The sequence below is a fragment of the Papio anubis genome, chromosome 8 (genome assembly GCF_008728515.1).
Source record: "Papio anubis isolate 15944 chromosome 8, Panubis1.0, whole genome shotgun sequence".
In the NCBI taxonomy this organism is placed as follows: Eukaryota; Metazoa; Chordata; class Mammalia; order Primates; family Cercopithecidae; genus Papio; species Papio anubis.
The window spans coordinates 7620895-8143846 of NC_044983.1; the positions used below are offsets into that span (position 1 = coordinate 7620895).

At 44.6% G+C, this 522952-nt stretch overlaps 3 protein-coding genes and 3 long non-coding RNA genes across 8 annotated transcripts; 3 read left to right on the plus strand and 3 right to left on the minus strand.

The window, feature by feature from the left end:
- Positions 1–14286: 14286 nt before the first annotated feature.
- Positions 14287–32236, minus strand: LOC101014419 (L-threonine 3-dehydrogenase, mitochondrial). Its single transcript, XM_003902420.5, has 9 exons — positions 32132–32236; positions 23395–23581; positions 21536–21578; positions 20407–20477; positions 18832–18981; positions 18564–18736; positions 17411–17501; positions 15396–15665; positions 14287–14793 (listed from the first exon to the last, which is right to left on the minus strand). The coding sequence occupies exons 2-9, from the start codon at positions 23564–23566 to the stop codon at positions 14654–14656; spliced, it is 1110 nt and encodes a 369-aa protein (XP_003902469.2). The 5' UTR covers positions 23567–23581; positions 32132–32236; the 3' UTR covers positions 14287–14653.
- A 17234-nt stretch (positions 32237–49470) lies between these two features.
- Positions 49471–92839, minus strand: MTMR9 (myotubularin related protein 9). The gene is made up of 10 exons (XM_003902421.5): positions 92258–92839; positions 82399–82507; positions 77532–77657; positions 72637–72810; positions 71248–71465; positions 67968–68129; positions 62218–62359; positions 60362–60582; positions 57455–57606; positions 49471–54680 (listed from the first exon to the last, which is right to left on the minus strand). The coding sequence occupies exons 1-10, from the start codon at positions 92437–92439 to the stop codon at positions 54517–54519; spliced, it is 1650 nt and encodes a 549-aa protein (XP_003902470.1). The 5' UTR covers positions 92440–92839; the 3' UTR covers positions 49471–54516.
- A 69321-nt stretch (positions 92840–162160) lies between these two features.
- Positions 162161–174947, plus strand: LOC103886609. Of its 3 annotated transcripts, XR_001905328.3 has the most exons (5): positions 162161–162819; positions 163934–164146; positions 164522–164664; positions 170236–170348; positions 174848–174947. It is a non-coding gene; the product is annotated as an uncharacterized LOC103886609 (long non-coding RNA). The 3 variants fall into 3 exon arrangements; XR_650357.4 differs by lacking the exons at positions 170236–170348; positions 174848–174947 and adding an exon at positions 165193–165331 and having other exon boundaries at positions 162169–162819; XR_650358.2 differs by lacking the exons at positions 162161–162819; positions 170236–170348; positions 174848–174947 and adding exons at positions 162826–163014; positions 165193–165331.
- Positions 174948–178734: 3787 nt separating this feature from the next.
- XKR6 (XK related 6) lies at positions 178735–474585 on the plus strand. The gene is made up of 3 exons (XM_009212509.3): positions 178735–179983; positions 443174–443370; positions 471698–474585. The coding sequence occupies exons 1-3, from the start codon at positions 179247–179249 to the stop codon at positions 472660–472662; spliced, it is 1899 nt and encodes a 632-aa protein (XP_009210773.2). The 5' UTR covers positions 178735–179246; the 3' UTR covers positions 472663–474585.
- Positions 184857–264471, plus strand: LOC101015839. Its single transcript, XR_650362.4, has 3 exons — positions 184857–186209; positions 262134–262354; positions 264310–264471. It is a non-coding gene; the product is annotated as an uncharacterized LOC101015839 (long non-coding RNA).
- Positions 474586–512034: 37449 nt separating the features above from the next.
- On the minus strand, positions 512035–517297 carry LOC103886611. Its single transcript, XR_004185730.1, has 4 exons — positions 516924–517297; positions 514326–514413; positions 514050–514172; positions 512035–513517 (listed from the first exon to the last, which is right to left on the minus strand). It is a non-coding gene; the product is annotated as an uncharacterized LOC103886611 (long non-coding RNA).
- Positions 517298–522952: the final 5655 nt, after the last annotated feature.

Consider the following 522952-nt stretch of genomic DNA (forward strand, 5'->3'; position numbering starts at 1 on the left):
TAACATTCTGGAAAAGGCAAAAACATGCAGAGGATGTTAGGGCAGTGAAACTCCTCTGTGTGATACTGTAGTGGTGGATACGGGTCATAATACATTTGTCAAAACCCATTCATCAAGAGTGAAGCTGATGTAAACTATGGACTTTGAGTGATACTGGTGAGTCAATGTAGGTAGTTTCATCACTTGTAAAAAATAGACTGCTCTGGTGCCAGGGGTTGGTTTTTGGGGGAGATTGTGCATGTGGGAGGGCAAGGGGTATATGGGAATTCTCTACACTTTCCACTTTATATTGCTGTGAACCTAAAATTGCTTTAAAAAAAAATAAGGTCCATTAAAGTGACAAAAACATTAAGCTCCAAAAAACATTTAACAAAACTCTGCCCATAAGGTTTTTTTGCATTCTTGTGGACACAATGGAAATTTAACAAAGAAATAAAAACCACAGTGAGATCCTACCACCCACTCAACTTGATTGGCTAAAACGAAAGACTCTAGCAATACAAAATGTTGGCAAAGACATGGAGCCCTCATGTCCCACTTACGAAGAATTGATGTTTTGTTTGTAGCCGTGAATTCCTGGACTCAGGCGATCCTCATGCTTCAGCTTCCTGAGTAGCTGGGACTACAGGCAGGCACCTCCACACGTGGCTGAAGAACTGTTAAGTAGGATATACTAAAACTGAACTTATGCTACTACCAGCATATGCTACAGACCCTAGGTCTCTACCCAGTAGAAATACAAACATATTCACCAAAAGATGAGTAAAAGAAGGTTCATAGTACTCTTATTCATAACAGCCTCAAACTGGGAAGAACTCAAATGTCCATCAAAGTTAAAACGGATTTTCTAAAATGTTGGTTTTGTCATACACTGGAATACTATACAGCAGTAAAAATGATCAAACGATGACTGAACATGATCACATGAATGGATCTCACAAATATAATGTGGAGCAAAAGAAGCCACATACCAAAAAAGGACTATAATTTATCTATAATTCCAAAATAACAAAACTTACCTATAGTGATAGAAGTGAGGATAGTGGTTATCTCTGGCAAGGTTGGTAATGATGAGGCGGGGCATTAGAGTGCTGGGAGCTGACATATTCTGTATCTTGATCCTGGGTAGTTGTTACACAGACTCAGGTATCTATAAAAATGCATTGATCTGTACACATAAGATGGACATATTTATATGAGGTTTTACTTTAATAAAATTGTATAAGAATATTGGGATCTAGTAAAATTCCATATGCATTAGCCCTCACTAGAGACAATAACAACATCTGGCACACAGGTGAATAAAATGAAGAAAGGGAAACAAGATTTTAAATGTGCATTCATATTTTTAAGTAAAAAGGTGAAAAATAAAATCAGTGTTCTAAAATTTCTATTGCAGATAAGAGGGGTACAGGTGTTATTTCTTTAAATCATGAGGTCAGTCTGAGTTCCTTAATATTTGCTATGAAAAGTAATTTACTAAAGTAGATAGTCTCAGATTTACTATGGTTCAACTTACCATTTTGGAAGCTGTACTTCGAGTACCCATAAGCCATTATGTTTATCACTTTTCATACAGTATTCAATACATTACATGAGATTGTCACCATTTTAGTATAACATAGGCTTTGTGTTAGATAATTTTGTCCAACTATACAAATCTTCTGAGCGTGTTTAAGGTGGACTGAGCTAGGATATTGGTAGATTCGGTACATTCAATGAATTTTTTATTTAATATTTACACAGTATTTCCACCTTACAATAAGTTTATCAGAAGGTAACCCCATCGTAAGTCAAAGAACGTCTGTGTTAATATATAAAATAAAGAATATTGTTGGCACAAAGGAGTCTTCCCAAGAAATTGTAAACTGTCTGACCTGAACAGAAGCATTGGAAAGAGTTTCCACATAATTATATGAACAACCACATGACCAACATTTGATATTAACAGGGATAATTTTTGAATCTTTTATTAAAAGAGTCCTAAAATTCTTCCATTTCCTAAATGCTTTTGATTCCTAAAAATCATTTCTCCCCCTCACACAGACTCCCATCTGTTTCAAGACTGAATAACTATGTCAGCACAGCAGTTCATTTTCAGAATTCGGTAAACATTGCAAAATTAGTTTCAAAGCATATGGCAGATATTTAGCAAATGTTTGGGGTTTTTTCCCTCCAAAAACAATTATATGCCAATAAGGAAACTAGAAATTTTCAAACTGCTCCAGTATAATCGTCTTCCTATTTGACAGAATGGAAATCCTGATTCTAGCCATTAGACCAGTAGGTTCCTCAGCAAAATAACCAAGTAATTTTGTTTTAATATGGATGTGCTGAATAATTTTAAGGAAAGTCATTTTCATTTTCATTTTTATGTTTTTTGAGACAGGGTCTCACTTTGCCACCCAGGCTAGAGCATAGTAGCAAAATCTTGGCTCACTGCAGCCTCGACTTCCCAGGCTCAAGCCATCTTCCTACCTCAGCTTCCTGAATAGCTGGGACTGACTACAGGTGCGCATACCACCATGCTCAGCTAATTTTGGTACTTTTAGTTGAGACGGGGTTTTCCCATGTTCCCCCGGTTGGTCTTGAACTCCTAGACTCAAGCGATCTGCCCACCATGGCCTCCCAAAGGGCTGGGATTACGAGCAGGAAAGTCATTTTTAAATGAAGGTATTTTGACAGTGCTTTATTTAAAGGGAAGAAGAAAATGGAACTACCGAGTGATCTTCCATTAGCACCTTAACGTTCCACCGCTGAAGTGAGGGAATGCTGTGATGGGCGCCTCTAACGAGCAAAACTGTGCAGGCCAAAGGAGTGGCGGGGAGAGGAGGTTTTGTGGGAATGATTAGTTGTGAGTTCATAGCAGTTTGCTTTGTTATCGTGTTTAATAATTTACATGTTACAGATATTTCTTCAAATGTTCCCAATGTTCTATATTTTTTATTGAAAATAATTCAGTATGGGCAGAATTACCTGATTAAAATCACCGTTTGCAGGGTAGGGAGGAAGTAGCCTGTGAAGCTGGACTCATACCGTCTTTCGCAGATGAGGAAATGAAAAGTCAAGACAAGAAGTGACTCTGTTAAGATTACACAATTTGGGGCAAAATGACAGCCAGAGTAATTTCTCTCCCAGGTGCAAAGCTTTTCCCCAAAAATCAAACCTCCCTCTAAAATCAGGTTTACACACTTTTATACTTGTTTGGGAGAAATACAGATTTTCAGTGCGCCCAGTAGGCTCATGTTCAAAGATGCAAGTGTCATCAGAGAAAGAAGGAAGAGAGCATTCTATGTACTTGGTATTTGCTGGGCTTCGAGTCTACTTGTGGGTTCCATGGGTCATGATTCATCAAAAACTGAACTTAGAGATCCAGGAATAAGACAAGTGCTGGCTGCAGGCTTTAGTGGTACTGACAGCTGAGAGCTGCCTAAAAGAAAAAGCCAACAGAACAAAGTTCTAGATGCATAAGCAAGTGCTTATAAACAGCATCTGCACTTTTAATTTTTAATTTTTGTGTGTGTGTGAATGTTTAACATGAAAGAATTTTCTTCCAAGTTCAAGGGTACATGTGCAGGTTTATTATACAGGTGAACTACTCATGTCATGGGGATTTGTTGTACAGATTATTTCAGCACCCAGATATTAAGCCTAGTACCCACTAGTAATTTTTCCTGATCTTCTCCCTCCTTCTACCCTCCACCCTCCAAAAGGCCCCAGTGTGTGTTGTTCCCCTCTGTGTGTCCACGTGTTCTCATCTTTTAGCTCCCGCTTATAAGTGAGAACATGTGGTATTTGGTTTCCTGTTTCTGTGTTAGTTTGCTAAGTACACTGGCCTCCAGCTCCATCCGTTTTCCTGCAAAGAATGTGGTCTTGTTCTTTTTGTGGTAGCATAGCATTCCATTGTGTATATGTACATTTTCTTTATCCAGTCTGTCGTTGATGGGCATTTAGGTTGCTTCCATGTCTTTGCTGTTGTGAATGGTGCTGCAGTGAATATACACGTGCCTGTGTCTTTGTGATAGACTGATTTCTATTCCTTTGGGTATATATGCAGTAGTGGGATTGCAGAGTCAAATGGTAGTTCTGTTTTTAGGTTTTTGAGGAATCACCATACTGCTTTCCATGATGGTTGAACTAATTTACACTCCCACCAACAGTGTATAAGACTTCTTTTTTCTCCACAACTTCACCAGCACCTATTGTTTTTTAAATTTTAGTAATAGCCATTCTGATTGTTGTGAGATGGTATCTCATTGTGGTTTTAATTTGCATTTATCTAATGATCAGTGATGTTGAGCTTTCTTTATATGATTTTTGGCCACATGTATATCTTATTTTGAAAAGTGTCTGTTCATGTCTTTTGCCTACTTCTTAATGGAGTTTTTTTTTTTTTTTTTGTAAATTTTAGTTACTTATAGATGTTGGACATTAGACCTTTGTCATGTGCGCAGTTTGCAAAAATTTCTCTCATTATGTAAGTTGTCTGTTTACTTTGTTGATAGCTTCCTTTTGCTGTGCAGAAGCTCTTTAGTTTAATTAGATCCCATTTGTCAATGTTTGCTTTTGTTGCAATTGCTTTTGGCATCTTCGCCATGAAACCTTTGCCTGTTCCTGTGTCTCCAGAATGGTATTGCCTAGGTTGTCTTCCAGGTTTTTTACAGTTTTGGGTTTTATATTTAAGTCTTTCATCCATCTTGTGTTAATTTTCCTACATGGTGTAAGAAAGGGGTCCAGCTTCAGTCTTGTGCATGTGACTGGCCAGTTATCCCAGCACCATTTATTGAATAGGGAGTCCTTTTCCCATTGCTTGTTTTTGTCAGCTTTATCAAAGATCAGATAGTTGTAGGCGTGTGACCTTATTTCTGGGCTCTCTATTCTGTTCCATTGGTCTGTGTGTCTGTTTTTGTACCAGTACCATGCTGTTTTGGTTACTGTGGTATAGTTTGAAGTCAGGTAGCGTGATGCCTCCAGTTTTGTTCTTTTTGCTTAGGATTGCCTTGGCTATCAGGGCTCCTTTTTGGTTCCACGTGAATTTTAAAATAGTTTCTTCTATTTTTGTGAAGTATGTCATTGGTAGTTTGATAGGAATAGCATTGAATCTATCAATTGCTTTGGGCAGTATGGCAATTTTCACGATATTGAGTTTTCCTATCCATGCACATGGAATGTTTTTCCATTTGTTTGTGTCATCTCTGATTTCTTTGAGCACTGTTTTGTAGTTCTCTTTGTAGAGATCTTTCACCTTCCTGGTTAGCTGTATTCCTAGGTAGTTTATTCTTTTTGTGGTAATTGTGAATGGTATTGCATTTCTGATTTGGTTCTTGGCTTCACTATTGTTTGTGTACAAGCATGCTGGTGATTTTTGTACGTTGATTTTGTAGCCTGAGACTTTGCTGAAGTTGTTTATCAATTTAAGGGGCTTTTGGATCGAGACTATCCAAGAGATCCAAGAGAGATCGGTTTTCAAGGTGTAGGATTATGTCGTCTGCAAACAGGGATAGTTTAACTTCCTCTCTTCCTTTTCGGATGCTCTTTATTTTTTTCTCTTGCCTGATTGCCCTGGTCAGGACATCCAACACTATGTTAAGTAAGAGTGGTGAGAGAGGGCATCCTTATCTTATGCCAGTTTTCAATAGGAATGCTTCCAGCTTTTGCCCATTCAGTATGATGTTGGCTGTGGGCTTGTCATAGATGGCTTTTATTTTAAGGTATGTTCCTTCAATACCTAGTTGATTGAAAGTTTTTAACACAGTGTTGAATTTTACTGAAAGCCTTTTCTGAATCTATTGAAATAATCATGTGGTTTTTGTCCTTAGATCCATTTATGTGGTAAGTCACATTTATTGATTTGCATATTTTGAACCAACCTTGCATCCCAGAGATAAAGCCTACTTGATTAGGGTGGATTAGCTTTTCGATGTGTTGCTCGATTCAGTTTGCCAATATTTTGTTGAGGATTTTTGTATCGATGTTCATCAGGGCTACTAGTCTGAAGCTTTCTTTTTTGTGTCTCTGCCAGGTTTTAGTATCAGGGTGATGCTGGCCTCATAGAATCAGTTAGGAGGATTTTGGAACAGTTTCAGTAGGAATGGTACCAGCTCTTCTTTGTATATTTGGTAGAATTTGACTGTGAGTCTGTCTGATCTTGAGATTCTTTTGGTTGGTATGCTACTTATTACACCTAAATTTCGAAGCTCATTAATAGTCTGTTCAGGGATTCAATTTCTTTGTGGCTTAGTCTTGGGAGGGTGCATGTGTCCAGGGATTTATCCATTTCTTCCAGATGTTCTAGTTTATGAGCACCTGCACTTTTTAAATTATGCTGGGAACATAGGCTTCCATTGCTTTGCCATCTTTCACTACCATCCTACATGTTTATTCGTCATCAGTTCAACACACTTTATGATTTTGTGCCAAGATTGACAAATACTTCGTTGTGCTATTATCTTGATAATAGTATTCTTTCACATAGTGAATGTTTCAACATAAAAAAATTCAAAAGGATTACTTTGTCTTATTAATTTGGAATGGAACATAAACAATGAGTATCAGTCATTTAAACTGTGGTAACAATGAAGTAAGTAACCAGAAATTGATAGGTCGGTCCACTTCTCAATCAGCTGCTCCCAACTGAAAACATGAAATGTTTATTCCATATAGCTCTTTTCATAAAAACATCTGGGCAAGTTGTCTCATAATTTTTTTTTTTTTTTTTGGAGACAAAGTCTCCCTCTGTCACCCAGGCTGGAGTTCAGTGGTGCGATCTCAGTTCATTGCAACCTCAGCCTCCCAGATTCAAGCTATTCTTGTACCTCAGCCTCCTGAATAGCTAGGATTACAGGCATACACCATCACACCTGGCTAATTTTTGTATCTCTTAGCCAATAAAAGCTTACAGCTTACATTTGCGATGAAGTTATTTGTAGCATTGTTTGCAACAGTGAAAGAGGGAAGAGTCTAATTGTCCAAAATGAGGGAATCAGCTAACTACGTTTTTGTGCATCTGTACAAAAAGTGATGCAGCTTTTAAAATGAGGTAGATCCCAAATAACTGATGTTGAAAAGTCTCCTAGGCTGTCAAGTGAGAAAGGAATGTACAGAATATTCAAGCTTTAGAAAAATAAGGGAAATACACACACATACACACGCACACACATAAATAGGTATGTATGTAGCTGAATGTGCAAATCTGCACCCCGTCATGGTTGCCTCGGGAGAGGGCAGCTGAAGGACAGACACGCTTTTCACTGTATTTACCTATTCGTGCTGCCTGAATTTTACCATGTAAAATTCATACATTTTAAAAAATTAAAAACTAAAAAAAAAGTAGGTAGATACTTAAAATGGGACCTCAACCTCTCAGGTTGTTAATTTCAGAAAATACTGAAAAAGTACAGAGCGAGACTCCATCTCAAAAAAAAAAAGAAAAAGAAAATAATTAGCTGGGCATGATGGCACATTTCAGTTGTCTTAGTTCTTTTTCAAGGACATAAAAAGCCACGGAAGGCTGGGGGGAAGCCCTGTGCATGCGGATCACGAGGTCAGGAGATCGAGACCATCCTGGCCAACATGGTGAAACCTCGTCTCTGCTGAAAATACTAAAATTGGCTGGTGTGGTAGCATATGGTTGTAGTCCCAGCTACTCGGGGGGCTGAGAGGTGGGAGAGTCACTGGAACCCAGGGGGCGGAGGTTGCAGTGAGCCAAGATTGTGCCACTGCACTCCAGCCTGGCAACAGAGTGGGACTCCATCTCAATAAAAAAATAAATAAATAAAGCCCCTTGAATGTAAGAAATGTGGTAAAACATTTACTCTTTCCCATTCCCTCAAAAACATGAAAGAGCTCACACAGCAGAGAAACCTTAAGAATGTAGGAAATGTGGTCAAGCCTTCAGATTTTCCTGTTTTTGAAGATTTGGGAGGACTCAGAGTAGAGAAAAGCCTTTTGAATTTAAATTTGTGGTAAGGCCTTCAGTTGCGTTAGTTCCATTTGAAGACATCAGCTCTTTCCTGAGAAAAACCCTATGAATGTCCAGAATGTGCAAATGTTTCATTTCTCTCATACCCACTCAAGGACATATGAAAATGCACACTGTAGCTCCCTGGACCTTGTAAATACAAGAACGTACACAGGATTAAAACTCTAATAGTTTAGAAAATGCAAGAATATTTTCAGTTTTCACATTTACTTGAAAAGTCATGTGAAAACTCCCACTGGAAAGAAGTTCTATAAGTGACGCTTTTCTAATTTGGAAAGCCTGATGCAAATTAATGATCATGCAGTGCTTGAAAAAAATGTATGAAATGTTACACGTTACAAGTATATTGTTTTTATCAGTGGTTCATTCTTAAAGAGTCTTGAGTATGCATTTCACTTTGTTTTGCAGGGAAACCTAAACCTAAAGCTGCCAGCTCATATCCCATCTCCTGTTTTCTCTGATGAGGCCTGGCATTCTGCTGCCAACCTTAGCAACTCCTTTAGTGCCCACCGCATCCGCTAACCCCAACCCCCAGCCATGTGAAAGGTAGGTGTGAGCCCTGCAGTGAGCATCTGCTGCAGAGCTTCTCCGGGAATGTTTCAGCCCTAGAGATAGCAGCCTGAGCAGGGCGGGGACTGCCCTAGAACACCAGTGGTTGCAAATGCGACCACATCTCACCCTCTGGTAAGACTCACATTTTCTTCCAGATTTTTACGTATTTGAAATCCGGATTATCCTACAACCTCTGTTGTGTAGGTTGTGACCATAATAGTGCTAGCATTGCCTATTGTGGCATAGGCATCTTCCAAACACAGCACTGAAACCTGCGCAGTGGGTGTCAGAGGCCAGGAGAACCATTCAGCCATCATTGAAACCCCTAGGAACCAAAAAGTTGTAGGTTTTGGGCAAACCAAATAGAGTTAAGCACATTCCTAAAGCAGGTGTCAAAAGTAGGCTAGCTTGGAGTAATTATAAAGCTGGTTTACAGTGCCAGTGACTTTTAGGTTTTCTGAATTCTTTTAAGGAGTGCTCTAACATCAAAGTCGTATTGGCACAGAGAACAACACTGGGTGGAAAAACCAGAGACACCAACCACTGAGTCAAAAAGTGATTCAGAGAAGTGAAACCCAAAGTTTTAGGAAAACCAAACATATATTTCTAGATCCCTTTCTACAGACGCACAAGTGATAACATCTGCATCTAGCAAAGTCTCAAAGAGCTCCTCAATGGGATACAAAGTAAAAAGTCCAAACAACAAGAAAGCATTCTGTTTTTCCTTTTCTTTGTTTTTTCAGAGATAGGGTCTGGCTCTGCTGCCCAGGGTGGAGTACAATGCTGTGATCGTAAGTCACATCAGCCTCCGCCTCCCGGGCTGAAGTTATCCTCCCACCTCAGCCTCCCAAGTAGCTGGGACTACAGGCTCACACCACGACATGTGGCTAATTTTTGTAGAGACAGGGTCTCCCTGTGTTGCCCAGGCTGGTCTTGAACTCCTGGACTCAAGCAATCCTCCTGCCTCAGCCTCTCAAAGTGTTGGGATTACAGGTGTGAGCCACTGTCTGGCCATTGTGTCTATTTAAATGCAAGAAGTTTTCCTCCTTTCTTACAACATAAAAATAATAGTGTGTATTATAAATAATGGCACATTTTAATCATACATTTTTACTATATTTTCTGGGTGCCTTGAATGTTAAAAAATTGAGAAAGTATATCCTTGGAGGCAGCTGCTTGTTCCGGTTCATTCTTTCATACTACAATTACAAATTATATTTACACTTCTCACAGCAGTGTAGGTACAGAAGAATTGTACTTACAGTATAAAGAAGGAACTGGGCAAAATAATTTTTCAATTTACAATCTTTTAACAAATCAAAAAAGAAAAACTTTTCTTAAGGACTTCAGACAAATGGATCAATAGACAAGGTATCACATATACTCCCAAAATAAGGCAGAGTTGTCCCCCAAAACTATTCCTTTAGAGACGCTTACCTTATATTAGAAACATTACAGACTTTCACGATATACTATATGCTGTCAGTAACCTGAAAAGAATACAAGTTATTGTTTTGTGTAAAACATATTAGCCTCAAACAACCTTAAGCAATGCTAACATTGCTGCTGGTAGGATAAGTTGTAAAGGAGGCACACTAACAGTCATGGTCTCTAGGATTATAAAGCTACAATTACAAGTATTTGGTGTCACTGGAAAGAAGCCTGTTAAAAATCGAAGGCAGTGCTCTGTGGATTCTGAAAACCAGCTGCCCTAGTGCTACTTACACACAGGCATACTTGTGGTTTGGGATAAATGTCCACCAACAGCATCATACATAGACCCCAAAACTGCTGTATCCCAAACAACTTAGAAAGAAAAAAGATCATCTGCTCTTAACCTATTACAGGATGCCAAAGGGGGGCACCAAGGTCAAATATGAAGTCTGAGTGACATTCCTAAAATGCGAATGTGAAGAAGGAAAGCCCATATCCTGGTTAATAGATTAATAAATCTGAAACACCTGTAACTAATAGTAAAGGCATCTATTATATCCTCTCATCTACAATTCTAAACGTTATATGCATAAGTTGGGTGGAAAAGATTTTGGGCTCTTCTCATTGGAAGGTAAGGGGTTGCCTATTTGGCTACCTTATAGACAAACATACTAAAGCTATAAAAACATTGCCCTGAAACAATTTTTTAAAAAGTAACTACCATAAAAAAATCATTAAAAAACAAGATTCCTTTCTCCCAGGTGATTTTTGGAAGCGATTCACTGATTTAGAGGCAGTTACCATCCGGTTATGTGAGATCTAGGATCCACCATTCATAGCTGTTGTATTAGAATGTTAAGATTCTCCAGCAAAAAATAAAGTTTATGTTCTTCAAACTTTTTAGAAAAATAAAACTTTCAAGTGTAGCCTCTTGCCTCAGCCTCCCAAAGTGCTGGGATTACAAGCATGAGTCATTGCACCCAGCCACAAAAATAAAACTTTTAAACAAATGTAAACCATATTGAGGTGCATGAATATGCACCAAGAGGAAGGTGTTGATGGTGGAGAATTTGATCACAAATTAATCCAACTCTTTCTGAAGATAAATTTGACAATGTAAAATGAAAAGGCAAGTAGGTGTTTATGTCCTGTGACCCACTAATTGTACTTCTAGGTTTCATCAATTAAATAGTGAAATAATTACATCATTATGATACTCCATTCAATGAGTTATGCAGCTATCTTTAAATGGCAAATACTGAAACTACATGTAACTTCTTTGTAATGCATAGAGGACTGGAGAATATTTTCAAACAACTACTATATGGCATGGCAAAAATTGCAAGTGAGTCTTTTCCAAAACTTTTGACAATATTGCCTTCACACTACTTTTAGAGTAAAAGAAAAAGGTTTCACCTTCCAGTCCTAGCTTGTATAAGCATAGAAGAAAATATAAGATAATACAGTAATTTTTTTGTGTTGTGTTTGAGATGGTCTCGCTCTGTGACTCAAGCTGGAGCACAGTGGCGCAAGCATAGCTCACTGCAGCCTCAAACTCCTGGCTACAAGTGATCCTCCAGCTTCAACCATGTGAGTAGCTGCTACAGGTATGTGTCACCACATCTGACTTAAACTACTTTTGTAGAGATGGGAGTCTTGCTATGTTGTCCAGGCTGCTCTCGAACTCCTGGCTTTAAGCAATCCTGCCTTGGCCTCCTAAAGTACTGTGATGACAGGTGTGAGCTGCTGCGCGGGGTCCCACACTATACTGCTAACATGTTATTGATTGGGTTTGGAGGGGAAGACAACTTTATTATGTATCTTTTAAATTGTCTGAACTGTTAACATTTTTTTAAATGACAGAATTCAAAGCATTTTCTGAACACACTCATCCCCTTACCATAAAATACAATCGCAAATTGGTGATTTGGCCTATGTGAGTTAAAAAATACTAAATATCTCCCACCTACCATAGTAAGTGTCCAAAACACTCAGTAGCTTTCACTAACCGGGTCTGTTCCGAACTCCAGGCCATCTATCTTGCTGGCAGACATCGGGATCGCTGTTTGTGTAGCAACACAAGGCACTTCCCAGCAATGCCACACACAAACATGTGAGCAGAAAACTAATAACCACAGGCAGTCTGTGTAAAACATCAGAACAAAGCCAATCTTTGTATTCTTTTTTATTTATAAATAAACTATTTTTGTGGTTAAACCCACTTTTCCTTCTAAGTAGCTTTTTGGGTTATTTCCAAATTAACCATAAAAAGCCCTTTCTCCCAACAGAAAGGAAAGCGTTTTACAGGAAAACATTGATGGGCTCTGGGATCCCAAGCGGTGCACCAGATATTGAGTGTTCAGATAGAAGGGACAACTAACTCTAGTCTTGGAGTACAAAGATGTCAGTGAATAAGAATCATCCAAAGACGCTGAGGCATTCATTGTTTTTCACTCTTATTTGAGGTCCCCTAGAGGTGTGTTTATAGACTGGGAAAGACTCAAGGAAGCTGTTTGGAACAAACCCCTCCAAAGGATCCCAATTAAAGGTCATCCTAGGAGCCTGGTGGATACGCTGGAAGGCTAGGGTCTAGGAGACAAAGGTCGCTCAGGTTGCTGCTTCTTATCTCATGAAAGGGAAGAACTGCTTATTCCTTTAAGATAACTGAGAGTAAGTTAAGCAAGCTTGAGAACTGTTTTTTAAACTATAAACAATAAGTAATCATTTTAAAACTCAATTATCTACCCAAATGTTCATAGCAGCATTATTCATAATAGCTTAAAAAGTACAAAAACAGTAAATGTCCCTCAATAGATGAATGGATAAAGAAAACAGTATTATCCATGCAATGGAATATTACATAGCAATAAAAAATGAAGTACTGATACATGCTAAAACATGGATGAACCTTGAAAATGGACTGCTTAATTAAAGAAACCACTAAAAGGCAACCACATTCCACTTATATAAAATGCCCAGAACAGGCAAACCCAGGAACAGATGTACATTAGTGGTTGCCTAGGGTGGGAAGGGCTTATATAATATGCCCTTCTTTGTGGGGCGTTGAAATGGCCTAAAATTAGATTATAGTGATGGTTGCAAAACTCTTTAATACATTGAAAACCACGGAACTATAAATGAGTGAATTTTATGGTATGTAAACTACATCTCAATAAACTGTCAAAAAAAGAATTCATTACTAACTGGTTTTAAAAATAAGATCTTCCTGCCTCTCAACAGTAGCCCAAAAGAAAAATAAAATCTACAAACATAAACCTAAGTATATTAAGTGGATGAAAAAGCTATAATAATGTAACTGTTAAACAATTCAATTACCTAAAAGTTCTCCAGTTAATAGTCAAATAGATTTTATAATCCAGTTATGCCTTCATAACTTCAACTATTATGCTTTGACGTAACAGTTCAAAACTCCAAATGCATAACATTTTGTTACTAAGCAGGTAACATAAATGCCTTTTAATCCTTGATAGCTGTTACCAAATACATCCACGATTAATCTGTGGAATTGGAAGTTTCACTTCCTAGCGATTTTACATGCAGTGCATTCTGAGGTCACTGGAAAAAAGTTAACCTGTATGTATCTATACAGTATTGCACCAAAAATATTTTTTTAAGTGAGGATTGAAAGCATTTTCCGAACACACTCATGCCTCCTTACCATAAAATACAATCACAAATTGGTGATTTGGCCTCACTTAAAAAGTTAACCTGTATGTATCTATATGGTAATTGCATCACAGGGTTTAGAGCAGCCCTTCTGAGGGCTCAACCCAGCAAAATCTAAAAAAAAAAAAAAAGATGCCACAAGAAAGTGCTCTTTGGAAAACTGCATTGGTCTAAATTGGTCTGACTAGTGGGCCTCAGCTGGATTCAAACAACCAGTGGTACCTGGCACTTAACGAGTAAATCTAAAGGGGTATAGCCCAGAAACCTGTACATTAGACAGTCTCCCTAGATGCTGACGTTGCCAGGTCAGGGAATTACGTTCCTGGGAATTACACTTAGTTCACTAACAGGAGGGCAATCAAAATAAGAGAGGGGCTACCCTTCGCTGGCTACATCATCTTTAAATTCTTCATTTCCCACAGATCTAGCATCTTACAGAAAAACTAGCAGTGATCATTTTTGAAGCAGTGTCAAAATATCTTGAACGTTGATGGACACAGGATGAATATACCAAACACGGTTTACGTTCTGCTGGGATAGTAAAGAATACTTTTAAATCAGGAGTACCTCTTCGAAAGTCCTTAAAATGTAATCTTTGGTCTCTAGTCAAGAGAATAATCGAGTCTTAGGAGGAATATTTAAATTGAATTTAATTAAATACAAATGTCACACACTCCCTTCGTCCCAGAAATGGTCACTTCATCCTAATTAAGGAAATGGAAACTAATGATGACTTAAGCCTTATTCTGTGGAATGTGTTTAGACAAGTTCAGGCAAACACCAAAAACTGAGAAGTCCCCCCACCATACCTACAACATTCTGAAAATGCTTAAATGTTAAACTCCATTCTTTGTCTAGCAGTTCAATATGAGCTGCCAAAATTTAGTCCAATTAGTCAGTTCCAAATAATGTAGGCTCCTTGGAGTCTATAACCTTGGAGTCGTGACAGTTCTCCTTTGACAGTGGACCAGGACACAGGAGCTCCTCTTTCAGATTCTTTCAGTTGGCTTGGGCAACTCTGGTTTCAGAACCATGGAAGTTCAACATGGTAGTCACCAACTCTGGAAGATCAAAATCGTGTTTCCACCCCCAGTCCTTCCGAGCATTGCTGTCATCAAATTTCATCGGCCAACTATCCGCTAGGAAAAGATACGCAAGAGTAGCTTAAGTTATTCAGGTTGTGGATTTGCAAAAAGGTCTTGACCATTTTATAAAAAGGTCTACAGGTCTACAGTACAAAGTATAAAACAGGAAATTCCTTCAAGTAAAGCAGAACCGCTATTATGCACAGTCACCCTCCTGGGGCCAAAGACTATTAACCCATCTTTTGTCAGGCACTGTGAATTTTCACACATTATTAAAATCTCACACAACTTCATAAGAAGTTTTATACTCAAAGAGGTGCTTCCACCCACAAATTGGCAAAGTTACAGTATTTGAAAACCTGGGGCTGTTTTCATACTACCTCTATTGCTTCTATTTTTCCTTGCTTTATGTTTAAACTGTAAACAAGATGAAAGGCTAACAAGTTGTTTATTTGGAATGGAATGATTTCACCCACTTTAGAAATCATTCCCCAAAATCAAAGCTTCTGCTGGCTTGGGCTCAACAATTTCTTTGGGCTAGGCTCCTTCTCCAAAAGGTGTCTGGACCCTTGGGAAAGATCTGTGCTCTCCTTATCCTTCCAAGGTTTATGTCCTCCAGGGACTCACAGTAAAGGCCTTTGCCAGCGGGTACGAACCTATGGCCTGCCGAACGGCGTCCACATTGTATGTGATCTGGAATTCCGGCACGTGCTTGAGGACCTCCTGGGCCAGCTCCTCGGGTGTGAAGCTCATGGCGCTGACATTGTAGGTCCTCATGGAGAGGGACTCGGCCGGGGCCTCCATGACCTCCAGGGTGGCCCTGAGGCAGTCGTCAATGTACATCATGGGCAGCCTTGTGCGGGCTTCCAGGTTGCACTCGAATTTGCCATGCTTTGCGGCATCATGAAAAATCTGGACTGCATAGTCTGAAAGGGAATCCCATGTGTGGGTTATAACAAAACAATGAATGAGCCTCTTGGATCGAGGCAGCAGTTCTCAAATGTTCTAGTCTCAGAGCCTTTTTATAACGGATTCTTAAAATTTAAGAACTCCAGTCAAGCTCAGTGACTCACACCTGTAGTCCCAGCACTTTGGGAGGCCGAGGCAGGTAGATCGTCTGAGATCAGGAGTTCAAGACCAGCCTGTCCAACACAGTGAAACCCCATCTCTACTAAAAATACAAAAATTAGGCAGGTGTGATGGCACACATCTGTAATCCCTGCTACTTGGGAGACTGAGGCATGAGAATCACTCGAACCCAGGAGACGGGAGAGTGCAGTGAGCTGGGATGGCGCCACTGCACTCCAGCCTGGGGGACAGAACGAGACTCCATCTCAAAAAAAAAAAAAAACAAGAATTGAGAACTCCCAAAGAAATCTGACTAATGTGGGTTATATCAATATTTACTATAACAGAGTTAACTGAGAATTGTTTAGAATATTACCTTTTAAAATGACAATAAGCCTATCACATATTAATATGTATAACATTTTATAGGAAAAAGAGTAGATTTTCTAAACAAACAAATGGTACTGAGAAGGATGGTCTGTGGTACATTCTAAAAGTCTCTTTAGGGTCTGGCTTGATAGGGGTCTGCTGGAGCCCCCATCTGCTTCTGTATCCAGTCTGTTCTTATCTTACAAGCCACACCACCTCTGGAAAACTCCACGATGCATTTGTGAAAGGAGAGTGAAAAAGGCCAGTAATGTCTCCATATTGATAAGAGTTTTGACCCTCAAGACCCCTTGAAAGTGTCTTCAGGATGCCCGGAGCTCCCCAGACCACACTTGGAGAAGCACCATATTAAAAAGCAGAAGCTTTGTAAGACCTCCTTCCAAATCTCTCTGATGTGGTCAAGTATCTTCTATATCCATTCTCAGGACCACAGATGTGGAAAGGATACCTGACATGGAATTTATGAAAGAATGAGTGTTTGAGTCCAAAATAATAATCATCCTTACGTTCCTTTCACATACACAATGCCTACAGTCTATTTGAATAGGGCTCTCTCTGCGCATTAAGAAACAAGAGGCTGTTGCTTACTGGGGGTCTTCCTACACTGAGTCATAGATTTGTTCTTGAATATTACGTTTTATTCTGGCACTGTGGGTGGCCAATCCCGAGCTGGACCGACAACGCTGGCATGTGCTACCCTTAGTGAGTGTAAGCCAGTTGGGTTCACTGTGCTTTTAAAATGCACATCGAGAGACAACACAGAAACTCTGGTCGCCATACAGCTAAAAAGATAGCACATTCATTTACCACAAAGACAACTCCTCCTAGCAATCAGTCTTTTTTTTTTTTTTTTTTTTTTTTTTTGGTGGTTTTTGTTGTTTTTTATTTTTGAAACAGGGTCTCACTCTGTCACCCAGGCTGGAGTGCAGTGGCACGATCTCAGCTCACTGCAGCCTTGGCCTTCTGGGCTCAAGAGACCCTCCTGCCTCAGGTTCCCCGGTAGCTGGGACTACAGGTATGGGCCATCATGCCTGGCTAATTTTTGTTTATTTTTCATAGAGACAAGATCCCACTGTGTCGTCCAGGCTGGTCTCTGGCTAGAGTGATCCTCCCGCCTCAGCTTCCCAAAGTGCTGGAATTATAGGCATGAGCCTCCGCACCTGGCTAGAAAGCCTATCTAACATACAAGAGATGTAAGAAATAGAAAACACTTAACCAGTTGTTCCTCCTCCAGGCTGGGAGTCAGCTGAAATGATTCCAGGGTATCTCAGGCATCGGAAATCTAACCCATACCGGTAATGATAATACTATGAAAAAGAGAAAACATATTCAAACACAGATGTTTTAAATCAGATAGATGCAAAGCAATCTGCTTTTCTGAAATCTCATTCCATGCAGTTATATTTAAATACTCCTAAAGAAAATAAAGACTCCTAAGTTTTTATCTTTAAAAAAAAAAAAAATCAACTTTTTGGTGATACATCAATGCTGTAAATAACACATTAGCCTACAGTAGGGCTTTCCAGCCTCTCTTTGGAAAGGTGCCACTGATTATCGTCCTAAACGATTCAGCCTGAGTACATTCCCACACATGGCACGGGGAAAAGCAGAGGAGAGAACAGTAGATGAGAGGGCCGTGGCTATGACCGAGCTGGAGGAGCAGGCAGCAACTCAAAAGTATAAAGATAAAGAGTATTTTGCAGTAGTTCATGCCTATAATCCCAGCACTTTGGGATGCTGAAGTGGGTGGATCACTTGAGATAAGAAGTTTGAGACCAGCCTGGTCAACATGGCAAACCACTGCCTGTACTAAAAATATAAAATTTAGCGGGGCGTGGTGGCACGTGCCTATAATCCCAGCTACTTCGGAGGCTGAGGCATGAGAATCCCTTGAACCCAGGAGGCAGAGGCTGCTATGAGCTGAGATCACGCCACCACACTCCAGCCTGGGCAACAGAGCAAGACTCTGTCTCAAAAAACAAACAAACAAACAAAAAACCAAAAAACCCAAGATGTTTGAAGTTTTCTGTAGGTTTAGAGTTACTACCAATGGCTACCAATACTGGGAGCCAGAAAGAATGGTGGGGTACAAGTAAGACAAGCAGCAAATGAAGAGATGGGGACTGTGCACGGGGCACCCAGGAAGTGCTGAGTGTTCCCACACGGCTGAGGAGGTTTCAGGAGCTGGAGACACCTGCCACATGACAAACCCAGTGAGTTAAGTAAGCGACTCTGGGGCTGAGATCCAAGAAGAGGGAAAGGTCCTCCAGGGATGAATCACCAGGCCTTGGAGGCAAAAAGAATGAGAAAGCAAACAGCAAATTGTGCCAGCGGGGGCACATTCAGCAATCTCGCTGAGTGATACTTACTTCTCCCATGAGCTCCGCGTGGACCTTGGACACCCCATAGATGGTCCTGGGTCTCTGAATACAGAGATCGGGGGTTGGGTTCCGCGGAGAGGTGGGTCCAAAGGCCCCGATCGTGCTAGGCACAAACAATCGCAGATTGTGTTCCGCAGCGACATCCAGGATGTTATGCAGGCCTGAAATGAACAGACACTATCAGAATCTGAAAACATCTCTTCTTAAAGAACTGGAAAAACTGGCAAATCACATCCAGCCAGAGCCAGATGCTTACCAGTTATATTCACTGCTCTGGCCAGGGAAACATTTGCTTCTCCAATGGCGCTGAGCAAAGCGCTGTAATGAAACAACCAGGTGATGCGGTTGTTTACCACAATCTCCCGAAGATTCTTGTAATCCAAGATATCAGAATAAATGAACGGACCTGCAAGGAACATAAATTGAAACCACAAATGTGAAAAGGGTTGTGAACTACATGGACCTTTCCCCTTTCCCCCGTTGACTTGTGAATTTCATTGGTAGCCATGCGGTAACCAAGCCAGCTGGGCACTAGGCAGCATTTTTCTTATGGAAGATTCACAAGTCACAGTCAGCCCCCAGGTAATGACAGCAAACGCTCCTATAGGACCTGCCTGGGCCAGGCCCTGTTCTAAGGACTTTATGTACATTTCTTTCCCGTACAGCCTTGGAGGTAAACACATTTTACTGAGGAGGAAACAGGCACAGAGAGGTTAAGCAACTTGCCAGGATCAGAGAACAAGTGGAGGAATTGGGGTTGCAGCTAGGCATCGGCTCCAGAGTGGGTGCTGTTCCTCCCAGCCCTGTTTGCAGAGTGGCTTCACTCTGCTTCCAAGGTGCACATTTGAAAAGGAATAGAGAAATGGACTAATTAAACACCACCACCACCTTGGTATAGAAGAGCCACAAATCATGAGTTTATCATAATTATACAGAGGTAAAGTTGATTTTGTTCTGTGCCAATTTTCCCCACTTACAGCAAACTGTCACTCTTCCCCTATGGTGAGCAGCAAAAGGCTGATGCTGAACCAGGAAAGACTAGGGGGCATTACAAAACCATATTTCTGGGGCAGCAGGGACAGTCTTGCTCTGTCGCTCAGGCTGGAATGCAGTGATGCAATCATGGCTCGCTGCAGCCTCCATCTCCTGGGCTCAAGCGGTCCTCCCAAGTAGCTAGGACTGCAGGCATGTGCCACCATGCCAAGCTAATTTTTTATTTCTTGCGGAGACAGGGTCTCACTATATTGCCCAGGCTAGTCTTGAACTCGTGGACTCAAGTGATCCTCCCACCTCAGCCTCCCAAATTGTTGGGATTACAGGTGTGAGCCACCATGCCTAGTCATAAAAACATTTTTGAAGCAGTAAAAAACCTGACTAGAAGAGCTTGATTTTTTGGTGTGTGTGTGTGTGTGTGTGTGTGTGTCTGTCTGTGTAGTACTTTAAGAGCAATTCTACACTGGAACATCAGGATTTATTTTTCCAAATTTCTAAAGTTCCTTTTCTTCAGTACAGAACTTGATTTTTGTTTGTATTCTCTCCGAGTCAATAAGTTAAAACACAACAAGACAGGAAACAAAGTTTTTATTTCAAATAACATCAAAATATATTATTCCAAAAACTTCAAGATCAAAAGAACTCTTCTGCTCTTTTATCACCTGAACAAGCAGCAGCATTAAAAATACTTATTTTTAAGTGAAATACCACTGCCTCAATAACTTCTCTGAGTCATAAATTCAGCTAGGAGCTGTTGCACGCACCGATTTCATGAGCCACCTCTTTGTGCTTTGAAAATTAGAGATAAAAATAAAAGCAAGACCTATGGATCTCTTACCACTGTGAAAGACATGATCGGGGGGCTTCCTGATGTCAGACAAAATCACATTGTCCTTTCCGAATCGTTTCCTAAAGGGAAAATCAACACACACAAGTTGGCAACATCTAGGATGCAACGAGTCCTGTGAAAAGTCTTACAAAATAAGAACGGTAATTTTCTGCCAGACTCAAATCTCTACTTCCTCTTCATCCTCAATTCATACACCTTCTGTTCTTGTCTCTCTCACACTCAGGCCTCTATTTCCCTGCCCACGGCTCTGTCTTCTGTTTCTCCTCTCGCCTGACTGTAACCCTACGCTTGTCACCAGTTTCTTCCTATTACCCCTGAGAGTTTTTACCTCTTCCTCATCATTCTTCTCATCTTCTCTCCCTCTTCTTATTCTCTTATCCCATTCTCTCCAAATCCCACACTCTTCCCTTCCAGTTTGCACCTGTACTTCCCTTGGTTCCCAAACAACTAAAAGTCAAAGTGATTCGCTGGGAAAAGTGTGTCTCACTGCCTAAGTTAGGAAAAGAGAGAGAGAGAGAGAGAGAGCAAAGAACCAGTCTGGAGATGTTGAGTCAAGGGCCTGTGACAAGTCTGTGATATTCAGAGGCAAAATAAAATGTATTTTAGGCTGGGCACGGTAGCTCACATCTGTAATCCCAGCACTTTGGGGAGGTGAGGTGGGCAGATCACTTGAGGCCAGGGGTTAGAAGACCAGCCTGGGCAACATAGCAAGAGCCCGTCTCTACCAAAAACACAAAAAATTAGCCAGGCGTGGTGGTGGGTGCCTGTAGTCCCAGTTACTCAGGAGGCTGAGGCAGGAGAATCACTTGAACCCAGGAGGTGGAAGTTACAGGGAGCCAGAATTGCACCACTGCACTTCAGCCTGGGTGACAGAGCGAGGCTCCATCTCAAAAAAAAAAAAAAAGATATATATATATACACACACACACAATTATATATATAATTTATATATAGATGTATAAATATCTATATATATCTATATATATAGCAGTTATTTAGATATATCTTAACAATGGTAAGGAGCAAGAGGAGAGAAAAGACGTTTAAAAGGCATCACAGATGAGCTCCATATACTTAAGAACTCAGATTTTAAATTTCAAGTTTTTAGGGCTCTTACCTCAAAAGATTAGCAAGCCCCACTCCCAGCTGGCCAAGACCCCCTAGATGAAGAAGAAAAAAAAAGTGAAGCTTTAATGCAAATCTAACCAGTTCAATTATTCCCAGAACGTAATAACTGAGTGAGACTAGTTTTCAGTCTTAGCTAACTACGTAAGTCCTAGGTTGAGCTGATATAACTGCTGCTTACTTCCTATCTTCCCAGGAACGTGGTACAGCACTTAGAAATGCAATAATCTCCCCCAGGCTAGGACAGAGACCAACACAGGTAATATTGGTTTCAGAGACAGCACTCTCACCAGCATGGAGTGGTTCTGAGAAAGAGGAGAAGCAAGGGCGTAAGAAGAGGAAAATCTCATGAAAGCCAGGCACAGGTCTGGAATTTCTTGGGGCAGGAACTCAATCCTGGCCTTCATTATTTTGATGAACTTTGAAGCTTGTCTGCTATGGGTGACAAAATCATTCAAAACCAGTATGAACAGATTCCTATCCACCTCTGGTGGGATGAGGCAGAATCCCATCCTCCATTAGAAGTGGACTGGGATATGAAAGGGCAAAGAGGCAGGGAGAAACCAAGAAGTCATTTGGAAAAGGGACAGACAACTGACTCAACAAGGCGCCACTGAGAAAGTTAAAATGAATAGTATAGCTTCCAGTTTGAAGGATTCAACATGCCATTGATAGAAACAGGAGGCCAGTGGGCTAGGAGCACATTCGGGAAAGGACAACAGTCCATTTCATTTGAGAGAAACTGATGAGGCAGGAAGATATAAAAGTGGCACTTCCTGTAAGCATTTGTTAACTTGGGAATAAAACCAGGACACCCTGAAAGATGCATCATTAGTGGAGGCGAGAGGGAATAAAACACTCGGACAACACGATGGGTGAATCCGAAGAAAGGCACAGAGGGAAATCTACTAAGCTTGAAACTTATTTCAGCATCAGAAGTGGAGAAGGCAGTAAAAGGGCACACGCCCCACACGCACGCGCGCACACGAAAATGAGAAGGATAATGCTGTAAAACCAAGGGAAGAAAGCCTGGCAAGAAAGAGAAAGAAGTAAAACATGTCCATCAAACTGGAGGTAGGCTTGGGCTGGCTGGAAGTGACAGAGTAAAGTCTGGAGTGAGAACGATACAAAATCTGGGGCCAAACATACTTGAGGTGAGTAGGTTCAGGGAGCGAGTCACTGGCAACGATGAGCTCAAGGGCAACAGTGAGTGCTGCGGCAACAAGTCCCTTGGCCAGACGCTAACTTACCTTCTCTATTTCCAACATGCAAATGTGCAATAATAGTTTGGGATGAATGACTCTGAGTTTAGGTTCAGGAGTCTGGCCAAGGAACAGCGTGCCTAACACCAGAATCAATGTTCTAGCCCTGGCACCTTCCTGTGCACTAGCCTTCACTCCCCAGACTGATCCTAATATAGAAGGGAACCAAGTTCCAGAGCAGCTTTTGGCCCCCAGGTTCCTAGATTCCTTCGAACAACAATAAAAGTTATGGCAGGGAAAACCAAGTGCTGGGAACAGTGATGAAATAAGGATTTGGATTTGCAAAATTCTAAAAACCAACCAAACAAAAAAGCCAATGGTGAAAAAGGCAGTGTCTGATCAACAAGAGCAGCTGCTCTAATTTAACACTTTGTATTATAAAATACCTCACTCTGAAATCCTTTTCATAGTACAGACAGTAAATCCAGATTCTGCCATCAGGCCAAGCCTGTTTTTGCTGCATTATCGGCTACAGAGACAGGCAGTATGGTTCGGATGGCACATTACACATTCTCAAAACAAAGGCACAGACACACAGCACAGGAAAGAATCAAGCCATGGAAGTAGAAAAAAGAAAAGAAAAACGAACCTGTAATTAAGACTCGCGGATGGTCTGTGGCAGAGAAAGACGCAGAGTGGAAGTTAGCATCTGCTGGAATTTGCCGAGGGGAGATGCCCAGAAAGCGGACCGGCAGGACAGGTGTCCAACAGCCACAGGCCGGGCTCTGCCCCACTCGCCTCAGCATCCGAATGAACAGCATTCTCCTTTCAAATACCTTGTGAGAAAAAAGGAGCAGAGTTAATGATGTGACCTTTTATCCCTCCAGCTCTTCGAAACGAACTCTTCAACTGAAATGAACACTAAGATTGTCAGCGAATGAGCAAAGCTACGCTTTTAGATTCAGGAATCGAACTAAAGAGACTGCTGAGTTCGCCGATAGGAAGCCAGTCAAGGGCCTCCCGTGAGCCAGGCCCTGTGATAAAGGGATAAAGTGTTGCTCACACAAAGTCCAGCCAAACAAAGGCCGAACTGAGATTCAGAACTGACACTGCACAACGCTGACACCAGCTGGGATCTAATGCAACACAGGCGGTGACTGCACAGAGAACCTGCACACCACAGAGACAGTCGGTGGATCCTAGCAAAGGCTTTAAGTCTTGACTACAACTGTTATCAACTTGTCCACACAACATCTGAGGATACAAATGGGTCCCAGATTAAATATTAAATACAAAGTGCCCTATAAATCTTGCGTTAACACTCACATGTTACAATGAACCAGCCTAGAAAAGCAGAGGGTTAAGATAAAAAGGCCCATAGCAATATTTAGTAAGCTGGGAAGGATTTTTGTTTTTCCATCATCTCTGTAGAAAGGGTCACATAGAAAAGCCATTTTCTTATTGTTTCAGAGATCACACAATTTAATTTAGCCTAGCTCCTCCTCCTCATCAGCTTTAGTACCAGCTGACCATGAAATCAGCCCTGGCCTCAGAGGTCAAGACGGTCCAGTCACATATGGCTTGAGACTGCCATGTTCCTCAACCTGTCCCCAACACCCAGGCAAGCGTATCTTGAGAGCAGCTGCCCAGCTTGCTTTGCTGGTTCTAACAGCAAACCCCCCAGCCTCCCTACCGGCTGGCCTATCACACACCACACACTGACCTGTGGCCTCTACTTTCTCACCCGCTGGAAGAGGAAGATCTCTTCCAACAGAAAAAGCAGGTGAGCTTCAAAGCCAACTCAGGTGTCCCATCCCCTCAAGCATCTTCTATTTTGCATTATAAAGGGAGAAAAAGTAAACCACAGTTAGAGACATTTCCTGTAAGATATAAACTCATAGGAAGGTACTCAGTGCCTCAAGTAGATTTAAGACAGTGATTCCAAGTTAAATGCCAGAAGTAGCAGAAGCTTTCTTGCAATCCCTAATCATACCAAAACCCAAATTACAGGAAACAAAAGGAAAATAATGTCTTTTCGAAACACATACCTTTTCATACCTTTCTGGGTCATGAAGGTTTTGCTCTTTAGCACTCCAAAACAAGACAGACGGAAGCTGCCTGGTGGCTTCTCTGGGTCAGTGACTGGACCCACCAGGTGTCCAGCATCTAGAAGACACCTGAGGCCCTTCACCCCAGCTAATGTTCTCAAATAAGTGAGCAGAAGAGAACCTTCTCACTGTGGGCACATCTCTGCTTTCACTGCACAGGCCCAAAGTGATGAGGCAGGTGTCCAGGATGGGCTACATTACGGGAAAGGCCTCAGCTTTTCTTCAGGCAGACCTTAGAGGAATGCTAAGTGTAGCCACTGCTGACACCTGAAACCAGGTAAGAACTTGGATTCTTAAAGTCACTTATTTCAGCAAGTGCAAAGGGATATTGAGGAAGCCCAGAGACAACATTTCCCAGAATATTCGAGACTGAAAGACAATTCCAATTCCCGAAAGCAAAATAACGAACAGTCACAGTTAAAAAGGGTTTTTTAAATTTAAAAATGGAAAAGACGGGAGCTGCGGGGGAAGAGCAAACCCTGAAGATATAAAACAGGTACAACTGTATTCATCGCTTTCTCCACAAAGGGAAAGCATGAAGGAGGCACCCAACAAATTGTTAAATGAATGTGGAGTTCAGTTCAACAACATGGACAGTTCGTAGCAGAGTTGGTTCTTCTTAATTCACTATTATTAGTAGCTAACATTTTTTGCTGTTTATATACCACAAGCTGGTGAGTGCTCAATGGTACTACCACAAGCACCACTCCCCTAGAAAACCTAGTTCTTAACCACCGCGCAGCAATACTGCCTCTATTACAGAATCACTTTAATACATAGGTATTATAAACAAAAATAATTTTAAAACCCTCCAACCCTCCAAGGCATGTAGCTTTTCTTGTTGCTCCTGCCAAGTTAAACTTAATACTCTTAAGGCAGAAGTTCTCTAATTTTTTGGTCTTTATATATATCTATGTTTCATATCTACGTTTCATATCTATATAAAGACCAAAAAAATAGAGTCTGTATATTATGGTCTATATATTTGGTCTATGGATCAAAAAAGTATGGTCTATACATATAACTCCTTTATACTCTTAAAAATGGAGAACCCCAAAACGTTACTGTTTATGTTGGTTGTATCTATTAATGTTTAGTGTTAGAAAGCAAAACAAATAAATGTTTAACATCTTTATTAATTCATTTAAAAACAATAAATACGTTAACATAAACATCATTAAAATAACTATATTTTCAGGAGCCTGAGATAGAAGAATTGCTTGAACCGGGGATGTGGAGGTTGCAGTGAGCCGAGATGGTGCCTCTGCACTCCACTCCAGCCTGGTAGAGCAAGGTTACATCTCAAAAAACAAAACAAAACAAAACAAAAAAACCCTGTTTTCCAATACAAAAAATATTCAGTGGAAGGAGTGCCATTATTTTAAACTTTATACTTCTCTTTGATTAAAAAAAAACATACAAAAAACCCCTGGATTTTCATATCTGCTTCTGCAATTTGTTTCTCTAATTGAAAAAAAATCCAAACACATCAAAGCAGTGAAAAGAGGAAATGGTATTTTATTCATTTTTTCAAATAATTCTGGAAGTTCATCTTTGCTACCACTCCAAAACTCAATGCATCGGTCTTCTTAAAGGTTAGTTGTGATGCGGAATCTGAAAGCTTATCAATGAACTCTTTGTACTTTGCTGCATTAAAACTTAATTTAATGCCTTAAACCAGTGGTCCCCAACCTTTTTAGCACCAGGGACCAGTTTTGTGGAAGACAATTTTCCATAGACTGGGAGGAAGGGGGGTGGTTTCGGGATGATTCAAGCACATTCCATTTATTGTGCACTTTATTTCTATTATTATTGCATTATAATATATAATAAAATAATTATACAACTCACCATAATCTAGAATCAGTGGGAGCCCTGAGGTTGTTTTCCTGCAACTAGACGGTCCCATCTAGTAACAGATCATCAGGAATTAGATTCTCATAAGGAGTGTGCAACCTAGATCCCTGGCATGTGCAGTTCACAATAGGATTTGCGCTTCTATGAGACTCTAATGCTGCAGCTGATCTGACAGGAGGCAGAGCTCAGGCGAGCAATGGGGAGCAGCTGTACATACAGGTGAAGCTTTATTCGTTCACTCAATCACTGCCGCTCACCTCCTGCTGTGCAGTCTGACTCCTGACAGCCCATGGGCTGGCACTGCTTTAAATGGATCTTTTAGCCCTGCATGACTTTGTACCTTCATGCATTAGCCTTTTGGAAAATATTGGTTCAGTACGTTATGTGCATTGTCCAAATATTAACACACTTCACTATATGATATTAAAAAGTCCTACTAGTTAATATCACCACTGATCTCGTCAGAAAATTCCTAAGTACGGGGAAGCTGTCAAGTTCATGGTGGTAAATACAAATTAATTGGCAAGAAACACTGTTAGTTGTTTCCTTGAAGTGACAGGCTCACTTCCTTCATGTTTTAGAATATGTCCGGCAATTATCCAAGTAAGAATACTCATTGTTTGTCAGCCTGTCAAGCAAAAATGGTTTTCTATGAAGAAAAGTGGCCAGTTCAGCTCACAATTCAATCACACGCTGCTTCAGCTGAAGACAACCATCACACTTTGAAACATGTCATAGAGGGCTTTATAGGCACTTCCCTACACTATACAGCATATCCAAGAGATGCATACTCAGAAGTCAGGATTTAATCCGGACAGTCATTTTTACTGTTTCATCAGGACATTCTCAAGTAAAACTGTCAATTTTCTCTCATTTCTTATTGAAAGCATAGGGCAGTAAAGAATACAGTGACGACTAGAACAGCTTGGTACCAACTGCCTTGATTTGCACAAAGGCACCAGGAGTTTTACCCAGCATTGCTCTGGCATCATCAATGCAAGTTCAACGCACTTGTTCCAGAATGAATCATAAAATTCAAAAAAGTTATTCAACTTTGAATATCTTGGCACTACTCATGTTTGCCACCAAGCATTCACTAAAAAGCTACTGTCTATTGTAAAGATAAAGGATTGTATATTGCTATTACATATTACAATAAAAAGATTATCTAAAAAGGAATTGATTGGTTTGGTGCTGATACCAGAAGAATACAAGCAAAATGGCACTTCTAGTCGTTCTTCCATTTGTGAGGCAGAAATACACTTCTACAGTCAATATACTAACTGGGTCTTCATGTTTCAGCTAAATCTTTAATTTGGCAGATTACTGTATCATTGGAAAGCTGAAGTGCTATGAGCTCGTTCAATGCTTTTTCATCTAAACAAGGCTTTATCATGTGTTTCTGCAACCAATGCAACTTGATAATTGATCCTGCTTGACGCTTCAACTTTGTCGTTTTTAGTTTGAAAAGCCATGACAAAAATCTCTGACTTTTAAAAAGCTCATTATATCCACACTTAAGCGATTCAGTTCATTTTTCTTGAGAGGACTCGGAATGGTTGGTCTCAAAATAATGCTACTGGCACCATAATACTATTGAAAATGGTTCTGTGGCATAAGACACATAAGACCAATTACTAACAGCTATAAAGCTCAGGAAATCTTTCACCTTGCCTTAGTTTTGCCCATTTCTCTGGAGTAAATGCCTCCGTTCCATGAATCAGGAATACTCTGATATATTCATTTCATTTTTTTCAGCATTTTAGGCAGAGGTGGTGCAGCTGTAAGCTGAAAAATCAAGTTTTCTAATATCCCCCTTTTAAGTCAAGAATCTATCCTGAAATAGAAAAATATCTAAATATCCTTTTATTTTAGAATAAAATATTATTACATTCAAAAATCATTTTATGCCATTTGAAATTTTAGAAAGGCTTTCCAATCAAGACTACAGAGTGCACTTTTTGTTGTTTTTTCACACAGGCACAGAAAACTCTGGGGTTTCAAATTAGTAACTTATTAATAGAAAATTAGGTCACAGATACAACAGGTATAAGTGAAGATAGCCAGTAAGTGCACGGTAGAAATACTAAGTGCAAATTGAGTTCATTTCTGAAAATGCAGATATTTTTATCCTAACCCTAACACCTTAGAAGATCTGAGAAACAGCAGAATACACAAGCACAAATTCCATCAGTCATCACAGGCAAAGCTCTTTGCAAGTCATGTAATCTCTGGGAAACTCACTGCACACTTGTGAGAGAAAGAATGAAAAAGGTAAATAACATCTTAGTATTCTTTTAAAAAATAGTTTTGACCTCATGGACCCTACGAAAGGTTTCAGAGACCCTCCACAGTTCCCCAGATTACAATTTGAGAACAGCTGCTCTAAAGTAAAACTTTCTTTGCCAAGCTAGATACTAAATTTATATAGAGAAAGTCAAAGATGATTTTCAGTCCCTCCTACCTAAAGATCAAATGAGAGCTCATGAACTTTCTGTCCCAAGCACCTTGTTTACTTTAATTGCAAGGGATAAAGAGGAAAAGGTTAACATACTCTCCTCCACAAATAATGAAGCACTTTCCCAACCCGGGCCTCTCTGAGGTGGTCATGGAAGGTCACAACTTCTTCCATGCCCCTGCATATCCACTTATCTGCATTAACAGCAGCAGTCACACAGCAGCGGCATCGGGAAGTGAGGGGGCGATAGAGACACAGACTACAGCCCAGATGACTCGAGTGATTGCTTGCACATGGGTGGGTGGTGAAGGTGTCAAGAATATGAAGGTCTCTAATTGGGGCCGCTGCTAGAATGGGCTTTCTGGAGAAGCAGATCAGGTGAGAAGACAGAAGTCAAGTGAGTTTGGTTGTGGACATGTTAGGTTTAGGTGCCAGAGACGATATATTTGCCTCTCCCAGGAAGCTGTGATGCACGTTCGTACTTAATGCTGTGTCTAGGAGGCAGACAGGAAGGGGAAACTATCACAGGTTTACATCTCAAAAATCAAATGACCCTATTCTCTGGGGGAAAAAAAAGTTACCTCAGTTTCTTGGGGTGTGGCAGTGGGGGCGGGGTGGGGGAACTTAATTCAACTGTAATTGCTCTAAAGATAGGTATTTTTTAGCTATTAAGGAAACTTCCACCCATAATACCGAAGACAACTAGATATGCAGCATCAGTTTTCCTCTGTGTTCTTGCTGTCATGAGATCTCCCAACATTTCTGTCTGTAATTATTCTTAGGTATGGAGACAGTAACAGATGTATTAAGTAATGTCTTTAGCAATTAAGCGTGAAACTAAGATATCCAGCCTCCAACAGATGAATGGATAAAGAAAATAAGGTCTACACATACAACGGAAGTTTTTCAGTCTTAAAAAAGGAGGGAATTCTGACACTTGCTACAACATGGATGAAGCTCGAAGTCATCAGGCTAAGTGAAATAAATCAGTCACCGAAGGACAAACACTGTATGACTCCACTGATGTGCATTAATTAAAGTACTCAAAAAATCATAGACACAAAGTAGAAAGGTGGCTGGTTGCCAAGGGCTGGGGTAGAGGCAGAGAAATTAGTGTTTAATGAGCGCACAGTTTCAGTTTTGCAAGATGAACAAGTGCTGGAGATTGATTAAATAACAACGTGAATATACTTAACGCTACTGAACTGTACGCTTAGAAATGTTTAGGATGGTAAATCTAATGTTACGTGATAGGAATCACAAAATTACAACAGAAAAAAGTTTTACAGTGTTCAGCACCATGAAATGACCTGCATGCATATGTGCGTGTGTATATATAGATATATCTGAAGAGCCAGAAAACTCGCCTAACAGATCAGTGTTGCCCCCAAAGACCCGGCAAACTCCAAACCCCCAGCCCTTGTCCTCTCCCCTCTTCCATTTGTAAACCTGTTTAAACCTACTACTCTCCCGCTGCCCGCTCCTTCCTTCCAGCCTCAGGGGTCTGCAGGAGCATTTCCGCTGCTGGTGCTCACGCCTAGCCCCTCACATCGGGCCTTCCCTGCTCTGAACTCAGTGATAACTGCCCCGTTGACAACTTCCTGGCGCCAATGCCCCCTGCCCCCTCCCCACTTCTAACTTAATACCTATGTCCATCCTCACCTTCATTTTCACTGGGTTCCCGCACTCCAATCTTATTCTGCTTTAAGGAGCAAGAACGTTTACCAGACGCATTTGCAAGGCAGTCTGGGCTTTAAAACCTGACTCATTACATCATCATTATCACCAATGCATCCTCTTAATAGTAATGATCCAAGGAAAAATCAGGCGCCTCGTAACTACGGAGCATTGGCAAAGCATCTGCTTTCCTGAACTCTTATTTAACCCTCACAGCCACCCTTAAGCTGGGGCCTTTTCCCCTTTTTTCAGAATCCACTGACCAGCTCAAGGTCAGGCAGTTACTAACTACCAAGAGAGGTAGGTCCACCATGTCCCAAACCCTCTACCTCCACCACCCCGACTCTTTCCACTCAAGAGAAGAGATGAGCTCAGATGCCTAAGAGAAGGCAAAGAAGAAACACCCCCAGGGCCACGCAGGGGGCACCTTTCCTGGCAGTCTGCACCCCTCCCCAGGGGGAGAGCACGGCCCAGCCAGGGGTTCTGGACCCGCGGTCGGCCTCGCTATGTGCGCCTGGCTTCTTGCCTTGACAAATCTCAAGTTTCCGCGTCCTTAGAAAGGGGGCAATCACCGTGCCATCCCAATAGATTGTTGAGAGCATTTAATAAAAGCAGTCAATCTATGAAAAGCACTGTGCAAACTGCGCGCTCCATGTAAAGGCTCAATCCACATTCGCTTTCTCTCTTAAGTCTCTGAGCTGGTAAAGTCTGGGCTTTAAGTGCGGATGATCCGAAAGCTAGAAAGGATCGAGAAAATCCCAAAGCTCTAAATGTGAGCTAGGGAGAGTCTCAGAGGGAGGTCTGACTGCAGAGCGGGAGTCTCCTCCTCCCGCGAGCGGCTGCCCGGGACGGGAAGCCCATGGGGCATCCAGGACGAGGACGCGAGGTCTCAGCCTGGGCGGGTGGACAGGGTGTAGGGTCCTACCCTCCGCAGGCAATGGCTTCCCAAAGTCTGGATAAACCAGTTTCGAGGGGCCGGCCATGCCCGCCCCTCTTCCCAGCGTGGGGAACCTTTTAAAAAGTGGAGGGGAGCGGGTGTCGCGCCCTGCCAACCCGGGCTGCGCCTGGGCCCTCCCCGCACCAGGCTCCCGCGCCGCCCTCCAGACTATGTGGCCACGGCCGGGACACCCGCGCGCGCCCGGGAGCGCAGAATCTGCGGCGCCGTGCAGGGCTCGCCCCGACTTCGGCCAGCCCCTGGCCACCAGCTCCGCGGCCCGTCCCCACTCCAAGAGGGGGCTCGGCTCCCTCTTCCACTCGGGGAAATGTCGGGCGACCCCCAGACTGACCTTCCTGCGCACCCCGCTGAGGCTGCGAACCCAGAGCCGGAGCTGCCCGCAGACCCAGCGCAGGCCAACCCCGGCGCCTTTATCCCGCGCCGCCCCGCCAGGCGCACCAATCCCGGGCCGAGGAGGGGGACCGCGCGGCGCCGCGGAAGGCTGGCCGCGTACGCCCCCCGCAGGGAGGATTCAGGGACAGTCAGGGCCCCGGGAGAGTCCGCGCGCATCGCCCTCTCCGCGGCGCCAGCCCTGGCGTCTGCGCGTGGCCCCGCCAGGGAGGGGCGACGCGATCAGAGTCGCACGCGACCGAAATCCGCACTCTGGAGCCGCAGAGCGCGCCGTCTTGCTGTGTTTAGCCGCTCCCTGGCAAGTGACGTGGGGAAAGAACGCAGGGCGCAAGAGAGACAGCTGGAAACGTTTGCGGGGTAGCTGCCCCAGGATTGAGGGTCTGGAGGTCAGGTGTGGGGAGACCTGGAGCGAGGCACTTCTTGGCCTCCCACCTGGGAGGCATCGCTGAAAAATTAGGTGACCTCCAAGACCAAACACCAGCAGAATCAGCGTCACCTGGGCGCGGGTTGGAAATGCAAATTGGCAGGGCTCATCCCAACCCCTCCGGACCTGCTGAGTCAGCATCTCTGGGGGTGGTGCCCGCGCGCCCCCACGGGGACGCCGGTGCGCGCAGTAGCTTGAGAAGCGCGGGTCCAGGGCGCTGGTTCTCAAACTCCGCTGCATATTGCAATTACCTGGGAGCTTTTTAACCTCCAACCGCCCAGGCTGCCCCTGGACCAAATGACAGAATCTCCGGGGCTGAGGGAACGGGGACAGAGAAGTCCAGACTTAAGCATCTCTTTTAAGCTCTTAAAGCGATTCCAGTGTGCTGTGAAGGTTGGACTCAAGGTATGGTCCCTGGACAAAGCAGCCCCCACTCCAGACCTACCGAACCAGGGAATCTGCATTTTCACAGGATCCCCGAGTGACTTGATGTTATGCCCAGACCGTTTGTTCCCCAAAGAAGACCACCAGAGTCCAGAGTCAAAGCCAAGCGGCAAGGATCTTTTACTGCAAGTTCGAAGTTGGTCCCTCCGTTCCACCGCATACAGGAGGGCCCCGAACAATGCAAGTGCTTGCCTTTTATAGCCCGAGGTAAATAGGATACGTAAAGTTACTGAGGAACAAAGGAATTCTTTTGGTTACAGCACTACAATTGGTTAACATTTTAAGTTATACATTTAGCAGTTTTCTATTGGTTCCCGCGCTTTCAGTAAATCCACGAACGGCTATGTCCTTATCGGAGACTTTCCAGGTGGTGTTTGTACTGGGCTCGGGAAGTTGAGTGATATATGGGGGAATGTGTTTGTACTGGGCTCGGGAAGTTGAGAGATATATGGGGGGATGTGTTTGTACTGTGCTCGGGAAGTTGAGTGATATATGGGGGAATGTGTTTGTACTGGGCTCGGGAAGTTGAGCCCGGGGCTGAGGAATGTGCCTGATTTCTTTCATTCCTTTCATTGCAGGCGCCTTCGGTTTGGGAGAAACAACTTTAAGATGTCTTCTCACATTAAGAATCTGTGATTTTCTGAAATCTGTCTTGTTTTGTTTAGCGGGCTAGCCACTCCCCATTTTTTCAGCTTCTCCTTTGACTTGATCCCTGAAGATGGCTCTGCCTCTGGCGCGCTTGAAATATATCGACTAGGTCATGATCACCGTGCAATCTGCTCAGCGTGGTCTCCCCGCCTGGAGAAGTGTTATTAATGCAATCTAAAATGACTACGGTTCTGCGGTCTACCGAACTGCCCACGGGGGTAGGGGTTTCAGACTTTTGGCATCTCAAGAGACTTGAGATTACCGAGACCAAGATACCCACTTCAAGAGGAAAAGGTGAGGCCTCACCCAGAGACGTGATGAGGTGGGATCAAGGCCACGGGGGACCAGAATGCTGACCCAGGCAACCTCTCCCTGCCACGCTGCCCTTTGTAATACTCCGTATCGTATCATGAGGAGCTATTTTTCGTTCTCCACAAATTTGGTGGTGAATGGAAGAGGATATCAAGCTCACTTTGAGTGGGACTGAGGTAGGAGGCAGGGCTCAGACACCAGACCAGATTGAGGACTAGCTAAAGCAGGGTCAGGGCCAAAGCAGCTTTCCCTCAGATAGGCTCACAGGGTGCCACGTCAGTTTACCGTTGCCATGGCAATACCAGGGAGTTACTGCCCGTTTCCATGGCAGTAATCCAATAATTACCACCCCTTCCCTAGATATTTCTGCATAAACCGCCCCTTAATCTGCATGTAATTAAAAGTGGGTATAAATATGACTGCAAAACTGCCCAGAGCTGCTCCTCTCTGCCTATGGGGGAGCCCTGCTCTGCAGGAGCGATCACGAAGCTGTAACCCTGCCTCTTCAATAAAGCTGTTTTCTTCTACCTCTGGCTTGCCCTTGAATTCTCTCCTGGGCAAAGCCAAGAACCCTCCTGGTCGAAGCTCCATTTTGGGGCTCACCTGCCCTGCATCAGGACTACAGGTGGGAACCTTACAGAGTAGAGCGATCCACTGATACTGGCTCTGGTCTGCATTGGGGAAGGGCGAACGGCCGGGCGGAGGCACAGATCATAGCTTCGACCTTTGTTCTTGGGGACAGGACAAGGGGAAGATGTGATTCCAGGGACTGAAAAGTAGGTGGTTTCTGGCTACCTCGCATCTACTTCCTCTCTTCCCCATGCAAAGAGGCTGAAGTGAATGGCGTCAGCCCTCGCCCTCAGTCAAGGGACAGACACTATCTGAGATTTAAATCCTGTCCCCACTAGCAGAGGCCCTCTGAGGCCAGTCCCGCCCAGGGACACTGCCTGTGTGCTTCCTGGCTCTAGGACCGCCTTGGGTTTCTGCCCCTTCAGGCTGCTTCTCCAGTCCTCCCAGTGAGTCTGGGTCCTCCTCAGACCCTTTGGCTTCTGTCTGCAAAATAAGTTTCTGTCCTAACTTACGGAGTGATAATGTTCAGAATTTCTCTCCATTTTCAGGGTTGAGATTCTGGCTCTAAAATCACAAACCCAAATAACAAAAATAAATAAAATAAGTACAAATAGCCTCTAGTCTGTATTCATATAAATAAATAACTGAATGAGTGACTAAGTCGGGGCAAGGGGCAGCTCTTTGTTTTCTTTGAGGCAAGATCTCACTCTGTTGCCCAGACTGGAGGGCAGTGATGTGCTATCAGCTCACTGCAGCCTGGTCAACAACTCTTTCTTGCAGAATTCCAATTAATACATGTAGAAGGAATAAGAGACATGGCAAATCACCACTGAAACTCTACTGCAATCATTGCTGCAGGCAGGGTCCCCAGATGTGGCAAAATTAGCTGGGGAAAACTTAAGGAGAAGCAGGATATTTGCATAGTCTCAGAGCATCTCTCCCGAAATAGATGTTTGTCAATAACAAAGGGAAAAATATTAACTTTGCAGTGAGGAAAACTGGCATGACCACCTTAACCACGTGACCCAGGTTTACCTCTCCAGAAACGTGTTGACAGAGGAGGCACTGGGAAGAGTGCAGCGCGCTGGAGGTTTTCCTACCCAACAATACACAATCTCACTGCGAGAAAATATTAGACAACCCAAGTGGGGGGACATTGCAACAAGATAACTGACCAGTACCGTTCAGAAGTCTCAAAGTCACGAAAGACAGGAAAACTGAGGAACTGTCACAGATTAAGGAGACAATGACTCCTGTCAAGTGAAATCCTGGATTAGATCTTGGGACAGAAAAAGAGCATCAGTGGAAAAACCAGTGAAACATGAATAAACTTTCTAGTTTAGTTCATAGTAAACTATGCTCTTTTTACTTCCTTGTAGATGACCTCTCCATTAGAGTTGTACTATGGTTATGTAAGAGGTTAATATAAGGGGGTGCTGGGTGAAGGATACAAAGGAACTCTCTACTATTTTTGCAACCTTGTCTGTCTAAAATGATCTTGGCCAGGCATGGTAGCTCACACCTGTAATCCCAGCACTTTGGGAGGCTGAGGCAAGTGGATCACTTGAGATCAGGAGTTTGAGACCAGCCTGGCCAACATGGTAAAACCCTGCCTCTACTAAACAAACAAACAAACAAGCAAAGACAAAAATTAGTCGGGTGTAGTGCCACGTGCCTGTAATCCCAGCTACTTGGGAGGCTGAGGCAAGAGAATCACTTGAACCCGGGAGGCAGAGGTTGCAGTGAGCTGAGATCACGCCACTGCACTCCAGCCTGGGTGACAGAGCGAGACTCCATCTCAAGAAAGAAAACAAATAAAAAAGATCTTAAAATAAAAACTTTAAAATGTATCTTGATAAGTAAAAAAAAAAAAAAAAAAAAATGCAGTAAAATTTGTCACTTGGTCAAAATTACTAAAGAGCTTCCTGACAAATGTTTATATGTAAAATTTCACTTGGGAAAAATATACTTTGCAGAAATAATGACCACAAAAGTAGACCGACAAAGGGAGAAATGGTTTAAACCTGAAATGAGCAAAATCACTGGATACTGAATCGAATCTTTGTTGCAAAATTTAATAGAAAGTAATGAATTACAAATAAAATTCAGTAAAGGAAAAAGGAAAAGGAGGGAAAATGAAATCATTCATAGAAAATTGATTACAGGCTTAAATTTCTAAATGAAAAGATTTTTTCTTTGTGTGCAATTAGAGAATGTGAATACAATTGTGACCATAAGTTCCTAAACAGGGCATATCAAAACATTCTGTTTTAGTTTGTTTGCTTAAGATGCCTAGATGTATGGTTCAGGAAGAATGGACAAAATATTCAAATTCCATGCTTCATTTCAAGATTCCACAGTGCTTTAAAATATGAAGGGAGAGGCTTGTTTCTGTATAAGGTCTAATAGCATTGCCTGGACAGGGACTTATGCCCAGAATGACTAAAGAAATTAAGCCCCAGGGAACATGCAAGTAAATTACATCACCAAGCCACAACTTCTGTCCTTAGTTATTAATGAAAAAGTAAATAAATAAATAAAAGCACCAGGTCTCCCCTTCCAATTGCAGGAGTAGAGGGTCTAGAAATGTAATGTCCCATACAATAGTCACTAGCCACATGTGGCTATTCATGCCTCGCAATGTAGCTAGTTTGAACTAAAATGTGCTGTCAAACACCAGATTTTGAAAATATAGTGTTTAAAAATGTGACTATCCATTAATGAATTTCATATTGATTGTATATTAAATGGAAAATATTTTTAATAAGGTAAGTTAAATAAAACATATTACAATTCATTTCACCTTTTGTTTTGCTCTTGTGTGATTAATAGAAATTTTTAAATTATATATGTGGCTCATATTAGATTCCCATAGAACAGCACTGACCTAGAAGTTCTGAGAGAAAGTTCTGTAGGCTATGGACACCCTCTTTCTCCGTTATTTGTAAAAGGCCAGCCTTGACCCTTCATTGGTCTTAGAATTACTTAGACCCTTGAAGATTTCCACCATCCAGCAGAAGCAATGAAAGCAATGCTGGTAACATCTAAAATAAAAATCCAAGCCATGTCCTACAATTCACAACCTCCTTCTAGAGAGAAATTACTATTTCTGAAAAAACAAACAAACAAACAAACAAAACTGCTTTAAGGACTCTTTGATTAAGACTTGCTCTGATAAGGTAGTTACCTACTAATGCTTCACCTCTTGGTGGACTGCTGACTGTTAGGAAGCTGGTGACGTTGAACCAGACTTTTTCTTTAAACATTTAGCCTAACAATTATTACCAAGTCCAGTAGTTATCAAACTGCAGGATGTAACAGAATCACCTGCAGAGCTTGTTAAAACACAGATTTCTAGTCTCTACGCCAGAGTTTTTTATTCAGTAGGGATAGGGTGGGGTCTGAGACTGTATTTCCAGCGAGTTTCCAGATGAGGCTCGTGTTGCTGGCCCAGGGACCATGCTCTGTGGACTGTTGCTCTAGTAATTCGCCTTTCTCATGAAATGTCCCTATCTAGAGTCAGCCTCTGAATTGACCTATTAGAGATCTTTTCCCAATAAACAAGATTGTAATTAAATGTTGGCAAATAGCCATAAACAAATTATCTGACAAAACTTCTGTAACCCAAGTTGGTCTGGGCATGGCACTTGATAAGACATAAGCCACTCTCTCTTTGTGTCCTGCAGTTTCTGTCTCAACATTGTAATGGTTAATTTTCTATATTAACTTGGCCACAGGGTTTCCAGATATTTCTGGATGAGAATAGCATTTACACTAGTGGACAGAATAAAGGAGAGTGCCCTCCCCAGTGTGGGTGGGTCTTATCCAAGCCATTGAAGGCCTGACTAGAACAAAAGACAGGGTAAGGGAGAATTCACTGTCTGCCTGATAGTCAATGGGACGTTGGCCTTTTCCTTAGAGTTGGACTCAAAGTGGAAATTAGAGCATCGGCTCTCCTAATGCTCAGTCCTTTGGACTCATACCGCAACACATCATCAGCTCTCCAGGGTCTACAACTTGTAAATCTTGAGACTTCCCAAACTTCATGACCACATGACCCAATTCCTTATCTCTCTCTGGAGAAGGTAATACAGTCATTAAATAAATCTGAAAATTCTGACAGATAGGGAAGTCACCCTGATTTGAGCAAATCTCCAAACAGAGTTAGCATTAGAAAACACTTCCTTGGCTAGGTGCAGTGACTCATGCCTGTAATCCCAGCACTTCAGGAATCCAAGGCAGGAAGATTGCTTGAGCCCAGGAGTTCAAGATCAGCCTGGGCAACATGGCAAAACCCCATGTCTACAAAATAATAATAATAATAAATTAATTAATTAAAAAGAAAGAAAAATAAGGCCAGGTGTTGTGGCTTGTGCCTGTAGCCTGTAATCCCAGCACTTTGGGAGGCCAAGGTGTGCAAATCACCTGAGGTCAGGAGTTCGAGACCAGCCTCACCAACATGGTGAAACCCCATCTCTACTAAAAATAAAAAATTAGCTAGGCATGGTGGCTGGGACCTTTAATCTCAGCTACTCGGGAGGCAGAGGCAGGAGAATCATTTCAACCTGGGAGGCAGAGGTTGCAGTGAGCCGAGATCATGCCATTGCACTCCAGCCTGGGTGACAAGATGGAAACTCCGTCTCAAAAAAACAGAAAAAAAAAAGCCAGGTGTGGTGGTGCACACCTGTGGTATTAGTTACTTGGGAGACTGAGGTGGGAGGATCAATTGAACCCAGGGAGGTCAAAGCTGCAGTGAGCCATGATCATGCCTCTGCACTCCAGCCTGGGCGATAGAGGGAGACCCTGTCTCAATAATAACAATAATAATTTCTCGATGAGAAAACTTGGTATATGCATGATATTTACTGAATATTTGTATTTATGAACAGACTCAAAATATCCACCAGGTCAAAATGATACTACAATGTGCCCTTTACTTACACTTCACATCTTAGCTCTTGTTAGTAACCCATACCCAACAGAGAGCCTTTCCCCTAAAAAGGGGGAAATCCCCCTCCAGCAGGCCCCTGGAGAAGCCTTCCCCACTCCACATAGCCAGGCAACCATTGCTCCTCAATGCAGGTAGAAGACTTAGCTATCATGGATACCTCCAGCATCATGATGTCCAATGCATGAGTCACATGGCCCGAGGCAGTGAGCTGCTTGTATAGCAGCTAGAACTCACTGCAAAGCCTCCTCTTGATCTTTGAGGCCCTCCTCAAAACTGGCAGCCTTTCAAGTCACCTGATAAAGGGATCCAGTGGCATTCTCATGAGTGAATCTGCTGTCTATGAAATAGAAGAGGCCTAACCAAGTGCTGTGCCTGTCTCTTAGAAGTATGAGGTGCAAACTTGAATAAGTTAATGCCTTTATCTTGAGAAGGATGCCTCAGCATGCCCAGATCACCAGACCTCCAAAAACTCCACCAATGTGGCAGGCCCCTCAATCTTTTCTAGGTCTATCTTCCATCCTCTGGAATTCATGAATCTTACCGAGGCACCCAAAGTACTCACCACTTCTGCTCCCCAGCTCTGACAAACACGACTCACCAACATAGGGAGCAGCCTGATGTTCTAGAGCAGAGGTGAGCAAACTTTCTGTAAGGGGGCAGATTGTAAATACTTTATTTTGTTGTCACAGCTACTCACTTCTGCCATCATAGAGTGAAAGCAGCCATAGACAACACTGTACATAAGCAAAGGAGTGTGGCCGTTCGAATAAAACTTTATTTACAAAAACAGCCAGCAGGCCAGATTTGGCCTACAGATCTGAGTTTGCTGGTCCCTGTTCTATAGAATAGCCAAATGATTAAGGACCCTTTGGACTATATTGTGACAGAGAATGAATAATTATTAAAGGCCTGGAGCAAGATCATGAATATATACTGACTTTTCAAAGGGAATAGTTTCTGAAAAGACAAAATTTGCCAGATAAATAGTACACCAGTTGTCAGAGGCTTTGTAGGTCTGTTCTAGCAACATCTGGGCCTAGCAGCTGTGATTGGAGCTACCACTTAATTAAGATTACAATAGATCACTATCAACCACCATGACCCAACTGGATTTGCAGGGGTCAGACTGATGAATCAAAAAAAAAATGTTATGGATTGACACCCCTGCATCCTTTAGCCCTGGAGAATGGTGCTAATCTCTGCCACTGTGATATGGCCTTGCACATGGGGCACTCAGTATCCTATAACCTGGACACTATATGTCCCTACTCTAAAAGCAGTCATGGTGGCATCAGGGGTCCCATGGCAGTATCAGTTCAGATGCTGTATTTAACAGCCCTCGAAAGAGCTATGGATTCCCTTTGTCCCAGCATAAAATTATTCTGGTAAGTGACCACACGTCTCTTTGGAGAAGGATTGAGGGAAATTGCTACTGTCTAAAGTTGCCATGGTGTTACAGAGTCACTCCTTAAAAGGAACTGCCTCTCCTCAATCAGTAGACTCTGGGTCTTAGAATATTTCAGATTTAAGGCCAGGTGCGGTGGCTCACGCCTGTAATCCCAGCACTTTGGGAGGCCAAGGCGGGCTGATGACGAGGTCAGGAGATCGGGACCATCCTGGCTAACATGGTGAAAACCCGTCTCTACTAAAAATACAAAAAAAGTTAGCTGGGCATGGTGGTGGGCGCCTGTAGTCTCAGCTACTCGGGAGTCTAAGGCAGGAGAATCGCTTGAACCTGGGAGACGGAGGTTGCAGTGAGCCGAGATCGTGCCACTGCACTCCAGTCTGGGTGACAGAGTGAGACTCCATCTCAAAAAAAAAAAAAAAAAAAAAAGAATATTTCAGATTTAGAAACTGAGCACAAAAATGTAATTTTTCATCGTGCCAGCTGACTTCAGCCTTCAACTCACCCATTCTTGACCATATTTTGTATAAGGCAAAGCAGTGACCTCACTGGCTGCCAGTCTCATCCATAGGAACACCATGGTCTACTGGCCATTGCCAAAGATCGCTGTGGAAAAGGTTCCCCTGGTCATTATTCCAGCTTTGCTTCCCATTACAGAAATTACATCTGCCTTTCCACTGAAGATTAATTGTTGCCATCTGTCCTCTGCTATTCTGAAATTCTGTCCTCACCACTGACACTACGGAGCCCAGCTCAATAGAGACACTTCCCCTACAATGAACCCCAGCCTACAAAGGTCACCACCACTGAGCTTCCCAACAAGGCCAGTGCCATCTCACTAGCACATTTCTTATTGCTGTTATGATGGGAAGACCTCTGGACCCTCTGGAGAACAACTGAAACTGGTCCATATAATGAATTCACGCAATCATACTCACCTCCACGTGCTTCTTGACTCATTCTTCAATAGTCTGCCGAGGAAGTTCTGGCATCCCCACCTCATTTACTAAAGACCATCATGTTTCCAAGCATCAGCTCCAGATGTCCTTGCCAGGAGGCTAAATTCTGAGTCATAGGACAGTGTCTCCAAATCATTACTCCTCCTTTCTCAATCTTTTTCCCACAACTCCCAGTGCTCCCTCAAGATCCATTCCCAGACATGTTCTCCCTGGGCATATTATCCAGGTCCTGAAGCTGCTGTGAACAATTCCTTGGGGAACTACAGCAGGAACCATGTTGAGATTTGATTCTATTTATATTCATTGTCATAGAATCCTTGAAGGGTGGTGGCAGTAAATCCTAGGAGGACAGGTACTATCTTGTGAAGTCTCAACCTCAAGAGTGACATCAAGAAGATAGCAGAGTAGGAAGTGACAGGAATCTGTCTCTACCTTTACCGGAGTACATGAATTCAGTCCCTGGGACTTAGAATGCAAGGATAGATATGGCAAATGTGTTAAAAATTTATTTTGTCAAGGATCATGAGAAGTAGTTTGCTTTTCCCTAGCAGGACCATGAGTCTATTTTCACAGTTTCGCCCCAGGGCTATGTCAACACTCCTGGTCTCTGCCATATATAGAATGTAGAAATCTCCATTGTTTTGACATTCTTAAACTATCACACCGGACCACTTCATTGAATACATGAAGCTGACTGGATCTGATGAACAGGAAGTAACAAGTACCTGAGATGTCTGAGGAAGACATATGCAAGGCAGAGGGTAGAGAAAAAACCCCACAAAAATTCAGGGCACCGCCACTTTGATAAAGTTATTGGTGAGGGATGGTCTGGAGAATGTCAAGATATCCAAGATGAAAGAGAAGTTGCTGCACCTTGTACCACCTATTACTAAAGACCAAGTGCAGTGATGCATCATGAGCCTTTTTGGATTTTGAAGGCAACATATATCACATTTGAGTATACTTCTTAGAGCCACTTAAGTTACTGTAAAGTAACCCATCAGTCTGCTGGTTCTGAGTGGCTACGAGAGCAAGAGAAGTCTAGGCAACAAATCTAGAATGCAGTGCAAGCTGCATTGCTACTCAGCAATCTAGTGATATTTGGTGTCTGTGGCAAATAAGAATGCTGTAGGTAGCTTCTGACAAGTCCCAGTAGATAACAATCCAGAACTCTAAGATTTTGCAGCAAAGCAACGTCCCCTTCTGCAGATTACCATTTTCTCTCTGAAAAACAGCTTTTGGCTTGCTCTTAGACCATGGGTCATCAAGAACTCATGCAACTTGAGGTACTCATTATGAACTGGGAGTTTTCTGATTTCCAAGCCAAACAGTTGGATGCATACAACAGCAATCCATCCCAAGGGGAAATGGTATAGTGGATGGCGCTTGAGCAAGTCCAGAATGCACTAGAAAGTTGTATGTGCAGGTGATTCTGATCCCTTTCACACTTACTTCGGCTGCATTGCCTGCTCTCCTTTAGCTGGCATCCTTGGCGTCCTGAGGATTTCCTTATGACCAGCTCACAGAGGAAAAAAAATATTGGACCTGTTGAGCAGAAATATTCCAAAGAACTTTAATGATATATTTGCTCACTTTTCTGGCATTGGAGATGGCCAAAAGTACCTATCTACGTCAATTCATAGACAGTGACTAATAGTTTGGCTGCCTGGTCAGGAAATTGTAAAGAACAGGATTGGAAGGTTAATGTCAAGGAAGACTAAAGAAGTATTTTAAATACACCTTTCAGACTGGGCATACAGTGTGAAGATTTTATAGTCCAGTGTGAATGTTCACCAAAGGGAATCTAATACAGAGGAGGTTTTCAACAATCAGGTGGACACACTGACACATTCTATGGGTCATAGAGTCAAAGGATCAGTCAGCCTCTTTCTGCAGCCACCCCAGGTCCTGGTTAATGGAACCAAATACAAAGTAGTCATGTGGTAGGGATGGAGGCTATGCATAGCATGGACTTCCTCTGGGCAAGACCAATCTGATTACTGCCACTGCTGACTACCCAACCTATCAACACCAGAATCTAATGCTGAGTTCTTGATACGGCACTCTTTTCTGAAGGTGGGAAGCAGCCAGTCACCTGGTAGAAGGTTGATTACATTGTACCTCTTTTATCATGAAGGAGTGATTTGTCCTCACCAAAATGTATACATTCTGTATACTGCTATGCATTTCTTGTCTGTAATACTTCTGCTATCTGAGGATAGAATGTTATTCACTACCATGGTATTTCTTATGAGTTTGTGTCCTCCCTGCAACTTCACGTGTTGAAGTCCTAACTCCCAGAATGTAACCTTATTTGGAAATAGGGTTATTGCAGATGTAATTAGTTGAGATGAGGTCATTAGGGTGTGATATAATCCAAAAAGACCAGGAAATAAAAGGGGAAATTTAAACACAGAGACATGCACACAGGGAGTTTGCCATGTGTAGATGAAAGCAGAGATCAAGGTAATACTTCTACAGGCCATAAATGCAACAGACTGCCAGCAAAGTACCAGAAGATAGGCAAGAAATACAGTCTTGATTAACGTGGCTTTATAATAAATCTTGAAGTTGAGTATTGTCAGTCTTCAACTTTGTTCTTCTCCTTCAATATTGTGTTGGCTATTATGGGTTTTACGTCTCATAAACCTCAGAATTAGTTTGTCATTATCCACGAAATAACTTTTTTTTTTTTTTTGAGACGGAGTCTCGCTCTGTCGCCCAGGCTGGAGTGCAGTGGCCGGATCTCAGCTCACTGCAAACTCCGCTTCCCGGGTTCCCGCCATTCTCCTGCCTCAGCCTCCTGAGTAGCTGGGACTACAGGCGTCCACCACCTCGCCCGGCTAGTTTTTTGTATTTTTTAGTAGAGACGGGGTTTCACCGTGTTAGCCAGGATGGTCTGGATCTCCTCATCTCGTGATCCGCCCGTCTCGGCCTCCCAAAGTGCTGGGATGACAGGTGTGAGCCACCGCGCCCGGCCGAAATAACATTTTGATTGAGATTGCATGGAATCTAGATCAAGCTGAGAAGCACTGATATCTTGACAATATTGATTCTTCCCATCCGTGAACATGGAATATCTCATTTATTTAGTTCATCTCTGATTTCCTTCATCCGAACTTCGTAGCTTTCTTCATGTAGATTTTGTATATATTTTGTTAGATTTATATCTAAGTGCTTAATTTTGGGAAGCTGCTAATGTAAATGATATTTTTAAATGTCAGATTTCATTTGTTCGTTGCTGACAGATAGGAAAGCAATTGAATTTTGTAAATTAACCGTGTATCCTGCAACCTTGCTATAACTGTTTATTAGTTCTAGGAGATTATGGTTGCTTCTTTTAGACTTTCTACATAGAAAAATCATATAATCTGTAAACAAAGAGAGTTTTGTTTCTTCCTTCCCAATCTGTATACTTTTTATTTCCTCTTTCTGTCTTACTGCATCAGTTTTAACTTCCCATACAATGGTGAAAGGAGTGGTGAGAGTGGACATGCTTGTCTTGTTCCTGGTAGTAGCAGGCAAGCTTCTCACCATTAAGTATGTTAGCTGCAGACTTTTTTTTAGATTTTTTTTTAAATCAAACTAAGGAAGTTCCACTATATTCCTAGTTTACTAAGAGTTTTAAAGTGTTGGATTTTGTGAAATGCTTTTTCTGCATTTACTGATATGATCATGTGGCTTTTCTTCTTTAGTCTTGATATTATGGATTACATTAATTGACTGGCTGAACTGAAGGCTGATTTAAATGTTAAATCAGCCTTGCATACATGGGACTACATTACATTTAATGTAATCACTGATAAGGACTTACTTCTGCAGTTTTGTTACTTGTTTTCTGTATGTTTTGTTACTTTCTTGCCCCTCATTTCCCCCATAACAACTGTCTTTTGTGTTTATTTTTGGTAGTGATATCTTTTGATTCCCTTCTCATTTCTTCTTGTGTTTCCCATAGATATTTTCCTTGTGGTTACCATAAGCATTACGCATAACAACCTAAAGTTTAAACAGTCTAATCTAAACCGATTCCAAGTTAACTTTAATAGTATAGAAAAACATATGCCTATACAGCTCTGTCCCATGCCCTTTGTTATTGATGTCCCAAATCTGTATACATTGAGTGCTCAATAACAGATTTATTTTTATGCCTTTGTCTTTTAATTCCTTAGAAAAAAAAACGTGGAGTTACAAGCCAAAATTACAATAATACTTTTTTTTATGTTTGCCATTGTATTTACTTTACCAATGTCTTAGTTCATTTTTCCACTACTATAACAGAGTACCACAGACTGGATAATTTGTAAAGAAGTTTATCTGCCTCAAGGTTCTGGAAGCTGGGAAGTCCAAGAGCATGGTGCCAGCATCTGGTGAGGGCCTTTGTGCTGCCTCATCCCATGGCAAAAGGTGGAAGGGCAAGAGAGTGTGTGAGATAGAAAAGGGATCAGGGCTGAACTTCAGAATCTTTTTTATCAGGAACCCACTCCCATAATAACTAACTCACTCCCATGATAATGGCATTAATCCATACATAAGGGCAGAGCCCTTATGACCTAATCATCTCTTAAAGGTTTGACGTCTTAATACCATCACAATGGCAATTAAATTTCAACACGCATTTTAGAGAGGATATTCAAACCATAGCAAACAGAAATATTTCTTCACTCAGGTTTGGGTTATTGTCTACCATCCTTTCATTTCACCTTCAAGGACTCCTGTTAGCATTTCCTGTATGGCAAATCCAGTGGTAACAAGCTTCCTAACATAGATTTATAATATTTTTTATGTTTTTGTCTTTTAATTCCTATGGAAAATAAAAAGTGATGTTATAAACTAAAGTTATAATAATACTGGTTTTTATATTTGCCCTATAATTTATCTGTCATGAAGATATTTCTTCCTTCACACGGGTTCAGCTTACTGTCTAGTGTTCTTTCATTTCACTGAAGGACTCCCTTTAGCATTTCTTGTCAGGCACATCTCGCAGTAACAAGCTCCCTATGCTTTTTAAAAATCTAGGCATGTCTTAATTTCTCCCTTATTTTTTGGAGGACAGTTTTGCTGGATATATAATTCTCAGTTGACAGGTTATTTTCTTTCAACATTTAAAGTATATCATCCCATTGTCTTCTGGCCTCCATGAATTCTAATTAAAAATCAGTTGATAATTCCATTTAGGATCCCTTGTAATGTGATGAGTTGATTCTCTTTTGCTACTTTCAAGATTCTTGGTGATTTCTGATAGTTTTCATATAATGTGTCTTGGTGTGAATCTGAGTTTGTGGTATTAGACGTTGTCGTAGAGGCTTCTTGGATTTGTAGACTTACGTCTTTCATCAAATCTGCGATGTTTACAGCCCTTATTTTTAAAATAATTTTTTGCTTTTTTCTAGGACTCTCATAAACCATATGTTAGTCCACTTGATGGTATCCTACAAGTCTTTAAGTCTATTCACTTTTTAAAATTCCTTTTCTTTATGCTCCTCAGACTAGATAATTTCAATAGTTATATCTTCAAATTTGCTAATCCTTTCTTCTGCCTGATCAAAAACTCTACTGAAGGCAGGGCGTGGTGGCTCAGGCCTGTAATCCCAGCATTTTGGGAGGCCGAGGCAGGTGGATCACAAGGTCAGGAGTTTGAGACAAGGCTGGCCAACATGGTGAAACCTCATCTACCAAAAATACAAAAATTAGCTGGGCGAGGTGGCATGCACCTGTAATCTCAGCTACTTGGAAGGCTGAGGCAGAAGAATTGCTTCAACCCAGAAGGCCGATGTTGCAGTGAGCTGAGATCATGCCACTGCATTCCAGCCTGGGCAACAGAGCAAGATTATATCTCAGAAAGAAAAAAAAAAGCAAACAACAACAACAACAAACAAACTATTGAACCATTCTAGTGAATTTTTTGTCTCAGTTATTGCACTTTTCAGCTACGAAATTTCTACCTGGTTCCTTTTTATATTTTTATTGATATTCTCATTTTGTTCAGACATCATTTCTCTGATTTCATTTAGTCATCTTTTAACTCTTTGAGCATATTTAAGACAATCATTTAGTCTTTGTCTAGTAAGTCCAAAGTCTGGGATTCCTTAAGGATAGTTCCTTTCAATTAATTTTATTTCTGTGAATGAGCCAGATTTCTCATTTGTTTGTATGCTTCATATTTTTGTTATAACTGAACATCTGAATCTATGGAAATTAGACTTTCACCCTTTCCTAGGGTTTATCATTATAATTATTGAAGGATGTAGTTGTCTATACATTTAGTTACTTTTCAATGTTAGCATCAGACAAACTTAAATACAAAATAAGTGATCTGCTTTCTTAAGTCAGAGTCTGGCTCTGTTATCCAGGCTGGCATGCAATGGCATGACTACTGTATCCTGGAACTCCTGGGCTCAAGCAATCCTCCCACTCCAGCCTCTGAGTAACAAGGACTGCGGATGAGCACCATCATGCCTGGTTAATTTTTTATTTTTTGTAGAGACAGGGTCTTGTTATGTTTCCCATGCTGGTTTCGAACTCCTGGCCCCATGTGATCTTCTCACCTCGGCCTTCCAGTGATTAACACAGACATATAGACCAATGGAACAGAATAGAGTGCACAGAAATGAATATATATGTGGTAAAATAATTTTCGACAAGGATACCAAGACACAATGGGAAAAGGACAGTCTTTTCAACAAAATGTTGGGAAAAGCTGAATATCCATATGCAAAAGAATGAAATTGGGCCTTTATCTTACACAATATACAAAAATTAATGCAGAATGGATTAAGATCTAAATATAAGATTTTAAGCTACAGAATTCCTAAGACTGCTTTTTCCCTCCAACAGTGGTGCTGTTTCTGGATGGATCATATCAGAAGGCACACGATGTTGATATGTCCCATTACTAATGATGTTAACTTTTCCTGAGATAAGGTGATATCCACCAGTTCCTTTCACTATAAAGTTAGTATTTTCTCCTTTTTAACTAGTAAGTATTTTGTGGAAGGCTATTTGGAGATTATATTCTGTTCTTCACAAACTTTCATCACCTGCTAGTTTTGCCATTCACTAATGGGCATTGCCTAAGTCAATGATTACTGTAATAATTTGCCAAATAGTGGCTAATTCCATTTTCTTTCTACATTTAATAGCTGGCATTCTACTCTAGAAAGAGCTTTCCTTTTACCCTCATTGATTCATCTGTTTATATTAATACATACTAAATCAATAATATGTAGAATACATAATCCTAATTCTTGGGTGATACCTGTGAAGTATTTAGAAGGGTCACAATGTCTGCAGCTAACCCAGATGTTTCAGCAAAATAACAGTGTAACACACACACACACGTGGTATTAAAGCAAATGTGGAAAATGTTACCAATCATTCAATCTAGGTGAACAATCATTAAATCTAGGAACAACCTAGGGAGATCGGTGTACCATTTTGCAACCTTTTTGCAGATCTCAATTTTTTCAAAATGTAAAGTAAAAAACATATAGCAGATTTAATTGAAACACCATCCAAACCTTCACCAGTATTTGAAAAAAAATTAAAATAAGCCCACAGGTTTAAATTATTAGGACTTAAATATATTCAAATTTTATTACTATTGTCTATAGAAATTTAACATTAGCCATCTGTGCAATTGTCCTCTGAGGCAGAGGAACACCATACACAAATATCACACACTAAGAACAGTACCGCATTTGACAAGACTGTTTCTTGATTCAGTAAACCAAGCTTGACAAACTGGCCAACCCAAGGTGAATGATTACAGTTACAGGATATAGATGAAATTATCACTTAGTGAATATTACAAACAATATTAAAATGTTACACAGACTTACAAAAGTTCAGCTTTTTTTTTTCCCCTAAGACTATATGTATATGTGTGTGTGTGTAGACAGGTTCACAATATAGAAACCTATACCTTACAGCACTCTTGAGGTTTTAGCAAGGCATACATTATAGACACATTTGCCATACAGTGCAATTTTACTGTGTAAGCCATGAATAATAGTGCACTTAAATCCAAGAGTCACATTCAAATATATCAAGAGAACAATCCAAATACCCGGCTATTGAAGAAATACACATTCTTTGTTTTTATAAACTAAGTTCTGCAAGTACAACATGTTTTTGTGTAGATGGTATTAGATCAATAAGGTTTTAAACAATGAGATTTAGGGTATATTTTGTAGAGTAATTCACCTCTCCAAAGATAACGTGCATTGTAAATGTGTTGGCCAGACATACACAGGCAGTGCTGTACAACTCAGTTTTATTACAAATCACAAATATAGTTAATTCTTAGACCTGCAGATGGTTAAAGAGAATGGCTCTAGAAGTCAGTAAATTCTCATCAGAATTACTCTGCAGGACAATGTAGTGTTTACAGTGAGCCTCATTATCTTCCACTAAATTGGGCACAAACTACTGTTCCACAGTGTAGTTCAAGAGCTAGGACATTAAGTTTCTTAAAAAGGATTTAGATAACAAGTTCAGACATTCTAATACCCAGTCCTAGAATTTCAGAGGGTCTCTTCTGGGACTACTGGTTTAAAGGAAGATGCTGTGGACAGTGGATTATAAAGACCAAGCAAAGGTAGAAGCAATTTTATTCAAGAAAATAAAGAAAACTGATACTACAAGAAAGTTATAGTATCAGTATATATTTTATCATCTAAGAATAAATGTAAATGGAGAAATGAGTCTTATAATGTTCTTTAAGATGGTGGGTAACATAAAAATACTATGTGGTAACAACTTAGAATACTAGGTCTGGAGGAGAAGAACAGGCCTAGACCATGTGAAAGAATAAGCAGTAGCTAATCTATGTAGTCTTGAGGTATAGTATAAACCTGGAAAGTTCTCTGAACCTCTTCAGTTCTGAGGGTTGCTCAATTAAAATGACAACAACAACAACAACAACAACACTTTATCAAATGTACTGAATGACTTCATTCATTCTCTGATAAATGTCAAAGCCTCCAGAAAAGAGGATCAACTATTGTAACTATTGCCCATTTTTGGTCCAGGAAATACCCTTCTGATAAAGAGTGCTCGTAAAACCCTTGTGTTGTTTTCATTCATTCTATCTAGAAGTGGGCAAATACCAAAACCTTTATCCCAGATCAAGGTCTGATAATAAGTGAACCTGATGACCTACTTTAGACTGACAATTCAAACAGCTATTCCCGAAACCAGACAACTACAAGAGTTATGCCTTTAAGCAGAGTTTTCAAAGTGCAACTAAACGTTACTCCTGTTTTTCACTTGAGGAGACTAAATTATGGTCAAATCTTTTCCATGATACTGATTTTTTATTTAACATAAACCAAATACTCACTGAATCAAAGAATAAAATGCCACGAAATTTCATCCTTTAAAACAAAAAGCAATAAAATTCCATCTCTAAGTCAGGTCTCAAAGTTCAAAGAAATGTTTTAAAATCCCCCATATGGGATTTGACATGAATGTCTATTATTGTCCCCCCAAGTCTTCTCAAAAATCACTTTAAAATCTTGCTTTGAGACCCTAAGTTTTCTTGGAAATAAAATACATTTATAGAGTTTTAAACCTATTGAATTTTACTATTTCTGCATGCTTTCTTCCCATTTAATAAAATAAAAATAAAAATTTTTGACCAAACAATTATTTATTGAAAGGTCCTGCCACCAAAAAAGTTTCAGATTTTTAAAAATATATAATCAACCAACAATGTTCTTCTGATTAAAAAAAAAAAAGTACTTATTTAAATCTGAGGATCCTTATATGTTCGATAAGAGGATTATGATGATCCTTCGTATTTTAAAAATATTCTTTGCAGGGCCTACTTTATGTATCTCCCATATAAAAACCAGCTTTCACTCCACATGAATAGAGAAGATGCTGAATACGCAGGAATCTGATGATCTCTCACGTGATTATTACAGGCTCCTCCGGGGCAATCCGCTTGCTCACTCATTCTGCCACCGTGCTCTTCATTCAAGTGTTTAATGCCACATTTATCAAAGGCAACTCTCCAATGCAACGTTTAACAAGTGTCTTCTCAGGAGTGTATCCATGTCATTTATTCTTCTCATCCAAGAAAGGACGAACTTAACAGTACTACTAAAAACCTCTTCAAATTATATTGATAATGGACTTATTTTTGACAGTTTTTGGCTTTGGGAAAACTCAAATATTTGGATTACCAAATGATACTTTTGAACATACACTGATACCAAAGTTGATTTTTACAACCTGTAAACAGATCTGAAGTTTGGACACTTCCTAATTGTAAATTAATACTAAAATGCAAACTTGCCAAAACAGTATAGATTGTTGTCTCAGTAAGACAGCGCAAACGAAATGTGAATACCGTGCTATGACTGTACTCTGGCTCGCACAGCAAATGTGCATCAGGAAGACGGGTCTACCTTGATGGTACATCATCTCTGCATGACCAGGCCTAATACAAACTCCCTTGCAAGTTTCTACCCATGGAAGCCCTATGGCTGATCAACAGAAGCAGTGGGAGTCACTTCTGGCTTTTTCTTTACTTAGAGACAGGGTCTCACTCTGTTGCTCAGGCTGGAGTGGCCTGATGCGATCATAGCTCACTCAGCCTCAACCTCCTAGGTTCAAGGGATCCTTCTGCCTCAGCTTCCCTAGTGGCTGGGACTATAGGCACACACCACCACACCAGGCTAATGGGAGTCACTTCTAACGAAAACTCTCTAGATGGTTTTCCTTATACACCTGTTAGCTGAGAAGAAAAGGTTCCTTCATATATAATCTTGAGACAAAAAGAGAAGAAAACAAAAAGGTCAGCTGTATTAACAGGCATATCAAGCAATTTTGAGGGACCACAAAAGAATGAGGGCTGTTTCTTTCTTTCTTTTTTTTTTTTTACAAAACTAAGATAGACATTCCACACAATGCAGAGCTATGAGAACATCTCTTATGCTCCTTGCCATGGGATTTTAAAGCTCCAAGGTTCATAACTACAGCAAAGAAAGTAAGTCAAAAATAAACTGAGCTTAAAAAAGGCAGCAGGCAAATTTTCCCAAAGAGACTGTGGACTGTGGGCTGCTGTGTAGCCTTTGCTACAAGGCTGAGGAAGCAGAAGAAAGATGAAACTTGGACAACTGGTGATGAAAAGTATTTGCCATTTTCAAAGGCTTCTCAGTGTGGCCATAGATTTTGCTAGTCGATTTTTAAAAAACAATATTTTTAGCTCAACACACAGCTCTAAAGCAGAGTTCAGTGTAGTGTGTTCTCTTCTAAATGGTTATATACAGATGGTATGGAAATGGTTTTAAAGATTACTCATAAACTACCCTTTTAAAGAAAAACTAGAATTGGTTGTATTTGTTAAAATGAACAATGTCACCAAACAGAAGTGTAGGAGGGAAATACCGAACCACAAACATGTGGCGTTGCAGGCACAGACTAGCAGAGCGCGAATACGGCCATCACTGTTTCTCCAACACTGAAACACTCAAACACGTTTCTGAGGTTTCAAACACAGAGCTATATTACATTCATAAACTTCCCCCTCCACTTAAGTTGTATTTGCCTAACGCATGATGGACAAATCAATAGAGCCAAAATAAATTTGCAAAAGGCTCAGGTCAACATGAAAATTTTAACCTTAGTATTAGTAAACTCTTAGAATACTTACAAATTAAAAAAAAAACCGCACACAATAAAACACACATACGCATATAAACCAGTGCAATAAGAACTTTAGACAAGGGCGGTGCATCTCTGGTTTAAGAAAACCGTATTTGTAACTTGATTATAACAAATTAACTCTATTCTAGATGATGGTTTAATTTTACAACCAGCATTTGATACACATTGTATATGTATGGTCCAAACCTGAAAACCAATTCAACAGTAACAATTCTCAATCAGTGACAAATTCCTTCTTTAATTCTATATTGCACATACTTTTAGTGTCTACGTTAAAATAAATTTAACTCTTCTTAATGTAAATATCAGAGGACCATACCTATCACCCTTGTAGAAATAATTTACCTTGAATAACAGATTTTCCTTTCTTGACAAACAAGAATGAGAATAGATTCAGCTTCATTAGTCCAAAACTATTTTAAAGCAAATGGCTATTTTATGTGAAAGACACTGGAAATGGCTAGTTCAACACAAAATCCTTGGTTTATCAATTGCTGCCATTTTGAAAAACATTTCTATGGTAAGAGTGTTTAAAAGTCTGACCCTTTTTTTAAACCACCAAATAGTCCCTAGAGAGATTACCTGTCTCCTTGGCTGCTCTGGAATGCTGCCTGGAGAGTGGACACAGAGAAAAAGCTTTGGATAAAATGGCATGAAACACAAATGGCATTAAATAGGTCATCTATTTCACAGAAAAATAAAATGACTAGCACCTCCTCCCGGCTCCCCAAGTGACAGGGCCTAACAGGCCACATGAAACGTGAGTTATGATAGTAAGTTTCATTATTCATACAGTATTGAGAAATCCATTACATTAGAGGGGACCCACGTCTAAAGCCTTCACTTCAAGGCTACTGTGTAAGAGTGAACTGAAGGGCACAAGGAGAGAACGGCAGACACGGGCCCAGGAAGGTCCTTGCAAACGGTGCGAGGAGACCTTTCAGGGACTCTCTTGCATCCCGTCCTCTGTTTCCAGTTCTGCCAACTGCCTTCTAAGGATATTGACTTTTGCTTGTAATTCCTTATTATATTCAATGATGTTAACCATTTCTTCATATGCTTCATCCAAATACTTAGAGGACCTATTCCAACGTAGGAAAATACCTATTGGATCCAGGAATGGAAAACAGAAGGAAGAAAGGTATAAACACTGGATTAAAATTATATTTGTGGATAAGATATAATTTACGTATTATACATTCTTTTTTCTTTTGTTGCCACAACTCACATCGGTGTTTTATTATAATCTAAAATATACGGGAATCTTGAGGTACTGAAAAGGATGCAACTGAATACAATATCTGAGAAGTCACTACTTGCATGTACATGCTCACTGATTCTTCAGAAACATCCCACAAAATTATCAAATAGATCCAAACACCATTCTACGATATATTCAGGAAAACAAGATGATAATTTACGATGTCATAAATTTTCCAATTTCACAATATAAATCATTTATAATTATAGAATTTTGCTCAGACATGTAAGATCCCTTAAATGTCTTAAAACATTTTCACCAGAAAAGTGACAACTATGGTAAAAGCAGAACCACATATGTTGTTATTTGAAAGCCTGAACTGTAGCCCATGCGCTCACACACCTCTCTCCCTGTTACGTGAGAGGCAATCTTTCAATTCTGCAGGCAATTGCTTCTTTCCCCAAATAATAATAATTATCCTTTTATTATGAACCAAAAGGAAATATTTTCTCCTCTCCATAGGCCTATGTTAACTGTATCACACCAAAATAATGCCTTACAGATACTCAAGGAAGGAGGCATGAAAACCTTCCAGGCTGCACCACGTCAGCTGGCAAGTTCACAAAGGTTTTATGATTCATTAAAACACTCTACAAACCAAGCTGTCTGGGTTCTAATGAGCCCTTCTATGCAGGTCCCAACGTCAGGCTCTATCAGAAAGGGAAAGCAGAACCACAGCGTAAAGCCTGACCCGCCCATGTTGATTCTTCTAATTCAGGAATTACTAAATATTAATGGTTAGCTGTGATGTAAATTTAAACAGCAGAGAGGCATTTTAAGGCCGAAGAGCAGTCTCATCCAACATATATGCCTACCATAGGATTTTACCTAATAGAGAGCTTCTTTCTCCCAGCTCTAGGTTGAGGAGCATGAAACACATACTGAAACTCTGGCATGGCAGGACTTAATCCACAGAACAAGGATTTCATCCCATTACTTATCTCTAAGCTCCACAAGGAGGTTTGGTACAAAGCAATTAAATCATCCTTCAGGCCACCCAGCTCCCAATAGGGGTTTTCTTCTGAACAGCTACGCTCATTTCAGTTATTAAACATGACAGTGGCTTTTAGGTACGTTGTCCCAGAAGTCCTAAATGGGAAGAATACTGTAACCTCTCATTTAAGAGATCACAAACCCTGTACTGTGACTGTGACAACAATCACGAAAGTAAGCAAAGAGAAGTTCTGAGCAGTCACCATTCCTTCACAAATCAAAGCACTAAAGCTCACACCCAGAACCTCAAGACGATCTAAGGCCATTTCCCCACAATGCTAACTAGGGGACGCTTCAATAGATAAGATTAGAAGCATGAACTGAGGTGGAAGGAAGCCACTAATGGCAGATAAGCCAAGAGGAACTAGATGTGACAGCTGACATCCAGAGAAGAGACAGAAACTGACTTGGTCTCAGACTGAGAGGACAAAGCAATCTGAGACCGTTTCCACAAAGGGCAAATAGTTTTCCACACACGAATTGCTTTTGGGAGTATAACATCCTAGAACACGGCCTAACAACTGGCATTAATGGTAATTCGGTTTAATTTACCAAACAGCTATCATTCTTGTTACGTATACTTTATGCTGTGAAATATAAACATGAATAAATGTGTGCTTATTATCTTCAAACTAACTTTAAAAAATTAAATGGTATTTCAGAGTCTTTGTTTAATGAAAAACTATACAGTTTAGATAGATTTGGGTTATTTTTATTTTTATTTTTTTTGAGAAAGTCTTGCTGTGTTACCCTGGCTAGAGTGCAGTGGTGTCATCTCTGCCCACTGCAACCTCTGCCTCCCAGATTCAAGTGATTCTCCTGCCTCAGCCTCCAGAAGTAGCTGGAACTACGGACTTGCACCACCCAATTAGCCTGGCTAATTTTTGTATTTTTAGTAGAGACGGGGTTTCACCATGTTGGCCAGGCTGGTCTTGAACTTCTGACCTCAAGGGATCCACTCACCTCAGCCTCCCAATGTGCTGGGATTATAGGTGTGAGCCACCACACCTGGCCAGATTTTGGTTATTTTTTAATTAACAAGCTTCAATACTTAAGGGGCTAAGCTTCAGTAGTTGGAAAAGATCAGTATATATAAAAAAATCTGCTTTAGACTAGATTTAAAAATGAAGCATATAGTCCCATAAGAACAGTGAAATATCTGTGTTACTGCATTCATGGTATTTTGTACCCATTTATAGAAACTTACTGGAATGCCCGGCCATGCAACTCTTTAATACCGTTTAATACATGAACCTAGCCTAATGACTGCTTAATTAAGGGACAGAAACCCTCCCTGAGGAGCTTACAATTTATTCATGTCCCAACCACCTACCAACTCTCTTAGGCAAAGAGTAATATACTTTCTTATCTAGAAAAAATATCCAACATAAACAGCAATGTAAAGAAACACTGTTAATTTCTCAATGGGAACTGAAAACAAAAAAAGTGTGGCTAGCTAACTGATTTGAAAGAGAGAACCATGCCCACATTGAGAATGACAATTCACACAGGTCTGAGGGCCACGTCCAGCTCACCATCTTCCTATATCACCAACAGCACACACCCACAGGCAGCCGCGTGGACACCTGACCGTTAGGAAGTTTGCAAAGGATGCGCGGTTTACCTTCCCACAGCGGAAGACTCTGCGGAGCAACTGAAGGCCAGATGACAAGATTGTTGGCTTCAAACAGGGGGTTGGTGAATTTACTCAGCTCGCCGGGCTGATTGACCCAGGACCACAAAGACATTGTCTTCTGCTGTAGCTTCAACTTACACCTGCTCAAGAAAGAACACTGCCATTAAAGTAATTCATTTATAACCACCATTATTAAGTGCTCCTCTTACTAGGACGATTTCTTCTCAGTATGGCAGAAGATAGAAGGTAAGACTTTTAGTAGAGAAACAAAATGTTGAAAAATAAATAGATTTGTCAAAAAGCTCAACCGGCATTAGAACTCTCAACAACAACAAAACAAAGAGTATTTTACAGGCTTCCAAGAAGCTGGCAGGAGGATAAAAACAGAGTCTGGTCACATCAGCTTTGGTGTTAAACCTTAACCCAGAGAACATGACTGTACACAAAAGTCCTTTGTTGTATTTGGTATTCTATTTTAATTAAAAATAGCTAAGTATAAAAAAAACTAACCTTTTTGTTTCTGAGAAGCCTACAATATAAACACAAAAATTAGACACTTTTCGACATTTATGTCCTATAAGAAAGGGCTTGTTGTGCAGAAACAAACAGGATAGCTTACAAATATGAATGCCTGGATAGACCCCAGGGTCTTTATTATTCACATTGTTTGATAACCACTCTCTAATTTTTTTTTTTTAATTTAATTTTTCCATAAGTTATTGGGGAACAGGTGGTATTTGGTTACATGAGTAAGTTCTGTAGTGGTGATCTGTGAGATTCTGGTGTACCCATCACCTGAGCAGTATACACTGAACTCTATCTGTCGTCTTTTATCCATCGTCCCCCTTCCATTACCTCCCCCACGACCCCAAAGTCCACTGTATCCTTCTTACGCCCATATTAATATTAAAAATGGAGGTTGAGTCAAATTTTAAACAAAACTTAAAATTCTTTAGAGACTTAGCTTTTAGGGAAAATAAATTACATGTACATAAAATACAGATAGTCAAAGATGAAAAATCAATGTGAATCTTGATGTAAATACATATTTCATCTATATCCACATACAATGAACAGGATTCATAATAATTCTAAAACTCTGGAACACTCTTTATCACGTAATAAACTGTCAGAGAAGGATTAACAGTCGATTGGCATGTTTTAGAAAAAAATATATTTTAACACAGATTGAAAGACAGCCTGTGGTAAACCTTACGTCAACCAAAAAGATAATACATTCAATTCTCATAAGAATTTATCTAAATTGAAATTTTATTATAAAGTCAGTTTTGTCTCTGAAACCACATTATTTATGAGCTATGTGCAACTTAGTGCATTCTTTTTGAGCAAGCAATAAAAATAATCCACAAAATCACAGAGTCTATGTGGCATTGGACTTTAACTGCTGGGATACCATGTCCCACGCTATGTTCCCAGGAACCAGGGATGACAAGGACAGGACATTCTTGTATCCACTGCCTCCAGCCCTGTGCCCCCTGCCCATGGCCGGCCAACCACTGAACTTGTTCTGGCTGAGCCTGACACCACTTCAGAATCCTTCCCATTCAGCATTGCTGGCAGCCTCTACCAACTGGGAAGCAGAACGGGAATCTAGTTTGATCCCTTCTTGAAAGCTAGTCCTGAGGATATTAACAGGTATAACACCAAAAAAAATTCATCGTCAAACACATTTCTTAAATGGTGAATTAAAATTATATACACTGCTTTACTGAAGGGTGTCTTAAAGCCTTTAATGATTATGTGTTTGTGACCCTCTAAGTGGAGACGATATTATGCACATTCTCCAAACTTCCTTGGCTATAGAAATTGCCAATCCCTCCTGTCCCTCCCTGCCAGAGTACAGTCCAGGGCTAAGCAGCACATGCTTTAGAAAACGGTGGCTGCCAGCAATGAGGCAAGGAAGCCTGGTGATTGTACCCTAAAGAGATTACCAGGCAATCTCTCTGAAAAATCATTCTGATGTGAATCTTCTAAATGAACCTATACACTTGATGGTGCCTGGGCTGGGAGGTGAGTTTGTTACTCTGCCTGAGGACAGTTTCTAGGTGTAACAAAGTCTAGAGCAAGAGGGGGAAGACTTGTAATTTAGGCCAGGGATCCCCAAACCCCAGGCCATGGACCAGTAAGGGTCCGTGGCCTGTTAGGAACCAGCTACACAGCAGGAGGTGAGTGGCAGATGAGCGGCAGGTGAGCGTGTATTGACACCTCCTGTCAGATCAGCAGCAGCATTAGATTCTCACAGGAGCGCAAACCCTACTCGGAGCCGCGCGTGTGGGGGATCTAGGGTGTGCCTTTATGAGAATTCTCCTTATGAGAATCTAATGCCTGATGATCTGAGGTGGAACAGTTTCACCCCAAAACCATCACCAATCCCGCCGCCACCCAATCCACAGAAAAGTTGTCTTCCACGAAACCGGTCCCTGGTGCCAAAATGGTTGGGGATCACTGCTCTAGGCCACACTTTTGATGACCAACTGGCTGTACGTCCTGGGAAAAGTCGCTTAACTTCTCTGGATCTTACTTTCTTAATAAAATTAGAGGGAAGAGCTAAATTATAAATTAAGGCTTTTTCCATATGTAAGATACTATGATCCTATGTTAAGAAATTAACATTTAAAATAGTTGCCCCTTAATTCATGTATGGACTAATTTTAATCTAACAGAACAAAGTCTAGGACATGCTCTCACCTAGCATGAGATTGTCTCATAATAAGAATATACTTCAGGTCATTTAACTTATAATTAACTGTAGCCTTAGATTTGGCTCTAACTTTAACATAGAGCCAAATCGTGGTCTCCTAGAAGATTTTGGCTATTTAGAAAGTAGCCAAAACAAGGGAAAAGGAAAGGTCCCCACGTGAGCAGCGTACTCACCTTTCACTTTCGTTGTTGCCCAGAAATGTTCCAAACTGTGAAGCATAAGCATGCTCAAAGAGCATGATGAGGAAATTCTCATTAAATTCAAAAGAACAGGGAAACTGACGAAGGATCTGCCACACGCAGTCCAAGAAGAGAAGAAATACAGGAGCCTCCCACTTCTGCTTGGTGTTACAGTAGGCTGACTGTGCACAGCGTTGCTGGAACGGGTGACCAGCCTGGGGGAAGATGGAGGCGTGACAGTCATATCCTGGTGAGATCACATGACAGAGCATTCTACTGACACCACTACACACAATCACAGAACCGACACCACTACACACAAGTACAGTGACACTCCTAGTACCTGGAACATCATATAATTAGGGTAGCTGTTGTACAGATTAATGATTTCTTGGTATAAAATAAATAGTTGCAGCAACTAAGGAAAAAGACACACTTCCAAATCCTTAATGAGGCTGTGCAGCTAAGGTGTGACCACAGGAACTGCATTGCCCTTGGAATATCCTATGGAAGAATAACGAACTTAAGTAATAATAAACTCACAAAATAAACCTTTCTAGGTCTACAAAATCTGGAGCAAAGTCAAAGAACATAAGCTCTCAGTACAAACAAAGAATCATCATCACCTCTATCTAACGCTGTAGATTGTCTTGTACACTATACAAACCTCACCCTAAGTGGAGACAGATATGGAACTCTGATCAACTTTATAACGTCAGCTCTGACAGTAAATCTCTAATTATATATGAAAAGTTATTGTGTTGAAAGATCTTTATGAGTACTTTTCTACTGGAGATAAAGCTGTCCTTAATTACCCTCTTCTCCCAAAAAGAATGGCAAGAGTCTGCCATCTACTGACCAAAGTAAATTTAAGACTCATTTGACTGTCTTGTTCAGAACCCAAATACTGACCTTAACACAAATCATACTCTGCTAGGAATTTCACAGATCTGCTTTGTCTCTGGGTCTTTCTGCTACTGTGTGTGACAAAGGTAATGCCACAGAAATTTTACAGTGGTTCACAGAATTTTGATATCCATTAAAATAACATATAAATAAGTCAGTCACACTCATTTGTCTGTCTACTATGCATCATGAGGAATATAGCTCAACAGATTTTCGTCAAATATGGAGCATAAACTTAGGATGGTCTGACTTAAACAGAGGTAAGGTCAGTTGTCAGGCAGGGTGGACATGGTGTACGTAACAACATTAGTACATAATAAATGTGAACTGTAACCAGAGGGCAAGATATTCTTTTTGCCAGAAAAACATCTGCTTTCAAGATATGTAAGCATTTGTGTTCAAATACAATCATTTACCAGGTTACACAGTAAAAATATATTCAAAAGCAATCTCCGTGGAGGATAGCAATCCCCGTTATGAATGAGACCTTTATTTTGGTAGCCATCCAACATTACATGATTCAGTTTTCTCTGTGAAGGAAGCTTCACAGGGTGGAGCAGCATGAGCAAAAGGCAGAAGGGGCTAAAGTGCTTTCCTTGCAACTACAGACCCCACTCCCCATTCCCCGACTGCTTGTGTCTTTGATCCATCAAGACCTAGCTTCTGGGAGACCGCACTATGCTTCTCATTCTTTGTATTTCTCCTGTTTGTGACAAAGCACAGCCAACAAGAGTTTGCCAAGTGAAGGAAGTGTCAAGTGAGGAATACAGGCAAAGAGACATCCAGAAACGAGGAGAAGACAGATTAACTGGCCTGCAGGAAATTAAACACACCATTTAGAAATTTTAATCAATCAGAAATTCACACATTATGTCAGCTACCACACAAACCAGGATCACAGCATCAATGAGCAGTTCCTCTGTGAATCAAACAGCTCTTCTCACCTGTAGCCACTCTCTTTCAATCAGGGCCTCAAAACCACGAATGGTCCTGCTTCTTGGCTCCAAGATGATCTGGGCCAGGGAGGTCACCTGGAGTGTGGAATCAGTTCCTTCTGTTCCATGAATCAATATTGATGCTCCTTCCCTGATAGGAAAATCAGGGAAGAGTACAAATGGGAAATGCCCAACATGGTCAATGAACTCTGTTAGTAGCAAGCGTTTATTGAGTACAACATTTTAGTCTACTGAGTCCGATCTATTCAGTGTATTGAGTACAACATTCTGCTCTGACTTGTAGAGTTCAGAATCTAAATCTAAGGCACACGATAGATAAGTTTCTCTTGGGAAAAAATACGACTATAATGATTCCCAAATTTCACATGGCAAGACCTCTTTAAGTTGTAACCAATTTCATAGAAGCTTTCAGCTGAATTTTTCTTTCCTTTTACAAAACCAAAAAGCAGTTCTTACCACAGAAGGCATTTACCCTTTCCGCTTTAATCATTGTTAAAGCCTCCTCTCATCAAACCTACAGACATACACTAAAATTATTTTTCTGACTTTGACTCTACCTTTCCACCATCAGCTGACTATAAGAACACCTTCAGAAACTGTAATTCAATCTGGAAAATGAGACCTAGACCACACTTTGAGAAACATGACAACAGGAAAAAAACAAACATAAAACTGTCAATCTAGAAAGTCAGTGGTAAAGATACCACTGCATCATGAGACTCATAAGTGTCTGGAACCCCGTTATTCTAAAGAGAATGAAAGAAAACACCAAAACTAAATTTACTACATCTTCTCCCCCCCCCCTTCTTCCGCCTTTCTGTTGAAACAATGAAGGAAACTTTGGAAAAATAAAAACCACCACCTTCACACAAAAGCTTCCAGTTTGGTTACTACTGTCAGTTTTTACCCATGTACATACATACTACATAGAGCTTCAATAAGAGGCAATTTCCTCTATTCTCACTCTTATTCTACACTCGTAGCCTTCCATGTTTGTACGTCATCTTCAGAACTAGGATATTAACAGTCGCAGGCACAGCTCATTCACGGAGCTTCCCCTGGTTGCTCTTCACAGATACTGCATTTTCCACAAATGGAAGGTTTGCAGCTATCCTGTGTCAAGCAAGTATGTTGGCACCCATTTTCCAACAGCATGTTTTACTTTGTGTCTCTGTCTCATTTAGGTAATTCTCACAATATTTCAAAATTTTTCATTATTATTACAACTGTTATGGTGATCTGTGATCAGTGATCTTTGATGTTACTACTGCAAGTTTTGAGGGCATCACGAACCACATCCATATAAGACAGTGAACTTAATCGACAAATGCTGTGTGTGCTCTCACTGCTCCACTAACCACCTGTTCCTTTGACTCTCTCTCTTTAGGGACACTCTCTATTCCCGGAATCACAACAATATTGACATTAGGCCGGCCAATTAATAACCCTACAATGGCCTGGTAAGTGTTCAAATGAAAGGAAGAGTAGCATGTCTCATTTTAGATCAAAAGCTAGAAACGATTAAGCTTAGTGAGAAAGGCATGTCAAAAGCTGAGACAGGCCAAAAGCTGGGCCTCCTGCTCTAGTTAACCAAGCTGTGAATGCAAAGGAAAAGTTCTTGATGGAAATTAAAAGTGCTTCTCCAGCGAACACATAAATGATACAGTGACACAGCCTTACTGCTCAAATGGAGAAAGCCTGAGTGGTCTGGATAGAAGATCAAACCAGCTGCAATATTCCCGTAAGCCAAAGCCTAATCCAGAGCAAGGCCGTCACTCTCCTCCATTCTACAAGGTTCTATGAAGGCTGAGAGAGGTGAGGAAGCTGTAGAAGAAAAGTTGGAAACTAGCAGAGGCTGGTTCATGAGGTTTAAGGAAAAAGCCATCTCCCTCTAACATACAAGTGCAAGGCAAAGCAGGAAGTGCCGCAAGCAGAAGCTATAGCGAGTTACCCAGAAGATCTAGCGAAGACCATTGATAAAGGCAGCTCCACTAAACAATGGACTTTCAGTGTAGATGAAATGGCCTTATGTTGGAAGAAGATGCCATCTAGAACTTTCATAGCTAGAGAGGAACAATCAGTGCCTGCTTTCAAAGGACAGGTTAACTCTCTAGTTAGGGAAAAAATGCAGCTGGTGACTTTAAGCTGAAGCCAGTGATCATTTGCAATTTTGAAAATCCTAGGGGCCCTAAGGGTTATGCTAAATCTACTCTGCCTGTGCTCTATAAATGGAACAATGAATCCTGGATGACAGCACGCCTGTTTACAGCATGGTTTACTGAATAGTTTGAGTCCACTGTTGAGACCTACTGCTCAGAAGAAAAGATTCCTTTCAAAACATCACTGCTCACTGACAATGCACCTGGTCACTTAAGAGCTCTGATGGAGAGGTACAAGGAGATGAATGTTGTTTTTGTGCCTGCTAAAACAACATCTATTCTGCAGGCCATGGATCAAAGAGTAATTTCAACTTTCAAGTTTTATTTTAAGGTCATAGCTGCCCTAGCTAGTGATTCCTCTGGTGGTTCTGGACAAAGTAAATGGAAAACTTTCTGTAAAGAATTCACATTTCTAGATGCCACTAAAAACATCTGTGATTCACGGGAGGAGGTTAAAAACATCAACGTCAACAGAAGTTTGGAAGAAGTTGATTCCAGAAGTTGATTCATGGATACTTTGAGAGGCATAAGACTTTACTGGAGAAGTCACTGCAGATGTTACGGAAATAGCAAAAGAACTAGAATTAGAAGTGGAACCCGAAGGTGGGGCATAGTGGCTCATTCCTGTAACCCCAGTACTTAGGGAGACCAAGGCAGGAGGATTGCCTGAAGCCAGGAGTTTGAGGTTACAGTGAGCTATGACTGTGCCACTGCACTCCAGCTTGGGTGACAGAGGGAAAGACTGTCTCTAAAAGAAAAAAAAAAAAAAATTGCTGGGTGGGGTGGGTCACACCTGTAATCTCAGCACTTTGTGAGGCTGAGGTAGGAGGAGTGTTTGAGCTCAGGAGTTTGAGACCAGACTGGGCAATAAACAGAGACCACATCTCTATTAAAAATTGAAAAAGAAAATTAGCTGAGTGTGGTGGTGTACACCAGTAGTCCTGGCTATTTGGGAGGCTGAGGTGGGAGGATCATTTGAGCCCAGGAGTTCTAGGCTGCGGTGCACCGTGATCCTGCCACTACACTCCAGCCTGGGAGACAGAGCAAGGCCCTGTCTCCTAAATAAATAAATAAATAATTAGGAGCCTGAAGATTTGACTGAGTTGCTGCAATTTCATGATAAAACTTGAAAGAATAAGGAGTTGCTTCTTATGGATGAGCAAGAAAAGTAGTATACTGAGATGGAATCTACTCCTGGTAAAGATGCTGTGAATATTGTTGAAATGACAAAAAAAAAAAAAGATTTGGAGAACCACATCAACTTAGGTGACAAAGCAGTGGCAGCGCTTGAGAAAACTGACTCTAATTTTGCAAGTTCTACTGTGGGTAAAATGCTATCAAATAGTATCACATGCTACAGAGAAATCTTTCATGAAAGCAAGAGTCAATTAATGTGGCAATCTCCATTGCTGTCTTGTCTAAGAAAGTGCCACAGCCATCCAAAGCTTCAGTAACCACCACCCTGATCAGTCAGCAGCCATCAATGGGGAGGCAAGGCCCTCTCCCAGGGCCCATAACCTCAAATATCAATAAAGTATTTTTAAATTAAGGTACGTATATTGTTTTTTCTTTTTAGATGTAATACTACTGCACAATTAACAGACTGCATTATAGTGTAAACATAACTTTATATGCACTAGAAAACCAAATATTAATAATGAATGTGACTCACTTTATTGCGTGATTTGCTTTACTGTGGTTTTCTGGAACCAAACCCACAACATCTCCAAGGTGTGCCTGTGTGTGTAATATACTATTAAGTGATGAACTGCAATTTACTTAATCCTATAGGATTAATCCTATAGTACTTAGCAATTTACTTAATTTACATTTAGGTTATGCCAATTTTTGTTACACTGTAGATGATGTACTTAGCTTTTTGTCTTCTGCTGAATTCCTTCAGGGGTCTTAATTTAAAAGTAACAGATTCCTTGAAGTCACTTATGGTTAGGTCAACCCCATTCTCAGGATAAAACCTAATGACTAGGCCGAGGGAGGTGAGCATGTACTTTAAGGCTTCTGTGTATACTGCATATATACCTTAATCATCTGTGGGATATTCTGAATTCGATTCACTTAAAGTCTATTTTTATGTTTTCAGTAATTGATTATAAAGGCAAATTTGTATGGAGGTGAAAATAATAGGCTAATATATATCAGAAAAAGGGACCCAAACATGGCAAAATAAACCAAAACCCTGAATCTTCCCGAGAGTCTGGAAGCCTCTGTCTTTAAGGCAGCCAGCTCAAACGAAAGGAAGGTGGAGATCATGAGAACTGTTCTGCATTCTGCACTGAGGGGTGTCTTAATCTGTATCGTCGTGTTATTACAGCTGCAAATTGAGACAATGCGGTGATAACTGTTTATTACAATTCCTGTTTCATAAGAAAACAGAAGCCTCCGTACTCATAATGTAAGAAGAAATCTGGTAAACTTAGGTTAAAAAGAAACAAAACCCTCAGTATTAACAAAGTTACTGTGTATTTGTTATTTCTCTGCCACAGAACCTTGGTAGCTAATTCCCACAGTTTATTAGCTAAATGGGCTTCACCTAACGCCTAAAACAAAAAGAACAGGGATAGCCTGGCAATCTTGACCCCAAGGGACACTACCTGTTCATGGTTCTGTTACTAACTTACCACATGATTTTAGCAACCCATTCTATTATTAATTTCTCTCTAACCATAACAAATTACGTATATATTTCCCTAATTTGGAAGCATCAATACAACAAGTTAAAGTCTCAAAGAAAAGTGCCATCTAACCATGTGGTGATAACACTTACACCTACCTATTGTTTCAGGGGAATCCCCTTCTATCTAACCATGTGGTGATAACACTTACACCTACCTATTGTTTCAGTGGAATCCCCTTCTATCTAACCATGTGGTGATAACACTTACACCTACCTATTGTTTCAGTGGAATCCCCTTCTTAGAAAGGGCATTCTAAGCTTCTGCAAGAATTTATGCCAATCCTTCTGCCCCTGTTCAAGTCTTCTGCCACAAGACTCAAGGATTAGCAACCTTTAACTGAGTGGATAAACTAAAATCACTTCATACACTCAACATCACTACAATTAGGTGTTCTCAACTTGAGATCCAGATGTAATGCCACATATCAAGTAGTTTGAAATAAGATATCCCAGAGGTTAGAAAGGATCATTTTATTGTGTAGCAAAATTACATGTTTCCTTTCGCTGATATTTCAAAAGTAAGGAGGTAAGTTTGCTCCTCTAAGAAAAAATAAGAAAACTTCCTTTCATTCTATTTCACAGTTTAAGAAAAAAATTGGCAAATTCATGATTTAAGGATGTCATGGAAAAAAGAAAAAGGTCCATTAGTACTTAAAAATTTGTGTCATGGAAGACATGTATATGTACATGGTTCCTATCTATTAAACAAACATTATCTATTAAATGCCAGACTCTAGGCACCTCATCAATAATGGGATGGTGTTGACTAGCCTACACGGTAATTTACTGCAAACTTTCACATACTCTATAAACATATGTCTGGATAAACACAAAGTCTAGTTATCAGCGCACGTCCTGCTCAGGAATGCTGAAATGCACTTTACCTGTCGATGCACTGAGCCGCGAGGCAGGCAGCTGTCAGAATCTCTTTGATGTGAGTCAGCCAGTTAGAGGCCTCCAATTTACTGAGCCACCGGTCCATGTTATGTGTTTGGTCATTACAAGCTTCCACAAGTTTGATTAAGCTCTCCTGAAGAATGTGATACCTTTTAAAAATAAGAAAGCAAAAAATAACAAACCCAGAAAATAGAAAGATAAAGCAACCAAGCCAAAGACTCAGCCTCCAACATATCTAAGAGGAAAAGTAGTTCAAAATACTATAAAAATATTTACCCTGCTATACAGTAATTTGAGGATTAAAGGTTGAAAAACTAATATTTAAATATTGTTGCAAAGGCTTAAAATGCCTGCCATGGCAACCTATTCCTCATCTGAACAGATTAAACCTAGTTCACATACCTGGATTATCAGACTATAGGAGAGGCCAGAGCCCTGCGTTTCGTGACAGGTCAGGAGACACAGCACCACTTACATTTGCAATCCTGTTCCCACCGATCTAACACTAGAGACCCAGTGCCATCAGCAGCCTTACCCAACCCAGTTCGATCCCACTGTTTTCTAGCTACAGCTCCCATTCACCCACCTAGAGACACTTATAAATCACTCTTTTACAGTGCAAACAAGAGATTATAGGTGGAGGAAGCTGTGCGAAAGTAGGTCGATATGGGGAGAAATTAAATCTCTATAGGCTTTGACTTAGGAAAATATAAGAATATGTGGCAAATCTGTTCAGTGTAGCAACTGCTGATCTACATGCAGAGGAGCTGGCCTTGTGGTGATGAGACCACAGGGCTGGCTTATAGAAAGAATGCTAGTGACAGGGACTCCTGCAGGCCTCCAAGAGCATGGCTTTCGCTTATCAAACACAAGGGCTGACTGTTCAAAAAGAAAGATAAAACTGACAAACCTTTAGCTAAAGGTTCTTTCACTAAAAACAGAGAGAAAAACAATGCAAATACAATTAGAAATGAAAGATGAGATATTACAACTGATATCACAGAAATACAAGGGATCATAAGAGACTGTGAACAATTACACATTGACAAATTAACTGGATAATCTAGAAGAAATGGATAAATTCCTAGAAGCATACAACCTACCAATACTGAGTCATGAAGAAAGAAAATCTGAACAGACCAATAATGAGGAAGAAGATTAAAAAGGTCTCCCATCGAAGAAAAGCCCTGTTCCTGATGGCCTCACACACTACCTGATTTTGAAGTATGCTACAAAGCTATAGTAATCAAAACAGCTTGGCACTGGCATAAAAACAGACACACTGACTAATGGAATACAATAGAGCCCAGAAATAAATCCATTCATTTATGGCAAATTGATGTTTGAAAAAGTTGCCAAGAACATACAATGGGGAAAGGAGTTTCTTCCATGAGTGGTGGTGGGAAAACTGAGTATGCGCATGCAGAAGAAACTCGACCCTTACCTCACACCATACTCAAAAATCAACTCAAAGTAGATTAAAGAGTTAAACATAAGACCTGAAACTGTAAAAATAATTAGAGGAAAACGTAAGGAAAAAGCTTCTTGACATTGGTCTGGGCAAAGATTTTTTGGATATGACCTCAAAAGTACAGGCAACAAAAGCAAAAATAGACAAATGAGACTGCATCAAACTAAAAAGTTTTTGCACGGCAAAACAACAGAGTAAAGAGACAACCTATAGAATGGGAGAAAACATTGGCAAATAATACACTGGATAAGGGGTTAATATCCAAAATATGTAAGAAACTCAACTCAATAGCAAGAAAACACATGACCTGATTAAAGAATGGGCAAGACCTGAACAGACATTTCTCAAAAGAAGACATGCAAATGGTGAATAGGTATTTGAAAAAAAAATGCTCTGCATCACTTATCATCAGAGAAATGAAATTCAAAACCACAATGAGATATCACCTCACACCTGTTAGAATGGCTATTACTAAAAAGACAAGATTTAACAACTGTTGTTGAGAATATGGACAAAAGGGAACCCCTGTACAATGCTGGTGGGAATGTAAATTAGTATGGCCACTGTGGAGAACAGTATGGAGGCTCCTCAAAAAAATTAAAGATAAAACTGCGGTAAGATCCAGTAATCCCACTTCTGGGTAAGTATTTCGAATATCTGAAATGAAATCAGGATCTCAAAGAGGTATCTGCATTCCCATGTTCACTGCAGCACTATTCACAATAGCCAAGATATGGATTCAACCTAAATGCCGTCAATGGATGAATGGATTAAGAAAATGTGGTACGATACACAATAAAATACTATTCAGCCTTAAAAAAGAGGGTAGGCCAGGAGCAGTGGCTCATGCCTATAATTCCAACACTTTGGGAGGCTGAGGCAGGCGGATCACTTGAGGTCAGGAGTTCGAGACCAGCCTGGCCAACATGGCAAAACCTGGTCTCTGCTAAAAATACAAAAATTAGCCAGGCATGGTGGCAGGCACCTGTGGTCCCAGCTACTTGGGAAGCTGAGACAGGAGAATCACTTGAACCCAGGAGGCAGAGATTGCAGTGAGCTGGGATCGTGCCACTGCACTCCAGCCTGGGTGACAGAGCAAGACTCCATCTCAACAAAATGAAATAAAAATAAAAAAGACGGGAAACCTGTCATTTGCCACAGCATGGATGAACCCGGATGACATCATGCTACATGAAATAAGCCAGGCACCCATGCACAGAAAGATGAACACTGTATGCACTCACTTACATGTGGAATCTAAACAAGTTAAACTCATAGAAACAGAGAGTAGAATGGTGGCTGCCAGAGGAAGAGAAAGTGGCAGGAGGGGTCGGGGTAGAAGGGACACAGATATGGGGAGATGTTGATCAAAGGTTACAAAGTTTCACTTAGGAGGAACTAGTTCTGCAGGTCTATTGTATAGCATGGTAACTGTAGTTAAAAATAATATATCGTATGCTTGAAAACTGCTGAGAGAATAGATATTAAATGTTCTCACCGTCCAAAAAAATGGTAACTATGTGAGGTGATAGTTGTGTTCATTCACTTAATTTAATCAGTTCTCAACATATATGTATATCAAAACAGCAGAGTGCACATCACAAATACATATAATTTGTATGTCAATTAAACCTTAATAAAGCTGACTAAAAAAAATGAGAAGATGGCTTAGACAATCATTGACCCCAGATTAATGCATAGGTTAATTTGAGCACTTGTGATTTTCAAATGGCTAAGGGCTTACCCACTGTAATTAGCTTCTAATAAGAGTCCTTACTATCTCTGGAATCTTTTACCTCTCAATGGACTTATGAATTCGCCTCCACTGGGGATAATGAGCTTCTTGTTCGAAACCACCTCCTTTGGCTCTAGCTTGCTGAGCCACGTTCAGGGATCGGGTGTCAATGATGTAGCCACGCTTTCCCGCCCTGAGGGTAGCATTTATCAGCTTCTCATCTTCCTTGCACCTCCTCCCATTTGTGCCAGTGAGTGGCTGACCACTTCGCATAATTACCTAGAAGCACAATAGAGCTGAAAATTCAACAGCAGTTGCTTTTACAGTTTCAGAAAACAGAAAGAAATTAGATTAAGAGTATCTCAAAAACAATTGTGTGACACTCTGGAGATGGATTTGATCCATAAACAAATAAATATTTGCATGTATTGATAACAGTTAATAACTGTAAAAGATAAGCCTGGAGCTTTTACACAGTTTCTCTGTCTCAAAACACTGTCACATAATAAATTATATCACCTCTTCAATATCAAATATTGCAATTCATTTAGTGTGTGAATCAAATACCTGTAGACCTGGCCCTGTAATAAGACAATAATGGCCTATGAGCCAGTAAACCTTGACTTCAACTGAACATACATAGAGTTGGTAGGTTTTAACAAGAATTATAAAAAGTAAAGGCACCAGTGGCAAAATTTAAAAGTTCAAACACTGTTCTCATTGTTTGGGAAATCATTTCCAATACCTCAGAAGCTGATTGTCTATTATTTATTCTCCAGTGGCCTCTACCATCCTTTTCAGTATTCCAGGATTTAACTACTTGTTTCCAAAAACTACCCTACCAACTATATATCTGGAAATCTTTGCTTTTGAAACTTTTCTCAAGAAATCAGTGTCTACTATACTGTCTTCCCTGGTGAACGGTTTAGAGTTCTTTCAAGAGACCACCATTACAAGGTAGTTATCTTAACTCCTTGTTTAATCCTGACTCCAGTGTTTACTAGAGTTGTGACTAAATGACATGAGCATCACTCTTCTCGCCTTTGAAAATAAATACGTCAGCTCAATTCACCTTTCACATGGAAAGTTGGTAAGAAAAATTCAAGTCTTTTACCATTATTCTGCACAGAGAAATTTCTCATTTTTCTACCAGAAGAATGTTGCTGTAAGCATCAAATAAACACTAGTTTCCTTTGTATAGTGTCCTGGAGATAAAGCTATCAGGGCTTTTATACGGCTGAGCAGGATCATGGGAAGAATTCAGCATCACATCCTCACCACAGAAAACACTCTACTCCTGATTCCCTAAAGCTTACACTAAGGAAGCCCTCGTGGTGGAGACCTGGACAATCATTTCAGTGAACAGACAGATAGAAAAAGGGAACACTTCTATGAAAAGATCCCCAAGCCAAGCCTTTCAGTACATCAAGCAGTAGTGCTGTGCACTTACCATCCCATTTTTTTTGTGATAATAGCTTAGTACTGGGAAGCGCCCTCCATGTCGAAATGTAGCTACCTTCCGAAGCGCTTCATCATCGATGGATTTGGGCACTGTGACAATTGGCGGGTAAGAGGGACAGACAGCAAATTCCTTATTGACATAGCTTAGCCTCCATTCACTGGTCTGAAAAACACAAAATACTTCAAAGCTAAGCAACTATCTCAATGTCACAAAATAATCTGAGAAATTTTAAAAGACCTTAGAGGTCAACTTTCACTGATGAAGAGGCCATTTCTCAGGAATTTAACAGGAGGATCTCTAGCTTATATATAAGTAGCTGCACAGAAAAGGAGCTCCACGGTTCAGGGCCAGCTTCCTGCATTCCTAGGTATCACCAGTTCCTAGAAAATTCTTTCTCATACTGAGCAAAACTTGTTGCTCTGTAGCTTCCTCTATTGGTTTTTACCGTACTTTCAGAAAACACAGGACAAGTTCCCTATTTTACGTGGTATCCCATCAAATGTTTGAAAGACAGTTGTTTCTCCTTAGTGTTCTATTCTCCAAGTTAAATATATTAAGCACATCCACAATTACCATGGCCAACATCCCACTTCTTCCTTTTCTGGGTCCCATTTAGTTTGTTAACGATCCTCTAAAAGCACAAGTAAGACTGTAAGACTCCAGATAATGCATCCCCAGAACAGATGAGAACAGAGCTACTATCTACATCAAGTCCTTTGTTCTTTTCTTGTAAAAAAGGTAAAAAATGTACTAAGATTGGTAACACCTTTCTTAAAACAGTAACAACTCAATACTAAGGAAGGTTAAGCTTAGGAGTCAATGAAATAATTTCAAGCTGAATACACTAAGGACTAAAAGTATATAATATAAAACTATCAAATGACAACTTATTTTAAACACCAGAACTGAAAACACCTTGAAGACTGTCAAAAGGTTTTACAGTTTAAAAAAAAAAAAAAAAAATCAAATTATATGTAAATTTCAATATGTTCTGTATATCTGAGTTGGCCTAACCATGGGTTACAAGAGCAGGAAGATAAAGCTAAAAAGTATGTTAGATGTACTATAGGACAAGATTATTACTTTAAAAAAATGATTTTATAAGATACAGTATCACATTTAAAATTTTTTTTTTCACTTTTCAAAGTTATTTATGTTACCAGTTTTAAAAACATAGTTTCTAGGCTGGGCACAGTGGTTCACACCTATAATCCCTGCACTTTGAGAGGCCGAGGCAGGCAAACTGCTTGAGTCCAGGAGTTCAAGACCAGCCACGGCAATATGGCCAAACCCTGTCTCCACTAAAAATGCAAAAATTAGCCAGGCACAGTGGCACGCGCTTTTAGTTCCAGCTACTTAGGATGCTGAGGTGAAAGAACACGTGAGCGCAGGAAGTCGAGGCTGCAGGGAGCTGTGATAGTGCCACTACACTCCAGCCTGGGCAACTACAGTGAGATTCTGTTTCAAAAAATAATAAATTAATTAATTTTAAAAAACACAGTTTCTAAAGATTTATTATTTTTTTAAAAATATAGTTATCTGTTCCTTGCTAGCCCATCCCAATTTGCTTTCCCCAAAGACAATCATTTTCAACATTTTTAGCTTTTTTGGTGTTTAGCTTTACATTTCTAAATAACACGATTATACTGTTATTTCTTGAATTTTCGCTATGATATCTTATTTATTGATTTCCTACTCTGGAGAATGACAGGGCTCTCCATTGATCTGCAATGCGGCTTCTGTCGGTCCCAATGTACTGTGCTCTCTATCCTGTCCCACTAGTCCACTTAAGTAACTCCTAGAGCTTTTACAGTAAGTTTGGTATCTAGTAGGCTAAGTCTCCTCCTCTCACCTTTTTGTACTTCAAAGAGTAACTTGGCTCCTCTTGGTCTTTTGGTCTTCCACCAGGTAACTTTTATCAAATTCAATGTAAAAACCAACTGGGGTTTTTATTAAGATTGTATTGACTTTATAAATTGGAGGGAATGAGTTACATCTTCAGAATATTCAGTCTCTCTATCCATGAGTATATTATCTCTCCATTTATTTAAGCTTTTAAAAATTTTTCCATAAATTTTTATAATTCTCTCAATAAAAGTCTTACTATCTTTTCTTAGATATAGTCCTAGAAACCCTATAATCTTTGTTGCATTTTAACTGCATCTCTTTAAACTTGTGTTTGGTGTAGAGAAATGCCTATGATCTCAAGATTCTTTCCTTTTCCTATAAAGACAAGCATATAATCAATAAATAATGACAATTTTGCTTCCTTCACTTCAATCCCTATACCCTATATTTTTCCTTGTTGTCTTATTGAGCTGACTAGGAGTAGTGATAATGGACATCCTTGTCTCATTCTTGAACTTAGATAGAATGATACAAGATTTGTTTTTGTTGTGTTTTTGGTTTTGGTAGCCATCCTTCATCAGATTAAAGAAATTCCCTTCAAATCCAACTCTTAAGAGCGTTTAGCATGAATAGATACTGATCAAATTTTTTTCCTCTGTTAATCTAACACCATGCAGGCAATTTGTCTTTTCTTTAATTTTGTGGTATTTTCTTTGCTTTATTGTTCAGTAGCTGAACAACAACACGTCTAAAGTTTTTTTATTATCTTGTATGGTATTTGCTGGCATACCTTAGCTTAAGAGTTCAGTAACTTTTACTGATTCTGGAGAGTTATCAACCATTATGTATTTGAATATTGTCTTTCTTCTATCATCATCAACTTTATTTCTTCTTCTTCTTCTTTTTTTTTTTTTTTTTGTAGACAGGGTCTTGCATCTTGCTCTCTCACCCAGGCTGGAGTGCAGCAGCATGATCCCTGCTCACTGCAACCTCAACCTCCTGGGCTCAAGCAATTCTCCCACCTCAGACCCCAAGTAACTGGGACCACAGGCATACGTCATCACACCTAGCTAAATTTTTTCATAGAGATGGGGTTTCGCCATGTTGCCTAGGCTGGTCTCAAACTCCTGAGCTCAAGTGACCTGCCTGCCTCAGCCTCCCAAAGTGCTAGGATTATAGGTGTCAGCCACCACACCCAGCCTCTATCATCTTTTATCCTAAACTCCCATGTGATAAATATTGGATCTTATTCCTTTATTACGCATGCATGTGTCTAACCTCTCTGTTTTTCCATCTTCCTTCTCTGTTCCGTATTCTGAGTAATTATTTCGGATCTATATTCCAAATCACTTATTTTCTCCTTAGCTGTTTCTAATCAGCTACTTAACCTTTGCATTATTCTTTTATCTTCTTTTCAGTCAACAAAACTTATAAAAAATAAACTGGACCCATTTTGACTACACAATTTCATGAGTCTTGACTGTTGTATACACCTGTGTAACACCCAATACTAGGAAATCACTAATCTGCTTTATCTGCTTTCAGTCACTTTTGGTGTCATATCTAAGAAATCTTTGCCTAACTGAAGGTCATAAAGATTTTCTCCTGTGCTTTCTTAAAGCAGTTTGATAGTTTTAGTTCTTATGTTTAGGTCTATAATACATTTTAGTTAATTTTTGTGGATGATATGAGGTAAGGGTCTAGGTTTATCTTCTTTTACATATGGATATCCAATTGCTCCAATGCTATTGGTTGAAAAAGCTATCTTTTCCCAATTGAATTTTATTGGTACTTTTATCAAAAATCAACTGACCATTAAAGGGAAGGTTTATTTCTATACCCTGTATTCTGTTCCATTGGTCTTTATGTCTTTCCTCACGCCAATACCATACTCTCTTGATTACTGTGGCTTTACAGTAAGTTTTATAATCAAGTGTTTTGTCAAAGCTGTTTTGACTTTCCATACAAACTTATATACTTAAATCTGCATTTCCATAAAATTTATATCATTTTGTACATTTCTACAAAAACACCTATTAGAATTTTAACAGGGATTGCGCTGACTCTATAGATCAATTTAGGGAGAACTGCCACTGTAATGAGCCAAATCCAGCCTGCTGCTTGTTTCTGCAAATAAAGTTTACTAGAACATAGCACCATCCATTCATTGATGTCCCATCTGATTGCTTTTTTCATGCAACAACAGCAGAGTTCAGCAGTCATAATAGAGACCACACGACCCGCAAAGCTTAAAATATGTACTATCTAATGGTCTTTCACAAAAATCAGCCAACCACTAACCTTAACTATATTGTCTTCCAATTGATGTATACAATATAGTATATCTCTCCTTTCATTTAGATATCTTGTAACTTCTTCCAACAATGTTTTGTCTTTCAGTGTATAGATCTTGAATTTCTTTTGTTAAATTTATTCCTAAATATTTTATTCATTGTCAGATTGCTTGTCGCCAATTCATTTTTGTATACTGATCTTAGATCAACCAACTTTGCTAAACTTGCTTATTCTAGTTATTTTATTGCTTTCTGCTCTTATTTTTATTATTTTTTCTTTCTAGTTACTTTGCTCTTTTTTTCTAGCTTCTTAAGTTGGTGCTTAGGTCAATAATTTTAGGCTTTTCTTTCTTTTCTAGTAAAAATGTTAAAGCTATAAGTTTATCTCTACACACTGCCTTAGCTGTCTATATTCCACAAATTTCAATATGCTACATTACCATTATCATTCAGTTCAAAATGTTTTCTAATTTCTTTGACACATAGATTATTTACAAGTGCTCTGTTTAATTTAGAAATACTTGGGGGTATTCCTAGATATCTTAGAATTATTGATTATTAATTTAATTCCTTTGTGATCAGAGATCATACTCTATATGGCTTCAATCCTTTTAAATATAAGATTAGGAATGGATAAGTCAACTTCACCTTATTACTCTTCAAAAGAAGTGATCATTTTCACAAGTCAAATAAGGTATTGGGTTACTTCTCATAATCCACAGTTCTCAAAAGTTAACTCACAGCTGAGGAATAGAGTTCAAATTCTTGCTCAGGAAGGAAGGAATGCCAGCCATCTTCTATCACTTCAAACATAGGACGGTAAAAGAAAGGGTACATCAGAGTGATGGAGTCCAGGGTAGACAATGCCTGGGGGCAAAAGAAAAGAAAGACAAAAAAGAAACACCCACAATTGGAAACACATTCTAAGTGACAAATTAGTATTAAGCAAACATGGTCTAATAATGATGGGCACTCAGTATGTTTCTCGAACATTGTGTTTATCACTAGACACAATTACAGTCTTACGAAGCTGATTTCCATGCTTCTAGTATCTAACAAGGCATCTGACACATAACACACACTCAAAAGTGTTGACAGGATGAAAAAAAGAACAAAAAAATGTGCATATGAATTCTAGAAGAAAAATCAAATAACACCTCTTGACATCACTTAATAAAGCTTAATAAAAAGGTCTAAGTATTTCTGGGGATCAGTTTTTGGCTAGGCAGTAAGGTCTTAGCTCAAAATCCAGTATTACCTAAATAAACTTATGTAAATTATTTGAAATCAGAGTGGGTTAGTAACTGTAAAAAAGGATGATACAGCTTAGAGGTCTACAGTCAGATGGGAATTGGAATGCTGAACTGAAATTCCAAGTCCTAGCAGTGCAGCAGGAAAGCCATGTAACCACTCTATGCCTCAGTTTCCTCAACTGTAAAATGGGGGAAATAACATGCCTACTTCATAGGGTTGTTGGAGCATTAAGAAAGATAATGTGTGTAACAGGCTTAGAACAGTGTCTGGCACATAATAAAATCGAAAATAATTCCCGCTTTTTTTTTTGAGACAGTTTTGCTCTTGTCACCCGGGCTAGAGTGCAATGGCACGATTTTGGCTCACTGCAGCCTCTGCCTCCCGGGTTCAAGCGATTCTCCTTCCTCAGCCTCCTGAGTAGCTGGGATTACAGGTGCCCGCCACCATGCCCAGCTATTTCTTCGTATTTTTAGTAGAGATGGGGTTTCACCATGTTGGCCAGGCTGGTCTTGAACTCCTGACCTCAGGTGATCTGCCCACCTCAGCCTCCCAAAGTGCTGGGATTACAGGCGTAAGCCACCACACCTGGCCAATTTCAGCTATTACATGCTCTACATATGTAGAAATTGCATCAATGTTCACTTCCTCCCTTCCTAGACTGGTATGCCATTTGGTCAGGTATCATCATATCTTTATGCTGCAGGGATCTATTCTCAAATGGGGGCAATAACTCTATCATCCCCAAATGGGCCTATATTGATCTGGAGCACTTGAATCCTGGATAACAGACATATGAAAACCTGAGTAGATGGGAGAAACAGACAGATAGAACAGTCTCTATCACTAGGCAGATTCTTCCTTCTGTCAGGGGGATTATGGAAAAAAGCATTTCCATGACTGGGGTTGGGGGGGTGGGGTGGGGAGAGGAAAAGGATACCATATCAATTAGCATAATTCAAACTGCAGGAATGATGGCAACATTCACCTGGACGGGAGGAGGAAGCCCAACAGCAATGCTCAGAATGCCGTCATCTCCCTCCAGGTCAGAGGAAGACCAGGCATGCAAAAGGATGGGCCCATGAGTACTCAATAGTAGACTGGACATACAGCTCAGCAGTTTAGCAAAAATATCTCCAACTAAAGTTATTCTTCTATCCATCTATAAATCATGAAACCTTCTCCTCTACCTCATAAAACAAAATAGAGAGAAGCATGGCTGTATAATCCATTATCCATATAAATGTATATACATATTTCTTTTCCTACATTTATATTGTCTTTGGCTGCCAACCACACCAACCAGAAGCAGAACAGCCAGTGTCCATGTCTGACCTAACTCAGGGCTGCCATCAATCAGAACCACCACTATTTTAAATGCAAATCAGCAACCACTCTGATAGGCAATAAGCATTCACATTTCATCTTGAGATCTTATGTCACTAGAAAGAGGTATTTTCCTTTAAACACATTAATGCTGAGAGAACTGAAAACATTTCAATTCCAAAGGCAGGTGAAACACAGAAAAAAAAGTTTCACCAACTTATTGCTACAATTTAGAGAACTGAGCACTTGCCAGCTATTCTTCCAATGGGATTCTATATGTGGCAGCTGAATATATTTGAGTATGTGGACTCCTAATTACAAAGGACATCTCAGCTATGCTATATGAGAAATTCAATTGTTACTCATAAATCACATCCAGATGTATTCGGGGAAGGGTGGAGGGCTAGCAGGAGGGATTGTGTGCCAGGAAAAGGATAGAGGACAGGTTCACTATGTTATTCACTATGCTGTAAGCACATTTAACAGATCATTCATTTTCTGAGGTCAAATGAGCTCATAATTTATGGCTTCTTTTCAGTCCTAAGGGCTTCTATATGATCAGTCAGTTTCTAAAGAGCTTTAAAATATATACAGCGACTTAAACAACTGATCAGCGTCAGCAAGTGGGTAGCACACTTCCCCTTTCCCTTTACCACTGTGCTTCACCACAGACAGCATCTCTGACACCAACCAAACAGCCACCTTACAGATCACTTGTCACAAAGGGATAAGAAAAACGGAGACTGGTCAGTGAAAATCCAATCTCCTAACTGAAAAAAAACACAAAACCCATAAACATACACATGCTCAATGGAAGTGGGTAATGTTCCTCTGCCCAAATGCCCAAATAGTGGGACATTATTTCAATTTAACAGTCTATAAACTACATGCATTCTCATTCAACCTAACAAATTACATCAAATCAACATCATGCATTACTTCCAAATGACAGATGTGTAAGACAAACAGTTCAGTTCATCTTCTCATTTCCTTAAGTAAAATTCAACAAAGGCAGGAAGAAATGTGTTATGTACCATTTACTTAGTACTATAACAGTTTTTTTTCTATTTCTCTATTCCTGTTTTAAAAATCACTAAAATCCTACCTACGGATTTTTAAGACTTTCTACCCATTTTTAATAGCTAAGCTGATAGCATTTTTTGGACACAAAGTCCAGATTAGTTATACAAACATGGAAAAAAAAACCTATGCCCTTATAGTAGTCTAGAAAGTACTATAAACCTAAGATCAACTGACATAATTTAGTGGCAATAATTTAAAATAAGGCAATTTAAAATTTTAGTGTATATCAAAATAGTTGGTTAGAATGGAAAGAAAACAGTGTGAGCTCTTCCATTTAAACTATACAAGTAAAATTTATATTATTTGTCATCTGAGCCAATATTCAATATTGTTTATATAAATATAAAGCAAACATACCCTGTCTTAAGCTAATTGATACATGAAAATTCAGATTACTAAAAACAAACAAAAAACTACAATCACTGGTGATAGTCACTTGCTTTAGAAAAGAAATAACTTTTTAATAAAAAGTCTCACCACATACAATGGAATATTACTCAGCCTCAAAAAGTCAGAATTTACAACACAGATGAACTGTGAGGATATTATGCTAAGTGAAAAAAACCAGTGACAAAAAGACTATGTACTATGATTCTACTGATACGAGATACCTAAAGTAGTCAAATTCAGAGAAACAGAAAGTAGAAAGGGGGTTATCAGGAGTTGGAGAGGAGGGAAAATGGGGTGTTGTTTAACACAGAGTTTCAATTTTGCAAGATGAAAAAGTACTGCAGATCTACTGCACAACAATGTGAATAAAGTTATTATACCCTACTAAACTGTACACTTAAAAATGGTTAAGACTGTAAATCTTATGTTAGGTGTTTTCTAACCACAATTTTTAAAAAAACTCATCACCATAAAATTATAGTAAGCAATGACAGAGGACCCTCAAATGGTAGCTGATATTTACCAAGTATTACACTAAGTATTCGACACACATCAACTAATACAATTCTTACAACAGTCCGAAAAGATCGGTTCTATTATCCTTGTTTTATAAAAAGTAGAAAACAAATCAGAGAGATGTTAAGTACTTTACCAATGGTCACAAGCTACCAAGTGGTGAAATCAAGAATCAAACTCTGCTATGATTCAATAATATACTAATACATGTAATAATGTATATATATGAGTAATGATATAGTACAATATTGTAATTTATTAATATTTCTATTCAAATTTTTAGAATTGATTTATTACAGAAGATATACTAGTATATTCAAAAAGAAACAATTTCACTTCTAGCTGCTAACCTGGTAGAGAAGTGAACAGTGCACTGGTTAACTCACTAGTGGTTTGCAGTGTCTCTGAGGAACTCTCTAGAGGGCAGGTGGGAATAGTCGAGTCAATGAGGGCTTCTAGGTCCCCCCAGGCCATATCTACTCACTGTAATGTGACTAAAAGCAATTCTAACGGTATCTATTTTATTGGTTTAGAATTCCATATAAGATTTTACTTGCACAAACCTCAAGTAAAGAAAAAGAAGTTCACAGTCTTCGGCACTGAGAAAATACCAAGGTTTGTATAGTGAACATAAAACATCAAGCAAAACTTTAAAATTTCTCCCAAGAACCTCTTTACTAAATCTTCTAATGGTTTCCCTAAATAAGAATTCATATACACTCAAGTGAAACAGTATCTGTTATTTAACCAGTATGAACTCATGGAAATTCCATAAAGCCATTGGAAATGCAATTCCATGGAATTCCAAGCAACTCATGGAATTGAGCTGTTCATATAAAACGAGTTAACACCAGACACTGCCGGAAGTCAAGAAAGTCCCATTACACTCATATAACAGTGAACCAGGGTGAGGCTTTTCCTATCAATCTTCAGTATTTGAGTCAGAGTACATGACTAAATTATCTAATGAAGAAATGGAAGAGCTACAATGAGTCATAATATAAAAGTATGTTTCATTAGATTTTGCTTCCAAAATACTTACCTCAATGGAACTGGCTATATTCAAGCATTCCTCCATTCCAGGAATATCCAACTGAATAATTCGAAAATCTTTACATTTTATGATGATGGTACCCAGTGATCCCACAAATCTGTAAGAAATTGCAAATCATGTTTAAAATCATGTTTACTACTAACTTTAAATATATTATTATTTCTTCGAAAAGAGAATATAGTTGTAGTTACCATCTATATTAACTTTCTTCTCCTCAATTAGTCTAATTAAGGAAGCAGCAAGGCTGCATCGTTAAAATGTGAGCCATACATTACTTAAAATATATGTCTTTTTTTAAATTTCAAATATACAAAGTAATTCCCATTAGGCTAATTGTTTTGATGGAGATCATTTGGGGCCTTATTTCAAAGAATAGGAAAAAGATCTGTAACTAATGTGTTAAGTGTTTGTAGAGAGATATTTCTGGAGCATAGGAAAATAGTTCACTTCAGATATCACTTACTTCCAAGTGATACATACTATGTATCAATTTATAAAAAATAAAAGGGCCCGGTGCTGCGGCTCACGCTTGTAATCCCAGCACTTTGGGAGGCCGAGGCAGGCTAATCACAAGGTCAGGAGATTGAGACCATCCTGGATAACTCGGTGAAATTCCATCTCTACTAAAAATACAAAAAATTAGCCGGGCGTGATGGTACGTGCCTATAGTCCCAGCTACTCAGGAGGCTGAGGCAAGAGAATTGCTTGAACCCAGGAGGCAGAGGTTGCAGTGAGTTGAGATTGAGCCACTGCACTCCAGTCTGGGTGACAGAGTGAGACTCTGTCTCAAAAAAAAAAAAAAAGTAAAAGTATTTGAAAAAAATCTAACATCCATTTCTGATTTAAAAACATGAAAACCCAAAAATTTCTCAGCAAACTTGAAACAAAAGGGAACTTCCTCAACCTGATAAGGGCATTTACAAACCCCCCCCCCCGCCCCCAAAAAAAAAAAAACCCTAAATCTAATAGCACATGTAATGGTGAAGGATTGAATTATTTTTCTCTAAAATCATGAATAACACAAAGACGTTCACTCTTATCACTTCTATTCAACATTGTAACTGAAGGTTATAGCTAGTGCAGTAAGGTAAAAAGAATAAAAAAGGATTAAAAAGGAAGAAGTAAAACTATCTTTATTTGCAGACGACGATTGTGTAATGTACCCAGAATGTTCTTTTTATTGTCAATTCTCCCCCAAATTCATCTAGTGATACAACATAATTCCAAACAAAATCACAGCAGACTTTCATATAGAAACTGAAAAGGTGATTCTAAAATTCATATGGTAATGCAATTGTCTTCAAATAGCCAAAACAACTTTGAATAAGAGCAAAGTTTCATGGCTAACACTACATAATTTCAAGGCTTACTATAAAGCTACAGTAATTAAGACAGTGTAAAAATGACATGATAAACGGATCAACTGAACAGAAAAAAAAAGAGTCCAGAAATAGATCCACTTACACGTGAACAAAGATACAAAGACAATTCAATTGAAGACAGGTCAGTCTTTTCAACGAACGGTGCTGGAACAATTGGATAGCCTTTTTTTTTTTTAGAATTTGAATCTATAACCATGAACCATATACAAAAACTAACTCAAAATGGGATCTTTTATCTAAATGTAAAACTTAAAGCTAGAAAACTGCTAGAAGAAAACATGAGAGAAAATATTTGTGAACTTAGGTGAGGTAACAGTTTCTTAGACAAGACACTAAAATCCCAATCTATAAAAGAACAAACTGACAAACTGGACATGTTCAAAATGTAAAACGTCTGCTCTTTGAAACACAGAGTTCAAGAGCATGAAAAGGTAAGCCACGGGGCATTCCTGTAGGCTGCTGAAGACTTTATCAACAGGCTACACTAAATTTATTGTTCAAATGTTTCTTTCTTCAATAATAAATTAACCTTACTTTACTGTAACTTTTTTACTTTATAAACTTTTTAAACTCTAATGTTTTGTCTCTTTTGAAATAACACTAAGCTGAAAATACAAACACACCATACAGCTATATAAAAATATTTTCCTTCTTTATATCTTCATTGTATAAGATTTTTTTGATTAAAAAATTTTGGGGGGTAAACTTTCTTGTTAAAACCTAAGACACAAACACACACATTAGCCTAGGCCTACACAGCATCAGGATCATCAATGTCACTGTCTTCCATCTCCACATCTTGCCTCACTGGAAGGTCTTCAGGGGAAATATTAATATTATACACGGAGATGTCATCTCCTATGATGATAATGCCTTCTGGATAACTCTTGAAGGACTTGCCTGAAGCCATTTTACAGTTAACATTCTTTTTAGAAGTAGAAGGAGTATACTCTAAAATAACAATAAAAAGTATAGTAGAGTAAATTCATAAATCAGTAACAAAGTCGTTTATGGTCATTTACAAATATTATGTGATGTATGCAATTGTATGTGCTATATTGTTGTGTAACTGGCAGCCCAGGTTTGTTTATAGCAGCATCACCACAAACACAACATCACTGGGCAAGAGAAACTTTTCAGGTCCAGTATAATCTTATGGGACTACCATCATACATAGAATAAATCACATGACTGTGTATGTACATACAAACATACACTCTCAAAACTCAATAAGAAAGCAAATAATCTATTACAAATGGGCAAAACATATGGATGGTCACTTAGCCAAAAAAAAAGACATATGGATGGCAAATAAGCATATGAAAAGATGCTCTACACCACTAGTCAAAGGGAAATTTAAGCCACAGTAAGATAACACTTAACATCTACTGGAATTGCTAAAATTTAAAAGACAGACCATAGCAAATGCTGACAAGAATGTGAAGGAACTAGAACTCTTACACACTGCTCATAGGAATGTAAAACTGTAGGTACAAGCACTTTGGAAAACAGTTGGGGCAGCTTCTTAAAAAATAAAACACATATCTACATCTGATCCAGCCATTCCACTGGCAAGTAAATGGCTTGCCACCCAAGAGAAAAGAAACCACATGTTCATACAAAGACTTGCATAAGAATATTAATAACAACTTTATTTAACAGCCTCAAACTGGAAACAACCCACATTTCCATCACCAGGCGAATAAATGAACTATGGAATACTACACACTGGATGCTTAGTACTCAGCAATAAAAAGAATGAACTATTGATATATACAACATGGACAAATCTCAAAAGAGAGTACTGCATGATTTATGATGTATTGACATAAATTTCTAGATAATGCAAACTCATCTGTGACTACTTGGAAAAGAAAAGAAGGAAAGGATTACAAAAGGGTACCAGAAAACTTTTGGGGGTGATAAACTCATTATCTTGAACTTATGGTGACAGTTTCAGGGTGTGTATATACATCAAAACACATCAAAGTTTACACTTCAAATATATATAGTGTGTTACATGTCGACTGTACCTCAATAAAGCTGTTTTAAAAATCACTGTCATTCTGCTTCAGCTGGAAGTGAAAGACACACCATAACCAAATTATCAGTAAAAAAAGAAAAAAAAATGTACAAGACATATGGTTATTCTCTTGGAAATTTCCATATCATCTATGCTTGTCATACTAACTCATTTTGTAAGGTGAATTTTGTTTTGTTTGGCAGGTTTTATTTGGTTGTTATAAAGTACAATGAATGACTAGAGGAGTTAAAAATAATTGTTACTTTATGTCAGAACAAATATGCTATAAACTACTAAGGTATTCTCTGTTCATTTATTCAATGTTTCTAGTCAGTTACTTATAGAACAGTGGGCCTAGAAAAATACGTTTTAAAAGCATAAGAGCTCCACAAAATTCCTACGATTCACATCAATTGTCAGATTCAGTTCTATTTTTCTCCTTATTGTCCCACCCATGCCCTGTATATACCCCATCATAGCATTTAAAATACTTTATTAAACTTTCTAGTTTATATGTTTATTTCTCATAATGGTTCTTAGCTTTTTCAGGTAGAAGCCATGTTTGATTAATTTCTACATCCTCAGCTCCTAGTACAGCACCTAGCATACACACCATCTTAAAGTAATTTAATATTGTTCATGGATGTCAAGATGTCAATTTGACTCCCAATTAATCTATAAATCCAAAACAATTCATTTTTTAAAAATCCTATGAAAATTGCATAAAGTCTGTGGTCTAGTGAATAGTACTGCACCAGTGTGAATGTCCTATTTTGTCCTCATTTTGATTACACTACAGTTATAAAACATGTCACTGTCAGGCCTCTGAGCCCAAGCTAAGCCATCATATCCCCTGTGACCTGCACGTATACATCCAGATGGCCTGAAGTAACTAAAGAATCACAAAAGAAGTGAAAATGCCCTGTTCCTGCCTTAACTGATGACATTCCACCACAAAAGAAGTGAAAATGGCGGGTCCCTGCTTTAACTGATGACATCACCTTGTGAAATTCCCTCTCCTCGCTCATCCTGGCTCAAAAGCTCCCCCACTGAGCACCTTGTGACCCCCGCCCCTGCCCGCCAGCGAACAACCCCCTTTGACTGTAATTTTCCACTACCCACCCACATTTTATAAAACACCCCTATCCCCCATCTGCCTCGCTGACTCTCTTCAGACTCAGCTCGCCAGCACCCAGGTGAGATAAACAGCCTTGCTGCTCACACAAAGCCTGTTTGGTGGTCTCTTCACAGGGATGAGAGTGAAAGTCACCATTAGGGGAAGCTGAGTGGACTATTCTAAACCTCTATGTGCAATTTTTGCAACTGCCTGTGACTCTTCAATTACCATTAAATAAACACTTTTAAAAATTCCTTGAATATAGCAAGCTTTCCAAAATTGCATGGAAACATAAAGGTCAAAACACAGTTGTCAACTTAAAAAAAAAAAAAAAAAAGGAAAGTGGAGCAACTAGCACTATCAGATTTTTGGACACATCACAAAGCCACAGAAGGAAAGAGAGTATGATGATGACAAAAGAACAGATTAATAAACCAATGGATTATGACAGAGAGCTCAGAAATAGACCCGCACATATAGGATAACTTGACATAAACCAGCCAAGGTTGGGTTGTCAGGTGATGGGATTAAGAAAACTGGCTTGCTCTATGGAGAAAAATAGGTTCTTATCACACTTGAAACAAAGATAGAATCCAAATGAATTAAAGACCTAAAAATGAATAGTAAAACTATGAAGCTATAATGGAAGAATATGTAGGAGAACATCCTGGTGATTTGGGGACAGGGAAGGAGTTCTTAAGACAAGCCATACATCATAAAGCAAAACATTGGCAAGTTTTACTTTAAAATTAAAGACTTCTGTTCAACAAAGGACACCACAGAAAAAAATAACAGATGGGTGACACACTAGAAGCATTCATACTGCCTAAATGAAGAACAAATACCCAGAGTATACAAGGAACCCACGCAAATCAACATGAGAAAGACAATAAACCCAATGCTTAAAAGTAGACCACCGAAATTAGGCAATTCACAGAAAGGAAAAATAATTTTAAGTATATTGCTCACAAACATATATAAAGATAATTAAACTCACTAAAAAGTAATGAAATTCAAATTAAAACAAAGCAGTAACTATTTCACAATCTTCAGACCGGAAAAATTAGAAAGACAATACCAAATGTTGGTAAGAAAGTAGAGAAGAGGTACCCTCTCCTGCACCATCGTGGGAAGGCAATCTTCAATTGTCATTCTGGAAAGCAATTAGTTTGTGAAATGAGATATGCACCTACTTTATGGCTCCATCCCATCCTAGGTGCAGTCCCAGAGGAATTATGGCACAAGACTACATAAGGGGACATGGATGAGTATGTTTACCAGAGTTGTTTGTGATAGCAGGGAGTTGGAGGTTACCTAAAAGGTCTGTTAAGGAAGTTCTTTTAGATACTTTGGAATTCTGTGCTGCTGTCAGAAGCAGTGAAATGGCTGTACACTCAGCAACATAAAGAGATCTTGAAAGAGTATTGCATCAACATATTAAGCAGCAGAACAAGATCTACAACATAATCCCAGTTACGCAAATTAAACTCACACGTGCATGTGTGCACGCACCCATACACAACAGTGCTATCTATTTTATAGCAACAACTAACATGGTTGCCTACAGGGATTGTGGATGAGGCAGGAAACGGGAGTGAAAATTAGAGACGAAGAAAATAAATAACAGAGGAAACCTTTTAAGGAATCAATCATGAAAACGATGAGTCATCAACCGAGTAGGATTAACTCAATTTTCTGAGGTCCATTTAAAAAAAAAAAAAAAAAACAGGTATAACTGTAAAACTTGTATACAACCTTGTATGTTGAAAGGATCAAACAAAATGATGTAAGCAGTGTATATGAAAGTTTTCCATAGACTTGTAAAGCATTATTCAAACATAAATTTCTAGGAGGTTAAGTAGTTTGCCCAAAGGCACTTGTCTAGTAAGAGGCAGAACTGAAGGAGTCATCCTTAATGACTTTCTCTCTCACCTTATTTACAATTCACTAGCAAGGCAAGGCAGCTCCACTTTCAAAAACACATCCCAAATCAGATTCCTTGTGACTACACTACTGTTTTTTTTATTTTTATTTTTTTTTCTGAGACGGGGTCTCACCCTGTCACCCAGGTTGGAGTTCAGTGGCACAATCTCGGTTCACTGCAACCTCAGCCTCCCAGGCTCAAGTAATTCTCCTGCCTCAGCCTCCTGAGTAGCTGGGATCACAGGCGTGCACCACCACACCCAGTTATTTTATGTATTTTGAGTAGAGATGAGGTTTCACCATACTGGTCAGGCTGGTCTTGAACTCCTGACCTCAGGGTGATCTGTCTGCCTCAGCCTCCCAAAATACTGGGATTACAGGCATGAGCCACCGCACCCAGCCTACCACCATCTTTTATGTGAACTACTCTACTCTCCTAGCTGGGCCTGCTGCTTCCAGTCTTGCCCCTGTATAACTCACTTTCTGCCAGCAGCCATAATTGTCTTCTGAAACGTCTATCAGCTGCTGCTTCCTAGCTTTTGCCTCTCCCAGGTCTCCCATGAAAACCACTGTGTCCTGCAGGCCCTCCACGGTCTGGCCACACTTATCCCTCCAGCCACCATCTCTACCATCGACTTCCTGCACCCTCTGTTCCTGCCTTGCAGCCACACTGGCCTCTTTGCTCTTCCCTGCACATGCCAAGCATGTTCCCCATCTCAAGTCTTTGCATTCACTGTTCCCTCCGGCTGGAATGCTCTTCCCCCAGATATTCACATTTCTAGCTTCCTCGTTTCATTCCAGTCTCTAGTCAGATGTCACCTGCTTTCTCTGAAATCCTTTCTAAAGAAAATGCCTCCCGGTGCTCTTTATCCTCTCATCTTCCGTTATTTTCCTTCCTGGCACTTATTACCTGACATCATTATACGTATTTATTTCTGGACTTGCTTGATTGTCCATCTCCCCGGCCAGTACCTAAGCAGCTTGTCTTAGTCACCACCGCAGCCGCACAGCTAGACAGTACACATGGAAAACGGGTGGATGTGAAGATCTCTTGAAAGCAGCAATTGAACAAACTCTGATGTGATGCCTCCCCTATGCTCTTTCCACTACACCACACTGCTTCCCAGGGAAAGGATAAATGTGTGCAAGTTCGTCATTCTCTCCCAACAGATTCAAAGGTCCATGGCTCATCTGCTTCTTCTTCATGCACTACAAAGCCCAGCACCTTGTAAACGCAAGGTAAACAGGAGGAAAGGAATGAGCGAAAAGTAAACACAACAAAAGGTAAATAAGAAAGGAAAGGCAGTTGATGGTCACGGAGAGACTACTCATTTGTATTCAATGGCATCACTGAACCATTCAGCGGTCAATCCTTCTTTTATTTCCTATGCGTCTATATGCCCAAGCCACAGTTAGAAGTTTCAAAGGAGATGAAAATGAATTCCAGTTGTGGAATTAACAGAAGAATCTGTGAAGGAGGTAGCGGTCGAAATGGTTAAACTGAATACTCATAGATGGGTAACAGGCTCATTGCCATGTGAACTCCTGAGAGACAAGAACTGTGATATATTTTATTCATCTTGGTGTCTTAAGTGCCTCACAAAATGTCCAGAACATAAAGGCATTTGGCAAATGTTTAACAAACTTGGGAGAGGCAAGGCATTCCAGCAGAAGGAAGAAGTCAATAAAATACACAGATGACGGAATACAGGACATATACCAGCACCAGTAAATGGTGAGGACTGGCTGGTAAAAAGGTTCATGAAAGGAAGTGCAAGAAGGGCTCGTTGAAAGAAATGGCAAGAAATAAAGTAAGAAAGTAGACTAGGGCTGGGACACAGAACGCCATGAATGACTGTGAGGAGTTTAGATTTTCAATGAGAGACCACTGAAGACTTTTTTTTTTTTTTTTTTTTTTTGAGATGGAGTTTTGCTCTTGTTGCAAAGGAAGGAGTGCAGTGGCGCGATCTCGGCTCACTGCCACCTGTCTCAAGGTTCAAGCCATTCTTCCACCTCAGCCTCCTGAGTAGCTGAGTAGCTGGGATTACAGGCGCCTGCCACCACACCCGGTTAATTTTTTGTATTTTTAGCAGAGATGGGGTTTCATCATGTTGGTCAGGCTGGTCTCAAACTCCTGACCTCAGGTGATCCGCCCGCCTCTGCCTCCCAAAGTGCTGGGATTACAGGCGTGAGCCACCGCGCCGGGCCCACTGAAGACTTTATACAGCAAAAGGTGGCTTGAGGAGACTAATAAGAGCCCCCTGCTCAAATCAATCTACCACTGCTTCACCCAAACTTCCTGCAATTCTACAATTAGAAATTATTATTTAGGGCCGGGCGCGGGGGCTCACGTCTGCAATCCCAGAACTGTGGGAGGGCAAGGCAGGAGGATTGCGAGGTCAGGAGTTCGAGACCAGCCTGGCCAATATGGTGACACCCCATCTCTACTAAAAAATACAAAAATTAGCCGGGTGTACCGGCGGACACCTGTAATCCTAGCTACTCGGGATTTGCCACTGCACTCCAGCAAGGGCAACAACAACAAAAAAGGAATTATTATTTTAAGGCATATCCTCTCTAGGAATCTTCCTAAAATCCAAATTATCCTGTGAGGCAATAGAAAACGTTGTCGTCATTCATTTCTACTTCCGTGCAAACTGGATAATCAGTTTGCCCTCTCCTGGCTAGAGAGAAGCCACTAAGGAGATGGACATTTTGACTGCAGATGAAAGTATAACTTTTTGACTTCGAGGCACTGCTTGGAAAGATAAAGTCTGGAGTACAAAAAGGAAAAAGAGGTTAATTGGTCCATGCCTTTCCTTGAGAGCCAACCCTGTTCTTTCAGCAAGCAGAACTGAGTAAAGATGAAGAGAAGACATCAGAACCTCCCTTAGTGAGAATGAAATTGATGACCCAGAAGGTAAGAAACATAATAAACTGAACATATTTCAGAAATTAAAAAATGGTTCTGAGGCATGTAGACAGTCATAACTTTATAATCAGTTGAATTTTCCTCAAAAATGGTAAACACTTGCCTAAATCACATCCAATCACAACTTCATGAACTGTGATTGACAATACCGATTCAAGGAATACGATGGGGCAAGAAGAAGAAATTTATAAAGACAATGCCGAAAATCCACCCAAATGGTGTTACGAACCAGATCATCAGGATGATACCAGCCACACGATAACCCTGAGAACTCCATCCAGGTTTAATGGAAACCAGATCCTCCATCTGGACAGGTTTCTGCCAGGTAAATCCTGATTCTAGGCCACAGAGGGCTCATCCTGCCGGCCAGCTGGGCGGCAGGATGCGCGGAAAACGCCAGGAAGTGTTTCCCGGGGCGCCCACAGGGGATCCCCGGCTCCCTGCGGAGCTGGGGTGGGGCAGGCACTCACCGCTTGTCGATGGCGTCGATGTTTGAATGAAGGAGCCACAGCTCCTCCGTGTTGTCCTGCCGGGAGGACAGGATCAAGTGGTGGCCCGTCAGGCACAGGGTGCCCTCGACAGCCGGGTAGAAAGGCCGGTGCAGCACCACATTGTCCACCCGCGGGGTCTTAATCAGCTCCGCAAACTCCATGCTCCCCCCGCGGCCGGAGCCAGGGAACCGAGCCCGGCAGGTGCGAGGCGGTTATCCCGCCGCAGGGAGAGGAGCGGAAACACCCGGCGCGGGGCTGGCCCTTGGGGCGGGGCGGGCCGGGCGGTGAGGCTGGGCCCGCCCCAGGCTGGGCGGGCGCGGCGAGGCCTGCAACCGCCGGCACCAGCGGCAAGGAGACAGGCGCTGGGGCTGGGCTAGGCCCGGGCGCCTCTCCCGCACCGCCCCGTCCCCCAGGCCCAGGACTCGGCCACAGAGAACGCCTCTCCACAGGCCCAGGGACCGCCGCTGCCGCTGGGCTTCGGGTCCCGCGTGGGCACGCGGCGGGCAGTAGGACGAAGCCGCTTCAGGACCCACTTCCACGCCCTGGCCGCTAGGGACTCCTGGCGGAAGTGGCTGCTCGCAGCTGGAGCCCACAGCAACTCCGGGCGGAAGCAGCAGGTCTCCAAACTCGGAAGACGCGGAAGTCGCAGCCGGAAGTCGGTCCTCTCTAGGTCCTCTGGAAATGCCTCCGGAAACACAGCCAGACCAGAAGATTTGGGTTCCTACGAGAAAAAAAAACTTGTCTTTACCTTCACGCCCTCCCGCTGCCCTTCTCACCCATCTACAAATATTCCTTATCAGAAGAGGCCCGTTAAGAGGGGACGATGGGAGGAGGTCCCTGTCTTGTCTCCCTCCGCTTGAGTAGTACCCCCTCCAGAAGCTCTTCAGAGCGTGGGGCTGCTGTAAATCGTGACAATTGTTATGCATTAGCCCTGAAGAGATGGCAAGTATGGGATGAGGCGGTGACTGTGACCTTAGGGAATCCTCCAGGGGTCAGGGAGGGACACAGGGCCACGCCACTGACTCCCCGTGAGGGCCGCGCCACGAAGTGTGACCTGGAGCAAGACAGGAATACCTGTGAGAGGAACCCAAATAGATGTAGATGCGATGCACAGAAGAGTAAGTCACTTGAGTTGATGGCGGCCACCCAGTCAATCTGCAGCAGAGCATGGACTTCGATCTGCACCTGTGAAACCCAGCGCATGGGTGCATTGGTCACCACTGCACAGCCTCAGCGTCAGACACCCACGTTGCGCCAAAAATGTATTCAAATAATTACTCCTTTGCGTGTTCCTTTCCCACCGCCCACTTGAAACTGACATTTTTATTCAAAAATAGGAAATAGAAGAGAAATATGTTTGAGTGCTGGTCTGCTGTGACTTCATTGACCTTTTAAATCCTCACCATCTAGTACCGAAGCACAGGACAAAATCTCACAGTATTCACGAAGTAAATTGCCACAACCTCATCAGCTCATCCAACACTTGTCCATGCTTTTGATTTTGCCCTTCTTAACATGTTCCCTTCTTAAAATAAAACACTTTTTAGAACTGTCGTAAGTGAGATAGGTAAATGCCTACCAACTTTCCTTGGTGTCTTTGTGGCATAGTTACTGTAGACTGGATAATAGTTGCCATTTTTTATATTTTTGCAGTTTAATTGCTTTCGTCCAAATAGATGGAATCACTTCTTTTGTAATATATGAGGTGTTTTAATTCATTTTTATAACTAGCATTCCTGACAGCATAGGTATCCACACCCTGAAGTTCCCATTCTGTCACACAAAATAGCAAATAAGTATTTTTTTGTTCCATAATGGTCACACACAGCCTCTGGATACTGAGATCATGGATACGTAGAATCAGCTTTCTTTTACAACAGAGCTTCACTTTACCCCTCTGGCAATTAATCAATTCTGGGTATTTATTAAGAACTTTAAATTTAATGCAAAGATTGTTAAATATCACCAGCTCAGCTCTGGCAAAGGACTGTTGGCTTTGTTTATCTCCATCTTCATCTAGATATACTGCCATCCCAATCCCAGCCCAGTCTTGGGCCCTTGAAAAAAATGACCTATCATTCCAACTACCAGGGAGGAACTCCCTTTGAATTAATGAATCTGGACGACTTATAAGACTTCAAAAATATGGAAATGACAAAAGTTAAAATGACAAGATGAGCAGTAAACCCTCTCCAGTCCTATCAGAGCAACCTTTTTGAGGTTGCATTCCCACAGAAAATCACTGGCGGCCCAATATCAACATGCACAGAGCTAAAATTCCAGATGCCACTTTGTATTGAAAGATGCCAAAATTCTGTTCAGGCCCTGGGAACCTTGAAGGCATTAGTGCAACCACACCCTAGAAATTAACCCTCACACAATCATGTAAGCTATGCAGTTAATCACACTGCATCACTTAGAAAACCTGTATGCTTTTCATGCAAATCATCCCTAGTTAAGGGCATTTTAAAGGATACACAGTCTAAGTACTGTGAAGGTGGGCCCACTAGCTGGGTTCACATTTTCCCTTGGCCACTTTAGCAGGAAACTTAACCACTTGGGAAAGTGAAAACAACCAACTTACCCACATGTTCACCATGGAAAACAATTTTTGTCTTGGAAAAAAAGGAGCCTTTTCCCTGTGCAGCACCAGTTCCTACTACATTTACCAGCCTCTTGGACTGGAACCTGTACACTTGGTTTTTAGCCTCCGAATTCAATATAACTCCCAGCCGGGCACAGTGGCTCACGCTAGTAATCCTAGCACTTTGGGAGGCTGAGGCAGGCGGATCACCTCAGGTCAGGAGTTTGAGACCAGCCTGGCCAACATGGTGAAACCCTGTTTCTTCTAAAAATACAAAAAATTAGCTGGGCATGGTGGCGCACACCTGTAATCCCAGCTACTCGGGAGACTGAGACAGAAGAATCGCTTGAACCCTGGAGACGGAGGTTGCAGTGAGCGAAGACTGAGCCACTGCGTTCCAGCCTGGGTGACAGAGGGAGATTGTCTCAAAACAAATAAATAAATATATATATATATATCTATTTATTCACTCTCTGCATATATATGGAGAGAGAGCGCGCGCGAGAGTGCGCGCCCGAAAGAGAGAGCGCTCTCAACAACCAATCCCTTATTATACCTTTAACAGCAACCGCCAGACACAAATGAGCCATCCAACTCAAACGCCTTTTGGTTGGGCTAGGAATAACAGTGGGAGTAGGAACGGGAGTTAGCGGGCTTGCAACTTCCCTATACTGTTACCAACACTTTCCAAGGATTTTGTGGAAAGCTTGGATGACATTGCCCAAAGTACCGTCACAACACAAACTCAAACAGACTCCTTGGCAGCAGTTGCTTTACAAAATAGAAGGGGACTGGATCTCCTAACTGCTGGAAAAGGTGGCTTATGTCTCTTTCTAGAGGAAGAATGCTGTTTCTATGTCAACCAATTAGAGTTAGTAAGGGATGCCATCCGGAAATTAGCTGACCAGGCTTCTAAGATACGACAACAGCTGTCCAAGTCATGGTCCTCCTGGTCAAAAATGCTAACTAGGGGTTCATGGGTCCTTCCTCTGGTGGGCTCGTTATTAATCATTATACTTGCCTTGGTTTTTTGGACCATGTTTGTTAAATCGGTTAACCGAATTCATTTCCTCTCGCCTAGAGGCAATCAAGCTTCAGATGATCATGCAACAAGGTTTCCAGGTCCAGGTGAAGACACCACTCCTGCCCATCAAGAAGTTACCCTGTCTCCACTAGACAGTAGGGTGAGAGTTCCATGATCCGAAATAGGTAGGGACCACACCCCAAGTCAGCATGAAGCAGTTACAGAAGAAAGACCATTGGTCCCTCTGCCTCCCATAAAGATTTGTGGGGATCATGTCTCCCAGTGGGGAAATGAGGCAGAATAGGGTCTGGAGGCAGGGAATCTACGGCCGATTCTCACTGACTTCCTAGAACAGAATCGGAAGGGAAACCCCACCTCTCCACACCAATGTAACAAAAGGATCAGATGCTACTGCCATTGCACTACACTGCAAATGAAAAACGGAAAGTACCTCTGATTGGTCCTCTCCCACAACCAATCAGACTGGTTGCAGGCCAAGTCTTCATGTGCAACTTTGTAACTTCCTTCACTTCAGCCTCTGATTGGTCACCTCCCATGACCAATCAGACTTGTCAAGGGCTACTCCTTCATTTACATAGGGTGTAACTAAGTAACCAATGGGAAACCTCCAGAGGGATTTAAACCCCATGCTGCACGATGGCTCACGCCTGTAATCCCAGCACTTTGGGAGGCCGAGGTGGGTGGATCACGAGGTTAGGAGTTCCAGACTAGCCTGGCCAACCAACATGGTGAAACCCCGTCTCTACTAAAAATACAAAAATTAGCCAGGTGTGGCGTGTGCCTTAATCCCAGCTACTGGAGAGGCTGAGGCAGGAGAATTGCTTGAACCTGGGAGATGGAGGTTATCGTGAGCCAAGATTGTGCCACTGCACTCCAGCATGGGTGACAGAACAAGACTCTGCCTCAAAAAAATAAAAATCAACCCCAGAAAATTCTGTAACCTGCACTCTTGAGCCACTTGCACGAGCTTGCTCCCACTCTGTGGAGTGTACTTTTGTTTCAATAAATCTATGTTTTTGTTGCTTCATTTTTTTGTTGATTTTTTTGTGTGTTTTGTCCAATTCTTGTTCAAAATGCCAAGAACCTGGATGATTTGTAGACAGTACTCTCCACCAGTAACAATAATATTGTTACACCTGAGAGGCCAGTCTAAAAACAGGAACCAACAGAGCAGGGAAGATGAGGGGGATGATTTATAAAGTTATTTTCTTAAACTGGAATTTCGGACTTTCTTCCTTTATGTGGATAAGTTATAACAATTACCAGTTGTGGAATGAAAAATTTAATTCCAGAGTGAAGAATCAGAGAAGGTTTTATGGAGAAGGTATCCTTTGAAAACAGGACCTTGAAGGATGAGGGTCACACTCTGAATGGAATGTGTCCGACAGAGATGTCCAATTTAGTGATATCTGCTAGAGGTGGGGATGCATTTTTTCAGTAATTCCGTTACCTTTTTCTTTTAGTTTCTTTATGTGGGGGGAGGCACATGAAAAGATCATGGTTTCATTAAGTTAAGAACGTTTACTTTTCTGTAACACCATGAACTTTTTTGCCCACGAAAGAAAATTGTCAATATCATGCTGGATTGTTATAACAAAACTATTTAAAAATTACATCTACTTGGGTTGAAGCTCAAAGCATAGAAGGCCCTTGAGATCCGAGGAAAGCAAAAATTCAATTGTAAAGAATAGAGCATAGAGGTGGGGTTGGGGGATTGAGAGCACAATGTGTTATTTTATATGAACAGTAGATGGCAGTAGAGTTTAACAGTAATGGATAGGCTTCCATTATATTAAAGTAATTCAATGAAGCTGTAGTCAAACACATTTTTATCCAAACTGCCCGGACATAAGGATCTTAGAGGATTCTGACGACCCAAAGAAGATGGTGGCATTTATGATGCACGTAAAAGACTTACTCGACACCTTACAGATGTTATTAATATAATCAGGCTGTGAGATAACAAATGGCATTGATATGTAATCATCTAGATGTTATTCTCCCAAATAGTCAACCAGCAATTAGTGCCTATTTGGTCATCATCGCTGTGGGGAATGGAAACTATAGGTCTGACATGGTCATTGCCCTCAAGGAGTAATAGCTAATTTGGGAAGACTAACACGTGCCACACTAGGGGAGAAAATACAAAAATCACTGTTGAGTTTTGAAGTACAGATTTATGTTCCTGGTTTTGTGTTACCCTTCCAAGCCATGAGTACTTAGTAGAAACTGAGGCCTTTTGAAGGTGGTTTGAATAAAGCAGGCTGACCATGCCCAAAATTAGCAGGAATATCTGAGACGGAGAAGACATGGCCTGTGTATGCTCCTAGTGAACAGCCATTCTCCATGTACTTAGTTGTTTTGTATTGACAGTCAGCAGCTGAAACCAACCCAATAACCTCGTTCCAGGTCTTTGTTATGTCTTCCCTTCCCTTCATCTCCCCCAAGCAAACCAATCACTGAATGGATGATTCTGTCTTTTCATATTTCTTGAATTCCTCCACTTCTCCACATGCCCAAGGCCACTATGTTAGATCAGACTACCATTATTTCTCATCTACTTAACAGGAAAAATATTTTAATTGGTTTTCTTTCTCCCAGTGGGGTTCTCCTTCAACCCATTTTTCCATTTGGAAGCTCTTTGGTTGTCTTTGGTGCTCTAGATCTTTTTGTTGTTGTCTCCTTCCTTCCTTCCTTCCTTCCTTCTTTCCTTCCTTCCTTCCTTCCTTCCTTCCTGCCTGCCTGCCTTCCTTCCTTCCTCCCTCCCTCCTTCCCTCCCTTCTTCCTTCCTTCCTTCCTCCCTCCCCTCCCTCCCTCCCTCCCTCCCTCCCTCCTTTCTTTCTTTCTTTCTTTCTTTCTTTCTTTCTTTCTTTCTTTCTTTCTTTCTTTCTTTCTTTCTTTCTTTCTTTCTTTCTTTCTTTCGTTCTTTCTTTCTTTCTTTCTTTAACTTATCAGGCCCTTTGTGATTTAGCATTTTAGGCAGAGGTCAGCATCACAGGTCTCATCTCTGCTCTTCGTTCCCTGTTCAGCAGTCTCTAATCTCCACCCATATGCAATTTTCATGCCAGCTATCCTCAAATATCTTGCCACTTCCTCCTGAGATTTTGCACCCAGTTATAACCTTGTTACTACATGGAGGCGTGCAACAGGGACCAGCATCACTGGCATCCCCTGGGATCTTTGTTAGAAATGTCTCACTCTGAACCTACTGAATCAGAATCTGCATTTTTGTAAGATTCTTATATGATTTATACATACATTAAAGTTTAAGAAAGCAGTACCTTTAATAATTTTTGTATTCTTTCTTCCTGGTATATACTTACCTCACTCACAGCAACTTGTCTCTCGACCTACTAATGCTACAGTCCCTCAGATCTCCTCTCAGAGGTCACTGCCTATGGGAAGCCTTCCCTGATTTTCCCTCACAAACATGAGTTTCACAATACATAGGCTTCATAGCACCATATAATAATAACTCATACTAATTGAGTGTTTAGTCTGTGTTCTAGACATTGGCTAAATGCCTTCCATGTAGTCTCATGTACTCCTTCTACAGTGCTCTGAGGTTGATCTTGGGAGGAATTGTGTCTCTCCCCTGCCAAATTCATATGTTGATGTCCCAACCCTCAGTACCTCCATAGGCGACTATATTTGGAGATAGGGTCTTTAAAGAAGTAAGTTAAACGAGATAATTAGGGTATCTCTAATCCAATATGACTGATGTCCTTATACTGAGAGGAAATTTGGACACAGACACATATGAGAGGTGAGGAGAGAGGGTTCAGGAGAACCCAACCATGCCAATGCTTTGATCTCAGATTTCTGACTTCCAGAACTGTAAGAGAAATTTCTGTTGTTTAAACCACCCAGGCTTTGACACTTTATTATGGCAGCCCTAGCAAACTAATACAGTTGGTTATTATTCTCCTTTTATTGAGGCACAGAGAACTTAGGAACTTTTCCAAGGTCAGATGGGAGCAAGTGGTCCGGATCTAGACTCAAGCAATCAAGTGTAGACCCCATGATCTTTACCACCATGCTACGTTGCCACCCATGCACACTGAGTCCACCCTGGTTACTGATATGGTTTGGCAGTCTCCCAACCCAAATCTCATCTTGAACTGTGGTTCCCATAATCCCACGTGTCATGGGAGGGACCCAGTGGGAGGTAATTGAATCATGGGGTCCTTTACCTCCATGCTGCTGTTCTTGTGACAGTGGGTGAGTTCTCATGAGACCTGATGGTTTTATAAGGGGCTTTCCCCTTTTTCTCGGCACTTCTACTTGCTGCCAACATGTGAAGAAGGATGTATTTGCTTCCCCTTCTGCCATGATTGTAAATTTCCCGAGGCCTCCCCAGCCATGCTGAACTGTGAGTCAGTTAAACCTCTTTCCTTTATAAATTACTCAATCTCAGGTATGTCTTTATGAGCAACATGAGAACAGACTAATAAGTTACTCTCTCTAATTTTACTGATGCAGGGCAGGCAAGCCCCAGATTGGGACTTAGCCCAGGATGTTTCTCGGCTTTGCCCATGAAAGAATTAAAGGGTGAGCCGGTGGTGTTAAACAGTAACTTTTATTAAAACAGCAGTGCACAGCAACAGCAAAGGCACGGCTCTTTGCGGAACAGGGCTACCCCGTAGGCAGTGTGCCCAGAGTGGCAGGTCAGAGGCAGTTCTGCGGTGATATTTATACCTATGGATTTTTGTTGTTGTTGTTTGTTGTTTGTTTTGAGACGGAGTCTCGCTCTGTCACCCAGACTGGAGGGCAATGGCGCTGTCTCAGCTTATTACAACCTCTGCCTCCTGGGTTCAAGTGATTCTCCTGCCTCAGCCTCCTGAGTAGCTGGAATTACAGGTGCACTAACCTGTAATACCAAAGGCTAACTTTGGTATTCTTAGTAGAGATCAAAAGCTAACTTTGATATTTTTAGTAGAGATGGGGTTTCAACATATTGTTCAGGCTGGACTCGAACTCCTGACCTCAGGTGATCCACCCTCCTTGGCCTCCCAAAGTGCTGGGATTACAGGTGTGAGCCACCGTGCCTGGCATATACCTACTTTTAATTACATGCAAATTAAAGGGCAAGTCATGTAGAAATATCTAGGAAAGGTGGTAACTTCTAAGTCGTTGGGTTGTTGCTGTGAAAAGGGGCAGCAACTTCTGGGCATTGCCACGGCAACGGTAAACTGACATGGTGCACTGGTGGGCGTGTCTTAGGGAAAACTGCTTCCATGTCCCTGTTTTAGCTAGTCCTTAATCTGGTCTGGTGTCTGAGCCCAGCACCTGCAGTTGAGTTCCGCCTCCCACTTCATTACTACTTAATAAACTGTATGAAGAGAGCTTTCTGTGTCCATAGTGTTCCTCTAGACAGTAAGTTCCTCGAGGGGAAAGGCCATTTATTGCTTTCGGTATGTCCACAACCTAGATTGGTGCCTGTACATAGTAGCCATTCAGTGTATGTTTGTTGAATAGATACCCGTTATTTACTTAACATATTCCACCCTGACCTCTCCTCCCCACACCCCAAGCTGAGTGACTTTCCTTATTATTGCACATATTTCTAGCAGTGTCTTGATGAGAATAGGGGAAAGGTCATATTTTATTGTCCCCATCTTGCAGATGAGGGAATTAAAGCAGATAAATAACTTCTCAGTGACAATAACACTGATTATCTCTTGCATTTGGTTAGCGCATTACAGCTTACAAGGTGTTTTCAAGTATGCTATCACATATGACTCTCTCAATACGACCTGGTGAAGCAGACAGGTGAGGTATTGTTCCCAGTTCAGAGAGGAAGAATGGAAGCTCAAAGGGACAGTGCCATCCTTTCAACGACAAAACCAAGCAGTGAGGCAGAAACCCAAAGGCAATATTTGTAAGTCCAAGGCCCAGGCCCTTGCTGTCACACTAAATTAGACTTATTTTGCACTGCTTTTGCCTGTTAAGATTCAGAACTGTGGATATTGGGAAAAGATAGTCTTTCTTAACTAGTCAAAGGGGGACTAAGGTTTCCTTGCACAGAGCAACAAAAGGAAAGTTCTGGGGACAATAATATAATCAATGGGTCTGCTTTCAGATATTGCAGTCTAACGATCATATTTCCTATATCTGGGTTCTGTGTCTTCAATCCCTGAGCCACTTCATTTTTGAGACCAATCAGAAGAACAGGAATCTAGCACCTTAGAAGAAAGTGGAAAAGTGAAAGGAGGAGGCCCTGTTGGTATTGCTACATTTAAAAACACCCCAAACAGAGTTGCTCAAAACAACACCCATCAGTTCAAGGATGGAACTGGAATAACGGGAGGCTGGTGGAGAGAGGCTGAAGCCACTAGGGCTGTCCAGTCAACTCTGTCTCTTTCTCTTTCTCTCTCTCCAGTCTCAGGGCCTCTCTTCATGGTCTCCTTGGGAGCTGGTTTGGTATTCCTACTAGTATGGTGGCTTCAGGGCAGTGAGGCTGCCTACATAGCAGATTTTGAGGACAAAGTGAAACCTGGGTCATTTTTTATGACTTGGATGCCGCATAATGTCGCTTTCACTGTGCTCTGCTGATCTAAACAGTCACGAACGCCCATCCAATTTCAAGAAGACATAGACCCTGCCTCTCAATAGGAGCAGTGTCTAAGGGCCCCTGTTGAGGGTGGGAAACATGTCTATACAAATTAACTTCCCCTATTCACACTGGCAACTGGAAAGAAGAGTAAAAAGAACATGTGGAAAGCCAGCACACTTTTCTGGCAAAGCGCTTTTCTGCTCATAGCCAGAATGAAATGAACTAAGAATATGCAATTACATATAATTAGGTATAATTAAAATACAGAGACACATCTAAAATAAAGGCCTAATTAAGAAGTAGGATAACTAGGTGGGAATGTCAACAATGATAATTCAGTGATTACTGTTGGGGTTTATGTTGTTGCCATTGACCCTAAATCATGGTCAGCATCCAGTGAAATAGTGAAACAACCTCAGTCTGCTCTCAAGTCTTAGTCACACCTCCCTAACTTCATGTTTCCTGTTTCTCCACACCATTTAAGTGAAGCCTTTTATTTAATTTTGAGACAAGTTCTCACTCTATTGCCCAGGTTCGAGTGCAATGGCATAACCAGGGCTCATTGCAGCTTCAACCTCGTGGGCTCAAGTGATTCTCCCACCTCAGCCCCCTGAGTAGCTGGGATGACAGGCAGGCATGTGCCACTATGCTGAGCTAATTTTTTTGTTGTTGTTTTTGTAGAGAGGAGTCTCACTATGTTTCCCAGGCTGGTCTCAAACTCTGGGACTCAAGCGAGCCTCCTGCCTCAGCCTCCCAAAGTGCTGGGATTATAAGCGTGAGCCACCAGGCCAGGCCTATACATAATTATAAATGTGATATATAGTTATATTTTCAATCTTTTTATTTTTTAAATGGACTATGACACGCCTTCCACATGCTCTCCCTCACTTTCTCCCCCTTTTGTGTTCTTTTCTTTTCCTGCTCTGCTTTTCTCAGAGATGATCACCTCAAGAAGACAGATCTGCAGGTAGCACCCGACCCGACCCGTAACTCAGTGATTCCAAAGAGAAGAACATACCTTTCTAATGGAGATGTCTGGTGATCATCACCATAGCCAAGGGACAGCAGTGCAGCACCCGGATGTGCTGAGCTCCAGACACAATGACAGGTGCACTCCCCCTGGGAGGTGATCTTTCCCAGCACTTTAACTTGAATTGAAGCATGAGGAAGCCATCAGTCAAGTCCGCATGGAACGGTGTTGCAGGGAGACTTTCTACAGGCTGGTGGCCTGAACTCTCCGAATAATCCAATGCCACATAAAACAAAAACAAAAGCAAGAAGGCAGGAGGACCACTCTAGACTAAAAGAGGCTAAAGCGATGTAACCTCTAAATGTAAGACATGAAACCTGATTAAATCTGCAATCAGGAATAACATGCCGCAGAAGACATTTTGGGGGAAGCATGAACATGGGTTGTGTGAGAGATGACATTATTGAGTTATGTTGATTTTCTTAGATAGGATAATGGTGATCTGGTTATGGAGGAGCATGTCCTTTCTCTCCAGAGTCGTGTGCTGAAACATTTGAAGATTAACCATTATAATAGCTGCAGGTTACTTTCAATTGTTTATGGAAACATGCATATACATATATTTATTATATGTACTGTGTATATGAATGTGTTATGTATGTGTATGTATATATACACACTGTATTGGTATGTTCTTGCATTGCTATAAATACCTGAGACTGTAGAATTTACAAAGAAAAGAGGTTTAATTGGCTCATGGTTCTGCAGGCTTTACAGGAAGCATGGTGCCACCATCTCCTGGGATCTAGGGGAGAATTCAGCAATCTTACAATCATGGTGGAAGCAAAGGTGGGAGCAGGCACGTCACACAGCAAAAACAGGAGCAAGAGGGAAAAGGGAGGTGCTACACACGTTTATATGAGAACGAACTCACTATCACGAGCATCAAGGGGATGGTGGTAAACCATTCATGAGAAATCCACCTCTGTGATCCAATCACCTTCCACCAGGCCCCACCTTCAACACTGGGGATTCCAATTCAATGTGAGATTTGGGTGGGGACACACATCCAAACCATATCACATACATACATACACACACACACACGGAGAAAAAAATGTGGCAAATTGTTGACAATTGGTTAATCTGAGTGAAGGGTTTAAACATGTTTATTGTACTGTTGTTTCAACTTTTCTGTAGTCTGAAATGTTTTTTCAAAAGTAATATTTTTAAAAAGCGAAATTAAGAGAAAACATGTCAAATTTTGACCTGCTACAGTGTCACAGGCATTAATGTGGAGTTCTGGAATTCTAAACACCCAATATGAGTAGAGGTTTAGCACCACACATGGTTGGGAGTGGCAGGGTTGGTGGATCGATTTTAATGGGCCTGACACTGGGAAGCATAGTCGCCTACCAGTTTGAGGATTGTTGGATCCCTAAGATCACCAAAAGACTTGGCAACAGCAACTGCTGCTGTAGACTTGATTGTTCTGTTGTTAAGGGGTTACTTGTAGGAGTTCAAATGAGAATTGTTGAATCACACATTCATAATTTAAAGTCTGTGCACTGTCATCTTGACATCAAGAAGAACTTCAATGCATCTGAAATGTTCAAATCCTGAAATTCCACCTTTTGACTGTGGTTTCCTTTTCCTGACTTTCGTTCATGATAAATCTGCCCTTCTCAGGGAGCCTTTGAGTCTCCACGGTCCTTATTTAACATCACTTCCTTCCCTGCCCAGGCTCCATCTACGGGCTAGTAATTTTCCTTATGCTCTTTCAAGCACTCATAACTCCTTTACCTATGTGAAGGCAAGGGCTGGGGTTCATTGATCTTTGTAGCTGGTACATAATAAGCATTTGATAAATATGCCTGCATGGAGTTGGAGTTGGATCATCCAATTTAACCAGCTTGTTTTACAGGTGAGGAGACGGAGATTCAGAGATATGAAATGACTCAGCTAAGAGCATACAGCTAGTTAGTGGCAGGACAGGGACTAAAATCCTTTTTAAAAAAATTTAACCCTCAAGTCTTTTTTTACTCTTTTTTTACTCTCAATGCATCTTTCCCCTTTATTTGCTTAGTCTAGCTCAGTTTTTACTTTTGAGATGGATTGGTGACAAAGATTCATTGCTTGGCCAAGCTTGAGTTAGAGTCTTGAACCTTCTTGTAGGCCCATCTGTGCAATACCTTGTAAAGAGCCCTGCTAAGTCCATTTAGTGAGGACTCCCCCATCTTCGACACCCAATCAGGTTTCTCATCCTCCACCATTTCGCAGGTGATATGTGGTCACTCTTGCCTGCCTTCAGCAGGAATCCTCTTATGTTAGTTCAGCTGAAATCCCTCATATCCCTGGTGGTTCCTCTTAGTAATTTTCACCCCACTAACCACTCCCCCACCCCACCCACTTGCCCAGGCTGTGTCTGGAGTGGAGCTCAGTCTCTCTCCGCCACTGCAAGATGCGACTGCAGTGGTCCTTTCATCTGTCACAATGGTCTTGAATAAAGTCTTCCTTACTGTGCTTTAACAAGTGGCATCGCATGACTTTTTTCTTTTAACAGTGAGTGAGGAACAGGGGAAGAGTGAAAAATCAGCAAACTGCCCAACACATGTATCCCACAGGCTGGCCTCTGGTCTCTGCTTTCTACCACTTCCCATCCCCAGGCAGTGGACGAGCATGTGACTAGACACCAGGAGAGGAGTTCCTTGCTCTGCTGACTTTCTGCTGCATTTAGGTCAATTCTTCCTTGGTGAGAAGTCTTTAGTCACTGGAATCACTTTCACATTTTCTCCTTGGTTTCAGAAGTAACTGTACATGTGCATGTGTATCTCTGTGTGTGTGTGTGTGTATCTGTATGTACCTCTAGGTTTTCAATTCGAATGAACAATGACAGTCTGTTTCTCATAACTTTGAATTTAGAGCATCTCCTGGCCTAAGGTTTCAGCAGGCATTCTGTCAGCATCAGTGTCAAAACAAGCAAAGCCAGACACCAGTTAAATTGGTCTGGATAGGTCTTAATCAGTAATGTCTATTGCAATAGGAAAAAGAGTACAGCATGAACTGAACTCAACTTTGATTTGTACACAGGGCATTTGAAAGGGGGAATGGGGGAGTACGGAGGCCTACTGGAGGGGGTTCGGTAGATTTCAGGAAGTGAACAATTCCTAAGGCTTAGTGTCAATGCGGTTAGATCCTCCATGTCTGCAGCAGGAGACAGGGCCCTGTCCTTCCTGATGGTTACATTTCTTTAATTATTTATTTATTTATTGAGAAGGAGTTTTGCTCTTGTTGCTTAGGCTGGAGTGCAATGGTGTGGTCTCAGTTCACTGCAACCTCTGCCTCTCAAGTTCAAGAGATTCTCCTGCCTCTGCCTCCCAAGTAGCTGGAATTACAGGCATGCGCCACCATGCCCAGCGAATTTTTGTAGTTTTAGTAGAGATGGGGTTTCACCATGTTGGTCAAGCTGGTTTCGAACTCCTGACCTCCGGTGATCCACCTGCCTCGGCCTCCCAAAGTGCTGGGGTTACAGGTGTGGGCCACCGTGCCTGGCCGATTGTCACATTTCAAGGGAAGCACTTTCAGGTCCTTGAGACTCTTCTGAGTCATAGCACACACCTATACCTCTCAAAGATGGAGGAAGAGTCACAATTAAGCCCTTTTTGGTAAATGCTCTAAGAAAGGGAGGCAAGGGACCTATGTCAGATATTGGATAGAACAAACAGTAAACTCATGTGGCAGCCTTCAATTTTTTTTTTTTTTTCAAGAAGTCACTTTAAGGGGAACTAGGGACATCCTAGGGTTGTGGCCTTGAGCTGTTAAAAGCTGTGTTAGCCTTTGCTCAAGTCTTTTAATTTGCCTGTGTCTGAAATGCAGGAGGAGGGGCCTGCAGGTGCTAGGTTGCTTCCCACAGCCTCTTAGACTGCTTTGGCTCCAGAGCCTCCTCCTGATCATCAGCGTCCCCTTGGAGTTACCTCGGCAGTGACAGCCAACCATTACTGATCCTAGGCAGTGTTTCTTAAACTATGGGGTGAAAAGCATTCACATCAGGATGTCCTTGTTAGGCATGGGGGAACATGCAGATTCCTGGACCCTGAACCCCAACCAGTGAATTAGAACCTCTAGGAGCCAGCTGGGCGCAGTGGCTCACACCTGTAATCCTAGCACTTCAGGAGGCCGAGGCAGGCAGATCACTTGAGGTCAGGAGTTCAAGACCAGCCTGGCCAACATGGTGAAACCCCAACTCTACAAAAAATACAAAATAATAATAATAATAATAATAATAATAATAATAATTAGCTGGGCATGATGATGCATGCCTGTAGTCCCAGCTACTCAGGGGGCTGAGTTGGGAGGATTGCTTGAGCCTGGGAGGCATAGCTTGCAGTGAGCTTAGATCATGCCACTGCACTCCAGCTTGGGCAACAGAGTGAGACCCTGTCTAAAATAAAATAAAAATAAAATAAAATAAAATAAAATAAACATAGGAATCTCTGTGAGCGTAAGCTTGTTCTACAAGCTCCCCAGTTGCTCCTGAAGCTGCAACTACCCCCATGCCTCTATACAGTGACAGCTCAACGAATAGTGCCCAGCACAGGCAGACGATGGAGAATGGAGTGGGGGTGGTAGCCGATAGTTTTTGAGCATTACTAGATGCCAGGCCTTTTACATACTGTGTCTGTCTCCTGTGGCTATTGTAACGAATTATTCCAAACTTGGTAGCTTAAAACAATGCACATTTATTCTCTTATAGTTCTCGGGGGGTCAGAAGTCTGAAATTATTTTCATTAGGCCAAAATCAAAGTGTGGATGGGGCAACACCAACTGCAAAGGCTCTTCCTGAGCCGCGTGGCTTGCACTCCTTGGCTTGTGGTCCCTTCCTCCATCTTCAAATCCCGTTGCTTCAGTAGTCATATTGCTTTTTTCCTTCTGCAGCCAATTGTCCCTTGGCCTCCCTCATATAAAGAGAGTCATAACTGAATGTAGAACCCACTCATATTACCCACGATAAGGTTCCCATTTCAAGGTTCTCAGCCTTCTCACATCTGCAAAGTGCCTTCTCAAATATGAGATAATATTCACAGGTTCCAGGGATTAGGACCCAGATATCTTCAGAGTGATTTTCCAGCCCACCACATATACCTTGTTCTGTTTAATCCTCAAAACAATGCCGCATGGTGGTTAGTATGATTCCCATTATTCAGATGAGGGAACTGAGACTCAAAGAGGTTACAATGACTTTTTCCCAACCACGCAGCTGGTGGATGAGTTAGGATTTAAACCTAAGGCCATTCAGTTCTAAGACCTGCCGTCTTTCCATTGCATGAGATTGTACCATGTTGACTTTTAGAGAAGCCCCACCAGTCTCGGTCTGTGAGTCTCTCGGGTGTCTGAGATGGTCACTGAAATGTTTCCATTCCTTGTAATGCCGTTCTCAGTTCCATTCCGAGATACAGGTGAGAAATCTTCAGCCTCAGCATTTGAGTGGTTTATTCAGAAAGCAAGTATAGACAGATAAGTTGATGTCAACTCCCTGCCAAATTCCTGGAACAGCTTGGGAAAACATAAAATGATTAGCAAACAGCTCTCCCACCCAGGCTGGAGTATAGGAATGCAGTGGTGCGAACATAGCTCACTGCAGCCTTGAACTCCTAGGCTCAAGCAATCCTCCTCCCTCTGCCTCCTGAGTAGCTGAAACCGTAAGCATGCATCATCATGCTCAGATAATTTTTAAAATTTTTGTTGTAGAGTCAGTCTTGCTATGTTGTTCAGTCTGGTCTCAAACTCCTGGGCTCAAGTGATCCCCATGCCTCAGCCTCCCAATGTGCTGGGATTACAGATGCATATCACCATACCCAACCCAAGACCCAGCCCATTCTTCATATAAGAGCAACCATTTAATTAGAGGTCCTATTATGGTCTGACATTTTAAGTAAAAAAGATTACTTGGGGAAAACATCCAGGCATGGGCCTTGAAGACAGCCTGGAAAAGCCTTCTGCTTCTCCTTAGATAATCTCTTTGAAGCTGCTCTGATTCCGTACAGAATCAGGATACAAAGGAGGGGAGGAAATATTGTGATCGCGACTGTAAAAGCAATCAGAAGTATGTAGTCATTGGAAGGTCTACAAGTTAGGACTAGGGAAAATGCTGTATAATTATCAGCAAGATGGCAAGAAATAAACAAGGGAGATTTCATAGGACAGAAGCACAATATCAGAAAAGGATATATAGGCTTTGCTGCAGGAAAAAGTAAAAATAGAATATTGGAAACTTCCATCACATAGATAAAAGTTATATCTAATATTTGGATGGTAATAAAATACAGTGTCCTCAAAAAGTAGACAGAGCAAACTTTTCTGATCAAAGGGTAGGAAAGGATTAAAAAAAAAAAAGACTGTCTATTTCAACCTTTAAACAGTGGATAGTCTTCATTTAATGTTCTGTCATTTCTAAAGAGGCTGTCTGGAGCCAGGAATGGTGGTGGGAACACCTACGGTCCTAGCTACTCAGGAGGCTGAGACAGGAGGATTGTTTGACATCGGAAGTTCAAGGCTGTACTGTTCTATGATCTCGCCTGTGAATAGCCACTGCAGTCCAGCCTGGACAACATAGCAAGACCCCGTCTCTGAAAGAAAATGTGTTATACTTTCAATCTCTCCATAACAACGTAGGTTTTGAAATCCTAGCCAAACGCTTACTTATTTAACACATATTTGATATATCAAAGAATTAGGATAGTTCTCTGAAGCTGATTGCAATGGAATTTATCCTGGCGTTCTAACTTTCTGTCTTTAGATGGGATGAGATTTGCTGATCAACTACTCTACACTTACTCTTATCAGCAGCCCTGGGTTAGCTTTATGTGGACCCAGACTCAGTCCAAAATCCTTAAGTCTTCCCATCCTTCTGATCTTTCACTTTTTTTCAGGTTCTGCCTTACCTGGAAGAACCATGAAGATCAAATGGAAGGTCCTTGTGCATGAAGCTCAGCAGGAAAAAGCTCAGGTATGAGGCAGGGGAAATGCAGCCAACAAAGCACTAGGAAGAACAGAATAAAAGTCGCTTTGCACCTTTTGTATCAAAAGGAAGCAGGTCTAGGGTGGATGGAAGACACTCATCAAAACTGTGAAAGCCAACTCTTTATTACTTGATCTTTGCTTTTGTGTGTCATTTTGCCCCTCAAACTGAACTCATGAAAGAGCCTAACAGAACGCCCATTCAGGGCCCATTGTACCTTTCCTTACACTGTTAGAATCTGCAGAAATGAAATTTAGCCCAACCTCAAACTAATGGAAAAATAAGTTCCAGATCAGAGAGAGCTCTCAGTTTGAAAAATCATTATAGTCTTCCATTTTTAGCAATATGGCAGACTTAGGAATCATAATGAGACTTTTGATTTTAAAAAAAATCTATAATTGTCTAAATATTTTTTAAATAACAAATTATTAAATATATAGCTGGCCTGGCAAAAGGTAAGAGAAATCCTTAAAGACCACAAATACTGGAACATATGAGTTCAGAAAGGTAAGCAACGACATGGAAACAGTGTTGCTTAAGGAGTATCTGCCAGTGTCTGGGGACTGGAGGTTCCATTTACACGGTTTAGTTCAGGAGCAAAGGAGCCAAAATGTCGTGCCCACACTAGATTGATTTTTCTTTACCGTTTGTATTCTCTCTTTCATTAATTTCTCAGGTGTTAATGAAGGTGGGAAGTCTGACTGTAGACCTTTTTATTTTACATAAGGCTGGGACCCTGAAAGACACACACTGAGTAACATGAAAAAAAAAAAATCCTGCCTTTCTTAAGGAGTTAGTAAGGAAACTTGTCTACCTTGATTTTGCCTCTGAGTGAAGGGGAGAAAAACATGTTTAAGAATTTGTATTTTACCATCACACAAGTTTAGGGACAGAATTTCCACTCTCCAAGAGTTCTGGAAACACCAAACTGATAACGTAATTTAAAGACATCCTGTACTATGTGTGGTGGTTCACGCCTGTAATCCCAGCACTTTGGGAGGCTGAGGCAGGAGAAACACTTGAGCCCAGGAGTTCAAGATCAGCTGGGGCAATCCCATCTCTATAAAAAAAAAAAAAATTAATTAGCTAGGTGTCGTGGCGTGCAGCTCTAGTCCCAGCTACTCAGGAGGCTGAGGCAGGAGGATGGCTTGAGCCCAGGAATCCATGGTTGCAGTACGCTATGATTGTGCCACTGCATTCCAGCCTGGATGACAGAGGAAGACCCTGTCTTTAAAACAACAAGAAGAAAATAAAAACAAAAAAAGATATTCTGGATTGCTAATATATCCAGTACCTGCAAAAGCAACTGTACAATCTTCTCTTGAGGAATGCACCTCAAGTTAAAAAATTATTACAGATTTGTTCCACAGAACAGAATTTCACAACAGCAAGCTATAAGACACAAGAGGAAGCCATCATTTGAGCGAGACTTGGGAGGAAGAAGAAAGAGTAGAAATGCATTCAAAAACACCGAGGATATTGGAATAGAAATTAAAATAAAAATTTAAATATGTCTAAAGAAATAAAAAGGACTGTTAGACCTTGGAACAAATACGAATTTTGCAAGCTTTACAGACAATAACTACCACCTGCCATGATCTCCACTTCACTAATAGCACCCAAACAGAAAACTATAGAGTACCTGATAACCTGACAACAAAGACACTCTAAGATCTGGCTTCAAAATCATGCTTCGACAACTGCTAACCTAAATAACAGACAGAGAGAAGCTCTCTAATAGAAAATGATATTTATTTGGGAATGGGTACTGCAATGGGAATTTGTGTGTCATAATAAACTATGTGCATATGCAGGAGGTAAAAGAAGACAAAGGTTTTTTGAAGAAAAATGACGAGGGCTGTATAATTGTTTTAAGATAATTATGTTTGGCTAGAAAGAGCAATAATAAGGGCGGTGCCAGCCTGAGGTCAGATAGGCAGCTGTTGGGCAGATGTCCTTGCAGAAGTGTATATATATATATTGAGATGGAGTCTCGCTCTGTCGCCCAGGCTGGAGTGCAGTGGCGCGATCTCGGCTCACTGCAAGCTCCGCCTCCCGGGTTTACGTCATTCTCCTGCCTCAGCCTCCGGAGTAGCTGGGACAACAGGCGCCCGCCATCACGCCCGGCTAGTTGTTTATATTTTTAGTAAAGACAGGGTTTCACTGTGTGAGCCGAGATGGGATGGTCTCTATCTCCTGACCTCGTGATCCGCCCGTCTCGGCCTCCCAAAGTGCTGGGATTACAGGCGTGAGCCACCGCGCCTGGTGTGCAGAAGTATATTTTTATGCAAGGTAGTGATTTTTGCAGACTTGTGGATAATTGCTGTTATCAGGTATTTGTACTTGGGAATCCTCCCTTCATGCCTTTCCCTGGGTCTATTGTTTAGGTTTTTAACATAAGCAACTCCATTTCGATTCTGACAACTTTCACACAGTGTAACATTTTAGAATCATTTTGACAAACAACCTAATTCTGCATTAAAAATCCTTCCCCCAAGATCCTCAGACAATCTGGTATTTGATTGTTTACTATGCATATCATAAAATTTTGACAAGGCTCATGGATCAGTCCATTCTCACACTGCTAGAAAGAAATTCCTGAGACTGCATAATTTATAAAGAAAAGATTGGCTTCATTGGCTCATGGTTCCAGGCTGTACCGGAAGCATAGTGGCCTCTGCTTCTGGGAAGGCCTCAGGAAGCGTTTAATCATGGCGGAAGGCAAAGGGGGAGCAAGGTATCTCACGTGGCCAGAGCAGGGAGAAGAGAGTAAGTGGGGAGGCGATGCGCACTTTTAAACAACTAGATCTCACCAAAACTCACTATCACAAGAACAGCACCGAGGGAATGGCGCTAACCCATTCATGAGAACTCCACCCCCAAGAGCCAATCGCCTCCCACCCGGCCCCACCTCCAGCACTGGGGATTACAATTCGACATGAGATTTGGTAGGGACACAGAGCCAAACCATATTAGCTCAACTCCGTTGACTTTTCGTCTTTTACGTTTTTGGAAGTCCAACACTCAGCTTGTTTTTCACCTTCTGACCAGAGGGCACTGTGGAAGAATTCCAAAATGTCTTTGTGCCTTTAAACTTTCTCACCTGAGAGTCATTGACTAGCGGTCCGTGTTGTTAGAATGCCCGGGAGCCACTGAGCTCTGGCTGGTGGTGAAGATACAAGGCTGAAAGGTCGTTGAATCTGAGTGGTGAGTACATAAGTGTTTTCCATAAACTGAGTGGCTTAAACAACATTTTTTTTTTTTTTTTTTTTTTGAGACTGAGTCTCGCTCTGTTGTTCAGGCTGGAGTGCAATGGTGCCATCTCGGCTCACTGCAAACTCTGCCTCCCAGGTTCAAGTGATTCTCCTGCCTCAGCCTCCCAGGTAGCTGGGATTACAGGCACCTGCCATCATGCCCAGCTGATTTTTGTATTTTTAGTAGAGATGGGGTTTCGTCATCTTGGCCAGGCTGGTCTCAAACTCCTGACCTCAGATGGTCCATTCACCTCGGCCTCCCAAAGTGCTGGGATTACAGGCGAGAGTCACTGCACCTGGCCCAACAGAAATGTATTGTCTGACAGTTTTGGGAGCTGAAAATCTAAGATCAAGGCGTCAGCAGGATTGGCTCCTTCTAAGGGCCAAGAACCTGTTACATGCCTCTCCCCTGGCTTCTGGTGGTTTGTCAGCAATCTTTGGTATTCCTTGCTTTGTAGATACATCTCCAAAATCTCCACTTTCATCTTCACATGGTGTTCTTCCTGTGTTCATGTCTGTCTCTGTGTCCAAGTTTCTTCCATTTTAAATGACAGCAGTCATATTGGATAGGGCCCACCCTACTACTTCATCTTAACTTAATCACATGCCCCCTACCCCCAAAAAACCCTTCGTTCACAGATAGTAGGGGCTAGGAATTCAATATTTTGGAGGAGAAACACAATTCAACTCACAACTCACAATTATTATATCATTATCTCTACTTCTGCACACATTTGAGATTTTCCTGAGTGAGTTTCAAAAAATCTGCTATAGCTCTAGAACACTCCATCAAACAATAGCAAAGTGTGTGTTCTTTTCAAGTGAACATGGAATGTTCTCTAGGGTAGGCTTTATGCTAGGTCATAAAACAAACCTCAGTAAATTTAAAAGGATTGAAATGATACAAAATATGTTCTCCAACCACACTGGAATTAAATTAGAAATCAATACCATAAAGTACTTTGGGAAACTCACAAATATGTGGAAATTGAACAACATACTCCTAAATAGCCAGTAGATCAAAAGAAAAATAAAACTGAAAATTAGAAAATACTTTGAGCTGAATTAAAATTGAAACCACAACATTCCAAAACTTATGGAATTCAGCTAGAGTGCCTAGGAAAAATTACAGCAGTAAATGCCTATATTAAAAAAGAAAAAAATCCTCAAAACAATTACTTCCACCTTAAGACACTTGAGAGAGAAGAGCAAACTAAACCTAATGCAAAAAAGAAAGGAAATAGTAAATATTAGAATGGAAATTAATGAAATAGAGAATACAAAATGGTAAAGAAAAATCAATGAAACCAAAAGCTGGTTCTTTGGAAAGATCAACAAAAATGACAGAATTCAATGAAGACATAAGAAAGAAGACTTAAATTATTAGAATTATAGAATCAATATCAATTTTTCACAAACTCTTCCAAAAAACAGGAGAGAAGGGATAATTCTCAACTCATTCTATGATGCCAGTATTACCCTGATTCCGAAACCAAAGACATCACAAAAAAAAGAAAACTACAGATCACTATCTCTTATTACTATGGATACAAAAATCCTCCACAAAATACAAGCAAATCAAATCCAGTGACATATAAAAAGAATCACACACCATGACCAAGTGAGATTTATCCCAGGAAGGCAAGGTTAGTTTAACACCTGGAAATTAATTATTGTATTACACCCTATCAATAGAATAAAAACCAAAAGCCACACGCTCATATTAATTGATGCAGAAAAAGCACTTGACAAAATCCAACACTCTTTTTTGATTAAAAACCACAATAAGTTACCTCTTAGCACCTACCATGATGGCTATAATCATAAAGATAATAAGCTTTGGTGAGGATGTGGATAAATTAGAACCTTCCTACATTTCTGGTGAGAATGTAAAAATGACGCAGTCACTTCGGAAAACAGTGTGGCAGTTTCTCAGAAAAGCTAAACATAGAGTAACCATTTGACCAGCAATTCCACTGCTAGGTATACAACCAAGAGAAATAAAAACGTATGTCCATGTGAAAACTTATACATGAATATTTATAGCAGTATTATTCATGAAACAAAAGATGGAAACCCAAATATTTATGAACTGTGGATGGATAAACAAAATGTGATATATCCATAAAATGATATATTATTTGGCCACACAAAGAAAAGAAGTCCTGATACATGCTACAACATGGATGAAACTTGAAAACATCATGGGGGGTAAACAGTCACAAAAGACCACATATGACATGATCCATTTATATGAAATGTCCAGAATAAGCAAAATATAGGGACAGAAAATAGATTGGTAGTTGCTTAGAGCCAAGAGTATGGGGGAATTGGGGAGTGATGGCTAAAGCATATGGGAGTCTCTTTTTGAGGTAATGAAAATGTTTACAGTGGATTATGGTGATGGTTGCACAGCTCTGTGAATATACTAAAAACCACTGAATTGTACATTTTGCATTGATGAATTATACAGTATGTAAACTACATCTCAATAAAACGGCCACAAAAAGAAGAGTGAGGAGGAGTGAAGCAGGATAAGGAAGGTTAGAAGGCCATACTGACTTACTGACTTTTCTCCTGGTGTGAAGCCCAGTAGGCTGTGCATCCCTTGCACCCTCTTAAGTCAGCACCTGACTCTTTTGCAAGACAAACAGTCCTGCAGGACACCAGCTGGCTGCCAGATCGTTACAAGATCCTGATAACTAGTACAGCCCGGGAAAGAGACTTATTCACAATGTAGCTTCCCCAGTACCAGCCAATCAGCATCCAAAACCCAAGAAGCTATTAGCTGCAAATTCCTGCCTTGGGGCAGGGGTGCTGAGGATTTCTCCAGGGTTCCACCTGCGCAGCTAGGCTCAAGGTTTAGCTCATAGTGACGTTTTCTTCATTTTAATAGTAAAAAAACACACCTCTAGGCGGAAATTTTATATGCTAATGATACATGCATTGCGTGTTAGAGCATGCGGATGCTGAGCGCATGCGTCAACCGCAGGTCTGTCTTTGCATGCTTGACCTCACCGCTATTTTATGAATATATACGAACAGTTCCCATAAAAGGAATTCCTCTTAAGTCACTCGTTGCTGTCTCTCCCTTTGAGCAGCCCACTCAGCCTCTCAGAGGGTACTTTTGCTTTACAATAAGTTTCTTTACCTACTCTTATTTTGGAGTCGCTCTCAAATTCTTTAGTGTGGCGAGGTCAAGAACCTAAACCTACGTACCCACCACGGGAGGAGGAGGCGGCCGTCGTGGTAGCAAACAGCAGAAGCAGCTACTAAAGGCAGACATACACAGAACCGCTGGGTGAATACCTACCCTGTACTAAGCTGTGTTTCGGAGAGTATGGTCTAAACCAGCACTGCCCAGTAGATATTTCCATGATGTCAATATGGTCACCACTAGCTATACGTGGACCTTGAACACCTGAAATGTATCTAGAGAAACTGAGGAACTCAATTTTCAAATCTCTTTTATGCATTTGCATTATGGGTTTTTCTGGTTCTAAGGAAACAAATTTTCACCAAAGAAATTCCTGGTTTTTACATGTTCATGCATTATGAGAAAGATTCTTAAGCTAACTAGAACTAGTGCACTACTAGTTAACCCAGACTTGCCATGGCTTTCACAGGAAGAACTCGATATGATGAAAATTAGACATTTTCAAGAGGCTCTTGAATCTGAGGATGTAAAAATGCCCAATGTCCAGTGGTTGCCTGAGTCAGATCACGAACCACTGTTCCACCTGCATCGATTCCCATGCCCCTTTTCCACGCCGCTCGAAGGAAATTCCCCCCACCCACACCTGCAATCAGGACCGGAAGTCAGACTCTGACCCGACAACGCCCTTTCTCAAATAACTCTTAGGGAGGTAGGTCTCTGTTGTCAAATCTCACTTCCCCACCTTTAGGAAGAGAACAGGTTGCAACATACAAATGCTGGTTATAAGCAAGTTGACAACTATTTTTAAACTAATTAAGAGCCCTTCAATTTCAAAAATAAAAAAGGTTTGTAGCCGGGCACGGTGGCTCAAGCCTGTAATCCCAGCACTTTGGGAGGCTGAGGCGGGTGGATCACGAGGTCAGAAGATCGAGACCATTCTGGCTAACATGGTGAAACCCCGTCTCTACTAAAAATACAAAAAAACTAGCCGGGCGTGGTGGCGGGCGCCTGTAGTCCCAGCTACTCGGAGGCTGAGGCAGGAGAATGGCGTGAACCTGGGAGGCGGAGCTTGCAGTGAGCCAAGATCGCGCCACTGCACTCCAGCCTGGGTGACACAGCGCGAGACTCCGTCTCAAAAAAAAAAAAAAAAAAAAAAAGGTTTGTATTAATTTGTGAAACCTTTAACACCAGCCAATCCATGCGATACCAGATGTGTGAACTAATTACATCCCTTGCACAGCTAACAAAATGGTGCAGAAATGCAAATGGGAATAGCTGGGATAGCCTGTCTCCTGAGGGAATTAGCAAATACAGTTGGAAAGTCTTTCAAATTCAATACAGCTCCTATTTCGATGGTTTCTAGAAGTTACAAAGAACATTAATGAATAAGATAAAGAATCTCAGACTCCCCAAAGTGCAAAAAAGTTTAAGAAATTATGCCAAAACACAAAATGCTTTAGCCATGCGGCCCTTTAGGAAAACCTTTCCAGCCGACAGAAATAAAGTGAAATTTGCCTAAATGCACCTAGCTGAAAAGCTACATATTGTAATGACATGTACAGGTATTTTAAACAGTTTAAAGAAATCTGCCTTCTGGAAACTGAAACATCCAATAGTTTCCTTCTTGGAAAAGGAGATTTTCAAATAACAGATATTTTCAAATTAATTTAGTTATTAAGACATTCATCAAAAGTATGGATCTTTCAAAACAATGTGAATATACTTAACATCTGTAACTGTAAACTTCATAATGGTTAAGATGATAAGAATAAAGGTATATATTACCCTAATTAGCATAAAATTTAAAACATTTAAGCTATGTATAAACAATTAAGTCATTAATAACACTGTGAAAAGTGTTCCTGTTTTCTAATATTAAATTACATCTCTCTCTAAAAAGCTTTTGGATCAGAAAAAGAAAAAATGCAAATGTTAGTTTAATAACCTGGAGTTCCTACTGTTGAATTACAAGGGAAGAAAGAAATGTAAATAATCATTAAGCCATCAATTAGTAGTCAGATGGTGGCTTTTACAAAACACACTTCTGTGTTAAAAATTTAGGTAAAACGTAAAGGATTTCAATATTACTTACTAAAAATAAATACAGAAGAATTATATAAAAATCCATCATGCATACTTAATAAATTATAGACTTTGGCAAAATAGATAGCTATATATTTTCTCTTTGATTTTATCACAGTGTGAAATATAATATAAATATAACTCTTTATGCATAATTTTGGAATTATCATCTTATCTCAAGCTTGACTAAAGAGAATATCCTAAGTTCCTTCTACTTGTCAGGTAGGTTATCAGTGCTAGCACCATGTATTTAAGATTAGAAATGTAAACCTATGTATTTATTTAATGAGAGCTGTAACAACTGATGTCTTTATATAAAACACTGCTAATTAGGTGAGCCTATAGCATCGCTTCACCTTTACTGTGTGGGTTTTAAAGAGTTTTATTTCTAATAATAACAGTGATTATATTTTCTTTAATGTCAAATTAAAATACATTTTCTAAGATGCCTAACTGACTTGAGACCATTAGCTAATTATCAGCTGAAGTAATTGGGGAATAGTCTTTATGTATCTGGAAATTTTCCAAGGAAAATATTTTAAATTATAAACAAAGAGAAAGAAAGTACATGCTCATGGTTTTGACTTATGTCTTTTTGCCCATAGAAGTATATATATTTTTTATAACACTCAAGTGAAGATAGTACAAATAGATTTAATATGCTTGATAAGATTAGTTCTGTTTATAAAATTCAAATATCAAAGAATTGAGTAGTGTTGTCATTTTAACATTGCTTGGTGTGACATATGCCTACATGCACAGGTTTAAATGCGCTTAAATGCATCTCTTCCCCTTAGCAGAGTCTGGGATGAAGACTTGCATTAAGGACTTTTTTTGGGATGTGGTCCTAGGGAGCAGGTGTGAGGGGTAGGAGGAGTGACTCAGAGGAAGGTAGAAAGCCAGCCCATGGAAGGGGGTCATCGAGGCAGCCACAGCCAGTGCAGTTTCATGACCTTTGGAAGAGATTCCTGAAATGCATTGCAGATGGCAGGGGAGGCATTTTCCAATCCACGTCACCCCAGTAGCTCAGGGGTAACCACAGTGGCCATCCTGGGCAAGGCATCAAGCAGTCCAAGGGTGCAGGATGTGGGGATAGCCCATCGGAGCCTGCTGGGAGGGGTGGCCACTGAAGAGGCTCAGGCCTTGCACTGGCATTAACTAGCAGTGTATGGTGGTGCCACCAGGACCCTGACACAGGTGTGTGGTATGAATGAAGGGAAAGTACTGGGCACAGCCATGCCCACTGTGTCTGGGCCAGCATCTTACATGATTCTCCTCCGTGAGGCACAATTAGTAATTTTTTAGGGCAATTTTGGGCTTACAGAAGAATTGATTGGAAAGTATAGAATTCCCACATATCTCTCCCTGCCCAGGCTCCCTCACATTTCCCTATTATTTACATCTTGTATTAGTGTGGTATGTTTGTTAAAACTGACAAACCAATCCTGATACGATCTAGTGTTCTATACAAATGATGATACTTAACAATAATATATTGTTTCAAATAGCTGGAAGGAAAATATTGCACATTCCCAATGCAAAGAAGTGATTAAATGTTTCAGATGATGGATGCACTAATTACCCTGATCTGATCACTACACATTATATTTATGGGAACATCACTACATACTCCATACATTATTTGTCATATTTGTATAATTATTATTTATCAATTGAAAAGATAGAATTAAATTGCATTTCAAAAAGATTTTCACCAACACAAGAAAAAAATTTACAAATTTAAAATTTACAAATTTAAAATTTAAAAAGTTACCATTGAATAATATAAAAATACCAAAAGAAATACAACATTATTATTAACTAAAGGCTGTAGTTTATGTTAGGCTTCTCTCTTTGAGTTGTACATTTGGTGGGTTTTGACAAATATGTCATGACATGTGTCCATTATTATTGTAACATAGGAAATAGTTTCACTGCCCTAAAAGTTCCCTTCTTCTAGTTTTTAGTTTACTTTCTGCTGCTGTTTCCAAGATCTAGCCCCAAACTCACAACCTGACAGAGTTTTTGAATCTCCACCGTCTTTGATTTTGCTAAAACAGCCCCTTGGTGGTGCCTAGACCAATGCACCTGCCCATTGCTTGGGAGACATGCACATGCTAGAAAGATAAGAATCAGGTTGGGCGCAGTGGCTCATGCCTATAATTCCAGTACTTTGGGAGGCCAAGGTGGGCAGATCACATGAGGCCAAGAGTTTGAGACCAGCCTGGCCAACATGGCAACACCCAGTCTCTACTAAAAATACAATAATTAGCAGGGCATGGTGGTGCACATCTGCAATCCCAGCACATTGGGAGTCCAAGGAGGGCAAATCACATGAGGCCAAGAGTTCAAGACCAGCCTGGTCAACATGGCGACACCCTGTCTCTACCAAAAATACAAAAATTAGCTGGGTGTGGTGGTATGTGTCTGTAATCCCAGCTATTCAGGAGGCTGAGGCACAAGAAATGTTTGAACCAGGAGGCAGAGCTTGCAGTGAGCTGAGATGGCACCACTGCACTCCAGCCTGGGTGACACAGTGAGACTCTGTCTCAAAAAAAAAAAAAAAAAAAAAAGGCAAGAATCAGCACCTGGGTACAAAAACACTGGAGAGAAATTTTATTACATCTTTATTTATATAACTAACTGTGTCACCTGCAAGCAGCATAACCCTAGAACATTTGTAAAGGTGTGGCAAAGGCATCAATGAGCATGCTGGGTCCAGATGAATTGGATTTCAGACACTTAAGGAATATGTCCTCCTGTGTTTCCAGAGTGTGAGGCCCTCTTTTGTTGCAAAGTGAAGGGGTGGCCTGCCCCTCCACACCTGTGGGCGTTTCTCGTTAGGTGGAACGAGAGACTTGAGAAAAGAAATGAGACACGGAGACAAAGTATAGAGAAAGAAAAAGTGGGCCCAGGGGACCGGCGCTCAGCTTACAGAGGACCCACGCCGGCACCGGTCTCTGAGTTCCCTTAGTATTTATTGATAATTATCTTTACCGTCTTAAAGATAAGGGAGTGGCAGGACAATAGGATCATTTTAGGGAGAAAATTAGCAGTAAGACATATGGACAAAGATCTCTGTGACATGAATAAGTTCCGCTACCGTGGAGGGCACTCGTGGTGAGCCTCTTCTGAAGCCTGAATATCCTCATGGCTTTGGCCACAGCAGTGACAAAGGTCAGTGCTGGTTTACGTTTGTATTCCCAGTGTACCTGTTCATACTCACCCTCTCCTGCTTCCCTCACTCTCTAAAGTATTCCAATTGGCTGATAAATTATATGGTCACTCTAAGTTGTCACATTCTGATATTTCTACTTTTGTAAAAAAAAATCCAGACTGCATTGTCCAGTGTTTTCATAAGCAAGTCATCACTTGCTTGTACCTGACTCCACTGAAGGCTGGAGCCATGAAGGACAAACCCATGATGAGGAAAACCAGCATTTAAATCCCAGTGAAAGGACTCTTGTTTTGTGTCCTCCTCATCAGCCACTGCAGCGATTCCACTGTAGAACCTGAGGTGCCCCAATTTATACAAAATAATTTGTATTTGGGGATCCAAATTAATTTTGTATCCCAAAAGGAACACCTTTGAAGGGTACCACCTACAGGGTTTTTTGTTTGTTTGCTTTTTCTTTTTGTTTTTTGTTTGGAGTCAGGTTTTCTCTCTGTCACCCAGGCTGGAGTGCAATAGTGAGACCATACTCACTACCACCTCCAATTCCTAGGCTCATGTGATCCTCCAGCCTCAGCTTCCTGAGTAGCTCAAACTACAGGCATCCACAGCTACGCCCAGTTAGTTTTTAATTTTCTTGTGGGAATGGAGTCTTGCTAAGGTGCTCAGGCTGGTCTCAAACTCCTGGCCTCAAGTGATCCTCCTGCCTTGGCCTCCCAAGTTGCTGGGACTACAGGCATGAGCCCCCACTCCCAGCTTTTAGGTTCTTTAAAAACAATGTTTTTCAAGATGATTTCAGTCACGATGCAAGCATACAATTTACCAAGATCATCCGGAACAGAACTGTTTTAGGTTATAATCAATCTAGCACAAGAGATACACGAGTTGTTATTCATTTAGGGCTGTTTCTATTCTAAATATTCTATCTGTTTCTACTATCATGACACTCCATCATTTATATTCACTCCTACTTCTGATCATATATGTGTTGCCTCAAATTGGGATGCCCATCTATAGATAGGCATTTATAAAAAGTGGGCATTAAGTTTCCATGCTACATTTTGTACATGATATTGGGACCCTGATAAAGTACATTTCACTGGCAATTCCAGCAAAGACTATGGATGTATATTTTTAAGGGATGACTCTTCAAGTTTTCTACAGGACACAGTACAAGCCTTTGTGTATAACTACAAAATCAAACAGTTATATTTTACCTTTTACGACATTGGCCTTGACAGCCATACAACTAGAGACTATTAAGGTTAAGAATTCTGCATGTGTCCTGCAGCTAATAAAAGGTAGAACCAGAATTTGATTCAGTTCTGTCTGGCTCCCAAATCTACCATCTATGGGCTAAACATTCCTTCTATTAGTTTTTATAGAATATGATTTTTAATTTTTAATTGACAAATAAAAGTTGTACATATTCATGGGGTACATAGTGATGCTTCTATACATGTAATGTGTAGTGATCAGGTCAGGGTAATTAGCATATCTGTCATCTCAAACATTTATCATTTATTTGTATTGGGAATGTTCAATATCCTCCTTTGAGCTATTTGAAACTATGTATTGTTGAGGATGTAATTTGGAATGCCTTTGCCATCCTGGTCCCTATGGTCAAGAGGTACTTGAATAACCTCTGCCTGCTTCTGTGCAAAGTGCAGGACTGACAGGGCTGCCCCATGGGGTGTCTCAGGCAGAGCACACCAGCCCCCTGTCCAGCCACCCCATGCAGCCTGAGATCACGGGGTGTTTCTGCAGGCCCATCGATCCCCCTGTGAGCTTCACACCATTTTGTAGCTTCCAAGTGTTTGCTAGTTGTGCAGCTGCTGTGAAGCAGTTTCTTCCTCGTCCTGTACTCACTTGGGCTTTTGCCCCAAGGGCAGCCTTAGCACCCCTGCTAAGCTTCATCTTAGTCATTTAGCCCAGCATATTGACTCTCGAGATCTTGTGGGAGCTTCATTCCATCATCAGTCACCCTCAATTCTACCACCTCTGTCAATTTCACCAACACAGATATTGTATGGCGTTATCCATTCATTCATTGTTGGACTCCTCTTTCCTGGACTCTGCTATGGGCCATCACTATTCTAGGCCCGGGGGGACACAGCAGTGAGCAAGGCAAAGGCCCTGCCTGCATGGAGTGCACATTTCACTGCAGGAGACAAGTAATGAATGGATAAACGGGTGGTTAAGATAATCCCAGGCACTGATGAAACTCATGAAGAAAAGTAAGGTGTGCTATGGGGTTGGAGGGATGTGCTATTTTAATAGGGTGGCCAAAGGCAGTGAGGATTGAGCAGAGTCCTTAGTTAAATGTGGGAATGAGCCGTGCAATGCCCAGGGAGAAGAGCCTGTGAAGGGAACACAGAGTGACTGCAAGGGGCCCAGGGCAGAAACATGCTGGGCTCATAAGAGAGGAGGGGCCCTGTGGCTGGAGTGTGAGGCCCGCTCCACTGAAGAAGGAATTTGGATTGTATTCTGAGTGAGGGCTGAGAGCAGATATGTCACATAGTCTGACTGATTTTTTTGGGGTGTGTGGCAAACACACACATAACATAAAATTTGCCATTTTAACCATTTTTTCAGTGTATGTGGCATTAAGGACAACCACACTGCTGTGCAGCCGCCACTGCCATCATCTCCAGAACTCTTTCATCTTCCCAAACTGAAACTCTGTTTTCATTAAACACCAACTCCCACTCACCTCTCCCCAGTCCCTGGCAACCCCTATTCTACTTTCTGTCTCTATGGATTTGACTACTCTGGTGCTGAATGTTAGTGGAATTATACAGTGTTATCCTTTGGTGTGTGGCTTATTCCACTTAACATAATGTCCTTGAGATGTATCCATGTTGTAGCTTTTGTCAGGATTTCCTTCCTTTTTAAGGCTGAATAATACTCCATTGTATGGAGGGACCACACTTTGTATATCCATTCATCCATTGATAGACACCTGGGTTGCTTCCACCTTTTGGCTATTATGGAAAATGCTGCTGTGAACACGAGTATGCAAATGTCTCTTTGAGACTCTGCTTTCAGTTCTTTGGGGTATCTCCCCAGTAATGGAATTGCTGGATTATATGGTAATTCTATGTTTAATTTTTTGAGGAACTACCATACTGCTTTTTGCAGCGGCTGAACCATTCTGCCTTCCCACTAACAGTGCATAAGGGTTCCAATTTCTCCACATGCTCAACAACACACAGTATTTCCATTTTTTTGGGTAGTAGGCATCATAACGATATGTGAAGATGTGAGGTGATATCTGATTTTGATGTGCATTTCCATAGTGATTAGTTATATTAAGCATTTTTTAATATGCTTATTGGTCATTTGAATGTCTTCTTTGGAGAAATGTCTATTTAAGTCCTTTGTCCATTTTTTAAACGGAATTGTTGGTTTTGTGTTTTTGAGTTGTAAGTGTTCTTTATATACACTAAATAATAACCCCTTATCAGATATATGATTTGTAAATATGTTCTCCCATCCCATGAGTTGACTTGTTGAGTTTGCTCTGTTGATTGTGTACTTTGATGCAGAAAAGTTTTACATTTTGATGTAGTAAAATTTACTCATTTGGTCTTGTGTTGCTTGACTTTCAGTGTGATCATCCAGAAGTCATTGCCAAGCAATATCATAAAGACATTATTTTGCTGTATGTTTTCTTATAAAAGTTTTATCATTTTAGTTTTTATATTTTGTCTTTGATCTATTTTGAATTAATTTTTGTGTGTGGTATGAGATAAGAGTTCAACTTCATTCTTTTCCATATGGATATCCAGTTTTCCCAGCACCATTTCTTGAAAAGACCATCCTTTCCCCACTGAATGGTCTTGGCACCCTTGTGAAATAGTATTTGACCATCTACACAAATGTTCATTTCTGGGCTCTCTATTTTATTCCGTTAATCTATATGTCTGTCTTCATGCCAGCACCCCATTGTTTTGATTGCTGTGGCTTTGTAGTAAGCTTCGAAATGAGGAAATGTGAGACCTCCAACTTTGTTCCTCTTTTTTGAGATTATTTTGGCTATTTAGGGTTCATTGAGATTCTATATGAATTTTAGAATAGATTTTTTTATTTCTGACAAAAACAATGCTGGAATTTCGGGAGAGATTGCATTAAGTCTGTAGATTGCTGTGGGTAGTATGACAGCTTAGCAATATTACGTCTTCCAATTCATGAACATGGGATGTTTTTCCATTTTTTTGTGTGTGTCTTTTTATGTCTTTCAGCAATATTTTGTAGTTTTTAGTGTACAAGCCTTTTGCCTCCTAAGTTTTATTCCTGAATATTATTTTCTTTCTGATACTATTACAAATAGGATTGTTGTCTTAATTTCCTTTTTGGATTGTTCATTGTTGGTGTATAGAAATGCACTGATTTTTGTGTGATGATTTTGTATCCTGCAATTTGCTAAATTCATTTACTAGTTCTAACAGGTTTTTTTTGTTGTTGTGGTTGAATCTTTAGGGTTTTCTACCTATAAGATCATGTCACCTTCACATGTAAACAGGGATAAACTTACTTCCTTTTTTTAATTTGCCTTTTTTTTTTTTTCCTAATTGCTATGGCTACAATTTCCAGTACTGTGTTGAATAGAAGTGGCAAGAGTGGGCATCCTTGTCTCATTCCTGATCTTAGAGGATCTGGTTGACAGTTTAGAGGCTGTTTCCGGCTGCCTGTGGAGAACAGTCTGGGAGGTAGCAGCGTTGAGGGGCCTGTACAGGTGAGGGACAGTGGGGCTTGGGCTAGGGTGTTGGTGGTGGAGTGAGCAGAGGTCAGTGGTGGAGTTTATTCCGGGTAAAATAAGGTGTGCTGATGAAATAGATGTAAAGTTTTAAAGTTCTTCCTCTTCTAGGTAGGCTTGCAAGCTTACATTGGTCAACTGGGGAAAAATTCTGTTCTAACTAACTCCTCTCATAGTAAAGCTGCTCTTCCTCAGGGTTGCTCACTGAAATGGCTGAAAATAGGACCAACATGCCAACATAGAGAAATAAGGATCTGTATATGGGGGAGGGGGTACACTATCTCCCTACACGCCAACATAGATAAATAAGGGTCTGTATGTGGGGATGGGGTATGCCATCTCCTACCCTCCAACATAAAGAAATAAGGATCTGTGTGTGGGGAGAGGTATGCCATCTCCTACTGCAGCCAACTCCTGAGATAGGATCTGTATGTGGGGAGAACACCTACATCTCCTACGGAGAAAAAGCAGGATCTGTACTGGGGGTACACCATCTCTGCGCCAACATAAAGCAGGATATGTATGAGTACACCATCTCCCTACATGCCAACATAGATAAATAAGGGTCTGTATGTGGGGATGGGGTATGCCATCTCCCTACCCACCAACATAAAGAAATAAGGATCTGTGTGTGTGGGGAGGGGCACGTACGCCATCTCCCTACATGCCAACATAGAGAAATAAGGATCTGTATGTGGTAGCATGCATCTCCCTACTGCGCTAACGAATGGGATCTGTATGTGGGGAGGGGGTACACCATCTCCCTACACGCCAACATAAAATGAGGATCTGTATGTGGGGAAGGGGGTACACCATCTCCCTAGCACCCCTTCCTTGAACACAGGTGCCAGGTGAGGGTCCAGCTCAGTCTCGCATTCAGTGTTGGATAGAAGCTGATGGCGGTGTGCAGGAGGGAGGTTTCCTGCAGAGCAGCACTGGCCCGAAGGGAGAAGAGGGGCTTCCTTAGCAGTGACAGGGAGCACAGGCTGTTGCAGCACAGACTGCATCCCCCCAGCTACGTGCAGATGAGCAAGAACATCCCAGGTGGGGCCTAGTCCGCTGCCCGCTGGCCAAAGTGCACAGTCTACTTCCCTAGTCACAGGCAGGCTGGAACCCACGGACTGCACCTGGGACTGAGGGGAGAAGACCAGAGCTGCTTTCGGATGTGGATGAGAGCAGAGGACAGGACCAAGGACAGGGTCACTGCTCTAATCTAAGGGGAGGTGCAGCAGGCTAATCAGCCTGGGATCCAAGCGGTCTCAACACAGAGCCTCCTCGGCCTTTACGAGGAAGAATCTGCAATTTGCTTCAACTTTCTAGGCTACTGTTTCTTGATCTTCTAGAGAGGCTCAACAGCAGAAGAGACAACACAACACAGCACAGTACTGTGTGAGGTGTGCCTGAGGCCGCACAGTGGCTGAGGCCATGACTTCTGCAGCCTGACCACCTGGCTTTGAATCATAGCTCTGCTACCAACCAGCTGTGATCAGGAGAAGTTACTGAATCTCACGATGCCTCCATTCCCTCATCTGAAAATTGGGGATGGTGATACCAATACTGTCTGCTTTATACTTAAGATTTGGGAGAGGAGAAGAAGAAGGGAAAATTGGGAGTAATTGTTTAATGGGTACAGAGTTTTAGTTTTGTAAGGTGAAGAGTTCTGGAGATGGGTGGTGGTGACGGTTGTGCAACAGTGGGAATGTACTGAAGACCATGACACTGTACACTGAGAAATGGTTAAGAGAGTAAATGTCACTTTATGTGTAGTTTACCACAATTTTAATTTGAAAACTTAGAACTTAAAAAAGGAGGCCGGGAGCAGTGGCTCATGCCTATAATCCCAGCACTTTGGGAGGCCGAGGCGGGCGGATCAGGAGGTCAGAAGATCGAGACCATCCTGGCTAACACGGCGAAACCTCATCTCTACTAAAAATACAAAAATTAGCTGGGCGTGGTGGCGGCGCCTGTAGTCCCAGCTACTCGGGAGGCTGAGGCAGGAGAATGGCGTGAACCCGGGAGGTGGAGCTTGCAGTGAGCGGAGATCGCACCACTGCACTCCAGCCTGGGCAACAGAGCGAGACTCTGTCTCTCAAAAACAAAAACAAAAACAAAAAAACAAAAAACAAAAAAGGATTTGGGGGTTGGGGAAAGAATAAGCTCATCTCTTTCTTTCTTTTTTTTTTTCTTTCTTTCTTTCCTTTTTTTTTTGAGACGGAGTCTTGCTGTGTTGCCAGGCTGGAGTGCAGTGGTGTGATCTTGGCTCACTGCAACCTCCGACTCCCTGGTCCAAACGATTCTTCCGCCTCAGCCTCTCGAGTATCTGGGACTACAGGCATGCGCCACCACGCCCAGCTAATTTTTGTATTTTTAGTAGAAACGGGGTTTCACCATCTTGGCCAGGATGGTCTTGATTTCCTGACCTCCTGATCTGCCCACCTCGGCCTCTCAAAATGCTGGGATTACAGGCGTGAGCCACCGCGCCCGGCCGAATGAGCTCATTTCTATACATGCCTGGAAGAATGCCTGGTGCTCCAAGATACAAAGAGGGCTGGCTCCTTGTACCATTAGCTGGGTGACGTTTTTGCAACTTGCTTGAAGTTACTGCAAGAATTAGAAATAAAGTAGACAGAACAGTTTGATGTGGTGTGTAATTCTACTCTTAATAAATGGTAAGAATTGTTACTAGCTTGGTAGCTATTGGGGGAATGGAGTTGGCTATGCTGCTAGAAACATGTACTATGGATAGGAAAGAATGTTGTTGCTTTCCCTCACCCCTCTAATTTGGGGGTGGGAACGTGAAAACCTGCAAGAATGCAAAGGAGAAGGGAACAGAAAAGTTGTCAGTTTATGTTGCTGGATAATAACTGACCAAGTTCCACGGGAGGGTAGCTCATGCATTCTTGAAACATAGGTCTGGGTGTAATAACATGCATATATCATGGTGTGGTCATAGCCGGAACACATTCAAAGCAAGGCTTTCAATGGAATTTCCCTTCCCTGAGCCTGCCCCTTCGTCTAGGAGATACACAGATTGAACCTTCCTCCAGCTCGTAGACCAAAGTTGGTATTTGTAAAGTGCTCCGAGATCTTCCCAAATAGGGCCTCCTTAAATAAAAGGTCTGCAAGTGCGCAGGAGTGGAAGAGACAGGGCTTGGAGGGCTTAGGAATCCAGGGGCATTGCGTATGCTCAGGAGAGCAGCCAATCCCATCTGCCCACGACTAGGGTTCTTCTCAGTGCATCACTGGGGGCTCTCCCAGGGCAGTCGGCCTTCCTTTCTTGGATGTGCAAAACAACTTAGTTGGGATTTAAGACAAAAGTAGACCTAGAATAGTTGACACCTGGAGTGGATAATTTTTAACATCCTCCCCATGCAACAAAATTATTTTTATAATGATAATAATGCAATCAGTAGTAATCATTGTTTTCTTGAGTCAGTCTGTAGTTTCTTCATTTTTTAAAATTGACCTGCTGAACAATCTCTAGTTTCAAAACACAATTTAAAGAAAGAGTACATTTTAATTTTAATATTATGCAAATTTAGGAGCACATCACATATGAACTAAATTTGCACATTGGCGGTAAAAAATTAATCTCATGGCTCTCTGTCTGTTTTGATTTTAAAGTTTAAACACAAATTTAAAATTTTTTATCACATAAAATGACAAAAGTAAAATAACCCAAGATCTGCTTCTTTCATCATTACAATCAGGGTTATCATGGTTTGTTTTGAATTTACTATTTAAATGTAGGGGTTGGAGACAGTTGTAGCTCAAGGTGCAATCACGGGCTGGCACTGTGTGTGAACGGATGAGAACAAAATGCACGTGGCTGAGTCCACTGGGAAGATGCTTCCATGCCACAGGGAGATCTCAGAATTAACTTCCAGATATATTAAAATGATTAATGGTAAGTAAGAAATATATCAAATTGAAGCTTACATATATATATTGCTAAAATACAATCATACTTGCAGAAATTATTTGGAACTTTGAACAGCAAGTCTTTTTTTGCAGGACAGTATTTTATCACTGATGTTATTTAGAGTTGCAAGCACATGGTGATATCACAAGCAAACTGACTTTTAGTCAGCTGTGTTATCCTGTTTAAATTCTCTACAAACGACACATCCCTGGCTGCCTGCTCCAGGGGCAGGCGGCCCCTGCAGCTCTGTCTTGTGTATGCAGCTGGTTTAAAGCCATTGGCAACATTACAGTTACACTGTCTACGTACCTGTAAGAAATGTTGTAATTTAAACTAACAGTCTTGAAGTTGAGCGTCTTTATTTAGGTGTAGGACTTCTCAAGGGTCAAGAGGAAAGCGAATGGAAAGTCTGACAAGTCTTTTTTCTGACATCAATGCTTAGGATCTTGAGAGCATGTTTTGCAAAGCGGGTGTTTGGGGCGGGGGGAATTTGGACAACAGCTTTTCCAAGTTTCAGGCTAGTGTTTGGCACCCTCTAGCGGACAATTTGAAAAGAGAACGATCCGATACTGTATAAAAAATGAAGTTTATCATATAGCTTGTTCATTATTTATTAAGTACCATGCACTGAGCTAAGTCCTTTGTGTGCAATATCTAATCCTTACAACTACTGGTACGTTAGGAATATGAGTTCAGCATTACTAATTATAGAATTAGCTCAGAGAGGTCAAGTAAATTGACCACAGCCACACAGCAAGGGGCGGAGCTGCTAGTCTTGCCTCTCTCCAGAGACATATGGAGTGAGCATCCTTGGCATATGTAGCACAATATTTCAAGTTCCTGACCCCCGTGGACACACTACCAGCTCCACACCTCAGAGCCTGGGGGCTTGAGGAGTGCCCACCCCGAACCATACTTCCAGAATTATAGTTACTCGCACAATTCTGAGAGTAAGATCCAAAAGTAAATTTTTGATTTTTCCCGTAAAGGTTGTGATTTGCTCTCAAAAGTAAACGACCTCGGCTTGGTTTGTCATATTTCCTTCTTAGATTCATGTCCCCTTTGTGTCTTATGTTCTGGTCAGGTCACAGCAATGGCCTACAATAGTAACTCCCAGACTTTAAAGCATATTGGCAATCTCCTTTATCTGTGACTCCCCAGAGATCTTAGAATCAAAGTGAGTTATTTCTGGGAGTGCTTTGTGAGTTATCCGATTTAGTGGTTTGTCAACATGGACCTCTTGAAAATCTTTGAAGGAAGTTTTGGTTGCCATGATGATTGGAGGGCACTAATGATGTTTAGTCAGGGGGACACTGGCTGTCCTGCAATGCCCAGGACAGGTCATAGAAGGAGAAATTGACCCAGGACTGGTAAGACATTCCAACGTCCTGCTGGACATGCTGAGACAGAATGCATGCTTCAACCTGTGGTGGGATTTCAAGTTCAGAGATGCATTTGCTGTGATGTGTCATTATTACTGCCACATCCCATGTTATAACAGGGAATTGTTTCCACACTGCACTCAAAATAAGGCCTGGCTGATTTGCCAGAATATCCAACTTCCTAATTTTCCTCCATGATCTATAACATATGTTGGTATCATATGCCTACTCAAATGAGGGAATTTTCCTCTCTGTCCGATCTATGGAAATCCAATCAGCTCTGTTAGCAAATACTGGTTTTTGTCCCTCTGTCCAGCTGTTCCTCTGCTTCCTTGTTCTCTCTCATTCTAGAAAGTTTCTCCTGACCTTCTGATTTTTCTTAAACCCAAGCTTATTTATTATATGTAGGGCCAAGAAGCCATTCTCTTACGTCTGGCAGTGTAGTTCTACATGTTTTAAACTATTGTTTATTACTAGAAAATCTGAAGTATTGTAAGGCCATCAGAGCAGGCGACAATTGCCATTGAACGGAGAGTTTGTTACTCACAGTTCCCAGAAGGGGGCGCACTATGCCCCAGGGGCCTGCATGGCAAAGCACTGGCCTTGGGCATGAAGCAGAGAGAGGAGGGGCTCTGGAGCACAGGGGCTGCCCTTAGTTGTCTGGTACCTGGCCCTGGGATGGTGAGGACAGGTGGATAGTAGCCTGGAGTGTGAGAGGGGATGAAGAAGGTAGTTAAACTATGAGATCTGAATGGGTTGGTTTGCATTTGAAAAGTATGCTTGTGGGCAAGTTGTTTGCTGTTGCTAGGAATTGGCCAACCCTGGTGTGAGGTAGCACCCCCTTTGGGGTAAGCAAGGTATGTTCGTCCATTCTCACACTGCTATTCTCACAGAACTACCTGAGACTGGTAATTTACGAAGAAAACAGGTTTAATTGACTCACAGTTCTGCAGACTTATTAGGAAGCATGGGTAGGAGGCCTCAGGAAACTTATAATCACGGTGGAAGGCGAAGGGAAAGCATGTCTTACCATAGTGGGAGCAGGGGAGAGAGAGAGAGTGAAGAAGGAAGTGCCACACTCTTTTAAACTGTCAGATCTCGTGAGAACTCACTCACTATCATGAGAACAGCAAAGGGGAAACCTGCTACCGTGATCCAATCACCTCCCACCAGGGTCCTACCCTGACATGTGGGGATTACAATTTGACATGAGACTTAGTGGGGACACAGAGCCAAACCATATCACAAGGCCCAAGTGTCAAAGCATCACAATTCAGAAAATAGAAGACATGGTTAATATACTGCCCAAGTATTCACATACTGAAATACATATTATTGTATTATAACCTACTTTTACTTCAACTTTTGATTTATTTAAAAAGAAATTTTTTTTTAAAATTTTTGAGACAGAGTCTTGCTCTGTCACCCAGGCTGGAGTGCAGTGGTGCAATTTCAGCTCACTGCAGCCTCAACCTCCTGGGTTCAAATGATCCTCCCACCTCAGCCTCCTGAGTAGCTGGGACTACAGGTATGCATCGCCCCACCCAGCCAGCTTTCTTATTTTTAGAAGAGATGGGGTTTTGCTATCTTGCCCGGTGTGTATTCAAACTCCTGGGCTCAAGTGATCCACTCACCTTGGCCTCCCAAAGTTCTGGGATTATAGACGTGAGCCACCACACACAACCAAGGGTTTCCTTTTCTTTCTTCCTGAGATAAAGCATTTTGGGTATGAAGGTGGGAGAAGGAAAAGGAGGAAAACTAAGTGCTCTCTTCTTTAGGAAAATCCCCCCTAGAGGGAGATTTTAAATCAGTCAATCTACCCATAACAGAATCTAGCATCATCATGAGTTCTTTTTGGAAAGTTTGCAGATTACAGCCTGCCCTCACTGATTTACTGGGTCATTGGCCTTGCATAGTATTCATGAGTCCTCTTCCTCAGCTCATTGACTCATGCCATTGATAGTGGACTAATTTGGGGCAAAGATCAGAAGACTAAAAGTGTGTGTTTCAGGATGTGTGTAGCATAATATTTCAAAATTAAGTAAAACAATAGTTAATATTTCTTGTGTGCCTCAGCCTCCCAAAGTCCTGGGATCACAAGCATGAAAGCATGAGCCACCAGACCTGGCTTTATTTTAAATTTTTATCTATCCATTTATTTATTTTAGAGACGGGGTCTCATTCTGTTGCTCAGACTGGAGTGCAGTAGTATGATTTTTTTTTTTTTTTTTTTTGAGATGGAGTCTCGCTCTGTCGCCCAGGCTGGAGTGCAATGGCATGATCTCGGCTCACTGCAAGCTCCGCCTCCCGGGTTCATGCCATTCTCCTGCCTCAGCCTCCCGAGTAGCTGGGACTACAGGCGCCCGCCGCCTCGCCCGGCTAATTTTTTGCATTTTTAGTAGAGACGGGGTTTCACCGTGTTAGCCAGGATGGTCTCAATCTCCTGACCTCGTGATCCACCTGCCTCGGCCTCCCAAAGTGCTGGGATTACAGGCGTGAGCCACCGCGCCCGGCCAGTAGTATGATTATGGCTGACTGCAGCCTCGAACTCCTGGGCTCCAGCGATCTTCCCACCTCAGTCTCCCAAGTAGCTGGGACAACAGGTGTGCACCACCACATCCAACTATTTTTTTAGTTTTGTAGAGATGAGGTCTCACTATGTTGCCCAGGCTGATCTAGAAGTCCTGGGTTCAAGTAATCCTCCTGCTTCAGCCTCTTGAAGTGCTAGGATTACAGGTTTGAGTCACCATGCCTGCCCTCAGCTTCCCATTTAAATTACAAGTAGGGCATCAGAGTCATCTTTAAAAATGATGCCTATTAGTAGTCATGTCTATGGCTTTTATTTTAGAATGGCAAAGACAGAGGATGTTACAAACATCTATTACAAAATGGGGTACATGGTCTGCTAAAACTGGGAGCCACTGATGCTTTACAGATGAGCAAACTGAGGCCCGGGGAGCCCACATGACTCTCCCAGGGACACACAGTGGGTTAGTGAAAGGATTGGATGCAGGGCTGGTTCCAGGCCCAATCTCCTGTATCCCAATACTTTCTTTGGCATCAGGCAGCCCCTTAGATAAGTAAAAATTCCAAAAATCCATCTTAACATGCTCTGTGAATACATTTGATGAATACCCAGGATAGTGCCCTGCAGACGAAGGCCAACCACAATGATCTAATGGATGGCAGCTGCAACATGCCAATGACATAGAGTTTGTGTTCCATCTTTTGGTTCAACTTAGTCAGGACACTCTTCATTTGTTCCCTAAATCCATCTGCCTCTCCATTACCTCTTGTGCTGCTTCATCAGTCAGATAGCGGCAGTGGTTTTTCTCTGCTTTTTCTATCCTCTGAAGATCCCAACTTCTCCATAAAGGCTTTCCTGATTAACTAGCAGCAAGATCGTCATTCTCTTCCACGTACTTCACCTGGGCCTGTGGATGCCTGTACTTCTCGTTTCCACGGGCTTGAGAAGCCACTGGGGACTCCGGGAAGATGTAGGCTTCGTGTGTCTACAAGTCCCCAGGAGGTGCTGGAGCTACTGGGATGGAGACCATATTCAAAAAGCAAAACTCTCAGACTAAACCGATGGTTCCCAAACCAGGTTTCTCATCACAGGGACCTGGGCAACTTTTGAAAAATAGCCTCCCGAGCCGCACACCAGACCCATCCTATAGGAATCTCTGAAAGCAGAGCCCTAGAAGGGGATTTCTAGAAGCACTCCAGACAATTCTGGAGGCACTCTCCCAAACACCAGCCTCTGACCTAATGCGTAGGTGCACTGCAAGGCGTTATAATAACTTAATTTGAAATTCGCCCCCAGAAGTAAGCACTGTGCAGACTGTTGCTAACCTAGACTCATAGTGACATGTTTTCATGCTTAGGCCAGACTCCAGGAACTGTGCTTTCTCAATTACAGAACCAAGGCAGATGGGCAAATGATCTACAACCATCTTGTGATGTTAACGTCTTATATACATGTACTTATACATCTCCTAAGATGATCGTAGTAGTTTCCAGAAGCCCAAATTAAGACATTTTACTGCAACAAGATTTAAAAACTAGGGCTTTGACGTCTATTTTATGAGAAGTTCGTATTTGCATAATTAGGAGTGTCCTGCACTTTCTTGGGCAGCGTGTGTCAGTCAACAGCTGCAAGTCATTCTGGCTCCTTGCCCAATCGAAGAGAGAGCATTGCTTAAATCAGTCTCTGCCCTACCTCCAGAGAATGTGATAGAAGGCGAGTGAGAGACTAACAGCAGAGGCGAATCCCCAAATTAGATGCCCTTCCAAGCTACAAAAACACTTTAACAATTTTTCCAAAATATCACAGCAGAGCATCACAGAGATGAGCTGAGCCACCTGCAGACACAGTTTCTCCAATGTGACCAAGAAACGACATCTGGGTCCCTGATGGAAGATGCACGCAGGCTGCTGAGAAAACTCTGGAGATGCCTCTGATAGGAACAAGAAGTTCCAGAAGGCAGAGTCTTCCCTCCTCCCCAGCCTGCCTCGTGGGCAGAGATGTGCTGTGTCTTCAGGCCCACATGTTTCCCCAAAGAAATGCTCCCCCTGTTTGAGAAGACAAGTGAATGTTGCTCAGGTTGGGGGCAGGGGTTATGGGCTCAGCTTGACCCTAAGTGCCATCAGGTAGGGCCAGGTGTGTCTTGGTTCCCCCCCATCTCCCCAGCACCCCCTACCGTGCCTCGCTCACAGCGCCCACTCAGGGAACACTTGCTGACTGATGACCAGCTACATAGTGGTATGCTTTTAAACTCTGGAAGTGCCTTAGCTGATACGCTGCCCAGCTACCCTGGATTAACCGAGAGGGCAAAAGGTTGAGTAATGATGTCGGGCAAGGTGTTTGGTTAGTTTTCCACATTCTTCTGGAGTTAGGTCTTCACAGTGAGGTGTAGTTTTTGTGTGATGTCATATTAAGTAAGGCTTTTTATTCTGAGGTTTGGCCGTCTCGGGGACTTGCTGATGCTGAAGGGACTGCCCCACCCAGGGTTAGCCAATTCTTAGTGGAAGCAAAGAGCTCTTCTGTGAGAACGCCTTTCACATGCGAACCAACCCACCTAGACCCCACCTCCCAACCACCTCCTTTGTGGGGCTCCTGCACTCTGGGCCACCACCACTTCAGGGCTAGGATCCAGGCAACTAGGAACAGCCCTTATGCCCCAGAGCCCACTGACAGGATTCACACTAGCCAATCCTGAGCCTGCTCACCTGCCTCACCCATTCTTTCCTGCAGAAGTCACAGTAAGGGCTCTTACCCACACTTCTCCTCTCTACCTTTGCCTCCTGGTCAACCCCAGTGCTTCTCCATGTGTCCCCTACTCCCACCATCACATGGTGTGGCATGCCTTGCCCCTTCTCTTAGGAACTGTGATAACGAACTATCTTTTCAACGGCAGTTGTCTTCTGAATCATGTTGAAACCTACATTTCACGATAGACATATTGTCAAGAACCAGGATACCAGATATTTGTGTTTAAGTATAGGTCCCAGGACCATTTCCATTATCTAGAAGGAATATTTCCTAGGGATAATAAATAGTGTAGCTTATTGAAAGTGTTTAGGTGCCATTGTCAATCAGAGTTCAATCAGAGAAGCAGAGGCACTAGCATATACATCTCACTAGGTACACCACCAGGGTATCTCATGCTTGTATGGCAAAGCAACATTGTAAGAGAGCAACAGTGTTTCCGTCGGCAGCAAAGGGCAGGCTTGTTTACTTGTTTACTGTCTAAAATGATAAAGATAATGTATCCCTCCAGAGCAAAGTTCAGACAAGCTTACTGCCCACCATAAAAGACTTGGGCTTCCAAAGCTTGAGCTTCTTCTCCAGGAAAGTCACCCACTGCCTCTGCAGACAGCACCTGGCTCTTGTCGCATTAGCCTGCAGGAACTGGGACTGGGGAGATGAACACAAATGCTGACACTCGGTTACTGCTATTGCTATGAGCAATGAAGTCCTTTGTCTCTGACCCAGGAGTCTTGTGTCTTCTGCCAGCAACCTTGAAAGTGTGGCAGGCTAACTTCTTAGACTGCAAGTAGGGTGAAATCTCAAACCTTTCACAGCTCTTGATATTTCCTAACCAACACCGGTCTCATGGGTCAGGAAAGAAAGGGGCTTGCTCCTCTCTCTGTCACTGGTCAGTGATAATGGCCTCCTTAAGGGATCACTCTACATCCACCTCTTGAGGGACGGACATCAGGAGTCCAAGCCAGGAGGCTCATACAAAGGAAGAGCTATTGATGAATGAGCCATGCAGGTCTCGGCAAAACCAGGCAAAAGACGTAACTCCTTTTGAGAAAGCCCCTGTGTTTGTCTGCTGGGGCTGCCATAACAAAATGCTATAGACTGCATAACTTAACAGAAATGTGTTTTCTCACAGCTCTGGAGGCTGGAAGTTCCACATTAAGGTGCCAGCAGATTTGGCTCCTGGTGAGGGCTCTCTTCCTGGCTTACAGACAGCTGCCTTCTTGCTCCATCCTCACGTGGCCTTTCCTTTGTGGGTAAGTGGAGAAAGAGCTCCCTTGTATTTTTTATTCTTCTTGTAAGGACACCAGCCCCATCAGATTAGAGCCTCACTCTTTTTAAACCTTAAATCACTATTCTAAAGGTCCTATCTCCAAACACAGTCACATTAAAGGTTAGAGTTTCAACATATAAATTTGGTAGGGGACACAATTCAGTCCATGGAAGCCCCTATCTGGGGTACCTGCCCCCAATATTTCAATGTAGGCTCTTTCTATTTTCCATAAGTGTCAGCTGGCTGAAAAATAAACAGAAAGAGTACAAAGAGAGGAATTTTATAGCTGGACTTCTGGGGGTGACATCACATATCAGTAAGACTGTGATGCCTACCTGAGCCTCAAATCAGCAAGTTTTTTATTAAGGGTTTCAAAAGGGGAGGTGGTGTAATAACAGAGAGTAGGTACAAAGATCACATGCTTCAAAGGGCAAAAAGCAGAACAAAGATTACATGTTTCTGAGGGAACAGGACAAAAGGGCAAAAGCAGAACTACTTATAAGGGTCCAACAAAGATCACAAGGCAAAGGGCAAAAGCAGAACTACTGATAAAGGTCTATGTTCAGTGGTGCACGTATTGTCTTGATAAATAAACAACAGAAAACAGGATTTGAGAGCAGGAAAGCAGCACCGGTCTGACCACAAATTTACCAGGGCGGAGTTTTTCTCCACCCTAGTAAGCCTGAGGGTACTGCAGGAGACCAGGGCATATCTCAGTCCTTATCTCAACTGCATAAGACAGACATCCCAGAGTGGCTGTTTGTAGACCTCCCCCCAGGAATGCATTCCTTCCCCAGGGTATTAATATTAATATTCCTTGCTAGGAAAAGAATTTAGCAATATCTCTCCTACTTGCATGTCCATTTATAAGCTCTCTGCAAGAAGAAAAATATGGCTTTTTTTGCCCAACCCTGCAGGCAGTCAGACCTTATGGTTGTCTTCCCTTGTTCCCTAAAAATCGCTGTTATTCTGTTCTTTTTCAAGGTGCATTGATTTCATATTGTTCAAACACACATGTTTTACAATCAATTTGTACAGTTAACACAATTATCACAGTGGTCCTGAGGTGATGTACATCCTCAGCTTACGAAGATAACAGGATTAAGAGATTAAAGTAAAGACAGGCATAAGAAATTATAAAACTATTATTTGGGAACTGATAAGTGTCCATGAAATATTCACAGTTTATGTTCCTCTGCCGTGGCTCCAGCTGGTCCCTCCATTCAGGGTCCCTGACTTCCCACAACAAACCCCCAAATAGCTGTGAGTGAGTTCAGTCCCATTCACACTCAACTTAAAAACATGATCAAATATCTTCGACCATCCGCTTGGTGAAGGAGGAGCAAAAGGCAAGAAAAAAGGAAGAAGAAAAATGGAGAGAAGGACTTAAAAAGTGCAAGCAGCCCTTTGGCTTCCCAGGCAGGTTTATCATGATTTTCTCCATGGTCTTTTGGTGCTCAAGTCAACATCTCATGCCATGGTGTCTTCCTGTGGAAAGCCATTGCCCACTTTGTACCTTGGAGGAAGTGTGGGAAGAGCAGGTCATCCAAGCTCCATTCATGTCATCATGTGGAGAAGGTACATAGAGGAAGTGGCCAAGATGGGAGAAGAGCTCTGAGAGCAGGGCTGGTGGGAGTCAAAGCTACAGAAGAAGCTGCTTGGAGTAGAGTATGGAGGTCCTTATTGACAAGCCAGGGAGTCACAAACGTTTGTGTGGGATACTGAGCAGGAAAGCAGCGTGCTCAGACTTGTGCTCAAGGAAGATTGTGGTTGAAGTATCATGCAGCTGGACCAGAGGGGTGAGGAAAAAGGCAGAGAGAGAAGTTAGGAGTCTAACACAGTAGCTCATGTTACAGGCTGCATGGTGTCTCCCCAAATTCCTGTGTTGAAACCTTGACCCACAGTACCTCAGAATGGGTCTGTATTTGGAAATAGGGATTTTAAAGGATAATTTAGTTAAAATGAGGTTATTGGGTTGGGCCCTCATCCAATATGACTGGTGTCCTTATAAAAAGAGATTACAGGCCAAGCACAGTGGCTCACACCTGTAATCCCAGCACTTTGGGAGGCTGAGGCGGGTGGATCATGAGGTCAGGAGATTGAGACCATCCTGGCTAACATGGTGAAACCCCGTCTCTACTGAAAATGCAAAAAAAAAAATAGCTGGGCATGGTGGTGGGCGCCTGTAGTCCCAGCTACTCGGGAGGCTGAGGCAGGAGAATGGTGTGAACCTGGGAGGCAGAGCTTGCAGTGAGCTGAGGATCATGCCACTGCACCCCAGCCGGGGCAACAAGGCAAAGCCCCGCTCCAAAAAAAAAAAAAGAAAAAAAAAAAGAAATTATGATACAGCCATGCACAGAGGGATGACTGTGTGGGGACACAGAAGTAAACAGCCATCTGCAAGCCAAGGAGAGGTCTCGGGAGAAACCAACTCTGCTGATGTCTTGAACTTGGACTTCCAGCTTCCGCATTGTGAGAAAGAAATTTCTCTTGTTGATAAGCTACCCAGACTGTGGTGTTTCATTATAGCAGCCCAAATGGACTAAGACATCATGTATCTGCCAAAAGAGAAAGAGGAGTGGGTGGATTCCAGGACTGAGGAGAGTCAACTTGGAGAGGTGTCTAAGGGATGCCAGGCAGCCAAAAAAGTACCCTGGGGCCTTGTCAGTAGGACTGGTGGACTAGACAGCAGTGGAGCCTGAGAGGCAACAGGTTAGTGCTCCAAAACTTGTGAGAGGGAGACAGGTGAGAAAAGGGGGACTCAGGATGCAGCATTAACACCAGCAAACACAAGGCTCATGAGACTGGAGAGAACCTCAGAAGCCATACCGACATCTTTGGTTAGCTGGCTCCAGTCTTGCTTGGAGATGGGGTCAGCAAGGTCCTTCAAAATGCCAATGAACACAGGTCTCTGAGTAGCTCCCATCGCGGGCTCCGAGTCCGGTAGAAAAGAAGTCAGCAAGGCCAATGCATGAAGCCCTTTGATGCATATATGAGATATTTTCTCTACTATGGTAGAAAGGATGTAGTGCATCTGTGCTTTCCAGTATATATCTATGAGTTTTGTTACATTCGACAGACATCTGTTCAGTGCTCTTAAGCACCTGCCAGCCATGGAGTTTCAGATGCATTTCTTAGATAAGCGAGCTTCTTTCCCGTTGCAAATCACAGAGTGACAAAAGCACAGATCCTTGCTGGGGCTGCAGGCTGCTGGCAGTGTCACCCGAAGGCTGCTTTCTAAGGAAAACATTCTGCTGGGTTTTTTTTGGACAACACGGTTTCATGTGCTCATTTATTTCACACCCATGTTTTAAAAATTATTCTTTTCGGCTGGAAATATATTTTCACCCATGATAATAGATGGAAATTGTGAGCTGGTTACAGTTCCCAAGTGACATTAGCATATGTGCTGAGTTTCCTCTTGAATCCCACCCCTCCTCGCCTTTTTGCTTTTCCATCTTTGTCTGGTTCTTAGGAGGAAAATTTTAAAAGAACACGCTGCCTGGATAATATATCTCATACTCACCTTCTTCCTCCAACCTTCTTACCGGAGAAGGTAGAGAAGCTTCAGACTCCAGTCCTTCAACTTTATTCTCTGCCTGTAGGAGCATCCTATGCACACCTGTGCCCTCCTCCCCCTTTTCCTGACTTTGCCTAGCCAGCCCATACCTTCTCCTGCCTGGACAATTACAAAGTCCTTACCTTCTCCAAGAGGCCCTGCAATCTTCAGTGTTTCCTTATAATCCATCATCCACACCGCAAACAGAGGTATCTCTCTAAAATTGTAAACTGGGTTATGCTAAATTCTACTTCATGTTTTGGTGATTCTGTTACCCACATAATACATCCAACCTCCTTACCACCGTATTCGTCTCTCACCTTCCTGCCATTTTACTCCAATACTGCATGTGGTTTCAAGTCATTCTGCTAAGGCACATGGTTCTTTTCTCTTCTCCAAATACCCTTTTCTTCCTTGTCCAGCTGGCACACTCCCAGTCACTCTCTGGGTCATGGCTTCAGCGTTGCTTACTCTTGGAAACATCTCAGCCCTCCCAAGCTGAACTGGTCACCTCATTGGAGGCTCCTAGACAAACCCTGGCATGTGCCCCTGAGTGTCTCCAATGTCTGATGCCTTGACGTCTCCTGCTTGACCAAGTACCTGGCTACAAATGCTGACATTCCTCTTCTTTGCAACTCCAGCATGATCCCAGTGTGTGGCTCAAAGTAGACTTTTTAAAAATATATTGAGGCCGGGTGCAGTGGCTCATATCTGTAATGTCAGCACTTTGGAAGGCTGAGGTGGGAGGATTGCTTGAGTCAAGAAGTTCAAGACCAGCCTGGGCAACACAGTGAAACCTTGTCTCTACAAAAAATTTTAAAAAAAATTAGCCAAGTATGGTGGCACATGCCTATAGTCCCAGCTACTCAGGAGGCTGAGATGAGATGATCACGTGAACCTAGAGTAGTTCATGATTGCAGTGCACTATGACCACACCACTGTACTCCAGCCTGTACTCCTGGGTGCCAGAGTAAGACCCTGTCTCAAAAATAAATAAAATAAAATAAAATAAAATAAAATAAAATATTTGAATGGCCAAGATACATTGAAATAGTTTAGGTGGCTGATGGCAGTGGTAGGTCCTACTCTCTGTGTTTATTGGAAGGGTCACTCCAATTAAACAAATGTTGATGGAGCACTCATTCTGTGCCAGGTTCTCTCTGAGTACTGAAGGTACCCAGGTGAACAAAACATCATTCCTTCACTGAATGAGCACACACGTGAGCTGTGAAGACCAGCAAGGAATATCACTAGCACAAAACGATAGCTGCTATACTTATAGGAGCAGAATACCATGCCAAAGGCTCCCGACCATAGCTGCACCTCCAAATCTAGGAGATTTAAAAAATGTATGTCTTGGTCTGTATTGTTTATTTATTACTGCTTCACAAATTACTCCAAAACTTAGCAGCTTGAATCACAAACCTTTATTATATCACCTAAGTTTTTGAGGGTCTAGAGTGTGGCAGCAGTTCTCCTAGGTGGTATTAGTATTGACACTGGGATTTCTCATGAGATTGCAGTCAAGATGTCAGTAGGGGCTTCTGTTATCTGAAGGCTTGACGGGGGCTAGACCCTGTTACACAGCTGGCGAGTTGGTGCTGGCTGTTGGCAGAAGACCTCAGTTCCTCACCATGCAGACTTTTCTATAAAGCTTCTTGTGTGTCCTCATGATATGGTGGCTTTCCTCAGAGAGAGAGAGAGAGAGCAAGATAGAAGCCAAAATGCCGTATATGACCTAGATCCAGAAGTCACATTGCATTGTTTCCACAATATCCTACTGGTTACACAGGGTAGCTCTATTTGGTGAGTGAGATTGGCTACACAAGATTGTGAATACTAGGAAGTAAAGATCAGAGGAAGCCATTGGAGGCCGGCTACAGCCTGGCTCTAACCCCAGGGACTGAATTCGGTGTGCCTGGGTAGGGCCCAAGGTTCTGCTTCTTTTGACTTTTCTTTTCATTATCTTGGCTTTTTAACTTTTTATTAAAATATAATATATATATATAGAAAAGTATACAAGTCACAAGTGTTTTCACAAGGTGCATACTTTTTTACAAAAGACACACACCCATGGAATCTATACCCAGATCAAGAAACAGAGCATTGGTCAGGTGCAGTGGCTCATGCCTGTAATCTCAGCACTTTGGGAGGCTAAGGTAGGAGGATCACTTGAGCCCAGGAGTTCAAGGGCAGCCTGGGCAACAAAGTGAGACTCTGTCTTCACAATTTGTTTTTAAATTAGACAAGTGTGATGATGTATGTCTGTAGTCCCAGCTACTCAGCAGGCTGAGGTGGGGGGATTGTTTGTGCCCAGGAAGTTGAGGCTGCAGTGAGCCGTGATCACACCATGCACTCCAGTGTGGATGACAGAGTGAGTCCCTGTCTTAAAAAAAGAAAAAGAAAAAGAACATTGCCAGCTACCACCTCTTCAGGGGCCCCCATTACACTCTCTTCTAATCACTAAACCCTGAAGAGTATGTCTTCATGACTTCTAACAACCTAGAATTGTTTGTCTATTTCAAAACTTTATATAAATGGAATCATATAATATGTACTTATTTGTATCTGGCTTCTTTTCACTTGGTATTATGCTCATAAGAGTTTTCTGTATTGTTATGTGTGGCTATTTTTATTCATTCTCATTGCTACATAGTAGCCCCTGGAGTAAAATACCTATTCTCTTGTGTACAAGTGTTTGGCTGCTATGACTAATGCAGCTACGGATAGTCATTTAAATGTCTTCCGGTGAATATGTGTTCCTTTTTATGTGGTGTATACACCTAGGAATAGAAATGCCAGGTCATTACAGCAGGCATATGTTCAGCTTTATGGAGACTGTAGAACAGGTTTTCAAAGTAGTCCTACCAATATACACTCCTATCAACAGTGCATGAGAGTTCTAGATCTTCTCCAATACTTAGTATTTTCTGTGTTTTTCATTTTAGTCATTCTGACTGGCATAAAGTGATATCTCATTTTGATTTTAATTTGCATTTCCTGATAACAAATGAAGTTAGCACATTTTCCTAGGTTTATTGGCCATTTGGATGTCCTCTTGAAGTGACTGTTCATGTATGTTGCCCATTTTTCTATGGAGTGGCTTGTTTTTTTCTTATAGATGTGTAGGAGTTCTTTATATATTCTGCATAAGAGTTTTTGTTAGATGTACCTATTACAAATATCTCCTCCCATTCTATGGGTCACCTCTGACTCTCTTAATGGTATGGCTACCACCTCGTGCACCCGGGAGGTGGAGCTTGCCGTGAGCCGAGATTGCGCTATTGCACTCCAGCCTGGGTGACAGAGTGAGGCTCCATCTAAAAAAAAAAAAAAATTTGCTGGGAGGCTGAGGCAGGTGAATCACAAGGTCAGGAGATCGAGACCATCCTGGCTAACACAGTGAAACCCCGTCTCTACTAAAAATACAAAAAAAAAAAAAAAAAATAGCTGGGCATGGTGGTGGGCGCCTGTAGTCCCAGCTACTCTGGAGGCTGAGGCAGGAGAATGGTATGAACCTGGGAGGCAGAGCTTGCAGTGAACCAAGATCATGCCACTGCACTCCAGCCTGGGCTACAGAGCAAGACTCCATCTAAAAAAAAAAAAAAAAAAAAAAAAATCTTTGCCTACTTCTAGGTCGTGAAAATGTTCTATTTTTTCTAAAATCTGTGTTGTTTTACTTTTAATATTTAGATACGCAATCCATCAGCAATAGTTGTTTTGTTTGGTGTGAGGTAAGGATCATGATTTTTTTTTCCTTTATATGGAGATCTAATTGATACAAACCCATCTACTGAAAAAATGACCCTTCCCCACTGCACCTCCACATCACCAGTACTGTATTCAGGTGACTACATATGTGTGTGTCTGCTTCTGGGCTCTCCATTCTGTTCCATTGGTCTACTTGTCTGTCCTTGCACCAGTACCATACTGTCTTAACTATTACAGATGTACATAGGTTTTCATTCTGGTGTTATGAGTCCTCCAGTTTTCTTGGAAACCTTTCCCTCCAAATCAGGAATGGTAAGGTTATCCACTGTCATCACTTCCACTCACCATTGTCCAGATAGTTCCAGGACATGCAGTAAGACAAAAGGAAAAGTGGTGTAAGAATTGGAAAGGAAGGAAGAAAACTGTCCATATTTGCAGACAACATGATTGGATAGTAAGTAAATTTAGTGAGGCTCTCAGATACAAGGTTAATATACAAAAAGCACATGTATTTCTATATATTAGCAAGACATGGAAAAACAGAAATTTCTAAGTAATACCATTTACAATGGCATCAAACGCTACTAACTGGATGTGCAAGGCCTCTCCTACATTGAATACTACAAAAAATTTGTTGAGAAATTGTATGGAGGGATATACTATGTTCTTGGACAGAAAGATGTAATATTTAATGTTGTCCTAATCAAAATCCCAGCAAGGTGGGGTGTGTGCATGTATGTGTATGTGTGTGTGTGTGTCTATGTGTGTATTTGTGTCCATCAGAGATAGGAACTCTCCAAGCATTGGTTAGAATGGAAGCACATCCTTCCCCCTAAAAAAAAAAAAGAAAAAGAAAAAAGAAAAGAAAGAAGGAGCTAGCTCTGGGAGGGCATTCCATAAAAGGGAAAGTGTTGGCATAACATAATGGATGTTAGCATGTGCACAGCACATCCTAGGAACTTAAATAGCTTGGTCGGAGCTAGGCTGAGTGAGGGTGGTATAATGAGAGATGGGGTGGGGAATGCCAAACAACAGCCAGAATGTTAAAGATTTTAAATGCCAGGGATAATTCAAATTAGAGTATGAGCTTTATCCCTGGTTCCTTGGATTGCCCACACAATCCTTTTAAGCAAGGTAATAACATGCTTTGCACATGTTAATTCATAATCTCCATGACTATCCTAACAGGAGGTGTTATTATTATCATCCCCATTTCAAAGATGGAGAATCTAAGGCAAAGAGAGGTTAAGAACTTGCCCAACCCAAGGACACAGCTCATCAGAGGGGAGACTTAGAGTTTGATCTGAGGCAGTCTGGCTCTAGGATCTCTACATATTTTAGTCCCCACACTTTGCTGCCTCTGACTATTAAAACTTCATCCAACAGTGAACTTTGGCAACAGTATGAGGGTTGGTTTGAGGCTGTGATGAGAGAAAATACAGGCAGAGAGACTTCTTAGGAAGCAATCAGTGGCAAGTTTCTGAAATCGAGCAATGCCAGTGGGAATGGAGAAGGAGGGATAGAGCTGACCAACGCCACTGAGCTGAGATGACAGATTTGCTAATCGGGGGTCAGGGGACAGGAGGAGGGGAAAAGGGAAGTCAGTGAATAAACCCTGAATAAAGGTGGTAGTTGGCCGGGTGTGGTGGTTCACATCTATAATCCCAGCACTTTGGGAGACTGAGGCAGGCAGATCACTTGAGGCCAAGAGTTCAAGATCAGCCTGGGCAAGATGGCAAAACCCCATCTCTACTAAAAATACATAAATCAGCCAGGGAGGGTGGTGTGCACCTGTAATCCCAGCTACTCGGGAGGTTGAGGCACGGGAATTTCTTGAACACAGGAGGCGGAGGTTACGGTGAGCTGAGATCGCATCACTGCACTCCAGCCTGGGCGACAGACCAAGATACATGTGTACTTACACTTAGTGTTGTAGGTATGGAGGCCCTTGCTGTGGGTGTGGGAAAACAGGGTTTTCTATGACAACAGTGCAATAGCTTGAGTGTATATAGTTCTGTTCCCCAAAAGTCCCTAAGTTGTTTCCAAACCATGGCTTCAGCCTCACTTTCTCTGTTGCTCAGGGCGCCATTCCTTCTTCTTTTCTTTGTCTCTGATTCATGTCCCATGTAGAACAGTTCAGTAATTTATTTTTTGGTCTTAGCAAGGCTAATCCATGCCCTCTGGATATCACTGTCCACACCAAGAGGCTTGTCCAAGAAAGTTCATCTCCAAGAGGAACTGCAGCACCAGGTGTTAGGATAATACGTTTGCTGCTCCATTATAGCACGAAGGTCTTTCATTACTTCCTACATTCAACTTCAGAGGGTCCGCCTTCCACCCTGAAGGCTTCCTCTGGTGTCTTCAACTGTGGGGTGTTATAGTCATGTGTTGACTCTGCGTTTTAGTTTGTAAACTGAAACCTTAATACAGCACTCTTTAAATGTTAGAGCGGGTGGAAAAATCACTTAGAGAGCTTATAAAAATGCAGGGTCCTGGGCTTCCCTCCTAAAAATAATCCTTCTTACTATGCCTGGAGTAGGACCAAGATAGCTCTCTTTTTGACGATTTTTAAACCTCAGCCTCTGTTCCAGATGGTTTTGAGGAAGGTGGTTCTCACACCACACTGAGAGGCATTGCTGTAGTGGGTGGTGGGGATGCTTCCATCTCCTGTGCAGCAAGTCCTTTCCAACCCCCTGAGTAAGGACCTGGATAAGCACTTGACATAGTGGCTCATTCTGCCACCAACTCTGTGAAATAGACGCTATTATTAACCCATTTCACAGGGAGGAGAGAGTGGCTCAGAACGATCAACCTGCTCTAGGTTTCAGCTCTAGTTCGTTGATTCACTCACTCATTTATGCTCCACCATATGCTAGACCCTATCCTGGGGGCCAGTAGGTAACAGAGGAAAGGTATGAACTTAGAACTCCAAGCCCACATTCTTTACCACCATGGCAAAATGTCTTCCTGAAGCATTGTGATGTGGAGGCCTGGTGCGACTGGGCTGAGGATGTAGGAAATAGGGAGGCCCCATGTGGCTGACCTGTGCTGGCTCCCAGGGATGTACTGTGGGGGCCTGTGGACCTGCAGAGGGCATTCAGGACCAAGCATACACTCTGCAGGTGGAAGGTATGGGGCCACTGGGACCAAGGAAGGCACTGCGACATCAGGAGAGGCAGAAACAGAATCCGCCTGAGCTGGGGGTGCTGAGATTGAAGGAGAGAGTGGAGGTAATGTTAGAGCCACCTACTTTCCCCCAAATTCCTCTTTCTCTTGCTTCTCTTCCTTCCCGAGTCCTCCCTGCCTCCCTCTATTCATCCTCCTTGTTCCTTCTTCAGCCTCCCCTTCTCACACTTCCTTCTCTCTTGATCATCTCTTCTCTCCCTCTCTGGTTACCTGTCCTGGGAGGTCTGGGTCGCTGTGGTAACAGCTGTATCTCCCAGCCCCCGCAGCTCTCCTACAACTCCCCTCCCCACTGCTGGGGACATTTTAGGACTCTCTCAGGTCACCCCTGAGTCCCTGGACCAATCATTACAGGTGACAATGCCAACCCTCACCTGAGCCCCACTTGAGTTTGAAGGACCAGGCAGGGAGCTAAGAAGTACAGAGGGAAATGAGGTCTGTGTCTCCAAGACCCCACGGACACAGAATGCAGAAGGTGGGGATGGGTCATGGTATAAAGTGGGAAAATGGTATGAGATTGGTACGAAGGATTCCACCCAAATATCCTCCTATCCCGCCAGTTTTTCTTTTTTTTTTTTTTTTGAGACAGAGTCTTGCTCTGTCCCCCAGGCTAGAGGGTGGTGGCCTGATCTCGGCTCACTGCAAGCTCTGCCTCCCAGGTTCACGCCATTCTCCTGCCTCAGCCTCTTGAGTAGGGGAACTACAGGCGCCCACCACCACGCCCGGCTAATTTTTTGTATTTTTAGTAGAGACGGGGATTCACTGTGTTAGCCAGGATGGTCTCGATCTCCTGACTCGTGACCCACCCACCTCGGCCTCCCAAAGTGCTGGGATTACAGGCGTGAGCCACCGCGCCTGGCCTCCCTCCAGTTTTTCTACGTCCTGACTGTCATTGCCTTAGTCCACTGTTCATCTGGACCCTTGTCCACCCGGATTCCTGCAGGGACCTCCTTTAGACCCTGGGAGTGCATGAGCATCCCTGGAGGACTTGTCAAACATAGATTTGCTGGTGCCACCCCCAGCATTTTGGATCCAGTGGGTCTGGGGCGGGGCCTGAGAATTCACACTTCTAATAATTCCAGGTGCCGCGGCTGCTGCTGGCCCAAGCACCATGCTTAGAGAATCCCTGTTCCAACTGATCTTAGCCCCAGCTCTCACCGTCCTAGACACTACAACACAGTTGCACACCCACTTCCTTCTGAAGCACTAACCTTGAGGCACTTCTGTTGGAATCTCACCAAGACACAGACTCTGGATCTGAGCCTCTTCCTTGGGGCTCATTTCCCTTCCAGCCTTCTGTCTACTGCTCTGCCTTGACCACAGGCCCCTTCTAGGGGATGCAACAGCAGATGCTCTGGAATGTGTGCCTCCACTTCCATGTTTTCAGCGTTGGTGGTGCCATCTCTAAAAGCAAATTTCCCAGCAGAGTGAGCCCCCTCGTTGGTCCAGGTAAACCCTGTTGGGCTCCCAGCCCTGTAAGAGTGGGAATTTCAGGAAAAGGGAGGCAGAGCTATCTATATAAAAAAGGCAAATATTTGTTCCTTAGCACTTTCAGCAGCACAATAGCAGCAGGCCCTATTTTAAACCCTTGGATAATTTGATCTTAATTATATGGTGTGCAGAGGCACTAATAAGTTTACAAATCTGCCAGCAACACTAAACACGTATGTCTTAGAAAATGCTACCCCTTTCTTTGCTTATTGTAGGACTTGGAATGTGGGTAATTGTGAACAATTAAGAGGGAGTGACCAAATAGTGATTCAAGGGAAGCCTCTAGATAGCTTGGTGGAAGCAGCAAGTCTGCAGGGGGATGAAGGGCACCTGGAGGTTGTGGAGGTGGCCCAGAGCCTACAACTACAGGAATTGACCCATCACAGCTAAATGCAATCCAGAAAAGCTTGTCAAGAAAGCCAAGACACGTCTGTAATCCCAGCACTTTGGGAGGATAAGGTGGGCGGATCACTTGAGGTCAGGAGTTCGAGACCAGCTTGGCCAACATGGCAAACCCCTGTCTCTACTAAAAATACAAAAATTAGGCAGGCATGGTGGTGGGTGCCTGTAATCCCAGCTATTCAGGAGCCTGAGGCAGGAGAACTGCTCGAACCTGAGAGGTGGAGGTTGCAGTGAGCTGAGATCACACCACTTCACTCCAGCCTGGACGAAAGAGCGAAACTCCAACTCAAAAAAAAAAAAAAAAAAAAAAAGGCAAACCAAGACATTGTTCTTTCTTACTTCAAATGGGTACCAAGAGGCCCAGCGATAGGTTTGAGGGTTTCAGTAGAAAAACGCTGTGTAGCAAATCAAAGCTTCTGCTACCAGCCCCTTATACCATGGTGGAGTAGAATCAGCGTGGGCCTTGGGATCCACAGTTGCCCAACTCCCAGCTTGGCTCTGCTGCTCGGCAGCTAAATGCCATCGTGCTGGTTACCGTGGCTGTTACTTGTCTTCTTTATCATAGAAAGGGGAAAATCCCTGCCTCCTGGGAGTCATGGTAGCACTAACAAGCACGCGTGAAGCCTTAAGCAGATGTCTTGGCACACAGTAGGTATGTGAATCACATTCGTTCATTTCATTCTCTGCCTCCTTTCTTTGCGAGCAGATAAAATGCTTTTATCAAGGTCTTCTATGACTGGTACATTTCCAGGCCCATAGGAGGTACTTGATCAATATTTACTCAAGGAAGGAACAAATAATCAATAAATACTGTTTCCTACTAAGTCAAGGAACTCAAGCACAGAGAGGTTAAATAACTGGGCTAAAGCAGACAGCAAGTAGATGATAAGTTGGCCTTTAGTTATAGTGGGGGTCCGGATTCAGCACAATTCAAATTCAACATAGGGCAGGATCCAACTACAGCATGGGGCTGGGCTGTATTCCCTGATCTTTATCCTGAAATTGTAATATTTTACAAGAACACTTATTTCACAGAGGAAAAAAGGAAACACCCCAAAAGCTGAGGGAGTGTGAACGCCTGATTACAGGCTTCTTTGGATAGAATACAAACTTTGCTTCTGTGATATGTGTGTTTAGGCAGATTAAACTCATGTTTGATTACAAACCCCAGGATAAAAGGAAAATAAATATGTTCATGAAGCCTAGGAATTCTCAAAGGGAGGAAGACAAAAAAATCATCAGTTAATACTCTGATGGCTGCCTCTAGAAGAGTCTAGGATAGATCCCACCAAGGCATCCCTGTGCTCAGAGCCCCTCTGTGTTCCCCATTTCCCCCACACTATTCACTCTTCCAAGCATGGTGTTCATGACCCTCTGATTCTGTCTGAATCCAGCACGTGTTCTGGCTTCATCTCTCCTACTTTCCCCTCCCACACCAAGCCTAAGCCAAGCGTCAGACTGCCTGCTGGGCCCCGAACACCTGAGCTTTGCTGCCCAAAGGCCTTTACCCCTCTTCTCCTTAACCTGTTGGGAAATACTAATCAGTCTTTAAAGCCCAATTGAAATGTATAAATTCCCTCAAAGTCCTCTCCTAGCTCCTTGACAGGAAACAATTGTTTCCTCTGTAGTCCTAAAGCACTTGGTAGTTTTCCTGTTCCATTCATTGAAATCTGTCTTTTATTAAAATATTAAATTTATTTGGGCATGTGTCTGATTTACCCCTGAATGTGTAAACATACTGTTGTCCCCTACCTTCAGAATCCTGAACACTGAATAAGTGTTCGAAGAATGTGAATGGATGGAAACCTCTTTAAATGAAAAAAACAGAGGCCCAGGTGCTTCAGGTATGTCATGCAGTGAGGTTTTATGCAGTCATTCAAAAAGTGATGTGCATATTTAAAGATACAGGCATATAGATTAACCTTTAATTTCTACTGCTCTGGCATGGCCACAGCTACTCACTGAACATTTTATTTTTTCCTGTCCCCTTGCAGTGAGTGATGCAGGGTCATGTGAATATTCTGGCCAATGGAACGTCAGCATTAGCCATTCGCTAAGGCAATGAAAAGTCCTTGTGTGACTCTTCTGGGCTTCCTTCTTTTGCTGCAATGACTGAGACAGCCATGGGGTCCAGATAGTCCAGCTACAAAATGGCAACACCTCCATCACCTGGATACCTGAGTGACCACACGGAGCAGAGGCACATGTAGGCTACTGTGACAATCAAGTGGTATTACACTATATACATACAGTGCCTCAAACAGCCCTTGGCTTATTATAGGTACTTGACAAATGCTAGCTGCCATCTTCCCTTCCATTCTTCCATGTGGCAGACTTAAAACAGTCCATTTGTAAACCCAGTTATTTAACAGAGGGAGCCCAGGATACAGAAGTTGAAATGGAGGATTGAGAAGTCCACAGCATGAGGTATTGCTGTAAGAGTGGGCCAGATAAGTTGTGACGGTGGAAACTCTGGGAGGACCTGCATGGATGAAGAAATGAGGAGCCTGCGGGTGCCCCTAACTCAGTAGTTTGACATTTGGCTTGCCTATCCTCTCTTATGTAATGATAGCATTCAGTCCTCATCCTGGTGGGGCAGAGGATAAGGGAGACAGAGAGGAATCTCTGGACGTCCACCATGACAGCAGAACAGAGATCTAGAGGGTGGTATGTAGGGATAAAAGGTTATAAAAGGGGTGAGGTTTAGGAGCCTGCAGAGAAAGAAAAGCATCCCACTTAATCCTATTTGTCTTATGGGAGTTTTCCAAAGCCAGACAAAGGAAATCCTATCTAACATCTGGTCTCCATGCGCACACTGTCCAGGACAGGCTTTATGTTCTTTTTTAACTCAGCATACACTTGGCTGCACAGATTTTAAGAAGGACAAAAGTTGTTTTAATAGTGTTAATGGGGGGTGATGGGCGAATCATAATCTTATAACCAAAATGGCTCACTCATTTGTGCAGCTATTGAAAGCGAAGGCTGTTTGGTAGGGATAGAAGAAAAGGACTGGAAATAGCTTGCCGCCCACCTACTCTGCAGGAGTGCTGTGTGCATTTGCGAGGGGATGCTTGGCGCTGTGAACTCCGGGGAAGGAAGTTGCTTTGCCAATCCCAAATATTATTGTGACTTGCTTAGGCAGAGATGAAGGAGCGATGGGGGTGGGAGGCTGGCTGCTGCATGGGGTGTTTTTCTTTTGGGGCTCCCAAGATGCTTCAGAAGCAAAACTACTGCTGAGAAAGACCCCAAGGAGAATGGAACATATACTCTGGATTCTTATTCCTATGAGCCCCTGGTCGAGAAACAGTGCCTTGTTGTGGCTTCATGGCTTCATGTATCCCAGCTGCTGACTTTTAACCTTATTCAAGGAAAGGCACACACAGATCTTGCAAATAACTTAAAGCTTGTTAGAAAAATGGAAAGAAGTAAATAACATTAGAGTCATAACGTAATGAAGGTAGAACATGAACATTTTGTATCATCATTCTTGCAAAATAGCTTAAAATGCTTCCCAGGAAGGACTGCACTTGTATAAAGCTGTGCGTGGAACTACTGAAGTGCAGTTGGGTGGCAGAAAATAATCACAATAATTATCACTGTCTTGCGTTTCGAAAACAGTTTAGAACATACAAAGCACATTCCACGTGCTCCGTCTCCCATTAATCCTACAGCACGGCATTTAGGAGAACACTCAGGATGCTCTCCACTTCAGAGGCAGGAACGGTGAGGCCCACCCAGGTGAAGGGATTGGGCATCACAGCTAGTAAAATCCTCCTGCGTCCAATCCATTTTGGTTCCACCAAACAAAAATTCAAAAACAAAGTACACCAAGAAAAAGAACAAAGACATATATTCAGTGATTTAAAAAGCAGCTTGTCACGTGGGAAGGAGAGGCTTTACAGAGAGAGCCCTCCACAGTGATTTATAAACACACTTTGTTTTGTTCTTTGCTTAAGGAAACCATACTATGGTTTGGTGGAGAGGGGAAAGTAGGTTTTGTTTTTGTTTTTGTTTTTGTTTCACATAGAAAAATGGAATTTGGAGAGCTCTAGAGGCAGGAGGGAAGATTGCATTGCACTGAGCTGAAGAGACTATAGACCCAGGAGGTGGGAAGACAGGGCTTTTAGATAAATTAGTGGAAAAATTAATTTAACTCAAGAAGTAATTAGGCCAGGTGTGGTGGCTCACACCTGTAATCCCAGCACTTTGAGAGGCCTAGGCAGGAGGGTCAATTGAGCCCAGAAGTCTGAGGCCAGCCTGGGCAACCTGGTGAAACCCCATCTTTACAAAAAAAACTACAAAAATTAGCCAGGTGTGGTGGCACACATCTGTAATCCCAGCTACTTAGGAGGCTGAGGTGAGAAGATTGTGTGAGCCTGGGAAGTTGAGGCTGCAGTGAGCCAAGATCACACCACTGCAGTCCAGCACTATCTCAAAAAAAAAAAAAAAAAAAAAGAAAAAAGAAAAGCCATTAGAAGCCCATATACGTTTCTGAGAAGGGGCATGACAGCAGCAAACTGCTTGAGAGATGATTCTTATGGCATCCCAAAACAAGCAAAAGGGGAAATTGGTGTGCAATTGGAGAACATTAAGGAGGAAGGAAGAACAGACAGGACTTTGTGACAGAACCAACTCCAAGGGAGACAGGGAGGAGTCACACCTGACAGAGTCCAGAGCGGTAGGCTGGGGACGGGCATGCTAGAAGCTGCCAATCAGAGTCGCCTGGAAGCTTATCTGCACCACAAGAACTTATCCCCTTCACCCACCTGTGCTCGAACCTACCCTTCCAATTCCACATAGACTCTCCGGAGTTTGGGTGTTGATATGGTTTGGGTCTGTGTCCCTGCCCAAATGTCATGTTGAATTGTAATCTCCAAGGCTAAAGGAGTGGGCTGGTGGGAGGTGATTGGATCATGGGGGCAGATTCCCCCTTGCTGTTCCTCTGATGATGAGTCAGTTCTCATGAGATCTGGTTGTTTAAAAGTGTGTAGCATTACCTCCTTCTCCCTTTATCTCCTGTTTCAGCCATGTAAGACGTGCCCGCTTCCCTTTTGCCTTCTACCATGATTGTAAGTTTCCTGAGGCCTCCCCAGCCATGCTACCTGTACAGCTTGCAGAACTGTGAACCAATTACACCTCTTTTCTTTATAAATTACCCAATCTCAGGTAGTTCTTTATAGCAGTGCGAGAATAAACTAATACAGGTGTGTATTGGGAAGAGCTCCCCAGGTAATTCTCCCATGGGATACCAAGGCATGGGGTAAAAGCATAAAAATTAAGACCCCAGTGCCAGGAGAGCTTAGGTCTAACAAGAGTAGATAGGAAACACGAACTGCAACTGGCAGTGCTATGTGATAGGGTGGGGGTATGTAGAGAAGGCTCTAGGAACTCATGTGAAAGGGATGGTTCACACTACATGGAGAAGGGGAGAGTCAGGAAAAGAGACAGCTGAGCTGTTCTCAATCCTAGCTGACTATTTCAAATAACCAATTAAATCAGGCTGGAGGACTCCGGGAGGGGAGTGGCAGGGGGCGGGGTTGCCTGGGTAATGAGGTGTTTTAATGGTTCTAATGGAATCAGGGTTGAGAACAGCTGTCAGATTTTTTTTGAGACAGGGTCTCGCACTCGCACAGGCAGGAGTGTGGTGGCATAATCACGGCTCACTGCAGCCTCAACCTCCTGGGCTCCAGTGATCCTCCCACCTCAGGCTCTTGAGTAGCTGGGACCACAGGTGCATGCCACAACACCCAGCTAATTTTTGTGTTGTATTTTTTCTTTTTCTTTTCTTTTTCTTTTTTTTTTGAGAGGGAGTCTCGCTCTGTGGCCCAGGCTGGAGTGCAGTGGCCGGATCTCAGCTCACTGCAAGCTCCGCCTCCCAGGTTCCCGCCATTCTCCTGCCTCAGCCTCCCGAGTAGCTGGGACTACAGGCGCCGCCACCTCGCCCAGCTAGTTTTTTGTATTTTTTAGTAGAGACGGGGTTTCACCGTGTTGGCCAGGATGGTCTCGATCTCCTGACCTCGTGATCCACCTGCCTCGGCCTCCCAAAGTGCTGGGATTACAGGCGTGAGCCACCGTGCTCAGTCAATTTTTGTATTTTTTTTTAGAGATGAGGTTTTGGTTTTGCCATGTTGCTCAGGGTGGTCTCAAACTTCTAGGCTCAAGTGAACCACCCGCCTCAGCTTCTGAAAGTGTGGGGATTACAGGCGTGAGCCATTATGCCTGACCCATAAACCATTTTTTAGAAGAGAGCTATGACACAGCTATGTTTTATAGCAATTCTGGCGGGATAGTGATCTGGTTAAGGCTTTGTGTTCCCATGTGTGGAGGGAAGGAAGTGAATGGATTATGCGGTTGGTTTCCCATGCTGTTCTCACGATAGTGAGTGAAATCTCACGAGATCTGCTGGTTTTATAAATGGTAGTTTTTCCTGCTCTCTCCCACTCTCTTTCTCACCTGCCACCACGTAATACGCACCTGCTTCACCTTCCACCATGATTGTAAGTTTCCTGAGGATGCCCTGGCCATGTGGAACAGTGAGCCAATTAAACCTCTTTCCTTTATGAATTACCTAGTCTCAGGTGGTATCTTTATAGTGCTTTGAGAATGGACTAGTACAGGGAGGATGAATAAAAAGAGATGCAAGAATTTCCAACATTTGGCTAAATTTATTCGGGCTATGGGGCCCCCTTTTGCCTGCAGTGGTGAAAATGCAATGGCCAGTGAATCTTAGAAAAACGGTAGTTTGATAGCCACAAAAAATGATTGTCTTCTCCATGAGACTTTTGTTTGTTTAAATAAAATGAAAGGTGATACAGTATACTTCCCTTCCAAATTCCAAAGTGTGGAGTTGCCTCACCTCTAGCTAATTGAAGGTTATGAAAAGAAGTGATTTCAAAAACACCTGTCCTTCCAATTCAAGAAGTAAAATCCGTCCCGTCCTCAATTTTTGTAAGAGTTTCAGGCAGTGTAAACATATTTTAAGTACCAATCCAGGCACTTGGGAAAGCAGTTCTACTAAATGAGGTAGGTCTTTGCATTTGGACTAGTGTGAGCATGGAGGGTGGCTATTTCCTTCCTTTTCCTGGCCCTGTTCCTGCCTTCCTTAAGGAGTCTTTGTATTAAATTGAAGTTTATTTTCATTATTTATAGTTTTTAATTGAACACCTTTGGTTCTGTTTTGAAATTAAAATATGGGTGAATTAAAGTTTATATTTAACCCTTTTACACCTATAATCCCAGCACTTTGACAGGAAGATTGCTTGATACCCGGGCAACATAGCAAGACCCCATCTCTACAAAAAGTTTAAAAATTAGCTGGGTGTGGTGGCGTGCACCTGTGGTCCCAGCTACTGAGGAACTGAAGCAGGAGGATTGAGTGAGCCCAGGAGATTGAGGTTACAGCAGCCATTTCTGTGCCACTGCACTCCAGCCTGGGCAACAGAGTGAGACCTTGTCTCAAAAAAAAAGAAAAAAAAAAAAAAAAAAACCCAAACACCCTTTTAAAAACCATTAAATTAAGTTGATTTTTACATGTATGTTCTTGGATTTCACCCTCCTCTTTCTTCTCCTTTTGTGAATACAAGATATTCACAGGTATCTCTTAGTACAAAGTACACAAACACACTGTTTCCAGATGCTTGTACAAGTTTAATGGTGGGTAGGAGCACTGTAGACCTGAGTTTACAGATGCTTTGTTTTATTTTTAGACTCCTTGGATGGATTTCCTTCCTCAGTGTAATCAAGCATTCATTATATTCCCAGTAGACCAGGCCTGGGGGTGAGGGAAAGAGAGATGAATAAGCTAGACTTTGCACACTCCTGATCTTCCTACTAAATTTAAGATATAAGTATGGGAATGATATTATTTTTTCTATTTTAATGTAGTGAAACTGGGGCCCAAAAAGGTTCAGGGCATCGACTGAAGCTTATAGGAGCGGATCCAACAAGACCCTTCTGCCCTGGATCCCATCCAATTGTTCTGTTACACGATGTGTTTCAAGAATGCCCGAGTCAATGGGGAGGTGGCAGTAACTGATCATTTACTTTACTCTTATAGAAAAATTGACATTTCCATTTTGTAATGTTTTTCTGAGCTTTTTAAACATGGACTGAAAAAAAAATGATAGAACCTGGTATAGTGCTTATTAAGTGTAGGGAAGCAAATATTGTATCCTTAACTATTTCCCTTTAGAAAAGACCAAAATGTTTTAATAAAACATTTTAATAAATGTTTTTTTAAATGTTCAATATTTTACTTAACATCCTTTTATGTTCATTACAGACCATTAAAAAGTATTAATTGAGCCAGCAACTATTAAATTCCATATGATTGGTACTTATGTTTTTAAAATTGTAAGTGTGAGCACTGACAACAGTGCTGATGATTTTACATTTTCACATAACTACCCTCAACTTTGAAGTTCCTTACTACTAAATAATAAAACACTAAAATCCTGTAAGAATTCTGGTAAAACCCTAACCACTGTTTTATACCTAAAAAATTCTCCACATATCCTAAAGGAATCCTATAATTCTTCTTTTTTTTTTTTTGGAGATGGAGTCTCGCTCTGTCACCCAGGCTGGAGTGCAGTGGCGTGATCTCGGATCTCGGCTCACTGTAACCTCTGCCTCCCGGGTTCAAGTGATTTCTCCTGCCTTAACCTCCTGAGTAGCTGGGGCTACAGGCACCTGCCACCATAACTGGCTAATTTTTTTTTTTTTTCTTTTCATTTTTAGTAGAGACAGGGTTTCACTATGTTGGCCAGGCTGTTCTTGAACTCCTGATTTCAGGTGATCCACCCGCCTTGGGCCTCCCAAGGTGCTGGGATTACAGGCATGAGCCACCATGCCTGGCCAGAATCCTCTAATTCTTAATGTTTCAACTCACTCTGGAACTTCATTAAGAAAAAAAGGCAACCTTAAGTTTCTGAGCTATTAGACACATAAATTGTCATGTTGTCCCTTTTTACTTATTTGTTTTCTTCATGCATGCAATAAATCTCCCTTTTCTGTTAGATAGTAGAAGTGACTCCTAAAACTTCCTTAAATTAATCTAAGTACAGTGTAATTCATTAACTTCATATTTTGTGTTTTCAAAGTTGAAATTTTAGCCACAGTGGTACTAAGGATTCCACCCTATTTCTTACCCCAACCTTGACAGGTTCTCTTGTAATTCTACTTCAATTGTTGGGAATACTGGAAACAGCATGAACTTTACATTAAGGTGGGCCTGAATTAAAGTCCCAGTTTCACCACTTTTTGGCTAGGTGACTTGGGCAAATTACTTCTCTGGCTCTGTTTCCTCATGGGCAAAATGAGAATACTTTATCTTTAGGAGAGTGGTAAAAATTAAGTAATAATGAGGGTTGAACTCCTAGCCCAGTGCATGGTGCAAGTAAGTTCACTGAGGTGAGTTTTATTATCTTTTTCTGGTAAGCAGAGAAATAAACAGACAAACAAAAATCTTCTTACCTAGCACCTCTGTCTTGTAAGTCACAAATTACACTCATAGACTTTTCATCTCAAATCAGACATCTTCAAATGTGCACTCCATAAGAGCTGGCTCTGATCTCTATTCTTTAGAAAATGAGGAGCTTTGTTAACTCTCCTCTCCTTTGGGAAATGCTAGCTTTCACTTCAGAAAGCAGAGTCTTAGGAGTTTGAAATAAACAGTTTAAAAGCCAGTTTGGTTGCAATTTTAAGTACATTAAGTTAACAGTATATTTTATTAATTTTTTTTTTTTTTTGAGAGACTGAGTCTTGCTCTGTCACCCAGGCTAGAGTGCAGTGGTCAGTCTCAGCTCACTGCAACCTCTGCCTCCAGGGTTCAAGCAATTCTCATGCCTCAGCCTCCCAAGTAGCTGGGATTACAGGCATGCAGCACCATGCCCAGCTAAGTTTTGTATTTTTGGTAGAGACAGGATTTCACCATGTTGGCCAGGCTGGTCTTGAACTCGCGACCTCAAGTGATTCGCCCGCCTCAGCCTCCCAAAGTGCTGGGATTACAGGCGTGAGCCACTGTACCCAGCCAAAATTTTTTTAAAATAATAGTGAATATTGAAGATGGGTGTTCTTATCAGTGGAGACCCATCAATGGGTATAAATGGTAACTCTGTTTGTTCTGGACTTTTATGAAATTTCCTGCCCAGAATCTTCCTCCTCTTGGGGGCTGAACCTTCCTGGAGCCTTCCCTGAAATGTTCTGACCCAACTCATCCCCTACTACCCCAACCATAATTAATTGGCCCAAGAGAGGGCACTTGGAAGCAGAGCCAATGAGTTCTTTCTCTACAATTTTTGACCTATGGGCAAAAGAGATCAGTTAGCATCTGGTGTTACAAACTACAAGATGTGAAATTTGAGAACAATATGGACATACTTCCTACCACCTGGATAAATCTGGTGAAACAAGTAGAGGTGAAAGATGGGGAGGGGACCGGGCATGGTGGCTCACAGCTGTAATCCCAGTACTTTAGGAGGCTGAGGTGGGCAGATCCCCTGAGGTCAGGAGTTCGAGACCAGCCTGGCCAGCATGGCGAAACCCCATCTCTACTAAAAATACAAAAATTAGCTGGGCGTGGTGGCGGGCGCCTGTAATCCCAGCTACTCGGGAAGCTGAGGCAGGAGAATTGCTTGAACATAGTAGGCAGAGGTTACGGTGAACTGAGATCACGCCACTGTATTCCAGCCTGGGCGACCAAGTGAGATTCTGTCTCATAAGAAGGAAAGAAGGATGGAGAGTGAATCTTGGGAGTCTCAGTGCCAGTTGTCACATCCTCCCTCTCTCAAGTGAACTTGTAATTCTCCAGTAGCTGCCAGCCTGGAGGGTTTGCTTTGAGACAGGGTCTCACTCTATCACCCAGGCTGGAGTGCAGTGGTGTGATCATGGCTGGCTTCAACCTCAGCCTCCTGGACTCAAGCAATCCTCCTGCCTCAGCCCCCTGAGTAGGTGGGACTATAGGTATGCACCACCATGCCTGGCTAATTTTTGTATTTTTTGTAGATTCAGGGTTTTGCCAGGTTGCCCAGGCTGGTCTCAAGTTCCTGGGCTCAAGCGATCCACCCACCTTGGCCTCCCAGAGTGTTGTGATTACAGGTGGGAGCCACCACACCCAGCCAAGGGTTTGCTTTTCTTTTTTCCTGAGATAAAGCATTTTGAGTGTGAAAGTGGGAGATGGGGAAAAAGAGGGAAACTAAGTTCTCTTTTCTTTAGGAAAATCTTCCAGAGAGGGAGGTGGTTTTAACTCAGTCAATCTACCCATAACAGAATCTAGCATCACCACAAGTTATTGGAAAGTTTGCAGATTACAGCCTGCCCTAACTGATTTACTGTGTAATCTGCCTTATATATTATTCATGGCTCCTCCTCTTTGGCTCATTGGCTCATGCCATTGAGAGTGTACTCATTTGGGACAAGGATCCTAAGACTAAAAGTGTGTGTTTCAGGATATGTGTAGCACAATACTTCAAAATTAAGTAAAATTACAGCTAATACTTCCTGTGTGCCTACTATGTCCTATGCACCCTTCCAAATCTGTCTACATTTCAGCTCATTTCTCTTTTACAACCATCTCAGTCAAGGTCATTGTTGTCATCCTTATTTTATAGTTGAAGAAACTATGGCACAAAGGGACTAAGTAGCTTGTCCAGGGTCACCTAGGTGATGTGGGGTCACCTAGGTGATGTGGGGTAGAATCAGAATTCAAATCCAGGTAGCCTGGCTCCAGAATCCTTGCTCTTACTGCCCATGGGACATGGTATGTGTGGTTTTCCTTTAATGACCAGATACAGCATTTGGTGCTTCATGGTAGTACTTCCTGAGCCCTATGGGATCGCTGGATTCCTCCTGGGGAGAGAAGGTGGCTTTAGACCTGCTGCCATTATCTGCCTATGGTGGTTCAAAAGCTTGGGGATTTGTCCAGCCACTGACAACTGAAGTTTCTTGGAATAACGTAAGCTGCGGCCAAAAGAGCAGTATTCCAATTCTTCTGTATGAAATTCTGTAGAATTCTGTAAGAATTTCCTTATACACAGTAAACATCTAATACCTAATCAATGAATTAAAAATGGAGCGACAACTAGTTATAAAGACTATCTAAATGTATAATAGGGATTGGATATTGGCCATTTCTGGGTGGTAAGAATACTGATGATTTTTACTTTGTTTTTCAAGTTTTTGTTTGTTTGTTTGAGATGGAGCCTCGCTCTGTCGCCCAGGCTGGAGTGATGTGTTATGATCTCCACTCACTACAACCTCTGCCTCCTGGGTTCAAAGCCATTCTCCTGCCTCAGCCTCCTGAGTAGCTGGGATTACAGGCAACCACAACCACACCCAACTAATTTTTGTATTTTTAGTAGAGATGGGGTTTCACCATGTTGGCCAGTCTGGTCTTGAACTCCTGACTTCAGGTGATCCGCCCGCCTCAGCCTGTCAAAGTGCTGGGATTATAGGCATGAGCCACCACGCCCGGCCTGTATTTCAGGTTTTTAACCAATTACATGTATCCTTATTTTCAAATCAGAAAAAAAGTATTTTTTGAAAGAAGACATTTAGATGCAATAATTATCTTGTGTAGTTTTTGTTTCGTTTTTGTGTTTTATACTCCAAAATAAATGTTTTACTTTGCATGTTGCATGTCCTAAGTGTAAAATTTTATGTAAATAGTCAATAAATACCTGTTATCATATTTGTTAATATATTCCATTTTCGTAAGACCCTGTCATTCTTGATTTTAAAAAATCATAAAATTTAAAAATACAATAATAGATGAAACTCTTAGAATAATGGACTTACATATATGCATTAATAATATGTAACTAGTACTTTAAGACCCTAATTTTTCTTATATTTTTTGTTTCTTTCAATTCAAGCAAATGCTTCATCACCCCAGGAAGCTTTCTGCAGGCAGGAAGCAGGAAGAGTCTACGAGCTTTCCAGGCCTTTGTTTAGAAATGGCTTCATTAAGAACTATAGGGTCTGAAGAGCAAGAGTCTTTCCAAAAAAAAGAAGACCTTCCCGTATGGATGACAGAAGTGAAGACTGGGGGTGTTAGAATAGCAGAGGCCTCTCTCACTCCCCTTGAGGTGCAGGGAGATGTGGTGGTATCTTGCATGGGGTGTGGTGTAATTGGAATGTGGGGCCCTGGGCACTAGAGGGTCCTGGTCTTGTGAATGAGTCCTGATAGCCCAATACTACTTAAAAACAGCAGACAGCAGTAGGCCTGCAGGACCTGGCACCCAGTGGTCAGAGATGAGGCTCTTATCTCTGTGTGGATGTCTGGCTCATGGCCAGAAGGTGCAGCCCCATGCCAGCCTGTTATAGATTGAGATGTGACCTCTTAAAACCTACGTGTTGAATGGGACTGTGTTTAGAGATCAGGTCTTTAAACAGACGTTTAAATTAAAAGGAGGTCCTGTGAGTGGTCCTTCATCCAATACAATTGGTATCCCTATAAGCAGAGGAGATTCGGACACAGAAGCACATAGAGGGATGACCAGATGAGGACACAGGGAGAAGATGACATCTACAAGCCAAGGAGAGAGACCTTAGGAGAAACCAACCCCAGTGACACCCTGACCTTGGACTTCCAGCCTCTGGAATGGTGAGAAAATAAGTTTCTGTTACTTAAGTCACCCAATCTGTGCTAATCTGTTACGGCAGCCTTAGCAGACTAATGCACAGGCATTTGTCCTATGTGAGACCCCAGAACTCTCACATCCTCAGGTGGACAATCCCAGGATGACTGAGGCAGAAAGCTTGTCACTCTTGTAGCATTAGGGCCGGAATAGCAACTCAGTTGTTTAATTAAAAATAAAACAATGCCTTATTTCTTCCACATCTAAATTTGCACCCTGTGATTCAAACTTATTACCCATGTTCTTTTGTTGCATGTTGATTTTGCTGTATTATATTTTGAGGAATCTGTTTTTATTTATACTACTTTTTTAAATGTATCTCTCTTAGAACTCATTATTTTTTTACCCATTGTAAGGTTGTTCAAAATCACTTAATACATTTACTTTTCTAGGAAGATTGGCTATACTGATTTTTGTCTTAAGTGTTCAAAACTGCACATACTCATACACATACGCATATGCGTGCACACACACACACACATTTTCTTTTATAGGAAGTCTTCAGAGGGAAGTTTCACTATAGAGGAGAGACTTAGGAGAAAGAATTGGAAGCCAAATCTCCCAGTTTTCAGCTGATTCAGCTGATAGGAGGCAGAACAAACCAACAATAAACAGGAAAAGCATTGAAAAGGACTTTGAGACTTTTGTGATTTTTATCAGCAGATGGCAAGTATAATTTAATGTAGACAAACTAATAATTAATTGGAGAACAAGAAGGTCAGTCCAGTGATGTGGGCAGAAAATAATCCTCCAGCACACAGATCAAGAAAAGGATTTAGGGATTATTCTTGAAAAATCATTAAAACTATTAGTGTAGAGCATAGTTCTGGGAACAAAAGCAAATGGCGTTAGCAGAGAGAAAGCATAGAAAACTGGGGGTGGCACCTGTTATTTTGAAAAGAACTTGTTTGATCTAGTCAGGAATATCATCATGGTAGCAATTGTTATGTAAGAAAGTACTAGAAGAATGACAAAACCCAAGAATCAAATGTATCCACTTACACAGGGGACTGCATACTCCAGTGCCTTCGAGGACCAAGCACGTAGGTGAATGTGTGAAGTGACCATGGGAATGGTGACTTTTAGGAATGGCAGGAACTGAGTTAGATGGAGGATGCTTAAAAGTTTTCAGGTTTTTGCACACACACCCACACATGCACCCACCCACCCATCCACCCACACATTGTATTGGCCAAACAAAACCTGTCTGCCTGCTCGGTTCAGCTCTTGGCTGCCAATGTAGATCTGGGACTAAGAGTTTTGTTTGGTGCCTCTCTTCTGCCTCCTCCCTACTTGGAGAGTCCCTGGAGGGCAAAGCTATGTCTTAACCTTATATCCTGCCTGCACTGTATCTCCCTTGTTACTTTGCCCAGTGAACATTGGTTCCAAGTGCTAAAATGAAGCAGGCACTCCCTGCTACATATAGCAGAAAATGGCTACTGACAATTGCTGTACCTGTTATCCAGTGGCCATGACCTCTGAAGTTGCACATCAAAAAGGGCCTATATGTGGGCCAAAAATGCCAATTCTGTGCTTTACACAGCCTCCCTAAACCTACTTTGCATGTGATGTGTAAATTATTTTTGTCTGTGTTCCATATAATGCTGCATTTTTTTTTCTCTTCTGTCTATTTCTCCCACCAAACTTGGCCTTTCTTGATCCTGATCTTTCCCTTCCCATCTTTAGCATTATAAAACGGAATTTCTCTGTTGGTTTTTCCTTTTCTGCCCTCTCATCTTGGTTCCTTTTGCTCTTTATCCTTTCTTTTTTCTCACATTTATGTTGCAACCTCAATGAATGGTATTGTCAGGGAGTGTGATCTTCTGGTTAGTAGAGTTTGTGTTGTTTAACTGACATTCTACTCCTTCAAACAGTGCAACTTTTTCTGGTGGGTAATGTTTCTGAAATAGATGGGTAGTGAAGAAGTACTTTAGGTTGATCTTTATTTATCTGTTCAAATTCTGTACTATGAGATCTATATAAAAGAATCTACATGACATATATGTAACAAATATGTAAATGATATATATATATAAATTATAAAGCATAATAAAATGAATACCTCTGAACCCACCTTCCATCTTAATAAGTAGAACATTGAAAATCCTGTTGACATCTTGTATTTTACTCAGTGTTTCTTTGATGCCTGCCAATCCTGCCTTAGGGTCACCATTATAAGCATCAATTATGACTGTACAATATGATGGATGCATAATGTAATGCTTTAGTCAAAATATAAAATAAGCCTCTGAGTTGCTTCTTGCATCTGTCACCTCTTCTCCTTCCCAGATGTTACTGTGGTGGCATGGGCCTTGAGGAGCTCATCTATACCATGACAAGAGCACCCTCATTTGTCTCTTGGTCTCCATTTTCACTCAAGGTTGAACCAGGAGCTGGATACAGAGACAGGCCTCTAGGAGGGTATGAGTGGGGGGGATTCAGTCAATACAGACAAGAAACTATGTGTCTCAATTAGAAATATGGTATTAGTTCAGTTTTCATACGACTCCAAATAAACTAGCAAAATAGGAGTTGATTCTATTTACATGCCACATTAGTTTCCAATTGTTCTGTGACAAATTACTACAAATTAAGCATCTTAAAACAATACACATTTATTATCTCATAGTTTGTGTTGGGCAGGATTTCAAGGCAAAGCTTGGCTGCATCCTCTGCTCAGCCTTTCATATGGCTGCGATAAAGGCATTGGCTGGGATTGCACTCTCATCTGGAGGCTCAACTGGGGAAGAATCCACTTCCAAGCTTATTCAGATTGTTGGTAGAATTGATTTCCTTGTGGTTGTATCACTGAGGGTCTCACTTTTTTTGCTAGCTAATGGCTTGAGGCTGATCCTGAGTCCTCGTGGTCACCTGCAGTTTTTCTTGTCACATGGGCTTCTTCAACATGGCTGCTTGCTTCATTGCTGCAGGGAGAGTCTCTGGCTTCTGTCTGCTAAGGTGAAGTCTTATGTGATGTAACATAATCCAGGAGAGTGACATCCCATCACCTTTGTCATGTTCTGTGGGTCACAGGTCCTGCCTACCCTCAAGGGGAGGGGATGACACAGTGGCATAAACACCAGAAGGGGAATCATTGGGGGTCATCTTAGCATTCTGTCTACTACATATACCTAAGTGGACAGTGCTTTGGAGCAGGAAAACAAATCCTCATCAGGCAGATATATTTTGTTGGGGTTTCTTCCCAAAGATTTTGTGATTATAATTAACTGAAAGTTGGCATTCTACTGAAATTTTAAAACCAAATGATGCATTATGTAGTGCTGAGTGTTTGGAAGGAGAGACTTATTTTATTATTTAAATTTTAAACCCTAAATATACTCCCCAAAGTGCTTTAGTTTAAAAAAGTGTAAAGTAGAACTGATGAGAGAAAAAGTATATAGTAGAGGGAACTATTTTTCCAATTTTAGAAAAGACAATTGATTCTGTTTGGGCTAGGAAAAATTAATCAGTTCCTGAATATGATTTTTATCAAAAGAAAATTCATTTCTCCCTGTTTCAATTAAATAAGTGTTAAACCACAAAAATACTGGTTTACAGGGATACAAATTAATTAGTTAGCCCAGTGTACCCGTCAACTTTTGCTCTAACTTCCACACTGTCATCAAAGCTATCTGTCTTAAACATAAACTTGGTTTTGTCACCTTTCTGATAAAAGCCTCTGATAATTTCCCATTGCCCATAGGATCAACTTTGTCTTTTTTTTTTGAGACAGAGTTGTGCTCTGGCACCCAGGCTGTAGTGCAGTTGGGCAATCACAGCTCACTGCAGCTTCAAACTCCTGGCCTCAAGCAGTCCTTCCACCCTGGCCTCCCACAGCTTTGGGATTACAGGCAGGAGCTACTGCACCTGGTCTTAAATCTTAAGCCTGATATTTATGAATCTTCAACAATTGGCTCCCTTCTACACTTACCATCTTCCTCTCCTTTCATGCCTCTTGCTCCATCCAATGCCGTGAACAAACCACACAGTTTCATAAACCCCATTGCTCCTCTTTCTTGTCCTAGTCTCTGCACAGGTTATGCCCTCTACTTGGTGTGTGTCTACTTACTCTTTGGGAGTTCCAGAGACTTTGCTTCTAGGCCCCAAGGAGAGATGTATCTATTTCTCTTACCAATAGATTCCTTGGGGATGGTGTCTGACACACAGTAAGTACTCAAGTATTGCCTGAATACGTAAATCTCAGATTTCTCTTATTCAAAATGAGGGATTAGATGAAATGATGGTTCCTTATAGCTCTAAATTTTAAAAAATCATCACATGGATTAAGAGAATGTAAGACTGCATATAAATAAACTGTGTGGAACCGATTCTAAATGCTACAGGGTTTCAGAGGAAGAAGGTATTATACTGTGCTGGAATAGTCAAGAACATCTTTTGCTAAAGGAGGTGGAATTTGAAATAGGTATTGAAAGATGAGAGGGAGTTTGAGCCCTTGCTAACATGACGCCTTCTTTACAGTAGGCCCTCATTAAGTTTACTGATTTGAATTGAAATGTAGACAAAGGGGGAGGAGGAAAGACTTTGCAAATGAATTAAAGCAAGACCAGGAGCTCCAGTGCAGGAATGCGCACTGGTAAATGTGGACTAGGACATTTTCCTGAGCAGAGTGTGTTCTGGTCAATAGTGAAAACTAATAGTGGTTCTGTAGGTTGAAGTGATATTATGGAAGATCTGCAAATGAAGGAGTGCAGTTTGGATTGGTATGGTAGGCAATAGTGAGCCATGACATCTTCTCTAAATAGGATGATATTATAGTATTTTAGGTTTATTAGTCCGATGCTGGTAAGCTGCCTGGATGGTCAAAGAAGAGAATAGTCAGGGAGATTAGGTAGGAGGCCTTAACTTGGATAAAAATAGTTCCTTATATTTTTACACCTCTATGATTTAGAAGATACCCACTAAGCCTACAAGAGAGGTTACCACAAGCCTTGTAGGAAGGTAGAGAAGATATTAACATTTTAGGAGATATTAATATTCTTATTTTACATGAGAACTGTGATTCAATCTGAATTAGCCCAAGGTCATATAGCTGGTAAATAGTATATGGCAAACAGTGTTACTGGAACTCACACCTACTTTTTTTCTTAACTTCTGTGGATGATTACTTTTATGTGTCAACCTGACTGGACTAAGGGATGCCCAGATGACTGGTAAAACATTATTTCTGGATGTGTCTGTGGGGGTGTTTCTGTACGAGATTAACATTTGAATCTGTAGAGTGAGTAAAGAGGATCACCCTCATCAATGCATGTGGGCATCACCCAATCTGTGGAGGGTCTGAATAGGACAAAAGGGCAGAGGAAGGGCAAATGTGCTTCTGTTTCAGCTGGGACATCCATCTTCTCCCGCTGCTCTGGTTCTCAAGCCTTCAGACTCTGACTGGGAGACTGGGATTTACACCACTGCCCGCCCTCCCTCAGTTCTCAAGAAAGAACTGATGAAAGCACTGGCTTTCCTGCAGTGATAGGTATCTCTGTCTGTCTGTCTGTCTGTCTGTCTCTCTCTCTCTCTCTTAGGTTCTGTTTCTGTGAAGAACCCTAACTAATACAACTTCTAAGTCCAGTATTCCTGCCATTAAGAAAAAGAGATTTCAAACATTAAAACTGAGGAAGCTATGCAACTTTATAAGGTATGTGAATCAGCATAATGTAGTGGAAAGAGCCGTGGCCCAGATATCAGGAATTTAAATCCTAGTCCTCAGACTAAGGCAACCAGTGTGGCCTTCAATAGAAACATTCTTCTGTGGTCAGCTTCCTTTTCATCATCTCTCACAAGGGAATTGTGCTCCAGTTCATTCTGGCTCACTCGTCTTGGAATTTATGTGTCATCAGCTAGAAGTTTCATGACCCAGTGAAGCTGGCATCATGGCAGCACAAACAAAGAAAAATGAGAAACTGGAGGAGATGGTTCATTTTAGGGCCAAGGGTGATGAGTTCAGGTTTGCACATTAGGAAAAAGCTAAAGGGCGTGGTAGACAGAATCATGGCCCCTTAAAGATGACCACAACTGAATCCCCCAAATCTGTGACTATGTCGCCTTATGTGGCAAAAGAAACTTTGTAGATGTGGTTGATTTAAGGATTTTGAGGTGGGGAGATTATTCTAAATTATATGGGTGGGTCCTAAAAAAAATAGAAAGACAAGTCAGAGTTAGAAAAGGAGATGCAGAGGCAGAAGCGGAGGTTGGAGTGAAGCAATGTCCCTCTTTGAAGACGGAAGTGGGGCAGGCTATAAAACCTAGAAAAGACAGGAAAATGGATTTCTCTCCTAGAGTCTCCAGAAGGAACACAGCTTTGCTGACACTTTATTTTATTTTATTTTTATTTTTATTTTTTGAGACATCTCACTCTGTCACCCAGGCTGGAGTGTAGTGGTGTGATCATTCCTCACTACAGCCTTGAACTCCTGGGCTCAAGAGATCCTCCCACCTCAGCCTCCCTACTAGAAGGGACTACAGGCATGTGACACCATGCCCAGATAATTTCTTTAGTTTTTGTAGACACGGGGTCTTGCTGTATTGCCAGGGTTGGTCTCTAACTTCTGGGTTCACGCGATCCTCCTGCCTCAGCCTCCCAAAGTGCTGGGAATATGGGCGTGAGCCACTGTGCCCAGCCAACACCTTGATTTTAGCTCCGTAAGACTCCTCTTGGAGTTCTGGTTCTCCAAGACTGTCAGATGAACTTGTAATGTTCTGAGCCACCACGTTTTTGGTAATTCGTTACAGTAGCCATAGAAAGCAAATAGCAGAAGTGACTAGGGAGGGAGGATGAATATTTTTTGAGCCCTTCATGTGCATCAGGCATTGAAGTCACAATAAACTGGTGGGGGAAACAGTGTGCTCATCATTTCATGTATTAGGAAAATAAACCTAAGAGCGGAAGTAACTTGCCCAAAGTGACACAGTCAGGAATTGAGACTGGGGGCTGTGTGCGTGCTTACGCATCATGCATATGCTGTGCTGAAAGGCAAAAGCCCGCAAGATGCCTACACAGCGACATAATCACATGATGCTGGAAAATCAGGAAAAAATGTGTATTGTACAAATCAATGGACCAGGGAGTTGGCAATGCGGAAGACCTTCAAGTGAATGGCCAGGACCAACTATGTATCAGTAGCAGGTGCTTTTTACACATGCTATTTCATGAAACACAAAACACCCTGCAAGGTAAATTTTATTCTCCTTATTTTTATGGTTGACAAAGGGAGGCTTCAGTTTAGAAAGTACCTTGCCCCAAGTACTACAGCTAGTTAATGCCAGAGCTAAGATTTAAATATAGAGCCTGCCTCCTGTGATTAAGAAAAACAAAACATTTTTTATTTTAAAAAAGGAAGACCCAGAGAAGGGCATAATTTAACTATCACTTGGAAGTATATGACCCCACCACACAGAGAGGATCAAAGTTAGCTTCGTGGCATGAATATTTACATAATTATTTGTTCTCCAGGTGTTTAGCACAGTCCTGGGTGTATTATAGGCACCTAGTGTATACTTGTGTAGTGAAATCTGACAGTGGGACAGAGGGGCTTCTGTGTAAGGTTAACCAAAAAGGCTAAAACCCTTAAAGTCTAGATGATGAAGGCTGAGCTCTGACGGGGCTCAAATATAACAAAGTCCATTCTCCCTTTGAAGCATTTCAGCAGGATGAATTAATCACCAGTCTCCTTCCTTTCTCCCCTTCCTGACTGCCCAAAGCACATACCCTACACCAAGCCCCTGGGCCCTTAGCACTTTACTTCACCCTGCTGTTTTGACTGTAGGGTCTCCCACTGCCTCCAGCATCAAGCCTAACTTTCTAGGGCTCCGTAGCCTTCTCCCTACCTGCATCTTCCCTCTCTAGCCTCACCCCTTGTCCGTGCAAACCCTTGTCTCTGGTCAGCCTGATGCCCTGATAGGAGACCATGGAATCCTTGTCTCACATCTACCCCTCCTCTTACCTACATCTCTCTCCAGAGCTCCAGCATTTTGGTGAACTCATCTTGCACCCCATAATGCCTTCTTTAACTGTTTCTGCTCCTCTCCCTAATTATTTTGTTACTATTGCTGGTGCCACTCCATTTGCACTTAGAATAAAATAAAAACTCCTTAGCACAATTGGAATGCCTCTTTCTTCCATCTCAGTCTCCCTTGGATCCCCTCTCCTTTTTGCGTATGATGTCACATACTGACCTCAGGTCCAGGAGCTCACAGCTCAGGCCCTGACATGGGTATCTTTCTGCATTTGGACCCTGCCATCGCCAAAAATAGTCCCTCCTGTTTCAATTACAACTTAAATGTCACTTTAGAGTTGGCTTCCTGATTCCTCATGTTTCATGTTTCAGTAGATCCCATTTTGTTTAAACCTCTTAGTTTTTAAAAAATCTTTTATAAATGCTGTCTTGTTTTCATCTTTATAATTATTCATTTGTATGTTTGGTTGATCACTATCTACCATTTCCCCTAGAGTCAGCTCCATAAACAATGTGTTTTGTTTTCAGCGCCTAGCATGGTGCCTGACATGTAGTAGGTGCTTATATATTTGTTCACAAATGAATATCTTATGTTAAACTCTCTAGTCACTAATTGTTCTGTAAATTTGAGCATCACTTCATGACTTATTTATAATGCTGTTTTGTTGACTCATGTTGGTGGGTGTCTATTTCCTGTCTTCAATAGGACTGTACATTGCAGAAATGATCTCTTATATTTCTTTGCACCAAACGAAGCTAGATGCAAAGAATGAATGAAGTTAGACTTAATTTGGTGTCTGTCACATTCTGAAATACTATAACCAGGATAAGTGTCTAAACTTGAAGGAGACACCACAGTGGGGTTTCATGTTACTTTGGGTCCTGGTAGTATTGGTTGGGATCTAAGGTCTGCACTGAGCCTAAGAACTCTGTATACCTCAAATTTTCTTTGCATTGGAGACATATCACTTGGCCAAAAGACGAAATGAGCCAGCATCAGATGCAATCTTGTATCTTTGGTTGAGGACCAGAGAAAAGATTTGGCTTGAAATGGGAGGGCATGTGGGAGGACAAACACAAATCTTTAAGTCCTAGAATCCCACTTTGCCTGGGAAGACAATCATATTAGAAACTAAGGAACAGAGGTCTACAGTGTTCTATTTCCCATTTCACACTCAACCTGGGGATATGTGCTCTATGCTCATTCTTGGAAGTAGCCTGTATGATTTGATTTGTTATTGATCCTCATTTCCTTCCTTCCTTCCTTCCTTCCTTCCTTCCTTCCTTCCTTCTTCTTTCGTTCTTTCTCTTTCCCTTCCTTCCTTCCTTCTTTCCTTCTTTCTTTCTTTCTCTTTCTTTCTCTCTCTCTTTTTTTTTTTTTTTTTTTTGAGACAAGGTTTCACTCTGTTGTCCAGGCTGGAGTGCAGTGGCACAATCACAGCTCACTGAAGCCTCAACCTCCTGGGCTCAAGTGATCCTCCCACCTCAGCCCTCCAAGTAGCTGGGACTATGGGTGCACACCACCATGCTAGGCTAATTTTTAAATTTGTTTTTGCAAAGACAGGGTCTTGCTATGTTGCCCGGGCTAGTTTCCAGCTCCTGGGTTCAAGAGATCCTCCCGCCTTGGCCTCCCAAAGTGTTGGGATTACAGGCATGAGTCACTGCACCCGGCTATCCTTATTTTCTTTTGGTTGGGCATGATTAGTTGACTTCACATACGGTAAGTGTATGTATGATAAAGTTACACTGTACTCTGCTCTTTGGGGAGTTAATACCTGAAGCTTGTTATCCTTACTTAGACAATACAGTGGATAAAAATATAAAGAAGGTCAAGAAGGGTTTAAATCAATTCACGGATGTCAGAGTTATAACTAGTTCTTAAGAGACAAAAAAACTTACAAAATACTCAGTGATGTTACTGTTAGAGAATACAGATGTTCTTACCCCCCCATTCCTACCAATCTCTGTGACACTACATATGTGTGCACATTCCCTATGACCTCCCCAAACTTCCCCCCAAACATTTATCTTTCTCCCATCCTTGTCCCTACTCCATTTCTCTCCACCATTACCACCACCCTACATGTAATTACTTTGTTTCTTAGGTATCTTTCCAGAGTTGCTTTATGCAAATACAAACAAAATAAGAAAAGATAACCTTATCTCTTCCCCTTTCTTACAGAAAATGCAGCATGTTCTATTGTTTTGCACTTTGAGTTTTGTGTAACAAAGCATCCTGCAACTCTTTGTATATCATTAAAAAGAAAACTATCATTTTTTAACATCACTGCACCATATTCTGTTGTGTGGATGTACCATAATTTAACTAGTTCTCCTTTGGGTGGACATGTGGGTTTTTCCCCTCCATTCTCTCTCAATTTTAAGCAATGCTAAATGAATAATCTTGTACACACGTACTTTCTGACATCTACGTATTTATCTGTAAGATAAAGTCCCACAAAAAGGATGGCTATCTCAAAGGATACCTGCATTTGAAATTTTGGTAAGTAGTGCCAAATTCCCTTTTGTAAAGATTGTACTGTTTTGTACCACCAGCAACAAGGTATGAGAGTGCTTGCTAGCACTTCAATTCTTAACGTCGAATATAGAAATGTAGCTTCTAGGGATAATGGGTTCTATGAGCTTACTCCTCGGCACTCAAAGAAGTCCTGTTTCTATAGAAGTCAATAAGATACAAGGCACAGAATTGATGAGGATACCATCCACCTACTCTTTTGAAGCTTTATGTAGGCTCAAACTAGGAAAATCTTATGAAAAATATACAACACAGCCTCTTTGTAACGCTTTTGCTGAGACCTATCCCCATATTGGAATTGAAGTGTTATGTCTCCTAGTTGCATACCAGCATTGTAATAGGGTCCCTACTTTGACTAACAAGTAACACTAATTTCATTTGGAAGTGCCAATAGCTGCCTGGCCCAGGGCAATCGCAGGGTAAGTAGCAGGCTTTGGAATTACATCTGCCTGGATTCTAATCTACGGCTCCCCTTACCCATGTGACTCTGGGTAACCCATTTGGCAGACCCGAGTCTGTTTTCTAGACCATTCAAATGGGAATACTAATCCTCAGGCCTTTTTGGACTGCCATATAATTAAAAGGAGTCACGTATGGGAGACTGTTTAGTACATAATAGCATTCAACACTAACTTTCCTTGTTGCCTTTCTGAAAATAGAGAATTGGGAAGAAAAACCCCAAAGGGCTTCTAAACATTTAAAATTTATGTCACAATTTCTGTATGTTAAAGCTTTCTTACTTTACTCACAGAAGAGGCTCTAACTATCTATTTAGTATTATTTTACAAGTAACTCCAACATGCTTTGTTGTTTGGCTTCTCTGCCTATATTAAAGAGTAAATACAGGGGCCAAAGTTTTTAATTGACTGAATAAATTTTAAAAAGCAGAGATTAAAAAATATTGTTAGGAAAAACCACCTCCGCTACCACCACCACCACCAACCTCAACAACAGTGGTGTGGTGCTTAGCAGGCCGGAGCAGGCACATAAATTGTTAGAGCCTCTTAGCATAAGGCCACTTCAAGGTCAAGTTGTCAAGAAAAGGTCAACTTTCTGCCTAATGTGCAAAGAGCAAGCCAATGGGCAATGTATTTCTTTCACTTTCCCCCCAATTTAACTAACGTTTTGAGGTATCTCTGTAATAAATGATTTAATTTTATGGAGATTTACATCATAAAATGTAAAATACCATTTTTTGGCACTTAAATTTCAGTTATCTGGAAAATTAGTTTGCACTAATTTAATCAATACTTACTGAGTGCCCACTATGTGTTCAGCATTGTGCTAAGTGCTGGCTTACTTAGAACAAAAACCACCCCCAAAATTCTAGGTAAAAATGTGCCATCCAATGCATAGTCCAGATTTATGTTAACTTTTCAGTGAGTCTTCATGAGAGGTTTATTATCACTGTAACTGATTTTAATTTTAGAGCCTTCTGGGTTCTATAATGTATACTTCTTCCAAAGAAAGTAGAAGGATAAAATTGTTGAAACAGCAAATGTAAAGTTGAAATCACTTGACAGTCTGATAATTTTATATATCTACTTGAAACTTCAATTGTAATAAACACTTTTGACTCATAAGCTCATTTGTCAGCCTTATATAGTGAGTGTAATTTACTTAGCTAATTTCACTAGTAGATTATGTTCTTTCAGGGCACAGAGAAATAGGAATCATAAATATGCCATTACTGCCTGCTTTTGTACCTCATTTCACAGCCTCATAGCTTAAATAGAGAAAATATATTTGAAAGCACAAATTAATTGCACCTATTTTCTAGAAGCATTTCAAAATGCTTTCTTTTATTAGAGATACCAAATATACTCAGTGATAGAATTTAAGTAGATACATGTTGGTATTATGCAAATATAATAATAACAATGGTAATAATAATAGCAGTTACTCTCTAGTGCTTAACTGCCTATCAGGTATCATATTGAGATCCTTGAAAGGATTACTGCCTTTAATCTGCCCATAAACTTTTCAGAAAAGTCACTGTTGTTATTCCCATTATATAAAGGTGAAAACTGATATTTGAAGAGATAATCTTGCTCACATTATTCATGTTACTACTTTAGTGAAATTGGGGTCCATACCTGGACAATCCTACTCTATATTTATGCCATGTAAAGTGTTATTCATTCAAATTCAGCAAAGAAACAGAATCCCATCTATATGCAGAAATAATCTTTACCTGCTGGCCTTACGTTTTACTACCATAGGGAGTATGAGGCTTCAATCATAGCATGAAATACATGGATACAGTTATATGGCTTGTTTCTAAAAGTTGATTTTGGAATCACTCCCTTCTTCCCAATATGTGGGAGTAAAAATTCACTATTAGTACTTTTTCTAAAGTCTTCAGAGATTTTATACTGGCATGTATACTCATGAAAAGCTGTGTCCTAAAATGTAGTATCCCCATCTACCCTGCCACTCCCAAAATTCATAGGTGCCATAGTATTCAATAGTATCAAAGTAACTATTGAAGTTGTCAAAGGCACCTTTCTTCCATAGAACCTCCAGCCATACAAATATTACCTAATTTGTACTCTTAACATTCTAAAGACAGTTATTGGCATTATTAGAAGACTTTATTGAAGGGAGAAGTAGACAGAATCACAAAAATGAGTTCAAAAATCTAGGGAGGTCAAGCAGAAAATCCAGGGACTTTTTCCCCCTCATTCTTTTTTTTAACTTCAAAATGTTCATTTCATCTGATCAGGAACAACTGTAACCATGTATCTTGCCCTATTTTGGCTATCTGGCTTCAAAAATACTTTCACTGGAAGATCATTGTAATTCAAATCCATTCGGTGCTGTTTCACTTTTGTAATTTGTTAGCTAAGTTTAAGTAGTGTATCCTGCACCTACTTTAATGATATAGCACACTGATAATATTTTTTCCTCATTTAAAGCTATGTTTACCCACAGCGCCTTAGCACCAAAAAAATTCTAAAAGGCACTCCTTACACATTTAAATAACCTGAACAAATAATTGATACAGGTTAAGACCTGGCTAGTTCTGCATTTTCCAAGTTAAGATCACAGAATTAAAAAATTGCATATTAAAAAAAAAGTTGGTAGAATATATTTCCATAGGGCAGAAAAAACATTCAAGGTCACAATTCCTTGCTCCAACATGTAAGACACAACCAGGCTGATTTCCAGTTGAATTTTGCCTGAAGTTTTCTTAAGGGAATGATGGAAACTTTATTACAAAACATGGTAAAGTTGTCAGTGACAGAAAAATCAGGAGGTCAACAGAGGTAAAAGAGGAGAGGTGTCTAAATGGAAGTGAGAATCAATAACTTGCTTGTGAAAATCTGACTTATGTAATTTTTAAAGACCCTCAAAATAAGAGAAGAATAAAAGAGAAATTTAAAAGAAAACAAACAGCCAAAGAGGTGAGACACAGACATTTTGATTGGGGGTGTTGTCTAACTACACAATGAGGTCATCCCATCTCCCGGAAGTGACACGTAATCACCTGCTTTGCACTAGCTCCGCCCCTTCCCTCAAAGGTCCCGCCCCTCCACCAGCAGCCAGGAGGGTGTTAGGGGGCGTTTCTCCAGGAGGAAAGCTGTGAGCTGCGACGCTGAGGAAGGGGACCCCAAAACGTCTGGCACTGCCCCCTCCAGGGATCACTTTGGACCGCCTCACTCGGCCCAGCCGGATTCTGAAACGCCGAGGGGTCAACCTGATGGGTTTCGGGGTCAACGGAAGAGGGGAAGGGGAGCCCTGGCGGGGAGAACCCCCCGGTCCCCCGCCCAGCAGCTGAGGCACAGGAGGGCGGCCATCTTGGCCGGGAGGGTAGGGCTGGGGAGCTGCGGGCGCCGTGCGATTGGGGGGCTCGCCCGGAAGTGACGCCAACTACCCGGAAGCGGAGGGGGTTCCCTGGCCCACTCCCCCCTCGTTCGTTTGCTCCCCCGCTTCCTCCCCGCCCCCCTTCCTCTCCATTCGTTTCCCCCCCTCCCCGTTCCCTGCCTTCTTCCCCCCCCGCCGTCCCTCCCCCCCAACCTCCGGAGCTGGGAAGAGAGTCAAGATGGCGGCGAAATCCGATGGCGGTGGCGTGGGGGTGGGCTTCGCTCAGCTGCACAACCTGGACGAGGCGGTGGGCAGTGGCGGCGAGGAGGACGGGGAGCCCGGGGGAGGCGGCTGCGGCGGCGGCGGCGACGGCAGCGAGCCCGGCGAGAGCAGCTCGCTGCACATCTGCCACTGCTGCAACACCTCCTCGTGCTACTGGGGCTGCCGCTCCGCCTGCCTGCGCTCCCTCCTGGGCAAGAAGCCGCGCCGCAGCGCCGCCGCCGACGGGGGGGACCAGCCGCTGCAGCCTCCCGCGGCCCCCGGCGCCGACCGCCAACCCCCGACGCCCTCGGCCGCGCGGCCAGAGCCGCCGCCGCCGCAGGTGGAGCGGCCGTGGCTCGACTGCCTGTGGATCGTGCTGGCGCTGCTGGTGTTCTTCGGGGACGTGGGCACCGACCTGTGGCTGGCCCTCGACTACTACCGCAAGGGGGACTACGGCTACTTCGGGCTGACCCTCTTCTTCGTGCTGGTGCCGTCGCTGCTGGTGCAGAGCCTGAGCTTCCGCTGGTTCGTGCAGGACTACACGGGCGGCGGGCTGGGCGCCGTGGAGGGGCTCAGCAGCCGGGGCCCCCCCATGATGGGGGCCGCCTACGGCGCGGCGGTCTCGGCCACGCCGGGGGCGCAGCGCCTGTGCCGCCTCTCCGTGTGGATCTGGCAGTCGGTCATCCACCTGCTGCAGATGGGGCAGGTGTGGAGGTAAGAGCACTGCGGGGTGGGGGCGGGCCGGCCCTGCGGAGCCCCTCTGCCCTCCCGGTGCTTCGTGGGGCGGCCCCTCGGACGGGCCCAGCGCGGGGGGCTCGAAGGAGGGACCGGCCGCGTGCCGCCCCTGGCGTCTCCAAAAGACCAGCGTTTGATCTGGATCCCTGGCCACGCCTTTGGCCCGGGGAGTCCGAGACCTGCTGTTGGCCCGTCCTCATCCCCGCTTCGCACTCGGCAGGGTCCCTGCCTCAGCCCGCCCTCCCCGTCTCCTCTGCAGACCTCCGTTCCCGGGCGCCTCTTTTCCCTGCCTCCCGAGGTAACCAGCTGCAGGCGCCCTGGGCTGCACCCCACCTCGCGGCCCGGGGAAGCCTTCCCTCCTCCAGCCGCTGCACTCGGGTTTGTTCCCGGGTGAGACATCCTTCCCTCTTCCCCCGTTCTCCCTCTGCAGTGGCCTGCGTGGGGCCCTGTGGAAAAACCCTCGCTGCCGCCTGCGAGCACTCCTGGATTCCACGCCCCTTCCCCCTCCCGCACTCCCAGCCCCTGTGAATGACTCCAAACCGCTGCTCTCCCGAAAGGAAAAAAGACTTTTTTTTTTTTTTTTTTTTTTTTGGTTTACTGGATTAGACGTGTCCTTTTCTTAGTGACAGGTAAAAATGGAATAAAATGTGATGGGCGCGAGCGTTTGGTGTTAACTCTCACCTCCAGAAAACCAATTAGCCACCTGGATACATATTCTGGGGGAACGATGTTTTTGGTAGCCAGGCCAGTGCGTAAGTGATTTATATTTACACAAGACCCAAGCTTGGCTTTGCGGCCCTTTCTCCTTTTGTAAATTTCCCGTGTGCCAGTTCAGTCCCTCACAAACCACTTGCAGGTGTTCTTTCAGCCAGGCGCCTTCTTCACTGACTGCCTCCCTGGCTAAACTGAGGAAATGAACCCATTCACACCTGGGTACATCTGTGCCTTCTTTCTTAAATTAGCTTGTGTGTATTCTGGAAACAGTGAGTTGCAGGTGAAAGCATTTGCAAGAGAAAAAAATCTTACTGAAGATAAATTACACGCGGGCAAGCTCTTCAAGTGCATGGCTTCTATGAGAAGACATTTTGCCTAGGCTGCCCTGACTCCTAGCTTAGTAGGAGATTTTAGGCACTTAGTAGTTCAGGTAACAGATATACCCAGGTTAGCTGAAATAAAATCTGCTGTCTTTTTAATGGTTTGTCCAGATCTCTTTGCGGAATTTATTTAAATAAAAACATTTCGGAAAGCATGGGGTTGAATTAAGTCAAATCACGAGAGTAGATGCAAGAACTTTGTCCTGCTGGGTTTACATGCAAATTCAGGCTAGGGGAAGTGAGGGTGGTTCCCTAGGCCCTGCACCACCCAGAGTTGTTTACTGGCCTTTCTAGGCTGAACCAAACAGCTTTTTCTCTAGCTGCATTTGTCTGCAGATAATTTGTTTCCTGCTGATAAGTTTATAAGAAGTGAGAGAATAAAAATAGGAAAAGTGCTGATTAACTTTTGGCTGTTGTAAGCATAGCTTGGGGTCAAATAAAATTCTGAAATATGTTTTAAATTTGAGATCTAAATTCCCAATCACCCACACACTCAAAGTCATACCGAATCAAAGGTAGTGTGTTTGGTATTGGAGATACCTTTTTTTTGTTTTTGGGCGGGGGAGGGTGGTGGTTTCTGATTGTTAAGATGCCAGGAATGAAGCTGGGGAGGGACAAAAAGTATGGGGAAGAGAGATTTTAACATGCCAGTAGAATTTAGTAGCATGTACTGGTCGGCTTCTGCTGAACAAGCGGAAGTCAACTATCTCCATGAGGTAAACTTCTAAGTGTGGGCAATAAAAATGTTGGTGTCAAGTTAGAATTCCTGAGAGAACTGTTTCTAGTGGAATCTGTCCTGGACACTTATTAGTAGTTAAGCTTTGAGACAGAATGAAATTGGAGTAGAATAAAATCCCACCTCCATTCACCTAAACGTTAATTGTTTCTGGGCAAAGTGGAAGTCCAGATTTTAGGGCAAACTGAAAAGTACATTTAAAATGTCAGTTTAGCTTTTTTAGTTGTATGTGGGGTAGTATTTTTTTTCTGATCTTAACTTTCATCTGCAGTGATATAAAGTGCCTGTGACTTTACTGTCTAGTTTTTTTTACATCTTTTTTCAAGATTAGAGTATATCTCTAAATATTTCCCAAAGTTAAGTTATTAAAAGACATGCTAATTTTGGTAAGTTGTTTCTTCTAACATAGCTATACTTCAAAAGCAGTATTTACTGAGGAAGGATTTTATAAAAAAAAAATTTTTTTCCCATTTAGATGGTTTTGTTTGAAATACTGCAGGAGCAAGGTCTGCTGCTTTAATACCTGCTAGCCATGTTGTTTGTGTTGAAATCATTCATATGTAAAAGCTTTAGAGGAATTCTTGTTTTAATCTTTTGGCAAACAATTGCTTGTCAATGTGTATGAACATACATCATCTCTATTTTTATTGAAGATCTTTTGGGTTTATAGTTGTTTCCTTAATCATATTTGCTGTTGAAACTTTGCTGTCTCTTATGGTCACATGACATAAAGGTTAAGATCTAATATTTCTATCATTTGGTTTGGGCTGCATCTCTAAGAAAAGATGTCAGTGAAGTTGTACATTGTCAAAACTGATTCCATTAAACCATGAATACTTGTCTCTCCAGATTTTTTAAAATGTAAAATTATTTGGTTATAGCTTGGACAAAGCACAACACCTATTTAATAAAATTTAGTTTCCCTCGATATTAAGATGGGGCACTTCTGTGCATCTTGCCATTGCTGTCAAGATGGCAAATACTTGACGTCTTTTATCAAATGACTTTATAGAATGTAAGGAAGTATTTTTGGCTGGGCTGAAATTGGAGCATGGAAGAATGGTTGTCTGTAGAATGATGTGGCCCGGTGAACCTGCTTTGCAGAGCACTAGTGTGTGATTAAGGTCTTTTTCATGCATGCCTTACTCCCACTAATTACTAAACATGTAACAACCTCTGTATAGCTTGATGTGCTTTATTTTTCAGGTGCTTTTCGTGGGGATAACAGGCATATGAATCACGTATTCCAGGAGCATGAGTCACATTGGGCTTCACTTTTGTACAATGTGTTGTTAATAGAGAGCATTTTCTTGGAGGGTTTGGCTTTAGGAACAGTGTGATTTAGTTCGCTTATTGCATTGATGTGTGCAAGTTTTCCCTTGAGCTATTGTCCTTTCTCTGCTTTTGTGTTACTTTTAGAGGTTGCTTAGTGCATTGTCAGTTCTCTTCAGTCAAGAAGCAACAGTTATTTGACCAAAATGTCATGGCCACATCATTAATCTCCCATTTAATGAATGTAGTTTTATGTGTGTGTTTGCACCCTTCTATTTCAGAGTAAAAGGAATTTACTTCTTTATACGACTTGCCATATTTAAGAGGATGGTCAGTGGTTCTTTATCTTGTGAGATGGGATGTGGTAGAGGGTTGCCTTCAGGGGAGTAAAAAGGAAAAGGCATTTTGCATTTTATAATGGCACCATCCAGCTGAGCAGTCTACAGCTCTGTTTTAGCGTTGTTTTCTGATTTGAGACTGGTGCAATTTGGATATGCAGCTCTCTACACAATCAGCAGTGAATGTTGCTGGGCTGGTGAAGACGCTTTATTATTTTTTTAATCACTCCCCTGCCCTCCTCTCTGCTCCTCTGTGTAGGGATACTTAGTCTATTATGGGTCTTTGTTCATGTTGAATATTTTAGAATAGTGGTTCTTAGTTCTGGCTGAGAAGAGAATCTGTTGCAGCCCTTCAATAGAAAAGCCGAGGCACTGCTGGACCTGCTGAAGAAGACTCCCCGGGGAGGACCTAAGAAGTCGTAGTTTTAGAAGACCCACAGGTGATCATGTGGGAACCCCACGCTTGAGAAACACTTTAGAACTGGATTTCAGGCTTATTCCATTTGGAGAGGAATGTTAGATTTGTGTTCTTAATAAATATGATGGCAGAATTGGGAAAGAAATGATCTGGTACCATTAAGTTTGGCCCCCGGATAACACCGTAACGAACGACTTTACCTTGGGAGCACGAGGGTCTCAAGGGCTACTCAAAGGGATGCCCTAGTGTAATGGTACTCTGTGTTTTCTGTTTTTGTTTTGTTTTGTTTTTTGAGCTCAAGTATTAATCTCATTCTGAAAGAATTCGCAAATTCAAAACAGTCTTCAGTAAATGTAACCCACTTCTCTTTGCCTTTTGTGAGATACAAATAATGTTTATGTTGCGTGTGAAAGGTGTAATAATTCTGTTTATATCTGAAACGAATCTGTTAAATAGGCTTGAGGAAACATAACTGGGATTATGAGTGGTGTTGGGATAAGTGATCTGTAATGTCCCTCTAATGCTAAGATTTTGTGGTTTAAGAATGGTAATATTCAATATTTAGATACGTACAAATAAGGAAATTCATCTGTGTGGGGCCAGGGTACCATCACAGACACATTAATAGATTGTATACTTGTATTTGTGGGGTGTGTGGGTGTGTGAGTAGAGAGAGAATGAGTTTTATATGCTTATTAATGGGTGGGAATCTCATTGTAAAAATAGCATTTTTTTTTTTTTTTAAATTTTATCCGTAAGCTTAATGGAATTCTGGTTAAAAAGAAGCTCAGTGGGAGGCCGAGGCAGGCGGATCATGAGGTCAGGAGATCGAGACCATCCTGGCTAACATGGTGAAACCCCGTCCCTACTAAAAAATACAAAAATAATTAGCTGAGTGTGATGGCGGGTGCCTGTAGTCCCAGCTACTGAGGAGGCTGAGGCAGGAGAATGATGTGAACCTGGGAGGCAGAGCTTGCAGTGAGCTGAGTTTGCGCCACTGTACTCCAGCCTGGGCGACAGAGCGAGACTCTGTCTCAAAAAAAAAAAAAAAAGAAACTCAGTGGGGTTTTTCTGAGGGGAAAGTTGGGTAAAATTGATCTGAGAAAAGTATAAATGAGTTTGAGTAGTCAAAAAACTTTGAAGAATGTTGAGGCTTACCCGATCAGGAAGTAGATGTGCTATAATGTGTCAATAATTAGACCAATGTGCAGAGAAATTAAGCAGATAGTTCAAAGGAGAATGAAGAGTCTATACATATATTGATATGTTTGTGAGAATTTAGTACATAGTAAAGGTGGCATTGCTAATCAGTGGATGGAAAAAGAATTATTTAACAAATGATAGCAATCGAATATCCAGTTGGAAAAAAAAAAATGAATCTCTACCTTAGGTAAACAGAAGTGCTAAAAGAATGAAAGGCGTAAACATAAAGTGTTAAACTGTAAAAACACTAGGATGATTATTTTTTATAATGTTGCAGTGGGCAAGACCCTTTGGTACCATCAAGGAAAAGGAGGAGCAGATTTAACCACATGAAGTTGCCTCTCCTGGTTTCTTCCCTTCCTCCTCCCATCTGAAAAATCCAGAAATACATGCTTAGCTGTGAGGGTAAGTGGGTTAAATTGAGACATAGATACTTCCTGTGGGAGAATGAATAAGAAGCGAACATCTCTGAAGATTTATTTCTTGTTTTTGAGTGAACAGTAACCCTAAAAACTTGACATTTGTGGTAAATCCTCAAGGGAAGGGGATGAAAAAATGGCATGCTTTGGAGCGAAATTGCAACTGGTGATGCAGCATAGTATTTCCAGAAGGATCCAGAAATGAAGTATCAAAATCTGTACTGTAAGAAGGCCAGAGCTCCTGAAATCTGGCAGGCAGGTGCCTACTAGAAGTCACAAGTTGTTCATTTCTGTCTTCAACATCATTTGACTATAGACTTACTCATAAGGTCAGTTGCCTAGTCAGGCTTATGCAGTAGGTAGATTCTGCAATGTTGGAAAGATTCTGTGGGATGCAAAAAGAAGCTGTGTCTCCGATGTTGCCATTTTCACCCCGGGATGATTTGCTTTACAGCGAGCTGTCTGCAAATAAGTTTGTGGTTAAAATTTTAGTTTACTCCCCATGATGTGCTGTTCATCTAGTTTCTTCTCATCGGAAATTCTGGATTTCTTATTTGACTTTTAAAAAGTAAAACTTTTAAAAAAATTTATGAAAATATACTCTCATTTAACAAGTTCAGTGACTTTTGACTAATTGCCTAAAGACAATCCACTGCTTACCACTATTGGAGATATTCAAGAAAAGCCCAGGACATAGCCTGGTATGAAGGGAATGACTGTTGGAGGTAAGAAGTCAGGTTTGTCACTCTGCAAGTTACAACCACTGGCCTCAGTTTCTTCATATTTATCAAACAAGGAGTTAAATGGATTGATCTTTAATGTCTCTTCAATGTAAAAAAGTTCATTATGCTACAGGTATTTGTGCTTTGAAAATAGCTTTAAAGAGGGAATTTTAGTCTGGTTCGATCAATTAAACTATTTTTAAAGCAAGTGTATATGTCTCCTAGGTGCTGATTTGGAGTAGAGAGTTCTAAGTCCTGCCATGGATGGTTCCGACTTACTAAACAAATTCTCATTTTGAGTCACTTACCTACCTATAGGGACATTTTGTAGATCTCATTAGTTAATGTCAAAATTTATGGCAGACTAAACTTACTGAGAAACTTGTGCTGACTTTATCAGCTAATTTTGTGAATTTGCAATTTCAGCTAAAATTAAACTATATTTTTCAGTAGTCTTTTTTTGTCATCTGTTTTAAATTTTTACTGGTAGATTAAGCTAAAGCAATATATGCATATCTGTTTAAGCCATGTATTTTGGAGGTTTTTCTGAATTGTTTACCAAGGTTAATTTCTTTTGTGGGGGGTCAGAACCTTAAAATTACCTACTGTAATTTGTTGTTTGAGATGTGTTCTTTAACTTTGAAAAGTTAGTGTTTGTAAAACAATTTTTTTTTTTTAGTGATACTATCATGTCACTTCAGCTCTTTTAGGAAATAATTCTGTTAAGTGAATTTTTTTTTTTTTTTTTAGATTAAGGTATAAGTTCTTTTTTGGCACTAGTCGAATTTTTAGGAAAGATGGAATTTGCTTAGAGAATTCAGTGGATATTGTTACAGTGACAATATAGTTCTACATAAAATTTCAACATTAGAGTTTTCATTTCTGTATTTCTAATGTGGATAGATCTTGGTATATTGCATATTTTAATATAGCTCAAAACATACTACTGCACCCTATGGTATTTTACAGATTGCTAACAAAAAATTTCTTCTCATTGATCTCTTTTACCTTGGAATGTTAAACAAGTGGTTTTAAAAATAATTTTTGTTTTGAATGGAGTGTTTTCGTCTTCTTAGTTTAAATGAGGAAGCAATATCTGTTTTATCTTGGTCATTGATTTAGAGCATGGACTGTGCTCATCATTCATTTCTAGGAAGAAATTAGAATATTCGGTTCACAGAGAGCTACATACTGTTTTCTTCACAACCCTCTTGGAGGAAAGGTAGGGTTGATAATTACAGCTTGCCCTGGCCAGACGCTTTCACTCATGGGTCGGTGAGCTAAAACATTCGTATCACCGTGATGCTTCCTTTTCTTTCCATCTTAAATACACTGAACAAATGAGGAAAGGCAGCAGATTTGAGGAAGACGCCAAACCCGTAGCTTGGGAAGCTTGCCAGTAAAGTCGAGCAGGCAGGGCAATCCAGAACTCAGGCCCCTCCAGAGGGCAGGCGCCTGGCTTTCTCACTTCAGCTGTGTTTCTTCAAGTGTGGCAGAGACTCCTGTGTTAGGAGAGTGCACGGGGCCATTAACATGCAGTTTCCAGGCCTTACTACAGACTTCAGGATCAGAGCCTCAGGGAGTTGGGTCAGGGAATGTGTATTTTTGCTCAATTTTTATTATTGAAGCTTTTAAGCACACAGGGAAATAGAGCAGTATAATGAATACCTGTTACCATTCACCTGGCTTCAGTAATTTTTTTTTTTTTTAAAGAAACAAGATTCTCACTCTGTTGCCCAGGCTGGAGTGTAGTGGCGTGAGCATAACTCCCTGCAGCCTTGAACTTCTAGGCTCAAGCAATTCCCTTGCGTCTGCCTCCTGAGTAGCTGGGGCTTGAGGTGTGTGCCACCACGCCTTGCTCGTTTAAAAAGATTTTTGTAGGCCAGATACGGTGGCTCACGCCTGTAACCCCAGCAGCTTGGGAGGCTGAGGCAAACGCATCACGAGGTCAGGAGATCGAGACCATCCTGGCTAACATGATGTCTCTACTAAAAATACAAAAATTAGCCAGGTGTGGTGGCATGTGCCTGTAGTCCCAGCTACTCAGGAGGCTGAGGCAGCAGAATCACTTGAATCCGGGAGGCGGAGGTTGCAGTGAGCTGAGATTGTGCCATTGCACTCCAGCCTCAGTGACAGAGCGAGACTCCATCTCAAAAAAAAAAAAAAAAAATTTTTTTGTTTTTCAGAGATGGGGGTCTTGCTATATTGCCCAGGCTGGTTTTGAACTGTTGGCCTCGATCAGTCCTCCTGCCTTGTCCTCCCAAAGTGCTGGGATTATAAGCGTGAGTCGCTATGCTTGGCCAGTTGTTGATATAGATATATTTGGCCGGGTGTGGTGGCTCATGCCTGTAATCCCAGCACCTTGGGAGGCTGAGGTGGGTGGATCACGAGGTCAGGAGATCGAGACCATCCTGGCTAACATGGTGAAACCCCGTCTCTACTAAAAAAATATAAAACATTAGCTGGGTGTGGTGGCGGGTGCCTGTAGTCCCAGCTACTTGGGAGGCTGAGGCAGGAGAATGATGTGAACCTGGGATGCGGAGATTGAAGTGAGCCAAGATCACGCCACTGCACTCCAGCCTGGGCAATGGAGTGAGACTCCGTCTCAAAATATATATATATATATATATATATATATATATATGTATGTATGTATGTGTGTGTATTTAACACATATCCTATCCTGATGTTGCACCTCTAAATACTTCACCTCAAATATGAAATATTTAGAATAATTCTACAAAGCTACAGTATCATTGCATCTGAGAAAATTAACAGTATTTCCATAATTTTCCTTAATTCTGTAAAATCATCTAATAGCTGCTTTGTACTCAGATTTACCTAGTTTTTGTCCCCAGCAAATTTATTTGTGGTTTTTTTCTCCCCTTCAAACAGGGACTTAGTAAAAATTTATGAATTACATTGCTGTTTCTTTAGAAGAGTCCCTCTCCTTTTTTTTTTCTTATGACCTTGACTTTTTTCCAGGGTCCAGTCCAGTTCTCTTGTCTGCTCATATTTTGCGTTGCCTGAGTGTTTCTTCCAGGTGTCATTTGCACTCTGTATGTCTAGTAAACTTGAAGTTGCGTCTAGGAGCTGAATTACATTCAGGCACAAATTTTTGTCAGAAGTACTGCTTTCTTCATATTTGCATCATATCAGTAGGTGCCCCATACCTGTTTTGTCCCACTATTAGTGATGATAAGTTTTATCCCTTGGTTAAGGTTGCGACTGCCAGATTTCTTTATATAAAGGTAGTTTTTCCTTTTGCTATCGGTAGGTAACTGGGGAGTCATATGTTAGCAAAGTGTCAGTGTCTAAAACCCTTTACCTTATGGTTTTGGTGTCTGTTGAGAATCCTTGCTGGAATCAATTATTAAGTAGTTGTCGGTGGTGGGGATGTGTATTTTAAACAGGCTTCCTGGTAATTCTAACCTTTAAGGTTTGATAGCCACTGCTGTCATATTAATAGAACTAGGAGCTGAGTTATCAGGTCTGTTGAATGGGTTGCCAGTCAACAGTTAATGAGTTTAAGCTTCATGTTCATTTTAGAGAAACTAAGATAAATAAAGTGCCCCCTAAGGCCCCCTATGTCCTAGTTTAGTTGTTGGAGAGGACGTGTGTGTGATGCTTGCAGTAAACTTGAGGTGAGCCCTGCTAGTGTGTTAGAATGTATGACAAAAATTCAAGCAGAGTAGAGGAGGCATAGAGAAATTTTAAGGAGGAAAGAAAACTATATTGGATATTCTGTTTTTATATACATTGTCTCACTTAATTTTCACAAGCATTTTGTGCCCATTTTATAGACGAAGAAGTGGGCTTAAAGTGATTAAGTAACCTATGGCACTGGTGGAGGCAACTTTTGAAGCCAGAGCCCACCAAGCTGTGGGCGGGACAGAATTAGTTTGCTTTTCTCTGGGACGTTGTTGTCTGGCTTATTGAAGATGGAGGAATGATATTCTTCAACCCCTGGGGCCTCTTGGTATATAAGCTGAGGTTCTTTGAGACCTCTGATGTCTAGTCTAATGTATTAATATTAAACTCTGCAGAGCTTGGGGTAGGCTTGTAACTCTTGTAGTTGACTGTAACTGCTGATGGATCAAACAGCTGAGTAATATTAATACCTCTGGGTCTGTGTCTTAGGACATAGTTTTCAGTACTTCATTCTCCTTCTCAGGGTAGGTGCACCTTTTGACCCTGTGACTTCCGCATTACAGAAAGGAATATGTAGGTTTGGCATACCCCACAGGTCCCATGTAAATATTGCACTCAAATATGTTGGTTCTCTCTTGACCTGTTGGAAACATTGAGAACAGCAGTTGTATCTCGAGGTTATAAGGAAGCTCCCCTCCCCTCCCCTCCCCTCTTCTCTTCTCTTCTCTTTTCTTTTTGTGTGACAGTTTCACTCTTGTTGCCCAGGCTGGAGTGCAATGGCGCAGTCTCGGCTCACTGCAACCTCTGCCTCCTGGGTTCAAGTGATTCTTCTGCCTCGGCCTCCCAAGTAGCTGGGATTACAGACATGAGCCACCATGCCTGGCTAATTTTTGTACTTTTAGCAGACAAGGTTTCACCTTGTTGGTCAGGCTGGTCTCAAACTGCTGACCTCAGGTGATCTGCCCTCCTCAGCCTCCCAAAGTGCTGGGATTACAGGTGTGAGCCACTGTACCCGTCCAAAGCAGCTGTTTTCAAACCTTGACTGTGCATTGGAATCACTTGAGGAACCAGATATTTGGAATCTACCATAAGAGATCTGGGATGGGCCCAAGAATCTATATATTTAAAAAATCTAGGTTTTCAGAAAGTTTCCTAAGCAGTACACAGGGATGAGAAGCAAAGTTGTGCAGGCTGATTTCTATCAATATCTACGAGTTAGTTATCAAGGAGAAGGAGCATATGTTAGAATGACTTGGGAATTTGTTTTTTTTTTTTTTTGATCAACTTTTTAGCACTAGGCATTTTAGATTTAGAGGGGCGGAATGGATAAAAGAAGGTCCGCAGGTGATTCTGATGATTACCAGTTTTTGTGTGGTTTTTTTTTTTTTTTTTTTTTGAGACAGAGTCTCTGTCATCCAGGCTGGAGTGCAGTGGCCGGATCTCAGCTCACTGCAAGCTCCGCCTCCCGGGTTTACGCCATTCTCCTGCCTCAGCCTCCCGAGTAGCTGGGACTACAGGTGCCCGCCACCACGCCTGGCTAATTTTTTTTGTATTTTTTAGTAGAGACGAGGTTTCACCGTGTTAGCCAGGATGGTCTCGATCTCCTGACCTTGTGATCCGCCCGTCTCGGCCTTCCAAAGTGCTGGGATTACAGGCTTGAGGTGCAGCGCCTGGCCTAGATTACCAGTATTTAAACGTACATGGGAATGGTGAGAAAATCCGAGAACCTTGTAACAGAGAAGCTCAGTGCCAGAAATCCTAGGAGAGGCTGGGCTGGCAGAGGTGGGGCCTGGGGTCTGTGGACTTGCACAGGGCAGGGAGGGTTAGATGCTCTGCTCATTATGATTCTGCATCAAAATGAGCAGAACTCCAAATCTGTCATTTTGTTTGGTCATAAGGAAAGCAGCTTTTGAGTAGTCAACTGAAGAGTTATAAATCACCCTACACTGTACATTTAAAAGATGCCATTTTGCCTTCAAAGATGAAGAAAACTGAAGGAAAAGATGGTGTCTTCCAATAAAGGAATTCTGTGTTCAAAGTTCAGCAATCAAGTGGTTTTGGTTGCGCCTGGAGGGTGATGGTATATATGGCTGTGGGTTGGAAGGAAAGATAAACTACAATAAAGGACTCATTACTCAGTTTGCAGATTAAACAAAAGTTGTCAAAACGAAGCTGAAGTTAGAGACAATCACGTGATGAGTTTGGAAAAACAGAGAATTTGAATGTGTTTGTAGCATTTGTGGACTGTGTTTGGGGTGTCCACTATTTGATAGGATCTGCGTAATAATTTTTAGGTAGTTTCTGAGATGTAATGTGGGAAGAGTCAATGTGTACCCCAGCAGGCCTTTATGATTAAATGTGATATGTGTCAGGCGTGTTACCTGATTTTGGATGGGGCCTGATGAGGTTGGAGTGTTTCTTTTTGCTTATTGCTTGGCATTTCAGCTCACTATCTCAGTTTGCGATGGGCTCATATCTGCTGTAATGTGATATACACATTCCTGAAAAACCTCTCATTCTGCAAAATCATACACTAAAAATAACAGGGCTATAGGAAAAAAATAGAATTAAGGCCAGACTACTTAAAACTATGTAACTTTTTAAGTGGAATTTTAACAAAAGCAATGACAATTGAGGTAAAAATACAGGGAGGCTTAACTCTTCCTTGACACTTGCACTCAGCATTACACCCAACTGATTGTAGGCCTTATTTTATCCTGGGACATGTTTATCCCGGGTTTTAGCTTCATTCTTGGAGATGTTAGTTTATTATGGAGGCCAGTTTCACCAGAATTAAAGCTCTGCTTCAGAGTGTAGCCTTCATGTGCCCCACACTATCACTGGGTAATGGAGAGCCCAGTAGATACTGAGGTGACTAAACCAGCCACCCTCATGCCCACTACTTGCACAAAAGGAAGGTGGTTTGATACAATTGATTTTTCTTAGGGTTATTTTTTTTCTTTTTTTTCTTTTTTCTAAGTCTTTCTCATTATTTGTGAAAAAATCTTGGCCCTCAATAGCTTCAAAACATTAACATGCTGGGAAGAATGGCTCCTGAACCAACACTCCTTTTGCATGATACTGTTGTCATTCCCATTTTGCCAGTCATGTGGGAAGGAATCCACATCCCAGAGACTTGTGTTGTGGCAGTTCTGACATGTTTTTGAATCAGCGATGGTGTCAAGATGCAGCTTTTGAGAATGTCAAGTTTCAGTTGCTTTGGGAAGTTCTTGTTTGGGAGATATCCTAGAGTGTTTCAAGGTTAAGTGACATTTCTTACCTTTCTTATGTTTTGTTGGCCCTTGTCTACAATAAAGAACTGAAGTGGAGCTATTTTTGTCCACTTTCACATTCTGCCTCTGAAACCCAGCTACTGGGTGGGATGCTATAATTTCTCAATGCAGCATCGGCATTTGAACAACACATGTGAAGCAGGAATGGTTTTACGTTTTGGTTCATTTGAAATGTGGTTATAGTGAGGTTTTAAATAAATCATTTGAGCAGACAGTAAACAAAAAAAGAGCAGCAGTAGCCAGTTGTCAAGGAAAAGACTGATGGGTAGAATAAACAGACTGCTTTCTGCAGTATAAACAATCTGTTTTCATGGTTTTTTTCTCTTTCTTTTTGAAGGGTGATTGGGAGAACTTCCAAATTAAGTAGAAGTTAGTTAAATATGAGAGGCAGTAAATCCACAATGTGTGTGTTAATGATTATTACAACCTGTGTTCTCAATAGCTATAATAACAAAAATGTCAGTGACTGAACACAATGGAACAGTATTGTTTATCATGGGGTGGAATGGCTGGTGGTGGCTTTGACATCCTCAGGACTCAACACCTCAGCATTCAGTCAGAGAAAGGAAAGAAACTATGGAGAAAGTATAACTGCTTCTTAAAAACTCTAGCTTGGGCCAAGCGTGGTGTCTCATGCCTGTAATCTCATCATTTTGGAAGGCCAAGGTGGGAGGATCACTTGAGCCCAGGAGTTTGAGACCAGCCTGGGCAATGTAGGCAGACCCTGTCTCTACAAAAATTAAAAATAGATGAGCTGGATGTGGTGTGGCACACCTGCGGTTCCCAGCTAGTTGGGAGGCTGAGATAGGAAGACTACTTGAGCTCAGGAGGTTGAGGCTGCAGGGGGCTATGATTGTGCCACTGCAGCCTGGGTGACAGAGCAAGACTCTCTCTCTCTCTCAAAAAAAAAAAAAAAAAAAAAAGCCCTGGTTTGAGGTGAAGTGAAACACATCACTTCCACTCATGTGCCATTGTGAAGAACTAGCCGTGGACCATACCTAGATCAAGGGTGGCTGGGCAACACCTTCACGTCACAGGAGAAGGAGCCTGCATTTTGGTGGATAGAGACTCAAAGAATTCTGTGTATATCAGGTACCCTCCAGATTAAAGTGGGAAGGGGATGGGGGCCATGAATGTGTCTATGTGTGTGTATATATAAAAGAAATGGTATTGCAGAGTACAAGAGACAATTTCCCTTTAAAACTTTGATTTCTGTTTTGATTCGGGAGTTGGCAAGCTTTCTCTGTAAAGAAGTATTTTAAGATGTGTAGCCACAGAAGGCCTCTGGTGCACAGTCCCCTTAAAAAATATAAAAATCATTCTTAGTCTGAGGGTCATACAGAAATAGCCTGAGCCCTGTTTCCGTTGATCAGCTCAAACAGGTAACTATTTAAATTAGCTTTTAAAAATACTTGTGAAGTTTAATGAAGAGTGAGCCATACTAAATATACTAAACTATCTTGAAACAATACAACTGGAGTTTTAAATAATTTTTCTTTAGATGAGGTTTCATTGAGGTAAAAATGGCCTTCATGGACTCAATGAAAAGTATTACAGCCCTGTGCCCAAGACTCATCAATGTTTCAGGTCTTAAAGAAAACTTCATCTGGTTGAGGAAAGATTGGGATCTTGGTTTGTGAGCACAGCTTGTGTGCTCTCACAAAATCTTGTCCCATCGTTGGAGACTTTATTGGGTGCCATCTCCCAGGAAACTATCCCCAAAAGTGACTACTTGTTCTCATCTGTTGAATATATAGACCACCAAATAGATACCTAAAAAATGTGCAAAATTATACCTACATTTAGAAATTTACTCTAAAAGCCTATACAGTAAATCTTCAACGTCATCAGTGCGTTCTTAGGAACTGCAATTTTAAGTGAAACTATGTATATGGAAGCCAGTTTTCCCATAGGCTAATTGATGCAAGCACAAGTTAAGTTTCTATGGCATATTTCTGGTCAGAAAAACACCACCAAACTTTTAAGTAAAGACCAAAACACTTCAGGCATTAAACATTGAAATAAATGTGAGCCATACCTACATTTAAGAAAGATTAATACAACGTGAGGTAATTATTTACCCACTTATTGCACCTGGTCACAGGTGGCCAGAGCCTATCCTAGGAGCTCAGGGCACAAGGTGGGCACCAACCCTGGACAGGGTGCCATCCCATCATGGGGCACACTCACACCCCCACTTATGTCCTTAGACTGGACCCAGGTAAATGCATTAATAAACTTAACATGCTCAGCTTTGTCCAGGAGGAAACCCGAGTACCTGGAGAAAACCCACCAGACAGTGGCCTGGTTTGGGAATGGATTTTTCTTATCAACTGTGTAACTAAATGACGGTCAATGAAACGATGTTATTTGAAGATGTGCTGTATACTAAAATATACGGAATTCTATTTGGTTTGTGTGTTAGTAACCCCTGGGGATGGATTCAAATGATCTAAAAATTCCTTATTGAGGCTGGGCATCGTGGCTCACGCCTGTATTCCCAGCACTTTGGGAGGCTGAGGCAGGTTGATTGCATGAGCCCAGGTGTTTGAGACCAGCCTAGACAACATGGTGAATCCCTGTATCTACAAAAATGGAAAAAAGTTATAAAAATCCTTATAAAAGTGTTAAATATCTAAATATGACTTAAATGTAAAACCAAACCAGAAATGTTTTCGTCAAAACAGGTCAGTATGTTTTGTAAGTTCTTATAGAAAACCATAAAATATTTAAAAAACAGAAATCTACCATTCTAGCACTGAAGTTTCTAACAGTCAGCTATCTTAAAATACCTGTTTAGTTAGTTCCAAGTGTTAGGTTACATTTTCTGACATTCTTAATTGACTTTTGAAAATTAAGTTACTAATAAATGAAATAATATAAATATGTGTGTGTGTATATGTATGTATGTATATATGTGTGTCTGTATGTGTATATATATATGTATGTATTTAGAGGCTATTTAATAATTTAAAAGTTCCTTTCCATAGTATCTCCACCAGTTGAGACTGTACCAGGGTCTGCATGAGGGCTCTTGTTTCTTCTTAAAAAGCCAAAATCTGTGACCTGTGTGGCTAATAAGTAATTATTATCTTCTCAGACTATTGTACTTGAGAGATTAAAGTGCAAATTATAATTAGAATAAAACTATACTCTGAAACCTTTAACAGACTCTGTATGGTGGTAGAGGTCAAATATACACTATGTATGCGATAATTTTTTTGTCTAGCTGATCTTATTAATAGAGTTTTAGCACTTTTCATTATATTTGCTTATATTATCTGGTGCCGGCTGAGTCTTGCCCTTACACTGGAATCATCTGTTGTAGCCAGGGGATATTACTGTCCAGACTACAGACAGTCTTGACTTGTTGGCGTTGTATAAAACCATGTCTGAGCATGCTCCAGATAAACACTATTATGTACATTGCTTCCAAAAGTTCATACTACTGCAAATGTTATAATCCTTATACTGTGTTTAAACCCTTCTTCCTGAGCCTTTCCACTTCATGAGCCCACTTGGCCAGACTCTCCAAAAACCATACTTAGGGGCCTTATAGTAATAGTAATAGCATAGGTCTTAGGACCTGTTTTCAAGACCAAATAAAAAATGAATTGGTTAACCTCACATTGTAGTTTATTTTGACTAGCACAGGTGTAATCTTAAATAATTTTTAAAAATCTGGAAAATAAGCCAGGTGTGCTGATTCATACTTGTAATCCCAGCACTTTGGATTGCTGAGGTGGGGGGATCACTTGAGTCCAGGAGTTTAAGACCAGCTCGGGCCCAGTATGGTGGGACCCTATGTCTTCAAAAAGTTAAAAAAAAAAAAAACAACAAAAAACTAGCCAGGTGTAATGGTGCATGCCTGTAGTCCCATCTACTCGAGAGGCTAAGGAAGAGAATCACTTGAGCCCAGGACTTTGAAGCTGCAGTTATGTGCCACTTCACTCCAGTGTGGGTGGCAGAGCAAGACCTTGTCTCTAAAAACAAACAAACAAAAACACAAGATAACAAGTGCTGACAGGTATGTGGAGAAATTGGAACCCTTGTGCACTGATGATAGGAGTGTGGAATGGGGCAGCTGCTGTGGAAAGCAATATGGTGATTCCTCAAAAAATGAAACATGGAATTACCCCATGATCCAGCAATTGTAATTCTGGGTGTATATATCCAAAAGAATTGAAAGGAGGTTCTCAAGGAGATATTTGTACAGCCACGTTCATAACAGCACTATTCACAGTAACCAAAAGCGGAAGCACCTAAGCCTTCGTCAACACGAGTGAATAAACAAAATGGATATGAGATGCGTACAAAGGAATATTTCAGCTTCAAAAAGGAAGGCAATTCTGACACATGCTGCAACATGGATGAACCTGGAGTACATTCTGCAAAGTGAAATAAGCCTGCCACAAAAGGACAAACAGTATGTGATTCCACTTACAAAAGGGCCCTAGAGGAGTCAAGTTCATAGAGACAGAGAGTAGAAAGGGGGCTGCCAGGGGCTGGGGCGAGGGGAGATGTGGAGTTACTGTTAATATGGTGCAAAGTTCCAGTTTTACAAGATAAAAAGTTACAGAAATGACTGTTGATGCAGTGTGAGTGTATTTAATGCCACTGAACTGTACACTTGAAAATGGTTAAGATGGTAAATTTTGTTGTGTATACTTTTCAGAATTAAAACATTTTTTACAAATACTCTAGATATTTTTATTTCTTCCTAGCCCTACTACAACTTGAAACACACAAACAAATGAACGAACAAACAAAATCTTTTTCTCTTCCTCACCCGGGACTGTTGCCCAACTTACAAAACAAAACCACGGCTAATATATCCACACAGCTGACCCATCTGAGCTCAAGGTATGCCTCTTATCAGTGTCCTGGCCACACTGACCAGCTGAGGACCGGTCTCAGATGTCACCTAAAAGTACTTTAAAACTGACTACTCGCACTTCTGCAGCACAGTGTGACCATGACCAGGTAAAAAGTTAGTCCTGGTGTTAATGCGCCACAGTGATGCCTGTAATGACAGGGTTTAACAAGACAACCCCAGTGCCATTAAGCCTGAAATTATTCCAATATAGGACCTGTGTGGTATTTTAAGTCAGAAGAGTGCTCTTTCAAACTCCCCTTCCTAGGATGTCACCTGTCGTCGTAGGGGCTCACCGCCACCTTATAGCAAGGGCAACAGCCTGGTCCTCCCTTTTGGAGCCCAAGTCCTTAGCCCTGCCACGGACCAGTTAACTTGGGCAAGGTGTTGACTCTAAAACCCTATACTGTAAATAGTGTTTATTTTGGTTAGAAAGATTAGGAACAAACTGGGCATGGTGGCTCATGCCTGTAATCCCAGCACTTTGGGAAGCGGGCGGATCACTTGAGTCTGGGAGTTCAAGACCAGCCTGGGCAACATGGTGAGACTGAGACTGAGATGGGAGGGTGACTTGAGCCTGGAAGGCGGAGGTTGCAGGGAGCTGAGATCTCGCCACTACACTCCAGCCTGGGCAACAGAACCAGACCCTGTCTCAAAAATTAAATAAATAAATAAATAAATAAATCAGGAACAGCTTTGTGGAAGAAGATACTATGTCATAGGGTTGTTTTGAGTTAAGAATTAACACATGCCAAGTCTCAGAATAGTGCTTGATGCATATAGTAAGTATTTGCTGAACGTTAGGTATTAACAGCTTTTTCTACCTGGCCCACAGTGTTGAAGATTTGACTTGGCATTGATGAGGTTCTTCCTTGCCAAATTTTCCTCCTTTGTATAACTTATCTATTCCTCTTTCCACATATTTAAATGTACAAAACAAGCCTTGCTTACGTGTTCAAAGTATGAATAAATTCTCCAAATAAAGACCTAACAATGTTAAAGCGTTACAAACGTGCCTATTAAATAATTGTTCTCATTGTGAGTGGAACCAGGAGAAAACTATAGTCACTTTGTAATCTAGTTATAGGTTGATATATGCTTGTATAAAAAGGCTATCCATATTCAAGAATAAAATTAGGCAAGCATGTCATCTGAAATACAGTCTGTCTAAAAGTCAAAACATTGTCTAGCACCAAAGAAATCTAAAAATGTTTATATAAGTTTTTAAAAAAAAATTTCATTATGAAATATCATACATATGTAAGCTTTTGACTGAAAAACGTTCACCACTCTTCAGTTGATGATGAAAATACTGAGTATAAATTGTTTAACTAAACAACAACCCTTTAAAATCCCCTCACCAAAGACGGACATTAACCAGCATTTCCCATCCTTTCCAAACATTATCAACCAGTCTTAGTGCACTTGTTACTCTCAGGTCAGAGACCTTTTTTGGTTCCTCTTCATAGAATACATCCGAAACTTTGAAACGAAACGTATGAAGTGTTGTGGTTCCAGAAGACTTCTAACCCTGTGTGTCATTATTGTGTTTTAGCCCTGACTTTCATAGCGAATTGTTACAGCATTTTATTATTTTTATATTTTAGACACAAGGTCTTGTTCAGTCGCTCAGGCTGTAGTGCAGTAACACGATCATAACGCGCTGCAGCCTTGAACTCCTGGGCTGACGTGCTCCTTCTGCCTCAGCCTCCCGAGAAGCTGGGGCTACAGGTGCAGGCCACCACAGCTGGCTAATTTTTGTAGTTTTGTATTTTTTTTCCCCCCTGTGGAGATGGGGTCTTGCTGTGTTGCCCAGGCTGGGCTTGAACTCCTGGGCTCAAGCAGTCCTCCCACCTTGGCCTTGCAAAGCGCTGGGATTGCAGGTATGAGCCACTGTGCCGGTCCCAGTCATGACACCTTTGTATTTCAACCAAATCATTTTCCTGCCCTGTACTGTTTGTCTCCATGCTTTTGCATGTGCTGTTTCCTTTACTTGTTCTCAAACAGGGATGATTTTGCTTCCCCCACCCTTGCAGGGTATATGGCATGTCTAGAGACTGGTTGTCACAGCTGGAGGGGTGCTACTGGCTTAGTTGGTAGAGGCCAAGGGTGGTACTAAACTTACTATACAAGGGGAGGCCCTCACCACAAAGGATTTTTTAGTCCAAACATTCCTTGTGCCATGGTTAAGAAACCTGAGCTGGATAGTCCTTTCCCCTGTTCTTAGTTCAGGTTCCAGCCATTCTTTATGCTCTCTTGTTACCTCTTCTGTGAAAGCTAGTTCTGATCATTCCATCCAGATAATCACGTTTGACTTTGAACTTTCCCAGACAAAGCACTTTTGTTAATTAATACTTTTATTATTTTAATTTTTAATTTTTTTTGAGACAGGGTCTCGCTCTGTCGCCCATGCCGGAGTGCAGTGGTGCTTCTCATAGCTCACTGCAACCTCAACCTCCCAGGCTCAAACAGTTCTCCCACCTCAGCCTCCCAAATAGCTGGGAGGTGTGTGCCACCATGCCCAGCTATTTTTATTTTTTATAGAGATGGGGTCTTGCCGTGTTGCCCAGGCTGATCTTGAACTCCTGGGCTTGAGCAATTCCCCTACCTCGGCCTCCCAAAGTACTGAGATTACTGGCATGAGCCAGCCTGCCTGGCTACTTTAAAAAAAAATCCTGTTTATAATCTGTTTTCTCCGTTGGTAAACTCATTTAAGGTAGGCTCTGTATTGATTCATCTTTGTTTCCTGCAAAGTAATTTGTATATAGTGGAGAGCATTATCTTTCTGAATGAACAAACACAGCATGAAAGTCCTACAGTGTTGACACCAGACAGTCGGGCCAAGAGCAACTGAATGATGGTTGGTGAAGACTTTGGAAGGTGGAGGAGTCCCCTGATGAAACTTGAGATGGGCTTCCGATGAAGGGTGGGACTGAAAAACTAGTGTTTTGAGGGAGGAGAAACAAGACCATATTATGTAACTATAAGCAAATGTACATGTGCACACATACACACACATATCAGGGAAATATTTAATTCTGACAGTACCTTGAGAACAGCCTCAGCCAACCTGGAGGGTTTGCTTGTGCCATTCCCCAGGGACTGGTGGCTCAGATGGTGGTTTTAATCTCTTGCCTTTGAAATGTTAGGCGGACTGAAAGTATGTAGAGGTTTATTTTAATCTGTCTTTTATGTGTGGTAGCTAAAGTCTAGTATTACCCTCTAGAAAATTGTCAGTTAACAGTTACCTAAAGGAAGCTACGTGTGTGACAGCCGTCCACCTTGCAATGGGTCTTCTAGCTAGATGCTTGTTCTTTTTGGGTGACTGTACTCCTTTAGTGCTCAGACAGAACCAAAACCAATCAGAAAATGAATTGAAAGAAGAGGGCTGGGTGCGATGGCTCACACTTGTAATACCAGCACTTTGGGAGGCTGTTGGGAGAGGATTGCTTAAGGCTGAGAGTTTGAGACCAGCCTGGTAACATGGGAAACCCTATCTCTCAAAAAAAAAATATATATATGTGTGTATATGTGTGTGTGTGTGTGTGTGTGTATGTATGTGTATGCCTGTAGTCCCAGCTACTCGGGAGGCTGAGGCGGGAAGATTATTTGAGCTTAGGAGATCGAGGCTGCAGTGAGCTGTGATTGTGCCACTGCACTCTACCCTCCAGCCTGGGTGCCTGAGTGAGACCCTGTCTCTAAAAAAAAGAAAAAAGGCAAGAAGAGTTCACTTGATATTTTAGCAGCTAAGTGCTTTGTGATTGCTTTTGTGAGTTATATATAAAGTCAACATTATCTACCATATGTAAAATTAGAAACTTTCTGTGTATATATACGTGTATATATATACACATATGTGTCCTTTATTTTGAACCTTGATGTGCATGTACGAAAAGTTCTTTCTGGTTGGAATTCAGGTGGTGCTCTTTCATCGCCGCTTGATGACCAAAGTCACATAAGACTAATGAGATAATTCATTTTTAATACTTTATGTTTTTTGACCCATTTGTAGTTTTTGAAGTTTCTCACTATGATTGATCCTTGAGGTTGCTGCAGGTCCATCCGGAGCTGATTCTCTGGAGTAGACCGATTTGTTGTTGAGCGCGCAAAATGACTAGTTTGACCGGAATGCATATTTGTAGCCAGTTTTCAGTAATTTTACCCTTAATAGTGTTCATTAAGATAAGCTGTTTCTCCATGGGGTGGTTTCTTGCCTCTTCTGCCTGGAGTTTGGAAGGCCTGGCTCCCACCCGGTCACTAGGCCCTGCACTCTGCTTTCTGTGCTGCGGCAATCTCCCGCCTCTGTTAGTAACCCAGGTGCGATGGGATCCCTTTTATTGGGTTGCAGTGGAGAAGGACCTCAGACTTCAGGCTTTCCATCTCAGAAAGGGCCTCAGGTGGAGCAGGACATTAGCTCACTGTGTGAGTTTTCTCCCAGGACTACTATCACAAAGTATTTCAGAGCAGGAACTGGGTGGCTTTAAACAACAGAGCCTGGGCTAGAAGTCTGCAGTCAGGGTGTGAGCAGGGCAGTGCTCCCCTGAGACTCTGAGCGGGACTCTTCCATGCCCCTTCCTAGCTTCTGGGGTGGCAGTCAACCCTTGCCGTTCCTGACTTGCAGCCGTCTGACCTCAGCATCTACCTCTGCTGTCACTGGTGTTTTCCCTCTGCGTGTATGTCCACATTTTCCTCTCCTTAGAAGGAAACCAGTCATGTTGGATTAAGGGCCTTGCCTATTCCATTATGACCTCACCTTAAGTTAGTACATCTGCAGTGACCCTATTTCCAACTTTGGTCATGTTCTGAATTTTTGGGGGAGGGGGTTAGGACTTCATCTATCTTTTTGGGAGGGAGAATTGAACCCGTAACACTCATGGTCTTTTCTTAGCATAATGGGTTTTGAAACTCTTTTGTACTTGACCCAGTGTCAGTATGACTAATGAAAAATGAAGGCAGTTTGTTTCCTTGAAGTTTGGGTATAGGTAACCCTTAAGATAAGGCCATTTTGTGTTTATGAAAATATACCGTAATGCAGGTCATAACATTGGCAAATCTACAGCTTCACTGTAGGAGAGCAGGAAAGAGTCTTTGTAGCTGTGGGAGGTTTCACAGCCTGTTGCACCTACCTGCGTGCTGAAGCCCGTAGAAGTGTGGTGTGCCCTCGTTTTCCATCCCTTCAACCTGGCACATGCTGCTTTTTCTCCATTTCCATAGTGCCCTGGTCCCAGGCTTTGGAACAAGTTCCCAGATCCTTAGCTTCTCTCTCTTTAGAGTGGACACTCCACCTCCCTAGCACAAGGTTTGGATGAGATGACATTGGCATCCTGTCACCCGTGCACGCATGTTTGCCCCGTGGGAACTGCCCTCTCCTCCCCACCTTCTCTTAGCATTGGCCAAACTGAAAGTGGCTGTCAGTGGCACAGCTGGATTCTGTTGCTCTGCTAGCAGGGGCATCTTGCTGCCAGGGTGCCAGACTTTGCCCAGCATCCAACTACCTAAAAGTAGCAGGAAGACAGCCAGAGGAGGTCCCCTGCTCGGATTTGGTGGCTTTGTGGGGTGGTGGTTTTCTTTGAGGAAGATACTGCAGATCTAGGGAGATGCCCTAACTGCTGGGGGGGTCTAATTGCTGGTGGGGTCTGAGAGTCCTTGAGGCTGTGGCACCATGACACCCAGAGTAGCTGGGGCTGACTTCTTCTGCCTCCCACCCTGTGATTGAGTAGTCTTAAAATTTTGGGGGACGAGGAATGTTGTGGAGCAGTATCTTAATGTTTAGGAAAAGAATTTGATGTAAAATCTCGCTTGACATAATTACTTTAAAAATATATACATAGATTGCATAAAGGAATATTTTAATAAAAACACCAGTTAACCAGTATATTTGAAACCATTTTTTCCCAAGTATTGGTGTCATGCTTAAGTTTTCTTTTAGGGGACTTTGTTTTTGACAAGGTACACATAACAGATCTTCATTTACCATTTATTATATGAAATACTAAACCTCAGTTTCTGATTCTGTAAATTAGAAATAAGAGTAACTATTTTATTAATCTTAGAAACGGTTATAAAGATCAAAACAAAGGATTTATGCATATGTTGGCCAATTGTAGGAAATAATTTCCCAGGTTTATTTCAGTTGTGAGATTTTTCAGGTTTCAAAATGGGATAATTTGTAAAGGTGTTTTAAAGATGCTAAGCACAGGTCATTGATGATTATGTCAGTTTGGAAACATTCATCATACAAGTTGGGAACCTTGTAAAATGAGTTTCACAAGGTCATTTGCTTTACATCCACAGAGGAGTGTATATTGCAGCTCATCACATTCTTGGGTCAGAAATTAATATTGATTTGTTAGGCTTTAAATGTAAATCAGTGTTTCTGTTTTTCTTTTGAGAAGACTAAAGTTGCTAACCTGTATTCTTGTTCTTGGATTATGCTGTTTGTACAATAAAAAAAGATGGATCATGACGAATGCTGATTAGCACCTTGGGGACTGTTGATGGACTGATGTATGGTGTATTTTGGAAGGTATGGTGACCACGTTGAGGTATCACTGGGCTAGTAGGAGAAGGAAGCATAGTGTACAGGGTTTAAAAATCATATACTGCCTTCAAAGTGAAGTGATTATCTTCAAGTAGATAATCAGAAATTAATTTTTTTGAGGATTTACAGCAGAGGGGGCCCTGAGCAGATTTTGCAAACAGATTTTTTATTTTTCTTAACTTTTGATTGCATTTATTTTATGCTGAATTTATTCCTGTGCCATAAGTTTTTATTTCTTCAGTTTCTTCTGGGATATCTTTTTCTTCAGTGCAACCTCTTCTTCTGATTTAGGAACAATTTGTTCCTTTTCAGTAAGGATCATCTCGATGTGACTGGGAGAGCCCGTGTATGGGTTAGTCCAGCCATGAGCTCTGTAAGTCCAATGGTGCATCTTAGGTGCTTTGTTTACCTCGAAATGCTCAATGGCCAGAGAATCTACATGGAAACCCTTAAGTTCAGCATTACTTTCACCATTTTTAAGTATGTGCAGCAAAAATTCACCTGCGTCCAGCCCCACTGTTTGGCCTGGGCACACCTACCGACTCTACCTTTGTAATCTAAAAATGATACACACCATTTCTGTAAAGTGACATCTTTCAGTTACCTGGTGGCTTTTCATATATGCAACCTTGATGGCCTGGGTTATTTCACAAGTGTTTGTAAAGTGAACATGAAGATTTAAACCTCTTGATTTCATGATCGTGTAGGGTTTTCTGGGTCTAGTGAGTAGTGAACTATTTTCACAGATCACCTCAGGCCGCTTAGGGGAAGAGCAACAAATTCTTTCAGTTTCCTCTCCCCTGTAATTTTGTAAAGTAAATTTTCACTTACCAGTCCTAGAAAGAGGAAAAGGGAACCTAGTGATTCCAAATTACTGTGGAACTTTGGTTAAATACTGTCTTGTCCAGAAGGCAGACTTGGGGCATTTGAGAAGGTGAAGGGGTCCGTTGATATCCGTTCTCTTGTGCTTCTCTGGTGCGGTGGATGAGATACTGAGAAGTCCTCTCGTATGTGCTCCAGAGACTCCTGGTGAGAGCTAGACTTGGAAAGTGCAAAGGGCAGGGCCTCTGTCCTGCAGCTGGGCATGACCTCTGGTTGGTTAGTAAGTAACCAGAGGAAGACACTTGGTGCTCTTTGTAATAGTGGCAGCCACTTTGTTCCTTGCCTCACAGGAAAGAACAGAATGTCTAATTATAATAATCTAATAATTACAATATTTTGCATTCATTTTCTTTTAAAAATCTATTTGAGTAACTACTAGCCTTCAGAAGATGCTGGAAAATAGTATTTAGGCAGCAGCTGGCAGCTCCCAGCGTTGGAGTCGATGCAGTGCTCAGCTCGTAAAGATTTCATTAGCTGGACACACGCGCTGATTTCCTTCTTGCTGCACAAGTACATTCTCTTGAGCAGCTGTTTTGGAAAGGGATGTACAATAAACTCTTCTGCACTTGTTTTAAATATGTGGGTTTTGTTGGAGTGCCGCTTGCCATCTGGAAGAGAGAGGAGCGAGTGACTTACTCCTTGAGAGGAAGGGTTTGGAATCTCCACGTGTGTTCTTAATGCAATTGAGGTTCCCTGTCATTTTCATTCACTGAGGGGTGATAATCGGCAGCTGTCGTCATTTTGTTTTGTCAGCGCTTTAGCCAGTAAGTTGCATGGATTAATAGGATTAATAGAAATTAATCGAGATGGACCTGATCAGTGGTGGTTTTAATTTTTAAAGGCAAATGTACAAAGGAAATACATGATGTTGTCAACAAGGCGGAGAAAAATACAGATATGCATAGAATAAATTGTGAAAGTCCTCCCCTCATCCCAGAGCAGCCGAGGGTAGCCCCATCAGCAGGAAGTTGTCATGTTCTTCCCTCTTTTTTTCCCACTGTGTCCCATCTAATAACTAGCTGTCCAAGTGATCTGTGAGCATGCTTCTTTATTGTAGTAGTGACTTGTGGGTGGGTAGATACTGGCAGTCACATACTGGTTGTCTTGAGGCGGCAGTGGCATCAGGGAACTGGTGGGTGGGGTTTGAGTAGATGAAAACCCTCCTTGAACAGGACGACTGGCCAAGAAGGCTCGCTGTCCTGATGTAATTGGAATCACAGTAACAACTACTCCCTCACAGTGGGAGTTTCCCATGAACAGGAGCCTCAGTGCTGTGCATGTGTGTCACTCACTGAACTCTCATGGTAACCCTGGGAGGCACGCACTGTGACGCCCATTTTACAGATGTGGAAACCCAAGCGCGCAGAAGTCAGCAGCTTGTCCAACATCCTGCAGCGTAATAAGAGATTCCAGTTGAGTCAGTCTGACTCCAGAATCGTGTCCTGACAATGCTGTGCCATCTTGTAGGAGCGCAACTCTGTTCTCTGGAAGCTGTTATATTTTTAAGTCATACCTTTTTGGCCCCCAAATCAGGTAAATGGAAAGTATAGATCTGTTGATGACTTAAATACCAGGTAATAGATTTTATACAATTGATTGAATGTATAACTTGAAACAGTGTCGCTGCTGCCAGCCCGCCTGCAAGAATCTTTCTTGTGGTTTTGCTTTGTAAAAGTAAATGTTTTCCCCGTGAATCTTCTGTAGTGTTTTATTCTTGGTGTCTTTCTTTGGGGCCTGCGTGCTTTCTGGCTTTTGCTCCTGCTGAGTAGGCAGACATATCTGGAGAAAGCCATGGAGTAAAGGAAAAGCTTTGCGATTTAAAATTGATTTATGTGGAAGCTTTTTCTGTGGTTGAAAAAAAGTAGAGAAAAACCCTACTTTCTACATGACCAATTCCCGGCAACGGTAAGCCAAATCTGTTGTATTTGGGAGCAGGCCTGGGTGCATGGAAACTGCTCAGAACAGGGAGGCCAATGCCATTATGATAATCCAGTGACTTCCATGGGAAGCCATTGTTGAGAAAGGCTACTCGTGCAGATCTAAAATTTGGAACGAAACACCCTGAACGTGGCCAAACTGACATAACATATGTACCTTGGTGGAGTGTCTTGGTCTGTTTGTGTTGCTTTAAAGGAATACCAGAGACTAGATAATTTTGTTTTATTTATTTATTTATTTATTTATTTATTTTTGAGACAGGGTCTGTCACCGAGGCTGAAGCGCTGTGACTTGATCACGGCTTGCCGCAGCCTCAACCTCCCGGGCTCAGGTGATCCTTCTCCCTCAGCCTCCCGAGTAGCTGGGACTACAGGCGTGCACCATCACCCCCCGCTAATTTTTGTATTTTTTGTAGAGATGGGTATTTGCCATGTTGCCCAGGCTAGTCTCAAACTCCTGGGCTCAAGCAATCTGCTGGCCTCCGGCTCCCAAAGTGCTGGGATTATAGGTGTGAGCCATTGTAACTGGCCTGAGACTGGGTAACCTTTTTTTTTTTTCTTATTTTTTTGACATGGGATCTTACTGTGTCACTCAGTCTGGAGTGCAGTGGCGTGATGTTGGCTCACTGCAACCTGTGCCTCCTGGGTTCAAGCGATTTTTTTGCCTCAGCCTCCTGAGTAGCAGGAGTTACAGACACCTGCCACCACGGCTGGCTAATTTTTGTATTTTTGGTAGAAATGGGGTTTCATCATGTTGGCCAGGCTGGTGTTGAACTCCTGACCTCAAATGATCCGCCTGCCTCGGCCTTCCAAAGTGCTGGGATTACAGGCACGAGTCACTGCACCTGGCCTGAGACTGGGTAACTTTTAAAGGAAAAAAGTTCATTTGGTTCATGATTTTGCAGGCTGTACAAGAAGCATGGCACCAGCATCTGTTTCCAGTGCGGGCCTCAGGCTGCTTCCACTCATGGCAGAAGGCTAAGGGGACTTGGGTGTGCAGAGATCACACAGCAAGAAGGAAAGCAGGAGAGAGCCAGAAGAAGGGCCAGGCTCCTTTTAGCAACCAGTTCCCATGGGAACCAAGAGTGAGAATTCACTCCCCATCCCCAAGGGAATGAATCTATTCATGAGGGATCTGCCCCAAAGACTCAAACACCTCCCATCGGGCCCCAGTACTGGAGATCAAATTTCAACATGAGATTTGGAGGGGAAAAATACCCAAACTCTATAGCATGGAGTAATGGCATTTTGAGAGCTACAACTCTTAATCTCTGGTAATTAGTGGTCAATAGGGCAATATATTTTCCCTTGGGCATCTTTTGAACTGTGTGTGAGTGTGTGTGTGTGTGCATTCGCACATGCATGGGTGTGCACTTAATGATAAAACCGGCAACATTTGTAATGGCAGTTCATGTTACAGAGTGCCTCATATATAGGTCGGCTGTGTGGTTGACCACACTTTAGCAGATCCTTTCTTAGCTGTTCTTTCGCCCTACCCAACCAGGCAGCTGACATTTGTGAAAACACAGACTTTAGGATTTCAAGAACAAAGTATGTAAAGATGGTGAAACATTTTCTCAGTTCTTTTTCCTAATTTCTAAACTACGAAGAGTCAAGAATTCAAGATTGCTAATCTAAATTCTTACGTTGGAGTAGTCATTTGTGAAGGGTGATAGAACAGAGTATCATTCTTAGTTACAATAGCAAAGGTTAATTACCTAGTGTTCCTCTGTAAACTATTCAAATCTCAGAATATTCTCCAACATTACAAAGACTTAAAAAGCAAAGGAGAATTTTGAGAATGCACTCCCATGCACAGATGCTATTGTTGCACCCCCTGAGATTTTGCTTCAGCACTTGAGATGTATTTCAGAATGTTGAAGGGCAGCAATGATGTGTAACATTTTTATTAAGATATAATTCATGTACTACAAAATTTACCCACAGATTGTGCGATTCTGTGTTTTTTTGTACCTTCACAGAGTTGTGCAACCATTACCACAAATGTGCTAATTTTAGCACATTTTTAATCCTACAAAAAAGAAACCCTGCATCCATTGTAGTCACTTCTCATTTTCCCTTTCCCAGCCCCTGGGAACTGCGATCCTATAGTCTGTCTCTGTAGAGTTGCCTAGTCTGGACATTTCATTAATGAGTCATAGAATGTGGTCCTTTGTGACTAACTTCTTTTACTTTCACATAATGTTATAAGGTTCATCCATGGTGTAGCCTGAATCAATACTTCATTCTTTTTTTATGACTGACTAATATTCCATTGGATGGATATACCACATTTTGTTCAATCCTTTTAGCATTTGAGGAATATTGGGTTGTTCCCACTGTTTGACTTTTATGAACATAATAAGACTGCTAGACTCCCTGTACAAGGCTTTGTGTGGATGTGAGTCTTAATTTTTGTTGGACATATACCTAGGAGTGGAGCTGCTGGGTCTTACGATAATTCTGTGTTTAACTTTTTGAGGAGCTGCAAAGGGCAGCAATTTAGCACTCTCATTTATTCTTTTTTTCAGCACAAGACATTATCTAATAACCAGGAACTTGTTCAACTTAGATCTAATGTCAGATCCAGCTAGAAGTTGCAAACTTCCATCTTCAAGTCTCTCCAAGAGAAATTCTGTTATGTATGTCTGTGAGATCACAATGACTGTCCCATCTCTCTCTCTCTTTTCCCCACATTTTTATATTAAAAATTTATTGTAAAATATACTAACACAAATATACCATTTTAATCATTTAAATTTTTATTGTGATAAAATATATATAGCATAAAATTTGTCATTTTAACCATTTTTACACTTGATCTTAGCCAAAAGGTAAAGAAACAGTTTAATCATTTTAAAGTGTATAGTTCACTGGCATGAGGTAGATTCACAGTGTTGTGCAATTATCACCACTGTCCATTTCCAGAACTTTTTCATCATCCCAAGCAGAAACTCTATACCCATTAAATACTAACTTCCCATTTTCCCCTTTTTCCAGCCTCTAATAAACTGTGTGCTAATTTCTCTTTGACTTTGCCGGTTTTAAGTGCCTCATATAAGTGGAATTGTATGATATTTGTCCTTATGTATCTGGCTTATTTAACTTAGCATAATGTTTTCAAGGTATCCATGGTCGAATATATATCAGAGCTTCGTTCCCTTTTTTTAAAAGACCAAATAATATTCCATCCTGTAGATATATACTACATTTTGTTTCTTGATTTCTAGAGTCAGTGCATCATGGTGGCAAAATATACTGTTACAGTCTCACCAATGCACCACAATGTAGCAGTCTCTCAGTGTGAGATAGCACCTGAAGTTCTTTGTCTCATGACTAAGAAAATTAAGGAGCATGGACACAAAGGATGAGCTTGGAGTGAAAGTTTAAAAGTTTAATAAGCAAAAGAAGAAAGCTCTCTGCCTGGAAGAGAGGTAGAGAGGGTGCCTGGAAGAGGGCTGCCAACTATGAGGCTGGATTTGGGGTTTTTATGGACTGGACAGGGAAGGAATGTGCTGACTGGTCTTGGAGAAAGCCTACTCAGCTTGGCCTGGGACCACTCAGGAGCTGAAGTGAAAGCTTGGCCCAGGACCTTGGCCTGGGACCTGGTCCTGGGACCAGTCAGAGGCTGAAGCAATGATTCATAGAGGCTCAGCTAACACTCCAAAGCATGTCCAAAAAAGGAAAGCAAAGTGCCCACCGGAACCCACCAGAGCCCACTGTGTACATGCCCACAAAAGAAGAAGGGACTATTTCCTGGAAGCCCACTGGTTATACAGAGAACAAAGGCATTTCTGGGTTGGGCCTTGTTCCTGTATCCGAGTGGGCTGGAGGTTTGTGCAAGTTCTTATCTGTGCCTGCAGCCTGATTTTTCAGGCTGTTTCTCTGTTTAAAGGAGTTTTGCCAAGGACCTAGCCTAACTACGTAACTTTTCTCTATCAATACTTTGTATGATTTCAGTCTTTTTAAATTAATTGAGACTTGCTCTGTGGACAAACATGGCCTATTCTGGAGAGTATTCCATGTACACTTTAGAAGAATGTGTGTTCTACTTTGTTTGAAAAAATGTACTGTATATGTCTGTTAGATCTAGTTGGTTTATGTGTTGTACAATTCTCTGTTTCCTTATTTATCTTCTGTCAAATTCTTCTATCTGTTATTGAACAGGCCAAGTTCCTATTGAATAGGATGTATTGAAGTCTATTATTCTAGAGCTTTCTACTTCTCACTTCAGTTGTGTCAGTGCTTGCTTCCTTTATTTTGGGACTTTGTGTTTGGTGTATTTATGTTTATAATTATTATATCTCTGATTGAATTTATCCTTTAATCAAATATAGTATCCTTCTCCTTCAACAACGTACTGATATTAAGCATATTTAAGAAAGTTGCTTTGTAAAGTCTTTGTATAGTAAGTACAATGTCTGGCCTTCTCAGCAACATGTTCTGTCAGTTAATTTCGTTCCTTTGAATGGACTATACTTTTTCCTTATGTGCCTTAGGATTTTGTTGCTGTTGAAAAATGGGGTGTTTGAAAATTACAATGTCGTGTCTTTGGAAATCAGAGTCTCCTCTTTCACCGAGATTTGCTTTTTTTTGTTGTTTTGGTTTTATGTATCTCTTTTTTTGTCAAGTGACTTTTCCCAGCTATTTTTGTAGGGATTATATTCCTTGTCTTGTGTAGTCACTGAAGTCTCTGTTTCTTAGAGCTAATGTTCTGGTACTGCTTTTTCTTTCTTTCTTTCTTTCTTTCTTTTTTTTAAGAGATGGGGTCTTACTCTGTCACCCAGGCTTGGCAGGAGCCACTGTGCCTAGCCTGGTAGTGTTTTGACAGAGATTTCCTTGAATGCCAGGGGCTAAAACAAATAAACAAACAAAAATACTTTTTCCAGTTTTTACAGAGTGGCTCTTTACTGGGGCCCTCCTTCAACAGTTAGCTAGACTTGTGCCTAGGCTAGTAATTAGCCAAAGGTGAAAAACCTTAAGGTCTTCTTGGGTTTTATTCTGAGCATGTGTGTGGCTTTCTAATTTCACCCATATATATGGATGCTTTTGATTGCCCTAATTTCCTGAGGTAACTTTCTTCATATCTTTTCTTCCCATGCCTCAGGTGGTCTATTGCATGTCTCATTTGTAGTCTTTGACCCCAGGTGTCTGGATTGTTTTTGAGCAATGCCAACCATTTTCCTGCCTGGATGAGTTTTGAGCTAAGCATGAACCTTGTGTCAGTTCTTCAAGTATCCCTGACAGGTTGGAATGGAGTTACCAAAAATTATGAATATGTTCTACTTGTTCCTTTTGGAACCAGGGACCAGGGTTCCATTCTTGGAATATGGGCTTCCATCACACTGGGAGGAGGTAGGGCAAAGGCAAATAAGAATGCCATAAAGCTTTCCTATCCTTTGAAGTTCTTGATTTAGTGTTCAGTTGGTTGCTATAAGCATTTGACTGTTTTCCAGAGTTCTGACAAAGTGAGTTCTGACAGTTGGTGCTTGTTTTTTGATGTTTTAGGTGCAGGGTGGTGTATGGGCACTTGGAATTGCCTACTCTGACATTTTTTCGACATTTCCCAGTCAGCCTTGTTCTCTTGCAGTAGTCTGTTTCAAAACCCACAGAAGCCTTTCCTTCTACCACCGCCACACACGCTGCAGGCAAGAGATGCCACCTTACTTGTCAGACCTTCTTCCTGTATCTCCCTGGCAATCACCTCAGTTTCTGTTATTCTGTTATATTTTTGGTATAGTTATTAGCTGAATACTAGTGTTAACATTTTCCCTATTAAATGTTAAGTTAAGCCGGGTGCGGTGGCTCACGCCTGTAATCTCAGCACTTTTTGAGAGGTCGAGGTGGGTGGATCACCTGAGGTCACGAGTTCCAGACCAGCTTGGCCAACATGGTGAAACCCCGTCTCTGCTAGAAACACAAACATTAGCATGGCGTGGTGGTGGGCACCTGTAATCCCAGTTACTTGGGAGGCTGAGGCAGGAGAATCGCTTGAACCTGGGAGGCAGTGATTGCGGTGAGCCAAAATCGCGCCATTGCACTCCAGCCTGAGCGACAAGAGTGAATCTCCGTCTCAAAAATAAATAAATAGATAAATATTAGGTAAATAAACATTAAATTAAATACACTAGATGTTAGTTTTTTTTTTTTCGTTTGTTTTTTTTTTTGAGAGGGAGTCTTGCTCTGTTGCCCGGACTTCTTGTAGTGCAGTGGTGCTATCTCGGCTCACTGCAAGCTCCGTCTCCCGGGTTCACGTCATTCTCCTGCCTCAGCCTGCCAAGTAGCTGGGACTACAGGCGCCCACCACCACACCCAGCTAATCTTTTTGTATTTTATTTTAGTAGAAACAGGATTTCACCGTGTTAGCCAGGATGGTCTTGATCTCCTGACCTCCTGATCTGCCTGCCTCGGCCTCCCAAAGTGCTGGGATTATAGGCGTGAGCCACCACGCCCAGCCTGGATGTTTTAAAAAGCTTTCGTGATGTCTTAGTCCATTGGGGCTGCTATAACAAAATCCCACCATAGACTAGGTTGCCTGTAGGCAGCGGTCCTTTATCTTTCACAGTTCTTGGGGGTTTGGTTTTAATGCATGAATTTAGCCGGAAAACAAACTTTCAGACCATAGCAGATGCCTTGTGATCTTATGACACCTTGAGGCCACAGTTTGGGATTTTTTTTCCCCACTGTGAACACGCACTCCTGAAATGACCCAAAGCAGTGATAAATATGATTTGGTTTATATACAACTTTATAGTAACATCTTCACTGGAAAACTGAAGGATAGTTCAATGGTCTTTTTTTCTCTTTGGTGGATAGTATGGCTGGCCAACATGGCAAAACCCCATTTCTGCAAAAAATACAAAAATTAATTGGGCATGGTGGCACACGCCTGTAAATCCCAGCTACTCGGGAGGCTGAGGCAGGAGATTTGCTTGAACCCAGGAGGTGGAGGTTGCAGTGAACTGAGATCACATCACTACACTCCAGCCTGGGTGACAGAGTGAGACTCCATCTAAAAAAAAAAAAAAAAATATATATATATATATATATATATATAAATCAGTTTACAGATATGGAAAGGTAGAGTCATTTGACAGGAAACAGTGGTCATTGCACGTGGCTTTTTCAGAACTTGTGGTTCCTTCATGTAACATGAGATAGTATAAGACACAGTATATTTAGGAGAAGACAAGTTCTAGCATTGTACATGAGCTGGAAATGATCATCTCAACAAGAGTTTGAGGCTCTTCGATGCAAGAATATATGGTGTCTTTCTGGTGTTCCTTGGCCACTTCTGTCTTTGATGAATCATTTTGATACTGGATTGGGATTCACTGTTAATTTTTCCAGAGTACAATCTAAGAGTTAATACACTGCATTTATTTTGAAGACTGAGTAGGGGAAAACTAGAAAAAGAGTTACTAATAAATTATAATTACGGTTTCTGCTAATCAAATAAGGATGCCGATGCCCAAGAAAGCATGCCATCTTCTTCTTCATCCCTCACTGCCCTCACCTGGTGTGTCCAGGCTTAAACTGGAAACATCATTTGGTCAAAATTCTCCCTAAAACCAAAGAAAGTACACCTGCAGTTATTTGCTTAAAATAGCGATAGCCGGCTGGGCACTGTGGCTCATGCCCATAATCCTAGCACTTTGGGAAGCCGAGGTGGGCAGATCATGAGGTCAGGAGTTCAAGACCAGCCTGGCCAACATGGTGAAACCCCATCTCTATTAAAAATACAAAAATTAGCTAGGTGTGGTGATTCTCACTTGTAATTCCAACTACATGGGAGGCTGAGGCAGGAGAATCATTTGAACCTGGGAGGCAGAGGTTGCAGTGAGCCAAGATCGTGCCACTGCACTCCAGCCTGGTTGACAAAGCAGGACTCTGTCTCAAAAAAAAAAAAAAAAAAAAAAAAAAAGTGATAGCCAAGGGAATGGTTGTGTTACTTAGTATTGACATGCTGCTTCAGGGGATTTTCTTGGGTTCAAGGCGTATCTTAACCTTGTTGGTACCTCTGGTTCTTTGGTGTACTGAAGCACATACTCTCTCCTTTGAACCTCCTATTCGTAAGGTGAAGTAGGAAGGTAGGTAAGTGGGGTGACCTTTGTTTTACAGACTTGTAAACAAAGCTTTAGTCCCATTGTTTCTTAATTAAATGATGGTGTTGGTACGGGAGACAGGTCTCAGGTATCCAAGGCTAGTAGTGGTCTTGAGAATATTTCACATCTGACAAATGTGAAATAGTTATATGAGAATAGTTATATGGTTATAACTGAGAAATAGTTATATGGTTAGAGAAGAACAGTGTAGTTAGGAATTAATGGATGGAAGAGAAAAGGGGGATCCTAAGAATCAAAGATCCTACCTATTGTGGCATGTGTGTGTGTATTTAGTAGTATCTGTCTGCGTGTGTTTGTTTATTGATTGTGTTTTGGCTACATACCTTATAATGTAATGTTTGGTTTTTGAAAGTGACAAAGCCATATATCTTTTAAAATAGGGACTTAAAACAAGAACCTCTTGAATTTTCACTTTATTTCATTTTTCCCCCCTTTTTCCCCTTTCAGATCTTTTATTTTCCCCACAGGAACCCATAGGGGAGAAGACTCAGAATGACATAAATGCAGGAACAACGAAACTGAGGGGAAAGGGCTAATGACAGCCCTGAGTAAGTGCTGAGAAAAGAGCCTGGACCCCAGGGGTGGAGAAAAGGAAAAAGTCTAGCGAGTACCTAAGTAATTGACCTCGTTCCTAGCATGGCTGCTATGCCACACAATTACAGAGTTTGATATTGTAAAGGATCAGAGAACTGTGGGCTCTGCTTGAGGCACTTTCAAACCTCACTGCTCTACCTGAATTGAAGCTGAAGCCTGTGGGATGATTGACTTCTGACTTTATGGCGGTGAATAGGCAGACCCAGAAGGGAACTGGGTGGAAGGGAGTGCTGGCCTGGCCCTGTTTATCTTCCCCACTGTAGGCAGGGGGATTGTACGCTTGAAATCAGCATGAGAGTGGCCCCGCAAAACATGCTCGCATTACTATTTGGAAGCCCGTGTCTGGAAGTTAGCTACATAGCAGGGTTTGAGGGATGGTTGTCTTTGTGATGTCTCTCTACTTTTGGCCTGCGCGTATTTTCCCATGAGGGCTGGGGCAGGGACCACAGAGAAGATTTAGAACAAAGTTAAGTTCCAACCCTTCATTTAGCCCTGTGACCTAGGTAGGACAAGCTTCTCTACTCTCTTTGCCTCAGTTCCTCAACTGTAAAATGTGATAACAATGATACATTTACCTCAGAGGAAGAATAAATGAGTTTATGTGCTCAAGCAGTGCCTAGCACAAAGTCGGTGCGGTAGAAATGTGGTCTGGCATAGCAGACCACGTAAACAACAAAGCGATGCATTCTATTCCTCCTGAGTGCCTCTACCACATTCAGTGCATATTTTGTTACTATTCGTTTTCTAAATTTTTGCCCTTAGATTTTATTATAGGACTTCATTTTGTCATAGTTACCTATCTCCAGCAGATGCAGGGAAATAGTTACAGATGTGACCAAGAAAGACATGGTATATGCAGATTTGGGTGCATTCTGTGAGCTTTTTAGTCCTAGGTGAGGACTTGGGAAATGATAATGGTGACAAGAGATAAAGTCTCTGATGTGCCAGTCACATTTTCCCTGCAACAGTAGTCATTTGTTAGAACTCAATGCAAATAGAAATATACTTAATAATACATTCTTCTGGGTAATACAAGCTATGCAATGCTTATACTTTATACAAAACTGTATGTTTAAAATTTGCTCATGTTTAAAAGAATGGTGATTATTATGACTGGCCCTCACAGAGCATGGTTTAATATTTTCTAACAATTTTTTTATTATTAAAGTTGTTGATTTTGTGATCATTTTAAATGGCACTGATTTTATTCAAAAATAATTTTAGGTTTAGTGTGGTATTATTTTATAAGGGTTCTAGTTTCCTTGTTTTCCTGTACAAGCGGAACCAGTTAGATAAAATAACCTGTTTCTCTTTAAAGAAGAGCTGTTTTCTTTTTCTGTAAGTGACATTTTTGCAGTATCATGGTCCAAAACGATTAGCTAGACTGAGAATAAGGTAAGTGATGAATTTGCAGGAATTTCTGTGAAGTCCTAAAACACTCGTACCTTGTAGCTTTGCTAGGATATGAATATTGGAGGTAACATCACTGTTAGTGGTAATGGATTAAATTGAAACACTTTGGCGTCTTACAAAATTCTTTTTCTGGCTCACAAGTGTCAGCCTGACAGACCATCTTAAAACCTGGAGGTTCAATACCTTACTGGATTAACCAACAGGCCTTTTGTAAGAATGTTTTAAAATTTTTAGAAAGGCACAAGTTGAACTGTTTTAAATAGTCAAAATAAATAGTGAAGTTTCTCCTTTGTAATTTATGGAGAAGGAAATATGTTTTGTAATTTTTACCTGCCAAATTATTGAAATTTTCACTTTGCAGTTTAGCTGCTTTTAAATGAAATTTGAAACAAAACTACCTGGTACTTGATTATAATAAAAAATTGAGGGTTTTTTGTTTGTTTTGTTTTCCCTTCCACAATGGATCACGATTACTCTACTTTAGGTTGTGACCTTGGTGAATCTGGTATCACCATTTGGAAAATTAAGGCCCTAAAGCTGGAGTGAGTTTGGGAGGCTAGAGTGTAGCTCTTCAGAGCCAAGGGGGAGAGGGCGGCTTTTCCTGGTTTTACTCTGTGGTGAGCAGATCAGTTCTCGTTTCATTTAACACAGCCCACGGGCAGCAGCCACTTCTCCTCAACTTTCCCAGCTTTCTCTACCCTTTAACTCTTGGATTATAGTTTCTTTGTTCATTCTTTTTAAAACGTTTGGCTTCCTTTTACAGTTAGGTGGGTCCCTGTGTGAGCAAATAAAAAAGAACTTTTTATCTTGGGCATATCACTTTATTTCTCTGGGTCACTTTTTTTCATATAAAATATGATGAAGTCGGATTGCTTTCTAGATAGAGAACTCTGTGAAGTGGGATAAGATGAGAATAGGTCCTTTGGTGGGCCTTCCTCTTGTTTTCTTTTTCTTTTTCATTTTGCTCAGTTCCTTGTATTTACTGCAACCTGGGTAAGTAAGTAACATTTATCTTTAGAAAGGCAAACTAACCCTTTATTCTTTCGTTTCCGTCTTTTTCAATGAAGCCAACCAGAATTTTGAGTTGCAGGCACCTGATGATATACTTTAGTAAATATTTTATAATTTTACAAGTATATTAAATATTAAAGTACCAATAGTGAGAAAGTTTCTGTGATAGCTTCCAAAGTGATCGACTGACTAATCAGTAAGATTTACTAAGGACTTAAAATGCTCCCAACATAGTAAAGAACTATAGGAGCTACGGAAAGTGTTTACAGTATATGAGAAAGATGAAAACATCTGAAAGAAAGAACAGCCAGGCACTCAATCGTGCTCTGCTGAGTGAGCGTGCTCCAGCATGGGGATGATGTGTGCATTATGGCCATTGTTAGCATGAACTGAGTTAGTTGTAGTTCATTTGTAGTTTGTGAGACGCAAATTACGGGTGAGTGAAAAGAGTTAAAGACAATCTAGGTTTTTAGGGACTTCATGAGCAAAGGCACTAGACAGGAATTAGGCTGGTTTGGGTGAGGAGAGGAGAGGAATGAAGGGAGGGTTTGGATAGTTTTGTGATATGGACACGGAGTGGGCACTTTAAGGAGTAGAAGAGTTACCAAGGTAGGTACTGGTGCTGGCAAGATGACTCTAGACCCCAGTGAGAGCAGTTTAGATTGGAGGGAGGGAGATGCTCAGAAGCGTTTGTGATGGTTCCTTGAATTCCATCTTATATCTTTGACTTCTTGAATTTAATTTCTACCAGGTACTCTGCCTAGATCAGTTCCTGTTGGCAGTTTTGATTTGATTGGATGTTTTAACAAGTCCTCTTAACTTTGCTATATTCTAATCTGGTTATAATATTATGGAATCTTAAAAATCTTAAAGTTAGAAGGGGCCATCTTCGCAGCCAGTACAGGAGCCACACCCTTGATTTTTGAAGTAGTTATTCTGTTTCTGAATGTGTGAACCTTTTTTTTTTTTTTTTTTTTTTGGAGGAGTCTTGTTCTGTCGCCCAGGCTGGAGTGCAGTGGTGCGATCTCCGCTCACTGCAAACTGCACCTCCCGGTTCAAGGGATTCTCCTGCCTCAGCCTCCTGAGTAGCTGGGACTACAGGCAGCACGTGCCACCAGGCAGAACGTGCCACCACACCGAGCTAATTTTTTTTTTTTTTTTTTTTTGGGAGGAGTCTTGCTCCTGTCACCCTAGGCTGGAGTGCAGTGGGCCGATCTCGGCTCACTGCAAGCTCCGCCTCCCAGGATGAAAGCCATTCTCCTGCCTCAGCCTCCTGATTAGCTTCTGGGACAGAAACCCATACAGCGCCCGGCTATTTTTGTATTTTTGTGGGAATGGGGTTTTGTGGCCAGGATGGTCTCAATCTCCTGACCACCGTGATCCATCCCACCTCGGCTCCCAAAGATGCTGGGATTACAGGCGTGGAGTCCTCACCTGGCCTGAACACATTTTTAAGACATCACCCATTGGTGGATTTCATTCAGAGGTTAGTCAGCCTTTCCTCACTTTATCTGGAGCTACACGAAGTCTACTTTTTCAGTATTGGAGCCCCTCAGATAGTGGAGGACAGTTATGATGCCTCCTTCTAAACTTTATTTATTTTCTTTGTCTAAATATTTCACTGTCTGTTCCTTTTATTTCAGGATTCCCCACCATTATTCCTTTTTTTCCCCCTAAGAGGCGATCTCAGCTTCAGACTCACATTATTCCTGTCCATCATCTGTATATGCTGCATTTTATTGAATACTCAGAATTGAACATAATATCTTTTTAAAAAAATAAATTGTGATGTTTTTAGCAGCAAACAACAGAAACCCCCTACTCATCTGGCTGAAACAATAAGGAATTTACTTTTTTTCTGTTTGTTTCTGAGATGTACATTTTATTCATATGTGATTATTTCTGAAATTGAGACACGTGGTCCGTTTAAAACCATGGTGCGTCAATTTGACAACATTTTTTTCCTCACTATGATTAACAAAATAATGATGCATCTTAACCGCTGACGAGCCTTGCATTTGATGAAGCGTGATAGTATCTCACATATCAGGAGCTCCTATAGGTAGTGCAGGTTCTTGGTTGGTTATTTTATCGGCTTGATTCCATCAAGGACCCAGCATGGTGGATCTGTTTTGGCTTGCCCTTGGGGTCATGAGATAGCTACAGAGGGTCTAAGCATCAAATCTCTAATCAACAACATTCTAAAGGCCAGAAGAGATAAGGTCCCTTCTTTGTCTTCATTTTTAAGAGTAAGCAGAATTTCTAGAAGTTGCACCTCCTTGGCTAGAATTGTTGTATACCCCATTTCTAAACTTACACATATGGAGTTGCCATTCTTAGTTCAGTGGTTCTTGGTCAGTGGTTTTCAAACTGGTCTGCATCAGAATGACTAGGAGAACTTATCAAAACACAGATTGCCAGGCCCTACCTGAAGAGTTTCTGCTCTAGGTTGGATTGGTGACTGACAATTTGTGTTTTTCACAAGTTCCTGGTTGAAGCTGATGCTGCTGATGTAGGGAATGGGGATGGGCCCAGCCTGCCTGAAAGCACATGGCAAGCTGATGGCCAAACAGAAGCGGGATCTGTTAGCAGGAAGTGAGGCGGGGCAGCTGTGAGGACGGCAGCTGTCCTTTTCTCTCGCGATCTAGGTCAGTTTTTGTCATAGCTGTCATAACAGACTGCATTGTGGTCATTACTTGGGGGTTGCACAGACTATGCTATTAGTAAATTAAGTTTTGAGAATGACTTCAATTATATGCAGCAGTGGATCAAGTAGATTGAAGATAATGTTTGTTATTCTCTGATGACATGCTTTCTAGAGGGTGAAAGAAAAGGTGACTTGTCATTGGGACCCCAGAGAATTGGATACCCCTGTGGGAATATATAGTGGATGTTAGTAACAGCTGATGTATATTAACTCATTGAAACATCCAACTAAATTCGTAAGCTAGTACTGTTAATGTCCATGTGTCGCAAGGAGGAAACTGGCTTAAAGAAGGTAAGTAATTTGCCTAATGTCATACAGCCTGTAAATGGTAGAACCAGGTTTCAGAACCATGCAGTTTGGCCTCACAAGCCACACTTTTAATCACATGTCCTACTGAGTGCCGGCAAGCAGGTCCTCTGTTTGCAGGAAGGGTAAGACTGAGAGGTTCATTTTATATTTTTGGCTTGTATGCAGTATGGTGGGATTAGTGTTCTGGTAATTATTCCCTTTCTCCTAGGCTCATCTCTGGCTATATTTGTGCAGTTGATGTACTTGAACGTAAGTGTAGAACCTAAAAAATTGGGTTAGCTGTGTCTGTCCATGTTTCATCATCTTTGCATCTTGTAAGCCTGCCATTCCTGTCTGTGCACATGCTGGAGGGAAATATGATTGTATAAATAGAAATGAGCACAGAGACCTGTGTTTAAACACTTGTTTTTGTTTTGTTTTGTTTTGTTTTGCTGTTGATGGAGGTGGATTCTTTTCGTAAGAGGGATTGTGTTGGTTAGGGTCTTAATGGCAACTAATGAATTAAACACAAAGGTTTTTAGTTGCTCCAGAATTGGTGGGAAAGCTAAAGAAACTCAAGGCCAAGTTTCTAGGCACCGCTCCTGAAGCAGATTGAAAATCTGGTTGTCTGATTTCTCGCCAGGCCCTGCCTAGCACTTTCAGCAATAGCCATCCTGAACAACTGGCCCTGTTCTCTCGCTTGTGGTCTTTGTGGGTGCTGTTTTCTTTCTCTGGTACACTCAGTCTTCCTCTTTTCTTGGCTAATGCTTCTCATCCTTCAGGCCTTATTCTAAGTTTTACTTTTACATTTTTCCTGGTCCTTCCATAATAATCTCATTCAGACTGTTAGATGCTTCTGCTCTCTGCTTCCGTTGCACCCTGTATTTTCCCTGTCATTATGACTAAGAATTGATTATTGCCTTTCCCCACTCCTTACTGCGTCCCAGTGCCTGGCACAACACCGTGCTTGGATGTAGCGAGTTGGGTGGTTTAGAATTGAAAAGTCACTGATTACACATTTGAAGCTTCATCATCAAGAAATAGATACCAATCACCAACTTTTAAGTTGTAATTTATAATTTTCATAATTGTAATAGACTCAACAGATTTTTGCTTTGGTTTGAGTATAACACCATTTATAACATATCTAATGCAGCTTAATGGAGATTGGATAACTGACCTGTTTGCTAATAATTCTTTGAAGTTTAGAAACTGGGAATCTGAGAGATTTTTAACTAGATAAAAAGACTCTAAAAAGTAAACCTTTTGGCCAGGCATGCTGGCTCACGCCTGTAATCCCAGCACTTTGGGAGGCCAAGATGGGAGGATTGCTTGAGACCTGGAGATTGAGCCCAGTGAGATGGTGAGACCTTCATCTCTACCAAAAAACTCCCAAAGAATTAGCTATGTATGGTGGCATGCACATAATAGCCCTAGCTAATCGAGAGTCTGAGGTGGGAGGATCCCTTGGGTCCAGGAGTTCAAGGCTGCAGTGAGCTATGATCACACCACTGCACGCCAGCCTGGGCAACAGAGAGAGACCCCATCTCTAAAATAATACATACATACATACCTTTTATTTTAAAATAATTTTAGAGTTTTTTTGTTTACAGAAAAACTTAAAGATAGCACAGAGTATCCATATACACCTCACCAGCTTACCCCACTGTTAAAATTGTATGTGACCATGGTACATTTGTCCAAACTAAGAAACCATCAGTGGTATGTTAGTATTATACCCCAGGCTTTATTTGGGTTTCTCCAGTTTTTCCATGTGTGTCTTCCTTCAGTTCCAGGGTTCAGCCTAGTGGACCATCTTGCATTTTGTTGTCATGTCTCCGTCTCCTCTGGGCTGCAACAGTTTCTCAGTCTTTCCTTGCTTTTCATCACCCTGACAGTTTGGAGGAGTGCTAGTCAGGCATTTTGTAGGATATTCATCAATTTGGGTTGGTCTGACATTTTTTCTCGTTAGACTGGGCTATGGATTTTTGGAAACAATACCCCAGAGGTGACGTGACCGCTCATGACCTCATATTAGAGCGTGTATGGTAGTCACATGACATCATGGCTGAGGTTCATCTTTGTCACTTGGTTAAAATCCTATTTGCCAGGTTTCCTACTGTAAAGTTACTCTCTTTGCCTTTGCCCCCATCTTCCTTGGAAGCGAGTTCCTAAGTGTAGCCTACCCTGAAGGACTCTGTGTGTGAGTGCATGTGTGTGTGCGTGCATCTGTGTCTGTGGTGGGTGGGGTGTTAGGCTTCACCTCCTGGATTGGGGAGTATTTACCTATGTCATTTAGAATTCTTCTGTAAGCGAGATTTGTCTTTCCCTTTCCCACCCCAAAATAGATATTTTGATTTACCACTGTGCAGTCACTTTGTAGTATTTTGATGACAATTGAATAGATAGTTAATGGGTGTCTAATATGTGTTAGATACTGCGCTAATTTTGGGGGCAGTAATTTTTAACTTCTTTGGGGTCACATGCCTTTTTGACAGACTGATATTTGCTATAGACTTTTTCTCCAAAAACATTAAGATACACAAAATACTGCCCGCAATTTTAGGGATTTCACAGATCTTTGAAACTCTTATGATTTCAGTTAATGTAATGTCTGCCCTCCAGGAATTCAGTGCAGCTGAAGAGGCAGGCAGGTAGGGAGATAGAATAGGATGTGTTGCATGCTGTCAGGTGTAGTTTTACATTGGATGAGGTGGTAGGGAAAGCTGCAGAGAGGAGATGTTATTTGAATTTGGCCTTGAAGAATGACGAAGAGTTAAATCAACAAAGGTTGGAAAAGCATTCAAAACAGAGGGAGAAAAACCGACAAAGACCTATGCAAAGAAGCATGATGCACTTTGGAATTGGTGCAGTTTCTGATCTTGCCACAGTGAAAGGTAAAGAGGGACGGGGCTGGATGTAAAATCAGAGAGGTAGGAGAAGGCATAGAGTGGAAAGAGAATTGGATAAGTTTCTCAATTTATCATGCTTAAGATGTTTAAATGACTGTTTATAATTTTGTATGTAAATTATTTTCATCTTGAGTTTTATGGCTTAGCGCTTTACTGCTTCACTTGCATAGTGCCTGCCTGAGTTCAGGAGTGAGGAGGAGGTGAAGAGATGTGGGCTGCTATTTGAAGAAGTTTGGGTATGAAGGACTTGGGCAGTGAGAAAGGTAGTTGAGGGGCCCAAAGAAGTGTTTTGTTGCAAGTTGGGAGAGACTTGAGTGTGTTTAAATAAAAGGAAAGTTTAAATAAAACTGGTAGAGAAGGAAAGCAGGTAATTGAAATAGCTCCTGCAAAGGTGAAAGGGTTGAGTTCACACAGAATAGGCGCTTCCTTCATTGCATCAGGAGAGAAGGAAGACATGATCTCATTTGCACTGAATTGCTTGTGTGGATTGTATTTAGAATGATCAGCTTACACAAAACTTATGGTTGACTTCCATCTTGCTGTTACATATTCAGTGTGCTTATTTAATTCCTTCTATTAGTGTATTTAAGGTCTTTGCTAAGTTCTGGTGATAGAGATATCAGAGCATCCATGCCCTTGATAAACTTAGTTGAGATGATTAAGGTTACAGAATAGGTATATAAAAGGATAAAAAAATGTATGTAATGAGACAAATTCGACAGCTCTTTCTCATGCTGTGGGCTGCAGGCTTTGACCAGAGCAGCCACTCTGCTTTCTGCTTCTTTTAGGGTACTGAGGGAAATGAAATTCGGGTCTGTGGTAGTTTATTTTGTCCTAGATAGTTTATTATTTAAAAATGAATTCAGTCGGTTCTGTACAGTGTGATTTGTTAATTTCTAATCTGATAGATACTATTTATAAAGAAATTGAGCCTTTTATGAGGAAATCGTTCCTGAATAAAACATTAAAATTTTGCACATGTTTGAACGTAGGGCTGACCCTATGCTTAACAAAAAGAGGTTTTTGGTTGTTGTTGTAAAGCCCTTTGGGCATGATATTAATTGACTTTGGAAATTAACTTAAAACTTCATTAGGCAGCCATTACTTTTGCATTTATATTCTTTCTGCTCTAAATTCCTGGTGAAAACGTATGCACTTCACTCCAAACACTCAAGAACTGATACTGAAGTTTTATTGTTGAAAAACTGTCTAATATCGTAATTATAAGCAAATAACTCACTTCAAATAAAGATGTTCCTTTTGCAATGGATTTTTGTAAAGAACTGTTAATAAAATTATGTAATTTGAACTAGTAATAGACTCAAAACCTTTAGAGTCAGTACATTTTCTGCTTCTGGACTCATTCATTCAACAAATCTGTGCAAAACACTATGGGCGTAGCAGGAAGAAAGACATGGTTTCTGCTCTCGAGCTTCCGGTCTAGTGAGAAGACATATTGGACTGGAGTGGTTCATGTTGGAAAGGGAAGCTGTCAGAGGGAGTAGACATGGGAGTGACCTTGTTTGTGAGAAGCTATCATCCTCTCTAGTATGGTGAGATCTGCACCTTGAGGGGTAAGAAGGATCTGGAGGAACATGGGGAAAGAATTTTTGAGGCCGAGGGGACAATGTGAGAGATTGCTGGGTGAGCAGAGAGAGATACCTTGTGATGAGGACGATGCGGTGCAAACTCTTGTAAAGATTTTGACTTTATCCTGAAAATGCAGGAAAGCCGTGGATGACAGGTCATGTTTGCATTTCAAGTAAGATCACTTTGACTGCAGTGGAATGAAGTGGGACAGAGTGGAAAATAGACGGGTGGGAGGTTCGAGTAAGGTGGGGAGGCCAGTGAGACTTTGGTAGTGCCAGTGTCTCTGCAAGTGATGAGGACGGTGCTTTGTAAGGACCTGTTAAACTCTGTGTGCTGAGATACTGCAGAAATTGTCCAGAGAAAACTGTGTCTGTGTATAAAACAAACAACTGTTGCCTCTTGTAGGAAGTGTAAAGCTATATTTGTGTGCATATAGTTCTTGAATCCCATGTAAGGATCTTGAATTCTATTAAGGCTCCTTATCCTGAAGATAACGTACAACTATTGTGAAGTCTTTATTAATTTTTTTCTCTTGAGAGGGGTCCCTTGTTTACTTTATAAAATAAGATTTTAAAATATTCACATTATAAAGTCTTTGGTCATACTGGTTTAAAAACAAAATTTTCCCTTCAGTTTTAAACATATCACACTACCAGTGTGGAATACTTGACCCCTAATTAACTAATAAGGCAAGGAATCCAATCTGCGCAAATGTTAAATAGTGCCATTTAAAATTTGGAAGCCTGAAGCAAGACAGTAAGGCTTTGGTAACTGTAGCCAAGCCAAGTGGAATCTTTCTGAGTGATAAAATGAGCTTGTAAAATGAGCACAATTGTGGGAGTATGCAGTATCAAGACTGGTGAAGCAGGTGCCAGTGGTTGGGGGCCTCAGGATGAAACCGTGATTCTGGCCAAAAGATTGCTGTTTGTTTTAATCTCTAATGCAGCTCAGATAATATGAAGCTGTGCTGCTTGAAAATCTTTTATATTTCTTGATTTGTCTTTCCCTTCCTGGAGGAGTAGACATGTTATACAGCAGATATATGAGAATATGATAGAATTTTAGAATTAAAATTTGACTCCCTTGAGTGTAGACTACTGGGAAGATTTGAAGAGGCTAGAGGCAGTCGATGGAAAGAAAAGAGGATAGAAGACAAGGTACTTTGGTTTTCTCTTAAAAAGTTGAAGGGTAGACCCTATTTACAGGCAGAGAAGGAACCAACAGAAAAGGAAGATTACATGTATTCTAGAAACTCTTACTTAATTTTGAAGAAAACTGTAAAAAATAAAGTGATACCTTCCCAGCATTAGCCAAACTGTGAGTTTTGAGGTGTGATTTCCAAGACTGCTCTCACTTCTCACACCAACTGCAAGTTTGGGATGTTTCCAAAACCACCTTCAGGTCTGAAAATTTGCTGGAAGGACTACTCATAGAACTCACTGAAAGCTGTTACACTGATTGTTATGGTTTATTAAAGGGAAAAGATACAGATCAAAGTAAGCCAAAGGAAGCCACGGGGCAGAGTCTGGGGAAGGTTCTCATGTGAATCTTCCGTTCTCTTCTCCCATGGAGTCTGGGCAGTGTTACCCTCCTGGTCCTGATATGTGACCATACATGTGGAGTGTTGCCAGCCAAGGAATCTCTTCTGATATTTGGTGTCTAGAGTTTTTATTAGAGCTTCCTGAGGTAGCATGTTTGATTGATTGATTGCCCACAGAGTTGAGCTCCATCACCACGTCTGCTGATACCGTGCAAGCCAGAGCTCCCACCCTAAATCACATGATTGGTCCTTCTCATATGGCCAGCCCTACCCTAAGATGCAGTGTGGCCAACCCCGGCCTAAACAAGGACACGTCTATTAGATATGACACAGGTTACCTCCCACTAGCTGAGGGCAAAGGCCAGATGTCTCTTCTGGGCAAGGCCAGCTTCTTTCCTACCCACCTAGGCTTTTAAAAGGATTACCTTGAGTTTTATGTTGGGAATGGTCTTGAAGGGCAGGGGTGGAAGCAGAGAGACCAATTAGGAGGAATACTTGCAGTAGTCCAGAGGGAGTGTTTGCTTCACCCCTGGTAATGGTGGTAGGGATGATAAGTAGTTGGAGTCTGGAAATATATGGGAGGAAAGGAGCATGAGGATCTGTTGATGGTTTGGATACAAATATGCAAGAAAGGGAGAGGAAGGAGTCCAAGATACCTCTTCAGGCTTTTGGCTTGAGCAGATCAAAGAATGGAGAACTCATTACTGAGATATTCAAAAGTCAGTTGTCCATCCTAAGAATTAGATGGTTACCACTGCTGCCGACAATTAAGAGGAGATCACAGAAACCAGCCCTGTACTGGTTGGTGTATTGCAACTCATTTAAAAAAAATCATTCCTTGTATTTCAGATACTTGAAAAAAGAAATCTGTTGTGGCTTATAATCCCCATGTCAGGAGTTCAAATGAACAAAAGACCAGTTTATTTGATGTTATTACTTTTATATTTATTTTATCAAAGTTTCTAAACTGTATTGAGATATTTTTAATTATTTCCAAAAAGCAGTAGTAATAGAGTTTTGGGGGCTAAAGTTATCCAACCTATTGAAACTGGTCACATTTTGAGAAATGCTTGTTCTGTATGTTATACATGTTACATGCATGAGTAATTTCATATTTCCTCATTTCTAACAGAGGCCTTAGTTCCTTCATGCTCTCTCTTGACCCAGTAAATTGGTTTATTTGGGTCAATAGAGAGTAGTTATCCGAAGGAACCGTTAAGATTGAGTTCAGTTGTTCATGTAGCTTTTCTTCTACTTTGGTCACGGTTATTTTTATATAGGCTCAGTTTCTTCATTGGATTAAACTGTGAATGTTGGCACCTATAATAATTCACTGGGTAATGTGGAATAATCTAATTGTATTCTAATTGTAATTCAAAAATTAATAATTCTTTCAAATAGCAAGATTTCGTTAGTATTACTCTGTGATCACAGTCAGAAGCAAACCAAACCGTGGCATTCTGTGAGCTAGTGCAGATCTGTGGGCTACAGCCTGGACCATTTTAAAGCCCCAGTAATCCCGTAATATTTTGCTGAACTATGGAAAGTAAAAGCAGTGTGCTTAGAACTGCTTAGGAAACTTCTCATCATTCGAAATTTTGACTGGATGATTTTATTTGTTTGTATCAGTGGCTGAAAGGAATGACCAGAAAAGAAGTACTCTGTCCAAAGTTGAGAATCAACATGTCATTTCTTGGCATGGCACTTTAGTTCTCTGGGTTACTAACTTAGTTCTGTTCAGTTGTTATTCACAAGCAAACAAATGAGTGAAATAAAGCAAACTAGGTGTTACTGAAGTTAAAAAGAGAATGAGAATCTTCGTTCAAAATTTATATTTATTAGGACAAACGTTCAGGGAAAGGTCTTCAGGGGCAAGACGTCTCATCCTGGTAGGAAATGATTACACTTACATGGTGAGGTAGTTTACTTTTCCTTTCTCCCTTCCTTCTTTCTTTTCTTTGGACTCTTCCTCCATCTTACCCATGATTTATTGTGTATCTAGCTTTTTAAAAATCCCACTAAATATATTCACTTAACTTTAAAAATGTGTTCCACCTTGACTGGCGTAGATAAGGGCAGCAACATGCCGAGGTATTTTCTGGAATCAGAGGCCTGAGGACCTTCTGAATGTTTCAGGAAGGACAATTGTAGAGAAGCAAAGAGCCCTTAAATGCTTCAGAGAAGTTTGGGTCATACACTTCCCCACAGCCTGTATCTCACAGCTGATAGCACTGTGGTCCTTGGCATTCCGGCCCTAAGAGTCCCAAGAGTGTCACTTTTTACTACTGGGAAAATATTCTTAAGATTCTTATTTGAATTCTGTATACTTTAGCAAAATCCTGTGTACCTTAATGTAAATTGAGAAAAAAGGGACCGCTTTGTTTTTATAGTAATTTGTTGATAAGTTTTGTGATTACCCTTGTTTGCCTTTTTCCTGTGATCTTCTTTACTCTAAGTAGTAGTCTTCAGTTTAATATCCTTTTGAACAGGACTTGTTTTTTTCCTTCCCAACAAGTACTAAGAATGATCTCATTTGCTTTTACATAGCCAAAATTGTAATATTAGTACGGGTTTATTAGTTGTTCTTCCCGTTGCTGATGGGAGCTACTGGGAACATGTAAAGGCTGGTTTGTAATGGCATTTTAAAAGGCGGGGCAGGGAGATGTAAGGCAGAAGGGAATGTGGATGGATGTATTGAACAAGCTTGAGAAAATGAAAAAAAAAAAAAAAAACTTGTTGAAAGATTGTCAAATGAGTGGTGGGTCTGGATTTTCTGAACTGAGACCCTCGGTTCATCTGAATCCACTGTGCTGCCAGACTGCGCCGTTGCTTCTCCTATCAGTGCTGCGTGGTTTAGCATGAGCTTTTAGGGAAATGTCACATCTTGTTCACATGGGTAGAATTATATTACATCTGCTCTTACTGATCATGAACCAAGATTAAAATCTTGCCGTTCTCAACAGAAGAGATAATAGAAAATTACAGCAAATGATGTTCATGTTCTTCGCTCTTAATCAGTTTTCTGCAGTCCTACAAAATATTTTTCTGAAGTACATGTAAATATTTTCTTTATATACACCTAGCAAATGCACAGTGTGTGATGATATTTTTATGAGTATACATGAACTTGGCTTAAAGTTCAATAAATATGGTTTAAAATTGGGAAGGAAAAAATAAATAATTTCAAGGTTGCATACTTTCACTAGTAGAAATTCTCTACTTTTGGGACAAAAATTATTATTTTCCAGATATCCAATGAGTATGTCACTTGCAGGGGAGAAAGAGGAACTGGAAAAATGTCCTGAAGAGGTTAGGGCATGTGGTAAAAGGGGCACATTTTAAGGGCTACTCTCAAAAGAGTCTTACATGAAGCATATTAGTTTGGGTTTATTTTTTCTTGGGAGGAGTTCTAACATAATTTTAAGTTAAGGAAAGATAGCACAAAATTGCATTCAGTGAATAAAGTGAACAACACACATCTTTATTATGGTTGGAGGAGATAGAAGAAAAGAGAAGAAAAAAACAACTGATTTCAAGGTTGGAAGGAATTTTTTTTTTTTTTTTTTTGAGATGGAGTCTCCGTTGCCTGTGCAGTGGCTTGATCTTGGCTCACTGCAATCTCTGCCTCCCGGCCTCAAGCGACCCTTCTGCCTCAGCTTCCTGAGTAGTTGGGATTGTAGGCGCCGGCAACCACACCCAGCTAATTTTTGCATTTTTGGTAGAGACGGGGGTTTCACCATGTTGGCCAGGCTACTCTCAAACTCCTGACCTCAGGTGATCCATCCTCCTTGGCCTCCCAAAGTACTGGGATTACAAGTATGAGCCACCACACCCAGCCTGGAAGGAATTTTAAGAGATCGTTCTGTCCAGCTCATCTTTTCCAGATAATTAGATATTCCAATTTAAGAAATGGGATGGAATCAGGGAAGTTTCCAGAACTCCGGGGGTAAGGGTACTTATCTAATCAAATTTACTTTTACCTTGTTTTCTACAAATGGCTTATGCATAAAGGATAAAACAACAGTGGGTTTAAAAATTGATACATGATATTTTACATATTCATGGGGTACATGTGGTATTTTGTTGCATGGATAGAATGTGTAATGATCTACTTGGGTTATTTAGGGTATCCATGACATTGAGTACTTATCATTTCTGTGTTTGGGGAACCTTTTGAGTTCTCTTGTAGTTACTTTGAAATACACAAAACATTGTTGCTAAATGTAGTCCCCCCACTCTGCTATCAAACATTGGAACTTACACCTTCTAACTGTGTGTTTGTATCCATTAGCCATCCTGTCTTCATGCATTGACCAGCCCTCTCCCCTACCCAACTCTTCCCAGCCTCTGGTATCTCACATTCTACTCTTTACCTCCATGAGATCAATTTTTTAGTTCCCACATGTGAGTGAGTACATGCAATATTTGTCTTTCTTTGCCTGGCTTATTTCACTTAACATAATAACCTTCAGTTTCATCCATGGCACTGAAAATGGCATGATTTTATTCTTTTCTATGGCTGAATAGTATTTCGTCATGTATATGTACCACACTTTCTTTATCCGTTTGTTGGCAGACACTTAGGGTGAGTCCATGTTTTGCTATTATGAATAGTCTGTGAGTGCATCCATCCCTTTGATGTGCCGATTTCTTTTCCTTTGGACAGATACTGAGTGATGGGATTACTGGATCATATATAGTGATTCTGTTTTTGGTTTTGTGAGAAATCTTCATACTGTTTTCTGTAGTGGCTGTACTAATTGACATTCTCAGCAACAGTAACAGTGGGGTTTTTTTTTTAACATGAAACATGGGCATTCTTGAAATACTTTCAACTCATTAACTTTTAATATATTTTTTTCATATTACAAAAGTATGATGCAATGTGATTTTAAATATAGAACCATTCTGAACATGAGATGTACAGAACATGTAAAGTATAAAATCTGATGTTTTGAATTCGAGTCATGTGCATAATGACATTTTGGTGTACAGCAGACCACATATACGACCATGGTCGCATACAATTATACTGTATTTTATTGTACTTTTTTCTATATGTAGATAAACAAATACTTACCGTTTTGTTATAGTTGCCTACAGTATTCAGTATGGTAGCCTGCCATGCAGGTTTGTAACCTAGGAGCAATAGGCTGTACATAGAGTCGAGATGTGTCATAGGCAATGCCATCTGGGCACGTGTACGTGTACTCTAATGATGCATTTCTCGGAATGTTTTCCCATCTTAAGTGACACATGACTGTACCTCCCAAGGGCTCCTGATTCCATCACATTAGGGGTTAGGCTTTCAACATCTGAATTTTGGGGGTACACAAACATTCAGGTCCTGAGACCCCCACAGTTTCCACATGTGCGTTTATAATCCCCTCCCTGTCATCCCTCATTTCCAAGCAACCACTGATGTTTCTTTCATCATATATTAGTTTGCCATTTCTGGAATCTTATGTTGATGGAATTACACACTGTCTTCTTTTCTGTTTAGTTTCTTTTACTCAGCATAATTATTTTCAGATTCATTCATGTTGTTTTGTGGTATTAATAGTTCATTCCTTTTTACTGGCCAGAAGTGTTGCATCATATGGAAACACCAGTTAGTCCATTCATCTGCTAATGGATACTTGGGTTGTCTGCAATTTGGGGCTATTACGAATAAACATGATGTGAACACTTGCGTACAAGTCTTTGCGTGGACGTGTTTTTATTTCTCCTTGGTAAATACCTAGGAGTAGAATAGCTGGATCATATGATAGGTATATGTTTAAGGTTTTAAAAAACCGCCAAACTGTTTTCCAGAGTAGTTGAACCATTTTTATTCCCATCAGCAGTCTGAGAATTGCAGTTGCTTCATATCCTTTCTGTATTTGTTTGCTAGCACGGCCATAACAAAGAACCACCAACTGGGGGGCTTAAACAACAGAAATGTATTTCTTCAGAGTTCTGGAGTCTCAAAGTCCAAGGTCAAGGTGCTAGGAGTGTTGGTTTCCTCTGAGGCCCCTCTTCTTGGCTTGCAGACAGCCGCACTCCATCTGCCTTGTCGCATGGGCTTTTCTCTGAGCATGCACATCTGGTGTCACTTTCTGTGTCCAAATTTCCTATTATTATAAGGACACTAGTCAGATCGGATTAGGGTCCACCATGATAGCCTCATTTTAGTTTTTTTTTTGTTTGTCTGTTTGTTTTCGAGATAGGGTATTGCTCTGTCGCCTAGACTGGAGTACAGTGGTGCAATCTTGGCTCACTGCAACCTCAGTCTCCTGAGTTCAAGCGATTCTCCTGCCTTAGCTTCCCAAGTAGCTGGGACTACAGGTGTGTGCCACTGCGCCCAACTAATTTTTGTATTTTTAGTAGAGATGGGGTTTCACCATGTTGGTCAGGCTGCTCTCCAACTCCTGACCTCAAGTGATCCACCTGCCTTGGCCTCCCAAAGTGCTGGGATTATAGGTGTGAGCCACTGCACCCAGCCCTCATTTTAGCTTAATCACCTCTTCAAAGACCTCCTCTCCAAATATAGCCACATTCTGAGATACTAGGAGTTAGGCCTTCCTATGAATTTTCAGAGGGGTCAGTTCAGCCTGTAATACTTGCCAGCACTTGGTAAGATCAACTGTTGTGATTTCAGCCTTTCTATTAGGTGTGTAATGGTATCTCTTTAATTTGCTACCCCTAATGGATTGTGATGTTGAGCACATTTTCATGTGCTTATTTGGCATCCATATATCTTCTTCTTTTTTTTTTTTGAGACAGAGTCTCGCTCTGTCACCAGGCTGGAGTGCAGTGGCACAATCTTGGCTCACTGCAACCTCTGCATCCAGGTTCAAGTGATTCTTCTGTCTCAGCCTCCTGAGTAGCTGGGACTACAGGCATGTGCCACCACACCCAGCTAATTTTTGTATTTTTAGTAGAGACAGGGTTTCACCATGTTGGCCAGGATGGTCTGGATCTCTTGACCTTGTGATCTGCCTGCCTCAGCCTCCCAAAGTGCTGAGATTACAGGTGTGAGCCACCACGCCTGGCTGCCCTCCATATATCTTCTTTAGTGAAGTATCTGTTGAGATTTCATGCCCATGTTTTGAGTTGTTTGGTTTCTTATTGCTGATTTTTTGAGGAATCTTTATTCTAGATACAAGTTCTTTTTTAAATGATTGACATATAAAAAGCGGTACATATTTAATTTATACAACTTGATAAGTTTGGGGATAAGTTCATGCCCTTGGAATGATTAACACCATCAAGGGCCTAAACATGTCCATTATCACCCCAAGTTTCCTTTCACCCCCTTTATTTATTATTATCATTATTATTATTATTAATTTTGTGGTAAGAACACCTAACATGATATCTATGTTCTTAGCAAATTTTAAGTATACCACACAGTATTGTTGGCTCCAGGCTGTATTTTTTTCCTTTGACCATCACCTCCCCATTTTCCCCTTCCCTAGCTTGTGGCAACTACCATTCTACTCTCTGTTTCTATGAGTCTGACTATGTTAGATTCCACATATAAGTGAGATTATGTGGTATTTGTTTTTCCGTGTCTGGCTTATTTCATTTAACACAATACCCTCCAGGTCCATCCATCTAGTCACAAGTGGCAGGATTTCCCTTCTATTTAAGAACGAATGTTATTTCATTGTGTGTGTTTACCACACTTTCTTTGTTTGTTCATCTAACAGTGGACACTGAGGTTATTTCCATATCATTCGTGTAATAATATCTTGTAATGAGTGGAAGTTTTTTATTTTGGTGAAGCCCATTTTGTTAGTTTTTTGTTTGTTCGTTTGTTTGTGTGTTTGTTTTTGACAGGGTCTCACTCTACACAGGCAGGAATGCAGTGGCATGATATTGACTCCACTGCAACCTTTGCCTCCTAGGCTCAGGTAATCCCCTCAACTCAGCCTTCCACATAGCTGGGACTACAGGCACATGCCACCATGCTTGGCTAGTTTTTAAAAATCTTTTTGTAGAGATGGGGTTTCGCCATGTTGCCCAGGCTGGTATTGAACTCCTGGCCTCATGCAGACCGACTGCCCCAGCCTCCCAAAGTGTTGGGATTATAGGTGTGAGCCACCACACTTGGCCAATTTTTTCTTTAACAGATTGTGCTTTTTGTTGTTATATTTTAGAAATCTTTGTGAAGCCCAAGGGCACAAAGATTTTCTCCTATAATTTTCTTCTAGCAGTTTTATAAAGTTTAATATCTAGTTCTGTGATCCATTTTACATTACTTTTTGTATATGGTATGAAGTGTGGATCAGAGTGCTGGTTTTGCTTTATTTTGTTTTCTAAAAAATGTGCATATTTAGTTGTTCTATTACTATTTGTGGAAAGACTATTCTTTCTTTACTGAATTGCCCTTGCACCTTTGTCAAAAGTCAGTTGACCATAAATATGTATTTCTGAGCTTGATTCTGTTCCATTGATCTTTTTGTGTGTCTCGATGCCCACACCACACTGTCTTTCTTACTAGGTTTTTCATTATAAAGTCCTGAAGTCTTGTAAGTCCTCAAACATTATTCTTCCTTTCCAAAATTATTTTGACTATTGTGGGTCCTTTTTCATTTTTATGTGTGTTTGGAATCAGTTAATTTCTACAAAAACAGTGTGCTAGGATTTTGATTGATTGTGTTGAGTTAGTAGATCAGTTTGGGAAGAATTGAAATCATAACAATATTAAACCTTCTGACCCATGAATATGGCATGTCTCTCCATTTATTTAGATCCTCTTTATCTTAGCAATTATTTTGTAGTTCTCAGTGTAAAAAGTTCGGATGGGCCGAATTAAAGGAATAGGTTGAACTAGTTAACTGCAGCAGGAACATGCCCTTAAGGCATAAATCGCTCATGCTATTGTTTGTGGCTTAAGAATGTCTTTAAGTGGTTTTCCACCCTGGGCGGGCCAGGTGTTCCTTGACCTCATTCCGTAAACCCACAACCTTCAAGGTTGGGCGTTAGGGCCATTATGAACATGTCACAGTGCTGCAGAGATTTTGTTATGGCCAGTTTTGGGGCCAGTTTATGGTCAGTTTTTGGGAGAGCTTGCTCCCAACATCACCTTATACTTGGGTCTATATCTGGAGAGCAGATATCGAGGTGTCTGCCTGAGTGAGGGAGGACAGTTACCCACAGGTAACTGCTGCAGGAAAGCATCTGGGACTCAAACTGCTCATTAGTCAAAATCATTACCAAGCAAGCTCTTAGCCCCATCCTGCACCCTGGTCTCCAGATTATCTGGTCCTTTCATTTCCTGAACTTCCTAGGGTTCTGAGTTTTTTTTTTTTTTTTGTTTTTTTTTTTTTAATACTTTATGTTCTAGGGTACATGTGCACGACGTGCAGGTTTGTTACATATGTATACATGTGCCATGTTGGGGGTTCTGAGTTTTGAGTCTACTTCCTGCTTCTCGACTTTGCTCCAGCGGACCCCTCTGTCTTCTTTCCACTTTCTCATATGTGACCATCTCTCATCTAGTATCATCACTTCTGTATTTCCTTCTGGGGTTACACTTGCTTGTTCCTTTATTTCAGGAGGGTTTTGGGGGGGAGCAGAGAAGACCTGAAAAGCCTACTTTAGACACAAACACACACACACACACACACACACACCTTTTTATTGTAAAACGAAACTACATCAAATAAATATGTACAGCGTTTATGGACTGAATTGTGCATCCCTCAAGCCCCCTCAGCAAATTCATATGTGAAGCCCTAACCCCCAGTGTGACTGCGTTTGGAGACAGGACCTTGAAAGAGGTAACTAGGGCTAAACGAGGCCACTGAGGGTTGGCCTTAATCCAGTCTGGCTGGCAACTTTTTAAAAGAAGAGGAAGAGACCCCAGGGACGCACATCCTCATTGGAAAGGCTCACATGTGTTCACATCATTGATGTATTAGGCTGTTCTTGTGTTGCTCTAAAGGAGAAACTGAGATGGGGTATTTATAAAGAAAAGAGGTTTAATTGGCTCATGGTTCTGCAGGCTGTACAAGAAGCATGGCACCAGCATCTGCTTCTGGTGAGGGCCTCAGGAATCTTCCAGTCATGGTGGAAGGCAAAGGGGGAGGAGGCATCTCTCATGGCAAGAGCTGAAGCAAGGAGCAGGGGTGCCACACACTTGTAAGCAACCAGATCTCGTGTGAACTCAGTGCAATAACTCACTCATCACCAAGGAGATGGTGTTAAGCCATTCATGAGGGATCTGCTCCCATGAGCCAAACACCTCCCACCAGGCCCCACTCTCCAGATTTTCACTAGTAGTTGATTCTTTACATTTCAACATGAGATCCTTGGAGGGGATAATACATTCCTAGACACTGAATACCTTAGTTTTGGCCATGAGGGTAGCCTCTGTCTTATAATTGACTCCTGAGTCCTGTAGGTATGACTCCAGACCATTACAATGTCGTTTTTCAGTCTTTGCTTGCTGTCTGGTATGTCAAGATGTTTCAGGTTCGTTGTCTACATTTCTTGCCCAGGCCTAGAATCAACCATTTTCAAAGAAGTGCTGGTTTTATTTAATTGGAAATGACACTTGAAGACCTCAGTATAGATGCTGGATGCAGATTGTTCCTGGGTTTATCATTGCTTCTGTGCCTTCCCAGCAGACAGGGCTGAAATGTATGTGTGTGTATAAAAATAAAACATCTTGAGTTCATACTGATATTTTTACTTCCAATTCAGAACAACTTGTTTTGGTGTTTCCTTTTTTCCTTTTTTTTTTTGGAATATAGTATATAAATGGAAAAAATGCACAAATCTTACATGTCCAGCTTGGAGAATTTTCAGAGTGGTAATTTGGTGACATCCCTATAACCAGTTACCAGATCAAGAAACAAAACGTCACCAGCACCCCAGACCCCTCCCCAGTCACTCCCCGTTCCCCACTGCACCAAAGGTAATTACTGTCCTGCCTTCTAGTAGCATAGATTGGTTATACTCCTGGATCTTTTTCCTCTCAGTTGTCATCCTTTTGAGAGTGTGGCTAGCGTCACCAGTCAAGGGCTAAGGAGAGAGGTAGGCTCCCATCAGGAGCTGCCGTTCCACTCCTGATACTGTGCACACAATCGCTTGTATTGGGGGAGAGCTATGGAGCTGTCAGTGACGTAACCAACTGGAGCCTGGTTGCTGAGCCAAGAGCACTGGTCTGAGAGTCCTCAGAGCTGGGGTCCATGTCAAGAGTATGCATCTGACTTCTCTTTGCAAGCCACCTATCCTCTAAAGACTGCAGGACATTTGCATCATGTCTTACGTATTACAGCTCTATTTTCTTTTTTCTACACTGAGAATCCTGGCTTCCAGCTTCACATGGTGCATTAGTTAAGGCTGCTTGTGAGGCCATGGATCCCATCATGGGGGTCTACCTTCATGACCTCATCTAAACCTAATTACCTCCCAAGGATCCTGCCTCCCACTGTGGTGGTGTTGGGGATTAGTGTTTCAACATAGGAATTTTGGAGGGACATGTTCAGTGCATAACACGTGATGATAGACTAACATAGAATTACTTATTCGCTTTGTCCCACAATACACATAGGAAGTCTGTGAATAACAGTACTATTATTCTATTATTATTATTATTCTATTATTCAGTACTATTAAATAACATAACTTCCATTATGACTACCGAATACAGTTAAAGTCTTTTTGCATCTGTTCTCCCCATTCTCCTATGTGTCTGTTGTACTATGTTGACTTAGCATTTAGCCATCACATGTTATAATCTCTGCCTCTTAGCTCTCATTTTAACTTGATTCTGCAAGTAACTGTGTAATCAGTTTATACTCATAGCAGTCTTTCATATATGTCTTTGGAGTGATGTTGATTTTCTGAAGCTTATTCTCTAGGAGATTTCTCAGGCAGGGTTCTTAAGAACAACATATCTTGAATCCTTGCATAGTGATAACTATCCCCTTGATACTTGAAGGTCACTTTTCTTGGAGATAAAATTATTGGCTTGCGTTTTCTTTCCTTAAGTATCTTAAATATGTTTCTCTGTTTCGTTCTGGCATAAGCTATTGCTGGAAATATGCAGTGATATTTTTCTCTGTAAGTCACGTGGTCTTTTTGCCTCGACACCCAAAGGACTTTTTGTTAATCTGGTGTTAGCCATTTGTGGTTGATAGTCTTAGATAGGTGGTATGTTCTCTCAGTATATAGCTTCAGATCATTTTTCATTCGGAAAACTTTTCTTGGATTGTAGTCTTCAGTGTTTGCCCTGTTCCATCGCTTCATTGTTGCTTTTATAGTCAGAGACTCCTGTTATCTGTTTTAGATCTTCTTTGCCTGTCTTTAGTATTTATTCCTTCTCTTGCATTCTTTTTATCTCTTCATTTTTATTAAAACATTTTCTTCTTTGAGCCACCTGTTTCTCTTAAAGCATTTTTGTGTTTACGTGTTCTTGTCTTCCATAAAATCTTTATGTATAAAACAAGTTTCTCTTTTATTTGTACTTCCTAGAGATTTGCCTGTTTTTTGAACTTTAAAAAGGAAATCATTCTGACTTACCTTCTTTCATGGCTTGTATCATTTTAACATGTTCTAGCTCAGTTTGAATTGTGTTTTCCTCAGTGTGCTTTTTTTGTCTGTGGGGATTTTGCTGCTTAAATCTTTCTCTTGTAGTAACTTTGTGTGGGGTCTGACCTCAGTGCTTTTGGTGCTTGTTTGTATGTGACACTAGTTTTCCTCAACTCATGGAAGGAGGCTTGAGAGAGGTATACGCTGCCCTGTTAGAGCTCCTTCGGCTGTGGCTTTTGTGCAGATTTCCTGCTTCTCTTCTCCCAGTTTTACCTGCCTTTTCTTTGTCCATGTCCCTGTTTTGCTCCTTTTTGAATATACTCCCAGCGCTTTCTCCTCAGTGTGAGGCCTTGGCTTGGAGCGGTAGCCCTGGAGCATCTGTTTTCCAGTTCCTGGAGGGGAGGCTTGTCTAGTCCCTTGGGTTGTGCTCCCTGGCTCTGTGGAGTGGCCAGACCCCTCCTAGTAGCAGCTGCTGGTGAGAAATGGGTCTGCTGTGCTTTTCAGTGAGTGCCCCAGGCTGTTGGGGGTTCTCCCTTCCCGAGAGCCCATGCCTGTAGTGACTGGTGCAGGGGCAGTGACTGCTGGGGCCTGGTCACTGCCACCTACCTGCCTGTGCCTTGGAGTTGACAGGATTCAAATGATGTCTATGAGTTCGGGTTTTGCTACTTATTCTGCTTTTATATTTCATTTAGAGAAAATTATAATTTTGTACAGAAAAGTGAATAATTTTATCTTATTTCATGGAGGAAAGAATGTTTTATAAAATAACACCTTGTCATGGATGCCAAGAGAGTAAAATTGCCTGTTAAAGCTTTATAATTTGCATTTACTCTTAAAGGTTAATGGTTTTATTGTGAAATCGCCACAGAGTGGGTTAGAGAACTAATTGCTTTTATTAATGATTAACAAGTAACTGAAAATCATCCCAAATGTGGCCACTAGCTAACTAGATAGTAGTGAATATGAATATTATTGAAAATTTCATCTTGAGGTCAGGTTTTTTTGGTTGTTTTCTTTCTTTTTTTTTTTTAGCATGCCAATGAAATGGCCCAGATACTTCATTGTAAAAATATTCGGGCTTTGGAACATATGTTATTTGTTTTATATAGTTTGTCTATTTAGGAATATAGAACACTTCAAATAAAATTAGTCATTTTGTGAAAATTCAGAGGACTGGGAATTTAACTGTCCTTCTGGCTATAGGAATCATAATCTCCCCATTTTCATCAACCTGGAGACCCCTTGGTTGTAAGAATATTTGAGTTTTGATGTTTTAAAAAACGGCTTATTTTTAAAAACTGATGCAGCCTTTGTTGCATAGAGTTGGGGAAGGCCCAGGAGGGAGGATTAAAATTAAATAAGAGACAGTTTTTCTTCTTAACACTTTCTCTGCTTAATTATTTTAGTAAGAATCTGAAATCAAATATAGAATGGAAAACTCATATAGCCAAACCATCTGAGAGCCAATGGTAGAGAGAGACATTAAATCACAGCACTTGTTCACTACAGTTTGGGTACCTACAGTATCCTATAATGATAATTGTTAACAGCTAGAAACTTGTTCATAAAATGTGGTGATGTTTCTTTATGTTAGATGCCTGACCAGTGTCCTGTTCCCTCAATAAAGTGGTTCTAATTCATAGTTGTTCATACTAATGGGAGAAAATGGTGGGAGAGTCTTATCATCTGCTAACATTTCAACATGAGACATCACATACCTGTGTCCTAAGTAGGTGATGCATTGTTGAAGTACCTGCAGGATCTCCATATGATCTTTGCATTTATAATATCTTTCTGGAATGGGTCTTAAAGTCAGGTTTGAGCAGGTGCTTATGGCTTGTACTCAGATTCCATGGTAGAGGCAAGCATTCTCCCTAAGAATGTTGTTTACATTGAAGACAGCGATGGAGGAGCCCACCCTTCTGCTCTGATGTCTTCAGAGGTAGAAGGGGTTGCTGACAGCTTCATCAGGGCATTAGAGAGAATGAGCTTGGTAGGTTTACTGTGTAAGGGCGAGTTGTGTCACAAAATAGGATTTTGGAATTAAGTCTTATTCTTTAGTTTACTTAATATATCAGTGTTTTCTAGTATATCCTCATTTGCCTTAATTGAAGATCCTAGAATTATGGTGCAGTTCAGAAAGCCCGAGTTTTAAGGGGAAATGGTAAAGAGAAAAAGGACCGGAACAGGATTTGATTCAGAGCCAACTGGTTTTCTTCTTTCCTATTTCAGGGGAGTAGCTTCTTCAGCAGACTCTGCTGCTTGCGCTTCACATTGCATCGCTCACACCGTGGAATGGTGTTTTCATTCATTGTCTCCTGAGTTCATGTGGTGTAGAAGAGCTGGTTCTAAAGAGAACTTCTCCCTGCCGTCTTTTTCTTCCAGAACACTGGGGTGAGGGGTATACGGCAGCAGTTGCCTGGCCCTCTCCTAGGTTAGTGTAGCAGAGATTCTATTCTTAGATAAGACTTCCATGAAGGCTCAAGATGTGAGGGGCTGTCCACATTTGAGAGAGAATTTCTTCTCACTATTCTCTCTAGAATATGTGAATGAAGAAAGATTTCTATTGTCCTGGACTCCTTTGTATTTTTTACAGTTATTTTCTTTTTCTCACTTATGCTCTGATACGTATTGGTTTCTTGAAGGAATTAAAACCTAAAGCACTGTTGTAGTAGACATTTCTGGAATTCCTCTCTCCCACTTTCCTCACCACATACAGCTCTTCTCCACTGCCTACAGCTCTATGTTTTAGCCTGATGATGGATGGATGGATGGATGGACTGGAGCTAGAGCAAGGTTAACCATATATGCTCTGGTTTCAGAAACATCGGAGAGGAAGGTGGTGACATAAGTATTCATCTTTTATTTACAAATTTCACACACATGTGTAGTCTACTGTAAGTAACATGGTGTCTTCTGCCATCTTTTTCCTGTTAAGGGTCAACACCACTATTCTATTTCATATTTACCATTTTTTTCTTTTAAAAGAATCCATGTGGTGGGTCATTGTAGAAAATGTAGACAATATGCAAATATGCCAAAAGAAAAAGAAATGATGCAGCCTGTAACCACACTGTGTGTAGGTGCTCTCTGTGTGGGTGTCTTGGTTTGGGCTCCTATTACAGAAATATCATGGACTGGGTGGCTTAAACAATGGAGATGTATTCCTTACAGTTCTGAAGTCTGGGAAGTCCAGGATTCAGGTGCCAGCCGAGTTGACTCCTGGTGAAGACCTCTTCCTGGTTGGCAGAGGGAATGCGTTCTTGCTGTCTTCACGTGGCAAAGAGATCGTCTCTCTCATCTCTACTGATAGGGTACTCATCCCACTCACAAGGGCTCCATCCTCATGACCTAATTAATAACCTTCTAAAGGCCCTACCTCCAAGTACCATCACATTGGGGGTTAGGGCTTCAGCATAGGAATTTTTTATATTTATTTATTTATTTATTTTTATTTTTTATTTTTTTTATTTTTTTTATTTTTTGAGACGGAGTTTCACTCTTGTTGCCCAGGCTGGAGTGCAGTGGTGCGATCTCGGCTCACCACAACCTCCACCTTCCGAATTCAAGCGATTCTTCTGCCTCAGCTTTCCGAGTAGCTGGGATTACAGGCGCCCGCCACCACACCCAGCTAATTTTTGTATTTTTAGTAGAGACGGCTCTTGCCATGTTGGACAGGCTGGTCTTGAACTGACCTCAGGTGATCCACCTGCCTCGGCCTCCCAAAGTGCTGGGATTACAGGCGTGAGCCACTGCGCCAGGCCAGGAATTTTTGAAAGACAGAAACATTCAGTCCATAGTAATGGAGGAAACCAGCATGTAAGTCCCACACATAAAGTTCCATAAAGCTTTTCACCCTTTTTTACTGGCTTGCAGATACTTCCGGTGGTGGGATGCACCAGTTTTTATGTTCTAAGAAAGAAAAAAAAGGGCAATAATTTATAAGGTGCCATCTATTGTAAGAAATATCTCAATTCCACAGATAAAAGAATGCCCCTTAGAATTGTCGAAACACTGGTAACTTTGAGTTATATAAGCAATATATGAATCTGTTCCTTTAAAATATTATCAACCTTTTTAAGTGTTTTTTGCATTTTGGGAGAAAGATTGTCCACTTTTAAAAATGTACTTTTCTGTATTTTTATCTTGTTTAGTCTTCCTTTTATTCTTTTTTAAGTATTTAGATCTTGAATTCATATGAAATTTTTTTCTGTATGATATTTTTTCACTTTTTTCTCCTTTTCCTTCTTTAATTTTTTCTCCTTTTATTTGAAATTCCACCTCAGAAATTACACATGTACATGTTTTCAGACATTTTTTCATGAATTCATCCATTTGTCTGTTCCTCTGTTCATACCACACTATTTTAATTAATGTAATTTTAGAATATAGTTTGGTATCTGATAACAGCAAGAATTTAAAAAGGCCTAAATGACCAATAATAGATCAACTAATTAAACTGTAGTACAAGTCATCCTTCTTTGGGTCTTTAAGTCCTGATCGTTACAATGATGTTTAAAGATAGCAATATTAAACTGTAAATAAATCATGATTAACTTTTGGTAACTCTATGCTATCTATCATGGGGGAGATTCTAAATTACAGGATGGCAGAAACTTAATATTTTTGTCAATTAAAAAGTTTCATGCTTTTTCTATGCATGTATTGACATATATACTTTAAAGAAACAAACAAATATAATCAAAATTTGTAGCCAGCCTTTTTACTTAGCAGAGTGTAATGGAAATATCTTTCTGTATTATTAAATCTCATTCTATGATATAATTTTCTATGGGTGCATGGCATTTTATTGTGGTTGTACTATAGTTTAATTAGTTGATCTGTTATTGGTCATTTAGGCCTTTCCTAATTCTTGCTGTTATAAATAAATAACACCACAGCATACATTTTTGTGAATATAGTATTGTCCATGATTATTTCCCTAGTAGATTAATTTGTGTTGGGGCAGTGTGTGTGTGTGTGTGTGTGTGTGTGTGTGTATTCAAATAGCCTTCATAAATGGTTGTAACAGTTTACATTCCCACTCACAGTAAAAAGGACCATCCAATCTTTTTTTAAAAAAAAAAAAAATACGAAATGCAAGTCTTCTGTGTTTCAGTTCCCTAAAAATCTAACAAATGAAGATGTTATTCCACACATTTATATGGCACCCATTGAATGCCTGCCATTGTGCATAGGAGACAGAAATGAGTGCATGGAATTGTAACTTGTACAGTGTTTCCACTTGGAGTAGTCAATGCCAAGTTGTCCAACAGTGTATGATGCTACCCATTTCTCTGTATCCTTGCAGATACTTACTAGTTTCAGATATTTTAATTTTTGCTAATTTTGGCCAAAGATACGTAAGACAGAAGTCTTTGTTTTCCACGCCCTTACAGCATTGGGATAGGGTATGGAAAAGGAGGTAATCCAGATGGACAGCAGTAACACACACGGTGATCAGTGCTATGAAGGAGGTGGGAGAGGGTTGCGTAGGGACATAGAGGAGAGGGTAAGGGTGGGCAAGGAAGGTGTCATGAAGGAAGGGAAGCTTGTCTGTTTTGAATGTAGAGTGTCAGAGTTCTCTAAATGAACCAGGAACCAGGGTGTGGTGATGAAAGCCATTTAGATAGAACAGCAGCATGTTCTGAGACTCAGGGCTGTGGGCCTGAAGGATGCTTTAGGGGAAGTGTAAGTAATTGCAGGATGAGGCTACTTGATAGAAGATCAGGTCAAAAAAGATGAGACCAGGTCATGAATAGCACCATAGACAAAGTCATGGGGTTTAGACTTTATTCCATAAATGAGAGGAAGTCTTGCTGGGTTTTAGTAGAAGATGACATGATCTGAATAGGTCTATGATATAATAGAAAACATAGAGTTAATTATGTTTTGGGTGTGGGGTGGTTGTAAGACCTGACATTTCTTAGGGAAGTAACATTGGTCTTAAAAGGAATCAGGCTATTGAGAACAAGGAGGATTTTCGACATAGGGTATTTCAGCTGCCTCCCTATTTCCAAAGGAGGAGGTATAACCCTGCCAGCATGCTTTTCCCAGCAAAGGGTAGTCTATTCTTAGACACACAATTCTTTGCTGAGTCCTAGCCTGTACTGTGTTAGCATTTATTCCTTTTTTCAATCTCCCTGGAGAGTGTGTACTCTGAGAGAAACACCATTCCCGCCAGCTCAAGGTCCATACTCTGAAAGGTCTTGGACGTTCCGAAGGAGAGCTTGGTCTCATCCTAGCTTTTGCCCTCTCTCAAGGAGGCAGATCTTAAGGGTATTGTTCATATGCTGTGCCCCAGGGTCCTCTGAGTTAGGTCCAGCTCAGAGGCCCTCATCATTACAGAGGAGTGAGTATCGCTGCAGTGCACTTCCACCTTGCCTCTCACAAAGGAGGGCCTGATGTGAAGTTGATGCCGTATTTTTGTAGATCTGTCAACCTGTGATTCTAGCTGGTTACAAACAGAGCAATGATCATATTTTGATACCTTAGTTCTGATGCCTGAAAGCAATAAGCTTTTCATAAATGTGTGTTTAAATTTCAATTCCTAGTACCCACACCCTCTCCCTTGTACGCTTGTATTTAAAGCCAACTATATTCATATGTTTGCTTTGCAGTACAACTTGAAACTATCTCCTCACTAGAACATTAGATGTCAAATGAATTACTTTTTGCAATTTTTCTTACAGAGGTTTTTGATCTCGAAAATGTGTAAATTTACTTTTAACTCTTCTTTTTTACTTGTATCTTTTTAGTCTAAATTGAAGAGGAACTTTTGTCCTTAGGGCATCTATTTCTGCCATCTCCATTGGAAGATTTTTTTTTTGCACATCATAGAAAGCATTACAGGTGAAAAGAAGTGTAACTAATAAAAAAAAAAAAAAAAAGACCTCCAAGGAAAAAAAAATGTGTGTGTGTGTGTGTATGAATGAAGGGACAAAGCCAGTATGAAGAAAGTAAAAGTTGAAGATTAAGCCATTACTGGGTATGACAGCTTTTAAGTAAGAAAGTTGACCAGACGTGGTGGCTCATGCCTGTCATCCCAGCACTTTGGGAGGTCGAGGTAGGCAGATCACTTGAGGCCAGGAGTTCAAGACCAGTCTGGCCAACATGGTGAAACCTCGTCTCTACTAAAAATACAAAAATTAGCCGGGCATGGTGGCGGGTGCCTGTAATCCCAGCTACTCAGGAGGCTGAACAGGAGAATCGCTTGAGCCTGGGAGGCGGAGGTTGCGGTAAGCAAGCTGAGATAGCAAAGCAAGCTGAGATCGCGCCACTGCACTCCAGCCTGGGTGACAGAGCAAGACTCCATCTCAAAAAAAAAAAAAAGAAAGTTATTTAGGTTTGGTTGAGAGGAAACTAGTATAGACTGCGGAATAGTGTTGTTTGGACAGTAGCTCTCTAAGTACCACCTGTGACAGTGATGCATTCACTTTGATTTTGAAGATACCTTGTCTCAAAAACAATTGATTACTTGATTTTATTAGATCAGGGCTTTTCAAAGTGTGGGCCTGGCATACTTGAGAGCTTGTTAGGAATGCAGATTTTAGGGCCCTACACCAGACCTACTGGATCAGAATCTCGGGGCAGTGGAGTGCAGCAGTGCTGAAGTTTGAGACCCACTATATCAGAGCACAGAATGCAGAGAAGATAATGGGTCTTTGAGCCAGCAGCTCTAGGGAAAAAACATACACAGTCATGTATCACTTAACGATAATGTTCTGAGAAATGCATAGTTAGGGGTTCTTCGCCAACATCATGGAGTGACATACACAAACGTAGATGAGGTAGTCTACTGCACACCTACGCTGTCTGGTATGGCCTGTCGCTTCTAGGCTTCAAGCCTGTACAGCACGTTACTGTACTGAATAGTGTAGGCAGTTGTAATGCAAAGGCAAATATCTGTGTATCTAACATATCTAAACATAGAAAAGGTATAGTAAAAATATAGTGTGAATAATCATTTGAGACTACCATTAGCTATGTGGTCCGTCATTGACCAGAATGTTGTTGTGAGTGTGTTGCATCACTGTGTAAAAGGATAGGCAGACAACACTGGCTACTCCAGGGGAAGAGAACTGGTGGCTAATGACAAGGATGAAAGGAAAACTTTTTATTGTGTACCTTTGTTTACCTTTTCAATTTTATGCTTTTAAACCATTCAGAAATATTTTTTTAAAAATTAGCTTTACTGACATCATGAAGTTTGTTTCTCAGGAATTTTCTTCTTTAACATCAAAAATAAAGAAAAACTCAAAAAATGATTTCCGTCATGCCTTCTATGTTAATTACTCTTCCCCTCTTGTATCTTATATCTTTCCAGTAAATTTCAGTTCCTAAATTCACACACATTTCCACTTAGGAAGCTAAAGAGGCATAATCCAGATTAAGAACCAAAAAAGAAACAGAAATAGGATACAGTTGAATCATCTGTGTAACAAATAAAGAAAAAGGCTGGGAACTATAAAGCTAGGGAAAATGAAGGAGGCTCACTGACATGAACCAGAGTGTACAAATGCTGAATTCAATACAATGCCAAGTATTTAGAGTGTTTTTTTCATTGAGATTATTATAGCTGTGAACAAGGATTACCATCCACAGCTAGAAGAGAAATCCCCTGGGATAGCGTCTCTAAAACAGGGTCCTCAGTGACATAACTAGCGATTTATGAGATGTGCTTATGTTGTATGTGATGTCATGACATCATTTCTTGGTCTTCTGCTCAGAATTAGGTAGTTTGACTGTAAAATCTACTATTTGGGGACACATTTGCTGCTCCACAAGGTTACTGTTACCATTGCTGCAGTCAAGTGGCATATACTTAGGGGACTGGGGTCCTGAAGCTGTGTTGATTCTGGGAGTTGTGTACATACGTGGGTCCAGTGTTCTTTACAAAGGCCCCCTGTGCGGCGTCCGTGGTACTTCTCATTTGGTCAGCATATCCCTTGGCTTACTGGATAGATGGAAGATCCACAGTCTCTACCTTTGTCTGAAAGAGATACCAGCTCCTGAGTGGCCTTTTACATCATCCTTAGGTAGGGATAGTTACTTTAAAAAACAAACAAACAAAAAACAGGGGAGGGAGAAAAGGCCAAGTTTTAGCCATAGTAGGCAGCCCCTAGCCCTTTAGCCTAAGGAAGTCAACAGAGACAACAGCACTTGGGTGCAGACTTTTAATGAACCCTTCTTTTGTTATTTTTGTCCATTGCACTATCTGTGTATAACACACATGTCCTGGTTCTCGCCCCTGATCCTGATGGTTCCAAGGAGAGTGGATGGATGCTTTAAAGACCAATCACACTACTACATGGCTTAGTGTAGATACGGTGATAAAACACTTGTGCTTTGGAAAACGTAAAAATCCTGAACTTAGGTCTTGACCAGTAACTGAAGAGGAACTGAATTTTAACTATTTGCTGAAAAATCTGTCATTTTGGAAGCATTAAAAAAAATTAAACTGTAAACTGAGTGCACACATCTTAATAACCCTAAATACATACACACATACACACAACAAGTCACAAAACAGTGTTACTTAACTTCCTTAAATGCTAAACACTGTCTAGTTCTAGAAGTGAAAAGGACCTACTTGTCTTTTCAGAAGTGTGTGTTTTGAATATGTAATGAGATTACCTTTCTGTGGCTTTGGAGAATTAATTTCAGTACTTTATATCAGGCCTTTTCTGTAAGAAATGTGATAGGGATTTCCCATTCAATCTGGAACTAAGAATTCAGATTGACACTTGAGCTTTGTACCTCAGATACCGTTTTTCCTCATCTTCTGTTATATATCAAGCAGCTGAGATTGGTTTTTAAAAAAGTGAAGATCGAATTGTCTTCACACATTTATTGTGAACTGGCAGAAAATGGAAAGGATTATGCTTTAAAGACAGTTGGCTTGGCTGGATAGAAAAGATCCCTCTGTCCTGTTTCCTGTCCTCCTTCCCACATCGATTTAAAAAATTAGATGCAAATGCAAAATCCTTAAATTATAGATTTATGATGAATTAAAATTCTGGTAGAATCAAGGTTTTGTAACGTATAAAGTGTCTGACACTAAGTGTATATAATATTTTAAGAAACGTCTTCTTAACAGTGCATGGTATTCCATGACTGTTTGTGTGCCATGAATATTCTCATTGAGTTCTAGAGTTAGTTACTGATTCTTGAAGATGGGCATCTAGTGGTCCTCCTGTGGAAGCAGAGAGCAGCTCTCCACTGTTTGATAACATTTAAAGCCAAGGGTGAACCACTCAAGAAACATTTAGTGGTGATAAGATTTTTTTGTTGTTAAGTACCATCAGTAAAACTGAAAAATCACTTAAGTACCTGATGCCTGAAATGATACAGCTGCAGTGATAAACCTTTTAGCTTTTTACATCAGGGGTATTTTCTCACAGAAATAAAGAGAGAGCCTTTTGAGGTGAAATTCACGTAACGTAACAATTAACCATTGTGAAATGAACAATTAAGTGGCATGTAAGAGTACGTTTACAATGTTGAGCAACCATCACCTCTGTCTAGTTGCAAAATGTTTCCATCACTCTGAAAGAAACTCCTGTATTCTTCACAGCCCAAAGTTGGAAGTATTGTCTTGATTGGGGTCTTGATTACATGGATCCATCTGAGTCATTGAATTGAAGCCTAAGATCTGCTTAATTTCACTATATGTAAGTTTCACCTCAGTTAAAAAGAGAGAACAGAACAAACCAAAAATCTTAATTCTTTTGGAAAAAAGACTTTCTGGCTGCTGTATTAAACAAGCCAGGGGAACAAGGATAGAAGGAAATCAGTTAGCAGTGACCAAGGCAAGAGATGATGGTGGCTTGGCTGAAGATGGTAACAGTGGAGGTGGTAGGAAGTGATCAGATTCTGGATATATTTTGAAGGTGAGCTAATTTGGTCAGCTGATGGGCATAGTGGATGTGAGGGAAAGTAAGTTGGAAAGGATGATGCTAAGATTTTTAATGGGATGGAATAGCTATTTGATGAATAGCCATTTAACAACATCAGGGTAATTTCATCCTGTGTATCATTCTCTACAACAGGGTTATACTCTAGGACAGTAGAGTACTAAGGGTACTCTAGGTGGTACTTGGATAAACATCATTAAAACCGCCTCACTTTCATGACTAACGAACTCCTTTCCTGCAATCCCACTTAATGAGATGTACTACTAGAATTCCACCAGGCTATGGTCATCGGGAAGATCAGGAATTTGGTTTTGAATATGCAGATACCTATTTGACATCTGAGATGGGCTATCAGGTAGGCAGATGTGATGGAGACGGGAGTTCAGGGATCTGATTGAGACCTATAAGATCTGGAGCGTCAGCACAGATGGTAAAGCCTGAGATTGGTAAAGCTCTGAGATTGAATGACTTTCCCACAGGAGTGAGTGTAGACAGGAAGGCCTGGGAATTGAGCCTGGGAGCACTGGGGCTTTAGAGGTCAGGGAGAGGAGAAGAATCCAGCTAAGGGGAGTGCGAAGGTCTGGCCAGTGGGGTAAGGTGAAAACCAGAGCAGTGTGGTTTCCTGTTTCTAATAGAAAAAACTCAACCAAACAATCAGATTCTCCTTTACATATTAACTTTATACTAGCTAATTTGTTGTTTAATTAGTCCCGTATTAATTGGTAAAGCCGTAAAGACTTTGATTGCTTAACTCTTCTATTTTTTCCCCTCCACTGATAAATCAAATGCATGTCATTTTATGTGAAAACTGAAATAGAAAAGTGCAGTCTAATTTTAGTATGAACTATGCATTGAAATAGCCGTGTCCTCCTTGGGTAACAGTATTCAAAATTTTAAGATAAAATTGTATTGCTTCATTAAATTTTGACTGATTAACATCAAATCAGTGTTAAAACTATACTGTAATAGCCCTGGGTAGATCCATTAATGGTGCCCCCCACAGTGTCCACATTCCAATCCCCAGACCTATAAATATGTCACCTCACATTGGAAAGGAGACTTTACAGGTGTGATTAAGGATTTGGGGATGAAGCAGTTATCCAGGATTATCTGGGTAGATGGGCCTGATGTAGTCACAAGGGGCCTCCGAAGTAAAAGAGAGAAGCAGGGTGGTCAGAACTAGAGAGAGGTTTGAAGATGTTACACCACTAGCTTTGAAGGTGGAGGAAGGGGCCACAAGCCAGTGAATACATGTGGTCCCTAGAAGCTGGAAAGGCCAGGGAGTGGATTCTCCTCTAGAGTCTCCAGAAGAAATGTGGCCCTTCTGACACCTTCATTTAGTCCACAGAACTATGATAGATTTGTGTTAGGTTAAGCCACTGATAAGTGTAATTGTAATTGTAATTTGTTACATATGCTATAGTGAAACTAATACTGAAGTTTAGAAAAGATGGGTAACTTATGTGTTGAAGTTTAAAAAAGATAAGTAACTTGTTGAAGATCACATAATTAGAAAAGAAAGCAGTAGAGCTTGGCGTTGAACTCAACCAGTGCGACTCCAGAGCTTGTAGGACACAATAACCACCTCCAGGCCAGCTGAATCGGACCACAGCCTGGTGGAATTCTAGTACATCTCATTAAGAAGTGGGATTGCAGGAAGGGAGTTGGTTAGTCATGAAAGCGATGCAATTTTCATTGATGTTTATCCAAGTACCACCTAGAGTACCCTTAGTACTCCACTGTCCTAGAGTATAACCCTGTTGTAAAGAGTGATACACAAGACAAACTTACCCTGATGTTGTTAAATTTATGTTAGATGACCAGTTGCTTTGATTTCTTTGCTCACTAAACATTGGATTACAGCTTCGTTTCCTGTGTGGCGTGCCTGCATGGAGAGAACACATTGAGCAAATGATTCCATCATCTGAGTCACTTTGGTTTATATCAGTTTCCAACATGACTTGTTTGTGGGGCTTGTGGGAGGGGCACATACATTGGCCCCAGGATTCTAACATCTCCTGGTCTCTGCTGTTACAATTTTCACTTAACATTGTCGAATCGGCATTTTGGCTTTAGTCCAGTGGTTCAGTCCTTTAAAAGTGACTCCAGAGATGGCTCTGTTCATTAATAGATTTTTTTGTTGACCCTGTGAGAATTCGTCACTGGATCTTGGAAATTCAGCAGGTGACTGCAATTCTAGAAGGCCTCTTGTGAGATATAAGGTGTTTTCCTTAAGTGACATGACCCTGCGTTGCAAAGCTGAGAAGTAAAATGAAGGAGCATTTTGTAAGTTTGAATCTCTATAATCGAAAACCAGAAAAATGACATATTTGTTTTTAGAACTAAAAATTTCAGTAACTGAGTAGGTTGGAAAGATAGGCCAAAAACAAGATAAAATATAGCATAACAGAAGGTAGAGTTTTGTACTTTATCACTTAAAAACCGCCAAAGTAGGCTGGGTGCTGTGGCTCACGCCTGTAATCCCAACACTTTGGGAGGCCGGGTTGGGCGGATCACGAGGTCAGGAGTTCAAGACCAGCCTGACCAACATGGTGAAATCCCGTCTTTACTAAAAATACAAAAATCAGCCAGGTGTGGTGGTGTGCGCCTGTAATCCCAGCTACTCAGGAGACTGAGGCAGGAGAATCACTTGAACCTGGGAGGCGGAGGTTGCAGTGAGCTGACTTCAGCCTGGGCGACAGTGCGAGACTCTGTCTCAAAACAAACAAAAAAACCACATCAAAAAAACACCAAAGTATAGGTTGTAGAAGAGCAGACCTACTTGGTATTTGCGAGAAAGACAAAGAGATTTAGAGTTTCCATCAAGTTGTGAGTTACTAGGAGGTAGTGCCAGAGAAGCAACATGGCATTAGGCTGCATGGGTAGAAGTATAGTACTCAGAACACGGGAGAGCATCCGTTTTGTTGTACTTTGTACTAAACATTCTAAGAGGGTCCTGGACATTTTATGACAGACTTTGGTAAACTGAAGAGTGATGTAGGTACAGATGTATAGATGTAGAACAGTAGACAGAAATGGAAATATTTAACCCAGAGAGGAATTTAGGATTGGGGAAGGGAACACAGTTGTTTTTAGTTTTTTGCAGATATGGAATTTGTACTGCACTTAAGGAACAGGGAGAAGTCCTCTCCGTCCTTCCTGCTGTTCTTTATTAGGTATTTCAGTTAGAGTGCGTAGGTCTCAGGAAGCCATGAGGATCTTCCCTGGGTGGTGACAGGCTTCAGATCATCTCCGTTATGGCCCTGCAACAAAACGTCACAGTTCTGTATGTTTCCTGCCTAGTAAGCTCCCACTGTTCCGTGGTAATTAATCTTATACTCAACCATGGAGTTATGTTTATAGATCTTGGTGTGTTGTCCTCCGTCCCCTTTACCTAAAAACAGTAACCTGGGCGCGCCTGAAGGTGTCTTTGGGCCTTGATGTGTCCTGTAAATCGTGCGGGGTGCTAGGGTCTCTGTACCTAAGGAGATGGTCCGCGCTTGCCTGGCCCCTCTTGCAAGAAGAGCTGCAGCGGTTGCCTCGCCTCCGGTCCTCAGCTTGGTCCTTAGCAGAGTGAGCGGGCCAGAGTCATGGGCACGTGACTTGTGCACTCCCTCATGGCCCCACGCTTGCTTTCACGTTTTCCTACTGGCATCAATACTTTTTTTAAAAAGTGCCCTGCATTTTCATCATGCCCTGGAAATGATGGAGCCATCTTTTACTCACTGCCCACTTCTCATCCCTGTCTGCTCTTGCTTCCTCTTGTGGGCTTCCTGTGCCTCCCCTGCAACCTTCTCCTACCCCCCTGCAGTGTTTTAAACTCTCTTTTCTTCTTTTTCATTTCTGTTCACCTCAACGAACCCTAAAGTGCTCTTGTACTCACAGTTTGGCTTTTATAGTTGCTTGATCAGTTTACCAATCAATTTCAGTATTTTGTTGAGCTTTGACAAAGATTTTTATTCTAATTCTATGGCGCCTATATAATTGTTTTTTCAGCTTCTGCCTGTGACTTCTCTACTTCAAAAAATGTATGTGCTTATTTCTGCCAGTTACATCCCATGTTTCACTGGATGTGTGTACTGTGTTCACATCAGGTTGGCCCCACAGCTGAGTGAGTTATTGATGATCTCAAGAGTCCCATTAGAGATGAAGGGTAGAAACTTAGCCACATCCTCGTTTGTGTTTTGCCAAACGGAGGGATTTCAGTTTCCTCTTTGGTAAGATGAATATGCTTGATAATAGAATAACGTTAAGGTTGGCTTTTTTCTCCCTCGAATGATTAAACTGTAGTTTCATATGTAAATGCCAGGAAATTAGAATCATTCTAGTAGGGAAGATAAAGTAAATAAGTAAAAATACAGTATGTTTGTAGGAAATCTTGCTAGGGAGAGAGCTCAAGCAGGACAGGAGGGGGCTAGAGATTGCTAGGGATGGGATGAAGAGACAGGACTGTTTTAGAGAGGCTGCTCAGGGCGGTCCCTCTGAGCAGGTGGCACTGGAGCCAATCCTCTGCTGAGATGAGGTGGCAAGCCAAGAACATCACGAGGGAGGGAAGGGCAGTCCCAGAAGAGAGAGCACAGTGCAGATGCCAAGTGGGGACCACAGGACACTGGAACTGCCTAGGTGTGTTTATTTCCAAGTAGTGTCTGGCATTACACTGAGATAAGGAGAGTTTTTTGTTTTTCGGTTTTCATTTTTTTCCCGGGGTGGTGGTGCATATTGGATTTCTTCAGGAGATTCAACCTCTTGAAAAATATGAAATACAGACATGTATATATGCATAAAGATATATTTGAGTATTTTAATCTTTATATAATCAAGTATCTTAAACTCTGCACACTTGAATTTTTAATCCCCGTGTATATCCATTATGATTATTTCTATTAGTTCCAGTTTGAGGTTGGTGATGATATTGTCATAGAAGCTTTGTCAGGCTTCACATTGTAGCAGATGGTCTCGAAGGTGGGGCATATCCCCGTGCAATGTGACTACTTTAGTTGACTGTCCAATATGGAGTAGAAAAGCAGATTTCTGGATTACAGTATTTGTCAACAAAGAATTCGCTGATTTTTTTAAAAAAAAAACCTTTAGTTTATATTTATAATGACAAGGTTCGTAATCAGATTGTTGTTGGTAACTTAAAGCAAGTTGTCAAGAGAAATACTGTAAATATTTTTATTTGTGTGTAAGGCATGGGCTTTTTTTTTTTTTTTCCTAGACAGAGTCGCTCTGTCACCCAGGCTGGAGTGCGGTGGCGCAATCTCGGCTCACAGCGACCTCCACCTCCTAGGTTCAATCCGTTTTTCTGCCTCAGCTTCCCAAGTAGCTGGGATTGCAGGCGTGAGCCACCACACCTGGCTAATTTTTGTATTTTTAGTAGAGACGAGATTTCACCATGTTGGCCGGGCTGGTCTGGAACTCCTGACCTCAGGTGATCCACCTGCCTGAGCCTCCCAAAGTGCTGGGATTACAGGTGTGAGCCACCATGCCCGGCAGAGGCATGGGCTTTTTAATCACTTAAATTTTAACTTACTGTGTTAGTGAGCTTGTTTATTCCATTGCTAGATAATGAATTGTGTGTTACTTTTTCCTGCCTAGTTTTCGCTTGGAAAACAGAATCAACCATACCAAGTATTAGTGAGGGTCCAAGTCAGATTAAATAGTATGAGTCAATCTGCACTCAAAATAAATATGAACCAAAATGAGATGCTAACAGATTGACAGTGATTACCAATGATAAACAGACCAGCAGGAGAGGTTTAAGCTGTCACTAACTTTTTGAAGAACAATGACATTATTTACCAATTATAGTGGTCTAGTATCTAAAGAATTGGCCTGATATCTAAAGAATATCTTATTTTCTAAATAAGAGTGCCAATGGAAAAATGTTGAAATCTTATACCTGCCCCTGCTTACACATCCATTGGCTAGTCGTCAGAAACGAAACTGTAATTGTGAGACTCCTGTCATTTTGGGCGGGTGGAGGGGGCCTGTGAGGGCCAAAATCTAGTCATGCTGGCGTGATTATGCCTCCTGTCGTCCGGATGAATGGTTCAGCTATATAACTAAAGAATTCTATCTCTGGTTAGTGTTGATTTGGGGCAAGTGTGTGCTCTGTAAAGTAAAATGGACAAATAGTTTGGTAGGATACCGGACTGCCTGACCGGTTTCATGTCTTCTGTCTGTAATAGTGGTTGTCCCATAAAAAGGCAAGACCATATTTTCAAAGGAGCTGGGTTTGGAGTCTTAAGATCACTGAAAGAGTCTGTGGCAACAGCAGTGCGCCTGGATTGGCCTTGTCTCTGGGATGGAAGAGATGAAAAAACAATTGATTATCACTCACTTTGTGGCACACTCTGCGCTATTGAATATTGAATATCCCATTAAGTCCTTAAGAGCAAACACAAGACCTTGAGGCCTGCCCCTCATTTATAGGAGTCAGGAGTGAACATGCACTTTGCATGCAAGTATACTTTGCAAGACAGTGTGCAGATAGGCGAGCCTTGGAGAGGTAAGCAGTGGCCGTGTGAGAGAAGCACAAAGCTCACGCCTACTGGCAGTCACCACCCAGTGGGCTATCCCAGCACCTCTGCTTCACAAATGAATTCCAGCATTCCCAAAGTGACTCCTGATAGACCTGACTCATGGCTCTCAATCTCTTTCCATTTTGAGAAATTCAATCCGTAGAATTTTGAAATGCTGAAATAGCAGAGCATCCTTGAAAAACATTTTTGTTATCAAAGGAGTAATTGTTCATGTTAGAAAAATTCTGTAGACAGATAAAGTGACAAGCGAAAAGCTCTTTCTCCCATTCTCCTGTGCCTAGCAGGCTCTTGGGTAACCCTCCTGTGTTCCTTCACTCCTCCCTCTTACTCTTGTCTCTTAAACTCGTTTTAAGAAATAGTACTTTTGAAATGAATGGCATTGTAGATCTGTTCAGCAGAATCATTTATGCACTTAATAATATATCTAGGACACTTTTCCCTGGCTACATGAAAGGTAATGTTTTTTTAAAACCAGCTTCCTTGACAGACATTGGACTTGTTTTGCAGATTTTTTCTTTCATTTTTTATATATTAATAGTACTGCTGTATTGTAGTTATAAACAACCTCCTCGTACAAATATTTTTGCTTACATGTGAGAAGAAATAAGAATCTGGTCCCAGAAGTTAAATTTCTGGGTCAAAAGCATGCATATTTTAACATTTTGGTAAATAACGTCATTGTTCTTCAAAAAGCTAGTGCTGGTGTATACCTCTCCTAATGGTCTGTTTGGGTGCCTGGTCCCCCACACTCTTGGTAATCCCTGTCACTCTGTTAGCATCTCATTTGGATTTATATTGCTTTTGAGTAGGTTTGAAGGTGTTTTTCTGTATTTATTGGTCTTGTTTTCCTTGATGAATTGTCTGTAATTGTTGCACAAGTTTTCATGGGGTTTTCTTTTTCTTGGGAATTTATAAGAACTTTATCCGTATTAATACTACAGTTTTTTTTTTCAGTTTATGTTGTTTGTTTATAAATGGGTTTTTTTGGCCACTTTTTAATCAGTTGTGTTCTTTTTTGGCCCCTAGGGTTTATGTCATAATTAAAGTTCTTCATGTGCCTTTAAATGTATTTTTTAAATTTTGAGCCATATTTTCTTTGAACATTTTTATGGTTTCACATTTTCAGTTTAAATGTGATATTTCTGGAATTTATTTTGACTTAAGGAATGAAGATAGAGATGCAGCCTTAAGGTTCCCAAATGGCCAGCCGCTGTCTCCATGCTGTCATTCAGACATTCTGTTTTCTTCCTGTGGAATCCTTCAATTTGGGATTTTCTGACTGATAAATGTATTGTGTTTAGAGTGCAAGCTGCATATGTGAAGTTGTGGGATTCCCACAGAAATAAAGAACACTGTTGGGTTTTGCTGGGTTAGGAGATGAGGCGTATGTGTCAGACAGGAAATCTTAGAATCTGTCAAGTGCTGGGAGCAGAAAGAAAACTTGTAAGAGGGACTACAGTGTTCAGGTTGCAGGTTCACCTCTAGTGTGTCATGGGGCTTAATCCTTTCTGCAAAAAAGATCCAGTTTAAACTAAGGAGACAGTTTTTCATGAAAATATCTTTGACGTTGAATGTTCTTAAATAAATAGCGTTTGTTTTTATAGAAGTTTGACTCTGTAATTAGTCTAAATTCGTAACTAACTCACTAGAATTCATCAATCCTCTTAAATGGGAGACAGTGTAATATTACTGAAGTGGTGGATGGAGTTTTATGAGTAGCAAAACTTAAGACTGAGTATATAGTTAGTAAGCTGAAACATACCTCTGAGGATTCAGTCTCCTTATTTTATCATCAAAGGCCTAAAGTGGAAGTAGTGAAAGTTGTGGAATTAGGACAGTGTTGCAGTTGTTGTCGACTGTCACCTGTATTACAGAACATCAAGTGGTTGAAGCCAAAAGGGGGAAATGGCAGCTGTGGCTGTGGCATGGATGAGGTTGTGAGATGTAAGGGGGACATCTGAGTTCGGGAGGCGAATGAAGACTCAGCTGCTTTTAGTTCTTGCCAAGGAATGATAGCAAATAGGCCGGGTATGGTGGCTTATGCCTGTAATCCCAGCACTTTGGGAGACTGAGGCAGGAGGATCACCTGAGGTCAGGAGTTCGAGACCAGCCTGGCCAACATGGAGAAACCCCGTCTCTACTAAAAATACAAAAATTAACCAGATGTGGTGATGGGCCCCTGTAATCCCAGCTACTCGGGAGGCTGAGGCAGGAAAATCGCTTGAACCCAGGAGGCGGAGGTTGCAGTGAGCCGAGATTACATCAGTGCACTTCAGCCTGGGTAACAGAATGAGACTCTGTCTCAAAAAAAAAAAAAAAAAAAAAAGACAAAGAAAAAAATCAAGTAAGAGTCGAGCTGTGGGTAGCCGACAGGGTCTCTGTGTTGACACAGGACAAATTTAGGATACATAGAGGAGCACGTTTAAGACTTAGAGTAGAAAAAGGGTATCTGTGAATTAGTTATGTTTTCTCTGAAGCTTCCTATGAACTGAAAAGAACAGGGCCGTCTGACATACACGGGAAAGGAGGAAGGGTTTCGCTGCTTGCATGTAAGACCAGCATATGGTTTTCCATGTTTAAAATTTGAATGCAGCAAAATCTAAAACTTAAGAATCATCTTACGAACATCTGTGGGAAATGTACTTTCAAAGCTTATTGATTTGCTTAAAACCCAGATATGACTCCCCATAGTTCTTGTCTTCTTTATTCTAAGTATTTAAGCGTAAATTGCAGTATATTACTTTAAAGTATTTTCTGAGGCCTATGAACTTCAGAGTCAAAACATTTAACTTGGTAATATTTGTCAAGATATTAAATTTAGTTGAACTCCATGAAAAATTATGGAACATAAGCCAACTCAAAAGTGTATTTATTCTTCTGGTTTTAACCCATTTATGCTGGAGGTTGCAATTTTTTTTGGGAAAAATCAGGCCTTGGTGATGACCGTAAGCAGTAGGATACAAATAAATTCCACAAGCTTGACGTTGCAGTAATGGAACACTAGACATCAATGGGTTAAGATGAACATGGAGCTTAATTTGAATCAGGTGCATATATTTTGATTTTTTTGATAATGTATCATATTCCCACAAAATTAAAAAACGTCATTGGTATATGTAGAACCAGCAGAGAAATGCAAAACATTGAACAATAATGTTAGTGTAGACTATATGTGATAATTTATGAATAATATTTAATGGGAATAGATGAATGGTGTAAAACATTCTGTAACATATTTGTCTTCTTTGTAGTATAGCTAGGGCCAATTCTTTAAGTATAACTTTAGCAGCAGAATTTCTGAATTGTAAATTATGGCTTCAGTGGAATGAAGTACTCTTAAAATAAGTGGTTTTTGAAGGTACTTGGCAGATTTAACCTTTCAAAATAGCCTGAGGCATTATATTTGGTACCAAAACTACCAGCATTCTCCAAATGAGAGAGAATTAATTTCCAGGATTAAAGTAGGATTTTGAAAACATAAGCTTCACACTGAAGAGACAGACACATGATGAGTTGAGGTCGTTGACAGCGACAGCAGAGAGATTCAGAGTTCTCAGTGGATTTGGTTTCAAATTCTGCAGCCTCATTCTGTTGTCACTTAATACATACTGCCCTCCTACCTCTTGTGGAATCTCCTTAGCATCATAGCACAGACTTGAGACCCCAAATTAGGAAATAGATGGCTGAGGACTCCAGACTCGCTGATGGGTTTAGAACTTGTTCTGTCATACCAAGCACTTCATTCCAGTGCTTAGAAACATTTGCTATTTGCTGAATGAGTGAGTGCCTTATTTTGGTTGGAGAAACAGGTTTATTTTCATGTTCTACGAGTACTGCTATTGGAACCAAGAGTTGTGAATACACAAAAATATATTTCTGAGGGCCAGGCTATTGTTACGGTTTAGCATTACACTGCCTTTTCTTGCCCTGGCACACACATATATATATATGATCTAAGTGGCTGACTTCATTGAAATATTGTTAAATTTAACTCTATAAAAAGTAAATGTTTGACCGGGTGTGGTAGCTCACACCTGTAACCCCAGCACTTTGGGAGGCCGAGGCAGGCGGATCACCTGAGGTCAGGAGTTCAAGACCAGCCCAGCCAACATGGTGAAACCCTATCTCTACTAAAAATATAAAAATTAGCGGGCATGGTGGTGGGTGCCTGTAATCTCAGCTACTTGGGAGGCTGAGGCAGGAGAATCGCTTGAACCTGGGAGACAGAGGCTGCAGTGAGCTGAGATCCACACTGCTGCACTCTAGCCTGGGTGACAGAGTGAGACTCTGTCTCAAATAAATAAATAAATAAATAAATGTTTTATAATCTCAGGAAACGAATCAAGTATGACTTTAGCTTTGTAGAACCAACTTAGATTTCAATTGTTATGATACCCAGCGGCTAACAGGATAAGGAGGGCACCACTCCATTCAAAATAGGATTGTGATTCTCTGTGTAGAAATGTGTACATTTTCATTTTTCTGTGATAAAAATGGCTTCTAATATTCTATATTTTAGTGTCATGTTAGATATTTCATTCCATGCTCATTTGTTCATTCACATGTATTTTTATTTTTAGCTCTAAGCGAAAGACATGAGGCCTCAGCCTGAAATGAGGTTGTTTTGAGGTCATCTGATTTCTGACTAGAAGGTGAGCGATCGCCTCGTCCTGAAACCACTTCAGCCCGAATGGTAAATGGCAAAGCCAGCGAGAGCGAGGCCTTCATGTGTTTCCGTGTCTGTGCTGCCCCAGTTCCTTCCTCTTCAAGATTAAAAACATTTTAAAGTTGTAAACCAAAGGTATTAAACAACATACTGACATATCTTACCTAAATTAGCTCAAATGTTTTACAAAAGGGCTTACATCATAAATGCTAATTAAACCTTTTAGAGCTGTTTAAACATGGCTTTTTAAAGTGAGCTCTTGTGAGCTACCTAATCAGCGGCAAAGTATTTATTATATGAAAAAACCTGAGCCATTAGGAATTAGAGATTGAAATAATTTTTTTTAAACAGTAGGGTTTGCTCTTAAACAAAAGGGAATCCAGACTTACAGGTTTTTAGACTAGAAAGTAAGGATTCTTGCCACAACTTTTTTTTTCTATGTTAAAGAATTTTAATGATTTATGTATATGTGTGTGTTTATTTTACTTTTTAAAATATGAAGTGCCTATGGAGAAGGTTAGTTGTATCAGTTAGCTTTGAAAGATTTTATGTTCAAATATATTTTATAGTTGAAGATAATACAATGGCTTCTTTTTACATTTTAGTAAAACTTTTTTGGGTGGAGGGGAGTGTTATTTAATTATTAAATGTATTCTGATGGACCATGTCCTTTTAAATATGTTGAGGTAGCAGTGCTTATAAGGCAGTTACTATGTTTAACTCTCCTAAAAATATAATTCCAATAAGGTTTTTACTTGGAGTTCAGATTCACACTAAGCTGTTATTTTAAATAAGTGGTTCTTTATGCTACTTCATTTCTTTTACTACATGTAACAGCATTAATAACAAATATAGTACCATAGATTTACTTATCTTTAACCTAAATTGTGCAGTCATTTAATTGATGAGATGCTGAGGAAATTAAATTTCATCTCATTCTGGAGGGTGCTACAGAAGGCAAATTGTGAGGAACTGAAAACGTCATCATTTTTTTTAAGTCATCTTTATTTTCATGTTTCTCTTCTAGAGACTCAGTTGTCATGTTATTCTATGTTACTTAATTTCCCTACAAACAGTATTTTCTTACTGCTTAATCTCAGATGTTGAGAGTAATTTAACATTTATAAAATGTGTTCTTTTTCTTCATGTATGTGGCTTTCTGTAATGATAGGGAGAATTATTCACATACACTAAGAAACAATTACTCACAAGCTGGCCATGGAAATCTGGGCCCCGTTAGGTTGACTGGGAGAGCAGTGATTTTATGTGTGTGGGCTGTTAATAATTTCTGCTTCCCCGGGCCAGCTTCACCTTGTTCTTAAAGAAAAACCAGTGTGCACTCAGTGGTTCTTTGTTTTACCATATCTCCTGATGTGTTGTTTTATGCTTTTGGAAATATGAACTCTGAACTCTTGATTTTCTATGGAATAATTAAATAAACTGGTCTAAGTAGCATGGTCTTTAAGCCTATAGCAAAAGTTTTGTTTATACAGCTCACTTTTGTATATTAATATTTTTAATAAGAAATAATACTGATGTTTTTATTTTTGGAAATTTTTGCCAAAAAAGTTTTTTTTTCTTTTTCAAAAAAGGCCTACCTCTTTTTGGTTAGAACAGCTTTGAAGAGCGTCTTTCTTAGTTTATGTGCTAAAAGTTAATGTAATAGAAGCACAAAGACTTTAACCACTATTACTCAACTAAGAAAAGAGTTTCTAAAGGTGAACAAAATCTATAATTTTATTTATGCATCTGAATTTCTGTCACCGTGATGACAACTTTTAAAAGAAAATAAAGACAGAACTAATGCCACTTTAAAGGCTCAGATTGTAAATATGAAGATATTTTGACCCAGTAAATATTCCATAATTAAATAGGTGATGTGTTTGAGTATTGTGTAATATTTATTTTGCTGTATGAAAACTGCCTTGTTTTTAAATAAAACTGTAATATTAGACTTAAGAGCTTCTAATGGTAAGATGATAAAAAGTATTAACTTAAAATGTTTTGAAAATTATAAAAGTAAATATTGACCATTTCTAAGAAAGTCTTTCCTTTGACATTGTTTAATTTGTTTCCTTTTTGTTTTTTAGGTTTGCAATTTTTTTTGGTGATGGCATGTTCAGAATCTTGGATCCCTAAGTTCAATATATTGGAAATATTTAGGAACTCTGGAAATTATGTTGTTTTCGCATACCTAGTAACTTACTAGATGAATCAGTAGATTTCATTAAAGTATATATAATCACAGATAATTATGACCTTGTACTTCTGGGTTGACATGCATGTCTCACATTATGTCTGTCAGTATTAGTGTCATGCTTTGGAGACAATTATCTTTTGAAGGTTTTGGGGTTCTTATGAACCTCAGTTTTCCCAGGCAGTTTATGTAATTCCTCCTATGCCTATTCTTGTCTTTTCTATCTGCTTGCAGTGTAAGTTACTTAGATCAGAGGCAATTATTTTTCAGGAGGAAATAAATCATCAAGTGACAATCCTAAAGGCAGTAATGACGAAATTTCAATCTGGAACCGGTCTCGGAATGTCCTGTATTAGAATATACAAAGTCCACCCACATTATATCCAAATATACTTGTGGCACAATGCTACCAGTTTTCAAAATGAGATGTTATTATGTAGGGCAGAAGTGCCAATGAGGAGGGAGAAGAAGCTGTTCAGTGGCCCTCCAGCCGCCACCTCCTCCTATTATTGGGTGAATGAGTTAGTGCAAAATTAGTGGCCAAAAGGTAGACAGTGTGAATGAAAGGGAGGAGAAGGAAAGAAACTTTAATCTCCAGGAAAGATTATTTATCCTTTAAAAAATGGAAAGTTGAGTGTGTTCCATGTACCTGAACATGCTATTTAAAACTGTGGGCTGCTTTCAGAATGCAGACTAATGCGTTCTCAACCATTGGAATGAATGAAAATTTGTATTTGATAGGAGAGTCAGAAAGTCCTCGAGCAGTTATCTTTTTTTCTTAGCTGTTCCTGGGATTAAGAGACTTGAGAAGCATTCTGGGGCAGATACATATGATGGTCAAATAATTGACCAAAACAGGGGAAGACTGACTGTTAAGACAACATTCAGAGCAACTTGGAAATGGATCAAGGGGAAAGGATGAAGAGAATGCACGGAACTATAGAGACTGAGTAGAAGCTCAGTGGCATGTTCATATATTCGTTTATTGGAAGTTTCATTGTTGGTGGATTATGCAATATTTCTGAAACTAGTGTATAGCAGAAGTTTTCATAACATTTCTATTAGATGGCTTTTGGAAGCTGAATAGTCTACCTCAATACCCCTGGCTCCTTTTTGCTTTGCTCATTTTAAGAGAAATTGGCTGATAATGTATTTAATAGAAAGCACAGTGAAAACATTAAGTAGGTTTTTTAAGGCCAGGCGCAGTGGCTCACGCCTGTAATCCCAGCACTTTGGGAGGCCAAGGTGGGCTGATCACTTGAGGTCAGGAGTTCAAGACCAGCCTGGCCAACATGGTAAAACCCCGTCTCTACTAAAAATACAAAAATTAGCCGAATGCGGTGGTAGGCACCTGTAATCCCAGCTGCTCAGGAGGCTGAGGCAGGAGAATTGCTTGAACCCGGGAGGTGGAGGCTGCAGTGAGCCGAGATTGTGTCACTACACTCCAGCCTGGGCGACAGAGTAAGACTCCATCTCAAAACAAACAAACAAAAACAAAAAACCCACATTAAGTAGGTTTTTAAAAGTCACGTTAAATTTTAATCTGAACCTCTATTGCCTGTTAAGCCGCTTTCTCATTACGACAGACTTTTAGAAACTTTTATTCTGTGATACTTTCGGCAATAGAGAGGTTTCCTTGTAGCCAATTCTAGCCACAATATTGACTGGACCCAGGCATTTGATACACCCGGAAGGAATTAACCAGGCAGGAGAAAACTTGGTCCCTACTGGAATGAATATTTTAAAGACCATCTTAGATTCTGAAAACTGTGAGTACAAATGAAAGAGACTCAAGAGGGAAAAACTTCAGAGCCTAAGAATAAAAATGGTGGTGGGATTGGGGCATAAACTCGCCCAGAGCTCACTTAAAGTGCTCTCAGGGAAGGAAGTGACTTCCCTAGGGTGGATGAGATGGTGCATGCAGGGCCTGGAGCTGTAGGCGTTCTGATGTTGGGTAGCTCACACTAGCGGGCTGTAGTGTGTTAAGAGTAGTGGCATGTGATCTTTGGAAGTATTGATACATTTCCTAACAGTGAGTTTGATTTTGTTCTGGTATGTTCTGAATGGATATGTGGCTCAAAGATTAACTTAGCTAAAAATAAGTATATTAGATATTAGGGAAATATTATTAATAAAGGTCTTCTCTCCCTGTTGGATAACTTTAGAAAATAATGTAGACAACTGAATGTAGTGGAGATGATGGCATGAATACTGTCAGGGTTTGATGCTTGCTTCCTAGAAACTTCCTAGAAATAGAACAGATCTAGACATAGGGAAATAAGGTTCCAAATAAAACCTTACACTTTTATTCTGATTTTGTGTTGGCCTCAGTTGTACTAGAAGAGTGTTTCCGTATGTGTCACTTGGGGAATCTGCACCTTCTGGCTCACTGCACTTCACAGCCCAGCATATCACTGAGAATTCAGAAATCTTACTCTTTACCCAGGGATGAACACATCCTTATGAGTTCAGGTGCACTAAATACATAGGAACACCCAGAGAAAATGAGCACAAAACAATGGTTCTTTTTATTTTGGAAGTTTCAGACAAACTCTTTGGAAAGTCTGAAGAAATCTATGGATCCTTTTCCTGGGAAGACTGCACAGACATACATATTCGTGTGGTTTCTGTGGGTGTAGGGACTGGCCCTGGTCACGTGTCAGGAAGCCCCGATCCAGAAGATCGTCTTCATTTTACCTTGGCCGGCAATCTGACTCTGTTCTCGCGCCTATCCGTGATTGATTCTCTGTCGCCTTGGAATGGAGCGTCAGGTCTTGAAGGTCGCTCACTGCCTTTCCAAACATAGAACTGAGCCACACGGCAAGAGCTTCCTAATGAAATGGACAGAAACTCTCTGCAAAGGGCTGCCCCAGAAGCACAGGTGATAGAAATAGAGTCCAAGGCACTAAGGCGTGCTGAGCCACAGTCCTCCTAGGCGATGCCTCCTGCTGGCTTAGTGGGTTTATTTCGTAAGTTGAGTACTATTGTCCTGTTTTTAAAATGAACATATTTCTTCTAACATTTCTAACAGTTATGAAGGTTTTCTCCCTAAGTGTGACTTTTTCTTATGTCTTGGGGTATCAGATTTACGGCGTAACATGTGTACTTCAAATTATAGCAGTGACTGGAAATTTAGGATTCTTTTGTTTCCTAACACTTAAATCTGCAGCACATTTTCAGGAAAATGGGCAAGTTTCACAGATAATTCCTTCCTTATTCCTTTCAGATTTTATAATTGTATGGTTATTTCTGAATTTGGTTAATTTGTTTATAAGTGTAGTGGACATTTAACAGAACAGATGCACCCGGTTATCTGATTAGAAACATGTTTCAACACAAGGGTCTCTTTGCATGGTTCCAATCTCTGTTTTCGGATCTGGGATTCTCCACCTGTTACATCGTTCGCTGGAACTTTCCTGCAAAATACAGCCTCACTGAGAGGCACATCATGGAAGAATGAAGCAGCCTGAAGAAACTCTAATATTGGGACAAGTGGAGAGATGGAAGAGCACCATCAGAGGGTGCCGCCGCACATTCGGGAGGCATCCCAGGCGCATGGCTCTTTGTATGTGAGACAGGATACCACTGTCTTTTATGCATTGGACTGGTAACCAGATAAAATAACCTTGTAAAACAGACCTTTTATGTAAGAAAAATAGAACTCTCACCTCGCAAACATTGCTGTCTGTTGCGGATGAACCCAGCAGCAGGAGGGGAGCCAGGTCAGTCCACTTGGCCTGAAAGTTAACATCATGTATTCAGATGTGAAGGGGTTTCTGTGCATGCTTTTGAAATATTGTGTTTGGGCTTTTACAACGTGTGCCTCACTGTTTCGCATCTACAGAGAGAGTGCCCCTGCAAGAGGAACCTGAGTGGATCCATGCCCACATCTGCATTCTCTGTCCTCACTACTTCTCCCTGCTGGTTGATACAAATGTGGGGATAACGTCAAGCACAAAGGAGTCTAAAATTGATTAGGGCTGGGTGTGGTGGCTCACGCCTGTAATCCTAGCACTTTGGGAGGCCAAGGCAGGAGGACTGCCCAAGGCCAGGAGTTCAAGACTAGCCTAGTCAACATAGCAAGACCCTGTCTCTACAAGAAATTAAAAAATTAGCTGGGCATGGTGGTGTGTACTTGTAGTCACAGCTGTTTGGGAGGCTGAGGCCGGAGGATCGCTTGAGCCCAGGTGTTTGAGGCTGCAGTGAGCTATGATCATGCCATTGCACTTCATCCCAGGTGATGGAGTGAGACCCTATCTCTTATTTAAAAAAAAAAAAAAAAAAAAATTGGAATCCTGTTTATCTATGTTGCTTTTCTTTGCCAAGTAATCATAGTACAGTTCCTTTCTAGCCCTTTGAAATGTTGCCCAATTTTAGCCCTTTTGTCATAAGTCAAGATGGAAGCATCACAGTTTGTTCCATCGTATTCCCTCCCATTGTCATGTTTTGCTCTGGGGATGGGAGGTTTTCAGTTGCCTCACTGTAAAGAGTCCACTTGCTGCCCTTCATTTCTGTCTCCCTTCCTGCAGGTTCTTGGGGGGAAATAGAATAGATGTGGATGTGGGCTTAGGGATCTGGGTTGTCTAAGGTTTGCCTGTAAACATTTTGCAGCATCGTATCTTTTTCTTTTTCTTTTTTTTTTTTTGAGACAAAGTCTCACTCTGTCACCCAGGCTGGAGTACAGTGGCACGATCTCAGCTCACTGCAACCTCCACCTCCTGGGTTCAAGTGATTCTCCTGCCTCAGCCTCCTGAGTAGCTGGAACTACAGGTGCCTGCCACCATGCCCAGCTAATTTTCTTTGTTTGTTTAGTAGAGATGGGGTTTCACCATGTTGGCCAGGCTGGTCTTGAACTCCTGACCTCAAGTGATCCGCCCACCTCAGCCTCCCAAAGTGCTGGGATTACAGGCATGAGCCAGTGCACCCAGCCAGCATTGTATCTTAAAGGTAACCTTTTAGTTGTGTGGATGACAGTTGTCTCCACTGGACATCTCTCTATGCCAGGTCCTCTGCTGGGTGTTGGTGTTCACTCTTCCCTCCAACCACCATATTCCCTTGAGGCCAGGAATGGACCTCAGTGTGCCTCAGGCATGGGAAGACCCGACACTGGCCTCTCTGGAGCTCGCTGTCTTCTGGAGTTCTGAGTTAAGGAGGTAGTTGAAGAGACCCGTGTATGACCCCCAGATGCCAGTAAAACCTATCATGTACAGAGAAAGTGGTCATGTCATAATAAGACTTTGAAAGCAAGATTCATCAAAAAATAGGCCAAATTTGCGGTCCCACATGAACCTGCATTGAACCCTCATTGACTATCCAGGTATGTATTACTTTAAAAAAATAAAAACTAACATAACTCTTAAAACATATTAGCAAATTACCCTGACATATTGAAAACAGGATATTATTCTAAAATTTCTCTTTTATGTATATTGCCTTTTAGAAATCCTACAAATGTGCTTTGTGTAAAAGGATATAGTCTACAATCATTTTCTGACTCTTCCTCTAATAAAAATTAAATGGCCTAATTATTTAAAACCTGGTCGTTTGAAATTATTTTTTGAGAAACATTTTAAAGCATGATACTATTTTTGCTTTTCATGTAATGTACAAGTATTCTCAGAAGCTGCTTGTATATGTTTGTGTTCCACATATAAAAATATTGTAAACAGGGTCCATGTATTTCTCCAGTGAGAGTTTCTGATCTTTTGACTGTAATTACCAAGTGCTTGAGGTTGGGGCGACTGGAAGTGAATATCAAGCTTTTCTGTGCCTGGAACCAACTTTGTCCAAATAAAATAGCTTTGTACTATGAAGGAGTTTTAGTAAGTAAATTTTGTTTTAAAAAATCCATGTGAGTTAAAGGAAAGGAAATGAAGAAGATCATATAAATATGATGATCTAAATCAATGTTCTGCAACTTTTCTACCCAGTCACCAGTGAGAGTGAGTCAGTAGAAATGAGGGGGGAAGGGAGTGAGGGGAGACCCCCATCTTGACTCAGCAGTGGTGAGGGCTGGTGTGTCCTGCAGACCTGGAGCCAAGCTCAAGGGGACTTGAGCACCAGGAGCCCCCACATTTCCTGAATGACCCGTGGAGGGCGGGTGCCATCCTGTGGCAAAATAGGAAAGAAAAGGACAGGATGGGGACTTCACCAATTTTTTTTCAACCTTAAATTGTTCCTTAAACCTTCATGTCCTTTTCTCTACGGTATGTTCTTATTTAGTAAAATAAAAAAGTTTGTAATCCTGAGTTCTCTAAAGATATAAAATTTTTTTATTGGTTTGTGAAGTCAGAAGGATGAGAGCTGCTGTTTGTTGGAACTGTGCAATAAATATTAGCATATTCAGGTTTCAATTCTGCCTACAGGACCTGTTTGCTTTTCTTTATCTCATAACCCATAACTCACAGGACACTAACCAGGGTGTCCGAGAACAGTGTGGGAAAGTTTAGATAATTACTTCAGCATTGCTGTGTGATGGGAGACGTTGTTTTAAAAACCGAGTGTGGTAGAGGTTAAAAGTACAGCTGTTACCATCCTGTTTCAACCAATGCTTGACCAAGAACTCTTTCTGGAAATCTCTTGAACAGATTTCCAAAAGTTACATGTGAAAAAGCACTGAAACCTCAGATAACACAAAGATCCACTACAATACGGCGTTGAGGAAATCATTTACACTACCTTGCTGATCACTTTTCACGCTTGATCTTAGCCAAAAGGCCAAGAAGTGATGTGGATAACTTTTCAACCTGTAAAATAGCCACCAACCTGCAAAAAAACTAATTGAACACTAATAAATGACCAAAATTGATGCAGTGGTTATAACTTGTGCTATTTTTATTTCTGATCATCCACAATATCAAGTTTAAGACTGACTGCCTATGTCATAGTTTTGTGTGACTAGACTACTTTTATTAACTGGCTTTAAAGAACTGGACAAAAGGACCCTGAAGGAAGAGAAACCAAGGATGAATCCATGAGGTATTCGGGCTGTGTGGCGATTGCCTTCATCTTGCCAGTAGAAGGGCATTTTCCAGAAAAATTTAGGCTGAATACCCATTTTTATACCTCGCCCGATTGAGTGCCAGCCACTGTGCCAAGTGCTGTATATGTACTGTGTGAAGGAGAAAATTTCCAAGAAAGATACTGAGATTTCTTCCTTGGCCTGTTTAAAATTGGGATTGATACCCTTCCTCGATGGATGCCGGCAGGCAGGAAGTTCAGAGGAAGTCAGTGATCTCCAGTCAGATTCACAATTCTCCAGAGTGTGTCCTTTTATCTCCCAGGATCTTGCAAAACTCGTGCTGAATTGCTCATTAGGGAAAGCTTGCCATACGCTACATTAAGTGTTTCCCTTAGAGACTTTTTCTAAGGAGGCCCAACATTGAATTATTAAACCCTGGGCTATGATTAGTGAGGCAGACACCTGCTTTCTGTATTCTCTGGGACTTGAAAGCAAGAATGAAATTACTGAATAAAATGAAATTGGTACAAGGGATATTTTGGACTTCATTTGCAGTATTACTCCGCATCTCCTCCCGTGGGTACGACAGCTGTCAGCAAGGGCTTTTAAATTCCACAACACTGGAAGGCATTACTTTGCCATTAAAATTTTGAATTGAATTTATTTTGAACATTCCCAATTTTGCAGCACAGAAAAGATGCTAAATCAATACTGAGTGAAATGATTTTGCCGAAAATATGACATGACTAAAAATTGTGTAGATTTGCAGTTTTGTAGTTGGAAGAGGAAGCACAAGTTTTTGACTGGGTCCCTTGATGACACAGAAGCAGGGAGTTTATCTCAGTCTCCCTCCAAAGCAAGCTTCATTTTTAGTCAATATCTCAGAAGTTCTCCCTTAGGAATTAGGATTTTCTTTACCTCCTGAATGGTTGTCAGTGACCTTTTATGGCTCTATTTTGACCTTAGAAACCCACATCACAGAATTGATTAGCATGCCATTTTAAAAGCCCCATTTGTGAAATCTAGAAAATATTGGGATCATTGTCAGGTAGTTTTCCCACTTTCAGAAATAAGGAATTACCTTTCCAAATGTGAGCGACTATGTGACTCTGGGACAGCTCGGACTGTCTCCCTTGTCTCTTGTGGGGCCTGATTCAGCCGGTCTCTGGCTGGGTGGCTTCATTGAACTCCTGAATAGTTGGATTTCTTGATGATTTTAGGAAGTTTAAGGCAGATGTTGGAGCATTGCTTTTCACATCTAGCAGCATAAGCAATTTCTGTGTTTTTGTTCATTTCTCTAGTAAGTCATTGTAACAAATTGTAGTTTCTGTCTCCTCCCTGGATTTTATTTTTTAGATTTATCTGTTTAAATTGAGATTAAGTAGGATAATTCAGTAGCTGCAATTTCTTCTAAAATTAAAAAACTGCCATCAGCAGCTGATCTAAAACCCATCTTACACTTAGTGTTATATATAATATATCAATCCTAAATTCTGGCAAAAAAAATAAAAAATGAGAATTTGGTCTGAGTGGAGTAAAAGACTCCATAAAAGCCGTTTCTCTCATCTTTGTGTGCCTGGTCTTTGCCTCCAACCTTCCTGGCTCTCTTTTGTCATGAGGTTGATGACCACCTTACAGGTTTGAAACTTAGAGCAAGAATAAGAAGGCAGTGATGGAAGGGAAGTGCCCAGGGATGGGCACTGATTCTGAGCTAGGGACAGGCAGTATTGGTTTCTCTGTAGGTTTTCATGAGTGCTGAGCACTGCACATTAACTCTTCCCTTGTCAGCTCTGTCCCTCCTCATCTTCCTCTTGCCTGATGGAAACTTTGAATGCTCAAGTATCCTTTCAGTGGCACAAAATAACTGTTTTAGCACACTGTTGCATTGGTGCCTCGGTGGGCTTCTGGTTGTAAGTGGGCAGAATTTTCCATAGACTTAGGTTCTGCTGAATTATTGAAAAGATCACATTTCTCAACAATTGGAATTTGTCCCTTTCCATTCTCGCTTCCTGTCTCTCCCCACCTTTTTCGGAATGAGAGTACAGCGGAATTGTCTTCTCAGAGAGCTATTCAAGTAGGGGAACTTGAGAAGCACAGTGCAGCTGGACATAATGTTGAAGTAAATTCTTTTATTTTTGCACATTGATGATGCTTAACTAGGCTTCAGGCACTGTCCTGGGCTCTTGGGAAGCAAAAGACACAAAGCGTGGAGTTGTCATTCTAGCAGAGGTAAACGAATGGCATGAGTGAATTCGAATATGAGAGAGCTCATGGGAAAGAGCAGGCAAGTCCTCGGGATGCTGGGCTGGGATAGAGGGCAGGTCTCAGTATTCCAGTACGAACTTAGGGAAAAAGATGTGAGAAAGACGATGTTTATGTCAGTTGGGATTGACCCAGAGGTTTGTCTTAAGGAAAAGAACTGTTGAAATTTCTCCAGCCAGTTACTGCTTTTCCGGCCACTCCTGGACCCATCTAGAAGCCCTTGCTGTTTCTAAATGCTGCTGGGCACATCCTGCTTGTTTCTCCTGCTGTCATTCCTCTTGCTCAGAGGTTTTTTTTTTTTTTTTTTTTTTTTTCTGCAAAGCCTAGCCCAGGTGGCATCTCCGTGACATTATTTATAGAGGTGGGCATGATTGTAACAAATTAGACTGCAAGATACAACACTTAAGATTGTGGCGGTTCCACTAAGGGAAGGAGAGTGTTTCTAGATGGGGCCTTAAAGGGTGACCCACATCCCTAAAGGGCTTAGGAGGACACTCCAGGCCGAGATAAATCCACAAACTAAACAGCATGAGGAATGGTGAGCAGAGTCAAATCCAAGGGTGTTTAAAACGCAGATCAGGGAGGGCTGCAAACTTGATGCTAAGGAGTGGGAGTTAATTGCACAGGAGAAGCCACTTCCGTCTTCCGGGGCTTCTCTCCTGTGAGAGTTTCCACCAAGGAGGGGGAAAATTCATTGGCTCTTGTGGGTTCCCAGTTTTTAATCTCTGGCAGGTGAGGAACAGAAGAGAAGGTGGTTAGTAAAAATTTCCTATCTTCCATCTCTCCATCCTTGTTTTTCCAAAATTCAGATAATTATTTTATAAAAATGACATATTTGTAAATAATTTTAAATAGTGCATAAAAATAAACAAAATTCACTAGCTCACTACTGCTAATACTCCATTCATTGTCATTTCAGATTCCTTTGTTCTCAGCCGTGTGCAGTGTACGTTATCCGATCACGGCATCTTTTTCAAGGCCGCTCTGCACGGATGTAACCAACTCCCTCTTGCTGGAAGTCAAGCGGTTTACAATTCTTTTTATTCAGGTTCTCTCCAATTTTTGACTCTTATAAACTCAGTTTCAGTGACTCGCCTGTATAATTTCTGCACTTACCCAATATCTCTTGCTAGAAATTATGGACACTTTGAAAAATTGAGATGTCTGTAACTGAGGTGCACAGTGCTAGAATTCTGTACTGCAAACACTCCCTGTGGGCATTGTGTGTGTGCACGCGGGTGGTTTCAAAGCGTTTTAGCGACAGCCTCTTTCCTCAGATGTGCATGGTACCACTGCAGGGTGGGTAAGGGAGATGGTGGGTAAGGGTACCCAGCAGGTGGGTGAGGAAACTGGCCTAACCACTTCCCCAGTGCATGCCCCCAGCACCACCTGCCCATAAAGCGCATTTGCAGCCAGCTTTCAAAGCACTGACTCAGGCCAACCCCAACAAAAGCTTTTGTAGTATAAAATGATGGGGACAAATCATAGGCAAACTGAAAACAGAACTTTCTACTTTCCTCCCCAGAAACCGCTTTGATTCCTAGTTCGAGTAGCCTAATTAGGCAGATCAAAGAGACAACACGTTTTTCTGAGAAGTTGAAAATCATACCGCAAAATTCTGTTGTGTTTCTCAATGTAGGAAGTTGTTACAAGGGTTAAGTGTGAATGCTGTCTTAGTTGTAGGGGAAAGCACCTTCTGGAAGTGGTCCGATTGGACTTGCATACCTAGAGTTGCTCAGTGGTGGCCTCTATCCGTGCCATACTCCCAGCCACTTTGTGGTCATAAGATCTCGCGATAGTTTCTAGACTTAAATCGTCGCGTACTAAACACAATGAGTGGAACTGAAAGTCTTACTTAAGGACTCCGTGTCCCATTAGGTGGAAGGCTTGGATTAGGTGGAAGTCATAAGTTCTATTCTTTTTAAAAAATGAGGCCAGGTGGAGTGGCTCACACCTGTAATCCCAGCACTTTGGGAGGCCGAAGTGGGTAGACTGCTTGAGCCTTGTTTCGAGACCAGCCTGGGCAACGTGGCAAGACCCCCATCTCTACAAAAAATACAGAAAATTAGCAGGGTGTGATGGCTCATGCCTGTAGTCCCAGCTACTTGGGAGGCTGAGGTGGAAGGATCACCTGAGTCCAGGGAAGTTGAGACTGCAGTGAGCTGAGGTTGCGCTACTGCACTCCAGCCGGGGTGACAGAGTTAGACCCTGCCTCAAAACAAAAGGAAAAGAAAAAAAATGAGCCCTACTTGAAAAACTGGCTGCACCCCCCTCCCGCCCAGCGCCCACCCTGCCAGGGTGCCCGACTCCCCCGTGCCTCAGGACCCTTGCACTTGCTGCTCTCTTTGTCTAGGATGCACCTCCCCGTGCGTTCATGACTCCATCTCTGCTAAATTGTTCCCTCCGCAGAGAAGGCTCTGCCCAGCCTGTCTAGAGTGGCAGCTCTACCATGATCTCCCTTACTTCCTCATCGCCTCCATCACGACCTCGCATTATAGTTTTGTCTCCTCCACTAACTATAAGCTCAGGGAGGGCAGGGGCTTTGTTCTGTGGGTGGCTGTTTTTTCAAGACCTAGAACAATGCCTGAGATACATTAGAAATTCAATACCTATATAATATTTGAGCGAGTGAATGAGTGAATCCTTCACTGCTCTTGCCTAAGGAGTTGCAAGGAAACTTGGAGATTTTAAAGAATCTGGATTTAGAAGTAAAGAAAGTGAGGGAGTTAGGAGAAACATCCAGCAACTGTAAGAGGGAAGCTGATCTCAGAGCTGGCTCTCCAGGCAGGGCTGCCCTGAGCAGCAGGGCCATTCCTGCCGCCAGCCCCTTCTCTCCCGGAATTTTCACTTGAAGCTAGAGCCTAAAATTCCCCCAGTTGAAGGTTGACTTGTGCTAATGATAAGCATCATCTTTTAAAAATGTTTTAGTAGATTCATCATTTATATTGGGGAGCAGCAATGGTGCGGCTGTTGTGTTAGAGGCCAGGGTGACAAAAGTCAGCTGGACGGCCTCGCCAAGCTTACAGATTTTCAGTGTGACTTTGGTTGGACGATTGCCCTCCTGCTGTCCCCAGCTAAGAGAAGAGCTTTGAAGAGAGGAAATGTGGTTCAGTGGAGCGGGAGCTGTAACAGGGTGCCTGGCTCTTCCCAGGGAGGCGGCAGCTGCTCCTCTTTGGACAGAGGAGGGTGGAAATGGACAGTGTGCCTACCTGGTGGGGCGTTGAGGGTGCCCAGGGGCTAGGGAAGGGGGAAGAAGCTCATTATTCTCCTAGACCATACCAATAAAGAAAATTCTTACTAATACCTCTTTATAGGTTATACCTACATGAGCTTCTGGAAGTGATCTGATTGGACTTGCATACTTAGAGTTGCTCAGTGGTGGCCTTCTACCGTGCCATCCTCCCAGCCACTTTGTGGTCATAAGATCTCGCGATAGTTTCTAGACTAATCGTTGCATACTAAACACAATGAGTAGAACTGGAAGTCTTACTTAAGGACTCCGCATCCCATTAGGTGGAAGGCTTGGATTAGGTGGAAATCATAATCATTTTATTTCCATGGGGGAATATTCCAGAAGTTGCCAAGACTCAAAGTCTATTTAAAACCAACTTTTGAAACAGAACAGAATTTGTATTTCTCCCTCCTATCCCCACTTAAGATTCAAAAGAAAGTAAAGCTTTTTATTCCTCTAAGAATGTAAATCGACTAATAGTTAAGGGAACAAGACTTCTAAGTGGTTCTTATCACTTATGCAAGCAATAAATAAATTATTCATAAATAAACTTTTCACATACTCTAAAAGAGGTACCTTGAACCTTTCTGTAGGGGATATTTAATTGGAAACAGGAACATAATTCAAACATGCATGAGATCCTAGCCTATGGAGAAAGCTTTTCGGCATAGCTCTGATGAGACAGAATTCCTGTCTCAGCTGTGAAATTACCAAGATACAGTTCCAAAGTGTGCTTTCTGACACCTCATGTTCTGTGAGTGAGAAGTACACATGACGTTAGTAACATCAGGAAAAACTAAAGACTGCTAAAAATAGGACCTCAAGTTCACCCTGTCCACTGGGTCCTCTTGCTCACCTACCAGCTCTTAGAAATAATGCTACCAGGATTGACAGGCCTCCAGCTCAGTCCTCAAACTGAGTGTGTGTGTGTGTGTGTGTGTGTGTGTGTGTACATGCATATGCATGTGTGCCTGTGTCGTGCATGTGTGTGTGCATGCATGTGTGTGTGCCTGTGTGTTGTGCGTGTATGAGTGTGTGTGTGTGTTTGTGTGAGTCAACTGGGGATCTAGTTCAATTGCAGATTCCAATTCAGTATTTCTGGAGTAGGTCTTGGGATTCTGCCTTCCTAACAAGTTGGACGGCAAAGCCAGTGCTGCTGGTCTGTAAACTGCACAGCCTAGCAAGGCTCCAGCTTGCCAAGAGCTTTCACAACAGTGTACGCTGGGGGAGGCCCCTGCAAAATTGCACCGGTTCCCAGAAATCACCAATCTCACCAAGTTTCTCTAACGTATCTCATGGGCACATGTTTGCATTGTACCAATTCTGGCTGTGGTATTACATCCTGAATGTAGAAGTGGTGAGTGGGAGGGTGTGACGAAAATGACATTTCTGGAAATCCAATAGGGAAAATACACAAATACTTTAGTATTACTCTACATGTGTGTCTCTATGAGGGATGTATGAGTGGGTACCTGAGTGTGTGCATATATGTGAGACAGTATATAGATCTGTATGGAGATGTAGTCTTAGCTCTTGTCCATGTCACGTGGCAAGTGTCCTGTTGCGTAATCTTGACAAACTGTAGCTTCCGACTATCTCTGAGGAAATCAGATTTAACTTGACTCTAGGCAACCTTCCATCTTCTGGATGGAACTGGAACTGTGCAGAACTCATGTCAGGCTAATTTTGTATTGATGGTAGCACACCGGGTTCTCATCATGATGGTACAAAGGCTAGTGTTGCAAATCATGACCTGCAAGTGGGCGAAATCTCTCAGAATCTGCCATCCGGAAACCAAATGTCTTCACTCCAGCTAGATTTTCATTTGGTGTTTGGGTGACATTCAGTGAGGTCTTGAGTATGCATACTCTTCATATGGTATTTGTTGAAAAACAGCTAAAAACTGCAAAACAAAGAGAAGAGGACACCAGCATGGAAGTCAGTTGCAGACTCTGTGGGCTGGAGCCCCAGGACCCAGCTGTTGGCAGGAGGCCTGCCTGTCCTGGGTTGATGGGATGTGGGGCAAAGTGAACCTCATGGGGGCCACTTTGACTCTCACGGTCTCCACTTTTAAATCCAGGAAAAGGCTGCTTGACTAACGTCAGTCCATCTTCCTTTTCCAAGCATTTGCCACTGAGGAGTGCAATGGTAGCACGGAAAGCTTTGATCCGTTTGATACCTTATTCAGTTTAGATACACGAATGCCTTCATTGTGCAGTGTTCTAATAGTGTTTTGTTAAAAACGTAATACATGTTCACTGCAAAAAATTGGAAATTAAAGGAAAGTGTAAAATCTTTTTATTATTAAAGTTTTGTAACCTACTCTTTCATGTAAAACTGTTTTAATGTTTCACCAAATTTTGAAATATGATTTAAAAGTATTTGTTGGCTAGTTGGCATTCCATCAGATGGATGCGTCTAGCCTATCCAGTCATCTGTTATTGATGAACATTTAGGCTGTTTCTTATTATGTAATAGGTTATGCCACAAGGAAGTATCCTTGTACTGAATCTTTGTATACATCTCTGCTTATTCTCTTGGGGTAAATATTTAGAAGTGGAATTACCAATTCAAAAGATATTTTAAAAATATTTGTTGGAAGAATTATTAACTTTTGTCACTGGTACACATATTTTCCCTCATTTATTCTTTAGCTTTGTTGATAGCATTTTTGACATTCAGAAAAGTTTGCTTTTATCTAGTCAAATTTGTCAAGTTTTTATTTTATTATTTCTTCTGCTCTTGTGGTTAAAAATGTCTTCCCAATCTGAAAACAAAATGACAATTGAAGTTAGTTTTAATCATAGACTTAATTGGAAAACAGTGGAATTACTAATTGGTAGCAAGTGTTTTGAGGAACATACAACCATGAATTAAATATGGTCTAGTCTTAACGAGATGTATGCATCAGAATCACCTGTTTGAGCTTTTAGATGTTACCAATGTGTGGGTCATATCCCAGATCCACTGAATCAGAAAATGTTTTTGAAAAAGACCTTCTGTAAGCCCACAAACCTACAAAGGAGCAGAGCCAAGTTGCACATGATATATACATAGATATTTTGGCTTGAGTTACTCATTAGATTTATTGGCATGGCGGGTGCGTTTTGTCACAGTCAGTACATCTGTTCACTAGGAGAATCAGGCTGCAATTCTAGCTTCCAGAAGAAAGGAGATTCAGAAGTGTGTGCCAGGGGAGCCCCGGCAAAATTGCACTGGTGCCTGAAAGCACCAATCTCACAAGTCAGTGTTACCTATTTGACTGGCATGTGGTCATTTCTGATTTCCATGCCAATTCTCTTGCTTGCCTTAGGTGTTACTCACACTACAGCAAGTAGCTTTTTAAAAAAACTTAGAAGATACAATATATTTAATAATACCTTACATTTGCATAATTCTTAAAACCAAAATTCATTGCTGTTTGATATATAGCAGAATCTCATTTGAGATGGAGGGTTGACCTTGCAAATAATATTTGCAGTTTGGGAAAAGAAAGCTAACCAAAAATGCCCAGTTATGTCTTTCCACAAACTTGAACTCTACTCATGAGTTAATATTGAAAATACATCCCTGTTTCTCTAGCCCGGAGTTGCAGGCTTTCTCGTTAAAGATTTTATAAGGAAATTTGCCTATGTATCAACCTACTTTTTTTCTTTCCAACTTTCACTTTAAGTTCAGAGGTATGTGTACAGGATATGCAGGTTTGTTACATAGGTAAGCATGTGCCATGTGGTTTGCTTCACAGATCATCCCATTACTCTGGTGTTAAGCCCAGCACCCACTAGCTGTTCTTTCTGATGCACTTCCTCCTTCAACCTATTTTTTAGCGGCATTCCGTGTTTTTTAGAGGCAGCAGTCAGCCTGCAGGAGAGGAGAGGGAAGGTGCAGGCAGGCCTGGGCTTTGGGCAAGTTTCTTGGGGGTCTTGGAGCCTCAGAAATGATGATGCTGATGATGACATTGATGATGCTGACATTGAGGCCACCTCAGAGGGCTGTGAAGATGAGTAGGTGTGGTCATCTGCTTAGTGTCTGGCTGCTAGTAACCACTCCATCAATGTCGGTCCCACCAGCCCCCACTCTCTGCACTGCAGTGGATGATTTGAAGTGGGGTGTTTGGGAGACAGGGGATTCCCAGGAGAGGTCCCTTTCTGTTTTTGAGGTCCTCTGATCCATTTGAGAGGGAAATTACAAATGCCCCAAACAAAAAGTAGACAATGACCGGGTGTGGTGGCTCTGGCTTGTAATTCCAGCACTTTGGGAGGTTGAGCGGGGAGGATCACTTGAGGCCAGGAGTTTCAGACCAGCCTGGTCAACATAATGAAGCCTCATCTCTACCAAAAATACAAAAAATTAGCTGGGCATGGTGGTGCAAGCCTGTGATCCCTGGTACTCAGGAGGCTGAAGCAGGAGAATCGCTTAAACCCGGGAGACAGAGGTTGCAGTGAGCCGAGATATATATCTGTGTATATATCACGTGCAACATGGCTCTGCTCCTTTGTAAGTTTGTGGGCTTATGGAAGGTCTTTTTCAAAGACATTTTCTGATTCAGTGGATCTGGAATATGACCAGTGCACTCCAGCCTGGCCGACAGAGCAAGACTTTGTCAAAAAAAACAAAAACAAAAAAAAACCATAACATAAAGACCCCGAAGTATAAAGTGCAAATTTTGAATTATAGATAGTGTATTTATTTCTTATAAGAAATGAAAAAAGGGAAAGATAGGCGTGACTTGAAGTAGTTATTACACTGTTTTTTATATCCTTTTCCAATATTTAAGTAAAAATACTTAAACTAAATTTAAGGGCATCTTAGAGAATTTCAAGAAGAAAAGGACTATGTTGTCAAAGCATCCGACTGTTATAACTAGGAGACTAAGGATGTGGCCGGGCACTAAGTGCTGCTGGCACAAGACACCACCCACAGTGGAGTGCGGGGAGCGGGGAAGCACCAGAATTGCTTGCAGAGAAGTTTTTCTTGCATAACCATCTTTGTGCTAAGGGCAGTGGGTGAAGCTTTGACTTGAGATAAAAGCTGGACTAGAAAGCTGGGGAGGATCCGGGCACGGTGGCTCACGCCTGAAATCCCAGCACTTTGGGAGGCCGAGGCGGGCGGATCACCCGAGTTCAGGAGTTTGAGACTAGCCTGGTCAACATGGTGAAAACCCATCTCTACTAAAAATACAAAATTAGCCGGGTGTGGTGGCACACACCTGTGGTCCCAGCTACTTGGGAGGCTGAGGCAGGAGAATCGCTTGAACCCGAGAGGTGGAGGTTGCAGTGAGCCAAGATCACACCATTGCACTCCAGCTTGATAAAAGTGAAACTCTATCTGGAAGAGAGAGAAAGAGAGAGAAAGAGACCTGGGCCAGTTGCTCCAGGCCTCCTTGGCCTTTATGGCCTCCTGTAAGATGAGGCGGACTGACTGATTAGATGGTTTGGTCTGTCAGGCCCCTTTCCGCTCCAATTTTCCACGACGAGAAACCTATTTATTGATTATTGCAGGTCAGAAAAATTGAAAGAGTTTATTTTTCTGGGATTCTGAGTTCTTTTCTGGCCACGGTTCCTCCAGAAGCAGGCCAGAATGAGCTTCTGGATCATCCGGGGGAAGAGTTTGTCTTTGGGCTTTGCGCAGCCTTTCTTGCAGTCTCCCCGGCACTTCTTTGCAGGGCAGGACCATGGCCAGCTCCCTTCGAACGTGAGATCAGCAGTTTCTCTTTCTAACCTTTATCACCCAGAATACCCCCGCCCCCACTGCAGACCTGTCACATCATGGCTTCCAGAGGATCAGATTTTTCCAGCCAGGGTCCTCACCTACCCCTCTAAACCTAAAGGGGGATCTCAGGTCAAAGTGTTCCATTTGGGCTGCAAACTCCATATAATGGGTTGCAACCAGAAATCTAAAAGTAAAATGAGTAAAATAAAACGTATCGAAGTGCTTCCAACGTTGTAAGGATATGTATTATTTGCTAAAACATTTGCTCACTTTTACATTTGTAAGTGCGTGTGTGTGCATGCATGCTTAATGAGTTGTGGTGAAAAATACATTTCTTACTCTTGAGTTGTCAGAAGAATTTTAAAAGCAGTGAGTTCACAGTCCCTTATCTGCAATTCCACATTCCAAAACCTCAAAGTTTTATCTTAAGTTTGGCATGAGGTCATCTGGCAGCAAAACACAACCTCATATGATTTAAGATTATTTATACTCTTTCTTTATCTCACTTGCTATGAATATTTCTATGCTTAACTGCAGAATGGAGTTGTACCTTTGACCCCAGTGGGTGTGTTACACTTGATTACTTTCCTAAGGGCCAAAAAATTCTGAACCACAGAGTTTTTGCATAAGAGATTGTGGTGGATCTGTATAAGAAATATAACACTTTTCATTCGTTCAGCAAATATTTATTGAATGCTTACAATGATGTTGGCATTGTGCTGGGCGTCAGATAAAGAAGGAGGAAAAGTGAGTGTGAGAGGAGCTTTTGGGGGACTTGAACAGCCCCATGGGTGGGATGGATTTGGGGCCACCAGAGCTGCACTTCAGTTTCTTCAGTTTCACATGCAGGTAACTCACCCGGCCCCACAGCTGCAGGGCATCACTGCAAATGACTTCCAAGGTCCTGCTCCACATTTCTAACTCCTCTGTAAGACAACACCAGCACCTCAGTGCAGCACATGTAAAATCAACTCCCACTGCCTCCTCCCTTACTCCTGCATCTTTAATGGTACCATTGGACCCCCTAGGCTGGACACAGCCTTATCTTTGTCCTTGCTACTGTAATCCAGTCCTCAGTCAATTCCTCTTGACTTTTCTTTTTCTTTTTACTTTATCTGTTTTTTTTCTTTTTTTGTCAGGGTCTTATTCTGTTGTCTAGACTGGAGTGCAGGGTGCAATCTCGGCTCACTGCAAGCCTCCACCTCCCAGGCTCAAGTGATCCTCCCACGTCAGCCTTCCAAGTAGCTGGGACTGCAGGCATGCACCACCACACCTGACTGATTTATAAATAATTTATTTTTTGTAGAGATGAGGACTCACTATGTTGGCCAGGCTTGTCTCAAACTTCTGGGCTCAAGCGATCCTCCCAACTTGGCCTCTCCCAGGGATTACAGGTATGAGCCACCACTCCAGGCCTTCCTCTTGCTTTTTCTCTAGCAATAGCCCTTGCTGGGTTCCTTTCATGCCATTCCTGGTGCTACCTGCTGGTACAGACAAGCATTCCTACCTCTCACCTAAGAGATAGGATGGCCTAGAAGTGAACTTGGAGGAAGCAAAGGTTATGGAGACCTGGGGTTGAGTTGTGCTTCTTTTCCATTATAGCTGGGTGAATGTAGCACACAGGATCAGTTTTCTCATCTATCAAATGGGGTTGATTTTAAGTATTTCATGAGTTATAGATAGGAATAAAACTATATCCAGGACACATGAACACCAAAAACAATCTTAAAAGATAAGCCCCAGATGGTGGGCAGATATTTGCAGGACATAGAACTAACAAAAGATTGGTGTTCAGAATTTATAAAGAACCTCCTTCAACCCAATAAGGAAAAAAGATCCAATTTATAAAAGTGGGCAAAAAATATGAACAGGCAATTTTTGAAGAAATCAAAAGATCAGTATATAAAAAGATGTTCAACCTTATTAGCAATCCAGAAAAATGCCATTAAAACAATAACATACTGTTTCGTATCTGTCATATGGCATAAAATGTAGGAAAGTGTGTCAAGCACTGATAACGCATATTGCTACGGAATGTGTAAACTGGTCCACTCTCATTTTGAGAGCAAGTTAGCAATATCTAATAAAATTGAGGGTCTACACTCCTGTCATCTGCCAGTTTCATTGCCAGGACTATCCTTCGCAACATTGCTTTTAGTGGCAAAAATGTTGGAAATATTTTTTTTTTCAATCCATTAAAAAGAGACTGGAGGTGGGCGCAATGGCTCATGCCTGTAATCCCAACACTTTGGGAGGCTGAGGTGAGAGGATCACTTGAGCCCAGGAATCTGAGACCAGCCTGGACAACATAGCGAGACCTCATCTCTACAAAAAATAGACTAAAACTCAGCAGGGTCTGGTGGTGCGCACCTCTAGTCCCAGCGACATGAGAGGCTGAGGTGGGAGGATTGCTTGAGCCCAGGAGTTTGAGACTGCAATGAGCTATAATTTGCACCACTGCACTCCAGCCTGGGTGACTAAGCAAGACTGTGTGTGGGAAAATAAAAAGGAGACTGGATAAATTGCAAATATTCATTTAATAGATTATGATAATACTGTACAACTGTTAAAGCCACATTTGTGTCATCATGGATAAATGTAAAAAAAAGTTGAGTAAACAAAGCAACATAGAACATCTACAGTATAAAACCATTTACATAAAATTTTAAAACAAACTACTATATATGTTTACATATGTGTGTGCATATGAATAAGTATATATCTAGTAAGAACAGTAGAATATTCATGGGAATGGTGAACAAAAAATTCAGTATAGTGTTCCTCCAGGAAGGGGAATATGATGGAGAAGACAAGCTTTAATTGCACATTAAGTGGTTTATTTCTTGAAAATGAAACTATGCAAAATGATAAATTTTGACAGAGCTGGGTGGGTATACATGTGCTCCTTGTAATATTATTACCTTTTACTTATATTTTTGAAATATTTCACTTTTATTTGATTTTATTTAGAGACAAGATCTCACTCTATCACCTAGGCAAGAGTGCAGTAGAACAATCATAGTTCACTACAGCCTTGAGCTCCTGGATTTAAGAAATCCTCCTGCCTCAACCTCCCTAGTAGCTGGGACTATGAGCATGCACCACTACACCCTGCTATATTAAAAATTTTTTTTGTAGAGATGGGGTCTTGCTATGTTGCCCAGCATGGTCTCAAACTCGTAGGCTCAAGCAATACTCCCACTTCGGCCTACTAAAACACTAGGATTACAGGTATGAGCCACTGGCCCAGCCTACTTCATTTTTAAAAAGCACTCAACCCCAGCCTGGCATGAGTGTGTGATAAATATTGCTTTCATCACATACTGCAGGTTTCTAAAGTTTCCTTTTAGCTGACTTGTCAAGTTGCAGTCCCTGCATCTGGCACTCTAGATCAGACAAGGTCTGAACACCCTGGTGTGCCACTTGTGGCCCTCCACTCCCTGGTCTCATTCTAGCTTTATGCGCCAGTGGACCTGATATTCCAGCCGTAGAGTCCCAGGTCACGTCCTATGCTTTCCTGCCCCTTTGCTTTGGGTTCTGTGGTTTTGTTGTCTGGAATCTCCTGTCCCTTACTCTGACTACATGACACTCCTTTCAAAGCCTACAAAATGTTGCCCCATCCAGCCATCCATCGTACAGTTATTTATTGGGCATCTTCTATGTGCAAGGCACATATCATCTACCCTGATTTGCCCTGCCACAAATAATCACACCTTTCACAAAATCCCATATTGCCTTATACCTCTAACATGGAACTGATCACATTAAAGTTCACTTAATCTTGCTAGGCTAGGCACGGTAGGGCAGATACCATTCTATTCTATTTTAATGCTTTGCACTTATAGGAGCTCATTAAATATTGGCTGAAGAAATAAATGAGTTTCATGTTGCATGTTTAGAATGTAGAAATCAATGTTAAGATTACAGTTTAATCCTCATCACTTGAATCTAAATATTTAGTGTCTTTAGCTCATTGATTTTAATAGGAGTACCCTGCACTCCTTCCTGTCTTTGTCACCTAAGGAAGGAAGGAAAGATGTTAGGCCCCACTCCGGCCATTCATTCAGCCCTTTCATTTACTGAAAACCTAGACTCCAGAGTGTACTTCAGATATGATTTTGCCTCTCTGGGGACATTGCGCGTAGTTGGAGAGGGAAGACAGTACCACAAAAAATGAGTAACATGACAAAGCAGCGTGAGATGTGGACCAAATAAATAATGCTGGCATCATGATCTGAAATTGTCCGTAATGAAACAGTTTGCTTTATGCTTGACTGTGTCAGACCGTAAGGGGATCTGGGTCAGAATGATCATTTTATGTCAGATTGGGTTTCTGTAAAATCCTTTTTTTGGGGCGGGCTCAAGTAGATATTTAACAACATCTCTTTTACATGTAAGCTGATACACAGGTGTGGACTTGAAGATGTCTTCTGATATTACAGTGTTACAAGGTGTGAGCCTTAAATTTCTTTCTGACCTGACACTGAATAGAATTTTCTTAGCATTTTTTCAAACAACCATCTGAATTCTTTTTTTTTTTTTTTTTTTTTTTTTTGAGACAGAGTCTCGCTCTGTCGCCCAGGCTGGAGTGCAGTGGCCGGATCTCAGCTCACTGCAAGCTCCACCTCCCGGGTTCCCGCCATTCTCCTGCCTCAGCCTCCCGAGTAGCTGGGACTACAGGCGCCCGCCACCTCGCCCGGCTAGTTTTTTGTATTTTTAGTAGAGACGGGGTTTCACCGGGTTAGCCAGGATGGTCTCGATCTCCTGACCTCGTGATCCGCCCGCCTCGGCCTCCCAAAGTGCTGGGATTACAGGCTTGAGCCACCGCGCCTGGCCAACCATCTGAATTCTTAAAGCTACTAATCTTGTTTGCATCCCTTTCTTCCAACTACATTCCTGGAAAACAATTTTCCATCTGACAGTGGCAATACCTTATGTTTTCAACAAATCAGTTGCAAATCGTTTGTTTTAATGGTTTTTCCTTATCCAGGTAGGCCCTTTGGAAACTTTGGGTGGATGAAGTCTTTATGCAGACTTCACCCTTTTCAGGACAGAAGCCTCTGCTCTGCCTGCTCCCTCGGCTCGAGCATTTCTAGTGGTGGAGACTCACTACTTATCACTGGAGATGACCTTTGCGTGTGAGATCAGATGTTCACAGACTGTCTGAAGAATGGTTTGGGCTCTCCCCAGGAAGTTGCCAGATATGTGACTCTAGGATTAGCTAATTCAGTAGCTCAGAGATGACACTGAAAGTCCAGGTTCCCTCCATCTTTTTGCTCTGCTGTTTTCAGAATGTCAGGCTGGTTCCCTGGGTGGTTGCAAGATGCTTTCATTGCTCCTGGTCATCATTTTGAGACAGGACCATGTCCAGAGGAAGGAGAGGAGGTCTCTTTCTGTGTCTGTCTTTAAGAAGGAGGAAACCTTGTCCATAAGCCCCTCAGCCTTCCCCATGTCTCCTTGGCCAAACTTCATCACATTGCTGTGCTGAAAGTTAATCCCTGGCCAGAGGAATGGGACTGCTGAGACTGACATGGGCAAATTAGAATTCATCCTGAGCCTGAGGTCAGTGCCCTTCCCTGAGGGGAGGAGAAGAATCAGGATCAGGGTCTTGTTAGCAAGGAAGAAAGGGAGAAGAGCATGTGGATGGTTCACCAATAGTGAAGACCAAGTGGGATCTTTGCTGGGACAGTGGTCGAATGCCTCCTCCAAGGGTAGACTTAGCGATATTTCAACACCAAAGTCTCACACTACGGTGTTACAGGATTGGAGAGGAGGAAAAGAGGTGAGCTATAGAGGAAGACATAGAGTGTACAAGAGTTTAGACCCAGAAACAGAGTAGAGTGAGGGCAGGACCAGGGAGAGTGCAGAGGGGAGTTCGGGGTTGATTGGTTCTACTTGCCCACGCGTCAGTCCTGGAAGTAAAGGCAGAGTTCTGTGGGGCCCATCTCAGCTTCTGAGAGACCACGGAGCCACTGCCTGGAGATCGCTAAGAAGGTGGGACTGATCCCTGCGGGACAGGACTGACCGGGTGACCTCTGACGCCTCTGTTCTGTTTCGAGTATTTCTAGTGTTAAATCTTTTCAGAGGATGCTGGCAGCAGCCGCGCCACTGCCTCTATTAGCAGCAGAACAAGCTACTGTGCTTACTTTTCATTTGAAGTCTTCCCTTTCACTGGAGAGGCAGCGGGATCTAGAAAAGAGATAGGATCAGAGTGGGACACTGGAGACTTGGATTATATTCCTCCCGCTGCTGGGGGTTTACTTTGTAGCTGAGGTAAGTCACTTAACCTCAGCGCATCTTTCTAGTGTGTGCAACTTGACTTACTGTCATTGAAAGCTTTTTATTCTATCTGACATTTTACACTTGCCGGTCTAGGGTTGCCTTAATGTGGGCTGGGCAGGGCGTAGTGTGTGCCTCCCATTAGGAATGATTTTCCATGACTGTGATGATAAAATGACAAGGCGTGAGGCTGATGAGTGTCTCCATGTTGAAAGCCCACCTCTGCTGAAGGCTGCCATTTATGGATAACGCGAATAGCACCCACTGTGTGCCAGGCACATTCTCAGCCCAGGCTTTGGGCTGGGTCTCCTGAGTCCTTTAACATCCAGAATGTCCTGCCGGTCAGGCTAAGTACAAGCTCTATGTTTGCCTGTAATGTGATTTTCTTTCTCAAATAACTAATTGACATTTAAGCAACTGTTCCTAAACCAGTAAGTTGATGCATTAGCAAGAGTCTGGATCAGGATCATGAATTATACTTGGGTTTTAAATATATATATATTATTTCTTGTTAAAAAACACATTTGACTTCTGGTCCTATTCTTCCATGAGGGAAAGTGGGCAGCTGGTGGGACCGTGAGAGTGTCCTCTGGGGCACTCGGGCCCCCTGCCAAGGAGGAGACTTTGATTAAGAAGCTTAGAGCTTAAGTAAGTGATTCTCAAATTCTAGTAAGCACAACAGTCATCCAGGAAGTTGGTGGAAATGCAGATTCCTGGGTCTCACCTGCAGACATTCTGACTCAGTAGATTTTCAGCATTCTCAGACTCCCTGAATGATGTGAGGTAGGGCATCTGCAGGCCCTTCCTCTGGCAGCAGTGGCTTCGAGCTGGGATATGAGGAGGAGGGGGAGAGACTGGCGAAACCAGACCGTTGCTGTCCCAGGGCCATGCTGACAGTCTGAAATTGGACTCTTCAGAGGAGAGGCCTGTGGGAGGCCTGCCCAGTGCTGACCAAGGCAGGGCAGAAGGGAAGCCTCGTGGGAGATCATCCTATGGCAGGCACTCTTTCCTGGGCACCACAATGAATAATCCCCCGCTCTGGTGCCCTCCTCTTCCACCAGTGCCCACTCCCCATTCTCCTGCCTCTGACTAAGATCGCTTAGGAGATTGGGATGAGGATTAATGCAGTCCACGCATGCACACACGTACATGAACACACACACACACACACCACACACCTTTCATATCTGACAAGCATGCACTTGGCACTCTGCATGGGCTAGGTCCCCTGCAGGGGGATGTGGGCTCCTTGAGAGCAGCAGCCACACCCCACGGCATGTGGCACGCAGAGCAGGCACTCCAGGGACACTGTGAGTGAGAGCACGCACTTTGCCTATTGCCGCAGTTAGAGAGACAATGAGGCTCCCACCTAGCGTGGGGGCTGCAGAGGTGGACCCGAGAGGGTGACGAGAGGAGGTCTGTGTGATGCCCACAGAGCTCTGTGCCAACTGCTCTTGGGTGACAAGTAGGGGAGATAGTGCCTGGGAGGCCAGGGAGTGCTGCAAAGGAGACTCTGGAAGGAGGAGGCAGAGGACAAAGCCAAGGGGACGAAGGAAGACTGGCAAAGGCTGGACGGAGGGATGAGCTGGGAGGTGGGAAACTGTGTAGGTGCACCTGGATGCAGGTGGTTGCAGGGCATTTACCCTGGAGATGGTGGTGTGCCGTGGTTGCTGTTCTTCAACAGATTTCTTTTTGTAGGAGTAAGCCACTGTTTTCCTAGGAGCTGACCAATTGCAAACGCGTGAGGAAGATCGTGGACAGTAGAACTCGTTCCCATCGAGTGTGAGTAACCTTTCTCTTCCCTCCACGCTGGCTGCAGTCCCACCTCCAACATAGAAAAGTATGGAGAACCTTCTCTGAGCCTTGGGAAATAGCTAAAATGTTACTGGCAAGTGCTTCTTTCTAGAGGGGAAAAAAATAGCTCCCACACATTAACTCTGAAAGCTGAAGTCTGGTAACTTATCTCAAACAGACTTGGACTGAATAAGAAATACACCAGGCTGGTGGGTGGAGCTCTAAATTTACACCTTAATCTCATCATTAAGATCGGATAAGATGTTTCATTAGCGGTAGGTGCTATGTAAATATGAAGTGCTTTCTGAATAAATATTTTCCTTTTTTTTTTTTCCTTCCAAAATTAGGAAATGCTCTATGGTAAATAGTGCAATTCTTAGACACAGGAGAGTTTTATTTTAAAATGACGGTATAAATCATATCTGAATTCTGGGAAGTGCTAAGTGATTCAGCCTTGAAGCAATATAGTAGTTTCTATTTGTGCCCTGGAAAGTCAAGCATGGCTGAAATCGTACGTGGCAAATTGCTCAGAATTACTGGGAGCAGTGTATGCAGATGGCGTTCTGACCAGATTTCTAACTCTCTTGGTTTAGTAAATATCAATGGTTGAAGTCATAACCTAATTAGGTCAGTAAGCACTGTTTGTGGATGAACAAAACCTTGGGAAGTCCGATCTGGAAGATACCCAGGCAATCACACAGTGGAACCCATTAGTGTATCATTGTGGAAACTGAGGCTTAGAGGGAGGTATCCAAAGCCGTGTGCTTGCGGATGGGGCAGAGACAGGGCTGGAAGCCTGGACTTAGGGATTCCCATTTAGGGTCCCTTTTTCTCCAGACTCCTAATGTTTTTCTTTTCATGTTACTTATTATAAAAATAATATAGTATTAAAGGAGGTTTTTTTTTTTTTTTTTTAACGAAACAGCAAACTTGTAATCTATGTCAAGAACTTTGTTCATTTCTGCATTTCCTTGCAAAAATTTAAAACATTTAATCATAGTGGGCATTCAGTTCCATGTTCTCTTTCTTAATATATTCAAATCACTTCGTGATATGGTGGTGTGCTTTTCACAGTTACTTTTACAGCAGCTTTCCAGAGCTCTTGTTGATACTAAGCCCTCCCTTCCTATTGGACACTTAGATAACTTTCCGATTTTTTTTTTACTTATACAGATAATCTGAGATAGATATCTCTGTGCATTTGGCCTTTTCTCGATGAACTCATTCCTGTCCTCTCTCCTCATGGAAGCATCCCCAGGCCCCCAAGGGGAAACCCAGCCCAGCACTGGTGAAGTTTTGCATTCTGGAGATGCAGAACTTGAAGCCGGGGAATAGCCCAACCGGGGGTGTAATAAAAAGAAAGCCCAGTCCCACATGAGGATGCAGCCACCTGTCAAGTCCCGGGGCGATTGGCACGAGGGTACAGTGGTGACATTCCCTGACAGGTGGCTCCCAGCTGCCTTTCAGGTTGTGCGTCCCCAGAGCTTTCCTAGTAAGCTGGGGAAAGTTGCACCATGGGCCGGTGTATGGGGAAGTAGGGGAACAGGAGGCATTCCCATTCCTTCCTTGCTCCTGTAAGGCACGTCCAGGGAGTCACTGAACTCCAAGTGGTGCAACTGGGTGAATGTGCTGAGCCATGTGTGTGGTGGATAATGGCAGTGTGCAGAGGAACCCCACGGGCTCTTTGAGGTGCTGGGCTCCCTCTGGCCGCCGAGACTCGGAGAGGGAGGCTTGGGGAGTGGCCTAGTTCTGCAGCAGCAGCAGCCCCCAAGTTCCAAGGGAGACTCACAGGATCAGAAACCTCAGGGCAGGAGGATTCTAAAGCACACGAGTCCTGCCTGCTGCCTATGCAGAAAGGGCCGGGAGGTGAGGCAGGGAGGAAGCCCTGCCTAGGGCGACCTGGCTGCAGCAGCTATAAAAATGAGAAATACAGAAATAGAAATAATAGAAATACTCGAGGCCACTGCCTGGGACTCCACTTTCCTGCTCTTGGTCTCGTCTTCAGTTCTGGAACCATGAGACATCAGAGTTTCAACATCACTCAGTCTCCTGTTCTGGAGAGTGTTCAAGGAAGGCCCAAAGGCCCAGCCCGGCGGCCAGGCTCTATCAAACCTGAGCTGTGTCCCAATCAAAAGGAACTGAGGAAAGCCGGGGTCCTGAGGGCAGAAGCGTGACTTTGGGGACCGCTGTTGGGACAGAGTACTCTTCTTTGACTTTCTCCCAGGCTGCAGGTTGAATACGCCATTATTTCAGCTCTGAAGTTTACTAGCTGTCTTAACTAAGCCCTTCCAACATTGACTGACTCTTGCTCCCACATTCGAAACGGGGTGCAAAGTGATTGCACATGATATTGAGCCCCACGCAGACTTTGGGAGATGTTCCAGACTCCTGGTTCTTAGCAAGATGGTACAGAGTGGAGCTGGGCTTCAGAGATGACCCCCCAACAAGCAGGACAGGACCACCTTTTCTATGTACAGAGAAGAAATTGGCTCCTTGAATTTCCTCTGCCCAGGTCACGGCTCCTCGCCCAACAGCAGCATATTCTGGCAGTGCAAAGAAGTGAGTCTGTCTGCAAAACCTATGCTGCCCTGGTCTGACTGCTAGCTCCCCTCCAGCTGACGCCCTTGGCCGTGCACTTCCTTCCAGGTCTTAGGCGAGAGGGTAGGCAGACAAGAGTATCCTCCAGTGGGAGCAGAACCGTGAACCACCCACTGCCTCTCGGGCTGGTTGGCATCCAGTCCCACTTCGAGAGGCAAGGACCATTTTCCTTTGTTGTATTTGATACAGGCCAAGAGGCAGTAGCCCAAGTGACACCAGGGAAACAGTGGAAATTCCACTGATTCCTAATGAACACTTGCAGAATCAACCCCGACTGACCAGTGCACATTAAAGCTTCTCTCTCTCCCCCCACTGAACTGACAGAGACTATTCTTGTTTACATCTCCTTTGATTGTTAAGTTTCCCTTTCAACTTGATGATCAGAACTTGGAGTCAGAGCCCTAGGGAAAGGGGGAAGAATTCAGGCTGAGTGAAGTTACTGCCGATGACTTGTCCAGACCTGCTGGTGTGGGAATTTCCTGAGATGGAAGAGCCCCAGGAGAGGAAGCAAGGCAGATGCATTTAATTTCTCGATTAAAATGAATTAAATGTCCACGTTTTGATGTGTGATCAAATCACATTTGAAATACACTGGGCCAAATATATTTGTGATGAACTGCTGTGCAGATAATGGAAATCATTTCAATAAAATTCTCATCCGTGCTAAGACCTTAATCAAGGGATAACCTATTTGACATTGGATAACAGATAACTGTGTAATTCTACCCCGGCAGGAACAGATTCATTCCATTTGAGTGATTAATGCATTAGGAAGCTGAGGTCAAGCTAAAGTTAAAGTCCATCTTCTGGATTTTCCTGGTACCTTCTAATTTTCCGTGGAATAGTCAGTTTTCAGAGTGGGATTTTAATGCTTTTCGTATGTATCCTTACTTTTCTTAGAATCTGGCTTTAGCAAAACCATGCCATTTTGAGGTAGACTGCTTCTCGCAGTCCCTGGAACAGTACGTTGCTGCTACCTAACGTTTAATGGTTTCACCTTTATTGAAAGTTTTGCAGTGGAGGTTTTTGTCCCAACTAATGACAGACCTGTGAGTTTTCTTCTTGATTATTTGCCATTGATACGCCCTGTGAATTTTTTTTTTCCTTGTCGTATGGATCTTCTTCTGTGATCCACAGTTTTCACATGTGCACAGTGGAGGCGATAATAACTCTGTTCTCCTCTCCAAAGAGGTTGGCAGCTTCGACAGGCAAACAGTGCCCAGAGTGGCCTGCATAAGCCACAGAGTGGCCAGACCCAGCTTGCCTCTGGTGTTCTGCATTGTCTCTGGGGGTAGTGTCCTTCTGACTAGCTTACATGCTTCTCTGGGGTGGGGGCCACCTGGCTTCTCCTCCTCCAAGTTACTTCCTAGCATAAGCCAGTGCTCAACAAAGACTTCTTGGCCTACGGGCTGTGAAGGTGGCTTTGGAGATCACCTGGGAGGCCTGCCCAGACCGTCACTGTGATGATGAACTGGGGACAGACTCACAGCAGTGGCAAGTGATGACTTTACATCTCCAAAGTTTTGATTATTACTGTCTGCTGTTCAGAGAACAAGAAATAGATAAATAGTTAAATTTCTAAAATGAGCCCAATAATCAGGTCAGAGGAATTGCAGAAGATACCTCTTTTGACATGTACTGATCTCTTTTTTCTTTCTCCTTCCCCACCTTGTTTCTAAAGCCTGTCCTTTCTTATTAAAAACAAAAAAAAAAAACCAAAACAAAAAACACATCCCTGATTTGGCATCGGCTGTAGCTTGGACAAATTGTGTGAGAAGAGATCTCTTTGTGTTCGTTTGCTTGAAGCTGTCTGATTATGGGGACTTAATGACTGGGGAAGCCCAGGGTTTTCTATTAAGGCAAAGAACCAACAGTCTGTGATATCTAAAAAATTCAAGTGGGTGTTTCTTTTCTTGCTTTCTGAGATGGGTCTCTGCCAAGAGTTTAGGGAATTGCTCACTCGAAAAATGGACTGATTTCAAGCATGCACTCTTGTTTAGAAGTGTTTGGGGACCTTTTATGATTACTTTATTTTTCAACTTTATTTCATGTATGTATGTATGTACATACGTATGTATGTATTGAGACGAGGTCTCACTCTGTTGCCCAGGTTGGAGTCAGTGATACAATCATGGCTCACTTGCAGCCTCGAACTCTTGGGCTCAAATGATCCTCCTGCCTTAGCCTTCTGAGTGGCTGGGTCTACAGGTGCACACCACCATGCTCAGCTAATTTTTTAAAACTTTTTTGTAGAAATGACATGGGGTGTCCTTATATTGCCCAGGCTGGTCTCAAACTCCTGGCCTTAAGCAATCTTGCCACATTGGCCTCCCAAAGTGCTAGAATAAGAGGCTCACGTGAGCCACCGTGCCTGGCCCCTTATTGTTGTTTTTTTTTTTTTTTTAATCACAACAATGTTACCTGGTCTTTCTAACACTATTCCAAGAAGTATATAAAGTAAAACCAATATTATTTCTTCCTTGCCCCTTTTCCCAGTTCCAGTTCCTTCTTCCCCTTCCAGAGGCGACAGCTACTAACAATTGGTGCAGTGTAGACTTCCAGATGATCTTACATGGATACTTCATCAAACCCATATGCAGATAGACAGATTTTATTTTCAAGAATGGGATAATGGTCACTATATTGTTCTGCAACTTGCTTTATCCACTGTGGACAGTTCTTAAGTCAGAAATAGAATGCTGCTTCTTTATTTTTAAAAGCTGCACTTATTCTATTGTTCAGTATACTGTAATGCACCAAAATGTGTTCATTTATTCCCCCAATTGATACACAGTTAAGTCATCTCTCATTCCCTGCCTCTGACACACACACTTCCTCTTGCCATTGCAGACAAGCCAGGAGACACACTGCCCAGAGTGTCTGGGAGACAGAGCTGCCCAGAGGCCACTTTGTCATGGGAAGAAGGAGGCGTTTCCTCCCTGGGAGTAGGTGGCTAGGAATCTGCACTGTGTCCTCCTGCACAGTCTTCTGCCTAGGAGGGGCAGAATTCAGGCTGCAGAAGGGTTGGGGTTCTTATGGCCCTGCAGCGCCCTGTTCCTCTGATCTTGTTCCCTTTTCCTTGCCCCAGAGTGGTCCTGATGTGACCCAGGTCCCCTCTGCCTTGGCCATTGGAAGTTGTGTTTGGCCATCAGCCTAAGCTGGCTGAAATTGATGGCTCATGAGGATGAGGCCTCTGACCCCACTTGGGAGGCCTTGCTTGCCATGGGAGAGGATGTCCACTCTGCCCCTATGGTGCTGAGGCTGGAGGCCTGTGGGGCTGGATGGGTTGGCGTCACTGTCCTCTCTCGTCATTCTGTGCCTACCCAGAATTTCCAAACGGGCTCTCAAGGCCAACTGCTAGCACCTTCCTGGACTGCCACTGAGCCCAGCCTTCGCCCTGTCATGGGCGGCCTCCACTGAGCACCCTCTTGTCTTGAGACTCATGGGAAGGGAGCCACAACCCTCAGGCCCTAGCAAGGCTGCCACCGTCACACCCCATTGCACTTCCTTCCCCATATCCTCCCTTCCTTAGGACTCAAGGATTCCCCAGTGACCTCAAGGTTCCTGGCAGATGGGAAGAAGCCTTGCGTCACATGGGGTCAGCAGCAAGTGGAATAGTGGGGATCACACAGGCAGAATGGCAGATGGCACCTGGGTGTGGATCCCAGCACCAGTATTTAAAAGCTATGTGCCAGCATGAGTATGTAAAAGCTGTGTGTTCTTTGACAAGTGGCAGGAGCTCTCTGGGTCTCTTTCTCTGTAAGACAACATCCCTTAGACTCATGGTGCCAATTGAAGTTGACAATGTCAATAAAGTCTCAGGGCACACAGCGAGAAATTCAATAAGTGTCAGCTCTCCTTTCCCTCTGGAATTCCTTCCCCTACTTGATCCTTCCAAATGAAATTTAAAAAATAGGTCTGTCTTCCCAGTAGACTCCACGAGACTGAATAAATCCTAGAGTCAGGCACCAAGAGAGGCTGCAGAGTACGTTTCCCCAGAGGGCTTTAACAGCGCCGCTGTCTGAAGTGGTTTGGGGTCAGGCTCAAGGTCAGCATTGAGGTCCTTCCACGGAGGGTCAGTGCTTGTCAGGTCTGCCCGCCCAGAACCTCCCCTGCCCAGCAGGGCCAGCCTGGCGACCAGTGCAAGTAGACACGGGGAGGCTGCTCCCAGGTGGAGCCTCTCTCCTGTGGATTCCCTGGGTCCCCGGTCTGAGGAGCGTGCCAGGGTCCCCCTCTTGCGACTGCAGCAGCAGCAGACTCCATTTGTGCTGACACAGGCTGGAGTGGTTGCCATGGGGACCAGAATCTGTGCCCAGATGCGTTCTTGCAGCTGGGAAGACAGGATGGGACTCCTCCCGGAGAGGCTGGAGGGTTCCCACTTAATAAGAGGGAGCTGGGCGGGGAAACAGCCACAGGCTCCTTCCTCAGCTGTTCAGCAGCTTCAGCCAAAGGAGAGTAAAGGGAGTCCAGGCCTCGACTGGCCTCTAGGCCTCCTGGAGATTTATGGGGCCCAGTCTGGTGCACAGTGAAGCGTCAGGCCTTTGCCTGACCCTGAGCCACCAGCTTCCTCCTGCACCTTCCTCCTAGAGAGGAACTGTTCACTGAGGGCCACAGTCTCACATCCAAAGCACTTGAGACTCCGCGTAAAGGAGATGACGTCACAGAGCCCCCCAGTGTGCAGACCCTGGGAGCCCAGGACCCCCTGTGACCTTGCAGCCACTCCCAGAAGGGGCCACGAATGTCCACACTTTCTGGATGGTGCTTGAAAAGATGAAATGAGTCTCCCAAGGCCACACAGGGAAAGAGGCCACGCTGAGGCTTTGGACCCCAAAGCCACTGCACGCTGCTGCTTGGGCTTGCCGGCAGCTGCACACAATGCTCTATGCTTGTGGTTTTTCTTAGAGACAGGGTCTTGCTCTGTTGCCCAGGCTGGAGGGCAGTGGTGTGATCATAGCTCACTGTAGCCTCAAACTCCTGAGGCTCAAGTGATCCTCCTGCCTCAGCCTCTTGGGTAGCTAGGACTACAGGCATCTGCCACCATGCCCAGCTAATTTTAATTTTTTTGTAGAGATGGGGTCTCACTGTGTTTTCTAGGCTTGTCTCAAACACCTGGGCTCAAGCACTCCTCATGCCTCAGCCTCCAAAGTGCTGGGATTACACCCATGAGCCACCGCGCTCAGCCAGCCCTCCATGCTTTGAATGAATGAAGGAATCAAGCTATTACTTGTAAAGGCCTGGGCTTTCTTGTCCTTGGGATTCAAGGTAGCAGTGGGCACAGGACAGCCTGTCCTCTGCGTGCCCAGAGGTGGCCAGGCCATGCCAAGGAGGCTGCCATTGCTGCCTGCAAGGAGGCCCCGGATCGTGGCTGGACTCAGCTGGACCCTTCCTTACTGTCCCCTGTGGTTTTCTTCAGGGTCTGCCCTGTGCTGGGGGCACTTTGCTGTCATTATTAGGTATTGGCATCAATTTATAGGTTAGGAAATTGAAATTTAGAGAGATGAAGGAAGCTGAGGTCACACAGCTCCCGAGACGCTCACCCAGTCCCTGGCCTGGCTCCAGGCCGTGGGGTCTTCTGGTACCTCATGGCGTCACTGCTCCTCCACTGATGGGGTAAGGGTCAGGGTGGGACCCAATAGGCAGGAAATACGGATTCAAGTCACAATCGTAAAATATGGTGAAACATGCACAATATAAAATCTACAATCCTAATCAATTCTAAGTGGACGGCTGCGTCATGTTAAGAACGTTCACTTTGTTGTGCAGCCATCAGCACCATCCACCTCCAGAACTTTATCATTGTGTAAAACTAGTCCACACCCATTAAACAGCACCTCCCCACTCCCCTTTCCCTCCGCCCCTGGCAACCCCCATTCTACTTTCTGCCTCTATGAATCTGATTCCTCTAGGGACCTCATATAAGAAGAATCAGATAGTATCTGTCATTTTGTGACGGGCTCATTTCTTTTAGCATAATATCATCAAGGTTCACCCGTGTTATAGTGTGTGCCAGAATTTCCTTCCTTTTAATGGCTGAATAATGTTCCAGTATATGGACGCTGGGTTTCTCCCTTCATGTGTCAAGCGACACTTGGGTTGCTTCCATCTTTTGGCTGTTGAGAATCATGCTTTTGTGAGCACAGAGTACAAATATCTCCTCAAGATCAAGTTACTTTTTTTTTGGATCGGGGAGACAGAGTCTCGCTATGTTGCCCAGGCTGGAGTGTAATGGTGTGATCTCAGCTCACTGCAACCTCTGCCTCCCAGGTTCAAGTGATTCTCCTGCCTCTGCCTCATGAGTAGCTGGGACTACAGGCGCTCACCACCACACCTAGCTAATTTTTATATTTTTAGTAGAGGAGGGGTTTGACCATGTTGGCCAGGCTGGTCTCAAACTCTTGACGTCATGATCCACCCACCTCAGTCTCCCAAAGTGCTGGGATTACAGATGTGAGCCACCGAGTCTGGCCAAGTTACTTTTTTGAATCAATAAATTGAGAGCAATAGTACCTACTCCATCCACCTGCCAGATTGCTGTGAGGTGAGTTGTGAGTGTGGCTGGAAATGCTTTGTGCACAGGGTAGGGGACATGATAGTCTTTCCCGTCATCAGCCTGGGCTGGGAAGAGTCAGCTTTTGCCAGGAGGAATCAAGCACCTACTGGGTGTTTCTGGAAACACTTTCCTCAACCCCCAACCCTGGAAGGAGCTTCATTGGCAGAAGAGAAACTGACTTGGACATAGTAAAGGGATTGCTCGGAGGGCAGAGTGAGCAAAGCCCAGGCTCTTTGTGGGTGCCCCATCTGCTTACTTCCTGAGTAGGACCAATCAAGGGGACTAGGCTCAGATTTCTCATTGAGGGACTGTGGCACCTTGTAGACAACCACACTTTTTCTCCGCAGAGTTCAAGCCATGGCAGGGTTCCTGTGCTCCCACCCTAAACATGATGGGCTCCTTATGGGAGCCTCTGCAGGGCGGGGGCAGCATCCTCTTCTCTCCCCGCCTGCACCAGTGCCCCAGCCTCCAGGGAGGGTGCCACTAGCCAAGTCATGTGGGCCATTCAGAGCCTCTCCCCAGGCTCTGCTCTGAGTCCTGGGCTGGTCTGCTGCCCCATGGGGACACTGCAGAGGTTCCCACTGCCCTAGAGCAGCTTTTCCCAGGGCTCTGCCACCCTGCTTCCCTCATCCTGGGTCTCAGTGCTGTTTTGCTCATCCTGCTCCCAGAGGGCAGCTGCCCACAGATGGTTCCGGCATGAGAACTTCATTCAGCATCAGTCTGTGATCGTCTTGCACAGGCCTGGTGCGCAGCCTCTACTTTGAAATCCCGAAGCACCTGGGCCCACCTGACTGGTAGCACATTCCATTTCGCCATCTCTCTGCCTGTCTCCCACCCTGGACTGTGTGCTTCCTGGGGCAGGGGTGGTGTCTCCAGTGCCTGGCTTTGCTCTGGTACATACCAAGTGCTCAGAGAATGTTTGTTGATGGAACGAAGGACTCCCCTGCTAGACATATGCTCGAGGAATGGAACTGTGATTCCATAATCACCTTCATGTCTTTCTTCATCGCCACATCAGGCATAGTGTCTGGTATCTGGCCAGTGCCCAGGAAATGATTGATTAAATAAATGAATGAAGCATGAGGCCAGAGCCTCCATCAGCTCTGGGCAGGGCTGGGCAGTCCTGCAGGGTGGATCTTGCTGCTACATCGTCAGTGTCACTAACTCAACACTTAACACAGTGACCTGGCAGTGGCCATGGGGCCATGTGGGGGCTTCCGAGACAGAGGAAACCCAAGACTGGGAAACGGCATACGAGACAGAGGGAACACAGCTTCTGCAGTTCCTTGTGGCCTGGCTCCTTCCTTTCTGCTCCTGCTGGAGCAGACGAGCAGCCCCATCACTGGGGCCATGAACCTGGGAGAGATACTCAGGTTCCCTGTTGCTCTAAGAATAGGCTCAAAGCTGCTTCTTTGAAGATCTTAGCTTTCTGCTCAAAAGCCTTCAGCAACTAAAAGTCTCCAATTCCTAGTCTTCGGTGATGTCCCCCAAATCTGTCTCTACGCTTTTTTTTTTTCCTTCTTCTTTTTTCAATTCTCTTCTTCAAACCAGCCGAACAGACTGCTGGGTGTTCTCTGTGTGTCTGCCTCATTTCCTGGCGGCACTCTGGACTCCACCGCCTGGACTCCCAGCCCACTGAGTGGGTAGAGGAGCCCGGGGTCACCTGCCTGGATTGAATAGTCGGCCTCAAGGGCTTTCGCTTTATTCTGGAATGGGTCCCTCTCTGTCTGTTTTTCACTGGCCCCTTTCTGTCTGCCAAAGGCCAGCAGAACAAGCTTCTTGGCAAGGCTTCCTACTTCTGAATCCATTTTCACAACCTGTGATTGAACTACGTGCAAGGCAGGTATCAGAATTTAGTGACATCTTTTAATTCTCTATTATTGATGAAAAGTTTTGGTCTGGAAAGGAACACTGGCTTTGGGTTTGATTTTCATCAGTTTAATTCATCTTCAGTATTGATCGGTGCATATGTTACAACGAAAGACTACATCTGGGCTGTTTCAGGGGAGCAGGGAATGTTATTACCAGCATGGCCAGGTTTGGGGCATTGTCCCAGGACTGTTGACACCTTAGGCATGTCACACTCTGCCTTGTATGCCGGTCCTTCACATACGGGTCTTCTTCTCCACGTGTGACTGTGAGGTCTTTGGAGGCAGGATGCATCTCTGCAATAAACTAGCCCCAAAGACCCAGTGCAGTTCCTAGCACATAGGTGACCCCCAGCCAGTGTTTGTGCAAGCGCAGTCTCCAGAGTTCATTACAGCCCTTAATTATTGTGCCTCAGGAGGGATCCCAATACTCATACAAGGACACGTGGATTCCACAGGGACTTGGATTTTGGGAAAGGTGGTGATATCAATGAGACAAGCTAATGAATGATTGCCTTTCTCAGGAAAATATAGACAGGACCCTAATTTCTGGAATGTGCTAATCACAGCATCCTTTAGCCTGTGGGGGCAACTTTTTTTTTGAGATGGAGTCTCACTCTGCCCAGGTTAGAGTACAGAGGTGCGATCTCGGCTCACTGCACCCTCTGCCTCCCAGGTTCAAGCAATTCTGCCTCAGCCTCTGGAGTAGCTGGGATTACAGGCGCCCGCCACCATGTCTGGCTAATTTTTGTATTTTTAGTAGAGATGGGGTTTCACCATGTTGGCCAGGCTGGTCTCAAACCCCTGACCTCAAGTGATCTGCCCGCCTTGGTCTCCCAAGTGCTGGGATTATAGGCTTGAGCTACCGCGCCTGGCCTAGCATGTGGGGGCAACTTTGGCAGGCAGCTTCAGGCACAGTTCAGACACTCTGGCCACACCTGTTTTGCCCTCTGACCACCAGTGTATCCCCACCCTAATACATGTGTTGTTGCCTGTTAGGGGTGGCCCCCACCTTCTCTATCCAGGGTCCCAGGGGCATGGACTTCTCTCCCTTCTCTCTCCACTCAACATGAGACCTGTGGATTTGTGGCTTCACCAGTGCAAGATGCATGACCTTGGGCAAGCCTTATAACCTTCTGTAAGCCTGCACATCCTCCCGTGCAATGTGGATGTGGAGAGGAGCCCTGCTGCCTCTCCAACAGACCTTACCAAAACAGAGAGCGGGTGGAGCTGAGAGGACGGTATTGGCTGTACAAGTGACTTCTCATCACTGATGTGGGTTGACTGTTGGGTGTCAGAGGGTTAGCTAGAGATGTGGTCACCACAGACAGCTTGCTCCTCTGGGAAACAGTCAACCTACACACTGGCTTTTGGACACACTGTGTTAAAAATATTGGGTGTTTTCTATGTATTTATCTTGACCGTGTGTTTGTACATTATTCTGGACTTCAAGCTCTTTAGAGGTCTATATATGATCTGATTTTCTTGATGTAGTGCATATCTTCAGAGGACACAGTATTAGGAAAGGAAGGGTGAATGCCCTGTGATGTGAACAGACAGGACATTCACTTGGATTACCGCCCAGTGGGGAGAGGGTGCTGGGCCACCTTACATCGCCTTCTTGGGTCCCAGCCTGACCTTGGGCCTCGTATTCATTTGCTAATAGTATCATAACAAACATCATAGACTGGGGACTCATACACTGGGGGCTCATAGACTGGGGGCTCATAGACTCGGGGCCCATAGACTCGGGGCTCATACACTGGGGGCCCATAGACTCGGGGCTCATAGACTCGGGGCCCATAGACTCGGGGCTCATAGACTCGGGGCCCATAGACTCGGGGCTCATAGACTCGGGGCTCATAGACTCGGGGCTTCCACAGCAGACATTTACTGTCTCACAGTTCCTGAGAGCAGACGTCCTAAGTCGAGGTGCCGGCAGGGTTGGTTTCCTCAAAGCCTCTCTCCTTGGCTTGCAGACACTTGCCTTTTCCCCATGTCCTCACATAGTCATCCCTCTGTGAGTCTATGTCCTAATCTCTTCTCCAAGAGAACACTAGTTATATAGGATCAGGGCCCACCCATACGACCTCATTTTACACCCTTAAGGCCGTATCTCCAAATACAGTCATATTCTGGGGTACTGGGTACTGGGGGTAGGACTTCCACTCTGAATTCGGGGAGGACTAAATTCTGCCCACAACAGGCCTCATCTTCACCTTATTAATATTTCTTCAGTGACCGGGTACAGTGGCTCACACCTATAATCCCAGCCCTTTGGGAGGCCGAGGGAGGTGGGTCAGCTGAGGTCAGGAGTTCGAGAGCAGCCTGGCCAACATGGTGAAACCCCATCTCTACTAAAAATACAAAAAACTAGCCAGGTGTGGTGGCATGTGCCTATAATCCCAGCTACTCAGGAGGCTGAGGCACAAGAATCGCTTGAACCCGGAGGTGGAGGTTGCAGTGAGCCAAGATCAGGCCATTGCACTCTAGCCTGAACAACAATAGGGAAACTCCATCTCAAAAACAAATTTTTTTTTCTTCAGTACCTCCAGAACCCTAAATGCCGAACAATGACCACACACCGTGAGACAACTGCGCCTAGGCTCTGAGACCTCACAGCACCTCACCGCTTTGCCCACCCAGGGCCCAGCTTTGAGAATGTGATACGAATATCCATTAATAAACACCTGCTTTGTTCATGACCCTGTTCCAGTGAATGAGACGAACTGGCCAGGAGGAGATGGCCAACCCTCTGTGCCACCTCAGCCGTACTCCCTCTGTGCCAGTGACTATGTAGCTTCTTGGGATGGCACCCCAGTGATGGGCTGGTTGATTTGCTCATTCATTCCTTGATATTCTTACCTGCCATGTACTCTCCGTCTGGTGGGTTCAGCAGGAGGAATGAGGGGCAGCAGGCAGGAAGGCAGAAGGCTTCCGTCTTGATCCTTGGTTTTCCAATAAGCTGGGAGATCTTGGGCAAGTCACCTAATTATTGATTCATGATCTCTAAATTAGGGAGCCTTTTCTACTTTGCCTCCTATGTAAGGATTTTATGAAGTTCAAATGGAATCAGGTGTATGAAAGTGTTTTATAAACTGTCAAGTGCTATGTAACTGTGAGGAATCATTACGTTCACATTTTTATCCCATTTGACCTCCTGCTGCTTTGCCCACTGGGATCTACTAGTGAGGCACTGGCATTTTTCAGAATGGAACCAGCCTAAAAACTAGCTTTGGGGAGAGCCTGTTCACTCATTACCTGGTTTTCTGTTTCTTTATTTTGCCTTGCTTTTTAACCACCACCACCCCAACTTGCCCCTCTCTGATCTTCTCCACCTACCCAAAAACAGGTCCGAAATTCTCAAAGTTTCTGGTTCTTGACTACATATGTGAAATCTAGCAGAAATATTCCTTTAGAGTCACTGAGGAATATTTTTTTCAGTGAAGCGTACTGGTACAAACCCAGCCCCCCTCTTTCACCTAAACCTCTCAGCAGGGATTGATGAGGCATGGATGAATAACGTCCAGGTTCTCCAAAAACATAAACCAAGATGCAGGGCAAATACCTGAGTGGTGACAGTCCTGGAGACTACGGGGACCCCAGACTAACGACCCTTGTCCTCCAGCACTGCCCTGAGGGTCTTCTGTCTATTTCTCCCACATCTGTGTTGCCAGGACTCCTATGTCCAGAACCTGGAAGCCGAAGCTGTGGGGCCAGGGGAGGGGAGGGAGTTCTGCTTAATTCGTGGCTCATCTTCAGAAGATCCCTTCAGGAAACACTGCTTGGGAAACGCCTGCAGGAGGGCGGAAGTCATGAACCAGCCTGGCCTCTATTGACTAATCCTTGGGTCAATATCAAGGCCCTCCTGAGAACATTAAGATACCCGAGGTTGACTCAAGTAGTTTTTCCCCGGTGTGCTCCTAGAAGCTCTCCTGTCACAAAGTTTAGCCTGCCAGTGAGTCTGGGCCATACCACATGCTACATCCCCTTCTTGGAAATCCAGTTGCACAATAGTGCATTGAAGGCTCTGGAGGTTCTGCAGTAAAGAAATCTTGACTTCTGAACTCTCTTGAACCTACGCTCCCCTCTCGCCCTTTATTCTGTTTGCTTATTGATCCTCTCTGGAGCCCTCTTCTGGAAATGTTCGTGGAGCGATGGCACTCTAGGGCACTTTCTTTTATGCTCAGCTTGGGGCAGGGGAAGATGGCACTTGGGGTTAGGGGTATGGCCCTTAGATGACCCATCATGAGGGTCATCAGAGGAAGTAGAGGAGGAGAGCAGACGGGGCACAGCTGTGTGAGCTGAAGCCTGTATGACCCTAAGGTCTGGCAACACCGGCCCTGGCCAGGCTCCAGGGAGGGCCTTGCAGGAGAGATACTGCAGGTAGAGTCAGGGGAGACCGGGAGGGCTGGCATCCTCTGGTGGGGGATGGACCAGGAGGGCTGCTCATGCTTCAGGCTGAGAAAGAACCGCAGGGCTCCTGGGAGGCAGAGGACCAGAGTGCGCCCCTCCAAATGTAGATTTTTTTCTTTTTTGGCATATCCTTTCAGGTTAGAGAGTAGAACCTGCCTGCCTCATCAAAGACAGTGGGGCCTCTACTCTTTATCCTATTAAGGAGGACCCTAGGGCCATGTTTCTGGGCTGATCTGCCCCACTTGGTGGCAGTGATTGTGGTGCTGGTCTCAGCTCTGCTGATGGGGCAAGACTGGGGGAAGGGAAAACATGGAAGGTCCGGTAATCACTCTTGTAAGTTAGCCTCGGGACCCCGAGGTTGGGCTGGCCATGGAGCAGTGGGAAAACTGCCCCATTGAAAAGGAGCAGCCTGGAGAGGGGCAGATGGGAGAATGTAGGTGCAGGAGTGGATTCGGATCAAAGGAGGAGATTCTGCCTGGCGGGTGCCTTTCTGAAGGAAGAAATCAGTTATGACCAGTGTAGAAGGCTCCCAGGGATCCATTGCAATTGGTTGTGCTTATTGCCAGCACACGGATGTGTATGTGTGTGTGTTTGGGGTGGGGGGAGAGCATGACGAGGGGGCGGGGCCTGCATTGGCCAGGGGCGGGCTGTTTGCTGGTGGGAGCCCATGTGGGTGTCACACCATCAGTGTCCAGCTGGCTGGGTTGGCCGCACCTCCTGTAGGAACCTGTGTTCCTGGGAAGCCTCTCTCTGGGGAAAGGCAGAGTGGGCAGGCTGTGTGCAAAGGAGAAACCCACGCTGCCCATGTCCACACAGCTGTGTGGGCACCAGGACCTGCTGAGATGTCATTCCAGGCTGCCTGAAGCAGCCAGCTTTCTGTAGAAGAGAGAGGGAGGAGAAAGCATTGTGCAGGCAGGGAGCAGACAAGGAAAAGAAGGGATTTTAGTAGATGGCAGGGCAAAAAGGGCAAGAAAAAAGTGGGAAATGGCTCAAGAAGTGTCAGGGTCCCAGACATCTGTGTCAGGACACTAATGGTATTTGGGCAGGACAGTCCTTCATGGAGGGGACTGTTGCTCACTGAGAGATGTTCAGCCTGCCCAGCCCCCACCCACCATATCCCAGGGATGCCCTTAGTCATCAAGATAACCATAGACGCCCCCAGGCTGCCTCTGGAGGAGGTGGTCACCAAGGCCCCCTTATCTCTGACGGTCTGAGATGATGGAGTGGAGCTGGGAGGGGCCCTCCCAGGGTCCATCCCAGGGGGCAAGGACAGCCACGGGGCACTCAGTCTCCAACTCTAGGGCCACAAAGAGCAGATGGACTGGGAGAGGCTGTTGAAGGTGTGTTTTTCCCAAATCAACAAACCACTATTGAGTCAGGTGCTGAGGCCAGCCCTGGAGACAGGAGGAAAAGTCAAATGTGACCCTGAACCCCAGAGAGCTCAGAATCCAGCAGGGGAGGTGGACGAGCAACAGCAACCACCCCACGTTCACTCACTACGCAGACCGATGAGGGTATCCTGTCACTGCATTACCCAGTGAGCATGGGTGCGGCTGCAGTCATGGGGAGACCCCCAGGCTCAGTGGTGCAACCCCAGAGCAGTCCTGTGTTCCAGCTGGCAGATGGGGGAAAAAGTGTGGGGAGGCACATCCACCTCTGAAACGCCTGCTCCTGGAAGTGGCGGAGACTCCTCTCCCCATTCTCTGGACCTGCCATGTGGCCACATCTAGCTTCAGGGAGTTTGGGGAGGGGGCCCGGAAAGAAGAGGAAACTGTGGGTACCCACCAACCACCTGTCCCGACCCCCCTCAGCTGGTAACAGGAAGAGAAGCAGCCCTGTGGGTGGATTTTTCAGCTGGGGAATCTTTACCTTTCAAGAAATGTCTATTATCACTTGGCCCATGTCTAAGATAAATAATGTTTCACTGTCAGACATAGTCAATAACCACCAAAGTACTAATTTAGAATCCTAGAATGTTAAGACTCAAAAAGACCTCAGGAATGGTCCAGTTCAACCCTTTTGATGTTCAAAGGGGACTCTGATGCCCAGAGGAGAGGTTCCTGGGTCAAGATCACCCAGGCGGGGGGCTGTGCCCAGGCTGCCACAGTGGCTGCTCCAGGTGTCCGGGAGGCAAGGGAATCCACAGAGGATGCCAGCTCAAGCCAAATGTGCAGGTTTATTTTAGGACCTCAAGCTGCCACCCCAGGCTCTTGCCCTTGCCCCTGCTGGGAGAGTCAGAGTCACCTCCTCCTCCTCAGTCAGAATGACTCAGATGCCCGCGTCAGACATTCTCCCCTCCCCGCCAGCCTGGGTGACGTCTCTCCGAAACTGTCTGCTCCCTAAGCCACAGCTTACAGGCAAGATGAAGCAGTGTCGCACAGCCCTGTTGCCTCACTCATCCTGCCCTCGGGTCTTGTTTCTGCCTCTTCACAGCAGCACCCCCATGAAGCTTCCACGTGCACCTCTGCAGCCCCATCTCGCACTACTGCAGTGGGAGCGAGCCCTTGTGGGTAGGTGACAGTGGCCCACATATCCCTCAGTGTGGGGGGACAGGAGTGTGGGTTCTGGGGACCACTGTGTGCGGACACCTGTAGCTCAGGTGGGCCTCTCGAGTGTTCTGCCAGCCTGTTGCAGGTGGGGAGTGTGAGGTCTGGTTTTTGAAGACCTGGATGCATGTCCTGGGTAAGCTGCTTGAGCCTCAGCTTCATCATCTAGAAAATGGCCACAATGATTGCAATGCCTCAAAGGACAGTGTATGAGAAAGTGATTTGTAAACTCTTTTGTGCTGTCCACGTGCTTTGGAGGAAAAGCTTTCCTCAGGACTGGCCTCGTGAGCTGGTCAAGCAGACCATGGGATTGGGGCTGTCTTGATTGATTGCTAACTTTGAGTCAGCCGGGGCAGGTGCCGTCTCTAATGGATAAATGTGAAAACCAAGGCTCAGAGTGGTTAAGCCACGTCCACAAAGGTGCAGAACCTGCCAGGAGGCAGAACCACAACTAGAATGGAGCAACTCTGTCATTGTACAGTCCAGGAATTGGTGGCTTATGTCCAAAATCAGGAACAGACTAAATGTTTCACCAGGGACAGAAATGTCAGTGTATTCCTGAAGATGCAATAGAAATGGTGGAAGGCAGAAAAATTGAGCAGACAGAAATGGAGGCTAAAAATAGTCTGTTTCAAACAGGCAGAGACCAGAGCAGTTTGAGAGGAGAGAGGGGGTCAGAAGGCTGCCCAGGACTCGGATGTGCCTGCTTTGGGCAGAGGCGAGGCACAGGGAGGGCTGTCTTGGAGACAAGAAGGGCTGCTGATAGCTGAAGAACCCATGGGTGCGACTCCCTGGAAGGAAAACTGAAGCAGCTGAAAACGCCAAAGTCAGGGTGCATTTGGGGGACGCCAAAGAAGGTGGGACTTCAGGATGGCAGGGATTTCAGAGAATACAGAGCCCCCTCTTCCCCAACCCCTTTGCCATTTTATAGCTGGCTAAACTGAAGCTTGAAGCATGACTTACCCAGGAGCCCAGGTACTGTGGGCGCACATCCATTGCTCAGCCCTGCCACATTGCCATGTTATGGGGCACCTACGGTGTGCTCAGTTGCTAGGGGAAAATGCCACTGCCTATCTGAGGACAGCTGCTGTGTAGTAGGAAGGCAGGAGCCAGCCCTGGGCTCAGTGGAGGATGTTTCAGCTCCCAGGCTGCGTTACCAGGAAGGGCTCCACGGAAGAGATGGGACTTTAGCTGGGCTTGGAGGGAAAGACGCAGTTCAGGTGGAATGCGAGGAAGGAGTAAGTTGTTCACGTGCCAGGAAGGAATACAAACGTTCTCGAGGCTATTAGTCTCCCAAAGCAGGGATTTCCCAGGATAAAAAAAACTTATTAAGTAAAAATGCAAGTAGAGTGAAAGAAAAAAAGTAAGTAGATGAGACTGCAGTTGGTGTGGCTAATATGACGCTCATCATGGCCACAGAACCTAAATGCCTGGGAAACGTTACATCCAAGGATAAAGTAATGTCCTCAGTGCAGGCAGAGAGCTGGGTCATATGGTGAAGCCACTGGATGGTGGAGCTGGCCAAGGATTTTGAAGATTACATGATAGAAGCCCTGGAGAGTTTTTCTAAAGAATAAGGGAACTGACAAGACCCATAAGACAACTTCCTCTCATAGTTCATAGTTACAAAGTGACTATCTTCTAACTGTGATTAGAAAAAAATGAGCTCTATAATCTTGTGTTTCCCTCTTTGCCATGGGTGCTGGGGAGCTCAGAGCTAAAGTCTGTACTCAATTGTGTTCATTACCATGAGTCTAGCCTTTTAAAAGAAAGTTATAATCAGTCTCCCTTCCACCACATATCCCATTTAGCATGTCTTGTCTTTATTTTTACAATAATGATTTTTTAAATTTTATGCTGTGTCATATCCTTTTAGCAAATAGGCAGGATGTAAGGAAATATTTTTAAAGTAGTTCAAAGACTTTCTACAAGAGTAACAAAGAGTAAAGTCATGTACAGTATGCTTTCTAGTTTTAACCATTGAGGTCTTTGTCACTTCTTCTGTTTTCCTTTTTGCTTTGTCTTTAACACTATGTGCACTTAGCTAAGAGATCAATTTTGTGCTCAAAATTAACCTGAGATACGTAGATTCATGGACCTTGCCATTTCTTACAGTGGCTCACGTTCTTTCACGTTGCAAGTTATTTTTATTATTTGTGTGCCTCCTGTTATGAACGATCACAATTCTTTTTGGAAGTCAGAGAATTGTAAATGCCTGGAGGGAAAAGGGAATGAAAGAATAGAGTATGCAAGTATTTGAAATGTCTAAGGAAACTTGACAGAAGTTGATTTATATTTGACAGATGGCAGAAAATGAAAAGTTTAATGAGGGAAAAGCTGAGAACAAGTCAGTGACAATTCTTGCAGTATACTTTTGACTAAGCACTTTATTTCTTTCTATAAATTATTCTGCTTCCTTTCTTTTAAGATGTCGGGAGCCTTCTTCCCTCTTGGCACGATAACAGATTATGAACTATGTGATCAGATGATGGCCCACCACCACGAGGGGCAGAAGAGTCAGGATGAAACAGCTAGTTAAACAGTTTTAGTTTGTTATTCACAAGGCTCTAATTAACTAAGGCAGAGATGCACAAGAATGGAAAGCTTTAGCCTCTCTTTCCTAGGTGAAAGATTAATGGGGAGGGAGTGTGTCTCAGAAAATAAGTGGGGTTGTGGTTGGAGCACTGGGAAGGGAGGAAATGCATGAAAGATGAAGGAAACCATTTATTGGAAAATGAACAGGAAATGGGGCAGAGCAGAGTCAGACTGGAGGATGCAGGAAAGCAACATGGGGAAGCGATGCATGAAAGAGATAGAACCCAAACGCAGTAGAAAGGGAAAGACTGATGGATGTTGATATAAAAGAGAACTTCAGAAGGCTGCATGAAATAGAGGCGGAACAAGGCACTCAGTAAGCTTTTTGTCAGACCCGATGGGAAGTTCAGAAGATTAAGGGAAATTATTAGCTTGAGGAAAAAGTTCAAAGAGAAAGAGATGCATTCTGGGGCCATCAGTTAAATCCCAGTGTCGAGTAGCCACTATGGGGAGACTTGATGAACAGCAAATGGAGAGTATCTGTGGCCAGGTACAAGTTGCAGGTGGGAAAGGGAATGAGGGGATTCCGAAAAATTTTACTGAGCCAAGCATATCAGGAAATCTCAGAACTCCTCATCTCCATGGATGTTCCTAGCATCGGCCTCTCCCCATATATTAAAATTTAACCCTTACCAGTACCTCCCCTACCCAAGCCTGACTTGCCAGCCATGTTATGCATTTAAGTGCTTGTGCTGGACTAATGCTGGGTGCTGTAATAATAGAGCAATGCCATAACATAATCTCAGTAGCATAATAGGACTTTTGTTTTTTGTTTGTTTGTTTTGTTTTGTTTTGTTTTTGAGACAGGGTCTTGCTCCATCACCTGGGGAGCTGGGGAGGAATAATACAGAGGTGAGATGGTGAGATCATAGCTCAGCGCAGCCTCCAAATCCTGGATGCAAGTGATCCTCCCACCTCAGCCTCCCAAGTAGCTAGGACTACAGGTTCACACCACCACACCTGGCTAATTTTGTCTTGTGGGATTTTTTTTTTAACTTTCCTTTTTGTTCTTTCTTTGCATTATTTTTTTAACTTTGATTTATTTTTCTTTATTAGTTCTGTCCCTCTGAAGACCAGCTAATCTTATTTTATATTACTTTATTTATTTATTTATTTATTTGTTTGTTTGTTTAGGTAGAGTCAGGGGTCTCACTTACGTTGCCCATGCTGGTTTTGAACTCCTGGTCTCAAGTGATCTTCCCACTTTGGTCTCCTATAGCACTAGGATTACAGCCATGAGCCACTGCACCCAGCCTTAATAGGATTTAAATTCATTTCTTGTCCATATAGGAGTCCAAATGCCAATTTGTGGCTGGCACTCCATGTGAGGATTCAAGAACCCAGGCTCCTCCATCCTCCATCTCCAGGGGCTCTGGAGTCCTTTACTTCTAGCCAATGCATGAGGAAAGAGAATAGAGAGTTACCTGTGGGAGAATTTCAGTACCAGGTCTGGAAGGGACACCCACTTCCACTCACCTCCCATTGGCTAGAACTCAGGCACATGGCCACGCTGATTGCCAAGGAGGCTGGGAGGTGGGACTGGCTCTGTGCCCGGGGAAAGGAGAACAGTTTTCGTAAGTACGTAGCTGTTTATGTCACAGTATTTAAAAAAAGAGTTTGTTCCATAAAATAGACGAAACTCCAACTAAAAACCAGATCACATTAAAGAGTAATTATGTTTACTATTGTGGGATTCTTTGCTTTTAAAAGATCTAGATAAATTGTTTTAACTAGAAGCTCTCCCTCGCTAGTGCATTTAATTGGCCAATCAGCCCCCATTTTGCCTGGGTCTTTGCTGGACCAGGCATGTAGAGGAGAGATGGTGTTAATGAAATACCTCCTGACCTCATGGAGCTGGATGTATTGGTGTGTGTGCATTTGATTTATAAGATCTTACCAGGGGGATAAGGAGAGTTGGGGCTAAATGAAGGAACATACAAATAAAGGCATCAACCTAGGAGGAGATCTGATTCCATTTATAAATATTTGGCTTACAGATCACATGTCACAGTTGGCCCCCTGGGTCTTTTGAGTAGCCTGCAGCTCCTCCCCACCCTCTGGCCTTGGCTCCCAGGCCTCCTGGCACGTGATAGTTTGTGTTGCTCTCCATGGTCCACTTCCCCGAGTGCCTGGGAACGGACTAGCCCAGGGCAGGATGGGCCGATGTGTGCAGCTTCTCCTCTTGTCCTGTCATACTTCCGGATGGGATATTATTTGCCGTCTGCTGTCAGGTCTGGTTTCTCTGAGCATCCGGGTTTTCCTGGCCTGTCTGTCCCATGGAATGCGGTGCTTTCAGATCATTTTCCCCTGGATGTGTGAGCCAGCCACTGTCCTGGTTTCACCCTGTTAGAATTCTTGCTTGTTCTTTGGAGGGAGGAGCAGGGCCAGCCGAGGGACACGGGCAGGGAAGCTAAGAGCAGCAGCAGCTGATGCTGGCTGCGTCCTTGCCTGACCCAAGCATACAGACTCATTTTAACAGCCTCCAGTGATGTCCTCACACCGTCACCGACGGCTGCCCTCCTGCCTCTTCTTCTGCCCAGCCCCCTTCCTTCTCCTTCTATGGGCCAAGTAGGTTTAATGGGCTGGCCTCACCCTGGGCTTCTGCTCCTGGAAGAGGGGAATGGATGTTTAATTCTCTTTCCTTTGCACTTCCACAGCCCCCAGGACATGCCCTTCCACCAGGGCAGGGCGGTCTTTCGGGGCGTGTTGAATGAGTGAATGAATGAACAGATATGCATGAGGGAGACTCACCCAGACAGGCCTGTGCTTCTCCCAAATGGGATTGTCAGATGGTGGCTCCTAGTCACAGTGTCTATTCCTATTTTTACTGATTCAGATATTTTTTTTTTTTGAGACAGGGTCTCACTCCATCACCCTGACTGGCATGCAGTGGCATGATCACAACTCACTGCATCCTCAGCCTCCCCAGGCTCAGGTGATCCTCCCACCTCAGCCTCCACAGTAGCTGGGACTACAGGTGCACACCATCACGCCTGACTAATTTTTGTATCTTTTTGTGGAGATGGGGTTTTGCCCAGGCTGGTCTCGAACTTCTGGGGCTCAAGTGATCCTCTCACCCAGGCCTCCCAAAGTGCTGAGATTACAGGTGTGAGCCACCACACCCAGCCGATTCAGAATTGTGAAAACAGCACTCTCCAAGTGGACATCTATTCTGCTTTAGCCCCAGCAAGGAACCTTTGCCATTCATGGTGCTGTGGCCCAGCTGTTTCATCCAGAGCTGGCAGATGAGCCATCTCCAACGTTCGCCCCTAGGTGGACGTCTTCAGAATACAGGCTCCAGACATGGCTCCAAACCCTGCCTTGGAGATCTTGGGCAAGTTGTTTCTCCTTGTTGAGCCGTTATCTGTAAAATGGGGATAAGAATATTTACCCTTCATCAGGGTTTGTATCAGGATTAAAAGAGGTATTTCCTTTATGGCACACATACTATTATTGGAATTATTTTAATTCTCTCTTCTCATCTACAAGACTTGTTTTCTGCTCCATCCACAGAGCCCAGTGCAGTGCAGGATGTAATAAGTATTTATTGGATGAAATGCCAGAGAAACAGCAAACTCAGCACTTGGCACACAGTAGGCAGGCATTGAATAGCGGTGATTCCTGTCCACTTTGTCTTCCCCGTCTTCCCCTTCTAGATTGCGAGCTCCTTTGTGTGTGGGAAGTGTAACCTCCTCTTTGTCAGGACTTTGTAACGTCCTAGTCCCTTGTATCAAGGAGAAAAACCCAAACAGACCAATAATCATGTAGATACGAGTCCTGGGGCATCCGAGGATCAGGCCGGGGTCTCCCACAACTGTCCCTCTGGGAGTACAGGGAGCACCCCTAGTTCCTGGCGGGTGGCACCATCAAGGCACAGCGGGGCTGCGGAGGCCGGGGCTCTAGGTCCAGTATGGTCTAGGGAAGGTCTGCAGTGCAGGCTGGAGGCGGGGAGGCCTGAAGAGGTGGAAGCATGGAGGCAGGGAGGCGGGAGGAGGGGAAAGCCCTGCTGCTGACTGTCTCCTCCCCACACTAGCTGTCTCGCCAAAGTCTGGCTCTTAGTCACTGTCCTGATGTCACTTACCTTTACCTGCTAGCACCCCTAAGCCCAGAACTTAGCGTTATTTCTCATTATCTCCGCCTGCCACCCTCCCCAAGCTCTGATCCAACCCTGAGCTTGTGGCTGCTGTGGGGAGTGGCGGTAAAAATGGTAACACCAGAAGTGCACTTACATCAGAAAGCTTTTTTAAAAAAAAAAAAGGGAATTGGCCGGGCGCAGTGGCTCACACCTGTAATCCCAGCACTTTGGTAGGCCAAGGCGGGAGGATCACGAGGTCAGGAGATTGAGACCATCCTGGCTAACACGGTGAAACCCCATCTCTACTAAAAATATAAAACATTTGCTGGGCGTGGTGGCGGGCCCTGTAATCCCAGCTACCCGGGAGGCTGAGGCAGGAGAATGGCGTGAACCCGGGAGGCGGAGTTTGCAGTGAGCCGAGATCGCGCCACTGCACTCCAGCCTGGGCGAAAGAGCCAGACTCCGTCTAAAAAAAAAAAAAAACCAAAAAAACCCCAAAAAAACCCACCAGACCTTATTGCCTGTATCAGGCCACTGTCAAAAAGGGGAATCCCCTGAGTTGGGCGAGCTATTGGACTTAGAGATTTTGTGAAATGCCTAACACCCATCCTGTCACCTACAGGGACACTGCAGGAGCGTTGTTTTTTAGGTGCCACCCTGCGCGCCACGTCCCTTCATCCTGAACACTCCTGGATCCTGGAAATGCTGTTGTCCCCGTGGACCGCGCTCCAACGGGGTCGCGCAGGGGGTTAGCGGGGGCGAGAGGGCGCCGCGGGGTGGGGTCCGGGGGGCGTGGGCCGGGGAGCCGGGAAGCAGAGCCGCGGCTGTCCCGCCCCGCGCCCCCCACTCCTGTCCCTCCCCGCGCCCCTCGCGCCCTGCGCTTCCCCCACTGGCACCGCCGCGCGCCTGGAAGAGGAGTCGAGCTCCTGTCGCTGGCTGGGCCGGGTTGTAAACAAACACTGGAGCGGCGCCGCCCGCGCAGCAGATGGCTCCGCAGCTGCCCGTAGGGCGGGGCCTCCCTCTCGGCGCCGGCGCAGGGACGCGGAGCTGCGCGGTGCCCTCGACCGGGGACTCCCCTCAGGCGCCAGCCCGGCTCCGGTTCGCTGGGGGTTGGAGAGGGAAAACGCAAGCCGGAGCCTCCGGGTCGCTCGTTGTGTTTACTGCCGTCATTCGTTACTTCATTCATTCGCTCAACAAAGATTTCTGAAGCGCCAGGACAGTGCTGGGCCCGGCCTACACGATGCTGGCCCACGCAGGGGGTCGCAGCTTGGGGAGCGCAGGGGCAGAGCGCCCAAACCACGGGAGCCCTCGAAACCCTGGCCGCCACGCCGCGGATCCAAGCTCTGGGATGCTGAGCCTGCAAAGCTCTTGGTCTGGATAGGAGGCCTTGGGCTTGGATTCAGGCACAGGTGGGTGAGAGCCTGGCCCTGCCCGGCTTACTGGCCCAAGGGTTTGGGCCGCTACTTCAGCTCTCTGAGCTTCAGTTTCCTCTTCTGTAAAGCGGGAATAATTCCACCCACCTGGCAGCGAAGTTGTGCGGATTAAGAACAATGTGCATTTGTGTTTTCTTCTGTACACCTTCGTGTTTTCTAAATATCCCACAGTGAATATACATTCCTTTCTTTTAAAAAAAATTTTACTTTAAGTTCTGGGATACGTGCCCCCCACCCCACGACAGGCTCCGGTGTGTGATGTTCCCCTCCCTGTGTCCATGTGTTCTCATTATTCAACTCCCACTTACGAGTGAGAACATACGGTGTTTGGTTTTCGGTTCCTGTGTTAGTTTGCTGAGAATGATGGTTTCTAGCTTCATCCATGTTCCTGCAAAGGACATGAACTCATCTTTTTTATGGCTGCATAGTAGTCCATGGTGTATATGTGCCACGTTTTCTTTATCCAGTCTAATCATTGATGGGCATTTGGGTTGGTTCATTTACATAGCAAATAGCCTTTGCTATTGTAAATAGTGCTGCAATAAACATATGTGTGCATGTGTCTTTACAGTAGAATAATTTATAATCCTTTGGGTATATAGCCAGTAATGGGATTGCTGGGTCAAATGGTATTTCTGGTTCTAGATCCTTGAGGAATCACCACACTGTCTTCCACAATTACAGTCCTTTGAAAATGAGAAAAAATGTTGTGGGAGATTCATTCTCCCTCCCTACTTAAAAATTCACCCATTTCGACTTAAAGACACCACCCCTCCCACATGGGTCACGCTGGGTGCGGGCAGAACACAGCTCAAATGGGGGAGACACAGTCCGATATTCAGTCCTCGAATATTCTAGAATAGTTCCCAGGAATACAATAAGTTTGGGATGAAGGTGGTCATTTAGAGTTAAGGGCAACACATGTGCCACAGACATACGACAAGACACAGACACAATGATTTTCAAGCTATTTTCTTTCTCTTCCTTCATTGAACAAGCACTCATTATACCTTCAGTGTTTGTAAGATGGAGCAGGTGCTCAGCGCTGTGATTCATGTCTGTGCATTGTGTCCTCAGGAACTCCTCATTTAGTAGTAGGATGTGGGTATGAATGTAATAAAAGGTTTTTTTAAAAAAACAAAAAGCCCAAGGCCTCGCCGAAGGGGTCAGGAAGAGCATTATGTAGGTGGGGTTTGACAGGTGTGCATTGAAGGTGAGGACAAGGACAGAAGGTGACATCAGACCAAGCTTGGACACAGTCGCCAGTGGAGCCCGGGTCCTTCCTTCATTCCACCCAACGCAGGGACTCCTGCTGAACAAAACTACACCCGCCCAGCCTCTGTGACCTTGAGAATTCATGGGACTTCCTTACATGTGTGAAGTGAGGGCAAAGCACTTACCTCGGCATGTTGTCATGAGGATGAGCCAAGATGATGCATGTGATGAGGGCAGAAAACTGGGACCGCTGGACAAGTGTCACTTCTCGTCCATTTGTTCATTCATTTATTCAATAGGTGGTTTTTGAGCCTCTCCTTTGTGCCAGGCCCTGTTTGTTTCAAAGCAGTGAACAAAACAGACAAAAAGCCCTCTCATGCAAGCTTACATTCTAGTGGGAGAGGGAGACAGAGAATACCAGAAATAAATAAGGTATCTAGTGAGTTAGTGACAAGTGTGACAGAGACAAATAAAGCAGGCAGTATGGAGTACAAGGGCTCCTTATAGAGTAATTCTTTATTCTATAAGGAATAAGGATGTTATTCTTTATTCTACAAGGGATAAGGATGTTATTCCTTATTCTTTAGTTTGGGTGACAAATAGGATCCATGAAGAGAGGGAGAGTCATAGGAAGATTTTTTTGTGTTTAGATTGGGTCTAGGGGCATCAAGAATGGCTTTTGAGCAAGGGTGTGATTTGGGCTGTGCTTCAAGATCGTGGCATGGTTGCAGCTTGTACGCAGATTGCAGGGAGTGCAGCCAGGCAGGAGGGAGCACCCTGGCAGTGAGAAAGGGCACAGTGGGCTCCAGGCAGCCAAGGACAAGGCGTCAGACCCGGGCTGGTGGGCACCAACATGGGGGTAGAATCCACCTTGCCTGTGGGTTTCTTAGCTTGGACTGGGAGAAGTGAGACTAGAGGCCTGAAGGGTGAGACTAGAGGCTTGAAAGGGGCAAAGAGAGTTGCATCCTCCCAGCTGATCCCCTGGCTGGAGCCTGGGAAGACGGGAGGGGCAGGAAGGCAGATGCACCCAAGACTGCAAGACTTGGGAAAGGGTTCATGGCTCCCTCTCCCATTGAAGAAAAGGTAGTGGGGTCACACAGAGTACGAGCACCCTTCAGACTTCACCTAAATCAATGGCAACATTAATTGCCGCACTTGTGTGGCTGCCTCCATAGACCACTCAGGTTTCGGAACGCAGTGACGCCAATGACCTGCCCTTCCCCAGTTCCAGGGAAGCTGGGGTCAGACAGCCAGAGGTGCCTTTGTGGGGATGGTGCTCTTCGAGGAGTTGCGTTTGGGGTAGCTGAACATCTCCAAACCAAGTGCCAAGAGCCTGCTATGTGCACAGAAATGTCTGCCCACCCTTTCCACACTTTCCGGGTGAACACGGGGGATGTTTACCCAGGAGTCCTCAGAAGAGCCTGTGCGCTGCCGGCGTTCGGGAGCAACTGGGGAACCCGTGTTTAGCAATGTGGAGAAGGGAAGGAGATGGGAAAGGCAGGCACTTGTGGGAAATGTAAATTACAGCAATGTAAATAAAGAGCTTCCCAGTAAACGCATAAATAAAAAGCAGGCAGCAATCCCCTGGGAATAGTAATCAGGCTCAGCTTGCTTCTGCCTCCTGGAGTCTGAGGAGTGCGGCAGGACGCCTCTGGAAGGCTCTCATCTCGCGCTCCTAGAGGAGGAAGCTCCCCAGCCCCAGCAGCACTGGGTCCAGGAGGAGCTGGGACGTCATCCACGGCCTCCTATGGGGCATCCAGCAGGGGGCGCTGGGGAGAAGTGGGGCGGGAGAGGAATCCTGAGTCCGGACCCAAGGGCTGCAGAGACCCCAAAGCAGGGGAGGGGGCCTTCAGACAGGCTTCCTGCTGTTGCTACTTGAGGTTGGTTTGCCTGGAACACAAAGTGTATGGAGGTGGGGTATGAAGGAAATCAGGTTTTATGAGGAGGTTGTGTGACCAGAACTGTGACCCAGGGTCCCCAGGCCAGGGCTTCTTGCCCACCCTCCACCCCATGGCTTTCCTCCCTGTGCAGTGAACTCCAGGGCCTGCTGTGCTGCCTCTACCAGGGGAAGTCACCGTGAGGCTGTGCAGGTCATTCTGGAAAGCCCCATGTGCCCTTTGCAAGCAAAGTCCTAGGTGAAGCCAAGAGGCCCCGTCCATGCTGTCGCCTCAAGCACCAAACCTGTTATTTGTCAGACAGAGCTGTCCTGGGACATGGACTGGGGGGCAGCGGACAGACTCGCCAGAGGGGCTGCTGTACTATAAGGCGGGGCGGGCGGAACCCCATGCTGCTCCCTGCAGGACTAAGGGAGGCCTGTGGCTCTCCTAGACCCAGGAGCCTCCTCAAAGACACCCCTTGACTTGCCTGTAGGCAGGCTTCCCTGAGCCCTCAAAGCCCCGTCCTTGGGCTCTGGCCTTGGCCTGCTTACTCCAGTTTTAGCAAGAATCCTACTGGGTCAGGATTTTAGTGAAAATCCCCCACCCTTGATATCTGATCAGATGCCTCCTGCCCCACCCTGGGGATCTTATTGCCTTGGCCTGCTTGCAGCAAGAACCCCCCAGCCTTCACTTTCCTCTTAGTGATATCCGTCCATCTACCCCATGCTGCTTCTGGGCTGTGAATCTCTACTTGTCTTTGTTGTCATCAGAGTTGAGCCCAATCTCTCACTTCCTGGAAAACCCCAGGATAGTAGTCCCTATACCTGGTGGCAGTCCTCCTGAATAAAGTCAGTCTTACCATATTAGTAAGTGTCAGGAATAATTTTTTCTTTACTACCTCCTCCCACAAACATCCAAGCAAAGCCTCTGGGTGTGGCCATCTGCTTGTCTACGGCCCCCTCTAGCTGCGTTTTGATATTCCCCTTCTGCAGAGAAGACAGCATTGGCCCAAGCCCAGGCCTCCACTAACCCACAGGGCCTTTGCATGAATTAGGAAAGGGCCTCTTCCTTGGGTGGCTCGCCTTAGTGTGACCTGGACACCTGTATGAGGTGGGCTGGCCCTCCCGGGAGCTCCCAGGGCCCCAGTGAGCACTACCCTGGCAGCCCCCGCCCTCGGACCCTCACACACACCAGCAATATCACACCCCATCCGCCCACACTCCCTTCCTCCTTCCCACCCACCACCGAGGATAGGCAACTGTTCTGGGGTGTTCCCTCAGTGGGGACAGGAGTTGGGTTTCCTAAAGGGCTGGCAGGAAGGAGAAGTGACTGCAGGTCCCTCCCAGAGTGTGGCTGGGAAAGGGCCCCATGAGGCAGGCATACGTGTGTACTTATAACATTGCCAGGTGGATTTATGTAGCTCTTCACTGCTACTGCAGGACTCTGTACCCACGCACGCAATTCTCAGATAAGTTGGTCTGCAATGTAAACGGCACGCCTCCCCAGGACATTGCCTATTTGGACAGTGTGCAACTTGAATACAGGTACATGGATGGAGTTCTTGTCCAGGGCACATAGTCTGTGAGCCAGGCTTCAGGCCTTGCGGCTTCTAGTGGTCATTAGAGGAGGGTTAGTAGTTAGGTCAGACTTACTGTGTGCTCTCTCCTTCCACCTCTGGTCCTGCTCAGCACTTGCTGCCCAGATACGGCTTACTTTGGAACAATGGCCATGTCCAGAAGAGGGAGGGGGATATGGCTGCCCTTGCATGCAATTCTCTCAAACCTCTAACTTCATTTAACCACCTGAAATGACACCTCCCAGCAAGCATGACTGCGTTCTTGGAACTTTCACCCTTTGATTCCCTACCCAGCATTCCTACCATATTTTATTTTGCACAAAACAGTGTTATCACATCATGTTAGAGGAAATATAAAGAAGGAAAAGCATCCTCTCTAGTTCTGTCTTTGTAGCGCATTGGTTCAGCAGTTCTTTGCATTTTCCTGTGTTCCCTCCAGAAAGCATGTTTGTGCGTGGCTGAAAGCTCCATGTACACATGTTAAAATCATGGAATTCTAGAGTGCGGAAAGACCTAGGTAATATCTCCCCCTCTCTTCCCTGCTTAGGTGGCGTGGGGGAATGTTTGCTGGAGAGAAGGAATGGCAAAAAGTGAAGTCATGTGAGCTGGGGTATGTTTTTATTTTTATCCACAAGACAGCACAAGTGATTCTTGGTCCCTGTGGGAATTCTCAGGAACAGAGGGCTAGGAACAGATTAGATCAATGAAAGCTGGTTCCAGACAGAACAAGCCATTGATAAATTCCAGCACTGCCAGTCAATCAGAGTTCATCTGTTTCTGGGAGCCAGAGTCAGGAAAGGGGTGCAGGAGGGGCAGCGCCTGCTGGGAGCTGGTGACCAAGACCTGCAGGGACGCCGCCCCTCCTCCTGCCATGAATCATTCATTACCTCCTCCGTCTGGGAATGGGGAAGAGACGCAGCTCCCCGGGAGCCAGCTTTCTTTCTAATTAGCGCCAGGAGGACCTGGATTGATCTCTGCTGTGGTTGATGTGTTTACCCTGGCGGCAGGGGAGTCGGGCCACTCACAGGAGAGGGTTAAGTGTGCTGGGCCGGAGACCTCGGGGTTGCTTAACGCAGAGACTTTAGAGACTTTGGAAATAAAATAAGCCCTTGCCCTTAGCCCTGGCCATCTATGTTTTTAAAGTAGCAAGGTGCCTGAGGCCTGGAAGAGGAAGTGATTCCTCCACGATGGCACATGGCAGCCTAGTAGTCAATCCCAGGCTGCTGCTCTTGAGCAGTGCCTGCGGGGGCTCGGAAGGAAGCCTGCAGTCTCTTGGGAGGCATTGGCTTCACCCTGGGTGGCCAGCTGGGCTTCAGCCCTCCCGCCTAGGCTGCGCCCCATGCAGTGCTCTCTGGCACCCCTGACTGAGTCCCTCAGCACTGTGACCAAACATCCCAGACGCGCAGCACAGGCCGGGGCTTCAGCGACGCAGGTGCCCAGTGGTACGAGACAGCCCAGAAGGCTTTCTGCAGGCGGGCAGGAGGCCTAGGAGACTTTAGCCCCTGCTAGGGGAGTGGGAGGAGGGTAGGCAGCAGAGGAATCCTGATGAGCCCTCCAGAGGTCCTCAAGCTTTCCCAGAGTGTGCTGCTCTGGGCTCACTCCCGGTGGGCAAGGCCATTCCAACTGGAAACAGGGGTCAGGCTGGGTGTGGGGAAGAGAGGAGCAGACACCAACTTTAACTCAGGGTAGGGGCAATGGGGAGAGAAAACCAGGGGAAGACAGAACTGGGCTCTGGGCTCCCCCACCGGCCAGACGGCCAGAGCCTCATGTCCAGGAACAGGGCTGAAGGAGATGCCCCCACCCTCAGCACACCCATCCCTTCACCAACTCACCCATTCAACAGAGCCTTACCTCGCGCCATCTACATGCCAGAGGCCAGTCAGTGTCAGTCCTGGAGACTCCACAGGAAACTGGCCACACAAGCTTCCTATCTTCGAGTTTGCATTTTCATGGGGAAGGCCATAAACAAACAAAAGAGACATTTTCATTTCAGATGACAAGTACTCTGGGAAACAAAAGCTGGGGGACAGATAGTGCCTTATGGGGTTGTTTTAGTTTTGGGAGTCAGGGGAGGCCCCTCTGAGCTCCTATCCTTGAGCAGAGACCTCAGTGGTGGGAAGGAGCACATCAGATCCAAGAAGCCTTCCAGGCAGGAGACTGCAAGCGCAGCTCCCCTGGGGTGAGAACCTGCTTAGAGAGTGGAAGGAGAAGCAGGGAAGCCAGTTTGGTTGGAGCAGAAGGAGTGAGGGGTCTGGGGAAGGTGACAGAGAGGCAGGTGGTGGAAAGAACATTGGATTTTATGCTGAAGTGTAAGACTAAGCTGTTGAGGGGAGGGAAATTAGAGGATGAATCAACAGGTGCAGCAAACCACCATGGCATACACCTACCTGTGCAACAGACCACCATGGCACACACCTACCTGTGTAACAAACCTACACGTTCTACACATATATCCCATTTCGTTTGTTTGTTTGTTGTTGTTGTTGTTGTTTTAGAAGAAACAACAGACTAAGAAAAAAAGACTAAGCTATTGGAGGGCTTTCAGCACTGGAGGGCTGCAGTCTTATTTCAACCTCAAGTCCTTTATTCTGGCTGCTGTGTAGGGTGGAGGCAGTGGGGAAAAGCTGCCCGTGAATTGAGTCAGGTAGTAGCCGGTGGGATGAGAAGGGAGAGGTTGGGGGTGCAGACATACGTTCTGCAGGTGGGGGAAGAAGGATCAGGCATGGGGCGTAAGGAAAAGAGGAGCCAAAGATTTGCCTTGTTTTTTTTGGCTTGAGCAACTGGATAATGTGACGATGTCCTTTACTCCGCTGGGGAAGCCTGAAGGAAGAACAGGCCTGGAGGGGAAAACTTAAGAGTTCAGTTTTGAATTTGGAAAGTTGGAGGTGCCTGCGAAACACCCTTGGGGAGGTGTAGGGCTTGGAGATGTCACTTTGGGAGTCATCAGTGTCTAGATAATGTTAAAAGCCATGGTGGGGAAGAGAGTACTGAGGGGGAGACTGGAGAGACAGGCAGCTGCAGAGGTCTGAGCTTGCTGCACCTGGAGGACAGGAGGTGGGGAAGCCAGCAGGGTGATGGGGGGACAGTGAACTAGAAGCAAACCAGGAAGAAGTGTCTGGAGCCCAAGGGAAGAAAGGAATCCAGCAGATGGCGGGTGATCCACTGAATTAAATGCTACTACAAGGCCAAGGGAGAGGGCAGCTGAGAGCTGGACATCAGACTTGGAAGGACTAAGGGCTTTGGTGACTTTCTGGCAATAATGAGAGACTGGCAGGGGCTGTTGGTGAATACTGGTAGCTTCTTAGAGACGTTCTGCTCCGATGAGAACCAGAGAATTAAGGGTCATAGCTGGAGGGGATGTGAGGTCAGAGGATGCTTTCATTTTTGAAATCTCTGGGCTGTTATTCTGAGGATAAGGGTGACCAGCAGAGAGAAGAGTGGGGGGTGCAGGGATGAGTGGGGAGTAGCGTTGGGGAATGGAGGATAGGTGTTGAGGAATGGGGCCAGTGATTCTGGGGACATGGTCATCCATCTGTGGTGACAGGAGGGAAGAACAGGCAGGGGATATGTGAGCGAGTGGCTGGATGTGTGGAGTGAGTGGATGCGGTGGTAGAAAAGGGAAGCCATTCTCTACCAAACCGCTCTTCTGTTTGAAAGAAAAGTATCCTCAAGTGTTCTTTTCCTCCCCCGTAGCTTCTTTTCTCTTCCTTCGTAGCTTTTCTGGGATATCAAGTCAGATTCCTTTTTTTTTTTTTTTTTTTTTCTTAATGAAAGCTCTGTCTGTCTTCTGTTTCCCTCTCTTTTCTCCCTTTTCTGTCCCTTAGATTTGGCTGGGGACCTAAAAGTGTTTCTGTCAACACACTTGTCTTTTTCTCATTGTTCTTCATAGAGTTGTAGACTGTCGGAGCTGGAAGGGATCTCTGAGACCATTACCCAGGCCCACCCCCTTATTTTACACTGGTGAGGAGATCATGGCTTGGAGGGACGAAGTGACTCGCTCCAACCAGGACTTAATGTGGACACCACGATTGCCGAGATCAGCCACAATCTCAGCGGTAGCTGATGTTGGCCATATTCTTGAATCCTGTCACAGTTACATTACCCCTCCCTGTGTCTGGCACGCTTGTCTCTGTTACTCAGTCAGCTTCACTGAATCTGCTGGTCTCATAGAGTACATGGTAGACTTGTGCTAGCCACGACAGCACCGGCCCTGGGAGTAGGATGGGAATCCATTCCTGATATTGCCTTGCAAATGTTTCTGTTTGCAAGTGAAAACCCTGAGGACCAGAGCATATTGCTCAAGGCCAGGGAGAAACTCCTAGTGGAAACGCGAGATCTCTGTGGTTACAGCAATATGATTTCCTCACAAGGGGCCGGGAAAGGCAATGGACGCTATGTTTTGCAATGGTAAATTGAGGCACAGAAGGGAGAAGTGTCCTTCTAGCCTCTCTGCAGTGGACACAGACTTTCTCTCCTGACCGTGTGTACGCACTGTTTGCCCCTGGGTGACTCTTGAAGGGCTTCTAAAACTAAGTAGAAAAAGACTAGAAAAATTCTGCCCAACAGATTTGGTTCTTTTTTTTCTGTTTCTTTCTCACCCATCACTGAGAGAAGGTTTTTGGTTTTTATCAGCCAGGTGTTTCCAGTGTTAACACTGGCGCCTGCCCTGCCAGCTCACGGGGAGGTGGGCACCTCAGCGGGCCTTGGCAGCCCTCCTTGCAGGATGGGTCTCGCTGCCAAGCCTGCTCCGGGGCCTTAATCCGTTTCCCTCTCTCTGGCTCCCCAGTAAAGAGTCCCTCGTGGTGGTGTCGGTAGGGTCTTCAGGTGTTGGTAGGTCTTCACATAGAGCCACCCCTGGAGGAGGCTAATTCCCAGCCCCCTGCAGAGAGGCGCAGCGAGCAGCCAGCCCCAGGTCAGGGACTGCGTTCCATCAGGCATCCACCTGTTCACAAATAGACTTAAATAAAGTCCCAGCCTGGAAGGACTCTGAACCCTCCTGCCGGGTCATGTCCTGAGAAATGGGGGAACAGATAGAGGTATTGGCTACTCCCCAAACAAGAATTAAAAGAGGCAGCAGAGATGCCAAAAGCAGGTTTCATTAAGCCAGTGGGTGCCTTGCAGCCATTAGAACCTCAAGTGCCTTTTCCAAGAATAAGCCGCTGTGCAGCGCAAAGGCGAACAGAGCGTCCATTCCAATGGGCTCCTGAGCAACCCAGAGCCCAGAGCCCTTTTCTCCCCCAGGAAAGCTTCTTGCTACCAAGGCCAGGCACTTCAGCAGGGTGACCTCTGGAATACCAGTTAGGGCATAGTCATGGGATCTTGTCCCGACTCATGTTCAGCAGACATCCTGTTGATCTCATTGATAAGAGTCTGCAGCCACCTCGGCCACTGTGCACCTGGGCAGCCAGCCAAGCCAGCTTCATTCACGGACAGGTGGGGCTGGCTGGGGTGAGTGGGCAGGACAGTGCCATGGGGACAGCCACCGGGAGGTCTGGGGCTTCGTGGGACAGGGGTAGCACAAACGCTGCGGACCAGAGGCCTGCGGAGTACAGAGTCACCCAGGAAGGGGGCTCAGCCTCCAGGGCTCCCTTCATTTGTGGAGACCCCTGGGCTAGCTCTTCTCCAAATTCACCGCTCATCCGAATCCTTGGCTTGGCGGGGAGGCTTTAAAACATACAGATCTCCAGGTTTCGCCAAGACACTCAGGCACATAGGAGTTGGTCCCAGGAACCTGTATTTTAAGCACACGCTCAGGTGTCCTTGCTGTCTGGTATTGCTTATACACATTAAGAGACCTCAATATGCGTTTCTGCAAGTCTGAAACCATTTCATCAAAGGAGCACAGGGACTCTGGTGGGCGGGGCGGGGAGAGAAGGCAAGAAAGCAGTAGTTTCCCTCCCATGCAGAGAAGACCTGAACTTCCTTCCTGAGTGATCTGCCCTAAACAGCCCGATGTTTCAGAACCGCAGGCAAAGAAAGTTGAGAAACAAGGGCCGGATTCCACTTGCTGATGGTGTGAGGTGACCCGCCAGTGAGATACAGAAGTTCAGCCCCGTAGTGTCGAGGTGCTAGGCTTCCCTAGGGCTGAGGGTTACCAGCTTAACATGTGGCTTTCTGGCTGCGGTGACTGAGTGTGGGGTGTGTGTGTTCGAGGGATACAGAGAGTCCCCCTGCCATCACCCTGGGCTGCTGAAGAGGTGGAGCTATTCAGGGTTGCAGTCATGAGAACACAGGCGCTGGAGTCTGACATGTCTGTGTTTGAGAATTTTCTTGGCAAGGCAGGTAACTCTAAGTTTAGCATCCCCATCTGTAAAACTGGGACTTTCAACACCAATCAGAAGGTTGTAAAGTTTAACTGAAAGAAGTGTCATCCACTGAGCCTGTTCCTGGGGTCATGTAGTGAGATTCAGTAATTGCATGTTCACTGTTGTTAAGGCCAATTTTTTTTTGGTGGTAAAGTACGTATATTAAATTTACCATTTTAACTATTTGTAAGCATATCGTTTGGTGGCATTAAGTACACTTGCACTTTTATGCAACCATCGCCACTGTCCATCTCCGGAACTCTTGCATCTTCCCAAACTGAAGCTCTGTCTCCATCAAACAACAACTCCCCATGCCCCCTTTTCCAGCCCCTGGCAACCCTCATTCTACTTTCTGTCTCTGTGAATCTGGCTCCTCTAGGGATCTCACAGATGTGGAATCATGTGGAACTTGTCTTTTTGTGACTGGTTTCTTTTTCATGGAAAATGGGCCAATGATGTATTTCAAATTTAGTTCTATATTCTCATTAAAGCAAAAAATGTACACAGTAGTGGAATCACCATCCTACTCCTGAAACCCATGAAAGCCTCATGGTGTCCATGATGAAAAATTGGAAAATAAAATATTCTTAACATATCTTTTGTGTTACAACTAGTTTTATGACCTGTGCTTTCCCTCCCAGCTTTATTGAGGTATAATTGACAAAGAGAAACTATGTATTAATGGTGTACTATGTGATGCTTTGATACACTGTGTATACATTGTGAAATGATTAATCAAGTAAGCTAATTAATGTAGCTTCCCCTCTCATAGTTATATTTTTCTTGCTGTGAGAACATTTAAGATCTATTCTCTTAGTAAATTTAAAGTAGACAATACATTATTAACTGTAGTCACCATGCTGTGCGTTAGAGCTACAAAGTCTTTCATCCTGCTGAATTGAAACTTTGTACCCTTTGACCAACACCGCCCCCCCCCCCCCCCCCCCCCCCCGTTTCCCTTCTCTTCTCCCCAGCCCTGGCACCCACCGTCCTCCTCTCCGCTTCTATGAATTTGAGTTGTTTAGATTCCACACATAAGCGAGATCATTCACTATTTGTCTTTCCGTGCCTGGTTTATTTCACTTAGTGTAATGTCCTTCAGGTTCATCCATGTTGTTGCAAATAACAGGATTTGATTATCTTTTAAGGCTGAATAAGACTCCATTAAAGATTTATCTATGTATCTATATCTTTATCTGTCTCAGATTTTCTTTATCTATTCATCCATGGATGGCCACTTAAGTTGATTCCTTATCTTGGCGATTGTGAGTAAGCAGCTGGCTTATTTCACTTAGCACATCTTCAGGGTTTATCATGTTGTAGCATGTGTCAGAATTTCCTTATTTTTTATAACTGAAAAGTATTCTGCTGTATGTAATAACCACATTTTCTCTATCCGTTCATCCACCGGTGAACACTTGAGTTACTTCTACCTTTTGGCTACTGTGAATAATGTTACTAGGAACATTATAATGTTCATATAAAGGGCACAAATATCTCTTTGAGTCCCTGCTTTCTTCTTTTCTTTTCCTCCCTTTTCCTTTATTTTTCTTTTTTTGAGACAGAGTCTCACTCTGTTGCTCGGGCTGGGGTACAGTGGTGCAATCTCGGCTCACTGCAACCTCTGTCTCCCAGGTTCAAGGGATTCTCCTGCCTCAGCCTCCTGAGTAGCTGGGATTACAGGCACGTGCCACCACACTCGGCTAATTTTTGTATATTTAGTAGAGTCGGGGATTTCACCATATTGATTAGGCTGGTCTCGAACTCCTGGCCTCAAGCAATGTGCCCACCTTGACCTCCCAAAGTGCTGGGATTACAGGTGTGAGCCACCGTGACCAGCCTGAATCCCTGCTTTAATGGGTATATACCCAGAAGTGGGCTTGGATTATGTGGTAATTCTCTGTTTAACTACATACTGTTTTCTACAGCAGCTGCACCGTTTTACATTCTCTCACCAACAGTGCACAAGGGTTCCAGTTTCTCTGCATCCTTGACAACACTTGGTATTTTCTGTTGTTTTGATAACAGCCATCCTACTATGGCTCTGGCTATTGTTTATTTTCTTTTTCTTTTCTTTTCTTTTTTCTTTTTTCTTTTTTTTTTTTTTTTTAACTTACAAGTGTTGAGATACAGTAAACGTTTATTTTCTTCCATTTTCCTTGCAGTAACCCCCAAGTCACACCAGTGCACTGCCTCTGTGGTGGAGACTGTGGAAATTCAATAAGGAAGGGAGCAGGAAAAAGATAGGAACAGGAGAAAGACCTGATGTGGTTGGTGATGTGGAGTTTTCATGATGATGGCTAGACTCAAGCATCTTCTCTGAGCTGTCCACAACACTAAGCACTGTACACATATTATTTAATTTAACCCTCCTAATAATTCTAGGAGGTCAGTAGTAGTATTATCTCTGTTTTATAGATGAGGAAATGGAAGATTAAAAGAGAAAATAGTTTTATTACTAGTCACACAGACCCTAAGAAGTAGGAGCCAGGATGGTGATAGTTGCCCATCCTCCCCTCTGGCATTATTGGGACAATCAAAATCAGATTGATATATTTAATATCTTTAAGAGTGATTTGAGGCCATGCACAGTGACTCACACCTATAATCCCAGCACTCTGGGAGGCCAAGGTGGGTAGATCACTTGAGGTTAGGGGTTCAAGACCAGCCTGGTCAACATGGTGAAACCCTGTCTCCACGAAAAAATGCAAAAATTAGCCAGGTCTGGTGGCATGTGCCTGTACTCTCCAGCTACTTGGGAGGCTGAGGCAGGAGAATCACTTGAACTTGGAGGCAGAGGTTGCACTGAGCTGAAATTATGCCACTGCACTCTGGCCTGGGTGACAGAGCGACACTTCCTCTAGGGGAAAAAAAAAGAAAGAATAATTTGAGTGTGGGAACAGTAACACAAAGAGCAAATAAGGGAATGTTACAAGTAAGCAAAGATCACTGGAGTTGAGCTTAGAAAGATAATGTTGTCTTTCAGCCTGCTACCTATCTTCTCTAAGCCTTCATTTTCTTATCTGTAAAATGAGAAAATTGGCTGGGCACAGTGGCTCCCACCTGTAATCCCAGCACTTTGGGAGGCTGAGGCAGGTGGATCACAAGGTCAGGAGTTCAAGACCAGCCTACCCAACATGGTGAAACCCTGTCTCTACTACAAATCCAAAACATTAGCCAGGAGTGGTGGCGGTCACCTGTAATCCCAGCTACTTGGGGGGCTGAGGCAGGAGAATCACTTGAACCCAGGAGGCGGAGGTTGCAGTGAGCCAAGATCCTGCTATTGCACTCCAGCCTGGGTGATAGAGCAAGAAAAAAAAAATGAGAAAATCATCACCCTGCCTGCTTATAAGACAGGGTTGTTGGAAGGATGATCTGAGGGAACATCTGTAGATGTGTTTGCCATAAAGCACACTTCATGCTGACCTTGGCGATGGAAGGGCCACAGGTGTGTCAGCTGCAAAATCACACAATTGATGAATTTAGAAAGGAGAGCTTTATTTCTTAAGAAGGAGATCGCAACCTGCAGGTGGGAAATGCAACCACTAGTTGAAAACCAAAAGCAAGCACTTTTTTGCTGTAGGGGTCGGCTGGTATACATATTCAACAGGTTCTGGGAGGAGCTATGAATATTCATGAAGGGGGAATGCATGCACGCATAGTAAGCAAACATGCACGTTATGTTCCATGTTCACTTTGGGGTGGAGACTTACATTTAAATGCATTACAGTTAGGTCCTGTACGTTAAAAGGTGAGGCAAGGACATGAAGGCACTCAGTGCTCAGCCTCTATAAACCAGCCAGAACCAGTCCACCGTTGGTGGTCTTATCAGGAGAAAGTTACTGAAATCAGTCTCTTGACCAGTCAAAGCCGTAGTTATGGCTGGTGGAACAGGGGTTCAGTTAGTCACTGTCTGGTGGAGCTGCAAGTGTTTTACTATTGCTTATCTCAAGGCCAGTGTTTAGCTGCTGGAGAAAAAGAAGACCCAGTGGCAATTAGAGCTTAGTTGATTCTTTAAGTGTAGGGGTGCCTGATTCACCATTGCCTGCACGGCCTTAGGTCCTATTTATAATTGGGTATCTTATCACCACAAAGAGTCTGTTCTGTCAGTCTTATGATCTCTAACATTAATGCTGGTCAGTTGTGTCTACTGTTTAAATGGAAAAGAGAGTACGTATAATGAGGTGCATCCGACCTCCTGTCCTGTCATGGGTGGGAACTTAGTTTTTAAGGTTTCTCTGGGGTTCCCTTAGCCAAGAGATGGGTGGCTCCATTCAGTGGTTTGGGAGGCTTAGGATTTTTTTTTTAGTTCTCAGGTGGGAACACTCATTCATTCAGTAGACATTTCCTGGGCCGACTCTGCCCGGGGGAAGTATAAGACCCAGTGCCTGCCCTCCAGGGGCTCTGCAGCTGCTGGGGCAGAGACTGAGGCACAGGGGGCCCTAAAACGAACTCCTCAAGGCCAAGCATGAAGGAGGGACTTCCAGAGAGTCCTGGGTAGGTAAAGGAGGAAGAGATCAGGGTCGGCTCCCTGAAGGAGCAGGAAGAGGAGGCTGGGTGTCCCAGGAGGAGATGGATGATTTCCTAGACTTGCAGGCATCCAGCTGCTTAGCTCCAAGCATGCGAGCTGAGTTCCTGCTGCAGGGGAGACTCATTCCCAACACTCCACCTCGAGTCCCAACACTCCACCTCGCATCCTCGCTGATGCTCGAGTACTCGTGCTGAGAGTGTTCATCTCGTTTTTTTTCCCTTCTCTTCAGTAAAGACGCATTGGGCATGTATTATTTACGATAATTAAGTTAATATTTTATATTGCATAGGTTTAAATATTTTATCCTCCCGTAATGCATGGAGTTTCTGGGGAGCCCTGCATGCTCTGAGTACTCCATGGAGGCCTCCAACCAGGACCCCTCTGGGTGGGCCCCAGCCCCCCAGGGCTGGCAAGAGCACTGCAGCAGCACAAGCCTGGGCACCGTCACTGCCCTGGGCTGGTGGGGCTGGCCAATCTCAAGTTTCCTGCACCCTGCTTCACTGAGTTCCAGAGGCCTGGCAGGAAGAGGAGTGTAGGGAGGCCTCTTCTGGGCCTAAGTGCTAGGGAGGCCCAGGGAGCTGCCTCCCCCAACTTCTGCCAAGGCAGGGGCCATGGAAGGGTCCACTCCTGAGATCCAAATGTTAGTCCAGGTGGCACATCCCAGATCTGGGAAAATCCAAAATCCAAATGCTCAAAAATCCAAAACTTTTTGAGCACCCACATGATACTCAAAGGAAATGTTGATTGGAACATTTCAGATTTCAGATTTGGGATATTTGGATTTGGGATATTGTACTAATCCATTTTCATTTTGCCATGAAGAAATACCCAAGACTGGGTAATTTATAAAGAAAAAGAGGTTTAATGGACTCACAGTTCCACCTGGCTGAGAGGCTTCACAATCATGGCAGAAGGCAAAGAAGGAGCAAAGTCATGTCTTACATGGCGGCAGACAAGAGAGTGTGTGCAGGGGAACTGCCCTTTATAAAGCCATCAGATCTCATGAGAACTCACTCACTATCTTGAGAACAGCATGGGAAAAATCTGCCCCCATGATTCAATTACCTGCCACCGGGTCCCTCCCATCACATGTGGGGATTATGGGAGCTACAATTCAAGATGAGATTTGGGTGGGGACACAGCCAAAGTGTATCAGATACTCAACCAGTATAATGCAAATATTTCAAAATCAAAAGCAACAACAACAACAACAAAAATAGGAATCCCAAACACTTCTGGTCCCAAGCATTTTGGATAAGGGAGACTCAACCTGCAATAAACTGCCACAGCCCTGCTGTGATTTGAAGAACGAAGAAGGCAGAACAGTATGTTTAGAATGCCTCCTATTGGTAAAAATGGGACAATCAGACAGGTGCATGTGTACTTGCTTATTTAATCATAAAGGACCGTGGCAAAATTACAGTATGGTGTTTACCTGTGGGAGACCAAGTGGGGTGGGAAGAGGACTTTATACACACACTTATATCTATATAGTACAATGAGTGTGGGTATATATACATGTGTGGCTTACATTTGCATTTGTGTGTGTTGTGTGTTTATATATGTATGTGTGTGTGTATGTGTGTTTGCACAGAGAGAAAACTTCCTGAACTATATCAATGTATTAGACCGTTTTTAAAGTCTTATTCCACCAGTAGTGTAAGGTCCCAGGATCTTCCCTGCCCTGGCCGGGGCCGGATGGCAGAGGAGTTTCTTTCAAGCCTCTTTGAGCCCCCAGGGCCCTGGGCCCCTCTCCTCTTCTCCCTCTAGTCCCATCTAAGATGATCCACAACCCCACTACCCATATAGCAGCAGCTGTTAACTTTTTTGGCTCCTCCCTTTGCATCTGCATCATCAACATCATTCCCAAAACCTAACTGGATATCATCCCTTTTTTTTTTTTGAGATGAAGTCTTGCTCTGTCACCAAGGCTGGAGTGCAGTGGCACAATCTTGACTCACCAAAACCCCTGCCTCCCAGGTTCAAGCGATTCTCCTGCCTCAGCCTCCTGAGTAGCTGGGATTACAGGCACATGCCACCATGCCCAGCTAATTTTTGTATTTTTAGTAGAGATGGGGTTTCACCATGTTGGCCAGACTGATCTCGAACTCCTGACCTTGTGATCGGTCCGCCTTGGTCTCCCAAAGTGCTGGGACTGTATACAGGCATGAGCCACCGTGCCAGACCCAATGCCATGCTCTTTGCACAATGTTTTGTTCTGCTTGTTTTCCCTTAATGCTCTGTTACAAGCATCCTCCAAGTTTTTATAAAGTCCTCATGAATAACATTTCTAAAATGCATTGCAGGGATGTATGGTACACTGAGCTGTCCCTAATGTCTCAGTGGCATCTCTCCTCTGATCCTGGTGGGGGTGGCAGCCACTTCCACCAGTGCTGGTTGAGAGGGTGGAATGGGCCATTGTCCATAAGGTCCACCATGCCCCAGGTCTCTGCAGCCCCACCTAGCATGGAGGAGATGTTCAAAGCATTTGCTTGAGCATCTGCCTGATACACATAGATACCTGCTTCTGGGAATCTTCTTCAGGCCCCCAAACTGAGATTTGGTTTTCCCTGAGTTGTGCCTGTGAGAGAGATGCTACAAGCAATGATTCTGTTTTACAGGAGGCTGTTAGCTACAACCAGAGTGTTTATGTCCCCCAAATGCATGTGTTGAAATCCTAACCCCATGCGCTGGTCTTAGGAGGTGGGGCCTTGGGGGGTGATTAGTCATGAGGGTGCAGCCCAGTGATGGGGTTAGTGCCCTGTTGAGGAGGGCTTGTTCACAGTGAGAAGACATCGTCTACAAACCAGGAGAGCCCGCACCAGACACCAAGTCTGCCTTCTTCTTGGACTCCCAAGCCTTCAGAACTGAGAAATGAATTTCCGTTGTTTGTAAGCCTCCCAGGCTGTGGTAGGTTTTGTTTTGTTTTTTTGAGACAGGATCTCAAGGTCACCCAGGCTGGAGTACAGTGGTGCAATCATGGCTCACTGCAGCCTCGACCCCCTGGGCTCAAGTGATCCGCCTGCTTCAGCCTCCTGAGTAGCTGGGACTACAGGCGAGTGCCACCCTGTTTGGCTAATTTTTTTTATGTTTAGCAGAGATGAGGTCTCCTTATGTTGCCCAGGCTAGTCTCAAATTCTTGGGCTCAAGCAACCCTCCTACTTCGGCCTCCCAAAGTGCTGGGATTCCAGGCGTGAGGCTGTGGTAGTTTTGAGGGACTAAGGCAGGGCTGTAGCTCTGGGCAGAAAGGGTCCTGTTCCTGCAAGAGTGGAAAGTAGGACATCGTGGACCTTATGGACAAGGGAGTGGGAAGTAGGCCCCCTGGCCTGGGTCCTTACTGCAAGGTCTCACCCTTCCCAGGGAACTGCCTGGAACTCTGTTTTCTTCTTACTTCCTCACCTCTCGACAGTGAGGGAGGCAGAGGGTGGCGGGATGGGGATAGGAAAGTGAGCGATTGCTGTAAGGTGGGAAACCACAGCCAGGTGGCATAAATAATTCAGCACCTCAGCAGTTAACGCGTTATGCTTTTAAGGCATGGACGGGAAGCTTGTTCCGCTAACAGGCTAATGTCCTTTTGCTCTTTGGAGAGCAGCTGTCCCCAGCGTTCGTAGAGCTCTGCTTGGGCTGCCTCCATGTGCTTTCAGGTGGGGACTGTATGCCCAGGTAGGGCCTGGAAGGCCCTTATTCATTCACAAGTGCATATTCAAGCCCCTGTGATCTCAGCTGCCATCCTTGGGAAGGGGCGAGGACAGATGGGAGTTAGTGGGAGTCCTGGTGGAGGGTGTGGGCCACCAGGCTGGGACTGTTACTGTCAGGCTCTCCCCTCTCCCACCAGAAGGTTTTGTTCCATTCCCCTGGACGTTGGGGCCAGCGTGTGTTGGTCTCTGTCCCAAGTTCTTTGGTGGCACCAGCCATGGATCCATCAAGGCCCACTGTCCTCATTTTGGAAGAGAAAAGGTGCACGGAAGTTCCTCATGGGCAGTGCGCGTCCCTCATCCTGCACACACAGCGTGTCCAGTAAGCAGGGAAAGGCTGGCCTTGGCCTAACCACGGCTGCTGCAGACCTGTCCGAGGCGGCCGAGCCTTCTGCTTCATTGCCCAGCCACTCTTTGTAGCTTTCCCAGGCCCTCAGTCGCCCCTCTGGTGTGGCCTCCTCCTGCCTTTTGGATCTGCACTCTCCCTCTTTTCTGCTTCACACCATGAGTGAGATCTGGAATGGGTTGTATGACTTCAGTACATTGGCTGGTGGCCTCCCCTTAGCTTTGTGTTTCTAGGGCAGTTGAGTGGGGTGGCGTGTGCTTCCCTTCTTGTCCTTGGCGGTGTGATGACACTCCAGGCTTCTTCCTGCCAAAGTCCCCTGAGGTCTCCCTGGCTCTCACTGGGCCTGCGCCACTCCATGGGGACCATGAACTCTGAGTGGCAGGGTCTGAGTGCCCGCCCTCCCTGCAGCCAGGGGTGGGGTCGACAACTGAGTTGGGCGGTAAGCAGCACTAGTGGGAAATGAGTGAGTGTAAGCAGGTAGCTAAAGCTGCAGAAGCCCACCTAGCTGCCTGTGGCCAAACTGACCCAATCTAAATCGCTTAAGTTTATTACATGCCTAAAGTCGGGTGGGCGTGGTGGCTCATACCCGTAATCCCAGCACTTTGGGAGGCTGAGGAGGAAGGATCACTTGAGCCTCGAAGTCCTTGAGCAGCCTGAACAACATAGGGAGGCATCGGCTCTACAAAAATAAAAAATAAAAAATTAGCCAGGTGTGGTGGTGAGTGCTTGTGGTCCCAGCTACTCAGGAGGCTGAGGCAGGAGGATCACCTGAGCCTGGTAGTTTGAGGCTGCAGTGAGCTGTGATCATACAACTACACTCCAGGCTGGGTGACAGAGCAAGACCCTGCCTCAAACACGCGCACACACACACACACACACACACACACACACACACACACTGACTACAATGACTTCTCTGAGTCCATGAAGTGTACTCCTCCCTTTTCCCCACAGTTTATTAGTGCCCCTCCACACAGTCTCTCCCTACTCTCTCTTTTAATTATCCTTAAAATACCTGTGTGACCTTGGGTGACTCACATGACGTCATAAGGACTCAGACTCCTTAACTATAAAATGAGAGGGGTGTCCTAAAATGTTAGTAATTTTCTAATATTTAAAAAGCAGAGGCACTTTTTTCTCAAATTAAATCCTACACGAGCTCCCTGCTAAACAAGTTAGATATAAGTAACATTTTTCATATAAAAGTTCCCATAGGTTAAAACTTAGAATGTTACTTGCTATTAAACTTACAAATGAGAAAAACAGACCCCTTTCGATGACACATAAATTTGAAATCAGGGATGGTAGTTAATTGTTTAGACATTAGTCTTAGCATTCAATCTTTTTTTTTTTTTTTGAGACAGAATCTCACTCTCACCCAGGCTAGAGTGCAGTGGCATGATCTCGGCTCACCTCTGCCTCCTGGGTTCAAGTGATTCTCCTGCCTCAGCCTCCTGAGTAGCTGGGACTACAGGTGTGTGCCACCACACCCAGCTCATTTTTTTTTTTTGAAACCGAGTCTCACTCTGTCACCCAGGCTGGAGTGCAGTGGTACGATCTCGGCTCACTGCAAGCTCTGCCTTCTGGGTTCAAGCGAATCTCCTGCCTCAGCCTCCCAAGTAGCTGGGACTACAGGTGCATGCCACCATGCCCAGCTAATTTTTGTATTTTTAGTAGAGACGGGTTTTCACCATGTTGGCCAGGATGGTCTCGATCTTTTGACCCCGTGATCCACCTGCCTCGGCCTCCCAAAGTGCTGGGATTACAGGCATGAGCCACTGCGCCCGGCCCATTCAATCATTTTTACATGTGTCTGACACAGTATTAAGAAATACACCATTGAGGCTGGGTGCAGTGGCTCATGCCTGTAATCCCAGTAGTTTTGGAGCCTGAGGTGGATAGATCGCTAGATCCCAGGAGTTGGAGACCACCCTGGGCAACATGGCAAAGCCCGATCTCCACAAAAATACAAAGATTAGCCAGTCATGGTGGTGTGCACCTGTTGTCTCAGCTACTCAGGAGGCTGAGGCAGGAGGATGACTTGAGCCTGGGAGGTGAAGGTTGCAGTGAGCCAAGATCTTACCACTGCACTCCAGCCTGGGTGACAGAGTGAGACCGTGTCTTAAAAAAAGAAAAAAGTATTAAAATTCTTGATAACTCCTGTAATCATGTAAGTGGTGGTTGTGGATGGTAAAAAGTTTTCTTTGTTTAACAGCTCAACTTATAATTGTTGGGTGAAACAGATGCAGAAATTTGACAAGTGTTGTGTTATTTCTGTGTCACATACTAAATGATATCCACGCCTCATCGTAAGTGTAAGTAGGATCATAATAAATACAAAAACCTGCAGAAGACACCGACGTTTTCAGCTGACTTTCATACCCAATCTAGGGGGCATCGCAAGCAGGGGACAGCTAACTGAGAGAGCTTGCCAGAATGGTTCCAGCTCAAGTCAGTGTGCCCAGTGTGTGCTGCCCAGGATGGGGCACGCCCCGCCTTGTGCTCACAGAATAACATGGGCAGCCTCCTTCCAGGGAGTTCAGACATGAAAATGTGACCTAAGTCTGTGGCCCAAGGTGGCCTCCCAGTTGTTAAAATTTGGTATCTAACTTAGGGTTTAAGGGCTGTTTTTAAATTGTGGTTTAAAAACACAGTTACATCAACATAATGAAAATGAACCTTAAATTTCCGTTGAACCCTCCAAAGAACCCCCACCCCCGAATCGTGAGAGCAGTGTTTTTCAGATCTTAGCATGCATCAGATTAAGCAGGCTAAATTCTCAAAATTTACTGTGCAGCCACCTGACTAATTTGTTAAAATGCAGATTCCTGGACCCCACCCAGAGATGCTGCTGTAGCAAGTCTGGGGTGAGGCCTGAGAACGTGCATTCCTAACAAGTCCCACTGATGCTCATGCTGCTGGTAGCAAGATTCACATTCAACGGTTTGGAAACTGACCAGAGAAGATCTCTTTGGGGTTATTCTTACTTTAAATAGGGGCACAGTGGCTTCCTCCAGGTCTCCCTCCTCTCACCTGAGACATGAAGAGATTGGATTAGAAATTTTCCTAGAATCCTATAAGCTTGGAATTGCTTCTCTCTCTGCCTGGTAAGAAGGAACTTCCAGGCTGGGTGTGATGGCTCATGCCTGTAATCTTAGCACTTTGTGAGACTGAGGCAGGAGGATCACTTGAGCCCAGGAGTTAGAGACCAACCTAGGCAACATCCTGAGACCCTGTCTCTACACACACACACACACACACACACAAAATAAGAAAAACAATTAGCCTGGTATGGTGGTGGGCACCTGTGGTCCCAGTTACTCAATAGGCTGAGGCAGGAGGATTGCTTGAGCCCAGGAGGTCAGGGCTGCAGTGAGGTGTGACTGCACCACTGCACTCCTGCCTAGGTGACAGAGCAAGATCCTGTCTCAAAAAAAAAAAAAAAAAAAAAGACTTTTACAGGTAACTCAACTCAGATTTCTCACATGCATCTGGTGATATACACAAAAAGCAGCCCTAGATGTAGGCAGAATCAGACCTGCCTTTTTCCTTATGTGACCTGTGACATTTCAGGGAAACCACTTACCTCCCTCTCCTCAGTTTCCCCATCTATCACATCAACTCACTAATCTCTTCCCCGCTGCCCCACAGGGATGATGGATCTGAAAATGTTTGGTAAATGACACACCACTGTCTGTACACATGTAAGGAGCTGTTGTAATCAATATCTTTGAAATGCTTAGTCATGCAGAACAGGACATTTCAGGTCTCCACATTCTTCAGCGAGAACTTCAAGATGCAGCTGGGTTCTTGAAGTTCAGCTGCAGAAAGCAGAACTTGCTCTTAGGCCTCTGGGGTTCCTCCCCAGGTCACCCTGGGGCTTCCTCCTCCCTTTTTGTAAATCTGATGAGTCCCAGCTTACCCCACTTCTTGGATCCTGTTTGGGTGCAGAGACTTGGCCTTCATCTTCTGTCTTTCCTGGAACTGCACTTTGCCTGAAGTGCAAAGAGGCCCATTCATGATTTGATCTCCTGGCTCCTCCATGGCCAATGGGAGCCCGAGCTGCCACAACGCAGGAAGATGGCTTGATGATGCTGCTGATGCTGGCGGTGATCCCGATGGTGTGAGCTGGAAATGGGTGCTACGTCATCGTTGTCATCGTCATCATCATCATCCGAGCAGCCACCAGATAGCTTGCACCCACACTGGGCTGGGCACAGCACTGGCTATTTGTCATAGTTTGTCTTTCGACCTCATGGCAGCTCTTTAAGGTAAGTATGATCATCCCCATTTTACAGATGAGGAAACTGAGGCTCAGAAAGAATCAGGAACTGGCCCAGAGTCACACTACTACTAAATGTGTATGCATATGAAACTCAGAGTCTTCAGGGCACTGACTGGCAGTCTGGTGGCCCCACCTCCTTCACCCACCATATGTGGCCTCTCAGGGTTTGGCCAGTATATTAGCATCATACCACAGGAGAAGCCCAGCTTATGCATCACTGTGAGGGAACAGGCAAGGCTGGCCAGTATGGATGGAGATTGGTGTGCTGGGTGGGGACAGAGCACAGAGCAGCCCTGGCCATGGTAAGTGTTGTACACACCCGCTTCCAACCCATCACCTCTGCCCCATCAGAGGCAGGAGGGAGGTAAGAGGATGGGCAGGCCTAGGGAAGGGCAGCTGTCCCAGCGGGGACCTGACAGTCATGTGCTGGTATCTTTAGGGCGCTGAGCTTAGGGACAGAGTTGTCTCCCATTCCATCTAGTTTTAAGCTGCTGTCAGGATGACCTGTCTAAGATGCATGTCACTTCCTTCCTGGAAAGCCTGCCATGGCTCTCTGTTGCCCACAGAGTAAAAGCCAATCTTACCTGCTCAGCATCAGGTCCCCATGTTCTCTGGCTCCCCCCATCCTTGTGCTTCATGTGATGCATTTCACCTGGAGCTCTAGACACATGCAACTTCTTCCCCTTCCCCATAAATGTCCTGGACATTTTGCCTTGTACCTTTACTCATGCTGCTCTCTCGGCCTGTGGCACCTTTCTTGTTATTTTGTTTGGCTGAACTGTGCTTGTCCTTCAAAGCTGCAGCTGAAGTGCTGGCTCCTCCATGCCATCTTCCTGGATCTTTGAGATCCTCGGGCCTCTCATTTCCCACCCTGAGCAGCCTTTCCTGTTGAACTCCCTCAGCCTCTCTCTGTTCCCCTTGTCTGGCACTCACCATTCCCCATTATTCTTTCATCCCCCACACAGGCCATGTCTCCCTGAGGCATGTGTTTTATCTGATTTGTTTTTTTTCTAATTTGGTTTGTTCCTGGACAGTGCTTTGCAGACAGTTGGCACTTAACACGTAACTGTTGACTGAACAGGCCATGCTAGAGCAACAAGGGACAGCTCTAGAAATTTGAGGATGTGGTTATAGTCCTGGCTCTGCCATTCCTGGTTGGCCAACCTGCTTCTCTCAAGGCCTCAGTTTCCTCATTTGTAAAATGAGGGAGCTGGATTCTATGGGTGGTTCTCCATGTCTAGTATATGGAAGAACTACTTGGGGAGCTTGTTTAAAATGTATATTCCTGGACCCCTGGGAGTCACAATCCAAAGATCTGAGTGGATCTGGGTATCTGCATAATTCACACACACCCAGAGGCTTTCTCATTCAGTTGGTTCTCAGACAACCCTTTGAGCGACTCTGTTTCAGGTAGACTTTGGGGAAAGGCCTTTCTAATTCCAAGGGACTGGTAGAGCAATGAAGGAAAGAAGAGGTTATGGAGCAGTGCCCATAATGAGTGGGGCAGGGGCCATTAACAGTATCATCACCATCACCATAATCATCACTGTCGTCATGATCATCTTCTTCATTTTATTTTTCTTCATTGCAATCATCATCATTACCATAATCATTACCATCATCGCCATCATTATGACCATCATCACCATCATCATCACCATCATTACCATCATCATCATTACCACCATCATTACCACCATCCTCATCATTACCACCATCATCATCATTACCACCATCTCATCACCATCATCACTCATCACTATCATCATCATCACCATCATCATCATCTTTATTTACATTAATAATATTTACGACTTTATTGTATTTACCATTACCATTACATTTATTACTTATATTTATCTTATATTATTATATTTACGATATTACTTTATTTCACGATTATTACTTTACATTACATTATTTATTACATGACGATCTTTATTACATGACGACATTATTACTTATGCATTATTACGACATTATTACGGACGATGACGCATCTTTATTACATTACTTACATTGTCTTTATTACTTTATTTAATTTATTTATTTATCTTTATTTTAATGACTTTATTATATTTAATTTAATATATTTATTTATTACTACTTTACTATTAATATTTATTTACTATCTTTATTTAATTTATCTTTATTATATTTACTTTATTATTATTTAATTTACTTCATTATTAATTTATTACGACATTATTACTTATTATTTATTTTATTATTTATTATTTATTTATTATATTTTACTTTATTTCGACATATTTACTTTATCTTATTATATTTACTTTTATCTTTATATATGCATGTCTTTATTATATTAATTTTATGATTATTAATGACATTTACATTATTATTACGACACACATTATTACATGGCATTACAGGATTATATTTACTTATCTTTTATATATTACTATTATTATTACTTACGACATTACTTATTTATTATTTCATTTATTAAGTATTACACATTTATTATTATTATTACTTTATTACTTACTTATTATTTATTTACGACACATTAGAATTATTCTATATTTTACTTATCTTATTACTTTATCTTTACTTATTACGACATTATTAACTTTTTAGAAGACAGTATACGAGACATTTTCATTACATGACAGGATAATTTTATATTCTAAAATGACATTACATACATTGCTACTTACAATCAGATACTATCATCATCATCTTCATCATTATTACCATCATCATCCTTCCTACCATCCTGATCACCATTTTCATCATCATAACCATCACCATTATCACCACTACAATCACCATGGGTACCATCATCATCGTTGTCATCTTTTTTTCTTCATGGTCACAATCACTATCACCGTCTCCACCACCAGCAAAGTCACTACTGCGCCTCAGTGCTTATGAGGAGAGGGCCAGTGCCAACACCTTTGTGGGCATTACCTCCTTTAGTCTTCTCAGGAGCCCTGTGAGGTAGGTCCTGAGAGGGCAGGAGGCAGGGCTTGGAGGGGTGCCTGACCATGCTCTGGAGCAGACCTAGCTGCAGTCTGCAATGGCCCCAGCTCCCCAGCCATCCTGCTGTTGGAGTGAGCCTGTACCTTCTCTGGCAAGCCTGGGGAGGGCAAACAGTGTTGCCTTCAACTTCCCTCCCTTCATTCAACACATCTCTATTACAGCCCTGCCTTGTGCCAGACACCAGGTTTGAATCTGATCCAGGTCAACATTTTTTTTTCATGTTCGCAAAACAAAGATTTTATTTTTTCTTCTCCCCAACCCCTTCCTCCCTAATCTAAACTCCTGTGAAAATAGCATGCGTAGCTGAGCCTCGGGCCAATTTGTGTCTTTGTACTCAGCACACACACTCTATCTTTCACACCACAAACAGCTTTGCTCGGGAAAATATGTTTTCTCTCTGCAAAACTGCCATTTTCGGGCAACACATAGAAGGCAAAAAGAAACTATTTCACTTTTTCTTCCTCTGGAAAAACCCACCAAGATGTTGTTTTCCTTTGCTTTTTCTGGAGGGGAGATATTTTTGACAGCTTTCTTCCCTAATCTGGCTCTCAGCCCTGCGTCTGGTGCCAATTTGTAAAAGAAGCAGAAGAAAAACTAGATGAGCAAAGGCAAGATTCTCCCAGAGGGGCAGTAGCACTCTAGATTCAGGAACAGTAAGGGACCTCTGTGGCAAACCTGTTGCCTGCCCCACTGGGGAACCCTGTCTCAGAAGCCCTGAATGGGGACACGCACACCTGCTTGGAAACAGCTGTGGCCAGGCAGAGGCTGCCTGCTGGGGGGATCTCCATGTGCACTCATTCAACAGGCATCCTTCCAGACTTCCTTAGGATGGGCTGGGGACTGGGCTGGGTGATTTGGGCCGCAAAAATAAACCAGACATGGATTCTGCATCAGTACTTTCCATTCCAATATAGGAATGAAGATACGGGCAGGGCCATGTGAATGAAGTCCTAGTTTCACTGTGACGTTTATTTTAGCTGGAGTTAGGAGGGATTTGGAGGAGGTGGTGACACTTGTGCTTTCTAGCAAATGTCTTCTTCTAGAATGCTGCAATCAGGCCTCATTTGAAATCTGCATGAAATCCATTTGCTCTCCATTCCTTCCCTGGCCCAGCTCAGAGTGCAACCCCTTCTCAGCAGCACAGTCCTGGGATGCTGGCAGATCCCTGCTGAGTGTCCCTGACTCTCTAGTCTTACTGTTCTATTCTCACGGCCTGTCTCTTGGAGTGGTTCTTTCTGCTGTGGGCCCCAACTTCCTGCAGCCACGAACCCCTGTGGGCTACACTTGTCTTTGCAGCTCCAGTACCGTGCTCAGGCCTGCCTCAGACTTTGTTGCTTACTCTCCTTCTAGATGAAGAGAACCCACTGAGCTACATAAGCCCCAAGGGGGGATCTTAGGAGACCCAAGGCAAGGGTGCAGCTGAGCCATCGGGTCACTGTGGATCAGGAGATGGAAGTCTGAAGATCCCCCATGCTCTTGCATTCTTGCCTGCACTCTCTCTCTGTCTCACTCTCGCTCTTTCTCTATCTCAGCATTTTCTCTCCCAATACCAAATTCTCATTGGCCCAGCTTGGATCAGGAGCCCACCTCTGGTTCAATCAGTAGCAGCCAGTGAACAGGGACATCTCAAACAAGACCACCATGGTTCACCCCTGTGAATGAAGGGAGCAGTTAGATGGAACGGGCTTGCTGTGAGCCAAGAGAGAGCCAGTAGGTGTGCACTTTACCAGCTCTGCCTTTTACTAGCTGTGCCACTTCCCAGAGCCTCAGTTTTCTAATATTTAAAATGACTGCAAGAGTACCTATTTCACAGGACACTTGTAACACATACCACATGTATTGAATGGTAGTGACATAGGTGGTCAATGAGGAGCTTGAGAGGGCATTTCCCTGGCTGACCTCCTCGTTCTGGGGCTTTCAGATGAGGGCATTGGAGTATGGACCTTTCACTTCATACCATCCCTACCCTCCACGCCTAGGAGAGACTGGCTGGCTGGTTGGCAGAGGTGAGGAACTACCGCCCGTGAGGGAGATGCTGTCCTAGGGGAACCTGCTGCTGTCTACAAGGCATTAACTGAGTCCCTCCCCTCACGCCACCCCCAGGAATGTCCCCCTCACTTGTGGGATCTGAGGTTGTAAGGGACCCTTGCAGGGGTCATTGCTGATGGGTTGGCACTTGGGCACATGCTAGATTTCTCAAGGGGGAGGCTGTTCTGCTGGGGGTTATCACTAGGCTTACTTTTTACTTTGACATCGATCAAGGATCAAGGGTATGCAATCTGAGGATTGCTGGGCACCTCCTCACTGGAGGGCATCCTGTTGGTGAGCAAGATACACCAGCTACCAAGAGAGGCCTGTTGTTCGGTGGCATCTGCAGAGAAACAATGGCAGCATGTACATTCTCCATCTGGGCAGTTTAGAAGGACCTGCAGATTCTGTGGCTGGCCTTGGGACAATTCTGGAACGCCTGTTGTCACCCAGATGGAAAGGGAAGGGGGATGAAGGCAGTCCGGGTTAGGGAACTGTATGTGGAGCCACTTGGAGGTGGAAATGAGCCCAACTTGGGCAGGCAACAGAGAGGGGGGCACTGAGCCAAAGCAGGGATCTGTGCAGAGTGAGCTGGGACAGCTGCAGCTAGGGGTGAGACTCCTGCAGACTGGGAATGTTAGAACAGAGTATACTTTATCCAAGCAGCAGTAGGGAGCCATAGCAGCTTGTGGAGTGATCTACGTGGTTTAGGTAGTATTGCTGTTGCAGATTTGTGTGTATGATGATTGAATGAAGGGAGATTGGAGGTGGGGACACCACATGGAGTATTAGAGTTCTTCTGTTATGGACAGAAAATGGCTTGAGGCAGGATCGTGGAGCAGGGATGGAAAGGAAAGAACCCAAGAGAGATTTTGAAGGGGAAATGGAGAATTGAAAATTAGAGTAAGAGAGAAGAGTTAGAGAGTCCTGGGTTCCAGGGGACTGGCAAAAGGGCAAGTAGAAATGGCATTGAGGTGAGGAAATGGGGGGACTGGCAAGGAGGGACAATGGGGTCCTCTTCTGTCATGGCAAATGTCAGTCAACTGGGCTGCTGTGAAGAAAGCCAGAGACTGGTGACTCACACAGCAGACACTGATTCCTCTTGGTTCTGGAGGCTGAAGTTTGGGACCAGTGTGCCAACCATGGCCGAGTTCTTGGTGAGGACGGGAGGGCACATCCTCTTCCTGGTAGTATGCTCACATGTCCTTCCTTGGTTAGTGCACTTCTGTTTATAAGGACACGAATCCCATCATGGGTGCTACATCCTCATGACTTCGTTTAAACCTAATCACCCCCAAACACCCCATTTCCTAATACCATCACACTGAGGGTTGGAGATTTAACATATGGATCTGGGGGAACACAGTCAGTCCATATCAGTGAATATGAGGGGTCTGTAAGGGTCTTCTAAAGGGACAACTGATGACAGCATTCAGAGACAAAGGGAAATGGAGGTCTTTGCACAAGACCAGGTTGGGTGTGGGATTTGGGGGTCAACAGCCCAGAAGGAAAACTGGGGCTATGAGGGTGAAGGGGCCTGGGAGGGATGATAGAGACAATGCAGGGTTCTTGGGGACAACTCACATGAAAGAGCAGAGCCTACGACAGAGGACTGGGAGGGCCATTGAGGACCCAGCCAGCATCACTGGTGTCCTAACAGGTGAGGCACCAGGCACAGGGTAGGGGTGACTTCCAGGAAAATGAGGTATTGTCCTGGCCCTTAAAGAGCTCACAGCTAAGTAAGATGGAGAGACAGGTACCAGGGAGCAGCCTAGTCAGGGGGTCACTTGCAGAGAGTTCAAATCCCACCCTGCCACCTGCCAGCAGTGTGACCTTGGACAAGCCACTGAGCACGTCTGAGACCCAGTTGTCCTGTATGTAAATGTGGACTGTCATACTGCCTGGCCCATAGGGTTGCTGTGAGGGTCAATGGGACAAGATATGGAAAGACCTCTGCTCAGTTCCCAGCTCATATGAAGTGCTTGCTATGAGCTGTAATTATTAGTAAGTGCCAAATGCTACCTGTAGGAGTCCCAGTGAGATTGGATGGCTGGGGTCTGGCCAGAAAGGTGGAGCTCCTACTAACAAGAATAACACGGCAATGAGCTCATCAAAGTCGCATGCCTCTCACTCATTGCTGGTGGGAACTCAAAATGGTACAGCTATTGGTGGTTTTGTACAAAACTAAGCATACTCTTATCATACAATCCAGCATCGTGTTCCTTGGCATTTACCCAAAGGAGTTGAAAATTATGTCCACAAAAACCTGCATATAGCAGCTTTATTCGTAATTACTGAAACTTGGAAACAAGCAAGATGTCCGTCAGCAGGTGAATGGATAAACTGCGATCCATGCAAACAATGGGATATCACTCAGTGGTAAAAAAGAAATGAGCTACCAAGCTATGAAAAAACATGGAGGAACCTATTCTTAAGTGAAGGACGCCACCCCGAAAAGGCTGCTTCGTGTATGATTCCAACTAGACGACATTCTGGAAAGGCAAAACTATGGAGAGATTAAAAAGTTCAGTGGTTGCCGGGGCTGGGGGGAGGCAGGGATGAACAAGCCAAGCACAGAGGATTTTTAGGGCGGTGACACTGCTCTGTATGATAATAAGGTAATGGTGGGTACAGGTCATTATACATTTGCCAAAATTCACAGAATGTTCAACACCGAGTATGAACCCTAATGTAACCTATGGACTCTGGGTGATGACGATGTGTCAATGTAGATTCATCAATTGTAACAAATGTACCACTCTGGCGGCGTGGGATGTTGATAATGGGGGAGGAGAGGGGCTTCTAGCCCAGCCTGAAAGGCTGTAACTGTGGGCCTTGTAGGTAGGAGGCGCCAGGTGGAGGGAATATTTTTAAGATGTGTGACACAGTGATGACTGTCCTCACTTGTTGAACACGGAGTACCTACTCTCCTTCTGTTCTTACCCACCACATTACAAGTAATGGAGCAAATAACTGGCCCCAGGCCACACCGCCAGTAGACGTGGTTGTCTTGGCCTTCATCTTGCTGCAAGGCTTTGAGCCACTGGCCCAAGACAGTCATCAGCTCAAGTGAGTTGCTGAAGCCTAATGTGATGTGACTTGGAGTAATTTACTACTTCTCTGAGCCTCAATTAGCTTGACTGTAAAATGGGGTGAATGCCTACTGTGTAGCATAGTGGTGAGAATGAAATGATGAAATGAATATGAATGCTCTAGATCTTCATTGGTCAACAGGAATATAAGGTGGACCATAAATGTGAATCACATTTGGGGTTTTAAATTTTCCAGTAGCTACAATAAAACAAAAAAAAAGTAAAAAGAAGTAGATGAAATTAATTTTAAGTCTATAACATATTTTATTTAATCAAATATGCATAGTCACATGCCACATAATAACATTTCAGTCAATGGTGGACTGCATATATGAGGATGGTCCCATAAGATGATACTGTATGTTCATTGTACCTTTTCTATGTTTAAATGTTTAGATTCACAAATACTTACCACTGTGTTACAACTACCTACTGTATTCAGTACAGTAATGTACTGTGCAGGTTTGTAGCCTAGGAGCAACAGGCTCTGCCGTATAGCCTAGGTGTGGAGTAGGCAATGCCGTCTACCTGTGTAGTAGGCCAGACCATTTAGATGTGTAGTAGGCAACACCATCTAAATGTGTAGTAGGCTAGACCATCTACGTGTGTACTAGGCTAGACCATTTAGGTGTGTGGTAGGCAACACCATCTGAGTGTGTAGTAGGCTAGACCATCTAAGTGTGCAGTAGGTTAGACCATCTAGGTGTGTAGTAGGCTAGACCATCGAGATGTGTGGTAGGTGTGTAGTAGGCTAGACCATCGAGATGTGTGGTAGGTGTGTAGTAAGTGACACTATCTAAGTGTGTAGTAGGCTAGACCATCTGAGTGTGTAGTAGGCTAGACAATCTAAGTGTGTAGTAGGCTAGACCATCTAAGTGGGTAGTAGGCTAGACCATCTAGGTGGGTAATAGGCTAGACCATCGAGGTGTGTGGTAGGTGTGTAGTAGGCTAGACCATCTGAATGTGTAGTAGGCTAGACCATCTAGGTGGGTAGTAGGCTAGACTGTCGAGGTGTGTGGTAGGTATGTAGTAGGCGACACCATCTAAGCATGTGTAACTCACTCTGTGATGCTCGCAAAATGATGAAATCACCTAATGACACATTTCTCAGAATGTATTCCCGTTGTTAATTGGTGCATGACAGTATAAGATATTATTGTTTCAACATGTAATCAGTATAAAATGTATTCATGAGCTGTTTTAATCTCTTGTACTGATTCTTCGATATCTGGTCTTTGATATCTCATGTGTATTTAACAGCAAATTTCAGTTTGGACCGGCCACATTTCAAGTGCTCGGTAACCACGTGTGCCTGGTGGCTGCCATACTGGGTGCATGGCTGCATATAAACATAGGCAGCGCTATGCCTCCCTCCACAAGTAGGGCTAATGTCACACCCCAGAGCTTCACTAATTACTCATCCAGCTCACACTCTATCTGGCGTGTATTAGTATTATTAGATCAAGAGCTTTATTTCATGCACCATGATGTATATTAATAAATCCTAACTCATGAATTCACAAACCTGAAATCAGAGGCCCATGCAAACACAGGAATTAGGCTTTTGTTCCTGAAGTAATTTGTGTTCACTTCTTTCCGTGTACTTACCAAGCCTGGCATTAGTTGTGTGAATTTCCGTCTCCCCCAGGCCGACCCCACTCTAAGCTTCTCGGAGGGAAAGGATGTGTCTCCAGCTTCCTCTATCCCATTGCCAACCCCTCCCTGCACCCCAAGTGTCTGGCGTTCAGCAGGCCCTAGCAGGTATTCAATAGGCATTTTTTTAATAGACTCCATTAACCAAAGGCATTGGCTCCTCTTAGAAAGGAAGCATGTTATAAAGAAAAGGCTCTAAAGTCAGATTATGTAAAAATGTGTTGAAAGGCACAGGGACATCAAAGGTAACCACTGAATTGAAGTTTTTATTCGAGTAGACATGAATCTGGCAGAGGTGAGTACAGGGTTCCTGCAGATGGTTGTGTGTTTGGGAGAAGAGGCAGGAACAGAAGTATCTGGAAATCTGTTACAGGCATTTAAACCTGTGGTGAAATAAGTCCTGCTCACCCCTGTGTAACACACTCCAGTCGGCTCCAAGGCCTCGTAGAAAGATGGAGGGACCCCTTGTTCCTATCACTGCTCACTTCCTGGAGCGACCTGACTGCATCACCCCTCCTGTGGACTTTGGTTACTGGGAGCCACAGGGCCTGAGGCAGCCACTGTACAGAGCAGGTCTTGACCACCTGATGGTGAGTATGCAGCCAGGCCAGTCACAGGTGCTGCCTCAACTTGGGATGTGTGTGTAACTCTGGGAGGAGGAGGGATGGATAGTCCACTTCTGGAAGTTCCCAGGGCCTCAACACCCAGGTTTTGCGGCCGTCTGCTAGTCTGCACTGTCTTTAAGAGGCATCAGTTCTAGATTCTCTTCCCCATTCCATCTGTGACTTGGCCCTCTTGGGCCTCCCTGGGGACCAATAGAGGAGATACCTTCAACAGATGGTGGAAATGTGGGAGTGAGGATGCCTCAAAATAGTTAGGGTGATTCGGCCTCATGGGCGTAGTTCTGACAGTGCCAGCATGGGACAGATGAAGTCCTGGAGCGGCCAAGCCCTGAGGACAGTCAGACACTTGGTAGGTTGCGATATTTGAGTTTATCAGTAAGAAAGTAATGGCTACTACTGACTGAATGCTTATTAGGTGCTAGACAATTGACTAGGCATTTTACCTGGATTATTTTAGTTAAATCTAGAGCATCCCTACAGCATGGGTTCTGTCATAGCCCCATTTCACTAACAAGGAGACAGATGTGGAGGCTGGGGAGTTTGTCCCAGGTCACCCAACTGGGTAGGGCAGAGGTTGGGAAGAGACGGGAGTCAACAACCCAAAGTCATGAAATGAGAAAGGGAGTAAACATTTGGATGGAGAATCACACACACACACACACACACACACACACACACACACACACCACTACCTCCTAACAGGTACGTTGTCCGCAACAGGCAAAAATAGTTCATTAATATCTCATTTAAACTTGAGAGTGAGAGAATTCCTCTCTGGAGCAAAGAATGGAAATTGGGAATTGATTGTTGATTAGCTTTCATGAAGACTTAAGGATGTGAGCCATGTCTTTGGTATCGGGCTGCGTGTTGCTGTGATGCATGTGAAGAAATACATCTAAGGACTTTCCTAAGCTCATCTGCAGTCACAATTCCCCCACCCTATTCTCGTAGGGTTTTAAGTTCGCTGTCTGCAAATGTTCCTTATTCCGGAGTCTTTGGGAGCCAATCCACCTAGCTGGAGAAGGACCTTGTACCGTGGTAATGAAGGCAGGCATAGAGAGGCACAGAGTTCAGGAGGGGACAGTCAGCACTGCAGGTGGCTCCGCAGCAGGGGAGAAATGATCCGCAGGAGGCCTTCATGGAGCCAGTGGAAAGAATCTGCTCCCAGCCGTGCTGAAGGCAGAGTTAGCAGCCCCTTGCTGTGGGGTTCCTCAACCCTAAATAAAGGGGGACAGGCCAGACCTTTATGCCACCTCTCACAGCCCCTCCTCAAGTGGCCACCGTAGATTCTAAGATAGAAAATCTCTTTAGAAAGCAGTCCCAGGTGGCACAGTGGCTCACACCTGTAATGCCAGCACTTTGGGAAGATGAGAAAGGAGGATTGCTTGAGCCCAGCAGTTTGAGACCAGGCTGGGCAATGGAGCCAGACCCCATCTCTACAAAAAACAAAATCAATCGTGTGTGGTGGTGCTGCCTAGAGTTCCAGCTATTCAGGAGACTGAGGTCGGAGGATTTCTTGCTGTGATCATGCCACTGCACTCCAACCTGGTGACAGAGACCTTGTCTCTTAAAAAAAAAAAAAAGGCAACCTCATTCACAGGAGTGCTGCCCACCCATGCATTCACCTGCCCCAGCCCAGCACCCTGCAACCCTTGCAGTGTTTGTCAAACTGGTTGCCAGGCCACCAGCCTCAGATGACTTTGGGGACTGTGAGGTGCCTCACTGCTTCCAGGGCACAGCAGGGTCTAGGATCTGCAGAGGGTTCTAGTGCCTGCTCTGGGGGCAGCCTCAGGTGCAGAAAACACAGGGAACGCAGGGGCCAGCACAGTCTAGGAAATGGGGACACGGAGGGAGGGCCCTCCCCAGCTCTCCACCTGCGCATTTTCTCACCGCCAGCTGACTCAGTGGTTGAGACGAGTTCCTGTCTCTGGTTTTGTTCGGCACATCAGAGGCTGAGACTGAGCCTTTGGTCTGGAGTTTGAGCAAATTGGAGCTGAAATTGCCTCGGCGGGTACCTTGGAGCACTGACATGGCAGCACCAGCCCTGCTGCCGCTGGGAAGGGAGGGAGGGGACCGCCTTTCCTGTGGGTCTGTGGATCACGGCCTTGCGTTAGAGCCCCAGCCTCCTGCCCTGGGACACAGAGGACCTTACACAGGTGCCTGAGGAACTAAATATTGATCAATGAAATATTTATAACAAATAAAAAAGTGAAAATGATCTCTCTACTTTTATAGTCTGAATGGTGTAGCTGAAAAGACCCAGCTTTAAAAATAAAAAGCTTGTGTCTTCGTTCTACCACTTACTAATTGCAGGGCCTTGGGCAAGATAAGCTCTCTGAGGCTCAGTGTTTGCATCTGTAAAAGGAGAATAATGTCACCCTTCTGTGATTCATAAGGATGGAAAAAGATGACACCGGTGGAAGCACATGCATTCTCCTCTGCTCCTGCCGCCCGCTTCGTCCACTGACTGGTGACTGAGTTTGGGATTTTGAAACTTAGCTTTGTCCCATTCATGTGTCTAAGAGCTAATTTCTGGTGTTTGTATAAGGTCATTATGTGGTCTCCCACTTAGAGTGGGCCCTCTGCCTTGGACCCAGAGGGACTGCTTGGACATGTTTGAACAGCAAGAGAGTTTTAGGTCACTGCAGGCAGAGCATAAATACCTGTGTCCGCATGTAAATTTGCTCTCCCCTAGCAATGGCCATGCTCACCCAGGTGGAACAACGGGGCTTGGTTACAGCCCGTGCACCTTTCCCAGAGATGCTAAGGCAACACCACTCTGCAGCATCTTTCTCTGAACTGTTTGTGCGACTGGCGTCTACTGTTTTGTGCCATAGTTACATGAATGAGAAGGGTTGGACTTCTTTAAGAGAGGGCCCCTTTCTATCTAGGATGCACTGTCTGTGGACTGAAAGCTCTCCAGGGCAGGGGCTTCTTTGGTTACATTTCTGAAAAAGCTCCCCAGTGGGCCATGAACTCCTTCAGGCCAGTGCCTTTGTTTCTTCCCCTTTGTTTTCTGCAGTGTGCAGTCCAGTGCTCAGCTGGAGACAGAGGCTAAGAAAATGCAGCTAGAAACATAGAAGTGAGCAGTTGGTACCAACCAGCAATGATGGTGGGAGGAAGGTAGACAGGAGGAAAGAGCTTTATATGGAACAAGGCCAAGTTCAAGAAGCCAAGGTTAGGGAGATAGGTGTACCCTAAAGTTCCTTGAGGGCAGGGATTGTGTCTTATCACGTTAGTATCTCAGGAGGCTAAGTCAGTCTTAGCATAGTTGAATGAAGCAGGAAAGTGAAGAGAGAACATTTGAGACTCTGAATGGATGAAAAGAAGCACCAAGAATATATAGCAGTCACTATCTCTGATGTGCTTGACAACAAAGTCTCTAGGGACTCTGGAGCTTTTGGGCTCCTGTATGCTTTGGCTCCTGGGTCCTCAGCAGACCCAGCCACTGCTCTCTGAGCTGGGTCTGTTTTCTGCTTGAAAGGGACAAAAGGCTAGAAGCTACTAATGAATTGTGCTGGGCCCTGAGGAAAGAAATGACTATCCATTTATATTTGTGTTATGAATGTAAACCATTACTTAAACAAGGCAGTGTCTCTGCCCGTGGGTTTATACATTATACACTAAGCTCATCCTTAATCCGATGGAACTTAATGGAATCCAGCAGCAGCTAGAAACTCTCAGCAGCCCATCACTTTAGCTGTACCCCTTGTTCTACTCCAAGTGCAAGAAAAATCTAAGCTTTTTACCCACATGATTGTAGGAAGAGGGAAGACAGGGTTCTGTATAACTCTTCCTCTCACCGTGAGACCCGCAGTGCCTTCCTATAAGAGGCTGCAGTGTCTTAGGACACAGAGTTTCTGGTCTGAGACTCTGAGAGAAACCCACGACTCCTTCCTAGGGCAGCTGTTGTGTGGAGATGGTTTAAGATCTGAGCAGACTAGGGCTTGATGTATCCTTTGGAGACTTAGTTTTTTTTTTTGAGACGGAGTCTCGCTCTGTTGCCCAGGCTGGAGTACAGTGGCGCGATCTCGGCTCACTGCAAGCTCCGCCTCCCGGGTTTACGCCATTCTCCTGCCTCAGCCTCCGGAGTAGTTGGGACTACAGGTGCCCGCCACCATGCCCAGCTAGTTTTTTAAAATTTATTTTTATTTTTTAGTAGAGACGGGGTTTCACCGTGTTAGCCAGGATGGTCTCGATCTCCTGACCTTCGTGATCCGCCCGTCTCGGCCTCCCAAAGTGCTGGGATTATAGGCTTGAGCCTCCGCGTCCGGCCGGCTTGATGTATCTTAAAGCCAGAAGCATTTGTCTCATAGGACCCCTAGGTCCCTTTGTAAAAGGTGAGCCTGAACCTCCATTTCCCAGGGGCAGGTTACATCATCTCCACAAGTAGCTCACCCGTAGATAGTACCTACTCTGTGCCAGCCACTATGCTAAGCACTTCACATATGCTGACTCTCTGATCATCACAACAGCCCTAAGAGATACTTACTCATGTCATCGCCATTTTACAGCGGAGGAAACTGTTGCACAGAGAGGTCATCTGACCTGCCCAAGTGCACACAGCAAGTTTAGGGGGAAGCATACATCAGTAAGGATCTCAAAAATTATATTCTAGACCCTCAGATTAGGAAAAAGGCCTAAGAGTTCAAAGTTGGCCTGAAAAGCCTTAGCCCTTGAAGGCCAATCAAGGCCTCCTTGGCTGACATTTTGAGGACCAAAGGAAGGAAAGGAAGCTCTTAAGGGCTGGGGAGTTCCCTTCTTGGAAGCACCCACAAGACTTCTCTCTGTCAAAGCCACAACTCACTGATACATGTGTGACACTTCCCAGGCTGCTAGCACATTTCTTTCCTCGATGGATTTTCACAAGCCCCCTGTGAAGCACAGGGAGAAGCAGCACCGTTTACAGGTGAGGTCACGAGGAACTTGGCACAGGGGTTGCTATATCATTGGGACTCAGTTCTCATTTGTCAAATGAATTATTGAATGACTAGATATTTGGATGGATGGATGGATGGATGAGTTTCTGGAGGGATGGCTGAGTGACAGGAGAGTGAACCTGTGTTTCCGTGTCGGGGCGCACGGTCAGTGTCGGCTTCCTACATTGAAATCATATGAACTCTGGCCAAGCGCTGGCTCCACCGAGAGCCTGAACTCAACTCCCAACACCTTTATTTGAAGTCCCCTCATCCTATGCCTGCCCTGTAAGTCCCCATGCTCCACGGAGTCAGGGCAGAAGCAAGCCCTTCGCAGACAGGGAAAGGGGACTGGGCCTTGGGTGGGTGGGGATGAGGCCACAATTTCCTGTCCTCTGCTCTGACAGGCCCCGCTGTTCCTTGGAGAGGCCTGCCATTCCTGCCTGGGGGAAGAGGGCCCTACCTCTCCTCTCCAGTGGATTATCAGTGGCAGTCCCTCCACTATTTATAGCCTGCCGCCTCTCTGCCGCGCTCTGGCCCGGCTGGGAAGTGAGCACCACAACCTCTGATCGGATTTCTCTTTTCTGGGTTTGAGCTTACATGGAAGTACAGCATCCTCAGAGGCCACAGCTTCTGGGCCTCACGGGTGCCTGATCAATGCTCCTACCTTTTAGCTGAAGGTTGGAACCAATTAACTGTGTTAGCCTCTGCCTCTGAGGGCTGTGTCTGCAGGTGTAGCTGGGGCCTGCCAGGGTTACGACCCTGCAGCCTCAGCTCACCATGTCTTGGTGGCCAGAGCCAGCTGCCACACTACTCACACCACCTCTGGGTGGAAACTGGGGCCTGGACCTGGGCCTGGGTACAGCTGGAATGTCACCTGCACGTTCTAGCAGCCCGTTCCTGAGTCCTGCCTCCTGTGCCTACGGCCAGGCTGCCCTGTCTTCATCCCCAGAGGATGCAGCCCAGCAGCCTACCTCCCTCCAGCCAGTCACAGCTCTGAAAAGCTGGGACAGAGGAAGAACAGTTACAATGGATGGTCCTGAAGTCCAGAGGTGAAGGGTTCAGCTCCCCTGTTCTTATTCTTTACCAGGGGATGGAGGCTTCCCTGGGTGAATGTGAAGTGTCTGCCCATCCATGGTCTCCTCACTCATCTTTGGTGAAGATTTTAGTCAGAGAGGAGAGAGAAGGTGGGTCAGTGTCAGGCAATTCACATTGGCTTTTGGCCCCATGCTAGACCCTCTGAGGGGTGAAGGGACAGGCAAGTGAATGAAACATGTTGGCCTTTTAGGGCCCAGGCCATAGAGATGACAGACACACTTAGATCTCAGTGATGCGTGGTAGACTCTGTTCTCTAATAGGACTCCAAAAGTGTCACCAGGAAGGAGTGACATTTTAACCGGGGGGTGGGAGTGGGTGAGGGGGCCTGTGGACTGGGACTGAGCTTGAGGAAGTGAACATGGAGCTAGCGTGGCCCAGGCAGAGGGTCAGCTCCAGACGAGCATGGTGGCAGTAGAGACAGAGCGTCTTTGGGAAGCAGGAAGTGGTCTGCTGAGGGTGTGGCATGTAGAGCGGGACAGGAGTTCTTATGGGCAGCAAGGCAGGTTGCTAGGTAGAAAGGAGGCTGAGGCCAGGGAAAGGAGTTTGGGTCTCCCTTTTTGGCAGTGGGGAGCTATTGATAGTTTGGGGCAGGAGCTCAATGGACCATGTTTCAGGAAGAATCTTTTGGTGTTCTGTGTGTTCATGTGCGTGTGTAAAACTTTGCTGAGAAAGACAACATTTCACAAATAACCCTCCATCCCTCCCAAGTGCATTCTCAAAGATGGCCTGGAAAAATGGAAAATATCTTGGTATTACCTGTAGTTTTTCCTGGGGACACCAAACTTGTTTGGTAGTTTTAAACTCTTGCCTTCATGTCCTTTGTCTCCCTCTCCCTGGGGACCCCCATATTATGGAGGAAGTGCTAGCCTGGAGGCCTGGTGGTGGAGGTATCTGTCATCTGGCCTCCCTCTCTTGCCATCACTCCCTCCCTGAGTTTGTACAGGGGAGGAAGGCGCTTGCATGCCGCCTGTCAAATATCTCTGCAGGTGAGGAACTGCACAGTGTTCATCTCAGGAGCAATTTAGACATCCAGGTCTCATCAGGAAGGAGGGCTATGAACCGGGCTCCTTGAGGTCGCTATGGTAACCAGTTACAGTCTTAGCTGGTGGCAGGGAGGGAGTTGGGAGCCAGGGGCTGAGTCACCCTGAGGGGGAGGCTGTCCCTGGGTGGGTGGGGGGATTCAGGTCAGACAGAGGGAGGGGCTGCTGACAGCAGCGTAACCCTTTGACATCCAGAGCTGCTCCTGAAAGGGGACTGTCTGACTCTGGGATTGTCACATGTGTATAGGTTTGAAGTCCTGGCCCAGAGGACTGCGGGGGGGGGGGGGCACACTTTGTCATTTCAGGTGCCTCGGGCCAGGTATAACAGAGGAGATGCGAACAGGAGAAATAGACAGGCTCTCAGAGCCCCTCTCAACCTGGCCACAGCCAGCTTTCCTCCTCTCTGAGCACAAGCTCCACCCCAGCACCCACTGTCATCTCAGGATCCTGGGATCCAGCCCTACCAAACTGCTTCCTGGCCCAGGAGGAACGAGACCCTCTATTCCCATGGGTGCCTACTGGTGCCTCTGACTGATGTGGTTTTTCTTCTCCTGGGAACCTCAACCCGTCCTCAAGACCCAGGTCAAATGCCTGCCCCTCTCGTGTTTCCCAGCACCCCTCCCTGCCCTCTCCCTGGGCACTGCCACATGGATCAGGTGAGGCTCTGTGTGGGTATCTCTGATGCCCACCATAATGTCCGCCCCTCTCGAGCAGGCGCAGGGTCTCTGAGTGCCAGGACACAGCCACAGGCAGCTGCAACAGGCTCAGCAGATGCTTGAGAGAATGAACAAATGTCTGGTGTTACTTGCAGGCAAACCTGCAGCCCTGGAGCTGTGCTCAAACTGCCTGCAGCCAGCACTTGAGTTCCCAGGCTAAGCTGCCATTGTGGTTAGTTCCAGGGGTTTAAAGCACTTTACAGTTTGCCTGGCGTAAGCAGCTGAAAACCTGCAGCTTCATGTCTATTGAGGAGGTTGCCAAAGCCTGGGTACTGTCCTGGCCAGCCTGGGGTCCGGGTTGTCCCTTCAGGACATATACCTATATCTATATGCATATCCATCCATCTACCTCATATCTACCTACTGCCTATCTGTGGCCTATCTATACGTGTCACAATGTTATATATCATCTCTATCTCTGTCATCTATATATATCTGTCATCTATGCCTTTTTATCATCTATAACTATCGTCTTTATCCAACCATCTATCATCCATATCATATCAATCTATCATCCATCTATCTATGATCTATCCATATGTATGCAAATCTCTATCATCTACATCTATCATCTATCAGTTTAATCTCTATCTAATCTCTCTAATCTATCTCTATCCTGTCTGTCTATCTAAAGGAAAGGTGACTTGCTTGCTGAAGATCTGGGTGGTGGAGGGTCTCCGAGGAGGTGAAAGTGAGGAAGAAACTGGAAAAACAGCAGAAGAGGAGAGGCGGTTTGGGCTCAGCTGGCCCGAGAGAGAAGAGTGGTGGGAGAGCAAGGACGCGCCGGCTCAGAGCGGGGCAAGGAGGAGTTGGGGAGCAAGCGCAGGCCAGGACGCTCCCCAAGGCTGGCTGCGGAGGCAGAGGCGGGGGCGGGGCCGGGGGCCTGGGGTGACGTAATCCGCGGCGGTGACGAGGAGGCGGGGCCTTGGAACGCCCCCTGCCGAGGGCAGGCGCTGCAGCCGGCCGGAGGGAGGCGCTGTCGGGGCATGGACGGGGACTTCCGGTTGACAGCAGGGTAGGCACGGTGGGAGGGAAGGCGTGGGTGAAGGTGCTCCCCGTTTCGGAGCGGAGGGCTCAGGATCCGGCTTGTTGTCCGCGCCTCGAGAGACCCCGCCCCCAGACCTGCGCCACTCCCCTTGGGCCGGTGGCGCGAAGACCCCGAGCCCCCGGCGTCCCAGCGCACACTCCCCCAGGGTCCTCAGCACCGCACGCCAAGTCGCCCACAGCCGTCGCGCTGCCTCGCGGCGCAGAGCCCAGACCCTCCCCATCCAGGGCGCGGGGCAGAGGGACGCAGAGGCCCCCGGCAAACCGCCGTGTGAGGGTGCGGGGAGGAAGGTCCCGTCCGGGGACGGGGCTTTTGGTCCAGCTGGCCGCCCTCTCCCACCGTCGGGCTGTGCCAGGGGAGCTGCACCCCCACGGCGGGATGCGAGTGGGCCACAGGGCGGAGCACCGAGGGGGAAGGACGGGCGAGCATGGGGCTTGGGGGTGCGCAGTGGAAGAGGGCGGGGAGTGCAAATGGTGCGGGGCATTAGCGGGGGTCTGCGGACCAACCGAGCCGGATCGCCGGATCTTCTGAGCCCTGCTGCCCACCGTCATGGACCCCGCCCTGCAGCCCCGTCCGCAGGACTCGGGACTTGGAGAGAGGCGTGGGTCTGAGCTGGCACCGCCGCCCACCGTTGGGGCGCCTCGGGCACTGCACTTCCCCGGCGAGCAGCAGCGTCCTCCGCGGACTGCTCTAGATACGCGGAGCCCACCCTCAATTCCTCTCCGTTTCCCTCCTTCCCCTCCCACTTCTCACCTTCACCTCACTCCCTTCCTCTCTTACCCCGAGCCCGCCCCCGGCTTTCTCTGCTCCCTGGTTCCTTCTGGTTCTGAGCTCAGCTAGTCTTTGGAGCGCCTGGGGGGCGCTGGGTCCCGACCACAGCCAGCCCCTCCGCTTGCCTGAGGCCGGAGAAGCCCAGAGCCCCCTGGCTTCAGACACTCATCCCCTTGGCCAGACCTGGCCGGCTTTCTCTGCCAGCGTCCCCCTCTCCTCCCTCTTCCCCTAACTCTCTTTAGGGTCCCTCCCCGAGGTGGTGGGGGGTGGTTTCTAGCAGATGTGGGAGTTCCGGGCAAAGAAGCCTCCAGTGCGTTTAGACACGTCCTTGTTGCTATAAATATTCTCCTTCCCCTAAACCTTTCCTAAATAATCTCAAAAATCTGGACCGAAAAAAAAAATTAATCCCTCTTTCCAGAGAGTTGGGCATCCCGGATGTGCTCAGAAGAGTAAAAATAAAAGTGCAGCATGAGAGGATTTCAGAGCAATGCTAAGGAAGTTGAAATTGGAACTAAAAGAATTTGGGTTACTTAAAAAAAAAAAATGCAGCTCACAGCATTTCCCGAGTGAACACGGCCAGGTGCAGGGCACCCAGATCACGCGATCAGAGGCGCCCCCAAGCGCCTCCTCCCAACCCAGGCCCCGACTTCCCTGGTCTTTTTGTCTGTTCGATGAGTTTTGTCTGTTCTGGAAATCTGAGGGAACAGAATCATCAGTCCCTGCCCTCTCACGTCTGCTTCTTCGGCTCGGCATCGCGTTGGCAAGGACCATCTGCGTTTTGCATGTGGCTGAAGATGGTTTGGAATTTGGATAACCTTCTAATGAAGACATAGCTTTTCCTCTCTGAGACAGTGGAGGGGCAGCAGTGTGGGTCCGTCTTGTCTTGGATTCATGTTTTTAATAATTTTGGATTCAGGGGGTACGCATACAGGTTTGTTACATGGATATGTTGTGGGATGCTGAGGTTTGGGGTCCCGGAAATCCCAAAAGGGCTTTTTCTCACTGTCTTCTGGGTCTTTACTTATGACTACCAGAGGATCCACGCTGTTACCCACGAGGCAAAGGCTTTGCCCCATATCTGCCTTGAGTGATCCTCAATCTTGGGACCTACATTTTGTTAGCAAATTGCCTTTCCTTTCCCCCGGGGAAGACTTTGAGCTGAGACTAAACCTGGGAAGGTGCTGCGGAAAAGCTGTTGGGGGAACCTGCCTGCACCTCCTGGCCTCCAGGAGGGAACCCATGGGAGAGGGGAGGCTCCAACCTTACCGGAAGCGTTGGCAGGGCCTGTTGTGTAATTAGTGTCCTTGGGGAGCCTGCAGGGGGTTTCCTGCCTTTACAGAAAGATCATTCACAGGCCTGCACAGGTTAACAGTTCTCCTTTAGATACTTTCCTTTTGTGGCTGGGTCTGTGCCTGCTTTTGAAAATGTCATTTTTAAAACAGTTTTCCCAGAAGGGGCGTGAAGGGCCGCTATACTCTGGAGCCTTTTCTTCCTCACACATAATAAAGATTGAGATTACGTAGGGAGGACAAATGCTTAGGAGCTCTGAAAATATGGATTATGCAAATGAGCTATTTAAGGACCTTTTAAAATGCTGACCCGGTAGGTACTGGAGTATTTACTGGCTATTAGAAAATGTGGATTGTCTAAATGGGCATTTGGGGAACTTTAAACACAGATTATGATGGATCTGGAGAGCCTAACAAATCCCTTCTGGCCCGTTAGGCCTGTCTGCCGTGTGAGTAAAGGCACGTTTGGACAAAGCTGACTTTTAACGCAGTGACTGGGAATGGATTTGGGCCTGTCCTGTGGGCCTGGATGTTGGTGGCTTCACAGAGACCCTCCCATGAGTGGCTCGGGTACAGGTGGGCTGGAAAGCAGGGCCATGGTCAGGATGACTCAAGAGGCCCCAGGACTTCAGATAGCAAATTCGTTCTGTGTAAGGAACCCTGCTGAAGTAGGTTTTGACTTTCGTTTAATCCATTCTGCAAAGCATGGGTGGGGAATTGGTATAAACATGAAAGTGCTGGTTTCTATACCAGTTGGGGGAGGCCCTCCCATCCCTGCTAATTCTAGGAGCGCTTGATTAATGGATGGGGACATTCCTACCAGCAACACAGATGAGGGGCCAGATCTAGGCACTGCAATTTTTAAAAAGGGGGGCGTATTATGTGTCTCTCTTAATGAATTTGTGGCAACAAATTGCTGGTACAAAGACAGTTAAGTCCTTTGCCATCTGGAACCTGCCTCTGCCAGACTGACCCAGACAGAGCCCCTAGAGGCAGCTGGGGAAATGCAACACGTATCTCAGATAAACACGAGAGTCGGCTTCCTGAAGCTTCACCTCTGTGGCCGTCAGGGTTCATGTTCCTAGATCTCACTTTGTGATGAGCTAAAGTAAACCTTCCACCTGTCTCTCCTCTCCTCTCCTTGATGGAGAAAGCTTTAGAAAACCACATGATGGTTAAGGTCAGCCTCCTCAGCCTCATCTTAGAGACCATGGGCAAGTCCTTTAACCTCTCCAAGCCATGGTGCCCTTATCTGTAAAATGAAGGTATAGATGGTATCTGCTCTTAGGGTCTCTATGAGGATTAAATGCCTCATGGTGTTAAGGGTTTAATACATGTTAGCTTGGAAACTCCTGTTCTCGTTTGAGCTTGGCATCCAACCTGCTATGTGACCTTGGGAAATTTGCTTCCCCTCCCTGGGTCTCATTTCATCTTCAAGCTGAGGGATAAGGCATGTCTACAGACAAATATCCTGTTAGGGCTCTCATGGCTCTTACCTGCCACGATACTACAACTTGGCAAGATACCACCTTTTCCTTGGGGTGCCCGGGATGTCAGCAAGGCGTTGGACGAAAGGTGTCCTGAAAATGCAGAAGCTTGTGAGAATGGAGTTGCATTTATTGTGGCCGTTGATTAGACGTGGCCTGACATGAGATAAAATGTGTTAGTTTGTGGCAGTTAATGAGCTGTTAATGTACTTATGGATGTGTTACATCTGGGCCAGGATGAATTCAAAGAAAAGATTAAAACAAGATTAACCCTCAAAAAGGAGGGGATGCAGATTGGAGGAAAAGGAGAGGGCAGTGGAGGGAGCCTGAAAGCTAGGGGGAGATATGGGGGGCACTTTTTCTATAGTTCACATTTCCCACCTCTTTTTCCTCCCCCGTGGTACTGGAAATGTCTGGGTAGACTAAGGATGTAGCTAGGGACTGCTGTCGATGGTGATAGTGATGATAATAGCAGCACTAACAACTACACTCATAATGATAAACACTAACAGCTATTGAACTCCTGCTACATGCAAATGGTGTTATGAACACTTTACATATATTAACTCGTGTAGTCTTTCTTAGAGATAGGTGCTATCATTATCCCCGTTTTACAATAAGAAATGGAGAACCAGAAAGGTTAAGTAACTTGCCAGGTGAAATTTATCTGCATAGCAGTTCCCTAGCAGCTAAGGTCCCAAAGGGGCTTGGGGGTTCATTACTGTCCCTTGTGTCCCCATACTGGCTGTCAAGGCTGGGGAGTGGGGTGGGGTCCTGTGGCCTGAATGACAGGTCAGTGGTAGCTTCTGCAGTGCCAGCCCTGGGCACAGTTGAGGTAGGTGGACTCTTCCATCTGCTTTGATAGGGACTGCAAGGCCCTGCTTGCTGTGTCCTAAATTCTCCTCTTCAGAGTCCTTAGTGGGGATGAGAATAGCTCAGAGTTCCTGTCACAGACACGTGGACACCCCACCTGTGGAAGCATTTTGGCTCATTCGTTCCCTGCCACCTCCTGCACCATCTCCAAGCTTGTGGCTTCCAGCAGGTGCACACCTGAGCTGCTGCACTTCACTGGCCTGCCTCCCTCGTGCTACCCCCCAGCGTCATGTGCTGCCCTGCAGTGGACCCAGGAGCAAGTCCCAGCTCTTAGCTCAGTGTCCTCTGCCTGGAATATTCTTCTCCTGTCACTCCCACAACCAGTTCCCTTCCTCCTTCAGCTCTTTACTCAAACATCTTTTGAGGCCTTCCCACATCGCAGCCCTCTGTCCCCGGGCATTCTCTGTCCCTTTCTCTGCTCTATCTTTCTCTGCAACACTTATTGCCATCTCCATTACTTACCTATTTGTTTACTGTCTCTTTTGTGTTACATTAAGTTCCACATAGCCAGAGGTTTTTGTCCTGTTTCTTCTCTGCTATTTTCTTAGTGTCTGGAATAGACCTGGCACTTAGAAGAAACTGTAAATATTTGTTGAATGAATGAATTAACAAATAAAAGAATGATTGAAAATGTTCAGGACCCTCCTCAGCCTGGTGCTCACCTCCTTTCCAGCCTCATCCGCTGTGCACCTGTGCCCTTCTGGTGACAGCCTATCCACTGAGTGACTGCAGAGCAGGATGCCACCTCCCCCAGGAAGCCTGCCTAGCCACCCCAAGAAGGGCCTCCTTTCTGGTGGTTCCTGTGCCTCTCCTGCGTGCTGTGTGATGGCACTGATGTCACTGTATTGTTGAAATGCTTGTTTCTGTGCTAGTCCATTCCTGTAGGAGGGGACTCCAGGAAGCAGGGACTGTGGTGTAGGGAAAGGGGCATGAGTTTAGAGTCAAGTTCAAATCCCAGCTCTGCTAATGACTGCTGTAGGACTTCAGGCAAGTTATGAGCTGGCCCAAGCCTCAGTTTTCTCATCTGTTAAACAGGCATAATAATAATCTTGACTGATTGGGTTGCTGAGAGATGTGGAGGCAACGTATACAGTGTGCTCAGCAGAATGCCTGGCATAGAGAAGGCAGTCCTGGCCCTGGGCATAGTTAACATATCCAGGGGTCACATGAGTGAAGAGGGGACATATCATTCAAGCCAGTCTTCGGCCCCACTTGTACCACGGCTGTGTTGGGGAGCTCTGTTCTTTGCTTCTCATGACTACCTGATTTAACTTTGTGTCAATGTCATGACAGGAAAAAAAAAAAAAAAAAAGGTGGGAGGGGGCATTGTTTTAGAAAAAAAGACAATAAAGAAGCCTGACAATGAAATAGAAAGCATGAATCTTGGAGTTAGGGGAAAATTTTTTTAAAGCTATAAAAAACATTTTGGGGAAAATTAAGAAATTTTGAATATTGACTGGTTGTTATTTGTTATAATAAATCAAAGATACATTTCTTGGTTGGGATTTTAAAAACAAATGTCTAATGAGTGTCAGTTGTGTGCTAGGCATTGTGCTAGGGCATTTTGCATGTGTTGTGTTTTTCAGTAGTCATACCACCCCATGAGGCAGATACTGTTGTCTCATTTTATAAACAAGAAACTGAGGCTTAAAGAAGGGAAGTCATTTGCCCAAAGTCATACCATGAATAAGTGCCTGGGACCAGTCTTTACTATTACTATTATTATTGGCATGGTTTGGATTTGTGTTCCTGCCCAAATCTCATGTCAAATTGTAATTCCCAATGTTGGAAGAGGGGCCTGGTGCAAGGTTATTGGATCTTGGGGGGGTGGACATCCCCCCTGCCAGTCTTGCGATAGCAAGTGAGTTCTCATGAGATTGGGTTGTTTGAAAGTGTGTAGCACCTCCTGCTTCTCTCTCTTCCTGCTGTTATGGCCATATGAGAAACGACTCCTTCCTTTCACCTTTCACCTTCCACCATGATTGTAAACTTACAGGGCTCCTCAGCCTGCAGAACTATGAGCCAATTAAACCTCTCTTCTTTATAAATTACCCAGTCTCAGGTAATTCTTTATAGCAATGTGAGAACAGACTAACACAATTATTATATTTTTAGTGAACATTTAATTTAGAACAGTTTTAGATTTATATAATTGTTACAAAGGTCTTACAGAGAGTTCCCCTATATTCCATACCATTTGCACTCTTAACACCTCACAGTGGAGAACATTGGTCAATGATTAATTAAGTAATATTGATACATTAGTGTTAATTAAAGTCCATGCTTTATTCAGATTTCCTTAGTTTTCCCTGATGTCCTTTCTTCTGTGCCAGAACACCCTCCAGGATGCCATGTCACATTTAGCCATCATGTCTCCACAGACTCCTCTAGACTCTGGTAGTTTCTCAGACTTTCCTTGTTTTTGATAACCTTGATATTTTTGAGTGCTGGTTAGACATTTTATAGAAGATCTGGGACCACTTTTGAACCCAAATTTGTCTTAGTCCTAAGCGTCATACTATCTCCATCAAACCTATAACTATTTTTTGTTTGTGCTATGCCTTTTTTTGAGACAGGATCTCACTCTGTCACCCAGGCTGGAGTATAATGGTATGGTCTCAGCTCTCTGAAGCCTCAACTTCCCCAGGCTCAGGTGATCCTCCCACTTCAGCCTCCCAAGTAGCTGGGACTACAGGTACACACCACAGTGTCTGACTAATTTTTGCACTTTTTGTAGAGACAGGGTCTCTCCATGTTACCCAGGCCGGTCTTGAACTCCTGGGCTCAAGCAATCTGTTCACCTTGGCCTCCCAAATTGCTGGGATTACAGGTGTTAGTCACCATGCCCGGCCAAACCCTCTCCCTTTTCAATGAGAGGGTGAAAGAGACATACACCACTTACACACACAGAACTTGATTGATTGATTGATTGACTATGGAATGATTAGCTAAAGATCAAGAAGCTCCAGAACAGCGCAGACACTCCGCACACACACACAGCTGCTGACTACCCAGGAGAGGTGTAATTTAGGGCCTGGCTTTTTGTCTGTGGTAACAACACCCCTATATGCCACTTTAGACAACAATCTAAAAGGAATGGATCCTTCAGGTCCTTGCTGTTTCTGAGTTGGAAGACCTTTGTGCACGTCAAGATGTTTCCCTCAGCCTTGGTAGAGGGTGATGGGACCCAGGCTGCTAGAGCCCTAGCAAGCTACAGTATTTGCAGGGCCTCATGCTCCCTGGGCCGGGGGGCCTGTGACCAATGGCTTTCAGTGATATGAGCGCTTGGCCCTGGCTCCATCAGGGCTCCTCTAAGCACTCAGCCCAGACATGTGTCCACTGGTGAACTCTTTGGAAAGCCTGGGGAGGCTGGGGTGGTGGTTCATACCTGTAATCCCAGCACTTTGGGAGGGCAAGGCAGGTGGATCATTTGAACCCAGGAGTTTGAGCCCAACCTGGGTAATGGGGTCATCTCTACCAAAAACAGAAAAAGGTAGCCAGGCATGGTGGCATGCACCTGTGGTCCCAGCTACTTAGGAGCTTGAAGTGGGAGGATGGCTTAAGCCCAGGAGTTGGAGGTTGCAGTGAGCAAAGATTGTGCCACTGCATTCCAGGCTGGGTGACAAAGCCAGACCCTGTCTCAAAAAAAAAAAAAAAAAAAAAAAGCCTGGGAAGCCCCCTGTAGGGGATATGTCCAGCCTGACGAAGAGGGGAACAAAGAAGGAAAGAAGGCCTGGCTGTAGTTTGTGGACTTTTCTTGGACTGCCTCCCTGCCTCAGTGTCCAAGTGCTCAGGCCACCCTTGGGCCTTTTTGCATCATGTTGGAGCCAAGTGGCCAGTGAGGCTGGTGGAGTGGGATGGATTGTGGAAGACAAGCTAGAGAGATTGGGCTTCATTCTGTAGATAGCAGAAGCCACTGAGGGTATTTGAGCAGGACAGGGCATCATGAGAGTAAAAGGAAAGAGTAAACCTGACAACCTTCCCCAGGTGCACAGGTGAGGTCCTTCACTGCCCTGCTCCTGTGTGAATGCCTGAATGCTACAGTCAGTGAAAAGCAAGTGCCTGCTTCCCTGTCTTCTCTCCCAGGGAGCACCCACACATCCAGGGCTCACCCCACGCTGCTTTGCTCTGCTTTGCCCTCCCCCCACTCCACCCCCACCATCTGCTTCCAAGGGCTCAAGCTCCCTGCCTGCTGGTTGTACACTCCTGAATTTTAGCTCTCCTACCGCTAGGAAAAGGTACAAGCCCAGAGAGGAGAAGGGGAGCTGAGGAAGGGGAGCTGAGAAGGGGAGCTGAGGAAGCCAAGGGACACCAGAGACAGACTGCAGGCACCTTGTCCTGCTGCCTTTGTTCCCCCTGCCCCCAACCGTTACAGCAACCAGGAGTAGGTAAGATCTGGGTAGATTTCCTTTTGCTTTTTGTTGGTTTGTTTGTTTCCTGCCTCTTCCACCGAGTGTGCTTTGTTTTGAGAGGGAAGAGCTGACTCCGCCAGTCTGTCTTCCTCTGTGGGTCAGGCATAATCTGTGCTGCAGTCAACTCATCAGTGTTGATGGCGGTGATGAGGAGAGATGAATGGAAACGACATTACTGGCTGTGTTTCTTCGTCCATGTGAGAGGCCGCAGCAGAAGTCTGCTGCTGTAGGTGTGATTTTGGCTTTTAGGCATCAGATGATCCTTGAGACCCAGGCTTTGCTGCTGAGCAACAGAAGCTTGCACATTAGCCCCTAGTCTTGAGGCAAGGATGTTGCTTAAGATGCACTTGGCTGCAAGGAACTGAATACTGAAGAGAGGCTCGAAAACAAAGGCATTTAACTATCATACGTGACGAGACACTAGAGATGGACAATGCCAAGAATGGTCTAGACGTTCCAAAGTGTTTGGATGTTGAATCCCTGTCTCTGTGACTCTCCTGGCCTATCCCTCATGGTCATACATTGGCTGCCACAGCTCCAAGCATCAGAACAGCATCCCAGGCTGGAGGCAAGAAGACAGATAAAACAAGCCTTTTTTGTAGCAGCTCTTTCCTCTTATTCAGGAATTAAATCCTGATCAGAAGCCACCTTAGTAGGTTCCTCTTAGGGTCCATTACCCAGAATTTGGTCTTATGTCTGTTCCTACGCTAATCATTAGTAAAGGGAAACAGGATGAACTGCTTGAGTTAGACCAATCATATTCATGCCCTGAGGCTAGGGAAAGAGTCTACACTCTATGTGTTGCAGCTAGAATAGAGATGGGCTTCTATAAACCAAGAGAGAGGAGGCAGCTGACAGCTGGGAGGGTAACTTGCAGTGGCAGCCACAGGGAACTCCATATCCAGCTAGAGAGAGCCATCTGGCTTGGTCTGTAAGGTCTCCAAGGACAGAAATCCTACAAATTCTGGTTGTAATGTCCCACTAAGCTCTCTGGGTCCTCTGAGCCTTTGCACTTGCTGTTTCCTCTGGTTGGAACACTGAGCCTCACTGCCCTGGGCTCCGCCTGCATGTCTGCAGACACCAGCAATGCAGGGACATTGTCTTCACTCTGCATATACCCCCAACCCTGTTCATCCACAGCTACCTTACTCCATTCCACTTGGTGGTTTACTTTTCTGTCTCCCACCAATAGAATATACATTCTCACAGGACAGAAAAAGTTGGTCACTGGTGTCTCCAATGACTGGCATGTCTCAGACATGCAACACACAGTAAGGGATGGACAATGACAATTGTGACCATAGGGGCAGCACACTGTTCCCTCCACCCTAATGATACCCAGGCAGAAGGCCTCCTCTCAGTGCCACATTGTCCACAGTAGGCGCTGAATGAAGGAATCAGTGTCCCACTCAGAGGCCACTAACTGACTCTTCTGCTTCCATTTGTTCTCTCCCCAGCCTATTTCTCACCCTACCCTTCAATCTTGAATCAATCACCAATTAATCTCTTATTTTTCTTTCTCTCCTCTTTAATTGAAAATATTTTTAGTCAGGCACGGTGGCTCACACCTGTAATCCCAGCACTTTGGGAGGCCAAGGTGGGCGGATCACTTGAGGTCGGGAATTTGAGACCAGCCCGGCCAACATGGTGAAACCCCATCTCTACTAAAAGTACAAGAATTATCCAGGCATGGTGGTGGGCACCTGTAATCCCAGCTACTCAGGAGGCTGAGGCACAAGAATTGCTTGCACCCAGGAGGCAGACTGTGCAGTGAGCCGAAAATGTGCCACTGTGCTCTAGCCTGGGCAACAGAGCGAGACTCCATCTCAAAAGAAAAAAGAAAAAAAGAAAGAAACTATTTTTGTTATATATGTCTATCATATAAACCTTGAAAACTGTAGATATGAAAAAGAGGAAGATAAAATATAATCTCAGAATTCAGAGATAGCCACTGTTTAAATTTGATTCCTGTCTTATAATATTTTTGCTAGCAAATTCATGTGTAAAATAGGATTACAATATAATGTATTGTATTTTTCCTTAATGAACACATCGTACTACATTTCCATGTTAATAGACACTTGTATCATCATGTTTCGTTGTGGGAAAATATAAATAACAGAAAACTTGCCGTTTTAACAATTTTTAAGTGTACAGTTAAGTGGCATTGAGTACCTCCATGTTGTTGTATAGCCATTACCACTGTCCATCTCCAGAACATTTTCATCTTCCCAAATGGAAACTCTGTGCCCATTAAATAATTACTCCCCATCCCCCTTCCCTCCAGCCCTTCCATTGGAGAGATGTGTGTGTGTGTATATGTATATATATATATCTACTGTAGTCACTCCTTATCCAAGATTTCACCTTATATGGTTTTAGTTACCCAAGGTCAACCATAGTCCAAAAATATTAAATGGGAGATTCCCAAAATAAACAATACATGAGTTTTGAATCGTGTGCCATGTTGAGCAGCAGGATGAAATCTTGCATCATTCTGCTTCGGATGTGAATCATCCCTTTGCTCCACGTATCTATGCTGGACACACTACCTGCCCTACACAACGTGACTGTATAAGAAAAAAACTTAGTATATATAGAGTTCTGTACCATCTGCGGTTTCAGGCATCCACTGGTGTCTTGGAACGTATCTCCCATGAATAAGGTTGCAGGGAGACTGTACCACATTCTATTCTACTTTCTGTTCCTATGAATTTGACTACTCTCGGTACCTCATTTAAGTAGAATCATACAATTTCTGTCTTTATGTGATTGACTTATTTCATTGAGCATAATGCCTGCAAGGTTCATCCATGTTGTAGTGTGGGCCAGAATTTCTTTCCTTTTTAAGGCTGAATAATGTTTCATCATGTGTGTAGACCACATGTTTATCCATTCATTGTTTGCTGGACACTTGGGTTATCTCCACCTTTTGGCTATTGTGAATAATGTTGTTGTGAACATGGGTATACAATGATCTGTTCGAGTCCCCACTTTTAATTCTTTGGGATACATCCTCAGAAGAGGAATTGCTGGCTCATAGATATCATCATTTTTAATAACTGCAGAGGGTTCCATTGTGGATGAGTAGCAAGTTTTGTTTAGCCAGCTGCCTATTTGCTGGCCTGGTAGGCGATTGCTACTTTTTGTAAACCACAGGATAATAAACCACCTGGTCAATATATCTTTGTCCCACAGGAGGTTTTTTTTTGTTGTTGTTTGTTTGTTTCTTTGTTTTGAGATGGACTCTCGCTCTGTTGCCTAGGCTGAAGTACAGTGGCATCATGATCTCGGCTCACTGCAACCTCTGCCTCCTGGGTTCAAGTGATTCTTCTGCCTCAGCCTCTTAAGTAGCTGGGACTGCAGGTGTGCGCCAACACACCTGGTTAATTTTTCTATTTTTAGTAAAGATGAGGTTTCACCATGTTGGTCGGGCTGGTCTCGAACTCCTGACCTCATGATCCACCCACCTCAGCCTCCCAAAGTGCTGGGATTTCAGGCATGAGCCAGCACGCCCGGCCCCGCGGGAACTTTTTAACATAGACTTGAGCATTTCACTGTCCCAGCCCAAGACTCCCAGGGCTCCTCATAATTCCCAGACTTCGTCTCTGCAGCTCAGGGCTCAGTGGACAAGGTCCTCACATTCTGATCCTGCTGTCACTGCTCTGCTCACTCACTCTTGTGATGCCCCAGGACCCGCTACTCCCCAGCCACCGTCCCTTCCTTCCCCACTCCCTGCTTTTGCAACCTGCTGTTTCCTCTCCTTGAAGTATATGGCCATCCCTCTTCCCACCAGGAGAACTTGAAAGCCCTCTGAAGGGTTCACCTGGACTGTTTTCTCCCTTGTGAACCTTTTGCTCACATCACAGGCAGAATTAACCACACCCTTCTCTGTCCTCCATACATATACCTGTTAGAGCATTTATTATGTGTTAGCATAATTATTTCTTGATGGAGACAGCTTGGAATGACAGAAAGAGGGCAGAGTTTGTAGTCCAAAAGACCTGCTCCAGAATCCCAGTTCTTACAGTATGACTTTGAGCAGACTGCATGACTTCCCTGAGCCGCACTTTGCGTTTGTAAAATGAAGATAATAATTCCTACTTTAAAAGGATTATTTGAGGATTAAAGACAATGTATTCCCCAGTACTTACACAGATTAGGTATAATAGTATTAGTATCTGTCTGGTAGCTATGACATGATGACACTGGTGAAGATGGTGATGGTGGTGATTGATGGTGATGATAGTGACTATGATTGTGGTGATGGTGATGATGATAATTATAATGGTAATGATGATGATGATATTGTTAGTGATGTAATGATGATGATGGTAGTGATGGTAGTGAGAATGGCTGTGATGATAATGATGATGGTGGTCGTGGTGAGGGTGGTGGTGGTGAGGGTGGTGGTGGTGAGGGTGGTGGTGGTGATGGTAGTGATGATGAGGTGGTGGTGATGATGGTGTTGACAATGATGTTGTACTTGTTCATCTGTTAGAACCTTATCACCACAATGCCAGGTGGGGTGCAGCTTCATCTGTGCTTCCTTGGTGTCTGACATAGAGTATGTACTGTATTATTTCAAGGCTCACCTGCTTTGGCAGGTGGTGGGTTGATGGTTCCTGAATTAACCTGGTTGGCTGAACTTTCCTTCTGAGTCCTCCCAAGTTGTGAATTTTGTGAGCTGAGGCAGGGAGCGTCCCTGACTTGGAATCGTTAAATTGGAGTTTTTTTTTCAGTGGTCCCCTTAGCCAGTCACCCCCGTTTTCTGGGCTTTGGTGCCCCAACAAGGGCCTCCTATCCAATCTCTGATTCAACACCATGGTTTTCGTTCAGAAGTACCTTGCTCTGTAACCATACCCAGACTGTTTCCACCGGTGAGTTTTATATCCCAGCTGGAATGGGCACCAGCACCTGAGGAGGGAGACTGTGTTTCATTTCCCTTTTATCTCCTTTCCGCAGTACCATGCTTAGCACTGAGCCCACACCTTGGCTATGATGGTGGTGGGGCTGGGTGGAAGAAGACAATGCTTGGGGCCGTGGATCTTGCACCATCCCCTGCGCCTGGGCCATCCCATGGTCGGGGTGGTGAGAATGATTACTTGTCACGTCTGTGTCTCCCGTCAGGCATCTTACCAAAGGCCTTCCTGTGCTGGCTGGGAGGGTGACCAGATGGCAAAGCCCCGCCCAGCCGCAGGGCTCTGGGTGTGCACCACACCTTCCCCCTTCCCCCTTGCTCAGTGTATCGGTTGGCTTAGATTCTCTAGTCTCTTTCTCCTGCCTTCTCCTGGAGGTGAAGAGAGCTGCAAACACTGTGTACTGCTGCCCACGGGCCTCCTCCAGGCCAACAGAACTGCTGGTTGAGTGCTGGCAAAGATCATGGTTCAGCCTTTCCAGGCTATGTATTCCAGCCCTTCCATTCCAGCCCTTCACATCCACTTAAAGATGGACACAATCTTTACAATACAAGGAAAGTGTGCCATGGGATGCTTTTGGAATTCAGCGGGGAGTGGCTTTGTGGAGGAACGGGGCTGGCCCTCTCAGGATTGGGGAGGGTGAGGCATTCCCAGTGGGGTGATACCTTTGACAAAGTGCACAGAGGCGGAAGCATTTGCACTTTCTTGGCAGGAACCTCAAAGGAGGTTACTTTTTTTTTTTTCTAACTCACATAGTAATGACATGGATTTGTCTTCTTAAGGCATTTCCTAAAGCAGAAGAGAAGACTTATCTTTATAATCCCATTGGCCTGGTTAGAAAACTGAGGTCTGCCCAGCACTTTGGGAGGCCGAGGCGGGTGGATCACGAGGTCAGGAGATCGAGGCCATCCTGGCTAACACAGTGAAACCCCGTCTCTATTAAAGATACAAAAAAGTTAGCCGGGCATGGTGGCGGGCACCTGTAGTCCCAGCTACTTGGAATGCTGAGGCAGGAGAATGGCTTGAACCCAGGAGATGGAGCTTGCAGTGAATCAAAATCAAGCCACTGCACTCCAGCCTGGGCAACAAAGCGAGACTCCGCCTCAAAAAAAAAAAAAAAAAGAAAAAGAAAAAAGAAAACTGAGGTCTGCTGGAAGGAAGTGCTGTGGGGAGCAAGGGGTATGGTGGGGAGCTGGGGAGGCTGAAGAGCAGAGGAACCAGGGCTCTCCAAGGTCTCTCCGGGCCACGGTGAGACCAGACCCACAGCACAATGCCACTTGCCCCTGACTGGCAGTGAACTGCCGGCCTGGGCTGCTCTGCCCACCGCGAGGCTGGTAGGTTCAGAAGGAGCCGGGCAGGAATTCCTTCTGGACTTCGGCCAGCTTCTCATTAACACACGGGTCTCTCTCTGCCCCTCTGTTCTAACTCTGCCTGAGCTTCCGCGGTGCAGCAACGGCTGCAGCCCTCATCTCCGGGAATGGGGGGCCCTGCTGACTCTTGGGTAGTCCAGAGGCAGGGTAGGGGGAGGACTGCCTGGCCCAGAATTGGGATCCAAGGACCTGCTCCAGGAGTGGAGAGGAGCTTTTCTTTACATGTTAGACAAGTTTCTGCTCAATTGGGATAAACTCCTGTCTTTGCAGAGGTAATAGTTTGAATATTTGAAATTCTAGCCCTGGTCCCTTCCTCGCTGTCTACTTCAGCTTCTATTTGAGGGCGCCTCAGAGCAGTGCGTTATGAAAAGGCCATTTCTTCACTAGCTAGCCCTAAACAACACTATGAAGAGGCCGTTTCTTCACTAGCTGGCCCTAAACGAGTTAGATTTTAGCTTTCTGAGCCTCTGTTTCTCCATCAGAAGCGGAGTTCTTCCTTCACTGAGTTGTGGTTGAACAGGAGGAGAACATTTGTGTATGGCACCTAACACATAGCACATGTTCAGCCAACTTTAGGATTCAGTTTCTCACTCCCCATGTGCGAAGTCATCCTATGAGGCCAGCAATTGTTCTGCATTTTCCTTCCTAAATCCGGAGTTCATATTTGAGGTTTGTTTCAGTTGGGGGTGGTGTCCACCTTCTGAAGCAGAGGAAGGGGGCAGAGGACACTTGGCTGCCAGAAAAGCAAAGACTGAGCCAAGGAAGGGGTGTAGGCATTGGGTGATGGCTGGAGGGATACGCTTTCTGGACCATGTGTCCAGAAAGGGTTTGTGGAATCTCATCTGGGAATTTCCTTTCCAGGCTATGCATCTTACTTCCATTCCAGTCCTTCATATCCAATTAAAAACAGCCTTCTCCACCATGAGGCGATGAACCAGCAGAGAGAGCTCTAGTATAGAATCATGAGACCCCAAAACATGTAGTATGTGCCTTTTTTTTTTTTTTTTCACTTTTTTGAGATGGAGTCTGGCTCTGTTCTCCAGGCTGGAGTGCAGTGGTGCAATCTTGACTCACTACAATCTCTGCCTCCTGGGTTCAAGCAATTCTCCCACCTCAGCCTTGACTTGCATCATGGCCTGGAGCTAAGCATCTCATGCTGTCCTGAGTCACCTGCACCAGTCAAACAGCATAGAGAATAAGGTTCATTTCCTTATTCTCTTTATGCTACCTCCTTGTTGGGTTACATCTGCAGAACATCCTTTTTTAGAACTTTTATTTTGGTGGCTAGGAGACTCCCCTCACCACAGCATTGACCAAACCCTTCTTTTTTGAAACTAGAATCTGGTGACCAGTGATTTATTTCTTGAAAAAATTTCTTCTGAAAATAAAGAAGTATAAATTAAAAGAAAACTCTCACTAGTAAGTCCACTATCCAGAAACCATCTGTCAACATTTTGCCTCATTTTATTATGGTATTTTCATTCACATTAATGAGAACATATTATAAATACAATTTGTATCCTGAATTTTTCTTTTAACACCTTATTATGCGCATCTCCTTAGCCAATAGAATAGAATTGCAATGCCTGTGTACTATTTTCATACAAGGGGTGAATCGTAACAGTCATTTCCTTAATGTTGGATATACAGCTTGCTGCCACTTTCTCAATGGGCATAAATAATCCCACAATTGAGCCCTTCATACACATAGTGGTCCTTAGGACTGAAATCCCTGTCCTGGTATTAATGCATGCTTGATGGATTTGAAGAGTAAGGCAGCTAGACCTAGGAGGGAGAAGAAAAGGAATGGATATGTAAGAGTTTCTGTTTTCTTCCAAGCATTGAGACGAGGGTACTTGGTCCTTTATGTTTGCCCTCAGAACAGTCACTGGAGCTAGGTTTTCCAGATGGGAATCGGAGGCTTGGAGAGATTCGGGGGTTTGATTCTCAGGTTACACAGAGATTCGGGGGTTTGATTCTCAGCTGGTCATCAGGATTCCATCCTGGGTACATCGGGCTGCATAATTGGCTTCTCCCCTGCTGCCATGCTGCTTGGAGGCAGAAGGAACAGAATCGTGGTGTCTGGGACCGGTTGTAGGGAGCTGGTGAGTCCACCACCAAAAGAGGGTGGTCAGGTTGCAGGGGTAGGGGTGCTTCTCTGCAGAGAGCCCAGCGGAAATGGAGCCGGCTGGGGGAGGTGGAGGCAGTGAGTGTCCTAGCTGGGTGACCTGGAGAGAGCCAGTCACCTGGGGCTCAAGGCTGTCAGCCAAAGTTTGCAGCCTGCTCTGCTAGAGACAGAGCCCAGGTCTCTGCCTCATCAGCTCCTGCTCTTGTCCATGCTTTGCTCTACCACTTCTAATAAATCTGAATCAAATTTTCTTGACATTATACTCATAAATTTGAAGTGGAGTTCTTACCAGGCCTGCCAGTAAGATGAAGAAGGGAGAGTGAGAAGGAGAAGTGAATTCTAGGAATTTGGGCTATTTTTAAACACAGACTCGTTATTCTAGGGCTTGCAGGTCACTAGTACCAGAGAAGAATTCTGCAGATGTGACAGCTGGTGTTAAAACAATTAGGCTCAAAATGACAACTAAGAGGGGTTTGTGTGTGTGTGTGTGTGTGTGTGTGTGTATAGCCACTCCTCCTCTTTCTTCTCCTTATATTGTTGGGGAGCTTGCTTGGGAATGGCTTGTGCAGGGCTAGCTGTGTCAGTGGGAGAAGGGGTGATCTTAGAAGTGGATGCTGGACCCTTTCTGATGGGGGGAGCTGGTGAATCTTAGAAGTGAGTGCTGGACCCCCTCTGGGGGAGCTGGTGACCCCCAACCCCCTGTCATCCTGCAGCACGCATAGGTGTCTCTTCAGACCTGTTGCCTCTCCTCTGTGGCTTCAGCCTTCTCTTCTGTAAAACACAGGATGGGATTAGAATCTTTGTAAATTCCTCTTCAGCTATGGGAAGCATCCTGTGATTGAGACTGCAGGTGCCTCTCAGCATGCTATTTTATGGTCAAGTTGCTTTCTTGCCTTCCCCCTCTGGCCCCAATTGTGCTTGACATTCTAGTGCAGAGTTCCGGGCAGTACTACTTATGAACGTGGAGTCTCTGGGAAGGATGGGAGACGGCTTTGTTTAGCTCCTGCTCCTTCCTTGTCTTCATCATTTTTCATTATCTGGACCCAAACCCCCTTGTAGTTTCACTTGCCAGCACCTCCCACTTTACCCTCATCGCATTTTCACACCCCTCCTGCAGAGGCTCATGACTTTAGGCTGTGCCCTGGCCATTCCCTCCCCTGGAATGGCCTCCTCTCCATAACCCTCATCTCATTTGTAAGGATAAACTCTATACATGGCATCTTAATCATTTTTTCCTATGGTCATCTCACCAGCTAGAATAAGGCAGGGTCTGTGAAATGCTCTGAGGGGGCTGAGCTCAGACCGCGACCCCTGCACTCTGGGTTTACATCCGGGCTGCCTACTTGTTGGCTATGTAGCCTTGGACAGCATTTGTACCCCATTTCCCCAGTCTGTACAATGGAAATAGTAACAGTGCTCACCTCGAGATGTTGTTCTGAGGATTAAATGAGTTAAAACAGGTCAAGTTCTTGGAGCAGCATCTGGTGCACAGAAAGAAGCAGATACTTATCAGATGTGGTGTTGGGTGAGCATGGTGGCCATTATTCGATGCTCTGTGTGCCTTTGCTGGATGGAGTCATTGATAATAAAGCATATATAAAAGCTGTGAAGGAGTTTGAGAAAAGAAACATGAGGACACTGAATGCCCTTCCTGGAGAGAAAGTGCAGACGACGAGAAAAGTCGTGGGGTACGTGTGTGTGTGTTTGATGGGGGAGGGGGCAGAGTTAAAAGCAGACATTTGCTTTTATTTTATTTTATTTTTTAAATAAACACAGGGTCTCTCTTTATTGCCCAGGCTGGAGTCCAGTGGTGCCATCATAGCTCACTGCAGCCTCAGACTCCTGAGCTCAAGCCATCCTCCTGCCTCACCCTCCTGAGCTGCTGGGACTGTAGGCATGTGCCCCCACACCTGGCCAACTTTGTATTTTTTTGTGTGTGGATTCAGGGTCTCACTATATTGTTTAGGTAGGTCTCAAACTCTTAGCCTCAAGTGATCCTCCCACCTTGGCCCCTCAAAGTGCTAGGATTACAGGCATGAGCCACCATGCCGAGCCCAGACTTTTCTTATTAGTCTCTTCTTTCCCTAAGGCCAGCCGTCTTCTTATGGACCAGAACAGTCTTCACCCAACACACCCATCCCTTACCGCTGCCCCTCACACACATTTCCATTTACACCATTTGTAGATACAGAAGACAAAAACCTGAGAGAATGGAGTTGGGGGTGCATAGTGTTTTGTTCTTCAAAGAGGAAAAATGTAAAGAAAACCTGTACAGATATGCTCCAGTCCTTCTCACTTAACTTCTGCTGCATCCGAAGAAGGTAAGAAAAAAAGCAGAGCATATAGAAAAGCAACTCAAAGCTTTCCCTCAAATTAGCTGGGAACAGTAACAAAATATTGTCAGCAGTGGCAGAAATTACTGACGAAGGAGGAGAGGGCCTGCCAGAGCTTTTGACACCAGCTCACATGCAGCTGAGGGGGTCCGCTGTTCCGCACACCCCCAGGAGTACCTCTTCGTAGAACGTAAAAAATCAGTGAGTTACAGTGGAATATTTTAGTCAATTTCTATGAGAAAGATTATTGACCGGAGAAGTTGGTAACAGGTAATGATTACTGAAGAAAAGCGTTTCATTTTCTAAGCATTGCTACCTTTAAAAGCCCTCTCTCCATTTATATCTATATGAATCTGTAGTGTAGAATTCCAGATTCTTGGTTGTGAAAGGCGTTTTAGAGAGGATCTATTTAAATCCCTTTATATCATATAACAAGGAAATGGAGGCCCAACAAGAGGTGGCTTGCCCAAGGTCACGGACCAGTATAAGTTGCAAGCCATTCATTTGATTCAACTGCAGGTGCTCGGGCCTCATTGCACCATGATGGTGTTTACCAAAGAGGAAGGATTCCCGTCTCACATTTATAGCCTCTGGCCTGGAAGAGTCTCCTGTCCTCCATTTACTTCACTCTCTGGCCTGGTGCAGTCTTCATTGTAGGCAGCTTTCCTGATTTCTAGTTCAGCCTTGAAAATTAACACCCTCAATTTTTTTTTTTTTTTTTTTTTTTTTTGACATAGGGTCTCACTCTGTCACCCAGACTGGAGTGCAGTGGAATGATCACAGTTTACTGCAGCCTCAACTTCCTGGGGTCAAGTGATTCTCCCACCTCAGTCTCCCAAGTAGCTGGGACCACAGGCATGTGCCACCATGCCCGGCTAATTTATATATATAAATTATATATATGTATCGTATATATACATATATATCATATATATCATGTATCATACATCTATCATATATATGATATAGGGTTATATATCTATATATAGGGTTTATATATATTAGATATAGGGTTATAGTAGATATAGTAGATACAGTAAATATAGTGTGTGTGTGTGTATATATATATATTAGATATAGGGTTTCATCATGCTGTCCAGGCTGGTCCTGAACTCCTGGGTTCAAGTGATCCACCTGGTTTAGCCTCCCAAAGCACTGGGATTATAGGTGTGAAGCACCATGTCCGGCCGACGCCCCAAATTTAACAGCTCACAGGTGGATTTTTCCTGTCTCCTGTCTCTTACCAGCATACACTGATAGTAAAGGCAAAAATGAGCTCGTCTGTACATCCTGTGTCATCATGAATCATTGAGGCTTTTTGCAATATTGACCTAGCCTGAGTCTCGCTGGCTGCAGGGCCTTCTCAGACAATGCTGTTCATATAAGGAGGCCCCACCATAGATGGGTGAATGTAACACAGAGCTTGAGCTCATCTCTCTTTGAATGGCCTTGGCTAAGATGTGACTTGTGACCCTGGAAGTGTGTTTTCTGTGTATCCCTGTCTTCTCTTCCCCCATCCACATGTTTTTGCTGTCCCATCCACTGTTGTCCTTTTCTTGGGCTAAAATTTAGGGGGAGGCCTCATGAGCTTTGGAATTTGATTTTTATTTGCATTCTATTGTTAATTAGTTCCATAACTCAGACAAATTGCTAAAGTCCTGAGTTAGTTTCCTCATCGGTAAAATGGATATTTTTTTTTTCTTCCATAGCTGTTCTGCTCATTAAACGGAGTAAGAAACAGATAAGTGGAAAATAGACATTCAATGCATATTAGTTTCTTAAGGCTCAGAGGCACCTGAGTGTGGAAATAACACACAGGTTACTCCCAACTCTGATCATGGACTCTCATTCCCAGATTTGATTCTTAGAGCAGATGTGACCTTGTGGGGACTAGGCATGAGGACAGGCATCTTGCAGTGTCCACCTCTGCCCTTCCTCTGGTAAAGAATCTTGCTGCTGGTCTGCCACTCACCGTGCATTTTGAGAAGCTAGAACTCCACAGACCCAAGCCCAAGTCCTCCAGTGCTGCATGGAGGGTGTCATATCCAGAGGACACGGCTTAGTGCCGTCCCCAGGAGAGGGGCCTGGAGCCAGGCTGGGGGACCTGGCTTAGCTGAGGCTGCCTCTGAAGACAGGGCAGCAGCTCAAAATTAGTGAACGACAAGCTCAGGCTGGATTCAGATTGGTAGCAATTTCTCCAGGGTTTAGTTCTTAGGAGACCCCTGGCAGGATGACAGTGGGAAACCACCTTGCATGGTGGGTTCTTTGCAGGGAGGACTTCAGCTTCAGTTAGAGGTTGGGGAACCATGTCCAGGGAGCGGCAGGACCTTCAGGGGCCCAGCCAAAGGGACTGCAGTTTCTAGTGGGTCCCAGCTACTGAAAGTCAGTGAAACACCGAACAGGAGCTAGGCCTCATGATAGGGCAGACCGAGGCTTGGTGGGCTCAGAGGTTTGTGGAGTTCAGGTCTGCAGCTGCAGAATTCACTCCAGGCCCCACCCTGATTGCCATGGGGTGGGCTGAGGCTGCAGGTGTAGGGCTCTATAGCTAAGGCTGAGTGAGGCAGGGAGCCCCAGTCCCTCTTTGAATAACTGGGCTTTTGGGGGTGACTGAAGACACGACAGAAATGTTCCAAAGGACCACAGAGGAGGAGCAGGGGTGGCATGAGTGGGACAGAAGTCAAGTGGGCTGGGGGCAGGTTGCTGGAAGACAAAGGGGCTCCCAGCATAGGGTGATCCAGGAGCAGAGCAGAGGGGAGATTCAAGGGACAGCCCCCAGCCTCTCCCCTGCTTAGCACCGCCTCCTCTGCATCCTGCCTCAGTAGCCACAGGTGCAGGGGCACCTGCTTTTGGAACTGCTGAGCACTGCAGCGTGTCCACCCTGAAGACACAGGCCCTGGGCCGGCTCAGCGTTCAGCCTGCCACCTGGCTGAACGCGTCATCCAGATGAAGGAGGCATGCAGAGGTGTGGGACAGCTGGGTCCCCGCCTCCTCCCTCCTCACCAGCTCTTCCCACCCCCTTTCTTTCCTTTCTTCCTTCTATGATGTCACCTCTCGCCACTGCCCTCACACCCCCGTCCCCTCGGCTTCCTGACTGCAGGGCCGCTGCTGAAAGTGGTAGGTGCTGATTAAGATGGATGGATTGGTAAGAGGCATTCAATGTGACTTGAATAAAAAGCACCCCAGCCTCGCCTGGGCGCGACAGCTACCAGCCAAAAAGTGGCGTCACTCAGAAGATTACTTTACTACTGGAGCTTGTCCTTAAAATAGTAAGAGCCCTCCGTGTTCCATTCTGGTTGCTATTTATATAAATGTAGATACACACATATATACATTTTTAAAAATAATCTTGCCTCTCTTTCCCACCTCCCACTTCTCTTTCTCCGTGTTATTTGCTACAGACCAGACACCCATTTTTAAAAGACATGTGAAGGATCCAGTCATTGGGAAAGGTGACATTCTATGACCTTCTGAGGTAGTTTGCCACCTCAGGTCGGTGTGGGGGTTGGTTAGCATCATTCGGGAACTTCGTGAGATCATGGAGACATCTGTTTGGTGGCGTTGTCCCAGGGGCTGTGGACGTGCCTCAAGGACCATCTCCTCTTCCCATCTCCTGCGTCAGTTGCAGCATCATGTGTCTCTTGGAGACTTTCTCTCTGGATGCAGAATTGACTTGGTGCACAGTCACTGCTTGGCTAACAGGAGGAAGGAGGTCAGGGAATTTGTTCAAGGTCAGTGGTGAGAGGGGGGATCTGCTCTAGGTTCTTTCTCTTGATGTCCAATCTAGGTCTTCCTCCATGATAAGAACAAGAGGGATTAGAGTTCCCTTTAACAAGCTGGATCTATCTGAAAGGTTTGCAGGCTGCTGCTCATTCAAGGTTGAGCTCTGAATTTCTCACTCTCTGAAGGAATAGAGACCGTGTTTAGAAGCAGTGCCAGTGAGCTGATGAAAGAAGCACATCTGCCCCTCCACACGGAGAGGGAATTAGGGACCAGTTAGATACAGAGATCTGGCACAGTCAGAGGGATGGGCTTTCAGATAGATGGAGTCTTCATTCTAATAAGCAGCCACTAAAATCTGTTGGTCTCTGGTGTGTGTGTGTGTGTGTGTGTGTGTGTGTGTGTGTGTGTGAAAGAGAGAGAGAGAGAGAGAGAGTTAATTTATGGTTAATGGGGCTATAGAATTTACCACCATCTATTAATTTGTTATAACCTCCTTTAAAAACATTTGACGGCTGAACAGCAACAGGCAGGGTTATGATGATATCATCATGCTGCTATTTATAGATTTCTATCCCCTGAATAGTGCAGACCTTGGTATTTAGACTGTGGAGGCCTGGCGGCAGGACTCACGCCCAGGTCTGTTTCCTGCTGTACTATCACATGGCTGTCTCATGACATCTGTTGTTGGCCACCTGTTTATAGACAGGAAGCTAGAATGTGGATACAGGATCTAAGTGGGGAATAGAATTATCCAGGTTTATTTTTCTACTTTTGTTTTTATAGTAGGCTTTACCCATTTCCTTTATTTGGAAGCAAAAACAGGGAAGAACAGTGTTTGAGCCAATTCCAATTTAGATAACATGGTCAAGTGTAAAAAGAAAAATGCTGTTTTACACAGAATGGGGCAAGAAAATTGAGAGGGAATGGGAGAAAAACGTTGAAGGAAAATTACCAAAGACAGTAATTCTGCAACTCTACCTTTAAATAAATTTAGAAATCATGATTCTGGTCTTGTTTGGATCCAGAGGTTAACCACTGATTGCCCACTCAAGTCCACAGAGAACCCTGCTTGAACCTGGGTCACACTTTGCTGGAAGATTCCCTAGAGTATGCTTTTGTATTGATTTGAGCTGTTGTTTTGCTTCAAATTAAGACCTATGGCAACCCTGAGGACACAGAAAAGATAGACTCATCGTGTTCAGGTCTTAACATCCAAATTAATCTTGAAATAGAACCTATTTCTGTGGATAGCTTCTGAATCATAACTATCCCCAGGTCAGTCAGTTAACCAAGTAAGCAACGAAGAGCTAAGTGGAATCCAAAGTGAAAGAGGCAGTTGCAGCTACAGGAAAGCTTTGAACACTGAGAACTGGGCTGAGTCACAGAGGATTGTGACCATGGACAGCTCCCATCAGTGCCAGAGCAGACATTTCTGCACCATGACCAGCATTTCTCCCCCACTCCCACCTACTGCGGATGTGAAAATAACAGTAAGACATTCCCAGCCGGGGTGGCTCACGGGTGCAGTGGCTCACGCCTGTAATCCCAGCACTTTGGGAGGCCGAGACAGGCGAATCACCTGAGGTCGGGAGTTCGAGACCAGCCTGACCAACATGGTGAAACCCCATCTTTACTAAAAATAGAAAAATTAACTGGACATGGTGGTGGGTCCCTGTAACCCCAGCTACTCAGGAGGCTGAGGCAGGAGAATCGCTTGAACTCTGGGAGGTGGAGGTGGCAGTGAGCTGAGATCGCGCCATTGCACTCCAGCCTGGGTGGCAGAGTGAGACTCTGTCAAAGAAAAAAAAAGAAGACATTCCCTAGTGGCCGGCCATGGTAATGCACACCTGTAATCCCAGTACTTTGGGAGGCTGAGGCAGGTGGATCGCTTGAGCCCAGAAGTTCGAGACCAGCCTGGAAGGCAGGACAAAACCTCATCTCTACAAAAAAAATTTAAAAATTAACCGGGCATGATGGTGCATGCCTGTGGTCCCAGCTACTCTGCAGGCTTAAGTGGGAGGATCGCTTGAACCTGAGAAGTTGAGGCTACAGTAAGCCGTGATTGCACAGTTGGGTGACAGAGTGATACCCTGTGTCAGCAACAACATCAACATCAACAACAACAACAACAATCATTCCCCAGCAGCTCCACACTCTTAGTATCTTCCAGCCACAGTGAGTTGTGTCCACGGACAGCTCCCACCAGGGCCAGAACAGGCTTTTCAGCACCATGGGCAGTGTTTCTTCTCCAACTGCTGCCGGTGTGGAAATAACAGACATGCTCCCCAGCGGTTCCACAGTCTTAAAATCTCCCAGCCACAATGGGTTTTGACCATGGACAGCTCCCTTCCGGACCAGAGCAGGCTTTTCAGCACCGTGGCCAGTACCCCAGCCCCAGCTTCCGGTGTAAGAGTTAACAGAAAGAACTCCACAGCAGCCTCCTTCTCTAAGAGCCCCTGGATAGAGACGCCTTTGTACTACAGCACGTCTTTGCTGCCACTGAATTGAAAATCACATGCAAGTATAAACTTCTACTAATTCAAATTCCTGACTGTCACAAAATTTTTTGTTAGCTTGTTTTAATATAGTGGTGGGGGCACTGCGGTCTCAATCAGCATTTACAAGGTGCACCATTGCTGTCTGGGAGATAATGACCACCTATTGTAGATCACACACAGAAGCAGCGTCCATGACCCGATTCCCAGTTTGGGATCTGCTCTGCAGACCTCTGATTCCCTAGATACAGATTGAACCATGACACACTTCATCTGATCCTGTTACAGGTAAGCAAACAGAGCTCAGCCAAAAGATAACCAGAAGTGACAGATTGATTTGGCTAGATCATTTTTACATGACATCTGTGAGACTACTTCCCATTCATAAGGTGGCACTTCTTCCTAATAGTCTGTGACCCAGACAGAATATTTGCCTCCCGTGTCACCAAAATGTTATTAATAATACTTCTGCACAGTGCTATGTGCTAGGCACTATACTAAATGCTTTGGATGTATTGTTTAGCATTCATAACTTCTGTGAGGTAGATACTGATATTGGTCCAATGTTATTGATATATCTGAAATTAAAAGAGGCTAAGGAACTTACAGAACATTACCTATTCATCAGTTGAAACCCAGATTTAAGCCTTTTCTTCCAACCACCCTGCTATATAGTGAAAGCCATCATTTTAACCTTTTCTCTCCTTCCCTGAGACTTCTTTCAATTCCTGAAATGGATTTGCTTTTTAAAATTAAATATAATGTAGGTATCAATCATCTCGGGTCTCATATGGTTTGTGATTTTGGGCTAGTTGAGTTTTAGTTAACTATGATGTCCTATGGTAAATCACCATGGAATGGCCCTTCTGGCTGTCTTGTTTTCTTACTGACAATTCAACGAAAGGAATTATAAGAAAAGTATTAGCCCATGTAGAATTCTGTCAGCCTTGATGGTATCTCACTACTCATTTCTGTTAATCCAAGCAAATAGGTCTTTTATTTAGCCACTGGGCTCTCTAGGTGTCTAGACTTACCTGAATATTGCCCATGTGAGACATCACCCAGCTCCCTGTATAACCTCCACAGAGCCCATGCCCTGCCTAGGCCACAGACATCACTCCGCTGTCTCTTTCTTGGCACCTAACCCAGGTGGTCATGGTGAGTCAACATAAGGATGTAGCTTGCCTGTGGGCATATTCAGTGATTGTTGGGATGGAATCTATTGCTAGTATCAAGCAAGTCTTTTATGTGTCCGGGGTACTGTCCTCTGCCTTTTGCTGTGAGTTGCCCAAGACATTGTGACTTTGGGTCATCAAGAAACATTCCACAAGCCACCGGACAGCAAAGGGAATGTGCACCTTAGCTCCGCAGCAGGCCTCTGACAGATTCCAGACGTTGACTTTGTAGAATCATGGTTCACATGGTTTGAGGGTATGTTTTGTGACAAATTGGGACCAGAAACTCTCTTTGACCTCTTTTCTTCCTGTGGTGCCCCAAGTTGGTGCTGATTTCTATGACTGTGATACTTTCATTCTCCTCGGCTCTGAGCAGCTGACATGTCCCAGACAAGCCCAGGGCTGTGCCGTTGTCAGCAGTAGATCATGGACTCTACAGTCCTGGACCTCAATAGGTCTCATTTCTGTGTGGACCTTGCATGGAATGGAGCATTCCTTCCATTTCTGATCTTCAGTTGTATCTACATGACAGTGCGGGTCCTCAGTTCTCCTGGAGATGGAGATAGTGCCTCTGTGTGGTCTGTAAGGCTTGCCAGGGATTTCCACAGAACAAGAAACAGAAGGTTGCAAAGGAGACCAGGATATACGAAACAAAATGACTGAGTATTTCAGAGAGAATGACTGAGTTAATTCACCTACTCATTCGTTGAAGAAAATTAATTGAACACCTACTTTGTGCCATGTGCTGTGCTAGGTGCAGGGGAAACAGTAACAAACAAAACAGACTAAGAATCCATACTCCCATAGAGCTTACATTCTAGAAGGAAGTCTGATAATAGGTAAAATCAATAAGGAAAATGTTAGGTGGGGATAAGGAGCAAAAAACAAAGCAGGGGATGGGGATATGAAGTTGGTGGGTAGTTGGAGGGGAGGGTGAAGCTTTAGAGGGGATGGCCATTAAGTTGATTTAAATAATGTTTTTTATTTTTTCAATGGAAAACAAGGGAACAGCCCTGGGCCTGTCCAAAGTAGGAAGGATAACATCATTAAGCCCTGGGTACTCTCAAAAAAGTGGTTCTTGAGTAAAGACCTGAGAGAGTTGAAGAGTGAGCCCTGAAGGTGCTGATGAGAGAGTAGCCCAGGATTCTGCTAAAAGCCCATGGCAGGAGCTTGCCTGAAACATTGGAGGACCAGAAAGGAGGCCATTTGGGAAAGACAAGAGATGACAGAGGTGGTACATGGAATGTCCTGGAGGAAATTTGGCCCTTATTATGGAAATCTTGGGGCCATACTAAACACTTGGGGTCTTAATGTAGGTGAAGTGGGAAGTCATGGTAGGGTTTGGAGCAGAGAAGAGATAGGGTATGATTACAGTTTAACATGGTCCCTCTGACTGCAGTGCAGAATACACTGTGGGGATGTGTGGAGGAATGGAGGCCAGTTAGTGTCCACTGCACAGCAGTAATCCAGGTGAGAGATAGGGGTTGGGTTGTGCATAGTCACTCAAGGGATGATGAGAAGTGGCTGGAATCTAAACATATATTTGGGGTTCAACAGTATATAATAATACATTGGATATGGGGTATGTGAGAGAGAGAAGTCAAAGTTGACTGTGGTTTGGGGCGTGAACAGCAGAAAGAATGGCTTCCCATTTTTCTCAACTGTAAATTGATAATGATTCTGCTCTTATCCAGTGGGCTATTGAGAGGTTTTGAGTGAATTGACCAACTAGTAGTACCACTTTAGATTCCCAGGACTGTAAGTGCCTCTTCAGTACAAAGAATTGTGGGATCCAATTGTTCAATGTACACATAGATGCATCTGTTAACTATACTCTGTAGTTTCTTTAAGACTCGAAGCTGCTTAAACATTACTTTCTTAATACATGGGTAATATTTATAGATTACTACATATCATGCTTTTGGCTAAGCTGTTACATGCACTTTAATCCTTAAACAAACTTATGACGTGGGAGGCTGAGGTGAGAGTATCACTTGAGTCTAAGGGTTCAAGACCAGCCTGGGCAACATAGTGAGACCTCTCTACCCCTTGTCTCTAAGAGAAAACTTTTTTAAATGTTAAAAAAATGGCCAGGCATGGTAGTGCACACCTGTTGTCCCAGCTACTCAGGAGGCTGAGGCAGAAGGCTTTAGCCCTGGAGTTCTACGCTGCAGTGAGCTATGTTTGCACTCCAGCCAGGAGAGCAGTGTCAACCCTATCTCTTAAAAAAAAAGAAAAGAAACAAACAACAACAGTAAAAACCTATGAAAAAAATCTTAATATTCTCACTTCACAGATAAGGAAGCTGAAGTTGAGTGAGATTAAAAGTAATAGTCTATATCATTCAGCTGATATATTTGATAGAACAACAATTTAAACACAGGTGTGTATAATTCTAAAGCTTGTTCCCTCAACTGTGACACTCTACTGCTTCCCAGACACTTTTTTCTTGCTCAAAAACTACCAAAATCTAATCTTGCTGATCACAGAATTCCATCATCTTTTTGTAAGGAAAAATTCTCACAAAACTTTTCCACAGCCTTGAGATCGTGAAGTATAAAGATAACGGGGGCCCTTTTATCTTTCATAGTTGTTACAGTTTTTTTCTAGTTGGTTGTCTTAATTGTATGGTCCTTTTTTCTCTCATGCAGGAATTTTTTTAAAAAACACATTTGTAGATCATTTTCTTTGTGGGCATCATGTTATATTTAGAAAGGCTGTCTAAATAATGAGATTATAAAAATATTCTTCTGTTGATTTTCTAATTCTATCATTTCATTTTATGTTTACATAATTGATCCATCTGAAATTTATTTAGCATACGTATGTTGTGAAGTTGGTACCCACTTTTCATTTCTCCAGATATCTAATTTTCTGGGCCACCAGATGTAGATTAAATAATCTATTCCCCTGATTTGAAACACCACATTTATCCTAGTCCAGTGTGCTCTTCAGTCTGTTTCTGGTCTTTTGTAATCTCTCCAGTAGGTCTGTCTACATCTTTTATGCCAGTACTATATTGTTTCCACTATTCTGTATCTTTGTAATATTTTTATCATCCATTAGTCATCTCCTTAATTTGTTCAGAAATTTTCTAAATATTCTTGCTTGTTCATTTTTCCATGCGAATTTGAGAATCAGCTTATCTAGTTAAAAATCCATTGGTTCTGGCCAGGTGCAGTGGCTTATGCCTGTAATCCCAGCGCTCTGGGAGGCCAAGGCAGGTGGATCGCTTGAGCTCGGGAGTTCAAGACTAGCCTGAGCAATATGACAAAACCCCGTATATTAGTCTGTTCTAATGCTGCTAATAAAGACATACCGGAGACTGGATAATTTATAAAGGAAAAAAGGAAAGAGGTTTAGTGGTTACACTTCATGATCTCAAGGCTGTGGGAAAGTTTTGTGACAGTTTTTTTTTTTTTTTTAATCAAAAGATGATAGAATTCTGTCATCAGCAAGAGTAGGTGTGTGGGAGGCATAGAGTGTCATGGTTAAGGGAACAAGCTTTAGAACTAGACACACCTGGATTTAAATTGTTGTTCTATCAAATATATCAGCTGAGTGATCTAGACAATATTCCTTTAAATCTTACAATCATGGCAGAAGCAGAGGAAGGAAGAGCAAAGGCGTGTCTTTCATGGTGGCCTGCTGGTAAGAAAGTGTATGCAGGGGAACTCCCCTTTGTAAAACCACCAGATCTCATGATACTTAATGGCAATCATGAGAACTGCACAGGAAAGACCCACCCCATGATTCAATTATCTCCCACCAGGTCCCTCCCATGACATGTGGGAATTATGGGAGCTACAGTTCAAGATGAGATTTGGGTGGGGACACAGCCAAACTGTATCACCCCCTCTCTACAAAAAATAGAAAAAGAAATTTAGCCTGGCATGGTGGTGTGTGCCTGTAATCCCAGCTACTCTGGAGGCTGAAGTGGGAGGATTGCTTGAGCCTGGGAGGTGGAGGTTGCTGTGAGCTAAGATTTCACCACTGCACTGCAGCCTAAGCTACAAGGCAGGACCCTGTTTCAAAACAAAAACAAAAACAAAATCAACAACAAAAAACCCACAATCCACTGGTTTTTATTGGGGTCACATTAAATTTATGAATTACCTTAAGGAGAATCAACATCTTTACAATGTTGGGACTTCCTAAGAACATCAGATGTCTTTCCATTCTTGAAGTCTGTTATTTGCATAGCAGAGTTTTAATGTTTTCTTCACATACATTTCTTCATCTATATATATGAATTTTAGAAAATGCCTTTTCAGTATCTATGGAGACGGTTGTATAATTTTTCTCTTTTGATCTATTAATATGTGAAGTTATGAAAATAGGTTTTCTAATACATCCTTGTATTTGTGCAATACATGACTCATTTGTCTAAGGTATGTCATTCTCTTGCGGTGCTGGTAGATTTTGTTTCCTAATGTTTTATTTAAGAGTTTTGCAATAATATTCCAAGTAAGATTGGCCTATAGTTTTATTTATGTTTTATTTTAGGGAGGTTGATGTCAATGTGATGCTAGTTTTTTAAAAAGAATATGTAAGCTTTTCTTCTTTTTCTATACTCTTGAACAGTTTAAATAGTGTTGCTGTTGTCTGTTCTTAAGGATTAGATAGAATTTTTCTGTAAAACCTAGTGGGCCCAGTTCGTTCAGTGTGTTCTGCTCTGTGATGACTTTTTTTTATCTGTGATAATTGTTCCCTTTACGTTTTCTATCTTTCCAGAGGTTGGTTTTGGTAATTTGTATTTTTCTATAAGACAATTCATTTCATTCAGGTTTACAGATTGATCTTTATAGAATGGAGCAAATAGGGTTTGCATGATTCTTTTAAGGTCTTCTGGTTCTGTGGTTGTTTCCCTATCACTGTTTCTTAATTTGTATGTTTGTCCTTTCTTCCTTTTTTCTTGATGATGTTAACTAATGATTTTTTATTTTTTCCCAAAAAAGTGGGTCTTGAATTTATCACTTCTACATTTAAAATATTTTTGATTCATTAATTTTTAATTTTATTAATTTTTAAATAATTTTAATTTTGCCCTTTTACTTTCCTTGGGTTATTTTATTGCATTATTTTTTTCTCAAGATCTACTCTCAGCATATTTTTGTACAGTATTATTTACAGATTGCAAGATGTTTTCATATATTCTTTCATCTGATGCTTACAACCCTGTAAATTAGTTGGTATGGGCCTTCATTTCACAAATAAGAAAACAGACTTAGAGAAGTTAAATGGCTTGCCCAAGGCCATATAACTAGGAAGGAGCAGAAATGGGGTCCCAATGGGGCCAGCTGTCCCTGGTGCCCTTGGCTCAGCCTGTCCTCAGACCCTAAGCTATGCCTCCCTGTGGCTGCACTCTCTGAATACCTTCTTGTCCTTGTGCCAAACTCCACCTTCCTTAGGTCACTTCAACACCTACAGCCACAGCAGGTTAAGGTCACAGCATCTAGAATCTTAGAGAAATGTCAGGGCCTCTAATGCTGGCCACAAATCAGTTTCAGATTCTTTTGTAGACTTGCACCCACATCACTCTCTCACATGGCGACCTGACTCCGGGAAGATATCTCCCGAACTTTTCACCAGTACTAAACTTGACAGCAAACAGAACATTTCTCCCATCTTCCCTTAGTCACAACAGGGCTGCTAACGTTCCTTCTCAGCCTGGGAGGTGGGTTAAACATACATCGAGGGGCCCAGGTACAGACTGTAGAGAAGCACCCATGTTGCAGAAAGCTGCTCTTAAAAAGCATTGTGCTTTCTAATTCTTAGAGGCGGGACCTGAAGCCCAGAGAGTTTATATGCCTGTCATTTTTGAATGAGTTATCCTATGACATCTTTGACAGGAAAAACAGGATACATAGGAAATCTCCTCGGACTTCCTTCTTTCTTGAGAAACCATACCTTTCATTTGCTTTCTTGGAAATTATTTTCAACTGGGAGAAGTCAAAGAGAAAGTACAGTTCTCACTGTATCTTTTATTTTGTTTTACTTTGCTGCCACATATTAATTTTGCCACCTACCATTTGCCTTTGAAACAGAGCTGATTGGAAAGACATTAGACAAGGGTTGAGTTGATGTGTGTAGACTTCATTGATTGCCTTTTCTGCCTTTAAACCCCTTACCCTAGTAACTGCCTTAAGTTGGGGTAGCAACTAAGGCTTCTGCAGTGATCACAGCCTTTAGTGTATGAAAGTTTATTTGAATGGCATGAGCCTTGTTTTATAAAGGCAACTGGCCATTAGAATTCTGAATAGACTTAATCCAAGCCATGAGCTTTTCCTAAACAATGAACCTTTGGAATGAAAGCACAATTCATGGATTTGCCCATCTTTCTATTTATCAGCCATCACTTTGACATCTCTACTTAACCACAAAATGGTGGCACTTCCACAGGAGAAAGAAGGAATAATTGGCAAAAGATTGAAGCTAGAACATGAAGGATTAAACTTAGCTATAAGGAAGAAATTGCTTGAGTCTTTAGACCAAGTTTTCAGGGGAAGCTGGGCAATGACACTGCCTGAGCATCTTTCATAGAAGTTCTGTTATGTTTTATCACCTGGAAAGTGCAGTCAGTGCTAAATTTGGGAGGTTTATTCTAGATCCCTGGGCGTATATGTTTATTAATTTTTAGATTTAGAAAATGGTAGAATATCTTTTGCTTTTAAACTACTTCTTTCCAATGTCTTCGTCAGTGGAGTTCAGAGAGATCTGGCAACTTCCTGGAAACTCTTCATCTCTTTCCAAAGCTCGTCCTCCTCACCCGCAATCTGATCATCACCAAGCCTTGTTGACTGCCTTGGAAATATCTCCTCTACTTGGCCCTGCCTTCTGGTTCTTTGCTATATCTTGGCTCCGGGCCTCCATGGGCCTCGCCTGGAACATGCAGTGGATCCGAAAACACATGGACTATTGCTAGAGTTAATCCTGCCATGGGAGCAATTCATAACTTCATGCTCAAAAATCTATTTACTCCCATGTATGCACTGGGGACAAGCACACATTTTTCCATGGAAAAATGGCCACAGCTGCCCATCTCTCAGTGTTGCAGAGCTGTTCCTTTGCTCACGAGCATCCATCTTGTTGTCTGGGCCTGGTTTACAGTGGGAGAGTAGAAGACAACAAAGGCTTTGGGAGATAATGGGGTCAGAGTTTAAAATGGGAAAAGCATCTACAGCTACCTGATATTTTGATCCTTCAAACACACGGAAGAACAATGTTGGGCTCTTCTTTCTTTTTCTGCAACAGCTTATGGAGTCCTGCTGCCACCTCCAGCATCCCTGTCTCTAGTCCCTCCAGCCTGCAGCCCATCAGCCATGATCTATACAACTTGGGTAGGTCCATAGATAGATAGATAGATAGATAGATAGATAGATAGATAGATAGATAGATAGATAGGCAGACAGAGATCATAATCCATTATTCATGATCCATACAACATGGATAGATATCATTATCCATCAGTCATAATCCACGGTAGATAGATAGGTGATAGATGATAGACAGGTATCACAATCGCGAGTCATAATCCATACAAACTTGGGTAGGTCAATAGAGAGATAGACAGACAGACAGATAGACAGAGATCATAATCCATAATCATGATCCATATAACATGGATAGATATCATTATCCATCAGTCCTAATCCATGGTAGATAGATAATAGGTAGACACATGATAGATAGGTATCAAAATCCATCAGTCATAATCCATACAACATGCTAGGAATGTGCTAGGCGTGTTCCTGCCGTTAAGGCCTGGAGCGCAAAGAGGGAGTGGTCTCAGAGGGAGCTTCAAGAGGGGGGAACGTGGAACGTCTGAGCTTGGTGCTAAGGATGAGGCTGCAGTTCCCCACTGAGAGGGACCTTCCAGGCAGAGGGGGCAGCCCAGGTCCTGGAGTGATCAGGAGGTCTGGACTTCCTTCTTTCTTGAGAAACCACACACAATGAACACAATGAATGAACATCCCTGTCCTCATGGAACTGACATTCCTGAGTGGCCTTTCCTACCTATAAGCCAGGTCAGATCAATCCCCATCTAACCCCTTCCCCTGCAGCCCTGCAAGCTGCAGTCCTCCCCAGACCTCCTGATCACTCCGGGACCTGGGCTGCCCCCTCTGCCTGGAAGGTCCCTCTCAGTGGGGAACTGCAGCCTCATCCTTAGCACCAAGCTCAGACATTCCACGTTCCCCCCTCTTGAAGCTCCCTCTGAGGCCACTCCCTCTCTGCGCTCCAGGCCTGCATAGAGCATCTCATTCCAAGCTCCCTTGTCGGTCTGTTGGTCTGGAGGATGGGGTTTTCCTTGGGACAGAGACATCTGCCTCAGGGTTTGGTGTGAGCCACGATGGGGCAGCAGCAGGGTTGGGTTGTGGTGTGTGAACCCAAAGAAACCTTCCCTGCCTGTTGACCCTTACCTTGGGGTCACAATAGAGGTCCTTATTAGTCCCCCAAACATCAAGAGGGCCAGAGACCCCTCTGTCCTTGGAAAGACCTCAGCCTGGAAGTCTGTGCGTGACGCACAGCCCCGGATCTCCTCTCCCCTCAGCACAGGGCCCTTGCTCAGAGCTGAGAGAAAACCCATACGGAGGGTCCAAGTAGCCACAGGGACCAGAGGGTCAGGAGCTGCTGTGGCCGTTGTCCGTTTCAGGCAGCCTGCCTTGTCCACAAGGGACCTGCAGACATATGATTTCATGTGTCACCCAAGGAGGTGCCAGGGTGCACTCAGCCCACTTTATGGAGAAGGAAATGGCTCAGGTAGGTGAAGTGGCTTGACCACCTGTCTTGGCTGCTTCAGGGCCTAGAGGGTCGGGGGTCTTTCTAAAGGACCTGACTAGAGGAGAGACTGTCAAAGGGACTGGCTCTAGTGTGGAGGTCCTGCTGCCTTATCCCCTTGGGAGGTGGCCTGGGTTCTCGGCAGGTCCCCCCGGAACCAGGAACATGCTGGCTGCCTGGGGCCACTGGGACCCCTGCAGCTGCTGACCCAAGCCTTCTGCTTGCTGCCTCATTTTTCTGCAAACACAAAGGAACATTATTTGGTTAACTTATGTATTCTTTCAACAAATTCATATTGAGCTCACTGGGCCCTTGGGGGTTGGGGGACTAGGTTAATGGGCCTGGCCCTCCCAGGAGCCCTTCCTAGTGGGAAGAAACAAGGAGGGGCAGAGTAGGATGTGCCATGAGACCCCCAGAACCTCCCAGGGACAGTGAGCTCTTTCTTACTGGGGGATGCAGGGAAGACTGCAAGGAGGAGGTGACATTGAAGATGGGATTGGGTCCCTAAAGTCAAGCAGGCTTTGATAGGAAAAATTAGATGATCAGGAGGCATTCCAGGCAGGGGGTGGACAGATGGGTCTGGGCATGGCAGCAGAGTAATTTGCCCAAGGGCACCATCTCTGTGAGATGACACAGGGCTGAGGCTGGGCCAGTGGCAGGGTGACGTCTGGGAGGCCTGGAACATCCAGCTAAGCAGTGTGGCCCTGCCCACAAGCTGCAGTGGCCACTGAAGTTTCCATGGGAGAAGGATGACATGGGACGAGGCAGTGCGTCAGCACTGGGGGAGGAGTTGTCTGGCTGCCCCTGGCCAGGGAGGGGGACTGGGGTCTATGGCTGAAGCAGAGGGTGGGCGTCTTTGTCAAAGCAAAGAACCAAGGCAAAGAAGTGAAGAGGGTCAAGCAAGGCTGGAGGAAGCTCATTTCCATCTGTGTTAGGGGCAGAGAATGGTCTGCATCTGGCTTCACTACCTTGGGCTGAGTGTCTTGGGGTGCCTGTTTCTTTCTCTGGAAGAGAATGCACGAGACCCTAATAAAAAGCCCAAGTGATAAAATATGCCTGTTTCCCATCAAATCAGCCTTCAACAAATTGTCTTCCCCCTCCTCCATCACATCATCAAATGCATTATTTAATTTGTTTGAGATGGACTGCATTTCACAGGATATATAAATCCATGGAAATTTATTAAGTCTTGACAAGAGTTATTGAATGTTATATTAAGTTTCTCAAATTGGCCAGTGTTGGATGGCTTAAAAATTATTCATTAGTGCATAACATTAAATACCAATAAATTGCATGGTATAGTTATGAACTATCCTTGAAAGTCATTAAATATGCATATCAGGCAATAAATCTATTCTCTCCTATGAATCTGTTCTGAATCATGGCGAGTTAGGGCTTAGGTGGTGGTGGTAGCGGGGATGGGGCCAGGCCCTCATTGAGTGTCACCAGGACCTCAGCAGGTGCATGGGAAATAGAGGCCAGTTCCTTTCTGTTTCCATCATTCCTGCTGATGAAATGGGAAGGAGGCTAAATAAGGCAGACCCACTAGGTTTATAATGTTAATCAAAAGAGCAAAAATCTGAAAGCTGGAGAGATGTAGGTGACAGTTTTTGCTCCAAAAAGGTGCGTTCTGGAGTCATCGCCTGTATCACCACCAGTTGTCAAGATAACGGCTGCCATTTATTGAGGGTCCACACTTTTTCAAAAGTTAGCTTTTCAAAATGTAACTTTTCAAATATTAGCTCACTAGATCCTTCACACACACTTGGAAGGTAAGTGCTATTACTCCTGCCACAGTGATCAAGTAACCTTCCCACGTTACTGCCTGATTCCAAAGCTTCTCGTTCTATGTCCCTGCACTGTCTCTATCTCAGAACCCGCCTCCATGATAGACCTTTCGAGGCAGAGGGACATTAGCACTCATCTCTCTCTGAGAGTGGTCACAGCAACAACAGTTAGTGGGGGTGCCCAGCCCCAGCCGTCCTGGCTGTTGAAGATGGCTCATGCTGATGGGCTGGGGCTTGGATAGCTCTGTTATTACATATTTTGAGTCGCATCCAGGGTTGTAATTTAGTCTCATCCCAGATTCCTCCGGTGGCGGGGGACTTACCGCCTCCCGAGGCCCACTGGCTGACCGCTTGGCTTATTAGCGAGTCTCATCTCTTAACCTGTGCAGGGGGTTAGGGGATTTGTCATTCTCCACATGTATTCTCCAGTTGACCACCAGAGGGCAGGGTGTCCCTGGGATGGGGGGAGACCAATGGACCCCTGAGACTTGGGTTCTAGAGCTTTCTTTGCTACTGAAAACCTCCATGGTTTCAGGCAGGCCACACATCCTGGGTTCCATCTTAGTAAAATGAGGGTGCTGGCCTGGACAACCTCTGCAGTGCACCCCAACCTGGGGAGGTCTTGAGGCTGTTTCTAAAGGGATTGCCCATGAGACGAGGTCTCTTGGGGATGCAAAGTCAGAAAACCTCACCAGCTGCGTGATCTCAGGCATGTCACTTGGCCTTTTTTGAACCTGCTTAGCCCTTGGCAGCTGTTCATCCTTTTCTGGCCCTGGCCTCGGTGTTGTGGTCGGGTGGGCCGGGGAAGACGACCTGCGTCCATGGCATGCATGCTCAGCAGGGACCACCTCCTGCATCCATACAGACGGCCTTGGTTCAGTGTAGCCCCGCAGCCCACTGGGCTCAGGCAGCCAGGCTTTCAGGGGGGTCACATCGATATTGGAGGATTGCAAGCAAAATCCTAGGCCTGTTCTGAGAGACACAGAGAGAGAGAGGTGAGGTAGCCTAGTGTTATGGAAGCCACTGAACCAGTTCCATGGCTTTGTGACATTCATTCATCCAGAAATGAGACACGGTGGCTGCCTCGTTGTCTTCCTGGATCACGGACTTTGTATTCTTGAATGTGGAGACTGTCTTTCTCCCCCTTCTGTGACCATCGTTTGGCACATAGCAGACACCCGGTAACCATGTGTTGGCCAAATGATTGCAGGCCTCTGTGCACAGGGAGCCCTAGCACCACCCGGGGGCACAGAGGGACGGGCACCTGCAGGCTTGTCTTGTTCTCAGGTCCTGTCCTGCAAATGGGGACTGGATGAGCTGCTGCCTGCGTCCCTCTGGGTCTCTGGGAACTGGTGTTTCCAGCGGCAGCTTTCCCTTCATTGAGCCTCCACCATGACATGGGGTCAGAGGCCCATGGCAGGGGAAGGAAGGAGGACCCTGCTGGGGTCTTGGGTGGGCTTGTTTACAATCAGTCACTTATTCAACAAATACACTTTTCTGCTCATGGCCCCACTAAACCCTCCCACAACACGGCGGCGGGGTTCGCGGGTGCTTTTGATACCTCTGTGTTCCCATGAGGGAGGCCCAGAGATTGAGTGAATTGTCCAAGTGGCAGAGCAGAATCTGAACCCAAGTCTCCCTACAGAATGTGGTGGAGGTGGCCAGGCCTAAGCAGACACAGTGTGACTTGGCCTTGCCATCAGCTGGGCTGGGCTGGGCTGGGCTGGGATTTGAATTCTGGCCTCCCAGCCCCCGGCCAGTGCTACTGTAGTGGGGCTTTGTTTCCCCTTTAATTGAAAACTTCACTAGGACAGATTTCTCCATTTCCTCCAGCCCACAGAGGAGTCACACAGATCTGCGAGACCACACGCGCTGTGCAACGGCGTGGGCCCCAGCAGTGGTGTAATTTTCCTTCTTTCAGCCGCATGCCCAGGGCAGGTGGTGGGCGAGGGCATGGAAACTCTCTCGCAGTGGGCAAGCACATGGCTCTGGCTAGCTCGGAGGACTGAAGGCGGCTCTTGGCTGTTGTTTGCTTTGCAGGGCACTGCACCTGCACCTGCCTTTAGGCGTGCTGGGGAGGACGCTGGACTTGCTTTCATTGGTGGGCAGCAACTGGCCTCAATGCCACTGTCTTCTTTGCTGGGAGAAGCTGCTCGAAGCCTCCTCAAGGCTGGGTGATGGGGGAGTAGCCTGGGATGGTGCCACCCACACTCCCCCTGACAGGGCAGCCAAGGGATCGTTGGCTGCAGGACGGTGCTAGTTCCGCTCAGGTCCCCCATTGCTATTAGCACAACTGCCAGGGCTTTGTCTGGGTCCTGCAGTACGGGGAGCATCGGGGCAGCAAGGGCTGTGTTCCAGAGAGAGAAACCGAGGCCTCTAGGAGAGATAGGTAGCTCCCAAAGGTCACCTGCCAGCAAGGGGCAGAGCTGGGATTTGAACACAGTTGTTCTTTTTTAAAAAAGCTTGGCAAAATATACATCACACAAAATTTATCATTTTAAGCATTTGTAAGTGTACAATTCAATGGCATTAAGCACATTCATGTTGTCATGCAAGCATCATCACCATCCATCTCCAGAACCTTTTCACCCTCCCCGGCTGACATCTGCACCTGCTGAACACCAACTCCCATCCCCCAGGAGCCCAGGCGTTCCCACCTCGAGCTCTGTGCGCTTCCTTCACTACTTGCCACAATGGCTTCTTTTCCTATGGAAGCAGCTCCTGGAGAAGAAACAGAACCTCACTGGGGTAACTTTTCTTGGCAGGAGGGAGATGGGCAGAATGAGGACAAATACGAGAGTTTTCCAGGTGGCCTGAGTGTTGGTTAATCCAGCCCCTCACTGTCACCCTCTTCCCCACCAAGCTGGGAGTGGGGATGAAATAAAAAATTACTTTTCCTGCAAAAAAAGACGGCTCAGTATGTGGCCGAGCTGCCTGGGAACTGGAGTCTGGCAAGGCCCGTGGTCCAGGCTTAGGATTGGGCAGAGAGACCCTAGCCTTTCTGGGGAGCATCTGCCTCCCTCTGAGCTGGTGGTTTCAACTCTGTTGCCCTCACCTGGTTTGGATGGAAACTCAGGAGAGAATCACCTGGCGTTGGTCTCGCTGTGACTGTGGCCAAGGTGCTCTCCACCTGTCTTCCCATCAGGCACAGGCCCTCTCAGATGCAGCATGTTTTACTCTAATTCCTAGCTTATCCACTAAAGCCAGAAATGTCCAGCACTCTGTTTGCTTACAACTAACATGTGGGAGCCCACCGGCATCTGCTGAGCCCAGTAAGCTGCCAAGTACCTCCTGGGATACTTACTCTTCCTCCCCCACCACCTCCTCACAGAGCCAGCTGGGAGAGAGTGACAGAGATCACTAGACCAATGCAAAAATACATATTTGAATCTAGCTTTATCATTCATTTCCTGTGTGATCTTAAGCAAATGGCTTAGCCTCTCTGGACTTTAATTTCCCATTTGTAAAAAAAAAAAAAAAAAACTAGAATGATAATAACATCCAGAAAAATGAAGTCATTTAGAAAGTATCTATGCACTGTGCTAACAAGAAGCAAACACTCAAGAAATAGCAGTAGCGAATGGGTGTGGTGGCTCACGCCTGTAATCCCAGCACTTTGAGAGGCTGAGGTGGATGGATTGCTTGAGCTCAGGAGTTCAAGACCAGGCTGGGCACCATGGTGAAACCCCATTTCTACAACAAAAAACCCCCACAAAAATTAGCTGGGCATGGTGGCGTGCGCCTGTAGTCCCAGCAACTTGGGAGGCTGAGGTAGGAGCATCATTGAGCCCTGGAAGTGGAGGTTGTGCAGTGAGCCGAGATAGTGCCACTGTAGTCCAGCCTGGGCAGCAGAGTGAGACTTTGTCAAAAAGAAAGAAAGAAAAAGGAAGGAAGGAAGGAAGGAAGGAAGGAAGGAAGAGGAAGGAAGGAAGGAAGGAAGGAAGGAAAGATCAGTGGCCTTATGCTTTCCCTGAGCATCAGTTTTCTTATGTATAAAATGGGGATAAAGTAGGTTTCAGAGGGTGGTTGGGAATATTGAATGAAAGGATGTATGGGAAAGACTGGCGGGTGCACACTGAGCTCTCAGATGATATCACTCCCTCCTTACTTCTCAGGCTGGGGTCCAGGGGCCAGGGAACCCATGGAACTCACTTAGGGGAACCCCTTGCAGGTTTTCAGGGCAGTGGGCATTTTGATGACTGACCTGGGAGGAATGGCCAGTGTGGCATTTTCTCTCTGTCCAGCTAAGATACTGGGACATCTATGACCATTAGTGATGGGTTATTTTAAATTCTCAGCTTATAACATGGGCCAAGCTCATTCTTTCAAAATAGATGTTTCACCAATTCCTCTTAATTAAAACTCTAGTCCTATAATGCGTGTTCTCAGGGAACATTCTGCATGATCTTCAATAATACTCCACTCTTGAAAAGGCTAATCGTAAGCCTCGTCTCTCAAGGACATTCTCAAGAAACCAGAGGCCGGGCTCAAGCCTGTAATCCCAGCACTTTGGGAGGCCGAGACGGGCGGATTATGAGGTCAGGAGATCAAGACCATCCTGGCTAAAACGGTGAAACCCCATCTCTACTAAAAAAAACAAAAAACTAGCCGGGCGAGGTGGCGGGCGCCTGTAGTGCCTGTAGTCCCAGCTACTCTGGAGGCTGAGGCAGGAGAATGGCGTGAACCTGGAAGGCGGAGCTTGCAGTGAGCTGAGATCCGGCCACTGCACTCCAGCCTGGGCAACAGAGCGAGACTCCGTCTCAAAAAAAAAAAAAAAAAAGAAAGAAAGAAACCAGAAACAGCAAACTCTTACTGAATGGGCAAACTTAATGTCCCAGACTCCATAAACAATTCATGAATGGTCCTCCCAGAGGCACGCCAAGCTTTCCCTTACAACCTGTGCATAGGGCTCTTGGTATAGCTCTTTTAAAAATGTGCTCATTATGTTTCATTATGGTAAAATATACATAGTATAAAACTGACCATTTTAACCAATTTTAAGTGTACAGTTCTGTGGCATTAAATACATCCACACTATTGTGAACCATCACCACCGTCCATCTCCGGAATTCTTATTATCTTGCAAAATTGAAATTCTGTACCCACTAAACAATGACTCCCCAGTGGCCACTTTTCCCCAGCCCCTGGCAAGCCCTGTTCTACTTTGTCTCTGAATGTGACTCCTCTGAATAGCTCACGTAATAAGTGGGATCATACAGTATTCGTCCTTATTCTGGCTTATTTCACTCAGCATGATGTCCTCAAGGTCTACCCATGTTGTAGCTCAGAAATCCCTCCTTTTAAGGTGGAATACGATTCCACGATAAGGATTTTGCTCAGCCATCCATTCTTCGGTCAGGAGTACCCATTAGCAAGCTTGTTCATTCCTGGCTTGCTGACTCATCCCAAGACCATACGATGATAACCAGCACTCTTTGGAGTTTACGGAGTGCTTGTACATATCTGTCCTTTCCATCTTGAATCAGCTCAGCAGGAAAGAATTGGTAATTGCTAACGGTCAGTAATTGGCAAAGCAGACACTCAAACACTGGTCTCACATTAAACCCTGAACTTCATGTTGTTTTTTCCTAGAAAGCTCTGTTCTGTTTAGGCTGGGCTGATAATCAAAATAGAACCTAGAGTCAAATCAAAAATGAGGTCACCCCGAGGCCCCCGCTGGGCCTGGATGAACCCCCAAGCAATCAGGGTCCGAAGGCACTCAGGGTGTTCCAGCCAGAGGCGATTGGCACTCGGAACAGAAATATTTAACAACAGGTCTGAGACACTGATGCATTCAACTGAATGTCACTTCTGGGGTCAGGGTCCAGTGAGATTGATCAGAGGTGGAGGGAAAGAGATGTGGCAAGGAGATGAGACTGAATAATCCATTTTTGGAAATCAACAATAAATTTGGCCCCAAGAAAAATTTCCTTGATTGTATATGACACCTACTGCAACAAGCAACACGCATTCTCTGAGTGGGTAAGTTCCTCATGCTCACAGTGGGCTCCATGGTGGCCCAAGATCTGAGCAAGAGGACGAGGTGGTGGGTAGCCAGTGTCCCCTGCCTCCTTTGTGTGCAGAGCCTACATCCCTCCTCTCTTTGGGACTTTAGTGTCCCCACTGGCAAGAGGGGATAATTCCATGGTCCTGAGAAAATGGTACAAAAAGTGAGGGTAGTTAGGACCACTGGGCAGGGGACTGGCTGAACCTCGAGGCTTGAGTTTGCAGACGACTGACTGGCCTCAGGTAAGTTGCTCACCTTCTCTGGGCCCAAGTTTCCTCCCATAGAGGAAGTTATGGTCTCATTTAGTTTTCCCGTTCTGTGACCCCTCTGGAATATTGATCCCTACTCAACTCCAAAATGTATGGAGGCTGCTCATAATTTAAAAACACACAAGAACAGGAAACTTAAAAGAATACAGAATTTTTAAAAACCCCAAGCAGAAGAGGTCAAAGAAGAGACATGCCAGGTTCCTAAGTTGAATGTGACTGCAGTTGAACACTCAGTTTATTTCTGAGCTTCCTGGCAGCTGAGACAAAAAGGGAAACATGTTATATTTTCTGATAAAAGGGTGCTTCAGATTCCCCTTAGGAAGGAGACCTTTTCCTGGCACTGGAATCTATTAGAGTCTTCATATCAAAGGCAGAAAGAACAAAGTCTGGCTGAAATTTTGTTAATGATACAGAGCTCTTTTTTTATTAAGGGTCTTTCTCATTTCACTCCTTTATAAAGTCTAAGGGCAAAAATATTACATTTTGTCCCAGTGAAGGTAGTTCTCTAGTTAAAATAGTTTAGTCTATGTATGTTACAGACAAAACTGAGGCCCAATAAATGCTTAATGAATTAACAATCCACCCTGATCAGGAAAAACATTGAGAATCATAGGAAAGAACAGTTGAGACACTGTGTCTTGCAAACATCAAACATCTCAGTGAGGCCGGGGCGTTTCTGGGCTGTGACACCTTCCTGTCCAGATCCTCTGAGGAGAGCTTGTTGTGTTATTGAGACTTTGTGTCTTGGTGCTTAGGACAGTGCCAGTCACATGGTGGAGAATAAATATTCGTACTATCATATGTTAGGTTCCAGACACAGGGAATTCAGGTGAGAAAGGATCCCAGAAAATGTTTGGTCCGGTGCCCTCACTGGACAGGTGAAGATGCAGAGGGATGTTACGACCTCAGCACTGATCCCCTAGGCCACCACTCTGCCAAGACCTGGTCCCCTGTCCTCTTGGATGGCAGATGTGTCTGTACAGTGGAGGAGCTGGGTCTGTCTTCCATCGCCTCCAGAGAACGCATGAAAAGGTGTGGTGACACACTCAGTTATGGGGTCCTAAAGCACAGAGAGCAGCCAGAGGCGTCTCACCAGAGCCCAACAGCCCACTCCCATGCGAGATGACAGCCCAGTGAAATCGTTCACAAGTGCCACCCATCTGTGGCGAGCATTTGGGGCTCTGACTTATCACCTGAGCAGGGTGAACTCGGCAGGGTCTGTGGGCCTCTGGGGTCAGCATGGGGTTTCGGTAGAGACCCCACACGGGAGCTTAGAGGAGGATTTGCCTGTTCCTCTCACACAGGTGAGAGACGGGGCGGTGGCATATCTCATCTTCGGGCTGTACTGCAAATAAACCACCCCAGGCAGGTGAGTGTCAGGCTTGGCAGTAAGCTCTCTTGGGACATCAGCTTCTTCTGTATACTGTGGCCTCCTGGCTAGGGGCGAGGCTGCAGCCTCGAACTCAGCGCCAGTGCATGGGGGCTCCTGTTTCCATCTTTCATGTTCAGTCCCTCTCGTTAAAGAATGTTACTCACTGCTTGTTTCTAGGCTGTGCTCCCACAGTTCCTCTGGCCTTTCGGGATGACTGTCCTGCCAGCCTATGATGACTCTGTTTTAGGTTTTCCTTTGGGCTTACTCCACGTTCTCTTGATTTCCCCTTAAGCTGTGGGTTCTGGCCAGGGACACTTGCATAGGACAGGTGCCTACATTTCCCATGTCCTTTTGGCTCACAGGGAGATCTTGTATCTACTACTGTGTAGAATCAAATCCATCATCTTTAATTACATCTATTCCTGGACAGTCCTTTTCCCGGAGTTCCTTTGGATACCACTGGGTGACATCCTCAACCAGATCTAACTTGATCTGAGAACACTGGAACATAATTTCTAAGAGTCTGGACAGCCTCCAAAAGCAAACACAGTGGGCGGCAGGCTGGCAGTTTATGGTTGTGATGGAGACTTTCAGGAACCGCGCATCTAAGTTGGAGTTTCTCAAAGGGGCAGCTAAGATCACCTGCTTCAGGTTCCCTGCGGTGCTTGTACAAAATACCGGTTCTCAGGCTCAACCTCTGACCCAGGAAATGAGAATTTCTAGGGGTGGTTTTTGAGAATCAGGATTTATGTCACATTAGACTGTGATTCTGGTGCACTCAAGTTTAGGACCCTCTGTTCTAGTCTCCTAAGGAAATTTCTAACAATTTTAGTTATTTTTTTGCCCCCTTTTGAACTTCAACTTCTAGGTAGAAAATAGGCCTTCATTTAACATACTAAATTGGAAGTTAGGAATAAAAGGATAGCCATTCCTGTTACTGAGAGGGCAGACTGCTGGAGCGGCTGTCAGCTGTTCCGAGCCGGCAGGTGGCTCTCCAGTCCCAGAGCCCCTGGACTGCCCGAGCCCTGTGCCCAGAAATCTTTCTCATTCTCCTCCTTCTATTTTCCTCTTGCTTTTTCGTTCTTCCTCACAGTCCCCTATTTTCTTTTCTTTATACTCCGCCATCTCTTTCTCTTTCTCCTCCTGGTGGTTTTATCAGATGGGGTCGGGAAGGAGAGAGAGAATGCTCTGAGCTGGCAACTGGGGAGAGGATAGTACAGTGGTGGGTACAGTGTGGGCAAACACCGAGGGCTGGTGTCATCCCTTGGAGCTAGGAACAAACACCCTAGGCCTGGAGGACAGGAGGAGGGAGGGTCGCTGCAATCCAGAATGACTTCTGCAGAGGAGCCCACGACATTGGCTCAACTCGACCGAAGGGGGCCATAGGCCAGCCCTGAGGGCACGAAGCCGGGGAGAGCACCTGGAGGGAAATGGAAGATACCAGCCCCACAGGGAAGGGAAAGAAACACACGTTCTATTGATTCATTTAACTTATTGATTAAGATGCTAAGTTCTCTGTTCTCTAATTTTTTAAATGGGTGAGCTGAGTCCAGTCTGCAGAGGTGCTTTTCCCTTTGACAGAGAGAGAAGTAGGGGCAGCTGACGGAGGATGGCGGGGAACCCTTGGGGCAACTGACAGAGGATGGAAGGGAACCCGGGAGGCCTAGGAGCAGTGGGAGATCCGGTTCAAACACCAGCACAGACCAGACACAAGGCCGGGAATGGAGAGGTGACTCCCACCTGCCCGAGCTCTAGGATCCAGGGGGACAGACCCTGGGCACCAGGGGAAGCAGCACCAGGCCTTTCACTCACAGGAGAGGCCGTGGGGTGCTGCGGGGCCTCTGCCTGTCCACAGGTGGCCCCTGAGCCTGGAGGGCGCTGTGTGAGGGCTGAGGGGCTGAGGTCTCCATCTGGGCTCTGATGGAATCTCCTAGGGCTCTGGAGCTCTGTCCAGTGCGGAGCCGAGGCAGACTGGAAACTGTCCTCCTGCTCTCTAGCGCATCCTCTGACTTTAGTGGGCTTGTCCCGCCTGCACCCACCACCTGAGGCCTCACCCCAACCACCAGGAGCAGGAGCCTCCTGGAAAACAGATGCAGAGGCCGGCTCCAGCATGTCGCTGTAGTTCCTCTGCCCTGCTTTCTTTTCTTTTCTTTTTCTTTTTTTATTGTTATACTTTAAGTTCTAGGGTACATGTGCACAACGTGCAGGTTTGCTGCTGAATGCAGAGGCTGGCGCCAGCAAGTCGCTGCAGACCCTCCGCCCTGCTGCCTTGCTGCTCCAGGACAACCCTCCCCACCTCTTGTTACCTTGCCCACTTCCTCTGATCAGAGCCTGGCCTCCAGCTCCAGGGCTGGGCACTCTGGCGTCAGTCCATTGCCCCAGACCAGGCACCCCACGCTCCCGGACCTCTGCCTTGGTGCTGCCTGCACTATCCACCTGGTCTGGGCTCCTGTGCAGCCTCTACAGGCAGCCCCAGCCTTTCCAGCTCCCACCTCCTGGCATAGCCCCAAGAAACATCAGACCCAGGGGCCAGGCAGTGAAGAAGGGCTGGAGAGAGGGCACTGAGGCTGTCTGGGAGGCGTGTGAGTTTCCCACTGCAGCTTATCACGCCCCTACAGTGAAGCAACTCAGGCGTCATCTCACTGAATCTCACAATTGCCATAGGAGGGATGTCTGTTACCTAGTTTACATAGTGAACCTATTTCACAGATGAGTAAACTGAGCCCCAGAGAAGATGAATGCTTTACTCGTAGATTGCACTGCCAGTGAGTATATGCAGGAGGGGTCTTTATATCAGAGGATCATGCACTTTGTCATGCAGACCCATTACGCAGGGATCTCGCTGGAATGCGGGCTGACTCAGCAGATGCAGGGGTGGAGCCTCTGCATTGCTAACCAGCTCCTGGAAGATGCTGGTATCTCTGCTTCTGAGACCACACTTTGAGTAGTGAGGCTCTAAACCCATGGTTCTCAAGCTTCGTAATTGCCTGGGGAGATTGAAAGATGACTAGGGCTGAGACCCATCCCCAGAGATCAGAGTGCCACCTGTCCACTGGAAGTACTCTTCAGGCGATTCTTATAGGTGGCCAAGGTTTAGACCACGTCTTCTCAGATGTCAGTGTGCCCCAGGATCCCCTGGAGGGTTTGTTAAAACCCAGATTCCCGGGCCCCATATCCAGAGATCCTATTCTGGAGGTCTGCGGGCGGGGCCTGAGAACTTGCATTCCTAATATATTTCTCGGTGATGCTGATGGTGGTGGTACAGGCACCGTGTTCTGAGCGGGAAGGCCGTATACACCAGTGGCTCCCAAAGGGGGTCCATGGACCAGTGGCATCAGCATCACTTGGGAACTTGTTAGAAATGCGAATTCCTGGACCGTACCCTAGACATACTGAATCAGAAACTGTGTGTTTCTTAGTGTTTCAGCAATCCTCCCACTCAAGTAGTCCGGATGTACCCGAGGTTTGAGAGCCACTGCTCTGGGCCTGGCATGGTTGCTATGTTTTAGCAATCCTCCTCCCCACCCAAGTTATCTGGATGCACCTCAGGTTTGAGAACCGCTGCTCTAGGCCTGGCATGGTTGCACCTCAGAAGGATCCCAGCTCAGTCTCCTCAGCCCAGGCTGGAAGGTGAGCTTGCTGCCCTTGAGGAATCCTAGCGTTTGGGAGGTTGAAGGCCATTCTTTGGTTCCCAGGGGACCAGGTGGCCCACACCTGCTGGGTGTGAGACAGGAATGATGTGGACTTGGCCCGGGCCAGATGAATCACGAGCTCCTCTCCATTGCGTGAACGGTCGGAAGCAAGAACATCTGTTCAATGGTTCTCACTTTCGTGTTTTGTGCGGAATAAGAGTTAAACTGCCAAATCCCATCAGACAGCCGTCTGTTGCCCCGGTAACACCCTGCAGCTGCCGGAAAGAGAGAGATGGCGCTTCCAGGCACCAAGCCTTCATTCTCCCAAGTCTCAAGCGAGTTGTTTGGTGCCTTAGTTTTCTGTCTGGAAAGAGGGGAATCGGGAACCCGTCCCACAGGCCCCCTGCGTGCCTGAGCAGCTCATGTTCGATGACTGGGAATGTTCTTGTGTTCCTCCTCCCTGCGTTTGTGCAGCAAAATGTTCTCTGTACACGAGGTGCCATGCTAGGCGAAGTGGTCAGCAGACAGCTGCCTCTAGGCTGTGTCTTGAGTGGCAAAGTCTGTGGGACCCCCAGATCCCTGGGGGACCGTGGTGCTCGGGGGAGCCTTCCACCGTTGCTCCCGCATCTCTGTAGTGAGAGGATCGAGGACACGGACACGTGCCCTACTTGCATCCATGCCCACAGGGCTGACGTGCTTGTCAGAGCTCAGATAAGCCGAACTTGGAAGGAAGCGGGCTTTCTCAGAACTGGGAAGGAAGGACTTAAGATGGACGTGTGTCCACAGGACCCAGGGGACCTGCCATCCACGAGGCCAGAGCTTGCTGGCGTTCAGATTCTGGGGCCTTGGCAATATGGTTTCCTAAGAGGACAGCTGAGAGCCCAGCAAGCAGGCTTGTGGTCCAATCCAGTTGGTGGCCCTTGGCCAGTCCCTTCAAGAGAGAGGGAAGGGAAGGCAATGTAAAGAGGAGGGTTGGACCCCTAGTGGAGGAAGGCTGTAAACACGCGTGCACAGGGTTGTGGACTCTGGGTTTAGCAGGGCCCTGGAGTGCTGGCTGGGGAAACTAAGTCCGAATGCAATTCCCACAGATGTGGGCTATGTCAGGGGAAAGGGCTTTAGAGGATACTGCAGGTTTAAGCCCAGGACTCATTCCCTGTGCAGTGAGAGCAGGTCTGGCAGTGAGAGTGGGCCCAGCTGCAGCTGCTGGGGCAATCAAGGGATGAGGGGCCCCTGCCCTGACCAGGTGACTCCAGGGTGGGCAGGCAAGATCCTGCCGGTGAGGTCATGTGACTTTGCCGGGAGCGGCTGGGACAGGCAGGTGCTGATTGTTGGGAGGACTTCGGGGGGCAATTTCATTTTTATTTTCAAGACCAGAATGTTGTCCAAATGCCCCGTGACAGTTGAGATGCCATTTTCGCTGATTGAAACGACCCCAACATGCTCTGAGTGAACTGGGCTGCCCTTGAAGAATGATGTGTGTCATGGTTGTTTCAGGCCCTGAATGTGGGAAATCCGGGGTCCTGCCACTGAGGAACGTCACTCATGAGTGGTTCACAGTCTCCAGGTCTAAGCTCCGGCCCAAAGAAGGCTCCATGTCATCAGTACGGTCCCGAGGGGTTCAACCTGCTTCCGTTTTGCAAAAATGAGCAGACAGGTGTCCTAGAAGCCCCAGGGAAGCATGGGGATGTTGGGTTTTTAGAACCAACCATTCATTTCTCCCACAACCACAGTCCAATCAAGGGGTTCCCCCAGGATACAGGAGAAGCTCAGGCAGCCCCTGCCCTGGCGAGGTAGGTCAGGGGGGTAAATGCAAGACAGGACCGCAGGAGAAGGTTCTCAGAGCTGAGCAGCCCACTGAGGCACAAGATCTTGAGTGGTAGGTACCCTGTGTTGGTGGCCCAGGGCTGAGAGGCTGATGTGCGGTCGCTGCCACCACCCTCTGCGGCGGGGATTCTGTTGCCCATTTTATAGACATGGAAATGAAGTCTCAGAGCGGTGAATTAACTTGCCTAGTGGCACTCGGCTGTGAGCTGGGATTTGAATCCAGGACTGACCCCAGTTCATGCAGTGTTCACGTCATTCATTCATTCAGCAACTACTTAGTAAGAGAATTCTTGTCTGGGTACCTGGACTCTCAGCACTTTGGGAGGCTGAGGTAGGAGGATTGCTTGAATCCAGGAGTTCAAGACCAGCCTGAGAAACACAGGGAGACCCTGTCTCTACAAAATAATTAAAATTAGCCAGGCATGATGGCATTTGCCTGTGGTCCCAGCTACTTGGGAGGCTGAGGTGGGAGGATTGTTTGAGCCTGGGAGGTCGAGGCTGCAGTGCTCCATGATCATACCATGGCACTCCAGCCTGGGTGACAGAGTGAGACTTGATCTTAAAAAAAAAAAAAGGAAGGGTCTTCTTTGTGTCAGGCCCTATTTGAGACACTGTGGATTCACACTGAGCAAAAATTCCTGCCCATATTGTCTGGTCATCCCAGTGACAGCAGGAAGACTGGAGGCAGGTATCGAAGCAAAGCCGTGTCTAGAGATATCCGTGGAAATGGCTATGGAAAAAAGTACAGCAGATAAGGAGAGGTGGAACATTTGGGGCAGGGCTGCTCTTTTAAACAGGGTGGTCGAGAAAGACCTCGCTGATACAGTGACATTTGAACAGAGGGGATAGCTGGTGCAAAGGCCCTGAGGTAGAGCAGGTCAGAGCCGACAGCTGCCAGTGTGGCTGCAGCCACATGAGCAGGAGTTTGAGGTGGAGAAGGCCAGTGGGGGAGTAGGGCCTGTCTCAGGACTGTGGCTTGGACTCTGAACTGGCTGCCCCTGGAAGGGCTGAGAGAGGAGAAGTAGGATGTGCTCGGTCTGACACTATTGAGCGTTAAGTCTGCCGACTGCAGGGGCACTGGGCAGGAGCCAGGGAACCAGAAAGGATTGAAGGACAGGCTCAAAAGACAGTCACTACTTAGAGATTCAAACAGGGGCCACCACTGAGATCCTATCTGGCTTCAAAAACAGATGAACCAGGCCAGGTGCGGTGGCTCATGCCCATAGTCTCAGCACTTTGGGAGGCCAAAGCGGGTGGATCACCTGAGGTCAGGAGTTCGAGACCAAGCTGACCAATATGGTGAGACCCCGTCTCTACTGAAAATATAAAACTTAGCCAGGTGTGGTGGTGGGGGCCCGTAATCCCAGCTACTCGGGAGGCTGAGGCAGGAGAATTGCTTGAACCCAGGAGGCAGAGGTTGCAATGAGCTGAGATCACGCCATTGCACTCCAGTGTAGATGACACAGTGAGACTCTGTCTCAAAACAAACAAACAAACAAACAAACAAACAAATGAACCAGAATATCAACCTAAACATGGAACAGAGAAGATAAGCAACATTGAACCAACCTTCCTTCCAAGTTCCAAAAGATGTAAGACATCATAAATAAACAAAAATACATTTGTGCCTTCTAGCGGAAATCCTCCCTGGGCTACAACACCAGAAAGAAAGAAGTCAAGTCCTACCTCTCAGAGCACCATGGGACCTCCCTTTTGGGGTTCACCACAGCCTGATCCCCAGTCCAGCATGGCAAATGGGGACTACAAGTCGGGGACTTCAGAAATGTGGCATGATGGTGTCCCCCAAAGCTGGTTAGGGAACAGAGTTGTACTATGTGACTTGATAGCAGCTCTATTGTATGATAATATTAAGTTTTGGAGCTGTGGGGGAAGCATTTAAGCCTACTTATGGTTTGCATTTTCTTACTTTTTTAAAAAGATGGAAAATAAGTCCCCTCTGTGCTCCTAGGTAGGGCCATTTCCTCCCACTCTGTCACCCCACAGAAAGTCATGATTAGGCCAAGATGGTTTTCATTGTACTTCAAAGAACAATGCACAGTAATATCAGCATTTTAAGTGGAGAAAGTGCTTTCATGCCCTCCCCCCAAATAAAAGGGATAGCTTTTACTCTCAGAAAGGTGGTGTATAATAGCCATGCATTTGTGTTGGGTGAATACTAAATGTCCCATGTTATTGTCCATGAAACAATGATTCTTGGGCCCCTCACGTGTTGGAAGGACCAGCCACTCTCACTGGGCTGCCTTCCTCCTGGCGACGTTCCCCTCAGAAGGCAGGTTTGCTCCTGCCTGGCATAAGAACTGGGCAACTGTGGGCAAATGAGGCGATGGAGGCTCTGCGTTAAAAAGCTAAAAGGAGCAAACCAGAGTTCAGAATCCCATTTTTCCAGCTCGCTGGGCTGCAGTTGCCCGCCTCTCAGACTGCACACAGTGTTGCCAGGAAGCTGGTGGTGTGCTGGGTCTGTGTGTGCCACCCATGTGGGTGGGACCACGTGAAGGAGGTTCTGCCCAAAAAGACAGTCCTGAATTTCTCTTTCGGTTTCTTCATTCACTCATCAAGTGTGGACTGTGTGTTCACTCTGTGAGCCAAGGCCAGGCCTGGATTCTGGCTTTCAGTGATTCCACCCCGACTCCTATTTCCCCAGCCGCCCCTAGCCACACTCTGAGGACGCCAGGCCCAAGCTCTGCCCAAAAGGCATTCTGCAGCATCGTCAATGTCTCTTGACTCACAGCTCCCACTGTCACTCAAGCCACCACCTCCTCTTGCCTGGCATGTTGCCAGTGAGCAATTGGCTGCCACATGGCCTCCAGCGTCCCGGCTGGTGGGCACACCAGAGTCCGAGTGATCTTCTTAATTGGTAAATTGGATCTTACAGCTTCACTGTTTAAATCTTTTCAGTGACTTCCCTTTGTACTTAGAAAAAAAATGCAACTTCTTCTGCTGGGCTTCATCCGCTCACAGCCTTCCCCTCCACCCTCACTCTGGGTCATGCTCTCTCTGCCTGCCGTGCCTCCAATACTCGCCTTTTGCACCCCAGCACCCATGCCCTCTGCCCCTCGATCTTTGCCTGGCTGGCTCCTCCTCACTCAGTGTTCGGGAAAAATGCCCCTGGCCCTACCCCATCTAGCCAGTCTGGCCTGGTCTTCCCTGTCTCTCATGTTTCATTTATGGCTCTTATTGTTTGTTTACTTGTTTGTTGTTGACTTTTAACTTTCTCAGTCCCCACAGGCCCTTACACTGTGTGTGCTGCAGGAGTGAAAGGGTGATTAGATGAGGGAGTGAGAAGGAATGATACCTCCTGCCTTGGGACTGTGAGGCGCTGGCCTTGGTCTCAGACCTGAGGTTATGATTCTCGGATTCTCCATGACCCTGGACAAATCCTTTGTCCCAAAGCCTCAGTTTCCTTATCTGTAAATTGAGAATGATGCCCCTGTGGCTAGGCTGTGTTGAGGATCAAATAAGATAACGATGCAGAAGCGGCAGACGGCTGACCTAGAGTGGAAATTCGATGAGTTTGCATGTCTTCCTTTCTTGTGGAGGCGTGGGAATATTCCCTGATCAAAGGAAAGTCCTCCCTCTCTCTTACTTTAATCATTTTCCTCCCCCGGCCTTGGAAGTAAGCATGCATCTTGACCCGGAGACTGGGGCAGTCATCTGCCAGGGTAATGCTACGACCATGCCTGATGTTTATGGGTTAATGGGCTTGAGACTTCCCTTGACATCCTGGAGTAGACTGTACCTCCGCTGTTCCTGACCCGCCTGCTATACCTGCACCCACCTGCTGTATCTGAACTAACTGCCTAGGAAAAGACCTCTATATATTTTCCTGATTGGAAGAGAGTTTTAATGGGGCAGGTTGAAGAGTGAGTCATGGACAGGACCAGGACTAGGGTAAGACACACAAGGTGCCAGGGTGCAAATTTTAAGGAGGCCCCCCCTCACCTTCAGGCTTTTGCAATCCCAGGAGTGATCCCTGAGAGTGAGTGCTGCCTTAAATCCTGCACTCCCGGCATTTCATTGCCTCACCGTAGTTCCAGCCCTGGTCACGGAAACTCATGTTTGGAAGGAGAACCACTTCCCACCCATTCTCAGATTCCTCCTAGAGGGTTCCTGCCATTGGAACACCAGAGGAAAGGGTGCAAGGTGGTGTCTGTTCTGAGAGGATTGTTCCTCTGCCTTTTCCAATACTGGATGCCCTGGACAGAGTGTTTGTGTCCTGTGAAATTCATATATTGAAGGGTAACCCACAATGGGATGGTATTAGGTGGGGCCTTTGGGAAATCAAGGGTTTAGATGAGGTCATGAAAGTGGAGCCTTAGCAATGGATTAGTGTCCTTATAAGAAGAGGGGGACACCAGCAAGCTTGTTCTCTCTGTCCAGCATGTGAGGACACAGCAAGAAGGTGGCTGTCTGCAAGTAAGAGAGCCCTCACCAGGAACCAAATCCACTGGCACCTTCATCTCAGACTTCCCAGACTCCAGAATTGTGAGAAATAAACATCTAGTATTTAAGCCACACAGGGGTATTTTGTTATAGCAACAAGAGCTGATTAAGATACTGGCCAAAACCAGTCTCCCTATAACATCTACCCATTTCTCCTATGCCCCCTACCTCTGGGTCACAGAGAACCAGTGTCCCTTTCTACATGGCAAGCAGAAGGGACCCAGATCCTCTCCCACTTCTGTGGTCTCCAGGCCAGGCCTCGCCATAGAGTGGGGAGGGAGGGACACTAGAGAGATCCAGTGACCAGGAGAAGTTATTCAGGGAAAGCTGCATCAACTGTCATTATCTACACATGAGCTCAGTCCAAGGACCCACAAAGTGAGCCAACACCCACAGTGACCCAGGAGAGGTGATCACAACCCAGAGTGTCAGCATCACACTCTGGTTACAGAAGCCCTACATGGTTTCCCCCAGTCTGTGGGCAGATTAGGCCCTATTCTCAGGCTTGATGCCTTTCTGTTGAAATGCAGATGTAGCTTTTGCACACAAGGTGAGACCCGCTCTCACGATAAAGCATCCAGGCCTTCAGCTCCCTCAGAGCTGGATAATGACTGCGATGACAATAATAGTTCCTAAAAGGCTTCTGTTCTGTTTGCTCTCTGCAGAAGCTCTGGAAGCTAAGTTGTACTTTCTCATCCAGTGATGAGCCCATCGCTTCTCTGTAGGACAGAGAAGGAGGACTGAGTTGCTCCATTTCACAGTTGAGAAAATGCAGGCAAAAATGGCCACTGCCTCCATCAGCGGGTGGCCCAGGCTGAGTCCAGGCGCTCCTGCCTGTGTCTTCCTCTGTAAAAGGGGAATGTTGGCTCCCGTGGCGATCACATGGGTGATCTCTCGCTCATGGGTGCTGGCACGCCGTGTCCCAGGTGATGAAAGCCTCCTAAACCACCAGCCTTGCCAGTGATATCCAGCTTTCAGGATGACCCCTGCCCTGAGTAGCTGGATGTGTGCCCTCCTGGGAGAATGGCAGCACCCACCGGGCAACCCATTGTCACTTTTGATTTTACCAAATGAAGCACAGTGAAAATGAAGATGAACATCCTAATCCCATAATCGCATTAGTGCCGGCTCTAAAGAGTCGCAGTCGCCCCAAGCCCCAGCACTCGGGCCTCTGTTTCCCAGGCTCTTCACAGATGGCACACAGAGAACGTTCCTCCTCCAGATGACTTGGCTTGGTTGCCGTCCAAACGGGAACTTGCACCTCATGGAAGGGCTGGCAGAGTCCATTTGAAGACTATTTTGAGACTCAGGGATTAGGTAAACAGCAATGATAGCTGTTCAGATTTTTCAGTCTGACACAAGTGAGGGAAACTGAGGCCCAGAGAGGGCAAGTGACTTACTCAAGATCACACAACATAAAAGTAGGCTAATCCACTTTCCAAATCACGTGGGTTTCTTTTTCCTTTCAGTTCAGTAGATTTAGAAAGCACCAAAGTTTAATTACACATCTAACTATAGTCACCAAGTTGTTTTTTTTTTAACACTTTGATTCAGTTTTTTAAAAATCACATTGGGGATCATTTTTAGATTCGATATCGTTGTTGGATCCTAATTTGGTTTAGTTCAAGTTTCTGGACCCAAACCAACATGATCTGTGTGGATTTCCCCACTCTCCAGTTTCGCTTGTTCTGAGGAGGGATGGAGAGGCCCATCCTGGGATAAGGAGAGGCCCCCGCATTGGCAAGTCCCATTCCCCACTCCTGGATGGCCGGGAGGGAAGGGGCCATGCTGCCTGGAGTAAGACTGGGCATCAGCGGCTCTTGGCAGGTGGAAGCTCCATCTGCCCTGCAGTCTCATCTCATTTTCCTTCCTGTTGGTGACTGTGCCATCAGCATACCAGGGTCTGCCTGTCTGTCTCTTGGGAGCCTGCAAGACATTGATGTATCATCCCCAGTCACTGCAGTCTGTCACTGCTTAGGGAGCAGGTGGGGAGAAGGGCACATCATGGGCCACAAGAGGCTCCCTGAGCTCTGTGGACCCCAGGGAGTAGAAGGGCCTGAAGGAAGGGAATGGGGTATTCCAATGGGGACACGCCTGGAGTAGACTCTACCTGCACCCACCTGCTGTGCCTGAACCCATTGCCTAGGAAAAGGCCTCCCTGTGCTTTCCGGATTGGAACACAGCTTGGATGGGGCAGGTTGAAGACTGAGTTATGACCGGGCGCGGTGGCTCCCGCCTGGAATCCCAGCATTTCAGGAGGCCGAAGTTGGTGGTTCTTCTGAGGTCAGAAGTTCAAAACCAGCCTGGCCCACATGATGAAACCCCATCTGTACTAAAAATACAAAAATTAGATGGGCATGGTGGCATGTGCCTGTAATCCCAGCTGCTCGGGAGGCTGAAGCCCAAGAATTGTTTAAACCCAGGAGGCAGAGGTTGCAGCAAGCCAAGATCGCACCATTGCACTCAAGCCTGGGTGACATAACAAGACTCCATCTCAAAAAAATAAATAAACAAAAATAACTGAGTTATGGACAGGGCCAGGACTAGGGTGAGAAAAGCAAGATGCCAGGGTACACATTTTAAGGAAGCTCTCACCTTCAGGCTTTTGCAAGCCCAGAAGAGGAGAGAGGTCTTACCTGTATCTGGGAAGCTGAAGACAGATTAATCCCAGTTTCTGGTTCAATTCCTTCTGTCCCCACTGGCCACAGCAGAGGTGCAAAGGGGCAGCCCAGCACTGTGCTGTGATTATTGGCTCAAGCCCTTTGAAACCATTGGTGCCATGCTTCCCTTTGACATCTCCTGTTCTCCTAAAGGCAATGATGATGCTGGCACTCTCGGAAAGCCCCAAGAGGGCTGTAGACTCCTGACTCCTGGAGCTGTCCCTGAGCTGTCTTTCCGGCGGTATCTGATCACCATGCTTAGCACTGTCCTCTCTGTCAATAATTGGCTGAACTCCCAAGTTGAGGCCTGGGCCCTTCATCCTCTCCAGCCTCAGGGAAACTCTTGGCCTTCTTGGGGAACCTCTCTAAGGGGTAGGTGTGGTGCCTGCTTTGTATGGGGTGTTGGGCAGACCCTGAAGATGGGTCCCCAGGGCCCAGGGATAGAGGCTTAGTAAGCCACTAGTGTCCTCCACCACTGTCCATCTCGGGGTGCCTCTCAGATGGGCAGAAAAAGGAATTGAAATGACTGCGATGACAATCGGAGTGAGGGAGGCTACAGAGGAAGGCTCTGCACATTCACGTTTGAGGATCAGCCCTAGAAAACTGTCAGAGGAAGAGAGGGTCCCAGCTCCTTTCTGCCTACTTCCTCCTGGCATCACTGGGCCCCAGGAGAGGACCTGTGAGGGGGGAGCAGCAAGGTGGCAGGAGAAACACAGGCCAGGGAGCCAGGAGCACTGGGCAGGCACGTCCCTCTCAGGGCTCAGCCTTCTTCCTTTGTAAAGGGAAGAGCTGGGTTCCCACCCATTCTTCTCCATCTTTCTGTTGTCGTGCCCTCACCCTCTCACCCAGCAGCCACTCAGGGCCCTGAAGCCCAGGGCAACAAGGAATCGCCCCATGGCCACAGCTTCCCTCTCAGCATTTTGTCAAGGCAACATGACATTGAAATAAATACCCAGGGCCGCATGGGAAGAGGAAGTGTCCAGTGTGGGCCTGGATCTCATCCTACCTCTGTTAAAGTGAGCCTCAGACAAGTTTCTCTGCACCCCAACTTCTTCTCTAGAAAGGGGAGACTCAGGCTAGCTCATTCCCATGTTTCTGGCATCTCTGTGGGTGTCTGGCAGGGGAAACAGAACCACATAGCTTGGGTTCACTTCCCAGCTCTGCTGTCTACTACTTGTGTGACCTTAGGCAAACTACTTGCCTCAGTTTCTTCACCTGTAAAATGGGACTATGAAGAATACTTCATAGGTTATGTTACGTGAGTTAATACACATGACATGCTTAGACCCATATCTGACTTAGAGTCCTCACTGCATAAATGTTACCTTGAAAAGGCAGAGACTGGACGTGGTGGTGAGTGCCTGTAATTCTAGCACTTTGGGAGGCCTATATGGGGGGATCACAAGAGCCCAAAACTTCAAGACTAGCCTGGATAACATAGTGAGACTTTTTTCTACAAAAAATTAAAAAAAAGAAAGAAAGAAAATTAACTGGGCATGTTGGGACACACCTGTAATCCCATTTATCCAGGAGGCTGAGGTGGGAGGATTGCTTGAGCCTGGGAGGTCAAGACTGCAGTGAGCAGCAATCATCTGTGTTAGGCTGTTCCTGCACTGCCATAATCACAACTGGATATCCACATGCAAAAGAACGAAGCTGGGGGCCGGGTGCAGTGGCTCACACCTGTAATCCCAGCACTTTGGGAGACCAAGGCTGGGGGATCACCTGAGGTCAGGAATTCGAGACCAGCCTGGCCAACATGGTGAAACCCCATCTCTACTAAAAATACAAAAATTAGCCAGGTGTGGTGGCACTTGCCTGTAATGCTAGCTACTTGGGAGGCTGAGGGTGGAGAATCACTTGAACCCAGGAGGCAAAGATTGCAGCAAGCTGAGATTGCACCATTGCACTACAGCCTGGGAGAAAAGAAAAAAACTCTGTCTCAAAAAAAAAAAAAAAAAAGAAAAAGAAAAGAAAAGAAAAGAAAAAGAAAAAAAAGAATGAAATTGGACCCTTACCTTACATCATACACAAAAACCAAGTCAAAATGCATCATAGACCTAAATGTTAAAGCTAAAACTATACAACTCTTAAAAGAAAACATAGGCGTAAATCTTCATGATTTTGGATTAGGCAAAGCCTTCCTAAATATGACACCAAAAGCACAAATGACAAAAGAAAACATGGACAGATTAGACTTCATCAAAATGAAAAATTTTTGTGCTTCAAAGAAGAAAACATCAAGAAAGTTTGACATCATCAAGAAAGTGAAAAGACAACCCATAGAATGAGAGAAAGTATTTGTAAAAAATGTGTTTGATTAGGGACTTATATCCAGAATAAATAGAGAATTCCTGCTCAATAATAAAGAGACAACCCAATTAATAAATGGGCGAAAGATTTCAATAGACATTTCTTCAAAGAAGATATATAAATGGCCACTAAGCACGTGAAAAGACACTCAACATCATTAGTCTTTAGGGAAATACAAGTCAAAACCACACTGTGATACCACATCACACCCACTTGAATGGCTAAAAACAAAAGGACAATAACAAAGGTTGGCAAGAATGTGCAGAAATTGGAACACTCACTCGCATTGTTTGTGGGAATACAAAATGGTGCAGCCATGATGAAAAACAGCTTGCTTATTTCTCCAAAAAGTTAAACATAAAGTTACCGTGTGACCCAGCAGTTCCGCTACCATGTGTATGCCCAAGAGAATTGAAAACATATGTCCATATGAAAATTTGTAGATGAATGTTTATAGCAGCATTACTCATAACAGCCAAAAAGTGGAAACAACTCAAATGTCTATCAGCTAATGAATATGATAAACAAAATATGGTATATACATATAATGGAACATTACTCAGCAATAGAAAGGAATGAAGTATTGATGCATGCTACACTGTGGCTGAAACTTGAAACATGCTAAGTGAAAGAAGCCAGGCACAAAGGCCATATATTGCATGATTCCATTTGTATGAAATGTCCAGAATATGCTAATCCGTAGAGACGACAGTAGACTAGCACTTGCCAGAGGCTGTGGTGAGAGGAAAGAACAGGCAGCAGCTGCTGGAGAGTTCAGGATTTCTTTTTGGGATAATGCAAATGTTCTGGGACTATATGGTGGCAATGGTTGCACAACTCTGTGGAAATACTGAAACTGGTGAAGTTTACGTCTTAAAAGGATAAATTAATATAGCTATTATATAAAGGAGGGCAAGAGGATTCAGATCATCTAGATTTTTCCCACACTTGTAAAATAAGATGAATAGTACCAGACCCACTGAATTGTTGCAGATTCAAATATAATAGTGTGGGGCTCGGCAACATAGCAGTGGGAGCCCTGGGCTTGTTTTCCTACGACTAGATAGTCCCATCTGGAGGTGATGGAGACAGTGATAGATCATCAGGCATTAGATTCTCATAAGGAGCGCACAGCCTAGATCCCTCACATGCGCAGTTCACAATAAGGTTCACACTCCTATGGGAATCTAATGCTGCCACTGATCTGACAGGAGGTGGAGCTCAGGTGGTAATTTTTGCTCACCTGCCATTCACCTCCTGCTGTGCAGCCGGGTTCCTAACAGGCCACAGACCAGTACCTGTCCATGGCCCAGGGGTTGGGACCCCTGTGCTAAGAGGAGACTCAGGTTCATTCATGAAGGATCTGCCCCCATGATCCAATCACCTCCCACCAGGCCCCACCTCCAGCACTGGGGACTACATTTCAACATGAGATTTGGGCAACGATACACATTCAAACTATATCATCATGTCTACAAAAAAAATAAAGAAAATTAGCCAGGCATGGTGGCATATGTCTGTGGTCCCAGCTATGGGGGAGGCTGAGGTGGGAGGATTGCTTGAGACTGCTTGAGCTCAAGAGTTTGAGGCTGCAGTGAGCTGTGATGTTGCTTGTCAGGGCAACAGAATGAGATCATGTCTCAAACAAAAGAAAAAACAAATATAATAATGCTAGGAAATAACAGTTCAGCACATCACAGAATGCTAAAAATATGAGAGGTTCTGACGTACTGACTGTATTAGTGCTTGTTGGGGGTCTATGGACTGTGCATACAGTAAGCAAGCTCATGGATGATGTGGGTGGTAGGTGGGCCTCTTTCTACTCTGACTGGGTGCCTCCCGGGTCACTACCCCATTATCCAATCACTTCAGAGCAGGAATGTCACAGGGAGCCCTGTGGGTGAACTTGGGTCCCCTTCCTGGGCAGGAGCTTTGAGGCAGCCCGTGAGGCAGGTGGGCTGAGGCCTGGGGTGGGGATGGAGGCTTTGGAAAAGCCTGGAGAGGGGCAGGAGGGCTGCAGGAGGTCATGCCCTGGACCTATGCTGCATGTGCCCTTTATAGCTGGTCCTTCTCCTTCCCACTCCCCCACCCACTGGCTCACAATCTCCCCTGCTGATCCTGGCTTTTTCTCAGCCAGCTAGAGAAGGGCAGGGGGCTGGCTGTGGCCTCTTGGTTCTCCTGTTGTCCCCACTCAGCCCAGCCTTTCTGCAGGGGCCTTTTCCCCACCTGGCATCCCCATAACAGCTGCCACCCCTGCTCCCTCCCGGGCCCGGGCTGCCCACTCCCAGCTCAGGCCAGGTCAGGAGAAAAATCTCGTTCCTCCCTCTCCCAGTGCCACTGACATGCATCTGGGGTGGTTTCTGCCTGCGCCGCTTCACACCTGCTGTGCTGCAGCCTACTTGGAAGAGGTGGCAGCCTCCCAGTTCCCCACTCCCAGGGGAAGATGAGACTCTGGAGCAGAATAGAATGATGGGCCGTGAGGTCAAGGACCAGCCGTCCCATTCTGCAGGTGAAGACCCCGAGGTCCGGGGAAGTGCAAGGCTTGTGTAAGAGGGCAAGATCAGAAAGAAGCCATGCAGTGTGAAATGGACCGGAGGCCATTACTGCTATTTGGGACTAAAACCAAGTTCCTCCCAATGCAGCCGCCGGTCATTCCGTCTTCACTCACACCTCCCCAGCCTTCTTGCTGTTCCACCGCAAACCCATTCCCCTCTCTGAGCTGCAGCCTGGCTGTTACCCGTGTGTCACTCGGCACCTTGTCCCATTCTGGTGTGCATTTCCCCATCACCACTGTGGAGGCCACACACACACACACACACACACACACTTCTCTATCCCTCTGTTTTATTTTCCCCACAGTCCTTGTCCCCCAGCATGGTTTTCCAACACTCTTTGCTCATTTGAACACTGTCTGCCTCTGCCTGGAAACTGAGTTCCAAGGGCAGGGACCTGGGGTGCTGTGGCCTCCAGACTTCCTGGGCACCTGCTGCAAGGGACTGACCCAGGATAGCAGCCCTGAGGTCATAGATGGATGGGTGACTCCGTTTGGCCCTTGTCAATTTGGAAAGCACAGGAAGACGTCAGAGCAGGCTGCTGAGGTTCTGGGGCTCACAGTCAGTCCTGGATGGGAATCCCCACTCCCCATCCTTGCTGTTTGGCCTTGAGCAAGTAACTTACCATCTCTGCACCTCAGGGTTCTCGTGTGTAGAAAAATGTAGTGATAGTACCTGTGCAATGGGCAGTTGTGAGACTTTGATAGGACGGCATCTGAGAAACTTCTAGCAAGCTGCCTGCCCTGGAAAGTGTTCGACAATTACTCCTGGATGACCTTGGGAGGCGATGGTTTGGCCAGCAAGCCAAGGGCCTGTGGTGCTTGCCAACTGGATCGTATGTTCTCGCCATCTCAAATTCTTTTCGGAATGTGCTGAGGTATGAACGAATGAATTATTAAGCATATTCTGTCTAGGAGACTAGGTTTTCTGTTCTTGTCAGGGGTTTTCAGACTAAAACTGTTGTGGGGACACATCCCTTTCTTCATTTGCACCTGCTGGAAGTCAAGAGAGAATCCAACAAGAGACCTTTGTTCCCACTTTACGAATGAGGTGACTGAGGCTCAAGATGCTGATGTGGTTCTTGCCATCTCAGGGTTGGTCAGTGGGAATGACAGGAAAGGCCTGGACCCGTGATCTCTGCCACAATCACCCTCCCCCAGCCCTGGCACAGGGTGGGTGTGCTCTGCTTCTAGCAGGTTCTACAAGGAGGTCACGCTCCCTGGGGAAATGAGGCCCTTCTGAGCTTGGCCCTGCACCACACTGGCTTCAGCAGGGCCCTAGAGGAGGCTGGGGGCTGGGAGCACAGAGGAGCCCCCTGCACTATCCATTGGCCAGGCGGTGACGGCAGCAGGAGGTGAGGGCTGTTGACTGGCGACAGGGTGGAGTCGGACCCCCGCCTACTGGGAAGCTGCCCCTCTCTCTCCGCTGTGATCTCTTCTGGTCTCGGCCACCCCCACTTCCATCCATCCTGCCATGTGTCACGCGTGCATGCATTCCTGGGCCAGGAAGGGTGGAGGGGCAAGGATGCTCAGTTTCTGACCTGAGAAAGCTTCCAGCTGCAGCCCTGTGGGTTCTTTTTCATGCAGAGGAGCCAGGAGAGGGCCATGCTGGAGGAGCTGTGAGCACAGCCTGCGGACCCCTGAGTCGAGGCAGGCTGGGCTGGGAAAGGGACTCCCGGCCTGTGGAAGTGGGCTCTTGCTCCAGCTCAGAGATGCTGCTCAGACTTCACCTCCTCCTGGAATCTTCCTCACCCCCACCCAAACCCAACTTGGGCTAGGAGTTCCCTCCTCTGCCCTCAGAGCTCCCCATGCTTTGGGCACAGCACAGTCTGTAGGCACCGGTCCTTGACTTTGCGTCCTTGGATGAGTTACTTAATGGTGCTCGCCTCAGTTTTCCCATTATAAAATGCGGATAACAATAGACATACTGTCTTCAGTCACATTCCCCTATCAGAGCACTAACGGTGTCCCCCGCTAGCCTTGAGTGCCTGGTTTCAGGTCTGGCACACGGGGGGCCTCCCTGTCTTCTTTTCAGGTCACTGTTCCAGGAACAGGTGTACCTTCCTGGCTACGAAGCGAGAGCTCAGAGCCCTGGGGAGCTCCAGCCCTGACTCTGTGGTGTGGCTGGCCCCTGCTGTCCATCCTGCTTAAGTCTTTAAGGGGCTGCCCTGCCTCTCAGAACCTCATCCACGGTGCTGCTGCACCCCAGAGGAAGGGGGTCCATGCTGGGTCACCAGGCCTTCTCCCTGCAGGGCAGTTATGGAAAGTCTGCTAAGCTGGCCCTTAGGACTCAAGACGTGGAAGGGACTTAGAAACAATTGTTCTGCTCTTTATCTTATGGAGGGGGATGCTGGAAGTGGGAGTTGTGGGGGGATTTGCCCCAGGCCCTAGAACCCGCCCTGCAGAGGCAGCCCCGGGACCCAGGTTCCTCTAGCCAGTGCTCACCCTGGACTCCCTGGGTGTCTCCAGCAGCATGTGGAGACGTTGCCAGGAGAGGGCAGCGTGAGTGTGAGGCTCACTCAGCGGAGATGTGGCCTTTGCTGCCCTGCCCTGCCCAGGGTCTGACTTTGGGGAGCCTCCTGAGAGGCTGCACCGCCCAGGGCAGGGCTGGGAATTGGTGATCACCTGAAGATTTGGGCTCTAAGATGTGGAAATGTCACTGCCCACCCTGGGTGGTGCTGTGCAAACTCCGCTAAATGCCATCTTCTATTTTGAGCCTGTTTCCCAGGGAGGTCCCAGGAAGCAACACAGATGAGCGTATCTTCCCAGAATGGGGCTGGTGGACGCGGATACAAGGAGGGTTTGATGAGCCACAGCTACATGCCGAGATGGGAGGTGCTGGGCCTTCCCTGTGGGAAAGCAGCCAGCTGGGGGTGAGGGGCAGTGGGTGCTACAGGAGGGGACAGACCGGGTCCTGCAGGGTGGGAGATGCTAGATGATGGGACAGACCAAGTCCTGCAAGGATAGCCCAGGTCCTGTAGGGTAGCTACTGAGCTGGAAAGATCTCTGGGCAGCTGACCAGGCCCTACAAGGTCTGCAGAGTCATAGTAGTGCCAGGACCTGAGAGCTCACCTGGTCTTCACCGCTCATCTCACTCATAAGGAAACACAGGGGAAGAGCTTCCTGAGGCCACTCACCCAGGGCAGGGGGCAGTGGAACATAGCAACCTTCTCAACTGGCAGAGGTTTCAAGAGCCTAAGTCTTAGCACACACAGTGGATGCGGTGCTGGCGTCTTCCACAGGACTGACAGCTGCATGGGATGAGGGACAGCAGGACGCTGAGGGAGAGAGTCTGTCTCCTGGATGGGGACGGACCTGAGCCCAAATCCCAGTGCTCTAGTTCTGTCGCTGTGTGACTTTAGGAAAGCTTCCAAACCTCTCCGAAGCCCAGCCTCTCCACCTGTAGCTGGGATACTGGTTTTACCTCACAGGGTTGTTGTGAGGAACCAGTGAGATATTTTGGTGGTGCCTGGCATACAAATGGCAGCCGCTGTTATATCCTGAGTCCTCTTCTCTGAGGGAAAGGTGGCTGTTCTGCAGTCACCCTCCCCCTAACCCACCCTGCACCCTGGACTTGGTTACACGACTTTGACAGGTATTGCTTACCCAATCCCAGGCCTGACAGCCACTTCATCCTAGAAGGCAGGGAGCATTTGAGCCCAGAGTTGAAAAGATCGCCCAGGAAGGCTCTTCCCTTGGCTCTTGGGTCCCTACACCTGTGTGGTCACATCCCCAAAGCCCTCCTGGCTCCCAGAATGAGGGCAGAACTGAGCAGAGCCCAGAGCGAAGGGATCCACAGTTCTCCTGGTGATGGGCCGTTCTCACGGGACTGGATGAAAAGACCAGACTTTTCAGCCTCAAAAACTGAAGGTTGAGAGAAGATGCAGGCAAAACATCGTAGATGATGAGTGAAAGATCACCTTTGCCAATACTTGGGTTCAAGCCCAGTCCAGGACCCCAGCGGCTACACTGCACTGTCTTTCTCCTCCTTCTCTGGGTCTGGTTAAGTGGTGCTTCTCTTCCCTGATCACCAGGGCCATCTTGGTCCTTTCTGACCTTCCTCTTCCATGGAGGCTAAGCGATGGCATTTTCAGGGCTCCATCCGGGGCTGCTCTCCCTCGATCCCCCAGGGTGACCCCAACCATGCCCCCAGATTTGCTCTCTGTGCTTCCTCAACTCCACTGTCTGCATCTCCAGCCTACATCTTCATCTTGTGCTTCACAGAGACACACACATGGCCTCCTGGCCTGGACGTTCCCCAGGTATCTCACTCCCAAACCTTCTCTCTCCTTTTTGGTTCATCCCAGTGAATGGCAACACCATTCTTCTGGTCAACCAAACCAAACCTCAGACCTGTCTTCATTTTCTGGCTTTTCCTCTGCCACTGAGAGCTATGATTTCCCCCTTACCAGCATTACCACCATGGAGCAAGTTCTCCTCACTCATAGTCCCTGGGGTTACTGTGTCTTCCTCTCCAACCCATCTCCTTACTGCAGCCAGAGTGAGCCTCCTGACATGCCATCTGATCCCCACTGTGCCTGCCTCCTGCATGCATCCATGCTCCCAAGGCCCTTTCTGTCCAGCCTGGCCTCCCCTCACTCCTTCCTCTCTCTCTCCCCACGCAAACCTGGGGGATTTTGACCCTCTGGAATTGTCTACCTGCAGCACCTTCTTTCCCTTAGCTGCTTGGTGAACTCTCCATCCCTGAGCACTCAGCTCAGATGCCTCTGATGGAAATATCTCATGCCTAGCAATGGAATTAGAAGCCTCTCCTGCTGTTCCAACCTTGTTGCCAGCTCCTGATGCACGTCTCCTCCATTAGTCTGTGAACGGCATGAGGACGGGGACCATGCTGGGTCCCCTGTGCCTACCCTAGGGCCTGGCGTGCAGTAGGAGCTGAATTATATCTGCTGAGTGCTTGAATACGACTGAGAGGGGTTTGGATCCCTGCAGTAGAGTGCTCAGGAATGTCATAAAGGGGCATGTTTAGGGCAGATTGAGGGACAGTATCGTCCACAGGGAGGGAAAACCACAGGACACACCACCCCCAGAGGTGGGAGAGGCGGATGAAAAACGTCTTTAGTGTTTTAGATAAAATAATTAATGATAGGCCCAGTATGGGCCGAAAAAGGACAGTAGCGTGTTGCAGCCACACCCTGCGCCTGAGGCTTACACAAGGGTACAAGCATGTCCACTGCCCCGGTGGGCTCTGCAGCCTGCTCAAGTGCTTGTGTCCATTACACGATCCAAAGGCCCCAGTGGAGTGTGGGTGACTTCACTTTGGGTCGGGGGTCCTTTCTCCTAGCTGTGAAGTGCTTGGATCACCTATTCATGTTTCCCCTCCTGCGGGCAGAGCCAGTCTCACCCCCATTCCCCATGGGCAGCCTGTGTGCACAGAGGGCTACTTGGGGCCTGTCAGATTCATCTGAGCAAGCTGCAGGTAGAGTGACACCGGGAGGAGCGTGTGGTCAGGAGGTCTTTAGCTCTAATTTGAGTGAGGTCAGAGTGGCCTTTCCCATCATGGGAATGGCAGCGGTCACAACTCCTCGCCAAAAATCACGGGGCACCACCAGCAAGGGGCTTGTCTTGCTTGGTTGGAAAGAGTGCGTGGGGGCTAGAGAGGAATCAAATGCATTCCCCATATTCACTCCGGGTTGGGGACTTAGGCTGGGCTGGAGAGTGAGACCTGGGGACAGGAGAGGGAAGGGAGGAGCAGAGCTGGGAGTTCCCATGAGCTGCTCTGCACACCGCCCAGCTCTCAGGTTCCCCAGCAGAGATTCGAGGCTAGGCCAGAGTCTGGAGAAGGGAAGGTCTTTGAGTACCCTTGCCCTGGGGGCTTGGAATAGAGATATATGAACCTTCCAGAGTTCAAGGATTTTATTAAGAAGTTGCCCAATGTGTTCATTCATTCATTAGAGAACATCAAATGCCTGTAAGTACCAGGTAGTGTGTCTCATATCAGAGATACAAAGATAAACAAAAAAACAAAACCTTGGTCCCTGTCCTTCTGGGAGCTTAGATGGGGAAACAAAGGGAAACCCACATTTCTCCGACACATGGGTTTGCCAAGGCATTTTGGTCTTTTTATTTTTATTTATTTATTTAGAGATGGAGTCTCGCCGTGTTGCCCAGGCTAGAGTGCAGTGGCGCCATCTCGGCTCATTGCAACTTCCACCTCCCAAGTTCAAGCAATTCTCCTGCCTCAACCTCCCGGTTAGCTAGGATTATAAGTGTGCACCACCATGCCCTGCTAATTTTTGTGTTTTTAGTAGAGACAGTGTTTCACCGTGTTGGCCATGTTGGTGTCAAACTCCCTACCTCAGGTGATCTGCATGCCTTGGCCTCCCAAAGTGCTGGGATTGCAGGCAAGAGCCACCGTGCCCAACAGCATGTTGGCCTTCTAAATCAAGTTTTTTTGCAACATCTTGGAGAAGGCCGTAGTGGCTTGAGCCCTACTGTGCTGGTGGGGAAATGAGGCTGGGTGGCATGGGGTGGAGCCAGTTTCACCCAGGCGATGCTCTCCTGAGCCCTGGGATGTTTAGGGAAGTCACCTGTGATCTTGACCCTACATCCAGAAAGACTGCATGGCGACGTGTACCGCAGCTGCCTCTGTTCCCAGAAGCCTCGGGGTGCTTTCGCCTGCCATATCCCTTGGGCCCCTGGAAAGAAATGCCATTTCATCCCTGCGTTCTCAGACATGTGCCCTGAGCCTGCCACCATTGTTCAGCTGATGTCAGGGATGCTGGAAAGAAGGGCTAAAAATAGCTCTGATTTTATGTGCTCTCAGGGGCTGGGTTGGCAGCTGGGCCCCCACCTTTTCATTGTGCAGAAGGCATCTTTTCTCTAGGGTATGTTGGGGGGTGGGGTGTGTGCAGGGTGGAGGAGAGCATAGAAGTTTCTCAGAGCCAGCTAGGCTGTGGAAGTTTCTAGTCTGTTCTCATACTCAGAGTCTGTGAACCAGAGGTCTGTGGCCCCGGTCGTGGCTACATGGGTGCATTATTTTTACAGGCCCCTTGCACTGCCAGACCTTGCCTTTGAGTGGTTCTGAGGAGTTTGAAAGTGGGATTTGTGCGTGGCTGTGGGGCACCCTTCCCTGCCGTGTGGTGAACGGCTGGAGTGAAGAGAATACTCGAGAGGTCAGTGGGTCCAACCCTTGCCTTCTGTGTGTGGTGAGCATCGGACAGGTTTGTTTCTGTTTTCTTAAACTGTCCAGGGAGGGGCAGGAGACCTGTCTCATTGTAGGTTCAGCCAGCTGTGCTGGTCGCTATGTTCTCTCTTGTGTTCAACCCAAATCTTTCCTGCTTGAATTTAGCTGCTGCCCCTGGTCATCTACCTTTGGGAACATCTATTTCACGTATTCGAAGCTAGAGTTACAGGCAGCTCTTGGTCAAAGGAGACCAGCTTCCATCAGAGTCATCAGAGCTGGGGCAAAACTCACTTTCATGCACTCTGATTGGATGTTACCATGGCGGGCCGAGGGGCGCTGGGTATACGGATGCCCCTCCTGGGGGTTAAAATCTAACTGGAGAGGCTTCTCTCTTCCTAAGTGACCGGGTGCAGGGTGGGGGATAAGGAGAGCTCGGATATTGGAGGAGAGAGGCCTCCAGGGTGGGAAACAGAGACAAGCGTCACAGCTGGGCAGCGGGAGGCTTCTGCCTGGCTTTCTAGCATGGGTGGGCCAATGAACTCCCGGAGCCTCAGTGCCCTCATCTGTAAAATGGGGCTTGCAGATGATCTCATTCATAGGGGTGTGGACAGGAGTGAATGAGAGGGGGAGAGAACGAGAGAAAGGGAGCAGGAGAGCACAGTGCCCTGGCATAGAAGCACTCCCTCTCAAGTCAACCACCTGGGTGTGAACCCCGGCAGCCGCATCCTCTTGCTTTGGTCTCTTCATCTGAGGACGATCCTAAGGCTTCCTAGAGGCTTAGACAAGTTGATAGATGCAGAGTGCTTCCATTGTGCCTGGCACAGAAATGGGAGCTACGGGAGGACGAGCAAGGGGAGGAATTTCACCAGATCAGGGAGCAGGCATGTGGCAGGGAGCCTGGTCCTGCCCAGGGATGGATCTCCAGGCAAAGGGGACAGCAGGAGCAGACACGGAGAGGGGCACCCCTAGGAAGGTCTGGGGATGGAGAGCCATGGATGTGGCTGGAGGGCAGGAGCAGTCATGGGGGACAGGCGGGAAGGCAGGTCAGAGTCAACCATGGGAGACTGAACTCCAGGGTGCAGAGGCAATGGGGGCCACCCAGGTTACTTAATCTAGCTTAGCCTCTGCTTCCTCATCTGTCAAATGGGACTGGTCATCATAGTTACTGTCTGTTTGCCTGGCAAAGGCTTACAGGCTGTCTCCTGTCCTGTCTGTGACAGCCCAGAGAGTGATGCTCCTGAGATCTGCGAATGGTATGGAAGGGCCCCAAGGCCTTTTGCTCTGTCCTGCAGCTTGCTCCTGAGCCATGATCCCAGGGAGCAGCCACTAAGGCTTTGACCTGGGCAGGGTGAATGGGAGGCAGGTAGAAGAGCCCCAGACAGGTACGGTGCCTAACTGGGCCACGCAACCTGAGGTCCTGAAGCCTCCGTGGCCCCTCCTTTGAGCCATTTTCTCCTGCAGCCACTGCATGTGGCCGCCTGGCCCAAAACCCTTGCCGCCCTGGGATGTGGTCAGACATGGAAAGGACACACAAGGAGGCAACTGCTCCACCCTCAGAAGGATGCGTCAGGCGAGAATGCAATCTTGCAATGTCTCAACAGCTTTGCTGCGGCTACAAGTCAGGACTCCCAAATAAGCCAGGCACAGGATAAGGGAAAGGGGCGTAGTGCGAACAGGGCGGAGGGAAGACAGGGGAGAACTGGCAAGTTGGGGTATCAGTGAGCTCGCGAGTGCTTTGGTGGCAACTAGCTTAGCCCTGTCCTCAATAATGGGGGCAGCGTGATAATGAATTTGGAACCCCTGGATCTGCTCACTTCGTGCTTACTTAGTAATTTGAGCGCTCCTGCTGTCCTCTCTGAGGTGAGTCCAACAGCTGAATGTGGGTTTGGCTTTTTGTTCTGTGTGCCCGGTCTCCCTGCCTCCCTGTGGAGGCCACGGTGATGGCGAGTGACTGGGAGCAGGCAGTCCTGGGAGCAGGAGGGGAAGCACAGGCAGGAGACCTTGCCTGCAGCAATCCAGGTTGGCTGTGCACGCAGGGCCATGGCGGACGTGACTGTGTGTCCACAGGTATCCGTACAGATGGAAGCTGAGCTGTGTGTTGCATGTATGGATATTTGGTGATTTGCATGTGTGTGTGCATGTGTGCTCTGTCAAACACAATGCAGCTGTGTGGAGTGTGACTGTGTGGGTAGATGTACTTCGTGTTGAGTAGCCTGTGTGTAAAGTGTATGCATAGTGTGGATGCAGTGTGTGTATGCATCTGTGTGTGGTATGTTCGAGTGTGTGTGTTCATGTGGGAGGTGTGTGTATGGGTGCGGTTGTGTGTATGTGTGAGATAGCGCACACTGCATCCTCCCAGGATAAGGGTAAAGCCGGTTTGAGTAAAAATCCCTCAGAGGGGATAACTGTGTCATTATCAGCTTCAGAGAAAAGCTGTGCTCTGCCTTTGAGGTAGGCTTTCTGGGCCTTTTTGGAAACAGCTTGAACAGTTCTTGACCACGAAGGGGTCAGAGTGCAGCCCACAGGCATGGCTGCTGGAGCAGAGGCAGCCCTGCAGGGGCCGTCGGGGTTCTATTTGCTGCTGTGACCTTGGGCCTGGGGCCTCCAGGGCTCCCTTGGTGAGTCCAAGGATTGCAATTGACATGGTCTAAGGCCCTGCTTGTTGCGGGGATCTCAGCTCCCCAGCCTCCTCACAACCTCCACGACACTCAGCACCCGTGAGCACCCGGGCCACATAGCCACACAGACTGTAGGCTCTGAGGTCGGGAGGCTGGAGCTGAAGCCCAGCCCTACCACACAGCCACTCAGCACAGGCCCCATGGATCTTCCCAGGAGCAGACCTCTGGTAGGGGCTGGGGACCCAGTGCAGGGCAAAACCAGGCTCAGGGGCTGCCTACAGGGCTGAAGGTCCTGCAGGAGTGGCTGACCTTAACCTCAGCTCACGCAGGTGCTTGGCAACAGCCCAGTGCATGGGGTCAGCAGACCCAGCTGGGTGACATCAGCCAGTCCCTTCGCCTCAGTTTCCCCATCTCCACAGGACCCATGGTGCCCATCCTGGGGTCGGGGCAGAAGCAGGAGGCCTCGCACATGCTGAGTGCTCCTAAGCGGTATCACTTTGTGTGGTTGTGATTGTAACACTGTCCCCTCTGTTCCTGTCCCCGGGCACCAACCTGCAGACAGTCACAGGCTGAAGGATTGCACAGGTGGAGGGTGTTGATGGAAGGAGGCTGAGAACCCAGAGGAAGGACAGGAGAGAGGGTAGAAGGAGCCTGTTGGACAGGGCCTGGAGGGGTCTCCGTGTCATAAGGCAGTGGGAAAGTCACCCTCATCAGACTCCCCTCCACTGAGGCCCCTCCAGGAGTCATCGAGGAGCCTCCTCACCCTCTCCCTGGGTGTCTGAGAAGCCTGCCTGGTAGCCGAGCCACTGTGGCTGCTGGGACCAGAGCTATGTCCCTGTACGACCCCAGCCTCGGCCTCCTGTTCGCAACCTAGCCTGGAGCTGATGGCAAGGAGCAGCTGAAGGGAAGGGGCTGCCCTTCTGATCGATTTCTGCTGGAAAGAATCAGTGGGTCACAGCACCTGCCACATATGGAACAAAGCAGTTTGCTGGTGATGGGCCCGCCAGCCTATTGTAAAGGGGATGTGTGTGGCATCTCGGGGTACTGCTGGTTGTCACGTACAAGTTATTCATGTCTTGAATATGTGACACTGCTGCTGGCCAAGGCAGCTCCTGGGATAGTGGGGAGAAGCCAGCAACTGGTGAGATCTTGGGAGCCCCAGGAGGAGGGAGGGACCTGTGTTTCGTGGCTCTGAACCAGCTCTGCTCCCAGACCAGCCGTCTGCAGGTGCCCACAAAGAGATCAAACAGGGGTCTCCCCTGAGGAACTCAGCCTCCTGCCAGGGCTTGCTGTGCCACTTGGGGGTCACAGGGGAAAATCGGGGCCTACTATGGCCTCTGCCCAGCCAGTTTCCCATGGCTTCCTGGGGCTGCAGCCCTCCCGGTTTGACACATGGGCTCTGGAGGGAACACTGTAGGTTGTCCACAGTGACCACTGCGGGCCCTGAACCCGGAGCCCTGAAAGCATGCGCTATGTGGCATTCTCGAAAGTTAACCAAGGAGGAAGGGGGGTCTAGGGGTGCTAAGTGACTTGCAGTGAGAGTCCTGTGAGTGTGGTGCCCAGACCTCCTTTTTTCCTGCTCATGAAGCCGCCTCTCAGCTTAAGCACTTCCCTCCTTCCCTCTCTTCTCTTTCCCTCCCTCCCTCCCTTCCTGTCTCTCCCTCTCCCTTCCCCCATTCCTTCATTTCACTAATGTGGGTCCAGGGCATGCCATGTGCCAGGCGCTCTGCTACATGATGGGCCATGCCAGTGATCAGCACAGACACGGTCCTGCCCACCAGCCCTCCCTGGAAAGGTGCACATTGCATTACACATCGACGCACGTTTTCTCGCAAACACTCCAGGTGCTTCTCAGGTGCAGCCAGGGTTGAGACCCCTTGTGCTACAATGTGCACGGTCAGGGGACACACCTGAGGGAGGGGGAGGCCAGCTGCTGTGGACCCCTGAAACCCATGGAGAAGCTGGCGATGCACAGTGAAGAGCGGTTCTCTCAAGGACACTTTGACAACCTCCTAGGCAGCAGGGCCCAGCCCCTGGCCTCGGGAATGTCTTCTGAGGACAGCTCCACGTTGCTCACAGTGCCCAGGAGGCCTGAAGGTGGGCGAGGCCCCTGGTCTCTGGTAGAAAGCAGAGCTCTGCATTAGGGCAGGAATTTCAAGAACCCGGAGACTTAGGGGAAGCTTTAAGGACCACAGCCAGCCTGGAGTCTCAGGCCACTTCTGCGTGAATCCCCAGGTGGGATACAAGCGTTCACGGAATCAGGTTTCTGAAGAAGCCGCTTGAGGGGTGAGAGCTAGAGATTGCTAAGGCCAGTGGGCCCAGGTCAGCTGCCCAAGTAGGCAGTGAGGTCACCTGTCTCAGGAGCTGGCTTGGCCCCAGGGGACTGGGCCTCTAGGATAGGACTGGGGAAGCAGCTGTTCCTTAAATCCTGGTGATCCCCACCCATTTGTTCCTCAAACAGGTCAGGGTAGCCTTGTGAAGTCATCAGTAGAGTGTTCCTCTCAGTCACTGGTCCTTGGGGCCAGGCCCAAAGAGACATTTGTCAGAAGGGAGAGAAGCAGGAAGTGTGGTGGGCGGGCCTGGATGCTTCTCTGCCAGGGCTCCTCCTGCCTCCTTCTTGCCTGGTTGGGCCTGTCAGCTGTTTACTGGGGAGTGGAGGTTCTGAAGCCCTCATACTTGCTTGTGCTGGGAGTGAAGTTTCCTTTGGGCCTTTCCATCCAGGGTTTGTGAGCTCATTCCTTCCAGAAGGCTGCAGAAGCAGGTCCTGGGAAAAGCTGGAAAAGGTCCTCCCAGACGGTGCTCAAGGATGGATGGATTTCCTGCGGCCCCACTGAAGCTTAAGCTTTAGGGCCCCTCACTTTTATGGGCCTCTTATGGGACCCTGTACTCAATTTTGAATATGTAATTTTGTATTCTTTTTCTTTACATTTTTGAAAAAATCAAGATTCTTTTTTGGACAATTGTATAAATTAACATTTACATAGAGTAAAATTGACTTGTATGTGTGTTTGTAGAGGTCTTTGAATTTCAATGCATATGCAGATTCACATACTCACCACCATAATCAGCTCACAGGACAGTTCCATCACCCCAGAACACTCTCCCATGTGCCCACTTTTAAGCAAATCATTCCTTAATTCCAACCCCTGGGAACCACTAATCTGTTCTCCATCCCTCTGCCTTTGCAGAGTATCATGTAAATGGAATCACACTGTATACAACTATCGAGACACACTTCACTCATTCAGGATAATGCCTTGGAGATTCATCCAGGTTGTTGTGTGTATCAGTGATTTGTTCTGTTTTATTCCTGAGTAGTATTCCACAGTATGGATTACCATAATTGCTTATATATTCACCTGCTGAAGGATAGTTGGCAAGTATGAAAAGAACTGCTAAAACATTTGTGTACACATTTTTGTGTGGACATAAGTCTTCATTTCTAGAATATCTAGAAAGGGATCTATGGGTCATATGGGGAGAGTACGTTTAACTTTATGAGAGACTGTCCACTGTTTTCCAGAGTGTCAGTGGCATTTACATTCCCACTGCAATATATGAGCATTCTAGTTGCTCTGTATTCTTGTCAGTACTTGATAGTGTCAGGGTTTTTATTTAGATATTTTAACAGACATGAAGTACTATCTTATTGTGGGTTTTATTCACTGTGATTTTAATATATGTTTCCCTACTTATTTGTAACAGTCAGCTCCCTTCTCCCCATGTTTATTTGCTATTGTGTGTATCGTCTTTGGTAAAATATCTGTTCAAATATCATACCCATTTAAAAAATTGAATTGTTTGTCTTCTTACTAGTGAGCTTTAAGAGTTCTTTGTTTATTCTGGCTACAAGTTCTTTGTCTGATATGTGATTTGCAAATATTTTCTCCCAATCTGTAGCTTGTCTTTTCATTCTCTTAACAACGTCATTCACAGAGCAAAAGCTTTTAATTTTGATAAAGTTTCTATATTTTTTTGTCTTATGGATCATGCCTTTGCTGTCATATTTAAGAAGTCTTTGTCTGGTACAAGGTACAGAAATCACTCCTATGGTTTCTTCTTAAAGTTTTATGGTGTTACACTTTAACCTATGATAGATTTTAACTTAGTTGTTGCATATGAATGACTAATTATTACTACATCGTTTGTTGAAAATACTATCAACATTGAATTGTCTTTATACCTTTGTAAAAAACTAATTGGCCATAATTATGTGGGTCTTCTTCTGGACTCTCTTCTGTTCTGCTGATCTGTGCTTCTCTCTTGGCCAATGCTACACTGCACTGTAGCTTTATACTAAATCCTAAAATCAGGTAGTGTGAGTTCTTCAAATTTATACTCTTTTGGAATTGTTTAGACTATTCTAGTTTCATATAAATTTTAGAATTGGCTTGTCTGTATTTAAAAAAGAAATCCCACTTGGGTTTTTATTGGAATTGTGTTACATCTATAGATTAATTTGAGGGCAATTGTCATCTTACTATAGTGCATCTTCCAATCCATGAACATGGTATGTCTCTCTATCATTTAGGTTTTCTTTTATTTCTTTTATTAGCATCTTGCGGCTGTGGCATACAAATCCTGCATGTTTTATTAGATTTGTCTCTAAGAATTTCATTTTAGGAGCTAGTTTAAGTGGTATATATTTTTAATTTTTTAATTTCCAATTATTCATTAATCATTTATAGAAATGCAATTGACTTTTAGAGGCTGACCCTGTATTGTGAGACTTTCCTAAATTAACTAATTATTTATATGAGCTTTTTAATAGATTGCTTAGGATTGTCAATGTAGACAATCATGTCATTTACGAAGAGGGACAGTTTTACCTTTTCCTTTGCAATCTGTATATACTTTCTGTATTTATTTCTTTTTCTTGACCTATTGCACTGAACAGGACTTCTAGTATGATGTCGAATAGGAGTGGTGTGTGTAGACATCATAACCCTGTTCTTGATCTTAAGATGAAAGTATTCAGTCTTGTATCATTAAGGAAGATAACTGAGGTTTTCCATAAATGCCCTTTATCTACATAAGGTTAAGGAAGTTCCTTTCTATTTCTAGTTTGCTGAGAAAATTAATAGATGTTGAATTGTGTTACCTTTTATTTCTGCATCAATTGTTATGCTGTATGGTTATTAATGTCATAGATTATGTTGATTGATTTTTGAATATTGGACCAGCATTTCATTCCTAAGATAAACCCCAGTTGGCTCTGGTACATTGTTCTTTCCATATATTACTGGATTTAATTTGCTAATATTTTGTTGAGGATTTTTGCATCTATGTTTATGGGAGATGTTGTCTGTAGTTTTATTTTCTTCTACTGTGTTTGACTGGCTTTTGTATCAGACTAATGCCAGCCTCATCAAACGAACAGGGAAGTATTTCTTCCTTTTTTATTTTCTGGAAAACAGTGTGTAGAGTTGGTGCAATTTCTACTTTAAGTGTTTGGTAGAATTTACTATTTTCCTTAAAGAAGGGTTCTCTAAGTCTCAGACCCCACAAAACTTGAGATCACCCCCGTTTGGGGCTTTGAAGGTGGGTTGTTATCCACAATCAGAAATTTCAATGCTGTTTCTGAGAGTGTCATAAGAAGCAGCTGGAGACTGTGGGCCCAGATAGGCAAATCTGTTCAGTCCCCTGCCCCTTGTAGAAATCACTTATTTTCTACCCCAGCCAGTCTTGGGCAGAGCCATAGCCAATCCCAGAGGGGCAACATAGTTTGGGCAAGACCTTCTCTGATTTTCCTGAACCAAGACTGATGGTGTGGCTTCAGGGAAGTCACTTAGTCTCTCTGAGCCTCAGATGAGCCAGCAGGAAAAAGAAGATGACAACTATGTCTCCCTCAAAAAAGCTGTGCTCAGAGGACTAGATAATTCTGCTGGAGGGAACAGGAGCTTTAAACAATTCCATGGCTTACAAAGTAAGGGAAGGAGACAGAAACGGAAGGATATAAGCAGAGTGGGCTGCAAGGAACACAGGAACAGAGCACCTCAGGGAGCAGTAATGGCTGCCATCTGCATGGCGACTTCCAAACTCCTGTCTGTGCTCACAGGCGTGGTCTTATTTAAGGCTCCTGTGACCCTCTGAGGGGGCACTATGGTATGCACTGATTCGTCCAACATGTTCTGGGGTTCTACTCTGGACTAGGCATTTTATACATGTGAAAACTAAGACTCAGAGAAGTTAGGAGATGTCCCTCAAGGTAACACAGCCAGGTGGCAGAACTGGACGGGAGCCCAGGTGTTTTGGGCAAACTCCGTTCTTCCCCACTGTCAGGCAAGTTGGACTGAGTTCAGAAGTAAGGAGACACATGGTCTACCTCTGGGAGGTGCGTGGGCAGGAGCTGTCAACAGCACTGGCCCCGAAGCCAGACTGCCTGGGCTTGAAGCCCTGCTCAGCTACTTACTTAGCTGGGAAGAGCAAGGCGAATGTTTTAACCTCAGTGCTTCAGTTTGCTGTCTGTAAAATAAATATTGATAGGTAATATTGCACCCATAATATTGCACCTGTAAAATGAATAATTGGTAGGTAATATTGCAGCTACCTCATAGGGGTGTTGTGAGGATTAAATGAGGTAATAGGTACCAAATGCCCATAATAGAGCCTGGCACAAGTGAATGTCACACAAACATGAGACATTATTGTTTGTAAAGATGCTAGGCCATCCTTTGTGCTCTGTGAGGTCACTGACTTGAAGAAAGACAAAGTTATAAGATGTTGGCAGAGGCTTGGAGATCCCTCCTGCCTGCCCCTGCTGTGATGGGAATAGTGGGGCCCAGCCATGGGAGGTGACTTGCTCAAGGTCGCCCAGTCCTGCAGACCATAGACCAGGCCCAGCTTTCTTGAGCCCGTGCTCCTGAGGACACGTGGCGTTGCTGCCTCCACCCCCGTGCATTTCATGATCCGAGTCTCCTAGGGGAGATATGGCGTGACAGGAGGTGACACCGACTTTGGGAGCAAACCGGGGAGGAGAGTTGGTGTCTTCACTCCCAAGCTACCTTCCTGGAGAAGGGTGCGGTAAGCTTTCTGGAACCCTCCAGGAAGGTGGAGAAAGAGGGGGCTTGGAGGAATGGCAGCCAATCCTGAGTGTCCTGCAGACGCCTTGCCTCCCACCTCGGAGCGCACCTATGGGCTTGCATCCCGCGCCCTGGCAGAAGAGGGCGCGGGCCTGTAGGATGAGATCACCCGCCTGGAGTCGTCTTTCCGCGACGCTTAGGGTCTGGCGCCACCGTGTGGCCGCGCGCCGAGGCCGCTTCTGCAGAGGGGATGTGGGAGGCCCTGCAGGAGGCGGCTGGCAGCGCAACCTCAAGGCAACCTCAGAGGTCACACAGGAAACTGAGATACCGAGGGAGAGCAGCGCTGGCCCAGGGGTTTTGGGGGGCGGGGCATGCCTTATGCCTTCCTCCCACCCCACCCATCTGCCTGGTTGTTTCTTGGCAGCTCCTTAGATCTTGAGGGAGACAGACACCAGGGAAAGCTAGGAGAAGGAGGAAGAATCCTAGAGCCTCCAGGACAGCAGCGGCCACGTGATTGCAGGAGCTGCCAGGATCCTCCTGCATGAGAGGCAGGGGCTTTGCACGTGTTGTGGGGGACAAGCAAGGTCATGGGGTCAGGCCTGGGTTCTGGTCTCCTCTGGGCCCCACAGCACTGAGTGACTGAGGCGGTGGTGGCTTGCATTCTGGCACTGGGGCCCTCCCCTATAAAGTAGGGGTTGGACTAGACCAGTGTCCAGACCCAATTATATTGCAAACCAGTACCCCTCGGTTGTCTACTGGGGACCCAAGGACTTAAGAGTAGCAGAGGAGAGGCCGCGCCAGGAGCAGTTGGAAAGGATGAGCATTTGTGTTGAGGCCTGGCTGTCAGGAACTCCTGGGCGGGGCTGTGATCAGTCCCTACTACAGTCCCTGCGGTGCCTGTGTGAGTGACCCAGGAGGCACCATGCTGTCCAAACTCGGTTTTGCCTGGACCGTGGTGCCCTCTAGGTCCCAGCGTCTGCTTGACAATTGGCTTAGGGAGGAGTGGCACCCGCTTTGCCTACATCCACCCTGTCTCTTCCCACACCCTGGGATGCTCACACCCAGGACAGCGTCAAGATTGGCTCCCCCGGCAGGCATTCCAGTTGAATTGGCATATTCTGGGCTCATTGTTTTCCTTTTCCCTGGCCTTGGTGGGCAGAGGGGCCTGTGGCTTGGGGAGAACGTGGGGTTGAGGGGTAGAACCGGTGCTCTCTTTGCCTGGGTGAACCTGAGCACTGGCATTACTGACTTGGGACCCAGATGGATAGGGTTAGTGCTGCCGTATAACCATCCCTCCAGCTGCTGGACCACCTGTGAGGCTAGAAGAAGCAGAGTCTGTAGTCTGAGTGTACCCCTGAGACCATTAGGTTTGTGGTCTGGGGCCTGGAGTGATCTATGGCTCATGGCTTGTGTGCTGCAGGTGCCACCTGTTGAGAGAGCCGAGTTTGAGTCACAGGGAGCAGCTCTGATCTGGGAGACCCACCGCACTGAGGCTCCACTCGGCACACGGCTCTCCTGGACACGGGTGTGCCAAAGCTCTGGGCGCGCAGCCCTGCCTCAGTGCCTCAGCTGGAGCATTCGTGTCCCCTGATGTCCTGCCTCCCTGCACTGCCATCATGGTTGATCAGCCTGACCCTTCTATCACCCTCCATCAGGGGCTCACCCTTAGCCCCTCCCAAAATACCGATGATGACATCTGCTTCCAGGAACCTCCCTGCACACATTTCTTTCTGCCATCACCTCCTCCAGGCAGTCTTCTCCTTCAGATCCCCAAATTTGACACTGCTCCCCTTACCTTTGCTTTCTCCTTCAGCTGCCTCCTACTTCTCTCTCTGTCTCTCTGTGTGTGTCTCACTGTCTATCTCTATGTCTCTGCCTCTATCTCTCTGGGTCTCTCCCTTCGCCTCTCTTAGTGACTGTGAGCTCTGAGACCAGGTGCAACCTCCCCGTTCCTCTTCCTGAGCCTCTTCCCTGGTTTCCTGATTTTGTGAACTCACAGGCAGGGGCCCAGAGCAAGGCAACGCCCTGTGGAAATGCCACAGTCAGCAGGTGGAAGAACCTGGAACAGAACCAGAATTTGGTGCTTTATTTCATGCAAGAGCCTCAGTTTCCCCATGTGTTGAATGGTGATAACCAGACCCGACCCGCAAGGTGGGCCAAGGACCCCAAGAGACTGTATACCTGGAAGGACCTGGCCCGGGGGTTCTGGTGCCCTGACCTTCCTCCCATGTCCCTCCCTGATGGGGCCATCACTGCAATGTCAGCCTCTAGTTCTCAGTAAGGGTGTGTCTCTGCTCACCTCAGGGGGTGAGTCTGGAGAGAAATGAGGTGTCCATTGCAGCTTCCCTGGCTGGGTCCCTTCAGGATCCAGGCCCCCAAAGGCCCTTAGGAATCTAGAGAGAAGCCAGGCACCCCTCATCGGATGGCGAGCAGCGCTTACTGCAGCTGGCATGTGTGTTTGAGGTCACCCTTGTGGCTTAGTAGCGGCTTGAAGAATCAGTTGTTCAGGGGTAAGAGCAGACAGTGGAGAACCAGTAAGGAGACTCCTGCATCCCTCCAGGCAAGAGGGGCAGTGGCTGGGAGCTGGCTGGCGGTGTGGCAGCGACAAAACGGACCATCCAGCAGCCCTGAGTGGGTTCTTGGTAATACCCAAGGCCAGCTGGGCCTGGATAGGGCATCAGCCATGCACTGAATCTTTACAAGTCAGGCTCGGCATTTCAGAGGGCACAGTAGCGGGTCCTAGAACGTCCATCCCACAGGACGGTCAAGGACAGACGTGTGGTTCTCTCCCACTGCTGGTGGCGCCCAGTTTATGGTTCCTGTTTTTGATCCTGACTGGGCCTACAGAGCTATGCACTCTGGCCCTTGCTTCTGGGTGAGCCCTGTCCATACCCTCACCCCTGGACCAGACTTGGAGCTTGTTGGCCAAGTTTGGATGGTGCCTTAAGTCCTTCTCTTGCCTTGGAGACACAGTTCCAGAGAGTTCTGGTGAAAATGAGGCTGGGGTTATCATACGACCTGGGGGGATGCCCAGTGTGCATATCATCTCACTAATCTTCCCATGCACCCTGTGATGCTCTCATTCTGTCCCCATATGAAATATGAGCGACAAGGACACAGAGCTGGAGTAACTAGTTCAAGGTCCCCAACTTAGCAAGTGATGAGTCCAGGCCTGCTTGACCTGTGAGCCTTGCTCTTCCCCCTACCTGCTTCCTTGGCCCCTCGGCCCTCCCACACAGAGCCTGGGCGTGGTCCCAAGAGGGCGGGCCGTGGATCTGCACCTGTGTCCTGGGCCCTCCTGAGACGGAGACTCCATGGCAGGCCCTGGGTCCTCCTGATGTCCAGAGAGGGTGTCCAGTGGCCTGGGTGTGATTCCTACTTGTTCCACTATCCAGCAACAGGGTGGGGGTGACCTTTCTGAGCCCGCACTATTTCCTGTCTGTCACATGTGAGAAGTATACCCTCCTACTTACCACCTGGGCATGGCCAGCCAGCGAATGGCACGTAGTAGGAGCTTCACAGATGTTCACCCCCTTCCCTGCCTTTCCTGCTCCAGAACAACAGAGGTGACGACCCTGCTGGACTGTTTCCCCCCCGGGTCCTGAACCTGAGAAAGCCCACCCCTGTCCCGGGGCTCAGCTGAGATGCCCACCTGCAGGCCCTTGGAGGGCATCGCGCCCCACAGTCTCATCTTCCGGATGAGCAAATGGAGACCAGGAGGAGGAGGACTTGCTTAGGAGCCCATGAGGGGTCAAATCCTTTCCTGACCTGCCCTTCTCCTCCCCCATGCCTCAGCATCATGTCCTTTTGCCGAGAGACCCCCAGAGCCCCATCCAAGCCTCTGGGAACTTCAGAGCACAGGGTTGGGGCAGGGGTGGGGAATGCTGGGTCTGTTGGTTTTAGGGGGATGGCAAGGGTCCTCTGGAGTCCCCGCACCCACCCATGCTCTCTGTGTTCTCCCCATCTCTCCGGGCAGGTATATCCGCACCATGTACCTGGGGATTCAGAGCCAGCGGCGGAAGGAACACCAGCGACGCTTCTACTGGGCTATGATGTATGAATATGCAGACGTCAACATGCTGCGCCTCCTGGAGACCTTCCTGGAGAGCGCGCCCCAACTGGTGCTACAGCTCTGCATCATGATCCAGAAGAACAGCGCCGAGACCCTGCCCTGTGAGTGCCCGCCGGCCGCGCCCTGCCACCCCGGCATGCCCTCCACCTGGGGACCACGGGCGCCCCCCACACACTGTGTGCCTGGCACGCTCTGTGGGCATTGCCCATCCTGCCCTGAGTTCCCAGGACGCCCGGCCCCCAGTGCAGTGCTGATGGGCCCCACACCACTCTCAAGAGCGGCACAGGCATGTCCTGAATGTATGTGGGCTGGCTTGGCACCTCCAGGCCACTTCGTTAATGTGAGCAGAGCAGGGCCAGCCAGGACGCAGCAGGGTAGAGGGCTCTGGGTTTCCCCATCAGGGGCAGTGGCCCCTGTTCTTGGGTGCTGACCCAAGCCAGGCATTTGCACGTCTATGGGACGGGGAGCCGCAGGCCAGAGATAGCGCGGGACCACAAGGGGCCGTCATGTTGGGCAGCACTAACGATTTCAGACCCTTAAACTGTGGTGCTCTTGCTTCGAACCAAGCTCATGTGTAAGCCCCATTTGTAAAGCAGCTTAAGTAACTCTGCTCAAGTTCCAGCAGGGGAGAGGGCCCAGGAGGAGGAGGGTGCTGGAAGCGGCAACACATGGGGTGACATTTGAAGGGATGTCATGGGCAAGAAGGATCATCCCAAAGGGTAGAAGTTGCAGGGAGACGGTTATCCATTCAGCGGGTGAGAGACAGTCCATGGAGCCATGCATGAACTGTCCTGGGAGGTACTGAGTTTATCAAGGCAAGAAGTTGCTGAAGAGACTCAGCCCAGAGGTTCCTGACAGCAGAGCGCTCAGTGAGCATGTGCAATCTGGGTAGCCAGGCAGCCGTGGGGAGGGGTCTGCTGTCTGTACCCCAGCTCTCCCTGGCCAGCAGGACCTCCTGGTCTCTTAGGTTCTCACCTCCAGAGCCAGTAGGCTCTCTGTGTCACCACCTTCATGGACACCCACGCGGACCTCCTCACCAACACGGTCTGGCAAGAACAGCCACGCCGCCCCAGGCCTTTCTCTGAACAGATGTGCCTCCTTACGTTTTCCAAGCTGGCCCTCTGTAGGCTCCAATCCCCTTAGGTGCTTATGCAAAAAGGGGATTTAATCTTCAAAAGCCAGCGGAAGACTGAGCTGTTCAGGCTGGTAGCTTGCTGGTGGCATTCAAAGCCTGGGGACCTGGTTATGAACCCAGCTGTGCTACTGACAGGCTTGCCTGTCCTGCATGAACTCAGCTCAGGTGAAGCCTCATGTCCCATCTACTGAACAAGAACAGCCCTCAATGAAGGCTGCCTGGTGGAAAAAGGGGCCCCAGGGTATCTGTCCATCCCACCAAGTGCTGACTGCAGTCCTGCTGGTCCATCACAGAAGCAAGGAAAAGGGGCCATGTGACCCCTGGACTGGACACAGGGGAAGCCAGGCCTGAAACCCACACTGAGCTGAGGGCCCAGTTCCGCCCTTTGACAAGGCTTCAGGAAGCATGAGCTGCATGCTCCAGGCAACCACAGCCTCTGTCTTCTGGGCACCCACAGAAGCAGGAGGAGTTTGGGGATCTTCAGCAGGTGCTGCCAGTTGGGTGACACCAGCCAACATCTGCTCTTTGGCATCTGCAGTCCTCACTGTCAGGAAGAGGCCTCCGGTGGCCCAGGGACTCCAGCTTCTTGGAGTGACAGCCCAGCCAGTGCCTACAGGACCAGCAACCGAGGCCTGGACAGGAGAGCTGGAAGGAGCCAACTCGATGTCCGGCTCTAGCTGGGACATGAAGAAGCTAAGCAGGAAGCCACGTGGAGGATGGCAGGGCTGACCGTTCATCCGGTCCCTCCCTTCTTTCTTGGACACACTCACATGCACACACACTATCTCCTGGGCACTGAGAAGAGCTTGGGAACACAGTGAAACCTTGCTGATGCTCCAACTTCAGGATGCCCGAGGACCCAGGCTGTATACTTGGCAATGAACTGGTGTGATTGGCTGCCCACAGCTGCGGCCATGGGAGTCCCTGCCTCACAGGATCTCTGAGAAAACACATTGTGTGAACGTGGACGTGCAGCAATTTGAACAACATCGTTTGTTCTCAGCACCAAGAGACTCATGTGATGACTGATTCTGGAGCAAGACCAGCATCATAGGGATGTCTTTGAAATATGCATTCTTGCTCTACAAACCTAACCATAAAGGAGCTCTGTGGAAGTGAGCACTGACCCCGGGTAGCAGCTCCTGGTACCAGGATGAGCTGCTGACTGGCAGGGCAGTGCCTGGTTCCCTGATGAGGCCTCCATATCCAACCTGCCCTCAGATCCCAGGGCTGCTGCCCTGCAGCCCAGGGTAACAATGATCTCATGGGCAGATTTGCTGGCACTGGAGAGGGACACCTTTCTCTCCCATCTGAGTCTTTCTATTTCTCAAAACCAACTCAGCTGCTGTCTGAGACTCCAGATTAGCCTGTTTGTGCTGCTATAACAAAATGTCTGAAAGTGAACAATTTATAAAGAGCAGAGATTTATTTTCTCCCAGTTCTGGAGGCTGGGAAGTCCAAAATCAAGGTGCCTGCAGGTTCAGCTGCCTAATGAGGGCTGCATCCCCTGGAAGGGAAGAACGCTGTGTTCTTACATGGCAGAGGGCAGAAGGACAAGCTAGCTGCATGCTGTATGAAGCCTCTTTTATAAGGTTCTCAATCCCATTCACAAGACAGGAGTCCTTATGGCCTGATCACCTCTCAAAAGTCCCACCTCCTAATCCTGTCACACTGGCAACATCTGAACTTTGGAGGGGACACCTTCAAACCACAGCAGACTCTGCTTATTTAAACTGCCTTTTGCTGTTTCAGTTTCAAATCTTCCCCACTCTGTACCACCAGGGCTGCCAAGTTATGCCTCCTCTCATCTTTTCCTCTTCCAACCTTTGGCCAGATCTTGACACCCCAGATAGGGCAGGTAGCAGGGTGGGGCACAGGCAGGCTCCCGATGGGGCATTTTAAATCCAGGGACCTGGTCACCACTTATACCCTCTTGTGATTTTGGACCTTTGTCTTTTCACAATCCCATTTTCTCTTTGGTATACTGGAAGAAAGAAGAATAATACCTAATTTTCAGTGGGGATGCAATGATATAATGCACAAGAGAGCACTTTGTAAACTTGCAAACTCCATGGGCACATAAGGGGCTGTGTTTATCACTTCCAGGGCCAGGTGGAGTCATCCTTTTATAGGGCTCTGACAGCCACCTCCCCATCATCATGTTGGGCAGCACTAACGGTTTCAGACCCTTAAACTGTGGTGCTCTTGCTTCGAACCAAGCTCATGTGTAAGCCCCATTTGTAAAGCAGCTTAAGTAACACCCACCATGGGCCAGACCTGCTGGGGATGAGTTTGCAAAGACGCCAACCTTCAGGAGTTTATGGGCTGACATACTCCAGGTCCTAGGGAGATTTCTCCCCATTTCTTGCCTTCTGGATTATCTGTGTCCCAGCCTCCTTGTTATGCCTGTCCTTTCTTTAATAGTTTCTCAGATTATAAACAGAAAGGGCTGGGCACCACATCTCTGGAGAGGAAAGCCAGTGGGGATTCCCAAGGGGCAGTGGATGTTGCTTCCTAAATGTCCTCTCATGTGACAGCCCATTGGGGCCAGGGTCTGTGCAAAGCCAGGGGCCACTTGGGCATGCTGCCAAGAGCAGACCCCTTGGAAAAGGAGCCAGGAGTGACCCAGTGTCGTGCTGCTCTTGGGCCTTCACCCCAGGGAAGCCCCTCCTGGCTCCTCCTCCCTGCAATCCCCTGTTTTTGTGCTGGAAGCTGGGAGGACAGGTGAGCATTTCACCAAGTTTGTTTGGAATGTGGAATGGGTGTTTCTCAATACAACCCTTCGTGGCTAAATATGTTTGGGACCTGTCGGACTAAACAAAGGCCAGTAGCCATCCTTGCCACTGGGTTGTGGATCTGTAAGCCAAGAAGGAGGCTATAGCATTAGCTGGGTTTATAGGAAGGAAGGACACTAGACATCATTGAGCACGGGCTGCCTGTAAGGGGCTTGGCATTTCTCTCTTACTTAACTTCTAGAGTTGGGTCCTCATCACCAGACAATTTTGTTATGCTAGTAGATGCCATACCCATCTGTTTAAGCTGCAGGAAGTGTACAAGCTTTAAAGTAAATCAGTTTAATCATCAGAAATTGGAAGAGGGGAGAGAAAATTTGTGGACTTGGAACAGACCTGCTGATGGCATGGCCTCTCCCAGTCACATGGGTGCCTGGAAGGTTGCAGCGTGGAAAGTTGGGGTGACTCCCCAGCATGGAAGGTTGGGGTTACTTGACAGCTGCTTGACATTAGGCAAGTTACTGAGCATGTCTGTTCCTCATTTTTCTCATTTATAAAATGGTGATAATGCTATTACCTATCATAGAGAGTTGTTATGAGCATGAAACATGACAAATGTCAAGCGCCTTGTAGGATGTCTGGCTATTTTCTTGGTGGTAGTAGTGGTGCTTTTATTGTAGATGTGCCTTCTGAATTAGCCTTCAGGCTTTGCTGGTGAGACCTGTGGCTCACTGACCTTGCTTTGTTGGGCTTTCTAATGACTCCTGTCCACTGTGTACCATTAGGGCTAGTAGATGGTTGGAAAGATCGCTATGACTACCACTTTAATGGGTGAGTTTTGCATGGATTTGCCAATGCCAGTCTATCCCCCCCTTGCCATCTCTCCACCCTCTGTTTCTCTCTAATCACTGGGCTAAGAGAACAATATTCAGCCTGCAAGACACACTTATATCCAGTTTCCCCATAAATACAGACTCAAGGGAAATAATAGCAATATATCATACAATTATTATGCTGGAGTCATTTGGACATTTCTGCAGGGTCTTCCTTAAGCCTGATGTCTTGAAAGTTTAACTAAACAGAGTAACAAAGAAATGATGGGAACACATAATTCTGACATGTCACATTATGCCGGTGGTGAGTCTTGTGTCTGCTAAGGCTCTGTTCCTGTTCTGGATTGTGACAGGGTTGGAAAAGCAGTTCAGTACAGTATGAAAAGTCAGACAGGGCTGCATGCAGATTCAGCTCTGCCATGTATTGACCTTATGGCACCGGGCAAGTTAATTTCCTGAGTTTCCTAATCTGTAAATTAGGAATAACAAGTACTTTTTGGGTTGTTGCGAAGGTCTAATGAGCTCCACATCCACCTCCACAGTGCGTCACCTGGCATATTCTGGCTACATGATACACTCTGCCACTCAACAAAGATGTGTTATCCAGGAGCCATGCTATTGTGGAGGAACAATGGGGAGCATAACAGGCATGATCCATGCTGTCATGAATTTCCCATTCTGTCAGGGGACACGGCACAAAAACAATTAGACAACACTTGGTGGTAAGTGTATTGAAGCAGACAATTGGGTTGGGTTGGAGAAAGACTACTTCAGGCAGGGGGTCAGAAAAAGCCCCTCCAGAGAGCTGCCAGTTATGCTGAGTACAAATGATGAGCAGGAACCAACTTCGGAAGAGCAGAGACAGCCTTCTGGGCAATGGGAGGAGCTGGCACAAAGGCCCTGAGAGAAGGAAAGCCTGACTTGTTCCAAAAAGTGAAAGGACCCAGCATGACTGGAGCTTGGCAGTTGGGGCAAGAGAGGATGGAGAGAAAGGCAGGGCCCCAATTGGGAAGGGCCTGGGGGACCCCAGGAGCTTAGATTTATTCCAAGGGTAGTGGGAGGGGCTGCAGAGGAAAAGCACACGGCTAGCCTTGCTTTTGAAGAAGGTCCCTTTTCTGTTGCACAGGGAGGGAGGCAAGGGCTGAGCTAGGAGCAACTGTTGGAGGCTGTGGTGGGCCAGGTGTGAGGTTATGGGATGGAGAGTGTTTGGGGAAGGATGCAATGGACAGATTTGAGGTCTTCTGGAGCACGAGCCAACACGATGCAATAGGGCCACTGGGGGTGGTAATAGAAAGAGGGGTGGTGGTTTCTCACTGGGTGTGTTGGGAGGAAGATCTATGGGGAAGCAGGGGTTGGGGAATGGATGAAGAGCGATGGCTCTGTCCTCCTCCCTCCTTTGGAAATTCTCCGGTGGCTCTGTATGAACACTGGCAGGCGCCAGGCGTGGGGAACTTCCCTTTCCTCCACAAGGCCTGGGGCGACCTTTTTGGCCACACTCCTGCTGAGGAGTCCTCCCCTTATAGGGCTCTAATGGCCACTTCCCCATCATCACAGCACCACCCACCACAGGCCAGACCTGCTGGGGATAGGTTTGCAAAGACGCCTGCCCTTCAGGAGCTTATGGTCTGGCACTCCGCATCTTAAATTTTGTAACAGATGCATACACAAGTTCCTCGGGAGCATGGAAGAGGGAGTAACTGTTTCTGGGGGCCTGACAGAGGGGGTAACATTTGATTTGGTTCTTGTTGGATGAGTAAGAGCTCACTTGAAGGAGAACATTGGGAGGCTTTTCTGGACAGTGGGACCACAGATACCAAGGAATGGAGGCCACAAGAGCATGGAGAGGGCAGACTGAGAGCATCTGGTGCCCAGGGCACAGGGTGTACTGTAGTGAGTGTGGGACAGTGGTGGTGATGAGGAGAACAATGAAAATGATGATGTCAAAAATGCTCATTAAGATTTTAGGGGACCTCAACCATGTGCCAGAGACTAGTCTGGGGAGGCTACATGGATTAAGGAACCAGTTAAAGTCCCACAGCCGCCCTCTGAAGTGGACACTTTTTATTCCCATTTTACAGACATTGAAATGGAGGTGCAGAGAGGCTAGGTACCATGCACAATGCCTCAAGCTTGGAAGTGGTAGAGCTGGGATCTCTACCTAGGGAGTCCTGCTCTAAAGCCTGTGCCCATAAGCAAGGACGGCTGTGGCTGAGTCTGGAGGAGACAGGTAGATTGGTGTGGATTCTGTGGGAACCGGCCACTGCTGCCAGGATGGAGCGGAGGGTGGCATGTGCCGTGACCAAGCTGGGCATGTCAGCTCCAGCATACACATGTATGTGTGCCCCAGATGCCATCACACTGACATGGTCAGAAGGCAATGTTTCTGCCTCTTGCTCCCAAAGTCTCTGCCCACGATTGGCTTTTTGCAAATGTTCTGAGTCTTCCAGAGCCTCTTAGGTGAGCCTCTTCCAAGCACTCAGGGAGAAGCCTCACTGCCCTACTATGGAGCTAAGCTTGGCCTGGCCAGGAAGCAAGGGGATGGGTCTGGGACAAGGACCCTGCAGCTCCCCAGGACCCTGCTAGTGAGAAAGACACATATGAGCTCACCGCCCTTTGCCTGGCCTTTCCTTGGAGATCATTTCTATCCTGACCCAGAGGTCAAAAGAGCTTATCTAGACAAAGACTTTAGGACAGGATGGGTGGCTCTGGAGAATGAGATGGATGTGGGATGATACTGTTATCATTTTGGCCCCCAAACATTGGAAGACCCTGAGATTATTGATAGATAACAAGATTCTAGCATCTTCTAAGGCTGCCTGTCTACCTGTCTCCCCACACATAAAAGCACAGAATCTTTGTGCTGGAAACAAGGATTTGAGAAAACGTGCAGTTCAACCCTTTTCTTTTACAAATGAGGAAGTTGAAGCCCAGAGAGATCAAGGGACTAGTCCAAGGTGATGGACTCAGTGAGAGGTTCACGGTGAAAACCCAGTGTCCTACATTTCCAATATGGTGCAGGTCTCTTCGGTCTCCTTAGATCTCTCTGGCCCTGAAAAATCAGGGCACCTCAGGAACCCTCAGAGGAAACCCCAGGTGCCCTCAGATATCCTCTGAGCCATTGTGTGCCCCTCAAACTCTAACTCAGCAGGGGGCAAGACTGGGCATCCCCAGGTGGGATCAGGCTTGTGCTGGGGCTGGAACCTAGAGTGACCTCTACCCCAGAACGTGGCCAGCTGATGCCACGTAGGCCATTACTGCTCAGGGGACACACATCGGGAACACACTTCTTCCTAGAGCAAGGAATTCTCTCGGAGATGATCAAAAGCAGACCTCGACATGTTGCGTAAAGTCGCGCGGTCCCACTCTACCGTGCAGCGCTTGGCAGGAGCTCCTGGGAGTGGATGCTGCCCATCAGGCCATCCAGCCCCCTCCCCGTTTAACACAGGGAAGCCAAAGCACAGAGAGGGAAGGAAGCTGCCCAGGTCACACAGCAAGGAGGATAATTAGAAAAGCCTCCTGTACTTCTTGCCACCCTGGGCCTGCCGTTGAGCAGGTCACACAACACTTAGAAGACGTCATCCAAATGCCATGCCTCTCCCAGAGGGTTCCCTGCCCCCACCTAGACGTCCATAACCACAGACACCAGTACCAAATCTGTACCAAAGAAAAGCATCTTTGCTAAGACAGGGAAGCATGAGAAAATTGTAAACCCTGCATATAAACACTGGTTTTCCTTTAAACAAACCTGGAGCTCTAAGATAAAATTAGGGATCTTGCTTTGTGTCTCTTCAGTGCTAACTTCCTTGCTAGTTTTCTTCTTTCTCAACTTTACTTGCAGGCTCCTTTTATATCAAAAGCCCTTCCAGAGGCCTGTGTTTGAGCCTCATATTCACCTCTATTTCCAGCGAGAGCTTGGACTGTGTCCAAACAATTCAGAAGGACGATTTGCTTTTCTCTGCTCCCATTAAGCAGAAATGTCTGTGCCTTTCTTTTTGGCTCCAGCCTGGCAAGCACTTACTTCTTCTTTTCCCTGGTGAGGATGAAAAGCATCCCACAGGAAGCATCAGCTCCACTGCTCTGTCTCCCTGACCAAGTATCCCTTCTATGGGTAAAGCCTGCTTCTGTCCCCAGGTGGAGGGAGGGCCGAGGGGGCCTGACTCTTAGTGGTTGGATCAGTTGTTGGATCAGTTGATCAGTTGAATGGCCTGCTCTCTTTCCTGTCCCCACAGTGAACGACATCCACGTCTCTCTTTGTGGGAGATTTCTTTTTTTCTTATATGAAAATACTTTCTTGTCTCTTTCCAATTCTGTTCATATGGGACATTAGCTGTCACCCTCTCTAAATCAAGGACACAAAAGGTGATTACTTCAAACTTTGGGATCTTGGTTAAAATAGGGTGACGCTGCCACCCAGAAAGGGGTGGTGATTTGGTTGTGTGAGGTGAATGTATTGGATCTGAGCTCAGCACCAGAGTCATGAATTTTCCATTCCATTTCCTTAGGAATGAGAAGTAGAATTTGTTCCCAAAACAACCAATCCACTACATCAAACGACATTACATAATGAATCACCTGATCCAGAGTTGCAGGGAGTTCCCATGTCCTGGCCACTTGCCAGTGCTCCACGCTCTCTGTGGACCCCAAATTGAGCACAGCCCCTCCTTCTCCATGGCTATTGGTGCCAATCTTGGGGTTGGCCATCTCCAAGGGACACTGGGCTTTCAGACCTAGCAGCGCATACCTCTGCCAGCACACGAGCTCCACTTCTGGGTGCTCGTGGCATTGCTGTGCCTTGACCCTGAGCAGTTAAATCAAGGGAAAGATGCCCAACTCCCTGTTGACCCCTTTCCCCGGCTGGTTTGCATCTTCACCCACAGCTGAGATGGAGAGAGACGCAGAGCAGACCTGCCTGCCTCCTCCCACCAGAACACGGACTTGGCCTCTCCCACTTCCCCCAGGGACAGCCTTTCTCTAACTTTATGTTTCTCTTCTCGTTTTGAGGAGATGCCATTTGGAATCTGCTTGGCGTCTATAGCAAGTCCTGCTCTAGCTCCAAATGGCTTCTTGTTAAACAATACATTAAACCATTACCCTGTTAAACGGAGTTTGCAAGAATTTTAAACAGAGACTTAAACACTCGCACTGCACCACTCTGGCTTGAACCTGCATGCCGTTCTGAGGCCCTGTACTGAGGTCGCCCTACCAACTAGTGGCGAGAGGGAGGGTTCTTAAAGCAGCAGAAAAAAAAAAAAAAACAAACCAAAACAAAAAAAAACAGGAGAAAGGCAAACTCTGGGTTTCATGACAGTGAATACAGATGAAGCAGCAACTGGGGACTTGGAAATGTTTGCACATGAAATGCTGGAACAGAGAGACATGAGCGCAGGCTTCCTCAGCCAGTGCAAGTGAGCGAGGTGGCTTCGTGGGGGCAGCTCTGACACCGGCAAGTTCAGAAGCCTGAGCATTTACTGCAGGTGGACCACTGACTCTCTTATTCAATAACTTCCCTAATCACCTACCGTGTGCCTAGCATGGTTCCCGGAGCTGGGGACAGATATAGCAATGAACAAAACAGAAAACCCTGCCCTCGTGGAGCTTCTGCTTCGTGTAGAGAGATAGGCAATAAACAAAGCAAATGTTTTCTCTATTAGAAAATGGAGTGCACGGAGAGGAAGAAAGCTGGGAAGAGAGAAGGGAAGGGAGACAGAGCCCTGTGCAGTGAATAGCTGTATGCAGCTCCCTATTGGTCTTCAATAGGGAGACCAGGAAGGCACCATTGAGGTGAGGGCGGGGCTGAGCTGTGTGGGAGGGGAGGCGGCCAGGCTGACAGACACCTGGAGGACAGTGTCCTGAGAAAGAGGAGTGGCCCAGACAAAAGCCTTGAGCAAAGGAGAGCTCCCAGTGTCTGAGGGCAGCCAGGAGGGAGAGAGGAGGAGGACCTCTGTAATGGGTACCAGGGGCTCCCCAGGAGGCCAGCGGGGAGCCCTCTGCTTCCAAAGCCCGGCCTGCCCAAGGGTCTTGCCCAGGGAGCTGCTCTTCTGTGAGATTTCCCCCACTTTCCCACATGGGGAGTCTGGGTTAAGGAGCCCCCCTCACAAGTCAGCTGAGCCAGGACGCTGCAAGAGAGACTGCTCAGATCTCTCCACTCTCATCTTCTCTGGGCCCCAGAAACATGCCAGGAGACAGAAGGGCCTCCTGAAGCCCATTTCAGCTCTGGCCTAAGGGAGAGGAGCGTTGGGGGAGTCACAGTAACATGTAGGCAGCAGCGGTCCTTAATTATAAGACACTCACGTCAGAGGCCATCAAGAACCCGAGACCTTGTGGGAGCTCCCAGCTGCAGGAAAGACCGCGGCTAAATGACCTCCAACAGATCTTTCCAATTATTTACGAATCTGAGCAAGAAAAGCCCAGGAGTTTCACGAATACTGTCTTCTTGTTTATGTCCCTCTCACTACTGGGGATGCACTACTCAGGAAGAGGCTCCAGAAGGGACACTGGGGTGACTCCCTGTGAGCTGTCCTACCCCCTGCCTTGCTAAGACAGGAAAGCATGGTTACGGGTGGTGATTACGGCGGTGGGCTGGGGGAGGGGGGCACTCTCTGAGCTTCGCCTTTTTCATCTGGGAAGTGTACTCCCATAGACCCATTCGATACTGGACCAGTCTGAGGTGTAGGTTGGTCAGAACACCAAGAGGAGTTCCAGGGGTCTGGAATTTGCCCAAGGGCCATCCCGAGCCAAGGTTTGGGCCTGGACCTGACCAAAGGAGAGTCCTGACTGCATTCCCGGCCTCTTGCACCCCAGGCTGCCAGGCCCTGGTGCGAGTGCTGCTGGCTTCTCAAACCTGTTATCTTCAACACAATCGTGGGGCCCCCGTCGCAGGTCCTCCTGCCTCGTGCTGCTGCTGGGACCCCATCCTTTTCCTCACCCCTTGCCCTCAGCAGCAGTCGCCAAGGACTTTGGGTCCTTCTCTGCTTATCAGGAACCTCCACAGACTTCTTTTCACCTGAGAGGAAAGGTGCCACCCTTGAACACCACGTGAAGCCCCTAATGGGGGCAAAGGGACCTGGTTTTGCACACCTGCTCTGCATTGACGGCTGAGTGCACCAGGGCCGATCCCTCTCCCTCCCTGAGCTTCAGTGATCGTGTTTGTAAACCCTAGTGATCTCTTCTATCGCAGAGGGGTGTTAGGAAGCAGAAGTGATGACATTTGCTCTTGGCAGAAAGGAAGCGCCCAACAGCGATAGCTGAGGGGTGCACACGGCCTCCACACTTACCAAGGCTTTGGCTGAGTGAAGTGCTTTCACCTGGCAGGCTGTGTCTCCCAGGGCACTCACGGCAGAGTACCTGGCTAAGGGGCAGGGCAACGATTAACCTCTGTGAGCCTCATTTTCGCCTTATAAATTGAGAATAACCCTACCTGCCTATCTCCTCACAGAGGATGCTGGGGACCCTGGCCAGGCTCTGCGGGTACAGAGATGAACAAGGCAGACAGATTTCTGTCCTGGGGCTTACGTTTTAGTGGAGGCAGGCAATGAACAAGTATATGAACAATGTAATTTCAAATATATATTGAGTATGAATACAGAAACTATATATACACACACACACACACACACAGAAAAGGTGACATACATACACACCCTCTATATATTTACTCTCTCTACATATATATATAGATATGCTCACCCTCTCTATATAGATATATACTCTCTCTATATATATACAGGCATACACACCCTCTTTCTCTTCTCTCTCTCTCTATATATATGTATATACATTCATCGTCTCTCTATAGATATACTCGCCTTCTCTATATGTATAAATACACACACCCTCTTTCTATATGTACACACACACCCTCTCTCTTTCTCTCTCTATATATACTCGCCCTCTCTCTATATATATATGTATGCACACACAAACACCCTCTCTACATATACTCACCCTCTCTCTATATATATATACACACATATACACACATATATATACACATACACACACACCCTCTCTCTCCATATATGCTCACCTTCTCTATATATATACACACACGCACATGCACACCCTCTGTCTCTCTCTCTCTCTATATATATGTATACACTCACCTATCCTCTCTCTCATATGTATATGCTCACCCTCTCTATATATATAATCACCCTCTCTCTCTATATATATATATACACAGCCTCTCTTTATATATGTATATACACACCCTCTCTCTCTGTATACATATACACATGCACACCCTCTCTCTCCATATAATATGTATACACGCACACACACACACCATCCCTCTCTATATATACACATACCCTCTCTATATATACATATACTGTCTATATATACACCTCTCTCTAGTGCTCTCTCTCTATATATATATACACACACACATATATATAGTTACCCTCTCTATGTATATGTATCCTCTCTCTGTGTGTGTATATATGTGTGTGTATACATACTTACCCTCTCTTGTGCTCTCTCTCTATACGTATATACATATTCTCTCTCTCTCTATGTGTGTATATATATATACTACTTACCGTCCATCTCTCTATAGACATATTTTATACAACCTCACGCTCTGTGTTTATATACATATTCTCTCTCTCTATATATATATATATACACACACACACACATATATACACTAACCCTCTCTCTCTACACACAGGTATATATACAATCTCACCCTCTCTCTACATATATATACATATTCTATATATATATATGTGTATATATGTGTGTTTGTATATAACACACACATACACACACACATACACAACCTCTCTCTATATGTATATATACTCAGAATCCATGTTTGCTCACCCACGGCTTTCTTTCAATACAGATGTATATTCTGAGGCTATGGAGAGTCAGTGCATTCTGCTCTCAGGTCTACATGGCTATGTACAATCTGAGCCAGTCTCTGTATATGTATGGATACCCATGTCTCTATATCCAGAGACATACTCACGCCCGTCTGTCAAAACACAGCCGCTTCTGAGAGCAACAGGGCATTGTGCCTGGTCAGCTGTTGCTCCTCAATGAGAATGGATTTCCTGGCACTCTCCAGGGACAGCAGACAGCCATCTCCACAGTTTGCTCCAGGCCAACCAGGATCCAGGCACCCTTGAGCCTTGTGCCATGCCAGCTGGGTGGCTGACATTTGTTCTAGAATCTCTAAAGTTTGCCTTTATGCAGCTGGCTGTGAAGATGGTATTTTGAGATCCCTGACAGAATCTTAAAAAGAAGAGACAAGTGAAGCAGGGGGCTGGATTTAGCGTTCCTCCTCCTGGGCCCTTTAAACCGTGGTGTTTGACCTTGAAACTCCTTGAGGGGAGGTCTGGTACCTCCCTGTTGTCCACCATATTCCCAGAGTGGCCGCCAGCCCCCAGTAGGCTGCTCAGAAGAGCCCAGGGTCCAGGAGAGCCACAATGTAGTTTCTCACAGCTGTAGAAGAAATGCATTTGGGACCAGTGCTGAAGATTGCGCTGATGACTCTTTCTTTAGGAACTGTAGGTTCTTTAGGAACCAGTCAGCTACTGTTTGTCGGAGCTGGACAGATGGTGTCTTCATGGCCTTCCCAAGGTCCCTGCAGCTGTACCTCTGGGCCCCTTAGGATACCCACCACTTCTCAGGGGGAATTCTTTGAAAGGTCTAAATCTTCAGTTATTAGACACAGTCAAGTTCACTGTTTGTTTTTGAATTGATATAGAACATTGAGGACATACCCTATCACAGTTTCAACCTCAGCGCTATTATATTTGGGGCCAAGTCATTCTTTGTTGTGAGGGGCTTTCCTGGGCATTGCAGTATTTAGCAACATCGCTGGCCTCTACCTGCCAGATGCCAGTAGCACCTGCACCCTGAGTTATGACAATCAAAAATGTCTCCAGATGTTGACAAATGTCCCCTAGGGGCCAAAATCACCCTGGTTAAGAACCATTGCATTGCTGTTAAATGGGTGATTCTGGGTGTTGTAGACTGAACATGGCCCCCTAAGATGTCTATCTCCTAACCCCCAGAACCTATAAATGTCATTTTATATGCACAAGGGACTTTGCAGATGTGATTAAGAACTTTGAGATGGGAAGAATATTCTGGATTATCCAGTTGGACTCAGTATAATCACAGGAACCCTCATAAGAAGGATCCAGGAGATCAGAGAGACAGAAGGCAGTGTGACAATGGAGCCAAAACAGAGATTGGAGGATGCTACGCTGCAGGTTTTGAAGATGGAGGAAGGGGCCATGAGCCAAGGAATGCAGGCAGCTCTAGAAGCTGGAAAAAGCAAGGAAACAGATTCTCCCCCAGAGCCTCCAGTAGGGAGCACAGCCCAGCTCACAGCTGTGTTTTGGACCAGTGAAATTCATTACAGATTCTGACCTCTAGAATTGTGTGCTAATAACATTTGTGTTCTTCTCAGCCATTAAGTTTGTAGTAATTTGTTACAGAAGCCCTAGGAAACTATCACATTGGGGAAGGTCGATTTCACTGAGCAATGGAAGGAACTGTGCCCTGCTGACCTCAGAGAATCCAGGGCAGATAGCAGAAAAAGGGGGTTCTGTTCACAGCATCCTGTGGTCAGGGCATCAAGAGTGTCGCCACCTGGATTTTGCATTTGTGGCATTGATTGGGAAAGTGTGTCTGTGTAGGTGTCAGCTAAGGAATCATTTGTTGGGTGTCCACTCTGTGCCAGGCATGGAGGTCACAGGAATGGATAAGACAGTGCTTCTATCATCAATAATAAATGTTAGCGCTATCCTCAGGGAAGTCACAGTTAAGGAAGGGAGACAGAGAGACTGCACAGAAAGTGTGACTATGAAATAGTCTCTATGGCCAAGCATGGTGGCTCACACCTGTAATCCAGCATTTTGGGAGACTAAGGCTTAAGTTCGAGACCAGCCTGGGGAACAGAGCAAGAGCCCCCCTATCTCCCCAAACAACAACAAAAAGCCAGGTGTGGTGGTGCATACCTGTAGTCACAGCTACTCAGGAGGCTGAGGTGGGAGGATTGCTTGAGACCAGGAGTTCATGGTTACAGTGAGCCACGATCACACCACTGCACTCCAGTCTTGGGGACAGAGGAAGACTCTATCTTTAAAAAGGAATAGTAAGGCCAGGCGCAGTGGCTCAAGCCTGTAATCCCAGCACTTTGGGAGGCCGAGACGGGCGGATCACGAGGTCAGGAGATCAAGACCATCCTGGCTAACACAGTGAAACCCCGTCTCTACTAAAAAATACAAAAAACTAGCCGGGCGAGGTGGCGGGCGCCTGTAGTCCCAGCTACTCGGGAGGCTGAGGCAGGAGAATGGCGTGAACCTGGGAGGCGGAGCTTGCAGTGAGCTGAGATCTGGCCACTGCACTCCAGCCCAGGCGGCAGAGACTCCGTCTCAAAAAAAAAAAAAAAAGTAATAGTAAAGTAAAATAAAATAAAAAACTGATATGGGGGAGAAATGCACAGCATGCAGTTGAGATTATGGAGGTGAGAATCAATGCATCCTGGGGGGCTCAGAGGAGGTCCCCAGCAGGAGGCGATGCCTGGGCTGAGCTTGGAGGATGAGCAGGAGTTGGCCAGGCGAAGATCAGGAAAATCATTCTAGGTAGAGGGAATGACATGAGCAAGGATAAACATGGCATGTGTATGTGGGCTATGTGTCTCTCTTGGCACCCACCTGTATGTTGGTGGTGTACATTGCTCTGTGCTAGGCACTGAGCTAAGCCCTTTCATAGCCACTTGACCTTTGATCCTTACAGTACCCTCATGAGGGGGCACTCAATTGTTATTGCCTTTTTGCAGATGAGGAAATGGGGATGGTATCCAGCCTCATGTGGCAGGAAGATGGTGGCAGCTAACCTGGCTCTGGAGCACACCCTCAGAACCACTTTGCCCTCCTGTCACAGGAAGCAAATTATTGTCACTAGATCTTGAACATGGGACCAGGAGCCTGACCCAGACACAGAAGCCCTGGGCCCCATGAATGGGAGCTCGGATTTGAGCCTGCTGAGAAGGGCTTTCAGCTTTGTAACTCCACAGCATTTGAGCCTTTGGACATCAAAGTCATCTTGGGTGTATTGGATTTGAATCCCCTCTCCAACAGCTTAATTTTGTAACGGTCTCAAAATATAGGTTTTATTATTATTTAGGTATGGCAGAACCAACAGATCAGAGGGAGCCAGCATAGAAAAGATAGTTTAATATACTCACAGATCCCAAGAGGAGGGGACAAGGCATGCCACAGTGCAGGGTCACACAGAGAAGCACCCAAGTGAGTCAGGAGACAGAGGGGAGAGGGGAGAGCTATGGGCAAAGGCTCCTGTTGTGGTCTCCACAGGAAGGAGTGGGTAAGACAGGAAGGCTGCTTCGGATGGCTAGTCTGATTGATTTCTGCAGGCCTCAGGGTTGTCTCTAGTTGTCTGGTACCTGGCCCTGGGGAGATGAGGGCAGGTGGATAGTGACCGGGAGGGTGGGAGCCCATTCAGGAGATGGTTGGGAGATGTGGGTCTGGATGGATTGGTCTGCATGTGAAAGGCATGCTCATAGAAGAGTTTTTTACTTTCACTAAGAATTGGCTAACCCTGGGTGGGGCAGTCCCTCCAGGGTCAGCAAGGTCCCCCCCACCCCTCCCCCAGAGATGTGAAAGTCTCAGAATAAAAAGACTTGCTTAATACAGTAATCTTAGGCAAATTCTTTTACCTCTCTGAGCCTCAATTCCTTCCTCTGTAAAATAGGGACACTGACAGGCATTGTCACGGGATTATTGTCCCATTAAATTCAATGAAATACGCACAGAGTCTGGCATACTTAATGTCTGATGCACTGAAACATTCAGGAAATGTGAATTCCTTTTCTTCCCTGTCTTTAACCCCCAAGGTTTTCTTCTAAATGACAAAGGCATAAATGAAAGCTCCCAGGGAACTCCCTTTCCCGCATTTGGAGAGCACTGTGGGAGGTCATGGCGGCTAGGGATGGGGGCCATGATCCCTTCCCTTGTTTGCCTGCTTAAGAATTCAAGAATAGCTGTGGACTCTTTCATGAGAAAAATAACCCACACAGTTTTGCATGTAATTCCAGAAGGACCAAACCAAATGCCTGCCCTGCCCTTAGGGAGCTAGCATTCACCGTGGAACATAGTAGAACTAAAAAACCAAAAGTAACAAGTAAGAGAAAAGTTGATCACGGTGGTATGAAATGCTACGGTGAAAAAAAAGCAAGAAGGCAGGAGGGAGTCTTGAGGGGTATCTTAGTCCATTTTCTGCTGCTATAATACCACAGACTGGGTAATTTATAAAAAAATAGAAGCGTATTTGGCTCATGGTTTTGGAAGCTGAGAAGCTGAAGATTGAGAAGCTGCATCTGGTGAGAGCCTCCTTGCTGTGTCTTAACATAGCAAGAGTGGGGGGAGAGAGAGAGAGAGAAAGAGAGAGAGAGAGAGAGAGAACTCAGGCCAAACTACTTTCTTTTTTTTTTCTGAGACACAGTCTCGCCTTGTCGTCCAGGCTGGAGTGCAGTGGCGCAATCTCAGCTCACTGCAACCTCCACCTCCCCAGTTCAAACAATTCTCCTGCCTCAGCCTCCCAAGTAGCTGGGAATACAGGTGCATGCCACCACGCCCGGCTAAATTTTTGTATTTTTAGTAGAGATAGGGTTTCGCCATGTTGGCTAGGCTAGTCTCAAACTCCTGACCTCAAGTGATCTGCCTGCCTCGGCCTCCCAAAGTGCTAGGATCACAGGCGTGAGCCACCATGCCCAGTCCAAACTACTTTTTAAAAGTCAGGAACCCAGTCCCTGGATAACCAACCCACTTCCGTGTTAACTGCACCAATCCATTCAGGAGGCAGAGTCCTCATGGCCTAACTACCTCTTGAAGGCCCCACCTCTTAACATAATGCTACAATGGTGATTAAGTTCCCCACATCTGAGCTTTTGGGGGACACATTCAAAGCATGGCAGGGAGTTGCAGTTTTAAGTGTGGTGGTCGGGGAGGGCCTGGCTGAGAAGCTGATCTTTGCATAAAGGTCTTGGTGAGAAGATGACATTTGTGTGACAACGTAGGGATACCAGGGGGGAGAGCATTCCAGGCAGCGGAACTAGCAAGTGTGGCTGGAGCATGTCTGAAGGGCCAGCAGGAGAGGACCCTAGGGAGGGCAAAGAGAACTTGACAGATTAGATTTAAGAACAGCTTACCCGTTGGAGGGGGAGATTCCTGGGAGGGGAAAGCAGGCTGGTCCCATGGGTGACTATATATACGTGTGTGTATATGTATATACATATATATATATATATATAGGGCAGGGCAGCCCTGCTGGCCCTTCTGAGGACTGTAGCTTTTACCTGGGGTGACTTAGCACATCAGTGAGGACAGGCTGGCCATGCTGCAGTTTAAAATACCTCCATAGTTCCAATGGCCTTAAGCATTTTCGATTTACTTCCCGCTCGTTACCTGTGAGTCATGGGTCCCGGTGGAGCAGCCTCTTCCTGGAGCATGGGTGAGCATCCTCTTCTGCCCGGCAGGGCCACACATCCCTTCTGCTCACGTGTCTGGCTAGAGCAAGTCTCAGCCACACCTCAGTCCAGCAGGGTGGGCGTGTACATCCTCCCACACAAAAGGCGTATTGAAAATCAGTGACCCTTGATGGTCTACCAGGCACCGGAAGCCACGTGGAGGGAAACATTGTAGCTTAATCATGTTGGCTGCTGTAGTGTGGATGGAGTGTTGAGAGGAGGGCAGATGCAGAGAGGCCAGTTAGGAGGCCATTCCAGCAATTCAGGCAAGAGAGACAGAACAGAAGTGTTGCCAGCTTTGCAGTGGCTTGAACATCTAGGCAGGGCCTCCCAGGGGTGGGTCCTTTGCTGTGTAGACCCACAAATTTGACTTTGTCAGTGCTCACAGAGATGATCAGAGGGCTGACATATGATAACCAAATTAATAAGAAACTGATGTATAAGCCTCAATGATAATTCTTTAATTTGTGGTTGAGGATGGAAAGAGATCTTTCCCAGTGATTCAAAAAACAATCTGAGTTTTGGATTCAGGCAGGCCCGTGTTCAAATTCCAGTTCTACAACTTCTTAACTGCTTGATGTGGAAAAGTTACTTAATTAGTCTGTGAGCCTCTCTCTTCATCTTGAAATCAGTCTACTGCTGCTGATAGCATGCTAAGGAAGAACAATTAATTTATGTGCAGTGCCTAGCATAGAGTCTGGGTCAAGGTGGCTACTCAGTAGAGGAAAGATATCAGTGTTATTGAATTTACTAGAAACTAAAAGATGACATGATATGCATGAATTCAGAGGCAAAAAAAAAAAAAAGAGATATTTCATAGAAACCATGGTAAGACCTGATATTCTTTCTCCCTTGGCCTATCTCGCTTATATTAAAGAGTTTTTTGTCCAGCCAAGGGATGGTGTGATCGCCCAGATTTTGGCTTTTCTGAGATATCCAAATTCTCCTTTCTTATGTTTACACGGGATCACTTCGATCAGCCTTGGGTTTTTCCCAATCTCGTCAGCCACATGTATGTCAGTCCTGAGGGCTAGGGCCACAGATGTGATTGCCGTCTCTTCTCTTTGACCCTTCTTTTTTTTTTTTTTTTTTTTTTTTTCTGAGATGGAGCCTCGCTCCATCGCCAGGCTGGAGTGCAGTGGCGTGATCTCGGCTCACGGCAACCTCCACCTCCCGGGTTCAAGTGATTCCCCTGTCTCAGCCTCCAGAGTAGCTGGGACTACAGGTGCGTACCACCACACCCAGTTAATTTTTTTTTTGTATTTTAGTAGAGACAGGGTTTCACCATGTTGGCCAGGATAGGATGGTCTTGATCTCCTGACCTCGTGATCCACCTGCCTTGGCCTCCCAAAGTGCTGGGATTACAGGCGTGAGCCGCTGCGCCTGGACTCTTTGACCCTTCTTAAGGGTTCATCTGGAGATGTCAGAGGTGCATTAAAGTGACCCCATGTGGAAACCTCACATCTGAATCACACCCTCTTCAAGTACAGAAATGTAATGAAAACGAGTATGTCAGTGCTTATGAAAGACTGTGCTCAAAGCAACCCATTAGACCTGAAGTTATTTGCCATTAAAATGGCAAAACCACAATTACTTTTCACCAGCCTAATATTTCCTGTGTACATATTTTCAACAAAAGTTTTAAAGGAAGATTGCTTTTTTGTTGTTGTTTTCTCATTAGCACTAAGGAATTTAATTCTGCCTGATAACCAGGTAGTGCCCTGCATGTGAAGACCACATCTAGAAGTACAGCATTGAATGTAGAATAGGCATTGAATTTGGAGACAGGCCCTTCTAATTTGCATAGACACTCACCAAGCTTTTCAAGAAGGATGGCTGATCCTGACCAGTGGTGTGCTGGTAAATGTTTAACAACCAACATTTAGCAGGATTTGGTGGAGCTCTGATTTGTACCATTTGCCAATTGCTGTGGTGTAAATACTCCCACCATGCCAATTTCAAGCCTGCAACATGACATCAGCCAGCCCACAGTTTAACAATTGGCCAACTCCAGCACGCACAGATCCAGATTCTGGGGAGTGAAATAGTCTCGGGTTTCAGTATGAGCTCTCTTGCTTACTAGCTGTGTGGCCTTGGGCAGATTATTTAACGGCTTTGAGCCTAGCTCATAGAAGGCATCAGGATGCTTGTTTTCTTCCCTCTTGGTGGCCCAAATAGAAAAGTACGTTTGTCACATCACTCCCTTGCCATGTCTCCTGGGGGGAGGCGAGGACGGGAGACAGTGGGCTATGCTTAGAGAGGCAGTGGACGCAGTTGCCTTATCGTTTTCTGGGAACATTTCCAAGAAGAAACTGGACTTTTTTAAAATGTGGGAAGACAGAGGGAAGTTTGACAGATGGAAGGGGAAGAATTGCTGTCTAAAAGGAACTCATTGTGGGAAAAATACAAAATAGGAATTTGAAAAGCAGATGGTGGAGATCCCCCAAATGTTAGCTTCCCCAGGAGGGAGGGAGGGAGGGAGGGGGCCCAGGTTGAAAGAGGGAGATGTTGTCCTTGATGTGCAGACCGACAGATAACCAGCTAAGCCTGTGTCTTGTTTGGAGCGTCTCTAGAGAACCAGCCCACTGGGGTACAATGCCACAGAATTACATAGAATGCAAATATCAGGATATGGCTGTGGCCACATCCACGTCTCTTCACTGCTGGTTCGGTTTCCTCATCTGTAATATGGGGATAAGAAACCTGGCAGGAAAAGGCTGCCATAAAGAGCTCAAGAGATGGCAGGAAGAGAACTGGGGAACAGCTAAGGGTGGGGTGTGAAGAAGGACAGAGCAGATCCCAATCCCAGCTGTCACACAGAGCCAGGAGGAGAAGCACCAAGGCAGTCCTCCGAATGCTGCATGACCTGAGCCACAGGTCTCCACCGGGGCTGATTTGGGAGGAAAGCAGGTGGTGGGAGAGTGAGGAGGGCAAGTGGCCTGCCTTCGGGAAGCTTGGAGAAGATGAGACAAGGAGAGAAGGGACAGTTTCAGGAAAGGATACAGGGTCCAGGGCCTTTGCTGTGTAAATGGGAGAACCTTGACCCTGGCTACCCACTGATGGGAACAAGCCAGGGAGAAGGAGCTGGGGAGGAAAGAGGCAGGAAGCTGGGATCTGGGGAACTGCACATAGCTGACTCTTCCCACTCCTGTCCTGCCCCATGCTTAGGTCCCTCTTCATCAAGTGTGTTTCTGACACATAACTTAGTGGTGGGTATGGGCTGACACTCTCGGGCAGAGAGTAGGTGAGGCAGGGCTGGGCCTTCACCTCCCATTCTGCAAAACACATTCCTGCAGTTGAGCCCAGCTCTGGCTCAGGGGCAGTTGGTGACCATCTCTAGGCACTCCTGCGGCTTTCTGGAGCATGTTTTCCTCCAGGTGCTGCGTTCAGCCTGTAGGGAGCTCTGGACATTGTTTCCTCCTTCAGGTACCCTTATTGGAGATGTGACTGGCCCCCTGATGCAGCTCCACCCTGACCCATCCCGGTCACAGCCTCCCTGCCTGGCCTGACCCCTTCCGTGGCACCTCCTTGCTCTCCCGCCTCACCTACTCCCTCCAGGTTCTAGGATCTCATCCTTTGCAAGACGCCCTGTCACTGTGCTTCTCATTAGGTAGGGCACCCATAGTCACACGTTTTGCTTTGTTCCCCAACTGGCCATGACCCCTGGGCATTGAAACCACCAAATAGGACATTCCCTGATGACTGCCCCTCTGGCTTTGTGCCATCGGTCATAAGGTGTGGCCATTCCATTTCTGGAACCTGAGACCCCAGGGCTGGTAATCAGAGCCCAAAGGCCCTCTCTCCAAGCCTTTCTCTGGGGAGTTGCCCTTCCCCAGCCCCCCAGCCCCCCAGCCCCAGGGGTCTCTGGTCCAGTGACCTCCCAGCCAGCTGCACTGCACTAAGGTCAGCTCAGTGGGCATGCTGCCAGCCCTGCCTCCTGGTCTGCACCAGGGAAAGGGAGCTGTGAAGGTCACTGCTCAGAGCTTGTCACAGCCGAACGTGAAGTGTGTAACAATTTCTAGTCTGATCTTCGGAATACAGAAAGCGATGGAGCTGGAAGTGGAAGGGAACCATAGATGCTCCCAGGCCTGTCCAGGAATTTCACTGGGGGCCTCCACAGCCGGTTCCTGTGTGCTTGGGTCTTACCTAGGAGAATGCATTGACTTTTGAGTTGACTTCAGACAAGAAGGAAATTTTCCAAGTGAGCCACTGCAGAGAAGGAAGAACCTGCACTCCCTCCCTCTGTAACAGAACACACAGCAAGCTTTGAAGATGAATCACTTGGCGGTGGTTGTGCGTGGTTCTGTCCGCACAGTATGCGTCTGCTCAGGCTGCGGTCACAGAGCACTGCAGATCAAGGTGCTACTGGTCTGAGAAGTCTCTCCTGAGACGACTTCCTTGGCTTGTAGATGCCTGTCTTCTGGCTGTGTCCTCACATGGTCATCCCCCTGTATGTGTACCTGTGTCCTAATCTCCACTTCTTAGAAGGACCCGGTCACATAGGGTTAGGGTCCATCCTAATGGCCTCGTTTTACCTTAATCGGCTCTTTAAAGGCCCTATCTCTAAACACAGCTACATTCTGCGGTCCTAGGGGTTAGAGCTTCAGTATATGGATTTTGTGGGGGAGACACAACTTAGCACCTACCTCCCCAGGCCCTTCTCAATAAGAAAATGCATGTAGATGCTCAGTGAATCCTGCCAGGTTCTCTGGGATAATCAGGTGCACGGATGGGGAGGGTTCAGAGCAAGAAGTGCATCTTCTGTCCTAGCTTCCCATCTCCTGCCCCAATTGAGTCCCCAGAATTCACAGGCTGTCCTCAAGGCACCCTTTGCTCATGGCCCTCTGAGGAAGAATTGCAGTGGCGATCCTGTAGGGGCTGCAGGACTTGTTCAGGGAAAAGATGCAGAAGTGGCTGAGCCATGAACATGTGGTCCCTTGACCAAACGTAACGATGTAGACAATGTCACAGACACGTCCAGATGAGTTCCTGGGGGGCAGGCTGAAGACACGTTCATTGATGCCCTCCATCACAGGTTTTTGAGTCCCACCAGGGCAAGGACTACCCTCTGTTAAGCATCCAGTAGAAACCTGTTCCCAAATGGGGTCCTGAAGTGGGCCTGGCTTTCCTGGTCTCTTCTCAGGGATGAACTCAGCCTACCAACTGCATCAGCTCTGGTCCCAGAAAATGTGCCCAGAGCCTTGGATAGAATGGGGAATGCTTTGGTGATGAGGTGGATTAGAAAGTGATGGGGGTAAGAGTTTTGACATCCCCCAGGCAATTCCCCTCCTTACAGGATCATCCCTGCCTCTGTTGCTGGCAGAGAGAGAGAGGGGCAGTCACTTCAAGGGCACGAGGCCTGTACACCCACTCCCCATTGCTCTGTGTGGCCAAAGGTGTTCTTTTTGATCTTGGGCAGGTGGTGGAAGTTCACCTTCTCCTTTCACTGTTTGGAGCATTTCACAGTGTCAAGGATGTGGCCTGGCGTTCCAACTCTGAAGATCTAATGGCTGGACACCAGAACAGGCTCCCACCATTGGAGAAGGCTGACGACCTTCAGTACAAAGGACCTTGAGAAAGGTGTTGCCTGCTGGATATCTGGAAAACTGAACTGACAGAGGGACCAGATGGAGAAAGGATGGAGAGTGGCATGGCAGGAAGCATTCTGTCTTCACAGAGATGGCCAGTGGTTCTCAGGACAGTCTTGAGGAAGCCACCCAAGCCCCTGCACCTCTGCTTCCTGTGGAATGGGTGGGTTAAAGTGGATGGTCTGAGAAGCTCCCCTGGATAGAAGGTTTGGCCATTCATAACTTGACCAAGTCAGGAACAGATGAAGCAGAGACTTAAAACTGAGCTGGCCATTAGCTCTCTAGCAGACTCCCCAGTCAGATGCCTGGAATCACAGTCTTCCATGGGACCATTTCCCAAGCCCTCCTTGTAAGTTAGCAGTGATGTCTTGCAACACTGAGGAATGTTTGTGCAGTACCCTTGGGAGAAATTCTAGAAGCCTCAACTGCAGTGCCTGGTCAGCTAAAACAAGAGTAGTTTCAGCACCACCGCCATGAAGGGAGTGGCAGGAAGAGAACACCAGTCTTCAGAACCATAGCCACACATCTGGAAATGGGGTAGGTAACTCTGAAGGCGGAAGAATGGAGAAGAATTCTATTTGGCTTTGCAATTTGTGGCTGATGGGCATTTGAATTCCCATTTATTCATAATTGGTGTGAACAGGGCCAATGTCACAGCACAGAGAACAGCAAAGTCAGAACAACGAAGGCTGAGGTTGATCCTAACTCTGCACCCCAAGTCTGTTCGAAGCATGCTCAGAACTCGACTGGATCTGACCAGGTCCCAGCAGAAGCTGAGCTGCACCTTCTTGCTTTATGAGCTCAGCACTTATGCTTTTCTGAGTAGAAGGTAATAGAGTTTATCAGAAGGAACACAACAATCAAGCCTTCTTCCCACTCAGCTCCCATAGAACTCCCATCTGATTACTATGGGTTGGCAGGACCTACGAGATGTTCATGATGAACATCAAGCAATGAATTCGGCTGGAGAGCAAGGATGTCAGGAGGATGTTTAATGGAAATTTTTGAGGGTGCTTCAGTGCTGGGTCCAGACTATGAAGGTGTGATTTCAGCCAGGCGCGGTGACTCATGCCTGTAATCCCAGCGCTCTGGGAGGTCAAAGTGGGAGGATTTTTTGAGCCAAGAGTTCGAGATCAGCCTGGGCAACATGTTAAAACTCTGTCTCTAGGCTGGCCACGGGGGCTCACGCCTGTAATCCCAGCACAATGGGAGGCCAAGGTGGGCAGATCACTTGAGGTCAGGAGTTCAAGACCAGCCTGGCCAACATGGTGAAACCTTGTCTCTGCTAAAAATACAAAAATTAGCCAGGTATGGTGGTGTGTGCCTGTAGTCCCAGCTACTCGGGAGGCTGAGGCAGGAGAATCGCTTGAACCTGGCAAATGGAGGTTGCGGTGAGTGGAGATCATGCCACTTCACTCCAGCCTGGGTGACAAAGTGAGACTCCCATCTCAAAAAAAAAAAAAAAAAAAAAAAAGAGAGAGAGAAGAAGCAGAAGAAGAAACTCTGTCTGTACAAAAATTAAAAATAAAAAAGTTAGCTGGGCTCACTGGCACATGCCTGTGGTCCCAGGTATGGGAGACAGGAGGATCACTTGAGCACAGGAGGTTGAGGCTTCAGTGAGCACTGATTACGCCTCTGCACTCCAGCCTGGGTGACAGGGTAATAAAACCCTGTCTCAAAAAAAAAAAAAAAAAAAGTAATTGTACATCGTCTGCCCTCCAGAAATCTACAACCTACGTCACGTTACACCTAAGGGAAGTTCTCCTCCCTGCTGCAGCCTAACAGACAATGTGAGCACTAAAAGTTTCCCTGACCAACCATGTGCAGCCTCTGCAGACACACATGAGATGCACTGTGTGTACCACAAGGGAAGCAGGACATGTGTCATGTTCAGAACTTTCTAGAGAAGTGAAAGGAAAATTGCCATGAATGCTCTTTAGATGTTTTCCAGATAGATTTCCATGGAGAACTTGGGATTGTGTTGCCCCTGTTTGTTTCAAATCTCCATGGTTGTTATTACTATCAAAGTGACACATGCCCATTGTAACAGTTAACAGACTTTTTTATTGCCTGTTCTTCAAGCTAGGACTCTGAGCATCATTTGAGATGATGGAAGGAGGGGGCCTTTGTGAGACGCGCGAGGCAGAGCCAGTGCTGGGAGAGTGTCACGTGGCAGAGGACTTGGATTCTTCATTGGGCTTTGGAGAGTTGTGGGGAGTTGGGCAGGTCCCAGGGAGAGACAAGCCGAAGCCTGGCGTTCTGGGGAAGTTTAACTGGTGTCTTGATGAATGGGGCTTCTGGATCTGATCTTTGAGCTTAAGGGAGAAAATGACTGGGTAACTTTGATTTCAACCTGGAAGAATGTCGTGGGGAAACTGTGCTCTGTGGGAGGGTAAGGCTTTCCTAAGGAGGTCATTGCCGGTGGGACAGCATTCGGCCTCCTGTTGCATTTACTTACATTTAGTTGTGAAATTTTGGGAGGAAAGACCAACAAAAGAGACCCCAGATGGACTGTGCAACTGATGCACGGGGAGCTGGGGGTTGGTAATGGAGGAATCTTGCTCAAATGGAGATTGTATGACAGCACTCGAATAATGACTGGTTGTTCACGGGTGGATTTGGGGAGACTTCAATAACAATGGATTGTGTTTCATTTGGTTTAGTTGCAAATATCAAGTAGTCAGAGTTGTATATAAAATTGCTCTATGGCAATATGAGTATGACTTGGGATTAGGCACACTCAGACTCTCTGAATATTTGCCCATTGTGGGAGGAAATGCAGGGAGTAAAGTGCAGAGGCCTCAGAAGCCTTGGAAAATGAGTAAGGGGAAGAGGCACCCCCAAAGCCCGAGTGACACCACTGCTGAACCCAGAGGGCAACCAGAGAAGGACAGAGCTTCACAAGTCAAGGCTTAAGAGCACTCTGAGCAGCAGTCGGTTGGAGAAAGCAACAGGGATTGTGGAGAGACCGAAAAGACCAGAGTGGGTGTGAGAGGAAGTCTGTGAAACGGGCGAGATATCCCAGTGTCCTGGATCTTGGTGGCCTTGAGTGGCAGGTGGGGGAGAAGCTAACTGGAAGAAGGTTCAGGAAAGGGACTTTTGGGACTTTGAGTGAGGTGAGAAAAAGGCAGAAGCATGATTCCAGCACCTTCTCAGAGGAGAACAGTGTGGAACTCAGGGCAGTGGGTAAACCCTTGGTCTTCACAATTGGCGATTCCTCCTGTGGGCTCCTCTAAGAGAACAGGCTACTGGTGACAGGGACACCAATGCCAGCCACACATCTGTGTGCCACAAGAATCACATGATTCCTTAAGACTGAACCCACAAAGGCCTGCCCATGGCAGATGTGGCCCCACCTCTCAGCCCCCTAGCAAAATACACTGACTCAGTGTCACCCTTGAGCCAATGAGCTCCCAAAATGGCAAATGGGGTTGTTGAAACAAAAGCTCCATCTCCCGAGTTGTCAGCGTAGGGAGCAGCTGTGACCTCCAAGTTCGGTTCCTGATTCTGTGTTTCTTTCTCCCTCCTCCTTTAGATCGTGGTGTATGTGGGCGTCTCCTCAGCCGGCAGCTTCGCTGTACCCTGCGGTTGATGTCCAAGGTTTTGACTGTGTGGGTTTGTGTCTTTCCGGCAGGTGTCTCCTCTGCAACTTCCCTGATGTCCCTGGCTTGGGTGCTAGCCTCCTATCACAAGCTGCTGCGGGACTCCAGGGACGACAAGAAGAGCATGAGCTACAGAGGGGCCGTCATCCAGCTCTTCTGGCGCCTCTTCACCATCTCATCCCGAGTGATCTCTTTTGCCCTCTTTGCTTCCATCTTCCAGCTCTATTTTGGGATCTTCGTGGTGGTTCACTGGTGCGCCATGGCCTTCTGGATCATCCATGGCGGAACAGACTTCTGCATGTCCAAGTGGGAGGAGATCCTCTTCAACATGGTGGTAGGGATTGTGTACATTTTCTGCTGGTTTAACGTCAAGGAAGGGCGGACTCGATATCGAATGTTTGCATATTATACGATAGTCTTGACCGAGAATGCTGCCTTGACGTTCCTTTGGTATTTTTACAGAGACCCGGAGACCACTGACTCCTATGCGGTGCCAGCACTGTGTTGTGTCTTTATTAGCTTTGTGGCTGGGATCGCACTGATGCTCTTATACTATGGTGTGCTGCATCCCATGGGGCCACGAGCTAAGATCCTTGCCAGCTCCTGTTGTGCCGAGCTGCTCTGGGGCATCCCTTTGCCCCCCGATGTTGAGCCCATGGCGCCTCAGATCCCTGGGTACCGGGGGACCCAGGTTACGCCCACCAGAGCCGTAACGGAACAACAGGAGGATCTCACGGCTGACACTTGCTTGCCCGTTTTCCAAGTGAGACCCATGGGGCCCCCTACCCCGTTGGGGCGTCCTTACCTCCCAGAAGGGCCCCTCATTAAGATTGACATGCCAAGAAAGCGATACCCAGCTTGGGATGCTCATTTTGTAGACAGGAGGCTGAGAAGGACTATTAACATTCTGCAGTACATCACCCCCACCGCAGTAGGCATTCGATATCGAGACGGACCACTCCTCTATGAGTTGCTACAGTATGAGTCTTCACTCTAAGAGCATCTTGACCCAAATTGAGAAGGGGACTTTAAGTTTGGTTTGCGGCAAACACCGCTTGCAAGAAATATAACCCTCCCTTCCCCCAATACACAGAACCACCGCCACCACCACCAACACCGCCACACCAACACCACCACTACAAAAGAAAAAAAAAATTAATAAGTCACAACCCCTTCAAATAAGCTTTCTTTCCAGTCGCTGTATGTATACAAAGATATTCTCTATGTTTTGTAAGTAAAAACAAAAAGAAAACCTTTCTTTTGTTTTTTACACATAAGAAACAGTATTGAAAAATCCCACGCTATGGTTCATAGAGTGGAGAAGGAGGAGTTGTCTCCACTCCAAAAGAAAAAAAAAAATGTTTTTTACCTTACACCAAGTGTAGATCATTTATGGGATTGGTGCTGATTGAAAGAACAAAACAAAACAAAACAAACACAAACAAACAAAAAACCTTCAACTGCCTTATGCCCTTAGGTGCTGAGTTTCATTAAGTACTGTCACGTTTTCTCATGCAAAACTCTCTGGTGATTTTTGCACCAGGAGAGGGGAAATTAAACAATCAAATGAAACAATCTAAAAGTGAAACAAAAACCAACCAACAAAGACAACATAAAGCAATTATTCTTCCTATCTGATTATTTGTATTGAAGAAAACAAATTTACCAAAAGTGAAAGCATAAAACCCGTCCCTCTTTTCAGTTTCTCCTCCTCCTCTCCGGACCTTCTCCCCACTTCGCAGAGCCTTCTAGGAGCTCGAGGGCTGTTTGAAACTCAAATGGCTGGAGCAGCTACTTGAAGGCTGACTATGTGCCATTTCAGCATTTGCCTAGCAAGAATCACATTTGTTTCCCAGTGAAAAGCAAACCAGAACAAAACAAAAAGCCACCCCAATAATTCGGTAAGGACAGGACATTCTAAAGCAAATTAAAGGAGATTTCTATATACATAATCAGTAATAATAAAACTCAGCATAGTAGCAAAAAGAACGACATCAATTTAAAGGCACAATACTTAATCAGTGACTGGCAACAATGATTAGTTCCATCATTTTAAGGCTGTGAACGGTAGACATTTATCACATGTGATATTGTGTAAAGCCTCTTCTGTTTCCATTTGGTGGGAAGCCTTAAATTGATCTGGAAAGAATTCTTCATTTTTCATTTGTGCTTTTTTTAAAAAAAAAAATAACACAAAGAGGAAAACTAGAATATATATATATACATATATATAAAAAGTCAAAATTGTAATAACTGACCCATTTCAAAGACTGTTTGGTGCTTCTGTCTTTCACCGTTGTGGTTGGCTGAAAATCATTCAGCTCACCTGGTGCATCTGGGTTGAGTGGGAAATTTTGTGTGTGTAGTATGTGTGTGTTTGTGTGTGTATGTGTGTGTGTGCCCATAGCACACGTATATATGTGTGTGTCCCTGCTGCAAAGTCTTGCCAGAGATATACAAAACTGATGTAAGATGGACTTGGATTACGGATTGGTTCAGCAGAGCATGGGGGCAGGGGCTCTGGAGTGGCAGGGAAGGGATGCCGCCTGCCCACGAGCCCTGGTTTGGGTGGCGAGACTCACAGCAGCAGCGGACTCCAGGCCTTAGAGGCCGTGCCATTTGGGTGAGGATTTGATTCCACTGTTTATTTTCTCATTGTATCAAGTTGAATTTCTGCAGGTGTTGCAAGTATGTTCAACCATTTAAAAACTTTTTATTTTTCAAAGTATTGTTCCTTTAAAGAATATTTCTGTTCTAGGGCATCGTTTCAATCCCATCGTATCTCTACTTGGGCACAAAACAAAAAAAAAACAAAAAAAAAAAAAAAAGGAAAAGAAAAAAATCACAAAAAGATATATATATAAGTATATATATATATATAGACACACACAATATTTTTAAGTAAATACTGTTAGTCTTTGCTGTGTGTAGCTGCGATTTTTTTTCCAAATATATACCTGTTTAGGGTGCAAGACCTCACATTGAACTATTCTTAACACAAGTTCAATAACTGAGGGATTTTTTTAATGTTTGTGGAGTTTTGTTTTTTTTTTTTTAAAAACAATTATTATTCAGTGAGGCTTCTCCTTCCCACCCCCTTCATTGTTTATCTAAAACCTTTTTTTTTAAAGAACAAGTTTCAAATATCAGTTGTGAAACTGAATGCTCTCTTCTTTGTCTGGACTTCCTGGACTTCATGCATCCTTACTAAGCATCGTGGTGCTGTCCTCTCCCCGTCCCTGACCCGGGGGTCCCCTCGGGCCTCCCTGGTGGGCAGGAGGAGGAGGAGCCCCCAACTCTAGGAAGCAGGACGAACAGAGCACACACAGGCAGCACTGAAAACCAGCCAGGAGGGCTCTGCACGCCCATCAAAGGACCCACCTGTGGGCCCCTGGAGAGTCACTTGGGAGCTGTAATCTAGTCAGAGGCACTTTTCTGAATCGCACCAGCCTGCTGCCTTTCAAGGGCTTCGTGCCTGAGCTCTGCGATGTACTCTGCTAGGCTGGGGAAGGTGAGGCCATTGGAGGGTTGGGCATCCGCTTTAGCTGGTGGGGTCCCACCTGTTGTCTGCCTTGGGTCTAGGGCTCTGTGCACCTGGAGCTGGCCCACGTCTGTCCTTAGCGCATCTTCCTTGAAACGCCCTCATGCATCCCCTCGGGACTTCTGCCACTTCTGCTTATGTGTCTGTTCTTGGATTTCTTTCTTTCTTCCTTCTTTTTGTTTCAGCGCAGTCACAGGTTTTAATTCGCCACCTCTATTTCACTCTTGCACAATTAGCGTGTGTGTGTCCCTGTGTGTGCATCCTGCCATGTTTACATGAAACTTACAAAGAGAACGGTAGATGCTGAGCTGACCGGGAGCACCAGGAGTTGGGATGGCAACTTCCAACTCAGGGAGGGCCTCCAGGGTCTTAGCCACTAGGAACAAATGAGGAGATCACGGGACATTTCAGCAATCTTTTAATTTCACACTTCTCACTTGAAAAGGCATCCTCGCCCCTCCCTGGAACTCCTCCATCATGCCAGTACTTTCCTCACAAAGAAAATGAAAATATGCATCTGTGAGCAGCAGCAGGGAAAGCTGGTTTTGTAGAGATGCAGGAAAAGGAAGAAAAGCAAGGAAAGAAGTAGAGAGCAAGGCATGGAAGAGGCAGGGGAGACCTGATGGCAAGGACCAGGCCAGCGCTGTCCTCAGTGTCCTCTTGTCATCAGCCTCTAGCAGCTCCCCACACTCCCAGTTACCCTGAAACTTTCTGGCATCATCTCCCCTGGGGTCCTTCCCCCGAGGCCCTCCCCCTTCCAGTGAATGGTCCTGGGCGTCAAGGCAGGATTCCATACACACTCAGTGCTGAGACCACCTGGGGACCGTGTCTCCGGACCCAGATGACTTTGGTCCTGAAAGCCCAGATCCTTAAGGCCGCCCCGTGACAGGGTCACTCTTTGTCCCACACTGGGCATCAGCATTTAATCTTTCATTTGCCTGAGTCCCTGACAACCCTTCAGGGCTGCTGCTTCAGCTGCTTCCCAGAGGAATGCCCGTGATGTTTTTAGGTTTTCTTAAAATTTTAAGTCTCTGGGCCCATTTCTTTCCCAGGACCTCCTGAAGAAAATCAATCCATTTCCAGTATTAAGGCCTGGTAAGCACATTGGTGCCCAGAGATAGAGAATACAAAAACTATCTCCTTTTCATTCCCTGATGACTCCCCCATCAAGTGTGCCCACTAAGCCCCATATTTTATTCCTCTAACCACACAGAATATTTGGCTCTACTTTTTCTTCTCAGAAATGTGGTAGTATCGCCAAACTATAATGGTGTTAGAGTCCTTTCTGCAAACTCTGCTTCTCCCTTGCTCAGCAGGTCTGCCTCTTCTCCCAGCCTCTGCGTAAAAGGAAACTTCAGTCCCATCAGATGACATCGGGATGATGTCCCCTGAGTTCACTGCCTGAAGCCTGTGACATCCGGAATGGGGGCTCCCTGTCTCTTCAGGCCATGATGTGGGGTACTAGGGAGGCTTCAGACCATCAGATCAACCCCCTCTGGCCTCACTCACCCCAAAGCTTCCCATGTCTCTAACACTCTCCTGCACTCTGCCTCTGGAAGGTGTCACCTGGTTCTGCAGGGTCAGGCTTGTCCCAGCAACATGGGTACCAGGACACTGGTAGGACACTCACCCAAGCAGATCTGGGGCCAGAATGAAAGAGGCCCCATCTCCCTTGCCCAGACATGCTGCCATCACAACACACCCTTGGGCAGGGAAGATGACATTTCCCCATGGCCTGGGGATCCCCCACACCACACCTCCCAGGCACAGAATCATTGAAGACCACCCCATGGTCCCCATGGCTCTAACCCAGTCCCTCCACAGCGGTGGCCCCTCGGAATCCCATGATCCTGTCTGGCCCGTGGTCATGAAGGTGATTCCCCTGGCTGGGGGGCGTCTAATGCCACGGATGTCTGACCCTGCCCGGATATGAGCCTGATTCTCAGAAAGAATTTACAGGTTTTAGAAAAGCGCCAATTTACATCATTTTCTCCATTCTTCCTCCAGTTTTATTCCCTCCCACTGCACAGTCATGGGGGCAGAAAAGAAGGTCCCTGATGTGGATCTGGTTTGAAGCTGCACTGGGTGGGCCATGGCCTCACTTCTTGCTGTACACCTAAACCCCTTTGCAGTCTTCACAAGCCAGGTAGAGGAAACACCACCTTTCTTTTCTCCATCTGGTCTGCTGCTTGCTCATGGAAGGGCTAGAACCAACCCCAAGCTTTGATGCCCCCAGACCTTAGCACAGGGGTCCTCTCTCCATGATCCAGGGACAGAGCAAGAAGAGCATGACAGTGTGCAGGCTCAGAGCCTTGGGCTTGGAGCAAAGGATATCAGCTCCTAGAAGAGAATGAAGCAGGCCATATTCTCATGCTCCTGGCTCGCTCGGATGAGCTGGGCTGGGGACTGTCACCCAGCATTCGTTTGGCACAGATGGTAGCATTTTCTTTGCCAAGAAAAGTGGCTCCTTACTCAAAATGAGCCCTTCCAGGCCTTATATGTGTGATGACAGCTGCTCTGGATGGTGGCTTCATGATTGAAGGAGGGGAATCTCCTTGTGTACCTTTAATTTGATTTTCTTACCAAGAAGCTAAAATCTATTTTTTCTTTGCCAAACTGAAAAATATTAACACAACCAGATTTGGTTGTGGAGGTTGAGATTTAAATTCGGATAATGTAAAAGGAAGAGAGCTTATTGCCATTAATTTCACCAAGATCCATGTGATACTCTCAGTGTGAACTAGGAAACCGTCAGGGAAATCTGGAGGAGCTTAAGGGAGACCTGGGGAAGACTGCAGGAGTGAAATGGAAGGACCCAGAGGGGTGGGCCCAGGGGCTGGACCAGTCTTACAGGGAGCAGTTCTATTCATTTCACTTTCAAACATTTATTGGTCACTAGACCCTGTTGGGCAGCCCCCTTCATCAAGCACAACACAGTTATCCCTTAGGGAGTGAACGTAAATCAGTGTTGGTTCCTCTTATCAAGGTCCAGCTGAGAACCAGATGAGCACAATGGGAACCTCTTTAAGCTTCTGTCCCTTTCTCCTCAGCCCAAACTGGCCATTGTCATAGAAGCAACATTCCATTCTCACCCACAGTTCAACCTCCAGAACACGGAAATGGCAGGGGCCAGCCCATCACAGGTTACAAACCCATGAGCTTGCAAGAGGACTTCCCCCAGCATCCTCAATCAATGTGTGCCTGTCCCAATTTCAAAACATGTAAAAAGATAAAAAGGCAACTCTACCCTACCAGAGATTTTTTTCTATCCCCCTTCACTGGGAGAAAAAAGATGATGCTTAATCTGAATTCTTGCGGTGGCAACACAAGCTCCTTTCTCACCCATCCCTAGCTATTCTAAACATTTCACTTCTTGCTTAAACACTGCATCTCATGCTGTTGGCCAAATATCAAAAGACAAGGGTGCTGCCTTGATCCTGCTGCAGCCTCCTTCCTTGGCTCGCCTGGTCCTGTCTGCCTTATTCAGCTCTCCCTGGCACCATTTGCTCCTTACTCCTGTGGCTTTCCTTGCACTGGCTGGCAGACCATGGCTGGTATATCCTGGAGACAAAGGTCGTGAGTGCTATTAATGACAGCTCCTGAGGGCAGCAGACGGACCACTGTGGGAGTTCCTCCTGCTCTTGGCCAACACCTTGTGTCAAGAGCTAAGAATAGACCACATTGGAAATGAGCAGGCAGGACCTAGGGACACCTGCCCCAGGCTGCCCCATCACGTGCGGAACAGTACGCAGGTCCCAGGAGAGGATGCTGCCCTTGTCATTCCCTAACACAAATCCCAGGACCCCAACTACCCCTAAAAGTCATTCTCAAACCAGTGAGGACAAAGAAATAATTTCCCTTTAGTATAGTGCCAATTGGTAATCCAGTGCACATCCCTCTGTAAGCAACATTTAGCCATCTGTCACGGTGGGTACAGACAACCCATCATCTGTTAGATGAGCTCCCCTGGTCTGTTTGTCCATCTTCGACATAGCTCTGGGATCCTCGGGCTAGAGTGGGCTCGGGAGATTTGTTTTAGCTGCAGACTTCCTAGGGGCTTTCCTTTAGACCCAGAAAGATCAGGAAATGTCACAGGCTGATTCAGGGTCCCCACTGTGATTGTGGATAACTCACTTCACCTCTCGGTGCCTTGGTTTCTCCATCTGTAAAGTGGAGAGAAAGAAGGCCAACCTCTTCCTTCTCTCCTGCTCAGGGATGCTTGGAGGATTCGTCATGTTGCCTGTAGCAAAGGCGTCACATGAGAAAAAGTGGTGACCTCATTTCTTGGGAAATGGAACCACAGGAGGAGAGAGTGTTTTCCAGGTGCGGTGGCACCCGGAAGCCACAGGATGAACAGGGAGCACGGCGGGACAGGGAGGAGTCTCACATACCTGTAGTTCTTAGAGACTTCATAGCACTGTGAACCCAGGTCAGTGGTACCCTGGTCAGGTGACCCTTGGTCACCTATCTTGAGCCGGCCACTTGTAATTCTAACACCAAATCTCCTGATGTTAATTCTTCCTAAAGTATCGGAGAATGTATGGAAGGATGCATTTGAACACTGATATTCATTGAGCTTTGGGCAGACAAAAGGAGTGAATGGAGAGTATTTAGAGACTGTTTTTAAGGTGGTTGCAAGCTCTTCAGGAAATCTCTCTCACCTTTGTTCTTCCTTCCAATCTTTTTCAATCTTGATGCTCACCTCATCAAATGGACTCACCTTCTCTTTCCCTCTCTGCAGAGTACAGAAAAAGAAAAACACCGAATCTTTTTCTTTTTAAACAATTGTTCCATCTGCCAAAATGTGGGTCCCAATGGTGGGTTTTCTTCCCTCCCTTGTGTGCTTTGAGCGGAACCTGCAGGCAAGGATTCAGAGACAAACAGGACTGGAGAATAGCACTAATTTTTTTTTCTAAAACAAGGTATTTTTTTCTTACAATTCAATTGGAAGTGTTACATTGAATTTCTTTTTCTTTCCTTTTTTTTTTCTTTTGACTATGGTTTGACTGTTATCAATTCAAATACCAAGATACACTCTGAGCAAGAACACAGACCTGTCCTGAGAGCCTCTGCTCTTCTTCGGACCTAACCTGGAGTTAGGGCAGGTGGGAGCCCAGGAGGCACTGGGGTTCCAGGAGGGCCAGCCGTGAGGCTGATTTTCTATCAGCTCTGAGAACCTTCTTGGAAAGAAAAATTCCAGAAACTTCAACTGTTCTGCATCAGTCAACCTGGCTCTGGCCTTTTCCTTGGGGTTCAGGTGTATTTTGATATAGAAATTCTCACCAAGAAAACAAGGCCCCTCCTGGAACTGTCCCTAAACGAGATGGAGCTCGCACGAGCAGGTCTCGGTGGCTGCTGCCAACGCCTCCTGCTCATTCCCAGCGGAGCCCTGACCAGAACTCCTTTCCCTCCTGCTCTGACCCTGCTCTCTGAGGTTAATATGATTGTTTTGGCAGCACAAGGGACGAGATCATAGTCTGGAATTCAGGAATGACTTGTGCTTGACCGTGCATCTGACTGTTCTGTGGACAGGTCAAGTCCTGCTGGGATGGTTTATTTCCACAAGGTATTTCTGATAGTCACAAAAGGAGAGAATACATGAGACCTCGTCCCTGATTCTCCGTTCTCATCAGCACCCGCTTTTGACTGGGATGGACGGTGAATGAACTGTCCCAAATTTGAGACCAAGAACTTTGAAGATGGACACATGGAGCCATGGGGAACAACAGGACTCAGTAGATGGGTAGGAAGAATAGTGACGAAGAGGAAGGCTCCCGGAAGTATGCGGGAGGAGAACATTAGTGGCCATCTAGGCATTCCTTCCTATACTCTCTGGGGCAAAACTAGAAAAACGTATTCTTTTCAAACAGAGGAAATTGATTTTACGGAGTGACGTGCTTAAGCATTTTATTTTTTAAACAAAAGGGTCAGAGAAAACATCTAAAGAAAGGAGAGGCACATTCTCAAGAACAGATTATGTTATTGGAAGTAAAAAATCCAGGACTTTATCCTTCTACAGACCTAAGTCAAGTCACTCTTAGGGCCAATTTCTCTTTCTGTAAAATGGGAAGAATATCGTTTACCTACCTCACAGGGGTGTTGTGAGGATTAAGTAATCATGACTGGTAAAGTGCTTTGAAGATAAAAGTATTACGATGATCAGGCTTGCTTCCTATTTAAAAATCTAAACACCAATTGTGTGCAAGGTGCAGTGGAGGAAGGGAACATAATCCAGTTCCTCCACTCTCTTTCGATTAATGGATATATTTTAAAGGATTCCAAGAGGACAGAATAACAGAGTTGTCTCAATGTGGGTCAAGAAGGGAGTTCTCTTTCTGCCCCAGAAAAGCTACTCTCCTTTCCTTCTCAGATATTTAGACAAGAAGGAAGGGCTTTAAATTCTTTGGCTTCCATCAGAAAATGCTCTTGTGGGAAGCAAACAAATACTGGTTGTTCTACTTCCTTTGTGGGAAAGTGAAGGCAAATAGCAGTGAAAATTCCTTGTGACCAGCACATAAGGTTCTTTATTTCAGTTATTCCTTCTAGGCTCAGCTTCAGTTTTGCCATAGCCTTTTTCTTCTGTCTTCAGACCCAGAGAACAATTCACTTATGCTGTCCTGGAATAGCTGGGGATTTGGGGTTGGTTGGTTTCCTTGGAGAGTCTGGTATACTGTTGTTTGCTGGAAAGTCTTGGCTTCCAAAGACAAGGGTCTTTACTCGAAAACAAATCAAAATATGTGACTGCCATTTTTTTTTTTTTTTTTTTTTGGTGGGAGGAGTTTTCAATTTCTTAGCTGCCTCACATAAAGCAAAGCCTTTTAAAATTTCTCATTCATTTTTCCATGTGCAAAAAGTTCTTCTCTTCCCAAACATACTCAGTGAACCAAGTCTGAATTCTAAACTGTAGCACATGTCAAAGGATTCAAATTATTTGTACAGTGCCATGCTGGAGGTTCACAAATTTCTACAAAGAGCCAAACCACCTACTGAGCTAAGCAGGTTGGAATTCCAGCCCCAAATCGAAGCTTTCTGGAAATGCTCCCAGAGCCTTTTAGCTTTAGGAATGTCCTTTCAGTATTGCTAGGGCAGTCTCCCTGAATCCTCAGAAATCTTCCTGCCACAGAAGAACATCCTCAGAAGCCAGTGGGGGCTTCCTCTATGTACTAGAACCAGAGAGAAGCCACTTGTTATTTTGAAAATCATGATATGATGCCAGCCTTTAAGGAAAGAAGAGAGTTACTTTCTTTTCCTTTCAGAGGGAAGAAAGGACTGGGAGAAAGGGAAGGTGATTTGACTTGCTCTTTGGTTGCTGGAAGAGATGTGAGACTCAGAGGTCCATGGTGGCCTGTACCGTGGACACGGGACTGCGGAGGCCCGTGGTGAGTTTCCTTAGGCAGCTGAGGTAGTGCTGAGGTGCTACGCTCCTTTCCTTTTAACCAAACCCAGGCTCAAGGAAAGGGGGGCCTCAGCTTTGGTGCTGCCAACTTGCCCAGATCATCCTGAGCGTCTCAGCCACGTCTCTGCCCCTCTCCAGCCTGTGTTCACCAGTGGGCCCCAGCGTTGACTCCAAAAGACCTGCCTTCTTCGAGGGCCATGCTTCCACGCACATTGCTTCAGGTCCGAGCTGTCTGTCCAAATGCAACCACTGCAGCCTTTTCACTTGCCTTGACACCACTGTTGCTGCATGCTTCCACCAAATACGCCCCCACCCCTGCAGGAGCTGTCATTTCACCCCCACTGAGAGGGCCTCCAGCATTGCCCTAGGCCGCCAGCATTGCCCTGGGCCTAGCCTGCCTGAAGCCCAGGACAGGCTCTGCTTCTTCCTTTTTTTAAATCCATGTGCCTTTAAAAGGCGTGGCCCTGGGTCCTCGTGGAGCCTTTAAAGAAGTGGAGGGCTGGAGAGAGGAACAGGTGATGTTACTTAGGCAGTTGGGACACTCACTGATAACCTGTGAAGCTAATGTGGACCAGTAAGTGAAAACGCTGTTTTCCCAGCGGCTGGGCTGTCTAGGGCACTCGCTCTTCAAAATAACAACAATCCCTGTGATGTGGTTGCTCACATCTCCCCCTGCTGACCGCTAACCTCATGGCACCTGCTCGTTATTGATGGCTTCGTTTGTATTTGTTTGAAATTAACATTGATTTTTAAACTCCAGAGAGAGAGAGAGAGAGAGAGAGAGAGAGAGAGAGAAAGAGAGCTGAAAGCCACATAAACTCTGAGATGATCTGAGATTATGAGAACAGAGGAGAGCATGAGCATATAACTGCATCCAAAGCTTATTGATCCATCGAGATACATAAATGTGCCTGTCTTGGGCATATTACTTGTATATATTCTTATGTATCTTTTTCTTAAAGGGCTGAAACAGTTTGATGAAACAGAGTATTCTGATGTTTAGGGCTCTTGCCGGGCTTGAAATTGACCTAGGCTAGATGGCTTTTTCCTTTCTCCCAGGCACAGGGTCATGAAGAAACCCCTGAGCTGGTATATGCCTTCACTTCCTCCATAAGTGACAGAAAGCCAATAGCAGGGTTCTACTGGGACTTGAGAGATTCTCTAGTTGCTACCAGTATTCTCAGCAGATTCACAGAACAACCTGGGATCCACAGGAAGCAGTTTTCTAAACAACTCCTGGACGTTCTGGAATGTAAATCACAGAGTACACCCGATCTATTAGCGCAGCGGTCGCCACAGTAGGGGAAAAGAGGGGAGTGTGCTGTGGACAAGTAAGCTGGGACGTTACTGCTCTGAGACTGGCCAGTGGTAGATGATCTTTGGCTGCCAAGATCTCTGGCCAGTGACAACCAAACCTGCTCTGTCCAGCTCCTCTGCACCACCAATCTCTGCAGGCGAAGTGGAGGCTGGCCCCTTGAAGCCATGAGGACTCGGGGCAAGTGTCTTCCCTGCCTAAATATGAAGTCCTCCTGGCATCTCTGGTAGACAGGGGACACTGCAGGGCAATTGCTTTGTGGGAGGCAGAATGCATTTTTCAGCAGCTCTGGGTACCTCCCCACAGCAGCGGCAGCATTGACAAGTCTGGGGTCCTCCAGATAGACTTCAGGAGAAACCCAGGTGCCCACAGCATGAAAAGCCACCCAGAGCCCCTTCTGCCCTCGGACAGAATTGGCATGACCTGGAGCGACACGATACTTGGTTGTGTGGGAGAAGAGCGTTTCAGGTGGGCTGGAGGAAGCAGGTGCTGATGCAGCAGGGCACGCTGAACCCTAAGTTTCTTTCTGGGGCAGGGTCTGGTTCTGGGCCTCCTCCTCTGGCTGGAGGAGCAAGGGAGACCACCTGCAGTGTTGGGATCCATGGTCTCTGGATGTTTCCGATCCAGGCAGGGGCTTCATAAGAGTCCACCTGGAAGACCTGGTGTCAGGTGTGAGGCAATCACAGGGTCTGTCCAAGCCTGGAGAAACCCTTTCAAGCCCAGATCCCCAGAGGTAGCTTTGGATCCCCTCCTCTAAACTGTCACATGTGCACAGCCTGTGTTTCCTGACACTCAGGGTGTGGCATACAGCCAGTGGCTCCAGACGGTCGTGCCAGCACCATCCGTCCTGTCTCCTCCCCTCCATCTCCTCTCCCTTCACCAGGCATGGTAGCCGCAGTAGTGAGGACAGCAAACTGACTCTCTGCTTTCCCTACGATGGCCAAATACATTCCAGCTTCTACAACCTCTTGTCTTCAGCCCTGATCCCCGTTGTACACAGTTTTCATTATCTTTTTCCTTACATGGACTCTTTTGTGACAAGACATGTTTTTAAGAAATCTTTTTGTTTGGTTTTTCTGGTGTAACAGAAAATTGGCTTCTTGGGGTAGGAAGAAAGAAATATGAAAAGGACATGGGAAGATGACAGTGTCATGCTGGAAGGGTTGATAGTGCCACCCTGCCTTCTACATGCTGGTTTTCTTTTACTTTAAAAAAAATAACACGTTTGTTGCAGAAAAAAGTTGGGGTTTGGAGAGTACGGAAAGAAGGCAAGAAGGAAGCGAGGAAAGAGAGAGAGAAGGGGAAGAAAGAAAGGAGGCCCCTTGGGTGTCACTGTCTTCTCCTGATGTCTGGCGGTGGTTTGTTGTTTAAAGGAAATCCGTTTTTCTCCCTGCAGCTGGGCTGAGCTTTCCAGCACTTTCTGGCTCTGTGTGCGCCTGAAAACAGGCCACAAGGTCCTGGCTCTGGCCTCACTGACTTCACCCTGCAGGGCCATTTTGGGCTTCTCTGTGCCTGGTCATGGGCTCTCTCAACCCCTCCACCTGCCGCAGGGAGGCAGCCAGCAGAGGCCAGGAGACTGGATTCCAATCTCTCTTCTCATAACGATGGTGATTTTCATGGGCTTCTTTTTTGGATTTGCTTAGCTTTTCTTGGATACTTTTCTCCCAAGAAACTTTTCCGTGTTCACTCTGTAAGGCTGAAGACGCTGCTAACTGACGCTCTCTAAAGCAAAACTAGTTGAACTTCTCAGGTAATTCAAAGCCTTGAGTGCATATAATTTGTAATTTTCCCTAAAGGGCTAACAAAATAGTCTCACTGCTCCTGTCCACCCTGAGCATGGGCTGTCTGACAAACAGGTTTGTGTGTGTATTTGTGGGTTTTCAGGAAGCAGAGTCATAAACATCATTACTTTTGAGATTCCAAATATTTCCCCCCCGCCACCACGGAACCTGTGCTTGAGCAAGCACGCATCCGTACGAGGAAAGGTTGAGAACCTGGCAACTCCAAGCTAATGGCGGGTGCCCCTGTTCCTCTTCCAGTTTCTCTAGGACAGGAAGTTTGCTCACTGTGTGAAGTTTTAGTCACCGTATGAAACTCACCCTTTCCAGCTGGGATTCTTTCCTTCTTCCCTTTGCCTCCATGTATCTAATCCTCATGGTTGGTTCTTACATCCTGAGAAGAGCTGAGTGAGTAGAATACAGCTTCCAAAGCTCATACCATGTTTTCCTTTACTCTGGAGTTTGCTGGTGTTAAAAATAGTCTATAGTAAACTATAGGCTAAGGAGAAAGCCTGTGAGCTGGACCTTCCTAGATGCAGGTTCATGACCACCTCCTGTTAACCAAAGTCTCGACCTAAAAGCATAGAAATGAGCCAATTTCTAGCCTCCATCTCTCTGGGGAAGATCTCTGTGGAAGTGACTTAGCCAAAATTTTAGGGGAGGGCTAGAAAATACCTTGCCCTTGATCACCCTCAAACTACACAGGTATTGCTTATTGATACCCTGTGTGACAGGTCAGGGAGAGCCCTTATGCATGTGATTGATGACATGCTATGTAATTAATGCACCCTTTGGATGGGGAAAGAAGCCCTTATTCTTAATTAGTTTAACTGAGCACCTATTACATGCAAAACATAGTCTTTGCCCATAGATAAAGCCGGAGGGGAGGGAAGTACTGAATGAAAATTCCCAAGGTGTAAAGGCTAAGAGCAAAATCTTCCCTTCCCACTCCTAGCAGCTCAGAATGCACATTGCCATTTAGACTTCGCGTAGTACAGTTGCTGGACTGGTTCTTGGAGTACCAAGAACCTTAGATCATTGGAAAGGCAGAGGCATGGAAGCCAGCAAAATGGGCAGAGACCACTGTCCTAGAATCACAGGAAAAGACTCCCAGACACTCCAGTCTGTTATTGTAGGTGTGTCGTGGAAAATAGCCTAAGAGGAGACCCAGGGAAAGGGAGGTGGTGGTGAGGTGACTTTTCTGTTCCCATGAAGGGGCTAAGGAAGCCTCCTTGCAAATGGAGAACTGGTCTGGCAGAAGTCTTTTGTTTGGCCCTGTTTTCCACACAGCAAAAGTAGACTTGGGTAAATAATTCAGATTGTTGGAACGTGATAGGAATCATTTATTTTCCTTATACTGCACTTGGGAGCATCACTTTTGGTATAGACAAGCATCAGAATTTGAAAACCTGTTTTAGCTAAAACCTCCAGCTCAAGGAAATAAGTATATCACAGAGGCTATTGGGTGGGACCCCACCCCACCCGATAAGCAGCCTCTTGTCTTTGAGAGAAGCGTTGGTCCACATTTGGGAAGAAAGGTCCCAGCACAGGGAGCCATTCTGATCCTGGCCCCGGGTCTTCCTATCTTGTCACCACCAGCTTGGACCATGGAAAGTAAGTCGTGGGAGCCTGCAGTTCACACCAGCATGGCCAGTTGACCTCCCTTGTCCAGCCCAGACCTAGAGTCAGGAAGGACAATGACTGGAGAGAACGCTGGGCCCCTGTATCCCCCACACCATGTTCAGATCTTCCTGCCACAGATACAGGTTCCCCATTCCCACGTGGGACATGGCTCCCTGCCTGGAAGGAGAAACCTAGGATGGAATATTTCAAGGCCGGCAAGTATGCTAATAAAAATTAAAATGCCGTTTAATATCCACTCTGCAGTCCTCCACTGCCTCCTCTCCTTTTCTGGTTCATCAGTGGCACATTTAACTCTTGGTGCTCCAGATGGCCAATGACTTCCATTTTCTTGGCCAGACTATGAGGATGGAGTAATGTTGACTCAAAGTCAACACCCATGGTTCTCAGCTATGTGGACAGATGTGGACATCTGTCTGTCCTCATTAATCTAGACCTGGTGCTATTTGTGGCAAATCGTGCCTATGGATGTAATTTCCTTCATTTTCTTTCTTTCTTTCTTTTTTTTCGATTGCATTGCGACTGAATAATTATGCTAGAAAGACAAATTTCCGTGTAGGGCTTTCCTTAGCACAAGGCTTTTTTTTTTTTTTTTTTTTTTTTTACTGTTTTAGGAGAGCTGGGTTTTCAGTGTCTGAGACCCCTTATTTTTAAAAGAAAAAAAAAGAAACTGTTTTTCTTTTCTATTAGCCAAAAAGAAAATTGCATTAAAAACAACAACGTCATGCTCTTTCTTCCCTCTCTCCCTGCTGAGTTTGAAGGGACAGATGCACATGGGCTGGGAGCTTTTGAATCAGTTGCTCAAAAGACTTTTCTGTTCCCCCACCATGGCGAGGTCAGGGCAGTGACAACAAACAATTTAACTTCTCGAACCTTGTGGTGCCTTTTCTCGTGGTGCTTCTCTGTTGTGTAACTCCACTCAAGGCGGCCACTTGCAGCAAACAGCAATGCCAGCAAATGGTATTATGTGCCAGTGCAGTAAAAGACTTTAATGTATAAATATATACATAGATATAGATATAGATATATCACTATAGTTATATAACTATATAATTGAGGTTCTGATGCAGCTTTGGTGGGAGTTGATCATTCCTCTGCAAAAATATATACTACTCAACTGGAACTAATGGCTCTCTTGAGGGTATTGACATTTGGGAAAGGCACAACAGATGAGATGGGTTACTCTCCTGTGACAAGTTTTCTTCTTCCTTCTTGTGAAAGTTGCTGTCTCCATAGCACAGAATATTTGATAAGGGAGCAAAGTGCAGCTTCTTTTGAACTTCCTTTGGTGCTGATATATATTTATTTTAATTCTTTGTTTGTTTTGCTTCCCCATTAGTGGCCAATAAGCTGCTTTCCCCAAAATCTCGACTCACCAATCAAAGGTGGCAGGGGACAGTTTGGGAATAAGAGGCTGGAAGTTGGGCATCCCTCACTTCGTGTCCTGACTCAGTTTTCCCTGTGACCTGCATAAGGCCCACACGTGGGTTCTCCATCTACAATGAGTATCATAATATTTACTTACCTCATGGGGAAGAGTAACTTAAAAGGATTAATTGATGATACTGAATCACTAGATCATTATTAATTTGGAGACAGCAACTTGACATGTTTTTAAGATTTTGTTTATATGTTGCTAAGACTTAAATCTTGGGGTTTGGTTTTGTTCGCCTCTCGTTTCTCCATCTCTGCTATGTTTTCTGTCCTGCCTTTGGCAATACCTTAAATATTCTGTAACTGGTGGAGATTCACCTAGGGCGTTGGGTAGTGCTAATTTCTCCCAAGGGAACAACATCACTAATACTGTATAAGGTGCTAGAATCAAACCTCATTTTATATACTTTGGTTCTTAGAGAAAAACAAAACATGCAGAATTCTTTCTGTGAAGCCTTACTATAGATTGCTATAGCCAATTGTTTATCCAAAAAGTGAGACAGAGAGAATAGAAAATAAAGATAAGATGCAGAGGTTCTGTATAAAGTGTAACGAAAAGACCTTTGCTATTTCTTATATTAATGTAAACTATCATATATATATTTATATACATATATATATGCTTGAGGCAGATAGAATGGAAAAATGTACAGTATGGTCATCTTTATTTTGTCGGTTAATTCACAACTTTTAGTATGTGTGCAAGAGAGGTTTACGGTGGGGATGGGATAAGGGATGCCCAGTGTGAGATGGGAAATCATTCATCTTTCTGTTCTGTTCCACATGCTAGTAGAAGGAATAGGCTGAATGAGAGGAAAGGGGAATAAATCAAGACATAGATGTGCTTTTTAAATGTTCGGAGCACTGATGTTATGCTTTTGTGTTGTTTCTTCTTTATTCCAAGATTTCTCTACAGTGCTGTAAAATTGTCCCCTGCCTAGGGCGTTAACCAATAATGTTTACCTCAAGAAAGTTTTTTTTTTTTAAAAAGAGGCAGTTGTTTTTCCCATCTCTTAAAAAATAGTGTCCCCCTAACCAAAAGGAGAGGCATTTCCACAGAAGTTCAGCAAGAGAAGAGAGCCATTTCTGAGGCTTTCCTTCATGTCCCCATCCTTTTCCACCACACCCCACCCCCTTTAGTTACTAATGAAAGAATCCAAGAGATGAGTTTTGACCAGAAGTGGGTTAGGATGTGATAAAAGTATATGATGGGTGAATATAAACTTTGCCAGAACTAGTGGTGTGGGGTCCTTTCAAAGGATGGGTGTGTACTTCAGGTGTTTCGTGCTAGCATGTGTGTGTGTGTGTGTGTGTGTGTGTGTGTGTGTGTGTGTACTGTATATATGTTTCAGTGTATGAAATGTCTGGTGGACAGAGAACAAAATACCGCAAACAGAAATGAACAGGAAAAAATATATATCAAATGCTATTTTATCAGATGATGCACTTGTTCACCTTGATGAGAAGCCACTGTTTCACAACTATGCAATCTTCCAGTTATTCTCCCGACCCCTTCACCTTAGATTTCCAAACTGTTTTCCATAACCCTCACAGATTTTTTTCCTTTCTACAAGAACCACAATATCCAATCCCTGGTTCAAGGTGAGCATGCTACAGTGATTCTTTTCCTAAATTTAAGAGCTAAAGAAAAAATAATTTCCTTTTCTTTAATTGGAAATGGTTCAATGTAACCTCGTTTGGTTCTGTAAGTGAACTGATGTGTATTTTCTGTTTCGGTTACATGTTTACAACTTGTTTTCATCCTCTTCTCGGTTCAAAACATTTATTTTCTTTATAGATTCTACTTTTTACATATGTTTTGGGGATGTGTTAACTTAAGGCAAGAAGAAAAATTTGGCTTAAGTGGAAAAATGAGCATGCGACCTCTGGGACCGGGGGAGGGAGATCATGTGTACCTGCAGCTGAATTAGTACTTACATCATGGTCCTGAGTCAAGACCATGGCAGGGAATCTGGTGGACTCGGGGGAGGACCTGACCTGGGTGTTTTTCTTTCCTTATTTGTGGTCATCTCTATGGAGTAACCTATCCCCAGAGGATGGACTAGTATTTTCTGCCTTAGCTTTAGGCCAACTGTGTCCTTCCTAGCTACTCCACCCAGTGCCAAATCCCATGTCCCTTCTGTTGCACCATGGACTCCTAATACCTCTCCTCCCCTGCCAGCCACTGATGACAACTTGCCCGCGTGGGGTTAATGCATCTGCTTTCATTTAGAAAGTTAGATATAAAGGGAATCTTTGAGAGCCCAATGTCAAAAGTGCTCAGGAAATTGGTCCTAGACTGCGTGCCATTTGGAAGCATTTGAAACATACTCATAGCTGCAGAGGAGAGCAGCAGTTTCTAGCACATTTACAAACTACCATCCAACCAGTTCGGCTGAGCAAGACTTTGAGAGGTTTTTAAAAAATAGTTGAGAGAAAGAAGAGAGGTCACAGGGTTACACAAAGCACAAACTCGGCAGGGGAAGCCCTGTATGCAGAAGGCAGCTTTACAACTTCTCTGGTTGTCTGCACAAGTCTGAGTTTTGCACACGGTTTACAAATCTTGCACAAGGTGGCCGAGCCATCCAAGACAGTTTTTAAAAAAGAAATCCAGACACTGCCTAACTGCTCCAGCACAACATGCTTCCACTCGGCGGCCGGCGGGTGGGAGCTTAGATGAAATTTCTTTGGAACGGAGAAGGAAGTCAGTCCTTTGATGAGGTGCATTGTCTCTAGTGGCCTCATTCCTTGCCTCCCCCAGTCCTGCATATTCTCTTAGCTACTCAGGGGATCTGAACAAAGAGCTACTCATTTACTTTTGTCTTGTTCCGTAGATCACATCTGCTGAGACCCATCCTGGGAACTTCTCATTCATTCTTTGGTTTTCTTCCTTATATATTATAGGAATAAAGGGTTCCTCTTCTCCTTCAAGTGAGTATTTTGGAGACTTTCAGAGCTGTCCTGGGGCCTGGCCCTGCATAACCAGACCCCAAGAAGCTTCCCCAAAGCTGACTTGTCTTTAAGGCTCAGAAAGTCCACAGGGGATCTGTTCCAGGACACCATGGAATTTTCCAACTCCTGGCCTTCCCTAAAAATCAGCTGTAGATTTAGAGGGGCCTCTTGGAGGTTGCCAGGGTCTGGGCCTGTGACCCCAGTCCCCTCTAGCCTGCCCCATCGGCACTCAAGCCTCTGGGTCTTCACTCACCTTGGGCAGAGTGAAGAGTGGCCAAAAGTTGAAAGTGGTCGAGATCCCTCACTCCTTGCTTGCCCAGAGCCAAATCAAAGTGCCCAATACCCATTTGGGGGCTGTGACAACCTGCCTCTCTGGGAAGGGACATGCCCACTGCTGCAGTCTGTGGCATTGTTGAGTTTCTGCCTGAATCTAGACCCAGGAAACCTGCCTGTTCAGAAGCCTGACAATTCATTCCCAGTGTAAACAGAGACTTTGCTGGAAAAATCTTCCCCATCAGAGTGGATGAGTCTGACCCTGTGCTATGTGGGTTCTTGACATCCACTGAACCCTGAGATCCTACGTGGCCCATGGATGTACAGTCCTGAATGCCAGGCCAGAGAGGTCAGGGGCAGCCCAGAGCCCTGCAGGGCTGGCTGCTTCTGAAGAAGGAATCTGGTCAGAGATGTTGTGCTTCCCCTGATGGGAGTAGGAGACAGTTCCGTTAGAGGAAAGAAGCCTTTAGAATTACTGGGGTCTCAGGAATGTCATGTGTCGGAACCAGTCCAGTGTGGTCTCAGCAGGTGACATCAGTGACGCAGAGCAGAGCCCTCTTGGGGAGGACGAGAGGACCAAGAATCTGCTGACAGTAACCAAGGACCACGGATGTGTCAGGCTCTCTGCCCGATGCCTCCATACAAATCATCTTCTCTAAATCCTGGGGATCATCTGGTGAGGTGAGACATCCTACCCCATTTTACAAATGGGGAAACTGAGGCTCAGGGAGTCTTCACACTTGCACAGGGTCCCATGGTCAGTTGGGGGTTCAGCTGGGGGCAGACCTCGGTATCTCGGTTCTGCTTCATCCCTAGTGGTCCTACTCCTCTTCCAGGTGACTCCATCTCATCCCTCTCCCCATAGCTCACAAACACCAGGGAGCTCACAGTGCCTGGCATGGAATGTTTGGGACTAAATCCAGGAAGCCTGAGCATTTTTGTTTGCATTCAGTTGGCCAGAGAAGCTAGACGAAGAGTGGGAAAAATTCAGGGATGATTAATGAAATACAGTGTCACCGTGGAAAAGGATGCCTGCTTTCCAGAGGTCACCCTGAGCCTTACCCCTTCAGTTATGTTCTGGAGGAGCCCCGTGGAACTGGAGCCTTCCTGGGTGCACTTTGAGGTGTCAGTTTTGGTTGTCCTGAGAACTTTAGTGTCTCCTATCTGTCTTGTTTTATTTTTGTTCTCCATGACTTTGAGAGATGACTTTCAGATAAATGGATTATTTCCCTAAGGATATAGAGGGGATGAGAACTTAGAGTTAGAACAAATTAAGAAATTTAAGCTTCACAGGGTCAGTTCTGAGGAGGTTTTTGCAGACGGTGGCTGTGACTCAGCAGCGAGAAGGAGCAGTCCAGAAAGGACTGTGCTGGACTGGGGAGAAGGCAGGCTGAGGTTGGGGATGACCATGCCAGGGCCTGGGCACTGGCGTCTGCTCCTGTCCTCACTGCTCCTGGGCTGGCCATCACCTTCTATGAGCCCCAGTGTCCCCATCTCTGAAATGCAGACATGAACTTGGTAACCTCTGTGATTGATCTAAACCAGCAAGGTATGAAAACAGTGAGCCAGGCAAATACATTTGATAAAATGTCTTGAATGATGAATGGATATCTTCAGATTTGGGAACAGAAACCACTCTAGGACCCTAAGTCAACAAATGGAAATACCGACATCAAACTCGCAGACTGAAGACAGTGATTTTCACTTCCACGTGAACTGATTAAAAACAATAGAAATGAGAGAAGAGGTGGGTGCAGTGGCTCACACTTGTAATCCCAGCACTTTGGGAAGCCAAGGCGGGTGGATCACCTGAGGTCAGAAGTTTGAGACCAGCCTGGTCAACATGGTGAAACCCTGTCTCTACTAAAAATACAAAAATTAGCCAGGTGTGGTGACACACACCTGTAATCCCAGCTACTCGGGAAGCTGAGGCAGGAGAATCGCTTGAACCTGGGAGGTGGAGGTTGCAGTGAGCAGAGATCACACCACTGCACTCCAGCCTGGGTGACAGAGCAAGACTCCATCTCAAAAAAAAACAAACAAAAAAGAGAGAAAGAAATGAAAGAAGAGCACAAGGGAGAGGGTGGCGGAGAGAAGAGCAGAAATGGACAGGAAGAAAGAGGAGATTAGAGAGATTGGTGGGAGGGGAATGATAAGACTGCCATGTTCTTCCTCCACCAGCAGTTTCGTGGTTTATAAGTTTGTTTACAGCAATTACGTCAGCTTAATGGCTACCGGGCACCCTCTGAGTGAGGACGTGCACACACATACACACACACACATATATTATTCTAATCCTGCCAATGACCAGTGGTTACCCATGGGGAAAATCCCTCAGTCCTTGAGCATAGCTGGGGCTTCTTCAGAGCACAAGGAACAGTGGAATCTCAGGGTTTAAAGGAGACTTGGACACCACCTAATTTTTGCTCACTCACACAGTCACTGACAAAAGGCTATCAAACTTATTGTCACAGGCCTCCAAGGACAGAAGCTCCTTGCTTCCATTCATGATTGAGTACCGTGTAGTTGAATAGTCTTCCCTTAGAACTGGCCTACTGTTGCCTGTTGTGATCCAGACTGGTTTCTTTTGCTTTGGGCTTCCAAGGGGACAGAGCCCCTGCCTCTGGATGAATGATCTCTGGGATACTAGTCCCCTTGGCCTTGTCTTGCCCAGAACCTCCTGAAGGCAAGAGTAGAGATTGTATCTTACCTTGTCTTTGCCTCCTGAAGTTCAATGCTCCAGACAGACAGCAATCCTCCCACCAACCTCACAGCCCATCCACACTGGAAGCAGCTGTTCATCTTTGTTGTGTCCTGTTGTTACACAGACTCAAATGAACTGTTTCTCATTCCTTTCCATTCATCAGGTCCAATGTTTTATGTTCAAAATTCAAATGTAAGTCTTCATTTGAAATGGATTGAGGAAGGCAGGAGGAGGGCCCTGGGTATTGCTTCCAAGGGGAATATGTATTTACAGGGTCTTCAAAGCCCTCAGAGCACTGCTGATACCTTCCCCTCTTCCCAAAACCAATCCTCTTGTTGCATTTCCCAAAAACCCAATTCAACCGGGATCATGGCCTCCACACAGCAGGAGCTCTGCTTGACATTGGGAAGACAGAGGAACGACTGTCTCTTAAGGCACTCACAGTCCAGCAGGGAGACAAAGCACAAACCTATGGGCACTACAATCCAGTTTCTGGGAGGACAGGGTGGTCCTGCCCAGCAGAGCTGACTTCATGCCTCCCAAAGTTCATACAGCTTCTCATCAAGGGTCTCTCTTATCAGTTCCCTCTCTCAACCTACCATCATCCCCAAATGAAGCAGGCATTACACTAGGACCCCTCAGTCTTCCCGCTAACCTGGGCTGCAACTGTTCCCAGCTATTTTTCAACAGCATATCCCGCCAAAAGCAGGATCATGTCCAGAGTAAAAATAACCACCAAACAATCCCAGGAGCTTGATTCAGTTCAGCATTTAGCCCTACAGATGCCTCTGAGCCCTGTATCTTCCACATTTTCTCCAGAGTCTCTAGAGCTTTCTAGCCACATCCAACAAACGCAAAAGTTACTCCTTGGCTTTCTTGCTCAAGTTCCTTAGGTCCCTTTTGGCTGCCTGTACTGATCTGGGCTGACCCTTCTTTGGTTGGTGGTTTCATGGCTCTGTTCTCCAAGTCACTGCCTCAGCCAGCCAATGTCCATGTCTGCTTTCTTCTCACCCCATCTTCCTTCCATCCAGGACAGCACTATGAGGACAAAGAGGTCTCTGCAGTAGCTATCACTGCCTGACAGAGCATTTTATAGTAAAAATGCATTCACAGTAAGATCAAGGCTGATAGAAGCCTTCTTGGTGGCCTGTTGAGCTCTCCATTGGAAGGGTTGTTCTTGGAAATGAGAAGGAGAAAGGGACCACCTCAATGTCCCCATCTGGTAGACCTTGCTTCAACCACTATGAGTGCAGATGACCCAAGAGAGGAAAAGCTGGGCCAGATCCATTACAGCCAAATTGATTTCCAGCCAGCAGGTGCCAAGGGCGCTCAAAGTGGTCCCTGACACAGTGGCCGTAGAAGTGAGTTCTGACTCTAGGGAAGATGAAGAAATCCTGACTCCCTTACTATCGATGTTGGGCTGCTGAGCTCACAAGGTGCTCCAACCCCACCTGGCAAGAATACATAGAACAACCCTATGGGATGGGTTACTCCTAATTAGATAAATTAAAATTACTTCTGTTTTTTCTGTTCACAAAAAGCAAAAACAAAGACTTTCTTAATTTCACCAGGGTTTGCAATTGAACACATCTGATTCCCTGACTTAAAGAAATATATATGTATATTTTTCATTTTGGAGCAGGTATTTTTTTAATGGGGCTTATTTTTGGATTTGAGATCACGGGGCTTCTTGCCTTGTGAATCAATGCTTGCTGCTGTATTGAAAATGCATACATTGGTGACCGCAGTATTAAGCCAAATTTAAAATCTTAGTCTCCTCCATCTGTAAGTGTTATGTATCTACCTCATTATGATTTTTTTGGTTTCCTGTGCTTTCGTGTTGTGTACAATGTCAGAGGTGAAATGTAGATAAAAATATATATATATAAATATATATTTTTTGCTTTGCAATAAAGTTCAAAGCTATAACACAGAATATTCCTGAAATATCATAGCCTTTTATTGTGCTCTATCTCCTTAGTTGTGAATTGTCTCGGGAACCTTTTTGCCTATTCATGAGAGTCAATATTGTTGTGTTTGTCATTTGATAAATTATTCTAATTATTTTAACTGTACTTTTTTGACACATTGAATAAGACACTAGGATTCTTGAACAACTCTTGGTTTCAAAGGTGCTTTATTTCTGTGGACTCAAGTGATCAAATGGAAGGGAAGTATCTCTGCAGACTTGAATATTCCAGAAAAAATTATGGATCTCAATGCCATTGGGCTTTGGGTTTAGAACAAAAGGTTCGTGTGTAGGGGGAAAAAGGAAACATTGGTTTGGCTTTGACTTCTTGATGCTTTTGATATTTATTTATGTCCAACTTTATTTCTTTTTAAAATTTCAATTTCTTGGCATGAAATTCGGTATTCATTGACTCCCTGGCATTCTTGTGTGACGTGGCTGCTTTTGACTTTTTGACTTCGCCATTTTCCCTAGGTTGATTTTATGTGTTGTGCTATTTGGTGGTGAACTATCCTGTGCCCAGCCCCCACCTCTTCTCTAAACCTTCTGGAACTCTCTTTCATACCACATGTTAAGAGTAATGGTGATTTGGAAACTTTTGTAGTCTATAAGCCAGCGATGCCATAAAGACTCAAGGTTTTCAGAAGAATCCTGACCAGTTACAGTACAGGTTCAAGGGATTGTGAATAGAAGGTGGATTGTTTGCAATTGATTCCCTTTATCTATGTGCTTGAACAGAATTACTGTCCTTTAGCTAAGCACATGTAGGTTGTGAGCCCTAAATAATTTGTACGGTTCAACCACCCTTGGTTTTCTGTGTCTTTGGCCAAAATGTAAGGCTTTTCTTAAATTCATTCAATATATTTTAAACGGTATAAAGAAAAGTCTGTAAGTTAGAATAAAAGATCCTTAAAAATGATACTTCAGTAAAACCCTTTAAGTATTTTATTATTCCCCAGTTCTAGGGAGCTATGGAAAAGTGGTCATTGAAAGGGGGAGTCATTTCCACAAATGGTGACATTACCCATAAAATACATGCAATGCTATAGAAAAATGAACATTTCGTAATGTGTTGGTTTTTCTTTTTTTGGTTATCATACATAATTGCTGGTATGTATTAGTAATGGACATGTTAACTTGTATTTCGGGAGGTTTGCTTTGTTCTTTAATGATGCTGAGTCAGCATTTAAAACAACCTGGCTAGGTTAGACTTTGCCTGTTCTTGACTATTTCTCTCTTTTTATGATATAAAGGTCTGTCTATGAATTGGAATGCAGATAAAATATGTACTGAAGGTAGAACACAATGATGTTGATTTGAAGGGAAAAATATAATTATAAATATATATATTTATATATATACACACACATAAGTAGGTGAGTGGGAATATATGATATATTCATACACGCAAACACACACATGGGCACAATGACAGTATGCTTTCAAAGTTGGTTTTTTGATTCTGAGGAATTTGCCACCTCACTGAGCTTCCCAAGATTCCAAGATTTCCTTTGAAATAATTAAATGTTTAAGAAAGAAATGTTTTGCTTGTTTTCTGTAGGTACTTGAAAACACAATTCTTATGATTCCCTATTCTTTCATATGCATTGTGACATATCCATTGTGCACTCAGAGGAGCTTGTTTTTAGGGAGACTTTGGGAGGATCCTTTCTTGTATCACCACCTTTCACCCCCACCCAATGCCTTGAGAAAATTAGCTACAGAGCCACCTACACCTGCTCATCTTGACTCTTGTCTTTCTGTTCATCTCAGTTCCCCAGTTTTTCCACAGGGGAGGCTTTGTTTCCTGGAGACCCTTCTGAAGTTTGAATACTGGACTGAACTCTCTTTCCATGCTGGTTCTGGGCCCTCTCCACACCTGGTGCCACCCTCCCTGGACTCCCAGCCCCAGTGATCCCCAGGGCACAGATAACAGGAACTTCAGAGTTAGTAGAAGGAATTTCTTGCTGCATCTGTGATCAAGGCATTTTAGATGTACATGTTCATAGCCCTAAGCATGAGGTTTAATCTACTTCTTGTACAGGAAGGGTCCACAATGGACCAAACTCTAAGGGTAACCCAAGGAGATGGAATAACAGGACTTCTGACCCAGACCAGCTAGTTTTGTTCTCATAGTGACCTTCTGCTCACTCATGAGCAAAACTCCCTTAGTTGAGAGGAAATCCCTGATATGTCAGAGCCAGTATAGGAATAGGGAAAAGGAATTGAACTTCAGTTCACTGTAAAAAGCATTCTCTTCTTTCCCTTTCCTTTTCTGTTTGTAGACCATATTTCTGCAGCGTGGGCTGGTCCTTGGGCATGACCATTGTTGACTTATTGTGGGGAGTTTTCTGCACTGCTGGAAGGATGCTGTAGTTTTTGTTTGTTTGTTTTAAATCTCATTATTACACCTCTTTGTTGCTTGGAAAGGGAGAAGGTGCTGTCCCCAGGATGTAATCATTCTAGATAGAGATGCTTTCAGTTCTGTTAATGTTGCCAGTTGCTATTGAACTCCCAAGGAAATCTCCAATTTGGAAACAATTTCTGACTTCCTAGTTGGGTTCTTGGTTTTCTGCTTCTGGACAAGAACAGCTTCTATGCTTTAGGAGCTTTGAAATCACTGGACCAGAGGAAGCCGATGTATTACAATGGGATGTGGCAGATGATGCAAGATTTTCTTTTACCCTAAACTCAAGGTGTTGTACAGCTCTGGTAGATGATTTTTGACATTTTGTATGTTCTCAGGCCACTGGGTCTTCCCAGTGACCTTCCCTGCAAGGACAATGTGACAGATAATGAATCTATTTTATCCCACTGGAGTTTCCTTGCCAGAACAGTATTCCCACTTCAAATTCAATTAATCATTTGATTATCAAATATTTATTGAACACTTGCTCTATCAAGCAAATGGCTAGAACCATAGGGATATAAAGATGAAATAAACCTCAAGGCATGTAATACAAGAGATAAGAAATGTACATTAAAAACCATACTGCAATGGAAAATGGAGCCTAAGCAGAACTGCAAGATGCTATGGACATCCAGAACAGGAAGAAATACTTCCAAGTGAAGGTAGAAGGGAAGGCTTTGAAACAGTGGCATTTGAGTTGTGTTTTGAAGGATTTATAGCCTGCAGGCAAATGGGTGAATATGGCTGGCCATGCCCATAGTCATGATAAATCATTCATTCACTTACCATGTTGATTTCTTTCTTATGAGAAAGCAACACAATTTTCAGTAGCACGTATCCAAGTCATGTGATGTCTTCCACTGTCTATTAACATTCACCCAACCTTATTGAAAGAATAGCCCTTCAGCTGAAACTAGGTTAACCCTTGGTTTCGAAATGTGATTCAGGGAATGGCTCTTCCTTGTGGATAACTGCACTCCCTCTTCAAACACTTCATGGACACCCCCAAGAGTTGGACTTGCAGTTGCTCAGATGTATCCATGTGCATGCCTTGGCTCAAAGCTAAGCCCCTGCAGCTTTGGTATATCTAAAACCCACTCCTCTAGTCCTCCACATGTGGTGGAAGACAGGAGGAATGAAGCTTCAAGTGGTGATTTGCATGTCTCCATCTGCAAAGGCACATCAGAAGAGTGGAAGGTGTCAGTGGACTACTTTACATGTGATTTCTGGAACCACTGAGTTTTTGAGGCCAAAGGGAAGGAACTTGAATGAAAAATGGAATTTCTTAAAGCCCAAAGCTTCCCAAGAGACACAGAAGATTCCAGTCTCTGATTCTTAATAGGGTTTTAGTTCAACCCTGGTCAGGCAAGCTTCTGGAATATTTGAGGCCAGTGCAATCTCCCAGAATTGGTTGAGCCATGCAGACATTGGCTGGCCCCAGGCTCTCACTGTAGCAGCCAAGGAGCTGGTTACTGTGGTCACAGCATTTCCCAATGAGGAATTGAGTATTTCTCCTATAGTTTGTGTAGTGGTTCTAGGTCTTTCCAGATACCATGAGAAGAATATATAGGAAAGGAAGCCAAGACAGTTTTTTTTTTTCCCTGATCCTTTCCTCAATGGTCCCCAGTTCTCTCAGCACGACACACAGATTCTTCAACAGTTTGTTCACCTTATTTCATCTTCTGAGACTTTAAGAAACACAGAACCAAAACCATGCAGACATTGAGATGAGAGATGCAAAGGCACAGAGAACTGGGACAAGCGTGAGGACCTCCCCACAGACTGGTACTGCTCCTGCAACTAGCATTTAAGCTTTTAAAGTGTGGCCTGGCCTTTGACCTCAGATTTGCAGCACGTCTAAGTGGAAATGCAGGGGATGGCAGTTCTGAACCTTAGAACTTATTAATGAGACAAGCAGGCTTGGAATCCCAATTGGAACCTCCCAACTTCCCTCAGTCTTGTTCCTTATAATTATTCTCTCTTTAACTTCCATAAAATAACTCTACTCTTGCTGGCCCATGGCCTGGAATCTTTTCAGAATGGGTGGGATGGTGACCACCTGCATCTTTGGGGCTGATAGACAAACCATGTCAGCCAAGCATACATTCAGAAAAGTTGGACTTCCATTTTACACAAATCATTTTTAACTCCAAGCTTCAAGATATTAAATTTTAATCATTCCCTTTACCACGCACCATCTGGGGCTCTACTGAGCCTGACCACCATGCACCACAGGCTGAGGGTGACCCCAGACTCTCACTGGACCCCATGTTCCCCACACCCATGATGTCTGCTCAAGGGTGTGTTACCCAAACCATCATTCATTTCAGATTTAACTCATATTTACTGAGCACTTGCTTCATGCCAGTTTGCTAAGTGCTTTTCTATATATTTTCTTAGTTTATTTTACTTATTCCTCGTAATGACCTTTTTCATCTAGAGGAGTATAACACATTGCTTTAATTGCCAGGTGAGAAAAATGTGACCTAGGCACTTGAATGATTTGCTCAACTTGATTCATAAGAGATAAAACCATGATGTGGGATCAAGTGTCTTGGCTGAAAGTCTTTGGTCTTTTCCACCACACCTCTGCCTACACACTCCCTTGCTTGACTGATGGGACGTTCTACCTTTCTTTTCTTCCTGCTGCCTCACTGAACTTTGAGAGGCCACCTCCCTGCATGGCACATTTTATCTCAGCCTGCAGCAGCCAAGGATGGTTTGACCTGTGAATAAACAACCCATCTAGAGATTGCCTAAGAGCAGGGGCCCTTGAGGCACCAGCCTGAGACTGACATATGGAAAAGACATCCTTTCTTTCTTTGTTTCCAAAGATTTTCCCTGAAAATAATATGTAAAATAGATCCTGTGAGAAGCTACTTTTAAAGTCAATTGGTGTTCTTCTGATCTTTCCCAGGAAGATCTTTTGGCAGAATCTCTTTATGTTGTAGAGAAGAAATCAGGGCATTGGGTGGCATCATTATATTTTGAAGCCCAAACTGCTCAAAAGGAACTGAACAGCAAATCTCTGCCTCTAGCTAAAATTGCTGTCTCCAATACTGCTGACCAGAAGTACTGGGCTCTAGCTTGGCTTCAGGAAGCTTGCAAAGACCTTGGTGTTGCCCCATGTCAGCTGTCAAAACTGGCAGCCACCTCCCTGAGGTTAACAGAAGAGATTTCAGAGATTTCTTCCCTTGAGAACTTAGGGCTCAGTGAGATTCCTGGACTCACGCACAGTCAATTCCTTCTGTTCATTAGTCTTCTAACTTACACACTCATTATTCATCTAGCTAAGATCCCAGGCATGTGACTAGACCATAAGTGATTCACACTCTGGTGGGGAGCTAATATCTGTACATCCAGGGCTGAAAAGTAAGATGAAATTAGTGAATGCAGATAAAGCTCTCTCGAGTTCAAAGGAAAGGAGGGCACCTTAGCACCACCAAGCTCAAAGAAAGAGGAGATGACATGGGCATTAAGGACTGTTGAACATTCCTGATGAATGGCACATCCTGGGTTAAGGACATTAGGGAAGGTTATAAGGAAACAATTAACACATGTGCCACCTTCTTTCCCTAAAAGTAACTCCCAGTGTGCACCAATATATTGGCTCCTTTGATAGCCATTGTTAGAGGATGCTTCCTACAATCATCTTCCTTCTTAATCAACCACCAGGCGTCCTTCTCAAATAGGAAAAAAATGGCCTAATCACAGCAAGAAGAGACAAGGGGAGGGGAGAGTAAGGAAAAGATTCCTTTATTTTTGAGAGAGATTGCTTTAGAAAGAAAGCAAAACATAATCATGTTATCCTTGATCTGGAAACTGAAGAAAAGGTCCTGTTACTACCTCACTACAAGGAAAGAAGGACCTGAAACTCAACATCCCTATGCCTTTCTTGCTATCATTCCTAGCCATTGTTTCTGCATGTCCACAAACCCCATGCCTCCATCCTGAGCCTTTTGGACTTACAGAGTTTAGGTTAAGCAATATACTATGAATAGGCACATGGGTCACAAAGAACAAGAGAGAAGGATATTCTCTTAGGAAGAGCCAAGAGAGAAATGGGACACAACAGCATGACAAAGGGGTCAACACAGACCTTGGATCAGTCGATTAACCTTGAAAGATTCCCTGTGAGATAAGAAGCTCCAGGCTAATCCCATATTGCCCCTTTAGGCCAACAATGAATTCTCATCAATTCCACTTAAGAATCGTTGGTTCGTTCTTTGTCACTGTTCTAACCTCATGGCAAATGCTAAGATATGACTTGAGGTGATTTATCACAAGAGTTTCTGAATCTGGACATACCACATTCATTGCATCCATCACTTACCAGGCACCCATTTCCAAAATATTACATATTTATCTCCAAGTGAGTCCATTTGTAACACTACAGATTAGGTCAATGGTGAGTGCCTTTTTTAAAAGTCCCCACTGGTTAGTGATGATGAGAAATAGTGTTGTTTCTTTTTTAACCTTCAAGACATAGTTATTGTTTCTTCCCCAATTTCCTAGTTCTATTTGGCAAACTGGACCACTAAAAGTCCACTAGGAGTGTATCTAGTGATTTCTCTAAGAATGACTAGGTGAGAGCAAGTTGAAAATGACGTCTGTCAGCAGAAATTAGAGAGTTAGGAAGCTATGCTGTTGCATCCCAGGACCACAGAGAACTGTCATCCAGCCCTACCTCCCCTCCAAGCAGGGTCACCCATTTCTACATTCCAGTGCAGCAGCTGGAGTCCTGGATTTGCCACTAACACACTCCATGCGCCCAAGCACAGTTTCCTTTTCTGCAAAATGGTGACACTCCTTAAAGTTCCTTCCCATCCTAAAGTTCTGTTATCAATACCCACTCATCCAACAAATGGGAAGAAAATTTAGCTTCTCCTTAAACCCGTGCTAATGTCTATCAGCATAAGAACCCAAGGAGATCCTCCTTACATAGAAGGCAAACATTTCCTAAATCAATTCAACTGTATTTTTCTCTTGCATTAAAAGATGAAGCCAATACAAAAATTAGCCGGGTGTGGTGGTGCATGCCTGTAATCCCAGCTACTTAGGGGACTGAGGCAGAAGAATCACTTGAACCCAGGAGGCAGAGGTTGGAGTGAGCTGAGATCGTGCCACTGCACTCCAGCCTGGGTGATAGAGCGAGACTCCATCTCAAAAAAAAATTAAAATAAAAAGATGAAGCCAACTGCTCACCCTAATAAATATACTCAAAACATATATCTTGAAGGTTAAAAACAAAAACCACATTGCTTCCTCTAATCTCTTTTTTGTTATTGATGTCAAGCAGTTGTAATGTTCTGGGGTACAGACCAGAGCATTAACTAATCAGGAGATGAGAATCAGCCGTATGGGATATACAGAGGTTATTGACCAAATGAAACAAAGCCAAGCAAAAGACTGTGCAAACTCTACTGTCCTTAGAACTCCACTTAGCAAACGACCGCCTCTCTAAGAAAATGCTTCAGGTATGGAAAAGTATCAAACTTTGAGGTTGTCCGGGGAAGGCTGTGATGCTTTTAACAGAGGTGAATAAGGTTGTCCAGCACAGTTCCTAAACGCCTGTGGGGCGCTTTCACATGCAGTATCTTATTTGATCTTCTCAACAACACCGTAAATAATAAAGTCATACCCAACATGCAAATGAGAACACTAAAGTTCAGAGAGGTTAGCCCACCTGAGGTCACACTACTATAAAGGGGTTAGGGTCCAATTTCGAATCCAATGCCGCTGTCTGTGATGTCCAAACCTCCTTCTTTTGAGAGTTGGAGGAGCAGCAGACCACCTACCTCCCCACCAAGGCCCTGGACTGACAATGCCTGTTCTCCACCATGCCTGGGAATGTCTTTCAGCCAGGACGGCTTCCAATCAATGGTAAATAGAACCAGATGGTCCCAGGTACCAAGCGTAGGACATCACAGCCTTGTCTTGGGGCATTTTCAGGATTCTTTGAGCATATCTTTACCCTTAAAGCCACACTACACATCATCTCATTTCCTAATTTTATTCTGTCCACTTCCTTATGTAAATACATCTATGATCACAAATCCTCAAACATGGTTTCATCTCCAAACTGCCAGATCAGAGAAACACCATTTGGAGAGAGCTGATCTAGTAAGGCAGTTTTGGGGATTGATGTCAGAAGAACATCATGGTGTTTGCTAAGGCCATTCAGCCAAAGCAGGCTGCACCTCTTAAAAATCCTCCATTTGAGGGAAGACCCATGCTCAGCGGCTCCTTTGTTGGCTTTGCAGAACTACTCACTTAGGGGGGCTCAGAGCAATGAGCAGAGGATACCACCTCTGAACTGCAGAGGACCAAGTGGTGGCTGCGTTTTGAGTCAGGGATGGGTGAGGAGTACAAAGACAGTTTCTGGGACAACCACTTTACTATGATAGGTCATGGGTGGAAACTGAAGTCTGGGAAAGCTTAGTAAGAGATGGGATTCAGAAGGCAAGTAAGGTGGGATCTCCTCTGGCCCAAGGAATGGATAAGTGTGAACACCTTATGCAAAAAGGAAAGGATGGGGGCACTGATTCTGCCTGATTCTCTCACTCCTAAAATAAACCCTGATGTGCCTGCTGGAGGAGGCCCTGTGCTGGACTAAGCACAGCTGTCCCCTTCTACCCATGAGAGTAGGAAGCAGACCAGTGTGGACGCTGGTGGACTCTGAGCCTGTAGGGTCAGGGGGATCATTTTTTCTTATTGAGGAGTGTAGCAAAATTTTTAGAGGAAGTCCAAACTTCCTGCAATGGCCAGATTTTAACCAAATGATCGAGTGCTTCCTGAACTCACGCTAACATCTCACACTCTATTTCAAAGTTAGAAAAACTTCCTAATGTGGCAGAGGAGTTTGCATTTCTTCCCTTTCTTGGGCCATGGGTGTGAGCAAAGGATTCTCTTACCTGAATGCAGGTCACTAGTAGGAGGTAGGTGGATCAAACCACAGGCTACATCCCAGGGGAGATGAGAGAAGGTACTGCCCAAACCCTATACAGGGCTGGCCAGTCCCACTCCCCTACTCCCTCAACAGCAGCCTCTGTCTAAAACTGCCTCCTTTCCAAGTCACTTAATTTAGGAAGAGTTGCCCTGTGCAATTAGGAGTGACTTAGAGTGGGGTAGAAGGGGCCAATCCAAATGGCTCAAAGAGTGGCTTTCTTGGGTTTAGGCCCTAGAGGGGCCACATGAGGAAGGCCAAAGACCAGCAGGGACGATATGTGGCTTCTGTGGGCTTCTAGCCTGTGGTCCGTGCCAAAGGGCCATCATCCACCCTCCTGGGCATGCAGTGGTGGTTCCTGGAGGCATTCTGATGCATCCTGCCTTTCCCAACCTGTCCCAGACTAGTTCTTGCTACAAATTTCAGAAGAGGATTCTCCCTCAGTCCCCCTTGCCTCTCCTCCTGTCCCTTGGCATGAATGTGAAGACATTGCCTGATCACTTCCTTTAGTCTCTCGCTCTCTGCCAGCCACTTGCCCAAAAGTGAGGCTCTTGGTGAACAGCAACTCTTATTCCCAGAAGGTCTTTTGGGTTCTTGACTTTCCCTTTCTTTCCTTGTTGACCGTGAGACTCTGAGACACAATGGCCTTGACAAGGGTCATTTGTTTATCAACTGAAGGCTCCTCCCCAGCCTGGCCTCCCAACTCTCATTTTATTCCATTTTTCTTTCCTCGGGGGTGACCCCATTATGTTTTCCTTTCATTCCGTGAGGTGGTGCCTCTTCCTCTTGCAACAGCCTGGGACGGTGTGGGTGATGGGTGTTGAAGCACAAAGCAACATTGCCCAAAGAGGCTTATGCTAGGAAAAAAAAAAAAAAAATTAAGTATAATGGGAAAAGCTCAGTGACATGGGAAACTCCCTTCAGATCCTCCGCTGGTCAGCCCCGGTTTTCCAGTCCTTTTCTTGTGGAATTTTAATACCATCTATTTACTACGGTTGTTTTTAATGGAGGAAGAACATCATGCTAATGAGTTGTGCAAAGGACATCATTCTTTTGTTCCTATAATTTAAAGGGGTAAAGACTACAATGAACCGTGTTTATGTTCAGATATCCATTTATTGTGCTGGGTTGATTTCAGACTGGTGCATTCTCACTTATCAGGGACCTCTGATTCTAGCAGAACAAAATCAGCTATTTACTCTAGTTACTGTAAGCAGACACATAACTTTTACTGTAATTTGAAAAACCTTGCACTGTAATGGTTTAAAAAAAAAGCAAATCTTATTGAAACTGATTTTGTATTTTTGATTACATCTGAATTTTCACATTTTTGTATCTAACCGTGATCACGGTAGTGCTTCCATAGCTTGTGTTCAAGGTCTCGTTTTCTTTTCAGGTTGAATTCCTAAGATTGTGTTGATGCCAGATGTTTAAGGGGCAGGACTGGGGCCTGGCTAGCAGAGCCTGTCATGGGGGTTGTGTCTTCGGCCAGATCATGAGCTGGCAACAGGAAGTATTGCCTAGACGGAGCAAGCTGATGTCGCATTTCATTGCGTGAATTCCCACAGACAGTTCATATCTCCAACTAATTTAAGGCCAACAGTTTTGGCCAAACCTTTGCCAAGGACACTCAACTGAGCTGCCCCCCACCCCTGCATTACCAAGCTTCCTGGGTAAGGGAGGACATTTTTGAAAACAAAACTTGTGAAATTAATTTGTGCTTATGATTTTTTTCTTCTTGCTGGAAACGTGCTGGGAGGCAGACAGCATGATGTTTTCGCTCTTTCTGCTTTTCCAAACCAATACACCGGTTGTACTCTTTTGTTTCTTAGTGAAGAAAATTCTAGACACAGACCTAAATATGAACTCTTTTCCTCCTGTATTTCGGATTAGCAGTTCTCCCTATGTATTCCTAACTTGTTGAAGTGTTTTCCTTCTTAGCATTGCTTCTCACATTTTACTTTATTTTTTTACTGAACAACAACAAAAAACCCACAAAGGAACAAATAATCTCTTTCTCTTTTTCTCTCTTTCTCTCTGATGTGTAATGTTGTGTTGTCCAGATTCTGTATAAAAATATGTATATGATGTATCTGATATATGGCAGCCACTGGCTGTTACTTTAACCAATATAATTAACAAAATGCATAATGTTGGTGTTTGATTTTTTTTTACAAAACAAAACAAAAAAACAACCTAGTTAAGATGTTTGTGTATTTTTGCATGGTTAAAATGTACTTAGTGCATTGAGAAATGTTGTGGAGGCACTCAGTGAAAAGGCCGGTTTCCTTTTTGATCCTAATGGTAATTGGTTGTTGACCAGACTAATCCCTATGACGTATGTCTTCTTTAAGTTAGCATATTTCTATTTATAACTTGTTTTAGTACTCAAGATTCAGCATAGTGTATCTATCTATCTCTATTGTATTTACTGTTCCTTAAAACCAGGTTGTGGAAGTTCACTTCGTCTGGCTCAGATGTCTCCATTGCCGATTTCTGTTGAAATGTGTTCCATTTAATTTGCTGTACAGTCCAGATCTGAAGCACCCCTGGGGCCCATGGACAAGGGCTGTCATCTCTCCTTCTGGAGATCTATTCCTTTGAGCAGTACTGTGGTTTTTCCCTTGTCATGAACATCTTTTTTTTTAACCTAGTTGTATAAAGGAGGATAAAAGACAGGAAATTAAGCAGAAATATAAGAAGTATTTATATTTTATACAAATAGTGCATATAATATATTATAGAGAGATAGGCAGGCTCTAAATGTGAATTAAGCAAAAAGGCAATGAAAGATATTGAAGGACTCAGAGAGAGAGATCTTGGGTTTTCCTCCCAGGAGTGGCACCATTTCAATAGGAGAGCTGCAGAAAAATGGGCTGTGCCTCAGCTTCACTCTAGGTAAGATTAGGAAGGGCAGTGTTAGGTGAGAGAGGCATCTAAATTTTCTTGGGCCTTCAGTGCATTTAAAGCAAAACTGGATCTTTAACTACTTAAGAGATTGGATCACTGTATGTTTAGAGACAGTGCTCGCAGCATCCCCTCTCCCCCCTTGGACATCTGGACTTGCTCAGAAGAAATGCATGTCTTAAAAGGCACAAACTATTCTGGTTCAAGATTACGCTGATTTTCTTCTTGCTGGGATCTCAAGTCATCTCTTCAGCCAGGTACTTCTGCATAGCTTTTGAAAGGAGGTAGATTTGGAAAGCAGTATCTCTGGGAAATAGAGGTGAATCTCTGGCACACAGTTCATTCATTCTCCCTAAAGAGGTCAGAATCATGGACTTCTTTTTTTCCCCTGGGCACACAGGAGTTTGCCATTCTATGTTTTTCCAACTCAAACTCTGATAGACACATCTCCCCGACTCCCAGTGCTAGGAACCAGCATACACAGAAGTTATTAGAAGCACTATTTAGGTGCTTCTAATCTATTTAGGATTTTTCCAGTGTCTGTGTTTTTGCAGACATTTGTCTTTTGGCAGAATAGTGCACCTCTCCACAGTGAGCCATTCCCCCTCCACAAATCTAGAGACACAGCCAGTCCTCTGAAGTCTTGGGCTTATTGGCTCTGCAGTGAAATGTTAATCCTGATGGCCAGCCAAGTGGAAACCAGGACTGTGATGCCTCTGCCTCTCTGACTCTTCACAGTTAAGAGCTCAGAGCGCTTTACAAACCTGTTTCTCATGGCTCCTGCAAGCCTCCATGATGTGCCTGGCCATGGGCACTGATTGTGTCACTGTCCGCTGCTGGTGGGCATCTTTCAAGATCTTTTGAAATTTTTATTAGGTTCTAATGCACTTTCTACTTTCCCTGCGTTGAGATTGACTACAAAAGGGCAGGATCCCACAAAGATGTGGCAGACATTACTGCTCTCCTGTTTGGCTCTTTCAAAGGCAGAATCTAGATGGAGCATTGTGGACATGCTGACATTGGTCAGGAGTCCCAAGGAACCTGCTAGAAAGTGTACTCACCATTTCCCCGGAACAAGGTTGGCCCTCTTTGGATGAAAGGCTGGTGGAGCCCTTCATGATCCTAGAATTCAGCCCCTGCCTCATGTCTTTTCCAGACTGATATCAGTTCTCCAGGACCATAGACTACAAATGTCAAATGTCAAATGTCAGAAAGGACTTAGAGCATGTAGGGTTCCATCTCCTCCCTGTACAGATGAGGAAACTGAAGCCCAGAGAGAGATGAAGTGATTTGCCCAAAGAAACCCAGCTCAAAAGGGGCAGAGACCCCCTCAGACCCTGCTTCCCGATGCTCCTTTGTCCCCCTCCTGACTATAACCAGCAGCTCAGAATCCTTTTAATTTGTGAAATTCAGATATCATTCCCAAACTCTCATGTTTGATAGAAGTCCCTAAGTTTCTTTTCTCAATGATTATGGTCAATATGAACACACATGTTCACATTCCCCTCTCCCAGCCCCGTGTTAGCCAAGGGAAGAGGATTCAGATTTAGGATGTGAAATGAGCTAATGTCTCATTAATCTATATTTTTGAGGGTTGAGGAAGAACAATGAAAATAAGGAACAGCAGAATCTAAACCTATAAACTGCCCTCACTAAATCTCCTCTGAGAACAGCTTTTTCCTAAAAAATCTCAGTGGTCCATCCATCCACCCAGCGACCCCACCTGTTGTTCAGCCGTCTCAACTTTCCTGGACGTCTTCCATTCCAGAGGCATCTGATTTCTCAGATGCCTTTTAGCAGAGCTTGTTTCAGGAAACCCTCAACTTTTTAATCCAAGCAGGTATTCCTAATATTTGTGATAAATTCCTTTTATTGTACCTCTCTGCTTTTATCTCAACTGAGCCACCAGAAGCCAAAGCATGTTTTCCTCACGCAAAATGGTAGACCAGGAACTTCTTGGGGTGTCATTCTTCTAAAAAATGGCTGTTGGCCTCCTGGCTTCACTTTCCCCCTTTTACAAGCCTGGAGGCACCTGGCTTAGCTGGTCTGTTTTCCTTTGGGAGGACTCTATGAGGTTTGTCCCCCAGAGCTTACAAAGACATAGTCTAGAATGTGTTTTTATTTAAATTTTTGTGGTTTTATTTGAATTTAAAAATAAAGTCTGTAATTTGCTGCTGAGGCCCTTGATTCTTTGTTATCCCTGAGAAGGGCCCAGTGAGTCCCCACTCCTTTCCCCAGCCTCCAGTTCCTAAGAGTCTCTTTCTAATTAAATAGATAATTTTTTTATTCCAATTAGATTATGGTGCTGTTTCTCAAAGAGACCAAGTCCCTGAGTTGAAGATCCTTAAAGGGCTTTATTCCTTTAAAAAGGTGCCATTCCAGCCCTTTCCGCTCCCACCTCCCCCACTCCCTTATAAGTGACATCCCCTTTCCCCACCAGGCCCAGACTCAGGCTCCAGAGAAGACTGACCATGACCCTGTGTCACGCCGGGGCCCAGGCAGGACCTTTAGTGACCTTTCCTGGTGGTGGGTGCCCCGTGAAGAGGTGAACAGCTATAATAAGTGCTTTGTCTCACCAGAAGTTAGGGTGGGTGCGGGTTCTCCCTTTGAAACATTGGGGCTGAAGAGCACTCCCTGGTGTCTTTATGGGAGAAGAGAGCATCCAGAATTGACCAACGCTAGGGGCAGTTATCTGTGCAGCTAGCCAGCTCTGCAAGAAGGGGACTACAGCTGTGACCCCTAAGTTAGGGCCATAGGTCCCAAAGCTAATTTGTTTGATATTAATACAAATTATAATTATTATCTATTTTAAAATAGAGTGATAGAAAACGTGTTAGAGTTGGAAACGGTATTTCACAATTGCACTGTCCTAACAACTCTTTCTCACGTGGTTCCGGAGTTCCTTCCCACCGTGTAGCCATTCTGGTAGTGCACGCATGTGCACCTGCTCTACATCCTTGTAGTCCATATCAAGCCTTCCTTTATGTATGTTACTATTTGTTTTCTAAACTTAGTCCATGTAATTCCTGTGTTCCCCAATGTTCTTAAATATACTTAACACAGGCACAGCCCGTGGCTGCTGCCTGCAGACTAGCTTGTGGCTCAAAGCAACATGTAGACCTGAGGCTGCTGTCTTTACTGAGCTCTGTTCACACCCTAGAAGGGTGTCTGCAGCTCAGTGAAGCAATAAGGCTGCTTGCCATTATTATTATGTTCCTAAGGCTAATAGGCAGGATGTTTAAAAATAGCTGCCTGCCTTTCAACATGTAAGAGCAGAGCTGGAGAACATACATTGATGTAAGAATGCATATCCAACCAAAATATCCAAATCCCTGCAGAAAGAGCACAGGGTTCCAGTACTGATTCTGCAGTGACTCCCTGTGTGACCCTAGATCTTTAATCAGTGGCTCTGTCTGTAACATGAAGGATTCCGCTAGATTACCTCCAAGGGGTTCTGTTTTGGGTTGTGGATAACTTAGAAAACATATTCAAACACATATCAAAGTCGAAATGTACAATAAAGTTCCACAGACCTACCAACTGATTTTGACAATGATCATCAAATCTTATGTTGTTCATACCCTCACGGTTTGATTATCACATTCACTTTATTAATTTGTTATTATAATTCTTAGATTCCTGGATAAAATGACACCCATTTTTCCTAGGACCAAAACAGGACGGGTTCCACCAGAGAAAGAAAGGCCAGGGAGGGAACTGGTCCCCAGATGGCTGGCCATTACAACTGCCGTTTCTCCCTGCACCCATTTCATCCCCACAAATGTCCCACTCACAGGTGTCTCTAAGTCATCATAGCACAGTGTGTCCATGCCTCTGCCTCCTCAGGCCCCAGGCATCTCATGGAGAGTCCTTTCTAGACTGCCATCCCATGCCAGAGGGTGGAGGGATTTCCACCTGGCTTACCACAGTGGTGTGTGGTTCCTTTGCTGACATTCTTCAGCAGCAACTGCTTGAGAGCCAGTTCTTCGATTCCAGGCAGTCGACTCACCCAGCATCTTGCCAGAAGTTGGCTCAGAATAACAGGCAGCTCTCCATGCTCATCCTTCCCATAGCAGTTCAAGGTAACTGTCCATCTCCTTCACTCTAGAGCAAGAAGAAAGGAGACGCTTCCTCTATCCATTCTGTTTTGTCTCCTGCACATCGCCCTGTTAGTGGAGTCAAATTAAAGGAGCTTCTTTCACTTCCCCAGAGACTCATCCAGGACCTCACATTCCCAATGACATTGTGGCTATCATTCCATCTGTTCTAGGGCGAACGTTCCTGAACCCTGAAAGGCTGTCCTCTTCTCCAGCTGAGCATAGGTCTCGCTGGGGCATACAGGCACGCAGGCCTGGCTTTCCAGGACACATGCCATTCAAGGCCATTGGGATGGGCTGAAAGGTTGATAGCAAAGGTCTTGATCTATCTTCTGCAGGAACCTTGGTGCTTCCATCTTCCACTCGCCAGTCGGGTGACCACAGAAAAGAGATTCTGGAGAGTAGAAAATTCGGTCCAGTTGCCCCAAGTCAGGGATAAGCCTTCTTTCCATGGAGCCTTCCAAAGGGCAAGCCGTCTGCTACTGTGTACTGTAAATTCAGAGCTTCAGGAGCTGAGGCCTCCTGTGCTTGGGGGAAAGGTAGCTGAGGAGAAAGGGACTCCTTCTCACCTTTTGTTTACCTTTGATCTGGCTGAACTTAGCTGCCCTTAACTTCTAGTTTGCTTAAGTCCTTATTGCCTTAATAACCACCTAATAAGCAGTCAGAACCAGGAGAGAAGCCCCTCCCATGGAATCCATTGCAAGCCTGTCCCCAGTCTCCCCACTGCTGCTATGCCTCAAAAGAGCCCCAGCCCCATCTCCAAAGCCCAGGGTTCGCCTCTTGCTGAAAGAGCAATGTTCCCAGGCTGAGGACAAACCCAGGACTGCTCAGGCGGAGAGATCCCTGCACCCACGTTCACCACTGACAACCCAACTCCATCCTCAGTCTCCATGGCTTCAGATCTGGACTCCGCACCCTCCTCCACCTCCACCTCTCGTCCCAGAGACCCTCCCCTCATCATGCTCAGTGCTGTTCCTGAAGACCATCTAGACTTTTTTGTTCTCTGGAACATTCTACTCACCTTCAGCTACAGCACATTTCTTCAGCCTCTCCACCAAGCTCTTTAAAATGAAAGGCAGTTACTGTCTTCCCTTGGACAATAATGAATGTATCTACTGTACGTGCAGACCATGTCGAGAAGTGGCTGGGTTAAGAAAAAAGAGGGTTTTTGTAAAGCCTGTTTATTTTTTTAAGTCAGTTTTGAGCATTTCTATTTTACCACCCTTCACATGGTTTTGGGGAACCCAAATTGTATCAAGGTCTCATGCCAAAACAAGCCAAAAGTTGTTTTCTTTACCTTTTTCCTCCATGCACCATGATTTCAATGATTGTTTCAGTGTCATTTTAAATGTTTTCTTGTGACATGTACTGATGATAAAAGTCATCTTGACAAAAAAAAAAAAAGATTTATACATGAATCAGAAAGTATTTATTTCAATTTTGTACCTTTCCATTTTAATACATTATAATGTATTGACTCAACGGAGATAATATAAACAGTTCATTTTAATAACACGCACGTGTGTGTGGCTTTTCCTTTATGCATGGTGGGGGAGGGGCAAATCATTGTGGAGTAGAAAACTCTGGCAGCTGAGGGGCATCCATTGTGAGCAGAGGGTGGACCAAATGCTTCCTGCACCTGGAAGTTAGAAGCAGCTGGCACCAAGAGAAGAAGAGGTGTTAAAGGGAAATTGAGAAGGTAAGTGAGTGGTGACGTCTCCAGGCACCAGCTGCCTCTGACTGACACACATCTTCTGCCAGGTAGGAAAAGCCATGCATAGAGCAGAGCTACCCACTCCCAGAGCCTAAATGCAGGCTGGCAATTGGAGGTTCAGAGAGGGGCCTGGTAGGGGAAACTCCAAAGAAGCTAAGATGAGAAGAAGCTGGAGAGAAAACTCAGTGCTGAAAATGAGGGTCTGGGGAGAGGCAGAGAAGTCCTGGGTTGTATTTTCTCAATGTAACATTTTTCCCCCTAATGCCTTTGCTGGAAATTCTGCAAATAAATCCTTGGGGCAAACTGCCTTCAGACCAAGCCCCATGGACATCCAGCAGAGGTTTCTTATTGCCCCATTAGGAGGATTTCTCACTGCTCAATTAAGGGAAACACAGCATTGAATACAAGCATACTCATTCTAGACTCTCCCAGATGGTGGGTGACAGGTGGAGATGGGGTGAGGCTGTGACTGGTACAAGGAAGACCAGGGAGAGCCAGGAGGGAGGGAGGGCATGTCAAAAGTGATTGTATCCAGAGGCTTGATTTAAACATTTTTCACAACATATGTGGCAAACAGCGTGGTGAGCATATCTCACATTATTCTCCACTCTTCTCTGCGTGCTTGGACCTGTTCCACTTTCAAAATATGTCATTTTGGAAGGAAAGGGAGGAACAACTACTTGAAAGGAATCCATGTCAGTTTGAGCCCTTTCTCCTCCGCAGAAGGTTGCCCCAAAGTACCTCCTCTGAAGAGAGAGAAAAGAGAGAGGACAGACAGCTTTCATTAAATGGGGCGCCCAGAACTCTGGGGAGAGATGGGACGTTCTCAACAATCGGCCCTTTGATCCTTCTCCCTCAACGTCCCTGTTCTCTCCATTCCCCTTCCTCCTTCCCAGTATTTTTAATTCAGAATCTTCTATACGTGCCTCCTGGGTATGTCTCCTTCAGGGCAGGCACCCAGAGCTCAGGCTTGTCTTTGTCAGAAAATAGAACGCCGTGGAGGATAGAAACACTGAGGGGCAAATAGAGGGGCCTCTTTTGCTTCCTCCATCACCCGCACCCCAGTCTCTTCAGTCTCTCCTGAGAACACGCGTGACTCCTGGGCGGGGGACTGTGACTAGATTATTTCAAGTCCTAATCCAAGATGTTAGAAAGGAGTCAGTCACCAATTATACCAAATAAATGCCTCTTTGGGCCTAAGAAGGGGCCAATTTGGGGACACGTCTACCAGGAAAGAAACAGAAAGCCCCCTCCTATCCACTCATTTCCAAATCTCTTTTCCAAACCTCTTATTAAACTGATGAGGAATCTTCAGCTTGCAGAAGGTTCAGCTGTTTAGAGAGAATTTGGGTTCTGCAGAGAAGATATGGGAAGCGCCTCCTGGTTAGTTTAAACTATTAATAGAATCCTTCCTAAATTGAATTCTCATCAAAGGCAATTAGAGAGGACTCTTTTGAATTCTGGCTCTTGGGGAATTTAGGTCTGGGATTTAAGATTCTGCCTCTTGCCAGCAAATAATTGTGCTTGTTAATCTGGACCCTGTCTTAGCCGTCTGGGCTGCTGTAACAAAATACCATAGACTGGGGGGCTTATAAACAACAGCAATGTGTTTCTGACAATTCTGGAGGTGGGGCGTCCAAGATCAAAGTGAGGCCTGCGGGATTCAGCATCAGGTGAGGGCTTTTCAGTAATAGACGGTGCCCTCCAGCTGTGAAGAGGCTCCCTTGGGCCTTTTTCTTTTTTTTTTTTTTTCATTGTAAGGCGGGGTCCCTCTTTGTCACCCACGCTGGAGTGGAGTGGCCGGATCTCAGCTCACTGCAAGCTCCGCCTCCCGGGTTCACGCCATTCTCCTGCCTCAGCCTCCCGAGTAGCTGGGACTACAGGCGCCCGCCACCTCGCCCGGCTAGTTTTTTGTATTTTTTAGTAGAGACGGGGTTTCGCCGTGTTAGCCAGGATGGTCTCGATCTCCTGACCTCGTGATCCGCCCGTCTCGGCCTCCCAAAGTGCTGGGATTACAGGCTTGAGCCACCGCGCCCGGCCCTTTGGGCCTTTTTCTAAGGGCACTAATCCCATTGTAAGGAATCCACCCTCATAGATAATCACCTCCCAAAGGCCCCACCTCCTAATCCCATCACCTTAGGGGCTGGGATTTCAATGCTTGAATTCTGAGGGTACACAAACCTTCAGCTTATAGCCGACCCTCTTTTCTCTGTGGCAAATGGAGACATTTGGGCTCCCTGGTAGTTGGGGTTGCCGGGGGACTATTGTGAGCAAACCCTGTCACATAGTGAACTGCTGTCCAGTTTGCACTTGCTGGCACATGCGCGCACACACACACAGACCCACAGGGCTCCCCACTCCAAGGTGGCCTGCCCATCAGCCCCCAGGCCCTTGGCCCCAGCCATATAATCTTGCACTATGGAGGTCTGTTTGGACACACTTCTAAAGTCAAGACAAATGGAAGTTAAGCCACCCCATCCTCTGTGCCCTCTCTTTTTCCTCATCCTGCTTCCTGCTTCCTGCTGGCTCCCTCTCCTGCTTACTCTCTCCCAGGCCTGGCCTGATCTCCACTGCACCCAGGTGTCAGCCCATTGATCTGAATGATGGTCCCTTCTCAGAACCTCAATGCCACAGGCAGGGAGTGACTGCCCCTGGGCGCCAGGCGGGCTCACCTCATCATTCCCACCCTAAACTCAGGGAGAGGGGCAAAGAATTCCATGTGGCCTGGGGCCTGCCTGACACCTACTTGGCTGCTAGAACTCTAAGATTAAGGCTCCTGTTGCTCCGTTGTCTAGTGGCTGTCTTCATCTTTAAAAGATGTCTTCCGTCTGGTGCAGCGAGCTGGCATTTTTTTTTTCTCAGAGTAGTGCTGGGGGCACATGCACTCCCTTAAGTTCACATTCTTCTCCTAGCTCCCCAGACCCTCACTTTACATCCATCAAGGCTTTTACCTACATTGCTTCAGGGAAAGACCCGCCTTCCCTGCCCTCCCACACACAAGCACCATGATTGCAAAACTGTGAGGCAAGAATGGTTGTAGGAGAGAGGCAGGGAGGGCAAGGGAAGCCCCGGAGCCTTGGGCCACCATCACCTGGCTGCAGGAGACACCTTGGCCTTCAGAGCTGCTGCTCAGATCGCCTCCACAACCTTCCACCAGTGCTGGAGAGGAGCACTGATCTAGCCCAATGTTGAGTTTCCAGAGGAGGCTGCAGCATGCGGGGGTCACAGAAAGTGGAAGCTGGTCTCACAAATGAAGAAGGGAAGAGGCTTCCGGGGCTCCTTCGACATGACGTCATACTTAGGAAAAATATATAGCACCAAGCAATATTTAAGGATTTTTATATGTACATTGGAAAAAACCCAACTCTACCTGAATTATACTCCCATCTCCTTATGCAGACTCTCCCCATCCACCTCCTTCTGAACGGGGAATGTGGTCTCCTGCATCTGGGGAGGAGCTTTCAAAACTGACCTATGAATACGGAAAATCGGAGGGATCCTGCCCTCTGCCTGGAAACAACACAGAGACAGAAGCCCAAAGGAGGAAAAGGAACACTCGGAAAATGTTCTCTTTTCTATTCGTTTCCTTGGAGTAGCTCGTCCTGTATAGGCCCCAACCAAGGGCCTAGAATCACAAAATAATGTTGGCTAAGGTTAAGAAAAAATATATGTTCCTTTGGGAAATCAGGTCCAATTACACCCTAGACTCCGGGGAGGTTTTATTCTCTCCCTTATTCTCCTACTTGGTGAGGGATGGTCCTGGATTTGCTGTTAATGTTTAGGTCTAATTATGACTCCTTCCAGCAGAAAAAAATCCTCATTGTCGGCTGGGTTTAGGCTGGAGAGTGAATCTCCATGTGGGGCGAGCATTGCCTCTCCAAGGGTCACCTTCCCTGGAACCTCCGAGACCACCAATGTGGTCTTCCCTTCCGCGCGCTGTCCGTTCCCTCCCCGTGATCCCCTTCCCTTCCCCACACTCCTCTTCCCTTCCCGGCGCTCCCCTTCCTCTCCCCGCGCGGACCCTTCCCTTCCCTGCCCTCTCCTTCCCTTCCGTCTTGCTCCCCTTCCCTTCCCTGTGATCTCCTTCCCTTCCCTGCACTCCCTTTCCCTTCCCCGCGCTTCCTTTCCCTTCCCCGAGCTCCCCTTCCCTTCCCGGCGCTCCCCATCCCTTCCCCGCGTTCTCCTTCCCTTTTCCTCGTTCCCTCACACTTCCCCGCCCTCCCCTCCCCTTCCCTTCTCCCGTGCACCCCTTCCCTTCCTCGCGCTGCTCTCTTTTAACCTTACAAGCACAGTTGAGGTGAGCTGGATCTTCCCAAGGATCCTCACTGAGCATCAGGCAAGAGTCACAGGTGACAAGTAACCACTAAACAAGGAAATAGAAACAGCCGAGCTGCCAGGGGCCTTCTCCCTACCCGCCTTCTCCCGTGTGTTCTGAGCTATTTCCGCCCTGGGCCCAGTGGGTTGGCACAGCCTCCAGACACCGTCCCCAAATTCTCCATTTCTCAGCCCCTTCCCTCAATAGCTTGCCGGCTTTTCCAACTAGGCCAAGAGGGATGAATCCCACCAGGCTGTTTCCCTGCCCCTTTCTGTTGCCTCTGAGAACCCTGATTCTTGTCCCCCTGGTGACTGATGCCAGAAATAGCCTCACCTTTTAGGGGAGACCACAACTCCACAGGGACAGCCATATACTTGTGGTACCAAAATAATCAGTTACTCAAACAGTTCCAGCTCTGGGATCAGAATGCCTGGGTTTATTATTATTATTATTGGCTCTTACTATCTGTAAACTTGTTAATATCTCCATGCCTCAGTGTTCTCATCTTTAAAATGGGGACAATAGTACCACCCCATTCACAGGGACTTGGTGAAGAATAAATAAAATGATATATATAAAACATGTCAAACAAAGATGGTTAAATAAAACTCCATAAGGTTAAATAACTGATGACTTAGCAATACCCAGCCCCGCCCCGGGGCCAGCCCACCTGGGTTTCCTAATCTGCCTGGTGCCCCTCCCTGCCCACTGACTCCCACCTCAGCCTTTATTCTTAAAACATCGGGTGGGGGGGAGGGGAGTGCTCAGAATTGCCAAAGGCAGTTCTTGTCCAAACGGAAAGCTCCCACGTGACTTCTTGTTTCAAAGCTCAGCATTCATCTGGACTTTGTTATATGGACAGGGGTCCTAGGCCCAGGGAGAAGGAAAGCTTAGGATGGAAACTATCTGGGATGTGGCCGCAGTGCTCTGGGGGCTGAAACACAGACTCATCATCACAACTGCCTGCTCCTTCCTTATCACTCACAATCCACTTCCAAGTACATTGTCCCCCCCCCACCTACCCTCACTGCTTCCGCTCCATATTCTCTTTCTCTCCATGTTACAGATACAGAAACGAAGCCTCACAGAGGCCAGGTGACCTCCTTCCCTGGGGAGTGGCAGAGTTGCGCCTGGCCTGCTGTGGGCCCCAGACTCATGCCCTTCCCACCACAGGCCCTGGCCAGCCTGCTGCCTCCCACTCCCAAACTCAACATGCCCCCTCCTGGGAAGCAAAACAGGCACTCATTGATTGCAGTCAGCCCTACATGGAGAACTATATGGAGCCCTGTGGGATCTAGTTAACGGTGGATGGATGTGCCAGTCCTAGGAACAGCAAAGCAGGAGGAAGAGCTCCTGAGACAGAGACAGAGAGGGCACTGAAGTGAGTGCTAAGGGCAAGGCAGGCAGTGCAGCGAGCACAAAAGCTCGAAGGAAGGTCCCTGCCCAGAAGATCTACCGGGAGACATTAGAAAGGCAGGGTGGCTGAAATCATGGAAAAGCATGAGCCCTCGAAGGGAGTGAGACTATAAGGAGAAGAGAAGACCAAACAAGTTCAGGTGATAGCTAAGGCTACACGTCTGGAGGAGAAATAATAGCAAAGGGAGGGAAAAGAAAATGCGGGGAATTACTGGGCACGGTGTCTCATGCCTGTAATCCCAGAACTCTGGGAGGCTGAGGCGGTCAGATCACCTGAAGTCAGGAGTTCGAGACCAGCCTGGCCAACATGGTGAAACCCCATGTCTACTAAAAATACAAAAATTAGCCAGGAGTAGTGGTGGGTGCCTGTAAACCCAGCTACTCTGGAGGCTGAGACAGGAGAATCATTTCAACCCAAGAGGTGGAGGTTACAGTGAGCCAAGATCGTACCACGGCACTCCAGACTGGGTGACAGAGCAAGACTGTCTCAAAAAAAAAAAAAAAAAAAAAAAAAAACAAGAAAAAAGAAAAGAAGAAATGCATGGAATGGCTGGGCACAGTGGCTCATCCCTGTAATCCCAGCAGTTTAGGAGGCAGAGGCAGGAGGATTGCTTGAACCCAGGAATTCAAGATCAGCCGGGGCAATATAGTGAGACCATCTTTACAAAAAATATTTTTTAAAAAATTAGCCAGGCATGGTGGTGCTCACCTAGTCCCTGCCAGTCAGGAGGTTGAGGTGAGAGGATCACTTGAGCCCAGGAGTTCAAGGCTGCAGTAAGCTATGATCACACCACTGCAGTCCAGCCTGAGCAACCAAGTGAGATGCTCTCTTAAAACATTTCTTAAATAAAAGAAAGTGTAGGGCAAGCAGAATATGGCAACGAAAGCATTCAGGAAGGTCAGGCAGTGACACAGAATGAGTGCCATGACGCTGGGAGAGATCTTTGGGATTGGAAGGGACCAGCGCACTTTGGAAGGTGCCTATATCATGACATCTTCACTCTGTGAAGACTGGGGAAAAGTGAGGACTTTCCCACTCTCGGTTGCAAAAAACAGTGTTTTGTAAACCTCATCCTTCATTAGAAGTCAAATTTTGGAGTCAGGAGGCATCCCAGTCATCACTGGCTTTGGGTGTGCCATGCAGAGTTGGACTTCAAAGAATCATTTGTTCTGTGAAAAAGGAAGTGGCTCCAAGCAAGAGCTGACATCAGTGAATGAAGCTCTTCCCTTCACTGTACGTCGCTATGACCTGGACATGTGGTGTGTACCCTCATGTATGGTTTCTGGTAAACCAAACTGGAGTCCATGACCAGGCTCAGCGCCTAAGTGAGGCTGCTTCTCTGCCTTGAGTCTAACTGCTTCCCCAGCTGGCTGATCTATACACCTGCCACACTCGTACTCACAGAGAGGGAGAGAGGTGGAAAGCAAGATGGGCAAGCCTTCCCAGAGAGACAACTCTGGCTCAGCCCATTCCTTTTGCCATCAGAGAGAAAGCCACATCTAGGTGTGTGGCTTGTGACTTTTGCCACCCACAGAGACTCTGACCACTAGAAAATGCGGTCCAGTTGATGTCTTGGAATCTGACCCCGTCAATTCAGTACATCGTTAATTGTCTAATGGAGTAAGCCGGAGGGTAGCCCACAGAATATGCCTTCTTAACTCCACCCCAACTTCTCCCGAGCTACTAACAAATATAAAATGTGGATTAATGGCAGAGCAGAGCTGCTGCAGACACACTATGTGCACCAGAAGCCAGGGCGTCTACAGAGGACCCAACTGTGGCCAACTGAGTGACACTTTCAACAGCTCCACATTCACATAGGCGTCCTATAGGGGTCAAGTGGTTTCCAAAATGTTGACAGATTTCTGTCATGGGTGCTTGTAATGGGTTTCCAGCATGCCTTGGAGTGAGTAGATGAGATGGAGTTAAATTTCCAGGCAAGACACTTATGTCCATTTCATGTGCAGACCACACTTTCCACAGTGGCATGCCCCTTTTCTCAACTTAATGAATAGGAGAATTTAAACTATTCTGATATAATAAAGAAGTAACATGGGATTTTTACTATTTAAAAGTTGCAACAATATAGAAATGCATACTGTAGAAAATAAACGTCTTCTGTAATGTCTTCCCCTCCTCTGCTGAAAACATCAGTATTAACAATTTGGAATAGGGTTTCCCCCAGTTTTTCCATGCATATACTAAACCATATATGTATGCATATATAGACTATTATATATACTTTTTTCTATTTAAAAGTGGGATTTTAAAAAATGGGGTGCTACAGTTTTGCAAATGGTTTTGACTTAATCTCTCTTGCAACAAAGTTTTTTAAAGTGACTGTGTGTAAATTAACACTGTATAAATAAAAGTGTTCTAAGACTTATAGAGATTTCCTTAAAGTAGTGCCTGATGCAAGTATTTGTACTCTGTGGTCATGGCCTCCTGTTTATCATCCGCCTCAATCAGCAATACCCC

What these genes read in the sequence shown, in the direction of transcription:
- LOC101014419 (XM_003902420.5), bottom strand. Translation starts at nt 23,566, where the DNA reads ATGCTGTTCATTCGGATGCTGAGGCGAGTGGGGCAGAGCCCGGCCTGT. An exon ending in TCCGCGAGTCTTAATTACAG is followed by an intron (nt 21,579 to 23,394) that starts GTTCGTTTTTCT and finishes TTCTTCATCTAG; the next exon opens with GGGGTCTTGGCCAGCTGGGA. An exon ending in CGCCGTTCGGCAGGCCATAG is followed by an intron (nt 14,794 to 15,395) that starts GTTCGTACCCGC and finishes ATCTTTTCCTAG; the next exon opens with CGGATAGTTGGCCGATGAAA.
- MTMR9 (XM_003902421.5), bottom strand. Translation starts at nt 92,439, where the DNA reads ATGGAGTTTGCGGAGCTGATTAAGACCCCGCGGGTGGACAATGTGGTG. An exon ending in ATATAGCCAGTTCCATTGAG is followed by an intron (nt 77,658 to 82,398) that starts GTAAGTATTTTG and finishes TTTTGCCCCCAG; the next exon opens with GCATTGTCTACCCTGGACTC. An exon ending in ATCACAAAAAAAATGGGATG is followed by an intron (nt 71,466 to 72,636) that starts GTAAGTGCACAG and finishes TTGTGCTTCTAG; the next exon opens with GTAATTATGCGAAGTGGTCA.
- XKR6 (XM_009212509.3), top strand. Translation starts at nt 179,247, where the DNA reads ATGGCGGCGAAATCCGATGGCGGTGGCGTGGGGGTGGGCTTCGCTCAG. An exon ending in CAGATGGGGCAGGTGTGGAG is followed by an intron (nt 179,984 to 443,173) that starts GTAAGAGCACTG and finishes CTCTCCGGGCAG; the next exon opens with GTATATCCGCACCATGTACC. An exon ending in CAGCGCCGAGACCCTGCCCT is followed by an intron (nt 443,371 to 471,697) that starts GTGAGTGCCCGC and finishes TCTTTCCGGCAG; the next exon opens with GTGTCTCCTCTGCAACTTCC.